At 43.0% G+C, this 529,178-nt stretch overlaps 4 protein-coding genes and 3 long non-coding RNA genes across 14 annotated transcripts; 2 read left to right on the top strand and 5 right to left on the bottom strand.

Annotated features, from left to right (window-relative positions):
• Positions 1-2,356: 2,356 nt before the first annotated feature.
• On the top strand, positions 2,357-10,632 carry LOC144456725 (uncharacterized). The gene is made up of 2 exons (XR_013485760.1): positions 2,357-2,565; positions 10,156-10,632. It is a non-coding gene; the product is annotated as an uncharacterized LOC144456725 (long non-coding RNA).
• A 24,890-nt stretch (positions 10,633-35,522) lies between these two features.
• On the bottom strand, positions 35,523-43,086 carry LOC110223450 (uncharacterized). Of its 2 annotated transcripts, none has more exons than XR_002328703.2 (4): positions 42,932-43,086; positions 39,133-39,253; positions 38,288-38,368; positions 35,523-38,161 (listed from the first exon to the last, which is right to left on the bottom strand). It is a non-coding gene; the product is annotated as an uncharacterized LOC110223450 (long non-coding RNA). The 2 variants fall into 2 exon arrangements; XR_013486439.1 differs by lacking the exon at positions 42,932-43,086 and adding an exon at positions 41,170-42,891.
• A 240-nt stretch (positions 43,087-43,326) lies between these two features.
• GADD45B (growth arrest and DNA damage inducible beta) lies at positions 43,327-45,724 on the top strand. The gene is made up of 4 exons (XM_021008997.2): positions 43,327-43,724; positions 43,996-44,097; positions 44,298-44,520; positions 44,915-45,724. The coding sequence occupies exons 1-4, from the start codon at positions 43,681-43,683 to the stop codon at positions 45,026-45,028; spliced, it is 483 nt and encodes a 160-aa protein (XP_020864656.1). The 5' UTR covers positions 43,327-43,680; the 3' UTR covers positions 45,029-45,724.
• Positions 45,725-59,048: 13,324 nt separating this feature from the next.
• On the bottom strand, positions 59,049-66,561 carry LOC110223518 (uncharacterized). The gene is made up of 3 exons (XR_002328722.2): positions 66,392-66,561; positions 60,702-60,893; positions 59,049-60,119 (listed from the first exon to the last, which is right to left on the bottom strand). It is a non-coding gene; the product is annotated as an uncharacterized LOC110223518 (long non-coding RNA).
• Positions 66,562-98,179: 31,618 nt separating this feature from the next.
• Positions 98,180-467,397, bottom strand: GNG7 (G protein subunit gamma 7). Of its 6 annotated transcripts, none has more exons than XM_021009004.2 (7): positions 467,191-467,397; positions 407,084-407,155; positions 383,938-384,074; positions 350,189-350,308; positions 229,371-229,396; positions 116,515-116,633; positions 98,180-105,086 (listed from the first exon to the last, which is right to left on the bottom strand). In XM_021009004.2, exons 6-7 carry the CDS (start codon positions 116,593-116,595, stop codon positions 104,961-104,963), a joined length of 207 nt encoding a protein of 68 aa, XP_020864663.1. In that variant the 5' UTR covers positions 116,596-116,633; positions 229,371-229,396; positions 350,189-350,308; positions 383,938-384,074; positions 407,084-407,155; positions 467,191-467,397; the 3' UTR covers positions 98,180-104,960. The 6 variants fall into 6 exon arrangements, with proteins under 6 accessions (XP_020864663.1, XP_020864659.1, XP_020864658.1 ...); XM_021009000.2 differs by lacking the exon at positions 383,938-384,074 and adding an exon at positions 154,370-154,430; XM_021008999.2 differs by lacking the exon at positions 383,938-384,074.
• Positions 467,398-472,635: 5,238 nt separating this feature from the next.
• DIRAS1 (DIRAS family GTPase 1) lies at positions 472,636-485,081 on the bottom strand. The gene is made up of 2 exons (XM_021009089.1): positions 484,904-485,081; positions 472,636-476,018 (listed from the first exon to the last, which is right to left on the bottom strand). The coding sequence occupies exon 2, from the start codon at positions 475,994-475,996 to the stop codon at positions 475,400-475,402; it is 597 nt and encodes a 198-aa protein (XP_020864748.1). The 5' UTR covers positions 475,997-476,018; positions 484,904-485,081; the 3' UTR covers positions 472,636-475,399.
• A 23,506-nt stretch (positions 485,082-508,587) lies between these two features.
• On the bottom strand, positions 508,588-521,206 carry SLC39A3 (solute carrier family 39 member 3). 2 transcript variants are annotated; one of them, XM_021009059.2, is made up of 3 exons: positions 521,119-521,206; positions 517,030-517,359; positions 508,588-513,571 (listed from the first exon to the last, which is right to left on the bottom strand). In XM_021009059.2, the coding sequence occupies exons 2-3, from the start codon at positions 517,237-517,239 to the stop codon at positions 512,831-512,833; spliced, it is 951 nt and encodes a 316-aa protein (XP_020864718.1). In that variant the 5' UTR covers positions 517,240-517,359; positions 521,119-521,206; the 3' UTR covers positions 508,588-512,830. The 2 variants fall into 2 exon arrangements, with proteins under 2 accessions (XP_020864718.1, XP_020864719.1); XM_021009060.2 differs by lacking the exon at positions 521,119-521,206 and adding an exon at positions 520,632-521,062.
• Between the last annotated feature and the right edge of the window lie 7,972 nt (positions 521,207-529,178).

Here is a 529,178-nt window from a genome sequence, read left to right as displayed (position 1 = left end):
AGATGATTGCTGGGTTATGATGCAGAAACAAATCTTGAGAATCAGGGTCCAAGCCCAGAAAGCAATGCAGGAGAGGAGTTGGCCAGCCAGGTCACGTTCCTTAAAGTAGAGGTTGCAGGAGGAAGTGACCAGTTAGAGGAAGGGGCTGCAGGAGCAAGTGAGATTTTCCAGGGAAGGAGGAAGAACGGTAGGGATTCTCTGATGGAATTGCTGCACGGATCCCTGGAGCCGATTCCTCTGGCCTTGTACTAAGTCCCTATTAAGAATAAGGCAGGGTGAAAAGGCACATAGAAAATTAGATTTAAAATACAAGAAAGTGATTTCTGGGCTGGCTTTTCTCTGTATCACCAGCACTTAGCAGCATGCTGGCCACTTGGTAAGTGCTTGGGGATTAGTAATCCTCAGTAGAGAGATAATAGTATTTAAAGCTAAAACGGACTTCTAAGGTCATCTAGTCCAACCCATGACCTCCCTCATTTTACAAGTGGGGAAACTGAGATCCTGAGAGGCTACGTAACTTGAGTAGAGTCACAAAGCTATTTAATGTTTTAAGTAGGATCTGAACCCAGGTCTTCCTACCTCAAAATCCAGCACTCTCTCCACTGTGCCTAGCATCCTCTAATAGCTGCATTTATAGGGACTTGAAGAAAGCCTGCTCTTCTCCCAGCTCTGCCAAGGAACAGCTCACTGTGTTACCTTGGACCAGTAACTTCTCCCTGACCCAGAGTTTTTCTGTTTGTAAAATGAGAAGGATCATATGTATAACCATGCATCTCATGAGGCTTTTATCTGAGTAAATCAGAGCCCTATAGAAATGGGAAGTATATGTCTGGGCCTGCTCAAAGAGTTCTGAGAGGGTCAAATGTGTGTGAGTGTGTGTATACATACAGCTGTATATGTATATATACACACATATAGATAGATATAGATATTTAGACACATATATTTTTGTCATTGAGTCATTTCAGTCATGTTCGACTCTCCATGACCTTTTTTGAGGTTTTCTTGGCAAAGATACTGGAGTGGTTTGCCATTTCCTTCTCCAGATCCTTTTACAGATGAGGAACTGAGGCAAACAGGGTAAAGTGACTTGCCCAGGGTCACACAGCTAATAAGCATCTGAGGCCACAGTTGAAGTCAGGTCCCCCTAACTCCAGGGCCAGAGCTCTATCCACTGCACCACCTAGTTGCCTCTCTGTGTGTCTGTCTCTCTCCATCCATCCATTCATCCACCCATCTATACATACATACATACATACATACATAATATAGAAACATATGTATGTATGCTGTGTATGTGTATATATGTGCACATGTATGTATATGTGTGTATAGCACTTTGCAAAACCTAAAGCTCTATGTAAATGCTAGCCATCACTGTATCACTATTATTATTATTGTAGTTTAGTGGTAAAATTACAGTTTAGAATTGGAGCGTCAGGGTTGGAATCTCTGTCTGACCTTGGACAAGTCACAAACTCTCCTGGTCTCAGCCTTAACTGCAAAATGAAGAGATTAGATTTATTCAGGGGTTTGTAACCTGAAGCCGATGAACTTTTAAAAAATATAGTTTGATAACTGTACATTCCAATATAACTGGTTTCCCTTTGGATCCTAGGGGTTTTCATTTTGTTCATTTAAAAACTATTCTAATAAGCGCTGCGCCCAGGGGATCCGAGACACACAGAACAATGATTAGAGTCTCTAAAATCCTTCCCAGCTCTGAAACCCAGGATCTAAGCTGAGTTGGGGGTGGGGAGGTCAGGGAAGGGGCCGGCAAAGTAAGTGGGGCTGTTTGGCAACCAAGGCGGGGAATGCTTCACAATTTCTCCCCGGGGCACACACCCTGCCTCCACCCTTTCTTTCACATCCAGATTTCCAGTCTCCGGCCCCGAGCCAGCCTGGCCTCCGGCCAACCCTGGAAGGGGGAGGGGGACTACAAGTCCCAGAAAGCCCAGCAGGACCGGCCTCCTGGGCCCCCCTCCTGCCGTGGGTGTGGCCCGTGGCCCTGTCCTCCAGCCCCATGCCCCCCCCCCTTACACACACCCCTTGTTTATTTCTCCAGCTTGGAAAGCCCGAGCAGTTTTTGAATTTTGGCGCTGCCTATCCCAGCTCTGCAGTAACAGCTGCGCGGGGCCCCGCCTGCCCGCCTGCCCGCCTGCCCGCCCCGGACCTGGCTTGGGGCCCAGGAGAAAGGCAGCTGCAGCTGGTGGGGGAGGGGGGAGAAGAGGCCCCTTTCTTCCACGGTCCTCCACCAGCGTGCACTTGTAGAGTCGCAGCTACTGAGGGCGGGAAGGGCCCTTAGAGATCCTCTAATCCAGCACCCTCCTTTTACAGAGAGGGAAGTGGAGGCACAATTTCACACCATGTCAGTGGTAGAGCCCAGGGTAGCCCCAGGAAGAAACGGGTAGTTACAAAATCAACTCTGTCTGTTACCTAACCACACTGCCCATCCTTTCCACACACCGTGACCCAGGCCTCTTGACTTTCATCCCCGACTTTGCAGCTGTTCCCCTCTCATCCCCTCCTGGCTCCAAAACTCCCCCAGACCCTTGGAGACAGCTGGTAAGAGAACTTGGATTTCAATCTTGCTTCTCTCTAGTTCTAGCTAACCTGTGACCTTGGGCTTTCCCTCTCTGGGCCTTGGTTTCATCTTTTGTACACAATGGGCGCAGTGAGGGTGATATTCTTTGCAAGTTCTAGCAGCACGTGATTTTCTTGCATCCTCCTCCCCACCAGTGAATTAGTGGCCAAGACCAGTTTATGCCGCCCCATTCATGACTCCATCTCCAATTCCCAAAGCCCTATCTGTTCCATCCCTTCGATTCCACCAATACATTAATCTAACCAACCGATCGACAAGCATGAAGTGCTACACTGGAGCTCTAGAGATGGAAACATAGAAATTCAAACAGTGCCTTCCCTCAAGGAGGTTTGATTTATACGGGAAACAAACTGCATGTAAGAAAATACAAAAATACACACAGCCTAACTGGAAGAATTTTGGGTAGGGTGGGGCTAGGAAGACACTGGGGAGGGGAGGGTGGTTCAGGAAAGACCTCGTGCAGAAGGTGACCCTTGAACTGAGACCTGGAGGAAGCTAGAGATTCTGAGAGGAAAGGTGGACGGAATGCGTTCCAGGCATAGGCACAGCCAATATAAAAAGTAGGGAGGGAAGAGATGGAATGTCTTGTGTGAACACTGATCTTGTATAAATAAGCTGAAAAGAGGATGGGGCCAGACTGGGAAGAGCTTTAAATGCCAAACAGAGGGATTTGTATTTTACCCCAAGGGCAAGAAAGAAAGACTGGGAATTTGTGGACTAGAAGAATAACAAAGATGGACCTCTCTGCCTTAGGAATATAAATGTGGCAGGTGTTTAGAGGACAGATTGGATCGGGGGAGATTCGAGGCAGGGAGAACAATAAGGAGGGCCATTCCAAGTCCAGGTAAGAGGAGATAAAGACCTGAACTAAAGTGCTGGCTATTCAAGGGGGAACGAGACAGACATAAGAGGTGGAGGAGGTAGAAAGAACAAGATTTGGCGATTTGGACGTGGGGGCTGAGGGAGAGCAGGGAGTTGAAGTGTGACTCTGAGGTTGCAAACTTGGTGATAGGAAGGGTAGCGGTGCCCTTCATAGAAACAGATGCAATGAATCTCATCTAGCCCTGTCTCTGAGCTAGGCAGGCTATATCTACCCTTCAGGATTCTAGAATAACTTGAAGGGTTTGGGGTATCTCGAATTTTCCACTGACATTGGCTAATCCCTACTGTTTATGTCCCCCATCATTGAACAGGGGCCAGTGACTAGAAACTTCCACACTCACCCCTCCCAAGTTCTATTTAGCCATTTAACATTGAGTGGTTTTTACAAAGGGACGTTTGCTTCAAACATATAGCTAGAAAAAATGCCCTAGCATTTTTCCCCAAGACCTCAGTGGCATGATCTCCCCTACACCTCTGGTTTCTGGGGGAGCGGGCTCAAAAGTTAGCTCCGTTTCTATGTAGCATTGTTCCCACCAAATTCAGATCGAAGGTGACTTCTTGTCTCATCTAATGCTGCAATGAGTCCAGAAGGTCAGCCACTCTTTGCCCCTCAGGGCACTGATGCTAGACTGGCTGCATCACCCAATCTGGAGCACCAGGTCTCTAGGATACCTTCAAGCCAACATTTTGAACTCACTAAATGGTGAGGTTCCCAACCCTATCATCTGGAATAGAAAAAAACAAACAAAAAGGCTCGGGAACTTGAGAGGGAAGAAGGTTCTAAGGCTTACAGTGTGGTAAGAAGGTCCCACCCTTACCTCGTGATCTCTCATCAGAGGCAACGAGCTAAGGAGTCATTGAATGAAGTTGAAAGACAGGTCATGACTGAAGCTAACAGGCCTTTTTGAAGACTCCAAAAGTCCCATGTATGAAGCCAACAAAAAAGGCTTCTCCTAACCACCTAACTAGCCAGCAGGAACAGGTTGCAAAATGTCCACACATGATCCACAGTCTCCCCAAGGCACCTCCCTAATCCTTCATTGCTACCTGGAAGCAGGCCCCCTAGCATCTTGCAGGTGGAGAGGATGCATTGCCCAGCAAGCTGTTGGGGTCTAGCATACACTGGTTCCCCATCATATAAGCAAGTTAAGAAGAGAGATGTGTTTGGGGGAAAACATGAGTTCGGTCTTGGGTGCTGATTTTGAGATAATCTTCAGAAAGTCAAACTGGAAATGTTTAATGGGCGCTTGGTGATGGGGGGGCGGTGTGAGGATCTTAGATAAAATATATAGATTGAGGGTCATCTGGATAGAGTTGATAATTCATCCCACAGCAGCTGACAAAATGACAGAGAAAGAAGAGAAGAAGGCCTAGGTTAGCAGTGGGCATGACCTGAATGAAAACCTAGCAAAGGAAACCGAGGAAAGGCCCAGACAGGTGGAAGAGAGAAGATGTCATGAAACCAAGAAGAGAGCATATCAAAGAGAACTAAGTGATTAACAGCGTCAAGGGCTGCAGAGAAGTCAACAAGGATGAGGACTGAGAAAAGGTCGCTTTTGTTGTTCACTTGTGTCTGGCTCTGGGTTTTCTTGGCAAAGATGCTGGAGTGGTTTGCCATTTCCTTCTCCAGCTCACTTTACAGATGAGGAAACTGAGGCAAATAGGGTTAAAAGTGACTTGCCCAGGGTCACACTGGTAATAAGTGTCTGAGGCCAGATTTGAACTCATAAAGATGAGTCTTCCTGATTCCACTCCCAGTATTCTATCCATTGCACTACCGAGCTGCCCTAAGGAAGAAAAAAAAGAGCACTAGATCTGGCAATTAAGAGATAGTAGCTTTGGAGAGGTCCATTTCAGTTAAATGATGAGGTTAGCAGCCAGATTACAAGAGAAGAAGGATGAAAGGAGAATAAGTGGAGGTGATATGTATAGACAGCTTTTCCTAAAACTTAGAATTTAGGCTGTAAGAGGGATGAGAAATAGAGGGGGACGGCTTAAGGCACGGTGGTATCAGCTGAGGGCATGTTTTATGGATGGGGAGACCTGGGTAACTGTGTAGGCAGAAGGGAAGGTTCCTCTTAGTGCAAAGCACCGTATTAGGCCTTAGAGATAGAACCGGAGATACAGGAGACCTTGCCATATTCCTGCCACTACTAGCTTCTTTCTTCTGAGATCACTTCCCATTTGCACTAAAGCTGTCTTACACATACATACATGTTTGCATGTTGTCTTCTCCACTAGAATGCTGTTGTGCAGTCATTTCAGTCATGTCTCACTCTTTGTTACCCCATTTGGGGTTTTCTTGGCGAATATATTGGAGTGGTTTGCCATTTCCTTCTCAATCTCATTTTACAGATGAGGAAACTGAGACAAACAGGGTGAAATGACTTGCCCAAGGTCACACAACTAGGAAGTATCTGAGGCCAGATTTGAACTCTTTCTGACTCCAGGCCCAGCAGTCTATCCACTGAGCTACCAAGCTGCCTCCCCCGCCCCCCCACCACCATTAGAATGCAAGCTCCTTAAAGGCAGGAACCCATTTGTTTGATTTTGCTTCCTTCCCTGCCCCATCCCCTCCCCCCACCCCCTTTTTTTTTATCCTTAGTAGATTAGCATTGTGCCTGGAACATAGACAGCCCTTAATAAAATGCTTGTTGAATAAGTAGAACCTAGAAGGAAATTAGGTATTCCAAGAGACTCTAGGAAAAAGGGAGTACATTCCAGGCATTGGGGCCAGCCTGTGCAAAGCATAGAGATAGAGACGGAATGTTCCTGGAAAGCCCGTGGACTAGTTTGATTGGAAAATCCAATGTGCCCGGAAGATACAATTTAAAATGAGTCTGGAGCCAGGTCCTGGAAGGTTTTTGACGCCAGTATTGCCTTCTAGTGGGGATGAGGCACTGTCACACTCAGGCTTCAGAAGATTATTTGGCAGCAGCCTGGGGAAGGAGGTTTAGGGAGAGTAGAGACTGGAATGGACCTACCATTTAGCAAGCAGTAAGTGCTTACTTACTTGATTTGAGGCACTTTGCTGTGGAAATGAAGGAATGCCAAGGAAAGGAAAAGGGAAGCTAGAAATGGGCCCTGCCTTCCAGGAGTTTACATTCTATCGGAGACAATTTGCCCAGACTATAAGTAGGTATATCCTAGATACATTTGTACCAGTATGCTCTGGCCTCACTCTCATGGAGCAAAGTTGGCTACATCTGTCTCCTCCAGGTTCTAGGGGTACCCTGGAGATTTAAGGAGTATCTCTTCTCTAATGCACACTGCTCAAGCCCCTACCAACTGTGTTTCTCCCAGATGTTAGGCACCAATACCTAGCACCCCAGTCCCATTTCACTACTGAACATCAATTGACTCTAACAAAGGGATATTTACGTTAAAGAGCTAGTGATAAAAATGATACAAACATCCCTGTCCCCTCCCCAATACTTCCAAGAGTACACCATCTCCTGTCCTACGCCAGCCTATGGCAGTAGTCTGAAGCAGCTTTGGTTGAAGCTACTAGACTTTAGGTGAGTGATGAGTAGAAGGGTAGCTAGGTAGCACAGTGGATAGAGTGCATGGCCTTTAGTCACAGACTTAACTGAGTTCAAATCTGGCCTCAGACACTAGCTGGGTGACCCAGGGCAAGTCACTTAACCCTGTTTGCCTCAGTTTCTCAATTTATAAAATGAGCTGGACAAGGAAATGGCAAACTGCTCCAGTACCTTTGCCAAAAAAACTCCAAATGCCCCAACTGATAAATGATCAAAAGATAGGAAAGGCAGTTTTCAGAGGAAGAAATTAAAGCTATCTATAGTCATATGGAAAAAATGCTATAAATCACTATTGATTAGAGGAATGCAAATCAATAACATCATACCTATCAGATTGGCTAACATGACAAAACAGGAAAATGATAAATGTTGCAGAAGATGTGGGAAAATTAGAACATTAATGCATTGTTAGTGGAGTTGTGAATTGATCCAACCATTCTGGAGAGCAATTTGGAACTATGCCCAAAGGACTATAAAAATGTGCATAGCCTTTTAACCCAGCAATACCACTTCTAAGTCTGTATCCCAAAGAGATCATAAAAATGGAAAAAGGACCCACTGTACAAAAATATTTATAGCAACTCTTTTAGTGGTGGCAAAGAATTGGAAATTGAGTGGATGTCCGTCAATTGGGGAATGGCTAAACAAGTTATGGTATATGAATGTAATGGAATACTATTGTTCCATAAGAAATGATGAGCAGGCAGACTTCAGAAAAACCTGCGAAGACTTACATGAACTGATGCAGAGTGAAATGAGCAGAACCAGGAGAACATTGTACGCAGTAACAGCCACACTGTGCAATGACTGACTTTGATAGATTTGGCTCTTCTCGAGAGCAATGCAAGGATCTAAGACAACTCCAAAAGACTCATGATGGAAAATGCTATCCACATCCAGAGAAAGAACTCTGGAGTCTGCAGATAGCAGCATATTATTTGATTTCCTTTTCTTTTGTTGTTTTGTTTTGTTTTTTCTTTTTTGTGGTTCTTCCTATTGGTTCTAATTCTTCTTTACAACATGACTAATGTGAAAACATGTTTAATATGAATGTATATGTGGAGCCTGTATGAGATTGCTGTCTAGGAAAGGGGGAAAGAGAGGGGAGAGCAAATTTAAAACTCAAAACCTTATGGAAGTAAATGTTGAAAACTAAAAATTAATTAATTAATTAAAAAAAATAAAGTCTATTCAATCTAAAAGTTCCAGAAAAAGAAAAGAAAATTAAAATGTCTTGTAGAGTAACAGAAAAATAATAACAAGGGTGGAAGGTAAGGTTATTAAGGAACTTGCTTTTGAGTTGAATGGGTGTTGCGTGAGGTTATAAAGGGACCAGGGTGGAGATACAAATATTACAGTAATAGAACTGAGGCTCAGATTCAGATTCAAATGACCACAGGCTATTGGAATAAAGGGCTAAGGGGCAGCTAAGGGCCTGGATTTCTGAAGACTCTTCTTCCTGAGTTCAAAACTGGCCTCAGACACTTACCAGATGTGTGACCCTGGGCAAGCCACTTAACCCTGCTTGCCTCTGTTTCCCCATCTGTAAAATTAGCTGGAGAAGGAAATGGCAAATCACTGCAGTGTCTTTGCCAGGAAATCCCCAAATGGGCCACGGAAGAGTCAGAAGGGACTGAAACCACTGAACAACCACAACAACAAAAAGAACAGAGGTGGAGTGTGGCCTGTGAGGAATGTCAAATAGACCACTGTGGGTGGAGGAGAGTGATGCATAGGAAGACTGAAGAGATCTGCAGAGTCCAGGTTGGGAAGAGTTTTATTTTTTTTTTCATAAATTTATATTGACATCTTTTGTTTTAACATGACCAACATGGGAAATTCTCTGTGTCAATGACACCACAGGTTCTAGCTAACAACAAAAGTAGGGGAAAGACAGGAGAGGAGGGAGGCCCTGTATCCCTCTCCTTCCTCCTAGAGAGCCATCTGTCTCTTTTTTTTTAATTTAAATTTATTTATTTTTAGTTTTCAACATTCACTTCCATAAGATTTTGAGTTTTAAATTTTCTCTTCCCCTCATTTCTTCCCCCACCCCCACCATGAGATGGTGTACAAAATAGAGGCTCTACGTATACATTCATGTTAAGCATATTTTCCCATTAGTCATGATGTAAAGAACAATTAGAACCAATGGGAGGAACCATAAGAATGAAGCAATAAAACAAAACAACAAAGGAAAAGGAGATCAAATAGTGTACCTCCATCTTCATTTCAGACTCCATATTTCCTTCTCTGGGTGTGGATAGCAATTTCTATCATAAATCTTTTGGAGTTGTCTGAGATTCTTGAATTGCTGTGAAGAGCCAAGTCTAACAAAGTCAGTCATCCCATAGTGTGGCTGTTCCTGTGTACAGTGTTCTCCTGGTTCTGCTCATTTCACTCTGCATCAGTTCATGTAAGTCTTTCCAAGTTTTTTTGAATTCTGCCTGCTCATCATTTCTGATAGCACAATAGTACTCCATCACATTCATATACCACAACTTGTTCAGCCATTCCCCAATGGATGGTCATCCCCTCAATTTCCAATGCTAGGCCACCACAAAAAGAGCTGCTGTAAATATTTTTGTACATGTGGGTCCTTTTCCCATTTTTATAATCTAGACCTAGATACAGCCCTAGAAGTGGTATTGCTGGGTCAAAGGGCATACACAATTTTATAGCCCTTTGAGCAGAGAGCCATCTCTTAAAAACAACAACAATAATAAATAGATATGTAGATAAATAAAGAGAGAGCAATGGGTGGGGGAGGAGCTGGAGAGAGGGAACAAATCGGGAACTGAAAATAAAAAGTGTAAAAAAATTTAAATCAAAATTTAAAAAAAGGGGAAGAGAAAAAAATTCGGGAAGACTAATCAACGCATTGAAGAAAAAACGGACGTTATATATAAGTCCACATTCATAGACCCCCACCTCTGGTGAAAAGTTTTAAATACTAAACAGAGGCCTGGGGAAGGAGAAGTGCAATAATGCAGGAGAAAAGCAAGCATGGACTGAGATCAGATGGGAGAGATACTATTCAGAGACAGCCTAGGTTCATGCCAGCCCCCGGGATTGACTTTCTCCCGCCCAGACCCTTATACCAATGCTTTCCCTCTCCTTTTTGGATAGGACCCAAGGTGTCACTGGCACAGAGAAGTTCCCATGTGGAACCTTCATCCACTGAAGGAAGTCGGCAGCAGCCATTCTGCCCCTGCTTAGGCACTTGCTTCGGACACTGAGAGGTTGACTTGTCTCCAGTTCCAGCCAGACTCCACCCAGTTCTTCCAGATTCCCAGGTCAGCTGTCCATCAGAACCTGCCTTTGCAATGTACTTCTCGTGACTTCCGCTCCGGTCTTGTCAGTCTGATCTCTTCTTACCCTTCCTGCCAGGCTTGACTCAAAGCCTACCTCTTCCAGGGAGCCTTCTCTGCTTACATCCCTCTTTTTCTCAAGCCAGATGTGACCCTTCCCTCCTCTGAACCTCTGAAACGCTTGGTCTGCCCTCTCCCATCAGCAGTGGCCCCTCTGGCAGTCAGTCTGGAGAAGCCTTCGCACCCCTTCTCAGAATTATATTGTTAAATGTCCGAAATAAAAACATGTGACGTAGTCAATTTCTTTTTTTCTTTCTTTTTTTTTTTTGGTGAGGCAATTGGGTTTATGTGACTTGCCCAGGGTCACACAGCTAGCCAGTATCATGTGTCTGAGATGGCTTTGAATTCAGGTCCTGCTGACTCCAGCGCTGGTGCTCTATCCACTAGGCAATCTAGCTGCCCCGACATGATCAATTTCTATAGAATTTAGGGAGGATAAAGATGTGGGGTTTTTTTTCCCTCTCCAAGTTCATGGACCCCCTGACATCTATACACAGACCCCCGATTAAGAATAGGCACTTAATAAATGTGGGATGAATGAATGGATTGTCACTTCAGCTGCCTAAGCCTCAGTCTTCTCGTTTGTAAAATGGGGACCACCTCACAGATTTGATGAGAAGCAAGTACTTATCAGACCTTGAAAGCTCTAAGGAAATGTGAGTCATGATTCTCCTCTCTTCTCCGATAGTTAATTATTTATTTGTGTGCTCGTCTCAAATCTCTAGTCAGAGTAGGAGTTCCAGGGATCCAGGACTCAGTAGTTAGTTTGTAAGTGGATTTCCCAAGTTACCAAAGGCAGTAAGGACCCTTCTGCCCCCCACTCCCTTCACCCTCAGCCCTCCTACTCCAGATCCAGGGCCTCATCCATCCCTCCCCCCCCCGCCTCCCCTTCCCCACCCACCCCAGCCCCAACCTTCCCTTTGGGACAGCCTGGGCCAAGCGGCTGAGGAGGACAGAGATCTTCAAGTGCGTGTGCCTGAATCAAGCCGTAGGGATAAGCCCAAGACCCCGATGAGATCATCCTTGGCTCCCAGCCTAGAGCTGGCCACACCCACGCGGGAGCTTTTGGCGCCGAAGTTTCAAATCTCAGCCTTAACTGCTGCAGGCTGCCCGCCCAGGCCTTGGGGAAGCACAGACCTTGACCAGAAAGCCGGAAGAGGCTGGGGCGTTACTGACTGTGAGGCAGCCCTGGGCAGAGTGATAAAGGGGAAAGCAGCCTCAGCCTGTTTCCTGATCTGTAAAATGGGGATAATAATCCTAAACCTTAAAGTGCCGGTTTATAATCATAAATCTTGAAGTGCTTATACAGATGTGAATCTTTGCCCTATGAACAAGGCTAAATCTCCCTCCTCCCTCCAGGTTGGCTCCTTAAACCCCATTACTCTCGGGACTGGGGGGACCGAAAGGCTGTTTTCTGAAGCCTCGGGACAGCTTGGATCAGAACACCCTTGAGAGCTGAACCCCAATTTGGGTGATTTGACTGCTCCATAAAAAGCCGGAGAGAGGATTTGAGGTGCCGTGGAAGGAATCTTGGGACACAATTGATAAATGGTCAAAGGATATGAACAGGCAGTTTTCAGATGAAGAAATTAAAGCCATCTATAGTCATATGAAAAAATGCTCTAAATCATTATTGATTAGAGAAATGCAAATCAAAACAACTGAGGTACCACTTCACACCTATCAGATTGGCCAACATGACAAATCAAGAAAATGATAAATGTTAGAGAACATGTGGCATTTTGGAGAGCTATTTGGAACCGTGCCCAAAGAGGTATAAAAATGTGCATACCCTTTGACCCAGCAATGCCACTTCTAGGTCTGTATCCCAATGAGATCAAACAAATGGGAAAAGGACCCACTGTACAAAAATATCCATAGCAGCTCTTTTAGCGGTTGGCAAAGAATTGGAAATTGAGTGGATGTCCATCAATTGGGGAATGGCTGAACAAGTTGTGGTATATGAATGTAATGGAATACTATTGTGCTATAAGAAATGATGAGCAGGCTGACTTCAGAAAAACCTGGAAAGACTTGTATGGTCTGATGCTGAGTGAAGTGAGCAGAACCAGGAGAATGTTGTACACAGTAATAGCCATGTTGTGCTATAATTGACTTTGATAGGCTTAGCCCTTCTCAGCAATACAAGGATCTAAGACATCTCCAAAGGCTTAGTTGATGGAAAATACCATCCACATCCAAAGAAAGAACTATGGAGTTTGAATGCAGATGGAAGCATACTATTTGCTATTTTTTTCCTTCTGTTGTGTTTTGTTTCTTCTTTCTTGTGGTTATTGGTTCTAATTCTTCCTTACAACATCACTAACGTGAAAACATGTTTAATAGGAATGTATATGTATAGCCTATATCAGATTTCGAGCAGTCTTGGAGAGGGAGGTGGGGAGAGGGGGAGAAAAATTTAAAACTCAAAAGCTTATGGAAGTGATTGTTGATAAATCAAAATAAATTAATTAAAAAAAGAAAAAGAATCTTGGGGCAGTTAGATGTCTCAGTGGATAGGGCACCAGGTCTGGAGTTAGGAAGACCTGAGTTCAAATCTAGCCTCAGGCACTTACTAGCAGTGTGACCCTGGGCAAGTCACTTAACCTCTGCTTTGAAACACCGGGGAAGGAAATTGCAAACCACTCCAATGTCTTTGCCAAGAAAACCCCATATATGGGTACTGGCATGGGGTCAAGAAGGTCAGACACAACTAAAGGAGGAATCTTGGAGAGACCAGAAATTGATATTATAATCCAGTCTTGCCACAGTCACTGAATGACCTTGGAGAAGTCATTCTGTTCTGCTCTCCAGGATTCAAGTTGTAAATTGATTACAATTACAATTTGTACTTTGTAAAATGAAGGTTAGTGCCTGACCTTATCTCCAAGTTATCTTGTAAATATCTTCCTTGCACAGAGTTGTTTGCATGTAGACCCCACCCCCACCCCTCCTGGCTCCAAACCTTGAAGCTCATTGAGAGCAGAGACTGTCTCTTGCCTTTCTCTGAACCCCCAGCATGTGGCATCGTACCTGGCACAAAAGTGCTTAATAAATGCTTGTTGGCAGATTGATGATTGACTGAAGACATCGGGCCATATCCTTTCCAATTCAGTTTTTTTTTAAATTAAAAATATATGTAATTGTTGCCTTTTGTTATTATATAATGATCATTTTTGGAAACATTTCCTCCAGATTGAATCATCTCTTGAAACAAGGAAAGACAGTTACGCAAACCCCGCTGGATACACTGACTACCTCTGAAAAAGTATAAAACACTGCATTAGTAGTGGTCTCCTCCCTGTCACCAGGAGGGATAGGTTTCATTATTTGCTCTCCAGTTCCTCGGAATTTGGCCTCCTTTTGGTTTAACTTGCTGTAGTCACCACGTGTAATCTTTTGTTACTGTCGTTCAGTCATTTTTTTCTGTCATATGCTACTTTGTGGTCTCATTTGGAGTTTTCTTAGCAAAGATACTGGAGTGGCTTGCCATTTCCTTCTCTGGCTCACTTTACAGATGAGGAAACTGAGGCAAACAGGGTGAAGTGACTTGCCCAGGGTCACACAGCTAGGAAGTGTCTGAGGCCAGATTTGAACTTAGGGAGATGTATTTCACTCAGAATCAGTTCATAAAAATGTTCCCATGTCTCTCTGAATTCCTCCTATTTGTCATTTCTTACTGCACAGTAATGTTGAGGTTTAGGGGTGCTGGGACCCTAAAATGTGGGTCCTGCCTGAATGAATTTGATCCAAGCCTTCTTTCAGCCAAAGACAAGGTTTATTAGAACATTGATGGGTGAGATTTAAAGAATCTGCCATATTGGCCAGACTCTTAAGGAATCTAAGCATTTGTATTCCTAATGAAAGGGGGCCAAATCTTAAGAATCTGAGCACTTCAATGGAGGCCAGATGGACCTTATATACAGAAAGACTGTGGGAGGAATCTAGGAGTGGCCAAATCTGGGGTGACTGGAGGAGAGGTCTAAGGAGTGGATGGGAGTGGCCAGTAAGCTGGGGTGACTGTGAGGTAACAGAATCCCAGGGACCTAGATCTAGTGGCCTAGGGAGAATGGAGCCTAGATAGGATTAAGGGTGGGAAGTGGCCAATGGAGGGCTAGGCTAGGTTAAGGTAACCTAGAATTGGGAGACTGGATTTAGGGGATGAGGAAAGGCCAGTTGATAGGATTATAGCCTCAGGTGAACACCAGAGATTTGGCCTCCTGGGAAAGTCCACGACTTTTCCTTTTGGGGTTCAGATCCCATCCCCATCAGTAATGTTCTATTACATCCATAAACCACAGTGTTTGAAATTTTTCCCCAGACATCTCCCAACTTGTGGTACACTGGAAAGAAGTACTGACTCTGGAATTCAGAGGACCTGGGTTCAATTCCCAAACTTATCATTCTATCTCCTATCTCCTTGAGGTATTCTCCATACCTAGAATATTCTGCACCTCTGAGTGGCACAGTGGAGAGAACACCAGGCCTGTAGTCAGGAAAACTCATCTTTCTGAGTTCAGATCTGGCCTGAGACACTTACTGGCTGTGTGACTCTGGGCAAGTCACTTTACCCTCTTTGCCTCAGTTTCCTCTTCTGTAAAATGAGCTGGAGAAGGAAATGGCAAACCACACCGGCATCTCTGCCAAGAAAACCCCAAATGGGGTCATGAAGAATTGGATGCAACAGAAAAACAAAAATTCACTGTGTGTAAAGGGGATGAAAGCTTCAGTGGCTCACATGGAGTGATCTGTGCATTGTAAAGGAAACAAGGCATTGTTCATCCTTCTGAAATTCTGTGTCATTGCTGTTCATATTCTAACCTGGTGTTGCCTTGGCTACCACTGATCTCACTCTACTTGCAAAGCAAACCAAGTGTTGCTAAGACTCCTTTTAGGTTCTTTCGGTGATCTTGCTTGTTTCACGCTGCTTACCCTTCTGGATGAAAACAGGTAATTTTTGTTGATTCTGCTTTTCTTGTTCGTTACTCATTTTTCATGATCAATTACTCATTTAAATACTTCAGGATTGAGTTGTTTTAATATCTTTCTCCCACTGTTGTTCTTTTTTCTAGCTTTTGACTAATTCTGATCTTTGCTCTGATAAGTCAGTGGTCTAACTGTGTATTTGCACCTAATTCAGGAATGACTGCCACTTCAATAACAAGTCTTTCATTGTCATCAATTTCATTTTTTGTTATTTTATTTGGTGTTCACCATGTCCAGCGGCTATCCAACTCTTTTTTTTTTCAGCCAATCAGCATTAAGTGACTTGCCCAGGGTCACATAGTTAGTAAGATTCTGAAGTCACATTTGAACTGAGATCCTCCTGAGTCCAGGGCTGGTACTCTATCCACTTCACCACCAATCTTCTTGTACCTTACCTTCCCACCCTCCCCCATATACTCTTTGATCCAGTGACCCTGACCTCTTTACTGTTTCTCCCATTTCCTGACTCCCTGGAATTTTCCCTGGCTGGCTGCCTCCCCGTGCCTGGAACTCTGTCCCTCTTGCCCACTGTCTCCTGTCTTCTCTGACTTTCTTCACATCTTAGCTCAAGTCTCACCTTCTGAAAGAAGCCCCCTTAATTTCAGTGACTTTCCTCTGTTGATTATCTCCAGTTTATCATATATGTATATATCTATACATTTGTATGTGTATCATGTTTGTACTTGGTTATTGGCATGTTGTCTCCTCTATTAGACTGTAAGCTCTTTAAGAAAAGTAATTTTTTCTTTTTTTAATTTATTGGAATCCCCAGCACTTATCATAGTGTCTGGCACATAGAAGGTTCTCTCTCTCTCTCTCTCTCTCTCTAACTAAAGTAGACAAGATGAAATTTAATGTGATGAATACACTTGGGTTCAAAAAATCAACTGTACAAGTATAAGATGGCAGGGATGAGGCTAGGAAGCAGTTCATGAGAAAAAAGCAACCTAAGGATTTCAGTGGGCTATAAAATCAGTGAGTCAGCAGATTGAGTTCATATGATCTGAGGCTGCATTAATAGAAGCAGAGTATCTAGATAAAGGGAGACAATCACAGATAAAGGGAGACAATCACATGGCATATCAACCTAATCAGAATACATATATAGTAGGCTCTTAAGAAATACTCTTTGACTGACTGATTGACACTGTGCCAAAGATACAAATACAAAAAGTAAGACAATCCTGGTCCCCAAGGAATTTACATTCTAGTAGGAGAAAATGACACAGATGCAGAAAGAAGGAAAGGGGGGAAAAGCATTTGTTAAGAACCTACTATGTGCCAGCACTGTACTAAGTACTTTATATAATAAATTTTATATAAATAAACTTTATATAAAATATATAAAAGTTTATATAACATAAACTTTATATAGTAAACTAATAATAATAAACTAATAATTTATATAATCTCATTTGATTCTCACAACCACCCTGGGAGGTAGATGCCATTATTACTTCATTTTATAGTTGAAGAAACTGAGGCAGACAGAAGGTGAGTGACTTACCTAGGGTCACACAACTAGTAAGTAGCTGAGGCCAGATCTGAACTCAAGTCTTCTTGACTCTAGGCCCAGCGCTCTACCCATTGCACCTCCTGTAGAGTGGTGGCCAGGTAGGGGTTTTTAGATATGGAAGTCACAGCTATGGTAAATAGAGTCACAGGGCAATAGAAAAACAAACTCTTTCCAGAAACGGCAGTGTGGATTTTTTTTTTTTTGCTGTACACAGAGCTAGAGATGTAAAGGAGGAAGATTCTAGTGCTGTAGTATAACATGACCCACGTGGGGAAGACTCGTCAATCTGAAGCCAAGGGCAGGAGCTAGAATGCCAGGACCAGGGGCGGAGCCTGGAGCTCAAGAGTAGGACATGAAGGGGCTGGCAAGCATTCATTGTGAAGTCAATTAGTGTCAGACTGTGTGTTTATCTCTCTGGAAGGATCTTAGTGAGGTCTTTGTAGAATTTCTCTACCTCTTCATCTTCTGCAACCCACATCGGTACGTAAGTTGCAATTATTTTCATGGTGTAGTTTTTGCAAACACCTATCATAAGTACTTCAATACAAAGTGACCAAATATCCAGTGAAAGAAGGAAGGAAACAGACACTTATTAAACACCTACTATGTGCTAAGCACTGTATACAAATTATCTTATTTGATCCTCACAACCACCATGGGGCATAGGTGCTATTACTGTCTTCACTTCAGAGTTGAAGCGACTGAGGTAAACAGAGGTTCGGTGATTTACCCATGAATCCATATTTCTTGTTGCTCTGGGAAACACAATAAAACCATCTCCACCAACTCCTTTCTTTGCTTCTCCAAGGAGTAGCTGGGAGCCATCCATATATTTGGTTGTAGCTTTCTCCTTTCTTCTGGTTTTGTTTCTTTGTTTCCTCCGGCAGTCTGTCAACTTGGGGGTCATTGGACAAGGAGTTCACATTTAGATTACCAACATCCTAATGAAAGTGTAAAGGGAGTCTGGAGACTATGTGATTCCCCACATCCTTTGTCCCCTTTTATGCTGTTCTGTCATTGTCACAGCAGATATAGAAGGAGGCCACAAAGACCAGGACTTCTCTTTGTTCCATGGGTTGCCATGATCAAAGAATTCATTACCAAGTGGTGAGCCACCATTCTACTGATGAGCTTCTTTGCCAGGCAGATACTATAAAAGTAGACTCAGTCTGTTGTTGGGGTCATATTCAAAGCTTTTTCAGCATGGTAGAAACCACCAGACTTGCTTTCTACTAGCACAGCCTTCTAGGACCCAGGGTCACCTCTCTGACTTGATGAAACAGCAGAGGTGGACTCTGTAGAGTATAAACCATATAGTCCAACAAAAATGAGGAGAGGGAACACTGTAGCCTAGAGAGGTTATGTCTATAAGGTCCAAAGTTTATACAGCCTTGTCCGAAATCCAAGCCTTCTGACTCCAAGTACATCACTCTTCACCTCGTCAGAGGTCCTCGGGTCTGTGAACTTTTTAAAAAAATGTGTTTTTTTTTAATTTTAATTTTTTTTTATTCTTAGGCAATTGGGGTTAAGTGACTTGCCCAGGGTCACACAGCTAGTAAGTGTCAAATGCTTGGCCTGAGGCCAGATTTGAACTCAGGTCCTCCTGACTTCAGGGCCGGTGCTCTCTCCACTAAAAAATGTTTTAATAAAAATATTTCTATCAACCAATCAGCAAGCATTTATGAAGTGCCTGCTGTTTGCCAGGCACTCTAACCGTTGGATTTCCTCGTAATGCAATAACATTGTATATTTTCAATATATTGGTTAGTCAATACCTACTATGTGCTGGGCATTGTGTGAAGCTTTGGGGATACAAAGAAAGGCAAAAGATAATCTCTGCTCTCAAGGAACTCACAGTGTAATTGGAAAGAATGATGCTTTGTTTTCAGGATTTAGAGGATGTGATAATACTTGACACCCTAATGACTTATCTTCCTTCTATGTGGGCACAGAGGGGAGAGGAAAGCAGGAAATGGCAAATGGTTCAAGAAGATGGGAGTGGGCTGTATTAACAAAAAATTGAGTCTCTAAAACCCGAGTCTGAAGCCTAGGAAATTCACGACATCTAGTGGAAGGAGATGGTAATGCAGTCCCTTTAGACTCATTCAGGCATTGCCTCTGAGTCCTGTACCAATGGGGGAAGAAGAAAGCAGAAGTCACACTGGTTCTAAGGTTCCTTGGCATTTTCAGAGAGCTGACAGCATATAGAGACACACACACACAAGCAGAGGAAATGATAGAACACTGGGAGGGATTGTAGATGGCTTTCTGGAGGCCATAGGGGAAAATCTAAACTTTTGCAGGATAGCTAGATGGTAGCTAATTCAGGGCTTCTTAAACTTCTCAGCCCCTTCAGCACTTCTTAACTGTAGGTCACAACACCATGTGGTGGATAGGTAGATAGATAGGTATGGATGATGGCACTGAAGAATGATATGTAGCTAGATTATAGATAGGTAAGTAGATAAGTAGGAGATCTACAGATACATAGATATAGATAGGTAGCTAGGTAGTTAAGTAGATAATAGATGATAGGTGATAAATATATGATAGATAGGTAGATAGATTGGTGATAGATTAGATAGGTGAGTGTCTATTTCAACTGCTTTCCTGGCCACAGGAAAAAATTGTTCTCATCTATCCATTCTGTCAGGAGGAAGACTTCACATGCTTGGGGTAGACATCCCCCTTAACTCACCAGTGGATTTGAGACCCCTCGGTTACCCTGGTGTAACCTTTCTGCTGAGATGCTTTGTTGGGGTGTGGCTGCTGCACATGCTACAGCTTCTTGGAGCTACAGGTGAGAGTTGAGTGACAAGGGGACACCAAAGGTAGATGAGCAGCCCAGAAAAGGGCTCAGTAAGCCTTCACACTCTGAACACCCCATACACCCCTGATAGATGATAGATAGGTAGACAGAGAGATGATAGGTAGATAGACAGATGGTGCTAGGGAAATATATGATGGACAGATAAACAGGTAGATAATAGACAAATCAGATTAAAAAGATTGTAGACAGATAATAGGTGATATATATATACATACATACATAGGTGATATATATATATATATATACACACACACACATATGTGATATAGATGAATGATATAGCTAGACAGATGATAGGAGATAGATAATAGGTAGATTATAGATAGATACATAGAGAGACAGACAGTATCAACCAGACAGAACTGACCTCTAACCTGTGGGTGGCCAGAGCCAAACAGAGCAGGCTAGAGACAGGAGAGTCAGGAATCGAACAGAAGTTTAATTTCTTTCCTTTTTTTGGCTAGGCAATGGGGTTAAGTGACTTGCCTAGTGTCACACAGCTAGTGAGTGCTATATGTCTGAGGCCAGATTTGAACTCAGGTCCTCCTGAATTCAGGGCCAGTGCTCTATCCACTGCACCACCTAGCTGCCCCAGAAGTTTAGTTTCAAAGCGAGGGAAACAGCTTGCAATCAAGGATACACACACTGGAGCCTCACCCCTACTGATGGGGACCCACTTTAGTGTAGGCAGATTTCAATACTTATATCTTTTTTTTTTCAGTCAGAGACAAGGTTTATTAAAATACCAATTGAGGTTTGAAGGATTTTAAGAATTTGCCCATTTGTGATTCTTGTATTGACAACCCTGTCAGACTCTTAAGGATCTGAGCCCTTTAATGGACGCAAGATGGACCTTTTATACAGGACTGTGGGAAGGATCTAGGAGTGCTCAAGTAGTCTGGGTGACTGGTAAGTAACAGAGAAGGACCCAGAAGGGCCAGGTGCCCTAGGCAAATGCTGGGGGCCTGGACCACAGTGGAAGGGGTCTAGATGGTGGTGTAGGGTGCGGCCAGGGGCAGACTACTAGGGCTGAGAATTGGAGATTAGGGCAGGGTCAAAGCCACAATGCAAGGACAGTTGAAAGGATTATACTGAAACGAATCTCAGGCGAATGCCAGGGCCATGTGGGAGAGTTCAAGGGAAGCTGAGGGTGGGTGGGTTTCAGGTCCTACACCCCATCATTCCCCCCTCAAACAAATGGGACCCAAATTCTTTTGGGGGTAAAGGGCAAAGGTCTCAGCTTCTGAAACTGCTTCCTGCCGGCAACGGGCGTAGAGCTGTCCCTGCCTCACTGGGTCACATTCAAGGAGTCAGACCTCGAAATCCGACTGTTGACAGGTCCAGTGGACTAGAGACCTTGGACTCAGTCAGAGGTTGGTATATAGCCTAAGCAGACATCTGGAAGCTGATGGCTCGGAGCCCTCAATACTTATATCTGTGAACATGCAGTGGGCCTTAGCCCTGACAATGTAGGCTAACAGCAGCAACGTGACAAGTTTAATTCATAGCAGGGCTTCAAGACCAGAACATGGACGTAGAAGGTGCTTGTCTGAGCTCAGACAATACCTGCTGCTAGTCAAAGCAATATAATTACATGAAACAATTCTGGGATTTTGGTGTGGCTGAGATCAGAGTGAGCGCAAAGGATTGTTGCCCAGGCTTGGGGCATAGCTTGCTTGCTGGACCTTCGCTCAGGAAAACGGGGTGTCTCCCAATATCTTGATGATAGATAGATAGATAGATGAGGTATGACCAATGGAGCTCCATTACTGGATCACGTCCAGCGTGTTCCATCTATTGCCAGCCCACATGAAAGAGGCCAGGGAGCCTGCTCCCAAAAGCATCAATGGAATACGTACAGACATTCTGTAACTGAATCCCATCAGCTAACCACATGGTGAGCAGATGAATTATCAGGCAGCTAATGAGCCAGAATGGACGCTTTCAAAAGGCACTGACCAGCCAAAGGGAGTCTCTTTCCTTCCTCTTTTCTGCTTGGCTGCACTAGAGAGAAAGAGAGACAGACATTCTACAGATCTCTGGATGGGACTATGAGCCTCTGTCTTTTGTCTCTTTGTGTTTGCTGTTTCCTGCTTGAGGTGAAGGAATAGTAGTGGAATAGTAGTGATGGCTCCAACCCTTTTGAAATGCAGACTAGAGACTGCCTGAAATCCAGGATCTGAAATCCATGTCAGGCTTTTTGAGGAGCAAAGAGCTAGACTGAAGGCAGCCTAAAGGAAGCTACATTGGCTACAAGGACTTCAGAAGTGTACTTGGCGAGGCAGATGCTACATAGAAGCGGCTTTAAGTTTGAGCTTACTCTTCACAGGGATCAAAATGGCACAGGGGTGATTGTGCCCGGAAGCATCAGGAGGAAATGCTCTGTAATTTTTGTCTTTACTATATTTTTTCAGTAAATAAATTTTTGTAAAACCTACTCCATGTTAATTGGTAAAATGAAACTTTGGTGCTAATTCCTGGTGGTTAACACTGGGGGGAGAACACACCAGAATTAGGGGCTCAAGCTGATACCATTAGAGAGAGGTACTTCCAACCCTCCAAGCGACCTCTAGAACCCTGAAGGGGAAGGGGAGCTGTAGCTTTGCTCTGGGGGACCTGACTCACCTGTGGAAGTTTGGATGGGGATTCCCAGAGTTTATAAGGCTAAAGATAGAGCATTTATTAAGTGCTTACCACGTGCCAGGAAGAATGGAAGTTTCTTCTTTCAGTTCAATGCCCTTCAGAATACTTTGGCATGAGAAAGCCAACATGTTTTTCCATAACATAAAAGGTCTTTGTACTGTGCCCCCATATGGTCATAATTTTCATAAAGATCTTTCTTTTCTTTTTCTTTTTTTTTTTTTGGCCAGGCAAAAGATCTTTCTTTTCAAGGGACTTCAAAGTTGATTCTTCTTGTAGGTGGCACAGTGGATAGAGAGCTGAAGTCAGGAAGGCCTGAGTTCCAATCCAGCCTCAGACACTTACTAGCTGTGTGACCCTGGGTAAGTCACTTAATCTCTACCTGCCTCCATTACCTCAACTGCAAAATGGGACTGTAACAGCACCAACCTCCCAGGGTTGTTGTGAAGATCAAGTGAGATAATAGTTATAAAGCACTTAGCACAATGTTAGGCACACGGCAGGCACTTACTAAGTGTTTATTCCTTTCTTTCTTGTTAACAACTTCAAAAGCTACATTTAAAAATATATATTTTTTGAAACAAGTAGCTATGAATCATGTAATGTGTCCAGGTTGCCCGAGGGGCCACCTTTTTCCTCTTAAAACCCTCCCCCCCCATGCCCTTCGTTTTACATCACATTCATTTCTGAATATATCCCTCCACCCTCCCCTATCCATCGAGCCTTTCCTCATAACAAAGGTTAAAAAAGAGGAAAAGGTAATTCAGTAAATCAACCAGGTACACTGATCCCACCTAAAACAGTTATAATAGTCCACACCCACAGTCCCCCACCTCTACCGCGAAAGGAGGGCGGTACATTTTCTCATTTTCCCTTTGGGGTAAAGCTTGATCTGATGGCCCAGTGGGGGATTATTTTTTTGATGTACATCATGGCAGTCATTTCTATATCATTTTCCTGCTTCTGCTTACTTCACTCTGCGTCAGCTCACGTTAGTCCTCCCTCAAGATCTATGATCCCATGCTGCTCTGAATTATTCCTATTTATTATTTCTTATGACACAAATACTCCTTTAATGACAGCCAACATTTAGAGAGCTCTTACTCTGTGTGCCACGCTGTTAAGAGCTTTACAGTTATTGTCTCATTTGATTCTTACAACAACCCCAGGAGGTGGGTGCTGAGATTATCCTCATTTTACAGAAGGGCAAACGGAGGCAGAGGTGAAGGGACTTGCCCACGATCACACAGGTAGTAAGTGTTTGAAGCTGGAGAGGAGTTTAGGTCTTCTAGACTCCAGGCACAGCTCTCTGCGCACTATGGCGACCCCTAGCGGCTTTTACATGCATGTACCACAATTTGTTTAGCCGTTCTCCAGTCCACGAACATCTTCCCTGTTTCTAGTTCTTTGTTAGCACAAAAATTGCTGCTGTGAATATTTGGCTTCATATGAAGCCTTTCTGTTTTTCACTTCCATGGGCTCTCTGAGTCATAAGGGAAGAACATTTTAGTAATTTTAGCTAGGTTATGTATTTAGTTATAATACATTATAGTATTTTATGCTAAAATAATTTTAGGATTTTTAGTTTAATCTTATTAATCAATTGATTATTAACTATTTTTATTAACTGATTTTTATTTTTATTAATAATAATATTAATTGATTATTAACTATATTTATGAGTAGTTTTAGTATTATTCCAGATTGTTTTCCAGAATGGTCGGACCATTCACAGCTTTCCCGATGATGGAAGTGTGTCCACTTTTCAGCATCACCTCCTACATTGACTATTGCCATCGTGTGCTGTCTTCGCTAGTTTACGGAGTACAAGGTGAAACCTAAGACCTATTATGGTTTGTATTTCCCTTAGTAGTGGTAATTTGGAGCAGGCTTTCTTATGGTTGCTAATCGTTTTTGAGAACTGTATGTTTATATCCTTTGACCATGTGGATAAACTCATGGTCTTATAAATGTGTTTTTTGTTGTTCAGTCATTTTTCAATTGCAACCCCATTTGGGGTTTTCTTGGCAAAAATACTGGAGTGGTTTACCATTTCCTTCTCCAGCTCATTTGATAGATGAGGAAACTGAGGCACATAGGGTTAAGTGACTTGCTCAGGGTCACACAGCTAGTAAGTATCTGAGGCTGGATTTGAAGTCGCTAGGGTGAATCTTGATTGCTAGCTCAGTGCCTCTATTCACCACAGAGCCACCTCACTGCCCCTAAAAAGTGTGAATTTTGAATGTCCATACTTTGGATATTGGGTCCTTGGCAGGGATATTTGATGCAAAAATCCCCCTCCCCCATTTGTTACTTACCTTTATCTTAGCGACGGCGATTTTTTAATTGTGTGAAAGCTTTTCAATTTTATATGATTATGAATTTTTAATAGTGAATTAATACCATTTAATAACAATTAACAAGTAATTAACATATATTATAACATATATAAATATATCATATTATAACATGTGACATTAATATCAACTAACAAATAACAATAACATTTAATAACAATAATGATTAATAATAATTAAATAGTAAATAATTAATTAATAACAATTTTAACCAGTGCTTGAAGATCTGTATTTTATTCTGTTCTAGGTGAGATCTCATTGTACAGTTCCATAACATTCTCTCGCATTATGTTTTTTTTTAATTAAAAAAAAAGCCAGTGAATTATATTGAAATTTTCTCTTGATGTAACGACACTTATAAATGACTTTAAGGTTTATAACATGCTTCGCAATTTAAAAAAAATTTTTAACATTCATTTTATTGAAAATTTTGAGTTCTGTATTCTCTCCCTTCCTCCCACCCCTCCCTTACCCATTGAATAGGTAAGCAATATGATATCCATTATACATGTCACGCTAAACCTATTTCCAAATTAGCCATGTTGCAAAAAAGAAAATGAAAAAATTATACTTCAATCAGCGTTCAGAGTTCATCGGTTCTCTCTCTGGAGGCGGACAGCATTTTTCATTACGAATCCTTTGGGATTGTCTTGAATCATCATATTGGTCAGAGTAGCTAAGTCATTCACAGTTGATCATTGTACCATTGCTGTTATAATGTTCTCTTGGCTTTGTTCATTTTACTTTGCATCAGTTCATATAAGTTTTCCCAGGTTTTTCTGAAACCATCCTGCTTGTCATTTCTTATAGTACACTGGTATTCCATCACAATCATATACCACAACTTGTTCAGCCACTTCCTAATTGGTGGACATCTTCTCAATTTCTAGTTCTTTGGCACCACAAAAAGAGCTGCTATAAATATTTTTGTAGGTATAGGTTCTTTTCCCTTTTCTTTGATCTCTTGGGGAGGTAGACTTAGTAATGGTGTTGCTGGGTCAAAAGGTATGCATAGTTTTATAGCCCTTTGTATATAGTTCCAAACTGTCCTCCAGAATGGCCCGACCACTTCACAACTCTACCAACAATGCATCAGTGTCCTAATTTACAATTATTTTTTTCATTTTATGAAAACAACAGCCCTGGGAGATAGGTGTTATCCCCCTTCCCCTGCCCAGTTTACAGATGAGGAAATTAAGGCAGGCACAGGTTAAATGATTTGCCAGGGTCAAGTAGCTAGTATTGATATGACATTACAGTCAGTGTGTCTGTAGTATCAGTTTAGCTTAATTATTAAACATTTCAAGAAATGGTAATCTTTCTTGAGCTATCTCCATTTTTGGCAAGTTTCAGTTGCATGAGAAACTAGCTGATTATAGTCTACTCACCAAAATGAATGACGTTCAGAACTATAACAGGCAGGTTGGTATTTTTAACCTCCACACAAAGACTGTTTAACTTCCAGGTTCCATGCAGGCAGCAAGGCGATGACACACTTCTCTGGAGTCACCGGCTTGTGTCTACTGATGGGGATGGTGGTGAATTCTATGGGGAGCTTTGAGAGTTGCAGGTGCTCATTTGTGTATATTATACTAAGTAATCACTGGCTGCATTCACTCCGGTTGGAGAAGATTCACTGTTATTCCTGCTTTCTGTGACGTTGGTATAGGGCTTTGTTTTCATCGAAAGAAGTGAATATATTTGTGTGGGTGTTGTGCTAAAAAATAGCAGATCATTTGGGTTGTTGCTTCTCAACTGTCTCCCCATCTCATGTTTGTTCCCTAGTAGGGGACCTTCTACCACTGTTTGGAAAATTCTGCCATCTACCAATGAAATCACAATTTCAGACAAAAACAACCATTGTTACTATTATTAGATGACACTCATGTAGTATTTTAAGGTTTACAAAACAATTTGTGTGCATGATCTCATTTGATTCCCAGAACAGCTGTGGAAGGTAGGTACTACTGATGTACCCATTTAACAGAAGAGAAAATTAAGGCTCAGAAAGTTTAAAAGACTTGCCCATGCTCACACTGCTAGTGAATGCCAAGGAAGGCTCTGAATCCTGCCTCAGACACTAAATAATCACCATGCTGCATTTGCTCCTTTTGGAGTAAATTCACTGAGTTATTCTTCTTGTTAAATTGTAAATCTGATTCCAATGTTCCTATGATTGGAGCTCAGGCCCCTCCTGACACGAAGTCCCATGTTCTTTCTGCTATATCTTTCAAAAGGTGCTAAAACTGAATTTTTGCTGTGTATAAAGATATGAGTAACTGTCTGAATATATGCTTCTAGTACTAATTAGACCACCAAAGCCATTTAGCCTTGGCGACAAGATGCCATATATTGTTATTCAGTTGTATCTGACTCTTCATGACCCTGTTTGGTGTTTTCTTGGCGAAGATACTGGAGTGCTTTGCCATTTCCTTCTCTAGTTCATTGGACAGATGAGGAAACTGAGAGGCAAACAGGGCCAAGTGACTTTCCTAGGGTCACACAGCTAGGAAGTATCTAAGGCCAGATTTGAACTCATTAACTTGGGAGTCTTCCTGACTCCAAGCTCAGCACTCTGCTAGCATCAACTAGCATTTATTAAGTGCCTACTCTGTACCTGGCACTGTGCTAGGTCCTGGAATGCGAAGAAAGGCAAAAGACAACCCCTGCTCTCAAGGAGCTCATAGTCTAATGGGAGAGATGATATGCACAAACTATTACAGAATAAATAAATAATTAACAGAGGGAAGATACCTGAATTAAGAGGGATTGAGAAGCTTCTCTTCTTGTAGAAGGTGGGATTTGAATTGCTTCCCTTAGCTCTCTCCCTCTAAGATGCCTCCCTGAGGTCTACCCTTCCCAGGATGACATCTTCACTCTCCCCAGCCCACAGCAGATGGGTCTTAGGGCATGTATGCTTTTCCTGTACTAAATGATCCAGTCTGCATCCTTCCTCTCCCATTAGCACAGCCTAGACTTTTTCCCCATGATAACTCTCCTTGACCTCTCCTCCCCAATAACCAAGAATTCATGTGGTGTCCACACTTGCAGCTTAGCAATGACTCTGTAAGAGAGAGCGAGCCTGAGGACTTAGTGCAACTGCCTCACTTAAATCCAATTCACCAGCAAGTTAGGACATGATGTCACTGTCCTCTGAAAACCAAGGACAAATAACAACAGTAAGAATGCGTCCATCCATATATGTATATATTCAGTAAGGAGGTATTAACACATGCATGTTCAGTACCAATGCATTCATACGTGTCTGTTCAGCAAGGATTATCCATACACAATGTCAGTGAGGATGTATTTATCTGTACGTGCATGTTTGTTCAATAAAGATGGATCCATACATATATGTTCAGTGTGATGAGGAGAAATGAATGTGAGACCTGGGGTCAGGAAAGCTGGCTTTGTGTCCTGATTCTATCATTTACTTGCTATGCGACTTTGGACAGTTTTCTTCCCCTCTCTTGCCTTTTTTCCAATGAGGTAGTTGGACTGGATTAGGGTTTTGTTTTTTTTTTTAAACTGCTGCATGTATGTGTGTGTGTGTGAGTGCATGCGTGTGTGTGAGTGTATGCGTGCGTGTGTGTGCATGTGTGTGTGTGTGTGTGTGGTGTGTGTGTGTGTGTGTGTGTGTGTGTGTGTAGTGGACCCCTTCTTGGAATAATGCTTTAAAAAAAAATCACAGTGGAAGGCAATGCTCAATTTCAGTTAGAGGTTAGTGAAAATAAAGAAGTCATTTTTTCCCATCTGAGTTCAGGGAAGCCTTGGGGCTCCATGAACCCCAGATTAAGAACCCTGGACTAGATGATCTCAAAGGTCCTTTCTCTCTCCAATGATCTTAGGAGTCTTAGAGTGGTGCACTGGAACGGGAGAGCGCTAACCATTGCACTCTCCTAGCCACCCATTGGTGCCAGGAGACCAAGCCCACCGTGCTTCTCCCCCCTTCCCAGATGGTCAGAGGCCCCATCTGGAGGAATGATACAGGCCGTGAGGAGCAGCCTCCTTCGCTAGCTGATCCCACAGAACGGTATGTCCAAACCCAGGCCATGTCATCCAGCCAGCCATGGCAGCAGCCACAGGGGCAGGGCTGGCTGCCTGTGGGCGTCATTATGTGTTACAAAGCACCTTCCCTGGCTGACTCACCCCTAGGGGCCAGGAGAAGCAGGTGGCCAGCACGGACCCAGGGCCAGCCTGGCACAGCTGGAGGAGGGGAGCTGGGAAGGAACTCCCACCTTTCCTCTAGATACCTTCTGAGTGCCCACCAGTGCCCTTTGGTCCTCCCATTCAGGCCCTCTCTTTGAGGGGTACTAATGACTAACACAAGGTAACACAGATTTTCAGCCTGAAGGAACGTGGGAGGTCAACTAATAATAAGAATACTAGTTAGCATTTACGTAGCACCTTAAGGTTCGCTAGGCGCTTTACAAATGTTTCATTTGATCCTCACAATGACCCTGGGAGTGAGGTGCTATGATTATCCCCATTTTGTAGATAAGGAAACTGTGGGACACAGAGGTGTCATCTGCCCATGCGCACACAGCTGATAAATGTTTGAGGCTGGATTTGAACTCAGGTCTTACTTTCCCTTCTGCCTTCTTCGATCCAGCCACACTGGCCTCCTCTCTGTCTTTCCACTGACCACCCCACATACCTGGCATGCCTTCCTTCCTCACCTCCGAGGCCTCAGAGATCCCACCTCTTTCTTTAAGATGCAGCTACACCAAGCTTTTCTTGATCCCCTCAACTGCTAGTACCCTCCCTCCCTGACTACCTTGAATTCAAAGTCTTTGTATGTATTTGTATGTATTCACATAATATTTGTGCTGCATCTATTTTTATAAGTACTTATTGTCTCTCCATTTAGACTGTGAGTTATTTGTTACTAGGTATTGTTTCATTCTTTGTGCTTGGATTCTTTTTTTTTTTTTTGGCTGGGCAATGGGGTTAAGTGACTTGCCCAGGGTCACACAGCTAGTAAGTGTCAAGTGTCTGAGGCCTGATTTGAAATCAGGTCCTCCTGACTCCAGGGCCGATGCTCGGATTCTTTACATCGAGCACATAGTAGGTCTTTCATAAGTGTTTGTTGATTGATGGCATGATATCTGGTCTCAACTTGAGAGGTTGTTTGAGGGATGATGTGGCCACCTCTGTCCCTAATCTTTCGTCCAAAGGACTGAGAGGCACCTCAAATATCTCCCAGCTCTCCTGGAGGGCTCTGTTGGCATCAGTCTCTGAGCTGACAGACCTGAGACACCTCATAGAATAAATAGAATATCAGACCTGGAAGGATCTTGGAACATAGACTGTCAGAACATCAAAGATGAGAAGGACAGTATCAAAAAGTTGGGAGACACCTTGGCTTAGAGGTCATCTGGTCCAATGAGATCTCCTCTACAATGTCCTAGACAAGGTGTCATCCAGCTTCCTCTTGAAGATCTCCATTATGGTAAACTCATTACCTTCCTAGAAAGGCTATTTAAAAAAAAAATTTAACACTTAATAGTATTTTCTTTTTCTTTTTTTTTTTGTATTTTATTTTTTCCAATTACATGTAAAGATAGTTTTCGACATTCACTTTTATAAGATTTTGAGTTCCAATATTTTTCTCCTTTCCTCTCTCCCTTCCTCCCTCCCCAAGACGATCTGATATAGGCTATACATGTATCATATTAAACATTTCCACATCAGTCATGCTGTGAAAGAAGAATGGGAACAAAAGGGAAAAACCACAAGAAAGAAGAAAAAAAGAGAAGATAGTATGCTTCGATCTGCATTCAGGTAGAAAGCCTATTTAATTTTTGAAAAGCTCTGACTGGTAGGATTCTTTCCTTTACATCACCCCTAAATGTGCCTCTCTGCAGTTTCCACCCACTGCTGCACCTTCCACTTGCTGCCAAGTGGAAGGGCTAATACCTCAGTAATAACTAACCACTGCTGGGCCCAGTGAGGCTAGGGTTCTTGGTCCTCTCCCTGTCTAAAAAGGGGAGCTTCTCAGCTCAGGACTCTTCATACTGAAGAGTCCTTCCATTTACTCCCATTACACTCCTATGCCACATCCTTTAATTACCTGAAAAGATTTATCACATCTCCCCAAAATCTCTTCTCCAGGCTAAGACATTCAATGAATCCATACAGAGGATTGCATCTAGACCCCCGCACTTTTCTGGTCACCCTCAGCTGGACATGCTCTGGCTGGCTCACCAATATTCTTCCAAAAATGTGGCACCCAGAACTGAACATGGTATTCCAGGTGTGGTATGACGATCTCAGGATACAAAAACTTAGGTTGGTTAGGACAATATGGCACCCTTCACGTAGCCCAAGATCACATTGGCTTTTGCCACCATATTGACTCATTTTGGCCCTGCAGCATTGACAAAGTCTCTCCCACCGTTTTAGCCATGGTGGGCTGGGGAACCCAAGGGACCGCATGAGATGTGTTGTATCATCCCAACATAATCAGCCTCTCAGCAACTGAGTCATATGTTTCCTTGGAAGCAGATGGGGCTAAAACTATCCCCTCTGAACTTTTTAATATGAACAGTTGTCTAGCCATGTGCCCCCCAAACTACACTCTAAAACTGATTTTTTAAAAAAACTCAGGCATAATGCTTAGGGAGGCTTCATGGAGTAGTGGATAGAGTACCGGACTTGGAGTCAGGTGAATTCATAGCTGTGAAACCTTGGGCAAGTCAGTTAATCCCTAAGTGCCTCACTTTCCTCACCTGTAAGTCAAGGTGATTGGACTCAGTGGCCTGTAAAAGTTCCTCCCAGCTCTAAATCCCTGGTGCTATCACTTCACATTTATTCCCATTAAATTTCATCTTATTAGACACAGCCCATCATCCTAGCTTGCCAAGATGATTAGAATCCTGATCTTGTCAACTAGCACATTAGCCATCCCTCATTGCTTTGTGTCACCTCAAATGCATTAAATATGTCATCTATACCCTTGTGTAAGTCACAGATCAAATGTCAGGGCTAAGGTCACATTCCTGGCTCACTCTACCAGAAACCTCTTTCAAAGCTGACATCAACTCTTATGCTTGGTCATTCAATAAATTCCAAATTCACCTTATTGTACTGCCCACATCTCACTAGCTTATCTGCAAGGATGGCATGAAAAGATTGTAAGCGCCATGAAAGCAAAAATTATCTTTTTGCCTCTTTTTGTAACTTCAGTGCTTAGCACAGTGCCTGGTCCATAGTAGGCACTTAATAAATGCTGATTGATTGATTGCCAACTGCCTTGCTGAAAACTAGGTCAACTACACCTACAGTATTCATTCCCCTGATTTGGTAGTCTAGTAAGCCTCACACCAAAGCCGGAAATGAGCTGTTTGACATGACTTATTCTTGAAGAACCCACACCGGTTCTCTGTGGTCTCCACTTCCCTTTCTGAATTTTCATGAGCCATCTCTTTAATATTACATTTGAGAATTTTGACAGGAATTGAAGTCAAGCTCACCATTTGATGATATGCAGATTCTACTCTCTTCCCTTTTTTTGGGAAAACTGAAGCAACATTGACTTATTTCTAGGCCTGTGGTACTTTTCCCATTCTTCATGCTCTTCCAAAGATCATACCCATCAGTCCTTTCTTTCAGTGGTCTGTGACATGGTTTGTCTGGTCCCAGGGACCAGATCTTGCTGGGGGTATCTAGTCACTCTGTCCCCATCTCCTTACTATCTTCAGTTTCAATCCCCTGTTAACCGTTTGCGACGTCATTTCCAGTTCATTTTTTTTCTTTTTTTGAGGCAATGGGGTTCAGTGACTTGCCCAGGGTCACACAGCTAGTAAGTGTTATGTGTCTGAGACCAGATTTGAACTCAGATCCTCCTGACTCCAAGGCCAGAGCTCTACCCACTGCACCACCTAGCTGCCCCTCATTTCCAGTTCAAAGACCATCCACTTCAGAAGAGAAAACAGAGGCAAAATAAGATTGGAGTAGTTCTTCCTTCTCTCCATTACCCTTACCCCACCTCCATCCTTTCTTTGAGCCTTTTCCTACTCACAACATGACTGAACGGTTGCTTTTTGTCCTTTGCAGTCATTGCTGGTCTTGGCTCAGTCTGACATGATGCTTCTAGGGCCACTCCATATTTTAGAGTTCTTTCTCCATCATCTGTGCCTACTCCCACCTTCTGCACTGGCCTTTTAAAAATCTAAGTTGGTCACAAGACTCTTATTATTATTAGGGCAGTTAGAAGGAGTATATATAGACACAGGGCACAGGTGTGAGTTGAATACAATGGGATGATATCTGACAAAAAAAATTAAAGGGTGAGAAAGAGGAATGTACTGGGAGGAAGGGAAAGGGAGAAATAGAATGGGGCAAATTATCTCACATAAAAGGCAAGAAAGAGCTTTTACAGTGGAGGAGAAGATAGGGTAGGTGGCAGGGAACTCTTGAACCTTACTCTCATCAGAATTGGCCTAAAGAGGGAATAACATACACACTCAGTTGGGTATAGAAGAGGAAAGAGATAAGACAATCGGGTAGGGGGTTACTGATAGAAAGGAGGGCAGATTGGGGGAGGAAATGGTTGGAAGCAAAACACTTTTAAGGAGGGACACAGTGAAAGGAGAGAGAGGATAGAATAAATAAGGGAAAATAGGAGGGAGGGGAATATAGTTAGTAATCACAATTGTGAAAAATTTTTGAAGCAGGTTTCTCTGATAAAGGCCTAATTTCTCAAATATGTAGAGAAATGAGTCAAATTTCTACAAATAAGGGCCATTCCTCAACTGATAAAAAATTAAAAGATATGAAGTCAGTTTTCAGATGAAGTAATCAAAGCCATATGTAGCCATACGAAAAAATGCTCTAAATCACTATTGAGTGGAGAAATGCAAACTAAAAACAATTCTGAGGTACCACCTCATACCTATTGCATTGGCTAATAGGACAAAAAAGGAAAATGACAAATGTGGGAGGGGATGTGGGAAAATTGAGGCACTAATGCATTGTTGGTAGAGTTGTGAACTGATTCAATCATTATGTAGAACAATTTCCAATTATGCCCAAGGGATATAAAACCATGCACACCTTTTGACCCAGCAATACAACTACTAGGTCTGTATCCCAAAAGAGATAAAAACAAAAAAGAAAAGGACCTATAATGAATAAAAATATTTATAGCAGCTCTTTTCTGGTGGAAAAATATTGGGAATTGAGAGGATGCCTATCAGTTGGGGAATGGCTGAACAAGTTGTGGTATATGAATGGAATGGAATACTATTGTGCTATAAGAAATGATGAGCAGGAAGACTTCAGAAAAACCTGGAAAGACTTGTATGGTCTGATGCTGAGTGAAGTGAGCAGAACCAGGAGAATGTTGTACACAGTAACAGCTACATTGTGCGATGACTAATGTTGATAGACTTAACTCTTCTCAGCAGTGCAAGGATCGAAGACATCTCCAAAGGCCTCATGATGGAAAATGTTATCCACATCCAAAGAAAGAACTGTGGAGTTTGAATGCAGATGGAAGCATACTATTTGCCTTTTTTCCCCTTGTTTTGTTTTGTTTCCTCTTTTTTGTGGTTCCTCCTATTGGTTCTAATTCTTCCTTACAACATGACTAATGTGAAAATATGTTTAATAGGGATGTATACGTAGAGCCTATATCAGATCGCATGCTGTCTTGGGGAGGGAGGTGGTGGGGGGAGGGAGAGAAAAATTTAAAACTCAAAAGCTTATGGAAGTGATTGTTGATAAATCAAAATAAATTAATAAAAAAAATTTTTAAATTATTTTTATATGTCATTGGGGGGGAAAGTTCTAAATGAATAATTTTTAAAAATCTAAGTTGGCCAATGAGTTCTCTCTGGTTCTTCATCAGTCCCTGTTCAGCTCTGACATTCTACAAAGGGACTGGACTGGGGAGGACTTGGAATTTGACAATCCAGATCTGCCACTGAATTGCTATGGGCAGGCGAAGGGGAAAGAGAATAAGCATTTACTAGGTGCCTACTGTGTGCCAGGCATTGTGCTAAGTGCTTTACCAATATTATCTCACTTGATCTTCACAACAACCCTGGGAGGTAGGTGCTATTATTATCCTCATTTTACAGTTGAAGAAACTGAGGCAAATAGCGTGCAAGTGACTTGTCCCAAGGTCCCACAGCTAGTGAGCTTCTGACATAAAATCTGAACCCAGGTCTTCCTGATTCCAGGCCCAGAACTCTCTCTTCTGGGCCACCTAACCGCTTGTAGGAATAAGCAGGCCACTCCCTTTCCCTTGGGCCTCAGTCTCCTCTTCTGTAAAATGGCAGGCTTCCAGATAGACAACCTGGCACATGTAGAGAAGAGGAGAAGCAGGATGGTGAAAAAATATGCTCCTAACAGGACTCAGCCCCTGAAGGAATCAGACTCTTTGAAGAGATAGAAGGGTGAAGGGAATCACTGTCTTCAGGTATTTGAAGGACTGTCCAGTGGAAAAAGGATGGATGACACTTGTTCTGCTTGGCACCAGAGGCCAGAGCAGGGGCAATCGGTGGAAGTTAAATATGTTTCTTGAGGGCAGGGATGGTTTCATTCTTGTCTTTGTAACTTCCATCAAGGGCAGCTAGGTGGCACAGTGGATAGAGGGCAGGGCCTGAGTTCAAATCCAACCTTAGACACTTACTAGCTGTGTGACCCTGGGCAAGTCACTTCATCCTGTTTGCCTCAGTTTCCTCATCTGTAAAATGAGCTGGAGAAGGAAATGGCAAAACACTCCAGTATCTCTAAGAAAACCCCAAATGGGGTCACAAAGAGTCAGACACAATTGAGCCACAAAATCAATCAGGAAACATTTTATTAAGCAACCACTATGTTCCAGGTACTCTGCTGAATGTTAGGGATACAAATAAAAGACTGTCCCTGCTTTTGAGGACCTTCTAGTCCATGAGGGGGTGGGGGTGGGGTACAACACATTGGAGAGTGATAGCCCAGGAAGGAAGCATTGGTCCAGGCAGTCACAGGGATTGTGAGCTGAACCAAAGGGCAATAGACTGGCAAAGCCTTCCCAGGAAGAATGGTGGGATTGAATTTTTCAAAATACAATTTATTAATATCTTTTATTTTTATTTCGTCTATATTTCCCAATGTATTCCTTCTTCCTTCCCCTCCAATCCCTTATAACAAAGAATAAAAGAGGAAGGCAAATCAAAGCCTAGCTTAGCAAAACTATCAGCATATGAGAAAGTGTGACTTTATATGTAGCATTCCATGCCCTGCCCTAGGGAAGAAAAGAGGGAGGTGTCTTCTTCTCTGAGGCCAGGGTTGGTCATTAGGATTTCTCATCATTCAGTTTCAATTGTTTTGCTGTTCTTTCCACGTCTTAGCAAATATTGATTTGATTATTGCACTCAGAGCAAGAGGTGAAAAGTGTGTGTGTGTGTGTGTGTGTGTGTGTGTGTGTGTGTGTGTGTGTGTAGGGAAAGAAACATGGCCAGCAGGGTATGTGGCAGGATGCCCAGGCTAGCTGGGGCCTGGTATTCAGGTGGATGGCTGGCTTGGACAGAGCAATGCACATTCTGGGGGTGTGGGGCTGCCTAGGAACAGCAAGCTGGACAGAGGCTGGGACTGACTCACTTACCCTCCTGGGGGAGGGCAGCTCCCAAATGGGGTGCATTAACTCTCTGGGCTGGGAGGTGGGCCAGGGAAGTATTTCTGGAGGTCAGGGTCCAGCTTATTCCAAGTGCCTGGCACATACAAAGGAGACCGACACATGTATGTTGAAAATGCTCACTGAAGTTGGAGGAAAGCAGATTTAGGCTCGATGCAAGCAAAAAAATTTTCTAACAGTTACTGTGGTCCATAAAAGGGAATGGATTGACTCAGGCGGTATTGAATGGGTTCCCCCCCAGAAGTGTGCTGCAGATAGTTTGAACCAGCTCGTGAGCAGATTGTTAAATTTTCAAGGTGAGCATTTAAACCTCTGAAGTCAGGCGAATGCTACAAATCAGGGCTTCGTTTATGTTTTGTTGATTGTCTAGATTGACTTAAGAAAGTGATGGAAAAAAATGTTACTTAATAATGCAGATTAAATTTATATACATTTACCCCCACCCCCTGGAGAGCTCATTGTTAAATATTTACCAGCATGCCCCTGGTTCCCCTTAACGTAGATTTCCAAGCAGTTTTTAAAGATGTCATAGAGAAGACTACTAAGCAAGGTTGGCCTAAATGGCCTGAGGGGCCTCCTCCAACCAACCAGAAGAAGGGAAGGCCTCATGGGATAGGGAAGTAGCTAGGTGACCCAGTGGATACGTGCTGGGCCTGGTGTCAGGAAGACCTGATTTTAAATTTTGCCTCTGATACTTAATAGTTGCGTCACCCTGGGCAAGAGACTTAACCTCCGAATGCCTTGGATTTCTCATCTATAAAATGCGGAGTGGGTGGCGTTAGACTAGATTTCGGGGGTAGAGAACCTTTGGCCTCGAGCCCACATGTAGCCTTCTAGGTCCTTGGGTGCAACCTTTTGACTGAGTCTAAATTTTACAGAATTTACAGAATCCTCTTTCATTAAGGGGATTTGTTCTGTGAAGTTTGGATTCAGTCAAAGGGCTACACTTGAGGACCTAGAGGGCCACACGTGGCCTGGAGGCCACAGGCTCCCCACCCCTGGACTAGACAGTCTTTTAGGTGCCTTGCAGCATTTCCATCTCTGAGCCTATGTACAGATGAGTATGCGCCTGGACATTTGTGACTATGGACAGATGTGTTTGTGAATGAGAATAAGATAGGTCCGGTAATTTCCTAGGCCTGTGGGTCCCAGCACGAGGTCTCGCTGGTTCTGATGCCTTCTCTTGAGGGGGCCAGGAGTCAGTCGGGCCATCCTCATTAGCTCAGTTTTTGGATATCCTCAGGATTGTATCTCCACCCCTCACCCCTCCACCCCCATAGGCTCTGGGAAGCCTCACCCAGTCAATTCTTAGAAGGCCCAGTGTGGGTGCATGGAGAGATACAAGCCTGGAAACCTTCTCTACATCATGGGGGGGGGTTTGGGGGGGTGAAGGATGACTCAAAGGAAAGAGTAGGATGAAAATGAAAAGGTCTTTGTCATAATCAATCAATCAATGAGCATTTAAATGCCTACTATGTGCCAGGCATTGTACTAGGAGCCAGGGATCTAAAGACAAAAAGCAAACAGTCCCTGTTCTCACAGAGCTTACAATCTATCAGGGGAAACAACGTGGACATATTTAAGTGTATGCGAAATAAATATAAGGTGACTTAGGGTGGAGTTGGGTGGGGAGGGCACTGGCAGCTAGGAGGAACTCTGGCACCCAACAGCGCCTTGCATATAGTGCTGTTCAGCTGTGTCAGTCCCGTCCAACCCTTTGTGACTCTATTTGGGGTTTTCCTGGCAAACAGCCTGGAGTGGTTTGCCATTTCCATCCACTTCGCCACCTAGCTGCCCATAGAATCATGTCTGTAAATGTGTGAAATAAAACATGTAAGATTAAAAAGGAATCCAATTCTATTGTGATATAGTCTTCAAAATCATTAACAAACCAGGTTCAGGGACCCCAGACAAGGTGCCCATGCTCAGTCTAACCTTACTTTACAGACGAGGGAACCCATGCCTTGCAGCTCTGGGAAGTGACTCAGCCAGGTTCATTTGCGCAGTTAGCAGGACCTAGAACATTGCACAGAGAATGACTGAGCTTTTAGGGAGCAGTGGAACCTTTTAGCCCAATCACCTCATCTTATTGAGTCCACAGCTGAGGCCCAGAAAGGTCCAGTGACCATGTGACTGACGCAGGGTCATCTACCTAGTAAATTGGCAGTCAAATCCTCAGTCTGTCTCTAAATCCAGAGATTTTTTTTTTTATTTTTGGTTTTGCAGTATAACCGGCCTTAGGAAGCCTCCTTAGTTCATCACCTGATCTCATGGCATGCGGTAGCTTGGTAGGTGGGGAGTGGAAAAAGAGGGGAGAAGAAGAGAAACAGAAGGAAGTGAGGGCAGTTTGCTTTGAGATGAGTGAGAATGGAAACAGTGGAAAGAGGGGAAAACTGGCTGGGAAATCAGAGGGCCTAGATTGGACATCCAGCCTTCACACTTAGAACCTGGGTGAGCTTGGGCTAGTCTGGGCCCATCTGTGAAATGAGGATCACTAAGTGTCCTCTGAGATGGAGTCTGGAGCTATGATCCCTGTGATTTTTCCCCAGTCCTGCTGGCTAGGTCTCCCCAGGTGATTATCTCCCCCTCCCACTCGGGCACATGACTGATCTTTGACCCCTGCCCTCCACTCCCTCCCCTCCCCTGCCCTCTCACTCCCAACCGGAATTTCCCTTGGCAGCCCCAACCCTCCCTTTCAGGCCCAGGTCTTTCCTTCCTCTGCACAAAGGGCTCCCTCCCTTCCCTTCATCTCCCCACGGGGGCTCTGCCCATGTCATTACCTGTTCTGACCCTAAGTTTGTCTCTGGGCTGGTAATACTTGTGTTGGCCAACAGATGGTAGTAGCGAATCATGTTTCCTGCCTGGGCAGTCCCTCAGAATGAAAACCTCTGAATTTGAGAGCTGAAAAATCACAGAATGTCAGAACAGGAAGGAGGTTTAGATATCAGAACAGGAAGAAGGTTTAGATATCATCCAGTCAAACACACGTTCCCCCCCCCCATTTTACAAATGGGTCAACTGATGCCCAGAGAGATTAAGTTAATGCCTAAAGTTGCATAGGTAATTTTTTTTTTAGGCAATTGGGGTTAAGTGACTTGCCCAGGGTCACACAGCCAGTAAAGTGTCAAGTGTTTGGTCTGAAGCCGGATTTGAACTCAGGTCCTCCTGACTTCAGAGCCAGTGCTCTATTCACTGCACCACCTAGCCACCCCTCGTAGGTAATTTTCTAATAGCACTGGTATTCGAACTCAGGTCCTCAATCTCAAAACCAGTGCTTATTCTACAATGTTCACATCTAATCATGGAATCCCAGAGTTGGAAGGGAACTTACAGGGCATCAGGTCCAACCTGGCACACCTTAGTAGGTATCCCATCTAACATTCCTAATAATGATCACTCAGTATTTGTTTAAAGACCCCTAGGAAGGGTCTGACACTTCCCAGTTGCATGACCCTAGGCAAGTCACTTTACCTCTATTTCCCTCAGTTTTCCCATCTGTAAAATGGGGATAATAATAGCACCTACCTCCCAGGGCTGTTGTGAGATCAAATGAGATCATAATTGTAAAGCACAGTGCCTGGCACATAGTAAGCACTATACGAATGTAGTTGTTCAGTCATTTTTCAGTCATGTCTGACTCTTTGTGATCCCATTTGGGGTTTCTTGGTAAGGAAACTGGAGTAGTTTGCCTTTTCCTTCTCCAACTCATTTTACAGATGAGGGAAACTGAGGCAAACAGGGTGAAGTGACTTGCCCAGAGTCATACAGCTAGGAAGTATCTGAGGCTGGACATGAACTCAGGTCTTCCTGATCACAGGCCCGACACTCTATCCATCATGCTATCTAGCTTCCACAAGATAGCCCTTCAAATATTTGAAAACATCCTGTCTTCCCTCAGTCTTCTCTTATCCAGGCTCAACGTTTCCACTTCCATCAGTTTGAGCCGTAGCCCATACGGCGCCCTTACTGACCACTGCCTTTGCACTGATGTGCTGAATTCTCCAGGCCTCGGACTCTCCTGGCTGTCCTTTTCTCAGTGTGTTCTGTCTTGGCGATGCTCAACACCCTTATGTCACAGAGGAAGAGAAAGGCCTAGAGATCCAGAATGACTTGCCCGAGGGCCACGCAATTCATCAGTAGACCTGAGAGCAGAGTTCAGATGCCTCCTGCACTCCCCATCCACCTTTCCTGCCAGACCAGGGCACCCTTGGCCTACCTCAACTGCTGGGGATTTTGGCCTGTCCACTTTACAAAGGGGGAGAAACTGAGGCACAGGGAAAACAAGGGAATAACAACAGTAACAATGTCAGCAGCAGTTGGTGAAGTCCTAGGCTGGAGATTTGGGCTTTAATCTGGGATCTGACATTTGTAGTCATGTGACCTTGGCTTGATCATTTAACCCCAAAGGTCTCTGTTTCTTCCTTGGAAAAGGAAGGGACTTGGACTAGATGGTCTCCCTGACATTTTATCTCTTGTATTCTAAATTTTCGATTTTCTATGTTTTAGGGGCCCTCCCAGCTCTGTCATTCTACGCTCTAAGAACACCCTCCCCCAAGTTCTGTCATTCTATGCTCTAAGGACAGTGCCCCCCAGCAAGCTCTGAGATTCTATGTTCTAAGGGCCCTCCCATGCTCTAAGGATTCCCACACACACACACCCACAGCTTTGACAATTCCTGTTCTAAGGGCCTGCCCAGCTCTGTCATTCAATGCTCTAAGAACACTCTCCCCAAGTTCTGACATTCTGTGTTTTAAGGGCTCTCCCGTGCTCTAAGGATGCCCCCCACCCAAAGCTCTGTCATTCTATGTTCTACTCGCCTTTCCAGCTCAGACGTCGTGTTCTAAGGGTCCTCCCAGCTCTGACAGCCGGTGTTTTTTTTCAGGGTCTTCCCGGTTCTTACGTTCCGCATTCTAAGCCTTCCTCCTCTCCCCCTCCCCCGCTCCCAGCTCTGACAGTCTACTCTAAGCCTTCTCCATCCACGCCCCTTCCCTTTCCTCCCACCCTCATCTTCAGGTTCTGGGTTGTGAAAGCCAGGCTGGGAGGAGAGAGGTGCCGGCAGAGGGCGCCGTCGCCCCAGACTGAGCCTACGAGTGCCGTCACCTGTTCCCTCCCACAGTTCGCACTCTCTGCCCCCAGGCACTCTGGGCCCACCAGAGGTGGAGGAGGCAGGGTTGCCCGGCTGTGCGATATCGTTACTGGGCGCCACAGTGGGCCGTGGAGAGTGACTAGGGATCGGGCTGGCAGGAAGAGTTCTAGCAGCAGGCCCCGAGGCTGAAGCCACTCCACTATCACTCCCACCTACCCTAAGGAAGCGAGGAGCAATGAACCCTTCCCATGCCCCTCGCCCCATCTCACACGCTTTTCATTGCTAGGTGCCGCAGAACTACCATTTAAGCTTTACAGCATCTCCCCTCACTATCCATAGACTGCGCATTATTGTCCCCATTTCCCAGATGAGAAAACTAAGGCTCCAAGAGTCTGATTTGCCCTGAATGACTTGGTCGCTCAGCTATAAAGGGCTTGACCAGGAGCCTAAGACTTAGGTATAATGCTCTTTCATCCGAGTCGTGTGTGTGGGGGGGGGGGCTTTTTTCCCTGCTCTGGCTCTGACTTTGAGGTGGGAGCTGTTCCTGGGGCGGCCCAGACAATCGTCTTGCAGCTTTCAGGTCTCACACTCTGAGATCCAAGAAAAGGTCCTATTTATTCCAAGGCTAGATGTCCTGGGAAAATCCCCCCTCCCTCCAAAACATACTATTTTTAGACCGTTTGGGGCTGCCCTATGTCTAGGATGAGTTAGTGGACCTCAGCAAACTATTACTGGGTTCTTCTCTGCTTGAAACAAATCTGCATCCGAATAAAACAGAATTCCAGAACCTCCGGATTAAGAGCTAGAAGGAACCTTGGAGATCATTTAGTCCAAACTCCTTTTGCAGAAGAAATTTGGGCCCCGAGCAGGGAAGGGGCTTGCCTTAGGTCACACAGACCTCCAAATTTAGGTTAGGCGCCCGATGTGATAATGGAAAGAGCCATGTCAGTCGAAACGTGGGTTCAGTCCCTGCTCTGACACTGACTCTGGCAGCAGCTTCCTGTCCTGAATCTCAGTTTCCCCATCTGTTAAGCGAAACTAAGCAACGCTTGCATAACTCTTAGTATGCAATGAAAAAGAGGGCACACTCTGCGTGACCGCTGGTCACTTTGCCAGAGACAGTTCCCCCGTCTGTGAAATGGGGGCGCTCATACTCGTACTGCTAACTTGACCGGGGTTGTTGTTGGGTGTGGGGTGGGGAGAAGTGCTTTGTTTTTCAAACCTTAAAGCCCACCCGATATGTGCAGGAATGCGATGTGGGGGGTGGCACTTAGGGCTGTGGCGAGGATAGCGCTTTATAAACTTTAAAGCGCAGGATTATTTCCAGCCCTGCAGCGCCGGGAAAGGTGCCGTGCAGAGGAGCTGGCTGGGTCCAACTGGGCTCCCCCGGGCCTGGGCACAAGAAGCCACAAGCGGTGCTGGGGGTTCCGGCCCAAACTACCGTTGAAAACTATGCCCTGGTGCAGGGGATGGGGGGGAACTGGGACACAGACCTGCCGGGAGGACTGCAATGGTGTCACCTAGACAGATCTCTCCTTCCGGAAAGCAGCTTTCTGCAAAATCACATGCACTAGCCGCGCGGTGGAAATCCCGTGCAGAAACTGGGAGCCGCTGACGGGAAATTCACTCGAAACCTCCTTTAAAAAAAAAAAGTACCCAACCGTTCTCGGCTACTCCCCCCTCTCCTCCCTCCCGCGCCTGGAACCCCCACGTGGGGCTGCCCCGGGGGAGATCCGAGCCAGCCCAAAGCCTCCTGCTGCTCTGCACGCCGAACCAATAGCAGCCAGGGCTGCCTTCGTTTTCGTTGATCTAGAGGCCAATGAATGTGGCGGAGGGCTCTGGGAGGCCACGCCCCCTTTCCCATCGAAGGCCATATAAGGAGGGCGCGGCGGCAGTCGCGGGAGTAGAGCTTTGGCCCGGTTGCAGATCTAAGAGATAATTTGGATGTAACGCCGCCTGGATTTGTTTGCTGCTTCTCGTTTGCTTGCTCGCTGGATTAATTGCATTGGCTCGGGGAATCTTGCTTTTTTCTTTTTTCTTTTTTTTTTTGAGGAATTCTCTCATCATCGCTCCGGGGTTTTTTGCCTCGGGACTCGTGGCTGCCTCTGCCACAGCCACCTCCTTCTCTCTCAGGACGGAGGGACGCCTTGCTCCAGGCTCCGCCGACTTGGACTTCGGGATCTCGGCTTCTCTGTTTCCGACTAGTTTGGGAGCTCCTTCCACTGTGGATTACAGTTGCACCATGACCTTGGAAGAAGTCGTGGCCTGCGAGAGTGCCGCTCAGAAGTGAGTGTCCGACCCGGGGCTGACGTCCTCTCCGCCCTGTGGGGCAGATGTTCCAGGCTCCGATGACCCCCCCCTCCCGGGCTGGCCAGGAGCTCACAGTGTTGCTGCTTTGCCGCCGAGCGGGGTCTCGGACCCATTCCTTCGCCCCTCTGAGTGTCCAAGGGGGAGGGGGTCCCTACTTCTAAAAAGGACTGTCTGCGATCGCCCCTTCTCTTCTCCACCCCATCACCTTTCCTGATCTCTTACGCTCTGTGCCTCGGTTTCTCTCCAGGATGCAGACGGTTAGCAATGCAGTGGAGGAGCTGCTCGTAGCGGCGCAGCGCCAAGACCGCCTGACAGTGGGCGTGTATGAGTCGGCTAAGCTGATGAATGTGTGAGTTTCTGCCTGTCTTTTTCATGCTGCCGGGGTGGAGGGCTGGTGGGCGATGCGGTACCGCTTTCCCGTTGTGCACAGCCCACAGATGTGCAGTAGGAGTTTTGCAGCATGCCCCCAAAGCTCGCGAGCCCCTTCCCTGACTGAGGGTTGCTCACTTCTCTCCCCCCTTTCTCCGCCCGTCCCTTCCCCGTGTTCAGGGACCCAGACAGCGTGGTCCTTTGCCTCTTGGCTATCGATGAGGATGAGGAGGATGACATCGCCTTGCAGATCCATTTCACGTTGATTCAAGCATTTTGCTGTGACAACGACATAGATATAGTTCGGGTGTCTGGGATGAGGAGGTTGGCCGAGCTGCTGGGGGAGCCGGGGCCCACGGAAGAGAGCGAGGAGTCCCGGGATCTGCACTGCCTGCTGGTCACGGTGGGTGAGCCTGTGCCTCCCTAGCTTGGGGCAGGGTTACCTAGCAACTCAGACAAATAGATAGGGACCTTCGGGGCCTGGTGTGAGAGCGAAGTTATTTTGTTTGTCAACAAGGTGCACAAAAGGAGGTGGGGAGACGGCTCAGAATTCCATCCTCTGCCATCTGGCTTGAAGAGAGGGCATCTCGTGCCCTGGCCAGCTCAGCACTGAGCTATTCCGGGCACCCATGGGCCAGTGCCCAGGTATCCCCACCCAGCCAGGCCTATAACTCATAACTTGGTGCTATTTTGGGATGGGCCTTGTTTTTCTGAATGGGGGAGGGGGAGGGAAGAGTGCTGCTTACTTGGGCCTCCCTAGTCTAATACTCTTTTTTTTTTTCTTCCCCCCCCCCCAGAATCCTCATACTGACTCGTGGAAGAGCCATGGACTGGTAGAAGTGGCTAGCTACTGTGAGGAAAGCCGAGAGAACAACCAGTGGCTCCCCAACATCTCCCTCCAGGAGCGCTGATAGCCTTCCCCAAACTTGAAAAATTGCTGCCTTGCAGACACATTTAAAAAAAAAAAACAACCCCCCCCTTCCCAAACCACACCAGAACCCAACCATCAAGACCACTGTCGGGAAGAGGTGTAAGGGACAGAATGTTCTTGCTGAAATGGGGTGAAGAAACACCTGGAACCTCTGTCAGGCCCTAGTGGAGTCTGGGGTCAGGAATGACAGAGCTGAGAGGTGGAACTGTGTCGGCCTCAGGAAGATCCACCAGCCAGAGCGAGAAGGTGACAATGGGGCTGTGGAACCCAGGGATACCTGGAGTTCAGTGATTGGGTCGGGGAATTAGGAGGAAGACCTGCCTTTCCCCCACCACTAAGGGATTATGCATGGAGGCAAGATGGTCGGGCTGCCCCTTCGGCCAGCCACAATGGCCTGTTAACTGTTGCAAATGGGAGTTGGCATTTGCAACCAAGACTTGATGGTGGGAGGTCTAGAGAGACCTACTGAGACCGGGAGCCTGGGACAGGCTGCTGCTGCTGTGTATGTAGGAGCTCCCAGTCTGCAAACAATATATATACATCTATTTTTATGTTATTGCACTAATCGAGCCGTTTGAGAAGAGAAGACAAGTTTATATCAATATATATATATATTTTTTTTTGTGTGTGTGTGTGTCTAATGCTGGTTTGGTAATAAATTTCTGCACTCTCCGGCTCCTTTGCTTGTCTGCTCTTCTGTCCCCTCCCCCAGACTCTTTCATGGCTGAGCTGCCCCAGAGGGAGCTCAGCTGAATGTTGTCCTGCAGCCTTACACCAGGAAGTCTTAACTCCCTGTTAAAAACCACTTCAGGAGTAACTTGCTTAGAGTTTGCAAAAACACTGCAGTTTCTGTGGTCGGCGCCAAGGCCTCAAACTAATAACAAAGGCCTAACTCTTTTTTTTCCCCCTCCTCTCTTCTCTCTTTTTCCTCCCTCTCCCTTTAGCACAGCAATTAAAAGACTGGTTTATTGCGAAACTCAGCAACTCTCCACGGTGGCGTGTGCCCCGTGAGGGCTGCTTTAGAATACTGCCTGCCCCGTTCTCAATTAGGCAGAACTCAAAACTGAAGAGGTGGCAAATCTACCACAGACAGCCCAACTGCTCCCTTCTTGTCCCCACCCCTTCCTTTTATCGTCTCCCCTTCTTGCAAATAGGGAAATGAGCTCCAAGGGGAAGAGACTTGGGCAACCAAGGTCCAGAGGCTGAGTTAGTGGGCAGACCTGAGGCTAGAGCCTGCATCTCCTGATTTGAGTCCAGAAGCTTTTCAGAAGTGGATGGGAGTGGATCTGAGATCATTTGGCCCAGATGTTTACAGATGAGAAAATAGCCCAGAGAATTGGTCACACAGGTGGCAGGCTGCATCGGGGTGGGGAGATAGGCATTCCTTCTACCTTCCTCCAATTCTGCAGAAATCTTATATGCAGAGAGAGGGCTATTTCAGTTAGCCTTGAAACTGAAACTGCTTTTGTGGACTCTTCCTAATTCCCCCTTCTCCCCCACCAGTCCTGGCCTACAGATTCTACTCCCTGCCCCCCAACCTCCTGCAGCAGCTGGCTCTATCACTGGAGGCCTGGGTCATACCTGCCTTTTCAGAATGTCTTTAATGCCAAGTATGCCCCTGTAGAAGAGAGACAGGCTGAACTCCCTAGACTATTGCACATCCCGTTTTGGGATGTGGAGGCTGAGAGGGAAGGGCAATCAGTTCCAGGTCAGTGTGGTACAACAGGGATGTGAGGAGATGATGGGAGGGGCTAGTAGCTGGTGGGGGGATCAAGAAAGGTTGTAGAAGAGGTTGCTGCAGCTGAATCACAAGGGCTGTTATAAGAACCTTCCCAGCTCTGGCACCCTATACTCTAAGAGCCAGTTCTTTCACATCTCAAGTTTTAATATTTTAATATTTTTTAGAAGCTCCAATGAGCCCCTCTAGGGTGGGAGTAAGGTACTTAGGACAGCTCCTGAAGGCACCCCAACCCCTTTGCTATTCTTCCTCTGACTGTATAAGTCCAGGGCTCCCTCAACTCTATCCTCTCCCTTCCCATAGAACTGGAAGACACCTGGAAGCCATCTATCTGACCCCTTAATTTTACAGAGGAGGAAATGAGGTTAAATGGCACGCCCAAAGTCACACACGTAGATTAGTGACCAAGGCAGGATTTGGACCCGGGTCTTTGTGCTCCAACCACAGTGCCCTTGTGCCGACCACCTAAGTAGCCCCCTGTGCTTTTTTTAAAAATTCGCCTGGGGTTGCAAGGTTGTCTAGCCTGTCCTGGAGTATGCTGTTTCCTTTGAGGGTATTTATCACTCCAAGCAATGTATAGCCTAATGCAGAAAACCCTGGGCTAGGACCTGGCTAGATCCGGCTTCTAGGGTCTGCTTCTGCCACGGACTTGTTGGGTTCTCTTGGGCAAATAAGTCCCTTTCTCTGCAAGTCAGTTTTCCTATCTGCCAAATGAAGGCATTGGATTTGACGGTTTCTGAGATTCCTTCCGGGTCTCAATATTCTATGCTATTCTTTAGTTTCACCCTAGTCCATCTTCTCCCCAAACATCCTAACCTGGCCTCCCTTCTCCAGGATCTGAGAGTCCAGCGCGGGAGGAAAGGGGAGAGCCCAGGAGAATGTCCAGAGGAGGTCTCGGTTCACGCACCGTGGAGGGGTTAGGATGGGAGAGGGGCGATGAAGCGGGGCGAGGGTGCACCTGGCGGCATATCCCCCTTTTCTCCTCCCTCCTCTCTCCATCCCGACCTTTTCACTGAGTCCTGTGTGGGCGCCCCGAGGAAAGCCCCAGAGCGGAGCCCCCGCGCTTGAGTCACATGCAAATGAGCTGTCCTTATAACTCTCCACCCCGCTCAGAACATGGGGTCCCTCCCCCGGCTCTCCCATAGCTTCCCACGCACACATGCGGCTCGGCCGAAAAGGTAGTGAGTCGGAGGGAGCGTGGAAGAGAGCTAGAATGACAGAGATAGACTCACAGAGGGGGAGAAAGGCAGAGCCCAAGACATAAAAGGAAGAGACCCAGAGACACACAAGGACTCTGTGTGTGTGTGTGTGTGTGTGTGTGTGTGTGTGTGTGTGTGTATTTCTTCTTAACGCATTATGCCATTCAGTGCAGGCTTGGAGCACTCGCCTGGAATCAGACTTGGGTTGATGGCTTCCATGAAAAAAATGCAAACTTCTCATTCTGGAATTCAACGTTGTCCAGAATCTGGTTTCACCTTTCCTCGACATTTTTATCCTAGTTACAGATTTAAAGCTGGAAGGGACCTTAGAGATAATCCAATCTAACACCCTTTCCCCCTCCATTTTACAGTTAAAAAATGGAGAGGAAGGTAGCTTGGGAGAAGGAACATTGTGGGATTTGGAGTCATGAGACCAGGGTTCAAATCTTGGCTCTCTCATTTACTGTCTGTGTGACCTTGGGGAAGTCCAGTCTCCTTTCCCAGTCTTGATTTTCTTGTCTATAAAAAGAGTGGGATGGAGTAGATGATCCTGTGATTTTCCCATGACCCATAGCTTGAGTCTTCTAGCCCTCCCACTGACATCTCCAATTCTACTTGTTGAAATCTTCCTTTAAGGTTCTATCCAATGACTGTTTTCTCTATGAAGACTTCTCTGACTCAAACCCAGGTCTCTTTTTTTTCAGTTATTAAGCATTTAGTTTTTCTTCACTTCCACTTCACTGAAAAGAAAAGAAAATTAAAACCCTTGTAATAAATATGCGGTCAAGCAAAACAGATTTCCATAGTGGCCAGGTCCAGAAATGTCTCATTCTGCACGTTTTTAGTCTATCCATCACCTCTCTGTCGAGGTAAGTAGTGTTCTTCATCACTGATCCTCTGGAATCATGCTTGGCCATTGCATTGATTTAAGTTCTTGAGTTTCAAAATTGTTCATTTTTTGCAATGTTGTTATTATATAAATTGTTCTGGTTTTTCTCACTTCACTTTGCATCAGTGCATCCAGGTCTTTCTATACCATAACTTTTTTTTTTTGCAATTCATATTAATTTTATTTTCAGTTCCATATTCTTTCCCTCCCCCCATCCATTGAGAAGGCAAGAAAAATAGAATCCTTTATAAATATGAATGGCCATGCAAAAATAAACTTCCTCCTTAGCCATGGTTTTTGGTTTGTTTGTTTGGGATTTTTTTGCTTTTTAGAAAGAAATAGAAGATAACATGCTTCAAGCTTCACTGAGTCCATCAGCTCTCTTTCTGGAAGCAGATAAAATGTTTTGTCATGTGTCCTCTGGAATTGTGATTCGTTGTTGACCAGAGTTAATGCCTTTCACAGTTGATTTTCCTCACAATATTGCTATTACTGCATAAATTGTTCTCCTGGTTCTGCTACACTTCACTTTGCATCAGTTCATCAAAGTCCTCCCAGTTTTTTCTGAAATCATCCCCTTCATCACTTCTTAGAACGTAATAGTATTTCATTATATTCATATGCCATAATTTGTTCAGCCGTTTCCCAACTGATGAACACCCTTGCTGTTTTCAGTGCTTTGTCACCACAAAGAGAACTGCTACAAATATTTTTGAACACATAGGTCCTTTTTCTATGGGGGTGGAGGTGTTTGTAGGTGTAGAAGTGATATTGACGGGTCAAAGGGATGTACAGTTTAGTAAATTTGGGGGTATCATCTGAAATTGCTTTCTACAATAGTCCTCAATCTCTTTAAACCCAACCCAGTATTCTTTTCACTCCATCCCCATATAATGTACTGAAAGTGTTCATTCAAGGTGCTGGTGGGATTTCCAGGTCCAAGAGCTCACATAGCCTTTGTTCTGCACATCGTCAAATTCACAGTCTTCAGCCTGGGACATCCAAGTTCCTCAATTGGATTTAACAAACATTAATGAAGAAGCAATTTCCTATGTAGGAGGCCCTGTGTGGAGTGCTGGGTGCTTTGCCTTTCTAGGTGAGATCAGCCACAGATCTTATTCTCAAAGAGCTTATAGTCGGAAAAGGAAGCTAAGATAGATACACAAGGGTCTAAAGGAGAAGTATATACAAAATGTCACGAGAAATTCATGGAGGGAAAGATAACACACTCTTCCTCCAGAAGATTACATTCTATAGAGAAACAAAATAATGAGCGCTTATCTCCTGAGGCTCAGGAACAAGATCAGGGATGGATTTATGGATCTGAGATCTGATCTGACTTATAGATCTCTGTGCCCTTCATAGAGATGATAGTTGAACTCATGGGGGCTGATGAGGTTGTGCAGAGAGTTGAACATAGCAACGGCTTAGGATAGAGCCTTGAGGTATACTTATATCCACAGTCAGGGGGCAGATATGGAAGGAGATTGATTGAGGAGTAGTCAAACAGAAAACCGGAGAACCAAAAGAGAAGGGTGTCAAGAAACCTCAAGAGGAGAGAGTATTCAGAGGTGTGTCAAACACAACAGTGTCAAAGGCTTCCAAGGTCAAGAAGGATAAGGATTCACAAGAAGCCATCCGATGAGGCATGTGAAAAATCACGGGAAACTTTTGGAGGGGTATTCCGGTAGAGTGATAGAATAAAAAACCAGACCATGCAAAAGAAGCTTTAGTTGTTAAAAGTCTAAAGGGTTGAGGAGTGAGAGGGGAGGAGGTGGTGCAGGGAACTGAGCTATGTGACCTTGGGCGAAGCATTTTCACCTTTCTGTGCCTCAGTTTCCTTACTTGTAACACGAGGGGGTTGGAATCTAAGGCCTTCAAGATTCTTTCTAGCTCTAAATTTACAATCCTATAAAAATGTCTTCTTCCAGGAATGTGGCAGTGAAAGGGAAAAGGGAAATAGATGACAGTGTATGGTGTGGCAGGCTCCAGTAGGGAGAGAAATAAGGTAGGCTTCATGGAGAAGGTGGCTTAGATTTCAAACCATACAGTTCTTCATGAATCTCTGTGTTATCCACCCACAACTGCCTTCCCCTTGGGCCTGCAGGCTCGTGCACACGTGCACACACACTCTGTTCTCCTGTCATGTCTCCTTCCTTCCCAACCCAGCTCATTCCATTCAGCCACAAGGCTTTGCCAATCCCTGACCCTAAGCCCAGCCCAGACCACTCCCCGCCTCTAGAGTGCTGCCAAGCCCAGCTCTACCTCATCACTTCCTTCCTGCCACTCCTTTGCCCTTGCAGCCCTTAAAACCGAACTCAGAAGGCACCTTCTTCGAGCAGCCTTCCCTGATTTCATAAAGCGCTTGGATTTCCCTTTGTACGGGAGCTCTTCCTATTTGGAATCGAAGGGCCATAAATTCGGGACCAGATAGGCCCTTAGAGGCCATGTAGTCCAACCCTTTCATTCTACAGATGAGGAAACTGAGGTACCAGAGAGGTGAAGTCATTTGCTCAAAGTCAAATCCCTGAATTGTAGGTATCAGAACCAAAACTCGAACCCATGTCTTCCAGACTTCAAGCCCAGTGTTCTATATATTACAGCACACTGCCTCTCATCTGTTATTGCCCATTAAGTCATTTCGAGTGGACTCACCTTCAGACACACCCCCAGAAGGAAGTCCTTCCTGTGCTGGGTCATGCTACACTTGACTTCTTAGGATCTGTGTAAGACGTCGAACTCCCATGTGACCTCCCAGCCTGCCCATGAGGACCTTGTGGGCAAGAGCTTTGTCCCTCCCCTCCCCCACACTCCAGAGAGCCTGTGTGTACACTAACCTGCCCTTTCTCAGGCCTTTGGCCCTGTTTCACAATCAGAGGCCTCTGCGGGAGATTGGCCTGAGGGCTGCCCTTCCTACCGAGGACAGAGTGGCCACAGCGGTGAGAAGGTGATTTCACATCCATCCCTCCTGATCCTTACAATAACACTCTGAGCCAAGCCAGGGCAGGCATTACAATCCCCATTTTACAGAGGAAGAAACTAAGTCTCAGAGGAGGGGAAGTTAATGCTAAAGTCTGGATTCACTCTAGATCTTCTGATCCCCAAATTCAGGGCTCTTTGTCCTGCATACAAGACAATACAACAAACACTTATTAAGGCCTACTGAGCACTTATTAGCCCTGAAGAATGCTGAGCTAGGTGCTCAGGGAGATACAAATTTTGAAAAGGCACAGGCTCCTGAATAAGAACTCCTGGTCTTGTAGGGGGAGGGCACACTCAAGACCACTCCCATGCACAGGTTTGCAAAAGATAAGGGAAGTGGAAAGTCACAAAGTCACTCTGTTCTTTGAGAGAGAATGGGGGAGAGAGAGAGAGAGGGAGAGAGAGGGAGAGAGAGGGAGAGAGAGAGAGAGAGGGAGAGAGAGAGAGAAGGAGGGAGTGGGTAGAGGGAGAGAGAGAGAATGACACAGTTGGGGAGGAGAGAGGTGGGAAAGACAGAGGGACAGAGAGAAAGAGAAGGAGAGAGGGAGGGGGAGAGGGAAACAGACAGAGAGAGAGAGTGAGAGGGACAGAGAAGGAGGGAGTGGGTAGAGGGAGAGAAAGAGAATGACACATTTGGGGAGAGGGGTGGGAGAGAGGGACAGAGAGAAAGAGATGTAGAGAGGGAGGGAGGAAGAAAGAGAGAGAGAGAGAGAGAGAGAGAGAGAGAGAGAGAGAGAGAGAGAGAGAGAGAGAGAGAGAGAGAACATTTTAGGTCTAGGATATAGCCAGAGGAAAGCTAAGGTGGTAGGAGGGTGCCAGAGCTCTTTGGGGAGCAGAGAGCTGTCCAGTTTTACTAGTTTGTCTGGCACATAGAGGGGAGTCAGATGAAATAAAGATGGAAAGATGAATAGTGCCAGATTAGGGGGGCTTTGAATGCCAGACAAAGGAATTTAAGGAGTTTCCTGTCTGGGGACAGTTGGCAGCAGCTGACTTTTGAGTGCATCAAGGACGTGACCAGAAAGATGCCTAAGAAAGATGATTTTGCATCAAGCGTCCTAAGAGATATTGCTAAGGAGGGTGCCCGTTCTAGTCACGAGACCAGCAGGGCAAAGGTTCAAATACAGAAATGAAACTGCTCAGAAAAGACTCAAGGACTGACTGACAGGCGGTCCTTCTGACCAGGGATTTGCATCCTTAGGAGAAGTGGTCCAGGCGTGTGCTATGCCCAGTCATCTTCAAATGGGTTTTAAATACCGGAGTCGCGGAGGCAGCAAGAAGCATGTGGGCCTGTCATAATCTACCTTAGCTCCTGCTCATGGTGGGCTGTGGAAGCCCGGACGGCCCTCACCCCCAAACATACGACACTCTCACACATATCCACAGACACAAGGAGACAGCCGCATATGTGGTGGTTAGGGCCTCTATCACTGGTATAGAGAACTTCCCTTACCAATGTGGGCCTGCACCTTTTCTGGAGCTTAGAATCCTTGAAAGCTGTCTGTGGGATGTTGAGTGATTTGCCCAAGGTTACACAGTCAAGGTGGACTCGAACACAGAGCTCGTGGACTTTGAGGCCAGCCGTCTCTATGCACTGTGACACACAGTCCCTCAGTCCTCCTACGTACACTTATGAAAGGCATCATCCTTCAGTGAATGAAAAGAAGCCTGGCTGTGGGGCTGAGAAAGCCTGGCTTCATGGCCCAGGTGACTTCAGGGCCTAACCGACTGCTGGGTGGGGGAGGGGCTCCCTTCTCTGGGTCTTGGGTTTCTCAGTGGTGAGTTGGTATGGAGAACCCTTGATGCGAAGGCCCTAGAGTGGGGTTCTCCACTGTTTGTGTCACAGACCTCTTGGGCAGTTAGAGGCTTCTGGGAAGCCTAAGGAAACCTTCTCAGAAGCAAGTCTTTAAATGCATAAAATAAAATTCAGAGGATTACTAAGGAAGACAATTCTATTGAAAGATAGTCATCAAGGGGGTATAAGGTTACAGACCCAAGGTTAAAAACTCTTGCTTTCCATGAATGAAAGTTATTGTCATTGCCATACACTTACATACACATGCACACTCACACACCACCACTACCACCACCACGGGTTAGGACGCTCATCCACCTGGATTCCTGGACAAATTGTGGGTTTCCAGATGTGTCCTCACATTTATCCCAGGCCCTTCCCCATTGTGACCTTGTAAACAAGCCAGGGCCTGCTGGAGGTCCGTAAGTAGCTCAGAAGGGGAATTGTCACTGTCCTTAGCCTCAGTGCAGCCTTGGTGGGGTGGGGGGATGGAACAGGAGACATTATAAACTCCCCAATGCAGGTCTGAAATGATTAATCTGCACTCCCTTCCCCCTCCTCCATGTGATTAGAAGAAGAGGCTCAGGAGCAGAGAGCAACCTTGTATACCAGCCCCTAAACTAAACCGACCCCCTCATTTTGTAGAGGTCAGCTAGGTGGTGCAGCAGATAGAGCACCAGCCCTGGAGTCAGGAAGATTCATCTTCCCGAGTTCAAATCTGGCTTCAGACACATCCGGCCTGAGTGAACCTGGACAAGTCACTTAACCCTGTTTGCCTCAGTTTCCTCATCTGTAAAATGAGCTGAAGAAGGACATGTCAAAGCACTCCAGTAACTTTGCCAAAAAAACCCCAAATGGGGTTGTGAAGGGTCAGACATGATTGAACAGCAAAACATTTACCAGATGATGGACCAAGGCCCAGGAATGACAAGTGTTTGGCCAAGGTTATACAGATATTAAGTAAACATTGAAGGCAGGATTTGAACCCAGGGCCTCTAACTTCAGAGCCACTATACTAGCTCCTTCACTTAACAGTGTGTCTTTACCTGACCAATATATTTATCTTTAATGCTGCCCATTAGGGTTATTTGTGCATGAGCCATAGTACCCTCCTAGACTATTCGGGGCAGAAACTGTCCTTAAACTCTCTATCTCTCTCAGGGCCTGGCACAAGGCCCTCCATTCTGGAGGTCCTTAATACATTTTGTTGTTAGGCCCATGGATACATTTGCACATCTGTATATATGGGAGAGGCACTTGGTGGAGCAGCAGCTGGGCCTTGGAGACAGAAAGACTTGGGTTCGAGTAGCGCCTCTGACACCCTGGACAAGTAACTGCATTTTTCAGTGCCCCCATGCTATTGTCTAAGGCCCTAGATTTTACAGAAGGTGCTGACCTGCCTTGATAGAGGGAGTTCTCTCCCCCTGAAGGTTCCTTCTATTAATGAAACCCCAGGCCTAACACCTATTCCTATATATAGACACAGGTGCAGCCAGGTACTGACGCATCCAGAGACCCCTGGTTCCAATAGCACATGTATGCACACCCGCACACCCACAGACACACACACACACACACTCACACACCCACACCCCCCCACACACACACATGCCACACATCACAATCAGAACAGCCAGATCCTCAGAGGTCTGGCCTGGTTGGCAGAACACTTTCCTCCCAACCCTCTTCTGAATTCAGTAGGGCAGGGATTGTTCTCCATTTTACAGATAAGGAGACTGAGGGGCCAAGAAGGCCAATGAACTACTTGTTCAAGGTTATGCCGCTAATATGTGGGAGAGCTGGGACTCCAGCCCAGTTGTCCTGATACCCAGCCCAGGACTCCCCTCCGATTCCTTTAAATCCCAGTTAAAACCCCTTTAATTCTCCAGCCTTTCCTGTGTTAATTATCTCCTACTTATTCCATCGGGAGCCTGTCTGACCTTATTTGTTGCTCCCCCAATAGACTGTGAGCTCCTGGAGGGCAGGCACTCTCTTTTGCTTCTTTTTGGTAATCACAGTAATTAATGATTATTGACCAATTACATCGGGCTGTCTGTCACACGCACACACAACGACAGAGGAGTCCACGAAGGGAGGTAATACACAGCTATAACATGCACACACATGTACACAATACAAGTCCACAGAAAGACATAGTTATATGCGACATATGCATTAATACATTTTGTTGTTAGGCCCGTGGACACATTTGCACATCTGTATACATGGAGAGGCATTTGGTGGAACAGCAGCTGGGCCTTGGAGACAGAAAGACTTGGGTTCGAGGCTCCTCTGACACCCTGTTAATGCATAGTCACACACGTGTGCGTTAGCATACAGGCACACACAGGCACACATATAAGCATGCAATACAATTACACACAGACACACATGTATGCATACCTACACATGTACAACAGCCACACATAAGCACACATATATGTACAGATATGCACTTACGCAGTCGCACACCTATGTAGTCATATCTCTACAAACACAGCATATACCGACAAGTACAGATACATACAGATACACGTACGCAGTTGCACACAGACTATACAAACACAGTATATACACAGAGATACAGACGAGGATGCACATACACGATGACACATGGACACACATGTATGTGCACCAAAATACAAGTAAACCCAGACTCACAAGTGCACAGAGAGATCTACCTAAAAGGCCTACATGAAGGTTCTGAAGGGACAGACAGAGGCAGAGTCCCCAAAGTCCTGACTGCTTTTGCCCTGGCAGAGATGGCCATCCCTCCCGACCTCTGCCCCTTGGCCCCAGCAGGCACCTCCTCCTCTTCTCCTATGGGCTCTGTCCCTGTTTGACCCCTCCCAGGCTTAAGCTGCTAATGATAACCTCAGTCTTGTCAATGACCACAGCTGCTTTCTGGGACAGACTGTCTTGTCCCCAGGAAAATAGCCTCTCTTGCCAGCTCCCTGCCCCTGGCCACGCCAGGTGCTCAGAGACAGGTCATGAAGCCCTTCCCCTCCAGAGCAGGGCTAGGGAATAGGGGGCAGAGCATCGGGCTGGCACCAGTGCCCAGGGCTGGCTGTGATAAGAACCTTGGTTCCTGTCAGGACCAATGTCTGGGTAAAGGTTGGGGCAAGCACTGAGCCCAGAAATTGGCCTGCCCTTTCCCATAGAGTAAGTGGGACACTACAGCTTAACGAGAAAGGAGCTGGGGTGCAGAGACCCTCCCGGTCCAGGTACTGGACTCTGTGGGGTCAAGTCAGTGCATATGGAGACTCCAGAGGCACTGGGATTTCTGGTCAGCCAGCTCTTAATGGCCCTCGGCCAGGCACCTGCCCGGAGGGTACAGCAAGTCCAGAGAGAGGACAGACAACAGACAGCAACAGTTCAGGGGGAGGATGGCCTAGAGGTCAGACCTGGGCACCTAGCACTGTTCAGACTAGGCCAGACTGGATGGGGCATGTGTGAAGGGGGCTATCTGCCCAGAGACACCATAAGGAACGGGGCGGGGGGGAAGAGAGAAGAGAGTGGGGGGTAGGGTACACCCTGGGTGCAGCCCCTGGGGGAAGGTTTCTATCCTGTTAAAGGACTGGCCACTGTTGGTTGGGGAGTGGTTAGGATAGACCAGGGGCAGTGGGTGCAGCAACCTGGAGGAAGAAAGCATGTCCTTATCACCCAGGCTACTCTCTGCCTGCCTTCCTCACTCGCCCAGCAGGAGCTCACTTTGGTGCAACCACCCAGAGAGGAGGAAGCTTGCTCTGGGACTGGCTGGTCGCCCTGCTGAATTTCAGCTCCCAGAGACGAAGCCCCAGTCACCCCCTATTAGTTAGAGCTCAGATACAGAGAGCAAATAGGGACCAAACCCTTCTCCACGCTCTCCCATAGGTATGTGCACAGATGAAGTAGACATACAGATTTACAGATACTGGCCCAGGCCAGGCTTATTATGGTGGGCTTACACTTTGGCCATGCCCTCCAACCTTCATCCCACCTCTGGTTAATCCTCTTCTAAACTGCTAAAGGAATAACCTTTTTAAAGCATAGATCAGGTTCTGTTATATCTTTGCTCAAAAACCCTCCATGGCTCCCTACTGCCTCTAGAATACAGTTTTTCTTCCTGGCATTCAAGAATCGTCTCTTCCACATTGAGGGGGTTAGGGGTGTAGCACTCCAGCAATATGGAAAATCTGTGGAAAAATTTTTGGCCCTCCATTTGCACCAGCAGAAAAGTCTGGATTTTTTTCTTTCTTGTTTATGGGGTGTTTATGGTACCTTATTGTACAATTTGGGTTAAATATTTTGTCATAGGCTCTGTGTTGTCTGCTGGCCTTCAAGCATTGTCTGTGGCTTACACAAAACTCCCTCCAAATTCCCATTTAATTTCTTATGCCAACCCATGAGATAGTGAAACCTCAATGGAGAAAGTCTAGAAATAGAAGCTATAATTAAATTCTGACTGTCTTTTGGGTCTGTAAGTACCATGAGGGCAGAAAACAGGTTCTAGCTAAACTTGGGGTCTTTCCCACTGGGGAGCACAGTGAGCATGGTAGGAGCTTGATAAATGTTCATTGAATGAATGAATGAACGAATGAACAAATGGTCAATGGGACAAATGGACAAGGACAGTGTGTACATGCGTGCCTCTACAAGGGCTCACATTAGAGGAGATCTCCTTTATCAACTGCAAAGCACTGTTTAAGCTCATGGGTCTGTCTGTGGCTATCTGTGTGGATATAATTCAATTCAATAAACACTGATTAAGTGCCTACTGTGTATCAGGCACTGGGCTAAGTGCTTTACATACAAATACTACCTGCTTTGATTCCCCACAACATTCCTGTGCGGTAGCTGCTGTTATTTTCCCCATTCTGCAGATAAGGAAACTGAGGCAAAGAAAGGTCAAGTGATTTAGTAAGTATCTGAGGCTAGATATGAATTTATGTCTTCCTGACTCCAGGCACCTCTGCCCAGCCCAGCTACCCTATATGTAATGTGCATTTATCCACTGTCTGGATAGACGAGGAAGGTATATGCAAAAGTGCCTGTTTCGTGTGCTTCTGTGTGGCTGTGAGTGTGTCCACGTGGGTCAGTGAGTGTGTGTGCATGTAGATGCACAGGTATCTGCCCTGTGCACACATGATTGTGTTTCTCACAAATGATGCTCTATCTGCCATCTCTGGGCTTTTATACTAACTGCTCTCCATGCCTGGAATGCTTTCCCTCCTAGCTCTGGCTTCCTTTAAGACTCACTTCCTTGGAACAATTTATGCAGTGACGACACTGTCGAGATCAACTTTGAAACACTTAGAACTCTGATCAACACAATGACGACCATGATTCTGAAGGCCTCATGATGAAATATGTCACCCCGCTCTAGATACAGAGCTGACGGACTCAGAGAGCAGGTGGAACTGTATTTTATTTTCTTGTTTTTGTTTTCTCCCCCCTGGACATAGCTGAGGGAATTTATTTTACTTGACTATACATATTTGTAATGAGCTTCATTTTTCTTGCCTTCTCAACAGATGGCAGAGGTGGAGGTGGGAAGGAGAGATTTTGGAACTGAAAGAAAAATAAAATTGAATTAAAAAAAAAAAGACAGCTCCTGTAGGAAGCTTTTCCCGGTCCCCACCAATGGCTAATGCCTTCTCCTCTAAGGCTACATTCCATTTAGTCTATATTTATCTTCTATGGAGTGATGTATAGACGTCTCTATTATTAGACTGTAGCCTCCTTGAGGGCAGGACCTATTTTTAACGTTCCTTTTTATTCACAGAGCCGAACACAGTGCTTGGCAGCGTCACTGCTTCATGAATGTTTATTGATGAATTGATGATAATCCTCATGCGTCAGTACACCCAGACTCCTTCGGGATTGATTACCCCTCTGACATTTCTGGTGGTCGTGACCCAGCCCTGAACTGCTCTTATAAACCTGTTTCTGTAAACAAATCGGCATGACTCAGCCATTCGTTTGACAGGCTTCTTTGCCAACATCATATTGGATGAGTTCATGCAGATGTCATCATTGTCATTACTGTGAATGTGCCCACACGTGGGAGACGCTGGAATTCCACAGATGCATCCCCTGCCCCGCGCAGTTGTATAGACCGTTCCCGTCTAGCTCCCCTAAGGTCCTTTTCCGACACCCGCCACGTGGTTTGGAGATTACTCAGGGCTCTCACTGGCAGGTTCCTCCAAACCCAAAGTGCTTTGGGGGCAGGGGCTGATGAAGGCTATGTGTTTGCTTTCTGAAGACAGACTAACCGAGGTATGGAGCTCCTCCACCAAAAGCTGGCTACCAAAGGCTGAAGTTTATCTTCTGTCCACAGTAACTCATGATTCGTCAAGATGGAGAAGGGATGCCTCGCACACTGTAGATGTCTGATAAATATCTGTTGATCGATGGTGGTAGAGAGGATGGCACCCACCCAAATAAATCGCAGAGCAGCCAGATGGCACAGTGGGTAGAGCACTGGATCATCTGGAGTCAGGAAGATTAGAATTCAAATCCTGTCTCAAACACTTACTAGCTCAGTGACTCTGGGCAAGTCACTTAATCTCTATCTGCCTCAGTTTCTTCAAGTGTAAAATGGGGATAATAATAGCATCTACTTCCCAGGATTGTTGTGAGGATCAAGTGAGATAATTTTTGTAAAGTGCTTAGCACAGTGCCTGGCACACAGTAGGCACTTAATACATTTTGTCTCCTTCCCTACCATCTTCTGGAAATGTCAGAATAAATTGTCCCAAAAGTACATTAGTCCAGATGGCTAGCAGGCCCTGGGGCAGAGGGGATTTGGGACAGCCTCACCTATTTGTGTCCTTCTATTCTCCCACCTGGTCTCCTGTGGCCCTGGACACTAAAGATCAGCTTCCCATCGGCCCTTGAGGGCCGCTGCGGCTACCTCCCCAGGAGCTTGGCTTCACTGAGGCTTGCGGGGGCTAGGGTTTTCCACTGGAGCCAGCTCCTGCTCCTCGACCCTACTGTACCCCTCCATACTCATGGGGGGGACAAGAGGGAAGGGGAGCCAGGAGGGCAAGGCTCTGGGCCAAGACCACTTACAGTTAGTAGTTTTCCTCAGGGACTCCGTCCTTACGCTGGCGTTGGATTCCAACCAGGGAACAAAGTCACGGATGCTGGTGGGAGGGGAGCTGGGGAGATATCAGCTGTCCTTCTCTCTTAGCTCTGCTCCAGACTTTCTGGGAAGCTACTCCAGGGACTGGTGCCTGGCTGCTCTGACCTTCTGGTCCGAATCTGTAGATATAACGTGTGTATGCGTATGTACAGATGTATACATACAACATTTTGTTGAGTCGTTTCAGTGGCGTCTGACTCTCTGTGACCCATTTGGGGTTTTCTTGGTGGAGATATTGGAAGTTTGCCTTTTCCTTCTCCAGCTCATTTTGAGGATGAGGAAAGTGAGGCAAAGGCAGTAGACAGAGATTAAGTGACTTGCCCAGGGTCACTGAGCTAGTAAGTGTCTGAGACAGTATTTGAATTCCAATCTTCTTCACTCCAAGTGAGGCAAAGAGGTCAGTGACTTGCCCATGGTCACACAGCCAGTAAATGTCTGAGGGCACATTTGAACTCAGGTCCTTTTGACTCCAGGGCTGGTGCTCTATCAACTGTACCACCTAGCTATTCATATATACATATATATATGTGTGTATACACACACACACACACATATGATAGCTAGCATTTATATAACACTTAAAGGTTTATAAAACCCTTTCTATATGTTAACTCATTTGATCCTCACATCAACCCTGGGAAGTAGGTGCTATTATTATCCCCATTTTACAGGTGAGAAAACTGAGGCAGACAGAATTAAGTGACTTGCTAGTGTCTGAAGCAGGATTTCAACTCCGGTCTTCCTGACTCCAAGTCCAGGGCTCTACCCACTGAGCCACCTAGCCAGCTCATGATGAATTTTCAAATACCAAATTCAGAGCAGGGGATCTGGCTTCAAATTCCACCTCTGCTACTTACCCCTTCTGTGACCTTGAATGAATGAATGAAAAAGCATTTTATACATACATACATATATATATATATATATATATATATATATATATACACAAAAAGAAAAAAGAAATAGTTCCTATTCACACTAATTGAAAGAGACATAGGTGAAAGAGATGAGCTGGTGGAGAGAGGGAAATACCTGGTGGTCCTGAGGGGGCATCAGTGAGAAGTATGGACAGGAGGGCTCAGGGGTCCTTCACCAGCAGGACAGATGGTAGTGACCTGAGGGCTGAAGGGTGTAGCTGCAGGGTGGCTGGTAAGATCTGGGGTCCTGGTCTCACTAATAGGCTTGTAGCTGGTGGCTATTACTCAGACAAATCATTTGCCCCTTCAGTGTCTCCAACTGAACTAAAGGATCTCTGAGGTACCTTATAAGTCTAAATTTGACCATCCTAGGAATCTACCTGCCCAAAGGCACCCATCGTGTTTCCTCTCCTCTAGGCTAAACGTCACCATTTCCTTCCAGGGATCCTCATTGCGACGTGGCCTCTCCCCAGCCTGGGTCACCTTCCTCTAGATCTGTTCCAGTTTGTCAATGTCCCTCCTAAAGTAGGGCACCCCAAACCAAACACCATCCTCCAGACAGCGTCTGATCCAGACAGAGAACAGAGGGGCCATGCCTCCCTCCATCTAGAGGGATCTGGGGATCCTGGGCCCTCTGAGGGACCTTTACTCCTCCCTTGGGTATTGCTTAAATGTCCAGGGGCAGAGATGGATGACCCTTACCCAAGGGGCAGGCACAATTCTTGGGAAGATAGAAAGTTGAATGGGAGATAGAGGTTTAGAGCACGTGGGCTGAACTCAGAGATTTCCACAGAAAAGCTGCTTCCTGTCTGTAAGTCCGTCAGTTAGCCCTGATTAAACATCCTTCATGTGTCTAGCACAAAACTAGGTACAGTGGGGAGATCCAAAATATATTGCCTTTCTTTGTTTTCCCAGTGCTTAGCAGAGTAAGTGCTTTGTGACTGGATCTCAGAGACTCAAAAACAAAAGCCATTAGCAAGCACAATGTATCGTAAGGGGGTCCCACAGGGATAGGGACCAGAATGGGGTTAATCAGAGAGAGCATCCAGGAGGAGGTGTCCTTGGAGCTAGGTAGTGGCTTAGGAGGCATTGTGTCCTGGCCCTGGACTTGAAATCAGAAGACTAGGGTTCAAGTTTGGGCTCTGATATTTACTATTTGTGTGACTTTGGACGAGTCCTTCCTCAACTTCAGTCTCCTCTTCCGTGAAATGGAGGAGTTGATGAGATGACCTTCTAGCTCTAAGTTCGTGACTCTGTGTTAGACACCTATCTTGAGGGTTAGGGGCAGGCTGGATGAGCCGGGGTTCAAGGCAGGGAGCTCAGCATGTGGTTTTTATGACCCTTGTACTCCCTGGAGGACCCTGTTCCTTCTCCTCTTCTCAACAGAGACTGGGGGAGGGGAGTCTGGTGTCTGGCTCCCAGGTTTATGGGGCACTAGCTGTGCTGCCTCTGGCTGGGCACTGAATCCTTTGATGCCCTAGTCCAGATACTCTGGGCAGCCAGTTGGAGCCAGGAGCCCCAAGGGTGGCCTCAACAGAATGGAATGTATGGGCCCAGACAAGGAGCCCTGCAGGCTAGGACCTGAGGCCCAGGTTTAGGGGTGGGGTGGGAAGGCACTGCCCCAGGAGCCAGTGCAGGGATGATGATACATCAGAGGTTTGAGCCCCTGGAAGTTGTACCCACCCTTTGGGGGATAAGAGGCATGAGTCCAAGGAAGGGCCTAGAAGCCAAGTGAGGGACAAACGCTAATCAGTGGCCCAGACCCTAGATCCCAGGGCCCACACCTACAATTCAGAGTCCAGACCCTAGATCCCTCGGCCCACACCTGGGATTCAGAGTCTGACCAGCTAGGGAGGAAGAGAGGGAGAAAAGTGGATGATCAGAAAGAGAGAGCTGACCCCTTCCTGCCAGTCCTGGTCTACAGGAGGGTATGGGGGTGGGTGGGGAGGAAGGAAGAGTAGAGGAAAAGGCCTGGGCATCTCTGACCCACCCTCAGCACAGGGTCCATGCCCCACATTAGGGCTTTCTCCCTTTGTTTCTTATTTCCCCCTATTATGCTACAATGTTCTGGATGACAGCCCCCTTTACCCCCCCCCCCCATTTCAGTGTCACTAGCAGGAAGTACCCGAGAATGCTGGTATCTTCCCCTCACCCCTGCTTTCCCGGCACACAGGACCGCTGGTGTGTGGGCCCCTCAACGGGGAAGTGCACACAGATAGCCTCACACACACTTCATGATAATCCCAACAGCCCCTCACATCTGCACAGCGTTTTCCAGTCTACAAAGGGCTTTCATGTCTGTGATCCCATTTGATCTTCTCAGTGCCCCTGGGAGGGAAGCCGAGCGAGGATTATTTTTCCCATTTGACAGATGAGATGACAGACTGCAACCCAGATCTCCTGGCTTCCAAATCCAGGGCTCTTTCCACCCAAATTGGGTGCAGACCGACGAGTAGGATCATACAGCCAGAGGTGAAATGGGCCGTAGAGACCATTGAAGCCCACCTTCTCATTTTATGATGGACAAACTGGGGCCCGAAGGAATTAAGTAACTGCCCAAAGACACTCAGCTAATATCAGAGACAGGATTGGAACCCAGATCCTCCTGACTCCAAATCCAAGCGCCTTTCCACAGCCTCCTCCCAGTCTCTTTCTGTGTGATGCACAAAACATGTTGTATGATTCTGGGAAAGTCTTGTCCTGTTGGGGCCTCAGTTTCCTTATGAAGTCAATGAAGCTATTGGATATGAAGGTCTTTAAGGGCCCTTCCTGCTCATGTATTTTAGGATTCTATACTCCTCTTTGTTTCCCTTTCCCTTCCTTTTCACTCTGTCTCTCCCTCCCTCTTTTTGTCTGTCTGCCCCTCCGTGTGTATCTCTTTATCTCTGTCTGTCTGTCTTTCTGTCTCTCTGTCTCTGTCTCTGTCTCTGTCTCTGTCTCTCTGCTTCCTTTCCCAGGGTCCCTGGAGCAAGCAAGCTCCCAGGCAGTTCAGAATTCTCTTTGTTCTTTCCCCCAACCTCATTGTTCTCCATTGTTTCCCACGCATTCCCCCTGCCTCCCCCCACCCCCCAGGCCACAGCTGGTTCCCAGGCCTGGGAAGGGGGGAAGACAGAAGTCTGGGTGAGGGGGGGTTGGTGTGAGGGTAGGCCAAGGGTGCAAGGGCACGTGTGGATGTGTACATGTTCTTACCTGGTGATTAGCACATACGGGAATGTGTGTGTGTGTCTGCAAGGGTATGGGGGGGGAGCAATGTGTAATGTTTGTGCTCAACAGCACATTTTACTTTTGGTCTATTTCTGTGATTTCATCCATGTGGAGAGCTCAGAGCAGACTATAAATTGGCAATCTGTCTATAACATGTAGTTTTAGAGAGTTGTCCACTGGCACTGAGAAGGTAAGTGATTTTCCCAGGATCACATAGCCAATATGTGTGTGGAGAAGACTTGAATCCAGGATTTCCCAACACCGTGGCCAGCTCTATGTCCACTGTACCACCCTATCTCTGTGCTCTTTATGCACCGTGGACTGGATTCCCACTCAACGGCACCCCAGGATCACAGATTTAGAGCTGGAAAGTACCTCAGAGGTCACTGAGTCCAACTCCCTCATGGGGAAAACTGAGGCAGAGAGGCTAAGACTTGACCAAGTCACACAGCCTGAGGAAGGATTTGAACACAGGTCTCCAAGTCAAAGGACTCAATCCATCGGCCATACTGCCTTCAACAAAGTAGCTGGACACCAAAGTTCCATTTCTCAAGTATTCTAGGATTCTATGCATGTTCTAGGACAGATGTAAGTGAATACTCTCTCCCTCTGAAATATGGGGACCTCCCTCAGCTAGATCCCTGATGTGTCACTATCCCCTACCAGGGTGGTGAACCTGAGGCTCGAGGTCACACATGGCCCTCTAGGTCCTTGGGTGCAGCCTTTGGCTGAGTCCTAGTTTTACAGAACAAATCCTTTCATTACGGGGATTTTTTCTGTGAAGTTTGGATGCAGACAATGGGCCTGTACTCGAGGACCTAGAAGGCCACATGTGGCCTCAAGACTGAAGATTCCCCACCCCTTCGACTACCCCATCTACATGCAAACATACATCAGTACACTCTCCCATGAAAATATACAATGCATACATACAGCGATATAAGCAAACATATATGCCAATGTAAATCACACACAGCCCACCCCACATCTGCTGCCCAGCTCTGCCACTGGAGAGGCTCAGGGGCCATTTACAAGGTTCCTGACTCTGATGGGCTCTGGGGGGCAACCTGGGCCCTCCTTGGGGGCCTGGCCCTTAAGCAATTCTTCCCCTCAACAGCCACCGAGGACCCCTCCCACCCCTCCAAGCTGCTTTCAGGGTGGCTGCCTGGCACTGGGGTGGGGGTGGGGCAAGGAGGAGAGCGATTGGGGGGTTGACCTGCAGGCTTGATGAGCATCACCCCAGGGCCTCCCCATCTGGGCAGTCACCCTGTGCCTCCTAGCCTTATCCAGTCTTTAGCTCACAACCCAGGCTCAACTGGATTGGGGGTGGACAGCAAGTATCTCCTCCCCAGGGTTTATCAACCTCATTTCCTTGACCCTTAGAGAAATGTGAGCTCGCCTTGCTTCCACCCCCAAGCCCCAGGGACGCTGGATGGAACATCCTGGATGAGGCTGGAAACTGGGAAATACTGGAGACTCGGAAATAGACTATTTACCATCGTCATTATTATCCCTTCAAGTGATTTCCCATCCATTCTCTCATTTGATTCTCAAGACGGCCAGAGAGGAAGGTGAGGCAGGGATCCTTGACCCTGTTTTGCACCTGGGAACACCAAAAGAGAAAGGAAAGGAAGTGACTTGCCCAATGTCGTGGCAAGTGAGCAGCCCAGCTGAAACCCGAACCCAGATCTCTCAGCCTGGTTCACTTTCCCGATATCATACAGTAGCTGACCTTGTAGTCTTTGGCCCCACGCCCACTTCACTCACACAGTCTTGAAACCCAGACCCCGGGGGGGAGATACCAGACTCAGCCACTAGCCCCCTGACTCAGCTCCACAGCTGGTCCCTCACTCTCAGTCCCTGTTCCCTCCCTTGTGAAGGGGGGGGGAGGAGGATCCCACCTCAGATAACCCCGCTTGAGACGGGCAGGCGAGGAGAGGGGAGCTGACTCAGGATCCAGACTCTCCCTTGCGCCCCGCCAACCCCCCACTCCCACCCCCGTGCTGTACCTCTCCCTCCCCAGACGGCGGGAATCCCAGCTCCTGCTTCCCCAAATTGGATAATTGGAGACAGAGGGTGTGTATGTGCAACTTCCAAGTGTCTAGAGTCTGGGAAAAACCTTTCTCTCTTCTTCCCCCTCCCCCTCCGCCTCCCCTCTACCTCTCACTTTGGCACCTGGAGTTCCACTCCTCCCCAGGAGCCAGAGGGATTGCGGCGGGGGCGGGGGGGGGGAAGGGGGCTGTGCAGAAGGGAGGGATCCTTCTGCCCACCCGATCCCAGCTATGCCCCTAGCTCGGGCATCTGGAAGGGTCTGCGAAGAAAGAAAACCCTAGCCTCCACTGGGGCTGCAAGCGGGGGTGCTAGGAGGATGTCCCCTTCTCTCCTGCATGAATGAGCCTGCGTGCACTCTTCTTCCTAGGGGCTGCAAGGGATGGTGCCCCCCAACTCACGCATGAGTAGGGCCACGTCCACCCCTTTCTTTAGGGGTTGCAGGAGGGGTGCATGGAGGCTGAAGGGATCCCGCAAGACTCGACCCCTGTGCAGTGCACCCTTTTTTCTAGAGGCTGCAAGCCCTCAACCCCCCATGGGTGGGCCCCTGTGCACCCCTCTCTCTCTCTCTCTCTCTCTCTCTCTCTCTCTCTCTCTCTCTCTATCTCACACTCGGTCCTTCGGCCTGGGGTTGTCCCGGCTCTGGGCCAGGCCCCCCGCCCCCCGCCAGCCGCAGCTCCAGGGCTGGGGTTCCCCCCCCCAACTTCTTGCGGCTGGGGCAGGACTCAGGCAGACGGAGGAGTCAGCTGGAGGGAGGCCCCTGTCTAGCGCTGGGAGCCGTCTGGCCGGCCGCTCCCCCGCCCTGCAGCTCCGGCTCCCCAGGAGGAGGGGGCGGGGTGCTGTCTGCACAGACCCGCCTTTTGTGAGCAGTGCCCGCCCCGGCACACAGAGGCCCCTGCCGGGCACCAGGCCAGGCCCCAAAATAGCCTGCCTGCCCGCCACCCGGGAGCCCGGGCCCAGTCGGCTGCCCTGACCCCACCGACTCTCCAGGCCGCCGCCGCCCTGGGCAGGGCCTTGGGCACCGTGGAGAAACCCTAGGGGCAAGGCAACAGGCCTGCGGGTGTGCCGCGGCTGTGTGTGCCCATGGACACATGTGCTCCCGTCCTCTGCAGGAGCACACCCCCGTACACATCTGCATACTCTGGGATGCAATGTCCTCATCTGAAAAATTACAAGACGATCCGTATAGGGCAGGCACGCACGTCTGAGGCCACAGGCCAGCGCGGAAGAAAGAGGAGCTGAGCAGGCCCCACAGACCCAGGCCCCTAGTGCGGGCTCAAATCAAGTACTTGTACAACTTTGAACAAGGCGGGGCGCCGATCTGAGCCTCAACTGTATCATCTAGAAAATGGGGGCAGGGATTGTTGGATTAGAAAACCATCTCAATCTCATCCCACATCAGTGATCTTAGCATGGAAAGATATAAACTACAAACATTTCTCTATGTGGGAATACACCCGTGCACATGCATCTCCTGGTTCTTTGACTAATAAACTGGAAATAGGTCTCAGAGGTCATCTAACCCAATCTCCTCCTTTTACAGATGAGGAAACTGAGGTCCATAGAGGTGAAATGATTTTCCCAGAGCAACAGAGCAAATTAGCCACAGCTAAAATCTGCCCTCCCAGATTCCTGACCTGGAGACATTACTAAATTTATCTCTGTTGTCCGGACTACCCAAGCTTGGCCCCACCTGGGCCTCTCCCCTGTCCACCCCCACTCCCACCCCAAGCAAACAAACAAACAAAAACCACACACCCTGTTTTTTCCAAAGGCCTTCCCTACAGTGGGGATGGAATTGGCCCTTCCACCCCTGGGGTCCCTTCTTTGGCTCAGACGGGAAGGGCTGGGGGATGGAGGGCTCTGGCATTGGGGCCCCCTCCTTTCTCTCCCCCTCCCTCTCCGAAGGTGGGCAGCACTGCCCATCTTCATGCTGCCCTTGACTCTTTTTTTTTAGCCTTGACTCTTAAGGAGAGGAAGTTAGAGGCTGGGGGAAGGGGGCAGCAGGTGGGCAGGGCCGAGGAGCCACCTGGCATTGAGGCCTTACAGCAGTGGGGGAGGGCCACAGGCAGGCACTGTCTGGGCCAGGCGCCAGACAGCAGCTTCCCTGAAACTGGGCACAGCAAGCAGCTGAGTCAGTCTTCCGGCCCCACCTGGCCCCAGGCACTCTCGGGCAGGTGGGGCAGGGTAGGTGGTGCCAGGGTACAGGAAGGGTATCCTCCTCCAGCTCCCCAGTGTGCCCAAAGGCACATACAATCACACACTCTCAGGAGTACTCAGTGCACAACACAGTAACACACTCACACACATAGCAGAGACACAAATTACACACACACGGACCTACAATGCAGACTCATACCCATAGGTGAATACATTCACACACTCATGTGTGTGCACAGGAGCACAAAGTCAAGCCTGCCCACCTCTCTATACATGCACACAGTATGCAAACAATGTGCACAATAGTGTATTTACTAGTTCACACCTACCCATACAAATACCCATGCACCACACATACATACACACATTAAACGTGTGCATTCATGCATGTACAATCCCATGTATATGCATGACATCTCCCATTATATATGATTTTACCAGTTACAAAGCCCTTGCTTGACTTGTAACTACCCAGTGAGGTAGGTAGGATGGACAGGATTAAAATCTCTATTTTAGAAAGGAAACTTGAGATTCTGAAGCATAGTTAATAAGTGACAAGAGATCTGGGTTGAAGACCCAGTGCTGGGTCCAAGCCCTGAGTCCCTGGTCTTTCCTCTGTCCTAACTACCCTGGGCTCTATTCTTTCTATCCATCACAAATAGCCTGTAAGGACTCCAAGCCTGGAGACATCCTCCTCCCTTCCCCCTCTCCCCCAATCTCATAAACTCACAGACTTAGAGCTGCCAGCTTAGAAAGGACCTGGAGGTCATCAAGGCCAAGCTCTTCATTTTACAGGTGAGGAAACTGAGGCTCCAGGAGGTTGAGTCATTTTCTTAGGGACACACAGCTAGGAAGCATTGCAGGCCAGATCTGAACCCAGGTCCCCATGACTCCAAGTTCAGTGCTGTCTACACTGCATGCTGTCTCTGATAGCATCCATGGGTTCTCAAGAGAGTTGGGCTTTGAGTTAAGAGATCTGGGTTTAAATGGGGGATCAAAGTATGAGGAATGTGATGATGATCGTCATTTAAACCTTTCTGAACCTCATTTTCTTCCCCTGCAAAGTGAGGAGAATTATTTTTGTACCATTCACCTCCCAGGGTAACTTGGGGGAAAGAAATGCTTTAAAGTGCCACAGAAACACAAGTAGCATTTTTGTGATTATTATCATCACTGTTGCCATATCCACCTCTGCCCTGCGCATGGTTGGCCAAGCCTCAGGGCCTGCTTGGGCAGCTGAGGGGATTCTCCCGTTTAGGCCCAGGCCTGGTCCTTAGGGAGAAGATGCTCTGAATCTCTGCCCTGGAGCCATGAGGGTGCCCCATGGCCTCCAGGGGGGCTCCCAGAGCCCTGAATCAGGTACAGGTCAGAGCTCAGAAGAGCATACTGCAGGCTCCTTCCAACGAACTCACTTCCTTTCCCTTTTCAATCTGCCCTGATCTAATTTAGACCCTCCTAATCAAGGTGCCAAGATTCTCTCCATCAATATATTAGACCAAAATCTGACCACGGTTCATTGAAATTAGGGGTAAAAGTCATAGGAGTAAGATCTTAGTGGCCAACTGAGCCCAACCCTCTCATTTCATGGCTGAGGAAACAGGTCCAGAGTGGGAAAGCTAGATGGCCGGGAGGACAGAATGCAGAGTCAGGAAGCCCTGGGTTCTAAACCTGTCTCAGACACTTCCCAGGTGCGTAACCCTGGGAGCATCACTTTCCCTCTCTAGGCCTCAGTTTCCTCATCTGTAAAATAGAAGGGCTGGGCTCAAAGGTTTCTTTCAGCTTTATATCTGTGACCCTAAGTGATTTCCCCAGGGTCATACATGTAATAGAAGTAGAAGAGGTAAAATGGAAACTTGAGCCCTCTGATGCTGGGGAGGTCGTATGGGAAAGGGGAAACTTTTCTGGAACAAAGTGCCCCTTCCTGGACACCACTATCCTGGGTGAGTTGTCACTCCTTGTAGGAGGCAGCTAGGCAATTGTTGTTGTTTGTCCTTCATTCTAGAAGAAGACCATGACATCAGGGAGGTGATGCCATGACTTGCAAGTGGATCAGGTTTAAGTGAGGCAGGGCTGTGCAGTCACCAGCCTCACTTTCTCCTCCAGAGCCATCTGGGTCCAGTGGCCAGATACAGATCAGGACGACTGGGGATGGCCCCTGGCAGCTGGGCAGGTAGACCTGGACTTGGTGTGTTGGAATCCTGTCGTGTTAGCTGGGTGACCCTGGGCAAGTCATTGAACCATTCAGCCTCAGTTTCCTCACCTATAAAATGAGAATACCAACTGTACCTCTCTTCCAGGGTTGTTGTGAGGATCAAATGAGAAAACACGTGAACTTTAAAGGGCTCTATAAATGCTGGTTATTATTATTGTTATCATTATTCCTTAACTGCTCTCAGCCTCAGTTTTCTCATTTGTAAGATGGGGAGAATAATAGCACTGCATCACAGAGTTTTTGTGAGGATCCAAACCTTAAAACACTATATAAATGCTAGCCATTAATATTATTATTGTTGTTAATAACACCCCTCAAGGGCAAGGACGATCTTTGTATCCTTGTATACCTTTGTATCGCTTAACACAATGATTGGCACAGTCGCGCTTCTTCATTCATTTGTTCGCAGCTTCTGAGGACTCTGCCAGCTCCAGATCTAGAATCTTATGATAGTATAAACCTGTCATCCCCTGACTGCAAATATGGAGCTCTTTCCAAGTACACTAGGTTGCTCAGCTCTAATCAGAGTCCTGTTTCCCTCAGACACCTTCCATGGCTCCCTATTGCCTGGAGGAGAAAATCCAAAGTCCTTGGAGGGAATTTCAGGGCCCTTCACAGTCTGTCTCCAACCTCACTTGTCTTTTCCCTCTGTTCCTCCTTTCCATGCACCCACCTTTGTCTCCATGCTTTTCCATTCCTCCTCCCCTATACGCCCCTGGTTTCGCTGACTTTGTACTTTCAGGCTTCTTCCTTTGCTTCTCAACGTCCCTGTTCCTGCCAGCTTGCTGACCTCAGTCTGTCTAGGCTGCTTTCACCCCTGCCTCCGGAGCTGGGTGGTAGGCCAGGCCCCTGATTTCACATCCCAGGGAGCATCACGCAGAGCTCTGGAACAGGAACAGAGGAGGTGGGGGGGGCGGTGGTGCCCGCAGGGATGTCAGACAGGGAGAGGGCGGGGCAGGAGCATCAGCTAGAGGGAAGGTGTCTCTGGGAGGCAGACGGGCAGACAGCCACCCACGGAGACAGACGGACACACACACACACACACACTGTCAGGCAGACAGCCACCCACGGAGACCAAGACACACACAGACACAGAGACACACGTGCGCATGCAAAGACAGATGTTTGCACACACATTCAGATGCACACAGGAACTCTCATCTACAAAGGCTGCCCCCCCTTCCCACAGGCTGTTTGGGGAGCTGGCTCTGCTGGTGTGTGGAGAGGCAGGAGGAACAGACAGACAGAGCTGATGACTCAAGACTGGGGGTGAGGGAGGTGGCCAGGCCAGGCCACCCTGTTCAAGGGGAACCAGGGAGCAGAGCTGCTCGGGAGGCAGCTATAGGAGAAAATACTCCCTGGGACCCCCTCTTTGAACCTAGGGTCAATGGACATCGCCTTTCCGGGCTCTGCACTCACTCCTGCTCCATCTACCACCCTGGGAAACTCAGGTATGGGATAAGTGGAGAAGAGGTATTAGGCAGCAGCTAGAGGGGCATGAAGGGAGTTTGGGTGGCTAGTCTGAACAGAGAGACAGTCGCCCCTCCTTCTGTATCCTCTTCTCCTCCCGTGGACCCAGGGTTCACTGAGAGAAAGCTAATTTCTCATAAGAATGTGGGATCCCAGGAACATTCTTACTATAACTCATTTTGATGTTTTATAGTTTACAAAGAAAGCATTTCTCCCAGAATAACCCTGAAAGGCAGGCAAATGAAAGGCTTGCTCCCATTTTACGTATGGAGAAACCAAGGCCCAGAGAAGTTAAAGTGTCTAATAATATTAATAATAATAACAAATAGCTGACATTTATCTAACCCTATGTGAGCTGCAAAGTGCTATCTATACACACATTATCTAATTCAATCCACACACAACAATATCTTGGGTAGGTGCTATTGTCATGCCCATTTGATAGATAAGAAAACTAGGCTGAATGACTTAGCCAAGGTAACAGAGCTAGGAAATGTCTGACGAAAGTTTGAATAAACCCAGGCCATCCTGCCTCTCAGTCCAGGGCTCTTCCTCCCATACCAAAGTGCTTTTTTCTCAAGCGGTCAATAGTCAACAAGCATCTATTACATGCTTACTGTGGGCCAGGCACTGTGCTGAGCACTTCGAACACAAAGAAAGGCAAAAAGCATGGTCCCTCACCTCCAGGGGTTTACGGTATAACGGGGAAGACACCATATCTCTCATCAAAAACTCAACATGCACACATCCATGTAGATGTACCAGACCCAGACCCGGATCCAGCCACACACACACACACACACACACACACACACACACACACACACACACACACATATGTACACACACGCACACACATGTACACACACGCACACACATGCACACACACGCACACACGCGCACACACACACGCACACACACGCACGCACACGCACACACACACTTGCAGAACTTTCAATGTGTTGGGAGGAAGGGTAAGAACACATAAGGGAACATAGTGTCCCAAGGGAGAAGTGCCCAGTTGGGAGAAGCCTTCCAGACCCAAGGCATCTTGGAGTTGGAAAGGATTTAGAGGTCATCCCATCCCTTCCAATCCATTCATTGCATACGTGAAGAAACTGAGGCCCAGAAAAGGAAAGGCCCTTGCCCAGGTAATATATAGTTGGGATGAGAATCTGGGTCTCCCAGCCCTCCAGGCTCCCGCCTCTGGAGCAGACCCTCTCGTTTGATGCCCTCCAGCAGCCTGAGGAAGCAGGTGAGCAGGAAGGAATGTGATGGCATCAGTGTGGGGGAGGTGACTGGTTTCATTCTGACAGTTCTGGGGGAGAACTGGGGGTGGGTGGAGGGAAATTTATTGGAAGAATGGCCCCAGGTCTCCTGTTTGCTGGTGGCAGTGGGGAGAGGAAGGAAGGGGAGGTGAAATTAGGCTCCAGCCTAACTACTTTGGGACCAGGTCCTCAGCCCAGGACCAAGGGAGAAGTGGGCACCAGCGGGAAGGTGGAAGAACTGAGCCACATGGGCAGTCATAAAACAGCGATGGTAAAACCCTGATACCATTGACTCTGTGGAGATGTGAGGGAAGTACTTCGTAAAACTTAAAGGAATAGGAACTGGACATGAGCTTTTGTTAGCACAAGAAACTCCAGGGTGAGGAAATTCTTACCCATGCAGATTGCTACCTTCTCTGAAACTTAGTCTAAAAGCAGGGATTCTTCTTTTTTTAGGCAACTGTGGTTAAGTGATTTGCCCAGGGTCACACAGCTAGTAAGTGTCACGTGAGGCCAAATTTGAACTCAGGTCCTCCTGACTTCAGGGCTCTATCCACTGCACCACCTAGCTGCCCCCAAAGCAGAGATTCTTAAACTGGGGTCTGGAAAACTTTTTTTTTAAAACCTTTTGATAACTATTTCAATATACATGATTTCTTTGTAATCCTGTATATTTTTTAATATATTTTATATATTTTAGTGTATTTTTTATTTTATTGTAATATATTCAATATATTTTTAAAATATATTTTATCTTATGCTTTTAAAACTATGATTCTGAGAAAGGATCTATAAGTGTCCCAGACTCACAAAGAAGTCTATCAGAAGCAATGAGCAGTTTAAAGGGCGTGCTAAGGGGTCATAGGGCTAGTACATGTCAAAGGGAGGGCCTGAACCCAGGGCCTTCCTGGCTCTGAGGCTAGCCTTCTGTCCGCTATGACACACTGCCTCTAAGACGTAAAACATTATATGAAATGTGACTTCTTGTTGCCTATAGATAGGGGTAAAGAAGGTGCATGAAGCATTTATCATCATTCCAGCCTGTGGCTGTTGGGGCTCGTGCTCTGGCTGTGACAGAGCTGTCCATTCTCCAGAACAGTGCTCTCCCCTCTGCTGCAGGCCTTGTACAGCCAGCATCCCCATGACCCCACCCCAGCCCCTCAGGAGAGAACAGCAAGTCAAGTACATGTGCCCAGATGTGTGTCTCTGCTGTTCCAGGGCATCCTGACCCAGTCACTCCGTCCTCTGCACTTGGGGCAATAGCTCTGGGGACTGGGCCAGCAGATAAGTCTAGAACTGAAGTCAGAGAGCCTGGGCTCAAGTGGGACAATGTTTATTAAGCACCTATCATGTGTCAGGCTGGGTGTTGGGGAGGGGGGAGGGGGGAAGGGGCTACCAAGACAAAATTGAAACGTTCTTGTCCTCAAGGAGCTTGCCTTCAATCAGGGGCATGTATAAAATATTCACAAAGGAAATTCCTGGTGGGGGGCGGGGAATGAGTCAAGGTCTTCCTGAGGTGGCCACTGAATTGAGCTATGGAAAAAGCAAGCAACTCTAGCTTTATGTCGTCTTTTTCAGCCGAGTTTCTCCATCTGTAAAATGAAGGGACTGGAGGAGAAAGCCCTTCCCATCCCCGGTCCTGTGCTGCAATCTCCATCCCTGCTTCCCAAGCCCTGCGGAGGAAGCCTCCAGCCCGCAGCCTGCTCAGGCACAGGAAAAGTTTGCAGCTGGGCTTGCTGCAAGGCAGCTGGCTGTGGGTGGCTCTGAGGCTGACGTCACAGGTTTCCCCGCTGCTTTCCACGGGGGGGGGGGGATGATCTCATTGGCTTGAACTCTCAAAGCTCAGAAAGATTAGGGTGAGGGGGTCCCTCCCCACGGGGATTCCCCCATTGGATGGTGCCCCCAGCAGGAAGTTCCAGCCAGCCTGGGCCTGGGCATCTCCAGATGAGCAGAGAACAGCGGTCTGGGGAGTTCTCTCAAAGTACCCAAGACTCACTCTCTCCTCCTTTACGGGTTTGGCTTCTCCCTAACCCTTAGTGCCGCTGGAATCTATTATTCAACAGTTTCCGAGTCCCTTCTCTACATGAACCCCAATAATAACAATAATAATAATAACCACCACCTAAATGGATCTGAACAATTCCCCTGAAAGTAAAGACTACAGGATATAAAAGGGACCTTAGAGATCATTTAGTCTGAGCCCCTAATTTTACAAAGTGGGAAACTGAGGTCTCTCGAGGGGAAAGGGTTTGTTCAGGGTCACCCAGCTAGTAAATGCCAGATGCCCTGGGCACCCAATGGAGCACTCTTCCTATCAAAGCACCCTGTGCCCGCCGGAGATGATTCCTCTCATTTCACAGATAACGAAACTAAGTCCCAGCAGGGGAAGTGAATTGTCCTGAAATTAAAAAAAAAAAACTGTATTCTAACCCAGATCCGGGACTTTTCTTTTCCAGACTATCTGACTGTACCCAAAGTCCGCAGCTAAGTCCGGTCCAAAAGACACGCGCAGCACTTGCCGGCGAGCTGGGGATGGGAGGCTCTAAGAAGAGGGTGGGGCTGGGGGGGGGGCCTGGACAGGAGAGTGCCCGGGGTCCTCCGAGGTGAGCCCGAAGGCACCAGGGCTGACCCACTGGGCAGCTGCTTCGAGGGTGGCCTTTCCCTCTCCTCCCGCTCTGGCCTGCTCCAGAACCCAAGCAGCCCCAGAGAAACCTGGGACTGGGGGGGGGAGGGAAGGAGGGATGGGGAGTCTCCGAGGTGCCCAGTTTCCTTTCTGCTGACGCCAAAGGGGAGGGCCCTCCAGCAGCCAAGAGGCTAAAAATAACCCAGGGAGGAGCTGGGGATGCTATTTTTAGCCTCCGCTTCTCCCTTTGGGTTCCCTTCCCTTCCGTCAGCAGCTTTTCCAGGGTGGCCAGGGGCTCTCCTGGCTCAGGGCCCCTCCCCCACCGCCCACTTCATTCCTTCCCCCGGCTCCCTGGGTGTCCCCGCTCTCCCTCCTGGCCGGCATCCATCCACACAGCTGGCTCTGGGCAGGCCGAGCGCGCCCTGGGTTCGCAAAGTGCCTTCCTCCCTCTCAGCCAGCAACCCAGGGGCAGGAGGGAGCGGGGCGGGGGGGCGTTTGGAATGCAAGGATTGTTATACCCATTTTACAGATGAGGAAACAGAGTGGTGGACTTGCCCAAAGTCACACACTGAGTCGGTGTCAGGCCGAGGGATTTCAATCTGAGTCTCCTTCCCTACCCCCCCGTTCCCAGGTGGGTGGGTGGGTGACGTGGGCTTGGGCACCCAGGTGGGGCACGGTCCCAGGAAAGTCGGGGAGAACGGGCTGCCTCAGGACATCCCCCTGCCCCTCCCCCTACAAAATTCTTCTCCCGATCCTGACATCATTCTCCAGGTCTTTTGCTGTTGAGTCGGTTTCTATTTTGGGAAGGTGACGGAATTTTCCCCCATCTATTTTTAGCCTCTTCCCTCCTTCCCCCGGGATTCCTCCACCCTCCTCCCATCTTCTGGTCAGATGGGGCCACCCCAGCCCTTCGGGGTTGCCCTTGATTTCTTACGGGGCGGGAGGGGTCCTCAGCCCAGCATAGCCCCCCCCTTTTTCCTTTCCCAGAGTTGGGGGGAGGGGAATCCCTGAGTTCCAGGTGAACAACAGGTCTCACCTCCCAAGAATCTGACTCTGTAGTCAGGCTGAACATGAGCTGGCAGAATGAAATTCCCTCGTTCTGGGAAGCTCTGACCTTTTTACCCCCCACAGCACGTGCTACACCCCAGGCACGTGTTTCACCGAAGGGACAGGGGCTGGAATCTCAGCGACACGAGCGTCCCAACAAGAAAGCATTCCGAGGCCCCCGATGGGAGTCTCTGCCTCCCCCGACCTCGCCCCTTCCAGGCCTTCCACCGAAGTTCGGAGTTCGGTTACCCTGCCCTCCCGGAACCCTTTCCCCAAGCCCACCCCCAATAAAACAAAGCTACTCCAATTAACCCTTGCCTTGAAACATCTCTAACCACTTAACCACCATCGAAGACACGATGGCGTGGGGAGGAAAATATCAAATTTGGAGTCAGGGGACCTGGGTTCCAAACCTTCTTCGGAACCAAGTTTTCTCACCTGTAAAATTAGGGAGCTGACCTGGCTTGTCTCAGAGATCCTCCAGGTGCAGGACCATGTTGTAACAACTGACTGGAAGCGTTATGTCACTTTATCTGATAGTGTAATGTAAAGCCTGAGAACAGCCCTGTGAGGTGGGTCTAACAGTTATTATCACTTTTATTTTAAAGAGGGGGGAGCTGAGACTAAGAAAGGTTGAATGGCTTGCTCATGGTCACACACTAAGCGTCCAAGGCAAGATTACTCAATATTCTAACTCAGACCTAGGGCTTCCCTTTTCCAGGGCAGTACTTTTTCCATAATGTCATCAGTATGCCCAGAGTTCCCAACCAAGTCCTGCCCAAAGGGTTTTCAGTTTCCTGCCTATTATATCATGCTGTCTTTTAGTAATTAATGTCTCTGGCCTAATTTTACCAATGGGTAAATGAAGGCACATTAACAGGGGTAGCAATATAGGAAGAGACCTTCCAGGGGGCTCTGGGAGGGGGTTATACGAAAGCCTGACCTTTCTCCTTGTCCCCTAACACTCCTCGAAGGTTATAGCCTAGAAGAGGGCAAAGTTAGAACAGAAGGAGGTTGGGGTATCTTCATCAATAAATCTTCAGGAGTTCCTCTTTCTTGTTTTACAGAAAGCACCCAGTATGAAGATTTGAACCAGGGTGCCAATCCCTGGGGGTAGGACGGGGCAGGCCTGCTCTCCGCTGCTCTTGTTTCCGATGTCACCCCGAGTCCTGTCACTGGAGTTCCCTTTTCAGAACCCACATCCCTCCCACTCCCAAACCTGTGGGGGAGGGAGGGCCAGGCTTTCCCAGCTCAGTCACACAGGAGGAAAATCTATGGTATCACTGCCCCCTCCGAGCCATTGTGTGGGTGATGTCTATCTGCCTCCAGCCTCCTGCAGATGTCCAGGTCGGGGTGTTCTCCTAGGGTCTTACCCTAGCCTGCTCCCTGCTGTCCATGCTTTTGCTGCTGCTTATTATTATTATTAGCCTATACTTACAATAATAATAATGAACATTTATCTAGGGTTTTAAGGTTCTCCAAACACTTCACAAATATTCTTTCATTTGATTCATGCGACAACCCTGGGGGAGCGGGTCCTATCATATTCTCATTTTACAGCTGAAGACACGGAGGCAGACAGATGTTAAATAACTTGCCCAGGGTCACACAGCTAGTAAGTGTCTGAGGTCACATCTAAACTAAGGTCTTCCTGACTACAGGCTTGGCACTCTATCCACTGCACCACCTAGCCGCCCCACTCTTGTTTTCCAGATGGGAAAACTGAGTCCTGGAGAGGGGGAATGGCTTGCCTACGACCATACCCCAAATAAATGACCAACCTGGGATTTGAACCCAGATCTTCTAATCCAAACCTAGTGCTTATTCTGTTAAGGGAACGGGAGGAAATTATGTTCTTATTCCCAGGCCTTGGTACATGGTCTCATATAATGCACAATAGGTGTTTAATGTGTTGAAATAAAACAAAACAGAGAGGCTATGGAGAAGGAAGTAGATGGCTAGAGGAGAGTCTGGCCTGGGCTGGTGGTGGGAGAACAAATGAGCTTCCTTTGGCCCCCAGGGGGTTTCCAGTTTCCTCCGAGGTCACCTCATACAGGCTCCCCAGCCCTGGCCAGCAGATCCTTCAGAGCACGCAGCCAGCAGGTCACAGCCTTCCCCTCACCCCAAGTCTAGAGCATCAAAGAAATAGACAGCTCCCAGACAGGGGGTCAGGCAGGGTCAGAGGCAGGAGACAGGACAGGTTGAAGGGGGGCCGGTGGGGGAGAAATCTCTGCAGTGGCCGAAGATTCCCGGGGGTGGGGAGGGAGCCAGGTATCTGAGGGCAGCTACAGACTCAGCTGAGAACCAGAAGGTGGATGGCCCGTGGCTGGAAATAGTGGCGGGTGCTCCCCTGTTTCAGGGAAAGGACAACAAAGACCCAGCACTGGTTTCCAGACTAAATTTGGTGGGGTGGAGGGAGGCTGGAACACAGCAGACAATCCCTTTTCAGAGAAAAGGGCAGGAAGAAAGAGAGGAAGTTGTGAGATCAGGCGGGCAGAGGGTGGAGTGCCTCCCGTCACCAGGTTCCAGGCTACTCCATTCTTTCCTCTCCCGCCTCCCTAATGGGATGGTCTCAGCCAGCCCTGAAGACCCTTCTAAGCAGTGATTCCTTACTGCAGCATCCCAGTCCCAGAGGCCCCAGGCTATCCAAAAAAAAAAACAAAAAAAGATTGTTCAAGACTTTTCTCCCCAGGATGCCTTTCCAGGCTTCCCTCCCATCCTCTAGCATTTCACCAGCCCTTATTTACTGGACTCTGTGACCCTGGGCAAGTCACTTCACCCTGTTTGCCTCAGTTTCCTCATCTGTAAAATGAGCTGGAGAAGGAAATGGCAAAACACTCTAGTATCTCTGCCAAGAAAACTCCAAATGGGGTCATGAAGAATCAGATATGACTGAAAAACGACTGAAAACACACACAGACACACACACACACACACACACACACACATACCCTAGCAGCTGTCCACAGGGAGTTTGGGGTTCTGGGGGACCTTGGGTTCACATTCCGGCTGGTGGAAGTAAGACATACAGAGGAGAGAAGGAGGTACCAGGTAATAAAACCGGTGCATCAGTGAGACCCAGCTAGCATTTTTCAGGCACTTAGCCATAAGTCAGGCCTGTTGTGAGGTGCTGGGGTTACAAAGACCAACATGAAGAAGTTCCTCAAGGGGCTTACATTCTATGGTGCAAAGAGTGATATAGAGGGACTGCAGGAGGAAAAAGTCACCTCAACTTAGATTCAGCCCCGTATAGGAATAGTAGATGCTCAGTAAACAGAGGGCACAAAATGACACAGAGGCGTAAGGGTTCTTAGATCATACAACTTGGAGGGAAGCTAGGTGGCACAGTCAGGAGGACCTGAGTTCAAATCCAGCCTCAGACATTTACTAGCTGTGTGACCCTGGGCAAGTCACTTAACCCTATTTGCCTTGGGGGGCAGGGAAGAGCAAACAATGTGTGATGTCCAAGTATGAACTTGGGCAAATCACTTCCCCTGTTTGGGCCTCACTTTCCCCATCTGTAAATGGAAAAGGACTGGATTAGATAATCTGGAAGTATTCTCTCCAGCTCTAAAATTTATAGGATCCTATGGAGAGAAATTAAGAGGTAGAAAAGATGGAGAGGTCAGCTGGTCCCACCCTGTCATTTTAATGAGGAGAAAAATGAGGCTCGGAGAATTCCTGACTTCACCCAGGCAGGAAGCAGAGGAGCAGGGAATATAAAACCAAGGCCTCTAGCTCTAAATCCATCACCATTGTACCATGAAGTGGATGTGGGCTAGACCACTGGTGTCCAACTCATAAATAAGTCAGATAAATAAGGGCTGATGAGGAGCTGGAGGATGGGAGGGAAGCCTGGGAAGCCTGGAGAGGCATCCTGGAGAGAAGAGGGTCGTGAACAAGAATTTTTTTTTTTGATAGCCTGGGGCCTCTGGGAATGGGCTGCTGGAATGAGGAATCACAGAGTTGACCAGTGCCAAACTCACATAGAAACAGGCGCCAGTAAATCATCCATAGAGATCCCTGTGGGCACAGGTTGACATACAAAACCGCATATTGACATTATCTATGTTTTACTATATTTTTATTTATTTTGTTAAATATTTCCCCACGATATCTTAACCTAATTTGGTCAGCTATACGTGGCCCAGGCTGTATATTTGACATCTCTGGGCTAGACCATTTAAAAGTCAGGCTGATTATGAATTGATTAGGTAATTGGACCTGCTACTCTGTTAATAGGTTGGTGTCAACCTGGGTGGGGGAGGCCTCTAGGGGAAAGGCCAGGGATCTGTGCTTGACCCCGAGCTGGGGACATTGTCCTTTTGATAGACAGCCAGGTGGTGCAGTGATGGGAGGGCCAAACACGAATCCCAGAAGTTGCTCTTGTTAAGTGGTTTCAGTAGTGTCCGATTCTTTGTGAACCCATTGGGGGTTTTCTTGGCAGAGATACTGGAGTAATTTGCCATTTCCTTCGCCAGCCCATTTTACAGATGAGAAAACTGAGGCAAACAGATTAAGTGACTTGTCTAGGGACACACAGCCAGTTCGTGCCTGAGGCCAGATTTGAATTCATGAGGGTGTCTCCCTAACTCCAGGCCTGTTACTCTATCCACTGAGTCATCTAGCTGCCCACAGGATTCAGGAAGACCTGACTTCAAATCTGACCTCAGACACTTACTAGTTATGTGATATCAGGCAGGTCAATCAATCTCTGTTTGAACCTTTCAGTTCCCCATATCTTTTTTTCAGATGATAATAACAGCTAACATTTATATAGCACTTACTATGAGCCAGGCACTGTGCTCAGCACTTTGTAATTACGCCATTTGGTCCTCACAGCAGCCCTGGGAGGTAGATGCTATTATTATCCCCATTTCATAGATGATGAAACAGGTAATAGTACATGCCTTCCCTTCCCTTATACTTATGAAGTTGATTTTTTGAGCCTTAGTATAAGACTTTATTTACATCGATCTCTGTTAAATATTGTCTTCTTAGATTCAGCTCAGCCTTATAGCCTGTTGAGATCTTTTCAGCTCCTGTCATCCAAGGTATTAGCTGATAAGTCAAAAAGACTATATGCCAGCCCAAATGTGAATGAGATTTTAGGCTGCATTAAGAAAGGGGCATAGGGGCAGCTAGGCGGCACAGTGGATAGAGCACTGGCCCTGAAGTCAGGAGGACCTGAGTTCAAATCTGGCCTCTGACCAAACACTTGACACTTACTAGCTGTGTGACTCTGGGCAAGTCACTTAACCCCAATTGCCTAAAAAAACAAAAAAAAAAAAGAAAAGAAAAGAAAGAGGCATAGTTTTCAGGACCAAGGGGGTGATAATTCCACTACACTTTGCCATGGTCAAACCTCAACTGGAGTATTTTGTTCAGTCCTAGGATCATATTTTTATACCGATCTGTTTATAGACCCCATTTCTCATAATGTTTGGGGAGGAAGGAACCTTGTTCCCAAGGGGAATTTCTCTAGACTACCTTTCCCAGAAGGCTCTGTGTTAGCCCACAGCATGGTGACACCAGTGGGCATTTGATGAGAATGTGCTGCATCAGGAGAGGTATAAAAGTGCTGCAAGTCTGGTATGGGTGGTGGGTACACTGGTGGTAGAGAGGAGGGGGGCATTGGAGACAAGAAATACCTTCTGTGTGCTCTCTGGCTGGGATTGCTCGGTTGGCTTTAGTTCAAAGGAAGGTGTGAAAGGATGGCTTTGTGCAGAAAAGATCAAGTGGATTGCCCTTGGCCACGGTGCCCTGAATGCTGGCATCCCACGATGCTGATGGCTGCAATTCCTGGGACAAAAGACTTCAGCGCTTTTCTGGTCCCTAGGAGTCAGTGGTCTCCTGCTTGCAGCACTGAGACAGAAAGGAAGGCTGACTCAGCAGAGTGGCTTTGGAGTCTAATCTTCAGACCAGGTGCCATGAGTTTGATCTGACTGTATTCCTCTTTTGTTATGGTGAAGACTCAGAGGAATTAGGAGCTTTTTTTTTTTAATTTTTGGTGGGGCAATCGAGGTTAAGTGACTTGCCCAGGGTCACACAGCTAAGTAAGTGTCAAGTGTCTGAAGTCACATTTGAACTCAGGTCCTCCTGACTCCAGGGCAGGCACTCAACCCAGAGGAATTAAAGGAGGAGGTTACTAATGCTCCCTGGGGGACACAAAAACAGGCCATGGAAAAGTGAAAGGAACGTTTAATGCCTGGTTCAATTCCTTGTTTTTTATCTTGCTGTTGCTTAAATCAAATGCCTTTTGCTTTTGGATTAATGTAGCATTTGGTGTTGTCTGGTACCTCTCTTGGAGACCTCATCAGCTCCCATGGGGTCAATGATCTCATTGGAGATGACTTCCCAAGCCACACAGCCAGTTCAAGACTGTGATCTCCTTGAGAGCAGAGATCATAGTTTTGTTTTTTTTTTTTTTGTATCTCTAGTACTTAGCATACTGCCTGGCACATAGTAGGTGCTTAATAAAAGCTAGTTGACTAAGATATTCATAGCAGCTCTTTTTGTGGTGGTAAAGAACTGGAAATTGAGGGGATTCCCATCCATTGGGGAATGGCTGAGCAAGTTGTGGTATATGAATGGAATGGAATACTATTGTGCTATAAGAAATGATGAACAGGCTGACTTCAGAAAAACCTGGAAAGACTTGTATGGTCTGATGCTGAGTGAAGTGAGCAGAACCAAGAGGACTTTGTACACAATAACAGCCACGTTATACAATGACTAATATTGTTAAACTGAACCCTTCTCAGCATTACGAGGATCTAAGACATCTCCAGAGGCCTCGGGATGGAAAATGCTGTCCACATCCAAAGAAAGAACTATGGAAATCGAATTGCTATCACATATTTTTGCCTTCTGTTGAGTTTTGTTTCATCTTTCTGATGGTTCCTCCTATTGGTTTTAAATTTTACTTACAACTTCGCTAACGTGAAAATATGTTTAATGGGTATGTAAATGTAAAGCCTATGTCAGATTGTGCGCCGTCTTGGGGAGGGTGGGGGGGAGGAAGGGGGAGAAAAATTTTCAACTCAAAAGCATATGGAAGCGATTGTTGATATATCAAAATAAATTAATAAAATTAAAAAAAAAAAGCTAGTTGACTGACTGACCAGTCTCTCTTGAGCTCTGGTCCCACATTACTGACTACTAGATATCCTCTAGGCCTCTAAAAACTCAACATGTCCAACACAGAAGTTGTGGGTGCCATCATCCTTCCAGTCCCCTAGGTCTGCAACCTTAGAATCACCACAACTCCCCCTATCCGCCCCTGACAACTCCCCTTGTCACTGCCATCTCCACTCTTGCATCTCTCTCCCTTTCTCTCCACTTGGGCAGTCATCACCTAGACTCAGGGCCTCATTGCCTCTTGATCAGTCTTCCAGCCCCCAGGCTTCCCCTTCTCCCATTCATCTTCCACATGGCAGCCAAAGGAATATTCCTAAAGCATAGACCTGACCTTGGGACTCCCTTGCTCACAAAACACCGATGTCCCTCTTTTGCCTTTAGGTGAGAGCACAGCCTCCCCTTTTAGCCTTTAAAGCCTTCGCTATGGCATTCCAGGCTACCTTTCCAGGCTTACTTTGAATCACTGCCTTTCACAGGTTCTGTTTTCAAACCAAACTGGCTTCTCTGCTTTTCCTCATTCCCGGCATTCCGGCTTCCTCTCTGTGCCTTTGCTGAGTCTATGTTCCATACCAGAATGTACTCTTTGCTTATCTTTACCTCTTGGAATCTTGAGCTTCCTTCAAAGTTCAGCTCAGGGGGCAGCTAGGTGGCACAGAGGACAGAGCACCAGCCCTGAAGTCAGGAGTACCTGACTTCAAATCCGGCCTCAGACCAAACACTTGACACTTACTAGCTGTGTGACCCTGGGCAAGTCACTTAACCCCAATTGCCTAAAAAACAAAAAAACAAAACAAAACAAAGTTCTGCTCAGGCACCTTTCCTTTAGGCACCCTTCCTTGATCTCCCTGGTTGCTTGTGCCCCTGAAATTACTTTGCATATATCATTATTTACTTATATGTATATGCTTCTTCCATTAGACTGTAAGATTGTTGAGGGCAGAAGTGGTTTGGGGTGGTCTCCAGTGCCTGGCATGGGAAGCAATAAATGGTTGCTGGTTGATCAATGATGGTTTTGAATAGATGATGACCCAATAGTGGTCTGAACCTGCTTGTGGTTGGGGAGTCATGTGTGCTATGTTATGAAGGGCCTTGAGGTCATGTCCCGTGAGGCTGATTGAAGGAAGACCTGGTGAGGCATGATGGTGGTTTTCAAGGATCTGAAGGGCCATAATGGGAAAGGTCAGCCTTGTTCTGCTTGGCCCCAGAGGGCAGAATCAGGCATGTGCAGATGGGCCAGTGTGGGCTGGATGTCAGGAAGACCTTTTTGACAGCTCCAATAGAGCCACCCAAAAATGGAATGCATTAGCTCACGAGTTCCCCTTTCCTGGAGGTCTTCAAGAAAAGGATGGGTGACCTCTCATCATCAAAGGATTGGAAAAGGAAATATTGTTCAGACACAGCCTTCCATCCAACCCTTCCATCTTTGACATTTGGTGAAACTGAGGCTAACTTGCCCATGGTCACACAATAAGTTTGATGGCATGGCCAGAACTGGAGTTCAGGTTTTTTGACTTGTAGCATAATGAGAGGTAGAGAGTAGAGTGAGAGGTGTGGTAAAAAGAGTGTAGGATTTGCAGTCAGAGGACCTGGGTTTAAATTCTTTCCCTGCTATTAACTGGCTACGTGACCTTGGACAAGGAGCTAACTCTCTGGTGTCCATTACAAAATGAGGGGGTTGGCCTAGATCAGGGGTTATTAACCTTTTTTTGTGTCCTGAAAAAAGGTTTTTAAATGCATAAAATACAGAGGATTATAAAAGAAAGCAATTCTGTTGAAATACAGTTACCAAAATATTCAACAAAACCCCAAACTCAAGTTCATGGACCCCAGGTAATGACTCCTGGACTGGATGATCCAGGCCCTTTTCTATCTCTGGAACTTTGAGCTCTGACACCTGAGCCATGTTCTCTTCCAGGTCTAATTGATTTATATATACATGTGTGTAAACACAAACAATCCACGTGCATAATCCCTCACAGACGGGCATGGAGGAAGTTAGGATACCTGGCTATCCCCGTCAATGTTGCCTTCAAGCACACACAGCATCTCCACATGCCCTAGTGGCCTAGAAGCCTGGGCTATCACTAAAGGCAGGCTCTTCCAGCTCTAGTTCTTCTAGAAATAGAGAGGTTTTCCCGAGCTTGAATTCTGGCAGGCTTGAATCCAGAAAAGAGGACAGAGGTCCCAAGCCCTTCAAACAGAGGTGGAAGGGGCTACAGCTTCCCTGCCTGGAATCCCAGAGAAGATCCCCAGTCTGCATCTTCCTTTCCCTGCTCACTTTGGAAGAGTCTGTCCTGTGTCCCCTCAGGGCCCTGTTCTCGGTACTAGAAGCCCAGCTCATCTGAGACACTCATACGTGTCAGCAGCTAACAAAGCAGGAATGTGCCCTTCTAGATCATAGGTCATGCCTTGTCAAGTGACTATCATGGGAGTGTTTTGGGAGACCAGGACAAGCTGAGCCAGTGAGATTTCTGAGGAGGGGCTAGAAGTTCACCTTACTTAACCCCAGGGTTTGTCAACTTCACCCTAACCCTACTCCCATCAGAGGCAGCCTGCTGTAGTAGAAAAACACACTGGAGCCAGTCAGAAATCTGGTTCCATCACTTCTCTACTGCCTACAAACATGGCCATCTACCTAAGCCCCCAAACCCTCACTTGATCTGCCCAACTGCTTGCTATCATGCCATGCCTCTTCTCTTCGAGGCCTCTATAATCAATGCCTTCCCTTCTTCTCACTCTCTTCTTAATTCTATACTCTCGCTTCTGACCTCATGGTTCAACTGAAACTGCTCTCTCCAAAGTTACCAATGACTTATTAGTTGCCAAATCCAATGGCCCTTTCTTAATCACCATCCTTCTTAACCTCTCTATGGCTTTTGACACTGTTGATCATACATCCTCTTGACACTCACTTCTTTCTAGGTTTTCATGACATTGTTTGACTTCCATTGTTTCTCCTCCTACCTTCTGATTGCCCCTTCTCCATTCCCTTTGCTGGATTTTCATCCAGGTCATGTACACTGACTATGGGTATCCCCCAAAGTTCTGTCCTGGGCCCTATTCTCTTCTCCCTCTGTACTGTTTCACTTAGTGATCTCATCAGCCCTCATGGATTCCCTGATCATCTCTATGCTAATTAATGATTTTCAGATCTGCTGATCCAGTTGTAAACTCTCTCCTAACCTCCATACTCCAACTGCCTGTTGGATATCTTGAACTAGAAGTCCCTTAGACATTAAATTCAACATGTCTAAAACCAGACTGGTGATCTCTCCTCCCTTCTCCCTAAGCCTTCTCTTCTTCCTCTCCTTCCTCCCAGGCATCCACGCTCCCAACCTAGGTGTCATCCTGGGCTCTCACTCTCCATCTCCTGACTCTAAGCATTTTCTCTGGTCATCCCCCATGCCTGGAATTCTCCCCCTCCTCATCTCTACTTCCTGGCTTCCTTCAAGTCCCAGCTGACCTCTCATCTTCTACAGGAAGCCTTTCCCAATGTGCCCTAAGGCTAATGCCTCCCCTCTGTTGATGGAATCCTATTTATCTTGTCTATAGCTTAATTGTACATAGTTGTTTGCATGCAGTCAGTCTCCCTCCTTCCTGAGCTCCTCAAAGGCAGGGGCTGTTTTGGCCTTTCTTTGTTTCCCCAGTACTTAGCACACAGCAGGTGATTAGTAAATACTTCTTGACTTGACCTTGGACAAATAATTTCACTTTTCTGAGCTTCAGTTTTCTCATTTGTAAAATGGAGATAATAATAATGGAGCTACTCATGACAAATGCTTCTGGGAGGGGAAATGCTTTGTAAACCTTCACATGGTGTAGAAATGATGGTCATTATTGTACAGACACACACAGACTCTGCCGTTTGATCCTCAAAACCAGGGCATCAGGAAACTCAGGTTTACAGAGGAGTGACTTGCCCAAGGTCACACATCTAGTCAGTGACCTAGGCAGGAATTATTTCATAGGATGTCAGAGCTGGCAAGGATCTTAGAGATCATCTCGTTGAAAGCCTTAATTTGGAAATGAGGAAACTGGGGTCCAGAGAAGTTGTGAAATGTCCAAGTCCATATGGCTAATGAATCTGGTTCTTCCAACACTCTCTCTTTATTTCTTTTTAATATACAAAACACTTACACACTTTATCGTTTAAAAGTACGTATTACATTTAACAAGGTAGTAACAAAATTGCCCTCTTTGTGTTTTCTTCTGGACTCCTTCCACCCATGTTTCTTTTTGAAAAAATTGTATTCTTTTTTAAAATTTCCTTTTCATTTTTTCATCATACTCTGTGGTCATCCTTCCACCGAGCCACACTGCCCCTTGTCTAAACAGGGCTTCCCTTTGTCTACCTTGGAGTCTGCTGTCCCTGCCAAGTCAACTCCCCCTCCCCTCTGGATGCCAGGCTATCAGTCCTAAAGGGAATAGTTTGTACCCTGGGAGAAGAAAGCATCTATAAAATGGGGATCGTGCTAGATGTTCTACCTACCTCTCAGTGATGCTGGAAAGAGGCTTTGGAAAATCAAGCATGTTGGACATGGTGGTATTACAATTTGTCATCTGCGAGGGGTGTCATGTTGTGGCCTGGGCATCAAGGGGCCTGGGTGCAGCGTGGTGTCTGCTGGAATAGTCCTGGATTTAGAGTTAAGGCCTCAGCTCAAAACCCAGGCCAGTTGTTTACCACCTAGGTCACTTTGGTCCTTCTTAGGACCTCAGTTTCCTGACCTGTGAGACTGGACCAGACCAAGGCCAAGGCCTCTTTACCATGTTGTGTTTCATGGATCCCTCTGGCAGTGAGTCTGGGTGAAGCCTCTGGATCCCTTCTCAGAATTTTAAATGAATGCATAAAGTAAAATGTGGAGAGTTAGGGGAAGGGAAGGAAATAAACATTGGTTAAGTATTTACTTCAAGTCAGGCACTGTGGTAAGCACTTTACCAATGTTATCTCACTTGATTACAAAGAAAACCAAAGGTTAATGAAAATGAAGATGCTCTCAGACCTCCTGAAATCCCCTCATGGATCCTTTGGGAGTTGACAAGGGGTCTGTGGACCTCAGGTTAAGAAAGCCTGGAGTAGGTGATTTCTGAGCTTGAAGCTCTAAACCCTTAGATCTTTGGGGCCTACAACTTCAGCTCCAGTTTTGCTGCTAACTCCCTGTGTCACCTATCCAGGCCTATCAGTTTCCTTCCCTGTAAAAAAGAGATCTTTTACTGAGAATTTCTCTGGTGCCTCATTGTAGCCTGGTGGTGACCCCCAGGAATCTTAAAAACGAAACTGGTGGGTCCCAAGCCCTAGCAGATCCTAGCAGGTTGCACAAGTGTTGAATATGGGCCCAATGCTGGGCTGCGTATTTATGTTCCAATGAACAGCCCAGCTAAGGGGATAGAGGCCCTTCATTGCTGGCCTCTTGGAATTAGGAGGCTGCCTGCTCAGACATCCTTGGCACCACTGTTGTTAACAACTAACCAGGTTCTCAGTGTGGTCATCATTAGTATTTATGTTATGCTTTATGACTTGTAAAATGCTTTACAAATGTTATTTTATCCTCCTAACAACCCTTGAAGGAAGGTGTTACATTTTACAGATGAGGCAGACTGAAGTGACGTGTCCAACGTCACAAGGGCAGCTGAGTGGGGCAATAGACAGAGCAACGGGCCTGATATCAGGAAGACTTGAGTTCAAATTCGGCCTCAGACACTTATTAGCTGTGTGACCCTGGGTAAGTCATTTCACCCTGTTTGCCTCAGTTTTCTCATCTGTAAAATGAACTAGAGAAGGAAATGGCAAAACCACTCCAGTATCTTTGCCAAGAAAACCCCAAAAGAGTTGGACCAGACTGAGATGACTGAACAGTAGTAACAACCACCACCACGGTCCCAAAGCTAGTAAGTGTCTGAGGCCAGATTTGAATTCAGGTCTTTCTGACTCCAGGCCTGGTGCTCTATCTACTGCACCACCTAGCTCCCAAGCTGTTTGGAAATGGGATGGAGAGGAAACAGAATATTTACTCTCTTCTCTTGATGCCAAAAGATACAGGAATGGCATCTGATTGGTAGAAGGGGTTGCCTATAAGTCATGTGGACTGGATCTAGGAGGAGGCTTTCTGTTTGTTAATGGTACAGGACCCCTTAATTCAAAACTGACTCTTTTCTTGGAACGAAGATGTTGCCTCCATTACCCATCAGAGCCAGCAGAGCTTACAATATAGAAGGTAAGAGAGAACTGAATGAGAAGAAGAGTTGAGGCAATGGGACATGATCAGGAACATGTGATCTGACTTGACCAGCGGTAGTAGATGCAGCTTCAAGACCCAGGTCTTCTGGGAAATCTTTCTTTCCCCCCCTCTCTTTTGGAGGATGGAACAGGAAGGAGCACAGTGATTCTACACCTTCTCTGTGGGTGGGCATATAGGAAGCTACTCTTCTGGCAGGCAGAGAGGTTGGTCAGAGGCTTTTTTCTCTCCTTTTTTTCTTCTTTCCACTCTTTTTGCTAAGGGTTGGGAAGTCTGTGTGACCTCATGTCAACACAGGCCCAGCCAGACACAGGAGAGGTGAAGTTTAGTGGCATGGTTTTTCAGAAATCATTATACGCCTCATATTTTTACAGTTGTCGCTAAGGATTCCATTTTATGATGTGAGTCATTTTTGGTAGATTTGAGTGTTTGTGCTGAGTACAGAAGTTCTCTTGGTATTCCATGCGCTTAATAGATCTCAGCTTAAATTAGCATGGTCATCATTGACCTCAGAATTTCCTTTAGAGACCATGTTCCTAATAGTCCCTATTAAATATCTCTCAGGTGAAATTGTCTTTATTTTGGGACATTCCTCTTCTAGGTCATATCTGAAAGATCCTGAGAGTCCTGGCCCCTAACAGATATATATGGTTGTTCATTGTTCCTGAAGAGGACCAAAATGACATCACTGTTAGAGTCAAGTTACAATGTGTCTGACTGTGGCTGATCAGACCAATGTGAGCTCGGAATGCTCTAGCACAAGTGGGGTGCAAATAGTCCTTGTGAACATCTGGGGTGGGTTCTCTCAATTTGCGCATCTCACATCTCTTTTGTGCTGCTTCAATTCTGCTTTGCTCATAGAGCACAGCACTTTCTCTGATGTGGGCACGCCATGCTGGGTGGTCCTGTGCCAGCATCTCACATGTCACACAATCAATTCCAAAGTACTTCAAAGAGACCTTGAGAGTGTCCTTGTATTGCTTCTTCTGACCACCGTGTGAACCCTTGCCCTGTGTAAGTTCTCCACAAAACAGTCTTTTTGGCAAGCACACATTTGGCATTTGAATAATGTGGCCAGCCCATTGGAGTTGCGCTCTCTGCAGTATAGGGTTTGAATGCTTGGCAGTTTAATTCAAGAAAGGACTTCAGTGGCTGGTATTTTATCCTGCCAGCTGATTTTCAGGATCTTCCTAAGACAATTCAAATGGAAGTGATTCCGTTTCCTGGCATGGCGCTGGAATACCGTTCAGGTTTCACAGGCGTACAACAATGAGGTCAGCACAACGGCTCTGTAGACCTTCAGTCTGGTAGTCAGTCTAATACCTCTTCTTTCCCATCCTTTCCTTTGGAGCCTCCCAAACACTGAGCTAGCTCTGGCAATGTGTGTGTCAACCTCATCATCTATGTGTGCATCCCTGGAAAGTATACTGCCAAGGTAAGTGAACTTATCCATAATATTCAAAACTCCATTTTCTGTAACTGATGGTTCTACATATGGATGGTGTGGTGCTGGCTGATGGACCACCTGTGTTTTCTTGGTGTTAATTGTTAGGCCAAAATCAGCATAAGCAGCAGAAAATCGATCCATACTTTGTTGCATTTCAGCTTCATTGGCCACATTGAGTGCACAATCATCTGCAAACAGAAAACCATCCACCAACACTCCCCCTACTTCGGCTTTGGCTTGTAGACTTTTCAAGTTGAAGAATTCAGCATTAGTGAGGTAGCTGATAGCAGCCTTGATAACACAAGGGACAAATTGTGGCCATGGCAACTCATGAAGACCATCTGTTAATAAATGAGAGTGAGATTCTGATCTTGGTCAATGAGAGGGACGTCACTGAAGTGAAACAGTGGTTATTTCCAAGCATCAAAGTTAACTATAAAAATAGAATGGGGACATTAATCCCGGCTGGGCCTGCTTCCTTGAATTGATAGGAAGGCCCCAGTCTGAGAGGAAAGAAGGCCTGATGGCCCAATGTTTCTCATGTGATGGGAGATAATTGATCACTGTTTCTCTACCTGTGGGTTGAGAAGCTTCAGAGCTATTCAAGGGACACTTCATCCATAGCTGTGCTATTTTGATCTTAATTTAACTCCAACAAAACATGCACCTTGAGATTATAAATAAGTGAGCATGCCTTTTGTAAACAAAAGGAAAAATAATATCTTGCCCATATACTAATTAACATTTTCCAAATGTGTGTAGGTGCTACTACGACTAACAAAATGTAAACTCACTTAGGAGTTTTTTGTCACCATGCGTTCTCTCAGTCAATGGATAGCAATAATATAAGTATTTTTGTGTGTGTACCTGTAGAAGTTTTTGATGTTAGAAAACGGTCCTTGTATTAGGAAACATTAGAAACCACTGGCCTACACTGGGGATCTATAATGATGTCCTCCAGCTGTGACCCTCCATGATTTTTCAGACCCAGGTGGCCTCACTGCCTGCTTGTTGCCCTGAGCTCTTGGGTCTTGGGGTGGCTGTGGGGCATATGTATGGTCCACGGCTGGAGCCCTCTGGGCTCCAAGGCAGAGGGCTTTGGCCACACCTCCCTATGTTGGCCTTCCAGGGGAATCTAAGAAGGTTCAAAGCTGGATTAAGCAATAGGGCTGGGATTTTTCCTGTTCACAAGAAGACTTAGCCCAATGGCACCTCTGGGCTCCCTCTCCTGCCACCAGGACAAAGCTCCTTTTCCACAGTTTTGGCTGCTCTTTTAGGCTTTGAGGGAGGAGGAGGTTGCTTCCTCTCACTCTCCCCCCCCCACCCATTTCTTTCTCATCCTAGGACCTCTCATCTCTCCAGAGATCATAGTTTTTCTCTAATTCAGAAGTCAGGGATGATCTACTCCAATTTCCTCATAAGGAGCCATGCCTCATCCTTGAGGGCTCCTTAAAGACAGAGGCTCAGTAGTCTCCTTCACTCTGGGGATTTTCTGAGGACAGGGGCCAAACCACATCCCTTTTTGAGCCTCAGTTTCTCCACCTGAATAATGAGGGTGTTGACTCATCATAAAATCACTGAATCTTGGAGTTAGAGGGCAGTTTAGCTCAGCAATCTTCCACAAAACCCAAACTTCACTTGATGACCACCATGGAAGACCCACCATCTCCAAAGATGGCATCCCATTCACTTTGAGAGAGCTCCCATTGTTAGGAAGCTGTGTTTTACTTCAAGCCTAAATATGGGTCTCCAGAGTCTTGCTAAGAGAACTGGAGAGCTGCCCTCCAGGAGCAAATAGAACAAATCTGATCTCTCTTCCACATGTGAAAACTTGTCAGATATTTGAAGGTAGCTATCTATCAGGCACCCAGGTGGCTCAGTGGATAGAGCACCGGGCTTGGAGTCAGAAAGACCTGAGTTCAAATTCAGCCTCAGACACTTACTAGGTGTGTGGTCCTGGGCAAGTCACTTAACCTGTTTACCTTAACTCACTGGAGAAGGAGATGGCAAAACACTCCAGTTGTTGTTGTTTGTCCTTCATTCTAGAAGAAGACCATGACATCAGGAAAGTGATGCCCTGACATGCAAGTGAAGTAGACTCCAGAACCATCTGGGTCCAATGGCAAGATAAAAATCAGGAGGACTAGAGATGGCCCCCAATCACTCCGGTAAAGAGCTGGATGTGACTGAATGACAACAACAAGTCATCTACCAGGTCCGTGGCCAGTCTTCTTCTCTGAAGGTTAGAGATGCCTAGTTTTACCAATCATCCTTGAAGTTTTGAAGTTTTGAGGCCTCATACTCTGCTGCTTGTCAGTGTCCTTCATCACATGTGGTGCCTAGAACAGAACAGAGTACTCCAGATGTATTCTGATTGGGGCAGGATAAAACTGAGAAGACCAGCTCCTGGGCTTCGGACCCTATGCATCTCTTCATTATTTGTTTAAAAAAATGTTGTGTTTGATACTGTGTTTTATGTTAATAAATGCTTTTCATTCCTTCCTCGTAGGCCATGTTGAGAGAGGCAGAGTATCACGGACAAGGAAATTGATGGTCCCCCTCTATCCTGCCTCAGTCAGTCTCCATCTTGATATTGTGCTCAGTCCCGGGCCTCCCATCTCCTCTGTTTTCCCCTTCCTGATTCCTACTAGACACTTAGCGTGGATGCTGCCCACCCGTGGCCCATTAATGATAAGTAACCAAAGAACAGCTTGGCATAAACCTCCTGCCTCTTGTGCACGTCCCCTTAAAGGAGGAGTTGGAAGCACATTTGATGAGCTAGAAGATATTCAGAGGAAGGGGGCCAGGATGGGGAGGGGCCTCAAATCCAGGCCCCACGAGGACCAATTGAAGAAACAACAGGAGATGTTTAGCCTGGGGAAGAGGGCATGTGGATTACAGTATTATAGGTAAGTCATCTGACCCAACTCCCTCATTTTACAGTTGAAGAAACAGGCCCAGAGAATCCTGGATTTTGAGCTGGAAGGGACCTTTGAGGCCATCTAGACTGTCCCCCCTCATTTTACAGATGAGGGGAATGTGCTTCAGGAAAGCTGAGCTGACATACTGGAAGTCACACAGCTGGCCCATTATCAAAGGTAAGATTTGAACACAGGTCCTTTAAGTCCCAAACCACCATTGCACCGTACTGTGCTGCCCAGGGTCATGTGACCGAGCCTGGATTAGAAGCCAGGCCCACCGACTCCAGATTCAGCATTCTTCCTCCTGTGCCAGGCTGCCTCCTCCAGATGACTGCCTCCGAGTTGGTGAAGGTCTGTAACAAGGAAGAGAGGGACTGGACCCATCCCTCTCAAGCCCAGAGGGCAGATCTGGAAGGGGTGCGGAAGGCAGGGGGGAGGCTGATATAAAGGAAAACTCAAGAATTAGAGCTATCTGAAAGTGGAACTGGCAGGCTGCAAGGATTTTTCCTCACTAGAAGTTTTTGAAGTAAGGCTGAATGCCTACTTGTTGGGGATGTTTTCAGAGGGGATTCCTGGATTGCTAAGGCTTGGACTGTCTGGTTGGCCTCTGAGGTCCTTTCCAGTTGTGATTCTGTGATGCCTTCCCAGACTAACAATCCCCGCCTGACCACTGTCACTGGCTCTGACAGCTCACCTAACCTGGAGATTTAGCCAAGTCTGAGGTTTGTGACTTATGTGGGTCACGTCTGCTGCCTTGGAGATGATGCATTCCCTCCTCCTACTAGAGGCTCCTAGAGGGTGTGGGTCTTATCTCCCCACTCAGGCTTTGGGGTTCTTGAGGGCAAAGACCGCCTCTCCCTCTTCTTTCTGGGGATCTCTGAAGAGACGGCTACTTCCCCCTTAAGATTGGGGAAGGGGGGGACATGTCTGCCTTCAGGCTGAGGCATCATGGTGCAGTGAAGAGAACACTGGAGTCAGAGGATCCGAGTTCAGACATCAGCTCGGTAACCTGTGTAACCCTGGACATTTAACATCTCTCAGCAGGATGGCTGCCAAGGGCTTTTCAGCCTTAAATCTATACTCCTCTAATCCTAGATACTGTGTGACTTTGATTAAATCACTTAACATTTTTTAGGCCTTTGTTTTCTCATCTGTAAAATGAAGGGATCAGACTAGAAGATCACTAAGGTCTCTAATGGTCTAACTCTATTTTGTTGCCCAAACGAGGCTCTTGTGAGGTGTCAAAGTGGTACCATCTGTGGATCTCATTTTGCCTGGTCTAAGGGACTTTCCCACGAAGGAAACTCTAGTCTTGCTTGTTTTCCAAGGTAAAGGATTGTGGCCAGACCCCAAGCCCTGATTTTAAACAGTAGTTATACTTCCCTTCCCCAGAGAAAAATAAAAATCCAAAGTCTCAGTGTTGTCTTGAAAAATGCCTAGATTGCCACGAGAACAGTCTGGGGACAATGGGGCCCAAGAGGGCTGTTTCTGGGGATGGCAGGGTGCAGAGGTGTCAAAACATGTTACTGGTGGTGCTCCTGACTGATCTGGACCAGATTAAGATGAAATTGGGAAATATTTAACCAACTAGATAAAAAGATAATAAAACACAGAGAACATTACATTTAAAAACTGTCAATATACAATATACAGCCCACAGGGATCTTTAGTTAGGGATTCACGGCCCCTGCTTAGATTTGAATTTGACACCACTGAAGTAGGGGAAAGTGCCCTGGTTTTTTGTCCCAGCTATCTCACTACCTCAATGTACATTATTCTCCTCAACTGTAAATGGAGGAGATTGGACTATATGATCTCAAAAGGACATTGTTTAAAGTCTATACAGCTTAAGTCTGGCCCATTTCCTACTAGCATAACATAACTTCACTCAACAAACACCTAGCACCTACTGTGTGCACGCCACTGGGACCTCAGACAAGTTAAGTCCACCCCTCTGGAAAATGGGGACAATAATCCCTGCCCTTCTCCTTGTCCAAGGGTATTATCAGAATCAGGTGAGATAAGGCATGTGAGGCCCATTCTCATCCATGAAGCTATGTATAAATGTAGCCTGTCGGTTGCTGAAGCCTAAAATAGTAGCAAACTCCCTAGGGTGATGGTAAAGGGATCTGTACCCATAGGGCAGCTTGGAGGTGTGGTCTGAACAAGAGACCCAGGACCCAGTTCTCCTAGCACTAACGTGTCTTCTCCTCTCTGGGCCTTCATTTTCCCCTCTGTAAAACAGAGAATCAAAGAAGAGAACGTGGGTGATACACCCCATCTTCACTTTTGGCAAGAATGACAGGGATCTTAGAGAATGCGTAGTCCAACCCCCTAATTTCACAAAGAGAAGTGACTTGCCCAGGGTCACACAGTAAAGAGCAGAAGTAGGGTTTAAACCCAGGCCTTTTACCTGCAAATCTAGCACATTTTCCATCATACCCTGGTGCCTCTGGTGCTAGCTTGCTGAGTGAACTCAGAAGTCTCTGCTCCCTTCAGGGCCTGGGTTTCCCTAGTTGTGAAATGACAGTATGTAGGTGACTGAGGCCCTGCCTTGAAGAGCCTGATTAAGGAAGGCTGCCTTTGGTGCTGATGTCCTGTGTACTGTGGTGTGGAGCCCAGGCTGCTGGTTCCCCTGACCTCCCCCCTCCCCCCCGCCCCTCGCCCCAACACACACACACCTGAAAAAAGACATGAAAGGAAGTGCAAGAAAGTGAAAAGTAAGCCTTTTTTTATTTTTATTGTGGTACCAATTCACTTTGTAACAACAGTTCCACAAAACAGTCAACACTGTGCGAGAAAGCAGTTGATGGCACACCTGGAGTCACCCCTCAAACTTATCTATGTTCCCAATGCAGGCAGATGGGAACCTCTCTATCACCACAGAGTGCTTCCTGAAACAGTCGCCATTAAGCTCCACGGGTGTTTGGCAATGGTATCAGTTGGCAAAGAAAGAAGATAGAAAGAAAGAAAAATGTTCAACACAGCTTCTCAGTGAATTAAATGCTCTGTCTACTTCCTCGCTCAGTGCTCCTCAAGGAGGAGCAATGGTTTCTGGCGGTTTTACCTACGGTTTGGACACTCCCTAGGGGCTGAGCTCAGGCAGTGGTTTGATGGGCTCTTCCCACCTTCCAGAAGGCAAGGGCCCTGGAAGGAGGTTGTTAAAGAGATGGATGAGTTGCCCAGAGGCCCCCATTTCTGAGGGACCACGCTGTCTCAAAGACGTTGGCCCAGCGGACAAAAGACAGGCCCCTTCCACTTTAGAGCAGGCCTCAGAAGTTTACATCCCTGGGGGTCAAAGGTCATGACTGAGAGAGATTCTTCACTTAGGGGTTGCTGGTTGGGGGTAGGGGAGACAATGTGGCCAGGTGATCTATCTAGGCTTAGAGGAAGCCAGGCCATCCTGAGAAGGGGGTGGGGTGGGGCACACATCATCTTTGCTTCCAGGGAGCCATTGTACAGTTGCATGGTATTAACCTGACAATTTCACAGGTTCCCAGGTGGGCCCGGGGAGAGCCTGCCTAGGCCAGGGCAGGTGGAAGCCCTAATGCCTCCTTGGGCCCTCATCCTCTAGCCAGGGGAAAAAGTGAATGGCTTTGTAGATGAAATAGAAATTCCATTTCCCCCTTTTCCCATTTCTCTGCCCTGCTTTCAGTTCCTTTCTCCCCAGTTCTTGTTACCACCCTCAGAAATTGGTTGGCTGGTCTTAAACAGTTCCAGGGTGCTGGGCTTGGCCTAGGCCACCGCTGACACTCCACCACAGGAAGCAGGAGAGAAGCTACCTCCTTGCCTTTTAGAGAGCACTTAAAAGTCCTAAAGAAAGTCTATTTTTTTTCTTTTTGGCAAATGCACAGACAGAAAAGTACAAGCAGTTACTGTTATTTGTAGTTATATTTATCCTAAACAAAAACATCTCATCTAAAGTATGAACACTGATTTACTCTGAGAGAGGAGAAGAATAAAAAGGTTGAGGATTTTTCTTTGTAGAAAGTGAGTGGCTACCTTCTTGCCTACTTCTGGTTTGAGCATGGGTGCTATGAATCCCCAACTTTCTTCCCCTTCCCTACCCTCCCCTCACCCCAGGCCCGAGTAGCTGGGCACACGGGAGTGAGGAGGGCGCAGCTACTAAAGATGGAGGGCTCCTTGGAGGAGAAGATGGGCGGGAGGAAGGGTAACAAAATATTATGAAGTGGCAACATTCATGGGCTGGGAGGCTGGAGACCTGGGAGTGAGTCTCAGTTCTACCACTCATTTTGTGACCCCTTTCTGAACCTTAGTTTTGTCATCTGTATCATGTAAGACCTGGACAAGCAATCTCCAGTGAGAATTCTAGGCCTCTAGGAGACATGGTTAAAGGCTGCAGACTCACAGGGCTGCATTCAAGAAGCCAGGGGTGGAAGAATCAGTGGAGAAGGAAGGAGGATGTGAACCTAGGCCTGTGGGGCAGGAGGTCTGTCAGGGATGAAAACTGCTTTGCCTTCCTGGCCCTGATTACTCCTCCAGACAAACTCACAAAGGTAGACAAACACCTCATCTAAACTCTGCCTTCCAGTCTAGAGCATAGCATTCTGTATACAACAGGTGCTTAACAAAGGTTGGTTGTAGTTCTACTGGCATCTAAATATGGGACTTGGCTATTTGGAGAATAGAAACCATTTCTCCATGGTTACCTAAGCTAGCCCTGTATTCTGTCTGGTGTCACCATGAGACCAATTTCTTCTCTAGTAGAAGTAAAAAAAACCTCATCTTGGAGCAGTTAAGTCCTTTATTTTTAGATGGGATGGATGGCTTTCACTGGCTGGAAGTTCCCTGGGAGGCTGTTGGGCTGCATCCTTCTCTAAATCCTGACCTGGTTTGGGTTCTAACAATTTCCCTCTATCTAGGGATGCTGAAGGAAGAAGGGCAGACCACAAGTAGGGGCAGGTTGGATGTGTGGGAGCCCAAGGGAAGGGAGAGCTATACCGAGTGGTGTCCACAAGCTATAGCAACTTCTTGAGGCTAGAACCTGGCTCACATCAACTTCTGGATCTAATTTTTTCCTACCAAATTTCCTTGGCGCGTAGGACTGTAGGACTCTATGACTAAGAGCTGGAAGGGCCCTTAGTGAGATTATCTAGTCCAACCCCCTCATTGTAAATTAACTGAACAGGTCTCCCCTCCCAGATAATCAGGATGATGTCACTGGGACTTGGACTGGGGTCAGCTATTAGCCAGGGCTCTGCTAGGAAGGGATTCCCTTTAAGGTCTGGCACAGCTGCCCACTTCTGGGCAGGAGAAAAAACAGGGCAGTGCCCCAAGAGCTGGCAAAACAAAATGTATTTTCTGGAGGAAAGGAAGCAAGGCCTAATGCAATCCTGAGAGATCAACAGGATCCAGAGAGAAGGTCTCACTGTGGCCCAGAAACCTCTGTGTGAATGCCCGCCCGGGTCCATAAGCTGAATGCCTTGCATGAGGTACCAGGGAATCAGACCATCTAGGTTCTAGTCTTGGATTTGCTACTTACTGCTTGTGTGATCTTGGACAAATTATGTCTCCTCTTTGGGCCTCAACTTCCCTTTCAGCAAAATGAGGGATTCGGATTTGATGATCTTTAAAGTTCCTTCCAGGTTCAACATTTTATGACTCTGAGAAGTATACTCAGCACTTATATTTTGTCTTCTCAAGGTTAGATAGAGGAGGGGAAACCTCATTTTCTATTTCTAAAGTTTAACAGTGCTACCAAGATGGAAGGAGGGAAAATAGACTTACTAAGCCACCTCTGTTTTTGGAACAAATGGGCAGATGGGGGTCTTTAAAAGCTAGCTTTCTGACCAAAGTCCTCCCTCTCAACTCTATGTCCTGAAGGATTTGACTTTTCATTTATTTCTAGTCATCTTTCTCTTATCCTGGGCCTGTGTTCTGGCACACCTTCAGGGCTAGGCTTTGAGGGGGCCCCTAAGTCCAGATGCATGGCTTGAAGGATCAGATCAGGGAAGTTCCTGAGCTAGGAGGGGGGGGTTAGGTAAATCACCCTGTGAGTTAGTCCACTTGACTGGCAGTTAAAAGAGCATGCAGTATTTGTTACCAATAAGTCTTTTGGATATCCTTAAAAGTGGTCCTTGGGAAGGCCCAGACAACCTTAAAGGTGGTGTGGGGAAAAAACACTGGATGTGAAATCAGAGCACTGGTCTGAATCCAGGCTCTGAGTAACCTTGGGCAAATCACTTTTTTTCATTGGCCTTAGGTTCTTATCTATAAAATGAACTTTAGAGTCCCTTCCAACTTGAAATCCTACGATGAAGTTCAAATGGAATTCAGCAGGGATCCTCAGAATTTTCCCTTTCTTAAAGTTAGAAATGGCCAAGGATAAGGTGCTAGGCGGTCTGGCTGAGAGAACTGCCAGAAAACTGCAAACTGAGGGCCATGGGAGAATAGTTTTTTCCAGGGTTCTTTAAGAAAGTGCAAAGCTGGTCAACACCAGCCATATCTCTTTCTCTCAACAATAAGGGGTAGGAAGAGGATCATGGCAAGCCCTACAACTCAGTGGTTATTTTAGCTGGTAAATGGGGACTAGGATTGTACTATCCTCTCCCAAATCCCAGCTCAATGGTGTCCCTTGGAAACCATGCTGCCAGACAGATGGGTGCTCTCTGCTACCTGATTCCTATGAGACAGTTCTAGGTAAATTCATCTGGGAAACGGCCCAATTATCCCAGTGGGAAGGTTGTTTGCCTTCAGCAGAGTAGAAAGAGCTGGTTTCTAAAGTCTTGTTTTGCCACTGATGACCTTCTCCCCCTGAATTTCCTCTGTAAAATGAGGGAACTGGTCTAGATCAGTGGTCCCTAACCCATGCTTTTCTGTAGACTGGTAAAATATCTAATTTCACAGGTAGTGAGTGGAAAAAGCACTGTATCTGCAATCAGAAGACCTGGGTTGAAATCTTGGCTTTGTCACCTCCTAGCCATATGTGACCTTGGGTAAATTCCTTAATCTCTCTGGGCCTCAATTTGAACCTTTGTGAAATGGATTAGATGATCTGGAGGTCCCTTCCAGCACCGAATCCTAAAATCTATCTTGCTTCAAATTCTGTAGCCTTGGCATCAAGGTTTGGAAAGAAGGGACTGGGAGTGGGGAAAAGAGGGTGAATGCTGGGCTTGGGAGGATGAGTCACTGGTTTTGCTTACAGGTTTTAAGACAGAAGGTCAAGATTCCACAGTAACAAAAGTTTTGTGGACAGGGCAATCAGTTGGGGAAACAAGAATTAGATGATCCCAAAGGTCTCTTAGTATCAGACTTTGAATTCTATTGGTCACTCTCTGGAATCTGGCTTTTGTTTTGCTTGGGGGCAAAAGGGATTTGGCTGGTGAATGGGGAGGGAGAGGCTTCCCTGAGCTCTGCTCTTCCTCCACCCCTCAGCCTACTCCCTGGAGAAGTGCTTTGGACAATAAACCTCAAGCAGGGTTTGAATGCCAGCTCTGCCAGTGGGTGACCTTGTGGCAAGTAGTCACTTGATTCTGTGGGCCTCAGTTTCACCATCTGTAAAATGAGACACTCAGACGAGTTGATCTTTGAAGTCTCAACTCTAAATCCTACGATACAGCAGGGAGGGACTTTCTCTGCCTTGTTATAGGCTGTCAGCAACAGCAGCAGATATGGGGAGAGGGGTTGCCCCGTCTGATATTCCTAGCCTGTTGGTTCATTCCTAGTGAAGAGGAAAGAGAATTCCCTAGGTCCTTTCATCTTCCATGAGGGTCAGGGAACCTCAGAATTCTGGCCATAATTATATTTCATCATCTCTCTGCCTCCCCTTTCTCTTTTTTTTTTTTTGGCTAGGCAATAGGGTTAAGTGACTTGCCCAGGGTCACACAGCTAGTAAGTGTCAAGTGTCTGAGGCCACATTTGAACTCAGGTCCTCCTGACTTCAGGACCAGTGCTCTATCCACTGTGCCACCTAGCTGCTCTGATCCCCTTTCTTTAAGGCCTGACTCAAGTGAAACCTCCTCCATGAAGCCTTTCCTGATTCCCCTCAGAAGGAAATACACCTCCCTCCCAACTTCTGAGCTCCTATAGCACCTGGTAGGGACCTTTCCTTTGGCTTATTTTATTCCAGTTTATGTTGCAGCTATCTGCGCACGTCTCTTCTCTCCTCGACAAGATTTTAAACTTCAGGAGGCCAGGGACTTTTTTCTTTTTATCTTGGTACATACCTTAAACTCTACCTGGTATCTGGCACAAGGCCTGGCATATAGTATTTAATAATTCTAGGATTCAACTGAAGTGCTTTAAGCTCCGTTTTTCTGGCACTTAAATGGGTTGGTAGACACATGTTGATCCAGGGGAAAGGGAATGGAGGACACTTTTGGGGTACTTATTTTAGTGAATTTGACAAAGAATCATCTAATGAGTGGGCAGGAGTTTTAAAAAAGGATTGAGCCACACAGTTAATTAAAAACCACAACAACCAAATGCCTTTCAAAACCCCTTACCCTCAGAAGCAAAAAGCAATCCTGACCCTACCCCCACCCCCAATGCTCAGAAGACAAGATCAAAGGATTCATCTGGAGCCCTCTGCTCAGAAACTGAAGAGCTAGGATAGGCTCAGAGGTTTCAAATACCCACATCAATACCTCATGCTTCCTCCCAATGCCCCTCCCCCCACCCCCCCCCAACTGACAATGCAAGGAGACGGGCACTCCCCAGTTCAAGCCACTGTCCACCGCTTCCCTTGATGGCTGGGCTGCTAGAGTGTGCTGCCCACAACGCGGTGGTGGAGATACAGATGCCCTATGTTGTCTGAGCTGGGAAATGCATGCTGTGGTCCATGGATGACTTCCCTTCCCTATCCCCTCTGCCCCCCTCCCCCCTGTCCATGCTTTCATTATCCCTTTATATGATACTGTTGTCGAAATATCCTCCCCCCTGCTCCCATTTTAGCAATACATAATTTCCATATTTTTTTTCTTTTTTAAATGAAAGAGTAGGTTTCTTTTTTAAAAGAATGAGCAATTCCTTTAAATCTGAATTCCTGCCAGTCTAACCGGAGTCTCTGAAGGGCAAACCATTCTAGGAGGAATTACAACCTAGGTCCACTCTGACCTTGATGTGAGGGCCCCCTAATAACTGGCAGACACCCTAGGTCTCCCTCCTGTCTCTCCACCCACCCTTATTTTGAAACCACTATTTAAATGGCAATAGAGTATCTTTAAAAAAAAAACACATCAGAACCCTGCCCCTATCCTCTTCCTCCCAGGGACGTTTAGACTGCTTCAAATTGGTATGCTGACCCCGCCTTGTGGGTATGCTGGATCTGATTTTCCACCCAAACACAAAGCATACTGTTCGCCCCTCCTCACGGTGGTGGTGGTGGTGGTGGTGGCGGCTGCGGCCGCAGTGGTGCTGGGGATGTTTTTGACTGTCGAGAGTTTTTGTGACTTCGGACAGGTTTGGCTCGAAATCGATACTGAATGGGGATGGCCCTGCCAGGGAGAGAGGCTGTGTATGCCCAGGAGGATGGAGCTATAGGATGATACAAGGCTTTTTGTCCTTGAAGGGGTTCTCTGAGGCAGGCACTCCCACCAGCAAGGGGTCATTCCGGGCGTGCTGTTCACAGTAACTCATGAGCTCCGAGGAGGCTTTGGACACCTGCACGTGGGTAGAGGTGGAAAAGAGCAAACACAAAGAAACAAGGTCAGGGGGCGTGAGGATCTTTAGGCAGGGGCTGAGGAACACATTATCCTCCTAGCCTTGGGCAAAGGCTCATCACCATCACAGATCTAGAGCTGAAAGGGACCTCATCTAGGTCAGAGGTCACCTAGGCCGACCTTCTCCTTTTACAGATGAGGAAACTATGCTTCAGAGGAAATAAATAACTGGTTCCATTGCACCTGCTGCTTACTGGTCACTGGAGGCAGCTTTGGTGCTAAGGAAGGGGCACTTGGGGCAAGGCTGCAAAACAGCCCTGTGAAAGGCAGGATCAGAGGCGCTGGATTGGGGGGCAGTCCGTCCAGTCTACCATCAGACCAAAGGGTCCAAGCTGTCTGGGGTCTCAGAGCAAACGATCTCTCTCCCATCCTGTATGAGAGGCCGCGCATTTATCATCATTCCATCTTTACGGAGAAGACTCGTCGTCCATCATTACGTAGCTAAGAAAGCAGTGGAACCAGGAGCAAAAGCCAGAGCTCCTTACTGAAAGGTCTCTACTCTTCCTACCGTATCACGCTATCGAGAACACAGAACGTCAGAGTGAGAAGTCACTCAGGGGTCATCTGGTCTAACGCCCTCATCTCACCAAGGAAGGGAGTGGTCCTCAGGGGCCCAAGGTCACACGCGCAGTAAGAGGCAGAGCCAGAATTCAAACTCAACTTTTCCGACTCCAAGCCTGCTGATCTTTCCATGTTGCGAGGACCTGATGAGCTGATACAGACAAGGTGCTTTGCTTCTGGAGAGCATTAGCTATGTGACCGTGAGCTCTTGGGATTCTTCTTTTTCCTCTAGTTCTTACCTAAAATACAGAGTGAACTCTAGAAAGGCCTGACACCCTCAGGCTACTGAAGCTTCACAAATGCTTTCCCCACTTAGGGAAGAGTAGCTTTTAAATAAACACAGGAATAGTAACTTCCCTTCTCAGGGCCCCTCCAGCTCTAAGAGTCTGTGTTCTAAGACAGCCTCCGGTTCTGACAGTCTTTAATCTGGTCTTATGTTCTAAGGTCCCTTCCAAGTCTGACAGTCTTTGCTCTGTATTCCACACTGACATTGTATGATCCTAGATTTCTGCAGTGAATCAACCCCTGAGAATCTCTGGAAAAGAACCCATGTGCCCAGACAAAAAGAAGGGAGGCAAAAGCCTGAAAATGTTTCTGGGCTGCGTGGGGGAGTGAGGTGTCACTGCTTCTCATCAAGTCCGCTACCGTATTTAGTCCATATAGTTCTAGGCTAAATGGAGTTTCACACCTTCACCTTTAGGGTAGAATGATGCGCCCCCCAAGTTATTCTGGGGTTCTGCTGAGGCAGTGTAGCATAGAAAGAAGAGTCCTGGCCCAAAAGCTGGTCAGGGTTGGGTGTGAATGCCAGCCCTGCTCCATAAGATCTGTGTGATCTCGAGCGAGTCATAGAACTTTCTTCATCTGTAAGAGGAGAGAATTGGACCACATGGTCTCTGAGGAGCCTTTCAGTTTCTAAATTCTGATTCTTTGCCTTTATTTCTATATTTTGGCTCCATTCTAGAAAGACGACACTCTTCAGTCCCAACAGGGATGAGATGTTTTCATAGCTTGGTATTCTTTTCTCTACTCCATCTTACTCTTGCTGCAATCTATACCTCAAAGAAATCCAATAGTTCAGTGGCCTGAAGGAAAAGAGGTGGGATGAAGCACAAGGACATGTAATCAAGAACCTAGAAGAATCAGTGACAGTTCTGGGTAGAAAACCTGGTCCTATTCCCTCCATACACCCTGTGGTTTCCTGTTTATGTGCTTCTCCCTTTGTGTGGAATGTCCTGCACTCCTCCCTCCCCTAATCGGATGCCTGCTCATTCTCCAGTACCCAACTCCAATGTCACTTCCTCCAGGAAGACTTCCTTGATCTTCCAAGCTGGAAGTTCTCTCTCTCTCTCTCTCTCTCTCTCTCTCTCTCTCTCTCTCTCTCTCTCTCTCTCTCTCTCTCTCTCTCTCTCTCTCTCTCTCCTTTCTAACCCCCTGTAATTAGTTCATATTTTGCCTTGATTTATTGTTACTAGTGAACATGTTGTTCTTCCCCTGCTAGAGAGTATCCCCTGAGAGCACTGACTCATCACACTTCCCTGGAGTAGCAAGCACAGGGTCTTGCCCATAGAAGGTGCTACACGCACATATATTTATGGTTGTAAACTTGCTTTTTGACCCTGGGCCAATTGCTTTGAGTACTTGAGCCTCAGTTTCATTCTTCTGCAAAATGAAAGGGTTGGGCAGGGTGACCTACTAATGTGTTCTACATCTTGAGGTCATCCCTTCTCATTCTGACATTACATGTTCTATGTCCTAAGGTACCTTTCCAGTTCTGACTTTCTACATTTTAAGGTTCTAATCAAGTCTAACAGTCTGTGTTTCTATACACTAAACTGCTCCAAAAAAGGAAGTGTATCACTGTTACCATTAGAATGGGCTGCATTAAAGTGAAAAAGGAAGGGGATCTTATTTAGCTAGTTGGCACCTTAGCATTTTGGTAAACGAGGAATTGGCATAAAAAGAAGGAGGTCTCAGACGGCAAGAAAACTGTAGACACTTCACCATGTTTACAAACCAATCAGAGACCAATCTGAAAGAAATCTCCACGTGAGCTGCTCAGCAGTCGCTGATGACACTCCAGTCAAGTATCTCACTCAGCCTGGTTTCTCATCTAAAGGCTGCTAAGCACAGGCTGGCTCATCACTCCAAGTCCTCAAGGTCTAGCAAGTGTGTGGGGGGGGTGAAGTTGTGGGCGGTAAGCCTACTTAATGGAGTGACTAGGGGAAGGAGGGCCTCAACCAGGTGCCTGAGCTGGCACTTAATTTACTAGGATGAAAGGGGAATGTTGGTTAGTGCTGGATTTGTCAGGAAGAGAGGTGAGACTTGCCAAAAATGGGTCCAGTCTTCCTTGTGAAGAACAGATGGAAAGGGATAGCATGAAGGTCGAGCCAAAATGGTAGAACAGCACAATGAGGGCCCTTCCCCCAAAACCCCCCCAATCTCCACCAAATAGATCTAGAAAATGCACCAGGCTGAATTCTGAAGGAGAAATCTGAGAAAAAGTCAACAGTGAGTCACTTCTCCAGTTCAGATCAGAACAGAGAGACAGACAGAGAAGTCTGTGGCCACCAGGGATGGGATCTGGCCAGAAGCATCACTGTGGAGCACTCTGGTTCCCAGGGAGAAGCTGTGTACCAGGGCAAGAAGAGTCCTAGACCCTGACTGGGGCTCTCCAGGGTGTAGGAGCAACTGTCAACTGGGAGCTTTATAATTCACTACCTAGTTCCACGTGGGTCACACATCACCACAGATGGGAAACTATACCCAGGGATGGTTTGTTTTCCTGGGGTAAGAGAAGCAAATTCAAAAGCAAACAGCAGCAATATGACTCTGACCCCAGGAGCAGAGCAGAGTCTCAGTTCCGGCTTCTAGCCTGATCTGAAGCCTGCAGAGGAATGATGAAGGCAAGAATCGCAGACCAAAAGGGAGCCTGCATTCTGTCTCAGAACCAGGAGAGTTTCCCAGCTGGCTGAGCATGAATGCGCCAAGCAGCATTCTTCTGTTACTTGCGCTCATATCTGGATCAGGAATTTGTAGTCCTCAGACAAGGAGGGACAACAATCAGATTTTGCCCCAGACCAGACCACTTTGGGAGCCCTGAAAATTTGCAGATCCCTAGCCCAAACTATTCCTTTAAGTCTGGAATAATTCAACACTCAATGCCCCTAGAAAGTGGCAGCAGGACCAGCGGGTCAATGCACAAAGCCTGACTTTAGCAAAAAGTCTGAAAACAAAATGCAGGCTGGAAGAATGACCAAACAAACAGACAAAAAAAGAATCCTGCTATAAAAAGCTGCTATGTGACAGAGACATTCAACACCCTCTCAGAAGTAGACAACAACTCTAAAATATCTATATGCAAAGCCTCAGGAAAAAAAACAAACAAACAGCGTGGGCACCGAGTCAAACAGAATTCCTGGGAGAGACAAAACCAGAGTTTAGAAGTTAAAAAGATGTTGTTTTTTTTTTTTATAAATGAAATGAGAGCACTAGAGGGAAATCAGAAAAGAAACGAGAGATGTGGAAAAACAAAATGGAAAGGGAATTCATAGTTTGGCATAAGAGGTATAAAACCTTGCCCAATCAATAAACTTCCATGGGCAGCGAGGTGGTGCAGTGGATAGACCACCGGCCCTGAAGTCAGGAGGACCTGAGTTCAAATCTGGCCTCAGACCAAACACTTGACACTTACTAGCTGTGTGGCCCTGGGCAAGTCACTTAACCCCAATTGCCTAAAAAAAAAAAACAACCAAAAAACTTCCTGAAAATTAGAATGATCCAAATATAAGCCAATGACTCCATGAGATAATAAGAAATATTAAAGTAAAAAAGGCTGAAAAAATGAAAGAAAATATAAGATATCTCATAGAAAAAACAAATGATCAGGAAAACAGACTGAGGAGAAAAAATTAAGAATTATTAGACTACTTGAAAGCCATGAACAACAATAACAAAAAGTGTAGATATCATATTTCAAGAAATCATAAAACACAACTACCCAAATCTCTTAGAACCAGATGACAGAGTAGAAATAGAAAGAATACGTCGATCACCTCCCGAAAGAAATCCCAAAATGGAAACTTCAAAAAATATCAAAGCCAAAAATCCAGAGCTTCTAGGCCAAAGAAAAAATACTGCAAGTAGACAGAAAGAAAGAATTCATATATTGAGGAGTCAGAGTCAGTATTACACAGGATCTAGCAGCCACCACTACAAAGGAGCAGAGAACTTGGAATACATTATTCCAGAAGGTAAAGCATAATAGTTTATAGCCAAGTATAACTTATTCAGCAAGGCTGAGTATAATCTTACAGGGGAAAAATGGATCTTTAATGAAAAAGAGGACTGATTTAAAGAACAGAATAGTGTAAAACCTTTGAAGTTGAAACACAGGAGTTAAGAGAAACATAAAAAGGCAAACATGAACGAACAATGGTAAAGAACTAAACAAGGTAAACTGCCTCTCTTCTGATATGAGGAGATAATACTTGTATTTCCTTTGAACTCTATTATGATTAAGGGTCATAGAGGGAGTCTGATTAGACAGGGCCTGGGAATGGTTCTATTATGTCTTGATATACTTACAAGAAGAATAGAAAGACAGGAGAAGAATACACTGGGGAAGGCGGGGGAGGACAGGGAAGGTTAGGGAAACTGATCTCACAGCAGGGTATGTAAGTAGACATGTATACAAGTGAGAAGGAGATGAGGGTCAGCAGCTAACACAAGAACCTCACTCATCTGAGCTAGTCAAAGGTGGGAATACACACACACAGAGTTGCGTATAGAAATACATTTCAATCAACAGGGAAATATGAAGGAAAAGGAAGAATTAGAGGGAGAGTAGATTAAGTGAGGGATTAGTCTTAAGCAAAACAAACTCCAATAGAAGATGTACAAAAATATTTATAGCTCTTTTTGAGGTGGCAAAGAATAGGAATCTGAAGGGATGCCCATGAATTGGGGAATGGCTCAACCTGTTATGGCATATAAACGTGATAGAATACTAGCTATTCTGCTATGAGAAATCATGAAGGGGATGGTTTCAGAGAAATCTGGGAAGACTTGTATAAACTGCTGCAGAGAGAGGTGAAAAGAACCAGGAGACCAATTTATACAATGACAAGAATAAAATCAAGACAAACAACTTTGAAAGAAGCAGGAACTCTGATAATCATAATGATCAACCATGATTCAGAGGATTAATGATGAAGCATGTTATCCCATCTCCTGATAGAGGTGAAGGACTCAGAGTGTGGAATGAGACAAACATACATTTGGACACAGCCAATGCAGAAATTTATTTTGCTTGATGCTACATGTTTATGATGGGGGCTTTTTCTTTTCTTTTCTTTTTTCCATTCTCAGCTGCTGCTAGTTGTGGAGCGCTAGCATGAGAGGGAGAGAAGGTGGAACTTTTTTTTTTTTTTGCTTTTAGGCAATTGGGGTTAAGTGACTTGCCCAAGGTCACAGAGCTAGTAAGTGTCAAGTGTTTGATATGAGACTAGATTTGAACTCAGGTCCTCCTGACTTCAGGGCCGGTGCTCTATCCACTGTGCCACCTAGCTGCCCCCTAGAGAAGGTGGAATTTTTCTGACTGAAAAAAAAAAATAAAAGGGGCAGCTAGGTGGCACTTGACACTTATTAGCTGGGTGACCCTGGGCAAGTCACTTAACCCCAATTGCCTAAAAAAAAGACAAGAAAAAAAATGAAATTTTAAAGGAATTTTAAAGTAAAAAAAAGGTTTTTTTTAAAGAAAGGAATGGCATGGCACAGTGGCTAGGGTGCAGATTTTGGGACAGGAAGACCTGAGTTCAAATTCTGACTCAGAAACTTACTAGCTGTGTGAACTTGGGCAAGTCATTGAACTTCTCTGTTAGGAGATTAGCCTCCTTAGTTGTGAAATGATGGGCTTGGACTTAATGGCCTTTTCCAGCTCTACTCTAAGGCCTGTGACCAGAAAGTTCTGGATTTTAGTCCTAGTTGTATATAAAGTCCAGTCTCCTCTCTATACTTGGTTTTCCCTGCTATAATAAGGAGATAATCCAGAACCTGCCAACTGTATATGTTGGAGGTGGGGGGCGGGGAAGGGTGTGAGGGAGAGACAGGAAGAAGTTCCCAGACATGAGAACCCTAGAGTGAGAAGCCTTAGCAGTCACCTGGTCTGGTTCACCCTACCCTGGAAGCTGGGATCGCCTCCACAGCACTTCCGGAGGGTGATGTGGCCTTTTCTGCACCTTCTGTACAGAGGACGTCACCTCCCAAGGCAGGAGGCCTGAGGCTTAGTTCTGAGTCTGCCGTGAATACATTTGTATGCCTTTGGGCCCTCCTTTCCTCCTCTATAGAGTGAGGAAATGGAAGGTGATGAGTTCTCAGGTCCTCTGACATTCTATGGGTCTAGAGTTTGAAGACAGCTCATTCCACTATGGGGCAGCTCCAAATGGTCAGGAAGATTTTCCTTATACTTGGGCAGATCTGTGAGCCAATCAATGCAGATCTTCCTTCATGAGGGAATTCACGAACCCCTCCGTGTCTTATCTCACAGGGTCCTTGTCCTTGTCCTTCCATAAATCCTCCATAGAGGATTTGCCTGACGCCCTGGAGAGGTCTCCTGATACCATGTGGGCATCAGTGCAGTACTTGGGTTGACCACTCTTCACTTTCACTACATGACCAGCTTCTCTCTTTTTCTGGTCTTGGGTGTCTTTGATGTTGTCATTTAAGTCGCCCCTTCTGCACCTGCCATCGCTGCTTACAGCTATGATGAGTCTCTCCATCATCTTCTAGGCCACCTATTGAAATAGGCCTCTTGTAAGTTCATGCTTTTGGGCCTAGGTCAAAGTAGAAGGCTCTCCACAAATTGAAGGTGCTGTTATGAATGGAATTTCATTTCCCTAGATTCTCTACTTCTGGAAAGGGGCTTTTATCAGATACAATATTCAATAGAAGGAGGGGCAGTAGGATGGACTCAAAATATCTACATATTGTACTGCAGAGTATGTATTTAGCCTGGACTAGAAATATAGTTTAGAACTAGAAGGGACCTCTGAGGCATCTCATCCAAGTGCCTTAGTTTATAGATGAGGAAAACTAAGACTCAGGGAGGTGACATGATTGACCCAGGGTTCCACACAGCCTGTTGGTAGCACAGCTGGGACTAGAATCTGGGTCCTCTGATTAGTCAGTCCAGTGGGTTAGGGTGAGATGGGCAGACTGGAGGCCCTCCCCAGAGACAGGGAAAACTGCTGTGCCTCTGTTCCTAATCCAACTCTTCACTGGATTATCTCCTTTGATTTCCATCACCCAATTTGGTTTTTGTGGGTCTATTTTAAAAGTCGACCATCCCAGACTATAAAAATAGTCTAAAGGCACTGGAAATAGACTCGTGTTGTGGCTACAGCATTTCAGTACCTCCCCACACCCCCAGCATTTACAGGAAAACTCCTTCCATAAAAACCAGGGACACACCTCTACTCCCGTCCTGGCTGAGTTTGTGATCTGGAAGTTAATAGCTGCTTAGCTGTACTTCAAGGCTCAGGACTGTCTGCTGTGGGGAGACCTGTAATTTGTTAGGCCTTTGCTGAGCCAGCCTCTCAGATGGGTGCAATGCCCCAGAGTCTGGAGTCTGGTTGCTGTTTTTAGGGGCCCAAAACCTCAGGCTGGATTTGAAAAGAGCAAAAAGAAAAAAAAACACAACAAAAAACTTGCCCCTTTCTCTCCCACTCTCTCTCTTCTGCCACTCACAGTGCCAGAAAGCATTTCATTCTTAGGCTGGCCCCAAGGCCTGGCCGATCACAGGGTTGTGGTTAGGTTGTTCATGGAGATCCACATTTAGAAAATTCAGATGCTTGATGAGGAGTGATTTTTTTCCTTAAAAACCCCTCACTTCAGGGCTCCCGCAGCCCTTCTACCTGCCTTGGTCAGGGATGGAGCTCATCAGCTATGGCAACCATCCACATCACAGAATTCCAGAAGTGAGAGAGAGAGAGAGCTCCGAGGCCACTTGGTCCAACCAATATCGATGTGCTCCATCTCCGGAAGGCAGCATGCATCTTTTGTACCTTTGTTCAGCTTGTTCTCTATGTCTGGAATGTTCTCTCTTCTCCTCCATCTTTATCCCTTGAAGTCTCATACATCTTTTTAATTGCAGCCCATTGCAAATACCACCTCATTCTGGACACTTCCCTCGATGCTTCTATCCCTCCCTGAAGGCTACAGTAACTATTTTCCACTTCGGATATCACGGCAGTTGGGCCTCTTTCCGATGCACTTACCATAAATTGTTCTGTGCTATAGTTTCCTATGTTTGTGTCTTCTCTCACTGGACAATGATCTCCATGAAAGCAAGCACCAGGTCTTACCTAAACTTTTTCTCTCCCTTACTGCCTAGCAAATAATATAGGTATATAACGAGGGCCTGGCAAATGAATGACTAAAACCATAAAACAAAAATGCAAGGACAAGAAGGTTTGGGGGTTTAAGGCAATGCATTCAGGCTCAGAGGGTGCTTTCTCAGCAGACAGGGTAGAAGTATTGGAAAGGACATTGGGTTTGGCAACAGAAGACCCAAATCCAGTTTTGGCTCTTCGACTTACAACCTGGCATCATTTTGGACAAGTTACTTAACCTCTCTAGTCCTCAGATAACTCATCTATAAAATGGGGAGAAGGCTGAGCTAGGTCAGGGTTTCTTGGCCTTTCTGTGTGTTCTGGACCCCTTTGGCAATGAGTCTGGTGAAGCCTATGGGTGCCTCAGAAAATCATGTTTTTAAATGCATGTGATAAAATATATGGGGTTACAAAGAAAATCAATTCAATTGATAATTGAAATTATCAAAATATTTTCAAAAAACCAAGTTCATAGGCCCCAGGCTAAGAACTCTTGGATTAGATGATCCTGAAGAGCCTTTCCAATAGGGTAATAAGATTTAGAACCAGAAGACATGTCAGAGAAGTGGAAGCTGGAGGCAAACTGGGTCTTGGCTGAGGGCCAGGCAGAGTGGATGAAGAGCAGCAAAGGCTAGACACTCATCCACCAGGCATGGGCAGGTAGGTGGTGGGGAAAGAATCCTTTGAGACTTGGATATAATATCCAGGGCCAAATACTTAATGCTGCTCTCTCCCTTCTCTGAACTCCTATGGCACACACAGTTTAGCCCTTAATGATGCACTGTCTGAGACTCATCTTTAATCATTTCATGTGTGTGTAAGTTTTGTCTCCCCAACTAGAATGGGAGCCACTAGAGAGCAGGGGCCTTGTGTGTTCCTCTTCTCATATCCCTCTATATAACCTAGCACAGGGTTGAAACACACAGCAAGTTCTGAATAACAATATCATATGTGGCCTTTAAAGAGTTTAAATGCTTCAGTAGACATTGTTTTATTGTCTCATTATCTTGGGGACACAGTCCCTTGCACACAGCAGATATTTCACACATATTTGGTGAACTGGATTCTCTCATTTGCTTCTCATGACAGCTCTGGAAAAATCCAAAGGGCACAGATACTCATGCCTACTTTGTAGATGAATTATAAAGCAGGAATAATTATCTAGTAAGGAAACTGAGGCTCAGTGAAGGGCATGTCTCCAACTGAGTTCTCTGATTGTAAATCCTGGGTCCTTTTCAGAAAAACAAACAAAACAAAGAACTAAGTAGCTTAAAGGTGTGTGAGAGAACACTGAAGGGAAAGTGAAGGAGATACCATTTTATGCCTCCAGCACAAACACTTTACTCTAGTGGGAGAAAAGAGGGCTGATTTTATCCCTCAGCAGGCTGAGGGTGAAGCAGTCTCTGGTACTGCCATTTGATAAAAGCTTTGCAGTGGTAGGGGGACTAAGAGGATTTTCATCTAAGTCACTCAGGAAGCTGGCCACTGGTCAGGTGACCAGGCATGCCCGTGTCCTCAGGTAAGTGGAAAGGCAGTACAGCAGAGTCAAAAGAGCACTGGATTCGGAGGCCTGGGTTCAAATTCTGGTTCTGCTACTTGTTAGTTTTGTGATCCTGGGAGAGTAACATGATTATTATTGTCAACAATAATAGTAAGTGACATCCACACGCTGACTCAAGGTGACGTATAAAGCACTTTACACATATCATCTCACTTAATCCTCACAACAGCCTTGTGAGGCAAGTGCTATCATTGCCTACATCTTATAGAAGAGAGACTTACGGCTCAGGGAGCGGATGACTCACCTCATCACTGACAGCTGGGAATGAACACAGCTGGCGAGTCTCTGAGAGAGAACCTGAACTCAAGTCTTTCTGACCCTACAGCGAGCACCCTGGCCACTATGAGAGGTTGTCTCTCACATTTCTCTAGTTCTCTCATCTGGAAAATACACAGACTGAAAGTCCATCCAGGTTCTAAATATCTGATCCTAAGACCCAAAACTGGGAATTTTCAGCATCCTCCTTTATAAACTACAGTCAGAGGACCTGGGTTCTAATCCTGACTATGCCTTATGAGCTATGACCTCTGATGCTGTGACCCTGGGTAAGTCCTCCCTGGGACCCCACTTGCTCATCTGTAAAATGAGGGGGTTGGACCAGATCCTCACTGAGGTGTGACTCGATGGTGTCTAAGATCCCTCCAGCTCGGACCTCCTGTGTTCTCTGTTCCGAAGTCTCAGCCAGCTCCCACAGTCTGTGTTCTGTGTCCTAACATCCCTTCCAGATCTAACATGTTCCGTTCTCAAGCTTTCTCCCAGTCTAAGGCGGGCGCTCCTCGGAGCTGATGTTCCGCTCGTCAGGGTCCCGGCCTGTTTCCTTCTAACCCAAGAGTTTAGGTCTAAGGCCCCTCCCTGCTCACCTTGATCCTCTCCACTCCAGCCTCGATGCGGAGTTGTTCCACCAGCTTCCGAGCCTGGGCTATGTTGTTAGTTGTTGACATTGTCTGCCATCAGCTCTAGGCCCAAACTCTTGAGAAAGCTGTTGGGGGGAAATACCAAAAGGACATATTGAATTGAGTTTCAGTTAAGCAGCTAAGTTTTTTCTACACAAAAGCAGTGCGAGCTGGACTTAATAGAGGCATTCAGCTGGGGCTTGTTGAATACTTCACTTTCTCCTGTATCAGGCAGCAGCACAGACTCCTGGCCCGTGAACAACTTTGGGCCTTCTTTTTGTTCTATGCTGATCTGAATTTTGCTGAGTCCTCCAAGCCCAGCTCAAGTTCCACTTCCTCCAGAAAGCCCTCGCCAACTTCTTCAGCTCATGGGGATGCCACCCTGCTTTCAACTCGGAGGGCATTTACTGTTTGTACCTCGTCTAGTCTATCACATATGACTACGTACTGCTGGCTGTGTTTTTATATGTATGACTCCTAAAACTAACCTTCAAAATAAGACTAATGTCAATGCCGTCTTTTCCAGGAAGCCTTCTGTGACTTCCCTTCTTTGGCCTCGCGTAACACTTTCTATTTCTCCTATGCACTTGTTCTATTTTGTATTATGGTTATTTTGTGTGCATGTCTTAAGTGTCCAAATAGACTGTAAGCTCTCTGAGGAGCCATGTATCTTCCCCAGGCACTGCTGACAACAATGCTTCATAACCAATCAATCAACAAACATTTATTAAACGTTCATCTATGTGCCAGGTACTGTGCCAAGCCCTGGAGACAAAAAAGAAAAAAATGAGACAATTCCTGACCTCAAGGAGTTTACATTCTAACAGCGGAAACAATGCGTGTGTGTGTGTGTGTGTGTGTGTGTGTGTGTGTGTGTGTGTGTGTGTGTGTGTGTGTGTGTGTATGGGGGGGAGGAGAGGTGGCAGGAGGGAATAGTTTGGGTAGACTTGCACTTTAGAAAAGGCATTTTGCCAGCTGGAGGAGGGTCTTGAGACAGGAAAACCAATTAGGCTATTGTAGTGGTCCAGATAAGAGGAAATGTGATTTTGTGAGTGGAGAGGATGAACATAGATATTTACTAAATAACTGCCAAACTGAATTAAGAATTAAGATTGCAAACTCCTTATGGATAAGAGAGAATGTCTCTTGACTTTGCATCTAAGGTAGCAGAAAGAGCACTGCTCTTAAAATCAGAAACTCTGTGTTCACATCCCAGATTGGACACTTAGGCAACCTTGAACAAGTAACTTACATTCCCTGAGCCTCTGTCTGTAAAAAAGGAGATAATATCATTTACATGACTAACTTCCTAAGATTGTTGTGAAGAAATCTTTCTGTAAACATAAAATGCAATAAGAATGGGAACTATTACTCTCTCCCACCATAGGGCCTTAGGTATAGTAGGTGTTCAACAAATGTTTTATGATTAATAGTTAAATTACTGCAAGAAAGATACCTAGAATGCCTTGGAGGAAAACCTCAGCTCATTGGCTCTTCTGTAATGTTAACCTAACATGGGGTCTGGTCAGGCCTACGGTTTGGGGAGCAGGGGACTGGAATGTTTCCCCAGGTCCCAAAGCATGGCCACTACTTCTGTATTGGAGGGAAGGGAGAAGGGAAAGGTGTGAAAGGGAGTGTGGTGAGGAGAGGCATGCTCTTCCGGTGCAGTGTAGAGGAAAGAGCACAGGGTTCAGCATCGGAGGAGCTGGATTTGCACCCAAAGCTCTGACACTTACTCCCTGTGTAACTCTGGTCAAGTTGTTTAATTTCTTTGGGCCTCAGTTTTCTCCTTTGAAAATGAGGGGGATGAACTGAATGCCCTCCAAAGCCTCCTCCAGCCATAAAAAACCCCGTAGGAACTGAAGGTCCTGGGACATCTGAAACCACTTGGCTCCCCAGCCCTCTCCCATCCCTCAGGCAAGAGTGAGTGTCTGTTCTTCCTTCTGTGCTCAGTCACCATAACCGAGCAACTGAATAACCAGTCTAAAGCCTGATATACTCATCTCATGATGAGTATATCTCCCTAAGTAGACTTCTGGATGATTTTTCTGGGGGAGGTAGGCATGAAAATGATACCCTGTGTATAAGATCCAGTGTTGGGCCTGGTTCAGAAATTTGCTTTTCAACAGGAAAGAGTCAGCTGCACGTGTTGTCATCAAAGGTCAAAAAACCTCCAACATTTATTAGCAAGGATTAACACAGGCCTTCTTATACTGTGTACTTACTCACTCTGGGATCACCACCTAATTAGTTCAGCCAGCCAATCAGCACTTATTAAGCACTTCCTATTTGCTAGGCACGGCACTAACTACTGGAGATACAAAGAAAGGCAAAAGATGGTCTCCATCCTCAAGGAGCTCATAAAGTAATGAGGGAAACAACATGTAAACAACTACATACAAACAACCTATAGATAGGATAGTTAGGAAGTAATCTCAGAGGGTAGATTCAGGTCTGATTGAAGGTGGGACTTGAAGGAAGCCAACAGGTGGAGATGAGGAGGCAGTGTTCTAAGTGCGGTGGACAGCTAGTAAAAATGTAAGGAGGCTGAAAAGGCAGGAGGGGGCCAGATCATGAAGGGCTTTGAACGCTAAATGAAGGAGCTGATAGGGAACGATGATAGCCGGGAGTCCAGCACGATTGGTTTCCTGGCCACAGATCTCTCTTCCAATCCATCTTCCATTCAGCTGCCAAAGTGAGTTTGCTAATGTGCAGGTCCCTACTCCATCAAGTCCAGTGGCTCCTCCTGCCCTCCAGGAGAATCCTCTGTTTGGCACTTAAAGCTCTTCGCAGCCTGGCCCCTCCCTCCGCTCCTGGTCTTCTTTCCCTTGACTCTGATCCAGTGACACCAGCCTCCTTGCTGTTCACACACACACACACACACACACACACACACACACACACACACACACACTCCCTCTCCCATCTCTGACTGTCTCCCATGCCTGGAGTACTTGTACTGCCTTAGTTTCCCTGGCTTCCTTCCAGACTCAGCTTAAACACCACTTTTAGAAGGAGGCTTTTCTCAGTCATCCCAGTAGCCAAAGCTTTCCTTTCTGAGATTACCCTCCATCTACTTTCTATGTATCTTAAGTATCTAGTTATTTACATATTTTGTCCCCTATTAGAAAAGGAGCTTCTTGAGAGCAGGGACCCTACTTGCCCATCTTTGAATCCCTGGTGCTCAGCTCGATGCTTGGCCCATAGTAAGTGCTTAATTAATGCTTGTGGACTAACTGGGGAATTTATGTTCAAAGTTCACCTTGCACTATCAATGGTATATTTCCTTTTAAGACCCTGGGAACCACAGGGCTCCACGTAGATTGGCGTGTTCTAAGCCACTGGAACTTTGCCCATTCTTATGGGAAGGTATCACGTTTATCTACTGAGCATCTATTACAACCATCCTACAACCACCTCCTTGTTTAAACAAATCGAGGTGAAGCCGACTCAGGCTTCTTCACCCAAGGTCTTACATCAAACTTTCCACAGCAGGGACATGTGAGGGCAGGTGGAAGTTGAGCAAAGGTGCTGGGCTCTCCCTGAACTGATGCCAATGGGCATTACTTGAGGTGGAATACACCAGCTTTCATTTCCTGTGGGAAGGATGACCTTCTTGGGTGCAGTCAGTAGAATGCTTCTGGGGGATGGAACCAGGGGATTTTTGCCTAAAACTCCGAAACGACTGAGGGATGGTTCTTCCCAGACAGTGAGAGGAACTAGTCTCATTCCAGGAGCTCTGAAGGCTTTTATGAGAGACCAGAGTCTGGGAGGCCCAGGAATGTCTACTGCTTTGGAGACTGTCTTTAGCACAGACATTTTCATGGGTGGGGCAGGGACACACTCTCAATTAACAATCCAATCTCCTACAACAACACGCATAGCTTTTTTTATAGCACAAAATTGCTCAACACACTTAATAAGATTTTATTTATTGATCTAATTAATTTTCACAGCATCTCTGGGAGGTGAACATTAGGCCCATTTTGCTGTTGAGAAATGAAAATAGCAGGATAGTAAGTGACTTGGTTCAGGTCACACAGTTAAGGGATCAACGCAGAGGTAACTAGGTGTCTCAGTAGATAGAATGCCAGGTGTGGATTTAGGAAGACCTGAGTTCATATCTGGCCTTAGGAACTTACTAGCTAGGTGACTCTGGACAAGTCATTTAACCTCCATCTGCCTCAGTCTCCTTTATTGTAAAACGAGTATTATAACAACATCCACCTCCCAGGGAAGATGATAATATTTGTAAAATGCTTAGCACTAGGCCTGACATATGGTGGGTGCTATGTAAATGCTTATAACCTCCCCCAAGACCAAATTTATCCTTTATCTCCCCAAAGTGTCCCCCAAACCAATATATCACTGAAGAAGAGTTATTTGTGTCCATGTCTCATTTGTCCTTCTGCTGTAGTACTTTATAGTTTACAAAGTACTTTTTTTTCTTTCACAAAAACTCTGAGTTAGCGCAAATATTATCTCCATTTTACAGTTGAGAAAGCTGAGTCTCAAAGAGGTGAGCTGACTTTACTAGGGTTATACATCCAGTAAGTGCTGAACTAAGAATAACAACAGGTGCACTGTTTTTTCCCTGCACTGTTCCCTGAGCTGAAGGATTAGGTCTTATGCAGTGCTAAGCACTCAATCAATGCTGACTACAACTGCTCTAACACCTTAGCAGATGGTTTCCATGAGTTATTGTGGCTTTTGGTGATAAGCCTCTGTCAGACCGAGGGCCCATCCCGGGGCCTTCTCAGAGATCTCTCAGCTGCACTGCTAGGACCTGCAAAGGCTCATGAGAATTCAGGGTCCCTTCTAGGCCATGATGATGCAGCAGGGCAAGACTTTGATGGAGGGTTTTGTGCACCATAGGCCCTCAATAAATGTACGTGAATTTGATAAACAGAATTGTTCTCTACTGTATTTATGCTGCCTTACCACGAGGCTGCTGTTGACCTCCACCACGAGGCTGCTGTTGACCTCTATCACAGTTTCTTCTGTGCCAAGTGGCACATCTTATTCCCTGATACCAGTCCTGCACATTCCCCATGGGATCCTGAGATCTGCTAGGCAACATGTCAGTTACATCACCTGGAAGTGACTCATTCCAAAATATGAAGGTGACTAGGATGAGGTCACAGGAAAGATCTACAACCAATATGCCTCCAAGTGGCTCAGGCTGGGAGGCCTGGGCCTTAGCTGACTTTCCAAACAATCACAGGATTGTGAGCTGGAAGGGTCTGTAAAGGTCAGGTAGTCAAATGTCAGGGCAGCTAGTCGGCTCAGTGGACAGAGCATCGGACCTGGGGTCAGGAAGACTCATCTTCTGAATTCCAATCTGACCTCAGATATTTACTAGCTATGTGATCCTGGACAAGTCACTTAACCCTGTTTGCTCCAGTTTCCTCATCTGTAAAATGGGCCAGAGAAGGAAATGGCAAACCACTCCAGTATCTCTGTCCAGAAAACCCCAAACAGGGTCACTAAGAGATGGATATGACTGAAACAACAACAACTAAAGTCTGATGTCTCTCCATGTTTACAGGGGAGCGAACTGAAGGCCAGAGAGAAGTGAGTTGCCCAAGGACACAGATAATCAATATAGCCAGCATTCAAACCAAGGTTTTTGAATTACAAATTCGGTACTCTTTATAGGATGCCATATACCTCAGATGCCCTGGTGTCTCGAGTGGTAGTATTTTATGGAATAATCTAAAGCCATACAAATATAGCTCAGTTTGACAGGTAGGTAAATGATAACCAAATTGGTAAGTCCAAGCCATGGTGGATTAAAGGCACATTTTGAAAATTTTGTTTCTCTCTCCCAACCCATGCCTCGAAGCTAAAATAGAACCCAGGAATCTTAGGTCTAGAAGGACCCGATAATTGTGACAGTCAAACTGAGAAGTGGGGATGGGGAATGACGTGTCCAAAATTATACAGAGTAGTAGACCTGGGACATAAGAATAAAAGCTGACACTTATATAGCGCTTTAAGATGTGTAAAGTGTTATACAAATACACGGTTTTAAGCTTTAATAGCTTAAAATGCACTAGAACCTGGATTAGTATTATCTTATTTTATCCTCAAAACAACTCTGAGAGAGGTTACAGATGAAGAAACTGAGTCAGAAGTTAAGTGACTTGCCCAAGGTCACAGAGCTAGTAGGTGTCTGAGGTCAAATTTGAACTCAAGTTATCTCCCTGATGCCAGGTCATTCAGGTCACCAGGACTCTTCATAACTACTGCGCTCAGCTCTGGTAGAAGATGCTCTACTTTTCAGAGAAAGTTTTGCATGCAATCTGTAAACTCTCTGCAGAATTCTAAGTGTGGAGTCTTTTTTTTAAAAAAAGGCATGAAGATAACAAATTCAAGGAAGAGAGTCTCTTCATCCTACTTTAAAATCCCTACATTACTAAGGTGGTCTAAATATAGACACATCGATACTCATCGTTTTTTGGAAAGGTTAGGACAGGTCTTAGCAAACTTCCCTACAACAGCTTCTCCATGATCTCCAACACATCTCAAGGCAACATGAGATCAGGAGACCCGGCTTCTAGTCTTGGCTCTTCCAATAAGTTGCTGTATGATCACAGTCGAGCCACTTCCCCTCTCTGAGTATTAGTTTCCTTATCTGCAAAATGCAGGGGTTGGACTACATCAGGAGTTCTTAACCTGGAGTGCATGGACAGATTTCCGAGGGTCTATGAACTTGGATGGGAAAAAAAGTATATCTTTATTTCAAAATAATTGGCTTCCTTTTTAATCCTAAAAACCACTATTCTGAGAAAGGGTCTGTCCATGGGGTTCACCAGTCTGCCAAAGGGGTCCATGATACAAGAAAAGGTTAAGAATCCATGGACTAGACAGTTTTTAGAATTTTTACCAGTTTTGCCATTCTATGCTCTAAGGGTCCTTTAGCTTGGGTATTTGTTAGCAAGCCTGGTCCTGTGGAAAGAGCACTCAAATTAGGGGAAGGCAAGACCTGGGTTTGGACCCCACCCCTGATACTCACTCGCTGTGACCACGGGCAAATCAATTAACCCTATGTCTCAATTTTGTTATCTATAAAAAAAGGATCAGAATACCTGCAGTACCTACGATGTATGTGGAGTGCTTTGAGAACCTTAAAGTGCTTTGTAAAATGTTGGCTTCCAAAATATGCTCTCAATTCTCTTCCAGCTCTGACACTCTAGCATCCTTTTTTGCTTCTGGTATCATTATTCCTGGGCAGGTTCTAAGGCAACATTGATCTAGTAAAGTCCAGGTGCTAGGACTTCACATTTAGCTCTGCTGAACTTTCTTTGATTAGCTTTGGTCTAATATTCTAGCCTCCTGAAATCTTTTTAGATCCTGCAGGATCTCACAGACTGGTTAAAGGCTTAAACCCCTATATAATAATTCATCTACAGAAAGGAGGAGGATGGTAAGGTGCAGGTGAAGGTGTTGCCAAAATGTTAGGGACTTTCACCTTGGCTGTGTCGACATGAACAGCCCTCAAAGGCAGCAGGAGAACTAAAAAACCTCTCCCCTTCCCTCCCCAGGAAGGGTTAAACTAATGCGGGGGACAAAGGAAAATGGAATGAGTCATCCAGAGGAGCAAATTCCTTCTAAGACACCACCCAGAGAACTTTCTACAGGATGCATATGGCACCCAAATGATAGGCCTAAGCCAGCCCACAGATGTCCAGGGGAAGAGGGCATATTTTCCAAATAAGCACAGCCCAGGAAGAACTGACTAATTTTTTTGTTTTGTTTTGTTTTTGACAAAGAGAGAGGCCCAGCAGGCGGGTGAGCTACATTGTTCACCCTGGTCAGAGGAGAGGAGGGGGATGAGGGGAAGGGAAAGAAAAAAAAATGCCATCAAATAGCAGCATGGAGTCCTTGGATGAAGTTTTATAACTTTCTGTTTGCAGGGCAGGGTTGCCCATCTGCAAAAGCCAACTGACATCTCCTGAAGAACTGTGTGTGATAGAGATTGAGGTTAGCCCCCAAACAAGGTTAATTAATGCAGCGCTAAGTTCAAGGTTAGCCCCCTCAGTGAGAGCTAGAACTGTGGTACAATGGAATGCGCCCTGGATTTGGAGGCAGAGGATTTAGGTCTGAATTCTGACTCTGCTACTTGGGCGCTCATGGGTAGGTCTTTCCCCTACTCTGGGCCTCAGTTTCTCCATCCCTAAAAAGAAGTTGCTGAATCAGATGTACTCTAAGGGCCCTTCTAGCTCTAGATACTAATAATCCTGTGACTTTTGATTGTTCCAAACTGGTTCACATTTCACTAGTACTTTTACAGCGTCCTTCACTAAAGTCTTCCTCTGATACCTTCTTGGGGAATGGTGGTGACACTGGGTGCCCGAAAGCCAGGAGAATTCTAGTGGGTTCTCCCACTCTGGGATGGATTTTTATATGGGCTCCTGTGAGTTAGGGAGTACAAGAAGGATTTAACCTATTTTACAGATGAAGAAACAAAGGCTTAAGAAGTGGCCTGTTCACTGAATGGGGTAAGACCTGGGTTATGGGGCTCAGCCGTGTACCCAATAAGTGCCAGAGCCTAGACCTAAACCCAGTTCTCTTGACTCCCACTAGGAAGCTACCCCTCCCAAGAGAAAAAAAAATTCATGAATGAAATTATGAAGATGAAGGGCCTGCAAAACAGGTGCTGTGAAGAGTTACTGAAGCCAAGACTTTCCACTTAGGTTTCCTGAACTTCCTTTAATTAGATTTGGTTCAATATTCTAGCCTGTTGAGATCTTTTTAGATCCTGGCTCTGTCCTCTAATGTGTTAGCTGGACTTTCTAGTTTTGTGTCATCTACCAATTCGATAAGCAGGTCACTGATGCTTTTCCCTATGCACTTACAGGGCAGCTGATTGTGCAGTGCACAGAATGCCGGATCTGGAGTCATGAAGACCTAACTTCAAATCTGGACTCACTGACAAGCTGTAAGAGCCTGGGCAAATCCTTTCTCCTTTGCCCTGACCCAGTTTCCTCATCTGTAAAATGGGCATAATAATAGCACCTACTTACCCTAGTAATTACAAGGGTCAAATGAGATACTATTTGTAAAGTGCCTTGCAAATCTTAGAGAGCTACATAAATGCTAATTATTATTAATATTATTATTCATCCAAGTCATTGTTAAAAATGTTAAACAGCACAGGGACAAGGGTAGATACCCAAGGCATTCTGACAGAGACTTCCTTCCAGGCTGACGTGAAACAATTAATAACTACTTTTTTTGGGTCAGGTCATCTAAGTAGTTATCAATCCACTTAACTATACTATTGCTTGGTCTAGATCGCTATACCATGTCTACAAAGATGATATAAGAGACCCTGTGAAATGCTTTGTTAAAATCTAGGTAAAAAACTTATGGCATTCCCTTGTTCTACCAATCAAGTCATCCCATCCTGGGCTCTCTTCTTTTGTCCCTCTATACTATCTCACCTGGCGACCTCATCAGCTTCCATGGGTTAAATTATCATCTAGATGCACATAATTTTCCAATTTGTATGTCCAGCCCTAACCTCTCTCCTGAGCTCCAATCTCTGAATCACCAACTGCCTTTTAAGGACATCTCAAACTCAACATGTTCAAAACAGAATTCATTTATCTTTTTCTCCAAACCCTCCTGTCTTTGGAACTTATGTCTTACTGTTTAAGGCACCATCATCCTCATGGTCATCCAGGCTGGCAACCTCAGTGTCATTCTCAACTCCTCACTCAAACTCACCCTACATATTCAACCTATTTTCAGCCTTGTCATTTCTATCTTTACTAGATTGTATATATATATATATGTGTGTGTGTGTGTGTGTGTGTGTGTGTGTGTGTATATATATGCATACAGATATGTGTATAAATACAAATACATATATATACATATTCTCTTCACTCACATAGCCATCTATCTTTAGAACTTTAGCAATGTCTTTTGAACTGGTTGTCCTGCCTTCAATCTCTCCTCAATCCAATCCATCTTCCACTTAGCTGTCACAAGTAATTTTCCTAAAATGTAGCTATGACTATGCCATGCCCTTACTCAATAAATTCCAGTGGCTTCCCACTGCTATTAAGTTTCAATGTAAAACCTTTTGTTTGGCATTTAAAGCCCTTTATAACTTGGTCCCCTCTTATCTTTTTAGTCTTCTTATACTTTACTCCCCTCCACCTACTCTATGTTCTAGGGACATTGGCCTCCTTGCTGTTTCTTGGACACAATCCTCCTTGCCTTCATACCTGCTGTCCCCCATGCCTGGAATGCTCTCCCTCCTCCCCTCTGCCTCCTGGCTTCCCTGACTTCCTTCAGGATCCAGCTACAAATCCACCTTCTACAGGAGGCCCTTCCCAGTCTACCTTACTGCTAGTACCTTCCTTCTGAGATTACTTTCCATGTATACTGTATGTATGTATACATGTGTGTGTATATATTACATGTACGTGTGTGTATTTATTTGCACAATTTTTTGCATGTTGTTTTCCCTATTAAATTATGAGCTTCTTGAGGGTAGGGACTGTTTTTGCCTTTTTTTGCCTCGGGGCTTTGCACAGTAGCTGGCATACAGTAAGCGCTTTAAGAAATTTTTGATTGCTTCTCTAAAGAAAATGAATGGAGTTAGTCTTGTGTGACTTGTTCTTCAAAGAATTTCAAAGCTACAAAAGGCCTTGGCAGCCATTTCATTCAAAGTATGTTTGAAATCTCTCTCTTTCTCTGTTTCTCTCTCCACTTCTCTGTCTCTGTCTCTCTCTCTGTCTCTGTCTCTCTCTCTCTCTCACACACACACACACACACACAAATCCACTTATTGTCCATGTTTGAAAATGTTATGTCTTTCTGCCTGGTGAGTGCTATTATTATCCCCATGTTACAGATGAGAAAACTGGAGTTAAGAGGTGAATGTTTGAGGTTGCATTTGAACCTAAGGCTTCCTGATTCCAAATCCAATGATCTCTCCACTGGGCCACGCTGTGATTTTCCTATGGTGTGAACCTAAAGTCCTTCACCATCTTGACTGTCCTCTGGCTACTCTTCAAGTTATCCATTTCTTTCCTAAACCGGGGCACAAAGAATTGAATACGATACTCTAGATGTGTTGGGACCAGGACTTCCTTAGTCCTGGACACTATTCCTTTTTTAATGTTACTCAAAATTAATTTAGCTTTTGTGGCTACCTTTTCATACTTTTGCTGACCACTATTTTGTTTTCTACTTATTCATTACCCATCCTTAAATAACGTGTTCTGATTGCATATAACTGTCAGACACTATTGATTTATTGATTAGGTTTGTTGAACTCTATTTCTGGAGGCATATATGGATTATTTCATTTGGTGCCTTGTTTCCTGTATTTAGAAGTTTTGGGAAATTTTCTTTTCCTTTCTTTCTTTTTGCATTATAATGTTGGAAATTTTTGACTTGTCATGTTCTTCTGGAAGGCCTAGGTTGTTTCTACGCAGTCTCTTGTCAGGATCAATGTGTCCTATGTATATGGAGATCCTATGTTCTTTTAACGTTATTGCTTTTTGCTTCTCTTCTTCCAGATTACCTTTGATTTCAGTATATTTGTATTTCTAATCGGTTGAGGTCTGTTGCTTGTCGTAACAAGGTGTTGGAGGAAGGTCAGGGTTAGAAAACAGCAGTAGTGACTGCTGTAGGAGGGTAATCTCTTGAGTTTAAAAACACAAGCCTATGGGTTTGTGCACTTTACCAGAAAATGGAAGCTGGTGGTGGAGGGACACCGAGTGAGGGTGTTAAGGATGAGCACTCTACACTGTTAGTTCATAAGGCTGTTTGTTACCTTGTTAGGCTTCTTGTTTCTCCTGGAAACAGTCATAATTGTTCCGCCTAAGGCACAGACTTCTTCTTTTGAGGTGGTTTTTTTTTTTTGAGTTAGTGAGGACTGGAGAAAACGTCTATTGTTCAATCTTGTTGGTCACATTGAATTCCTTTGCTTTCTCTTTCTTTTTTTATACATTGTTACAAGGGATGGTTCACTAGGTAGCAAAGGAGGGAGGGATATATGTGGCAATAAAGGTGAAATAAGTATAATGGGTAAGTGTAAAGGGTGATGTAATCCTCCAAGTGGAAGAGGCTGGAGAGCTGGCTTCCTGAAAGGAATGATGGTGTGTCATGGAAGTACCTTGTTCCTAGAGTTGGTACAGACATTCTATAACTGGTTCTATCTGCTAACCATGGGATGAAGAGGCCGACTTGTTGATTGGCACATGGACGTAACTGGGGTGCATGCAAAAGGCACTGGTGAGCCAGGCCTTTCCTGACTGGCTGTATTCTGGCTCGGGAGATAGTGATGTGAGTGGAGACTCTCTAGCTTAGCCTCCTTATTTTGCAGCTAAAGAAACTGGGGCTCACAGGTGAAGTGATGTGCCTACCATCTTTTTCAGGCTGAAGTTCCACAAGTGTCCCTATAAGACTGTATCATTTTGCCTTCTATGCTCAATGAGACACATGGTAACATGGTAGAATTTAGGTGAAATGACAACTGGCTGCACAAGCCGCGGTGACCTACATCCTTTGAAATATAGTTGTTACAGGTAGAGATCATCAGAAAAACTATCTCCTTTTGTTTATGCAAACCAAAAGGTCACAATATCAAAAATCAGGCACCTTATGATTGGAAAGAACTAATACAATTAGGTCAGAGACTACAGAAAAAACAGGTGGCAGAACAGCAAATCAACACAGCCTGGTGTCCAGAAACCTCCAATCTTTGTACTGAGACAAAGAGATATTACCTTCAGACATATGATTCATAGATCTAAGGAGCTCCTGATACAGAAATCTGCACTACCAATGAAGAACAAGCAATAAGCATCTATAAGTGACAACTCTGTGGCAAGCAGGAACTGTGCTGGGCACTGGGGATACAAAGACAAAATTCAAACAGTTCCTGCCTTCTAGTAGCTTATATTCTATGCAGGGAGATAACATATAACATAGAAAGAAGTACCTATATACATAATAAGCAGAAGGTAAATTTTTGGAGGGGAAGGCATTGATAATCGGGAGGGATCCATGGGCAGTTTTGAAGGAAACAAGAATCTAAGAGGCAGAGATGAGGGCCTAATCCATTCCAGGCACGGGGGAGATCTGGCGAAAAGATGTGGAAATAGGATATGGCGCCATATATGTGAGAAGAGGTGTGCTGGACCAGTTGTAAGCAGCTTGCCAGAGCCGAGTGAAAAAACTTTCAGTGAGTATGGCTAGAAAATAGCCCTTGATTTGTTTTGTTGATTGTCTAGAATAAGAAACTGTTAAGAATGTAGATTAAAGTTGAAAAGTACCTACGCATACGTCCTACCCCCAACCCCACCCCAGCTGAGAGAGCCCGGTTGTTAAACATTTACCAGCACATCCCATGTTAATCTATAAGAAACATTGCTTAAGCTCAGCAGGCTAGTAGGAGGGTCAGGGAATGAAGGCATCACTAGACTGGAGGCCTGGTGACTATAGGATAATAATAATGTAGATAATGATGACAACAATAACAATAAAACAACTGGCATTCACATAGGGTTTGCAAAGTGCTTTATATCCATCATCTCTTTTGAGCCTTATCATAACAGTCCACGTGCAACAGTTAAAAGACTTATTTGGATGGATTCTAGACTTTATGGAGGGTGGTAGAAGGCTGGAAAGGTAGCTTGGGATCAGATTGTAAAGTGCTTTAAAAGCCAAGCTCATTATTGGGAAAATGTCATCATCTTTAAGATCCCATGAGCCTTGTATTCCATCTCATGGAGAGTAGAGACATGAACTCCAAAACCTCAATTTAAGGAGAGAAAGCTTAGAACATCTCTACTTCTGGCCTGATTGCACAAATTTTGGGGCTTCTTTGACTTTTCCACTGTGCCCCCCAAGTACCTTCCCTGCTCCTTTCTCTTTTCAGCTTCCTCTAGTGTTGTCTTCCCCGATTAAGTTGTACACTCCTTGAGGGCAGGCACTATTTTTTTTTTCATATTTGTGTGCTGAGTGCTCAGCAGTCACTGGCACAAAGTAGGCACCAAATGTTTATTAACTTACTTGACTGACCAAACAGAAGAGCATATGTTTTGATCATAGAGGAAACAGGGTACTATCAGAGCTTATTGAGTAGAGAATGATGTGGTCAGATTTGAACTTCAGGAAAATCACTTTGGCAGCTGTGTCTACAGTAGGATGGATTAGAGAAGGGAAAGACCCAAAGACTGGAGATCAATGAGGACTGCAACAGTCTTGGCAAGAGGTGATGAGGGCTTGAAGTAGGGTGGTGGGCAGTGAGTGGAGAGAAGGGGGTCAGACTGTTGTGGAGGTAGCAATGACAGGATTTGGCAACTGATTTGATATCTGTGAGACGAGGCAGAATGAGGAGTCAAGGAGAATACCAAAGTTGTGAACCTGGGGTGACTGAGAGATAGTAATACTCTTGAGAGAAATAGGGAGGTTTGAAGTGAAAGATAATGAGCTCAGATGTCTACAAGACATCTACTTTGAAACATAGGCAATTGGAGATTCAGGATTGGAGCTCAGAGACTAATAATAATAGTATTTATAGAAAGCTTCATGGTTTGCAAAGTACTTTACATAAGTTATCTCATGTGATCAGACAGCGAGGTGGCCTAGTGGTTAAAGTGCAGGGCCTGGAGTCAGGAAGACCTGAGTCCAAATATGGCCTCAGATACTTCCTAGCTGTGTGACCCTGGGCAAGTCACTTAGCCTCTGTCTGCCTCTGTGTCCTCAACTGCAAAATGGGAATAATTATAGCACCTATCTCTCAGGGTTGTTTGAGGATAAAATGAGATAACATTTGTAAAACACTTGGCACAGCGCCTGGCACATTAGTAGCTGCTATATAAATGCTAGCTATTATTATTATTATATCAATTCTATGGGGTAGGCGCTGTTACTATAGATGAGGAAATTGAGGCTGAAGATTAACTACTTTGCACAACGTCACAAGTTAGTAAGCTGTTGTGTTTGTCCTTCATTCTCGAGGAAAACCATGACATCAGGGAGATGATGACAAGACTTACAACTGACTTCGTTTTGAGTGAGGCAGGGCTGTGCCAAGTCACCAGCCTCACTTTCTCCTCCAGAGCCATCTGGGTCCATGGCCAGATATTCATCAGGATGACTGGAGATGGCCCAGGATGCAAAGGGAGACCCTGGCCCTTTTAAGCTAAGGTCTTCTCAGGTTCTCATTCTGAGTGCGGTAACACCCATTCAGTAAATAGGCTTCTTTAAGAAGTGAGTCAAGGCTACTATGGAAGTGTTTTACATGACTACATATCTATAGCCTGTATTGAGATACTTGCCTTTTCAAAGAGGGTGGGGTGGGGAGGGAGGAAGGGAGAAAATTTATAACCCAAAGTTTTAAAAACACATGTTAAAAATTTTAAAAAAAATTAAAAAAGAAGTGAGTCAAGGGAGAGTCACTTTAATAAAAAACAAAAAACAAAAAAATCAAATTGGAAGGGAAAGCCCCTCAGGGTTGCTGGCCAAAAGAGAAACAGTTACTATCTACATTCACTCTGAGCCCGGAGGGCCCAAAAAACAACCATTAAGTAGTGCTTGGGCACAGAGCTATCGTCCAATCTATGAGCTCCAGAGTGAATTGGGTTTAACGCTTGGTCCTTGAGAGAGAGATCTAGGCAATAAACCCCAAGTTAACAACGCATCTTTTGGCCATCAAAACTTACCTTCCTTTGGGCAGAACACCAGGAGGGAAAAGGAAGGGAGGGAAGGAGGAAAGGGAAGGGGAGGGGACAAGCTGAGTTATCCAACTGGCCAGCTGGGTCCTCATTCAGGCAGCTCAGACTACTCACAGGTTGTGTTTGTCTTTCGTTCTTGAAGAAGACCATGACTTGCAATTGGAGGAAGAGGATTTAAGAGGCAAAGACAGAGTTGTGCTGAATTTGTTGATCTGGCTGAGATTGGGGAGGGTGGAAATGGAGGACAGAATGGGGTAATGGCCTACAAGAGTACTGAGGAAATGATAGGTTTGGGAGGGAGAATGGAGAGATTTGGAAGAGACTAGGTTTAGGAGAAAAAAAGCCCAATTAGTTCTGTGTGGGAGCTGTGGAGTTTGAATTGTCTATAGGTATTCAGTCTGAAATCGTCAATTCATCAACAAACATTTATTAATCACCTACTGTTTGCCAGATACAGTGATAAGTGCTATCAATACAAAGAAAGGCAAAAGACAGTCCCTGCCCCAACTCCATACTAACAAGCTTCATGTAGGATAAATAGTAAATAACAGAGAGCACTAGAATTAAAAGAGATTAGGAAAGGCTTCCTATAGAAGGTAGGATTTTAGCTGAGACTTGAAAGAAGCTGTGGGGAGGAAGTCAGTGGGAAATGCATGACTGGGACTCATGAGAGAGGTGAAGGATAGATAAACAGATTTTGGAGTCATCTGAATAGGGATGATAATTAAAACCATGGGAGCTATGAGGTCACCCAATGAGAAAGTGTATAGAGAAAAAAACCAAACAGAGCTCCAAGTATTCTGCAATTTAACAGTCCTGGGTCGTTGCTTGGGCCCTAGAGACTGACTTGCCCAACCCAGATGCTTTCTCATCTGTGAAGTCTCCATGATCTCCCTAACCTAGAGTTCCTAGAGATCCTTCTCTCCTGGAATTAAAAACAAAGCAAAACACTTTGTCTGGACTTCTATGCCCCTATCACCTTCTACTTTGTAGTTAAGTTGGAAAAGTAGCTCTTGAGGGTAGAACTCCAGCATTTGTCTTCGTACCTCTGTATCCCCACACAGGGAGGACACAGGCCTTGCACACAGCTGGGGCTGATAAAATGCTTGTGGATTTGAATGGATAACCACTCCCTTTTCTATAACGCTTTAAGTTTTATGAAGCAATTTCTTTATAAAAGCTCTAGTGTAGCAGGTGGTATATGTATTGCTATCCCTATTTTACATATGAAGAAACTGGGGTTCAAAAAAAAACCTTAATTGAGTTGAAGCATGAAGTACATTCATGTATGCAGTGATCCTACCCAGGTACTGTCACAGGTCTGGACGCATTTGCATTGATGGCTTCTCTCCATACAAGGTGTCAGGTGCCCAACTAGGTTTGGTTTTGCCAACAACAAAATCTTCTTAACAAGGTAGGAGATTCCTTTTCTAGTTTAGTCCACAGTGGAGATGACTGATGGATTTATAGTCAATTTCTACAACTCAGCTTAGCCTTTAAAGGCATGTTGGAGAAAAAGAAGGATTAGGCCTGGAAGAGGCAGAGTCAACAGAACCCAAGGTAGGAGATCAAGTAGAGAGAGGACTTCTATTCCCTGAGGGAAGCCTGCAGTGCCACGTGATCCCTCCAGTAGTAGTAGTAGGAGGAGGAGAAGGAGTTGTAGTAGTGAGTAGTGGTAGTGTAGTAGTAGTAGCAGTAGCAGTAGTGTAGAAGTAGTAGTAGTAGTAGTAGTAGTAGTAGTGGTGGTAATGAGGTATGGGCCCTAAGAAAACCCCACCTCAATTAAATATCAAATTAGAAATACTGACAACCAAAGGAGAGATTAATAAAATTGAAATTAAGAAAACTATTGAACTAATAAATAAAACTAAGAGCTGGTTTTATGGAAAAAAACCCCCAATAAAACAGACAAACCTTTGGCTAATTTAATTAAAAAAAAGAAAGAAGAAAACCAAATTACCAGTATCAAAAATGAAAAGGGTGAACCCACCACCAAGGAAGAGGAAATTAAAACAATAATTAGGAACTATTTTGCCCAACTGTATGCTAATAAATTTGACAATCTTAGAGAAATGGATGAATATTTATAAAAAATATAAATTGTCCAGATTAATAGAAGAGGAAGTAAAATATTTTAAGTAACCCCATCTCAGAAAAAGAAATTGAACAAGCCATTGATGAACTCCCTAGGAAAAAATCTCCAGGGCCAGATGGATTTACAAGCGAATTCTATCAAAACATTCAAAGAACAATTAATTCCAATATGATATAGACTATTTGGGAAAACAGGCAAAGAAGGAGTCTTACCAAATTCTTTTTATGCTACAAATATGGTGCTGATACCTAAACTGGGAAAAGTCAAAACAGAGAAACAAAATTATAGACCAATTTCCCTAATGAATACAGATGCAAAAATTTTAAATAAAATATTAGCAAATAGATTACAGCAACTTATCACAAGAATAATACACTATGACCAGGTAGGATTTATACTAGGAATGCAGGGCTGGTTCAATATTAGGAAAACTATCAGCATAATTGATCACATCAACAACAAAACTAACAGAAACCACATGATCATCTCAATAGATGCAGAAAAAACTTTTGGCAAAATACAACACCCATTCCTATTAAAAACACTAGAGAGCACAGGAATAAAAGGAGTTTTCCTTAAAATAATAAGTAGTATCTACCTAAAACCTTCAGCAAGCATCATATGTAATGGGGACAAGCTAGAAGCATTTCCAATAAGATCGGGGGTGAAACAAGGATGTCCATTATCACCACTGTTGTTCAATATGGTACTGGAAATGTTAACTTTAGCAATAAGAGAAGAAAAAGAAATTGAAGGTATTAGAATAGGCAAAGAAGAAACAAGGCTATCACTCTTTGCAGATGATAAGATGATATACTTACAGAATCCTAGAGAATCAAGTAAAAAACTACTTGAAATAATAAACAACTTTAGCAAAGTTGCGGGCTATAAAATAAATCCACATAAATCATCAGCATTTCTATATATTACCAACAAAGCTCAACAGCAAGAGATAGAAAGAGAAATCCCATTTAAACTTACTGTAGACATTATAAAATATTTAGGAGTCTACATTCCGAAACAAACCCAGGAACTCTATGAACACAATTACAAAACACTTTTCACACAAATACAGTCAGACCTAAATAATTGGAAAAACATAGTTGCTCATGGGTAGGCCCTAGCTAATATAATAAAAATGACAATTCTACCTAAGCTAATTTACTTATTCAGTGCAACACCAATCAAACTACCAAAAATTTATTTTACAGAGCTAGAAAAAATTCATTTGGAAGAACAAAAGGTTCAGAATATCAAGGGAACTAATGAAATGAAATGCAGGGAAAGGTGGCCTAGCAATTCCAGATCTTAAATTGTATTATAAAGCAGAAATCATCAAAACTACTTGGTACTGGCTAAGAAATAGAGTGGTGGATCAGTGGAATAGATTAGGTATGCAAGACACAGTAGTCAATGACTATAGTAATCTACTATTTAATAAACCCAAAGACCCCAGTTTCTGGGATAAGAACCCACTCTTTGACAAAAACTGCTGGGAAAACTGGAAAAGAGTATAGCAGAAACTAGGCATAGACCCAAATCTCGCACCATATACCAAAATAAAGTCAAAATGGGTTCATGAGTTAGATATAAAGGCTGATACTATAAGCAAACTGAGAGAGCAAGGAATAGTTTATCTGTCAGATTTATGGAGAACAGAAGAATTCATGACCAAACAGGAGATAGAGAACATTATGAAATGCAAAATGGATAATTTTGATTACATTAAATTGAAAAGTTTTTGCACAAACAAAGCCAATGCAACTAAGATTAGGAGGGAAGTAGAAAGAATTTTTATAACCACTGTCTCTGATAAGGGCCTCAATTCTAAAATATATAGAAAATTAAGTCAAATTTGTAAGAATACAAGTCATTCCCCAATTGATAAATGGTCAAAGGATACGAGTAGGCAGTTCTCAGATGAAGAAATTAAAGCCATCTACAATCATATGAAAAAATGCTCTAAATCACTATTGATTAGAGAAATTGCAAATCAAAACAACTCTGAGGTACCTCATCACACCTATCAGAATGGCCAACATGACAAAACAGGAAAATGACAAATGTTAGAGAAGATGTGGGAAAATTGGAACACTAATGCATTGTTGGTGGAGTTGTGAAATGATCCAACCATTTTGGAGAACAATTTGGAACTATGCCCAAAGAGCTATAAAAATGTGCATACCCTTTGACTCAGCAATAGCACTTCTAGGGCTGTATCCCAGAGAGGTCATACAAATGGGAAAAGAACCCACATGTACAAAAATATTTATAGCAGCTCTTTTTGTGGTGGCAAAGAATTGGAAATTGAGAGAATGCCCATCAAATGGCTGAACAAGTTGTAGTATATGAATGGAATGGAATACTATTGTGCTATAAGACATGACGAACAGGCAGACTTCAGAAAACCCTAGAAAGACTTGTATGGTCTGAAGCTGAGTGAAGTGAGCAGAACCAGGAGAATGTTGTACACAGTAACAGCCACACTGTACGATGACTAACGTTGATAGACTTAGCCATTCTCGGCAATGCAAGGATCTAAGACATCTCCAAAGGTCTCATGATAGAAAATGCTATATCAGATTGCACGTCATCTTGGGGAGGGAGGGGGAGAAAAATTTAAAACTCAAAAGCTTATGGAAGTGATTATTGGTCAAGGAAATCTCTGGTGTCCCCTGAGGCTGTAATCCTATCAACTGGCCTTTCATTATCACCTATGTCCAATTCTTTCTTACCCTTAATCTAGCCCAGCCCTCCACTGTCTACCTCCCCTGGGTCCAGGGCCACTTCTTACCCCTGATCCTATTTAAATTCTATTCTACCTCTCAGTCATTCCTACCAAGATTCTCCCAGATCCCTCCTCTAGTCACCCCAGCCTACTGGCCACTCCCATCAAGATCCTCCCTAGATTCCTTCTCCCAGACCCCTTCTCCAGTCACCCCAAACTACTTGGCTACTCCTAGATCCCTCCCACAGTATTTTTGTACATAAAGTCCATCTTGTCACCATTAAGGTACTCAAATTCTTTAAGAGTCTAGCCAAGGGCTCAGATTCTTAAAATCTAGCCAATAGCTCACAAATATTCAGATTCCTTAAGTCTGGCCAACATGGCAGATCTTTAATAAACTTTATCTTTGGCTGAAAGAAGGTTTGGGTTGAATTCATTCTGGCAGGACCCATGTGTCGTGATTCTGGGGCCCCAGCACCCCTAAACCTCAATAGCAGTAGCAGTAGTAGCAGCAGCAGCTAGCATTTATACAGTGCTTTAATGTTTGCAAAGAGATTTATAAATATCTCATTTGATTCTCACAGCAATCCTGGAAATCTAGTACTATTATTATTGCAGACGAGGTCCAGAGTCATTAGGTGACTTGCCCAGGGTCACACAGCTAGTAAATGTCTGAATCCAGATTTGAACTCAGGTCTTCCTGACTCCAGGTCTGGCACTCTATCCACTGTGTTACCTAGCTTCCAGGGAACTCTGTACCTCTGGAACTACAACAGAGGACAGAAGAGTAGCAAGTAAGGAGTTCCCAAGGTATGTTGGGAGGACTAGCAACGTGTCTGCTAGCAGTAATGGCGAAGGAGCCACAAGGCTGAAGAACAGAAAGGAATGGAGAGAAGATATCAGGAGCAAACCAGTGTGGCACCCACCAATCAATTCATAAGCATGTTAGTGCCTGTTGTGTGCCCCCAAAATAGGTGCTGGGGCTACAAAGACAAAAAGGAAGTAATCCCTTCCCTCAAGGAGCATACTTCCCATCAGGTAATATGAGTTATGTGGGTTGTGCAAGTTTGAGGAATGGGGGAATTGGTCCTTGAACTGCCTTGTTTGAGTGCCTTCCCTTTTCTGGGGCAGTGCTTCAACCCTGCAATAGTATAATAAGTCTAAAGGTCTGGGTAGGTCCCTGGGAAGTGGATACTTTCAGGAGAGGGGAAAAAGTTTTTTTCAGCTATTTATGGGACCAGGTGCAAGTCCTTTGTGGATTTTTTTGGCTAGGTTAAATAAAGCTTAGCTGTTTGATGTTTTGTTAGTCTGCAAGCTTCAATGAGAATAGAGGGTATTTTCCCCTTTTTTGTGGAGATGCAGACATGACCCAACTTCTAATGTTCCTGGTGGAATTTTTGGGTGGAGACAAACGAGTCAAATACTAATGGTCCCCAAGAAAACCCTGGGTAGGGGGCATGAGTCAAAGAAAGACTGCATTAGAAGTCCCCAAGATAGAAGCTGGCATGTGTAAATCTGTGTAAATCTGCTGAGCTGTTTTCCTATGATCCTGGGCCATGGATTAAATAGTCAACGTGTCAGAGGCAGGTCTCCTGACTCCAAATCCCATGCTTTTTTCCATTGTACCATGCTGATGAGGGCAATGTTTTCAAAATTCACAAGTTCCCAAAGTGGGTGAAACCATCCACTAGGGGGTGCTAATATGATCCTGGGGGGTGGTAGCAGTCTTGGGTGCAATTGGGGGGCATTGAATAAAAATTAAGGGGTGATGGAAGCATAAGAAGAGACGATAAGAAAATTTTGAAAAACGATTTGTATATTTTTTATCTGTTGTGTAACAGAAGCAAAGTGGTAGTGATTACATTATTTGCCAAATAAGCATACAAAATGCAAGTTATAACCAATTAGTGGTCAAGTCTGCTGACAGGTCTTAACAAGCAAGTATTGGCAGGCTAGTGTGTCGAAGTCCAGCATGCATCAGCAGGAATATGTGCATGTAATGACTAGTTTACAATATGATACTATACAGTTATGTGACACAATATTGCATCATCAAAACCTCAATGCAGGAAAAACCCCAGAAATTTATAACAAATTATTACATTTAAGATGCATCATTTTAAAATATTTTTCATATTTTTTGAAATGATGCAAATTTTAAAAAAAGTTAAAGGGTTCAAGAAAGTAGATGTCTAGGGGGGTGTTGAGTAATTTTTTTTTTAAAGGGGGTGGTAGGCCATATAAGTTTGGGAACCTCTGTTTCAAATCGACCGACTAACGTACACTGCTGTGAGCAAGGAACTACGGAGGATACAAAGAAAGAGAAAATGTGGTTGCTGCCCAACAGGAGCGGGCTTTCAGTTTAGTTGGGGGTGGGACTAGAATATATCTAGATAGACACACAGATATATGAAAAACTATACATAATTTTATAGATTCTCTGAGCTGGAAGGGGTCAGAGATTAGCTAGCTCAAACTACTAATTTTCCATACATGAAAGTGTGACTTGTTCGTGGTCACAGTGTGATTAAGTAATGCCAAGCAGTAAATGCTAAGTGCTACAAGAGGTGTCATGCTGTAGTAGGAAAAAAACAGTGGACTTGATGTTAGAAGAAGACCTGGGCTTGAGTTCCTGATTTTCCACTTTTGTTGCTGTTGTTCAGTCATTTTTCAGTTATGTCCGACTCTTCATGACCCCATTTGGGGTTTTCCTGGCAAAGATATTGGAGTGGTTTGCCATTTCCCTCTCCAGCTCATTTCACAGATGAAGAAACTGAGGCAAACAGGATTAAGTGACTTGCCCAGGGTCACACAGCTAGTAAGTGCCTGAAGCCTCAAGAAGATGAGTCTTCCTGACTCCAGGACCAGCACTCTGTCCACTTGCCTCATCCAGCTACCCAGATTTGCCGCTTACTGTATGGCTACAGGTAAGTTACTCCTCCTCTAGGAACCTTAGTTTCCTCATCTGTAAATGGGGGATAATATTCTCTGTTTTAGCTACTTAGGAGGGATGTTATGAGAAAAGTACAAGTGGGAGCTGTTATATCATTCCACAAGAGTCACAGACAGCATATATTCTACACTCCGCTATTTCTAGGCACGAAGAACACAAGCCCTTTTTGCTCACTTGTGCACACATAAGCTGAGATGAATGGTTTGAAAAGTGGTCCCTCAATCAGGACAAAAGCTTCCTAGACTAGTTTTTGGATGTTTCATCTGTCCCCATTACCCCCTACCTTGTTATACTTGCCCGTCCAGCAAAATGTAAGCTCTTCGACGGCAAGGATTGTGCTGTATTTTAGCGTTGTATCTCTAAGTTTCTTTTACACAGTGCAAAATCCAATGGCCTTTTCTCAGTTCTCGCTCTCCTTGAGCTGTCTGCAGCATCTGACACCATTAACCACTGCCTACTCTTGGAAACTCTCCTCTATGTCCATGCAGTTTCTCCCTAAGACCAGGGACTGGTTTGGTTTTTACTCTTTATCCCCAGCGGCCACCGGAGTGCTGAGAACATGGAAGAGATCCAAGTGCTTGATGGACTGCATTTCATGGAGTTCTGCCCTCAGACCACCCTCCTTTGGAACACTCCTGTGTCTGGTGAGGGCACCCCTAACCTTTTCAGTCATCCAGATCCGCGACCTGAACCATCAATCAATCAATCAATCAATCAGTCAGCATTTATTAAATGCCTATTATGTGCCATATACAGAACTAGGTGCTGGGGATACGAGTACCAAGAATGAAACAATCCATTCCAATGGGAGAAACAACAAAGACATGCACACTAAGACTTTTGGGACGCCCTATATACATACCTAGATATAGATATAGACACACACACACACATGCAATAAATATAAAGTTCACAAACACATATACAAATCAGTTAAATATAAAGCAGTTTGGGAGGGAGGGCACTACCAGTTGGGAGGACCAAGAGAGGCTTCATGGAGAAGATGGTATTGAGATGTATCTTAAAGGAAGACAAGGATTCTTTGAAGTGGAAGTAAGGAGGGAGGACTTTCCAGGCATGTGAGATGGCCAGTACAAAGACACACAGATGGGAGATGGAGTACCACGCATCAGGAACAGGACAGTTTGGCTGGATTGCAGAATGTGGGAGGGGGAATGATGTCTGATGAGGTTGTAAAGGTTAGGAACTAGATTGTACAGGGCTTTAAAAGCTAAAAAAAAAAAAAGAAAAGGGAGTTCATAATTTATCTTAGAGGCAATCATCCTGAACTGTTCATTTTCTTTTTTTTTAAAACTTTATTAATTTATTTTGATTTATCAATAATCACTTCCATAAGCTTTTGAGTTTTAAATTTTTCTCCCCCTCCCTCCTCAAGGTGATGCGCAATCTGATATAGGCTATACATATACATTCCTATTAAACATATTTTCACGTTAGTCTTGTTGTAAGGAAGAATTAGAACCAATAGGAAGAACCACCAGAAAGAGGAAACAAAATAAAACAGAAAAAAATAGCAAATAGTATGCTTCGATCTGCATTCAAACTCTATAGTTCTTTCTTTGGATGTGGATAGAATTTTTCATCATGAGGCCTTTGGAGATGTCTTAGATTCTTGTATTGCTGAGAAGGGCTAAGTCTATCAATGTTAGTCATTGTACAACGTGGCTGTTTACTGTATACAACGTTCTCCTGGTTCTGCTCACTTCACTCAGCTTCAGACCATACAAGTCTTTCCAGGTTTTTCTGAAGTCTGCCTGCTCATCATTTCTTATAGTACAATAGTATTCTATTCCATTCATATACCATAACTTGTTCAGCCATTCCCCAGTTGATGGGCATCCTCTCAATTTCCAATTCTTTGCCACCACAAAAAGAGCTGCTATAAATATTTTTGTACATGTGGGTCCTTTTCCAATTTTTATGATCTCTTTGGGATACAGCCCTAGAAGTGCTACTATTGCTGGGTCACAGGGTATGCACATTTTTACAGCCCTTTGGGCATACGAACTCTTCATCTTCCCTTATTCCCTAGATGTCCAAGTGCTGTTGATCACCCTGCCACAACATCTCACAGAGGTCCCCTTTTCACCCTTCACAGAGCTTGACTCACTTCACTTTGAGGCCTCTCTCCAGAGTATCACATCACCTCCTGGCCCACACTCTTACCCTGGCCTCTTAGTTGGTCCCCCATCTGATCTCTCTCTTCTCCAGTCTACCCCCCACATGGCTACCGAACTTGCATTCTTAAAACCAAGTTGTGATCATGTCAATCCCTTGCTTACAATGCTTGGGTGGCTCCATACAGCCCTTATGCAGAAATATAAGCTCACTTAAAGTAGTTCATAATCGATCTTTCCAGACTGGTTCCACATCACTTTATCTCATCTTTGTTCCAGCCAAACTGGCCTATGAGCTGTAGCTTCCTGTGCGTGCCCCACTATATTCCACTTCTGTGCTCTGATAGACCATGCCTGGTCTCCCTCCTGATCGCCACCTCTTGGAATCTTTAGTCCCTTCAAGACTCAGCTTAAGTTTAATCTCCTTGAATAACTTTGTGTTTATTTTGTATTCATTTCTTTGTGAACATGTCATTCATTCTCCATCCATCCCCCCTCCCCATAAGTTCCTCAAGGGGAGGGACCATTATTCTTTTGTCTTTGTTTCCCAATGCCTGGCACACAGTAGGTGCGTGACAATTATTTGCTGCATTATACTGAATTGAATTAATTTATTGAGCTGAACTGAAGAGTGATCTCAGCTGAGTCAGGTGACCTTGGTTCTTCTGGTCCTGGGCTATCACCTTGACTTCTTTCTCTGCAAAATGAAGGGGTTGGACTAGACAATCTTTCAAGTCCTCAGCTTTGCCATTTTTTGCTCAATAACAACAAAAACAGCTCATATTTTAGAATACTTTAAGGTTTGCCAAGTGCTTTATGTATAACACTTCACCGGATCCTGAAGACATCTCTAGGAGGGAGGTGCTGTTATTATCCCCATTTTACAGATTAGGAAACTATGTTCTCATGTCCCTTCAGCCCCAACACCCTATGGCTTTTCAGACGGGGCCTCTGTTAGTGACAGTACAACTGCTGTTTCCCAAGTGTCTTGGGGTCTTTAAGGTTAACAGTTGCATTTGGGGGCGGCATAGTAAGGGATGTGTTGCTTTTTAAGTTTAAATAGAGCTGCAGGAGAAGCCAAAGTACACCCAGGAAGAAAGGCACGAGGTGACCTGAAGTTCCCTCATGCAACAGGTGTTCTGCCGGAACCGGTTTCCCCAGAGCAGTTGTGAAACCTCCTTTCTTTCATATCTATAAAAACAGAATGGCCTAACATCTGCGAAGACTGTGGTGCCACCTCTCTAAAAATACGGGGATGGACAAAATACCAAGAGAAGTCAGCAGCTGGGGCTCCTATTAATTGGACTGTGTTGGTATTTTTGCATAGCAGAAAAACAATTTAGTGGAAATCTGGGGCCTTCTTTGTTAACTGCATAATGAATTGATCTAGGTTCTGATTGTGATGCCTTTGGCACAAGCCTCATATAAGTAATTTCCCCTTCTTGGACCTCAGTTTCTTTCTCTGTAAAATGAGGTGATTGGCCTAGATCAATGGTGTCAAAATCAAAATAGAAACCAATACCTGTGAGCCCCATATTGACTTAGAAAACCACATTATCTATGTTGTATTTTTATTTATTCTACTAAACATGTTCCAATTATGCTTTAATCTGGTTCAGGCTTCATTTGGAATTTTGTGGGAGGAATAGGACTGCTGGCCTTGGGTTTGACACCTTTGGCTTAGGTGACTTCTGAGGTCCCTTGCAGCTACTAATCTATGATTCTATAATCAGTATTTCTTAAACCAATTTGGTCAAGGCACACTTTTTAGCTTAAAAGATATTGACAGAACGCAAAATACTAAGTGGGGGAAGAGTTATGATTTAGAGGAGCATAAGCAAATTCAGGAGGGGTAGGGAATTTTCAAGCAAAATAAAAGAAACTTACTTCTTATACCAAAAATTTGCAGCATGTGTATATTTTTGATAGCTACATAATTTCATGTTTAATATTTTAGAGGCAGTCACAAAAGCCCATCTCTTCAACACCAATATTCTTCCTCTAATGTTGTATGGCTGCAAATTATGGAACATTATGATCTCTGAACAATAACAGCCACAGGTGACTCAAAGGGCAATGGAATGATGCACGGTGGCTGAAAATAGGCTGCAGCAAATTATACATGAAAAGTGGTGCAGTAAGCATTAGCAAGGACATGTGTGAGCAGATGAACAGGTGGGCTGGCCATACAGCAAGAGTGAGAGACGGCTCTAGCACTGCACCTGTAAGTAGGCCTCTGATGAACTGTGGATATCCTTTATGGAACACTTGAAGGATGACATGGACAAAAGTCACATAATGTCAAAAGGTATGGCTTAGTTGTCTTATTGGAAGGACGCCTCACTGAAGTATAAGAGGTGCAAGTATTGCTAACATAAGAAGTTTCTTATAAATTTTCATTCACATCATGTAAAATAGCAGGCCTGGGAGAACAGAGTTTGGGAAATGATGTACTCAATGGTTTTTTCTAAAGCCTGGTCTCATTTTAATAGTTTGCATTCTAAAGGCCCTTCAAGCTCTGATATTCTAGGTTCTAGGTATTAAGGTCCTTTCCAGCGCTGACACTCCATGTCCTAAGAACTCTTCTAGTTTTGACATTCTTTGTTCTAAGATTCCCATCTACCTCTGTTATTCTATGCTTGTTTCCATAATTCAAAGCCTACATGAATGACATTTATGGAAAGGAGGCTCTGGGCCAAGACTTTTTCTGGCTCTGACTACCTCTACTGTGCTCCTCAACTGGATTAAGATACAATAATAGGTCAAGTCACTGATCTATGGCAAGTGGGACATCTGCAAACTTAGAGGGATTTTTTGGCTGAAGTGGCTTTTACACAAGTAAAAGGGCAGCATTCTTTGAATCCTTTGAGGTCCCCAGGTCCCTGCAACATTTGTTAAGCATCCCTTGTTGAATTAATATAATCTCCTGCTTGACTCATTGATAGTCCCTCCCACCTCTCTATTATTTTCATGATGACCCTGTTTTAATACTCAGAGACCTGTGGAGCTTAAACCCAGATTTCCACATTTTTGCTACTATAAAGTAGATAACAAATATTAAAAAGTAAGAGACTAATGACTCATATATGGCAGCTTCCACCCAAACTGTCACTTTTACTGGGATAAATTCTACCAGTAATAACAGTAATCATGGTTTTATATTGCTTTAAGGTTTTTAAAGCCCTCATAGGATCATAGAACATCAAATGTTCAATTTGGAAAGGATTTTAGAATATATGAAACTATAGCTGGAAGGGACCTTGGAACATGAAAAATCAGAGCTAGGAGGGCTTTTAGAACCCAGTGTTAGAGCCAAAAGGAACCAAGGTCCAGCCTTGATTTTATACATGTGGAAACTGAAGCTCAGAGAGAAATGACTCACCCAAAGATCCCACCACAAACTGATGACCACTGAAATTAGAACCCAAGTCTAATTCCTGGTCCAATGCTCTTTCCATTACACTGTAAGACTCCTGCTCAAAATCAGATGCTGCACTTGTGAAAAAAAGCATGACCATATGTTTATAGAGTATAGTCCTCACAATGACCCTGTGAGGTAGGTAATATATTATGATTTCCACTTTAAAAATGAGGAAACTAAGGCTCAGAAAGGTTAAGTGACTTGCCTAGGGTCACACAGCTGGTCAGTGGCAGAGCTATGGTTCAAAGTTCTCCTCTCAGGCCACTTCTCTTCCTACTCTATCAGTACACCTTTCAATGATGAATCCAAACTTGCCAAGCAGCCTAAGCCAGGTTGTAACTCCAGGCTTCATTTACAAATTCTCCTCTTATTAACTTGTAGGTTTCCTGGTTTAGCTCTCAGCTTTCTGTTTGCTGCCTGTATGACCTTCAAGTTACTTCTCCTCTGTTGGCCTCAGTTTCTTACTCTGTAGAAGGAAGGTACTGGACTCAATGATTTCTAGGACATTTTTTTCTTGCTCTAATTGCTGTGATCCCCCAGACTCCTTGGCATGTCAGCAACAGGTGCTTTTTTGGGTAACTGACCACATTCCCAGCTCTCTGTCTGACACCCATCCAGAAAGCTTCTGTTGTTTCCGAATGGAACTGATTAAACACGTCATTGGTAACTGGAGTCTATATGTACCCACGACAGGTTACGGATCACCAAATCTTAGTATGGGGTAAATACGGTCAATGGAGTGATTCTGAAAAGCCAAAATAAACTTGAAAGATCAGTCAGCAGAATGTAAACATCACCTAGTATAAGAGCCTTTTAAGGAACTCTGGGACAAAGAAGCAAAGCTTTGATAATTCTGTGCAATTAGTTGGATACAAACTGCAATGTCAGTCAGTCAGTCAGTGATGTATCTTAAGCAGCCATTGATCACGAGGCACAGCCTACATTGCATTAGGTAGACATTAATTCTACCATTTATTCAAGAAACAATATGTTAAGTGCCCACTGTGTGCAGAGCCCTGGAATGGGAACTGGAAGAGATACAAAGCTGACAGAACTGACTTCATGGAACTCACAGTCTAATTGGGGGATATGACATGTAACACAGATTATGATCATCCACAGTAATATAGAAGTGTGTTAAAGAAGTGAAGAACACAGTGTCATCCAAAGTTCGAAAGTTTAATAGCTAGGGGAATCAGGAAAGGCTTCTTGGGGGAGGTAGCATTGGAGGTAGGTTTTAAAGGCTGAGGAGGAATTCAGCAGGTAAAGGAGAAGGAAGACATTCCAGATATAGGGAATGACGTGGGCAAAAGGCCAGAAGCATGAGACCTTGGGGAGCATGGAGCAGTCAGGTTTGGCTGGAGAGTAGACTAAGGAGAGAAGCAGAGTAATAGAGATAAGGTTGGAAAGGTAGTCTGGTGATGCCAGATGGGGAAGGGCTTTGAATGTCCCCAGAGAGTTTACTCAGCAGGCAATGCGGAGCCTCTGAAGATTTCTGAGCAGAGAAGAGACAGGACCAAATCTATAGATACTTTAATATTTTAAAGATTGGTCATTCATTGACAGGAAGGCTATGTCAACTGATGTAGATCAAGATCCCCCTAAAATTTAGGGGATGGTCTTTAAGAGTTGCTGTAAAATTTCATTGTTCTACATCCAAGCTAGTGATGGGCCCCTCTTAGCAAGACTGGTGGTACTTAACTATAGACATGAACCCATCTCCACATCAGGTTACTGTGGCAGTAGTGTGAGGGATGCAGGAGAGTGGAAGATCTGCTAGGAGGTTACAATAGTCCAAGAGGGCTCTAATCAAGGTCAGTATTGGGGTGCTAACAGGAATAGAGAGGAGGGAAGGAAGGGCTGTGAGAGATGCTGAGCAGGTTACTGGCAGGACTGACAACTAATACCATCATTTTGCTAAACAGATCTTTTCAGTTTAAAATGCCTTCACATCTTATATCTAATTTTATCTTCATAATAACCCTGTGAAATAGTAGGTAGGGCAAATAATATTTTACAGATGAGGAAACTGAGGCTTAGATGCAACACGGCTAGGGGTAGAAATCAAATCTGAATCTTTCTGATTGCAAGTCCAATAATCTTTCCATTTAACCTCTCTGAGCCTCCTTGCTTGTAAAACAGGAATACTTCTTATGCTACTCACCTTAAAGGTTTGTTGTGAAGAAAGTGCTTTGTAGAAAGCACTTTAAAGTGTCTTTGAGATTTGAATTGTTATTGTGCCTATCACCTCTGCTACTACAGTGTGTAGACAGTGTTCCAAAACACTGAAGAGATGACTACTCCAGTTATTTCGTGGGGCCAAAATAGAGGAAGCGATGCGAGAAAAGAGGATGTTGGAAAACTGTTCAGCTTATATGTATACATTACATTCAGCCAGTGCAGAGCAGCAAGTCATGCCTTGAACTCCCAGGAGTCACTAAGCTCAGCGCCCACTGTGGAGCCTTTAACCAGAACTACCACACACATTCAGAGGTTAAAATTCCCCGCTCCTTGCCCTCTGGGGCAAGTTGGGTATTACTAGAAACAGCCTTGGACTTGCAATCCAAGAATAACTTGGGTTAGAATCCTGGTTCTGGCTCTCAATGTTTGTTTTACTCTATAAGGCAAGTCAATTCACTTCTGTGCATCTCACTTCCCTCGTCTGTAAAATGGGGGTTTAACATGTCACTAATCTACCTCACAGCATTGCTATGGGGACAATGCTTTGTGAACTGTAAAGTGCTGGTTCCAGCACTTACACATACAGGTTTGCTAGCTGTGTGACTTCTGGCAAGTCACTTGGCTTCCTTGAAGCCCAGTTTACTCCTCTGCATAGTGAAGGGGTTGGGCTTGACAGGTTTCTAGGGCCCATGTGAGCTCTGCCATCCCATGTTCTTGCGGGTGCTCTCAGCCCCGATATTCTGAGGGCCTTGCCTGGCTCAGACACTCTAAGCTTCTGTGGCATTCTAAAATGCTCAAAGAAGGGGGTTTGTGGGGGGTGCTCTGTTTTTTCTGGATAAATAAGAAAAAAGCAGCAACTTTTAAAAAAATTCCAGTCCTTGGCCTGAAAATACATATTTTTTAAAACAATCGAATCCCTTTTGTTGCTTTAGCTAAGATATAGTTCTAACCAGGGAACTGATCCTTTCTTCAATGACTTAAGCAATTGCAGAGCTAGGGGTTCATTATTCATAATATCAATGACTAGTGTCAACCACTATCAAATCAGAAGACATGGGAGATTAAGCTAAACTATGCTCTGAGCCCAGGACTGAGTTTTGGACTTGCCAAATGTTGAGAACATCCTAGATCAGGGGTGGGAACCTGCGGCCTCCAGGCCACATGTGGCCCTTTAGGTCCTCAAGTTTGGCCCTTGGACTGAATATAAACTTCACAGAACAAATCCCCTTAAGAAAAGGATTTGTTCTGTAAAACTTGGACTCAGTCAAAAGGCTGCACCCAAGGACCTAGAAGGCCACATGTTACCTCCAGGTCACAGGTTCCCCACCCCTGTCCCAGATAAAAGATGATGGTAAAAAAAAAGTACATTAATAACAGTTGGTATCTTTTAGAACTCAATTCAAATGTCTCTTGGTGGTATTATTTTTCTTTTCGGTGAGGCAATCGGGGTTAAGTGACTTGCCCTGGGTCACACAGCTAGTAAGTATTATGTGTCTGAGTCCGCATTTGAACTCAGGTTCTCCCGACTCCAAGGCCTGAGTTCTATCTACTGTGCCACCTAGCTGCCCCTATTTATTTTATTTTTATATCTTTCATTTCTACATCACTTTCATTTTCAAATATCTCTCCTCTCTGTACTCCCCAGAAAGCCAACTCTCATAACAAAGATTCAAAGAGGGAGGAAAAAAAAGTTCAGCAAAACCAATCATGTCTGACAGCAAGTGCAATATCCCACATCTATAGATGTCCCTTTGCAAAGAGTGGAGGGAGATACATTTTCTCAACTCTTCATTATAATTATACAGAGTTCAGTTTCCATCCTTCTTTTATTTTTCCATTTATATTTTGTAGTCATGGCATATATAGTTTTTCTCATTCTGCTTTCTTCACTCTTCATTAGTTCATGTAAGTCTTCTCAAGCTTCTCTGCATTTTTCAGGGGAGTAATAATTTGTTACACTCATACACTATACTTTATTTAGCCATTCTCCAATTGAAGGTGCTACCTATTTTGCTTCCTATCCTTTGCTAAATGGTGCTGTCTTTAATCAATTTCATCCTCTCGGCCCAGAGTGGTATTCCCCTTAGCACTGGAACAGAGATTCACCACTTCCTGCCAACCTGAAGATGGGATGGACAATATGCAGAGGGCTGGTTTGTGCATCTGTACTATGGAGCATGTGATATCAGAGCTGCTACACTGGGCCCTTGGTACACAGGACACAGGAGGTTTATGTTGGAAGGAATATTATAATGCTGCCAATGGTAACTCAAAAATTATTGAACATATTAAAATTTACAAGCCTTATCTATAAACCTTAAAACTTAGAACACAGAATAGGAGAGTTGGGAAGCACTGGCCACAAAAAATGTCAGAGCTGGTCACGCTCAGAGCACAGAATGTCCGAGTTGGAAGGTTTAGTTTAGAACACAGACTGCCAAAGACAGCAAGACCTCCGAGGTTAACTAATCCAAATCCAACCTCCTCATTTTACAGATGAAGAAACAGAGCCTCAGTATATCTATTCCTGCTCTCTATGGTGAATCTCTGTAAAGATTTCTCAATAGAGCATCTATGTCTCTTCTCCTCAGGCAATATCAGTTTTGCAATGCTGATGTAAGGCTTTTGCGGCATTGAAAACTGTTTCCTTCCCTACAAGTCAGTAAGAGCAACACAGTTAGTTGATGCTGAAGGTATTGGGATGAACCCAAGAGTGAGAAGATAGCACATCATGATTTAGGTCTTTTGTTTCAAATGAACCTGGCTAGCAATGGGTCTTTCCCAGAGCTTATCCCATCATCTCGCCTGCAGAGGCAAGGTTAACAGAATAAGTAAAAAGATGACGTATCTTACAGAAAAGAGGAGTTTGGCTACTACTAGTTTGAGAGATTTGGATCACAGAATATCAGACCTGCAATGGGATCTTTGGGGTCACCTAGTATAACCCTTTCATTTTTACAAAGGAAGAAACAGAGGCATGGAGAAAAGAAATGACTCATTCAAGGTTATACACAGAGTAAGTCAATGGCAGACCTGCTACTTTAGGGTCCCTTGTATTCATGAAATCAACTTTTCTAAAGGCTCTCCTAGCTTTGACATCCTATTTTCTAAAGGGCCTTCCATTCTAACATTTTTCAGTCATCTCTGCACGTTGTCCATCTCATCTTCAGGTTGGCAGGAAGTGGTGGATAAGGCTCTCTGTTCCAGTGCTAAAGGGAACACTACTCTGGGCCAAGAGGATGAAACTGGTTAAAGACAGCACCATTTAGCAAAGGATAAGAAGCAAAACAGGTAGCTTTCAATTGGAGAAGGTTTACATTTGAAAATTTCTTCTCTTCTAGAGAGAACCTAGAACCTAGGTATTTTGACTTCTAGCTCAGTGTTCTTTCTACTCAGTTGGAGCTGCCCCTGGTGAATGTTTTGGCAGCAACAAATGCATTTGATCTGGGTTCTAGGGAGACCTCTTCGCCCTTTGGAGATCTAAGCCTTCAAAGGCAGCACCTAAATTGGAGAATGAAACTGCCACCTCACACGTATGCATCCTGAGGAGCCAGAGAAACACAACCTGCCTTAACATGTTTCAGTTGGAAAAACAGAGGTTTAGCCATATGGCTCCAACTGTAGGATGGCACCCTGGGGCCTTCTCCAGAGAGGCTTGTAAGGGCAGATCTTCCTCACAGTTTAGGCACAAGGTACAAACTCCACCCAAAAGGGTGATTTCCAGCCAGTCAGGAAATTATTACAGTAAAAAACAAAAAATGCTGGTGATCCCCCTGGTCTCTGAATTCCTGGCATATTTCTCATAGTTGGGAGCAAGCCACTCCCAAACTGCTAGATAAACCGACATCTGAGCAACTGCTGGAGCTGTTTTCTTCCCCAAAAGAAAAGAAAGAATGCAATTTCAACGGATGTTTCGGCAAGTTGGCTGATCTGGGTGCGTAAGGGAAAAAGAATGTGAACTATGCAGCCTGTGATGCTGAGGCAATAGTTTCATTGCTCAAATCCCTGAAACTGAACTAAGTGACAGTCGCCAAGACATAGTCTTCTTATTATAGGAGCCAAAGGGAACCAACTTGGGCATGGTTGGTTGGGAGTCCCTCCCTTGCCTCATTTTCTCTAGCTGCAAAATGAAGCTCCTTCTCATTCTGCTAGTCTCTATTCTGAGGTTCCTTTCAGCCCTGACTCTGGTGCAGGCAAGTCATGATCTCCTTCCTCTCTGATCCTCACTCTCCCCATCTGTAAAATGGAGATAATACAACTAGTCCTACCTGCTTCCCAGGGTTATTGGGAAGAAAGTGTTTATAATCTGTAAAGGACTACAGAAAGGTAATCTATCATTATTGTTATGGCTAAGCTCCCTGACAGTGCTAACATCCTATGATTTCTTGTCCATTTTTGTTTACTAAGCAAGGGGCTGTGCTAGGGAAAGGAGGGAATGTAGGATGAAAAAGAACTTGTCATTGTTCCAATGAGGCTTCTAGTCTAATCAGGAAGATTAAAATAATTTCAAATGGAAAACTATCAGCTTCTGGGAGATAAAATGGGACAACTTAATTACCCCCTTGCCTTGTGCAAGAAATAACGTAAGATCACTTGTCATCAAAATGCTTCAATCACATTCCCCAGACTGCTTGCCTATGAAGGAAAGTAATACAAATCCATGTAATAGAATGCTTTCGAACCCAAAAGGTATACTTCAATTAAACAGGAAAAACATTACCCAAGGAATTCCAATTAACTGTGTATAGGATTGTACTGTAATAGGATTGCAGAGTGAAATAAAGTAATAGAGTTTCAGAATTGAGAGAGACAAAAGATTGTCCAGTTGGCCTTCTTTCACTTTACGGGTGGGGAAACTGAGACCTAGAGAGGTCATATGACTTGTTCAAAGTCCCAAAGTGAGTCAGAGCCAGAGGTGGGACTAGAACCTATCTTCTGAATTTAGGATCATAGAATTCCAAAACTGGAACCCAAACCATGAGTCCAGTCTGCAACAATCCTGACAGATTACCCTCGAGTCACGATCATGATTTCCAGTTCAGTATTCTTTCTATCCCACCAAACTTCTTGGACTTCACTGTACCAACATAATGGAAAAGTTAATCTGCTCTAGGTAAATCTCTGGTTGTAGATGCTAGGTCTATGCTGATTTTATGAAGAGCCTGCTCTTCTCAGATCTCCTAATTAAGGTAGACAATGAACTCCCAGCTGCTGGAGAAGCTGGGAAGGAATTTCCATGCAGTAATAGGCCCTATGAGCAAAATGTTCCTGACTATGAGTCAACCCCCATTGGAAGGTGGGCTCAGAGAGGAAGTGGGGGAAAATCTGGCAAGTGAGTGTGCATCCTTTCGGCAGCTACAATGATTATCTTATGCTTTGTTGGCACGGAGAGAGGCTGGGAGGGTGATGGCATTGATGCCTTGTCTCTGGGAAGGACAAAAGCAGGCTCCGTCTTTCTTTAAAACTTCCTGAGCTAGTAGCCTTGCTGTTGAATGAGCTATTGAATTTTTTTCCTCCAAGTGCAGCAACCTCCCAACCCTCAAAAAAAAGGGAGGAAAAAAAATCCCAACAGCTCAACATCGAATTTCTATGGCTGGACAAACAATATTGAGTGAGAAAATGCAAGCTCTTTTCATGGCTGAGGGCTGTGTGATTGCCTGCCATGGGGCAGTGAAAAGAGCTGTATGTAGCCTGCAAGTCTAGGTCGTCGTCCTAGTTTTATGAAAAACTTGCTATGTGGTTCTGGACAAGTCATTTGCCTGCCCTTGTTAAAGCTGATGACTGGTGACTTATGTAAGAGTTACATAATACATGCAAAAGATTAGGAAGCATCTAGGAAGCATCTCTAGGGTTTACCAAGTTCTGGGCAGGAACCTTATGGACCTGGAAGCACAGGTGGTTCAGATGGTCAAAGGATTTTAGAGCTAGGTGAGGATTTAGAGGTCGTTTCATCAATCCTTCCATTTTACAGATGAGGAAACTGAAGCCTACAAAGGTCATAACTTCCACGGTAGCATAGCAGAATTGTTGTTCGTCCTTTGGAAGAGGACCAGTGACATCATGGGTGATGACTCGCACGTGAATTGGATTTAAGTGAGGCAGAGTTGTACAAAGTCATCAGCCTCACTCTCTCTTCCAGGGTCATAGCAGTACCGTGGAACACAAAAGTCAAGACAACTGGGATAAGTAGCTTCAAATGTTAGGAGTTTGTGTTTTATCTTAGAAGCAACAGAGAATCACAGGAGCTTCTTGAGCAGGGGAGTGACATGGTTACATATATGCTTCAGAAATACCAGTTTGGCAATTGTGGGCATAGATGGAGAGAAGAAAGCCTGGAGCTGGGAGACCAGTCAGTTAGCCATTAGAACAGTCCAGGCAAGAAGTGATGAGGAGTGGAACTAGGGAGGCCAAATGGATGGGGATAAGGGGAAGCACGAGAAACCTCCTGGCTCTTCGTCCAATCAGACACCCCATTTCTTGCTCTAGGCTGTCCCTTATGCCTGGGATTCTCTCCCTCCTTATCTCTACCTCCTGGATCCCCAACTTCAAGTCTTACCTTCTGTCAGTCAGCCAAAAAGCATTTATTAAGTACTTACTATGTTATGTGACAAGCCTTTCCACTATTCGGTGGTTTCAATGAGGTAAGTGTAAGAGAAGCTGAAAAATTATGTTGGAAAACATGGCTTAGAAGTAAGAAATGAAATAGACCAAAGGTTTTATTAAAGAAGCATACAGAAATCTCACATCTATATATCATGAATACTTTTTTTGGGGGGGGGCTAGGCAATGGGGTTACATGACTTGTCCAGGGTCACACAGCTAGTAAGTGCCAAGTGTCTGAGGCTAGATTTGAACTCAGGTTCTCCTGACTCCAGGGATAGTGCTCTGTCCATTGTACCACCTAGCTGCCCCTAAGAGGTGCTGGAAATGGCAAGCACTGAACAGCACCACAAAAATTGGTACCAACTATTTCTAACACACAAGAAATAACTGGTTACTGATGTGATAGTTATTTGTAAACAGACTAGTAAGAACAAAGGTATGAGATGTGATATACTACTACCACAGCTCCAAGCTAATCTATTTAAATGAGCTGTTGATGCCCCCACAATGAGAAACTGGTAAAAGAGCAGTCACTGGCACAGGCTAGCACCATTTTCTAAGAAAGTTTAACTGATGCAAAGCAATTGCCAAAACGAGTTGGCTAATGGAGCCTAGAACGTGCTTTAGCCAACAAACATTTGACCTCCTTGACAAGTAGAGATATGACAACCAAGGCAAAGACTGGTTTAGACTATAAACCCATTTGTAAAATCATATGCAGAAGGATAGCAGGAGATTACGAGAGGCGCATGAAGAAACTCAGCTCATGTGTCATCTCCTAGAGATCCCCCTAGTTGTTAGTGCACTCTGCCTCCTCAAATTATTATGTATAGCACATTATATCCCCCCAAAGAGCAGAAGTTTCTTGAGGGAAGGGATTATTTTTCATTCAGATTTTTTGTTCCTAGAGCCTGGCATAGCGTTTGCTCTTCATAGCTTGGCTCCTTCCTACATGCCTAGTCTTCTTACCCGCCTAGTCTTCTTACCCATTACTTACTCCTAGTACTCTACGGTCTAGCTTTGCTGGCCTGTTTACTGCTCCTCACACACTAACTATTCTTTACCTCCCATTTGGGCGCCTTTGCCCTGGCTGTCCACTTATGCCTAGAAGGCTTTCCCTCCTTGTTGCTGCTGCTGTCAATACTCAGCTTAGATCCCACCTTCTGCAGGAGGCTTTTCCTCATCCCCACCCTGCCGTGAGTGCCTTTCCACTTGCAGCTCCTCGTATCTGCACATACAAGTATGCATGTGTATGTTGTCCTCCCTGCTAGATGAGCACAGAGATGGTTTTGTCTTTATACCCATAACACTTAGCACAGTATGTGGACCATCGTAAGTGCTTAATAAATGTTTTTTGATTGATCTGATTATACGTGGTAGGCATTTCATAAATGACTGTTGGACCATTCTGGACAGCAGGCATGAGTAGGCAGCTATACTTGACCAATGAAGAACTTTGTAGGAGAAGCACCATGAAGGATATTATCAGAGAAATGTACTATCAGAAAGAGGGGGTCCAGTTATACAGCTGGATAATAAATGGCAACTGATGGTGACTTCTGGGTCATGTGACCAACAAGACGGAGTACTAGATACTTTCTCTGATCCTCATGACCTCTTATACTTCTCCAAGAAAGGTATTTTGTGCAAAAGATAAAGCAATTTCAGCTGTCTCCACATTCTAAGAAACCTTAAGAAAATAACAAATTGATGAACTAATGGCAGAGAAGGCTAATTTCTAATTCCTAGCTTGATCACTGGGCCCCTCCTCCCTCATCTACCACCACATTGGGCACTCTGTGCTGCATCACTGCTCAGTCAGAGAACTGAGGAACTGAGTCAGGCCTGAAGCAAAGAGGACTGGTATCCAGCTATGGCCAGTTCTATCTCCCTAGAACTTGGGGCAGAGACTGAGACCAGTGAAATGTGAATTGACGAGTGTGGGAGGAGATTGAGACAGTTTTGAGGTCCAGCTCCTGGGGAAACTGCCATTAAAGAGGAAGGAGAAAGAAAGTAAGAATATAAGGGAAAAAAAGATTGAAATTACCAAAGATCTCAGAAGGAAGACAATAAAATAAACTCTCAAACACAAGCAGATAAACCATCAGGGAAGATATTAATAACAGAAGGGAATAGAATATGAGATAATCTAAATGGGTCCAGACATCTGTGAGCAAATGCTGCAAGACAAAGGAAAATGCATCAACACCTGGCGAGGCCTGTGGATTCTCACGAGAGTATGGATTATAGCAGGATGTTCTTTTCTCCTTCCCCTTTCCATCCCCAACATTCCATCTCCTACTTTGTACCTTTGTACAAGATGTCTCCCATGTCTAGACTCTTCTCCCTCTTTGCCACCAGCCTGGGGGCCATCTGTTCATCCATTATCTTTCATTCTCACTCCATGATCAACCCATCTCTTTTTCTGGCTCCCATACAGCTTTATAATACATCTTTTATGCCACTTTTTTGCTCACAATTTGTTGTTGGTAATATAGGGCAACCTATTTATGCCCACTATGCTTCCCCACTGGCATCTGAATCACTTTTGCAATTCTGATTTCACCTGTATGTGTTTTTCCTTGATTGTAGCTAAAAGGAGCTGTCAGCAATCCTTCCATTTCACCCTCTCACTTCTTTTTTTGTCTTTGCTTTCATTTAGAGTGAGAATGTCAGATCAATACAATTCAGTTCCTCCAGTAACATGTTGATTCCTTGGTAACTGAACAAGGATAATATATTGAGTAGCAACCCTTGAATGTTTACAGACAATGTAAAAACTTGGAACTTTTTAGCACTCTGCTCCCTTTCCCACCACTTCTGCCACTCTCGATGTAGAAGCAATGAGATGGGGGCCATTCTGTATTTTGTTTTGTTTTGTGTGTTGCCATGGCCAAAGAATCAATGGCTAGTTGGTCTGTTCAGCCTACTGTAAGCCTCTTTGCTAGGCTGGCCCTCAGAAAGCAGTCAGCAGCTGGGCTTGTACTTGAAGGCTTTCCAGCACGACAGACTCTACCAGTTTGTGTTCTACTGGCACAGCCTCGAAGAACTCAGGGTTTCCTCCATGCCTCAATGACTACATGTGATATCCATTTAATAAATATTTACTGAATTGAAACATTTGTTAATTTACATTGGCGTTGGACGGTTGGATGAATACTTGTTAGGGACGTCATGCATACATTGCTTTTCCTATTCAGACGGGGCTGAAATATATTCCTGAGGCAGGGCTTTGCGGGGAGGAGACAGTAGGTATGTAGTAAGAGTGATGCAAAAACAAAAACAAAAAAAGGAGAGAAAAGAGAACAGAGTGTCAATGAAACGTTTTTAAATACAAAGAAGAGAGAAGAAAGTAAGTCAGAAAGGGACTTAGACAATAAGGGCAATGTTGGTACCGCAGTGTTCAAATTAAAATATATTTTAAAATCCAAGCTGTATATAATAGGTTTGTGTTTTCATATGTAATCTTCTTTTTCTGTTCTCATATATGGAAGTGACTATATTTATTGATATTTAATTGATATATTGATATTTAAATTCATAATAGAAATAAAATGAAAAAAGTTGAAGAAAAAAGGAAACTGATGTCATTCAAAATCCCTTCTACCTTTAGGTCTCAGTTTCCCCAAGTATAAAGTAAGTATAACATTCCATGCATACTACCTAACTCACAGGGACTTCATGAGGAGCAAATCAGAGAACTGAAGTGAAAGTATTTTTTCACAGTAACATCTTGACATAAATGTGAGCTATTATATCGTTGTTGCTATTATTATTATTAATGTCAACAACAGTACCAAGCTTACAGAGCACTGCTATTACAACAGTCTAGGCAGAATAATTAGACCCGGACCTAGCTTGGTGGCAGCTGGAGTAGGTAGAGTGGAGGAGGCTGATATGAAATCCAGTCCAAATTTGTATCTCTCAAACAATCACCCACTGGCCTCAGTTCTACTTTCTGGGTGAATCCCTCTTCCGTATGGCAGACAGGGACAGTTGGGGTAGATGAAACAATGATGATGGACAGAAGAGAGAAGAGAGAGCCTAGTATTTCACCTGTTCTCTGCCAAGGAAAGTGATTTTCAGACTAGTAAGGACCATTGAGATGTAGCAAACACCGTTGTTGGAGGGAAAACAAGCAACGCTTTGCAGTTCCTGGCTGGGCTGGGAAAGTAGTAGGTGTGGGAACAGGAGATGAATAGTTAATAAAACAGAATAAGTTAAAAAAAAAAAGACCTTCTCCTCAGGGTGATTGTGAAAGGCACAGGGGAAGCATTCTTTTACCCAAATCTCCTTTGAATCTTCTTTCCCATAGCTTAATTTAGACTAACTAGTTTAAGCTATGTGTGCTACTAACTAAAAATTTATTATCTCTGGGGGGGTAGTCTTGTCTGTAAACCCAAAATGCCTTTTTTTTTTTGGAGTCATTGCTATCTACTCTGAGTAGTGCAAAGGTAACTCAGTCTACAGCAATAACAACAACAACAACAACAAAAATCAGACATGGAAAAACTCCAGAGCAAGGGTTCTTCTTCTTTTTTTAAATCCCCCTATCATGGACTCTTTTGGCCATTTGGTGAAACCTGTGGACCCCTTCTTAGAAGAGTATTTTAAAATGCACAGAATAAAATATATCAGATAACAAAGGAAACTAATTCTATTGAACTACAGTTCTCTCATTCTCTCTAGCTCTACTCCTCTTTCTATAAAAGTTCCTGGAGCCCAGTTAAGAGCCCTCTCTCTAAAGGAATCACAAAATCATAATGTGGTAGGATTTGAAGGGATATCACCTAAAATGGTGGAGATGCAAAGGTAGCTTAGAAAAGAGGAAGGTGTCTGAAGTGGTTAGAAGACATACGTTCAAATTGTGTCTGAGCCACTTCCTAGATGCCTTTTTTAGTTTTAATACCTCACCCAGTCCTCCTTAATCTTAGTATCTTTCTTTTTTCTCCAGAAACCACCCCCAATTTATCGCGTCAGTTTCTTGTTCATACATAGTTGTATGCATGTTGTCTTCCCCATTTGATGGTGAGCTCCTTAAGAGCAGGAATTGTTTGCACTCTGTTAGCACAGAGCACATGCTTATTAATAAATACTAATTCACTATGTGACCCTGGGCAAGTCACAACTTTGGAGCCTCCCATCTTCTCCCATCTCAGATTCCTCATTTGTAGAATGGGCACTTGTAAATACTTCAAAGCACTGCAGTAAGAAAGCATGTTGTAAACCTTAAACCTCTACATAAATGCAATTTATTGTTAGAAATATTAGAAAGGGATTTAAAACATTAAAAAATGTATTCTAAAGTCCCTTCTATCTCTGTCATGCTGTATTGTAAGGTACCTCCCAGCTCTCTAACTCTTTATTTTGTGGTGAGAAATCAAAAGTGCAGAAGAACAAAGCCTACAAGGCAAGGCTTTCCCTGATCCAGGAAGCCCCAAGTCTGCTCCAATCCCAGGACAGTAGATTGTTTCCAGCAGGAAGGAGGACATGTAGGACAGAGAGCCTGTGGCCATGAGGGTACAGGCTGTTCTGCTTACTCCTGAGAGGGCTCTCTGTGGGTTTAATTTATTATACAAGAAAATGTTATCAACAAGTCCTCCAATTCCAGTCAATTGCTTATTTCATTCTGAGGATTCCTGGACCATATGCAGCAATAGTGGCAGCAGAGGAAGCACAAGTTAATTATTTACCTCCCCCAGTGGCAGAGCTGGGCTTCAGAGGAATGGCTTTGTGCCAGCCTGTTCTCCCTTCCCTTGAGTTTTGGATGACAGTAGGTGCCAGGTGGATTGAGTGCTTCTGGGTCAAAGCCAAAGCCCTTTCAGACAATTACTACCTTTGTCCCCCAAACCATCAGCTCCCTTTTCTAGCTTGCTTCATAGCCCCCAGCTGGAGCCACAAGCACACAAAGTTCAGTATTTGCATGGGCCTATATTTGCTTTGGCTGCCTAGTATGCCTCTGAGATCTCACATTCAAATAACATTTGCTTTGTCTGTCATTCAAGGCTCTCCAAAGTTTAGTCTGTATCTACTTTCCCGATTCTATTTCTAACTCCCCTGCATCCCTACACTAATTCCTTGTTCTGGACAGAATGGGCTCTTCTACTATAAATTCAACCTATTCGGTTCCATTGTCTTTTCCAGGAAGCAGGGTACAATGGAAAGAATGTTAAATTTGTGGTCAAAAGACCTTGGTTTCACAGGTTCCCAAAGTGGGCAATACCGCCCCCTATGGGGCGATGGAACAATGGGTGGGGAGCGGCAGTTGTTTGAAATGAGTCAAATTAAAAAACAACAACAACCCGCCAAAGGGTTAAAGAAAGTAGATTTCCAGGGGGGAGCTAGGTAATTTTTTTTAAAAGGGGGCAGTAAGCCAAATAAGTTTGGGGACCTCTGGACTTTAGATCTTGTATCTGTCCCTAAGCAATTTTGTGTATTTGGGCGAGTTATTGTTTTGGGCCTCAGTTCATTCATTTGTAAAATAAAAGAGTTAGACTAGATCAAGGGTTCTCAATCTAGAGTCTGTGAACTTGTTTTAAAGATATTTTTGATACCTATATTTTAATATGTATATGTATTTTATAGTATGTATTTAAAAACCTTATTCTGAAAAGGTATCCACAGACTTCACCAGACTCTCCAAGGGGTCCATGGCACAAAAAAGTCTGAGAACCCCTGAGCTAGTAAGGTTTCTTCTGGCTTTAAGTCCTATGATCCCCTACTCTGTCCAGAGTGAAATCTTCCACCAAGAAGAATCAAAGAGTTGGGAGATAGCTCAGATAAAATTCATAAAGGAATAAATTAGCAATGAAGATAGCTCAGAATATTAGAAACTGAATCCAAAATGGAGGTTTTTAAACAAGTAGAAGCTGTGAGATATTAAAAGATCTTAACACAAAAACAATGAAGTGGAAGAAAATTTGGCAGAAGAGAAGCAAAAGGCAACAATGTTAAATTAATACATGAATTTGATACAGGCCAAAGGAATTGACCTTGAAGACAAGAGACATAGAAATAACTTAAGAACCCAGGTCTTAGACATGTGGACAAATAAAAAAATCTGAAGAATCTTAGAATGCAGCAAATTTAAAAAAATCTGAATATCATGATTCAGGAAATAACACTAGAAAACTCTCCAGAACTTCTATAAACAACAAAGTAATGATTAAGAGAATCCATAGAGTATTCCAGAAAAACTTATGCTTGGAAAGTACCTCTGAGGGATCATGACTTATATAATTTCTAAATTTCAGAATCAGAAGGGACCTCAGTAGTCATAGTCCAATCTACACTTGGATAAGAATTCTTTCTATAATATCCTCAACAAATGGCTATAGTGACTCTGTTGAAAGACTTCTGATGAAGAGGAAATCTAGCAACTCCTGAGGAATTCCTTGGGAGTACCACTCCTCCACTTTCATGAACAGCTCTGGTTTTCCTTATATCAAGCCTACATCTGACTCTCTTTAACTCCCATCCATTGCTACCAGTTCTACCTTTTGCCATTCTAATACCTGAAGACAACTACCATGTCTCCCATTGAGCCTTCTCTTCTCCAGTCTGAACATGCCCTGGTTTCATCAGTCTAATCCTCATATGGTGTGTTCTCCAGCTTCCTCACAATACCGGTTACCCTCTTTTGGATATGTTCAAACATCTTTCCTAAAATTTGGCAGTTAGAATGGACATGTTGTGGAAAGATGTGACCTGACCAGGGCCGAGTATAGAGAACTATCACCCCTCTCCTCCTTGATGTGGCCATTCCAAATGCAACTTAGGATGGTGGTTGCTTTTTTGTGTCATGTCTCACTGTTTGCAGTCCACTAAAATCCTCAGATCTTTTCAAAGAGATGATTGTCTAGTCATGTCTCCCCCACATAACTGTAGAACTTTAATTCATCTCTATTAAATTTTATCTTAATAGGTTCAGCTGTCAAGATCATTTCAGGTATGAACTCTGACCTGTAGAGTGCTACCTATCCTCTCCAGTTCAGTGTCATCTGCAAATTCAACAAGCATGCCGTCTATGCCTTTGTTCAGCTAACTGATAAAAGTGTTGAGGGGCCCAGGGCCAGGGAGAGCTCAGGGATCAGAAGACAGGGCTGAATCAGACAGAGGTTTATCACTCCCTAGCTGTGTGACTGGGCAAGTCAGTTCCTCTCTCTGATGCTCAGTTTTCCTGTTTGAGGACAGCAACACTGACACTACCGCCTCTGGGGGTGTTGCAAACTGCTAACGATAAAAGTGCTAGAGAAACGCAGTATTGTTAATTGTTAATTATAATAATGTACCTTTATTAGCATTATTAATGATGATGATGATGATGATGATGACGTACCTTTCAATTTTTATAGTCTGTGTTCTAAAAGTCCCTTTATATCAAAATCTTTAGAAATCTCTTGAGTTTTCTGGTCAAGATAGGGAAGTAGGTAGGTAGGTGGGAAGAAGGAAGGAAGGAAGGATGGAAGGAAGAAAGGAAGCTTTAAGTGCCTACTCTGTACTTGTCCTGTGCTGAGTACTTTACACATATTATCTCATTTACACATTCACACTAAACTTTTAAAACACTAAGAAAGTAGATCTATGTTAAGCTATGCTTAATAGGCTCAGGCCCAAGGCCCACAGACATTCTCTTGTTTGTGGACCCATTTCAGTTATTTGTATTACCTCTCCACCCATGACTCAATTGCAAGAGACTGTTTAAAGAATCACGACAATGGCAATTTGGTAGTTGTTCAGAGCAGAAGAAAACCCCATTGTATTCAGCCAATGCAGAGCTACCTTGCCTGTGGTTTCAGAGCAGCAAGTCCAACCTCACACTCCTAGGAGTCACTGAGCTAGCTCAGCACCCACTTAGGAGCCTTTAACCAGAACTACCACATACATACAGAGGTCAAAATTCCCCAGCTACTTGGCCTCTGAGGCAAGTCAGGTATTACTAGGAATAGCCTTGGACTTGGAATCCAAGAGTAACTTGGGTTAAAATCCTGGTTCTGGCTCTTAATGCTTGTTTTACCAGGGTAAAATGCAAGTCAATAATTCACTTCTCTGCATCTCATTTCCGTCATCTGTAAAATGAGGGTTTTACATGTCACTAAACTACCTCACAGCATTGTTATGTAAACTGTAAAGTGCCATAGAAATGGGAACAATTGTAACTATTGGCTAAATTTCATGCCACACTCTCACTTATGGCCTGGCTTTCTTCTCTAGCCCCTTAAACCAAAGGCCCTCTTCTGTCCTCTGATGCTTTTCATAGAGTTGTAAGTTAAAAGGATCTAGAGTTAAAAGGGAACTTAGAGATTAGCTAGTCTAACACTATATTTTACATATGGGAACTGAAGTGACTTGCTTGAGGTCATGCTTCTAGTAAGCAGAAGAGTTGGGATGCAAACCCAGGTCTTCTGACCCCATAGCCAAGGCTCTTTCCACTCCACCTCCAATGCACCAAAGGGGCAGAGATGGAGCAACCACCAAAGGAGTGGAAGACTGGGTTCTTCTGAGCTGTCCTGCAATTAGCCGGTGCCCATAGACAAGACACTTACAGCACAATCCTAGGGGTACTGGTAACTGGCTTATGGTACCAACACGGTGTGTGCTTGCTAAGGCTGAAGACTTTGCCCTTAAGTTCCATCCTAAGGAACATACAGGTGGGAAGGCTGTCCTATTGTTTAGGGGTTTTTAAACTTGGAGACAGCCTGATGCCTTCATTAGCTGTCACTCAGACTACCACAGCCACTTCCCAATACTCTCTTCCCAGCGCCAGCCCTCCAGACCAGCCCACACAACTTGCCCTTGAATTGCCAGCCCGAGAGTTCAGTTCTTTTCCTGAGTCTGTGTTGCAGAGACCCCTTCCACAGGTCCCCCCCACTCAGCTTGGCTCAAGCCTTAGCCTGGACTTTAGAGCCTTCCATGATCTGGCTATGATTACTTAGCTAGCCTTAATGTCCAACAGTCCTATCCTAACTCCACACTCTAGCCAAACCAGCCGATTCAGAGCTGTGATCTCTTGCCTCAGTGTTTTTCCCCACCATGCTCTCTACACCAGGAACATATCATTATTATTATACCTTTCAGATGTTCTAAGCCCCACCCCCTTTTAGGTTATGAATTTGTAGTCATGCAAAATATATTTCCATATCAGTCATGTTGTGAAAGAAAATGCAGATCAAAAAACCCCCAAAATCCCAAGAAAAATAAAGTTAAAAAAACAAAACAAAACACAGGATCCCCTTCCCCTCCAAAAAAAAAACCCCATGAAAAATAAAAAAAAAAGAAAAAGAAAAAAAGTAAAACAACAAAGTAAAAAAAAAGTATGCTTCTATTTGCATTCAGACTCCATCAGTTTTTTCTCTGGAAAAAGATAACATTTTTGATCATAAGTCCTTTGGAATTATCTCATGTCATTGTTAATTCATGGCTGATCACCCTACAATATTGCTATTACTGTGTACAATGTTCTCCTGGCTCTGCTCACATCACTCTGCATCAGTTTATGTAAATCTTTCCAGGTTTTTCTGAAACCAAACTGCACCATTTCTTATAGCACAACTGTGCTCCATCATAATCATATACCACAACTTATTCAGCCATCCCCAATTGATGGGTTCCCCTCAATTTCCAATTCTTTGCCATCACAAAAAGAGCTGCTATAAATATTTTTGTACATATAGGTCCTTTTCCTCTTTTTTTTTAAATCTTTTTGGGATACAGAGCTAACAGTGGTATTGCAGTGTCAAAGGGTATGCAACAGTTTTATAGCCTTTTGGGCATAGTTTCAAATTGTTCTCCAGAATGGTTGGATCAGTTCACAACTCCACCAACAGTACATTGTGTCCCAATTTTCCCATATCCCTTCCAACATTTGTCATTCTCCTTTTCTGCCATATTAGCCAGTCTGATAGATATAAGATATTACCTCAGAGTTGTTTTAATTTGCATTTCTCTAATCAATAGCAATTTAGTGCATTTTTTCATACTATAGATAGCTGGGGGCAGCTAGGTGGCACAGTGGATAGAGCACCGGCCTTGGATTCAGGAGGACCTGAGTTCAAATCTGGCCTCAGACACATAACACTTACTAGCTGTGTGACCTTGGGCAAGTCACTTAACTCCATTGCCTAGCCAAAAAAAACCAAAACAAAAAAAAACAACATGCTACAGATAGCTTTGATTTCTCCATCTGAAAACTGCCCGTTCATATCCTCTGACCATTTATAAATTGGAGAATGACTTGTATTCCTGTAAAATTGATTCGGTTCTCTTTATATATGAGAAATAAGGACTTCATCAGAGGAACTAAGTCCCCCTTTCATTCTGGAAAATCTGTCCATCTACAGCAATTCTAGGGTCTTTTGGATGTTATAGTAAAGATATACTTACAAACCAAAGTTTTAAAAGATTCCAGATCTGGATCTATGTAAAGCTGCTGAAATCTCCAACTACTGAAATCTTATCATCACCTACTGAAAAGGCTTATTAGCTCATTTTCGATCTTCTTATATAATCACAGGATTCAGAGCTAAAAGAGATCTCAGATTACCTAGTCTCTGTCATTTTACAAATATGGAAACTGAAGCAAGAGAAAAGAAATGGCTTTCCCAAGGGGTCAAAGAAAGACAGCATGGACTAGTATGGCTACAGTTCAGGACTGTAGTCAGGAAGACCTGGGTTCAAATCCCACCTCAGATATTTAATAGCTTAGCTGTGTGACCCTGGGAAAGTCATTTAAATTCTCTGTGCCTCAGTTTCCTCACTTATAAAATGAGAGTTTTGACTCAATGGCCTCTAAGGTTCCTTCCAGCTCTGAATTTATGATCACACAGGTGGTACGAGGCAGATCTAGGATCTGAACCCAGGACCACGCTTTCTTCAGTTAAAAATGACCTCACCCTCATCTGACCTCAAGCATCTTGCTCGTATTTCTCATACTCTAATTTGTGTTATTCATGTGTGTGTCTCCTCAGCCCAGACCTGACTAAGCTCCTGGAAGACTGTTCCATTCCTATCTGTATCCTCCTGGAGTTCAGCACACAGTAGGCATTTAGTAAATGTTTGTTGAGGTGCCAATCTTACTACTCACTTTCTAGAAATGTAAATCACATTGTTAACACACCCCGATTATGATGTAATCACCCAGAGGCAAAAAGTATAGGCACAAACTGAAGTCATCTAGCTAGGTGCAAAATAGCTAACTAAAAAAAAAGAAGTCTACTCAATAAGCCATGATCATGGCAGTCCTGGGGTTCACGGAGCAAGGAGCCATTTGGGGATGCCTGCAGACTTCTGGAGACTCCCATGTTCCCCAGGCAGCAATTCCAAGGGCAATCAGACCTGACAGCATGAGTCATCTGACCTTTTGTACCCACAGCACAGAGCAAGGGCAGGCTCCCAGAAAGCCCTCCCTGAAGAAACGAGCTACTGTGGGAGAGGAAGGAGACACTGACCGTGAGAGAGCAAAGGCAGGAGGCCTCACTGAAAAGCAGGCCGGGGAAGGCCTGACTCTGTGTGTGTGTGCGTGTGTGTGTGTGTGTGTGTGTGTGTGTGTGTGTGTGTGTGTAGTCATATATAGTATATAATAAAGAGAATGGCTTCTTAAACAAACTAAGCAGAAAAGCCTGCAAAAGGACTTGTCATTTTCCTTGGAGGTATATTTATTTGAAAAAATCAGTGTCATTATTATTATTATTATTTTGCTTTTTTTGGTGAGGCAATCGTAGTTACTTGCCCAGGGTCACACAGCTAGTAAGTTTCAAGTATCTGAGGCTAGACTTGAACTCAGGTCCTCCTGACTCCAAGGCTGGAGCTCTACCTACTTTGCCACCTAGCTGCCCCCATCAATATCATTCTTTCAGAATCTATAGCTCCCATCTCAAGAGTGAGGGCCCAGTGAATGGCCTCAAAAAACAGGAAAATGGCAGAGTGGGGTGGGGTGAGGAGAGCTGGGGGAAGAAAGAGTCTTTAAGAAATGGCTCCCATCTAGCAGTACCATGTGATTTATAGCTGGAAGGAACCTTAAAGGTCACCTAAGATAACTTCCTCCTTTACAGATAAAGGCACAGGAGCCCAAAGAGAAAAGGTAACTGGTGCTCAAGGTGACTCAGATAGTAAGTATGGCAATGCCAGGATTGCAGTCTAAGTTATCAGACTATTTACACTATCACAGACTGCCAGTAAATTCCTGTGAGTGAGCTGACCCTGCCCCTCCTCAATACTTTTCCTTTCACTGGACTGCCCCGTGCACGCAGACAGACTCATCCTCTCTGTTTCGAGGTACAGAACAAAGGCAGCTGCAGTCTTCCAAGTGGGTGGACAGGTTTCAGGCTGAGTCAAGGGTTTTTTGGAGCTAAGGAATCAAAGGCGGGAAAGCCACCTCTCTCCACATAGAGCAGCTACAGTCCAGCCTTTGCTGCCAGCAGACCCTTTTGGTGTAAAAGGGACTCACTGGTGCTAGCATGACCTTGCCTAGGTCATCTCTGTTTGAGGCATTGCTGCTAACTTCAGGATGCCTGGTGAAGCTCTCAATGGAGAGAAGGCAGCCAATGGCTGGCAGGTGTTGTTACCCGCTAAGAAGGTAGGTGGTGCAATGGCTACAGCACCGGGTTGGGAGCCAGAGGGCACCTGTAGTCAGTCCCCACCCCTGTCATTTACTGACTGTGTTGCCCTTGGTGGGTTAAGTGCTCATTCTACAAATATAATTTCCAGAGGTATATATTTAACCCCAGTCTCTAGCCTCCATCACCAACCACCTTTTGGACATCTCCAACCAGGAGTCCTTTGGGCATCACAAACTCAGGATGCCCAAAAGAAAACTTTTCCTCCTCAACCCACTCTCCCCCACCCCATCTTCTTTATTTGCTTTTACCGCTGAGGGAATGATCATCCTCCTGTAATGCAGAATCGCACCCTTGGTTTCATCCTTCCATCCTTATTCTCACTCACCTCACATAACAAACAGTTGCTAAATATTGTTGCTTCTCCCTTGCCAACATTTCCTGTCTAAGTCCCCTCCTCCCCACTCCCACGGGCACCACCCTCCTTAAGGTTCCTGTCACCTGTCAGCAGGACTATTGCAATAACATTCTCCTTGGTCTCTCTGCCACAAGTCTGTCCTCACTCCATTCATCCTCCACATAGCTACCAACGGGATTTTCCTAAAGCACAGGTCTGACCGTGTCACCTTTCATTCAAAAAACTCAGTGGTTCCTTATTAACTCTAAGACCAAATAGGTGATGTATTGGATAAAGCATTACACTTAAATAGAGACAGGAATACTTCAGTTTAAATCCTGTCTCGAATGCTTACTAGCTGTGTGACTCTCAGCAAGTCACTTAACCTGTCTACCTCAGTATTCTCATCTGTAAAATGAGAATAATAATAGTACCTAACTCCCAGGGGTTGCTATGGGGATATAGTGAGATAGCATATGTAAAATGCTTTGCAAACCATTATTATTATATTCAAAGTGCTTTCTTCTTGACTCACAGAGGCTGGCTACTATTTCACTTCACAAACAACTACTCTCAGGGCATAGCAAACTGTGGATAATTCTATAATTATAGAATACTTAGAACCACAGGGCTGAAAGGGACTGCAGGTCACCTGGCTCACTTCATCTCATGCCAGAATCCCCTATACATTATCCCTGTCAGGTGCCAATCATTCAGCCCCTGCTTCAATACCTCCAGTGACAGAGAGCTTACAACTTCACAAAGATGTTTATTGTCCTAGCCTCTGTGCCATGGAGCTCACAGAGAGAATTAGAGAATGTTACAGAGAGAAGAAACCATAGCACATAGATTTTCAAAGCTGTCAGGGACCAAAAGATATAGAATATCAGGTCTGGAAGTGGCCTTCAAACACATTAGATTTGGAATGGCCTTTAGAACAGAATATCAGAGCTGTGGAATGGAGACCATCTAGCACACTGCCTGAATTTAGAGCTGAGGACTCCCTGTTGCAGGGACTAGCTATCTAGAGCTGCACAGAGAGTCCTCATCTCTCTCCTGAGCTCTAGGCCCAGATGTATCACCACCTGGATGTACCTTAGGCACATCACAATCAACAGGTTCAAGGCAGAACTCATTATCTTTATCATTGAATCTTCTCCTAATTCCTCCTATATTTTCGTTCAGAGCACCACCATTTTTCTAGTCGCCCAGGTTTGCAACCCAGGAGTCAGCCTTGACTTTTTATCTTCACTCACTCCCCATAATGAATTAGCTGCAAAACTTCACGGACTTCACCTCTTCAATATCACTTACATTTGTTTCCTTTCCAGCTGTGAAATTCTGCAACTCTGAGTTGTTATAAAAGGCAAGGAAGGTAGCCTACTCCAGGCCAGCGTTAACTCCCAGAGGAACTACTGTAATCGTCTCTAATTTCATCTTCCTGGATCCAATCTCACCCCTCTCCAATCTATCCTACTCCATGCTCTTTTTAAAAAAGACATTGAATGATCTTTTATCTTTTATCAAAAGGGAATATCATCACATTTTTTTCTAAACAGGTCTCTTTCCCTTATCCTACACAATGGACATCCTTTGTAGCAAAGAATAAAAAAAAAAGAAAAAAAAGCAGTTTCATCAAAACTAACCAACAGATCTGACGATATATGCCATGTTCCAAACCTCATGTCTCCCACCTCTACAAAGGAGGAAAGGAGGTGAATTGTTTACCTTTTCCCGAGGGTCAAACTCTATCCTGAAGTCTAACCAGGACACTCCCATGCTTGGAGAGCTTCAGCAGCTACCTGGGCCTTTAGATGAAGTATGACTCGCTTTGTTTGGTCTTTAACGCCATTCCCACCATCTGGTTCCAGTTTATCCTTCCAGCTCTCTGTGCTCTGGTCACACAGGCCTGCTGGGTGCTCTCAGCACACAAAACTCCATTCCGGACTCTGCTGTTTTGGCACAGACTGTCCCCCATGCCAGGAATGTTTTCCCTCTTCACCTGTGCCCTCTGGAATTCCCAGCTCCCTCTCCAAGGCTCAGCTCAAGGGTCACTTTCTTTAGGGGGTGCGTCAGCAGGCCTTTCCAGATTCCTCTAGTTCTGACTGTTCTCCTGAATACCACTAGTGGCTAAGGGCTTTCCCACCACCTAGCATGCAATGCTATGTATCTGTGTACAACAGGTGCTGTGAAGGCAGGTACTGTGTCTTATCTAAACTCTGTTACCTCCCCCAGTCATAATCACATAATCCCACAGTCTTCTGCACAAAGTAGGTGCTTAATATATGTTTCTTGAAGTTGGAAGCTACATCCTTCCCTGCCCTCTTCCCTTTTGTGACATCTCAGTACAATGGGGATTTGGCAAATGTACTGAGTGCCTTAGATGGTGTTTTTCCACAGGGTGAGACTGGCAGCCTGTGTTTGGAAGTGCTGCAAAGATATGGAAGGGAAGTACTTGGAAGTACTGTGAGCATCCGTAGACAGTCTGTCACTGCTTCTGGCCAGATGACAATGTAGGAAGGTCGATGCTATAAGAAAGGGAAGAGGCTATGGTGTCATCTCCACTTTGAGGCCATCTGGCCCTGTGAAAGGGTCCCAGTCCAAGGTCTCTCTTCATTGTTTTCCCTTTTAGGTGAAGGAGATTGAAGCTTCTGATCTTATACATTTGAAAGGTCTGGAGGGCATTCCAGAACTAGCTGATGCCCAGAACCAGTTCAGAACCATTGATTCCCTGAGGAGAAAGGAGTGAACTTCTGGCCAGAAGAAGCTTAGAGGAGGATTCATCTGGAAGTCATTCTGGAATTAAACATGAACTTGGTGGGACCAATGCTATGCAGGAACTGAGTTAAGCCTGAGTCTAGGCTTATTCCCCCCCAAAACTTAAGATGGCATAAGGAGTAGGGCCCTAAGGTGAGTGTGTGGGGATGTTTATCCATTTGTTTCACCAATATCTTCAAGATAAGTGTCCTATTGTAAAAGCTAATCAACATTAAGCAGTTCAATGGAACTGTGATGCTATGTATACCCTTAAGAGCAGCCTCTGAGAGTGGGAAGAACACAAGCACTGGGGGACCTAAGCTGATAGCATTAGAGAAAAGCCACCCCAGCCCCTCTGAGTCACCCCCTACAGCTCCGAGCCACACAAGTAGCAAGCTTTGTTTCTTGGAGAGAGAGCCAGAGTATACAGGCTACAACAGCATTTCAGAGTAGAAGCATCTCTGTGGCCACTGGGCCTAATGTGGATTGAAGAAGAATCCTTTCTACAATACACAACATTCTTTTTGCTCCTAGATCTTTAGTGAGAGGCAATCTACCACTTCCTTAGGCTGCCCATTCCACTTCCAGAAAGCTTGATTATAAGGAAGTTTTTCTTACACCATTTAAATCTACCTTTTTGCAACTTTCAACTACTGCCCTTAGTTCTGTCCTCTGGGGCTGTCCTGTGAGGCCCCTTACAGCTCTAAATCAATGATCTTAGGATCCTAAAGCTGGACCCTCTTTGACACTTGACAGTGATCATGCCTCTTTAAGGCTCTTTTCTCCAGGCTAAACATTTATTCCCTGGATACAACTCCCATATTCCCATACCTAAACGTTTGCTTATGCCATTTCCTTCTCCCTAGAATTGCCTTTCTCTCCTCACCTGAATCCTGGCCATCCTTCAGGGCCCACCTTGGTCCCCTTCGCTTAGGAAGACCCCTGCTCATCCCAGGTCACCTGGACCTACCTCCTCTAAGCCAGTAGAGCCCTGACCATTTGTCTAACTTGTTGGGTCCTTTTGTATGGCCTGCCTTAGCTTAGTGGGGTTCCTTTTGAAAAGAGGTTTCTTTACTAATTAGATTGGAAGCTGGGTGAGATCAGGGTCTGTCTTCTTTATCTTGTGTCTCCTATGCAGCTGTCTTATATCCATGGCATCACCTTTGACTCTCCCCTTGACCCCCATGCCTAACCATACGCAAAATCCTGTTACATCTACCTCCTCAACCTATTTCTTCTGTCCCCCTGGCTGCTTGGGTCCAGTTTCCCCTTGCCCAGTTCATATTTCGCCCATTTTCCTAACGCACAAGTCTGACAAGTCCCCCGCTCTAGAGCCTTCCCTTACTCCCTACTGTCCAGAGGACAACACACAAAGTCCTCTATGGCCCTGCATAATTTGGCTCCAGCCTGTCTTTCCAGCCTTATTGCACATTATTCTCCTTGGTGTACTCTGGGTACCAGCCAGATGCAACTACTGGCTCAGCTGGCTATTTCCTCACCTCGGTACATTTGCTCAGATCATTCCCCACGCCTAGAATTCAGTTCAATTCAATGAACATTTATTAAGTGCTTGCTATATGTGAGGTGTTGTGCTAGATCCTAGCGATATAATGACAAAACAAACAACGGTCCTTACCTTCAAAGAGTTTATATTCTATTGTGGGGTTATGACACTAGAAGTAAATACAAAGTAATTTGAAAAATGCACTTCTTCCTTATCTCTGCAGCTTGAAATCTTTCTTTTCTTTCAAGGCCCAGCTCAGACCTTCCTTTCTCCATCAGTCTCTCCCCTCCACAGATTTTCCCAGAGCACTCTGTCTGGATCTTTCTTTAGTGCCTGTCACATTCTAGCTATTTTCATCTTAGCTGAATACTGCCCACAGTAGATTTTAAGCCATCATGCTGTGATAAGAACATCTGCTTTGGATTTATTAGAAACAGGGATGAAAGGAAGGAAGGAAACAAGCATTTATTAAGTACCTACATGCTTAACAGTGCTGGGCACCATGCTAAGTGCTTCACAAATATTATCTCATTTTATCCTCATAATAATCCTGAAAGGTAGGTGCTACGATTATTCCTATTTTACAGTTGAAGAAACTAAGGCAGACAGAGGTTAAGTGACCTGCTTGGGGTCATACAGCTAGTAAGTATCTGAGGCTGGATTTGAATTCAGGTCTTCCTGACTCTAGGCCCAGTGCTTTATCAACTGCACCACCCAGCTGCCTCAAGAGGTCATGGTACCGTAGTTTTAGAGCTGGAAGGGGCCTCAGAAGCCATCTAGTGCAATCGCCTCATTTTACAGATGAAGAAACTAAGGCTTAGAGGTTAAGTGAGTTGCTAAAGGGTATAAAGGTAGTGCCGCAGCGGGACTGCAACGAAGGTCCTCTGATTCCAGAGCCACTGCTCTTTCTACTGTACCCCATATCAGCTGTGGGACCTTCAGCAAGTCACTCATCCTGTACAAGCCTTGGTTTCCTCATCTTTAAAATGGGCCCAATACCACAACCACTGCCTGCTTCACAGGGGTGCTGTGAGGAAATGCTTTATCAGGTGTCATATCCACGTGAATTATTAGTGTTGTTCATCTTTGTAACCTGAGCCCCCCAGCACAGGGCCCTGCACATATTAGGTATTTAGCAAATGTTGGCTTTATTGGACTGATGTGTGCACTAAGCACCCACCTTGGCTCACTGTTCCCAGGTTTTAGCTGCTTTGACTTTGTCTCCTTGGGAGCTCTCTCCCAGAAGGAGCATGTTGGTTTTGGCAGTGAGTTAAAATTCTGTGTGCGCGTAATAAAAAACTAACAAAGTTGTAAAGATAAAAGAAGTCAGCACCCTTTCACCTCATTAATTTGAAAACCACATTCATAAAGTCCTGTTCCTTCAATCCTTCAACCCAGCCGGGTGCTAGACTGGGAAGTGAGCTGAGATGGGGCGTGGGTGGGAGTGCTCAGGAGCCTCATTTCTAGTCCCAGATCTGCCACTTCCTGGCTGGGTGGTCCTAAGTAAGTCCCTTCCCCTCTTGCCTGCTTAGAGTCCCACAAAACGGACTAAATCATCATTACATGGTTCTTTTCAGTTCTATAAGTCTTTAAGGAGCTTATGTTCATCTGTCCAAATGGAGAAACTGAGGCAGGAGAAAATCATTATTAGCTATAGTTGGGAATGATCTTAAAGTTCTTTCCTCCATTATTATCCTAGGAAATAAACGACAGGCAGCAAAAGGAGCCTGGAACCAGAGTTAGAAGACCTGGGTCAATGGTCATGTGACTCTCGAAATTCACTGGCCCTTTTCTGGGTCTCATTTCATCTGTAAAGTGGAGACAACTACCCCCGCTCAGGCTCGCGTAAGGGAAGTGCTTTGTACACTGCACAACAGCGCAGAGATGGGAGAGCTACCATCACTCACTCAACAAACACTCAAGGGAATCCATCAGCACGATCGATCTTTGATCACAACACGACAGGATATCACCACACTCATTTATTCCATTCTGCTACTCTGCTCTGCAGGAAGAGACAGGAAGGGATGGGAAAGGGAGGAGATAAGCTCCGAGGTGTGAGTTAATTCCTAGTAGAACAATATCTGGCATATATGGGTACAGAAGGTGTGTAGGCTTGAGGACATTAAATACCAAGTATTTCCAATCCACAACAACAAAAATAGCAATTTACTTACATCTGGGAATGACTTGACTGCACCCATTTCTTACACTCAGATCCAAAATAGAATAACTGTCACGAGGCAAATTAACACAATTTAATTTAGGCTGATAAGATGCCAATAAAGCTCTGATGTAATGACAACTCCAAAGTCACTAGCATGAGGGATTCACTATGGGGGAATAGCTTTCTTAATATAGTCATTAGCTGACAAATGGTGTGAGGCCAGCCCCATTGCTCTGCAGAAGTTAAACCACTCCATGGGCTGGGACTTGTAGAGGATTTGGCCCCTGTAATAGTGATGGAGTGGGGGGAGGGGAAGAAAAAGGGGGGTGGTGAGGAATGAAAAGTCTAAGGAGCTGAGTTTCATAGAATTCTGAAGTTTTTATTTGTGGAAAGTAAGTTCACTGTGAATGACATCAGACTCACAAGTTACAATGCTGCTATTGTGAGGCTCTGTGCATAACAAGCTATTGTGGAATAGCTGCCATGGGAGATTGTTGAGACCCCCAGTGCAAGGCTGGAGTGGTGGGGGAACACCAGCACAAGCATTCTGCAGGCTCATGGGTCCTTTGGCATGTACCGTGTATTTTTCCCTTCTAGCAACGAAGTGAAAATCTCGCTCATGAGAGAAATCTTAGACTCTCCAAGTTATAAGGGGCTTCTGAGGGCATCTCCGCTCTAACATGTCAGGGCATCATAAAACCTATGCCTGGAAATCTGCAATGGGGAGCCCATCACGAAGCAGCCCACCTTACTTTTGGACATGGAAAACACCACCACCAGGGCTTAAATGCTAGCTCAGATTGCCCCAGATTACATCTGTTTTACGTCTTAAGCAATTGGGTAATTGGATGTTAGGATGTGTTTATTGATAATACGGGGGCAGTTGATTATAATGTATTAATACATTTACTACCAAATACTATTACTGTTACTGCAAAATGGAGAAACAGTATAGAACAGAAGACAGAGTAGTGACTTTCAGAGTCAGAAAGACCTGGCTTCAAATTCCTCTCTGACATGTGTGATCCTGGTCTTAGAGAACTGTCTGGGCTGCTTGGAGTCACAGAGTACCTCTGCTAGGGCCCAGAGCAGAAGAGTTTCCTAAACTGGAGCTCTCTGTACCAATGAAATCACAGATCCGGTCTGCCCCTCCCCCCCCAAGGGCAAAAATGATGCTGGTCAGGGACAAGAACCATAGCCTCCTGCTGTTCTGTCGTTTCAGTCGTGTCCAGTTCTTGGTGACCCCATTTGGGGTTTTCTTGGCAGAGATACTGGAGTGGTTTGCCATTTCTTTCTCCAACTCATTTGACAGATGAGGAAACTGAGGCAAACAGGATTAAGTGACCTGTCCAGGGTCACTCGGCTAGTAAGTGTCTGAGGCTGCATTTGAACTCACATCTTCCTGACTCCAGCTGTCCCACAAATGAGGCCTCCATTTCTGCACACTGGGCATTTTCACTGTCTTTCCCACATACCTAGAATGCCCTCCCTCCTCATCTCAGACTACTGGTGTCTCTGGCTTTCTTTAAGCCCCATCCACAATCCTACTCTCTACAAGCTTATCTCTGATTTAGCCTGTATATAGTTTTGTTTGTATGTAGTTGTTTGCATGTTCTCTCTCCCATTAGACTGGAAGCTCCTTGAAGGCAGGGGCTGTCTTTTGCCTTTCTTTGTGTCCCCAGCACTTAGCACAATGCCTGGCACTTAGTAGGTGTTCAATCAATATTTATTGACTGAATGAAAGTTATGTGGGCTAGCCTTCACTCTCATTTGTACTATCTTGGAAACCTGATTAGTTGCTGACCTGTTCTTCCATGCATGGATACCAGTTCAACTTAATTCAACAAACACTCACTAAGCACATATCACAAACCAGATACTGTGCTAGGCATTTGGGAACATAAAGACAGAACTGAGACACTTTCCCCCCTCAAGTAGGTTATGTTCTCCTAGGGAAATGGAACGTGTACATAGATAAATAGATGATATATACAACATAAATACAAACTAATGGGCATGTGTGTGTGTGTCAGGAAAGGTCTCTTGCAGGAGATAGCACCTGAGCTGAGCCTGGAAGGGATCTAAGGGCTCAAAGAGGCAGAGATAAGGAGGGAGAGAACCCCAGTCATTACCATCTTGTTTATAGTTATTCTGGTGATTGTTTTTTCCTTGACCAGGAAGGAAGGTGAGTCTCTTTCAGCCTAGGGGTAGTATTCCCTATCCTTTGGTGCTCATTTCCAATCAGTTATGAAGGTCCGCTGATTCCATCTTCTATCTGTTTCCTCATCTCTAATTCCAGGGTCACCACCCTAGCAAAGGCTCTCTTTTCTACCTGGCTGAACTAACGCAGTAGCCTCCTACAAGGTATTCCTCTCCCCTCTCCCCAACTCCAATTGGCACTTTACACTGTTGCCAGAATAATCTTGATGCACAGATCTGGCCAGGCCATGCCTTTTGCTCAAAAACATTCAATAGTGCTATAATTTTTCTTGAGTCAAGATCAAATGTCTCAGCCTGCGATTCAAGGTCCTCTGCAGTCTGGTATGACCTCATCTACCCACTGACTTCTCATACTGCAATCCCTCCATTCACTCCACACCCTCCGGTCAAATGGAACCTCCCCTAACCACAGAGCCCAGTATTCATGCACTATCCTCCCTTTCTGCCGATGCTCACACTATTCTCTAGGTCTAGAATGCCCTCTTCCCCCTTCAACTGTTAGTAATAATTTATTGTTGTTGTTCAGTTGTATCTGGCTCTTGGTTTGGGGTTTTCTTGGCAGAGACACTGGAGTGGTTTGCCATTTCCTTCTCCAGCTCATTTTACAGATGAGGAAACTGAGACAAACAGGGCTAATAGTATCACACATTTCTACAGCACTTTGAAGTTTACAAAGTACTTTCTGCATAACAACCCCATGATAGAGGTAATACAAGTGTTATTATAACCCCAGAGGAGGTCAGAGAGGTTAAGTGACCAAGGCCACATTGCCAGGAAGAGTTAAAGTCAGATATCAACCTAGATTTCCTGATTCCAAGGCCAGTCTGCTTATACCTTGCCTTCTCCCCCATCTCATATTCTGCAATCCGGTGACACTGGACAACCCATTTTGGGACACCAGGTATCTTCATGCCTGGAATTCTCATCATCTCCACCTCTTAGCTTCCCTGGAATCCTTCAAAACTCAGCTAAAATCAGAGCTTCTACAAGAAACCTTTTCCAACCCTCCTTAATGCTTCTGTCTTCGTTCTGTTGATTACCTAGATTTGATCCTGATATGTCTTATTTGTGTAGCTGTTGTTGCTTCTTCTATTAGACCAGAGCTCCTTGAGAGCAGAGACTTTTCCCTTTCTCTCTGCATTCCCGCACTCAGCATTGCACTTGGCACATAGTAGGCACTTGGTAAATGCTTGCTGACTTGACTTCCCATGAGGAGGGAAAGTTCTGTATAATCCTAGCTTATATGTGGAGGAAGGGCATGTTATTCAAAATATTACAAGTGCATAATTCCTGGTAGTTCATTCTTTCATTTCTTGCCCTCCCATCTCAAAGTACCATGGAAGGAAACTTGGATGTCATTACTCTAAATCTTATCTGAAGCTTGAACTCCCACTACAGAAGCATAAAGTCAACTAGCCTCTGCTTGAATGCATTCAGTGATACTAATTCCTGGGACTGCCCATTTCATTTTTGGAACCTCTCGGGAAAACCCTTTTAGAATCAGCTAGAAATTGTGAGGTTCTAGCATTCAGTTCAGACTCGGCAACCATCAGCTGACAGTACAACCTCAAGACCGCACTCAATATCCATTCAACTACAAACAGCAGTTGGTGTGGGCACCTCTGTACTTACTTGAAATGGCTTCCAACCTGGCTATTTCTCTCTTCCAAGTTTGCCAACATGGAGGTAAGAATGTGAAGGTAAATGTTTATTTAAACTCAACTGCCCCAAGCTTCCCCTTTCTACAAACACTGGCTTTGCCTGACTCTGGGTGGTTACACGTTGAGACAAGAGCGTACACCAAGGGCACTCAAAGCAGGTTTTTTGTGCATTTCTGCCAAGACACATGACTGGTTTACTCCCACTAGACGATAGGACTTTGGAGGTCATCTGGTCCAGCTCCCTCAGTCTATAGATGAGGAGACCAAGGGGTGGAGATAGTAAGTAACCTGCCCAAGGTTCTAAGATAGGCACCCAACTGCAAATCCAAGTTTCTTTCTACTGTTCCATATCAGCCTTCCTGAGTAATGATGGCAGGACTGTTAAATGCTAGTTATCGGACGTGATTTTTTGACCCTTAGCTACAGAAGGCAATTTCTCCAATTTTACCACAAAGGAGACCAATTCACTGGTTATTACTGATACCTACAAAAATAGTTTGCATTATTCTTATACCTTTGACTCAGCTCATAATAATGACAGCTCTCTACAATTCACAAAATTCTTTCCTCCCAACAGCCCCATGGGAAGGGTAGTGCAAGGGTTATCACTCATGCTTTAGGCTCAGAAAGCTGCAGTGAGTTTCTCAGGCCAGCCAGCAGTCATAGAATGTTCAAATGAGAAAAGATTTTAGGGACTGTCTTGTCTAATCTAATTTTATAGATGAGGTAATTGGGGTTCCTGGAGATGAAGTCATCCAAGGTCAGATACATAATATTTGAATTAAAAAGTTCCTCCAGAGATCTTACCCTACAAACCTGGGAAAAATAATTTATTTCAGCTGTAGAGTTGGCCCTTGGGGCAGAGCTGCCCTGGCTAATGACTGGAGGATAAATAAATGAACCATCCTTCAACCTTCCATAACTAGCCAGATCTCAAACTGAAGCCTTGATCCATCTGGACCCTGACCAGGACCAAAGTCTAACCAGAACAGGCATCGTCCCATCTGTTTTGATCAATTAACCAAAACAAGTACTTATCAAGGATCCTTTACCTCCAGGACCAAAGACCTTCCAGACAATCCCCTCTCCAGCAACGACTTCCACTTCTAGCTTAGGGAATAACAGTCATATCTTACTACCACTTCTACTAGGCATGACAATTTATTACCTATGGCTCTACTCAGAATCTCAATGATGCAGTTATCAATCACCTAGCTAAGCTAAAGTTCCCTTCCCAAACCACCACTCTCTGCTTCATCATAACCATTCATGCCAGTCCTATCCCTGCTGTGACTCTGTCCCAACTCTATCCTCCTTTTTTAATTGTGTTCTCTGGGACTCCATTTTATTGTCAACAAACTACCCTTCCTATTAGACCTCTTGTTTTCAAACTCTTTCCATCTTCTTAAAGTCACAGAAACCAAGCTCCTCCCAGAAGATCCTGCCTTTCATCCTTTCTAGTACTGGACATATCTTCTCTCCTGTTCTCAGATACATTGAGTCAGAAAAGGAGGGGCATGCTTCTTACTCCTCATATACATTTCCAGGCTTGGCCCCTATCACTGTCACTCAGTGACCTCTCCTTTGAGGTTTACTCCAACTAGATCTATCACCCTCCCCAGACCATGGGAACTGAAATCAGCTGCCTCCTAGGGAATCATCCCTTATTTCTCAAGAAGGGGCTAAAGGGATAATCCCATCTACTCAAGTTCAGCACTAGCTCACGGTTTTTTTTTTTTCACCAACCCAACCCCTGTCCTTATACTTCAGGTCTTCAACTTATACCTAGACATCTCTTCAAAAAATATTGTTTCCCAGATTATCAACCTCTTCAACTCTCAGGATCAGTACTTTTATTCTACCTCAGCCACATACAGCAATGGTCATACCCTTGATCTCAGCATCAACCTCAATTATTCCATACCCAAAATGAATAACTCCAAAATTCATCTGAGCATAAGCTTCTGTCCCTCCAGCTCTTCCTTTGCCTCACACTGGAACCTTTTGAGGCTATCACTTTCCTTTAGTCCACAAGTTTAATTTTACCCTGTCCTCTACCCTTGAATCTCCTGCTACATTGTACTATCCTAGCTTATACTTTTCCAAACTTCAACCCTTAATGCTCCTATCAGCTGCCCCATCAACATCTCACACTTCTATATGTGCACTTGACCATGGTATCCCCTCCCATCTTCTCCAGTAGACTGCATATACAAATATTCCCTTTTCCCTGCATCTTCAATCTCTCCCTAATAACTGGTCCCTTCCCTACTGCCTTCACATATGACCAAATCTTTCCCGTCTTTAACAAATCTTCACTATGCCCTCAAAACAATACAAATATGTTAAGGTCTGCAGAGCTTTACATATGCTAATTTATTTGATCATGCTCTCAAACTCTCATCCTTTTTCTCTCTTCCCTTTCTTAGTCAAACTTCTTGAAAATGCTATCTGTACTCATGGCCTCTGCTCCCTCTCCTCTCACTCCTCAACCATTTGCAATCTCACTTCTGACATCACCAATTGAAAATATCAAATTATTATCTCTTAATTGCCAGATCAGATAGGTTTTTCTCAGTAACCTATCTGCTGCATTTAACATGATTGGCTGGCCATGGAATTAGGAAGATCCAAGTTCAATCTGGCTTCAAATACTTACTTGCTGTGTGACCTTGGACAAACCCCTTAATTTCTGTTTGCCTCAGTTTCTTCAAATGTAAAATAGGAGTATTAATAGTACCTACCCTCATAGGATTGTTGTGAGAATCAAGTAAGATAGTATTTGTAAAAATTCAGCATAGTGTCTGGCACATGTATATGTTCTTTTTCTCTTGGACAATCTGTCCTCTTTGGGGTTTTGTGCCACTCCTTTCCTCTGGCTCATCTCCTACATGTCACCTCTTTCTCAGTTTCTTTGCTGGCTCATCATATATGTCTTGGTCCCAAGTGTTCCACAACATTCAGTACTTGGGTTCTCTTCTCTTCTACCTTTACACACCCTCTCTTGGTATCTTCATTAACTCCCATGGGTTTAACAATCATCTCAATGCAGATGACAGACAGACAGATAGATAGACAGACTCAAGCTCAGGGAAAAGACTAGGATATATATCTCTCTATCTCTACCTCTATCTCTCCTTAACTGCCTATTGGACATTTTAAACTGAAGGTATTTCAGTGTCCAAAAATGAACTCATTGTCTTTCTTCCAAACTTTTCCTAAACTTCTCTGTTTCTGTCAAAGTTACCATCAGGTCCTTCTAGTCTCCTAAGTTCTATCTCAGCAGCATTTTGTACATCTGATCCCTTCTGTCCACTCAGATAACTTTCCATCTTACTTAGTTTAGTCAGTCCCCCATCACACATTACCTATATTATTTTAACAGCCTCCTAACTTGTCTCCTGCCTCAGTCAAGTCTCTCACCACTCTAGTTCATCCTACACACTTCTGCCAAAGTAATTTTCCTTAAGTGTAGATCTGTCCATGTAACTGTCCTATTTAATCAACTCCAGTGACTTCCTAATGCCTTTGGAATAAAATATAAACTCTCCTGTTTAGCTTTTAAAACCCTCCACAATTTGAACCGAACCCATTTTCCCAGTCTCATTTGACATTTCTCTTCCTCCTCCTAGATTCTATGATGGAGCTAAGTTGGCTTCTCTCTGTTTCTCTGATGATACTCCATCTCCCCTCCCTGTACAGAATTCTACACTGGCTGTCCCCCATGTCTGGAATGCACTCCCTCCTTACCTCCAACTCAGTGTCCTTCTCTCCCTTTAAGATGCAGCTCAAGCACCACTTTCTGCCATGAAGCCTTTTCCTAACTACTCCTATCCCCAACTACTACAGTCCTCCCTTCCCCACTATCTCTCATTTAACTACTTTGTGCACATGTATGTATTCACTTCCTATTTATGCCATATATTTTTATACTTGTCTCCCTCACTAGAATGTAAGCTCTTTAAGAGGAGAGTTGTTTCACTAATTATCCTTGTATCCATAACACCGGGCATCCTCTTCTCCTGGATATTTTCTCTTACCAGGTGCCTGGCACATAGTAGGCACTTAATAAATACTTATAGAATGCTCTTCCCTCTCCAATGCTGTTCTTGTGATTCTGAATGGCATTGGTGGACATCACACAGCTCGTTTTCCTAGTTTCCAGTGGCCCTCAAACTTGTGTACCAATCCTCTCGCTCTTTCCTAATGATTCTCTATGGCATTCACTAGAAGGCTGTTTCAAATACCTACTCCAATTTAACCCCAATTACCTCACTAAAACAAACAAACAAACAAAAAACCCAAATACCTACTCCACCCTTTCCCTTCTTTTGTGGAGAGGACTTCACCTTACTACAACGCAGAAGTCATTTGTCAAGAAATCACGTTAACATGAAAGAGTCTCCCACTCTTTCTTCCTTTGCTCAAGGCTTGGAAGATGAGGTGCCTTTGCCAAAGCCAACCCTTCTACCTGTGCCCTTGTTCCCATTTCCTTGTCCCTTTGAGCCCTTGTTCCTTTGATCATGCTCTCTTTTTGTAATTTTCATACTTGTCTTACCCACTGCTGCTTACCAAACATTCTCAGATCAACCTTACTTTTTAAAAACAAAAACCCTTTACTTGATCCCACTAGCCTCCCGATTTATTGTCCTACAGCTTTCCTTCCTTTCGCAGCCAAACTCCTAGAAAAAGCTGTCTAAACTCACTGTCTCTACTTTCTCGCCTCCCACTCACTTCTTAACTCTTTGCAGCCTGGCTCTGTCTTTACCACTTGACTGAAACTGTTCTCTCCAAGGTCATCATTGGTTTCTTTATTGCTAAATTCCATGGTCTTTTCTCAGTTCTTATCCTTCTTGACTTCTCTGTATCATTTGACACTGATGACCACCTCTTCCTTCTGAATATTTTTTCTTCCCTAGTTATTTCTATGATATTGCCCTGTTGTGGTTCTCCCAATTCTTCTTTGAAGAATCGTGATCCACATTCCATGCTCTATGCATGGCTGTACTCCAGGCTTTTGTCCTGGGCCCTCTTCCTTTCTCTCTTGGTGATGTCTTCAGCAGCCATGGATTCAATGATCATAAAAATAATAGCTAGCATTTATATAGTGCTTTAAGGTTTGCAAAGTACCTTATAAATATTATCTCATTTGACCCTCACAATAACCTTGGGAGGGAGATGCTATTATTAGCCTAATTCTACAGTTAAGGAAACTCATGTAGACAGAGGTTAAGTGACTCACTCAGGGTTATACAGCTAGTAAGTGTCTGAGACCAGAAAGATCTGAATTCAGGTCTTCCTGACTCTAGGCCCAGCACTCTATCCATCGTACCACCTAGCTGTACTTATGTAGGCAGTCCACATAGTCAGCCTTCATCTCTCCTTTAAGTTTTAATCTTACTTCTCTACCTGAATGTCCCACAGGTATCCCAAAACTCAATAGGTTCAAAGAGACTCATCTTTCTCACTAAACACATTCTTCCTAATGTCCCTAGTTCTGTCCAGGTCACCACCATGCTTCCAGTCCCCAGGTTTGCAATCGAGGGTAATCCTCCACACTTTACTTTCACTTCCTCACCCCCCACCCACCACACATTCGTTTACCATTTCTTATCAATTCTCTTTCCTCAAAACCGCTTGCATCTTTCCAACTCTCTCTATTCACAATGCATGAGCAACCTAACTCAGTCTCTCTTCATTTCTTCCCTGGATCTTTGCAACAGGCTCCCTTCATCTAGGCTCTTCCTGGCTAGTTCTTGCTCCATACAGCTACCAAACTGATATTTACAAAGTACACATGTGACTATGTCACTCTGGTACTTAAGAAGCTTCAGTGGCTCCTACTGGCTCTAGGATAAAGTGCAAATTGCTCTGTTTAGTATTTTAAACCCTTTATGATCTGGCTCCTGCCTGTCTTTTCCAGCTGATTACACATTACTTTCCTTTATACATTCTTTTAGGCAAACTGGTCTACTTGTTACGTTTCCTATATATGGCATTCCATCATCTCCCACTTCCACACTTTTGCATAGGCTGTGTGCTGTGTCTGGGACAAACTCTCTCTCTACTTCTACCTCTTGGAATCCCTGGCTCCTTTCAAGATTCAATGCAAAGGCTTTTATAGAGTCTTCCAGTTATTAGTCCTTCCTCCCAGTAAATGCCTTTATACTTATTTTGTACATATCCTATAGTTGTTAACCTGTGAACATAACTGTATTCTTCTGGTAGAATAAAAGCTCTTTGAGGTCAGAGACTGGTTTTTTTTTTTTTTTGGTATTTGTATTCCCAGTTACTAGCATAGTGTCTGACATATAGTAGGTTCTTAGTAAGTGTTTCTTGACTGATTGATTAGTGATTATCCAATTCCTATTCCTGTTATACAGATGAGGAAATTGAGGATCAAGGCAGGGAAGTGGCTTGCTCAGTCACATAGCTAGCTTTAGAGAGAGGACGCACACTCAGGCGTCCTGACTTCAAGGCCATTGCCCTTTCCCCTGTATCACCCACAGCCTTTTGAAGTGAACAAAGTTCTCTCTCTTCTCCAGATGAGGAAACTGATACCCTGAGAGGGTAGGTGACTTTCCAAGTGTCATGCAAGTTCACATGTAGCAGCAGTTGAAGGGGCTTGGCAAGAAGGCAAAACACAAAGTGTGTGTTTGTGTGTTTGTGCATATGTGGATGTGTTTTGATGGTGGTGATGGTGGAAAACTGTCAGCGCATCCATGGGATGAGAAACCAAGTAAACAAACAGAAGCCAAGAGGACATAGATATGGAAAGGCAGAGTACGGCACAAGGTTCAAAGTCCTTACAAACAGTTGGTAACCAGGACAGCTTTCATGAACTAAGGAAGAAGGGCCAAGACCATGGCATGATAACTGTAGAGCTTGTTTAACTTCTTACTTCAATGGATCTTTGATCTCATAAATATTTCTTTTTCTTTGCCTCTTCCCCAGTTCGAACTGCGATCCATCCACACCTTCTCATCCTACATATCCTCTCATAACCTCTCCACGGTGTCCACTCTATTGCATGTAAAGATCTGGGGGAAAGCCCCTACATCCAGCAGATAAAATGGGAGCGTGCAGGCTGTCTGATGACCAGCTCATCTTCCTTTTCAGTCATACATCTCTCTGAGGATATCCTTCATGTTGCTTCTGTGCAATTTCTTTGATGGTTGTTTAAGCAACAAGGAAATTATAGAGGAATGAGCCCTGAATTTGGAGTCAGAAAGTCCAGGTTAAATCTTGCCCCCCTTCCATTTCCTAGCATTATGACTTAGGGCCAATCAATTTAATTCAACATTTACTAAGAATCAACTACATACATGACTCTGTGCTAGAAGCCAGATATAGAAAAAGAGCAGTCCTTGGTCTCAACAAGGAGCTTATGATCTACTAAGGAGTGAGTGTGTGTGTGTGTGTGTGTGTGTGTGTGTGTGTGTGTGTGTGTGTCTGTGGGTATACTTATACATGCCATTAACTATGATACTTAGATTATGGTAGGTTTAGAAGAGACAAGATGCTATGGGGAAAATATGGAGAGGATTTTTCAGCCAACGGGATTCAGTGAAGTCTTTCATGGAGAGGGTGCTACCTTAGGTGAGTCTGGAAAGAAGAAAAGGGTTCTATAGGTAGAGATGGAAAGGAATATTTTCCAGGCATGTAGGAACTGCCTAGGAAAATGCAAGCAGGTGGAAGTTGACAGAACAAAATAGGAGAGTGGTTAGTAGTCCAATTTGGCTAATGTGCAAAGAGGAGATAGAATGGAATGAAATAGGGTTGGGAAGGTAGGCTAGAGACAGATTGTGGCCTTAAAAAATGAGGCAGTTGGACCAGAAGATATCTAAGGTCCTGCCTATTAGAGTCTATGACTATATAAAAGGGAAAGCTGCTTTTATTATCTTTTTCATAGGATTATAGGATCATAAATTCAGCAATGGAAGGGACCCCTCACCTGAGATCACAAATCAGCAAAGTAAGGACTTGAATCCAGGTCCGTTTCTCCTGGACTAGAACTCAGGTCACCTAATTCCCAGTCCAGTGTTTGTTCTACTATAATCATGCTGCCTCATACACAAGAGGGACATTACATTATTAGGAAGAGATGGGAACCTTGGGAAGCCTCCCTTACCAATACCGTAAGTTCAAGGGAGCTGATCCTCTGTCTTAGTCTTATTTTGATAGTACAGAAGTCCCAGTGTAGGGAGATCTCTTAACCTGCAGGAGTCTCCCATTCCTAGATCCTCAGCTTCTCATAGTGACTCCTTTTAGCCATAAGACCATTAAGAGTCAAAGGGTTCTGGGGTTCTTGCAGAATCCTGAAATAAATAAAGACATAATAGCTTATTTTTTTCAGAGAGTCACCTTCTAAGACTCAGTAATGATCCTTGGGACTGACTGTACTCTCCTTCAGTCCCAGATTGACCCTACCTTCTCACTCCCATGACAGTCAAACCCATTCGTGCCTGGGGGCCTACAGGTGCCAGTGACTAATGGCTGGGTAGGTAGCGAAGAAGAGGGTGTATGGGCTCAGCAAGGTGAGACCCTGACAATGAGGCCCCTCTAGGGAAGTGGGAGATGTGGTATTACAGCTCCTCAGCCTAGAGGTGCTTGGCTGGCCCCCAGAACCAAACATCAACATACTGGTCTTTCCCACAAATGTTTTGGAATTTGCTTTCCCAGGAAGCCTTTTGAGTTCATAACAGTACGTCCTAACAAGGAGTGTCAACGCCAATGTCTCAACATGAACGCACTGAGCCGAGTGCTTGGATCCCAGCGAGGGCTTCTCTGCCAACAGCACAATGCTGATGTGGAAAGAGAAAACAGCAGCAGCTGCCAAGATCTGGGCGGGTTCAGGCTAACTTTGTCACTGCAGCCTGACTTCCCTGAGGTCTTAGACTCACACAAGTCATTGTTCCCCCAAATCATTGGTCATCTTGGGCTGCTTAGAAACAATGGCAATGCCATCTGAGAACATCCAGGGACTCCCAGCTGTTTCAGACTTCAGGCTAAAGAGTTTTGGTGGAGAGGGAAGGGACGGATGGGAAAAGACTTTCTTACTGTAACAGGGGAAGTCTCAAAAACAGTATTATTATTCCTCTCTCTCTGACCCGGTTAGAGCAAATAAAAAGACATATTGCACAAATTTACAAAACACTAAAGCTGGGTCCTTAGAACATAGGACAAGGGACAGTAGAGACAGGGAAGGGCATTAGAACCTAAGATGTCTGGGCTTGAAGGGACTTCAGAACCCAGAATGTCAAAGCACAAGGGTCTTTAGGGACCATAGGAACTCATCATTTTACAAATAAGGAAGTGATCTGAGGCACCGAAAAGGAAAAATAACTTGTCCAAGGTCACAGATTAAGTGGTGCAGTGAGAGCCACGGTGTCCTAACTCAGTCCAGGGCCCTTCTCACCATACCAGACTGTCTCTCCAATAGCATGCTGTTTTCTTCCTTGGAAAAGCTGTCTTAATATCCATACTTGTAGCAAAGTACTGACTCTTATATAGTACTTCTAACATTTGAAAAATACTTTATACATTATCTTGTTTGAAACCTCACACTCATCCTATAAGATAGGTACTATAGTAATTATTATGCCTATTTTATAGATAAGGAAACTGAAGCTTAGGGCAATTCAGTGACTTGCCCAAGAGTATAGTTAGTAATGTCAGAAGCAGGATACAAACCCAGGTCTTTCTGACCACAAGTTCAATAATTTATCTGCTTTGCCACACTGCCTCCTTACAACATCAGAGAGGAAAACTGGCTGGAGGGTTCATAAGTACAGCATCTGTCTTAGTTTGTAAGGAGAATAATGTCTAAGCCAAAAATAGGAATTTACCACATCTTCTGTCACCCTGGTAAGTTTGTCAAAAATAGTCAATTAAAAAAAAAAGCATCTTTATTTCCCTAAATGCAGCTCCTGGCAAAAGAATAACACCTGATTCATCTGTCCCTTTTGTGACTTACTTTTGGGGGTTGTCTGAGGGGGTAAAAAAAGGAAATCAACACATTACATAAACATCACCCCAGGGGCTGGTGTCACCATGGAGTGACGGCTTAGCTTGACTGGGTTCTGCCTTGTGTGAGGACAAAAGATCACTGGTGCTTTCTCTTTGAGCAAGGATTTCAATTTACAGCAAAGGCAGAAGGAGAAAACCATCAGGGTGTTTGAAGCTCAGACCGAGTTGGCCTCCTTCCCTTAAACTACGTCACCACCTTTTGATTGTCTAAATCAAGCAGAGGAAGCATGGTGTGGCTGAAGGAACACTGACTTCGGAGGCAGGAGACTTGGATTCTCCTCAGTTTTCTCTTCTGCCAAACAACAGATTTTATTAGGAAGCTTCTAAAGATTTACTTTGGTTTAGTAGAAGGAAAGAAGGCTGGATTTTGAAGCAAGGGGCCTGGGTTCAAGTCCTAGGTGGAGTGATGTGGCTTTGGGCTAATCACTTAACCTGTCTGAGCCTAGCTTCCTGATCTGTAAAATAAGGTGGTTAGGCTAGGTCATTTTCAAGATCCTATCTAGCTCGAAATCCAATGACCCAGTGATCCTAGATCACCTGGGGTCCAAGTGGTCAGACATGACAGACAACCTGAGTTACTTTCTTTCTCCTCTTCCCTAATTCTTGCAGGCTGACTTGTCCAGCCTGCACTGTCCACTCCTGCCTCAGATAGCTGTGTGCAAGAACTGCAGGCAGTTGAAAGGCCATGTAACAGTTACACTGTATTTTTTCTTCCTATCTTTCTTTTTGAACACATGCCCACATTCAGTTCTCGACAACTGTGGGAATCAACTTACTTTGCTTCTGAGAAGGTGGTTTTTGTTGAAATCTGGTTAAAACTGTCTACTCAAGTCCAGCTGACATCTCCAGGTTGCTGGAAAGGGGATTCCTAGGGGGGATTAAAGAGAGGGGCCCAAAGACCCAGGAGCTGGAAATTGCTTTCATTCGTCCTAGAGAGCCAGCGCAATTTGTCACTTCAGTGCTCACGTTTCATCTCCCTCAAGAAGTTCTCCTTCTCTGAACTCCTGCTCCTTCAGTGATTGCCCACCTTTTCTGAAGCTACTGTCTGTATTCAAAACCTTAGCACCTTATGATAACTGTCTTACATTATAGACCAATTTCCCTAATGAATATGGATTCAAAAATTTTAAGCAAAATATTAGCAAAAAGATTACAGCAACTTATCATGAGAATAATACACTATGATTACAAAGGATTTATACCAAGAATGCATGGCTGGTTATATATTAGGGAAAACTATCAGCAAAACTGACCATATCAACAAAAAACCTACAGAAACCATATAATTATGTCAATAGATGCAGAAAAAGCTTTTGACAAAATACACAACACCCATTTCTAGTAAAAACACTAGAGAGCATAGGAATAAATGGAGTCTTACTTAAAATAAGTAGCATCTCCCTAAACCCATCAGCAGGCATTATACGTAAATAGATGCACTTCAATCGTTGTTTTACATTCCCCTCTACCTGTTGTGGGGAATGGGTGTGGGTTATCTGCCCCATTAATCACATAACGGCAGAAAGGGAACCTTCTGTGGCTGTTTCATATCCCCTACAATGCCTGTTACTGGTTTGGGATCACAGAAAATACTCAAACACTGGAGACAGCCTTAAAAAGTACAGTTCTTCATTCAACAAGTGTCTACTAAGTACTAATTCAAATATCCTTCACTAAAGTCTGGAGTGCCGAGTTGACCTTGGGCTCTAAAGGACTGTAGCAGAGAGCAAAAACTCTTGCATTTGGAAAGGTTTTAGATAGGAAGGGGAAAGATTGCCTTTCACGAAACAAACAAACAAACAAACAAACAAACACTAGTGTTAGAGGAAAGTTTGTTACTGGGCTGGGGATAATTTTTTTTTGGGGGGGAAGGGTGGTACAACAACTTGTCTGACGCTCAGTAGAACAGATCTCGAGGGGTTTGGGATTTGGGTCTATGGAGGCAGTATCCACATTGATAGGATCACAGCTCTTTTGAAATACTGAAAACTCATACTAACAATTAACCATTGTACAGCATTTTTAGATTTAGAAGGTGTTTTCCTTAAGATAACCCTGCCAGGTAGTTAGTGTAAGTGTTATTATCCCTATTTAATAGAAGAAGAAACTGAAGGTCAGAGAGTCACTTGCCTAGGGTCATAAAATACACTGATAAGGAAGACCTGACCGTGTTATTAGATCATAAAAAGTGGAGTAAGATGAATGGAAAAGAAAGCACAAATCACCTGATCTCATCCCAGTCCAATGTTCTAATAATAATGATGACAGTAATAAATCATCCAAAACACATGGATGATACTGAACTGTATGAAAAACACATTAAATAAACAGCTCGCTCATTTTGTGGCATCTTTCTCTTCTGGTAGAAAAATATCATTTGGATTCAATAAGTATAACATTCTTAATGCACACTGAGGAAAAAACAGAGAAGGCAGGCTTTGAGATTGAATCCAGACATCAAAGTGAACTAATGGATGAAGGCAATATCTACAAACACCTTTATTTCCTCCAGGTCGATCTCCAGATGGTGCCTATGAAACAGGTAAGATCCACGAATGGAATCAAAAGGCCCTCCACAGGCACCACCTGCATGAAGTTGGCCAACGATAAGCTAAGAAAGAAGTAACGAAAAATGGAAATGCAAGAGTTTATGCTGGCGATTCAGGCCAAGTCACTGCTCCTAGAAGTTACAGGAGGACAGATATGGAGGTAGGTAGAAAGGCAGGAAATTTAAACGCCTCTTAAGCACTTAACACGTGCCAGGCCTGTGCTAAGCACTGAGGATACCAATACAAGCGGGCAAGAAGGAACCTACCTTCCATTGGTGGAGACAACCCACAGAGGTATCTCGAGCCCTCCACAACCTGGCTCCAGCCTCCTCGTGCAGGTTCACTGCACACCATTCTCTTCCATGGGTGCACTCTGCATTCTGACCGAACTTGCCCGTTTGCTACGCTCCAAATGTAACATTTCATCTCCTGCCTTGCAGGCCTTTACAAGGAGGCTCTCTGACACTGCCCCCTTGTTCATTTACTCATATGGATGAGAGCACTCACCATTACACCAATACTAATCCTAACCCCACCCCTGTCCCCAATAAAATGTAAGCTCCTTGAAGGCAAGGACTTTTTCCAATTTTATATCTGTAATCCCAATACCTAGCACAGTATCTGACACATAGTAGGAGCTTAATAAATCCTTACTGAATGAATGAATGCACTATACAACTCGAAAAGCAGCTTATATCCATGATCTAATTTGATCCTCACAGCTATTCGAGGTAGGCACTAAAGGCATTATTATCACCACTTTACAAATAAGTGACACATTTATGGTCACATCCCTAAAAAACACCAAGGTGGGGTTCAAACCCAGATTTCTCCTGACTCCAAATCCAGTGGGACCTCCACGACACTAAGTTATGGCCACAGGACATAGGATCGTACACTGAGAGCTAGAAGGGAGCTTTGAGATCATCTAGTCTAACCCCCTCATTGTACAGATAAAAGAACTGAGGCCCTAAGGACACAAAGGTAGTGAGTGCCAGAGGCAGGATTTGAACTCTGACTCCAGATCAAGGGTGCTTTTCATGGTAGGAATGAATATAAATTCAGCTTGTCCTTTTTTTCTCTTCCCTTCTAGTGGTCCTGAAGAAGTCAATTTACCTTCCAGTCTGCCTTGTGGAGGTCCTGTTTTCACTGATTGCCTCACTCTTCTTTAGGTTCTAGGGTAGACTTTAGTCCTCGTGACTTCTTTGTAAAATTCATTTTCAGGGACAGATTTCCCAACTCTAGTCCACAGTGAATGAAGCTCTCACTTTGAGAGTGCTGGCTGCTTGCCTGATGTTTAGAAATGGCTTTTGGTACATGTTCCTGTTGGTAGAATCATTTTGCCATAACTGTGCTTGTCTTTAGCTCAAGCTCATCTTTGGCGAGCAGGCACAAAGGGGAACACCATGAACAATCACACTGAGTACTTTTTATAGGTATAAAAAGATCCAAGGCCAACAGAAAAATAAATCCACGTAGATCTGGAGCAATTGATGTAACTGTACAGTTCTTGTTCAAGCAAGACCAATCCTGTTTCCCCCTCCTAAAATTAAAGCACAAAATGTGTCCTGGAGGAAGATGTAAAACAGTCCCAAGGGTTTCTAACAACCTACTTTTCTCATCTTCTCATGTAATATTTGTAAACAGACTATATGTTTGAGCTCCACAGGCTTGCTATCCATCTTGAATGGATGAAAATAAATGAATACGGCATTTATTAAGTGCTTAGTATGTGCAAAGTCTGGTGCCAAGCTGAGGGTACAAAGAGAAAAGTCAAATAGCTCCTGACCTCAAGGAGCTTACATTCTAATGGAGGACACAACACATATGGAAGGATTCATCTCAAGTCAGATGGAAAAGTCCCCTAGTCTTTAGGGCACAGCAGTAAAGCAGATATTCTCTTCTTTCAGGTCATTTCCACTGATTAAATCCTATCAGTTTCTGATGTTGAATCATCTGATAGTGCCATGGACTTGGGTGACAAAACCTTTCTTTCTGGGTCTGCAGTAGCTGTGGCTGGAGCAGCTGCCAGGCTGCATCTCCACAGGGTTTGCATCCCAGGTTGACAGGCTGGAGGTCTTGATATTCCAGACTCTTGGTCCTAGGCTGTCTCCATCAGGTTTAAGAATATCTTTTGAACATATCTCCTCTGAGTCTTTATAGGGTATAGATTTAAAATTAGATGGGGCTTTTTTTTTTTTTAAACAGATGAGGAACTTGGAAGCAGGGAGAGATGAAGTGACCTGTCCAAGGTCATACAGACAGTAGGTAGTAAATCCAGTACTTTAATCCAGGTGGTCTGGCTCGACATCCATGGCTTTTCCCACCTTGCCATGCTGATAACAATATTAATAAGTAGACTGGACTGGCTGGAGCGGGGGGGTTCATGTAAGAGAACATCAGCAGAAACAGGCAGCGGCCACAGGTAGAGTGGCCAGTGTCTGGGCCAGTCACTGCAAGCCCTGTTGCACTCAATGGACCTTCTGATGCTATTCAGACTCAGCCTACAAACTACAGACTGCTCAGTCTTAGAGCTAAGCAAGATCCTGATTTTCTACCTGACAAAAAAAATAAAGCAGATAGAATTTATATAGCACTTTAAGGTTTGCAAAGCATTGTCCATATTATCTCACTGGATCCTCCCAACAATCCCAGGAGGTAGATGCTATTGTTATCCTCATTTTAAAATCAGGGCAGACAGAAGTTAAGGGACTTCCCCAGCATCCCACAGCTAACAAGTAGCTGATGTGGGCCTTGAACTCAGGTCTTCTCGATTCCAAGTCCACCATTCTTACCCGTAGCTGCCTCACTGTACTTGATTTTTAATATTACAGAAAGACTGACTGCCTGGTACCTCTAAGAGTGATACTTCCAGTGGCTTTATTTTTCAGAGTCAGACCAAAATTGGGACCCAAGGGTGCTGGTGAAGTAGACATACATCTCTCTTTCTATTCTCTTTGTGTGAGTCCCACCAGTGCTTTGAATTCTCTCAATAAAGTTAGCTCAAGTTGTAAATGTGTCTATGATTCTATTCCTTAAAATCCTAGACTTGACTGACAGGCTCACATGTTTACAGTTCTTGAAAGGTTCGCAAATCTCATCTCCCTCCTGAGACCATGAGTCATTAAACAGTGGAGGCATCTGGAAGGTTAAAGTAGGACTTAATGTACTCAAGAGTGTATGTTAATAAGAAAGAATGCTTCTTGGTTCTTAAAATTATAATTAATCTTTTTAAAGCTCTATAACAATGCAGTTTAGGCCCTGCTACTCAGATTTAGCCATTACAGAAGCCACTGAATGGTGGTGCGGTGACAAGTGCTCTCTTGGGCATCAGAAGACCTGGTTCTAAGGCCTCTTCCTCCCCTGGTACTAAACCCATGCCACGGACCCTGACCAAGTCCCTTCTTCTGTTTATTGACCCTGTAGGGATAGATTAACAATATCCATCTCCTAGAGTTATTGGGAGGAAAGCTCTTGTAAAACTCTAAAGTTGGGTTATTAAAGGAATCAAAGTATTTGTGAGTTGGAAGGAACCCATACACTAAAGGAAGTCCCACTATCAATCTCCCCAATTTTACAGATGAAGAAACTGGGGTCCAGCAATGTTAAGTAACTTGCCCTATGATTCCGAAGTCTGTGGTCTTTCCATTATACCATCCAGCCTCCCAATCCAGCCTCATATTCTAGCCTGTCAAGACAACATGAACATGTTTAATTACTCTGTATATATTTGTACTTATTCACTTTATACTTATGCTATGTGCATGCGCGTGTGTGTGCGTGGCAGCTAGGTGGTACAGTGGATTGAATGTCCAGCCTAGAGTCATCTTTCTGAATTAAATTCTGGCCTCAGATACTTACTACCTCTGTGACCCTAGGCAAGTCACTTAACCCTGTTTGCCTCAGTTTTCTCATCTGCAAAATGAGCTGGAGAAGGAAATGGCAAACCACTCCAGTATCTCTGCCAAGAAACCCAAAATGGGGTCACAAAGAGTTAGACATGACTGAAACAACTGAAAAACATAAACATACATGTGTGTAAACACACAACACGTATACTTGTCTTCCCCATTAGAATGTACTCTTCTTTCAAGTCAGGATGGTTTCATTCTTTATACTTATATCCTCAGCATAATATCTAGCATATAATAGTTATTTAATAAATGCCTGTCGCTTGTTTAAAACTGACTGACTGATGGAAGGTAGGACAAGGAGCCTCTAAGGCAGTATAACTTTAATGTGGCAGAAAGAACCCTGGGTTTGATTTTGTTGATCAGCTCTGGGGCCTACTTCCCTCAGCTGTAAAAGAGGGCCATTATACGAAAGGATCTCTAGTCCTTTTTAGCCTTTCATCCCAGGAAGAGCTCAGACCCTCCTTTTAGAAAGAGATACCTTGCCTAGACATTGCAATGGCCAGGTGGTCCAGATGGCTCTTTGGCATCTCAGCCCTGAGGACTACCCTCTCTTTCTCCACCCACCTTCCTCTCCCCAGTCACGAGTCCTTAGTACTGCTGCCTAATATATTCTGCATCTTCCTAACTTGTTTTCAAACCTTCCTCAGTACAAACTGAGCAGCTCTAGTTGCAAGTCGGGGGATGGGCAGTGAATTTCTGTGGGACTGCTGGGTCAGTAACTGAGTAGAATCTACTGAGTCATTTGTCTCTGTCTAAAATAGAGTGTTTTGGCTGGAGATTATTGCAAAAGTGAAAAGGAAGTAAGAGTGAATGTCTTTGGGATGAAGGATAATTTTTCTTTGGGGATGGGGAGTAGCTCAGGAGTTGTATATGACTTAATAAACTGGTCAGTGCCACAGTTTCCTCCTCCGTAAAGTGAATGGGTTTGGCTAGACTGTACTTTAGTAGTGAAAGCAGCGACTTTGGAATAAGAAGAACTGGGCTCTAATACCATCAGGATCTCAGTTTTTTCCTCCTTATCACATGAGGGTGTAACTATATGTTCTCTAAGGCCCCTTCCAAATTTCTTATTCTCTGCTGCCACATAGCTGTTATTAGCATCCCATACATACATGCAAACTTCATGCAGGAGTCTGTATGCTGGACTTGGAATTCTTGGCAAAATTCTATAACATTTTAATAAAATGGATGTGCAGTGAACATCTAGAAAAGGAAGTAGTGATCATAAATCACTTCCATGACTTCCTAAGGAACAATTCATGGGGCAGCTAGGTGGCACAGTGGATAGAGCACTGGCCCTGAAGTCAGGAGGACCTGAGTTCAAATCCGGCCTCAGACCAAACACTTGACACTTACTAGCTGTGTGACCCTGGGCAAGTCACTTAACCCCAACTGCCTAAAAAGCAAAAAAAAAAAAAAGGAACAATTCATGCCCGACTAACCTTATGTCCTAGGATTACTAGACTGGTGGATCAGGGGAATGCCATGTAGATATAGCAGATTTTAGCAAAGTCTTTGACAAAGATCTCTTGCTAGTCTTCTGGAAAAGATGGAGAGATCTGAGCTGGACAGTAGGGCAATTAGGTGGATTAGGAAATGGTGGAACAGTCGTGCTCCAAAGTAGTAGTAATAAATCGTTCAGTGGCATTTGGGAAGGAGGTACCCAACTGATGTCTCCAAAGGTCTGTTCTTGGCCCTATACTATTTAACATTCTTATCAGTGATTTGGCCAATGGCATGGACCCTATTCCTATAAAAGATGCAGATTACAAAGCTTGGAGGAATATGAATAGGACAACTGAGTAAGGATCAAAAAAGATCTTGACAGGCTGGAAAAGGCAGCTACATATGGTAGAAGGATCACAGACTGGAGTCCCACGGCCAGAGTTCAATTCTAGCTGTGCCACTGACTTCCCAGCAAGTCATGTGACCTCACTGAACCCCAATTTCCTCATCTGTAGAATTGAGAGGTTGGACAACGTCTAAGGTCTTCTTGACCTCTACACTGATGATCCTATGAGTTTGACAAGATTAAATTTTCTTTTTAAAGGCAATTGGGGTTAAGTGACTTGCCCAGGGTCACATAGCTAGTAAGTGGTCAAGTGTTTGGTTTGAGGCCGGATTTGAACTCAGGGCCTCCTGACTCCAGGTCCGGTGCTCTATCCACTGTGCCACCTAGCAGCCCTGACAAGATTAAATTTAATAGATACACAAGTAAAATCTTATATTTGGCTTCAATCCAGGGGTCTGGAAAAAAGTCTGTTTTTTCTGGCCTAGGCTTTCTCTGTCCCACATGTTGTCTGCTCCTGGTCCATGTTTGCTCCCTTACTCCTGTCCCCTTTTACCTGTTAGTCCTGTTCTCCCTTTTGCCCCGTGACCCTTTTCTGGACCCCTTCTTCACCCCATCTCCACTCTCTACCTCTATCTGGTTCTTCTATGTCTGGAAGCTTCTAGAAATCAGTTCTGTAGCTGATCATTGATTTCTTGCTTGTGACCTAACAGATTAGAAAGTAATCAAACCCACATAAATGGAGCTTACCCTTCTGAACCTCAGTTTCCTTGTCTCTTAAAGGAGATAATAACCTATGCACTACTTAGTTCACAGAATTATTGCATTTTTTTTTTAACACAGGGTATGCCCATATCACTTAGGCTGGAAGTTCAGAGGCAGTTACTCATAGGCCCAATATCACTAATAATTGGCATGGGAGCTTTGACCTGTTATCTTTAACGTGGCCTACTCTGCCCCTCCTTAGGCAATCTGGTGGGTCCTTTCCTCCTAGGGGATCATGACAGTCATGCTGAACTTGGTGTGGATATCCACTTGGGCACAGTTTACTGCTTCTGAGAACTCCTGAGCTCAAGAGATCCTACAACCTCAGCCTCTCCTCATAGCAGAGATCAGAGGCGAGCCCACCACACCCAGGACTGTGACTGTGACTTAAAGCAACAGTGAATTAAGAGCTGTGGCTATGATCATTTTTGTTTCTCCAACTACAATGAATTTCTAGAATAGTACAGTAGATAAAATGCTAGTCGTAAAGAGTCAGGAAGACCTGAGTTGAAATCCTGTCTTAGACACTACGTGTGTGGGACCCTGGGCAAGTCTCACATCTTTGTTTCTCATCTGTAAAATGGGGACAATAATTGCACCTATCTCCCCGGGTTGTTATGAGGATCCAATGAGACATCTGTAAAGCATTTTGCAGACCTTAAAGCACCATAAAAATGTTATTACCATGATGACGATGATGATGATGATGATGATGATGATAATGGGCAGGGCCATATCTTCTTTTGTATCCTCCAAAATGCCTACCCCAGTATCATACACCTAGTAGGGACTCCATCAGGATGTTCTGAATGAATGGATTCTACAGAATACTGGCCAAATAAAATCACTGAATCATATATTAGAACTACAAGAGACCCGAGAACACTTATCAACACCATCTCACAACTGTGTCACACATTAAGGTTTGTAAAGCACTTGCTTTTGAATAACCCTGTAAGGTAAAGCGGTATGTTTATTATCCTCTTTGATGGATAAAGAAATAGGTTAAGAGCCTGGGTTGGAAGGGGCCACAGAACATTAAATAACAGAGTTGCAAGGGACCTTAGAATGCAGAACACAAGAATATTGGAATTGGAATGGACCTTAGAACACAGAACCTAAAAGAGGAGAACTGGAAGGCATCTTAGAATGTAGAATATAAAATTCTGGAGCTGGACAAGACCTTACAACATAAAACAGAGAATGTCAGTGCTGAAAGGGACCTCAGCAAACATGTCCAGGCCATTATGAATACATCTGTGACCTTTTGCTAGGGCTGAGTTTGTAATAAAAACCTTAATAAGGTCTTGTAATGTGCAAAAATAAAAAAATTCAAATGTAGCAACAAGAAAATAACATCTTGTGACCATTACTATCCTCCTCCCATTTCTTCATACAAATGCTAAATTTGTTCCCATTGTGGATATATTTGGAAAGAGGCTTGAGAGAGTGGAATGAATAAGGTGCCCACAAAAACTCAAAAATAGACATGCAGTGAATAGTCAGACCTCGGGCTTCCAATCCGTGCCACGGAGCTACAAGAATGAAAAGGCTTGTTTTGGAAACCTCCTTACAATGAAGGCCGAAAGGCAGCCGATGACTACTTGGCACAGATTGGGCCCATTAAAAGCAATTATGCAGCAACAAGAAAAGGCCAGCCTGTGACTATCCAGCCTTCGAGGCTGTGTGTGGTGGTGTTCATTGCCTGAGCTCCCAAGTGTGGGGTGGATGACTGTCAAATCATGTGAAGACCTGCAACCCCCGGGACGACACTGGGCAACAGGATCCCTTTTGAGCAAGGACAGGGGAAGGGAAGCTGAGGTCAATGCTCTTCTCATTCTTTTTTTCTTCTTCCCGTTACACAGGAAGCCCAGTCACATTGGCTTGGCACAAGTTCAAGAGGTTAGCTAAGGATTTATGGGGGTGAAGTGCTAAAAAAGAGAAAGAAAGAAAAAATAAAGACAGGAAGAAATTAAGAGTGGAACCAGAAAGGCTGGCAAAACTCTGCTCAACCTGTGGCTGAGGGCCTGACTCTTTTTTTTTTTTTAAACAGCAGCAACCAAAGCCCCACAGCTTCTTGTATGTTCTCCCAACAGGAGAAGGGAAAAGAGAGAGGGAAGGAAGAATCCCAGGCAAGGGGAAGAGGGCAGGAGAAAAACTAGAGTGAGATCAGCTTAAAGTGAGCATGTGAACAGTCCAAAGCAAGAGAGTAATATCTCACTAGATTCAAAAAGACCTACTCCTAAAAGGTCTTGGGACAGCTGGTGGTGCAGTGGATAGAGCTCTGGGTCTGGAGACAGGAAGACCTAAGTTCAAATCACTAGCTGTGCATCCCTGGGCAAGCCACAATCCCTATTTGCCTCAATGCCTCATCAGTAAAATGGGGGCACACTGGAGAAGGAAATAGCAAATCATTTCAGTATCTTTCCCAAGAAAACTCCACGGACCAAATTTGGTCCATGTAGAGCTGACTAAATGACTGAACAATAGGAGCTTTGAAAGGGGTTAGGAGTTCCACGAGGCAGAGATGAGAAGTAAGAGCACTCTATGATGCATGGATATTGAGTGAGATAAGAAGAACCAGGAGGACAATTTATATAATAACAGTAACACAGTAAAGACAAATACCTTTAAAAGACTTTAGAACTCTGATCATTGTAATGACTAACCATGATTCCAGAAGATTAATGATGAAGAATGTTACCTACTTCTTGACAGAGAGGTGAGAGACTCAGGATGAAGAATAAGCAACCAGATTTTTCCATGACCAATGCAGAAATTTGTTTTGTTTGACAAACTCATTCTTATTAAGGGGAGGAGAGAAAATAAATGCTTGTTAAATTGAAAAAAATTTAAATTACTGGTGTTCAGACTTTAGTGTTTAGGTGATTATCATAATCATAGCTCCCATTTTTACAGTGCTTTAAGTTTTACAAAGCACTTTGCTCATAGCAACACAGTGAGGAATGGAGTAAGCATTATTGTCCCCATTTTACAGATGGAGAAACAGATGAAGGCTCAGGGAGATTGATAGACTTGCCTTCCTGCCCCGCCCCCACCCCTCCCCTTCTTGACTGATAAGAGTGCCAGATATGGTCTATTTTATCTGGCGGGGAGGGGGTATCCTTCCCCCCTTCCCTTGTAGTTCTAGAATCATAATCAAACCAGTACTATCATTGTAGGGTACGAAAAGAGTATACTAAACTATTCCCCTATAGCTTCCCAAGCCAAAAATATCCTTCCTTGGCTACCACTCCCCTACAGGTGTTACTTCACCCTATTATGATGTAAGCTCCTTAAGGGCAGGGACTGCCTTCACTTTTGTATATATCTCCCTAACACTTAGCATAGTGCTTGGCACATGGCAACTCAATGCTCAAATAGTCATTCATTCACAAAGTAAAAAATGACAGTTGTGACTTGTACCCTTGTCTCCTGATTCCAAATTCAGGGTCCTGTCTGTGTCCCGGACACCCTCAAGAACAGTGGTCACACAGGCATGCATAGATTCTGGGCCTGGTTTATTGCTCTTTGTGTGGTCATAGAGCCTTTCACTTTAAATGAAGCTTTGATAGAACCCTTTACTTCTCACAATATTTTTGTGGAATTCTGGGCATTTTTCAAAAAGATTTTTTCAGTTAAAAATAATAAATGTTAAAATTTTATTAGCATCTTTTGATTTTACATTACCTTCATTGCTCAATTTATTCCACCTACTCCCCATACCCCTAAGAGAGCCATCTCTCATAGCAAAGAATAAGAAAGAAAGAAGGCAGTTCAGCAAAGCTAACTCACACATCAACCAAGACTGACAGTATATGCAAAGCTCTGTACCTATAACACCCCACCCTCTGCAAAGAAGTGAAGGAAGTACATTCTCATGGCTAACATTGTTTAATACTATGTTCAGTTCTCAGTTGTGATTTTTAAAAAAATAGTAATTACAAATAAGCATGGTTTTAAACAATAACATTTTTGAGGAATTTTATTCAAATCAATAATATTACAAGCAACTCACCATATTTAGTGACAAGTATGAGAGTGTTGACAAACAGAGGAGATATGGCTTCACATACCAATGTGACCTGGTAGCTAAAAAAGCAAATGTAATTTGGGAGTGGCATTCTAAGAATCACAGATCTCAGAACAAGGGAAGTCTAATTGATAGTCTAATTGTCCTTCTGCCCTGAACAAATCACGTCCTGCCTGTTGTACTCAGTTTTGGCACCCTATTTTAGGAAGGACCCTGACAAGCAACAGCATAGCCATGAGAGGGCAATCAGGATAGTGAAGGGACCTGGTTGAAAGAACTGGGGATGTTTAACCTAGAGAAGAGATTGCTGGAATCATACATGCATATCTTCTGTATTTGAATTAGATTCACAAATTTTTTAATGGCCAGAGTCTTGGTTATTAGCCCTTCTGCTTGTTTTCTTTAAATTTCCTGATTTTATCTAGTTATCCATAAAAAGAACTGGTATGAAACATATTTATAATACAAAAATTAAGAATATAAATGGGATATTGGTTATTTCATATTCATTCTGCTAAGAGACACAAATGATCAAATTGTCTTAGGTTAGATACTATAGGATATATTAGAAAATCAGTTCTAGGTCAATAAGAAGCCAACTTTAGGGCCATGTGATTGGTTTCAATCAATTTCCTATGAATCTAAACATTAGCTGAATGTCTATGGCAAATGGGTACAGTACAAATTCATGTTATTCAACCTTAATCAGAGCCTTGTTAAAGCAAGTCAATCTTTATATTCTTTTTTAAAAATTTTTTTGATGAGGCAATCGGGGTTAAATGACTTGCCCAGGGTCACACAGTTTGTGTTGTGTATCTGAGGCCAGATTTGAACTCAGGTCCTCCTGAATCCAGGGCTGGTGCTCTATCCACTGCGCTACCTAGCTGCCCCTCAATCCTTATATTCTTCACTGCTCTTCCCCCCTCAATTGATTTCTTATTTCACTCTCTACAGAAGCTATTCCAAACTGTGTCTTCTCAAATCTCATACCACCCCTCTCCTCAATCTCTCAGCTGAAGACTTTATCTCACTGATATGAGAAGATTGAAGCCCAATATAAGCACCTTCTTCCCTCCTCTCTTCAGTTCAAAGTCCCTTGACATCATCTTCCATTCTTTCTTCCTTTCCCCTAGTTTCTCACAAAGAGGAGGCCAGTGTTGCCAAGACCAACCCCCCTGCATGTGTATCTGATCTCATCCCCTTCCATCTTCTCTACTAGGTTGCATCCTCAATCATTTCCTCTTCTCTAATCTTCAAACCTGTCCCTATCTACTAGCCTTTTCTCTCTTGCCTTCAAGGATGTTCAAGTCTATCCCATCCAAAAAATTGTCACTACATTCTATTATTTTCTCAAGCTATTATTTGTATCTTTCCTCCCTTTCTTAGTCAAACTCCACGAAAATGCTATTTATGCCCACTGCCTCCATTTCCTTTCTTTTACTCATTCCTCAACCCTTAGTAATCTAACTTCTGACCTAATCAATCAACTGAAACTGATCCCTCCAAAGTTAGCAGTGAAGCCTTAATTGCCAAATCTGATGGTAGTTTTTGATCTGAACCCTTCCAGACCTCTCTGCCACCTTTGACACTACTGATCACCCTGTCCTCATGGATATTCTCTCCTGGGTTTTTATAGCACTACTCTTTCCTGTTTCTCCTGTTTCCTACTTGTCTGACCACTTCTCAGCTTCCTTGCTGACTCATTCCCTAGATCATGCCTCCTAACTGTGGATATTTTCCAAGGTTCTGTCCTAGGTCTCCTCTTCTACCCCTATCCCTTCTCTTGATGACCTATGGCTTTATCTAACATCTCTATGCAGACAACTCACAGACACATATGGATGCAGCCCTGATTTATCCCCTTGAGCTTCAGTCCTGCAACAGCCTACTGGGTTTTTCCAAGTGGATGTCCCAGAGACATGTCAAATTCAACATGTCCAAATTGACCTTAATATCTTACTTCTTAAACTGTCCTTTCTTCCAGACTTCTTTGTTTTTGTAAAAAGTACTGCCATTTTTCCAGGCTCTCAGGTTTATAAATTTAGCATTATTCTCATCTCCTCCCTTTCTCACCCCATTCCATAATCAGTTACTAAATCTTGCCATCTCTACCTTGACGATATCTCCTGCATCCAAACTCTTCTCTTACGTTAAGTTACCACCTTAGGCCCTCACCTAGATTACTTTACCAGTCTCCCAGCTGGTCTCCCTGTCTCAAGTCTCTCCCTTCTCTAAACTACCTCACACACCTCTGCTTAAATAACTTTCCTTATGTATGTATCCATCCACTTGATTTTCCTAGTCCAGGTCTAAACAACATACAGCCCACTTGCGTCTGGGCAGTGAAAAATGTAAGATTGCCACTGCACGTGCTCCTGCTTGTCACATGACCCATGGTGACCAACCATTGTCATCTGTCTTTGGTCTAACCTATCTGCAGCTGAAGAAGTTTACAAGTTGTGCAGGTCTGCCCTAGTCAATCAGCACCAATGGCTTCCTATTGCCTAAAATAAAATACAACATAAAGTCCTCTGTTTAGTTTTTAACAAAATCTGGCACCGATATATCTTTTAAGTCAAGTCAAACATTTATTAAGTGCCTATTGTGTGCCAGGCATTATGCTAAGTGCTGAGGATACAAAGAACATAAAAAACAGTTCCTGCCCTCAAGGAGGTCACAATCTAATGGGGGAGACAAACATGCAAACAACTATGTTGGAGATAATTAACAGAGGGAAATCCCCAGCATTAAGGGGATAGGGAAGGCTTCTTGAAGAAGGTCGGATTTTAGCTGAGACCTGAAGGAAGCCAGGGAAACTAGGAGACAAGATGAAGAAGGATAGCATTTCAGGCATGGAATGAAAATGCATGTGAAAAAGCTGGTGAAAAAGCACAGAGCTGGGAGATGGAGTGTGTTTCTAGTCTCATTAACATTTTTCCCCTTCCCACACTCTGAGAATCATGCAATCTGGCCTTCTCTCTGTTCCTCTCACTTTTTAGTAAGGGAAGAATGGTCACAAAATAAGCATGGTTTGGAAACCACTGCCATAGAAATATGGAAATTGATGTATTCTCAGTTAACAATACATGTATACAGAACAGCAGACAATCTGGTAGAGTCAAAAGCATTGGACTTTAATTCAGGGAAGACGTCTGGGTTCTAATCTTTCTTCCAAAACTTACTATGACCATGGGCAAGCCATTTAACCTCTCATAGTCTTGGTTTTATCATCCGTAAAATGAGGGTAACAACATTTCCAGGCCCAAACTCACAGAGTTGCTGTAAAGGCCAAATGAGACAATGCATGCGAAAGCTTTTGCAAACCTGAAAATTATATAGAAATGTTAGCAGTGTTACTGTTGTTGCTATTATTACTAGGAATAATACTAGGAGACAGTGTAATGTAGTATTAAGAACACTGGGACTACGGTCAGGAGAACTGGATTACAGCCCAGACCTTCCAATTATCTATGTGATCTTGAGTAAAACACTTAACTGCTTTGAGTTTCATTATAAGCTAAACAAGGGGGTTGGATTAGATGACCTCTAAGATTCTTTCCAGATCTAATATTCTATGTTTTAAGGTTCTAAGGACCCCTTCCTCTGACATACTAATGTTCTAAGATTCTTTCCAGCTCTGTATTCTATGTTCTAAGTTCACTTCTAGTCCTGAAATCCTATGTTTCTATGTTTATTTTATCTACTAGCAAACTGATGGGGGAAGAAATAAAAATCTCCCTTCCTGGTAAAATAAAACCCAATCACCATATTAGCTTAATGGCCTTGATGGCTTAAGAGTATTTCTGGGGCTTAGTCAATCCTGGTAGAAACTTTGTTAAACAGGAGCTGGGCTCCTACTCTGCCAGAGTTGAAAATAAAGCACTCATCTTGGGAAAGCTTTTCAAATAAAATGGCTATTGTTTCCTAGCAGTCTTCAGGTTAAGGGAAAGGACGGGTTGGTCTTTCTCAGTCCAAAACAAGAACCTGACATTACCAGCCCAGTTCCAGAGATCCCGTGCATGACGCATACTCTGTGACTCAAGATCAGTGTCAACAGCATTGGAAAACACAGAGTTTTGGGGGTGGGGTGATAAAGACATACAGGCCAAAAGGTGCTCAGAGGAAGCAAACATGCAGAGATGTTTCAGTTGCAATCACACTGTTCCTTTCCTCCCCACCCCCACTTCCCCCCCCAAAAAAAAGTATTTCTGGAAACTGTATGCATTTGAACAATCCAGGGGGTACTAAACTTGGGACAATGATGGAGCTCAACCTGAAATGCATCAGAAAGTAAGAGCCAGAAGAGATTTTCTTTTGACCTTTGTGTAAAATGCCAGTCCCTCCAAGTCTTCTAGAAACCAGGGAAAAGACTTTCTTTTGCCAGTAGCTGATACTTTACCAGCTAGTAAGCTAGCTAGTAAGTGGGGCTGAAATTTGAAAGAAAAAAAACCTCAGAAAAACAGAATTTAAAGCTAGATAGAACCCTTTCAGTTTAAAGATGAGGAAAATGAGGCCCAGAGAAAGAAGACTTGCCCAAGGTTACATAAGTACTAAGTGGAGGTCAGGAGTTGCACACAGGTTCCTCCAACAACAAATCCAGTATTCTATTATACCATGCTGCTGTTGATGGCGAGAATAATGGTTCAAACCCTGGGAAAGGATGCTTATACAACTAAAGGCAAAAACCAGCTTCATATACACTCTCTCTTTTCTGTTCTACTTTGTATACAAATATGCACACTTTAATTTGATGTCTATTAAGATTAGAATAAAAAACCAAACTTCATCAGAAAAAGTGAGGGGAAAGTGGGAAGGAGATGGTGTATGCATATTAGGAATCAGTGACAGCAGCAGTATAGTTTCCTAAAATGAGCACTGGACTTGGAAGGCAGAAGACCTGTATTTTAGCTCTAGCTCCAGCTAAGTGACTTGGAGGAAGTTACTTTCCCTCCTCTAAGTAACTTGCCCCCTCCTCCATCTAAATATTTGGAAGCTGTTAAAACCAAATGTGATAGCACATGTAAAGCACTCTGTAACCATGAAGTGCTTGCAGAAATATGAAAAGCTATTATTGGAACCATAGAATTGGCAATGTGGTAAGAAGTCAGGTGATGCTCACTCCCCCCACCCTAGAAACAAAACAAAACCACACAGAAAAACTCTTCGTCAGGGAGTTGTTAGGACGCTTGAAATTCCACTTAGCAGAAGGGTAATAACTCATCTGCAATTAATAGTTTAGTGTGAAGTATTTTCTTCAAATAATCAAGTTGGATCTCATTAATTAGGGAGTTCCTTCCAACAATGTAATTGGCAACCTGTATGTTGCCCTTCCTGTACAAACGACTCCTGTCCAAAACCTTCCAAAAGTTTGTCAATCCCCAGAAAGGGGCAGGGGAGGAGTTCAACCAACAGCCTGGAGGCTTTCTTTGCTTTCTCCTGGCATGGAGAGGGTGCCAGGGGAACATTTTGGCTGGTCATTCTTGTTAACATGACCTGCCCTGCTTTTCTTTATATGGTACAATTCCTTGATGAAGCATTTCATAAGATTCTTTTTAAATTGCTACTCCATGCCAAAGGGAAAAGAACAGTAAATAAGTCCAAAGTTGGTAGTTTATGGAGGACAGACTTAGAATTAGAAATCATCTGGTCCAGCCCTCTCATGTCATAGATTGGGAAAATGAGGCCCAGGCAGGTGAAGTAACTTGCCTATCTTATGGATCCAGGCAGTAAGCGACAAGAAGGACCCTGTTCCCGATTCTAGACATAGTGGTCTTCCTACTATGCTCTGCTACCCATTGAGGAAAAGTCATCTGTGAAGTCCAGGGCAGCACTGATGAAAACCAATCTTCTGCCTGCCAGCAGAGAAGTGTTGAAAATGTCTGGCACAGAATTCTCAACATAAGTGTTTTGCCTTGGACTTACAGACAAAAATAATCATAAGCCACTTTCCTACAGTGCTTTACGGTTTTATAAAGCACTTTCCTTACAATGGTCTCATAAGGTTAGGAGTACAATAATTATTACCCCCCATTTTATGGATAAGAACACTGAGGCTAAGAGAACAGGAGAGATTTTCACTCTCAGAGTCACATGAAGCTGAAACTCAAAGCCAAGTCTTCTGACTCTCAGTCATGTGCCCATTCCACTATACCACACTGCTACTAAATAATCATAATTATGACTTAAAAAATGTTACCCAATGCATAAATGCCCTACACACAGGAGTAGTTTCTATGGTCTTCATAGTCTTGGTAACTGAACAGGAGCTTCTAGAAGTTTTTGCACTGAAAGTAAAATGAACAGGGTCGTACATTAAGGAAAACTATTTTGGCAGCTACATAAAGGACGGATTGGAAAGGGAATTGATGGGGTGAGAGGCAGTTAAAGACCAATCCAATAGTCTGGGTGAGAAGAGCTAAAGCCTAAATTAGGGTGGCTACAGTGGGAGGGGAGAAGAGGAACCATCAAAAGCTATTTTGGACTCAGAAATGATAGGACTTCGCAGGTAAGTTCATTCTCACAACTACTCTATGAGGTGGGTAGTACCATCTATTCCCCTTTACAGACAAGGAAACTGAAACTCAGAGTGATTCCCTCAGAATACAGTAACCACAGCACAGCAGTACAGCTCTTTCTACTGCTATTCTGAAGCCCACAGAAGCTGTACTGGAGGAATGAGGAAAAGGGACTAAGCCCTTGTGGTTAGGGAAACCACACCATGGGACTTCAGTACTAACTCCTGGAGACTGACAGAAGGTGAATGATGTCATGGGCTGTCAGGAGCTCCTCACTACCTTTTATCCAAAAGTTCGGAGCTTGAGGGAAGTAATCCCACCAGCACACGGGCATGAGGCAGAGAGATAGATTCTGCGTGCTTCCTACACCTGTGCTCCAGCTGAAGAGTCATCAGAGCTTACTGAAAACATCAACAAAGAAAGGAGGTCACATGTCCTCGTAGCTTCTGCTCAGCTAACAGAAGACATGATGACATAGGCTTTCTGGCTCACCATGAACTTGTACTCTGTTCATTTTCACTTATGCTGGGTTAACACGACACTAAAAGCTTAATTTTCCCTCAAGTCAAATAACTGAAATGTTTTTATTTACAAAAGGGAAATTCTAGTTTCTGTGTGGACTTGGGTTATTTAGATTCAGCTCACTTCAGTTTAAACTGAAAATTCTACTCAGCAACGCCATAAAGTGTAATACATTTAGCAGCAGTATCTTGCTGCAGAAAGAACCCCGGGCCCTGGGAATCAGGAGAATTGAGACTTAAATTTAGCAATTATTCCCTGGGGAATCACTTTACTTCACTGAAACTCAGTTCAAGAGGGGATGGGATTATATGTAAATACATGAGGTCCCTTCGTGCTCTGACAGCTTTTTTTAAAGGGCTTCTCGCCCCTGACAATCGGTGCTCTAAGGTCCCTCTCCTGTCAGAATCTTTTCAGATCCTGACTGCCATCCAACATGTTCATTTCTCTTATAGCTTTGTATCATCTGCAAATTTGATAAACAATGGCAACTACACCTTTGGATAATTTATTGATAAAGAATTTGACTAGCACCTTGGTCAAGGAGAGATTTTGAGGGCATTTCTAGGGCATCCCTCCAAACTGATCTCTCCCCAATAATGTCCACCCTTTGGGTCTGATAATTCAACCAGCCCCAAACCCACCTAATTGTAGCAGCATGTAATCCACACAATCACCATCTTTTTACCATAAGGATTATAGGAGAAATTTGGTCAAACATTTTGACAAAATCTAAATATGCTAAATTTATAGCATTCCTTTGATCTACCAGTATAATTATACTCTGAAAAAAAGAAAATGAGATTAATTTGACATAATCTGTGCAAGGCTGTACGTGATCACTGCCCTGCACGATGCTCACAAACATCGTTTTAGTAGAAACTGGGGCCACTAACATACACAAGGATTCCTGCAAGCCACATATTAATATTATCTACGTTTTACTGTATTTTTTATTTATTTTGTTAAATATGTCCCAATTATACTTTAATCTGGTGTGACACCTCTGTTCCAGGGAACAGCTGGCAGAATGGCTGAGTGTTATCTCCTTAAAAAAGAGAAATATACATGCCAAATAAAACAAAAGAACTACAATTAAAAATAGGAGAAAGCAAAGAAATCCTCAAAGGAAAACTTCACAGGATGACAGAAAGACAGAAAATAAACAAGCAAAAACAGGTTTCAATGTAATGAATAAACACTATGAAGGTACCTGCGTGGTACAGTGGATAAAATGCTGGACCTGGAGTCAGGAATATCTGAGTTCAAATCTAGCCTCAGAATCCTATTAGTTGTGTGATCCTGAGCAAGTCACTTAATCTCTGCCTCAATTTCTTCAATTGTAAAATGGGGATAATAATAGCACCTACCTCCCAGTGTTTGTGAGACTCAAATGAGATAATAGTTGTAAAATACTTAGCATAATGCCCAGCACACAGTAAGCACTTACAAATGTTTGTTTCGTTCCTGCCTATGAAAGAGCAACAACAACAAAAAACCTCCAAAGGGAAGGAATAGGACTACCACAATGATAATTATATTGCCTTACTGGAAGGGTCATTCAGTCAGTCGATAAGCACTTATAGTCTACTGCGTGCTAGATGCTGCACGAAGTGCTAAAGGGATCCAAAGAAAGGCAAAAGACAGTCCCTGCTCTCAAGGAGCTCCCAGTCTAATGGGGGGGAAACCAGGGAAACAACTGGGTACAAACAGTTACACACAGGAGACATAGAAAATAAGAGAGGAAAAGCACTAGAATTAAGAGGGATCGAGTCATCTGGAATCTCAACAAGAGATACAAAGGAAGATCTGGTATCCATAAGAATATAAGTAAGAGCGGTGAAGGGAAACTGACAGTGAAGAAAAGACAGTGGAAGATCTTAATGAAGCATCAAACTCTTTGAAGAATCGACTGATTCGGTCAGAACAAAAACAATTCAAGATTGAAAGAATAATTAATAGAGCAAAAGAAAAAGGAACACTAACGGAAGAAGACTCTAGATAGCTATAAACCAAAGAAAGAGACCTAGAGGATATGAATTAGGAAGACAATCAAAGAATTTGTTTCCCAGAAAAAAATATGAAGAAACAAAGGGTCAGAATATATTATTCTAACAAATCACACTAGGAATTTCCCAGAAATATCAGAAAGGGAGGGTGGAGTGTAAATAGCAAATCTATAATAAGATGCAGCAAAAATGATCCCTAATTTTAATTGACTGAGAAATGTAGTTAACAAGTTACAAAATTTAAATGGCAAAGAGGAACTCTTGCAAGCAGTCAGCAGGCACTAAATTACTTAACAAAGAACACTAATTTGAATAATTTAGTATTATTCTACAAGGATGAAAAAAATGAAAGATGAGGCTGGAATGTGATTTTCAGTGTAAAAGCAAGGGAAATGACTTGTACAGCAAAATAGCTTAAACTCTGAAGCTGAGAATCCCCTCTTATGAAAAAAGATAAATCTTCAATGATGTCAGAGAATTACATTTTTTTCTTTCTGAAGAAATCAGTGCATCTACTATGTAAATCCACCAAGCAGCAGAAACTTAAGGTAAACAAGACTTGAATATAAGTAATTAATAAATGACGAATCCTTGTTTATAGTTTGAAAGAAAGTGATAGCCTTTGAGGGTTAAAAGTTAACCCTTATATCTTGTATGGAGGTTCAGTGAAATAAAAAGGCTAGAATTTTGAGGCAAGAATCTGGTTGAAAAGGAGAACACAGAACTTAATCTCCATGCCTGGAATATACTCCATCTTTATCTCTCCCTGTTAGAATCCTCAGCTCCCATAAAAGCTCAGCTTAAGTGTCATCTACTAAGAACAACCTTTCTTGGTTCTCCTGAATGCTAGTGTTCTCTTCCTCATCAAATTATCTTATATTTACTTATATGTTTGCATGTTGTATCATCTAAGAAAATGTAACCTACTTGAGCACTGGGACTTTTCATTTTTGTATTTGTATACTTGGCACCTAGCACAATTAATGATTGCTAGATGGATTACCTTATCTGGAAAACTGAAGAAGGAAGAGTTAAAAGGGAATCAACGTTTATATGGTGCTTACTATGTGCCAGGCACTGTGCTAAGTGCTTTATAAATATTACTGAATTTGAACGATATTTGAAAGGGGAGAGAACAATGTGAATTATTACATTTAAAAAATTAGGTGCCATAAATAGTCAATTGAAGATGTAGGGTTGTAGTGTGATTTCTAAACCATACACTTCCTTGGAATGGTAAGGAAGGTAAAAAAAAAAAAAAAAGCAATCAAACAATTACATCAATAAAAGTAGAATCCCAGGATTTGACTAGGGATACGTATCCATATATGAGTGCGATGATTAAAATTGGATTGCCATCAGCAAGACAGTCTATATCTGTGCTAATTTTTAAAAAGCAATATAAGAGAATATGATAAAGAGAAAACCAAGCTTAACAATTATAACCTTGAATGTTAATGGTTTATATTTACCCACAAAATAGAAGTTGTGAAATGGATTAGTAAACAAAATCCAACAGTCTAATGCTTATATGAAATATACTGAAGCATAAGAATTCATATTAGTTTGATGTAAAGGAATAGAATAAAATCCATTATGCTTCTAATGAATCCAACAATCTGAAGTTGCAATCATGATTTCAGATAAGTGATAGCAAACATAGATACCATTAAGAGAGAGAAGTAGGGAAACTGCATTATGATTGAAGATAACACAATGAAACAACATCATATTGTACATATATATACATATGCAAATGTGTGTTTAAATACACATATACACTGAAGGTCACAGTACCCACGTTTTTAACAGAAAAGGTAACTGAAATGGAAAATATCCAGATCAGAGATTCTTATTTTGTGTGTGTGTGTGTGTGTGCGTGTGTGTGTGTGTGTGTGTGTGTGTGTGTGTGTGTGTGTGTGTATAATGCAAGCCTATGGATCCCCTTTTAAGTTCACAAGATTTTACTAAGTGCTTACTATGTGCTGAGTACTGTGGTAATCACTGCGGGATACAAAAACAGTTCCAGCCCTCAAGGAGTTCACAATCTAATGGGGAGACATATAGATAACTACGTACAAACAAGAAAAACACATGATAACCTGGAGGTCATCTCCAAATCTGGCCTCAGACACTTATTAGCTGCATAATCCTATTTAATTGTCATTTAGTGTCAGTTAAAGTCATTTAATTGCTGTTTGCCTCCATGTATTCATCTGTAAAACAGTGATAATAATAGCATCTACCTTCCATGGTTGTTTTAGGAATAAAGTGAGACAATATTTGTAAAATACTTTCTAAGCCTTAAAAGCAATAGATAAATGCCATTAATACTAGGGGCTCATGAACTCTAGTTTAAGAGCTTCTGACCTAGCTGATAACTTTTAAAATAATTATTTCACATTTCTACATCAGAGCTTCACAAAAACAGAAAGATAAACAAGGAAATTATAGAACTGAACAGAATTTTAGAAAAATTGGACATTGGGACTATGGTAAACTTCTTAAGAGTATTTACATATTACTCAATCTTCCATATAACTTCTATAACTTAAAACAACCACATTAACAACAACAAACAGAAATAGAAAACAAATACATCCTTTACATGTCATTGTACAATAAAAATTATAATCAATAAAGAAAATGTGAGCAAAAGATCGACAAATGGAATCTATAAAAATTCTAAATTATGACTGCATGAAAAGATCAAACCATGGAAACAATGAAAATATGTATTAAAGAAAATGATAATCAAGAAAGAACAAATCAAACTTTATGGAGTAAAGATAATTCAGTGCTTGGAAAAAATTTATTTACCTAAATGTATTGACAAAAGAGAAAAAGAAAGGAATACTTGATTGAGCATGCAATAAATTAAAAATCAATAAATCCTGAAAATTAAAAGCAAGATAAATAGAAGTCATAATTTTTAAAAAAAACAAATAAAACAAAAAGCTATTTTAAAAGGCTAAATAATCTCATAAAACATTGGTTGATTTGAATTAAAATAAAGAAAGAGGGAAAACAAAATTGTCAACAAAATGAGAAAAGATAATAAACAACAAATGGAAAGGAAATAAAGAAAATTATCAGAAATTACTATACTGAATTACATGACAACAAAATGGAAAACTTAAAATAAATGGATATCCAAAAGATGATTAAATAACCAGTAGAGAGGTAACATAAATAATACAACCTCAGAAAGAGAAATTAAGCAAGTTACACATCAACTCCTACAGAGAAAATACTACATCTGGATTTTAAAATGATTAATAATTTGACAGAACTTATATTAAACTAAAATAAACACTATGACATATAGTGTTTAAAAAATCAAGAAAGAAGGCACTCTACCCAACTCTATAAGACAGTCTCTAATCTCAGTCAGTTAAGTCAGTCATCAATGAACACTTATTTATTTATTTATTTTTGGTTAGGCAACGGGGTTAAGTGACTTGCCCAGGGTCACACAGCTAGTAAGTGTTATGTGTCTGAGGCTGGATTTGAACTCAGGTCCTCCTGAATCCAGGGCCGGTGCTCTATCCACTGTGCCATCTAGCTGCCCCTATCAATTAATATTTATTAAGCACCCATTTTGTGCCAGGCACTGTGCTAAGTACTGGGTACACAAAGAAAGGTAAAAGTATTTACCCTCAAGGAGTTCACAACCTAATGGTGTAGGGAGGGAGAAGAGGACAAATACATGTAAATAACTATGTACAAAAATGCCACATACAAGATAAACTAGAGAAAATTAACAGAGGAAAGGAACTACAATTGAGGGAGATCAGGAAAGGCTTCTTGTAGAAGGTGGAATTTTAGCTGGTATTCGAAGGAAGTCACGGAAGCCAGGAGGTAGAGATGAGGAGAGAGATAATTCCAGGCATGGGGGACAGCCTGTGAAGATGCCAGTGTCTTGTCTGAAGAACAGCAAGGAAGCCAGTATCAGTGGATGGCAGAGTACATGAAGACTAGGGTATACAAAGACTAGAAAGATGGGCAGAGAAAGGTGGGGAGGAGGTTATGAAGAGCTTTGAATATCCAAGGAGTTTATCTTTGATCCTAAAGTTTACTGACTGACATGGTCAGACTAGAGGACAGACTAGAATAGAGACTTGTGGCAAGGAACTCAACCAGAAGGCTATTGCAATAGTCCAGGCATTAACTATTTTAAAATGATGGAAAAGTAAAGCACAGAAAGAGAATTAGAGAGAGTAATAACATTAACATGTACTGAAACAAAAATATTAAACAAAATATTGGCAAAGAGATTACAGAAATATATCTAAAAATGAATTCATTATGATTGAATTGGATTCAGTGCAGGAACTTAAGGATGATTGAATATCAGGAAATCAATCAGCAAAATAAATCACATTAATAACAGAAACAATATGATCATCTCAATAGATGCAGAGAATGTCAATCAAATGCAACATTTACTTACATTAAAAACACATAAATATTAGAATGAAAGAATTTTTTTTTATGTAATTTTTTTTTTGGGGGGGCTAGGCAATGGGGTTAAGTGTTGTGTGTCTGAGACCGGATTTGAACTCAGGACCTCCTGAATCCAGGGCCGGTGCTCTATCCACTGTGCCACCTAGCTGCCCTGAATCTTTTTTTTTTTTAACATGATCAAAAGCACTTATCTAAAACCAAGAACCAGCATTATTTGTAATAAAACAAAAACTTATTCACAAATTTTCCCCATAAGATCACTAAAGAAGCTAGAATGTCCACTGTCACCATTGTTATTTGATAGAAATGATAGCTAAAGCCAGGAAACAAGAAAGAGAAACTGAGGGAATTAATATTGGCAAAGAGAAGGCAAGATTGTCTCTATATGTAGATGATGTGAGGTTTTACTTAGAAAATCCTTGAGAACTAAAAAATAAAAACAGCAAAGTAACTGCATACAAAAATAAACCCCCAATCTTACCAGTACTTCTGTATATTACTAACAAAACCCAGAAAGAGGTAGAAAGAGAAACACCATTTAAAATAACAAGATTCATTAAGTATCTGGAATTTTACCTTTCAAGATATACATAGGATTTAAATAAATACAACTACTAAAGAATTTTTACAGAATTACAGGAAGATATCTAGTCAATGTTTATGGTGCAGTTACAAACAATACAGTAAAAATGATGTTACTATTTAGCTTATGGATATAATGCCATACCAATCAAATTACTATGGAGATATTTACAAAATTAATCAAAATAATAAAATCCTTCACATAGAGGAACAAAAAGTCAAGAATACCTATAGAAATAATTTAAGAAATAAAAATGAAGGGAAGGCTTGGCATTTTTAGATCTTAAGCTAGATTTTAAAACATTAATGACAATACTCTTTGGCACTGGATTAAAAAAATGAAAGTTGATTAGTAGAACAAATTAGATGAGCAAGACATAGAAAGAAATATCTTCAGCAAGTCTTCAATAAACCTGAGAGTATGAAACACTGGGGAAAGAACTCTATTCAGCAAGAACTTCTGGTAAAGATGGATAGAAGTTTGAAGGAAAATAGTCAAGACTAGATCCTTATATCATACACCATAATACATTTCAATAAATGCACAATGATCTCATTATAAAAAAGTCACACCATAATATAACTGGAGGAAAGTGGAAGGCTACATTTATTATGAATGGTGAAAGGAGTATATATTTAATCAACAGAGAATATAGATACAACAGACAAGTTAAGTAAAAAAAAATTTTTAACGCTTTTGCATAAACAAAATCGATGCATCCAGATTAAGAAAATATTGGGGCTGGGAAAAATCTTTGTACAAAACATCTCAGATAAAGGTCTAATGTTCCAAATCTAAAGGGAATTGAAACATGTAAGATTAAGGGTGCCATTTCTCAATAAACAAGTTGTCAAAGGAAATGAATAGTCTTTAAAGGAAGAAATTCTGTCCAAAAAAGTGCTCAAAATCACTACAAATTGAAGAAATGCATGTCAATACAACTCTGGAGTATCAAACTGGAAAAGATGGTATAAAAATGCAAAAATCAATATTGGCTGTGGAAAAACGAGCACACTCGCTCACTGCTAGTATAGCTGTGATCTGGTCCAAAAATTTTGGAAAACAATTTAGAATTATGTAAGAAAAGTCACAAAAATGTACATACCCTTTGATCTAGTGATCCTACTATTGTTTTTATCCCAAAAGAAGAAAAGAAGATTATTAACAGCAAGAAAAGACCAATCTATACAAAAACATTCACAGCAGCACTATTTGTAACAACAGAAAAATAAAAGCAGTTTCTCAAGTTGAATTAAGATAAGCTACATGCAAAATGATTAGGCAATGGCTGAACAAACTGTGGTATATGACTGTAAGAGATATTGTTTTATTACTAAAAATGCTGAATGAAGTTAAAGTTAAGAAATGAAAGAAATTATGAAGTTAAAGAAATACGTGGCGAGTCTCATGAAGAGATTCAGAATTACGAAAGCAGAACTAAAAGAATAATACACAGGGACTATACCTACGTAAATGAAGATAACTTTAAATTATAACAAAACTCAGATAAAAACAATAGTCCACATTGGTACTAATTTATTAAAGTACACACCCTTTCTTAAAACCAACTATATAAACTACTGAAATGTAAGGCGGCTTTATGCTATTTTGTTTAAGTATTTTGGGGATCATAAATTATGGAAGACTGAATTATGAATACTGAGGTTTTCATAATGTGTAGAAATAAAGTTTATCAGTTATATATTTACATATGCACGAATTCTAAAACGTTGACAGTAACAATGGTCAAAACCACCAGCTTGTATTTTAATGAGTCTTCTTTGCCACCACAACCCCTGTGTAAGCTGGCCCAAACACGGACAGGACAGCAGAGGAAAATGGAAGGCTTGAGTTAAGCACCACATTCCATTCTCACAAAACCAACCAGGAAGCCAAGAGACTATGGAAAAGACTTGGGGCAATTTGACTTAATTTCTCTGGTAGGTGGGCTGGCCTAAGAATCCAGTTGTGGACCCTTTGGTAAGGAATATATAAAAACATTTTAGGATTTTGGGGGGGGAGGGGTTCTGAGACAGACTCCCAGGAATTTCCTTGACATCTTTTAATCTCCTTGATGGAGCTTTCCCCTACTTTTACTTTCCTGTAGATTGTTTGTTTCCTTTTTTTTTTAACCACCTTTCAGACTTCTTTACCTAGGAATGTCTGAATGTTTTTACTTAAAGGAATTGTTTATCTGAACCCTCAGGCTCTCAGTGATCCATCGTACTAAATGTGGAAACGGGATAGGGTAGGGACTTCACCTTAAAGGCTGATGTCCTCTCAAACACCCTGGCTTCCCAGTTCATCAACTTCAACTCCTGATTTGGATCTAATTCACTGCACCTCGGCCACGCTGAGGGATGGTCATACACCTGATCTCATCATCAACTATAAGTGACAATTCTACACCCACAATTCTGAAATTCCTCTGACCACGATGTCCTGAACTTTCACTTTTCCCTGTGTCTTACCCCACCTAAATCTCAGTCCTTGGCACAGCACAGTTTGTCCATCTCACCATGCTTTCCCAAGCCGTCACCCTTACTCTGGCCTCACTTTTCTCCCTTCAGAATTTTAGCCCTTTAGTTAACCAGTCCAGCTGTCCTTCATCCTAGAAATCTCTTGCCTCATTATCATTTCCTTGCTCCTCCCTGTCCCAATCGGAACCGGGATTATTTCTGCCATCTCCCCGCTCTGCTCCTGCTCAGGGGCTGGATGCACTACAAAGTTACATTACTCAACATCAACTAAGCATTCACTGCTCCCTAGTGATTCTTTCGCTAATCTCATTTTCTATCAACTCTCCACCGCAGCTGTTTCCCTTCTCTTCCCTCCTTGGACTACCTACAGCAGTGGTGTCAAATTCAAACAGAAATTGCAGGCTGCATGCTGACATAGTAAACAACACATCAACATTATCTATGCTGGACTTTTATGTTTAAAAACATTTCCCTTGCATTTTAATCTGGCTCAGTCTTGTCTCCAGACTTGTTTGTGCTTCTTGGGAGCTCAACATCTCTCCCCTACATCCATCTCCCCCACCTTTTCCTCTCATCAGAGAACCTTACCTCACATATCCATGAAGAGGCCATCCGTTCCCAGCTCCCTCTTCTCCTCAATTCTCCACTTCAAGTCCCTTCCACATCATCTCCCATTTTCTCCTCCTTTGCTCTAGTTATGGAGTAAAGATGGTCCTTTTCCTTGCCAAAGCTAACCCTTCCATTTGTGACCTTGAGCCTATCTCTACCCGTCTCTTTCAGAAGCTTAGCCCTTTAATCCTCCCTTCCCTCTCCCCAATTTTCCTTCCCCCCAAAAAAGGTTCTTTTTCTATTATGAGTAAGACAAACATCAACAAAACGAACATTTCCATATAAAAGTACAGAGAAAGAAGACTATTTTAAACTGTGAATCTCTATTACATACTACTTGCGTTTAAAAAAAAAGGATATGTTAAATTTAACACAGTAGTAACATCATTGCTGTGCTTGCTTCCATTATAAACTTCCCTTTTCTCTCTTCTGGGTAGGTTTTAAATGCTTCACTGACCTTCCTTTCTTTCTTTTTTTTTTTGCATCTCTATCATTATCCTTTTATTCCACCCCGTAACCCTCTCTCCCATCACCAAAGGGAAGCCCTACTTTGGAATGAGTATAACAAAGCAAACCAAAATTGAAACTTTATGTCTCATTTTGTCCCTATAGTCCATCACCTCCCTGTCAAGAAGTGGTAAATGTGCTTCATCATGAGACTTCTGGAATAGTGACTAATTAGAGCCCTTAAGTCCTTCAAAGTTGTTTTCTTTTACAATAATGTAGCCATTGTATAAATTGTTCCGTTTCTGCTGACATTACTGAGCATCAGTTCACATAAATTTTTCCACATTTCTCTGGATCTGTCCCTTCATCATTTCTTATGATGTAATATTATTCTATTCCATTCACATGCCATCATTTGTTCTCCCCCTAATTTTCAACCTCTCCTATGCCACTGGCTCCTTTCTTGCTGCCTATAAACATACTTAGAGCTTCTTGATCCTTAAAAACTCTTCACTTCTCCCTACTCTTCCTCTCAAGTTATCATCCTATATTTCTCCTCCTTCTCCCAAATTCCTAGAAAAAATGTCTATACTTGATTGCCTCCATTTCCTTCACTAACCCTAACTTCTCAACCTCTTGAATCTGATCTCAGTTCCCACAACTTATGAGTAGGTTAGACTCCAGAACCTCAAATCTATGATATTTACATACCAGGGCTCTATCCTGGCCCTCTCTTCTACTATATCTGTAGAGTTCCTCAGTGATCATCAGCTCTCACAGATCTAGCTATCATCTCTATACAGATTACGCATCAGTCTCGACAACCAGCCATCATCCTCCTGAGCGCCAATACTGAATTTCCAATCACCTGCATGGTCCACAGGCATCTCAAACTCAACACGGCCAAAAGAGAACTCATCATCTTTCCCTCTAAACCCATTTCTCTTCCTAACTTTCCTATTTCTGTAGGAGGCATCCTCAACTCTTCACTCTCATCCCTCCTCATACACAATGTTTTCAAATCTCATCAATTTCACATCCTCAATGTTTCTCACATCCACCCTTTTCATGCCATTCACACCACAACTACTCTAGTTTAGGTACTTATCATCTTTTGAGTGGATTATTGCAATAGTACCTTAGTTGGTCTCTCTAATTCTAAGTTTTTCCCCTCTCCAACTCATCTTCCACATAGCTGTCAAAGTGATATTTTTAGAGCCCAGGTTTGACCACATCACTCCTTGATGAGATGGTTTACTACCACCTCCTTTCCCCATACTGTCTCTAAGAAAAAAATAAAATCATCTTTATTTGGCATTTAAAGCCCTTTAAAACATCTAACTTGTCTTTCTAGGCTGAAACTGGCCTAACCAATGATTCCTGTGCAGAACATTACTCCTGTCCGCCTACTTTTGAACAGACTGTCTCCTATGCCTGGAATACTCTCCCAACTCACCTTTGCTTCTCAGAAGTCTTAGCTCCCTTCAAGACTCAGCTCACTGGCTGTATATTTATATACTTCTCTGTCTCTATCTCTCTACCTCTCTTTGTCTCGCCCCCAACCCTCCATCTATCCATTTAATCTATTTATCTAATATCAACTCCTGCCTAGATTATTCCAAAAGTCACCTAGTTGGTTATCTTACTTCAAGTTTCTCTTCCCTCCAATCCATATTACGTAATCTCCCTACTTAATACATAATAAATGATATATAAATAAATATAAACTCTGCTTGGCGCTGAAAGCTCTTTAAAACCTGGGCCCAGCCTCATGATACATTACTCCCATCCATGATCCTCTTTGACCTATCTAAAATGCCCTATTTGCTGTTGCTCCCACAAAACACACCATTTGCTGCCTCCGTGATTTTCCACTGTTGTCCCCCAGGATTGGACTGCTCTCTCTCCTTACTTCCATCTCTTAGAATTCTTGTTTTCGTTCAAGGCTCAGCTCAAGAATCATGTACTGCATGAGTCATTTTCTGGTTCCTTAGATACTAGTGCCCACCCCTCCAAGGTTGCTTTGTATCTGCTTTGTATATACCCACCGATGTCTCTCACCTTTTAGAATGTAGGGCTCTTGAAGGCAGGGGCCATTTTGCTTGTGTTTGTGTATCTCTGATACTAGCACAGTGCCTGGCACAGAGTAAGTGCTTAAGGAACTCTTGATTCATTGGCTGGGCACGTTGTTACCAACTCCCCCCCCTCCCCAGGTAGGAATTGTTTTGATTTTTTTTATTCAAAGTCCCTAGCACAAAGTGCTTCACAAATCTTATTGGTTGATGCCTCTGTCTTCTTCCCTCTTTCAAAATGGAGACATCTGTTCCCTGTTCTAAGGACATCTCTCCCTCTCTCTACAATTTTAAAAATATCACCGATAGTGGCTCAGAAGTTAGATCTGCCCATTTTGTCAATTTCCTGGGATAGAGCTCATCTGGGTCTGGTAATAAACTTATCGAGGGATACTGTAGTACCATCTTTTCATAAATCTTGTCTTTTCTGTTATTTTGAATCAATCTTTTCTAATCTGAAGATTGTTCTCCTTAACACAGAAAAGAGAAACAAAAATGGAGCCACTTTACCTTTTCTCTGCTGTCCATTATCATCACATTCACCTTGAGCAGAGGTCTTCCTGTTTTGATCTTCCTCTTGGCCTCAACAGAAGCCCCAAAGCCCTTCTTTGTTATCCTTCACACTTGTTGACAACCTCAGCTCATTCTGAGTTTTCGTTCTGATACTATTATTACAGGAACCTGCTGCTCCCCTGCATTTTATATTAATCCCGTTACATGTTCTTGCTGCCATCACCAACATATCTACTTTTAAAATCTAAGTTGATAATTCCCTGCACATCTACATTGGTCTCCTGAGGCAGTGCCTCTTTTCTTTGGCAGAATTGCTTTTACGTCTTTAGATTTTCATCCCTGATAGCTTCACATTCCTCTTGGGCCAACTCCTCCTGTATAATTTTAGGCCATGGAGTCTTGCCTATCTTTCTTCACTCTGACATTTTATTTGCTAAGGTTCTTTCTAGCTCAAACTTTTTATGACAATTTACATTTGAGGCAGGGAGGGCAGGAGCCTAGGCTGGAGCCTAATGTATGGGACTGTGCTCTGTTGCTACAATCATGCACAATTTGAGGGGCTGAGTGGCTATCAATTATTTCATTTATGGCTATTGTTAGACCATTCGTGTAAGTGTGTAAAGAAAAAAAAAGATACACCAGAGCAATCCTGGTTGGAGTGGTGTCCTTCCTTATCTTCCTCCCCACCTCTAAAACATATAGTTTCCATTTTCTGAGTCTTCTCAGTACTAAGGCCTTTCTGGAGTGAGTTTTCAGGCAGCTCCCACATCCCTTTCACAAGATGTTGGCTTTGCAAGCAACTACCTGGTCTGCAGATTTAAAAAATCCAAGCACACTCTTGGGAATAAACAACATTCTCAATAGGTGAACTGGATCAGTACAGCTGAGGGCTTTTTCCAGTTGTGGATAAAATAATATTTATTTGACTGACATCAGAGACAACCTTCCAGAAGCAAACTTGTAGAAACAGGAATAGGTTTTCACAATTTCTCTCTTCATTGTAATGAATATTGCTGGTTAACTGTGATTTCACAGGGTAGATCTTGACATGATTGCATTAAGGCACCTGAGAGAAGAGATGCACTTGCTCTAAACATGTTAGATGCTAGTCGTCACTTACTGGATGGGAGAAGAATTCAGATGAACAGTCTAAGTACCATTTTAATCAGACACACATACTGATAGCCAAATGGGGAGGGGGAATCTTGGTCTCTGATGACACTGACCACACTGAATGATTTGATATTCCCTGAAACACAAACCAGGCTTTCTTGCCTTTAGGCTTTTGGTGACACTCATCAATAAACCTGGAGAATGCTTTCACCATCCTATCCCTATTGACATTGTATAGTCCAATGATACCTACCAGATTGGCTAACACGACAAATCAGGAAAATGATAAATGCTGGAGAAGATGTGGGAAAACTGGAACACTAGTACACTGCTGGTGGAGTTGTGAAATGATCCAACAATTGTGGAGAGCAATTTGGGACTATGCCCAAAGGGCTATAAAATTGTGTATACCCTTTGACCCAGCAATGTCACTTTCAGGTCTGTATCACAAAGAGATCATAAAAAATGGAAGAGGACCCACACATACAAAAATATTTGTAGCAGCTCTTTCTGTGGGGGCAAAGAATTGGAAATTGAAGGGATGCCCATCAACTCGGGAATGGCTGAACAAGTTGTGGTATATGAATGGAATGGAATACTATTGTGCTATAAGAAATGATGAACAGGCAGACTGCAAAAAAAACCTGGAAAGACTTGTACGGACTGATGCTGAATGAAGTGAGCAGAACCAGGAGAACAATGTACATAGTAACAGCCACATTGTGCAATGACTAACTTTGACAGACTTAGCTCTTCTCAGCAATGCAAGGATCTAAGACATCTCCAAAGATTCATGATGGAAAATGCTATCCACATCCAGAGAAAGAACTATGGCATCTGAATGCAGATCGAAGCATACTATTTGCTCTTTTTTTTCCCTTCTGTTTGGTTTTGTTTCTTCTTTCTCATGGTTCCTCCTATTGGTTCTAATTCTTCTTTACAACATGACCAATGTGAAAATATGTTTAGTAAGAATGTGTACGTAGAGCCTATACCAGACTGTGCATCTTGGGAAGAGAGGTGAGGAGGGAGGGGGAGAAAATCTAATCCACTAATCCAGTGGCCCTCATTTTATATAAGGACCCTAAGCCTAAGAAAGTGTGGTAATATGCCTAAGGGCAGCACACAGGAAGCCTGTGGCTGAAGTAAGACACAAAACTAATCTTACTTCAGAGTTTCTGTTCTTTCCACTATAACGTGCCTCGATCTTCTTGGCTGAAAATGATCCCCATCTCACCTGATCTTCAAACATTTCAGAGTCCTTTTACACGCTAATCACTTGCATGTTTATTGATCTATATTCTTATCTTATCTCTCCTTCTGGTACAGATGTTCTACATGGGCATTCATCTTTATTTCCGATAGTGGCTACTTTGTATACATAGTAGGTATTGGGAATGTTTGCTGAATGAATCTAAAAGTAAATGAATGAATGAATTATCTGCAATTTCCCTTAAGCTCATAACAGGCTAATTCACATCTGTGTTCTGAGAAGCAAGCAAAAAAAAAAAATTCCTCCAATGTTTATAGGCTCAGAATCACAGAATCTCAGCATTGGAAGAGATCTCAGAGGATTGCTAGTTCAACTTATACCTGACCACAAATTCCTTCTGTAAGCCACATAGCCTTTGCTTGAAGATGGGAAAAAACACTGGCTTTGGAGTCAAAGAATCTGGGATTCAAATCTTACCTCTGCCTCTTACTACTTATGACTCTTTTCCTCCTTATCACCTGCTTCTCCTTCCTGGTCAAACCTCTACCCTGAGGCTTCACTCTTCTGTGATGATTACCTTCCTGGGCTACTTCTCCTCCTCCTCCTTGGCAAATACGTTGGCTTGATGTGGATACCTGTCCTCTCCCCTCACTGCTTTCCAGATGCTTTTTACATGTTGTCTTCTTCTGTCAGAATGTAAGTTCCCTGAGGCTAGGGACTATCTTGATTGTACCATGCCCAATACGTAGTAAACACTAAATGTTCCATCCATCCATCTATTAATCTCTCTCTCTCTCTCTCTCTCTCTCTCTCTCCATCCATCTTTTTGTGTGACCTTGGGCAAGCTGATCATTTCCCTGGGCCTCTAAGCAGAACAAACCTAATCCCTCTTTCAAGAGAAAGTCTTTCAAACCCTAAAAGTCAGCTATTGTGTCTTCCCGGTCTTTTCTCTAAAAATAACATCCTCAGTTCCTTCAAATGATTCTTGTAGGGCCTAGTCTCCTGCCTGCTTAAAACCTGGTTGCTTTCTTCTGGCCACTCTCAACATTATCAATAATCTTCTTAAAATGAAGTAACCAGAATCACAATGTTCCACATGTAATCTGACCAAGTAAGAGTATACAGGGAAACTAACCACTTTCTGTGTTTTGGATTCTGCATCTCTTAATGCTGCCCAAGACCACATTAGCAGCATTATATGCAACAGGGAAACACCAAAAACTTGCCCAATAAATACACGAATTAAGGAAGGATGCCCCATTCTCCATTGGTATTTGGTACAGTGCTAGAAATCCTAACAGTAGCCATAAGAGAAGAGAAAGAAATTAAAGGCATAACAAAATTATCCCTATTTGCTGATGACATGATGGTTTACTTAGAAAATCCTAGATAATCAGAAAAAAAACTGAGATAATCAATAGTTTCAGTTAAGTAGCAAGATACAGAATAAATCCATGAAAACTAAAAGCATTTCTGTATAGCAATAACAGAATAGAGAAGGACATAATAAAAAGTCTCATTTAAAATAATTACAAAATACACAAAATGTCTAGGCATTCTACCAAGGCACACTCAAAACCTGTACAGGTACAATTCTAAAATTTTCCTGCAAGAAGTAAAGAGTCCATGCGCTTTCAGGGGAGCTCTGTTGCACTGCTGATTCATATTCAGTCTGGACTGCACTTAAAACCCTCAGGCCTTTTTTAGACAAATCATTCTTTAGTCATGAATTCCCCAAACTTGTACTTATACATTTGATTTTCATAATCCAAGTGTAGGATTTTCTTTTCATTACTCTTAAATTCCATTTTGTTAGATCGGGCCCATCATTCTATAACCTATCAAAATATTTTTGTATCTTGACTTTGTCACCTAGTACTCTAAATATCCTTGCCAGCTCCATGTCAAATAAAAATGTAAAATGATCATCTTATGGATTCACTGATATCACTGATAAAAATGTTGAGTACAACAGAACCAAGGGCATATCCCTGGGGCATTCCACTAGAGGGATCTTGCTGCAAGTTGACATTATGCCTTTAAAGTCTACTCTTTGGGTCTAGTAATGTAACCATTCAATTCATAGGCTTTTAAAATTTAAAGTGACATTAGAGATGATTTAGTTCAATCCTCTGCATTTTACAAATGGGGAAACTGAGGACACTAGATGTGGAGTCTGAGGGATAGGGTTTGAATTCTTACTACTTGTTATGACCTTGGGCAAGTGGCCTTGGACCCTTTAGGTCTCTTTAGGCCTCAGCTACCTCACAGGTAAATGAGGGGTTTGGACAAGACAAATTTTAAGGTTCCTTTCATTTCTGTGATCCTATGCAATGGCAGAATGGGGATGTGGTTGGACTCAGACCTGTCTGACTCTCAGGCCAGGCTTCTCCCCGCTCCACCATGCAGCCTCTTTTGCTTGATTCCTCTCCTCTTTAGATGTGACCAGGTCACGTGCCCTCTGCCTACCAGGGTGGACACCCTTTACTTGGGATGAAGAGTCAGGAGCAAGCCCAGCTGGGACACATCAAATTCTAGATTCAATCTGACCACAGCTTTCATCTCCACTTACTATTACTCCAATTCTGGAACAAGGCAACACAAGAACTCAGACAAAGAAACCTGCAAATGCCCCCACTCATCAAAACAATGGCCCCAGATTGGACACTTGGCTGCCGAAGCCATATTGCTCCTCTAATCCTCGGTATCTCCTCTATTTCCCAACGCAGAGAGGCTGGCACAATCTATTACATGACCTCCCTGCTCTCTGGTGCTGGCAGACTCAAGTGCCACCCAACTCGGTTGTTTCTCATAGCCTAGTTAGAACGCATCACATACAAGGTGCTGACTCTACCTTGTGTTCTGAATCTCCTCATCCTCCCTACAATATGGATCCACAGCCCTTCTGGTGCAGATATAGGTAATTGGGTGACACAGGGGGGCTTCTCATACCTGGTTTTGTTGTTGTTTTTCAGTCATTTCAGTTGTATCTGACTCTCTGTGACCTCTTTTGGGGTTTTCTTGGCAAAGACACTTGAATGGTTTGCCCTTTCCTTCTCCAGCTCATTTTACAGATGAGAAAACTGAGACAAACAAAGTTAAGTGACCTGTCCAGGATAACACAGCTAGTAGGTGTCTGAGGTCAGATTTGAACTCAGGTCTTCTTGACTCCAGGCCCACTGCTCTACCCACTATGCTACTGCACTGCCCAGGTATCTGGGTACCTTTTGCTATGCTTTTGCTTTGGGCTGCTTAAGATAAACTTCAGCAAAATTCAAAGAAGGGATGATGAGGGCAATAGAGGGACCCAGTGCTACAGAGAACAAAAAGAACACTTATCTGGGAGGAATGAGTGGTGAGGAAGAGGTCGCCCAATAGATTAAAATGACATTAGCAGCCAAATGAGTCAGAACCTTGAAGCTCACTCATTCACTCAACAAATATTCGTTATGGACTTTGTGTAAAGCACTTGGCTAGGCACCATGGATATAAGGACAGATATGACACATGGCCTGCTCTCAAGGAGTTTACAATTTAGTACGGAAGAAAGACAGAAATGCAAATTAAGAGAGGCAGCATGGTATAGCAGATAGAACACTGGACTCTGGATTCATGAAGACCTGGATTCAAATCCTGCTTCAGATACTTATTACTTACACGACCATGGTCACATCACTTAAATTCTCTGGGCTTCAGTTTCCTCAGCCATAAAATGAGTTTGGACTCTGTGACCTCTAATGTCCCTTCCAGGCCTAAGCCTATCATTCTAAGAACTGTGATACACATGAGAGTGAGGTAAGGGCAAAGGAGAGAGACAAACAAAGCACTACAAGAACTTTGAGGAAGAAAAGGCAATTTCAGCTAAGAAAGTAAACGAAGGCTACATGGAGGATACAGTCCCTCTGCTGTGCCTTAAAGGACTTCAATAGACAGGAGCTGGAGGTAGAGACGTCCACATATAGGTCATAGCATAAGCAAAGGCACAGAAACGGGAGAGGGAAGGAAAAATGTTTATTAAATTGAATTGAAAAAAAAAACTGATGATGGAGAATAGTATAGTTTAGCTGGACTGTAGTCAGTCAATTAACACTTATAAACACCTACTATGTGCCAAGCACCGTGCTAAGTGCTGGAAATACAAATGAAAAAAAAAATGAGTCTCCGACCTTAAGAAGCTTACCGTCTAATGGGGGAAGACAGAAAAGGAAGCTGAAAGGGTGTGGGGCAGAGGGGAGGAGAAGGAAGGTATCCCACAAGGGGACATGGTGGGGAAATCAGAGACGTCCTAAAACTGTGCAGCTGGATGAGAAAAGAGACGTCTGACCTGGACTCCCTCCTGCGATGGAGGTTTGGGATTTATGGACACCCCCCCCCCAATCATAAGGGCAGAGAACAGTGATGAGGTAGAGCATCAGGGCTCTAGGGATCTCTCAGGATGAGAGCTTCCTGGGGCATGATGAAGAGAAGTTAGTCAGAGAGTCCCCCACGTGGTGCAGCCAGGTCAGAAACGAGATGTCTGCGGGGCGGGGGGCGGGGGGTGTCTCCTTCTTTAAAAGGAGCAGGCAAATTACTGGAGGGAAATGGAACAAGGTAAGATGGAAAGGCAGGGTAGTGCCACATCCCAGAGGCTCTTGAATACCATGATCACTTAATTCAGTAGGCAACGGGAAGCCATTGAAAGTTTATGAGGTGAAGGGTAACATATGAAAGCAGTGTGTGAGGGAAATTACTTGGGCAGTAGTGTGGAACATAGATTGGAAAGGAGCTCAATTACAGGCAGAAAGACCGGTAAGGAGGCTACCTCAGTCCTCTAGGAAAGAAGGGATGAGGGCCTGAAGTAGGGTAGCTGCAGGGGGGTGAAAAGGAAGACAGAGATACAAGGACAGTTTCCTCTTTAAGGAACTGGTCAGATGGTCTAGAGACGTTTTCAAGATGTAAGGATCCCGAAATGACAACATTCAGGAATACCCTCAACTGAGTGATAGTTCAGCTTCTTTCCTCCACGTTAACTGTAGGCAATATACCATCTATACTATTCAAAGAAAATACTCTGGCTCGTTTTATTCAGTAAAAAAAAGACTGAAAAGATAATAAAACAGGATATAACTCTACATACCTTGTCCCACTGTACTCAGATTTTCCCTGTAAGAAAAACAAAGAGACAATTAAATATTTTTTTAAATGTTAAATAGCCTACATCTAAAGAACTTTTAAGTTTGCAAAGGCTCAGAAAGGTCAGTCAGCGTGACTTTAACAGGGTCAACCTGCTTGTTATTAGAGCCAGGATTTGAATCCAGGTCCTCTAACTCCAAAATCAGCAGTTCTTTTTATTTTAACTACATTACATGAGGCCTCCTGGGATCAAAGATGCCACTCAGACAACCCTCTCTGCATGAATGAAGCCTGTCCTTATGCCTTCGGCTGCTTCTAGTGTGCTGCCCACAACCACTTGGTATTTGTTGTCTTCAGGTTTATCCTGTAGCTGCTCAGAGATGTACATGCTTGTAATCGCCTCCAAACAGAATGAAAGTTCATTGAACGTAGAGACGCTATGGTTCTCTGTACTGGTATGGCCCATGCTAAGCAAAGCGGATGGCACAGAACAGCTGACTGTCGATCGATTGCGAGGCGGAAGGGATGTCACAAATGATCAAACCCAATCCCCTCATTTTCCAGATAGAAGGAAGGAGAGAGGCTTGCTGGATGTCACACGGATAATGAAGAGCAAAGCTGTTCATAGATTTAGTAACAGGCTACTCTTCTCCCTGTAGTGTGAAGACAATTCAGGAACCAGAAGGCACTCTGGCCAGAAACCTCCGGCTGATTCTGACAGGATGGGAAGGCCCTCTGTATAGACACAGACCGTGGGCTTGATAGTCACATTAAACAGTTAGGCATCAGTGGATACACTTTTTTGGCCAGAGGAATTCATAAAGAACATTTATTTAAGGTTTAAAGGAGCCACAATCTGCATTCATGGAAGGAGGACTCACATAGATGAAATTACAGATCTTTCAAAGAACTAAAGTATTTGAAAGACACAAGAGCCTACGTGGGTTTAAATCACAGAATGTCAGAGACAAAAGGGACATTAGGGATCATCTAATCAAAGGTTCTTAACCTTTTTTGCATCCCGGACCCCTTTGGAAGTCTAGTGAAGTCTAAGGACCCTTTCTTAGACTATTGCTCTTAAATGCATAAAATAAAATACACAGGATTACAAAGGAAACCAATTATACTGAAATACAGTTATCAAAATATTTTAAAAATACATTCACAGGCTTAAGTGCATGGTTAAGACTCCAACCTTTTCACATTACAGATGACAAAAGTGAGATTAGAAGAAGAGAAATGACTTATCTGAGGTCACACAATTAAGGCAAAACCAGAACCCCAGTCCCCAAACTTCTAGACCTTGGACACTGTCCACTACAACATAAGAGTGTCATTGACCCTCCCAAGCAAATGCCTTGAGGAACTGTAAGGGATTTCCAAGAAATTATTTACACACAAAAGATTGCTCACAAATTACCAGTGTAAGGAAAATACTATTAAATCCCAAAGTGTTATAAAGAGGATTAAAAGTAATATGAGGGTTTGCTTTTCCCCAAAGCCCAAGATAACAACCCTGGTAGGCAGAAGGCCTGGATTCTACGCCTGTCTGAAGCCCGATCTGTGTGGCCCTGGATTTGTCAGACTTCTGCTCTTTGGCTCAGCATTCTTTCCCGTCAAATGGCAATATAATCCTTATACTATCTAACTCACAGGATCTTTGTGAAGAAAGCAGTTTGCAATTGTAAAACAAGACAGAAATGAGAGCTGTTATTATCATCATCTCATAATTGACAGGGAATTCAGACAGCTACACAATCATTTCTTTAAAGAAGGTAGTTTTGAACTTTTCAGAAAAACAAAACTCCTCTTACAAAATCTTGTATTATTCCACTTAGTAATGTCTAGTCCCCAAACATTTACAATGGTCAAAGTCCAGTATGTCTAACATGCCAGTTTGAGGGAAAAAACAACAGCAAAACACAGCAAAAAGTCAGGAACTGAGCCTACAACTGCAATGTGTTGTGTTTTTCCATCTCTGGTTTTGAGTTTAAACTATTTCAGCCACGTGCAGGGGTAAACTTAGAGGTGGAAAAAGGCAGCCTTTGGAGTGAACCAATTAACCTCAAATGGAAGAGCTGACAGGTCCATGACTACACCCAAAAGCCAACTGATGTTGCCTGCTGACCTCTGTGGGCGAGGGAGATGAAAGGGAATGGAAACTAAGAATCCCATGATTAGTTCCCTTGGGATGAGTTAGGGAAAGAGGGGAAGGGGGTGGGCTCTAAGTCATCTAACCATGTGTGACCAGGTTCCCTTTCTTCAGGAAACCTTTTGGACCATTCCAGTGCCTTGTGATCTCATTCATGGAGTTGAAAGGGAAAGCAGAGATCATCTAGTGGCTAAGGCATATCAACCTGGGGTCCATGAACTTGTGTGTTTAAAAAAAATAAATAACTCTTTCAATATAATTTGTTTCTTTGTAGTCCTATGCATTTTTTCTCATACATTTCAAAAATTATTTTGAGAAGGGGTGCATAGGTTTCATCAGACTGATGACCAAAGGGGTCCAGAACACAAAAAAGTTAAAAATCCTTAAACTAATGCTCTTATTTTACAGATAAGGAGACTGATGCTCAGAAGGGGAGGGGATCTGCTCAGGGTTGCAAATGTAGATTTTTAACACTGATTATCTTCCAAATCCAGCATTCTGGCCACTATCCTATGCCACCTCTCTGCTTACTCCTCTGAGTGCTGACAATTCTGACAGGCTGGCTGTGCCAGATAGTATATGATACTTGGTAGATTTTACCTTGTGTTATTTTCCCCTTTTTTCTCTGTTGGTATTTTCTCTCCCTTTGTCGCAAGGTTCGAATCAAGTCACGTCTGCTTTATGATTCCCTCCCTTATTCCTCCAGCACGTGCACATCTCTCCCTCCTGTGAGCTACTACTGGGACTCACTGATCTAACATGAGGCAGTGTTGCCTAATGGTCAGTGCTGGATTTGGAGTCAGAACTGGCTTCCAGTTCTACCTCTGGCACTTATTAGATATCAAGTTACTTAACCTGTATAAACCTCAGTTTCCTCGTATGTAAAATGAGGACAACATCTAATAGCCTATATTTATCACAAGGTTTTTGTGAGACTTAAATGAGATGAGATTTTATGTGTATATACATATATATACACATATATATACATATATATATACATATATATGTATGTGTATATATGTATATATGTATAAATATTTTGCAAACTTTTTCATCTATAAAATGAGAGGCTGTGACTCTAAGGTTCAGTTCTAAACCGATGATCCTATGAAGGCACTTTATTCATTATTATTTGGTACCTATTGTCTTTCATCTCTAAAGTCTGTGGGACTATAAGAATGTCAGCTGGAAAGGATTATATTCTATGCTCCAAGTTCCCATTTAGCTCTAACTTTCTAAGTTCTAAGACATTTTCTAAATCTTTGTTATTCTTGGTCATTCAGTTGTGTCTGACTCTTTATGACCCTGTGGACTGTAGCATGCCAAAACTGTACATGGGGTTTTCTTGGCAAAGATACTGGAGTGGTTTGTCATTTCCTTCGCAATCGGTTAAGACAAATAGAGGTTAAGTGACTTGTCCAAGGTCACAGAGCTAGGAAGTGTCTGAGGCTACATTTGAACTCAGGTCTTCCAGATTCTAGGCTCTGTGCTCTATCCACTGAGCCACTGAGTTGCCTAAGTATTCTATGTTAGGTCCCTTTAAGTTCTAATATTGTATTTTGAAGTCATGTTCTGTGATAACTTTCTACATTCTATATTCATCTCTCCAGTTATAATATTCTCAGTTCTAAATACAGAGGGATATCATGGTATAGTGGAGATCTGGGTTTGAACCTTGGTTTCTTTCCCCCCCCAAAAAAAAAGATGGTCACAGGGCAATATGACCTACAACCATATTTTGAGCCTCAATTTCTTTTTTCCTTTAAAAATTTTTCTAGAGCTAGAAAAAATAATAACAAGATTCATTTGGAATAACAAAAGGTCCAGAATATCAAGGTAACTAATGAAAAGAAATGCAGGGGAAGGTGGCTTAGCTGTTCCAGATCTTAAATTGTATTATAAAGCAGCAATCATCAAAACTACTTGGTACTGGCTAAGAAATAGAGTGGTGGATCAGTGGAATAGGTTAGGTATGGAAGACACAGTAGTCAATGACTGCAGTAATCTACTATTTCATAAACCCAAAGACCCCAGTTTCTGGGATAAGAACTCACTATTTGACAAAAATTGCTGGGAAAACTGGAAAAGAGCATGGCAGAAACTGGGTGGGCATAGACCCAAATCTCACACCATATACCAAAATAAAGTCAAAATGAGTTCATGAGTTAGATATAAAGGCTGATACTATAAGTAAACTGGCAGAGCAAGGAATAGTTTATCTATCAGATTTATGGAGAACAGAAGAATTCATGATCAAACAGGAGATAGAGAACATTATGAAATGCAAAATGAATAATTCTGATTACACTAAATTGAAAAGGTTTTGCAAAAACAAAGCCAATGAGGGGGGGCAGCTAGGTGGCGCAGTAGATAGAGCCACTGGCCCTGAAGTCAGGAGGACCTGAGTTCAAATCCGGTCTCAGACCAAACACTTGACACTTACTAGCTGTGTGACCCTGGGCAAGTCACTTAACCCCAATTCCCTAAAAACTAAAAAAAAAAAAAAAAAAAAAACCCAAAGCCAATGCAACCAAGATTAGAAAACTGGGAAAGAATTTTTATAAGCAGTGTCTCTGATAAGACCTCTGATAAGGACCTCATTTCTAAAATATATAGAGAATTAAGTCAAATTTATAAGAATACATGTCATTCCCCAATTGATAAATGGTCAAAGGATATAAGTAGGCAGTGCTCAGATGAATTAAAGGCATCTACAGTCATATAAAAAATGCTCTAAATCACTGTTGATTAAAGAAATGCAAATTGAAACTACTCTGAAGTACCAAATCACATCTATCAGATTGGCCAACATGACAAAACAGGAAAATGATAAATGTTGGAGGAGATGTGGGAAAATTGGAACACTAATGCATTGTTAGTGGAGTTGTGAAATGATCCAACCATTTTGGAGAGCAATTTGGGACTATGCCCAAAGGGCTATAAAATTGTCCAGCAATATCCCTTTCAGGTCTGTATCCCAAAGAGATCATAAAAACAGGAAAAGGACCCACATGTACAAAAATATTCATAGCAGCTCTTTCTGTGGTGGCAAAGAATTGGAAATTGAGAGGATGCCCATTAATTGGGGAATGGCTGAACAAGTTGTGGTATATGAATGGAATGGAATACTATTGTGCTATAAGAAATGATGAGCAGGCAGACTTTAGAAAAACCTGGAAAGTCTTGCATGGACTGATGCTGAGTGAAGTGAGCAGAACCAGGAGAATGTTGTACACAGTAACAGCCACGCTGTGCGATGACTTATGTTGATAAGACTTAATCCTTCTCAGCAATGCAAGGATCTAAGACATCTCCAAAGGTCTCATGATAGAAAATGTGATCCACATTCAAAGAAAGAACTATAGAGTCTGAATGCAGATGGAAGCATCCTATTTGCTATTTTTTTCTTCTGTTTTGTTTTGTTTTCTCTTTCTTGTGGTTCCTCCTATTGCTTCTAATTCTTCCTTATGACATGACTAATATGAAAATAAAAAAAAATTTCTAGTGATATATTTTATTTTTATAGCACCTATATTCCCCAGCATATCTCTCCTTATTCCCTGACCTAGAGAGCCATGTATTATAAAAAAGAAAAAGAGGGAAAGAAAAACAGTTCAGCAAAACCAACCGAGATACGGATAAAGCCTGACATTACGTGCAGATATGCAGTGTTCCATACCCAGAGGTCTTCACCTCTGCAATGAATCAGGAGAAAGTGCCTTCTAATATCTCTTCTTTGGGAGTCAAGCTTGGTCATTATAATTTCAAAACATGTGTTTACATTTATTATATTTATTATATATTCTTATAGTCATTGTGTATATTATTTTCCTGGCTCTGCTTACATCACTCTGCATTAGCTCATATGTCTTGCCAAGCTTCTCTGTATTAATCATAGATATCCTTCCTCTTTCATAGTACGGTAACAGTACGTTACATTTATGATCTTCTCATCTTCTTACCCTATATTAATCAGTGGTGAATCCTATTTTTTGTTATCATCATAGCCATGTACATCTTTTGAGAACCTGGGCAGGGGCAATGTGGCAGGGAAGGAGAAGGAGGAGGAGGAGGAGGAGGAGGAGGAAACTAGAGAGAGTCCATGTGAGCATGAAGCATTGTTGTGGTCCCTCCTAAAACAGTGGCCTGGGGAAAGAGTCCTTCTCCAGTGAGGAGAAGAGGGCCCCAAGACAGAGCTTGTTCAGGGTAGCAACGGGGAAGGTGAGCAGAAGGAAGGGGATTTTAGAGAGGGTCCAGGCAAAAGTGAAGTGAAGCATGGCTGAGGCCAAAGGAGGGTGCTTTGTTTTGAAAAGTCACAGCTATAGTGAGAGGAGCCATGGGGGAGCCAGCTGCCACTCCCCCCCCCCCGGAACAATGGTAGGACTGGTTTGATTATGGCTTTAGGGAGACAGCATGATTCAAGAGCTCAGAACCTCAAGATTCAACACTTGCTAGCTGTGTGACTTAACCCTCTAAGCCTAAGTTTTCTCATCTGTAACACGGGGATAATAATATTTAAACTACCTACCTTACTGGGCTGTTATGGGGAAAATGCTATGGAAACCTTAAAAAACTAGAAAAATCTTGAGTTATTGTTATTGTCTGCTTCCTTCTATCTTTAGCCTTCAATATTCTAAGATACCTGCTAGCTCTGACACTGTGTTCTAATGTTCCTTTGAACTCTGATATACTGTGATTCTAGAAGGGAACACTTAGAAGAAAGGCACTTAAATACAGTTCACTGCAATATTCTTCAATAATTTGATGTTATTGATATCAGTAGTATTATTTTTACAAAATTATAATCTAACACTAAATAATGCTTTCAGGAGGATGGTCAGTAATTTTGGCACAAAGTATTATTTTATTATTACTTTATTATTATTTGTTAGTATTATTATATTATTACCACTTGCTGGTGGGGGCAGCTAGGTGACACAGTAGATAGAGTTCTGGGCCTAGCTAGAGTCAGGAATATTCACTTTCTGAGTTCAAATCCAGCCTCAGACACTTACTAGCTCTATGACCCAGGGCAAGTCACTTACTAGCCTCAGTTTTCTCATCTGTAAAATGAGAAAGGGCAAACCACTTCACTATCTTTGCCAAGAAAACCCCAAAGCATTGGATATGACTGAAATGACTGAACAACAATAAGGTGTGTGTGTGTGTGTGGGGTGGGGTTGGAGGAGGGAATTGGCAGGAGGAGACACCCTGGCCAGGAATTCCTTTAGGATTTTACAATGTGGTCTCTATAAGGTTTTCTCCCTTTAACTTTGTTCCATTCAACAAACATTAATAAGCACTCAAATGACTGAATTCCTCAGTTCCTCAATCTACTTGACTCCCATGACCTATTACTTCAGCCCACCTGAGCTACAGACAAGGATGATTCCACTCTTGATTTTGCTATCACCCATAAGGGTTCTACTTCCACATTCAAGAATTCTGAATTTCCTTTATGTTATCAAAATCTTTTACCTTTTGATTTCTATGCCTCTTAAGTCTACTCTTTATCCTTGTCCTCACTGCCAGTCCATCCATCCCTCAGGGCTATCCCAGGTCTCCTTCCTTTCCAATCCTGACTGCTGCATGAACAAGCCCAATTCTAGACCATCCCCCACACTAGAATCCCTTCATCTCTTGGCCTCTCGTTGACTATGTTTTGCTAAACACCAATCCTGGATCACTCAAACATCTGTCTCCTTCACTCCTACTCATATGCTGCCGAACAGAATGGAGGAAATCATAAAACTGTGCTGACTGGGTCCGTGGCAAGTTTACCAGAGCTAATCTCTGGGTGGGCGCTCACTGTAAAAAGGCAATCCTATGATAGATCTTTCTTAATTGATTCCATATCTCACTCACCACAACAGCTGTTTCAAACCTTTTCTTCTTTCCTTGGGCCTCCCCTGCCACTCCTTTACCCTTTCTGTGGAAGACCTCAAATTGTACTTCCCAGATAAAACTGACACCATTTGCAGAGAACTCCCTCTTTTTCCCTTCCCCTTCCTCAACTCACATCCCTGTGGTATCTTCCCCCATCTACTCCTTCACTGAAGTCTCTGATGATGAGGTGGCCCTTCCACCTGACAAGGCCAATCCATCTACATGTACCCTTCATCCCATTTTCTCTCATCTTTTCCAGCAGACTCACTCCAGCATCACCCTCTCTCTATTCTTCAATCTTTCCATATCTGCTCATGCCTTCCCTGTGCCTACAAACACACCCAGGCATCTCCCATTCCTGCAAAAACCTCCACTAGATCCTATCATGACAGCCAGCATCCTATATCTCTCCTTCCTGTTCATCTAAATACCTTAAAAAAAAAAACGCCAAACCTGTCTACAATTGGTATCTGTATCTCCATGTGCTCTCTTCTCACTGCTCTGCAATTTGGCATTTGACCTCATCATCATCTGAAAATGTTTTCTCCAAAGTCACCAATCAGTGACTTTGAGGACACCTAAAGTTAGTGGGCATGACTTGGATGAAAATGCATCAAAGGAGAGTGGAAGAAGTGGTCAGACAGCAGGAGAGAACCAGGGGTGAGCAGTGGCACAAAAATCTAGAGAGGGGAGGGTGAGCCACAGTTTCAAAGGCTACAGAGAGGTAAAGAAGGATAAGGACTAAGAAAAGGCCACTGGATCTGGCAATTAAGAGACTGATACTCAGAGAAACGTAAGACTGAGAACAAAAAGAGGTCTTGATCCTCTTGCCTCAGCTACCATGTGCCCTGGGAAAAACACGTAACTACTTGGAGTTCACTTGTGAAATGAAGGACTTGGATTCAGTGGCCTCAAAGGTCCCTTCCAGCTTTAAATCTATGATTCTGTGGTCTAATCCAATTCTCTCAATTTATGTGAGAAAAACAGAGTGCCGACAGGAGAAGTACCATGCCTGCCAAGAATAGCGACCTGGTGTAGATCAGGACACGAAGCCAGTTCTCCTGACTCTCCTTGTCTGAAGCTCTCCCCACTGTATTGTGTACACAAAAACCCTTGTGCGGCATGTGTCTACAACACACCAACCAGCCAACGTGGATGTCTGATCTTTACAACTCTTCTTCAAGGAAAAGGAAATAGGTTGTCCTGTGACGATCACAGGGGGGTCTCTCTCTAGTCACTGCCGACAAGAATCTTGCCAGAGTCCTCCTTAATAGGCTGATCCTTCACCTGGAAGATGGTCATCTACCCAAGAGCCAGTGAGGCTTCAGAAAGGGCCAAAGAATAGCTGACACGGTGTTCGCCGCCCGACAACTCCAGGAGAAATTCCGGGAGCAGAACAGTGGTCTGTGCACAACGTTCACTGATCTGCCCTTGGTCTTGGCCTTTGATATTGTCCGTCATGAGAGCTTGTGGAAGACTACGGCTAAATCCGGTTGTCTGGAGAAGTTCATCAACATTGTACATCAGCTTCATGACAGCATGCTTGCATAAGTTCTGGATAATGGACGATACTCTTGTACGTTTCCCAGTCGCCAGTGGAATGACCAGGGCTGTGCGCTTGCTCCCATGATTTTTGGCATGACGGATGTCTTCAGTGAGGATGAAGGCGGCATCAAGGTCAGCTACTGCACTAACAATAAGCTATCTAATGTGAAAGTGCTACAAGCCAAGACTACAGTAGGAGAGCTGGTGCGTGACTTCTTGTTGCAAGTGACTGTGCATTCAGTGCAGCCTCAGAAACCGAGATGCAACCAAGTCTGGACCGATTCTCTGCTGCTTGTGCTGAATTTGGCATAACGCCAAGAAGACGCAGGCTCTCCAGCAGCCAGCATCGCACCATCCATACGTGCAACCATCAGTGAAAGCAAATGGAGAAACTCTGCATGCTATGGGTAAGTTCACTTACCCTGGCAGGATACGTTCTAGGGATACACACGTCGATAACGAGGTTGACGCATGCACTGCCAGAGCAAGCTTAGTGTTTGGGAAGCATTTTACACATCTCATTTTATTCTCACCCACCTTGGGGGACGTGGGGGGGTTACTATTACTCTCCCTATTTTACAGATGGAGAAACTGAAACTCGAGAGAGCTTAAGAGTCATAGGGCTAGTACTCAGGCAGGATTCGATCCTCTACACACTTCACTACCTAACTGCCTCATCAACTCTACGCAGATGACTCTTTTATTTTTATGTCCAGACTTAGCTTCTTTCCTGAATTTCAGTACTGCATCACTGAATGACCATTAGACATCTCCGGTTGGATCTCACAGGCACCTAGAACTCAACATATCCAAAACAGAACAAATTAAACAATTCTCCTCCCCACTCTTTCTTCTTCCTTTCTAAGTTCCCCATTCTTCCAATCACACAGGTTTATAAGCCAGGAGTGACCCATGCCCCTTTCTTTTTGCCTCCCAACCCGATTCCCAATACACAGTCAATCCCAAGGTCTGCTGGATCCCGCCTTGCTACTGTCTCTCCCCAGTCACACAGACACCACCCTAATTTGGGCTCTTATTTGAACTGCAATGGCCTCTTCATCTGTCTCTCTGCCTCCAGCCTTTCCCCTTTCCAATCTATTCTTTATGCGACTGTCAGTTTGATATTCCTAAAACACAGATCTGACCTCACTCTCATGCTCAAGAAGCTCCAATGGCTCCCTCTTGTCTTAAGGATAAAATACAACTTGATGTTCAGCATTTCCAGCACCTTCCCCGGCTCTTCACAACACCCCCTAGCCGCTGAAGAAGTTCAGTGCAAGTGTCACTTTCTACAGAAAGCATGCCTCCCCCCCCCCACCCCATCACTGTGTGTGGTGGGGAGGGGACTTTGTATAGACTTTGTCTTTAATTTTCTTTTTTTTCTTTTTTGGCTAGGCAGTGGGGTTAAGTGACTTGCCCAGGGTCACACAGCTAGTAAGTGTTATGTGTCTGAGGCCGGATTTGAGCTCAGGTCCTCCTGACTCCGGGGCCAGTGCTCTATGCGTTGCGCCACCTACCGGCCCCCAGTCTTTAATTTTCTAGGCACGTGTTCCCACCCAATAGAACATAGGCTCCTTAGAGTCAAGACTGCATTTTTGCTTTTGTGTCCTCAGAGCCTAGTGTAGTGCCTGTCACAGAGTAGAGTGAGCAGCTAATAAAGAAATGCTTGCCGAACTGAAGCTCTTAACCTCTCTGGGACTCAGTTTTCTCATCCGTAAAATGTGGATGATGAGCGTTTCGCTCCTTACGTCACAGAGGCGTTGTGAACGAAGCACACTGTACACCTTTAAGAGCTACAAAAGCATGGTCTGCTGTTATGCCTCACCTCCTTTAAAGCCCCAGAGGAAAAAACACCTTTGTGCCTTAGACCAGTACCCAGCATGGGGCCCTACCTATAGCAGACATGCCATAAATGGTTGCTGCTAATGACAGAATCTCAGAAGATGAGGGAACTTCTCTTGTGTTCACAATGAGTCTCCTCTAAAGAGTACAAACACATTTATTTTTCCGCACTTATTCAGGTTTAGCAGCATCTGTAAGGTTAAGTAGTTTGTGACTGAGCTAAAGCAGCCTGTTTATTACAGATAATGGGAGAGTTTACCTCGACCCTGTCAGCTCCCCAAATAAAAGGCTGAGGTTGAGGAAAACAACATCTCTCTAGAATTTTAAATGGCCTCATAAAGACAATAGCTTCATGTGACTAGCAGCCTCAGAGATCACGTGGGTCATTGGCCACAGAAGGATGTGCACGGTTCTAATGAGTTGGTAGGTAAGGCGGGTACAGAAAGAGCGGAGGGGGCTGGGCCCATGACCCCAGAGCACTCACGCTCTAAGAGCCCATCTCCCGGGATTTGAAATTGGAAACGTTTGCCACGGTTGTTTCCCCTTCCCTAACACTTGCCTAACTGCCTTCATACGTCACCAGAGCTCACTTTTCTGGCTAGCAGTGCACAACCCCAGGGGCCTTAGGGTAGAGCGGACTCCATGGCCTCTGAGGGTCCTTCCAATGATCAGATTCTGGGACTCTGGGACCTAAGTGGGGTGAACTCTTCAAACCCCAGCACTGAAAGGGGGTCTCAGGACCAAATGTCAATTCCTAGTTGGAAGGGACAGGTCTAGGACCATGGACTCTTGGGGCTCTTGAAGACTGTCTAGCTTTTATTGTACAGCTAAAGAAATGAAGATCTAGAGAAGGGGATACATTTCCAAGGTCATAGAACTAGAAAGCCCCCGAGTCTCCTGCCTCACATATCCCAGCACACCAACACTGCATCTAAGTTGTCCCATTTTCATGAGGAAGAGGAACTCCACTGCCAGATAACTTGTGGCTTCATTAATGTGAGGCCTCCCTCCACTGATGCAGGTAGTAGATCATCTCTGCTTTAAAAGAAGCTCTTCAAGAGCTGCTTGGGTTGCAGGCTCTGTTGATGAGCCTCTCAGAACTTAGCAAAGTTGGTCCTTAGAAGATACACAACTAGTCTGTCACTAGACTTTAATCCTGACACTTACTCCAGAGTGTGAAAGTCTTCAACAAACACACTAGTGGAGCCTATATGAGCTCTGAGAATCCTTATCCCAACTTCCGTTCCCACTGAAGAACTGGGTCACCACAGATTGGTTCCATCTCTCACTGAGGGTTCTAAGGGTTCTTGAGCAGTTAGGAGCAATTCTATAATGCCATCTGCTGAAGTTCCCACTGGTGTTCTTCCCTTCTAAGACTATCAGTTGGGAATCAATTGAGTTGGCCAGCCTTAAGTAACTTTTAGAAAGGGGTATTTATTAAAGGGTTACAATAAGGAGAGCCAGATGGATCCAGTGGTGAGATATACATCAGGATGACTGGAGATGACCCAGGATGCAGTGGGGGACCTTGGTCTTTTTAAGCTAAGGTCTTTAACAGGTTTCAGTTTGACTGAGGCAATGCCCAATCAGTGATAAAGGCTAGGTAAGAAATGGGGCAAAAAATGGCCTCTTACCCAGATGGCTCCAGAGGAAAGAGTGAGGCCGGTGACTTTGCACAGCCTTGCCTCACTTAAATTCAATTCACTCGCATGTCACCTCTCTGATGTCAAGGTTCTCTTGGAGAATGACGGACAAACAACAACAGCAACAGAGTTGGTACAAACACCTCCTCCCCTCAAAGTCTGAAATTGTTTGTAATTTTCTCAGTTGGAGGCAAACTCGTACCTTGTTGATCTGACTGAGAAACAGGGAAAGGCATTCAGAGCGGAGCATGACAACCAAGGTGGGGGTGGAAGACTGACTGTGGGGCAGAGCATAGCAGGAGGACACTGAGAGCTAGGAGTTCAAATCTTCTCTTTGCTACTCATTAGCTGTGTGTTCCTGGGCTAATCACTTAACCTTTCTGAGAAGCATCTATAAAATGAGGGGTTTGGAACAGAGAGCCTCTAAGATATTATTTGCCTCTATGATCCTAAGGAGAATTAGAATACTGTCCCATTAAATGGTCCTGAATAACATTTCCAAAAAGGAGGCCAGACATAGTCTGAGAATAGGCAACCTCATGTGAATGTGTAGGGCCTCCCAAGGAGGAGAGTTTGGAAAGGGACATCACTCATAGGATCATAGAATTTAGAGCTGTAATGGAACTCTGAGATCACTTAATCCACACCCTCATCTTACAGATGAAAAGACTCAAACAGAGAAAGTGACTTACCCAAGGTGACATAAGTAGTAAGCAACAAGGCTGGGATTCAAACCCAGGTCCTTTGACTTGACACTATCTCCCTGGTTATGTGATTCATCAGACCATAGTGGATAAGTTCTGGTTTCATTGGTTTAAAAAAAAAATCCGCCTCAGTCACTTAGGAGTCTGAGCTCAGTTTATACATCTTTGGTTTGAACGATATTTAATGAGGCCAGGTTTCCTGTGATGAATTATGGGTATGTATGAACATGAAGGGAGTTCAGCTGGCTGTCAACATGGCTGTTTCTATCCAGTTTAAATGACTTCTCTCTGGTCCCCAGAGGGTGTGCACAGGTCCCCTTTTCCTCTAGAAACATTTGGGTGTTTTTGCAGGGGATTTTCCATCCACACAATAACCTCTGTTGTTGTTGCTGCTATCACGTTTAGCAAAGAGAGCTAAAAATCCAAAAAGCAACGGGGGCTTTTTTCCCAGCTCCACACTGGGGGGATGGCTCAGGCAAGCAGCGTGGCACCTAGTTTGCAGGGACGTCAGTGGGCGGCATCAGCACCCAGGCTCTGGAGTTGGGAAACCCTCTGCCTACACAGCCACCCCCATCGCCGTGGTATGGACAGGCAGCTGAGAAGCCTCAGCCAGGGCAGGCAAAGAGGAAGGAAAGCAGGCTAATGAGAGGTCAGGGCGTCACTCCCCACAGAGTAAAAGGGCAAGGCTGAATCATAAATATGAACGACTCAGAGCGATGCTTTTCAAGGTGTGAGGGAGGAGCCCCAAGACAACAGCCAGCGACACAGAGGCAAGCTGACATTGTGCGAGGCAGTGGGTAGGATGGCCCACGGGATGGTTCTACACCACCTGAAGCCATGACAGGAAAGCGCAGCCCCTCTGGGGTAAGGGAGAAGACAGGAAGGGACCTTGTCACCCTGGAACATTGCTCCTCCCCGGTTCCTCTCTGTCATTGCTGAGTTCCTCCATTTTAAATGGCAGCCCTGGATGGCTATCCTTCCTTCATCTCTTGCCTGTGTTTCTGACTCTCTGGACTTTGTCAGCACGCTCCCCTGCCAGCAGGTACCACTGCTATACCCCAGGTTTTTCCGCTCCCTTTTATGTGTTGTCTTCCCCACCAGAGTCTAAACGCTTTGGAAGCAGAAAGTGTCTTTATATTTTGCTTGTATTTCTATCCCCAAATCTTAGCACAGTGTCTAGTCCATTGCTACTGTTGTTCGGTCATTCAGTTGTGTCTGACTCTGTGACCCCACGGACCACACCATCTTTGGGGTTTTCTTGGCAAAAATACTGGAGTGGCTTCTGATTTCCTTCCCCAGTAGATTAGGGTAGACAGAGGTGAAATGACCTGTCCGGGCTCACACAGCTTGTAAGTGTCTGAGGCTGGATTTGAATTCAAGTCTTCCTGACCCTGGACCCCATACTCTATCCATTGTGCTACCTAGCTGCCTCCTATGTCTAACACATAAAAATATCAAACAAATGCTTGTTGCCTGCAAGGTAACACAGGAATGGCAACATGGTGGTGATTGAGGGCAGATAAACTCTGCGTTTCTGAAAGACGGCAAAGTGAAGGATGGGGGCAGCAGTCACTTTAGGGAGCAAACACACCCCCATGAATTGATCATAATCCTGTGGAAAAGTCCCAGAGAGTCTGGGTGGTTACAACTTTGCTTGCCAGGTATGTTGTGACCAGGATGCTTTAATAGGAACAGGCTGAATTAGAAAGCTACTGAGGTCCCTTCTAACTCAGATTCTATGAGATTAATAACTTTAAAAGTGATATAAAAGATGAAGAAATTGAGTTTTTGAGAGAAGTGACTAATTACAGATAGTAATTAGTATAAATGGGGCCTGAACCCAGCTTTTCTGACTCCAAGTTCACTGCCCTTTCCCATATATCCAGCACTCCATATCATCACTTCAAGTCATTTCTAACACCATTTTCAGAAGACATTCAACAAGCATTTATTAAGCACTTACTATGTATCAGACACTGCTAAGCACCAGGAATACAAAGAAAGGCAAAAACATGGTCCTCGACCTTAAGGAGCTCATTCTAATGGGGGCAAAATAACGTGCAAATAACCATACAAATAACCAGGCAGGTGGCGTGGTGGATAGAACCTCAGGCCTGAAGTCAGGAAGACTCATCTTTCTGAGTTCAAATTTGGCCTCAGACTCTTACTAGCTGTGTGACCCTGGGCAAGTCACTTAACACTGTTTGCCTCAGTTTCCTCATCTGTAAAATAAGCTGGAGAAGGAAATGGCAAACACTCCACTATCTCTGCCAAGAAAACCCTAAATGGGGTCACGAAGAGTTGGACATGATTGAAAAATGACTGAAATATAAGATCTATTCAGTGTAGATGAAAAGTAATCTCAGAGGGACGTATTAGTAGCCTGAAAGATTGAGAAAGGCCTCCTGCAGAAAGGGGGATTTGAGCTGATTTTTAAAGAAGTTAGAGAAGCCAGGAGCTAGGGGTGAGAAGGAAGAATATTTTCGGCATTGGGGACAGCCAATGCACAGTCCCAGAGTCAGGAGACTGAATGTTGTGTATGAGAAACAGCATATATTTACTTCCAATCAGACTATATCTTAAGAAAGAAAGAGAATTAAAAGGAAACTGTAGAAACCCTGGACTTGGGGAAAGTGAAAGATGAGACAGAGATCTGTCTGAACCAACTCCAACTCAACGAGTGTCCAGTGGGCAGGTGACAAATACTGGTCATAGAATGTCAGAGGCAGAAGTGATCTAAGGATACAGAATGTGAAAACTGAGAGGGACCTTAGAACACAGACCATCAGAACGGAAAACGACCGTAGAATATACAGACTGCCAGGGCTGGGAGAACTTTAGAACAAAGAAAATTACAAGGGGACACTGGAAGTATTCTCATCCAGTCTCTTCATTTTGTAAACGAGAAAATTGAGGCCCAGAAAATTATTAGTCAAAGGTCATACATGTAGGTGATAGAAGAAAATGACCTATTTTTAGGGGTCTATGGGCTTGTTTCCTTTTTAAAAATATTTTGATAATTATTTCAATATAATTGGTTCCCTTTGTAATCCTATATATCAAACATCACACACACACACACACACACACACGATGAAGAAACTCTACCCCAAAGGGCCTTCCACCCTGAGGCCCCACTCTCCTAATAGATGACCACTTGGGACAGCCTCAGTACAAGGCTTCACCTAACTCCCTTCTCTCTGGTCACCTCTTCTATGGTCTCACCAATCTCCTTGCCTTCCTCTACCACTCTTAGAGCTCTGGAGTCATGATCAAATCAATTCTGCCATTATTCCTGGACGGAGTGTGCCTATCTCCTGTCCACTCCCCTAAGGCCCCACTCAACATCCCTGTAACTTTCTTGATCAAAGTGTCACTCTTTGGCCACCACTTCCCTATGTGTATTGTCTCCCCCGTTAGAATGTAAGCTCCTTGAGGTCAGGGACTGTCTGCTTTTTCATTTGTATCACCAGCACTAAGTACAGTGCTTGGCACATAATAAATGCTTGTTTATCTATCTGTTCATTCATTCATTTCTCTATCTGTGCATTCATTCATTCACTCATTCACATTTAAGACAATTGCATCTAAATTAGCCCCACAAGAAAACTGTCTATTCCATTTGTAAAGATTCCGGGGGAAGAAAATCTCACAAACTCAAAAATCCAGACAAGCTGTTTCCTCAAATACCACTGTTTTGTTTGGCCGGCTGTTAGCATGAAACTCCATGGCTAGCAGATGGGAAAAGGTATGCTGGGCCTGGCTCTGAGCTCATACACCATGCCCCAGCCTCCAGGTCTATAAAAGAGAAAGAACAATGCATGCCTCCCTCCTGGAGACATAGACTAGGGGCCTGAAAGGCTGCAGATTACATTGTAAACTTGGCCTGCAATAATGTGACCTGTGTGCTGGGTCTGCACTATGAACGACCTGCATGGGGCCAAGTGCTCCCACAGTCCAGCCACAAAGCCAGTGGGGGTAACCTGGGAGCTCCCCAATTAAGGGCATAAATACTGGCAATAAAAGAGGCAGTTTTTTTCCACTGAGTACATTTTAAAAGGGGAACACTTTCACTGCATGAAGGACTTGTTTTGAAACTGGCTCCCGCCAGTCTGCAGGACATAACATATACAAAGAAGAGACAGACTTCACTGAAGCAAAAACTCCCTATCTTGCTGCCATCATGCCTTACTAAAGGTAAACCCTAACCAAAGGTATGTGCCCAGCAAATGAAATGCCAATGTAGACTCCAAGGGAATTGAGGCAGCCTGCCTGGCACAGGGACAAGAGCATTGGCTATGGAGTCAGAGGGATTGAGCTCTAACTCTGCCATCTACCTGTGTGACTCTGGGCAACTCATGTTGTCACTTCTATGGATTTTTGTTTCCTTATGTGCAAAACGACAGGTTGGTATGAAACTGGCAAAGATGAAAGAGAAGAAAACAGTATTGGAGTGGCTGTGAAAAGACAGCTCACCAACGTACTGTTGGCAGAGCTAGGAACTGTTCCATTTGTTTTGGAAAACAATTTGGAATCATGTGAGAGAAGTGATTTAACAATTCATACCCTCTGACCTAGTGATCCAATTACTGGGCATGATACCAAGGAGGTCAATCAGTAAGAAAGATACTCAAATAGTCAAAGTCCTACTTTTTAAGGTAGCAAAAATCTGGAGACAAAGTAGCTGCCCACTGGTTGGGGCACAGCTGAACTAAGAATAGGACATGAGAAAGCCTTGGTGGATTGTAAACTCAATGTTAGTCAATAGTGTGCTATCGCAGCCAAAGAGGCTAACATGGCTTGAGATGGCCTTGAGAGTGACCCAAAACTTCCCAGAATAAGGAGGTCATTGACCCAATGCCCTCTACCCTGGTCAGATCACATTGGTAGCATTATGTTAGGTTCGGGGTGCAGCAGTTTAGGGAGGCTATTGATAAGCTAGAAGGCATTCAGAGGAGGTCAGTGAGGATGGTGAAGGGCCTGGGGTCCATGCTATGGAAGAGCATGTTGAAGCAATGAGGGATGTTTCGCCTGAAGAAGAAACAACTTGAAGGGAAGAGACAGAGAGCCATCTTCAAATATCCAAAACGGGGGAAATGTGGAAGAGGGCCTAGACTTGTCCTGTTTGTCCCCAGACAGAAGGGGCAGGAATAATGGGTAGAACTTACAGAGACAAATTTAATTTTGACGCAGGAAAACACTGTGAGCAAAAACAATTAGCACCACTGAAAAAGAGAGCAAAGCCAAACTAGCTAGCACTCACACAGTGCTCTACAAAGCACTGCGCATGTGTTATCTCTTTTGACCCTCACAGCAAATCTGGGAAGTCGATGCTGTTGTTATCTCCACTTTACAGATGAGGAAACTGAGGCAGACAGCAGTTAAGTAATGTTCCCAGGATGAATAAGTTTCTCAGGCTGGATTTGAACTCAGGTCTTCCTGACTCCAAGTCCGATGTCTGGAAGTCTTCACGAAGAGGCTAAATGACCACTTATCAGGTATGTTCTAATAGGGATTCTTCTTCAAGTATGGTTTGTACCACATAGCTATTGAGGTCTCTTCCAACTCAAAACTCTGGTGATTCTGTCACATTATGTCATAAGAAACTATGAACATGAGAAATGCTGAGTAACACAGTAAGACTTTTAGGAGGCAAAGCAAAGAAAGCAAGAATCAGGAGGAAAAAAACATAATGACTTTACTATTGTAAATGGAAACAACCCTACAAGGCAGCTGGCTCAGATTAAATGCATGACCAACACTGGTTCCAGATGTCAGATAACAAAATGCCCTTACCTTCTCCCGGACAGGGGAATGGGATACTACAGTTACATACACCTGTAGTATGGTCACTATTATTTGGATTTGTTTCACTCTTTTTCTTTGTTAAAAGAATATATTGTGTGGAGGGGTGGGATGGGGGCAATATTCAGAATAACAGTGGTATTTTAAAAGGAGCATTATAAAAAAAAATTTTTAATGAAAAGGTTGAACTAGATAATCTCTAAGATCAGTTCTAGCTATAAATCCTAGACTCCTGACCAGTTTCCTCTCATGTGGGTCTTAATCTTCTTTCAAAGGAGGCTAGTGATCTATCAGAAAGGCCCAGTTGTCAGGTATGCAGAATATCTGAGCTAGAAAGGGTTCTTAAATTTTATCATTTAGACCAAAAGCTTCATTTTTTTTTTGGCAACTGGGGTTAAGTGACTTGCCCAAGGTCACGCAGCTAGTGTCAAGTGTTTTGTTTGGTCTGAGGCCGCATTTGCACTCAGGTCCTCCTGACTTCAGGGCTGGTGCTCTATCCACTGTGCCACCTATCTGCCCCTTCATTTTTTTTTCAAATACAGAAAGTGAGGTCTAAGCAAGGGAAGTGACCAAAATCACAAAGCTCTGAGCTTCACCAATAAGAGTAGGGCACTTTTCACCTAACTGTGCAGACTTGGTGAGACACTGAACTCGAATTTGAATTTTGCCTCTGAGAGCTACTGAATGACTATGAACAAGTCACAGTCTCATTTTCTAATCTAGAAATGGTGATAATAATGCTTGTACTTACCTATTTCAAAGGATGACTGTGGAGATCAAATGAGATGTTTAATATATATAAAGCACTTCACAACTTTAAACTGAAACACCTAAAGTGTTTATAAAGGTTGGATAATATAAGCTATAAAGGCACAGAGAAGATCAAAAAGTCTCCAACAGATTTCTAATCTGAGCAATAGTCTACAATGCGCAATGGAAAGAGTGCTAGCCTTGGAGTCAGGCTCCTGCTTTTTAGTCCTGGCTCCAACATTTAATAGTTGCGTGACTACAGGCAAGTCATTGAATTCCTCTGAACCTCAGCTTCCTCACCTGTAAAATAGGGGAATAATAATTGCTCCCATGCCCATTGTGCTTTAAAGTTTACAAAGCACTCTCCTTATAATAACAATGTGAGATACATACTGTGAGCATTATTATCTCCATTTCATAGATGAGGAAACTGAGGCTCAGAGATGATGTTATGTGGCATGCCACTAGTCGTACAACTAAAGAGCACATCTGAACATAGGTAGACAGAATCTAAGTTCAATATCTGCATTACCTATTTCACAGAACTTGTATAAAGTGCTATCAAAATCTCAGTTGTTATTTTTCTTTCCCTTCTAGGTCTATAAGGAATCACATGTCCTTAATAACCCTAGTATAGACTGCCAGTATTCAATCTGGGATTGGACAAATCTGGGCAAATCTTAACAGTCTGAGCTAGCATAGACAGCCATGGAATTGTAAAGCTGAAAGAGACCTTAATCAGGAATTTGAGGATTTCTGCATGTGAGGGATTCATTGACAGTTCAGGGACAATCTGCAGTTTGGCAAAAAATGAGGAAAACTGGAATAAGAGAGAGGCATCTGAACCACGCAGACACTACTAAAGAAATGGACAAATAGTAATCAAGGGCTTTTTTCCCCCCAGCCTACCAGAAGGGTAAGTGGTTATCTTTCCTCCTATAAGGTTTTCTTTTTTCTTTCTTTTTTCTTTTTTTTGGGGGGTGGGCTGGGGTGGGTGGGGGGATTCAGACCTGATGCTACAAGGAATTCCCAGCAAAGAAACTTCTACTAAGGCAGCTTTCCAACTCTTCAGAAATTTGTAGCCTTAAAGAATTGTCTGGGGGCAATAAAGGGTAAGTGACTTGCTCAGGGTTACAAGGCAAGGGCAGGGTTTCTTTTGACGAGTTTATCTGGACTTCTAATTAAAATGGTCCTGTGAAAGGTTGTCAAGGAGCCCAGCTCTCCCACACATATCCCCGCAAAGATGTAAAAGGGCATCAGATGGTACAGTGATTTGTTGGCTAAGTTGTATCAGCTGTGTATAACTCTTTGTGACCCTATTTTGGTGTTTTATTGGCAGAGATATTAGAATGGTTTGCCATTTCCTACTCCAGCTTATTTTACAGATGAGGAAACTGAGGCAAACAAGGTAAAGTGACTTGCCCAGGGTCACACAGCTAGTAAATGTCTGAGGCCAGATTTGAACTCAGGAATATGAGTCTTCCTAACTGCAGGACTGGCACTTTATCCACTACACCACCTAGCTGCCCTTGGAACAGTGATGAAGAAGATCAAAAAGAAATGGTAGTAAGCTTCTCCATCTAGTCTAGGACAGCACAAGAAGGTGGCCAGAAATCTGTGAACAGGCAGGGATGGGTTATGCCAGGGAAGGCACAGACCAGTCTGAGTGTCAGTCGACAGTGCTAGAAGCCTGCAGTTCTCTGAGCTGAGAAACAGAGAAACGGGGGAAACAGAAGCCTGCGCAAGCTCTGACAATGAGGTCACTGCAAGAGGACTGAGACCAGTACGATTTCTGCGGGGCTTCTCAGGGGATGGAACTTACTCCTGAGCTGGATGTTATTTTTCCTTTCAGGATGGAACCCACAGCTGGTGATTATACAAGGCAGAGACAGGGATGGAGTGAGACCAGCAACTATGTTGGGTCACCAAGAGACTGATGCAGAAGCCAAGGCCGGTGGCAGAGGGTAGGGCCTAGTACTGGACAGTGTATTGAGAACTGGGGTAGTAGTAGCATCCAAATTCTAGGAGGAACAGAACCATATAGAGTCTACACAACCTAATTAAGAGAGGGCAAGAAGATGGGACCTGGCCCTGGCACCAAGTGCCAATCCAGGAACTCAGACAAGAAGATATGAGCAAACAGAAGAAAACACACACAATGAAATACAATGGGAGAGTCAGTGTAGCACAGTAGCTAGTGTGTTTGAATTGGCAACAGGAAGACAGGTTTGAATCCTACCACAGACACATCTTATCTATAACAGGACCTTAGATAAAAGTCACTTACAGTCTCTGGAGTCGTAGTTTCTTCCCTTGTAAAATGTGCTTTTTAACTCACATAAGCTGTCATGAGGATCAAACGAGAATGTCAGCAAAGTGCTTTGCAAAACATTTTACTAGTGTTAAGAGAAGCCCCCAGGAGTCGAACGCAAGGAGAGACTAACCCTATGATGAGTTCAATTGGAGTCCTACAGAAAAGAATGACTTGGCTCTAACAATATATGAAGCACAAGAGAAAGAATAGGATGAAGGGAAGAATCAGGATCACAACTGATGTAATAATTACAATAATATAAAGAGTACAACTTTGAAAGACTCCAGAATGCTCATCAACGCAGTAACGACTGATCATGACTTCAGAGGCTGCTGATGAATCACACTTTCCACCTCTTAGCAGAGAGGGGATAGACAAGAGGTGCGGAATGACATACACAGCTTCAGAAGAGGCTAATGTGTTGTTGATTTGTTCAGTTTGAGAGGCTTATTTGTTACAAGGGAAGGTTTCTATATTGTGCAGAGGTAGCTGGTGGGTAGTGAAAATGACACAAAAATGAAACATTAAAAAGTGCACTCAACAGTACAGAAGTGAGATCAGGAAGGGACCAAGACACGCAGGGCAATTTTGTTGCTACTACGTTAAATTTAACATACACTTTTTAGAAAGTAGAGTGCCATAGTGGGTAGAGTGCTGGCCCAGGAATCACAAAGACTCTTCCTGAGTTCTAATCTGGTCTCAGACATTTAGTAGCTGTGTGACCTTAGCCAAGTCACTTTACTCTGTTTGCCTCAGTTTTCTCTCTAAAATGAGCTGGGGAAGGCAATGACAAACCACTCTTTGTAAAGAAAACCCCAAAGGGGGCAGCTAGGTGGCTCAGTGTAGAGCACCAGTCCCAGAGTCAGGAGGACCTCAGTTCAAATCTGGCCTTAAACACTTGACACTTACTAGCTAACCCTGGGCAAGTCACTTAACCCTGACTGCCTAACCAAAAAAAGAAAAGAAAAAAAGAAAAGAAAAAGAAAACCCCATGTCATGAAGGATGACTGAGCAACTTTTTAAAAGTACCTCATAGAAGTTCAGTTTCATATGTAATATTCTTTTTTGTTCTGTGTATATTATGATGATCTTATTTGTTAGGTTCTAAACAAGAGAAAATTCATATTTAAAAATTTTAAAAGGTAATGTTCTGGCTTGTTGTGAGCCCCTAAGGATAGCACCCAAGGATTATAACTTAAAAAAAAAGAGAGAGAGAATTTGATCAACTACAGTTAATATTGAAAAATATGCTAATAACCCTAACGATGATTCTTTGATGATTCAGAATGAACTTCAAGATGATAAATGAAAGGGACTGGACTAAATCATCGACCACTAAGAACACTTCCAGCTCTAAAATTCTACGCTAGTGGCCCCTTCAGCTCTGGCCTTCTATAATTCTATGCTGGTAGCATCACTTTAACTCTCTAATATAATGTAAGCTCCTTGAGAACTGGGACTGTTTGGTTTCCGCCTTTGCATTCCCAGAGCCTACCATCCCAAGCCTCCCTTTGTCCTTGTTTGGGATCCAAAATATCTACAAGCAAAGCTCCAAAGTAAAACACAGCTTGGGCAAAAATTCAACTAGACTTCCTAGAAGAAATGAAGCAAGAATTAAGAAGAGCTCAAAATATTTTTTATAAATTAGAGTACTAGAGGGGGAAAATGAAAAAAAAAACATGAGAGTTATGAAAGAAAGAATTAGAAAGAGACTTAAAATCTTGGCACAAAAGGTACAAAACATTGCCCAAATAACAAACTCCCTGAAAATTAGAACGTACCAAATGGAAGCCAATGATTCTATGAGATAAGAAATATTAAAACAAAGTCAAAAGACTGAAAATATAAAAGAAAGTATAAGGTATCTCATAGCAAAAAAGAACTGACCTGGAATACAGATTGTGGAGAAAAAAATCCAGACTCATTGGACTATCTGACCACCATGATCAAAACAAGAAACATCATATTTCAAGAAATCTTAAAGGAAAAAAAAAATCAGGCCTATTAGAACCAGAGAGCAAAGTAGAAATAGAAGGAATCCACTGGTCATCTCCTGAAAGAAACCCCAAAATGAAAACTCCCAGGAACATTATAGCCAAATTCCAGAGTTTCCAGATCAAAGAAAAAAATATTACAAGCAACCAGAAAGAAAGAACTCAAGTACTAAGGAACTACAGTCAGGATACTAAAGGAGAGCAGAGAATTTGGAAAATAATATTGCAGAAAGCAAAGGATATGGGCTTACGACCATTATGGGCAGCGGCATTAGGGAAAATTATCTCACATAATCACAGTGTATAAGTAGACATCTGTACAAATGGAGGAGGGTGAGGAGGGAAGTGGCTGACAATCTTTGCTCTCATCTGAACTGGTCAAAAGAAGTAAGAATGGGTATAGAAATTCATTTCACTCAAAAGAGAAATGAAGGAAAAGAGAGAATGGGGGAGGGGACCTTAGAGGGAGAGCAGATTAAGGAAGAGATTAGTTCTAAGCAAAACACATTGTAATGATATACAAAAATATTTATAGCTCTTTTTGAGGTAGAAAGAATGGGAATCTGAAGGAGTCCCCACACATTAGCAGGGAAAGAATAAGCATTTACATAGCACCTACTTTGTGCCAACCACTGTGCTAAGCATTTTACAAATATTATCTCATTTGATCATTGGGGGATGGATGAACAAGTTATAGTTTATAAATGTGATGGAATATTCACCAATCAGGATTCCAGAGGACTAGTAATGAAACATGCTACCCACCTCGTGATAGAGAGGTGAGGAACTCAGAATGCAGCAGCACACAAATACTTTTTTGGACGTGGCTGATGTGGAAATTTGTTTTCATTGCTATACATGTTTGTAATGGGCTATATTTTTCTCATGTTCTCAACGGGGGCAAGGAAGCTGGGAGTAGGAGAGTGAGAAGGTGGATTTTGGTTGATGAAAACAAATATTTCCTTTTTTTGTTTGTTTTGTTTTTTGCTTTTTGGTGAGGCAATCGGGGTTAAGTGACTTGCCCAAGGTCACACAGCTAGTAAGTGTTAACTGTCTGAGGCTGGATTTGGACTCAGGTCCTTCTGACTCCAAGACCAGAGCTCTATTCACTGCGCCACCTAGCTGCCCCTGAAAACAAATATTTCTTAAAAATAATAATACACAGCAGGTAAAAAGTTAGTGATGCTAAAAAGTGCCACATCACAGAGCTATGTGCTTACTGCATGAGACTGGAAGGTGAGGAGAAGACAAATTATGCATCGAGAGAAACAGATCAACTCTGCATTCTCCATCCTCTAACAACTAGTTAATATCTAGTATTCAGGGAACATTATGTATCATTGATATGACAGATTCCATAACTGCTTTCCAAAGTTATATGTCTTCATTTATGTTTAGAAATTAAGTTCTACCTTCTAGGGGTAATGAATAATTTTTTTCTCTTTGTCTGAAACTGAAAGGGCAGAGACACTTTTGCCTGCTGATTAGAAACTGTTTCTGTTTATAACATGTGGCCTGGAGAGTACAGGTTTCCCACCTCTGGACTAGGTAAAAGAGGCCATTCTTTGCCTCATTTCTTACTTAGCTTTGATCACCGAATGGGCATTGCCTCAGTCAAACCGAAACCTGGGAAAGACCTTAGCTTAAAAAGGCCAAGGTCTCCCACTGCATCCAGGACCATTACCAGTCGTCCTGATCTGTATCTTGCCACTGGACCCAAATGGCTCCAGAGGAGAGAGTGAGGCTGGTGACTATGCACAAGCCCGCCTCACTTAAATCCAATCCACTGACAAGCCATGACATCACCTTCCCGAGGTCATGGTACTCTTTGAGAATGAAGGACAAGCAACAACAACCCAGTGTCTAGCAGGGTGTCCTGAACCTTTGCTTAATAAGTACCTGCTGCATTTGTCAAGAATCTAAGTTTGTATCTTAGCTACCCTGCAGCCACAATGGCTCTTCATGGCTCTTTATTGTCTGCATTTTCTTCCAGCCTACTTCTATGCTCTCTACATGCTGGGTTCCTGGCCCAACTTTGTCCCCATAGACCTTCCTGTTCATGCTGATCTGGGCATGGCAAATGACTCCCTATGACATTTTTTTCCCCTTTCGGACTTCTTTCAACTTCTCCATATGTCATCATTCCCCAAAGATCCTCTGTTCCTATATGATCAAATCAACCTTGAGACTCCCATCCCATAAATACCCTTTGTCTTTCTGACTGGACCCAGGAGTTCCAAAACCTCCATTTAAGGAGGAAGCCAAGGACAGTCATCTCTTCATTTCCCACCAGCTGTACTGCTTTTGGATTTCTTCTCCCCATGTCTGCCCTTTCCAGTTTCCTTTTGGGTACCATCTTCCCCCAACAGATTATAAGATTTTTTCAAGGAAGTGACTGTCTTTCTTTTTATTTGTATTTGCACCACCAGCACAGTGCTTGGCACTTGATCATTTTCAGTAGTGTCCAATTCTCTATGACCCCATTTGGGGTTTTCTTGGCAAAGATACTGGAGTGGCTTGTCATTTCCTTTTCCAGCTCATTTTACAGATGAGTAACTGAGGCAAAGCGTGAAGTGGTTTGCCCAGGGTCACACAGCTATTAAGTATCTGAGGCTGGATTTGCACTTAGGTCCTCTGGACTCCTGCAGCCATGAAATTAAAAGACGCTTGGTCCTTGGAAGGAAAGCTATGGCAAATCTGGACAGCATATTAGAAAGCAGAAACATCACCTTGCCAAAAAAGGTCCATGTAGTCAAAATTATGTTTTTTCCAGCAGCAATGTAAGGCTGTGAGAGTTGGACTATAATGAAAGCTGAGCATCACAGCATTGATGTTTTTGAACTGTGGTGCAGGAGAAGATTCTTGAGACTCTTGGACAGCAAGGAGCTCAGATCAATCAATACTTAAAGAAATTAACTCGGTTATTCACTGGAAGGTCAAGTACCAAAGCTGAAGCTTAAATACTCTGGCCACATAATGAGAAGACATGATTCACTGGAAAAGACCCTGATGTTGGGAAAGATTGAAGGCAAAGACAGCAGAGGATGTGATCGATAGTATCATGGAAACAATGCACATGAATCTGGACAGACTTCACAGAAGGGCCTGGTGTGCTACGTGTGGCTCATGGGGTCACAAAGAGTTGGACACAACTGAACCTCTGGACTCCAGGGCCAGCACTTCGTGCTATGCCAACTACATGTCCAAAGGATTTGTTGTCGTTGTTCAGTTGTTTTCAGACATGTCCAATCCTTCATGACCCCATTGGGAGTTTTCTTGGCAAAGATACTGGAGGGGTTTGCCATTTCCTTCTCTAGTTCATTTTACAGATGAGGAAATTGAGGCAGACAGGGTTAAGTGACTTGCCCAGGGTCACCCAGCTAGTAAGTGTGTGAGTACAGATTTGAACTCAGAAAGATGAGTCTTCCTGACTCCACGCCTGGTACTTCTTTTTGTTTTGTTGTTGTTTTTTGGTGAGGCACTTGGGGTTAAGCTTACTTGCCCAGAGTCCCACAGCTAGTGAATGCTATGTGTCTGAGGCCAGATTTGAATTCAGGTCCTCCTGACTCCAAGGCCAGAGCTCTACCCACTGTACCACCTAGCTGCCCCCAGACCTGGTACTTCTATCCATTGTGCCACCTAGCTGACTAGGACATGGTAGGCACTTAAATGTTTGTCTAACTGATTTAATTATTCTTTTGGTCCAGCCACCCAACTAGTTCTGAATCCAGTTGATTTTATTATTGTATATAATCCATGTCTCTCCATCTTCTCCACAAGAACAGTATAGGATACTTTATTGAAAACTCTGCTAAAATCTAGGTTTATTTATATTTACATTGTTCTTCTCATTTACTAGTGTGGTGATCCTGTCAAAAATTAGTCTGGCACGACATGTTCTTGATGAAGCTGCCCTGCTGGCTTTCTGTAATCACTGCTTCCCTATCTAGATGTTCACCAAACATCTTTCTTTAATCATTCATTCTAGGATGTTCCCAATAATGGAAGTCAAGCTCGCCGGCCTTTAGTTTGCAGACTCTGTTCTTTTCTCTTTTTTTGAAAATCAGAACATTTGCCCTTCTCTAACCTCAATGTACTTCTGTTTTTCATGATTTTTCAAAGATCTTTGACATGGCTCAGCCATCACATCTGTCAGTTCTTTCAGGCCCTGAGGATATGATTCACCTGAGCCAGGTGACTTGAGTTCATCAAGGGCAGCCAGGTGCCTACTTTTATTGCCTTACTTATCTTAAGACACTCCTAACTCCCTGTGAGTCATTTTTTGTTCTGTCTTTTTCAGTGCAAAGAATGTATTTTGTAGAACAGTGTACATAGTTAGCACTTAATAAATGCTTGCTGACTGACAGAACAAGCAGAAACAAAATAAGAATTGGGACTGTCATTATCCCATCCACTCCTAAACACCTTCTTTGATTCTCTGTTTCAATCAATCAGGAAGTACTGTTTAAGCACCTACTTTGTTCTAGGCACTCTGCTAGATGCTGAGGCCACAAGTACAAAGGATGAAACAATCTCTACTAATGGGAGAGACAAGAACATATAAAAACAGCATAAATATAAGGTTAATAAATACAAAAATTTGCAAAGTAGCTAAATATAAGGCATTTTGGGAGGAAGGTCACTAGCAATTGGGGGATCAGGAAAGACTTCTTGCAGAAGGTGGTGACTAAAGGAAGAGAGAGATTCTGACACAGAAGAAAGGAGAGAGTGCATTGCAAGAATGGGTGACAGCCAGAAAAAAAAGCAGGAAGACGGGCAATGGAGCGCTGCAGATGAGAAGAAAAGGCCAGTTTGAGTATATTATAGAGTGCAGGCAACTAGGTGGCACAGAGGAAAAAGTATTAGACTTGGATCTAAGACCACCCTCAGATACTTATTAACTATGTGACTCTGGACAGTCACGTAACTTTTGTCTGCTTGTTTCTTCATTAGTTAAATGGAGGTGAAAATAGCACCTACCTCCCATGGCTGCTGTGAGGATCACATTGTATAAAAAATGCATAGCACCTTGCAAACCTTAAAGTGTTATATGCTAGTTATTATTGTTGTTGTTGTTGTTGTTAACGTACAGTGAAGCTGGAAGGACAGATTGGGGCCAGGGTGTAAAGGGTTTCAAAAGCTAAACCAGGGTGTTTAGATTTCTATCCTAGAGGCAATGGGAATCCACGGGAGGATTGACTGAGTAATGAAGTCACACGGTTAGATATGTGCTCAAAGAAAATTACTTTGGCAATAATGCGTGCAATAGATTGGAGTGGTAAGACTTGGAGCAGGAAAACAATTAGGAGTCTGGTGCAATATAACTAAAAATGCCCTTTTTGTTGTGCTTCATGCCCTCATCAGCCTTATCTCTGTGTTTCTTGGTTTTACTTACTTTACTTTGTATCAGTTCCTATAGCTTCCCATGCTTCTTTGAATTTTCCACAGTCAACATTTCCTGCATTCATGTATATTCATTTACCATTTTCCAATGAATGAGAAACTAGTTTTTTGTAACTCAGGATGTTTAGTGTGGAGAAGAGAAGAGTTAAGAGAAGCAGGAAACAGCAATATTGTATGATGGTCAAATATAATGACTTGGCTATTCTCAGCAGTACAAGGATCCGAGACAATTCTGAAGGACTCATGATAAAAAATGCTATCCATCTCCAGAGAAAGAACTGATGGAGTCTGAGTGCAGATCAAAGCATACTTTTTCTTTACTTTTTAAATTTTTCTTGGGATTTTTGTCTGTGTTTTCTTTCACAACATGACTAACATAGAAATATGTTTTGTGTGGCTACACATGTATAATCTATACCAAATTGTTACCTTCTCAGTAAGGAGAGGGGAGGGAAACGGGGAGGGAGAGAATTTGGAACTAAAACATTTTTAAAAGAAAGTTAAAAATTGTTTTTGCATGTAACTGGGGAAACATGAAATGTTAAAAAAAAAGTGAGAAGCATGACAGTTGTCTTCAAGGGCTGATCTCTGGAAGAGAGATTATTCTGTTCGGTCCCAGAGGGCAGAACCAGGAACAGTGGGTAGAAAGAGGCAAATTTAACCTTGGTGTCACTAGAAAAACATCCCAAGAATCAGAGCTGTCCACAAGTGAAAGCAGTGGTAGAGACGTGGGCAGGCCTCCTTCAGCACTCTTCAGGCAGAGGCCTGGTGACCACAGGGGAATCTTGCAGTTAGAATTACCTGAGAGTACCATTTGGACTGGACGGCCACTGAAGGCCCTTCGAACTCTGAGATCTGTGACTCTGTGAGCTCACGAGCAACATTGGCACAGCACTTTATAGCTCTGTATCTCATGTAATGCTTATAGTGACTCTGTGAGGCGGACAGGTAGAATGGGTTACTATTGCTACTTTATACCTTAGAAAAGAGATTTTACAGAAGGATGTAATTGGCAGAACCCAGACCTGAACAGGTCTTCTGATTCCTAGTCTAGTGCTCAATTTACATCAACACAAAGGGCTTCCTATGCCTTGGAATCTGACTTTTTGCTGAGAGGATGACATTGGTGAGTCTCACTCTTCTGGAAGGGACAAGAGAATGGCAATCCTAATGAAATCTGAAAGTTACCAGAAACCACTTAGCCTGAGCTATTTATTCTATCACTTCCCCCACCTCACTGCTCCCCTTCCCCTCAAGAGGATTCACTGCTCGAGGGCTGGTAAACAAGCCGATGAGTACAGTGTGGGAAGACAGCAAAGTCCTATCCAAATGGCCAGCTGAGGAACCTCCAGAGAAGCAGCTTCCTTGGAAGCTCTAGTTCTACCTATTCTCCTTGTTAGAATTTCTTCCTATAACCATACTAGGAATTAGAAATTATTTCTTTTTTTCCTAGAGGAGTGTTCTCATGCAATAAACAAAGCCATCTAAACTGCTGGGGAAACAGGACAACAGTCTGGCAGAAATTAGGCTTAGATCCACACTTCACGATAAACTCCAAATAAAAATTCACATCATAAACAAATTAGAGGAGCAAGGAAGAAATTACTTTTCAGATGTATGGACAGGAAAAGAGTTCATGAATCACAGAAGAAAAAACGGACAATTTTGATCATATAAAAATAAAGAAGTTTTGTACACACAAATCCAGTGCAGCTAAAATTAGAAGGGAAACAGTTAACTGGGGAAAAGAAACCTTTACAATTAGTTTCTTAGATAAAAGTCTCACTTCCAAGATATATAAAGAAATAATTCAAATTTATAAGAATAAAAGCCATTCTCTCTCTCTCTCTCTCTCTCTCTCTCTCTCTCTCTCTCTCTCTCTCTGGCAATCAGGGTTAAGTGACTTGCCCAGAGTCACAGAGCTAGTAAGTGTCAAGTGTCTGAAGCTGAATTTGAACTCAGTTCCTCCTGATTCCAGGCTGGTGCTCTAGCTACTGTACCACCTAGCTGCTCCTAAAAGCCTAAATTGTCAGAGCAGATGAAAAGTAACTCCCAAGAGAAGGAACAGAAGATAGCCATATTAAAAAATACTCTCAGTCATTAATAATTAGAGAAATGCAAATCAAAGCAATTTCCTTCATTCCTCACTGGGCCCTATTTTTACCATTCCCAAGCAGCCTTTTCACACTAGAAGCTGCCTTCAACACCACGCTCCAATAGCCTTATCATCATCTTGGAAGATCCCTCCACCCCCACAACCCTTTCCTGTGACTGGCTGTTTCCTTCTGGAACCTCCATTTTAAGGAAGGGCCATCAGGTCAGCCATGTTTACTTCTTAAATTCTTTCTAATTTAATTCCTGCTTCTCTGGACTTCTTTCTCCATAACGCTTTCCCTTCCCCTGTTTTTGAGTTTCTTTTTCTGTGTTGTTTTCATCCATTAGAATGCAAGCTCACTTATAAAAGCAGCAATCATCAAAACTCCTTGGTACTGGCTAAGAAATAGAGTGGTGGATCAGTGGAATAGGTTAGGTGCGCAAGACACAACAGTTAACGACTATACTAATCTAGTATTTGATAAATCCAAAGACTCCAGCTTCTTGGATAAGAAATCACTATTTAACAAAAACTGCTGGGAAAACTGAAAAATAGTATGGCAGAGACTGGGCATAGACCAACATCTTATACCCACGTTCCAAGATAAAGTCAAAATGAGTACAGGATTTAGATACAAAGACTGATACTATTAAGCAAACCAGAAGAGCAAAGAATAGTTTACCTTTCAGATCTATGGAGAAGGGAAGAATTTATGACCAAACAAGAGATAGAGAACATTACAAAATGCAAAATGAATAATTTTGATTACATTAAATTGAAAAGATTTTGCACACATGAAGTCAACGCATCCAAGATTAGGAGGGAAGCAGAAAACTGGGAAAGAATTTTTACAACCAGTGTCTCTGATAAAGGCCTCATTTCTAAATATATATAGAGAAATCAGTCAACTTTATAAGAATACATACCATGCCCCAATTGATGTCAAAAATATGAACAGGCAGTTTTCAGAGGAAGAAATTAAAGCTATCTATAGTCATATGAAAAAAATGTTCTAAATCATTATTGATCAGAGAAATGCAAATCAAAATGACTCTGAGGTACCACATCACACCTATCAGATTGGCTAACATGACAAAACAGGACAATGATAAATATTAGAGAAAATGTGGGAAAATTGGAATACTAATACATTGTTGGTGGAGTTGTGAAATGATCTAACCATTTTGGACAGCAATTTGGAACTATGCCCAAAGGGCTATAAAATTTTGCATACCCTTTGACCCAGCAATACCACTTCCAGGTCTGTATCCCAAAGAGATCATAAAAACAGGAAAAGGACCCACATGTACAACAATATTTATAGCAGCTCTTTTTGTGGTGGCAAAGAGTTGGAAATTGGGGGGATGCCTATCAATTGGGGAATGGCTGAACAAGTTATGGTATATGAATGGAATGGAATACTATTGTGCTATAAGAAATGATGAGCAGGCAGAATTCAAAAAAACTTGGAAAGACTTACATGAACTGATGCAGGGTGAAATGAGCAGAACCAGGAGAACACTGTACACAGTAACAGCCACACTGTGGGATGACTGACTTTGTTAGACTTGGCTCTTCACAGCAATGCAAGAATCTAAGACAACTCCAAAACACTCACAATGGAAATTGCTATCCACATCCAGAGAAAGAACTATGGAGTCTGAATACATACGGAAGCATAACTATATGCTCTCCCTTTCCTTTTTTTTTTTATTGCTTCATTCTCATAGTTCCTCCTATTAGTTCTAATTGCTCTTTACATCATGACTAATGGAAAAATATGCTTAACATGAATGTATAAGTAGAGCCTATATCAGATTGCACACTGCCTTGGTGGGGGGAGTGGGAAGGAGAGAAAATTTAAAACTCAAAATCTTATGGAAGTGAATGTTGAAAATTAAAAATAAATTAATTAATTATCAAGAGAAAAAAACAAATTTTAAAAAAAGAATCCTTGAGAAAAAGGACTATCTTTTTGCTTCTATTTGTATCTCCAGTGCTTAGCATACTGCCTGGTACATAGTAAACATTTAATAAATGCTTGTAATATTGACTTGACTCTGAGATTCTACCTAACACCCCTTAGGTTGGTAACATTGACAAAAAAAAAAGACAAAGTTGTAGAGATTGAGGGATTAATGCACTATTAGTGGAGTTGTGAATTGACATGGCCAGTCTAGAAAGGAATTTGGAACTATTTCCTCAACGTTACTAAACTGTGCATTCTCTTTGACTCCACAATACTACCACTAGGCCTAAGCCTCAAAGATATCAAAGAAAGAGAACAAGGTGCTATATGTACAAAGCTAATTATAGCACTTTTTCGTGATCCCAAAGAACTGGAAAATAATGGGGTGACTATCAATTGGGTTGAACTCTATTGGACTGTAATACTATTGTTCTATGAGAAACAATCAAGTGGACAATTTCAGAGAAACTGAAGACCTGTATGAACTCACACAAAGTGAAACGAGAAGAACCAAGAGAACAATTTATACTATAACAACACCACTATAAAATGAACAACTATGAAAGATTTGAGAACTATTCTCAACATAGTGACCAACTATGATTCCTGAGGACCAGTGAAGAAGAATGTTACCCACCTTCTGACAGAGAGATACTGGACTCAATGTGTAGAATGAGACACATTTTTTGGACATGATCAATGTGGGAATTTGCTTTTGCTTGACGACACATTTTTGTTACAGGGTGTTTTCCCCTCACCATGTGAAGGAAGTGGGGAGTAGTAAGGAGAGGAAATAAATGCTTAATTGGAAAAAATAAAATTTAATTAAAAAATAAAGTGAAGGCAACTATGTTAAAAATTACAGTCAGAAAGGTAAAATGTACTACTCATGTTAGCCTGCTCTGTGAGTATAAAGATGTCCTGCATTTAATAACTTAGAACGTATTTAAATCTGACAGTCATTTAAAAACAAACAACAAAATCATCTCTTCAGCAATGGAATGGATATCCTACCCCTCCCCAACCCCCTCTCCATCTACTGAAGTCCTTTACTGGACCCAACTCAAAGAGCACTTTTTTTGTGAAACTTTCTTTGATCTCTCCCCCATTTCCAAATTAAAAGTGATTTCTCCCTCCTCATGGCACTTTTCTTTGACCTCTCCTTTTATCTCATTCTCTCTCGTGTAATAGTTATTTATATGTTATTTTCCCCTATTAAATTGTAAACTCCTTGAGAGCAAAGTCTATTTCATCTCTATCTTTGTAACCCCAGAGCTACACATAGTTAAGATCTTAATAAAGTTTATTGAAGTGTTGAATAGTGGGTATTTTAAAAAGTATCACAAGGGAAAGAAGCTCCTGTAAAGAAGGTCTTTAAGAAACTCTAGGTCACATCATTCTCAAATTTTAAAATCTTAGCTAATTAGGATCATCAATTCAAAAGCTGGAGGTGACCCCTGGCAATTATCTATCCTGATCCTACCTAACACATGAATTCTCTCTACACTTTCCCATAAAAGGGGCTATCCAGCTTCTGCCCAACACTTCTAAGGACAAAGAATTCATTTCCCACTTTTCATTTTCAGATAGTTGTAATTGCTAGAAGTTTCTATTCATAATGAATCAAATTTTGCCACCTGCAATTGCCACTCCCCAGTTATTCCTAGCTCTGCCCACTGAGGCTAAGGAGAATAAGTCTAATCCATCTGTCACATGATAATACTTCAACTATTTAAAGAGGGTAAATCACATCCCCTTAAATTTTTCCTTATCCAGATTAAACATTCCCGGGCCCTTCGATCTAGTCATGTCTTTGAATACTCCTTCCCATTATGGTTGCTCTCTTGTTAATGTCCCTCTTAAAATTCCCCTGCCACACCAGAACTAGACAGATGGGTATTGCCCAGGTCATAGGACAGCATATTGTCAATTCCTGAACACTTCACTCTTTATTAAGAGCTCCTATACTTTATTTCATGGCAAACAGCCTCCTTAATGGTGACCTGACAGTTCTAGACTGCAACAGCTGCTGCTCTGGCAGCCAGGTACACTTGAAAAGAGAGGATAGCACTTGGATCTGACAGTATTTAGTCAAATGACATTAGGTTTGGACATAGAAACAAGAAAAGTATGGCAGGTGTCTGGACACAGAGATGTATCCAAGCTATCTCTTGTCTTGCCTCCCTCAATACCATCTTCCCCCACCCTCTTAGCTGTTGAAGACCTGCCCTCCTTGTCATCATCTCCCACTGTTGTCTTCTTTAGTCTCTGATGATGACAACTCTGCTTAACTGGAAGCCCATTCCCTCCTGTCCTCTCTAGAATATCCCCACAATAAGCTCCTGCTCTTTTAAAATCTTCAGTCTCTCTCTATTTATTGGCTCTTCCCATCCTTTAAAACAGAAAACCTTCAGTAGGCCCTACCATCCTGTGAAGCTATCATCTTATATTTTTCCTCCCTTTCTTCAACTCCACGAAAAAGCTGTCTATACTTGCTGCTTCCACTTTTCTCCCCTCACTCTCTTCTAAACCCTCTGCAATCTGGCTTTTCTGCCTCATCATTTAACTGAAAGTGCTCTTTTTCTAAGTTGCCAAATCTAGCGTCCTTTTCTCATTTCTCCTCCCTGAAGCATTAGACACTGTTGAACACTCTCTCCTCTTTGGGTTTTGACGACATCGCTCTTGGTTCTCCTTCTATCTGTATGACTGTGTGCTCTCTCCCTCCCCCCTTCTTCTCCTCTCCATCTCTCTGTCTCTCTCCCCCCCTCCTTTCTAGTTGATCATCCATATCACATCCCCTAACTATGGGCACACTTAAGGTGCTACCTTAGGCTCTCTCTTTTTTCCTTTCTACATTCTTTGATGACCTTACCATCTCCCAGAGGTTAAATGATCATCTCTATGTAGATGATTCTCAGATCTTTATATCAGAGCCTAGTCTTGATATCCACAACACTACTGCCTGCTTGTTGGACATTCTGAACTACATGTTCCACAGATGCCTCAAAATCAACATGTCCATAACAGAACTCATCTTTTCCCCCCAAACTCACTCCTCGTTGGAACATCCTTATTTCTGTTATTTCCACTTAAGGATGTACCACCAACCCTCCAGCCAAAGAGGCTGAAACCCTCAGTTTCATCCTCAATTCTTCACTCTCCTTCACCCCATATATCCAGCCAGTTCTCAAATTGTGACAATTCTGCTTCTCCAACATTTCTCTTATAGGTCCTTTTCTCTCCACTCATACAACTATCACTCTAGCTCTGGTCTCTATCACCTCTTCCCTTCAGTATTTCAATAGCCTCCTAACTGATCTCTGCCTCAAATCTCTCCCTACTCCAATCTATCCTCCACACAGCTGTCAAAGTAATTTTTCAAAAGCACAGGTCTGACTACATCATAACCTGAACAATAAACTCCAATGACAGTCTATTACCATTAGGATCAAATATAAACTTCTCAAGCATTTAAAACTCCTTACAACCTGGCCCTAACCTATCTTACTGGCCTCATCCTTCATGCACTCTATGTAGCCAAACTGGCCTTGTTGTTCTTCACACACACACACACACACACACACACACACACCCCACTCCCATCTCCTATCTCTGTGTCTTTTCATTGGCTTCCCCCCATCCCTGGTCTCCTTCAAGACTCAGCTTAAATGACATCTTCTGACACTGGCACTCCCCACAGCTAAAGCCCTTCTCCCCAAGGTTATCTTATATCTGATTTGTAAGCGTTTTGTAGGTACTCAGTCGTGTACATAATGCTTCCTCCTTTGGAATGTAAGCTTCCAGAGGGTAGGAACTATTTCACTTTTGTCTCTGTATGCCTAGCATAAAGAGCAGACAGCTCATGGTAGTGAAGGGGGTAGACAATCTGACTTGCAGTCAACAAGTCCTAAGGGCAAATCATTTAACTTCTGTCTTCCTCATTTTCTTATCTGTAAATAGCACCTGCTTCGCCCAGTGGTTGCGAAGATCAAAAGAGTTAGTATATGTAAAAGTTCTTTGCAACCTTAATGCACTATGAAAAGATGATGATGATGATGATGATGATGATGATTAGCCAGCACTATGACTGCCACTGTCAATAAATATTTGTTGACTGATAAAGGAAAGGGAAAAGCGTAAGAACAGCATAAGAGAAGCTTCAAAAACAATTATTGTTGCAGCTGCTTTTTAATAATTCAAAGGTTATATACTTGAGGAAAGTAGAGAGAGAAATACGTTTGACACCAGTTAGAGATACTGAAGTGAGAAATAAGGAAGAAAATTCTTGGCTTCAGTGGTGTAGCAGGTTTCTCAGAAAATCGCTTCCCCTTTCTGGGCTTCAGTTTCCCCAGCTATATGCTAAGAGTTGTGTCAGACTAAATGATCTCAGAGGGGCTTCCCAACTCTGACACTCTATGATCTGGGTCCTTCCCAGCACCAGCATCTTATGGTCTAAGGTCCTTTCCAGTTCTGATAATTCTATTACTTAAAACACCTTACATCTAACCTGTAGGTCACCTTTCACTGGAACAGAAAAGGGCACATTCTATACTAGGTTTTCTATGCACAATTCTTAGAGAAATTATGGTCCAAGAACAAGATATACAATGTGAGCTTCTCTGTTCAATGCACTCTGCTCTACCCCTGCTGGTTCTGACAAGACAAAAGAGGTAGAACATTCAGTTGAAACTCCTCGCATGCTTGTTCTCCCTTCTGTACTCAAACATCTTCTCTGCCAGCTGACACAGACATCTGATCACTAACAAAGGCAGAGGGTTGTGCTGCAAAAGCTGCTATTCTTTAGCAGGGAATTAGGGCAGGAATATGCTAAGAGTTACAGGGAGTTGAATTAGTCACTCCATGACAAGCATCCAGTATCTCTGTGTGAATCACACAGGAGAGCCCTCAACTCTCTGCATGCATTCTGTCTGTAGCATCTGCAACTGACTGCTTCAGTTAAGTAGGCAAGAGTGACTCTCTGACAGTGCTCTTTGGTAGCAGCCTGAGTTCCCAATCTGGGGCTCAGCAGGATGTCATTAAAAACAGAAAATGAGAGGGGCAGTGGGATGGTAAAAGAGGGGGGGCAGAAGAGGAGTGGGGATTTTAGACAATTTACAGAAATTATAAGTTTCTCTAAAAACTTGAGAGTTTTTTCTGATTTGGGGAATGTCAGTCAATACTGAACCACTGCTATGTATCCCTCAGTATTGAGTCAGAAAAACATACTCCTACTGCATTTACAAATGGCAAACCAAAGTTGAATGTTGGGGTACTTAGAACCATAGAATGGTAGAGCTGAATGGGAACATGGAATGTAGAATGCTCAATGGTAAAAGATTCCAGAGACAGAAAGTCTGCCAGATAAAAGCTGCTACAAATACATCTGATTCAGGGAGAAATTTAAAATACCAGTATCTTCACCTTTGTGAAAAAGCTATATCCTACTCTGGATATTAAGTCAGCTTCAAAGAAGACTTTTGTAAAGCAAATCCTATTAATTCTATTGACTTTGATTACTTAAAACAAAACAGTTATGTTCCTTGGGGAAGGAGAGAGCCCTCCAAATCAACTCAGCTGAAAATTTTTGGCAAGAAAGGGATTAAAGTAATGGCCAAGCCCAGGATACATTATCAAAAAGGCAGGGCTTTCCCATTGCTTTCACAGCTCAGTAACACTTTCAGAACTTTGGGATCTCCCTTCAACCTCATGCCTTCTCTCTACTGCTTTCTCACATCAAATGCCAGTCAACCAGAATTTCACCTGGGGATCCCCTAATTCTCCACTCAAACTCTAAGAACTTAACTCTTCTCTCTGTCACTTTTCAGGGGTGGGCAACCTGTGGCCTTGAGGTCACATGTGGCCCTTAGGTCCTCAAGTGCTGTCCTTTGACTGAATCCAAACTTCACAGAACAAAGTGGCCTAGAAACTGCAGATTCCCCATTCCTAATCTAGGCATTTATAATTCTAATAGAGTCAACTTGTATTACCATATAATGTCACAAGGGATGCCATCTAAAATGTGCTTACTGTTATTCAGCCTAAAAAATCTTTAAGTCTGAGGCTTTAAGTTCCATAAAACAAATCTGTGATGCACTTTATTAATTCTGTAAGCCCCCAAATCCTGCAAAACAGGTGTCCTTACCAGTGCAAATTTGATCCTGGTCAACACAGTAGCAATTTAAGCTGTAAAATGTGAAAAATACTTCGGATCAGAGCTGAATTGACTATTCCTTTATACAGTTCACAGAGAATGTTTTGTGGAGATGAAAGGGATTATACTAGTAAAAAATGGAGTAAATATTTGTTTTGGTTTTTTGGGGTTTTTTTTTTGCTTTTAGGCAATTGGGGTTAAGTGACTTGCCCAGGGTCACACAGCTGGTAAGTCTTAGGTCTGAGGCCACATTTGAACTCAGGTCCTCCTGACTTCAGGGCCAGTGCTCTATCCACTGTGCCACCTAGCTGCCCCTAATGAAGTGAATATTTGTCCTAAGGCTGCCTGAAAGGAAACCAAAATCTTCTAGTGTGTGTTGAAACTTAGAAACTACAAAGGGAACCAAGTCATTTCTATGCTTTTGCTTCAGTTTCTGTATCTATATAATGAAAAAGTTGAACCAAATCCCCTATATAAGGTTCCTTCCAGCCCCAACATTCTATGTTCTATATTCTTTTTTTTTTTTTTGCTCTATATTCTTAAGAGCCTTTTCAACCCAAGTATTCTATGTTCTAGGATCTTGGCAGGTTCTACTATTCTCTCTTCTATGGTCTCTTCCAGTTCTGATAGTTTATGTCAGGATTTCCCAACCTGGAGTATGTATATTCTCACAGGGTATAAAAAGCTTGTCAAGGAGGTGTGAAGAATATTGGTTGAATAACAGAAGGGAAGGGAAGGAAAGAGGAGGGGGAGAAAGAGGAAGGGAGGTAACTGAAGATGAATGCAAAAAAAAATGAACGGCGCAGTCTTGTAGGAATAGTGTTGGGAGTACTCAAGTTTAGAATGAACAGTTCAAACTACAGAATGAGCTGAGGCCTAAAATGACCACAACACATGACAAAAAGGGTTTGTTGTTGCTGTGGCTGCTCCTGTTGTTGGTTTGTGCGTTGTTGTTCTTTAATTTTTTGCTAAATTGAGACAAGAGGAAAATCAAAGAAAAGGTAGAGCTATGGTTCTGGATTGGGGAGGGGAGTGATGATCACAGATGACAGAGGGAAGGCAGAACGATTCATCCTTTCCTTTGCCTCTGTTTTCTCTACCAAGGGAAACAAGCTTCATATCCAACCTTCCTGCCTTTACTGTAAATTCACTTGAGTCAGTAATTGTCATTTTTCATCTGGGTATCACCAACGCCAAACACAAAGCTTGCAATGTCCATCTGTTTTGGTCCAGACCTATGACTTCAATGGTAGGGGGAACTCCTGGTGTGGAAACTACCCGTACCCAGGTTCAGCATGGCAACTCATCTATAACTTCAGTCTTAGGAAGCTGCCTGGGCCACTGAGAGGTGAAGTCATTTGCCCATAGTTACAACGCTGAGAAGTTTCAAAATCAGAACATCAAACCAGATCTTCCTGATTTCAAGGCTGGATCTTTAACAAATGCTTGGTAAATTAAATTGAATTAAAATCTTCAGGATGAAAAGAATGGAAGAAAATAGTTAAGGATGAGATGAAACCCAAGATAAGTAAGGAGATCCGAAAAGAGCAACTAAGGCACCAGAAGGATTCAAATAACCTCACCAAAACAAACTACATTTTGGATTACTGAGGGAAGTGACATTTGTAATTCCTGAGCAACTGTCATTGATTTCTAAAAAACCGTGAAGAATAGAAAAGGTTCTATATGGTACTGGAGATAGACAAATATTTCTATTTTCAAAAATAGAAAAGAGAGATTCTTCAAACAATAGGCCAGTAAGCCTGACTTCAATTCCTAGCAAAATTTTAAAGTGCCCTATTAAAGGGATGGTTTGTGGCCATTTAGAAAGGGAAAGAGCAATTACAAACAAGCTATCTCCACCAAGAAGTCACACCAGATTAAACTGATTTCTTTTCTTTTCTTGTAGTTGTTGTTGCTGTTGTTGTCTGGATGATGTTACTAGATCCAGATGTAGTATACCTGAATTTTTAGCAAGGCATGTGAGGAATCTTATATGCTGTTCTAGGGAACAAGACCAAGAGATGAAGACTACATGGTACCACAGTTGCACACATTCAGAGACGATTTATCGGAACTGATCCTTATCAACCTGGAAAGAGGTCAATAGTGGCTCTATCCTTGGCTATGTTTTGTTCAACATTTTTATTGATAACTTGGATCAAGACATAGATGGAAAATTTATCAAACTTACCCACAGATGGGCCAAAGCGCTTTAAGTTTCGCAAAGCACATTCTCTGCAAAAGCCCTGTGAGGTAAGTATTGAAAGCATTATCCTCATTTTATAGATGAGAAAAGTAGGGTAAGTGACTTGCACACAGTCACAGACTAATGAATGCCAGTGTCAGGCACTGGCCTGAGAGATCCTCGTCTTTCAGCAAGTTCAACAGTCTTTCCACAACACACCATGACACTTCCACTAAGATTGGGACAGGCTAGAACTCTGAAATTCAATTGTGAAAATGCAGTCTTACACACTTAGATTTTTTTCTTTTCTTTTTTTTAAATCAACTACACAAATATAAGTATAAAAATTTTATGGCAGCTCTTTTTGTGGAGGCAAAGAGTTAGAAAATAAGGGAGATCCTCATCAAATGAAGAACAGCGTAATGTGTTAAGTATGGTATACTAATGCCAATAGAATACTAGTGTGCTATGAAAAATAATAAAAAGGATGGGTTCAGAGAAACCTGGGGGAACCTGTACAAAATGACGCAGAGTTGAGAGAAGAATCAGGAATGCAATTTATATAATAATAACAATAATGTAAAAAATATGAAAGACTTAAGAACTCTGATCAACACAATGACTATCACTGACCAGGCTCTACTCTGATTCCAGAGTACTAACGAAGAATGTTACCCACCTCCTGACAGAGAGACGATGGACTCAATACGCACAAGGAAACATATGTTTTTGGACATGGCCAATGTAGGAATATTTTGCTTGACTCTGCATATTTGTTGCAAGGGTTTTTGGTTGTTCTTTTTTTCCGGGATGAGGGAGTATGAGAGAGAAGACAAATGCCGTTAATTGGAAAAAATTTTAATGAAGTCCCAAAAAACACTTCAATATATATAGGCAATAGTTCATGCAAAAAGGAGCACAGGATTTCAGTAGACTGCAAGCTCAATGAGTCAATACCACTATGACACAACTGCACACAACAAACTGAACACGGTCACAGGCTGCATCAACAGAAGCGTAAGAGTGGGAAGGAAATGGTTGGTGTCTTTCTTGTTTGATACTTGTTTGTGTTTGTTTTTTTTTAATGAGGCAATTGGGGTTAAATGACTTGCCCAGAGTCACACAGCTAGTAAGTGTCATGTGTCTTAGGCCGGCTTTGAACTCAGGTCCTCCTGACTCCAGGGCCAGTGGTCTAGAAGAAAGGTTTTAAATGAGAGAATCAATTACTGCACCCACTTAGCCCCATATTTTAAGTAAGAACATATCTCAATTGAATCAATCAGGGGTGTGAACTGTCTATGAATATGGCTTGGACAGCTACTGAATCAAAGGCATTCCAACTAGGTGCAACAAAAAATCTGTTCAGATTGGTTGAATGAGTTGTTCGTGCTTTGTGGGGCTCATATAAAAAAATCATCAAGTTAGTCTGGAATTGGGGATATAAGCAAATGACAAATGAAGGCTGAAGCCTTCTAGCCAAACTCCTTTGAAGGATTTCTTTGGAGGGAGGATAAGAGCCCTGGCCCCAGCCTCAGTCTCTCTCCATACCATTTATTTACGTAAGGTTCTGAGGTTTGCAAAGTTTACATGTATTATCTCATTTGATTCTCACAACCCTGTCCAGTAGGTACTTTTACTATAACCATTTTATAGATGAGGGTACTGAGACTGAGAAATTAAATGATTGATCTAGGGTCACACAGTTAGTAAGCATCTGCAGTATTCAAACTCAGATCTTCTTAATTCTAAGACTGCCACTCTATCCACCATGACACCTAACTGCCTTCATGAGGAAGGACTTCCTAACAATGAGCACTATTCCAAAACGGAATGAGGTAGGTACCTTGAAAGGTAAGGAGTTCCTTATTCATCGATAATCTGCAAATCCCAGGATATGGAGATATAAGGGATCTAGCCTAACTTCCTTGTTTTACAAATGAGAGAGTTAAAGACTAATGACTAAATAACTTGTCCAAGCTCATACAGGTAGTAACACAACTCAAATCTGAACACAGATACTCTGATCCAGTGTATTCAGTGTATCTGCCTCTTTCTGTGCTTCAATTCCTTGAATACTTACACTGCCTATATCACTGAGCTGATGTGAAGAAAGGACTTTTCTAAGCCTAAAGTGTTCTAGAAATAAGATTTAGTATTACTATCATTATTATTACTGAAAGAAATGAGGATGATTAGTGCAGAGAACTTTTAAGGGGCATATGATTAGTGTGGTTAATTAGTTGAAGGGACGTCACGTGGAAGAGAGATTAGAATTATTTTGCTTGGCCCCAGAAGGCAAAATTTGGAGCAGTGGGGATAAGCTAAGGCCGGAGTGGGAGTGGGAGGAGAATTTCAGGACAACATAAGGAAGAACTTCCTAACAATGAAAGCTATTCCATAGTGGAATGAGCTATCACAAGAGGCTGTGCTTTTTCCATCACCGGGGGGCTTGAAATGGAGACCAGATGACCAACTGTCAGGGATTCTATAGAAGGCATTCCTTTTGGTGTTTGTTTCCTCTCCAAGAATTCTATTTCTATTATTCTATTTGTATTCTACAGGAAACGCTATGCAGAGTACCCGAGACAGAGCCATCAGGAAAAGGCGATATAAGTAGATGTTCTGAAGAGAAAAAGCATAAGGATGCACATACACACATACTTGCATTGACACACACAGAGAAATGAATGGATTTGTGACTCAAAAGATCTCTGGCTCACTTTATTCTGGGGGCTGTTCTTCAGCTGAATCTGGCAAAGAACTACAGACCATTTAAAGAGATAAAAAAAAATACAGCAATAGCCAATGAATCAGCATCAGTCAGCTAAAACTCTGACTCCTAGCAGGAAGTACAAGCCTTCTTTTCCGAAATGTCAGAGTGGGAGGCTGATACACATGAAGCCTCAGTGTTGTGCCCTGGTGATTAAAGAGATATGGCTCCTGAGTTCTGGGCCACGGCCTAAATGAACATGTCTCCTACCCACTGTGCTAGATTTTCTAGCATGACAACTGATTAAAAACTATGATCATATAGTGTGATAGATACCGAGCAACTCTCTCTGGGCTCACTGTCCCAATGCCAGAGCTTCAGAGTATGGTTTATTACTTCTCTCCTCATGGTACTAAGGGAAATCCTGAGGGATTGTTTCCCCTCCTCCTCCCCAGTTCTGTCACTCATAAGCCCTTATCTGGCATGCTCTTCACTGATCATCAATTAGCCTAGTCAGAGTTAATTAGCTTTTAGAACACTATATTTATTGAGATGCTATAGGAAGTACAGTTGCAAAAAGGATGATTTCCCCAAAAGTCTGAGACATTCCCACAGTTATCCACAGAGTCCACAGGGCTCAAGCTTAGAAGGCACGTGTGGTCAAAGGCTCCTGATTACTGGCAGTGCTTTTTTCTCTTTATGGAATCCTCATGAAGTTCATTTTAGGTGGAGCTATTTGGGAGGGTAAATGCTCTTACAGAGTGTCAAAGGTAGCCCTTTTTGCATTCATCACATACGTGTTTCTCAGCTCCCAATGCTAATGCTGCCATATGCTCTGGGGATGCCGTTACTAAGCCAATGGAAAGTCTAAATCTTTTGACCTTTTGAAATTTACAAGGTTGTCCTCTGTTCAAGAGCTAGAGGTGGGAGAAAGAATATGACATACCCTCTGGGCCCCCTCTTCCTCCTTCTCTCTCTGGCTCCCCACACCCATTCTCTTGCTGGTCTAGTGGCTGCCTCCTCAAGATGTTCCCAAACCTTGACTGCTTTCTTATCCAAAACCTTGCTCTAATATTCATAGGCTAAGAAGTATATCCAATTTTTTCAACCAATCCCAATACATTTTCTGTGGGTTGTTATTGCATCCACTGGCTCAAAAGCACTTCACTTTTCCCAAATTAACTAAGGACTTATTAATACCTAATTTATACCTTTGACTGACTGCCTCAACAAAAAGGAGTCTAGGACTCGTTCACACCTTATTTATACCATTGATTGACTGATTTTGTAACTCAAAAAGGCATTCTCATCTAATAGATGAATCAAGAGTGTGGAGTATCTTACTAATTAACTTACTTAGGGAGAGTGGATGTGGGACATCCCTCATATACTAAAAAAAAAAAAAAAGAATCAAGCATGTGGGTTGAAGTCTATAGGTAAGCACCGGGAACTCCCTGATTTCCCAGGAACCCAGCTCTTTTGATGAGTCTCAGGAACTATGATTAATGCAAAAAGCAGGTAAGGATCCAAAAAAAAAACCACCCTACAGGAGTCTCAGATTCTGGAAAGGCCAGAGAAATAGGTCCAACTTAGGGTTTTGCCAGACAATTTATGCCAGCTATTCCCATTTTTGCTATATGCTAGTTCTCCACAGGTCAGATACTGAAATTGGGGAGGGAAGGGAGGAGAGTAAGGTTGGTAACCTGGGAAATGGTAGTTAAAGACAGCAAATGAGCTCAAGGACCAGCTGCAACAGCCTCCCTATTCTGTTGCCAGTACGAGTGGCTGAACAACAGGTGGAGAGATTCTGTTTCTTGGCCACCACATGTATCCCTTCCTATTCACAAGTCCTTGTGTAGGAACTCAACTCTCATAATTCCTCCTCAAGCACTGCCCACAGCTCCCAACAGAAAGCACTCACCCCCATTTCTCTCTGGTGTCCCCCTTCCAGCCTACCAATCAGTTCTCAGTGTCTCCCAGGCTAAAAATAGTACCAAATCGGTCCCTCTTCCTCAGCAACCAGCATTTTCTCAATGCTGCCCCATCTTTTCATACACAATATTCTCAAAGGAAAGGGGCAAGCACATTTAATTCACTCCTTTTCAGAAGTCATCAGATTCTTATTTCTGATGCTGTTTTGAGTTTCTTTAGGTCTTGCCTCTGTGCTTTTTGTCATACCATTTCTTATATGTAGAATCCTCTCTCCCATTTGGACTGTCTACGTGGAAATCTTATACTGCACATTCTTTAAGGCTTGGTTCAATTGCCATCTCCTTTGTGAAACTTTCTTTAATCCCCTAAGCTCATATTTTTATTTTTACACATACTTGCCGTAATTTATATTATAGTTATTTTATTACAGAATCACAGAATATTAGATCTCAAAGGACCCTTGGAACATAGAATATAAGGAATGGAAGGAACCTTAGGACACAGAATAATAAAGTTGGAAGAAACTTTAGAAGAGCGTATCAGAGGTAGAAGGGCTCCGGGACATAGAATGTCAGCGCTAGAAGAGACCTTAGGACAAAGAACACAAAATGTCACTGTAGGAAGAGATCTTAGGACACAGAATATAGAACACTGGAATTAGAAGAAAGCTTATAACCCAGAATGTTAGAATGATCAAAAATTTTTTTTTAACATTTTTAATTAAAGTTTTGAGTTCTAAATTCTAGCCCTCCCTCCCTTCCATCTTCCCCATGAGATGGCAAGCAATCAGATATAGGTTACACATGCACAATTATGTAAAACATTTCCATATTAGTCATTTTGTACAGGAAGACTCAAAAGAAAAAATGAAAGAAAGTGAAAAATAGCATGCTTCACTCTGTATTCAATCAATATCAGTTCTGGAGACAGATAGTATGCTTCATCATTAGTTCTTTGGGATTGTCTTGGATCATTGTATTAGCTAAGTCATTCACAATTCTTCATCCTACAATATTGCTGTTACTGTGTACAATGTTCTCCTGGTTCTGTTCACTTCATGTAAGTCTTTCCAGGTTTTTCATCATGTTTGTCACTTCTTAACACAATAATATTCCACCACAATCACACACCACAGCTTATTTAGATAAACTGATGCCCTCAATTGATGGGCATCTCTTTGCTTTCCAATTCTTAGCCACCACAAAAAGAACTACTATAAATATTTTTGCACAATAGGTCCTTCCCCCCCACCCTTTTTGGATGTCTTTGGGATATAGCCCTAGAAATGCTATTGTTGGATCAGAGGGTATGCATAGTTTTATAGCCCTTTGGGCATAGGTCCAAATTGCTCTCCAGAATGGTTGGATCAGTTCACAACTCCACCAACTAGTGTCCTAGTTTTCCCACATTCCCTCTAACATCCAACATTTTCCTTTTTTGTCATGTTAGACATTCTGATAGGTGTGAAGTGGTTGTTTTAGTTTTCCTTTCTCTGATCAAGTGATTTCACTTTTTTTTTTTAAGTTGGGCAATGGGGTTAAGTGATCAAGTGATTTAGAACATTTTTTTCACATGACTACAGATAGCTTTGATTTCTTTGTCTGAAAACTTACTGTTCATATCCTTTGATCATTTATCAATTGAGGAATCATTTGTATTTTTATCAATTTGCCTCTGTTCTCTTTATATTTGAGAAATGAGGCCTTTATCAGAGATACTCATTACAAATTTTTCCCCATTTTCTGCTTTCCTTATAATTTTGGTTCTATTGGTTTTGTTTGTGTAAAAACTTTTAAATTTTACATAATCGAAATTATCTATTTTACATTTTGTACTGCTCTCTATATTCTTTGGCCCTAAATTCTTCTCATCCATAAACCTGACAGATAAACGATTCCATGCTCCCCTTAATTTGCTTATGGTATCACCCTTATCTTGGTGTATGGTGTGAGATGTTGGTCTAGACCTAGTTTCTGCCATGCTGTTTTCCAGTTTTCCCAGCAGTTTTTGTTCAAGCTTGGATCTTCACATTTATCATATACTAGATTACTATGGTCATTTACTATAATGCAATTTGTGCCCAATCTTTCCCACTGATCCACCACTCTATTTCTTAGTCACTTTTGATAATCATCACGTTTTGATACAGTTTGAGATCTGGTATAGCTACACCAGCTTCTTTTGCATTTTTAAAACTTATTCCCTTGATATCCTTGGCCTTTTGTTCTTCCAGAAGAATTTTGTTATTATCTTTTCTAGCTCTATAATTTTTTGGTAGTTTGATTGGTATGGCACTGAATAAACAAATTAATTTAGGTAAAATTGTCATTTTTATTATTTTGCCTCAGACTACCCACAAGCAGTTAATATTTTTCCAATTGTTTAGATCTGACTTTATTTGTGCAAAAAGCATTTTATAGTTGTGTTCATATAGTTCCTAGGTTTGTCTTGGCAGGTGGACTCCCAAGTTATTTTATATTATCTACAGTTATTTTAAATTGAATTTCTCTTTCTATCTCTTGCCACTGGATTTTGTTGGTGTAGTTTTTTAGTTGATTCTCTAGGATTTTCTAAGTACAACATCATATCATCTGCAAAGACTGATATTTTTGTCTCCTCATTGCTTATTCTAATTCCTTTCATTTCTTTTTCTTCTCTTATTGCTATAGCTAAGAATGTTAGAATTATAAGAGCTTTTAGAACATAGAATGTCAGAGCTGGAAGGGAACCTTAGAATATGAAATATCAAATCTGGAAGAAACCTTAGAAAACAGTAGCTCAGAACTGGAAACACCCAAGAGCACATAATGTTAGAGCTAGAAGACACATCAGAAATCATCCAGGCCAACTCCATGCATTTTTATTTATTTATTATTTGGTGAGGCAACTGGGGTTAAGTGACTTGCCCAGAGTTACACAGCTAGTGTTATGTGTCTGAGGCTGGATTTGAACTCAGGTCCTCCTGACTCCAGGGCTGGTGCTCTATCCACTGAGCTACCTAGCTGCTGCAGACAAGAAAATGGAAGCTGAGAGAGAAAAAGCGAGTACAAAGAGCAGAGAGGAAAAAAGAGTAGCATCACTGAAGAATGCCAAACACAGACACTTTCAGAGTGCTACGCTAGGAGAAACACAAAATCCCTCTGAGTAGTTTATAAAATGCAAGACCCACTTTTTATCATTGTTGACAAGTTCCAAAAAATGTTGAAGCCAATGTGTTCCTCAGAATGTCTGTGAGCTCATGAACATTCTAGGCTAGTATACCAGTAGCCAATCAGGGGAGTATATATGCAATTTATTGGCCCATTGTGACATCTTTCTCCAGTCCAAAACAGGAGTCTGACATCCAGAGACTTCATAAGAATTCTAGACTGAAAATCTGCAGCACTCTGTTCCAGCCCAGAACTGCAAGCCATGGACTTGGGGCTCAAACTCATATTTTCACAAAAATTCTAACCTTGAACTTAAGGCAAGTACACATGTCAAAACTGCTTATTCCAACCCAATGCCCAGGCAGACCCTTTTATTCTGAGACCTTGGGAAAATCACATCCCCTTTCTAGGCCTCAATTTCCTCATTAACAAGAATGATAACAAATACTGACATTATACAACACTTTAAGGTTTGCAAGTGCTTGGCATACATGGCCTCACGTGAGCCTCATAACCACCTTGTGAAACCGGTACCATAGGTAGTGTTATCTCCATTTTCTAGATGAAAAAACTAGGCTTCAGAAGTTAAATAACTTGTCCATGGCCACAAAGCTGATACGTGACAGAGATGTATTTCTGACTCCAACTTTAGCACTATTCCCACTGTAAGGAACCAGACTTGAGGGTATTTAAAATCTCTTCCTGTTCAGACAGTCTACGTCCTAAGGATCCTTTTAAGTCTAAAATTCTATGTTCTAATGTCCCTCCTAGTTCTAACATTCTACATCATAAGGTGTATTCCAATTCTGACATCTTATGCTCTAAGGTGGGGAGCAGTGTGTGCAGCGAGGTGTCACAGTGGATACAGCACCAAGCCTGGAGTCAGGAAGACCTGAGTTCCAATCTGGTCTCAGACACTGACTAGCTATGTGACCCTGGGTGAGTCACTTAATCCTATTTGCCTTGGTTTCCTCATTTGTAAAATGGGCTGGAGAAGAAAATGGCAACCTACTTCGGTATCTTTTACCAAGAAAACCCCAAATGGAATCAATAAGAGTCAGACAGGAATGAATAATAAATGCTCTAAGGTCCCTCTCAGTTCTAATACCTCCCTTCCAGATATGACCCTATATGCCTATAAGGTCCTGGAAGGTGTCTTCCAGATCTGACATTTTATGTTCTAAGATCACTTCTAGTTCTAATATTCTAAGTGTCAACGATACTATTGGTCATGAAAGAGAACTACAATTTCTCTCAGGTATCAGAAATGGGGCCATTGTCAGATTAGGGGAGAAGTGACCATTTCATCTTCTACTGCTAGGCTCCACTATTGGGGCTTCTTTATGGCCCTTCACTGTCCAGTTCTAGAGCTGGAAGCCCAAATACAGTGAGCTCATCAGAGTCTGCTCTAAGGTTATCTGAGGGGCAAGGGATAGCTAAAAATAGGTCAGGATAGACATGGAAGTAGTCATTCCTTGATTAAAAAGTATCAGGATTGGGGCCATGCTCTGGCCTTCAAGATTCAGCATAACTCAACTCTACAATCCTTAAAACCTCACTCAGCCTCAAGTACAGAAAGATGGTAGATGGTACAGAATTTGAGTTTGCATTTCATTTATAAAAAATATTGCATCACTAATTTCTCACATCTATAAAAATGCTACATCATTAATTCCTCAAATAAGCGAACAACACTGATAATATTAAAAAGCTCAATCATTCAATGTATTCTTCATAGGCTTGCAGGTTAATTTTCCTAAAGTGAGCTCAGGTCACATCACTCCCCTGTCAATAGCTCCCCAGAGCCCAAAGGATAAAGTCCAGATAATTCAGACAGGCATCCAAGTACCTCACATAATCTGATTTCAACCTGTCTTTCCAGTCTAATATGCTCTCGCTCTCCTTGTACCCTGCATTCCAACCAAACCAATCTACTTCATATTCCCTGAATGACTGAACCCAATCCTTCACTTTCACAGGATGAGACAAGTGATGGACAGAGATGCCTCATTCTACCCCATATCTTAGAGGCCTCCCTCCCTCCCTCCCTCTCTCCCTGGACCAGTGAGTGCCTCATCTCCAGAGTTCCTGTCTGCTCAGGCCACACCTCTGGCCCAGAGAAACCATTTCCCCCTTTCTGAAAATGACTAACCCCTCCCTCCCAATCCCCCACTGCAGGAATTCTTGGATCTTCTTTTCTGGTATAGACATGGTACATACAAGTGCACTTCCCACCTCTGTCCCTGGAGAGTCCAGATCTGGCAGCCTATTTCCTTCAGGGTCCAGAGCCTTGAAATGCTCCTCTCATCTTCCTGCAAAGTAGGGTGCAGGCAAGATAAAAAAATTTTTTTTGGTATGCCTACCTCTTTAAACTGTATTAGAGCATGAGCTCCTTGACAGCGGTGATCTCCTCTAGTCATAGTTAATTACTGAGTATAGGAATCTGTCTTGTGTTCAGTGCCTAAGTGGTGCTTAGTAAACGTCTATTGAGTGCCTGCATTCAGACAATTTAATTTCTTTAAGTTAAACAAAACATGTTTTGCAAAACAAGCTATTTAACTTCCTTGGGGTTCTCACACACCTATAAATCAAAGAAAATTGGCTTGATACTAAACCAGTTTAGAAATACATCAAATCCACTCAGAAAATTTATAGAATTCAACATTTAGAGCTGGAAGAGCCCTCAGAGATGCAACTAGGTGGGACAGTGGCTAGAACATAGGACTTGTAGTCAGGGAGGCCTGAGTTCAAATCCTGCCTCAGATGATTTAGATGTGTGACCCTAGGCAGGTCATTTAATTTCTCTATTCCTCAGTTTCCTCATTTATAGAATGGGGATAATAATAGTACCTACCTCACGGGGTTGTTATGAGGATCAAATGGTAACATACGTAAAACACTTTGCAAACCTTAAAACGTTCATATAAATGCTAGTGATTATTATAATTATCCAATTTTATAGAGGAGTAAGTATAGAGAGGGCATAGAGGTAGGTACCCCTCTTGTTCAAGTCACCCAGTGTGACAGTGGCCAGAGCTAGAACTCAGGTCACTTGAGTGCTAGTCTGGATTTCTTTTCACTAGACAGCTTAACTGTATAAAATATTAAATAACTTCCCGAGTTCTAAGCTTAACTTTCCATGTAGTTCATAAAGCTAAGAGCTGCCTGTGAGCATCTGTGAAGTAAACCAACACAACATAAAATGTAGGTTAAAGAAAAAACAGTTTGATGGCACAAATAATCAGTAACAAAGCATGAAGAATGGCAGCTTTAATGTTCACTGCCCTGGGGACTACACCTTCATCTCCTTTTTCAGGAAGCTCACCATATCCTGCAGTCATCCAGGGATGACAGTCCATTAAAGCAAATAAAACATTCCACTGTTCTCTGGGTCCAGCTTAAGGAACTGCAGCTGGGGAAAATGTAGCAACACTCACTGTTGCTATAGTCACTCCTGTCTGACTCTCCTAATCTGCCTTCCTCTTGTTGAATAGATATTTCAGCTGGGCAACTGCTACTGCTGTCAGTAGCAAGAAATTAAGGTGGAAACAATACGTATGCAAGGATGCAAAATGGAAGACACTGGGAGAGAAAAATGTTACTTTAAGCATGAGGTTAGGTACCATAAAATAAGGGGCCTTTGTCAGGCTAGGGGAGAAGTGACCATTTCATCTTCCACTGCTAGGCCTCATTTCTAATATCCTTACCAGCTCTAACATCCTGTGTTCTAAGGATGTCATCCTGACATTCTGGGTTCTAAGGGTCCCTCCAGCTCTGCTGTTCTGTGTTCTTAGGCCCTTCTGATCTAAGGTCCCTCCCAGCTTTGCCATTTCATGTTCTAAGGTAATGGTGACAAACTCAAATAGAAATAGTTGCCTGCTGGTTTCATATCGACTTAAAAAACCACAAATTAACCTTATCTATGTTGCTGTGAATTTTCATTTATTTTTGTTAAACATTTCCCAATTACATTTTAATGGAAGTTCTGATGGCCCCAGACTGGGGCCATTTTGACATCTCTGTTCTAAGGTCCCTCCCAGACCTGACACTCTAGTCTACTGTAAGATTATTTATATAAAAGGAAATTTTTTAATTGGGTTATATATATATTTTTTAGTGTAAAACATTTCTTTTCACCTTGAGAATTCAGCAAAAGTCATCTAGGGAAAGCCAGCATATAGAAAGCTGTTTATGTCAGTATAGAAACTGAAACTAATTTTGATTTTTACTAGTGCTTCTGGGGAGCTCTGATGGGTAATCCCCTTTCATAGAAATTGCACTGAGAAACTTCTCCTCATCCTGCTTCTCAGAAAGATACTCAAGCTCTAAAGTGAGCCTTTGTGCCCCACCACCCACTCACCTGGCAGTTTGTAATAACATTCACTGAATTTGGATGGTACTTCCAATTAGAACTGCAACTGTGAATCACTGTGAAAACCCCAAATGATCTGGCACCTCTACCAATCAAATTAGAAATAAGTATCATTTGTGACCCAAGGCCATCTCCCACCACATCTGCAATGAGATAAACCTACAAAACATTTTAAAAAATACCTTAAACCATCATATGGTATTGCTGAAATCAGTCAAATGCAGGAAACCAATGGCTTTTCCTCCATCGTGGCCTAAATGTGTTACCTTCTGGCCTTGTAGCATGGGGCTCAATCCTGAACGCTAAATGTTTGGTTTTTTTCCTAGGAAGGGTCAACGTGACAAAAAATTTCTCAATAATGATAATAATAATAAAAAGTCTGTGTACTAATTATACATGGAGTTCACTGGGTTAACCTGTTCTTCTAAATAACATATCAGTAAGTTCTTGCTATCTGACCTTAGCCAAACAGCTAATTTGAGGAAGCTTGGCCATAAGGTGACAAGCAAAATGCAGCTGGGTTTGCTTACACTGCTATTCCTGAGGATGCAACAACAAGCATGATTTTTCAGCATATCAAGTTTGCCATAAAGCATACTCCAGAGTTTAACAGGGGAGAAAAATGGCTCAGCGTGATGTTCTGGGTTCAGAAGCCAACATCTCACAGTTACCCTTAGGACTGTTCCCATTCCTTTGCCCCTCCCTTGCTATCACCCCACACCCCATACACTCTTTTAGTGCCCCTGATATTTATAGGCAGATAGGGTGATGGAGTAAAAAGACCAAAGGGCTAAGAGTCACCAAACCTGGGTTCTGAGTCTCCTGTCACTAGCTAGCTGAGAGACTCTAGACAATTCACTTAACCACTCTAGGCAGAGTATGTTAATCTGTAAAATGAAAGCATTGATGGCATCTAAAATCCTCTCCAGCTCCAAATCAATGATCTAGGAAATAGACTTATAGTAACCCATAAGCCCAGAAGAAAAAGTTGAAACAAAAACTACCCCAAATCCTGGTTGTGTGACCTCAAGAAGGTAACTCCATCTATCTCAGTCTGTTTCCTAATTTGTAGGATGAAGGAATAGACTGTATGATCTGACAGCTCTAAAATCCTACAATTCTATGAAATTGACTTTTTCCCACCCAGGCAGAATTTAGCTCAGTTTCAGTCTAGGTACTGTGAAGACCCTGCCATGGTGGCTACCCATCTTCTCTAGGAATGGCCCAGGAAAAAGATAAGCAAGTCAAGGTATTTATTTTGTGGGTTCCTACAAAGCAAACACCCTCTCTGCTCCCGGACTGAGGCACCAAACTCTAGTGTAAAGCATCTGCCAACTCGGGATCGACTGCGACCTCCAGCTCCTCTCCAGCAGAGGGGGTTATCTCATCCTGTCCCAGAAAGGGGACGAGGGTTGGGAGGAAAGGGAGTGAAGGTCGAAAAGTAACATAGCCATCAGATAAAAGGTTGCCTTATGCCAGGAACACCCTTTTTCCTCTCCTGTCATCTGCTTGCCAAGTCCTCTTTCTTCCTTTATTCAGGCAGTTCCTGAAATCTCACCTCCTCCATGAAGCCTTTCCTGACTAATTAGAATCAAGGTGGCAACTTCCCCTTGGCCTCGCCTTCTCTAACTATGGAATTCTAGGACTTCTTTTACTGCCTGTCACTCATTCTTTTATTTATACGCAGTACACCCTGAGTAGGGAACAAAAAATAGCTTATGTTATTCAAGTGCTTCACAATTTACCAAGTGCTTTCTTCATGACAGCCCTGAGATGCAGGCAGTGGAATATTACCCACATTTTGCTGATTAAGAAACTGAGGCTCAGGGAAAGTAAATGCTCAAGGTCATATGGCTTGTAAATAGCAAAACTGGGATTTGAATTCAAGTCTCCTTACTCCAAACCCAGTATTGTTTCCACTACATCACACTGAAAAATGAAATCATTTGACTGGCTCTCCTTTCTATTGGTTCAGGTCTCTCTTGACTTGTAAGTTCCTAAAGAGCACAGACTGTGTCTGCTTAATTTACTTTATCTGCGTTTGGTATGGAAGCCCAGTTCTACCTATTGGCAGGCTAATAACGTGCTTGAGATGATGCTAAGGCAACCATTAAGATATAACCTAGAGAGGATCATTCTTTTTGAGGGGTGAAAATTCCTATTAAGGACAAATCGGAGTCATTCACAAAATCCTATTCTACACACATGAAACCTACCACACAGGTGTTTAGCTGCGAAAAGACAAGACCTAGGGAGGCCATCTATCTATTGCAGAGCTTCGGGGAACCTGAGGCCTGAAGGCCACATGTGGCTTTCTAGATCCTTAAATGCACATTTTGGACTGAATCAAAATTTTAAAGTATAAACCCAAGGGTTTTATTAGGACATATGATATGTAATATATATAATTTATTTATATATCATCCATATTATATATTTATTATTAGATATTATATCTCATATATTTGTAATATATTTATATATACGATATGCAATATGACATCTAAACTATATAATACATATAATATAGTTCTACTATATATAATCAATTAAATACAGTATTATATATTTATATAATATAAATAATAATATATTATATATCACCTCTGATCTATTGTCGGTAGTCCTGTCATCTGAAGCAAGGCATAATAGCTCCCTCTTCCACAAAACAATCATTCAAATGTTTGAAATCAGTGATCATGCCCACCTCCCCACACCCTTTTAAAATCAAATCTTTTCTCTAGGCTAAATAGTTCTATTCCTTTCACCATTCTCTGCAAAACAAATTGCTAATTACACATTACTTATTGTTTTGTATCTTCCCCAGGCCTGCTTGTGAAGAAGGCTCTTTATACAACTTAAAGGTCATTAAAAATGATCAAAGACCAGTAGAATGCAGCTGGATGCAGCCTTAGAGATCATCTAGTCCAACTACTTCATTCTAGAGAGAAGGAAACTGAGGCCCTAAGAAGTTAAACAACTTAGTTAAAATTACACTGGTTGCCCTCTTCTCAGTAAGTTCCAGCTGGTCGACATCCATCCAAAAGTTTGGTATCCACAAGTGGGGTCCGCCTTGAGCAGGATCAGGCAGGAGCACATTCTTAATTGCCCTTGTTTTCTCTTTAGGTCCAGCATGTTAGTCACTACAACATACTGTTACTTCTCTTCTCTTGCTGAGGCCATAGCTTGAGTATAGCACTACCAAGTGTTCTCTGTACCCGGGGAAGACTGTTCATCTTCCTTCTCCGTTTGTCATCCTAAAAGAAGCTGCTGACAAAAGTAACTCTGTTTGGAGTGGGAAGAGCTCTGTTTTCCAAAGGCAGCAGGCTGACAACCCCTGTTTCTCTATTCTTAAAGCAAGTGTTCCATATATGTCCTTGGGAAAAATCAATGGTTTTTAATTTCACATAAATATTCACTGAGCCACTCTGCGAATTCTTGCCCTTATGTTCCTGGCCAATGTAGGCTTAGAAGACCATCTATGTTCTATTTGCAATGACTTCTCATCAGTTTAGATTGACATATGGTCACAATTCAATTCAACAAACATTTATTAGTCATTCAGTCTGCAAAGTCCTGAACTGGGAGCTGGGGAAGATACAAAATCCCTTCCCTCATGGAGTTTATAGTCTACTAAAGGGGATATGACACATACATAGATAACCATATTTTCTAAGTTGATTACAGAGATGCAAATGAACTGCTTCACAAAATCCAAGGGAAAAAAGAAAGGTAAATGAATGAAAGCATTTTCTATGTGCCCACTGGGAAAAGGGAGATTAGGAAGCATCTCGTGGTGCTGGGCTTTAGAGAAGGGATATAAATTCAACAGACAAAGAGAATATCCTCTTCACAGGGAACTATGTGACCAAAGGCCCAGAGGCAAGGCACATAGAGTCCTTTAAATTTTAATTGATGGCATTACTGAGAAGAAAAATCATTCTTTACCATTTCCCAAGGGGAGCAGGATTCAGGGCAAATCTCCGTCAAGTATATGAGAAACAAAGAGCAAGCAAAAAAATCACAACTCAGCATTCACACACCATATACACATGAATATTTTTAAAGCTAGGGTTATAAGGTTGGCTGCTTGGCTCAGTAAGAGGCCCTTAAAACTAAGTTTCACAATCCCACGTTGGAGACCATCTGGATGACGTGAGGGCATGCATGCTGAACAGGACTTAGGAACAACAACGAACAACACAAACATTTTAGTGCTATTTCAAGGAGTGGGTTTTGGCCCCAGCAAGCACAGTGCGTGCAGAGAATGCGTGTGCTGAAGAAGACGGATCACTAACAGGCAGCACTTGTTAGCTCAAACATAATTACCTTAACCTGAACTCTAGAAAGTCAGACCTGGACAGAAACTTAGCAGTCATCTGATCTGATTTCCAGGCTTTAAAAGTAGGGCAACTGAGGCCCAGAGAAAGGAAGTGACTTGGTTAAAATCACATGGTTAGAAAGGAAGTGACTTGGTTAAAGTCACATGGTTAGTAAGAAGTAAGATCTAGGCCTCCTGCCCACTGACTCCAAATTCAATATTCTTTCCACCATGCTACAACTAAGTTCAATTTGATTAAACCAGGGATTCTTTACTCCTTCCCCCCTCCCCCCAAAGAGTCTATAAACTTAGATTGGAAAAAAAGTTACATCTTTATTTTCACTAACCCCTAACTGAAATTTAGCATTTCCTTCAATACTGAATGTACACAACAAAACATTCTGAAAAGGACTCCATAGGTTTCACCAGACTGACAAAGGGGTCTGTGATACAAAAGTGGTTACCAACTCCTGGATTAAACAAACATTTTATTAAACTGCTAAATGAGGTCCTATGTTAGCTTCTGCACAAAAACTGCTCTCAATGAGCTTACAATCTAAATAGGAAAGAAGACATAAACAAACATAATACATGGAGAGTAAGGTAAGGGCAAAGGAGAGGTTCAGACACAGTGCTACGAGAACCTAGAGAAGGGAGAAATCATTTTCATGGGGATAAAAGAGGTTTCTAAAAGAACCACTACTGGATTAAGATTGCTTAGCACTAAGCAAATTGTGGTACACGACTGTAAAGTGTAATTGTAATTTGTGAATGTGATGAAAACAGAGAAGAAAAGGAAGACATAAATTGATGCAAAGAGAAGCAGAATAAGGAAAATAATATACACAATGACTGAAACAACATAAATTGAAAGAACAACCAAATGACTGCAACTGAATGTTGTGAAATTATAATGACCAAGTTTGACCCAAAGAGATATGAGAAGGCACCGAACCTTGCTTCTTTGCATGGGTGGACAACCAGGGCTGTTGAACACTGCACGGAATGTCAGAATTTTGTAATGTGTTTGTTGGTTTTGCTGAACTTTTCCCCTCTCTTTTTTATTCTTTGTTATGAGATGTGGTTCTCTGGAAAGGGTAGGAGGAAGAACACAATGGAAAACATAGGTGATATAAAAATAAAAAATAACAGTATAATTTTATTTAAAGAAAAAATAAAGAGATTGCCCAACACTGGACTAGGTGTCATGGGATGTGGGTGTTAGCTCTGCCTGTTATTATCTACCTTTAAGGCTTTTAGCAAATCTCATCTTTGGGGGCTGGTATCCTCATCTATAAAATGAGGTGTAGGGACTAGGCTAGAGAATTCTTTCTAATCCAGACACTGTACATTCTATGTTCTAAGGTCACTTCCAACTGTGAAATCTTATGTTACAAGGTCTTGTCAGCTGAGTTATTATATGTGCCATATTCCCAGGTCCCTTTAAGCTCTGACACTCTATGATTCTAACTGAGTCACTCATTAACACTCTAGGCTCCAGAGAATGCTGAATCCCTATTTATGACATTCAAAGCTTCAACTTGATGTCATCCCACAAACCTTATTCTGCCAGTTCCTTTAGCTTTTGGAACTGTCCAACCAGCTAGACAGCTGAATCATCCTGCCTCTGCCTGAAGACTCATTTACCTCCTTATTCTTTTTTCCCCCTTTCCTTCCCTTCCAATTCTTTGGCCAATCAAAGAGGAACAAGCCCCTGGGTTCTCTTGCTGATATTGCTAGACCAGGAATGTCTGATCATGTCACTTCCCCCACTCCCTCAAAAAACTCCAGTGGCTTCCTATTGCCACCAGAAGCAAACATAAAATGCTTTTTGGCATTCCAAGCCTGTTATAATCCAACCTCTTCCTACCTTTCCAGTCTTTGTATACCTTACTCCCTAACATGTACTCTTCGATCCAGTGGTACTGGCTTCCTGGCTATTCCATCAACAAGACCCTCCATTTCTCAGATCCGGGCATTTTCTCTGCCTGTCCCCCCAGGCCTGGAAAGCTCTCCCTCCCCCACTTTGACTGCTGACTTCTCTGGCTTCCTCTAAATCTCAAATAAGATCCCACCTTTTACAGGAAGCCTTCCCCAACCCCTCTTAATTCAGTACCTTCCCTCTGTTGACTATTTCCTATTTATCTTGTGTATAGCTTGCTTTGAATATATCTGTTTGCATGTTTTCTCCCCCATTGGACTGTAAGCTCCTTGAGGGCAGGCATTGTCTTTTGCTTCTTTTTGTGTCTACAGGGCTCAACACTGTGCCTGGCATGTAGTAAGCACTTAATAAGTGTTTAATGATTGATGGATTAATTGCCTTGTCAGAAAGGGAAAGATTTAAAGGAGAACCATACAAGCCATAGTGACAAAGAAAAAGAAACCCACTACAGAAATGTAAGGGCAGAGATAAATGACAGAAATCTGAGTTCCTTTTAGAAGGATGGGAGTGAGGGCACATGAACCTAGTAATTTAGAAAGTGGGTCAGGCAGAGAGGCTAGAGGACCCTTCTATTCTTCAAGAGCTCTGCTCCTCCTGATTCAGTGAAGAGCCTGTACTTGAAGTCAGAAACCCTTTAAACTTGCCTTGAATTATAATTTAACTTTATATAGATTATAGAATCATGAAACGTCTGAATTGAAGGAACTTTAAGAACCTTCTAACTCCATCATCTTATAGACGAGGAAACTGAGGCCCTGGGAGGTTACATGACTAGTCTAAAACATTTATTGATTTGGAAACAGATTTCAGCTTAATAAATGGAAGAACTTTGTAAGAAATCATAGCTGCACAAAAAGAACAGACAGTCTTGTGAACTAGAGACCTACCTATAAGCAAAAGTGTCTAAGCAGAGGTGAGATGACTACTTGTCAGAGACGCTGTAAAGGAGATTCCTATACTAGGGCATAGAACCAGATGACCTTGAGGTCCCTTCTGGCTCCTGGATGAGAGAATACAATTACTGATATCTAGGGAAAACTTATTCCCCCAGCAATTATTACACAATTTGCAAGGGTGGGAATTTGGGTCCCCAAGCTGCCAGAACATGCCAGTATAGATCCTGAGCTCTTGCCCTTCGGGGAAGGCTGACATGGGGTAAAAGGTGGGAGTGGGGTGGGGGGGTGGAGGGAGGTGCAGAGGCAGGAAGGGGAAAAGAACAGAATCAAGCCAGTGACAAGGGAGACAGGGCGTGGTTTGAAGTCAGAAGGCTTGGGCTTCGATGCCAGCTCTGCTATCCACCATCTGACTGAACAAGTCACTTCAAGGCCTCTGGCCTCAGTCTCCTCATTTAAATGAAGAATTTGGACTAGATTATCTCTAAGGTCCTTCCCAGTTGGAAATCTCATAATTTGGCTCATTAAATGTATAGTAAAAAATCTTCTTTACAATATGACTAATGTGAAAATGTGTTTAATATGAACGTATATGTAGAGCCCATATCAGATTGCATGCCATCTTGGGGAGGGGGGAGAAAATTTAGAACTCAAAATCTTATGGAAGTGGTTATTGAAAACTAAAAATGAATAAATAAAAATTTAAAAAATGAAAAATATATAGGAAATAGATTACGGATCATCTGTGGCCATGTCCCATCCATTTAGGGGAATTTCTATAATGCTTGAATGAGATTTCATCACAAACTGTCTCAAAAGATTGAGAATGAAGTGACCAGATTGAAAAACATTTCGGGGCACATCAGTTTATAAAACAGACCATGGCACTGTTAGTTACCAACATGGAAAGGGTTCCACAGGTACAAACCCAGGCTTCCCAGGGAAGCTTATTCTTGGCTGTTTGCTCTTTTTCTACAGCAGCAGCCAAGGCCAAGACTTGGAACTGAGCTTCTTGGAAGAACAAGGTGCTGGGGCCAGGCAGTGGACAGCCTTAGAAAACCCCTCTAGGCTCCCTTCAACTCCTGCTCTGCAGCCAGGAGACCAAGGAACTAGAATGGTCATGCAAAAGCTTTGTTACTTCACCAACCTTAGACATCTCCATGCATCGAGTGCCAAAAGCAATTTTCCTTAGCAGGATAATATTTAGAACTTGAATAAACCTTAAATACTATCTAATCCAATTCCCTCACTTTACAGATGAAGAAATTGAGGCCCAGAGAGAAGAACTCACTGGTTCATGGTCACATAGCTAGTGTCCCATTCAGAGCCTCTGATCTCAAGTGCAGTGGTCAGTGCATTATCCTGTATGAACTCTGTTGTTGCACTGGAGGTGTGAGACAGAACAGTAAGTAAACAGCTTGTGGAAAAACCCAAAGGGGAGAAAAAAGGGACAGTGAGGAGGAATGTTCTTTTAAAAAATTAAAATACTGTATGAATGTGGTGGTGTACGTGTGTGTGTGGGGGGGGTTGTCAGGTAAGGTTGGAAGTGGAGGTAGTTATTATGCTCAGTGTTTGCAAATGCAGGAAATATCAGGACAAAGAAGGGAGGCTGCCTACCTTAAGGAGCTTAGAGTAGGACAGATAAGAAAAAACATCAAATGGGATGCATATGATAAGAAGAGCAGCTTCTGTGGTGGGGCAGAAAAAGCAATGGAGTTCAAGATTTGGGTTCAAGTCTTCATTTGGACACTTAATAGTTGGGAGCATCTAGGCAAACCCTTTAACCCCTCTGCATCTCAGTGTCTTCAAGTATAAAATGGGAATAAGATTGCAGAATTAGAGGTGGAAGGGAACTTAGAGATAATCCAGTCATAGATTCAGAGCTTGGATGGGTCTTGGGAGTCATCTAGTCTAAATTTCTCATTTTAGAGATGGCCTGGAGGGGCAGTCACATAAGTTCTGTCCATTTTGACTTACTAGTTAAGTCTAAATCCTCTGAGTCCAGCACTCTCTCCACTGCATCACAATCCCAACTAGAACTTTTCTGGAATCAAACTCCTTCACTTTACATATGAGGAAACGAAGCCCTAGTGGTACTAAGTGATGTGCTCAGTATCACACAGGTAATAAGTGGCATTGTGAGGACTTGATTCTAGGTCATCTTCTGCCTCTAATCCATTTTTTTCAGTCTACCACATACCATAACCAGCTTGCCTACTTTACACAGTTGCTGAAAAACTCAAATAAAATAAGTACGTAAAATACCTTCTGACAATAAAGCATCCTATAAACATCTATTCCCAAAGAGGTAGCAAGCATCATGTGATAGAAAGAATACTGGTCTCGGTGCTAGAAAACCTGGCTGCCAATAAAAAATACAGAACCAGAGCCAGATGCTCTGGATTTGAATTCAGACTCTGCTATACTACCTGCCTCTATGGCTTTCGGCAAATCGCAGTTTCTCTGGGCCTGGGTTTCTTCTGGCCCAGTGAAAAGTTCACAGGCTCTGGAGTGGGAGGGCCTCTGGTTCGGACTCTCTCTGACTCCTCTGGCAGGTCATCTCATCTCCCTGGGCCTCAGTTTCCTCAAGTGTAGAATGAGGGGATTGGCTTAGACACCCTCTGAGGACCCTTAAGAGATACGGAGCCATGAGCCTGTGGTTGGTCTGGCTGTACCGCCACTGATTACCTACCTACCTGAGTGTCAGTGGGCAAATAACAAAACCCTCTCATGGCCTGTTTTCTCATCTGTAAGGATAAGGCTAGAGAACCAGAACAGGCACTAAACCTGTGATTTCAGAGGTACAGTATAAATGTATATATGAATATGTGCAATCCTCTTCCCACTTTCTGTGGAATTAGAGTCACTTAGAGCGCTGAGAAGTTAAGTGACTTAACCAGGGCCAAACAGACAGTAGGTATCAGAAAAGAGACTTGAACCCAGGTTTTCCCGGCTCCAATGCCAGCTTTCTATCTATAATACCACACTGCCTCTCCTTAAGAAATAATGACACTTGTACATGGTTGTTGAAAGTAAAGTACTTTGTAAACTTTAATGCACTATAATAATGTGAACTATATTATTCCAAGAGGCATATGAAATGTTATGAGATCAGAGGAAGAAGAGATCCCTTTTAGTTGAAGGTGAGCAGGAATCTGGAAAGGTTTCATAGAGTTGGGCCTTGCACAAAGTAGGCACATCATAAATGCTGACTGAAGGAGTATTTGAGCTGGGTAGGATTTTAAAAAGGCAAGTGGGACAGGAAGGGATAAAAGGGATAGGAAAGCACTGTAGGTACAGGGAACAATTTGAACAAAGGCACAAAAATAAGAAGGTGCTGAATCTGTATAAAGGACAGACAGCAACTAAGTCCCCATTCTCAAAAATCTCATAGTCTTGTCAGGAAAGGAAGATGTGCACAAAAATAAATATATTCCCATTTAGAATGTGCTAAGTACATATGATTACTTTGGTGCTGTCATTTCTATAGGGCTTTAAGGATTACTAAGCACTTTATATATGTTACAGGATGATGGGGATCATTGACAAGGAGCTGGAAGAACCCTCAGAGGCTATCAAATCCAACCCCCTTATTTTCACATAAGGAAGCTGAAGCCCAAAGAAGGTTAACAGCCTTGGCCATACTGTCAAGGGTCGGAGGTGGGATCTGAACCCAAATCTCTTCTGACTCGCAGCCTAGGCCAGCACCCTTTCCACTACGTCAGGCTACAGGAGATCTGAGGAGGAAAAGATTGCTTTCAGCTAGATGAGGGAGAGGAAGGGGAAGGGAGCAAAGAGGAATTCATGAGGAATTCAGCATTTTCATTGGGTTTAAAAAGATGGGCAGGAAGTTAATAAGCAGAAACTGAAATATGCTGGGAGCTGGAAAAGACATTTGTGGCCTAGGAAAGCGCCTTAGAGTTCTCTTCCAGTTTGGGACTGCGGGGCTGTAGAAAAGTGGGGTATTCTTAGCTACCAGGAAACAAGGCCAGAAGAAAAGAATGTGGAAAGCGGCAACTGGAGACACCTCCTGTTGAGCTCAGATGAGTGAAACTGGGGAGATTAGGAAAAGGAGAAGCCATTAATCCTTTCTAGGGTAAACAAAATTGCTGGTCATAGGAAGAGGTGGGCAAGAGGCAGAATGTCCTGTGACATATATGGCCTCAGGTCCTGAAAGAGACTTGCCCAGAAGGAAAAAAGTACCTACAGTGATCATTTCAGAACCAATTTAAAAGGAGAGCATGGTATAGTGGAAAGAGTTCTGGACTTAAGGTCAGAGGGACCTGAGTTCAATTCCATAAGCCTCTCTTAAGCACTATGCTGGGACTAGGGAAAGGCTTGTTGACTTGACAAATACTAAACTGAAAACAGTCCTTGCCTTTAAAGAGCTCACATGCTTTTGAGGGAGATTCGAATATAAATACAAAAGGTGTGCAAAATAAACTTATAGTATTTGGGAGAGGGGAAGCCCTGTTAGAGAAAGAAGAAGGCATGTGAACTGAGTTCTGAAAAGAGCTACAGTTCTTGTGCTGTAGAAAGGCTCCACTGTCTCTCCCTCTTTTGAATGTAGATTTAATTTTCTACCAGTTGCTCCCCAGTGAGGCTCTTCCTTGGACTCCCTTCCAGCAAAGTGGGAAGGGATATTTCTCCCCCTCCTCTCAATTCCCCATTTGTAAACAGACACTAAAAGCTCAAGGAAGTAAGAACACATGGCTTGCCCACGAGAGCCTTCGGTAGGCCTTCAGGTCCCAGGCACAGGTCACTGAAGAGTGAGAACAACAGATGGTCATTTTCAATCTTGGCAGCTACACTGTGAGTTCCTGGGTTCCTGATTTGATGCCAGTTATCCAGCAAGAAGTACTTCCTGCAAATATACCATTACTCAAAGAAGATGACCAAAGGTAAGATCACCCTAAATCTGAAAGGGCTGAAGAGCCAGAAGCTCTGGCATTTGTGAGTCACTTGGACAGGGTAGGTCTAAGGAGAAAGTCAAATGCCTGCTCAGCAATCTTACCAAGTGCCCTTACCTTTCTAGGACATCATAATGACATTGATGGGTTACTGTTTTACACTTTAAATCTTTCTTTTGTGGTAGAAGAAATAAACAGCTGTCTTGTATCTGATGTCTATTTTGTATATTGAGTACCTTTTCTGAAAAGAGACTCTGTTAATCCCTTTTTGGGAGACCCTGGCCATGAGCCATATCTAAGCTTTATTTTATAGATTCTCTCTTGGGTAGTGGCATGACAAACTAGAAAATTTAAAAAAAAAACACCTGACTCCCCTTTTGGGGGTCCAGCCACCCTCAGAAAGAATCTGGGCCCCATATAAGTACAAAGCAAGATGATCTTGTGGGAAGGGGCCTTGTGGGCCAAGAGTCACATATGAAATAATTACAAAATTAATTCATGGGGGAAGAGAGGAGAAAGAAAGGATGCTAAATGCTTAATATGGTAGGAGGACTCCAGTGAAATGTCCTAGGGATCCCTACTTGACCCTGTGAAGCCCTCATCAGAGGAATCAGAAAAGGCCTTTGAAGAAAGCATTTAAACTGAGCCTTCAAAGGAGACGGGTTCCAAGAAGCAGAGGTGAAGAGGAAGAATATTCTAAGCATGAAGGTCATGAGTTTCCGGTTCAAATCCTGGCTCTGTAATTTAGCAGCTGTGTAACCATAAGGGAGTCACTTCACCTTTAAGCCTTGGCATCCTCTTTTGGTAAAACAGGGATAAGAATCCTTACAATGCCGAACTCTGAGTGGTTAGGAAAGCGCTTCATAACACTTAGAGTGCATGTGAGCGTAAGCTCTTTTTCTAAAAGAAGAATCACAGAGGCTCACACAGAAATTTCTCACAGAGATCCAGGAGATTCAGACCTCGACAGGAGCCTCCACTGGTAGCACACTGGATAGTCATGTACTCCTAACTATGTGTGTGCTCCAGGCTCTCGAAGAAGCCCTCTTCTCTTTCCCTTTTCTATCCTCTCACATAATCTCACTGGCTCCCAAGAATTTAGTTATCATCTCCATACAGATAACTCTCAGGTCAAAATGTCCAGTCCGAGTATGTCTCCTGGGCTCCAGGCCCACATCACCAGCTGCTAAATGGTCATTTCAAAGTAGATGTCCTAAACACATCTCAAATTCAACCAGTTCAAAATAGGACTTATTTTTCTTCTCCAAACACACTCCTCTTCTGAATTTCCCTGTCACTGTCAATGGCAACATGGGCATCCTTCCAGTCTCACAATCTTCAAGTATTCCTTGACTCCTCATTCCTTTACCTCACAGAGCCATATAATTACCAAGTCTTGTTGAATTTATTTCCCCATTTTTCATACTCATGTCTTTCTCTCTATTCACATGGCCACTACCCTCATCCAGGCCTTCATCACCTCTTGTCTGGTCTACTGCAAAAGCATTTTAACAGGTCTCCCTACCCTAAGTTTCTTCCTTCAATGACCTGTCTTTCACACAACTGCCAAAGTGTTATTCCTAAAGCACAAGTCTGATCAGGTCAACTCCTGACTGTTCTTAGGATCATATACAAATTCTTCTGCTGGGCATTTAAAAACCTTCCCAACCTGACTCCAATCTACCTTTCCAGCCTCGTATTCTTGTAGAGATGAAGAGAGGTGGATAAAGTGAAAATACAGTTAGAGGAATTGAGTTTGATAGCTGGATTCAAGGACTTGTTATTAATGGTCCAATGTTAACCCAGTGAGAGAACTCCAGTGGAATACTCCAGGGACCTGTGGTTGGCTTTGTGCTTTTTAACAGTTTTATCAACAGCTTACAAAATAGTCTCCCTTGCCTCAAGCCTCTCCCTACTCCAGTCCATCTTCCATTCAAATGTAAGACTGATTTTCCTAGAGCATAGGTCTGTCCATGAACACGTTCCCTATTTCCCCTCTTTCAATAAACTCCTCAGCTCCTTAGCACCTTCAGAAATAAACATAAAATCCTCTGCTTGGCTTTTAAAGCCCTAAATAGCCTTATTCCTTCCTTCTTTTCTTACATCTTACTCCTCCCACCATGTATTCCACAATCCAGTGACACTGGCCACCTTGCTGTTCCTAGAATAAAACAATGAGCCTCCTCACTCCATGCATCTTCCCTGGCAGTCCCCCCTGCCCGGACTTCTCTTCCTCTTCATCTTTGCCTCCTGGCCTCCTTGGCTACAATTTTGCCTTCCCCAGGAAACTTTTTCTGATCCTCCTTAAGACTAATGCCCTTTCTCTGTGGATTAGCTCCCATTTACCCTGTATATCTTGTTTGTACACAGTTGTTTGCATGCTCTCTATCCTAACATACCATAAGCTTCTTTAGAGCACGGGATGGGTTTTTTGCCTTTCTTTGTATCCTTAAAAGTTCAGCACAGTGCCCGTCACATAGTAGGTGCTTAATAAATGCTTGTTGACCATCATCCCCTCAAGCTATTAGCTTATAGGTGTTCACCAAAGTATTACAAAGATGTTTACACTTCCTCTCCTCTCACTCACTTCTCAACCCTCTGCAATCTGACTTCTGACTTCATCACTTAACTGACATTGCTCCCTCCAAAGTTCTCTCTTAATTGCTAAACTGATGGTCTTCTTTTCAATTCTCATCCTTCTTGATCTCTCTGCAGCATCTGACACAGTTGGCCACTTTTTCTCTTCCTGGATACTCCCTTTTTTCTGAGTTTTCATTACACCTCCACCTCTTAATTCACCTCCTACCTGTGGGACTACTTTACTCAGTCTCCTTTTCTGGCTCTTTATCCATACCACACCCCCTAACTAAGGGTGTATCCCCAGGCTCTGCTCTGAGCCCTTTTCTTCCTGCTATGTTCTTTCAAGCAGTGACTTCAAATGGATTTCATTATCATTTTTATGCAGCTGACTTCCAGACCTCCTCACTTCAATCTAGCTTTCTTCCATAGAGTTGCCAATGTGATTTTTTCTGCCTATATCCCTCCCCTGGTCAATAAAATCCAAAAGTTCCCTATTACTCCTAGGGTAAAATAAAAACTTGTGTTTGGCTTTTAAAGCCCTTAATAACTTAGTGTCCATCTATCTTTCCAACCTTTCTGAATTCTGTGGTGTAGCAAACTGATCTCCTGGCTATTCCTAATACCTAGCACTTCTTCTACCATCTCTGTGCCTACTCCTTAAGGGAACTAGCTAGCTATCACTTATGACTTGAATTCTCTCCTTCTCAATTTCTGCATCACAGAATCCTCAATCTCTTCACTATCTTCAAATACCCCAACATCCCAGTTGCTCAGGCTACTCGATTTTTCTCCATTCCACCTTGGCTACATGCAGAAATGGTCATGCCCTTGATTTTGCCCTGACTCACAAGTGTCCATGAACTCCAAAAGTCCTTTCTCTGATCGTCCCCTTTTATCACTGCATTTTTCCCCTCAATCTTACAATCCCTAGCCCTATTCTTTGTCCTTCTCTTGACCTCTAGTGCCTCCATCCCTCAGTTCTTTCCCAGGCCATCATCCCTGTGCTGGCAGCATTCTCCTCCCTCCCCCAACATCCTTTGGCCCCCCTGTCCTATATCACTAGTCCTGCCTTTCCAAACCCTAAGCTTGGAATACTTCCACCATCTGTCACTTTTGCTTCCATTCCCATGCTACTGAGTGAAGCTGGAGAAAGTCACAAAACCGTGCTTCCTGGGCCAACTACAAATTTATGTTACATAACTTCAACTGTGCCCTTACTGCATCAAGGCAATCCTTTTATATCTCCCTAATGGATCTGCTTTCCCACACACCACCAACTATTCCAAACCTTTTCATCCTTTTCAAGTCTCCCATGCAACCCTTTCCCCTACCCTCTCCACTGAGGACCTCACCTTATATTTCACTGAAAAAAATGAGGCCGTTTACCAAGAACTACCCCTTCTTCTCTCCTCATCTCAAATCACTCATCCCCTTGATGTCAACTCCTACATGTATCCTTGATCCAATCCCAACCTATTTTCTCCAGAAGAGATCCCTATATCATCCCTACTCTCTCTCTCATCTTCAATCTCATCCTATCTATGGGCTCCTTGCTTCCTACCTACCAACACTCCTATGTCTCCCCCATCCTCAAAAACCCTTCCTCTCTGCTAGCTATCAATTTCTATCTCCCTTCCCTTTTGTGGCTAAAGTACTTGAGAAGGCAATCTACAATTGGTGCTTCTCCTTCCTTTCCTCTCATTCGCTTTTAAATTCTGTATGGTCTGGCTTCTACTCTCATCATTCAACTGAAACTGCTCACTCCAAAGCCACTAATGATCTTTTAATTGCTAAAATCGAATGGCTTTTCTCAGCCCTCCTCCTTCTTGATCTCTCTGCATCCTCTGACACTGTCCATCACCCTCTTCTCTTGTATACTCCTTTCTAGGTTTTCTTAATACTGCTCTCTTTTGGTTCCCCTCTGACCTGTCTGACTGCTCCTTCTCAGGCTCTTCTGCTGGACTTTTTATTCAAGTCATGCCCACTAGACATGAGTGTCCGTCCCCCCACCTTCCTTCTTAGGTCCTCTTCTCTCCTCCCCCTATACTGCTTCATTTGGTGATCTCATCAGCTCCCATGGATTCAATTATCATCTCCATTCAGGTAATCCCAGCTCTATACTTTAGTCCTAACCTCTCTGAAACATGACACTTTTTATCTCCTGATTCTATCTTTTCACTTGCTATCCAGCCTGCCTGGAATGTAAGACTCAGCACAATTCTCACCTTCTGGGGGAGGCTCTTCCAGGTTCTCTCCCTCCCTCTTCCCCCAAATGCTAATGATTTCCCTCTGAGATTGACTTCCATTAAATCCATATCTGTCTTCTATGTTCATCCTTGCTTGCGGGGTGTTTCTCCCATTAGAATGTGATTTCCATAAAGTTAAGGACTATGTTTTTGCCTTTCTTTGTATTCCCAGTACTTAGCAAGTGTCTTATATATAATAAGTACTTAATAAAGGCTTGCTGACTGATTGTTGACTGAATGACTTTCTACATTCCTGATCCCAACAACTGTCTTTATTTTTTATTTATAAGGTGTACACACACACACACACACACACACACACACACACACACACACACAATGTTGTCTCCCTCCCCAGAGAAAATATAAGCTCCTTGGGGGTCAAGGAAAGTTTCATCTTTGTCTTTGCATTTCCAGCAACTAGCACAGTACTGTGAACATAATAGGTGCTTAATAAATGCTTGTTGATTGACTGAATATGCAAAAGGGATAAAACTAGACAGTCAAGTTGGAGCCAGATTGTGGAGGACTTTTTGTGCCTTTCATAATACATGAGAAGTGTAATAGAGAACCCAAATAATGAATAACAGAAATTCAAGAAGGAGATTACTTCGACCTTGGAGGCAGCTAGGTGGCGCATCTGAAGTCAGGAAGACCTGAGTTCAAATTTAGTTTCGGACACTTGCTAGCTGTGTGACCCTGGGCAGGTAGGTCACTTAACCTCTGTTTGCCTCAGTTTTGTCATCTGTCAAAATAAGAATAATAACGGCACCTACCTCTCAGGGTTGTTGTGAAGATCAAATGACATAATGATTGTAAAGCACCTGGCCCTTGCTATGTGCCAAGCGAGAGGCACACACTGAATCCTATGTAAATGTGTTAGCTATCCTGATTACTAAACATGTGGGGGAAGTCACTTTTTCCATAGGCCTCAGTTTCCTTATCTGTAAAATTACAAGAGTGGACCAGAAGGTCTGAAAGATCCCTCTTATCTCTAGATCTATGATTAAGTATATTAAGTAAAACTGCAAAGACTTGGCAAAAATTGCCAGTATAGGACTGGTGAAGAAAAAGCAAAAACCATCAATAAAATTTTAGAAAAAAGATTACAAAGGGGAGAGGATGATGGGTGAAGGTTCAAAGAAAAAAATCCTGAACAGGGTACAAGGGCAGGTTTTCTCTCTAGAACTACCTGATCAAAGGGGTAGGGCAGTCAGCTCAAGCGTTAGAGGGGAAAGGTCAAAAAGGAGAAGGATCACTAGCCTGGTCAGAATGGGGTCAAGAGGTTATCAGTTTTCCATCCACCCTGCTTTCCTTCTTTTCTTGAAATCCTCTTGAGAAAGCAGAGCAAGGAGAAGTATTTCTAACACATTTTCCAGTCTCCAGAAATCAAAGCCAGAGCACAGAAAGGGGAAAGGTAATCTAATGCCATTCAGTGACCTCCCAGGACAGTTCCTGGGGCTCCAGAAACATGGCGCATGGTTGGTCTCCTTACTTTCTCCAGGGGATTTTAGGTCAGCAGTATTGCAGACATGTATTAAGACACAGAAGACAGCCAAACCTGAACTCATCATCCTCCCCCCCCATCCTCCCCCATTCCAAACCTCCCTTTTACGGGAAGGGCATCACTATCTTGCCAGAGTCCCAGGCTCACAACTTAAGTGTCATCTTTGACTGCTCATTCTCTCCCTCCCATATCCAATCTGCTATTAAGGCCTATTGCTCACCTCCAGGACAGTTCTTGAATATAGCCCCTTCTCTCCTGGGCTGTCACCTCCCCAGTGCAGACCCTTAGCTCCTCACACCAGACTATTGCAATCATCTGCCAGTTGGTCTCCCTGCCACAGATCTCTCCCAGCTCCATTTCATTCTCTACTCAGCTGTCAAAGTGATCTTCCTAAAGCATAGGTCTGGCTATGCCATCCCTCCCTCCCTCACTCAATCAACTTCAGTGGCTCCATAATTCATCTAGGATTAAATATAAACTCCTCTGGCATTCAAAGGCCTTTGTAACCTGGCCCCTCCTACCCTTCTAGTCTTCTTACCTTTACTTACCCCACATACTCTACAATTCAGAGACGCTGGTCTCCTTGCTGTTCCTCAAATAAGACACTCTAACTTCAGGTATTTTCTCTGGCTGTCTTCCATGCCTAGAATACTCTCCATCTTCATCTCCACTTTTAGACAGAAACAAACTTATTTCTCTCTAGAGTTCGGCAATTTGGGGCTGACCTGGCCACCTGAGTCGCTGTCTAGACCTTGAAGCCTACCATATATCCCAGAACCTGGGGGAGAAAAGAGGGAGGCAAGGAGGGACAGGGAAGACACACACTATAGCACAACACAAAGGTTTAACACATAAAGGGTCTTTTTAAGATCACTAAGACGCTAATGTTTCCAGTGGAAAGGTTATTTACACTGAGGTCTAGAACTATTTATGCTAAGGAAGGGAGGGCTGTAAACCTTTATTAAGCACCAAGGGAACTGCCTTCAGTTAGGGCCCCTCTATTGTTCACCTTTTATTCAACCTATTGGGGTGACTCTACCAGAGTCCAGGGCCCCATTCCCATCATGGACAGCTTGAGCTGTCATATGTGGAGAGAAAGCCAGTGAGGAAACTGCTTCAGGATTTAACCTAGAAATGTTGGCAGGGGTGGGGAGGGAGGGAAGGGAGGTCAATAAAGGTAAATATCCAACAAACATTTATTCAGCATCTATGGAGTATAGAGCTACATAACGGGGAAAGGCAAAAAGTACAGGTAAGACCAAGTATTCCTGTTCTCATGGAACTTATGAGACCCAAACATAGATAGACAACTGGTCAGTTGGCTGGTTGTTGTTCTTCGTTCTCAAAGAGGACCAAAATGACACCACTATGTGAGAGTCAAGCTGCAACGCATCCAGCTGTGGCTGATTGGACCAACATGAGGTTAAGTGACTTACCCAGGGTCACCTAGCTAGTAAGTGTCTGAGGCCAGACTGATACTGGGGAAAAGGAGCCTTCCTGAATCCAAGCCCAGTACTCTATCCCTTATGCCACCCTGCTGCTCCCCAGGAAGCTTTACCTAATCCCATAGACTTCACATGGTACTTGCTATTTCTCTATGCACTTATTATGCACATCCTCCTCCAATTATCTTGTATTTATTATGCTAATCTGTGTACCTATTATTATCCCCAGCCTGCCCCCTCCCCCTTAAAAAATGTCAGCTCCTTGAGGGCAAAGACAATTTGTTTTGCTTTTTGTCCTTGTATCCTTTGTACTTAACACAGGGTCTGGTACATAATAGACGCTTAATAAATGCTTGCTGAATTAAAGTGAACAATCCTGTGTGGTCAGCAGAGCAAATAGTATTAGCCCCATGTGACAGAGGAATCTGAAGCTGAGAAAGGGAGTTATCCAATAATGGCCAACTTAAACAGGTAGAGGTCTATGAGTGTGGAACATTGCATACAATGTCAGATTTCCCCCCCCACCCCACCCCAGGTATTGATCTGCTATGTTGAATTTTTTTCTCTTCCTCTTTTTCTTTAAAAAAAAAAAAGGTTCGTTATAAGAGGAGAGGAAGGGGAAATAATGCAAGGGGAAACTTAGTCAATATAAAAACAAAAGATATAAATAACATTTTATTTTAAAATAATAATGATGTGACAAAACAGGAAAATGATAAATGTTGGAGAAGATGTGGGAAAATTGGAACGCTAATACATTGTTGATGGAGTTGTGAAATGATCCAACCATTTTGGAGAACAATTTGGAACTATGCCCAAAGGGCTACAAAAATGTGCATACCCTTTGATCCAGCAATAGCACTTCTAGGGCTATATCCCAAAGAGATCAAACAAATGGGAAAAGGACCCCCCATGTACAAAAATATTCATAGCAGCTCTTTTTGTGGTGGTAAAGAATTGGAAATTGAGAGGATGCCCATCAATTGGGGAATGGCTGAACAAGTTGTGGTATATGAATGGAATGGAATACTATTGTGCTATAAGAAATGATGAACAGGCTGACTTCAGAAAAACCTGGGAAGACTTATATGGTCTGATGCTGAGTGAAGTGAGCAGAACCAAGAGGACTTTGTATACGATAGCAGCCACGTTATGCAATGACTAAGAATGTTAAACTGAACCCTTCTCAGCATTATGAGGATCTAAGACATCTCCAGAGGCCTCGGGATGGAAAATGCTGTCCACATCCAAAGAAAGAACTATGGAAGTCGAATCGCTCTCACTTATTTTTACCTTAAGTTGAATTTTGTTTCATCTTTCTGATGGTTCCTCCTATTGGTTTTAATTTTTACTTACAACTTCACTAATGTGAAAATATGTTTAATGGGTATGTAAATGTAAAGCCTATGTCAAATTGTGCGCAGTCTTGGGGAGGGTGGGGGAGGGAGAAAAAGGGAGAAAAAATTTTCAACTCAAAAGCATATGGAAAAAAAATTTAAAAAATAAAATAAAATAAAATAAAGGAAGCGTGGTATTGGAAGAAAAAAAAATAATAATGATGATGATGATCATGGACTTATCCAGGGCCACACAGCCAAGGCTCAAAACCAGGTCTTCTGACTCTAGGTTTAAATATATATTCTTTGTTTTTCTTTCCTACCCTTCTACCTTCATGATCAAAGAAAGATGTTGGGACCTTAAGTCTCCCCATTAACCCTAATTGTGGTCCTCCCACAGTATAGAAGGAAAGTTTCCTCTCTTAAATATTTAAAGTTGTTCATGAAAGAAAGCTATCTAGTCTCTTAAAGGAAGAAACATTTTCCCAGGTTCTGTGAGGTGGAATAAGCCAATCTTTTAATGTCACAGGATTTAGATCTATAAGGAACTATGGAGATCATAATAATAATAGCCCACATTGATATACAAGCCAGGCACTGCGCTAAGCACTTTACAATTATCTCATTTTATTCTCACAACAATGCTGGGAGGTAGATGCTATTATTTTTTTTTTGGTAGGTGCTATTATTATTGCTATTTACAGAGAAGGAAACCGAGGCAAATGGCAGTTAAGTGACTTGCCCAGGATCACACATCTAGTAAATGTCTGAGGCTGGATTTGAACTTGGGTCTTTTTGACTCCAGGCCTAGCGCTCTATGCCCTGCGTCCCTGCGATAACTAGTTGCCCTACAGTTCAGTTCATCTATGATTCATCTCTACAATTAAATTCCTTCATTCAACTCTTAATGGTGAATGAGGAAGGTACAATGACTTGTTCATCTGGTCACACAGGTGGTCAGAAGCATTCTTAGTAACAGAACCTAGGCCCTCTGGCTCCAGACTAAGTTCTTGCTCTTTCTACTATAATACCCAATCCCAGAAACCCACAATTCCCACTGGCCTGTGGTTTCTTTATTTCTCTCGTCCTTCTCCTCCTCTCCCTCTTCTTTTTTCTCTTAACAGAGCTTTTGCTTAGGAACATGAAATCCCTAGGGAAAAAAAAAATTTTTAAGTGGACTGACCCAGGTCAGGGCCCTTTCTTATTCACATAACTTGGAGGCCTGAGCTGTCAATTCCCACACTTGCAAACTGCTCCACAGTGTACACAGGAGGGCGCAGACAGGGGTCCCTCCAGCTCCCAAACTGCAGGAGGGTGAGAAAAAAGCCGCCTGGTGACCACATTCACCTCTGGAATTCACACGCAGTCAAAACAGGTCTGTCATCAATCACACAGGAAACAAATACTTGTTGAGTTCCCAATATGTACTCAATGGATGGGACAAAGAAGTACAAAATACTGCCCCCTTGCCCACATGTTCCTTACAGTCTAGCCGGGGAGACAAGACATAAACTGACAATAAGTTAAACAACAGTATAAAAGTTCAACCGCACAACAGACATCAAGAAGGCAAGATAGAATGACTGTCAAACCAGTGGCACAGACAGTTACTTCAGAAGAAAGAATTCGCCACATAGTAGGATGGTGTAAGAAGGATTCCCAGAGGAGGTGATGATTGACTCAGGCCCAGGTGGAGAGGGCTAGCCAAAGACAACTAGGAAGAGCACTCCACATCCAGCAACTAGCCATAGTAAAGCAAGGCCTGTGTCTTACCTTTGTTGTATATTGCAAAGCTGGCACTGCGACTGGCACATAAATGTATAATAAATATTTGATGAACTGAATGGAAGTATGGGGAGGCATGGCTGCGCGGCACTTCATATGACCTTGGTGACCTCGCTGGCACCCTCGGATTCAACAATAATCTCTTTGCTGATAACTCTGGGTCTTAAATATGACTCCCAGCCCTGACTATTCCCCTGAGCTCCAGTTCCACATCATCAGCTCCCTATCGAACATTTCCAATTTGATGCCTCACAAGTATTTCAAACTCAGCATGTCCAAAATAGATCTTCCCTTAAAAAGCCCTTCCCCTCTACCTAACTTCTCTCTTTCTGCTGAAGCCACCATTCACCTTCTGGTCAGCTAGCTTACAGCCCCAGGGTCATCCTTGGCTCTTCCGTCCCCTCAACCCTTGTATCTAGCCAGCTGCCACATCTTTTCAATCCTGTCTCTCACTTCTCACGTTTCTCACATCTTCCCCCTTGTCCCTACTCACATAGCCACCCTCACCTGGTTCAGGCCTTTACAATCTCTCGCCTGCACTATGGCAGTAGTCTCTTGATTCATCTCTCTGCCTCCAGTCTCTCTCCCCTTCACTCCATCTTCCATACCCTGCCAAAACTGATATTCCCAAAGTCTAGATCTGACCTTGTCGCTTCCAAAATAAAACAGAAACTTCTCTGCTTGGTATTTAAAATCTGTCACAAGCTAGCTCTGGCCTACTTTTGCAGACTTTCCTTCATCTGTGTGACAAAAGATCTAGAGGAGTTTTGTTAGAAGTGCCTTCAAGTTTCTGAAAGGCTGTTATGTGGAAGGGACTAGCCCAGTGCCTGGCACAGCTAGGAGCAGGAGCCTAATGAATGTCACTGATGGACAGCCTGGTCCTGCTTAGCCCCCAGGAAGCAAAACAAGGAGTAATGGCTAGAAGTTAAAGAGAGGAAGAGAGAAGCTCCATCTACAGAGGAACTTCCTAATAATTATGCCACAGAGTGGGATTCCTGCTGCAGGAGGTCTCCATGATAAACATTACAAATGTGGTAAAGGTGATTACTTGGTGGTCTCTTCTAATTCTGAGATTCTGAATAATGGGAAATAAAATTGAATAAGTAGGTTGGGGTAAGAATGGAGAAGACCCTGAATATCAGAGTAAAGAGTTTTGGCTTAGTAATCAATTCATTTTTTCAATAAACATTCATTAAGTGCCTACTAAGGGTCAGGCACTGTGCTAGGTACAGGAATACAAGGAAAAAAGAAAAATCGTTCCTCCTCTCAAAGAGCTTATGCTCCCTGAGGGAAACACCATGTACACATACCTAGAAAACAGTTCAAACATATGCCTCGCATTATAGTTACAAGGCACTTTGTGTACCTGCTATCATTTGACCCTCCTAACCATTCTATGAGGTAGGCATGGCAGGGATTAGTGTCCCCACTTTACAAACAGGGAGACCTGTGCTCAGGTCAATTGAATGACACTAATTTTCATATCCACTGTCTTTCTCCCTGGATGCTCATACCATCACCTGTGAAGTAAGTAAGGTGAGTGGGGAGGTATGATTTCCATTTTAAAGATCAGGAGACTAAGGTTCAGAGTAGAGTGACTTACAGAATAAAAGGGCCTCTGGTCAATACTAGACTGGAGGACATCACACAGGTACTGAGCCCCATCACCCCAACACAGTTCAAAACTAAGTCTTGGAAATCCCAGAGGGTCTGATGTGATCCATTATTGCTCTAGGGACTACTGCTTCGGCCAAATACATCACTGATGCCAACAAGCTAGAAGCACTAAGTGATGGTCCTGGCTCTATGTGACTTGGGCCTTACAGATCTCAACTGAAATTGCCCCAGTCACCTGCTCTAAAACAGCAAGAAGAAGCCAGGAGTATGATCATATTTCCCAGAAATCTATAACCAGAATCTAGTCCCTATTGAAACCAAAGGGACAAACAGCTCTAAGACTGCATCAGAACCACCATGATCATAATGCTGGCAGGCATGAAATGTTCGTATCACTTGTACTTTTCTTATTAATAGGGCAAAGTAGAAAATCCTTTCAATACTAGCTGAAAACTTCTCAAAATATTATAGTAATATTTCCACGTAACCTCCTAGACCCATTCAAGTCACAGAAGGAAAGGAATATTAGAAACCATCTAATAAGGCCCAGATTGGCAGGCGAAAGGAAGAGAAGAGCAAGAAAGGATTTCCCAGCCTAGCGCTATACAGTTAGGCACCAAAGGCAGGATTCAAACTCAAGTCTTCTAACTGCAAAGTCAGAGCTCTTTCCAATATACAAGTGTCATCATTTTGCATCGCTGACCTTCATCTAGTCTCCATGGATTTAGGTAGTATGGGAGATGAGGCTGCATGGGCTGGCTCTAGGATAGCCTCTGGACACTGGGGTGCTGGTATGCTCACTGTTATTATACTTTTAAACTAAGCTTATGCCATGACTTGTTTTCCTTCTCCTAAAAAGCAGAGGAAGGGGAGAAATCCAGGAAATTGTGATTTCCTATTGAAGTGAAGGTAGTTTGAAAGAATAGCATGGAACAGCATGGAAAGAGCTCTGGAGTCACCAGCTCTGGGTTCTATTTCTGGCTACAACCATTCCTTTGTACCTTGTACCTCTCCAAGACTCAGATTTCTCATCTGCAAAATCAGGGGAGTTGGACTATATGATCGTTAAAGGCCCTTCAAGCTCTGATATTCTATAATTAGGAGTGGGGAAGTGGAGAGTAGAGTATATTAAATGATCTTTTTCTTAGCCTCTTACTTCAACTTTTCCACCCATCATTCAAGAAATTTATAAAGTCTGAAGGGGAAGCCTCATTATCTAAAATACATATATGTCCAGAAAAAATCCTGGGCCCATTAAACATATAATAATATCATATTATATGATAATCTATTAATATCTATAAAAGATTCCTCTCAAATTTCCTCAGTCTCGGTGTCATATCCAAAATACCTCCTAACCTCCCTCCACTCCATTCCTTATACCAAAGTGGTTTTTTTTTTTTAAAAAACATGTTTTTGTATCTTTGTTTCCAGAACGGGAGGGAAGTTTGCCTTCTCGCTTCTTATGTATCAAACAGTAGCAACCAAATGCTAGCGAATGCCTGAAAATGCATGAACAGCCAACAGAAGGTGCTGGTGGATCTGAGCTACGAGCATGAAGCAGCTTCTGATGTTACAGATGAAACGATCATAAGAGCCAGCTCAAGAACAGAGAAGGCTGAGACTAAAGAATTTTTCAAGGCAGATTTTATAGCTAAAGATCTAGTTATACAATATTGGTATAGAGGAAAGAATAAGAATTTGGAGGTAGAAGACCTGGATCTAACACCCAAATAGATTATTCGATGACATGAGCCCCTATATGCTCAGTACCCAATAAGACAATGATTCCTTTCACTTTTTAACCTGAAGCAAGAAATGACTGGATCACACATTTAGCAAGACAGGCAGTTACTGATGGAAAGGGACTTTAGAGAATAACTAATTCAACCCTTTGCCAAGAAAACCACAAATGGTGTCACAAAGAGTTGGACAAGACTGAAAAATGACTGTATTGAAATCCTACTGTCCTATTTTACAGACAAGAAAACTGAGACCCAGAGAGAGGTAGAGACTTGCTTGAAATGACACAGGTAGTAAATAGGAGTGTTAGAATTCAAATCCAAATCTTCCACCTCCAAATTCAGTGCCCTATACAAACATTAAATGGTCATATCTTTAGCTATTAAAAAAAATCACTTCCTTTTCTACTTGGTCAGTCTTAATCTCATATCTGAAATAATCTCTGCCCCTTCCCTAGCTAACGGAGTTTTACAGCTCATCTCCCTCCTTGAATTTTTTAGAAGGTTGATTTTACTCATAAATTTGCTTACTGGGCCCAACATGAGGCAGCAGCACATCACTGTTCTGTTTGGGGAGATCACCATGTATGGCTTCATCTGCCACATGCAGGCACATCCTGTTGTGTCTCTCAGGATCTTAAAACCAAACACCTTGGCAAGAGAAGCAGAGCTCACACTCTCCCTTGTCTGTCTAACACCCTGCCTTGTTGGTGCAGGTGGAAAGGGCTAATGGCACATTCTCCCTTTCAGTTTGTTTGTTCTTCCTAATGGGTTTCCCACGTTGTTAACCCCCTACAAATCAATAGCTAGAGACTCAAGTGTAAGCTGCTTGCAATTGGACACTGCTCTGTAAAGAACAAGCCATATTAAGGATCTGGAAACTGAATCCAGATTCTCTCATTAGTCAGTTCTATTTGGAGCCATCCAAATCTGTTCTTGTGTACCATTAAGCAAATCCAATTTGGGCTATAAGCAGGTTGGACCAAATATCTTAAAAGTTTCTACCAGCTTTAAATCCTGTGATCCTCTATGAATTATGAGATACTTAATTTCTTTGAGGATCAGTTTCATCCTCTGAGAAAGTTCTTCTCCTGTTTACATGGTCTAATGGAAAGAATACTGGCTTGGGAGTCAGAAGACCTGGGTTCAAATCCTAACTCTGCTATTTACTGGAAATATGACCTTGGTAAGTCTCTGAATATGTAAAAAAGCCTAAATGATCTCTCCTATCCCGTCTAGCTCTAAATCATAGGGTCACATAGTGCAGGCAACAGGTGCTGGAGACAAACACAGGACAGAGTAATCATGGAATAAGTGACAGTAGTGGTAGTAACAATAACAGTAATACCACCTAGCATTTATATAATGCTTTAAAGTTTGCAAAGAGTTTTACAAATATTAACCCATTTGATCATCACAAGAAGCCTGAGGGATAGGTGCTATTATAGCCATTTTTCCATGAGGAAACTGAGGCAGCCAGGTTAAATAACTTATAGCTAGTAAGTGGTTAAGGCTGGACTTGCACTCAGGGCTTCCTGACTCCAGGCTGAGTGCTCTCTCCACTGTACCTCCTAGGCGAGATTTGGCCAAGGCCTTCAACGTTAGGGAGAACATAGTTTATGTGGTACATATGTACTGCCACTATTGTCTCTTTCATACCATCTCCACGGCACAAAGACAGCGGCCAACATGGATATTTTCTCCTCACCAACCCGGCCCCACATCTTCCTGCCTTTGCTCAGCTTGTTCTTTGCCTCTAGAAAGCCCTTTCCTCCATCTCCTATTGCTCATTCTTCCACTCATCTTTCATGGCCCACCTTCTAAGCCACCTTCTTCACAAAGCAATCCCTGATCTTCCTTGGAAAAAAAAAGGGGGGGCACAATGGGTAGAGCGCTAGGACCTGGAGTCAGGAAGACCTGAGTTCAAATATGGCCTCAGTAGCTCTGTGACCCTGGACAAGTCACTTAACCTTGTTTGCCTCAGTTTCCGCATCTATCAAATGAGCTGGAGAAGGAGATGGCAAACCACTCCAGTATCTTTTGCCAAGAAAACTCCAAATGGGGTCACAAAGAGTCAGACATGACTGAAACAAATGAACAGTAACAACAAAATTCTTTCATCTCCAACTACTTTATAGGCGACTTTTTTTCTTAATTTAAAAACATTTTTATCGATTTCTTTTTTCATTTCCAAATGTATTCCCTTTCCCACGCCCATCGAAAGCTATTGCTTGCCACAACGAATAGAAAGAGAAAAGGAAAGGAGCCCAACAAAACTGGACAGCACATCAACAGCACATGCAGTGTTCCCCGTCCAGTCCCCCACTCCATGAAGGGAGGGAGGTACATTCCTCACCTCTTCTCTAGAGCCAAGGTAGATCAGTTTGAAGTTTTCTTTTTTGTTCTTTCCAACTACACTGCTACAGTCACTCCATATAGTTTTTCTAGTTCTGCTTACTTCATGAAATCCCTCTTAACTCTCTTTACAATCAGACTGCTCTCTCCAAAGTTACCAAATCTGAATCCAAAACCCTTTTCTCAATCCTCATTCTCCTTGACCTCTCTATAGCCTTTGACACTGCCCATCAGCCTTTTCTCCTTGATACTCTCTTCTTTTTAGGTTTTTAAGATACTACTCTCTTCTGATTCTCCTACTTGTCTGAACATTCCTTTTCAATCTCCTTTGCTGGATCTTCATCAAGATCAGACCTGCTAACCTTGGGTCGCCCAAAGGGCCCTGCCGAAGGCCCTCTTCTCTTCTCTCTCTTCTCTTCTCTTCTTCTCTTCTCTTCTCTTCTCTTCTCTTCTCTTCTCTTCTCCCTCTATGTTATTTCACCTGGCTATCTCATCAGCTCCCATGGATTCAATTATTACCTCTATGCTAATGATTCTCAAATCAACTTATCCAGCTCTAACCATTGTGTTCACTTCCAGTCTTGCATCTCCAGCTGCCTATTGAATATCTTGAACTGGCTGTTCTAGAGACATCTTAAACCATGGGTGGGGAACCTTCAGCACTTGTGTGGGTCCTTGAAGCCGAAGGTTCCCTACCCATGTCTTAAACTCAACTTGTCCAAAACTGAACTCACTATCTTCCCCCCAAAACCTTCCTCCACTTCCAACCTTCCCTATTACTGTAAAGGGCACCATCATCTTTCCAGTTGCCCAGGCTCACAACCTATGTGTCATCTTCAACTCTTAACTCTCTCTTACTGCCCCATGTCCAATCTATTGCCAAGGTCTGTTAATTTTACCTTCATAACATCTCTCATATATGCTCCTTTCTCTCCTCTGACACTGCCACAACCCTGGTACACCCTATCCACCATCATCTCACGCCTGAACTACTGCAATAGCCTGCTGGTGGGCCTATCTGCCTCAAGTCTCTCCTCACCCTAGTTCTTCTTCCACTCAGCTATCAAAGTGACCTTCCTAAAGCATAGGTCTGACCTGTGACTTTCCCTATCAAAAGTGGCTCCCTATCACCTCCAGGAACAAATATAAAACCCTGTGTCTAGCATTCAAAGCTCTTCATAACTCTCTCCCATACCTTGCCAACTTTCTTGTGCTTTTTATACAGCCTACTCAACACCCCCCCACACCCCACACCCCCACACTCTAAGATCCAGTGACTCTGGTCTCTTGGCTGTTCCCTGAACGAGACACTCAACCTCCTGACTTCAGGCATTTTCATTGGCTGCCCCCATGCCTCCTCCCTCCTCCCTTTGTGGATCTGTTACTTATCTGTATAAAGAGTTTGGACTGGACGGTAAGTCTGACATTATCTGTTTGAAGGTCCAGCCCAGCTCTGACATTTTATGTTCTAAGGGCACTGGCAGCTTCCCTATTCTAATGTACCTTTCTAGTTCTGACATTTCATGCTTTTATGATGCCCTTATCTGTAAGATGGCTATAAATGCACACATATCTCATATCTAGTTTACACAGGAACAAGTGAGATCATGTTTGTGAAACAACTTCATAAAACAAAAAGCACTATACAGATAAAATAATATATTATTATTAGGAACCTTTCTGTCCTAACTCATAGCAAACAATGAAGACATTTACTAAGCACTCCTGAGAAGAAAATGCTAGTTATGGGGGAATTCTGCACAAAATGGTGAAGTTGGCATAATAACAGCAGAGGAAACTGAAAAGGACTGAAATTGTACAGAAATGCAAATGGCTTGAGAAATTTTGTGGATTTCACTATCACAACAGTCACCATGATAAATACAACTAGATCTTAGGATGTGCTAATGTCCATGAAAGCTAATATGGGTCTCTGATGATACAACGACTCTCAGAATTTGACAGCAGGTCCAAGGTACAGCCTATGGAGGAGGTGAAGCTAAGTGTTTCTCTCCCTCCCTCCCTCCCTCCCTCCCTCCAGTTTACTAGTCATCAAGGATATCTAACCCTGGAGGAGAAAACCAACTGGAATTCATAACAACAAATGCAAAGATGCCACCTAAGAATGGCTCCTGTTGAAATAAGTCTTCTGCCTACCCACCCCTTACCTGGCATATCTCATACATGGCTTGGTAGCATCAGGGTACTTAGGAGCTGGGACAGCTCATGATACATTGTACAGCACTATGGCCAAATATCTGATTAACTGTAAGTTCTGTATAAAATAATCTGGGCAGAATATGACCATTATAGCATTTTATGGTTTATAAGGGCTACACAGATAAAATGATACATTAGTATTTATATCCATTATACTTTATCTATCCACCATCTCATTTGAGCTTGATAATGACCTTAGGAAGCAGGTCAGATCAGCATTATCTTTATTTTACAAATGAAAACATGGGAGCTCAAAAACAAGAAAGAAAGAAAAAAGAAATGGGAGCTCCAAGAGATTAATAATCAGAGTCATGCATGAGTAAACAGAGAGGAACCAGAACTCTACTGCAGGTCTTCTGACCCCTCATCTAGCCTTCTTTCTACTATGCCAGGCTATTAGTATGTAAGTTTAACAGGCTACAACAATGAGCCTTACAGTATAAGACGATATTAGAGATTAACGTAAAGAAACTTTGTGCTCTGAGGACCAGCCTTGTTGCATGGGAGTAGCTTAACACCAGTAGGTTGGTCACTGAGATGAAATCTTTGTCCATGACATCTTATTATCTTAACAACTATAGAGAGCCATCTTGTCCAGAAGCTGACAACTAAGCATGACTCACTGCATCCATAAGTAAGTGGAGAAAGTGCTACTGGAAAACTAAAATAATTAAACCTTCCAGAGGTTTTTAGACATATAAACACCAGGGGGTACCAAGGCTTTCCAACTCAGACCATCTGCTGCCTCCCAGGATGTTCCTACTCCAGACTCCAGAGTGTTTCTAGTACACAGTCTTCGAACTCTTCCTGGAGTTTCCCCAGGAGCAGGAGTCACATAAAATTATTACTGGCAAGCACAAAGACGCAAACAAGTTTACTAAGTCCTGGCCAATGGGAAGTTACTGCAGTGGTGATCTCTTTTCAATGAGGAACACAGATGGAAAGACCCAGGGGGCAAGGAGATGAGACAAATACTGTGACCTAGGACAGCTGTCAGAGTTAGCACCTAGCTGTGGGAAAGCCTCACTTGTTGAAAAATCAGCTGTTATAATGATGGAAAGGTAACAAAATCAGAGAATGGAATAAGCAGACAATTCAGAGGCAGCATTAGAGCATCAAAGCAAATCTGAAGGCTTGATCTGGACGTCAGGCCTGGCTTGGGCAGTTCGGGCCCTAGGATCACAGGATTCAGAGCTAGAAGTGGACACTGGAGATCTTGTCCAAGCCCCTCATTTTCTGGGAGTAAACAGAGCATCGTAGAGATTAAGTATTAGGTGAGGTTACACAGATTGTAGGTCACCCTGGAAGAGTTCTTTTCCTCATCCATCAGGGTGATAATAATGCCTGTGTTACATTACTTTCTCATGACAATGTGGTGGGAATCAAACAAAATGATGAATATAGAAGCACTTTAAAGTTCTATACAAAATTATATGATTATGATGATGCTAACAATGTGTCTCTCTCTATGTGTGTATAAGACAACGATAGAATGAAAAGAACAACGGCCATAAGATAAAGGTGAAACTGTATATAATTCATGGGGGGAGGGCTTAATTGTGCTCTTTTTGTATATTCACCAGTTTTGACTGAGAGCCTCCAAAAGGCACAGCTCTACGCATGGGGTAGGGGCTGGGGAAAGGAGACACTGAAGAAGTACTGGATGATCAGACATGGTCCCTGCTTGTAAAAAGCTTAAAAAATGTACATGGGAAAATAGGACTAATTTATATGAAAGAACAGCAAAGATGACAAGGCTATATACAGTCAAGTAAAATGATATGTGGTACAAATTATAGATGTTGTTATCAGGCAAGAGAGATGTCCTTGAGATGTGGAGTACTCAAGGATGTTTCCAGAAGGAGGTGGGTGTGGACCCTCTTCCTGAGTGTCAAACATGCTCTAGAAGGCCAGGAAGGCTTTTGTAAGATTTACTTTCCCCCAAAGCCAATAAGACAAGGTGCTGTAATGGCCACCCCATGTGAGAGAGTTCAGAGCATGTTAATAATGGAAGGGATTTTGGAAGCGTTTCTAAGCAGGAAAGAACTTTAGAAAAGATCAGAGTATGTCAGAGCTGAGAGGGACTTAGCCATTGGAACTGGAAGGACACTCATTAATAACAATAGCTTATGGCTTAATAACTCTTTACAATTTTCAAATGAGCTCCTTAGAATAACCTGCGAGATGTGCAGCCTAAGTACTCTAATCCCCATTTTACAGTTGGAAAAGTGAGTTTCAGAGAAGTTAAGTGGCTTGTGCTAGGTCACACACACACACAGATTGACAGACAGTGCCTGAACCCAGGTCATCCAAGTCCAAGACAAGTGCTCTTTCTACTATACCACACCCCAATTCTCCTTTCACGTTGCTATGTCAGGCTTCCCCAGACTCCAGGAGGGTACCTGGAGGGCCCAGGAGAACCCCAATTCCTCTTCCCCCCCACCCCAGTCCATCTTCAATCTTACTGTCGATGTCCCCTTCCTCTTCTCCTCTCCTGGCTGGACACTGAATCCCCAACTCACCCTTGCCAGTGGGAACCTTGAGTCAGCTCTCCACTGGGACTTTTAACCTACTACTTCCTTCCCAATGATGGTAGGTTGTTCCTATGGAGTGGACAGCACAATGCATCCTGAGGATTCCTGGGTGCACCCTGAGAACCTCTGGGCCCTTTCATTTACCCTATCACCAAACTCCCCTACATGTGCGGTCTTCACAATTAATATGTGAGTTCGTTAATAGTAGGCATTGCTTTTTCTAATTTCTTCATAGAACAGAGAATGTCAGATCTAGAAAAGTCCTTAGAAACAATAATATTTCTATTTATACAGCAATTTAGTATTTATTTATATAGTGATTTAACGTTTGCAAAGTGCAAACATCAGATGAAGAAACTGAGGCAGACAGAGACTTGCCCAGGATCATACATCGAAGACTGGATTTGAACACAAGTCTTCCTACCTCAAAGTCTAGCACTTCCTACATGGCTAGTCTAACCTTGTCTCACAGAATCTGAGAGACTATATACTGTAATCCATGCCTGACTAAGAATCCTTTCTACATATCTTAAAACTGTCATCCTGCCTGTGCTTGAGGCAATTCACTGTCGGGTGGGGGGTGGAGGTGGGGTGTTACTTATTCCACTCTGGGACAGCATTAATTGTTAGGAAGTTTTTCATCCATCACTTCTAAATGTGCCACTCAGAAGCTTCCAACCATTGCTCCACCTCTGCCCTGGGGCCAAGTGGAACAAATGTAATAGCACTACCAAACGATATCTTGTCAGATACCGGGCTATCAGATCCCTGGAAGGGCTTTTTCCCCTCAGGCTAAAAATCACCATTTGCTTCAATGGATTCTCATATGCCTTGATCTCAAGTTGCCTGCCTTTGGGTGCTCTCTAGTTTATCCAAGTCCTTCTTCCACCATGGTGCCTGGGATTGAACATGCTGCCCCAGAAGGAGTATGACAGAGGCAGTATAGAAGGATAAGTCCCTCTCTAGTCCTGGGCACTACAGTTCTCTTAATGCAACCTAGGAGAGCAGGAGAGTTTTTAGGCTGAAACAATCAAAACTAAATGCTGAAAAATTATAATGGCCAAGCTGGACCTCAAAGAAGCTATCTGGGAAGAAGATATGACCACCTTCTTTGTCAAGCTGAGGTACCTCTGGGTGTGAACAATGTAGATAAGCCCAGACTTTTTCAATATGCTGGTTAGTTTTGTTAAACTCCTTTTTTTCTTCTTCACTATAAGTGACAGCTGTCCAGAAACAGGGAAGGGAAATAATAGGAAATGTTGGTGACACAAAAACAGAAGATATCGACAAGACGTATTTTTAAAAAGATTTTGAGGCTGCCATGTCCCACTGTTGATTCATCTTGAGTTTACAGTCCTCTAACTACCCCCAGATGTCTTTTCCAGATGAACTGCTGCCTAACCACACTCCCTTTACCTTGTACTGCTGAAGGTGACTTTTTTTAACGCCACTCTAAGACTTTCTACTTACCCCTGCTAAATTTGATTAGATCTCTTTTTGGATCCTGACACTTCAACCAATTGCTATTTATCCTTCTTAGCTTTGCATTTTCTGCAAATTTGATGAGCAGGCCACCTGTCCTTGAATCTAAAACAGGGGGCCAAGCACATACTCCCTTGGCCAGGGCCCTTATACAGCCCAACAAGGAGACTCTGAACCGTTAATGCGTCTCACTATTCAACAATTCTAAATCCACTTAACAATATAATTGCTTGGCCTGTGTGTTTCTAACTTGTCTACAAAAATAACAAGACAGACACTGTTTAATGTTTTGCTAAAATCTAAGTAAGCAACATCCACAGTTTCCCCAGGCCTAATAACTTTGTCAAAAAAGGAAATGAGGTTAGTCTACCATGAATTGGTGTTAATGAAGCTCTGGGTGAGCACCACTTCCTTTTTTACATGTTCACTAACCATACATTTAATATTAGGTTCTAAAATTTTGCCAGGAATGGAAATCTAGCTTATTGATTCCAACTGTGCAAATATCACTCTCTTCCATTTTTCCAAAATTCAGATGATTGCCCTTTTTCAGTGCTATGGTACCTTCTCCATCCCTAAGGATGCTACAAAGATCCTTGACAGTGGCTCAGCAGTCACATCCATCCTAACACATGTTCCTGAGGGCGTGGTGATTCTATTCATCACTGGAAGCCATCTGCTCTCTTATTATCTCTCTACTTATCTTGAGTTCTGACTCCCTCTTAGCCTTCTTTTCCTCTCCTTTCCAGTTCAAAGATCATTCTATTTGATAGAATAAACAGAACCACAACAACTGAGTAGTTCTTCCTTCTCTCTACTGCCCTCTAACCCTGCCATATCTACCACCAACAGTAGTATTCTCTCTCCTGTGATCCTTGCTTTTCCCCCAACACAACCTTAAAAAGTTCTTGTGTCGTCTTCAGGGTTCCTTGCCAGTTTCAGCTCATTCTGAGTTCTCAAACTTGTGATGTTTTTCTTAGAATACTTTACCATACTTCTGATTCCATTCTCTGCTACGTGCCCTTACTTCCACTGCAGTATATTATTTTGTTGGTTTTAATTCATGTTGATTGATGGATTTCATGTGTATCTACATTGGTCTGTTTAAATAACTACCCTTTTGCCTCCTCATTAAAATTGCGGCTCGTGTGTCTTGAGAATTCCATACTATCCTTCCTGGGCTGACTTTCCCTATAGAATTTTTAGGTCATGGGATGATATCTATTCCTTCTCTGAACTCTGAAATCTGCTCTCTCCAAAGCTAGGAAGCATTCTATACTGTGTCCAGCTTTCCTCTCTTCTATCACAGCTGCTAAGATGGAAGGGTCAACTTTAGCTCAAGGTTCCCATTATTTTCACCCTAGCAACCAGTGTCTCCTTGTTGATGCAAATCAAATCCAAAAGAACAATTCCCTAGTGAGTTCCACTACCTTTTCATGGATAAACTTCTCATTAAAACAAGCCAAGTAGGTATTAACTGCTCTTTTATCAGAGACAAAGCTCCAACAAAAGTATGGATAACTAAAGCATCCTATCACTTCAATATTGTGCCTCTTTGCCAGGTTTGCACTCATTGAACTCCTAAGCTCATTGTTTCTTCTTTCTCTAAGAGTCTGTAGCATAATTTGATGATGACATTACTATTGTTTCTGCCTCTGCTGATCTTTATCCCAATGCTTTCCATCATGCCTCCCCTTCTCTCTGTGATTTTTGGGTATCCTCACATAAGTGTATCTTCTTGAAGAGGCAAAATATGGTCATGGATAAATCCTTTAACTGGGAGTCAGAAAGACTTGGGTTCAAATCCTGTCTAGAATCATTACTAGCTGCATGACCATGGACACAATTTCTATCAGCCATATTTCATCACTGGTATAGGCGATAACAGCATCTTACTGAATCTATTTCACACAATTATTGGGAGTCTTAAATAAGGTTATGCAAATACATAGTTTTTACACATAAAGGTGCCATATAAACATCAGCTATTATTCTTGAAGAAGAATAACTTCTTGAAAAAATGCTGCTCTGCATGCAGCCCCAAGTCCCTTTAAGTTCCTCTGTTCTTTCTGGATCAGGTAGACCACCACCAAACCATATTCTAGTCCTGAGTGCCATCCTACCTATGAGTTTCATTAATACCTATGAAGTCAAATTTGCTTCATTGCATCAGGGTCTAGAATTCGCTTTGCTTATTACACATGCTTTGTGAACATGTATATAGACACCAGAGGTCATGGATCCCACTTTTGGCTGCTTTTCTAAATCTGACCTATAAATTTCTGGGTATTCTTCTGGCTCTGAGAGCCAAAAGCCAAGAAGACCCAGGTGCCAATCCCACCTCTGATATGTCCTGGCTGTGACTATTAACGAACAAGTCACTTGAGCTCTCAGTGCTCTAGGCAGCCCTCTAAGACTGAAGGTGCAGGGCAGGTGTTGACCTGCATAGGCAGAAGGAGTTTTCTCAGCCCATAGTCCCCTATACCAATGACATCCCAGGTCATAGCCTTATCTCTACCACTCCTACTGCCACTCTTCTCCCTATACTACAGCTGCTCTCACAGGACCAAGCTTGGTGGAGAGACATTCAGAATTTTCTCTTTGCACCTTTCTTTACAATTTAAAGCCCTTTTGATTAGTATGTAAGAAGCAAGGCAAATACTTGTCCTTTTTAAATGCATTCCATCCCCAGCCAAGAACCTGTCATTGCTATGTCTTAGAAAGGTAAATCTCCCAGTATCTCACATGGGGGTGGGGGGATGGGAAATGCCAGAAATCACGAACTTTTTACAGATGACAAAAGTTACCATTACAAACTCTCAAGACTAAATCTTGGCAAGGTCATTTAGCAGAAAGAACTCCAGACTGGGAATCAAGAAACAGAACCTGGGGAAACTGGAGTTCAAGGGAAAGACTACAACACCAGCCAAGGGAGGGGAAGAACTCCCCTGAGATGGGGGAAGGCTCACCCTGGGGCCATGCTTTGCCATCCTTAGCCTTCTGAGGAGGCTTTCCTGGTTAAGTGCAGTCACATGAGAGGAAGTCTGGCCTATCCCCCAAGGAGTACAGCTGGTCTCACCCCACAACATAGTCAACAAATCTTGAAGATCCTTAATTTCCTAAAACCTTCGAAAGAGGCAGAGAGTAGAGAAGAAAACATGGGAGTCATCTCCCTACATCCAGGGAGAAGAGGAGGCAGATGAAGAGGGGGTTGACCACCAGACCCAGCAAAGTTGCTCGGTCTTTAGGAACAATCACTGAAGCCAGGCAAGGGAACAAGGATAGCATCTGGCTAGGGACTGACTGATGGAAGCTGGAAGAAAGGCTCACACAGTTTATACCCCAAGTTCTTATCCTCCCTTCTCCTCTTTCTTACGCCCTAAGGCCACTTCGATGGCCACTGGTGTTTTTTTTTTTAGGCAATTGGGGTTAAGTGACTTGCCCAGGGTCACACAGTTAGTAAGTTCCACTGGCCCTTTTTGCTGATGTGTTTTGAGAAAATGCAGATGCCAAAGCTCTTAATGGCATCCTAGAAATTGTTCTGCCGGCTGCCTTTGTATGTTTGGCATTTGGTGGTAGAAGGTGTGGTTTCTGCAGCAGAAGCCTCAGCTTTGCAGCAAATGAAAGGACAAGGGAAGTTCATAATGACAATGGGGTTTTACCCCAGAGAAGCTTCTCTCCAGGCAGCTTCCAAAAGGCCAGGTGAGTGGGGAGGGAGGTAACCTGGGGGCAGACACATTTCCTGGAGTCATCTGCAATGCACATGTGAATCATTACTTTAACTTAGCTTGGCTGAAATTTTGTCTGCAGAAAACTTTGCTCAGAGACTTGTGTGTCAACAGAAATGTTTTCTTGAAATGTGCTTTTGGAGCAAGGGAGTAAAGAAAATAGTCTTAAAGGGCAGTCAGAGCAGAAGTTAGGGTCAAGCAGGAAAAAGCTCTGCCCACATTAGACAAGTGGTTTGGGAAACAGCAGGACAATGTCCTTCTTGGGTGGTCTGGCTCTTTTTACATATGATGCCAGTAGCACAATTCTTTGAGACCACCCCTGGAGTAGAAAGTGCCACACTTCTCAATTTCAATGCCAAGGAAAAGCCTCGCTTGTCCCAACTCATTCCAAGCTCTGGGAGGAAACCTGACATTATTACCCCAACAATACACACAGTGGCTGCAGCAAAGATGCTGACCTCCTCTGGGCCTGTTTCTTTGAATAAGAATACTGGCCCTTACAGGGATATTGAGAATATGAGATTTTAAAATGTAAAAAATCTTTGAAAAATACAACATTTTACTTAAAGAAAAGTGCTCTAGTATTTCCTATGGCTAATACTGCATTACTTTCAATCTGGAGTTTAAAAAAAAAAAAACTGAAAGGCACATCTAGTACTAAGTGATAATAACATGTTTCTATAGCATTTTATAAGTTACCTGTGAGGTAGCTAGTGTGTTATTAGCTCACCTCCCTTTTACAAAGGAAAAAGCAAAGGCTGAGACTCAAATGCCAGCATTGGGGATCTTTGTATCAGGATGTGGCACCCACGCACTTTCCCTGCATTTTGCAGGATCTGTAAGGGTAGAGGGCTGCAAATAAGCGAACACAATTAAAGGCCACAGAGCTATATTTTCAGCCCTTTTCTTCTCCATAGAGTCTGGCACCTAATCCCCATCAAACACTGTTTCTCAGACACAAAGGCTCACATGTGCTGCCAGCATGCTGGGCTATTGCTGGGCGTTGCTTGGCTGGCTTGGCTCCTGTTCTTAGCTCAGGCATGTAAGCTCCTTTCCCCCCTCCCCCTAGCCTGGCCCAGCCCCCTGTGTCCTTTCAGTATTTCTACGGGTACATATTGTACTTCTCTGTGGATACACTAAGCTGACAGCTTAACAACCAAGCTTGCTAGTGGGCAAGACTCAGTTCCTAGGCTCTGGGGAGGCAGAGGATGACAGCACTGTTTATGTTCCTTAGAGTTTCCCTCTCTGTCTTGTAATTATTACCGGGCTCCAGACATACATAATCAGCACCACTAGAAGGGCACCAGGTGAAAATACAATATTCAACAGAGTCACAATACAGCACTCACTGTCAATCAGGCCAAGACTAGAATTCTTTGAACCTTTATGAATGTGGGGTGCTAAGCATACACAGATGAGAAATAACATAATCCCTGCACCTGAGGAGTCTACAGAGGTGAGAGAGTGAGGTGGTACATACACAAATAAGTATAGTACAAGGTAGAATGTGAGAGGAGCAAAGGAGAGACCCAGGGCCCTCTTTTGTCCCCTCATGCCTAGTTTATTATAACATGCTCCAAATGAGTTTCCTGCTTCCAGTCTCTCTTCAATCAACTCTACATACTGCTGCCACATTGTCTCCCCCTGAAACATTGCTCACAATAAGTTACCTCACTTCCTACTGCAAAAATCTTCAACATCTCCCCAGGATCCAGAGACTATATTCTAAACTCAGTTAGCCTTACATTCAAGGCCCTCCCCAGTCTGGTCCACTCCTGCTTCTCTTTGATCTACTCTCAAACAATACTACACAAATCTTCCACGTGGGGCAAGTTTATTGTCTCCTGAACACACCATATGCATTCCAGCCTCCATGCCTTTGCTTATGCCATAAAATGAAGAGGTTGGCCAAGAAGACCTCTGAGGTCCCTTCTGGCTCCTGCTCTGTGACCCTGTGGCACTCCCCTACTCCCCAGTGCCTTCCTGACTGCTGGCTGGTCCAGAAGGGGTCTTCAGCAGTTTGGCTCAAACCTCCTCCATCAGCTTTTTCTCTCATGCCACTGTGCTCTTTTCATGAATTCCGTATTCTAGCCAGACTGGGCCAACTCTCGTTCTCACCCTGTCCTCTCTGCTTTTTCCCCCTTCCATCATGCCTGGGGAGAATTCCTCCCTCCCACCTCCATCTATCAAACTCAGGACTTTCTTCAAGTCCTAACCTGGGTATGACGCCTTTCATAGAGCATTCCCTAGCCTGACTGCCCAGAATGACAGTGACTTCTCCCTTCTCAAATTCCTCCTAACACTCCCACTGGCCTTCTCCTTTGTAGTCTATCACATGTCCTTGTGTTGCTATGATTTCTACCCCATCTCCTATTAAGCTGTAACCATCTTGAGAATTAGTGGATAGAGTACTAGGCCTGAAGTCAAGAAGACTCATCTCCTTGAGTTAAAATCCAGCCTCAGACACTACTAGCTATGTGACCCTGGGCAACTCACTTAACCCTGTTTACCTCAGTTCCTCATTTGTAAAATGAGCTGGAGAAGGAAATGGCAAATGATTACAGTATCTCTGCCAAGAAAATCCCACATGGGGTCACCAAGAGTTGGACAAAACTGAAACAACTGAACAACAATCTCTGGATCCTCAGCTCCTTGCACAAAGGAAGGGCTTATTAAGTACATTCGGGGAAGAGAGGAACAGTATGAGGATCTTCCACATCTCCTCTCCAATAGCTGGTTATAAATGTGGCATCCCTGTCCACCCTACAGCCGGTAACTATCTCTACACTCCTAAGGTGGAGTGCTGTTGAAAGAACATTAATCTTAGAGTCAGAAGAGATGTAGGCCTGAATCCTGTCTCCATCAATAATAAGCCATGTGACCACAGACAAGTCACTTTACCTTTAAGACCTTTACTTCTCTCACCTCCAAAATGGGGATGAGCATATTTTTATCACCTGCCTCAGTGGGCTGTTGTGAGGAAATTGCCTTGTATACCTGAAGGCACCCCAGCAATGAAAGCTTTTACTCTAGGGGGTAACAAGAAGGCTATCCTTGGAGTCAGGAGCCCCTGGCCCCAGGTAAGCTTGGCCACTTACCCAATGAACCTTAGGCACTTAAATTCTCTTAAGTCTCAGCTTCCTCATCTGTCAAATGAGGGGTTTGGACCAAATGATTCCTAAAGTCCCTTTTACAGTGAACATTCCATGGATTATTATTCTTATGAATCAAAATTTAAAATGTGACTAGTGTCATTACTTAATATTGTTGACAGTCTTTCATTATATAAAAAAATAACAAGGACTAAATTTTGACTATCATGTTTCCTGTCAATAAAAATATATGATTTTTAAATGGATGAATCTTGGAGTCAGTGCCAGTTGTTTTAGGGTAATCCTTATTTATGGATAATCACTCAGAAATAATAGCAAGACATATATATTTTTAGAAAGTTAAGCAGAATCAAATGTGTGGCCCCAATCAAGGACAAGAGGAATTTTCTGCTTCTTCCAAACTGTCAATGAAAGACTGAAGTGAAGATTTTTATCTACAATCCTAAGTCCTGCAGAAAAGATAAAACACATGGTTACCAGTGTAACATCAAGAGAGGCAACATGAAAACAGGATGTGTAGTAAGTGCCTTGATTCTACACCGGAGCAAATTAAGTAGCATGAAGTTAACTATTTCCCTGCCAAACTTGAGCAATCATGTCCTGCCAATAGTACCATAAACTTTTCAGCTGGACCGGGGTAGAAAGGGAGGTAGGGGGAAATCTTAATTTTGCTTTGGTCCTGGTGAATGAACAAAACTAGTTCTGCCCTATGGAGGAAAACTTACTCTGGGTTGCCTAGTTCACACTCAAAAACACAAAAAAACCCCCAAATCCTACATTTTTCCTTTGATTTGGGGGAATTTATTCCTTTTCAACTTCCAAACTAAATCTAAATTTCAGTTAAAATAAAATAAATGCTCAAGACAGACCCCCTTCCTCCAAGGCAGCTCAGGATGTACAAAAAAATCAAGCTAGCTGCCGATGGTATTCCAAGAGCTTCAAATGAAGACAATATAGCTTTTCCAGACTTTGGGATGTTAGAAAGAATGAATCAAGATGAATTGTAAATGTTGTATGGTGGAGAAAGAGTCATCTGGGAGTCAGAGACCTAGGTTTTAGCCCTGGCTTCCCAGTGATGTGATTCTGGACAGGTTATTTCCCCTCTCTGAGCCTCAGTTTCCTCGTCTGTTAAATAAAAGAGTTGGAACTAGATGGTACAGTTATATGAAGTAGATAGTGCAAGTATTGTCCTCTTTGTTCTAGATGAGGCGCTGAAGCTAGCAGGCATGGGAAGTGCAGGATCCAAACTAAGGTTTCCCGCATTTCTCCAAGTGCTAGATTCTTTCCATTCTTTTGCAGTACATTGTTCTGTGTAGGATACAGAAATGACATGGTTCAAGCTTCAAGCAACTTACAATGTAATGGAGGGGAAAACCCATCGATCTGGGAGTCAGGAGACCTGGCCCAGGGTCTAGCTCTGCCCCAAACTCCAAAACCTCACTCAGATTAATTTCCCTCTCTTTGGACATCAATTTTCTATTCCGAAAATAAGGGGATTGGACTAAATGATGCCATCACCTATAGTGATGACATTCTGTGGTCTCTGAATAGCTGTTTACAGGAGAAAACCTGCAGTTCAGTTTGATCCAACAAGCATTTGTCGTACTCTATGGACCAGAGCCATCAGTGGGCTCTGCCCTAGGGACGCAAAAACAAAAAACGTAAAACAGTCCCTGGCCTCAAGAAACCTACATCTGATTAGTCATCCTAACCCTGAATGCAAAGGAAAGAGAAAAGGAATTGTGGAGGGGGAAAAACAGTAACTGAGGTTTGTTCCAAGACAAGCATTGGCAGCTGCAAGCATACATAGGCACTGAAACCATGTTTGCTGAATTTCATTTGATTTGGGAAAGGACAGAGTTTAGTTCATAAAGAAGACTACTCACCAATACTCCAAAGAGATCAAAAAAAGAAGAAAGGGACCTATATGTACAAAAATATTTATAGCAGCTCTTTTTGTGGTGGCAAAGAGTTGGAAATTGAGGGGATGTCCATCACCTGGGGAATGGCTGAACAAGTTATGGTATATAAAGATGATAGAATACTATTGTTCTAAAAGAAATGACGAAGGGGATGGTTCCACATAACCTGAGAAGACTTGTGTGAACTGATGTAGGGTGAAGTGAACAGAACCAAGAGAACAATTTATAGCAATATTGTAACGATAATAAACTCCGAATGGCTTAGGAACTCTGATCAATACAACGACCAACCACAACTCCAAAGGATTTATGATGAAACACTCTTCCCACCTCCAAAAAGAGAGCTGATGGATTTAGAGTGCAGACTGAAACATACGGGAGATGGGGGTGGGGGAATAGGCATGGCCAATGCCTGAATTTCTTTTACTTAACTATACATGTTTATAAATGGTTTTATTTTTCTTGCTTTCTTCCAGGGTGGGGGAAGATTGCAACAGCAGCCATATTTATACAGGGTTTACTATGAGTCTGGGACTGTGCTAAGCACTTTACAAATATTACCTCATTTGATCCTCACAACAACGGGGGGGGACGGGGGGTGTTACTATTATTGTCTCCATTTTATAGTTGAGGAAACTGAAGCAAACCAAGGTTCAGTGACTTGCCAAGGTCACATAGTAAGCATCTGAGGCTACATTTGAACTCAGGTCTTCCTGATTTTAGAGGACAAAGCCCAGAGCTTTATCCTCTGTGCCACCTAGCTGCTCCTGAAGATAAAACTGAATTTTTTAAAAAAAAGATTCAACAGAGGATTCAGAGAATGTGCAGCGGAAAAAGTCTGCTAAACAATTTAATGCTACTGAGCATCAACTTAACTGCCCAATTCTGATGCAAAGCTTTTGATGGAGGGGAAGAGAATATATACACTAGACTCCCCCCAAACAGATTTATGACAGAAACTCAGAGGTTCAGGGCCCTCAGAACATCTCTAGTCCAACTCATACCTAAATAAGAATCCATTTCCCCCATCAAGGGGCCAACTATCTCCACATGAAGCCTTCCACAAATGAAACAAAATCTCCTCCCTCCCAGCCCCTCCATTCCACTCTGTGGCAGGCATCGCTAACTGCTAAGATTTTCCTTGGGGGAAGGGTTGGGGGAGAATTCTGCCTTTCTACAACATTTACTGATTGCTCCCATTTCTATCCTCTGGGGCTATGTGAGTACTGAACAACCACTTCTGATTATGGATTATGGACAATTTTGAGAAACTATATGCACCTGGGTGTACTATTTTTCCCATCTTTTGTAATCCTAAGTGAAAGTCTCTTTCTGTTCAGCACAGGTTGTCTTGCAAAGTACCCAGCAAAAAGGAACAGTTTGTGAGTCAATGGATTATACGGTTATATGATATTCCTTCTCCCCAATGGGAAAAACAAATTAAAGTGAATTTCTGCCACAAAGTTTGCATTCTTTGGGAAAGAACGGCCTATTGCTTTCTGGCCTTTCCCTGAAATACATGCCTGCCATCTAAGCAACTGTAACAGCATGTGCTAAATTAGATGGTATTTTGGGATTCTAAATTTGTACCACATGCCATACTCTGACAATGAGAAGTTTCCAAGGGCTGCAAACCTTCCTCAGTAAGCTGGAGAGAGCAAATGCCAGCAGCAGTGAAAAGAAGTGGGAGGCAAGAAGGAGTGTGCAGTAGGCCAGAGGGGTCTGGAGAAGCTCTCAGAAGCGGAAAATGCCAGTTGGTGCTCCACAGCCACGTGATACCCAGCCCAGGAATGCCACTACTGCAGGGCTGAGGAATGCAAGCTCGTCAGGACAGGAGCATGAGACAGCTATATACTCACTCAGTACAGCCAGGAGAGACTAACCAAAAATATGTGGTGCTCACATTGCTGGCTGACTAAATTTAGAAAAGCTAAGTATCTGGAGAATGTGAACGAGCAGTACTGTTGGAAGTGGCCTAAGATATCTGGAAAGTCTCTCTTTCTCTCTCTCTCTCTCTCTCTCTCTCTCTCTCAGGGTTCAGCAAAAGACTAAATTTGGGGATACTGCATTTATTCATATCCCTCTAAAAACATGATTTTTTAAAATTTTAAATCAAATTGGGCCATGTAGTAGGAAAAAAATCACTAGACTCAGATTCAAGTCCAAGGTCAGCACTTTCTTGCTACGTGATTGCACAGGGAACAACATCGCTGAGCCTGAGGTTCCTTGTTACTGAGTGAAGATGACACTTGAGCTGCCAGCAAGAAAAGGGGCCGTGGAGACCATTTAGTTCAGCGCCTTCATTTTATAGATGAAGAAGCTGAAGCCAGAAACACTCGTTATGCGTCCAACACGTGAAGACGCCAAATTTAGACAGAGGAGTCGCTATCTTTCCTTTTTCCATGGAGGGCACCACCATCATTCCACGTTGAAACCTCAGTGTCATCCTCAGCTCCTCACTCTCACTCTCCACATACATTCAATCAGTTACCAAATCTTGGGGTCAGGACAACTTGGATTCAAGTTCCATCTCTGACACATACCGTGCGGTTCATGAAAAGTTAGTTGCCACTCAACATCCCAGGCATTTGCTTCACTGAGAGCTTTCTACACAGATGTCCATGGTCATAGGAACAAAAATAACAGGGTTTAGAGGGAAAATTACCTTAGTGGTTACACAGTCTAACCTTCTCATTTTAGATATAAGGAAACTGAGCCCCAAAGAAGTAAAGTGACTTGACCAAAATCTTACAAGTAGTAAGTGGAAGAGTCCAGATTTGAACCCTGGCCCTCTGACTCGGAAAATCACAAAATCTCAATTGAGAGGGGCCTGAGTGATCATCTACTCCAACTTGTACCTGAACAAGAATTCTCTTAACATATTCCACCCAGCTTCTTATTAAAGATTTCTAGAGAGGGGAAACCTACTACCACTCCCAACCAGCCCATTCTCCTTTAAGATAGTTTTTTCCTCATTTCAAGCTTAAATCTGATTTTCTACAACTACAACCTACTGCTCCTCTCTCTGTCTTCCAGGGGCAAGCAGATCAAAGCTAATCCTCTTTCCCCTGCCCTTCAAAGACTTAAAGACAGCTATCTTGGTCTTCCTAAGTTTCTTCTCTAAACTATACATGCCCAGGTCCTCATATGACATGAACTTTCATCGTCCTAGTGGCCCTCATCTGGACACTCTCAAAATTATCAATGTCCTTTCTAAATGCAGTGTCTGAAACTAAACACAATAACCATATATGATCTGATCAGGGCAAAAGATAGTGGTACTATCACCTCTCTAGATACTATGACTCGAAAAAAAAGTATGAACTTACATACCAAATAAAAATGAGCATTTTCAAAATACATGTATAGAAATCTTCATTTTAATCAAGTGCCAATCAAGGCACATTTATTAAGTACCTACTCTGCACAAGGCATTGTGCTAAGTGCTGAGAATACAAGAAGGGTAAAAGACAGTCCCTGCCCTCGAGAAGCTCACAATCTAATGGGGAGAAAACATGCAAACCAATACATGCAAACAAGCTACATTCTGGATAATCAACAGAGCGAAGGCACTAAGAGGGATTGGGAAAGGCTTCCTGTAGAAGGTAGGGTTTTAGCTGGGACTTGAAGGAAACCAGGGAAGCCAGCAGATGGAGATGAAGAAGGAGACCATTCCAGGCATGGTGGACCACCAGAGAGAATGCCTGGAGGTGACAGATGGAATGTCTTATTTGAGAAGCAGAAAGGAGGCCACCGTTACTGGATTACAGAGTATGGAGTGGGTGAGACAGGTATAAAACACAAGAAGGCTGGAAAGGTAAAGAAGGGAGGGCACTAGGTTATGAAGGACTTTTAATGCCAAACAGAAGACACTATATTTGTTCCTAGAGGTGATAGGAAGGAGTTTATAGGGAGAAATTACTGGCAGAGAAACCAACCAGTAGGCTATTATAGCAGTCCAGGCATGAAGAGATGAGGGCCTGCATGAGGGTGGTGGCAGTACCAGAGGAGAGAAAAAGGTGTATTCAGAAATGTTGCAAGAGTGAAATCAACAGCACTTGGCAACAAATTGGATATGCCGGAGGGGGAATAAGAGAGAGTGAGGAGCTAAGGATGACACCTAAGTCACAAGTCAGGGGGAGTGGGAAGATGGTGGTACCTTCAACACTAATAGGGAAGTTTGGAGAGGCAGAGAGTTTAGGGAGAAAGATACTAAGTTCAGTTTTTGACATGTTGAGTTTAAGATGTCTCCAGGACATCCAGTTTGAGATATATAATAGGTAATTGGAGAGTTGAGACTGGATGTCAGCAGAGAGGTCAGGGCTAGATAAGCAGATTCGAGAATCATCAAAATAGAGATGATAATTGAATTCATGGGAACTGACGAGATCATAAAATGAAATAATATATACAAAGAAGGAAGACCAGGACAGAACCTAATGGGATACCAACAGTTAGCAGGCATGACTGTGATGAAGACTCAGCAAAGGAGACTGTAAAGGAAAGGTAAATCAGGACAGAAGAGAAGAATGACCTGAAAACCTTGAAAGAAGAGAACATTAAGAAGAGCGATCACAGGGTCAAAGGCTGCAGAGAAGTCAAGAATGAGGACTGAGGCTGTATTTCTCTGAACTTTGGAGAACCTCATCATTCTGCAAGATCACTTCAACCCTGGACCTCATTGATACCCCCACACCACCTTACTCCCTCTTGTGAGGCCCCTCCCTCTAACTGGAAAGGATGAAGACGGAGAAGTATTCCCAGAACCTTCATTTAAGGAGGGTGCTCAGACCAGTCATCTCACTCTGGCTTCACTCCTCTAAACTTTGCCGTGATGCTCCCCTCATCAGGTTACTTTCCACTCCCATTTTTTCAGTGTCCTCTTGTGTGTTGTCTTTCTTCATTAAGTTGTAAGCTCCTTGAGAGCAGACTGACTCTCTCTCTCTCTCTCTCTCTCTCTCTCTCTCTCTCTCTCTCTCTCTCTCTCTCTCTCTCTCTCCACTGAGAACAGTGCCTGGCACACAATTTAATTAAATGTTTATTGACTGATTGCCTGATTGAAAATGGAGGGTGGTCCATGAAACTGCAAGTCTCTATTATGTGTAGCTTGCTTTTCTTTCAAAATATATAACAAATTTAACAAGTAATTTTGAAAGCTATTCTGCTTATTCGTGATCCTTTTTGGCTTTCCTTCTGTTCTCTTCTATGCCTTTAAAAAATGCTTCAAAGACCCTATTTTCTTCTTTTTCTTTATCCTTTTGGGAAGCCCAGCTGGCTTCTCCCTTTCTCTCTTTCCCCTCAAAAAAGAAAAAGAAATTCTTTTAACAAGAATCCCTAGTTGTCAACATTCAAACTCCATTCTGATCCCTTATTCCCCTTCCCATCAACCCAACCCTGCAATGCTCCTTTTTAAAGCTACCCATCCCTACCATTGTACTCTCTGAAATACCTGCTCCGTAGGTAACAAATATGCATTCATCTTAACTCTTTTCTTTTCCCACTTCTTACATCTTCTGGCTCTTCCTGAAACCTATTCCCCTCCTGATAGCAAAGCCTCCCTGGCCTTCCTTTACAGGACTGGCTATACTTTCACTCTATTCTATGACTCACTCAATCCATATCAACCACCCAATCAAAATTCTGCCAGCTGTTGTCTACCAATCTTAACACTCCCCTTTTTTCCTCAATACTTCAGTGCCTGGCTCACAGTCTCTTCTCCTCAGATCTTATCTTCATATTAGAGGACTCCCAACATACAAGCTGATACTCCCTCAAACACCAACCTCACAGTTCCTCAACTCATTCATTTCACATGACAACTCAAAAAATGGCTATACCCTTGATCCCCCTACATCTGTACCAATCTCACATTCAAGAATTCTGAAATTCCCTTATCTGATCATGTTTTATTGTCATTCCATCTCTCCCTCTTCCTCGAAACCCAAACCATGTTCTTCACTCACACCATGACCTCTAATCCCTTGCCCCATTAGTTCTCTCCCAGGCCATCACCTCTGCACTGTGTACATTTCTTTCACCAGCCTGTCCCTTGATGAACCAGTTCAACTCAAGTCTTCTTCACAAGTCCACTGTCACCTTATTGTATTGCTGATCTTGAACTGCCAAACTTCATCCTCAGATCACTCCCACCATTCATTGCCTTTGCTTTTATACATGTGCTACTAAATGAAACTGGAGAAAATCACAAAACCATGCTGACTGGGTTGACTATAAATTTATGTTGCATAATCTCAACTGGATTCTAACTGTGGCAAGGTGAATCCTTTTATACTTCTCTAATGAAGTCACTGTCCCAACCACCACAGCAGCTCTTCCAAATATTTTCAACTATCCTCAAATCTCCCATAGCTTCCCCTCCCCACACTCTTTCATCTAACCAAACAATACCACTACTAGACTTATATCCCAAAGAGATCAAAGAAAGAGGAAAAGACTCATATGTACAAAAATATTTACAGTAGCTCTTTTTGTGGTGGAAAAGAACTGGAAATTGGGGAATAACTAAACAAGTTATGGTATATGAATGTGATGGAATAGTATTGTGCTTTAAGGAAAAACAAAGGGAATGGTTTCATGAGAAACCTTGGAAAACATATGAAATGATACAGAATGAAGTGAGCAGAATCAAGAAAATAAATTATATAACAACAACAATGTTGTAAAGACAGTTTTGAAAAACTTAGGAATTCTGATCAATGTAATATTTAACCATGAGTCCAGAGGACTTCTGATAAAACAATCTCCTGCTGGAGAAGGGGTGGCCTTAGAGAACAGACTGAAGCATTTTTTGGATGTGGCCAAAGAGAGAATTTGTTTTCTTTGACTATACATATTTGTAATGATTTTTCTTTCTCAATAAAGGGGAGAGGGAGTTGGGAATGAAAGAAGGTAGATTTCTGTTGAATGAAAAAATTTTTAAATCCCACAAAGATGAAGGTGGTGCAAGAGAAGAAGGCTCCTTAGCATTAGTGACCTATAACTTAAGCAATCTATTTCTACTCTGTTTACCCTCTTGTCTTCTCCTCACCCCCTCCCATCCCCTGTAATCACAATGGTTTTTAATTCTTCCTCTTCTTTTGATTCCCCTTGGCATCCCTACTCCAACTCTACAATTTGTTTTGTTTATGACTACTCCTTCATCTATCCTTCCCATTAGCGTGCTGGGATGAACCTTGTCCCCACAACTCCATTCAAGTGTAAATAATTCATCATCATACAGTCTGTTCCAATTGACTAGATGTATTTACTTTTTTTTGTTTCAATTGACTCCTGTCATTCCCATTTCAGAGCGTCTACTTAGTTCTGGCTTTTTCAGCAGCAATGTTTGGAAGGCCTTTATCTCATTAAATAAAGACCTCTTTTTTTCACCTCTAGGATTCTGATAAGTTTTGCTGAATAGTTTATTCTTTGTTGTAAGTCTTTATCTTTTGCCTTATGGAATATCATATTCCAAGCTCTCCTCTCCTATTAAATGGCAAGGGCCAATTCTTGTGTGACCCTGACACTGGCTCCTTATTTCTCAAATGCTTTCTTTCTGGTTGCTTTCAGTATATGTAAATATATATATTTTTCATATTTATATATTGACTTGGAACTTTTGAATTTTGGCTATGATGTTTCTGGAAGTTTTCATTTGGGGGTTTCTTTAAAGATGACTGATAGATTCTTTTTCTTTTCACCTTGTCTTCTGGTTCTAAGAGATCTAGGCAGCTTTCATTTATGATTTCTTGATATATAGCATCTAGGCTTTTTTTGGTCATGATTTTCAGGTAGTTGGATGAGCTGAGTAGCTTGGTGGTACAGTGGATAAACTGTTAGACTTGGAGTCAGGAAGACCTGAGTTCAAATCCAGCTTCAGATACTTACTAGCTATATGACCACGGGCAAGTCACTTAAATTCTGTCTGCCTCAGTTTCCTCAACTGTAAAATGGAGATAATAATATCACCTGACTCCCAGAATTGTTGTTAGAATCAAATTACAGTCTACTAAAACCCCCAAGCCTTTTTTTCTAGATGCACTGTTTTCTAAAGATGCCCCCAACTCAAAATCTTGTAAAAACAAATATAGCCTGGTGTTGGATGGAAGAGGAAGCCTCTACTTGGACCTGATTACCTTCAGAGTTCCAAAGCCTCAATCAAAGCAATCTCCAGATCTTTCCCTGTTATTGAGTCAATTTAGACTGTTTATCTACAATGGTAGACACCTAATGACAACAACCTAATGAATTGTGGGTTACTTCTTTCCACTACACCAGGCTGCTTCCCATTTTATACAAAACTTTAGAATTTACAAAGCAATTTAAAGAAGTCATCTCATTTAATTCTCACAACATCCCTGAAGGGTATAAAGGGCAGAGACTATGCTCTCCAATTTGCAGATCAGGAAGCTCAAAGAGGTAAAATGATTTCCCCTACACCCTATACTCAGCAGGCATCAGAGCCTGGACTTGAGATACTTGGCCTTTTTCCAGCTCTGGATCTCTTCCTCACTGTCTCTACCTAAATAACCTCTGTGTTAAATGAGATCCCAACCTTTGAAGTCTTCACCAACACAAACTTGGGGCATAGAAATGTTTCTTCAGAAGTCTGGACAGAGACTTGATGGTAGCATATTTCAGGTAGTTCACCTAACCTTTAGAACTTTTACTGTAGGCTGGGCTTATTGCCTAAACTTAATTGAGCAAAAGATGGGAAGCAGGACTTACCCTTTTCCTATACCAGGGAATAAGAGGCATTTACTCGAATTCTGACTGTTTTCAAAGTTTCCCCTCAAAGAAAACTCACAAGCCTGCAGGAAATACTGCCCAGGGGCCAGGAAACCCTGAATTCAGGTGATTCAAGGAATCTGCTTTTAATAAAAGACAAAAGATTCAACCAGATAAAGACCACAGGAAATCTTGGAGGCATTGGGCTTCTAGAGGCAATAAAAGTATGGCATTTTTAGAGGAACTTTTTTTCCATGGCACTTTATTCAAGAGACCTCAGTTTTAATCCCAATCCTATCACTGGCTTGGGAAAATAACTTTCATTCTTTGGACCCAAGGACCTCAGTTATCCAAAAGGATGGTGATTCATAAAGTCCCTTCCAGCTCTAACACTGTGCATCCTAAAGGCCTTGGAGTCCTGACAGCCTGCGTTCCCTTGTAATAAAGGCCCTTTCACCACTTACTTCTTATGACTCTTAATATGTTGTAAAGAGAGTACAGCGTCAAGAGAAAGAATAGAAACTAGGAACCTACCTGCAGACCATATGCTATTTTCTGTACACAAAATTTGTTTCTGAGTCACCAAAGCTAGAACACTGATGATATCAAGTGCTCTTCACGGCTTCGCATCTAACCTCTCCATGTTCCCCTGAAGGCCAGTGAGAAAAGTTTGGGAAGAACAAGGTAATGATTGGTGAAAAAAATTAAAATAAAACAATTGCCTCAAATTAATTCAAAAAGTAATTTAACAGTTAGTGCATGATACAGAGTACTCTACAGAGATAGATGCATAGTAGAAGACAAATAAAGATAAGCTGGGTACAGTAGAAAGAACCCTGAATTTAGAAACAGAGGAACCAGGTTTAAATTCCAGCCCTGTCACTTACAACCTGTATTACCACCAAAAAGTCATTAGTCTTTTTTGTGCCTCATTTTCCTCACATAAAATGGAAATAAAACACTTCTCCCTTTCACAGCCAAATGTCTTTTAAAAAGCTACCTCTACCTGTTATCTCACTTTTCAGCCCTTTACAATCTGTCAACCAATCAAGAAGCATTTATTACAAGCTTACTGCAGGCCAGGCACTTTGAAAGATACAAAAAAAAGGTAAAAAAATATGGTCCCTGCCCTTACAGAGCTCAGATTCTAATAGAGACAACAAGCAAACAAAAATTATGTACATACAAGTTATGCATAGTGTAAATGGGAGATCACTTCAGAGGGAAGGGGTGAGTGGTAAAGGAGAATGGGAGAAAGGGACCAGAAAGGACCATGGCAGATGGTAGGATTTGACTTGAGTCTTGAGGGAAACAAGGAAAAGTAAGGGGCTGAGGTGAGGAGAGGAGAGCATTCCAGAAATGGGGGAGACATCCATGAAAAGACACTCACCAGAGTGTCAGGTGAGAAGAGCAGCAAGAAAACCAGTTTCACTGGATTGTAGAGAATACCAAGGAGAACAAAGAGTAAGAAGACTGGAAAAGTAGGAACGGGACAAGTTGTGAAGGGCTTCAAATGCCAGACAAAGGATTTCTGTATTTGATCCTGGAGATAACAGAGAACCAGTGGAATTTACTGAAGTGGGAGCAGAGAGTGAAATGGTCAGGCCTGCACTTTAGCAAAAGCTAAGGTGCAGTTGGCAGCTGAGTGGAAGATGGACTGGAATAGGGAGAAACTTGAGGCAGGGAGACTAACCAGGAGGCTATAGTAATAATCCAGATTCGAGGCAATGACAGTCTGCACCAGACCCAGTGGTGGCTATGTTTATGGGGAGAAGGAGACATATACAAGAGATATGGTGAAAGTAGAAATGATAAGAGACTGAATCTGTGGGGTGAGTGCACGTGAAGAATCAAGGATGACATTGAGGTTGTAAGCTTGGGTGACTAGAAGGATGATAGTACCCTCAACAGTAATGGGAAAGTTGGGAAGAAAGGAGAATTTGGCTGGAAAGATAATGAATTCTGTTTTGGACATGCTGAGCTTGAAATGTTGAGCTTTTCTATTGGAAATCCAACTGAAGATGTCTAATAGGTAGTTGGCGATATGAGACCAGAGTTCAGGAGAAAGGTTGGGACTACACAAATAGATGTGAGAATCATCTACATAGAGATGATAATTGAAACCAAAAAGCTGAGATTACCATGCAACATTATATAGAGGTAGAAGGCAGACCAGGACAGACCTTTGGGGGATACCCACCCTGGAGGATGAACCAGCAAAGGAAATGAAAAGGAGTGATCAGACAGATAGAAAGAATCAGGAGAGAGCAATATCTAAAAATTTAGAGAAGAGAAAGGATAAGAGGGCTATCAACATAACTCTACGGAGAGGTCAGGAAGGATGAGGATTTAGAAGAAGCTATTAGACTTGGTAATTAAGAGATCATTGATAACTTTCTCCAAAGTTACCAATGATCAGACCAACAGGAATGATTACCAATTACCAATACCAATGAATGATAAGGTTATAGACTAGGTTGCAGAGAGTTTAGAATCAAGTGAATGGAGAGAATATAGAGGCGATGAGTTGGTTTTATCTCATTACTCAATTGCAACTGTTCTCTCCAGAGCTACCAAGGACCGTGCTATATGGCAAATCTGATTGCCTTTTTAAAATACTCATCTTTGTCCCTCTCACTCTGTTTGATACCATTGACTAGCCTCTCCTCCTGGATGCTCTCTCCTGTCTAGGTCTCAAGAGCATTGCGCTCTCTCTTGGTTCTGCTCCAGTCTGTCTGACAGCTCCTCGATTTCCTTTCTTGATCATCATGTGTGTACTGACCCTTGACTATTTTCTTTCCACTATGTCACTTGGTGACCTCATCAGTTCCCCTGGGTTTAATGATCATTCTTATGCAGATGAATTCCAGATCTACATATGCAGTTCTAGTTTCTCTCCTGAGCTCCAATGACACTTTTCCATCGGCCCACTGGATATTTTAAACTGGTGACTGTCCCATTGTTATTGTTCAGTTGTTTCAGTTGTATCTGACTCTTCATGACCCCATTTGGGGTTTTGTCGGCAAAGATAGGGGAGTGGTTGGCCATTTCCTTCTCCAGCTCATTTGACAGATGAGGAAACTGAGGCAAACAGGGTGAAGTGATTTGCCCAGGGTCATAAAGCTAATAAGGCCAGATTTGAACTCAGGAAGATGAGTCTTCCTGACTGTAGGCCTGGCACCACCTAGCTGCCTACTTAATATTTTAAACTTATTTAAACATAAACATCTCAAATTCAACATGTCCAAAATGCAACTCATTCTTTTCCCCAAACCACTCCACTTTGAACTTTCTTATTTCTGTTAATCATACCACTTTCCTTCAATTCTCCTAAGTTTGCAACCTTAGCATTACCCCTGTCTCCTTACATTCTGCTTCAACCCTCACTGCAATCAGCTGCTAAATCTTGTCATTTCTATGTTCATAATTTCTCTCATATCTATCCCCTTCAATCTACTCAGACAGTCATCATATTTCTAAGGCCTTTTAAAATTTTCAAAGCATTTTTCCCATAAGAGTCCTATGCAAGTTATTACCATTTTAAATATAAACTAAGGTTTAGAAATTTATTCAAAATCACAGAGAGCCAAGATTTAAACCCAGATCTCCTTGTTTCAAGTACAGAAATCCTTGCAGTATAATATGTGAATAAAAGGTGTGAACAAAGTGCTAGTTGAGGTAGACGGAAGAAAAATATTTGTAAGCGGAGTGATCAAGTCAGGCTTCATGGATACAATGGCACTGGAATTGGGCTTTACTCAGTCTCAGGTTAAATTAATTAAAATATAATATCCAGATCAAGAGAAGTAATAGTGCTACTTTATTCTGACCAGATTATACCTGGAGTTTCATTATATTTTAAAAGGACAAACTCCAGAGCACAGTGAACAGGATAATGAAAGATTTGGAAACTATCATGTGAGGAATAGTTTTAGGAACTGAAAATGTTTAGTGTGGAGAAGAGAAGATTAAATAAAGGGAGATAGAGCTGTTGTCTCCAAACACCTCCAGGAGAGTCATGTGGACGAAGGAATAAGCCTATTTATTCTTTGTGGCTTCAAAGGGCAGAATTGGGGTCAAAGGTTGGAAGTTACAGTGAGACAGAATTTGGCTCAACATCAGAAAAAAAATTCTAATAACTAAAGCTGTACTACAATGTAACAGGATACTGGTGAGGTAGTGAACTCCCCTACACAGGAAATATCTAAGCAAAAACTACACGGTGTTTTAGGCTAATGGTAAAAAGGCAATATGTGCTGCAGCAGAAAGAGTGGAAAGAAAATAAGTGGATTTTCAAACTGGAAGACCTAAGCTTAAATCTCAGCACTACAACTTATTGCCTATGTAACTTTAGTCAAGTTAATTCACTTCTCAGGCCTCAGTTTCCACATCTGAAATGATTGCTAAATTCTCCTCCAGCTCCATATGTTTGCAATCCTATGATGGGTGAGATTTCAAGAGAAGAAGATTGTGCAATGCAAGGCGCAGCAGCACGAAGTGGCACTCCAGAAACAGTCCACGATGTAAACAAAGGCATGGGGGCAAGAAGGCACAAGATGGCAAACTGTTCTTTTAAAAATCTTTCCCTGGGTATGCTAAAAGCTAAGGTAGATACAGACTATTTGTAAAGTTGGTTTCATTCTTCATCCACACACATTCAAGCATGACCAAAGTCAAAGCCACATCTCCTTTGGGGAAAAAAAAACCAGATGGTATTTAAAAGAAAAGGTTATACCAATTGGGGAAGAGAGCTTGTTTACTGCCACCAATTACACACAGAAAACCACAGAGACTCAGACTCCAGCTGCTAAAGGTTAGGCCCAACGTGCAGGTAAGGAGTAGGAAAGGGGGAGGTGAGAGGGAGGCAGGGGAGTGTGGAGGGGTGGGAGAGATGAAGAGCCAGAGAGATTTCTGACTCAGCAGAGCTCACCCACACACAGTATCTCTGTCATCAGAAAGAGTGTAACACTCATAAACTGAAATTACAAATTGAGATAGACCAAGTGTTTCTGCATAAATAGGAAGGCTATTTTCCCAAATAGAAATGGAGAAGAGCTAACCAGGACTTCAAAGGTCAGTATAATGCCAGTAACTCCAGGACATACAAACAAAATGTGGTTTGGAGACTCCCAACCTGTTCATGTGTAATGACAGCCAGTTCCATGGTGTATAGGTCATCAAAGGTTCCCTAAATGTGAAGGGACTTTAGAGAGTATCCTGTCTCATGAAGAATCACCAAATCTCAGAGCTTAAAGCAATCTCATAACTGAGTAAGAACGTCTTCGATAACAACCCCAAAAGGCATTTACCTTCTGGTCAAAGATCCAGGAAAAAGGTACCTACCCAACCACTATATGGGTCACAGGCAACCTGAAGTATTTACCTTTGAATAGTTTTTTCTTGAAAGAGACTTGTGTCAAACAGAACAACCATGCTTTCAGTCCTACAGGTTCATAACCTCACTTTCCCGCACCCCACTTATCTAGTCAGTTGCCACACCTCATCAATTCTACTTCCCTATCTCACTTTCTCCCTGCCTCAAGTCTCTTTCCTCTCCAATCTGTCCTCCACTCAGCTGCCAAAGTTATGTTCTTAAAATGCAAGTCTGACTATGTCACTTTGGACTTAAGAAATATCAATAATGGTTCCAGAGTGTTGCTGGTAACAAATACAAACTCTGACTTTTAAAGCCTTTCACACTGGATGCCAACCTAACCTTTCCAGACATATATATTACATTCCTTCACTTATTCCCAGGGCCAACCACACACAAAATGTTGATCTCCCACCTCTGCACAGTCTGTCTTCCACGCCTGATACGCACTCTTCCTCTGCCTCTTGGAATCCTGACTTGTTTATTGCCAAGTTCAGCTTAAATGCCCTCTCGTACATGAGGCCTTTCTCAATTTCTGGCTCCACGCTGTACCCACCCCCCAAATCGGTGCTTCCTTCCCTAAATTACCTTTTGTTTATTTTGTATGTAATTATACGTGTGCATATTGTTCCCTTGAGGGCAGGGACTGTTTCATGTACAGAGACTGTACAGGCACATAGTAGGTGCTTAATAAATGCTTATTAACTGATTAAATCTGCCTCTATAACTTCCACCCACTTTTTTCTAGTTTTGCCCTCTGGAGTCAAGCAGAATGAGTCCAATCCCTCTTCCATGTGATAGGCCTTCAAATATGTCTTTAGGCCTTTCACCATTATAAACAACTCTTCTCTGGGCATTCTTTAGGCTTATCAGTCTCTCACAAAAGGTTAATAGCTGGCACCCAAAACTTTTACTCAGGTGTGGTCAGGTCAGCACCCAAGGGGATTATCACCTATTGTGATCAGAATGCTACAACTCTAATGTTATAGTCTAAGGTCACACTGGGCTTTTAAAAAGCAATATCATTTTATAGAGCTAGAAAAAACAACAGCAAAATACATCTGGAAGAACAAAAGGTCCTGAATATCAAGGGAACTAATGGAAAAAAATGCAAGGGAAGGTAGCCTAGCTATACCAGATCTTAAATTGTATTATAAAGCAGCAATCATCAAAACTACTTGGTACTGGCTAAGAAATACAGTAATGGATCAGTGGAATAGGTTAGGTATGTAAGACACAATAGTCAATGAGTATACTAATCTACTATTTGATAAAGCCAAAGACTCCAGCTTCTGGGATAAGAAATCACTATTTAACAAAAATTGCTGGGAAAACTCAAAAACAGTATGGCAGAGACTTGGCATAAACCAACATTTTACATCCTATACCAAAATAAAGTCAAAATGGGTACAGGAGTTAGATACAAAGACTGATACTATATACAAACTAGAAGAGCAAGGAATAGTTTACCTTTCAGATCTATGGAGAAGGGAAGAATTTATGACCAAGTAAGAGATAGAGAACATTGTGAAATGCAAAATGGATAATTTTAATTACATTAAATTGAAAAGTTTTTGCACAAAGCCAATGCAACCAAGATTAGATGGGAAGCAGAAAACTGGGAAAGAATTTTTACAACCAGTATCTCTAATAAAGGCATCACTCCTAAAATATGAGTCAAATTTATAAGAATACAAGTCATTCCCCAATTGATAAATGGTCAAAGGATATGAACAGGCAGTTTTCAGAGGAAGAAATTAAAGCCATCTATAATCATATGAAAAAAATGTTCTAAATCACCACTGATGCACATCAAAACGACTCTGAGGTACCACATCACACCTATCAAATTGGCTAACATGACAAAACAGGACAATGATAAATGCTGGAGAAGTTGTGGAAAAATTGGAACACTAATGCATTGTTGGTGGAGTTGCGAACTGATCCAACCATTCTGGAGAGCAATTTGGAACAACGCCCAAAGGGCTATAAAACTGTGCATACCCTTTGACGCAGCAATGCCACTTCTAGGTCTGTATCCCAATGAGATCATAAAAATGGGAAAAAGGACCCACATGTGCAAAAATATTTACAGCAGTTCTTATTGTGGTAGCCAAGAACTGGAAATTGAGAGGCTGCCCATCAATTGGGGAAGGGCTGAACAAGCTGTGGTATTTGAATGGAATGGAATACTACTGTGCTATAAGAAATGATGAGCAGGCAGACATCAGAAAAACCGGGAAAGACTTATATGAAATGAGGCTGAGTGAAGTGAGCAGAACCAGGAAAACACTGTACACAGTAAGAGCCACACTGTGCGATGACTGACTTTGATAGACTTGGCTCTTCTCAGCAATGCAAGGATCTAAGACAACTCCAAAAGACTCATGATGGAAAATGGTATCCACATCCAAAAAAAGAACTATGGAGTTTGAATACAGATGGAAGCATACTATTTGCTATTTTTTTTTCTTCTGTTTTATTTTGTTTCCTCTTTCTGGTGGTTCCTCCTATTGGTTCTAATTCTTACTTACAACATCACTAATGTGAAAATGTGTTTAATAAGAATATATATGTATAACCTACATCAGATTGCACGACATCTTGGGGAGAGAGGTGGGGAGGGAGAAAAATTTAAAACTCAAAAGCTTATGGAAGTGATTGTTGATAATTTAAAATAAATTAATTTAAAAATTTAAAAAATAAAGTATGTACTCAAGATCTCATTTAAAAAAATAAAAATAAAAAGACATGGATAACAACTACACAGGCTAAGAAGGTATGGATGGGATGCTGTCTGCACTGATGGAGGAATATTCATGCCAATGGACTCAGATCCATTTATCTACCTATATAGCAATTGCACCTGATAATAATTTGGTTTCTCCTCATCAGGAGAAAGTAGCTTTCTTGACATGCCTAGATAATCAGTCAGTAGCCCTGGTTTCTAGTCCTGGCTTTGATACTAACTTGCTATATAACCTTCAGTGAATTCCTTTCTTTCTGTGGTCTCAGTTTCCCCATTTAGAAAATGAGGGGGGTTGGCTTTATAACAGAGGCCCTTCACTTGGAGTTTGTGGATATATTTTGAGGGAGAAGGAAGTCTGTGAACTTGGATGGGGGAAATTATATCTTTATTTTCAACAATCTCTAACTGAAATTTAGCATTTCCTTCAACAATGAATTTTTTGAGGCAATCAGAGTTAAGTGACTTGCCCACAGTCACACAACTACTAAATGTGTGAGGCCACATTTGAACTCAGGTCTTCTTGACTCCAGGGCTGGTGCTCTATCTACTGCTCTACCTAGCTGACCCAACAATGAATATTTTTTAAAGAAAAATCATTATTCTGAGGCTCCAACGGCTTTACTGGGCTACCAAAAAAGATCCATGACACACAAAAAAAGTTATGATCCCTTTGGTCTAGGTAGGTGATCTGGTGAAGCCTATAGACCTCTTCTCAGAATATTATTTTTAAATGCATAAATTAAAATACATAGTATTACCAAAAGAACCAATCATATTGAAATGGTTATCAAAAAATTTTTTAAATAAGTTTATGAACTCTAGTTTAAGAACCCCTATTTAGATACAATTGTACATAAAAATGTATTAGTGGAAGGGTACTTACAAAATCATAAAATGTAAGATCAGGAAGGGGCCTTTGAATCTAAAATAGTAGAGCTAGCCATAACTATAGAATTCAGAATATCAGAACTTAGAACTTTACAACATCATATTAGAATTTTAAGGGACTTTGTAGATGCTCTAGCCCAACCTTCCATTTTACAGATGGGGAGGCTGGGTCCCAAAGAATGACTTGTCTAAATTCCCACACAGAATTAAAGCTGGGAGCAGACTCCAGATCTCCTGATGTACAGTCCCAGGCTCTTTCCACTGCAGCATATCATATCCTCTTCCAACCTCAGACAGAAAGGAGTCAGCAGTTCTCTCTGAACAGTTTCTATCAAACACTCATTTAGGGAAATACATTTATCTCTTGTAAGCTAACTGCAAGAGGCTTCAAGGAAGCACTTCAACATTTTCTTGGAAATTTATTTGTTTTTTCAAATGGGACTAACAAGAATTTTACTCAGACCTTGCTGGCAGGTTGCCATCCACAGCCAACTGTACTCAATCCCAGCACTCTCCCTCCTCCCACGTTTCTCTTATGTTGCAACAGACTTGGAGAGAGACTCCTTCAAGCTGCATCAGGCCCTGCAGCAGGGCAGGGCAGTGTCAACTACAGATTCCAAAGAACTCTGGGTTGGCTGAAACAGACCCCAACAGCTCAGAGAAAGAGGCAGCCTTGATTCACAGCTGCCCTTGAAAAATCTGCCGCTCCAACGCTAAAGACAATGCCCCTGTTACAGGCTTCAGACGAGAGCTACGATGAGTTTACCAGAAGCAATATTGCTTTGGGATGTCTGAGTTTTCTAAGCATTTCACAGGGAAGGGCAAATAGGAAGGACACAGAACCACAGAAATCATGGCACCTCATACCTGGAAGGGCTGATGGAACAGAAAATGTCAGAGCTGGAAGAGATCTTAGCACTTAGGACACTCCAAAACAACAGGTTCATAAGATCAGACATTTAGGGCTGGCATGTCATTACTTGGTTCTTGCTCCCGGGTAGAGCCAAAAGGCAGACACAGGTATTTAGAACATAAGAACAGAGGAGCAGAGCTGAAAGTACCTTAGCAATCAACTCAATCTAACCTCCTTCTCTTACAGGTAGGGGACCTGACATCCAGAGAAAGGAAGCAACCTGCCCAGAGTCCCCCAGCACATCAGTTGCACAGCTAGTCCTGGAATCTGGACCCTCACAGCCTGGTGCTCTTTCTACTTACAATACCCTGTAGCCTCTGAAGAACTCAAACATTTTCAAATTTTATTGATTTTTTTTCAAAATACTTAACTCTCTTTCAATAAACAAATTAAACAAAAGACTAAAGAAAAACCATAGCCAGCACAAGACAGACAGAACCTGTCCTGTGATTCTCTCTCCTCAGCTTCAGTTCCTCGTTCGGCTGCTGGTGCAGACACACCTGTCTCTCGGACACTAAACTTGAGACTAACACATTAAATCAAACAGGCTGTGAATTGCATACAGACATAAAACAAAGGAAAACCATGACCAAGTTTGAAACAGGTAGGTGAGGGGAGAAAGGTCAACCCTTAACCATATAATTACAAAGCCAATGTTACAGCTTGAGGGGTAGACTTGGGAGAAATTTAAGAAATGTTCTTAGAAAGAATTCAACATGCCAGCAAATCTTATCAAACTGCTGGCAAAAATACCACTCTAAAACCTGGTAGAATTTCACATCAAATTAAAGGGTATCTGAATGTGAGCACCATTTAATCTCTTTATTCCCACAGCAGTTCAAAAGATACTTGTTAAGAGTAAACAGCTCTCTCCTGTGCACATTTACACAAATTCCATGCACACATCCCATTTGGGAGATCTGGCCCCTCCTGCCTTCAAAGCATTCAGTGGTGTGATGTGACACCTTGGCTGAGCAAGTCTTGAAAAGGCACAGTGGGATATGATGGCTGGAAATGAGAATCGTGAACGTCTACATGCAGGCTTACCTAACAAGGGAAGAATTCGGCCTGTTAGCTAGTCTAGACTGTGGTGTTTCTGGGATTTGGGTAGGTGTGGGCCAGAAATAATAGAGTGGGATGGTTCTGGCTGCCACCTTGTGGCCACTACTCAGATAGAAGTGAAGTTGTTCACCAGAAAAAAAAAAAATGAAAAGGGATTTTTTTGCAGTTGTAAGAAATTATCCAGGACTACATGCTTGTCACATTCCTTTGACCTGAAGTCAACCCAACCCCCTCAGCCTGGGAGAGTGGATAGAGGGTATTTATCTTGGAACCCCAGAACAGAGAATCACAGAATTTTAAAGTTGGAAGGGCCTTAGCAGTCAACTAGTCCAACCCTTCACTTTACAAAAGAAGAAACTGAGACCTCTGAAAGGGAAGAGACAAAGAACGCAAAAGATAACAGCTGACAAAATCATCATCCTCATCATCATCATCACAGTCTATTTAGGATTTATATAGTGCTTTACAGGGGTTGCAAAGTGTTTTACAAATATCAGCTCATTTTATCCTCAACAATCCTATTAAGTGGGTACCATCGTCATCCCCATTTTACATATAAGGAAACTGAGACTGAGAGAGGCTAAGTGACTTGCCTAGGATTGCTAGTAATTGTCTGAAACAGATTGGAACTCAGGTCTTCCTGACTCCAGGCCCAATGCTGGCTAAGGCTCTTTAAGGCCTACAAAGCAATGTATGTGCATTGTTTTATTTGATCCTTACAACAACATGAAGATAGCACCATTGATGTTATTATTCTCTACAAATGAGAAATCCAAGGCGCTGAGAGGGACTTAAAGACTATGGTCCAATGCTCTTTCCACTCTAGCACATTATTTAGGACTGAGAGGCCAGATAATCCCCAAATCTTCATTTTACAGCAGGAAACTGGGAGGTTAAGTGCCTTAAATTCATACCAAAAAGGTAGCAGAGCAATGTACTCAAACCCAGGTCTCCTGAATCCCAGTGAAGGGCTCTTCCCAAAATCTCTACTCCATTCAATAATAGCAAATATTTATTAAGTTCCTTAAGGTACTGTGCTAGACACTGAGGATATAAAGATGAAAAAAAAATGCTGCTTTTGCCCTCAAGGAACCAATGGTCTCCTAAGAGCAATAACAACATCTACCCATGATGCAAGAAAGAGCATGATAGAGGCAAAAGAAAGATTCAAAGGTAACTGGAGGAGGAAAAAAACCACTTTTCAGCTGGAAGGCCCAAGAAAGCTTTCATGGACAAGGTAGCCAAGGCTCAGTGGGATGTGGTGGCAGCAGTGCACACCTGTCATCCTGAAGTGGGAGGCTGAGGCAGAGCTAAAAACGGATTGGGTGTCTGCAATAAGTCTAGCACCAATAAAGTAAGCCCCTGAAAGGAGGGGAAGGAGGGGAAAGCACAGCTACTTGAGGAAGGGCAAACAAGCTCTGGTTGGAAATGGAGCATATCAAAACTGGTGCGCCAAGTGGGATGGGGTCAGCACCCTGAGTGGGTGCTGCCTTTCCAGCCTAGGAGAGACAGGGAGACAGGCCTAGACAGGGTAAGAGGGAGAGAAGGAGAGGGGGGAAAGATCATCATGGACCTTACTGATGGATTACCACTGTCCAGTATCATAAACAAGCAATTCTTGTTCAGGCATGGTTTAGACTAGATCAGCTCTGAGATCTCCTTCCAACTCTGAGAGTCTGTGAGTCTGAGTCACTAAAGTTCTTTGACTATAGAGTGACATCATAAGATTTGTGACTTAAGAAGATTATTTTGACAGCTGTGTGCAGGAAGGACTAGAAAGGAAAAAGACCAAAGACAGGCAGACCAGTTAGGAAGCTGTCAGAACAATCCTGTTGAGAGGTATTGAAGATGTGTACTAAAGTGAGGACTATATGACCGGAAGGTCAATCAAAGCAATGCGCAAAAACAGCAGCAAGTAATAATAATACTAACAACTCTTGACATTCACATAGACTTTAAGGTTTATAAAATACCAAAGATACATCATTTCTTCAGCATCTACTATGCAACTTGCCCTAACCTGGACACTGGGCACTCAGCTGGGCCCTAAATCCACATACTTTCAGGTTTCTTATTTCACTTTGGGATCTAAGAAAATTCCTTGTACTGGTTGTGTTACACTTTCCTTTATGGGATGGGGCAAGTCACTGACTCTCTCTGGACCTCAGTTTCCTCACCTGTAAAATGGGGAAGACTTGAGGAACTATTACAACTCTTAACATTCTAGAACTCAATGACTGTAAGGCTTCAAAGCCACAGAAAGTTGATGCAGCAGTGACATCTAAAGGCAAAATGGATATATTACACCAAGTTAGCCCCAATAATCACATAATACAAACAGTGGGGAAAGACTTTAGGGATCATTCAGTACAACCCAATTATTTTACTGATAGGGATAACTGAGGCACAGAAAGGGTAAGAAACTTGCTGCAGGGTACGCAGTAATTGAAGTGGAAGAAATGGGACTTACATACAAGTTTTCTGATCCCCATTTCCAGTGCTCTTTACACTACACAAGCATAGTTGGGATAATTTTCCCAGGGCAAACCCAAGTTTGCAGATAAATTAGCGGATTCTGTTCAGCCCTTAAAGAAGTTTCTCTGAAACAGCAGACCTGCTGGGTCTCTGTGATCAGGAGAGACACTCTAGGGACTATTGCTAATTACCAAGGAATATCTCACATTAGAAAAGCAAGATGGTTTCCTAGAAGAAAAAGTTTCCTCCTTGAGAAGGACAAAAAGGGAGTATTCCACCCACGTCCCGTCCTACTTGATTATCGGGAGGAGAGATACCCTGAGGTTGGACAAGGGACGCCAGACTTACAAGTCAGGAGAGCCAAACTTGAGCTTCTCTTCCACTACTTAACTGGCTGCAATGTCGACCTTGACCTCTCAGGTCCGTGTCACCTCTCAGCCTCCTTGTGGCGCTCTAGAAGCTATATGTCTGCAACAGACATATATGGGAAACGAGAGTTACATGATTAAATAATACCCAAACTGTTTACTTCACAAGATCTTAGTATATAGCTCATATTCCTCTAGCACCCTAAGGTTTGCAAAACACTTTCATCACCATTCTGTGAGACATGCAGTGTAAACACTAGCAGCCTTGCTTCATGGATCACAAACCCAAGACTCAAAGGTCAAAATGCTGCTAGGCACTGGGGCCAGGGGTTCTGATTTTAAGCCGCACACATGGTTTATATTACACTGCACCAATAAATAAAAATGGACATAGAGCACACCAAAAGGTTAAGACAATACTGAACTATTAGGATTATCAAATCCAATAATGGCTAATACAAAACAAAGCTACTGCTAATTTACTTCCTCTGACTACTCCATATATATGTATATATCTGTCAAAAGACACTGTAAAGGATACTAGAAAGAATACTAGACCTGGAGTCAGGTAAACCTGGGTTCAAGACCTGGTTCAGCCACTTTCTGGCTGTGAACAAATCACAATCCCTCTGGCCCCCAATTTCTCCTACAAAAAATGGGTAGAATGTTACTAGTACTAAGGGGCAGATCGTTGTGAGGATAAAAGGAGATATGGGAAAAGGACTTTGCAATCATAAAGCACTGTTTTACTACCACAATTGTGTGTATGGATACATTTATGTCTATTTTTAACCCTATGTTTGAAATGTTAGGGAAGGACCCTTGTTCTCACTGGGTCTGTCCAGTGAGAATACATTCATAGAAGAGCTCATGGGGACCTTCAGTTATCTAGTTCAATCTCCTCATTTGACAGATGAGGAAGTTGAGGCCCAGACAGGGTGAGGTTCTTGCCCATAATCCTGTTTTGTAGTAAAGTAGTAGATCTGGGATCTGAACTCAAATTCAGTGCTCTATCCACTGTACTGCACCACCTCTTCGAGAAAGAAGCTTATTTTTTTTATTTCCTGTTAAGGCAAAGAACTAGAAATCAAGACGGGGTTCATCTATTGGGGAACAGCCAAACAAACTGTGGTTTATATATGTAACAGCATATTATTGGATTGTAAGAAATGACAAAATGAGGTGTTTCCAAGCAATCTTAGAAGACTCATGTGAACTGATACATTGTGAAGTGAGCAGAACCAGGAGAACAATTTATACAATAACAGTAATATTATAAAATTTAAAAAAAACCATTTGGAAGAGTTGAGAACTCTCACCAATGCACTAGCCAACTGTGATCCCAGAAGACTGATGATAAAGCATGCTATCCACCTCTTGACAGAGAGGTGATAGCCTCAGGTTACATAATAAGGTAAACATTATCAGAGTCAGAAAATGGGGAAATTTGTTTTACCCGATTACGAACATTTGTTACAAGAACTTTGTTTTTCTTTTTTCTTTTTCCTAACTGGAGGCTATGGTAGGATTAGAGGGTGAGGGAGATAGGGATAGGATAGAAAAAGTAAAGCAAAGAAAGATGGTCTTTGAGGCACCTTTTTAAAAAAAATATGCTCCGACAGAAGAAATCCCAAAAAGAAGCACAGACAAGCAGAACAGCTTTGAAAGCTACAGGCTAAACTTATTATATACTTATATACATATAAAAGAGATTTTAAAATAATAGCTAGCATGTAGATAAGCACATCACAATTTGCAAGGCACTATACATATATTACCTCACTTTGTCTTCACAACAACTCTGTGAGGGTAGGTGCTACTATTATCCCATTTTACAGATGAGAAAACTGAAGCTGAGAAAGGTTAAGAGACTTGCCCAGGGTCATACACTTAGTGTCTGAGGAAGGGTTTTAGGTCAGATCTTCTTGACTTCTGCACTATCTAGCTTCCAAGTTCCACATACAATCCTCCTTTTCTCTTCTATTATGTATATGGCAATGCACATTTTATTTGGACTGGCTTCAGTGTGCACGTTATGATTTCTCCCTGCTCTAGGCTTTCTGGAAAGCAAGAGCTCGCACCATTGATTATTCTTAAGCCATCAAAAATTCCCAGAAACTGGAAGTAACCAGCCAATAGGCAATTCCCTTATATCACTCCCTAGGGTTGCTTCCAGCAGGCACTGGGTGGAAGGGATGGGAACGGGGAAGGTGTGACATATTCCCAGTATGGCTTGTGCTTTCAGATATAATGCCTACCGCCTCTCTCCAGTTAGTTGGCGGAGGGTAGATTACTGTTTCCCATAGCAATTAGGCAAAGAGTTCAGGGAAGTGAGATCGAGCCCATAAAAAGCCTCCCCCACCCCCACCCCCCATGAAGGAGGAGTTTTCCTGGCAACTGGCAATTAGTTGGTGGCTGACAGGATTCCACAGGGCTGTTCTCTGGGAACTGTGAAGGCTGCAGTTCTAAGAAGGTGAGGTGGCCTGTGCGGCCTACTACAAAGAATGCTGGACTCAGAATCAGGGGAGCAGAGATCAAATCCTAGCTATGTGAACATGGGCAAAGTAACTTAATCTCTCTGACCTTCAGTCTTGTCATTTGTAAAACAAGGATAATAATATGTCCTACCTGGCAAGGCTATTGTGTGGAAAGTGTTTAATAAACCTTAAAGCCCTTTGCAAATGTGAATCTGGGCTGTCAGATGTCAGACTGCAAACAGCACTGCTGGTCACAGGCAAATAGGATGCTAGGGAGTCCTGAGAGGCTCCCTCCCTCTCTTCGTGCTGCCTTGTAGTCTGCTTACTTTCATATATTCTGTATGCTCCGGAATCTCCTTGGGGACAAAGACGACTTCATTTTTGTGTTTGTATTCGTGGGGGGCTAGCGCAGGGCCTTTTAAGGCCCTGGTGGCAGGCACTTAAAGAATGTCTGTTGAATTGAACTAAACATTAGGACCCCAGGTTAAAACCGTAACATTTTTCAATGGTCATTTTAATTTGAATTAAGATATGACGGCAGACACCACTCTGCTGAATCAAGGGTCACTGGGGCTATGAGTCAATGCCACAAATTCCCTGTTGCCATTGTTCTTCTCAAAGAGTCCTGTATCCAGAACTACTCTGGATAGGATGTAACCAATATGCTAGTTCTCAAGCTTTAGTACAAAACCCACATAGAAGCTGGGAGCGGGGGTGAACTTCCACGTGGTGGAGCACCTATGCATCCAACTTTCTTTCTTATCATGCCTCCCCTTTCCGAGTCTTGCCTTGGCCCCCAGGCACTGATGCAGGCCGAACTCCCTGGCCTGGAATGTGTTCTCTCATCTCTACCAACTGAAAACCCCCTCTTTCAAGTTATGGGTTAGACACCACTTCTCCATGAAGCTTTCTCTTGATCTTCCCCCACTAGAAGTGATTACGCAATGAGAGAAGAGAGCCAGAGCTGGAAGGGTCCTTGGGAGTAAGTCATCGAGTCTAGCCCTTTCACTTCACATGTAAGAAAACTGAGAGCCAGAAAGGGGAAATAATTCGCCAATGGTCATGAAAGCCATAAAAGAGGAAAGCAGGTCTGGAATTATCCCTCTCAAATTTTCTTATTTTGTCTAGATTTTGACTTTGTCCCTCTCATATTGTACCTTTTATTATACTTGCCTCAGCCAACACCTGTGACACAGGAATGGCTCAGTGGTGCAGTGGATAGAGTGCTGGGTCTGGAGTCCAGAAGACCTGAGTTCAAGTGCAGCCTCAGATACTTAGATCCCGGGCAAGTCACTTAACTTTCTGCCTGCCTCAGTTTCCTCATCTATAAAATGGGGATCATAATAGCATCTACCTCCCAGACTTGTTACGAGGAACAAATAAGATTATAGCTGTAGAGCATTCTGCAAACTTTAAAACACCACATAAATGACAGCTATTGTTGTTGTTGTTATTACTTACAGACTGTGTAAGTTCCATTTCCCAGTCTCCCAAGAGACATTACAAGCTCCTTGAGGACAAGGACTGTGTCATTCTCTACCTTTATATCACCAGTAGTAGCCATTGAGCCCTGCACACAGTAGGTGCTTAATGTGATGCGATACAAAAAAATGTATTGTCACTATTCTGCAAAGCTTTGTTCTAAGCACGAAGTAACAGTTAAGACACTAGATACTGCCCTCAAGGAGCATACAGTCCATGTAGTAGAGGGATGATACCAACACAACAACATAGGTCTAATATACAATATCACATGACAGTTAATTAGGAAGTTGAAACAGGTTTCTGTGAGATCTGAGGAAGAAAGTAGTTGCTGACCAGGGATATTTAAGTCCATTTGTACTGCAGTGCTCATGATAAGTATTTGCAAAAAGAATACAATGAAAATAATTACAGTTTATATATCAACAAGATAAGATAGAAAGAACATTTCAGGCATATGGAATGACAAGATGGAACAAAGGACAAAAAAAACCTGAGAAAACAATACAAATCTAGGTTGAAGGGAAAGTGGTGAAGCGGGTTAGGACTTGTCCAGATTGTTTGATGCATGGAGTTAATGGAAGGGAAGAATATGAACTAAATATTCCTCCCTTCTGTTAACTCCATGCACTGAGCAAAAATTATGAGGGCCTTGAATGTCAGGAAAGAGAGTTTCAAATTTGCTCAGAAGGCAATTAAAAGCCACTGATGATTTTTGAGCAGAGGAGTGACACGAATTTATCTGATGAAAAAGAATGATGATTTTCTTTTTTTTTTGTCTTTTATTTAGTATTTTATTTTTCCCTAATTACATGTAAAAATAATTTTCAACATTCATTTTTAAAACTGAATTCCAAATTTTCTCCCTCCAATTTGATATAGGTTATATGTGTATACTCATACAAAACATACTTCCATATTAATCGTGCAGTACAAGAAAACATAGACCAAAATAAAAATCCAAGAAAAATAAAGGAACTTTAAAAAGCATGCTTTGATCTGCATTTAGACTCCATCAATTCTTTCTCTGGGTAGCATGGATAGCATTTTCATCCTAAGTCCTCCAGAGTTGTCTTGGATCATTGTGTTGCTGAGAATTGCTAAGTCATTCACGGGTGATCATTTTACAGTATTGCTTTAACTATGTACAATGTTTTCTTGGTTCTACTCATTTAACTTTGCATAAGGTCATGTAAGTCTCTCCAGGTTTTTCTGAGAGCATCTAGCTCATCATTTCTTACATAACTACAGTATTCCATTACAATCATAGACTACAACTTGTTCAGCCATTCTCCAATTGATGGAAATCTCATTTTCCAATTCTTTGTCACCATAAAAGAGCTACTTTAAATAGTTTGTACATATAGGGTCTTTTCCTTTTTGTTTTTTATTTCTTTTGGGATACAGATCTAGTAGTGGTATTGCTAGGTCAAAGGATATGCATGGTTTTATACGCCTTTATGCATAATTCCAAATTGCTCTACACAATGACTAAATCGGTTCACAACTCCACTAACAATGCATTAGTGTCTCAATTTTTCCACATCCCCTCCACCATTTGTCATTTTCCTTTTCTGTCCTATTAGCCAATCTAATAAGTGTGAAGTAGTAACTCAGAATTGCTTTAACTTGCATTTCTCCAATCAATAGTGATTTAGACCATTTTTTCCATATAGCTATAGATACCTTTAACAACTTCAACTGAAAACTGGCTGTTCATATTTTTCTTTTTATCATTTATCAATTGAGGAATGGCTCTTATTTTTATAAATTTGACTCATTTTGCTATATATTTGGGAGACGAGGCCTTCATCTGAGAAACTTGCATCAAGAAATTTTTTCACATTTATGATTGCTAACTGTATTTCCCTCCATACTATTTCCCATATATATATATAATATATATATATATACATCCATACATACATACATATACACATATATATATTCACCTGCCCTTCCTTAAAAGTGTTTTCCTTCTGACTACCACCTCCCCAAATCTGCCCTTCCTTCCACGAGCACCCTGCTCCCTTCTCTAATCCCTTCCCCTACTTTCCTATAGGGTAAGATAGATTTCTATACCCAATTGAATCTGTATGTTATTTCCTCTTTCAGCCAATTCTGATGAGAATAAGGTTCAAGCATTCCCTACCACCTCCCCCATCTTCCCTTCCACTGTAAAAGTTCTTTTATGCCTCTTTTATGTGAGATAATTTACCTCATTCTACCTCTCCCTTTCCCTCAGTGCATTCCTCTTTCTCATCCTTTAATTTTATTTTTTTAGATATCATCCCATCATATTCCATTCCAAACCTGTCTATATATACTTCTCCTAACTGTCCTAACAATGAGAAAGTTTTTATGAGTTACTTTTATTCATTTCTTTTTTTAAATATAAATTTATTTATTTTTAGTTTTCAACATTCACTTCCACAAGGTTTTGAGTTCCCAATTTCCCCCATCTCCCCCCCTCCCCCACCCCAAGATGGCATGCATTCTGAATATCCCTTCCCCTAGTCTGTCCTCTCTTCTATCTCTCTCCCCTTCTTTTATCCCCTTCCCCTTCTATTTTCCTGTAGGGCAGGATAGACTTCTGTACCACATTTCCTATATTTCTTATTTCCCAGTAGCATGTGAAAACATTTTTTTTTCAAACACATGTTTTTAAAACTTAAGGTTTCAAATTTTTTCTCTTCCTCCCTCCCCACCCACCCTCATTGAAAAGGCAAGCAACTCAATATAGGTTGTACACGTGCAACTATGCAAAACACGTCCATAGTAGACGTGTTGTGAAAAACTAACTCTATTTCCCTTAATCCTATCCTGCCCTCCCATTTATTCTATTCTTTCTTTTGACCCTGTCCCTCCTCAGAAGTATTTACTTCTGATTACTCCTTTCCCAATCTGCCCTCCTCTCTATCATCCCTGCTCTCTCTCCCCTTCTCCCCCATTTTCCTGTAGGGTAAGACAGATTTCCATACCCAATTGAATGTGTATGTTATTCCCTCCTTAAGCCAAATCCTATGAGAATAAGATTCACTCATTCCCTCTTACCTTCCCCCATTTCCCCTCTACTGTAAGAGACTTTTCCTTTCTGTTTTTTTTGTGAGATAATTTACCCCATTCTACCTCTCCCTTTCTCTTCTCTGAGTATAATCCTCTCTCATCCCTTAATTTTATTCTCCAGATATGACCCCTTAATCTTCAACTCACCCTGTGCCCTCTATCTATCTATCTACATATAATACATATAATTTTTTTCCTCCAACTACCCTAATACTGACAAAGGTCTCATGAGTTATAAATATCATCTTTCCATGCAGGAATGTAAACAGTTCAATCTTAATAAGTCTCTTATGATTTCTCTTTCCTGTTTACCTCTTCATGTTCCACTTGAGTCCTGTATTTGAAAGTCAAATTTTCTATTCAGCTCTGGTCTTTTCATCAGGAATGCTTGAAAGTCCTCTATTTCACTGAATGACCATTTTTTCCCCTGAAGGATTATACTCAGTTTTGCTGGGTAGGTGATTCTTGTTGTAATCCTATCTCCTTTGCCCTCTGGAATATTATATTCCATGCCCTGCGGTCCTTTAATGTAGAAGCTGCTAAATCTTGTGTTATCCTGATTGTGTTTCCACAGTACTTGAATTGTTTCCTTCTGGCAGCTTGTAATATTTTCTCCTTGACCTGGGAACTCTGGTATTTGGCTATAATATTCCTAGGAGTTTTCCTTTGGGGATCTCTTTCAGGAGGAGATCTGTGGATTCTTTCAATTTCTATTTTGCCCTCTGGTTCTAATAATATCAGGGCAGTTTTCCTTGATAATTTCTTGAAAGATGATGTCTAGGCTCTTTTTTTGATCATGGCTTTCAGATAGTCCAATAATTTTTAAATTCTCTCTCCTGGATCTATTTTCCAGGTCAGTTGTTTTTCCAATGAGATATTTCACATTGTTTTCTAATTTTTCATTCTTTTGGATTTGTTTTACAGTGTCTTGATTTCTCATAAAGTCATAGCTTCCAATTGCTCTATTCTAATTTTTAAGGAAGTATTTTCTTCAGTAATCTTTTGGACTTCCTTTTCCATTTGGCCAATTTTCTTTTTAGGGCATTCTCCTCATTGGCTTTTTGGACCTCTTTTGCCATTTGGGTTAGGCCATTTTTTAAGGTGTTATTTTCTTCAGTATTTTTTTGGGTCTCCTTTAGCAAGCTGTTGATGTTTTTTCATGATTTTCTTGCATCACTCTCATTTCTCTTCCCAGTTTTTCCTCTACTTCCCTTACTTGCTTCTCAAAATCCCTTTTGAGCTCTTCCAAGGCCTGGGACTGATTCATATTTTTCTTGGAGGCTTTGGATGTAGGAGCTTTGACTTTGTTGTCTTCTTCTGGTTGTATATTTTGATCTTCTTTTCACCAAAGTAAGATATATAGTCTGACTCTTTTTGCCTGCTTGCTCATGATCCCAGCCAATTACTTGAGTTTTAAACTCTTTGTTAAGGTAAGAGTCTGCTTCCAATGTGAAGAATGTATTGTCCCAAGCTTCAGGGGTTTGCATAGATGTTTTCAGAGATACTTGTAGGGACCTGTAAATTTTCAGTTCTTCCAAGGTGGTATGATAAGGGGTGAGGTGTTTACTCCTTTCCTGGCCTGTGACCACAAGTATTCCTTTCTGTCCTGTAACTGTGAGGAAAGGGTTCCTCTCTACAGCCACTCCAAGCTCCACCACGCCAGCGTTCCTCCTCACCCCAGCACTGCTGCCCAGAACTGTGACCCAGATCCAAACACAGGCAAAGCAAGAGATTCCTGCCTCAGCACTGGCAAAGAGATCCCTGCAATTCCTCTCTGATCAGCCACTGAATTCCCCCTCAGTCTGTGGGCCGGGAGCTCGGGAAGCAGCTGCCCCCCCAGGGCCACGCTCTTGGGGAATGGAGCTGAAACCCCACCTTCCTGTCTCAGCACCGACAGAAACAGACTTTTCCCACTGACCTTCTAAATTGTCTTTGGAATTCGTGGATTGAGGAGTCTGGAAACCTCCACAGCTGCCCGAGATTCAGTCCTCTGAGGCCTGCTCCAGGCTTGCTGAAGCCTGCGCGCCCACGCTGCGGCCTGTGCACCCACGCCGTGCTGCGCTCCCAGCCCTGCGTGATACACCTTTCTGATCAATCATCCAGGTTGTCTTGGGCTGGAAATTTGTTTCACTCTGTCTTTTTGTGGGTTCTGCTGCTTTAGAATTTGTTTAGAGCCATTTTTTATGAGTATTTGGAGGAGTTTGGGGGGAGAGCTCAAGCAAGTCACTGTTTTCACTCCGCCATCTTGGCTCTGCCCCTCTATGAGTTACAAGTATTATCTTCCCATGTAGGAATATAAACAGTTTAACCTTATTAAGTCCTTTATGATTTCCTCTTCCTGATTACCTTTTTATGCCTTGAGTCTTGTATTTGAAAGCCAAACTTTCTATTCAGCTCTGATCTTTTTATCAGGTATGCTTGAAAGTCCTCTATTTCACTGAATATCTATTTTTTTTTCCTCTGAAGGATTATACTCTGTTTTGCTCGATAGGTGATTCTTGGTTGTAATCCTAGCTCATCTGCCCTCCAGAATATCAATATTCTGGAAAATATTCCAAGCTTTCTGATTCTTTAACGGCAGAAGCTGCTAAATCTTGTGTTATCCTGACTGTGGTTACACAATACTTGAATTGTTTCTTTCTGGTTACTTCCAATATTTTCTCCTCAACCTGGGAGCTCTGGAATTTGGCTATAATATTCCTGGCAGTTTTCATTTTGGGATGTCTTTCAGGAGGTGGATTTTTACATCCCAAAATAAAAACTGCCAGGCATATTATAGCCAAATTGGTTCTAGACTATCAGGACAATTTTCCTTGAAAATTTCTTGAAAGATGATGTCTAGGCTTTTTTTTTTTAAATCATGGCTTTCAGGTAGTCCAATAATTTTAAAATTATCTCTCCCAGATCTATTTTCCAGGTCAACTGTTTCTCCAATGAGATATTTCACATTGCCTTCTATTTCTTCATTCCTTTGGTTTTGTTTTATTGCCTCAGAGTCATTAGCTTCCACTTGTTCAATTCTAATTTTTAAATAATATTTTCTTCAGTGAAATTTTGCACCACCTTTTTCATTTGTCTAATTCTACTTTTTAAGGAGTTCTTTTCTTCAGTGGATTTTTGTGCCTCTTTTTCAATTTGGCCAATTCTGCTTTTTAAGGAGTTCTCTTCAGTGAATATTTGCATATTTTTTTCCATTTAGCCAATTCTGCTTTTCAAGACATTCTTCTCCTCATTGGATTTTTGTACCTCTTTTACCATTTGACCTAATCTGTTTTTAAAGGTGTTATTTTCTTCAGTATTTTTTTTGTGCCTCCTTTACCAAGCTGTTGACTTTTTTCATTATTTTCTTGCATCACTCTCATTTCTCTTCCCAATTTTTCTTCTACCCCTCTTATTTGATTTTTAAAATCATTTTTGAGCTCTCCCATGCCTGAGACCAGTTCATATTTTTCTTGGAGGCTTTGGATGAAGGGAGGAGCTTTGACTTTGTTGTCTTCTGAGTATGTGTTTTGATCCATCATAACTTTCTGTAGTCAGAATTTTTTTCTGTTGTTTGCTCATTTTTTCCAGCCTATTTCTTGACTTTTAACTCTGCTAAAGTGAGGCTCTGCTTCCAGAGCGGAGGGCACACTGTCCCAAGCTTTGGGGGTTTTGTAAAGCTGTTTTCAGAGATACTTCTAGGGACCTATAAATTTTTAGTTCTTCCAACGTGGCATGATCTCAAGAGAGATGTATTGACTACTCTCCTGGCCTTTGCTATGGCCTGTGAACCACCACAAGCACTCTTTTCTGCCCTGGAATTATGATGAGGGTCCCCACTCCCTGTGGGTACAAGCTCTGGTATGCTAATCTTCCTCCTTGCCCTCAGACTGCCACCCAGATCCAAACATGTGCAAAGCATCAGAGTCCTGCTCCCAGTGCCAGCAAAGAGACCCCTGTAACCTCCTTCTGACCAGCTGTCTGATCCCCTTACTATCTGTGGGCTGAGAGCTCTGGAAGCAGCCACTGCCACTGCTGATTCAGTTGCTCTGAAGGCCTGCTCTAAGGTTTGCTGGAGCCTGGTCTGCACTGGTATGGCCTGCACTAGAGTACACTCCACTCTTACCCTGGTGTGACAGACCTTTCCCGCCAACCTTCTAAGTTGTTTTGGGCTAGAAAATTGTTCTACCCTGTCCTTTTCATGGGTTCTGCCACTCCAGAATTTGTTTTAGGGCATTATTTAAAGGTGTAAAGAGTGGTTCTGGGGAGCTTACACAAGTGTCCCCTGCCTTTTCTCCACCATTTAACTCCACCCCAAGAAAGATGATTTTAATAAAGTTTTGTGTTTCTTGTACATTTGATTTGCTTGATATTATAGCTCATCACAATAGGGGGAAGAAAACCAACAACAATCAAAATTTTCTGTTCCTTTAAGGAACTTGTCACTCCCAAATGAATTCATTTCTTTTTACCTCTATACCTAGTGGTCCTCTCTGAAGTGAACATTTGTCCTCCAAGGCAAGGGAAATGTAAGTTGTGGACTTGTGGCCAAACCTGACGCTGCAGGATTATAAATGTTAGCTTGATCATCTTGCATTTACCCTGAGATACTTGATGTGTGAATTCAGGTAGAAATAGAAACACATTTCCTGAAAGTCACTTCAAATCCATCTGGTTAACCAGTCCAACCCCTAAATCCCAACCCTCTCCCCCAGCACCATACAAAGTAATAGCTCCTGTGTTCATAGCAGGGAGAGAAAGTCTACTCCTTATAGCAGTGGCTGAATGCTCAGGTTTTCCAAGGGTCACCCCTAGAGCTCCGTTTACCTGCCTCGGCCAAGGCCTGTGGGAGTCTGGTGATGTTGTCCTAAGGTAGTCCAGCATGAGGGCAGCTAAGGACATAAACAGCAGAAACATGGCAGCCCCGGGTTAGTAAGGTCATGTTAAGGTTATTCTGTCCCAAACACTGATACTCTGTTCCAGGTAATGCTGCATACCTCATTTTTTACTGGCAATAATGCAAAACTAACAGTATAATTTTATCATTACAGTAATACCAGATTAATCATAAACTCAACTAACTGGCACCCTTAACTGGCACTTCACTTCAAGAAATATTTTCTAGTGTTTAATAATAATAATAATAATAATTGTTATTATTATCATTAAACAGCTCATAACTCAATGGTGATTTAAATTTTACAAAGTGCTTTCCTCACAACAACCCTGTGAGGTAAGTAGTATAAGTATTAATATCCCCATGTGACAGACAATGATCTCCATAAAAATGCCAGGGCCATCTCTAATTGTCCTGATCTATATCTGCCCACTGGACCCAGATGGAAGGGAAAGTGAGGCTGGTGACTTTGCACAGCCCTCCCTCACTTAAATCTAATTCACTTGCAAATCATGGTATCATCTTTCTGATGTCATCATCTTCTTCAAGAACAAAGGACAAACCACAACCTGTGAGTAGTCCAAGTTGCTCACTGGGGACTCAACTGGCCAGTTCCAATTGAGCAACTCAACTCATCTACTCCTCTCCTCTCCTCTCCTCTTCTCTCTCCACATGGGGTATCATGCCCTTACCTAAGGGTGCTCTGCCCAAAGGAAGGTAAATTTTGAAGGATAAAACCTACCTAGGTATCTTGGGGTTTACTGGCTAGATTTCTTTTTTAAAGACCATGCCTTACACCCAATTCACTCTGGCTCTCATTGATTGGCCAACAACAGGTCCCTACCAAAGCGCCACTTAATGGTCATTGTTTTGGCCCATGTGGCTCAGAGTGAATGTAAATAGCAATTGTTTTTCTTTTGGCCAGAAATCCTGAGGGTCTTGCCCTTCCAATTTGATATCTGATATTTGGGGGAGGAGGGAGTGGGGAATAAAGGGGCCATCCCTTGGCTCACTTCTTATACAGCCCCAATCACTGAATGGGCATTGCCTCAGAGGAAGAACTCAGAAATACCTTAGCTTAAAAAGACCAAGGTCTCCTACTACATCCTGGGCCATATCTCCAGTTGTCCTGATCTATATCTGGCCACTGCAACCCAGATGGCTCTGGAGGAGGTGAGGCTGGTGATTCTGCACAGCCCTCCTTCACGTAAATCCAACTCCCTTGCAAGTCATGGCATCTGATGTCATGGTCCTCTTCAAGAACAAAGGACAAACCACGCAACCTCAACTGTCTGATTATGGTGTGAAGGCAACTTTGGATTCTCAAAGGCTTGACTGTGCTTGTTGAATATAAGCTCTAGGAGGAATACCTAGGTACCATGAGGAATGTGGAACCAATGATAGACTTGTCTGAGGAGCAGAAGATGTAGGTTCAAATCACATTCTACCAATCATTACCAGTGTGTCCTTGGATAAGTCATATAACTAACTTCTCTGGGCTTCCATTTCCTCTTCTGTAAAATGAGAGGGTTGGGCTTGATAAACATTAAGGCCCCTTCCAACTTTCAATCTATGTTCCTACGATCCTAAGAACAGAAAGGCTCGTCAGTAACACAGGCTAGGGCTTATGGGATGAATTTCATGGCGATGGAAACCCCTGAAAAAGAAAAAAAAACAAATTCTCTTCTGTCCCATACATCTTCCTTTAGCTTCTGCATGGACAGTGGTAGAGGAGCAGACAGGGGATCAAAGGCTGCTAAGAATCAGTTTTTTAAATTTTTTTATAAACATTAATTTATATAACTGTTGGCACTCAGAATGTAAGATTTGTATTGTACCATTATCAACACTGACATCTTTACTATAAATGAAATCAGAAAACATAGGGAAGTTATAGCTAAATGGAAGGGCAGCTCACAAGTTCTCCTTATAAAGGAAAATAAAGGAAGTTGGTGCAATTATTTCCATCATGCACACAAAAGAAACAAGATATAGTCTTTCCTGGAATGGCCATTTTGCCTTGCAGTCACGGTGAGCACGAGCCAAAAGACACGAGGAAGAAAACAGCAACTTTTACGGAGATAATCTGTTGCAAGGGATAAGAAGAGATAGTCTATGAAGAACTCAACAAGATTAAATCAACACAAACATTCACATTTGGTGACATTAATGCAAAAGTAGACATAAAAGAGGATGGCAAAAAGCACAGTTACGTTGTAAAATATGCTTTAGAATTAGGAAACTAAAGAGGCCAAAAAGGCTTGTGATGGAAGCTCAGAAGATTCCCATTTAATTATGAACATACCCTTCCAAAAGAGAGTCAGAAGGCACTGACCAACGTGGACATTAATCACAACAAAAACAAAAAGAAGAAACTATTTCTGAATGATTGGTTACCACGGTTGTAATCATTTCTGCATCAGTTACCTGTATGCAATCAGACTGTCAACTAGTTACACCAAAAGTCAAAATTGATACCAATTAGCAGATAAGGCAAAGATTTTATTCTGTTGAATTGATCAAACATTTGTTAAGCACCTTCTTTGTGCAAAACACTGCTGGGCACTGTGGATACAAAGACAAAAACCACGATCCTGTGCTCACGTAGGTTACATTCTACTGGAAGATACTGTATGTACACAGATATTTTGAAGGTAATATAAAATAATGTCAAGAGGGAGAGAGTGCTTACCCATGGGGCAATCGGGAGAAGCTTCATGTATGTACAAGGTAGTGTTTGAGCTGTGTTCTGAAGGAAGCTGGAGATTCTATGAGTAAGAATTCATTATACACATGGAAGGTCATCAGGCATGCAGCCAGGAGATGAGGGCTTTAAATCCCAGATTAATAATTTTCCCTTCTATCCTAGGGAGTCACTAAAGATTTCTGAATAAGGGGTGATACGGTCAAATCTGGTTTTTAGGCATACAAATTTGGCAGCTGTGTTGAGAGGGAAGAGACTATAAACAATCAGAAAGCTATTGTAATAGTTTTCCCAAGATCACCCTTAGAGCTCAGTTGACCTGCCTCAGCCAGAGCCTGTACAATCCAGTGATGGTGTCCTAAGGCAGTCAAGCACACAAGCAGCAGGCGTACGGCCCCTTCGGGTTATTAGGGGTATTGCAATAGTTCATGTTGCAGGTGATGAGGACTAGAACCAGGGTAAAATCTGTGTGAATAGAGAAAAGGGTATAATCAGGAGATACTGTGGAGGTCCAAGTGATAAGATGAGGCAACTGACTGAATATGAGGACTGAGGGAAAGAGTAAAACTGAGGATGGCTCCAAAACCCTCAAGATGAAAAGACATGGAGGAAAGTTAAAACACCTCTACCCTGACCTATTCAAATCGGCTACTAGTCCCAAAAAATGGAAAACGGTTAAGTAAAAGGCACTAAAACTGGTCAAACTGCCACAATGAACAGGCCAGAGCCCAGAAAGTGCCTCAATCAGCAAACATTTTATCTAAGACCTTGAGCAAGTAATTTAACTTCTGTAGGCCTCAGCTTTTTTTTTTTCATGTGTAAAATGAAGGGACTGAACAAGAGGGCCTCTGAATTAACTTCCAGCTAAAAATCTATTTTCAATGATCCTCCTTGCCAAATGGAAATACATGGCAGCAAAGGCAACACTGATTTAAAATGGTCACTTCCAAAATGTTAATAGTGGGAGATTACAAGCAGTCATCACCTCATAGAACATAAAAGAATAGCAGAAAGGAAAACAGATCTTCAGAAAGTTTCTCTTAAGACTCAAGTAAACCAAGAGCATTTACAGATAAACCTGTGACAGGATAGATAAAAATATAAAAACCAGAACAAATCTACCAATTTTTTATAGCAACCTATTTTTATCATCCATAACAGTAGAATCATCCTATCTAAATTCTAACACTTTAGTTCCAGATAGGGGTCTTCTATAAGGAAACAGAAACAGAACTTCAGATAATGAAGTTAGAAACAAAGTGGGTGTACACTGATTCAGAAATGACTGAATATGTGATTTATGAATGTAATGGATTATTGTGCAGTAAGAAATGATTCGATAAGAGAAAGGAGGATATTCAAAGCAAAGAAAGTCACAAAATGACATGATGGATAGAACAGCTAGATGGAGTTTATATTGAATAGAAGGGATCAATGAGATAAATATGGAAAGGGGGGGTGGCACCAGATTATGAAGATGTTTGCATGGCAAGTTAAGGAGTTTTCATTTTACATCACCATTTTACATCTACATCATCATCATCATCATCATCACCATTATCACCACAGGTAGCTTTAAGGTTTGTGAAGCACTATACATGTTATCACATTTGATCCTCATGACAACCCCAGGAAATAGGTGCTATTATTAACCCCATTTTACAGGTGAGGAAACTGAGGCTGATGTGGGTAAGTGACTTGCCCGAGGTCACATAGCTAGCAAACTCAGGGTCATTCTGACTCTAAGTCTGGAATTCTAAACTACTTGATACCAATAAAAAAAAAGTAATGCCTTTTGTTTTTATATCACGGTAATTTTAGCCCACTTCCACCAGGTGACAAAGACAAATAATTATGCAAAAACATCTGATACAGTGACTATATCTGACAAGCATATAATATTCTGTCTTTTAAGAAATCCCCTGCCTAGCTGCCGACAGGGGATAGGTATGTTTTATTATTTGTCCCCTGGGACCTTCGTTAGTTTTTCCATTACTGAGGGTTCCTTTTAGTTATCTTTTTATTTAAATTGCTGTAGTCTTTGCCTATATTGTTCTCTTTGATCTACTTATTTCACACTTCATCAGTTCATACAAATCTTCAAATATTTCTCTTAGTTCCTATAGCTTACTGAAAAATCGTATCATTCCTTGCTGCAAAATGTTTCATTACTTGCTTATACCATGGTTTTGGGTGCTTTTTTTCCCCCAATCAGTGAACTTTCATTTGTGTTTTCTATGACTGGTTTAATCTCTTATTCTGAAATTAGGTTGCTTAATATCACAATTTCTTATTTTATTAATTTGGGTATTTTATATTTTTATAGACATTCATCAGTTTCCTTAGAATCCTCAAGCTTTGCAGGTATATAATTGTGCGGAGTGTTTTTATAATTTCTTTCATTCTCTCACCATTGTTAATTCATCTTCTTCCTTTTTTATTTTAGTGATTTGATGATCTTTTTTCATTCTTGATCAGATTAGCTTCCTAATTTTGTTGGTCTTTTTAAAAGTTATTTTTTATCACTTCTATAGTCTGATTTCATTTTTCTTTCTATAATTTTCTTCTTTTGTACATGTTTTAGAGTTGCTAATTTGTTTATTTTCTTGGCTATTTCACTGCACTTAGTTAATTGATCTCTTTTTCTATTTTGTTCCAAAATGTTTCCAGAGATACACATTTTCCTTATTTTGGAATGTTCTTTCATTGCTATTATTTTATCATAATTATTCATTGTTTATTATATAGTTTATTCTGTTTCCCTAATGGATATCTTAAACTGGATATCTCATAGATACCTCAAACTCAACATGTCCAAAGCTGAACTCATCTTTCTCCCCAAAACCTCCCTCTTTCTAACTTCCTTATTACTGTCAAAGGTGCCCCCCATCTTCCCAGTTACCCAGGACCACAACCTAGCATGTCATCCTCAATTCTTCATTCTCTCACCCTATATAATCAGTTGCTAAGTCATGTCCTTTCCACCTTCGTAACATCTCTCATATATGCTTCCCTTCATTTCTCTGACATTGCCGCCATCCTGGTGCAGGCCCTCATCACCTCATGATTGAACCATTACAAAACATTCTCACCACTCTACTCCATTCTCCATTCACCCATCAAAGTTTTCTTCCCAGAGTACAGGTCTGACCATGTCATACTCCAATCAACTCTAGTGGCTATCACTTCCAGGATCAAATAAAAAATCAATCATCTGTTTGGTTTTTAAAGCACTTCATAATCTGCCCCTTTCCTTCCTTTCCAGACTTCTTACACCTCACTCCCCTCTACATATTCTGCAATCCAGTGACACTGGCCTCCTTGATGTTTCTCCTGACTCAGGCCATTTTTGCTGGCTGCCTGCCAGCAAAAAAAATTTGTTCAGTTCTGTATTTTCCTTTTTTTTTTTTTATTCCCCCCAACCCCTGTATTTTCCTTCTTATCTTTTGTTGGATTCATATAACTCCGAGAAAAGGATATTAAAATTTCCCACCATTATTATGCTACTATCAATATCTTTTGAAGATTCATCTTGCATTTCTTTTAAGAACTTAGTTGTTATGTCATTTGGTACATATATATTTAATTTTTTTCATGTTCTGTGGTACCTTTAAGCATAATGTAGTTTCCATATTTATCTCTCTTAGTTTCATCAATTTTTATTGTTTGCTAACGATCATGACTATAATTCCTGCTTTTTAGAGATACCTGGAGCATAATAGACTGTGTTTATTCCCTTTATTTTCACTTTATATGTGTCTACATATCTTAAGTGCATTTCTTATATGCACTAAATTGTTGGGCATTATTTTCTTAACCATTCCTGCAGTCGTTTTCCCTCTCTCCTTGCTTTTCTAGGCCATCACTCATGCTGTGGTCTCAACTTTCTTCCTTCAAAATTTTGGCCTTTCAGTTAACCAGTTCAACTTTCCACTGTCCCCCACACTCATTTCTCCCTCCCTCCACCTCCTCTGTCCTATCCTCACTCATCCTTTCCCAATTTCATCAGATACTGTTGACCATCCCTTCCTTTTGGACACTCCTTCCTCCTTGAGTTTTATGAGACTACCCTCTCCTAGATTTCTCGCTACCTATCTGACACAGCTTTCCAAGTCTCCTCTGCAGGATCATAATTCATGTCCCTCTCCCATTCATAAATGTACCCCAGGACTCTGTCCAGGGCCCTCTCATCTTCTATCTCTATATTTCTTCTTTTGGTGATCACATCTATTTCCATTAACTCAACTATCATTTCTACACAAATGACTACTAAGTCTACATGTTAATCTCTCATTTCCCTCCTGAGTTCCAACGCTGAAATTCCAATTGCCTGATGGACAATTCCAAGGCTCAAAGGCATCTCAAACCTAACATACCTAGAACAGGTGTCCCTCCTAGTCTCCTTATTTTTGTAAAGGTCAATAACATTCATCTAGTCATCTAGATACAAAACCAGTTATAATCCTCAACTCTTCACACTTACGTCCCCACACCTAATTGTTTTCCAAGTCCTGTTGATTCTATTTCTACAAAATCACTAAAAGGAGACACTAGCCTCACTTTCGTATTTATAACCCCAGCAACTAGACATCACCTATGTCAACAAGCAAACCCAACTTCATGAAACTTATGTGAAAACTAGGTTTATTGCAAGAGAAATGAACATGCATATGGAACCCAAAGAGTTCACAATATATACAGAAGCTTGCATTTTTATAACAGCAGGTCAAAGGATGGAGGAGATACCATAAAACTCTACCTAAAGGGGCATGTTATAAGAGGGGGGGGAAAGGTGCAATAAAGGATAAAACCCCTACTGAAGGGGAGGAGCAAGGCTATAGCAAAAGCTGCCTTCTTTTCCCATGGGAACTGCTAGACTGTGAAGGTAGTATGGTCTGCTTGTCTACATGGGTCCCAGCTGCACCAGCCTAGTACAGACTATCTGGTGCCTGTCTTGACTCCCAAGGATACACAGGGAGTCCAGTTCAGAAGGCAAACAATACATTATGTCAGCTGGGGTGGAAGGGGGGGCAGCTGTTCATTCCTGACACAGTCAGGGCCTCCTTGCATGCTCTGTATCCAGTGTTTCTGCAAAATACGGCAACTCAAAAAGACAAGTTCAGGGGACTCCTTAATATTCCATAATACCTAGCAGACAGCAGGAATTTAATAAATGCTTAAATCAATAAAAAGATTGATTATTATGACAGCAAGAATAGGTGATATTGGAGAGAGAAAGAGTATAGGTGTGAAGACCTGTTAGGAAGCTACTACAATAGTCCAGGCACATGGTAGTAAAGGTCCATACTAGAGTAGTTGTAGTAGAAACAGAGAAGAAGGTATAGACGTGACAGATCACAGGATTATGGATTATAAGGTAGGATTAACAGGATTTAGCAACTGACTGATTATCAGAGGTAAGGAAGAACCAAAGACTATAACACCGAACAGAGGATAGTACCCCAAGCAAAAACAATCAAGTCCAAAGATAGAGCTCGGTTTAGATTATTTGAGTTTGAGGTGTCAAATACCCAGGTAGAAATGTTCCAAAGACAGTAGAAGATACACATCAGATATGCTCAGCAGAAGAGTCAGAAGGGTCAATATTATATAATACCATATTACATAATTACACATATAAATCTGTACATATAATACATATATAAATTCAACATGTCCAAAATAGAACCATGATGGCACTAAAAACAGGAAGACCATTTAGGAGACAATTATACTAACGCAGGTCGGGGCTGATAAGTGCCTAAACTAGGGTGGTTGTACTGGGAATAGGAAGAAAAGAATGGATACGAGACATCTTACAAAGGTAAAATTGACAAGACCTGGCAACAAATTGGATCTAGGGGCAAGGGAGAGTGATGAGTCTGAGGATCAGCCGACAAGCATGCATTTATTAAGTGCCTCCTTTGTGCTAGGCCCTGAGCTAGGTGATGGAGATGGAAAAACAAGAGTCCTTGCCCTCAAAGAGACAAACACACCTATAAAGATCTATCTATACCTATCTATGTGCAAATATGGATAGATATAGAGAGTGGAGACAAGGTGTTGGGGGGAGAAGTAGCATGTACTAGCAGGTAGGAACTCAGGAATAGCCTCATGTAGAAGATGGAGGCTATAAAGAGACCAATTTCGGCTTGATGTCAGGAAAAACTTCTAACAATGAAAGCTGGCCAAAGTAGAGTTGGCTGCCTAGAGACATGGTGGGTTCCCCCCTCCTAGAAGTTCTTTAAGCAGAAGATCGATGACACTTGCTGGGTATGTTTAACTGGGGACTTCTTGCACGTATGAGCTGGACTAGAGTGCCACTGAGGCCCCTTACAACTGTCAAATCCATTGATTCTATGAACCGAGTCCTGAACGAAACTAAGAATTCTAATCAGTAGAGGTGGGGAGAAATTACATGCTATGTGTGCGGGACTGCTAGAATTAAGGCCAATATGGCTGGATCACAGAGTGAAATAAGGCTGGAGAGTTAAGTTGGGGCCAGGTTATAGACAAATGGATACCAAACAGAGAAGTTTATATTTGAACCTAGGGATGATGGGGAGCTTAGGAGTTTACCGAGTAAGAGACTATATGTTCAGACTTGCACTTTAGGAAAATCTTTTTGACAGCTATGTAAAGGATGGATTGGAATAAGCAGAACCTCAAAACAGCTGGACCAATTACGAGGCTATTGTAATGACCCAGGTCAATGGTGATGAGGGCCTGATTTCAGGCAACAGCAATGTCAGTGGAGAAGGGGTCCTGTTCAAGAGATGTTGTAGAAGCAGAAATGGCAAAATTTGGCAACTGACTGGACAGCTTTAAAGTCGTAAACTTGGGTAAGAGTGAAAACAGTGGTGTCCTAAACAGGGAAGTTTGGCGGAAAACTGAGTTTAGCAGGGAGAATAGTAAGTTTCAGTGTGGACATGTTAAGTTTGAGTTTGCTAATGTAATATCCAGATAAAGCTGTCTAGCAGGCCTGGGAAAAACATGAGGGCTGGATATATGGATTCGGAGGCCACTACACAGAGATGATGATTCTCTATAGAAGTAATAACAGAAATTATGGGAGCTGATGAGATCAGGGTACAATTCTGGGAGCCCCATTTTAGCAGGGACACTGAAAGAAGCTCTAGAGTTCCAGAGGAGGATGACCAGGATGGAGAAAGGCCTCAGGTTCGTGCCCTAGGAGGATCCGTTTCAGAAACTGGAGAACGTAAGAAGAACAACCTCTGGGGGAACATGAGCATTGTCTCTGGATCTCTGACCAGCTGGCAGGTGGAAGAGGCACGCCATCTGTTCTGCTTAGTTCCTGACAGAACAAGAGGTAGAAGGTATGGAAGCTGCAGCCCAACAACTGGAGAACATGGACACGGACTGGGCTGCCTGGACCCTGCAGCTTCTCTCTCCCTACAGGTTGGGTCTCAAGTGAAGGCTGGACCACGACTCGTTGGGTCTGATGCTTGGGGCATTCACATTCAAAGGGTGATTTAGACTAGATGGCCTGAAATCTTTTTAAGCTCTGATGCTGTGAAAATGTGAGAAAATTACCAGGCTGGCCAAATGATGATGAAATGTGTAGCTCTTATACATGGTGAAGCATGCCTAGTGGGGCTCTGGTCTATACAAACAAAAGAAGCAACCACACAGATGACACTCAGATCTTTAAAGTATGGGTAGCAATTATGGAATTCAGTTTAGTTTACTTTATTTGGCTCCAAATTTCCTTGATCCTACTTTACCCAGGAGGAACACATCTGCTCCTAAGATGAACATTCATGGGTTCCCTCAATAAGTGTTCCTTGGCCAAATTCAATCAGGAAACACTGCTGGAAGCAGAGAATAGGAGAGGAGTGAAATAAATTAAAGAAGGACAAAGCAACTGTAACCAATGGAAAACCTTTTTCTAACTCAGTATTTTTCAAATGCACTAATACATTTCACTGGACACAGATCTAGAGAGGGAAGGGACTTAGTAGATCATCTAGTCAAATCTCCTCAGTGAGGAAAGCAAGGCCCAGGGAGGTTTGGTAATCTGTCCAATCCCCTTGGGAGGTAGAGAGAACAAGTACTGTTACCCACATTTTGAACATCATAATAGCAATAATAATGATGGCTGACATTTACATATCATTTTAAGGTATGTAGAATACATTATTAGGGTAAGAATCAAATTAGATAATATATGCAAAAGTGGAAAAGCAGCAGAGCCAGGAATCTAAATCCAAATGCTCTGACTTGAAATCAAGCATTCTTTCCCACTGTGTGGCACCACCTCTGTATCCCTTGGATTATTAGGACTAGAAGGCACCCTGGGGACAATTTAGTCCAATTTCCTCCTCGCAAAGATACTGAGGACCAGGAAGGAAGAGGGGCCTGCCAAAGGTCCCAAAGCAAGTCAGAGACAGAGCCAGAGCTCAAACCCAGGTCTCCTGACTGTGGATGTTTCTTCTAGGTATCTGGGAATAAAATAAAAAGGCAACAAGTCTTTATGAAGGGAAAAAAATCTTTCAAAGTGGCCTAGAATAAAGGACACTATTACAAGCCAGTCAGCCAAGAGTCGTTCTAAGACTGAGGAAAGAACTCTGGCCCAGAAAGAGAAGACAAGCTATTTGACATTGAAATAATCTTTCTTTCTGCACCACTTTGCAACTCTCCTCACACACAGACTTCCTGAGTACCAGTAAGATGTTACCCAACATTTTTCTGGTCAACCCTGTTCAGCCCACTAAGGTCAATCTGATGTAAACAAGTGCCACGACCTTCAACTGAGCAGGAGCCAAGGCCTTGTCGGCTCCTAGCTGGCACAAGCCACATTGGTTAATGGAGCCAAGACAGAGGCGCATCCATTTTGTACTGGGGTCTAGGCCCATGGTGATCTCTGCTCTGAGGTGATTCATGCACCCATGAGCCAGAGCTGGGGTTAGGGAGCCGGAGAAGTCTTCTAAATCAATAAGCTAAAATTACACTTCTGGGAAGAGATGAAAAGGCCCTGAATGTAATGTATATCTAGGGAACAAGAACAAAGGGGCATCAGAGCTGTTCTGGGCAGACTTCAATTATATTATTAGCTCACTGAATAACCTTGGGAAAAGTCACCTCCCCTCCGGGCCTCAGCTGGTTAGGTGATCTCTATGGCCCTTCCAGCTCAGACAGTTTATGTTCTAAGATACTTCTACCACGAACAATCTGTGTTCTACAGTTTCAAACTCTGTCAGCTCTTCACAATTTATGTGTTAAGGTCCCTTCTCACTTTAACATTATTATTCACATTTTTATCATGCTTTAAGGATTACAAGGCATTTTCTTCACAAGCAACCTGTGAGGCAGAAAGCACTTTTCACAACAATAATAGCAATAATAATAATAATGATGGGTGACATTTCCATATCATATATATTTATATATCATTTCTATAAACTAAGATACTTTACATATATGTTATGAGTATCAAATGAGATAACACACAGAAAAGAGAGATCATCACAATTATTATTAACATCATTATCTTATTTGAGTCTCACAACCATCTTGCAAAGTAAGTACTAAAGCAAGCCTGCACGACCTATGGCCTGCGGGCTGAGGCATACCAAAGGATTTCTGGTGGCCCATGACAAATGTAGAGGAAAATATCCTTTGTATGTATAGGTAATCTTCTAGCATGCCGCAGGTGGCCAGCAGGCCATAAGCAGCCCATGGGCTGCAGGTTGTACAGGTCTGCACTAGAGGCATTATTGTCGCAAACCCAGAAATGTTAAGTGACTTGCCTATGCTCACACAGCTAATAAGTGCCACCGTCTGGATTTGAACTCAGGCCTCCTAACTCTAAGAAGAGCACTAAGAATCTCTGAAGGAGAAAGGTCCCCAGAAGTCATTCTGTTGAACAGAAACTTACAAATTCCTCTCTAATATCCTCACCAAGAGATGGTTACCTAGACTTTGCATGAAGACCTTTATTGAGAGGCAAGTCACTACCAAGGCAGGAAAGTCATTCACTTTTAAACGAGTTTTCCTTGCTTTGAGCCTAAATCTACCTTTTTGCAACCTCTACTCATTGCTTGGCTCCAGGGGCAGAATAAATCTAATCCCTCTTCCCATGACAGGTTTCCCACAAATACCTTGAATGAATAAATGAAAACACATTTATCAATTACTTACTAAGCGTCAAGCAGGGATACAAATTCAAAAGCAAAGCTAGGCCCTGCTCTCAAGTTGCTGACCCCTGAAGTTGTTAACACTTGAGGTGGCCTTTGAAGGAAGCAAGGGATTCCAAGAGGATTTGCCAGGCAGCGGGAACAGCCTGGGCAAAGATAAAGAGGCAGGGATGCTCTGGTGGATAGGAAGAACAGCAGGTGGGCCAGTGTGGCTGGAACTGTGAAGTCTGTGGAGGAGGGCAGTGAACAATAAATAAGCCTGGACAGGCCTAGGTCTCAAGCAACGAGCCTTTATTAAGTGTCTACAACGGACCAACACTGGGCACTGGAGACTCAAAGACGGAAGGGAACAACAAACAGTCCACGAGGAGCTGACAGTCCCGCTTAGAGAGATGCCCTGTACACAGAAATGCACTCACAAGGAAACAAAAATAATTAGGATAACTTACAGTGAAGGTGCTAGCAGCTGGGGAAGGAAGAAAGGTTTCATGTAGAAGGTAGGCCTTGAGCCAAGCCTGGAAAGAAGCCAGGGATCCTAAAGCTCAGAAGTGAGGAAAGAGTGATCCCAGACATGGGGACGAAGCCAGTGTGGAGATGGAATATCTTTTGTGAGGAACAGCAAAGGTCCACTTGGCTGCACATGCGGGGAGGGGAATCATGCATGTCTAAGGAGACAGAAAAGGGAGGTTGGGGCCAGGTCATAAAAGATTTCAAATGCCAAAGAGAGGAGTTTCTATTTGATCCTACAGAAAGAGGAAGTCACTGAAGTGAGGGACTTATGTGGACAGATCTATGCTTAAGGAATATCACTTTGATAGCCAAGCGGAGGACGGATTGGAAAGGGGAGAGACTCTGAGCAGAGAGACAGGATCAATGATACACTGTCTATCCTTCACTTGGTTTCCACAAAATCTTCTAGGTATAAGTCTGACCAGGGTCACTCCCTTACTCAATAAACTCTAATGGCTCCCTATTACCTCTAGGATTAAATATGAAATCCCACTTGGCTTTTTAAGCCCTTCACAACCTGACCCCTTCCTACCTTTCCACCTACACTTGGCTCCCTTCTATGTACTCTATGATCCACTAATACCAGCCTTCTTGCAGCTCCTTGAACACTACATTCCATCCTATGACTGACTCCCTGCCTTTTTACTGCCTGTCCTCCAAACCCAAAACGCCTCTCTCCTCACCTCTGCCTCCTGGCTTCCTTCAAGACTCAGCTCAAATCCCTTCTGTGGGAGGATTTTCTTTTCCCCCTGGTCACCATCCAGTTCCTTCCCTCATCGATTACCTTCCATTGGTATATATCTATTTGCAAGTTGCCTCTCCCATTACAACGGGAGCTCCTAAAGGACTAGGATAATTTCTACCTTCCTTTGTATCCCCAAGGCTTAGCACAGTGTCCCGAGTACTTAGTAAATGCACAATGTCACTGTGGCCCAGGATGCAGCGGATGACCTTGGCATCTTCCACGTCTGACCAAGCTCCAACCTCCACAGCGCCTGCTTCAGCAGCCTTCGTGGCCATTGGAACGAACTGTTGTCACGCACCCACTGAGTCTTCACACGATGAGGGTAGACGTCCCCCTAACTCACCAGTGGGTTTAAGGCCTGTTGGTTACTCTCAACCTAGTTTAGCCCGCCTGCCAAGACAGTTTTACTGAGGTGTGGCCACTGCACGTGCTGCAGCTCCTTGGAGACACAGGTGAGAGGTGGGTGACAAGTGGACCAGTGGCCCTGAAAGGGCTCAGAAAGCCCTCCCACCAGAGGTGTTCGTCCTCCCCGCGCACCCCACATACCCCAAATGTATCATAAGTACTTACGGACTCGGCTTGATATACCATGACGTCCAATGTCTCTGTCCCTTACTGCTTTATCTTCACTGTCCTCCCCTCCCAATCACAACCTCATAGTTAACCAAATAAACTCTCTGTCATCCAGCGTTCCCTAATCTTTTCCCCCTTGTCCTGTCTCTGCCCTTGCCTTGTCTTGCTGAACCCCAGCCCTGGGTCACTCCCAGCACATGCCTCCTACACTCCTCTTCACTTGCTGCTGAACAGAGCTGAAGGAAGTCAAGCAATCGAGATGACCAGATGCATCACAGATTGATGTTACCTAACGTCAGCTGCGCCCTCCCGTCAGCAAAGCGATCGTTTCACACGTCCCTACCTGATTGTGTCCTCACACTCTCCTCCTGCAGCGGGTGCCAGTCCCCTCTGAACACCTCACACAGCCCCGTTCGGGGCTGCTCCTCCAACACTGGTGTCCCCCTGTCACCCAACTCTCACCTGTGGCTCCAAGAAGCCATAGCAAGCACAGCGGCCACACCTCGGTAAACGCCGTCAGCTAAGAAGGGATAAACCAGGTGGAGGGTAATCAAAAGGCTTCCAGCCCAAGCACTTTTAGAAGGTTATTTTGGAAACTAAGAGAAGGACAGATTGGAATGGGAAAGAGGAAGAATAGCTTTAGGAAGGGAAAGGCACAGGGCAGGACGCCTATAGAAGGTTACGATCAGTCAGAGAAGGGAACTTTAAAGTTTTTGAACGTGGAAGCGGCACGCTTGTGGGTCATGGTGAGATCCTTCTATGGAGTGGTGCGGAGGAGTAGGTCATGGGAGTTGAGAGGAGACTAAAGAATGTGCAAATGTTTGAAGGCACATTAACGTGGATGCTCAAAGCCCCTAGTATGAGGGCAGGAGTTAGGGGGAAAGAGGAGGACTGTGAGCCAGGTAACGAATTCCTTAAGGAAAGAAGGGGGATGACTTGAGGCTAGTAGATAACTACCAGCAGGATCTAGATTGGGTGACAAGCTTTTCTGCCCAATGTCTGACCAAGAATGCCTTCTATAACACTCTCAATAAGCAGTGATCCATGCTCTGTTAGAAGAACTCCAATGAGAAGGAATCCACCACGCCCCCAAAACAGACTGCTTCACTTCTGGACAGCTCAAAGTACTGTATGAGAAAGTGCATCCTTTCATCAAGCCTAAATCTAGCCGTCTGCAATTTCTTGCTGGTTTCTGGGGCCAAGAATCTAAGAGTAATCCCGCTCAAATACGTGCTGACAGCTCTTCTCTGCTACGGCCTAGACATCCCAAACCCCTCAGCCAATCCTCATACGGCATGTTTCACAGGCCTGTCACTATCCTTGTCGCTCTCTTCTGAATGTTCTTCCTTTGCTTAGGTGCTTCTTGAAATGCAGTCCCCAGAACTCAGTAAAGGACTCATGATATGACCTAATTAGGGCAAACAGAACAGAATTGTTACCTCACTTATTCTGGACACTCGCCCCCTCTGCCAAGGACAGTGTTAGGGGCTTTGGCTGCCAGATCAACCGTCATTGAGCTTGTAGTCCACTCGAACCATTTCTATTTCACATAGAAACAGTTAACTAGTCATACCCATGCCACCTCACAGTAGTGAAGTAGGTCTTGGACACTCAAGTGTAGCACTCTTACTAGGGATGCTGAGGTCCCATACACACTAAGATGTTCGCAGCACTTCTTAGCTTATGAATCCCATAGCACCCTTCATGGGAACAGAAAGCTGGAAATGAAAGTGAATAGTGAAAGCAACGCCCAGAGGCAGCCAAACTAAAAATGACTGCATCGGCCAATCTTTGTCCTGCACACATGACGAGACCTACTTCCTCCTAGGGAGATGAGAGCGAGCACACAGCCCTGCTTCACTCCATTAGCGCCTGGGAAAGTGTGAAAGCATCATCGGCTATCCAGAACCTGTGCACACACGCCATCGTGGAACTGGCATACAGGGCTGTGCACTCGCTCCCGTGCTTTAGCAGGATGTTTTCGGCAGTGTTGTCAGACGCTTTTAGCCAGGACAAAAAAAAATGACATCAAGGTCAGCAGCCACACAAAAGGTAAATTATTTAACTGAAAAGGCTACAAGCCAAGGCTAAAGTGGAAGGAGAGTTGGTGCGTGACTTTTTGTCTGCAGATGATTGTGCACTTGATGCAGTCTCCGAGGCTGAAATGCAACAGAGTCTAAATCAATTCTCTGTCACTTGTGTTCATTTTGGCCTGACAATCAAAACCAAGAAAACAGAGGTTCTCCACTAGCCAGCATCACATCATCCATACATGGAGCCACTGGTTACAGCAAACAGAGAGATTCTGAATGCTGCGGATAAGTTCACTTACCTTTTTTTTTTTTTTTGGTGAGACAATGGGGTTAAGTGACTTGCCCAGGGTCACACAGCTAGAACGTATCAAGTGTCTGAGGCCCGGGTTTGAACTCAGGTCCTCCTGACTCCAGGGCCAGAGCTTTATCCACTACACCATCTAGCTGCCCCGGCCATATACTTTCTAGGATGTACACACAGTAATGTAGGAGACTCCAAAGGAAAGGGTGGGAGAGAATATTAGGCTGCTTACCAAACTGAAGACCTACAGAGCTGTTGTGTTGATCTCATTGCTGTATGCCTATGGAACGTGGACGATCTACCTATGCCATGCCAGGAAACTGAATCGTCATGCCAGGAAACTGAATTGCTTCCACTTGAATTGTCTTACAATGAAGACCCCCTGGCAAGATAAGGTATCAGACGCCGAAGTCTTTTCTCAAGCTGAACTGCCAAACATTCAAACCCTAATGCAAAGAGTGCAACTCCAATGGGCTGATCACATTGTTTCAATGTCAAATGTACATCTGCCTAAGACTATTTTATGGAGAATTCACACAAGGCGACTGCTCATACAATGGTCAGAAAGAGTGTGAAGAACTTTGGAATCGATTTCGAGGCACGGGATACACTGGCACAAGACCATCCAGCATGATGTGCCCACATCAGAGAAGTCACTGCTCTACAAGTTAAGTAGAACTGCAATAGCTCAGAAGAAATGTGAGATGCAAAAATTTAGAGAGATCTCTATTCCAAATGTTCATAAAGACTATTTGTGCCTAACCTGTGGTGGAGTCTTCCAAGCTCACGTTGATCTGATCAGCCACAGTCGGACACACCGTACATTGACCCCAACATAGTAATGTCATTTTGGTCCTCTTCAAGTATGAAGGACAACCAACCAGAAAGGTGGGGAACCATAAGTATAGAGTGTTATATGCGTTTGTCAGAAAGCTGCGTTTTTTTCTCAATTGCTTCTACTTAACTATTTTCCTTTGTTACAAGGGAGGGTTCAGCTAAGGGAAAGGAAAGGGTTCAGAAAATGACTGATATTAAAAATCAAAAGGCATCAGTAAAACTTTTTAAAAATTCATCTTATTCTATCATCCCATTTTTCTTCATCCAAGTCACTGACAAAAATCCCTGGGAGCACTCCACTAGAAGCTTCCCTCCAAGTTTACGTTGTCCTATTAACTACTCTGGGTTTGGTCATTCAACCAGCTTCAAATCCACTTAACCTAAGGAAAAGGCTTACTCACGTCACCTAGAAATTGTCTGCATCTCAAGTTTTGATTTAACTCAATTTACTCCACAGCTTCCAGGAACTATGTAACAGCTAACACGTTACTAGACAAATCTGGCTGTGCTAAGTGCCAGGGATACGAACAGAACAGAAAGAAAGAACCTGTCCTTAAACAGCACCCATTATAATTGGGGAAGAGGATAAGCTTCAGGGTGGATGGCAAGGCCCAGGACTCCTTACTAGGATGTCTTCATACTTCCACAATCTGGCTCTCTCCTAGTTTTAGGTCTCCCTGCTCCCTTACAATCACCTCTCCTCTGGCCAGACTGCTATCCTTGCCAAGCTCCCCCTTTCTCTTCCCTCCCTCTAGACTCTGGATGACCATTCTTTCAGAGATGTGACCAAAGATCAAAGAATTTAGAGTCAGAAGGGATTTAGAAATCATCAAATCCAGAGGTTCCCAAACTTATGTGACCTACCACCCTCTTTTCAAAAAAAAAAAAAAAATTACTCGGCACCCTCCTGGAAAACTTTAACCCTTTAATGGTTTTTTAAAAAAATTTGCATCATTTTAAAAAAATTTTTTTTTAAATGACCCACCTTAAATTTAATAATTTATTGTAAATTTGTGGGTTTTTTCCTGCATTGAAATTTTGATGACACAATATTGTATCATGTAACTGCATAGTATCATATTATAAACATGTCATCACACATACATATTCCTGCTGATGCACACTGGACTGCTTGCCTGCCAACACTTGCTTGTGAAGACCTGTTGGTGGACTTGACCACTGATCAGTTATAATCTGCATTTTGCGTGTTTATTTGGAAAATTATGTAATCACTACGACTTTAACTCTGTTACACAAGAGATGCAACACGTACAAACGGCTTTTCAAAATTTTCTTATCTTCTTTCCTTATGTTTCCACTGCCCCCTTATTTTTATTCAATGTCCCCCAGTTGCACCTGAGGCTACTACTGCTCCCCTGGATCATTCCAGTGCCCCCCCCAGTGGATGGTATCACCCACTTTGGGAACCTCTGAATTCTAGTTTTACTTTTGTTTTACAGAAGAGGAAACAGAAGCATAAGGAAATCAGGCAATTTGCACAAAAACATCCACATGTAAATAGTGGAGTTAATAGTCAAACCCAGTGCTCTAAAATGGGTCTAGAATAAACATTCTTTTATGTTTGTTTGCTTTTTGCTTTTTGGTGAGGTAATCAGGGTTGTGACTTGCCCAGGGTCACACAGCTAGTAAGTGTCAAGTGTCTGAGGTCAGATTTGAACTCAGGTTCTCCTGATACCAAGGCCAGAGCTCTATCCACTGCACCACCCAGGTGCCCCAAAATCCCACCTTTTTTTTTTTGGACTAGGCAATAGGGTTAAGTGACTTGCCCAGGGTCACACAGCTAGCAAGTGTCAAGTGTCTGAGGCTGGATTTGACTCCTGAAGTCCTCCTGACTCCAAGGCTGGTGCTTCATCCACTCCGCCACCTAGCTGCATCCTAAACGTTCTTTTTTACCATGCTAGACTGCCTCTATGATCATAAACTCCATTTTTTTTAAAAGAAAAAGAAACTATGACTCAGAAAGATAAAGCCACTTACCTGGGATTATATAGCTAGTGTTTTTGTTTTGTATCCCTAGCACTTAGCACGACATTTTGTACATGTCTGTTCAGTTGTGTCTGACTCTTTGTGACCTTGTGTACCATAGCATGCCACTGCTGTCCACAGCGTTGTCTTTGCAGTTACTAGAGTAGTGTGCCATTTCCTTCTCCAGTAGATTAAGGCAAACAGAGTTTAGTGACTTGTCCATAGTCACACAGCTAGTGAATATCTGATACTGGATTTGAACTCGGGTCTTCCTGACTCTAGGCCCAGCACTCTATCCACTGAACCATCTAGCTGCTACTTTATACATAATAGGCATTTTGTTATCATTATTTTTAAAATATTTATTAGCTCATATTAATACAGTGCCTTAAGGCTTACAAAGTGTTTCCTCACAATAATCCTGTAAAGTAAAGGTACTATTAGCTCCACTTTAAATAATAATAAGCTTGAGGCCAGAAAAGTGAAATGTGTAGCACAAACTCACATAAGCTGCCAAGACTCAGACCCAAGTCCTCTGGCTCTAACCCCAAGGCTCCTGCCTCAACACCACAGTGTTCTTCCCAATGCCATATTCCCAGGGCCCGATCTTCTGCCTGTAATATAGCAGAGTTCTCAGTTGTCCGACTGTTTGTAAACAGCACTGAGCCTATACCTCCTGTAACCTCAATTCAGTAGTAACATGTGCCATAGAGGTCCTCGCTGGGAAGCAGTTCTAGGCTGTCACCACTCCCAGAGGGCAAGGCCAAACCATCTCTTCACAGAAATGTTCTGTGGCCAAGTTTGCCAATCACTTCTTCTTCGGGCTTAAGATTTGGGGTGGGAATTGGGGAAGAAGAGGGAGAGAAGGACAGGAAAGCATGGAAATCAAGCACCTTAGGTCTGTCCCAACAGTCACTACCTCTGGTTGTTTACTGAGCCTGGAGAATTCCACTGTGTGGGTTGGTCTGTTCCTTCTAGAAGAACAGCAAAATAAGAAAACAAGCTTGACCTCAGTGCACAGAAACAAACCACCCAGGCTGTCATCCTTCCCGGTGTAAAGGTAAAGTAGATGCCTTGGCTTCACTGAGGGAAGCCACCAGAGGGACAGTTAGCCGCTCCCTCCCCAGCCCCCATCCTGTTTATTGCCTATACAGAATGGGTGGGGAAAAAATAGCCAGCCACCAAAACATGGGGCTCTCACTTTCTGTCGGTCCCTCAGCTTCTCCAGTCTTTGCTGTGGTCTAGTGGTAAGAACATGGAACCTGACACCAGAAAATCCAATGATTCCCCAAATGCTGCCACTCCAGGCCTCCCCCATTGGCTATAAGCAGGCACCTCCTTAATATACTCTGGTTGGATGATCAATTAGGGGTCACTATTATGTGCTCTATCCTACCTTCCCATTTTTGGTTTAAAGGGTACTACTCCCTTCAAACATCTAGATCCCACAAGGCAGCATTTTTTGTCCAGTTATTAGCCACTGCTGACTAAAACCCTTTTGTATTTCAATACTTCCCAGCCTTTTTTCTTCCTGCCTGTTGGAAGCAGAATCTAAAATGAGTCATTTGCAGCAAATGGCTTTCAAGGGTATCCTACAGATTAGGTATCAGTGCACGATTCCCACATGCTCTAACCCTCCCCACCTCCTTCACATGTGTGTGCTGTCTCTGCACACTTGTTCATTCCTGGCTCCTCTGCCCAGTGACAAGGGCCCTCACAGTTGGTGGTCAGGGTTATACAAATACCTGCCCAGAAAGAACTGGCCAGATATCAGTTGATTTCTATTATCTCAACACTGTTTCCAGAAGGAAAACGGATGGTTCCTGGTGCCTCTGGATGTGGTAAGGCTCCTAAGGATCAGCTGGCCAACTCAGAGGATTACATGCTGAGCTGTTCTAAGACTTGCATCTCATTAAGAGCAAGTCTCTGAATCAGTCAGATGGAGCATTAGTCAGGGAACTTGGGAACAATATGTTACATACCAAACAACTAATTACGGTGGCTCTACTATGGTATCGCTGACTCAGACACGAGGACAGACACACGATCACTGCTTTTGCTGCTACGGCACTTATATTCTTAGGACTGCATTCACCATCACTTGGGATGCCACTGGACCCTTTGGGGTAAAAGCAGAGGGTTACAAGTTTACCTTAAAACCTTGGCTTCTGACCAGTGGCAACCACTAGGAAAATGAAAGTTCATTTGTACAACAGTATTATCATAATTATGGTCATCACTACCATTATTATATTAGCATCATATAGTAATGATATTATGAACAATAATAGCTTTTATGTGTATAGTGTTCTACAGTTTACAAAGCACTTTCCTTAGAACAGCTCTGAAGGTCGGTATTACTGTCCTTATTTTACAGATGAAATGCGGTTCAGAGAGGTTTAATTCATAGGCTGATAGAGCTGGCAGGGGTCCAAAAGATTAACTAGTCCAAACCCCTTATTTCACAGAAGAGGAAACTGAGGCCAAAACAGAATAAGCAACTCATCCAAAGACACACAGCCAGTCAGCAGGAGAACAGGCACTGAAACCCAGGCTTCCTAAGCACAAGTCAAAAACTGTAAGTTCAGTTCTTTTCTTTTTAATTACAGTACACTATACTACATATTAATCTCTTTCTTCTTTGAATTTTCATAGCCCGTATTGTCTGAATGCCACAGGTCAGCATTTATGTGATCATAGGATTTTAGAATTAGAAGTGAGTGACCTTAGTGACGATCTGTCCAACTCGCTCATTTTACAGATAAGGAAATTAAGGCTCTAAGAGGTAAAAATTACTTGCCCACAGTCAGACAGATAATAAATAAATGGGAGAACTGGGACTTAAACCCAGGCCCTCTGACTCTAAATTTATTGATCTTCTTACTACATCAACCTATATTTGATTCTGTCTTGGATATTTGTACTATCTTTTGAGAATTGTAAGGAAAGAGTTTTAGGGACTGCAAAGCACTATAAAATGGGAACTGTTAACCATCAACATTAATTTTAGTGCTCTTTAAAAGGAAAATGTAGGAGAAAACAATGCATTTGTACTGGCCATCAGGCTCCTCCTATGGAGAGGAAGACAGCATAGGTGGGGTGGGGTGGAAGGTGAAATGTGGCAACTGAAAAAAGCTGGGGCATCAGCCATCACAAAGAAGATAGAACCCTATGTCTCCTTCCCTATTCTTCCTCATCCTATTTAGCCTATACTTTGCCACACAGTGAGTAGGAGATCCTGAGGGGTAGGGGTAGGGGGTGAGGAATAATGCGCTTTGGTGCCTTAAATGAAGTGCCTAGTTGGGCTAAAAGGCACCTGGTTCATGTGTATCATGACAAACCACTGATGAGCCACATTTTAGAGCACTGATCAGTAGTCTACACACAGTATTTGATTCCCAGACTGGTTTCTGCCACCTCATACCCTTCTGACAGATCACCCAACCTTTGTCAGGGGTACAGCCTGATGATAAAGAGAATGTCCAGGCAACATACTTGCTTATGGACAGAATGTCCTGGGCCTGGGCCATTTGATTCTCACAGGATCAGGTCCCTAGGTACGTAAGCATTCATCCATTAATCCAATTTGCTGTCAAGGAGATTCTTGTTCCAGCATTAGATGCTCGCTGGGACCCTTTCACAGACTTGGAGATTCTCTGGTCCTGTGATACGGGTTTTGTCATTGCCTATGTCTGGTCTCCTCAGCTAGACTATGAGTTCCTATGAAGGCAAGACCTAGTCTTCTACAGCCACGTGTGGGTCCACAGAGCAGAAGCTCAATTAGCATTTACCTAGTCAACTGAAGTAAGAGGTGTAGGCAGTTAAACATTTATTAGGTGCCTTCTATGTGCCTAGCTCTGTGCTAAGTACTGGGGATTCTTGGAAGGCAAAAGATAGTCCTTGCCCTCAAGGAGCTCACAGTCTATGGGAGAAGACTAGGAAGGTATCACGGTAATCTTTACTGTGAAAGGGGAGGGTAAGCATGGAAGTGCTGACAAGCAGAATCCTGGACATACAACGTACTTCATCTAGTCTGCCACTGTCATGGATTTCACAGTTCTAAAGATTTTTGTACTCCTGACCTCTACACAGATTATGGATTACCATCTATCTGCCAAATAACACATTTAACAGTCCCATATAAATTGTAAAGCAGCAAAGTATAATGGAAAGATCATTGGTCTAGAAGCAGCTAGGTGGCACAGTAGATAGAGCTCAGGCCATGGAGTCAGGAGGATCTGAGTTCAAATCTGACCTCAGACACTTGACACTTGCTAGCTGTGTGACCCTGGGCAAGTCACTTAATCCCAACTGCCTCACCAAAAAAAGCAAAAGGAAAAAAAAAAAAGAAAAAATCATTAGTCTACAATTCAGAAGACCTGAGTTGTAGTGTTAGCACTGTTCTGATTTGCTATGTGATCTTGAGCAAGTCACTTTCCTTATCTGGGCCTCAGTTTTGTTATACCTCAGATGAAGGAACTGAATTTGTACTCAGGTTCTGCCCTAGGTTTGTAAGGTTAATTCTAAGAACTGGGCCTTCCCATCCAATTAGCTCTCAAAATGAACAGTTACATAGGAAATGCTGCCTCCAGGTAAGTAAAGGGTGAGAGCAAAACCGATTATCCAATTTATATATATTCCAGTATGGTAGATTGAATGATTTGAGTTAGATACAGCCAGCCAGGTCTCCAAAAACAGCAAGAGCAGGGAGAGAAAAAGCGGCCAAGGCCCTCTCAGGCAAGAGCAGATGAGACATGCTCCTCCAGCGCTGCACGGTGCCTGGTCCTTCATCAGCTTTCTCCACTCTGATACAGTACCAATGATCACCTAAGGTTTGTAGGAAGAGTCTTTGGCAACAGTTATGTTTGAGGTTAGACTATTCTTGGTTATAAAGAGAAAAAAAGCTCTATTTCTGCCATTACTCCAATCAGTAAGGCTCCACTTTCCAAGCATTCTTGAAGACTGAAGAGTATTAATTGGCCAGGGCACACACACCTGTGCTCACAGACAGTCTTTTCCAAGTCATGATTGGGAGCACTGAGCCTGAAACACATTCAACAACCTCAAAAGCCTCTGATGAGAGAGAGAGAGAGAGAGAGAGAGAGAGAGAGAGAGAGAGAGAAGAGAGGAGAGAGAGAGAGAGAGAGAGAGAGGAGTGTGTGTGTGTGTGTTGTGTGTGTGTGTGTGTGTGTGTGTGTGTGTGTGTGTGTGTGTAAACCTATGACGGACTGATTCTCAGGAATTACTCAAGGATGACATATAGTCAGTAGCATTCGGAGGAGGCAGGTCCTTCAGAATAACCTTGAAAGAATCTACTGTTATCTTACAGCAGGAGAGCGGTGTAACGTGGATGGCAGCAAAGCCTTTGAGAAAAGTAACCAGGGAAAAAACTCTGTTAAACTTATGCCATGCAAATGTATTACTTAGGCTTTACAAGTGCCTATGCGTCAAAGAAAACCATTCATTCTTAACAAATACAAGCAAAATCCAGTACAATAAACCACACTAATACAAAAGTCTCTTCTGCTTAGGAAAGTATTCTCCCTATGTTGGGGGGGGGGCACGCAGCGAGAAGGGAGTTTATACTTGCAATTTCAGTAGACAACACATGATAATTATAAAAATGGTTTGAATTATAATTTGGGCATTTCTGTATTAGAAGTTCATACATCAATAGCATCTTAAAACAGCAACTGGGCCCCAGCACTCAAGGCTCTGACTACTGAAAACAAGCCAACCATAACAAGTCCTCTGATATTCTAGGCATTCTGTGGCCCCCTGGTATTTGGAACTGATTTTAGGCAAAGCCCTGCCCAAGCTCAGGCAAGAAATGATCCTGCTTTATGTTTGGCATGCTCCCATCCCCCACCCCCTCACCCCAACCAAATATACTTATCCAGCTGAAGTCAGTTTGAGATAATATCAAAGCACAGCCTGAAAGAGGAAAATAAACCACCCAAGGGCAGATTGCCCAGGAAAAAAGCTGAAGGTGAAACATTCTCCAAACATTTACTAAGCACCTACTGTGTGCGATGTATTTGTTGGTACTGAGAGAAATATTACTATAAACAAACCTTGCTCTCTTCCCTCAAAAGGCATATAATTTAATCAGTATATAAGTCACTACACAGATAAATCTATCCATTTAAACACAAATGTCCACACTATGCCATGAGATGAGCTGAAGGAGCCATGACTTCAGTGATTGACAACATTTTTTTTTTGAAAGTGAGACACTTCTTTTTATTCATAGGATCCCAGAATATTAGAGCTGAAAGAGATCTTAAATACAATCCAAATTCCCACATTTTACAGATGGGGAAACTGAGGCCCAGGTGCATATCTAGCACAAGGTAGAGGGGAAACCTACTTAGAGGCAAAGGTGGAACCTGACATTTCCTGACTCTCCATTCAAATAACTAGCAATTCAAATTCAATTACCTTTTTCTAGAAGTACTAATGTAGGACATCAACACTGTTGCTTTCTTTTTTTTTAATTAATTTATTTTTATTTATCAACAATCACTTCCATATGCTTTTGAGTTTAAGATTTTTCTCCCCCTCCCTCCCCACCACCCTCCTCAAGATGGTGCACAATCTGATATAGGCTATACATATACATTCCTATTAAACCTATTTTCACATTAGTGATGTTGTAAGTAAGAATTAGAACCAATAGGAGGAACCACCAGAAAGAGGATATAACAAAACTCAACAGAAGAAAAAAAAATTGCCAATAGTATGCTCTGATCTGCACTCAAACTCCATAGTTCTTTCTTTGGATGTCGACAGCATTTTCCATCACGAGGCCTTTGGATTGACAACATTTATTAAGTGCCTAGTACATACAAAGCCCTGATTCACAAGGATCCCTAACTCCCCTAAAAGCAATTTTACTTTTAGGCAGGGAGATCAGGGAAAGTGGAACCTGAACTAGTCTTTGAGAAGGTCAACAGGTAAAGATGGGAAGTATATGGGAGGAAAAACATACACACCATGGGATTTGAGAGAGGGGAGGTAGTAAAACAAATTGAGAGGGAGAGAAAGGAATAAGTATTCGTGTAGCACCTACTATGTGCCAGGCACTGTGCTAAGTTAAGTGTTTTACAAATATCATCTCATTTGATCCTCATGACAACCCTGGGAGGTAGGAACTACTATTATCCCTATTTTACAGTTGAGGAAACTGAGGCAAACAGAGTGAAGTGACTTGCCCAGGGTCACACAGCTAGTAAGCGTCTGAGGCTAGATATGAAATCAGGTCTTCCCAACTTCAGGCCCAATGATCTCTCTATCTGCCATCTAGCTTTTTAGTTAAAACCCTATGTGCAAAACAAAACAGAGAGAAATAACCCGAGAGGCAGGCTGAGACCAAATAAGGCAGTGAATGCTAGTTAAGGAAATGCTAGCAAAGCACAATACAATAACACAAATCCTTCGAATGAATTAAAAGAACACTGACTTTGGACTGAAAAAACCTAGGTTCAAATCTTGACGGCTATTTTTAAACTAGTTATCTTAAGTTAGTCACTTTTCCTCTCTGGGCCTCAGTCTCCTTCCCTTCCCTTCACTCCCCTCTCCTCCGTACCATCCACATGGGGCATCATGACCTTACCTGCAAATGCTCGGCCCAAAGAAATATAAATTTTGGTGCCTGAAACCCAGCAAGATATCTTGGGGTTTACTGGCTAGATTTCTTCCTTAAAGACCACGCCTTAAACCTAATTCACCTTGGCTGTCTCATAGACTGGCCAGCAACAGGTCCCAGCCCAAGCACCACTTAGTGGTCGTTGTTCAGTCAGAAGGCTCAGAGTGAATGTAAACAGTCGTTATTTCTGTTTAGGCTAGAAACCCAGAAGGTCTTCCCCTCCCAGACTGATTTTTTTTTATTAGATAAAAGGGGCCATTCCTAGGCTCAATCACTGAAGGGATGTTGCCTCAGTCAAAGCACTCAGAAAGGCCTTAGCTTAAAAAGGCCAAGGTCTCCCACTGCACTGTATCCTGGGCCATCTCCAGTCGTCCTCATCTATATCTTGCCATTGGATCCAGTTGGCTCCAGAGGAGAAACTGAGGCTGGTGACTTTGCACAGCCTTCCCTCACTGAAATCCAATTCGCTGGCAAGTCACGGCATCATCTTCCTGATGTCATGGTCCTCTGGGAGAACGAAGGACAAACAACAACAACCCCAGCCCAGGAAAAAGGTCTTGTAAGCAGCACAATACTGCTTGTGACTGAGAGAACGGTCCCCCTGGGAGCCTTCCTCCTTTCCCTGACTCAATGGCATCCGTTGGGTGGCTGGTTTTTGTTACAGTGGGTCTGACTGTGGCTGATCAGACCAACACGAGCTCAGAAGGCTCTACCACAGGTCGGCCACAAATACACCACGTGAGCATTTGGGGTGGATTTTCTAAACTGGCACATCTCGAGTTTCTTTTGAGCTGCTTCAGTTCTGCTTTGCTTATAGAGCACAGCACCTTCTCTGATGAGGGCCTGCCATGCAGGGTGGTCCTGTGCCAGTGTCTCCCATGTCACACAATCAATTCCAGAGTTCTTTTTTTTGGCTTTTTGGTGAGGCAAGAGGGGTTAAGTGACTTGCCCAGGGTCACACAGCTAGTAAGCGTCCAGTGTCTGAGGCCGGATTGGAACTCAGGTCCTCCTGACTTCAGGGCCAGTGCTCTATCCACTGTACCACTTCCAGAGTTCTTTGAAGAGACCTCAAGCGGGTCCTTGTATCAATTCTTCTGACCACCATGTGAGCACTTGTCCTGTGCGAATTCTCCATAAAATAGTCTGCATGAGCAGACCTACCACGAAGGAAGCCAGGGCAGTCGTCAAGGGTTTGTTTTCAGCTGAGATAAAGAAGAGACTCGATGCCAAGGAATATTTGAGGGAAAAAGGAAAAGTTGAGGGCAAACAGAAATTTTAGGTGGATGGCTCAAAAGGCAATGGAGTTCAGTAACACCTGGGGCCATTCAAAGAGGTGGAAAACAACAGGGAAGAAAATGAGACTAGCACCCAGGAATCCAATTAGGAGGCTATAGCAATTGACTACGCAAAAAGACTCTAAAACAGGGCGGTGCCTATGGAAGTGAAGAAGGCAGGCCCTAGGAAGACAGAATCAACAAAATCTGGCAACTGCTTAGATATGAGGAGGTTTCCCTAGATGAACTGCCATAGATTTGAGGTGAGACAGATCCCACGCCAAATGAAAAAGGTTTCTAATCCCATTTGGACCTCTGCATTGGAAAATGGCCCAAGTGCCCAATTCGTTTTGAGATTAACCTCCTCAAAAGCGACTAAGTGGGGTTACTACGAAGCTAAACGCCACAAAGGAAGCAAGAGAAACACAGGATGGAAGCTACTTGAGGGCAGGGAGTTTTTGTTTTTTGTCCTCGCCTCCCAGCGCCTAGCATGGTGCCTTCCTTGCATGGTGTCGTTCAGGAGTCCGGTCACGCCCAACTTATGTGACCCTATGGACTTTGTCCATGCAGTTTTCTTGACAAAGATACTGGAATGGTTTGCCATTTCCTTCTCCAGTTGTCTCCGTTTTACACATGAGGAACTGAGGCAAATAGGGATTAAGTGACTTGCCCAGGGTCACACAGCTAGTAAGTATCTCAAGCCCGATTTGAATACTGATATTCCTGACTCTGGTTGTGGTACTCTATCCATTGCACTACCTAGCTGTCCCTTCCTTGCATGCAGTAGGCACTTAATAAATGTCTGTTGTAGATAGAACAGCAGCCCCGAAGTCAGGAGGACCTGAGTTCAAATCTGGCCTCAGACCAAACACTTGACACTTACTAGCTGCGTGACCCTGGGCAAGTCACTTAATCCCAACTGCCTGAAAATAAAATAAAATAAAAAATTTTTTAAAAATACATCTTAATGTGGAAGGAAGAGACAATACAATGGACCTAGACGGTCCTCTAATAATTCATATTGGCACATCATAGATGTGGTTCAGGCAGAGAATTTTAATCGTCACTGAAGTCCTGGAGAACATACTTTTGCCCATATTTGTACATTGCAACTGCTCTGCCAAAAAACTGACTGATTAACTGGTTGCTTAGTAAATCACAGGCAGAACAGCAGCAACTGAGGAGAAGTGCAAAATTAGATTCTCTTTGCTATGTTTCTTGGCCCAGACAAAAAAGGCCAGTATCAAATCAAAACTGTTCAATCCCACACACCAGCAGTCCTTTCAGGGGATGACACAAAAAGGATGAGCGAGAACAAGACGTTCATGATAACATTCACAGCTCACCTTCTATGGGGCTTTATAGGTTACCAAGCCCACTCCTCTCCACATCCTTGGGAGGGAGCAGCCTGGTGGAAGGGAAAAAGGCCCAGGGTCAAGGTCTGATTCTGCTATGAGGTGGATAACTCACTTGGTCTTTCTGGGACACCACTTCCTCCTTCCCAATAAGAAGCCTAAATGGCCTTTGCAATTCATATCAACTCAAATCCTATATTAGGGGGATTGTAAAAAGTATTATTACATCTATGTTACAGGGAAAGAAACAGAGCTAGCGAAGGAGAATGATTGCCCACAGCCATACAGCTAGGTCTTCTGTCCCAAGCCCACTGCTTCATTCAAGCAGTGCCTTGGAAGATCCTAAGGAGCCCACAAAGGTGGTAGGATGGGGCAGGGAGGCTGAAGGAAGCACTGAGAGCACATGATGCACGGAGGAACAAGGTTCCAGAGCCTGGGCTGAAAATCTACACCAAGAGGCTCAGGGATTTAGGGCAACAAGTATTCCTTTAGCAAATGACAAGAGGCCCTTGAGGGAGGCAGAACATTTTAAAGTCTATAACTGTATAACACAGCAGTTCTGGCAGAGGAACACGGTGTCCATGGAAAGAACTGATAAAAATGAGAATTTCCACACGTGGAGAACCAATTTAGTGCTAAGAAGTAACACGGGAGTTTTGCGAGTTCTGTTTGGAGTCTGCCCCAGAAAGGCAACACTACACTATCAAGACAAACGGTGCCAATGGAGCTTTTTAAAACAAATGTACAGAACTCTCCAAGACGCCCAGGAGCAATCAGCAAGACCACTCGGATGACAGGAGGCCACTGAGTTATTCTGTGATATAGGCAGGTGGCAAGGAAGCGAAAGCAATGTTTGTGTTAGCGAAGCACTGAAAGCCTTCTGATAAAGCCAAGGCCCCTCTATGGCTGCTACACGTACAGCATACGGGCCAAGGAAAACAAAGCCTCCCAAGGAAAAAAAGTATAAAGGTCATTCATTTTGAGGCGGCAGGAATGGTGACCTTAGGCAAATCACCTCTCCGGTTCCCAATTTCATCATATGTAAAACAAAGGGATTAAAGCAGAGAGTTTCTAAATACCTTCCAGTTTTAGATCCTATAGTAGGGGGGGAAAAAAAGGTCGGCTTTGAAAGCCCAAAGGAATGGAAGCCACCCCTCTCCTGGCACCAGAGGATCTCATACAAGTAATGACATTCCTACCAGGTGGCCCACTTTGGGGGGGGGAGCCCATAAAGGAAACAAGCACAGTTTATACAGAAGCTAAGTAGAATGACTTCTAGCCTTATTCCACATTTCCTTGCTGTACTACCTTCCCCATGTTTAACCCTCTGTCTGGTGACTTGAGTTTCTGGAGCCATCCGTCAGAAGTGGTCTAATGCAGCAGAGAGAACCCCGGCTCCAGTACAGCCAAGCTCTGCAACTTTGGACAATTCACTTATCTCCTTGACCCTGAGTTTCCCCATCAACAAAATGAGGGGTAGGATGAGATCACCCTGAAGATCCATTCCACCTTCAAGTCCCACAATCCTATGTGTTGGAAGTGTATATTACCCGTATTTCAAATCTTGCATTATTCAACAGGACAACTAGACTAGCATTTGGCTCGAACTGACCAGATGACTCACCAAATGTTTCCTGGGCATCTATCTATGCACAATGCCTAACCTACTGAGTAAGGTCACTGAACTGGACCATTACAATAAATTGCTTTGGCATCTTTTGGGACATTTTGTTTGTGTTTACATCGGGATGTAAACACAAACATAATGGAGGGATCACACACGAAATCTACTCCCATGACAGGTGACATTTCCTAGAAGGAAAAGATATCCACAATATCTATTAGGAAAGCTACACTAGCTATCAAACTATCAGAGATCACACTGACAAAGCCCTTCATACAGCAGCAATTTGCCAGGACAAGAGTCCACACTACAGAGACACAGAAAACTGATGGTCTAAATATACACCTACTGCGATATGTACTTTGAATTTCTATTCTCGGAGCAGAAGTTCTTGGTGAAAGTTAGCCACCTTCCCTGGCAATGAACTAGGCAAGAACTGTTACGTGCTTGAGCGATCTCGTCTCTCCTCTTCTCTTCTCTCCCCACCTCCCCCTCCCCCCATCCAGGGCCCCAGCAGCTAAGTGGTGCAGTAGATGGAATGCTAGACCTGGAGTCGGCAAGGCCTGAATTCAAATCCAGCCTCAGACACTGTGTGACCTTAGGCAAGTCACTTAATGTCAATGTGCCTCAGTTTCTCCATCTGTAAAAGGGGAATGTTAACAGCACCTACTTCCCAGGGTTGTTTTGAGGATCAAATGAAATATCTGCAAACAAACCCTAGAATGTTTATGTAAATGCTAGCTAGCTATTATTACAATTGTTGTTATTACCTATCTGTGAATACATGAACACTTCTGTTTTTTTTTACTTCTGTTGTGTTTATATTTTTCCTAGTCTTAAGTGAATGAGTGTTGGAGATAGAACAGACCAGCTCTGAAAGGCAGAAAAGCTGTCAAAGGTCCTGCCACCTGAACTGGCAGCAGACTCTGCCAGTCATTGCAGAAACTGACTTTGGTAAAGAGACTGGCCCTGCTTGATTTGACCCAGCCCAGCAATTAATCAACCCAGTAACCAAAGCTCCCTGACAGTAGCGGAGCAACTTGTCCAAAAGCTGTGTTACAGCCAATGAAAGGACACTTGGTACCAACTACTTTAAGTTTGAGCTCAATCTCTCTGGGGGCCAAAGTGATAGAGAAAGTGCTCTGGGATTGGAATGTTTTTGTACTTTGATCTTTGCTATCCCTTCCCTTAAATATCCCTTTGTAAAATTCAGAAAAGAAAAGGGAAAAAAAGCCAGCCATAATCTCACCTAGTGCCCTCTAAGATGAATTTCCAGACCAGTCTAGGGGCAGACTTTCGCCTCTTTAAAAATGCAACAAGCCTAGCACAAGGATCAAATCTCTGACCTCAGGCTCACTCATAATGATGTCCTAACTCCTGGACACAGAGAAGAAAAACAGACCTTTCCAACCCAGAAAGGACAGAAACACCTGGCCTTCCAAAGGCAAAGATCCTTTAGGGCATTATGGATTTGCAGCATTTTAGAGATGGAAAGGACCTTAAATATCATCTAGTTACAACCAACTCACTCATTTGTAAAAGAAAACTGAGGTTCAGAATAGGGAAATAACTGAGTCAACAGAGTGAAACCAAAAAAACAAAGCAATCTGGGGCTTCATTAACAGAGACAAAGGATCCAGAATCATTCAATAAGCATTCATCAAGCACCTATGGCCCACCAGGCACATGATTTGGTACAAAGACAAAGAAGCTTACACCTAACTAGGGGAAACATGTAGTGTAGACATATGGGAGAATACAGAATATATGCAAAGTAAATACAAGATGATGAGGGGAGTTGTTAGAACTTGGGGAAAGGAAGAGAGAGGGGCCTCAAGTAGAAGGTGGTACTTGAACTGAATCTTAGAAAAGGCTCAGGATTCCAAAAGATGAGGATGATAAAGGCACTTGCTCTAGACAAGGAAGCTGCCTGTATCAACAATGGAAATGAAATGGAGTGATGTTAGTGAGGAACAGTGAGTAGTAGGTCAGTTGGGTCAGAATGTAGATTATGTGAAGGGGAGTAACGTCGAAGACGTGGCTAGAGTCAGATGGTACAAAGTTTTAAATGCCATACAAAGGAGTTTGTCCTAGAGCTAGGGAAGGCATGTGAAGGATGGTTTGGAAAGGGGAGAAACTCCAGGCAAGGAGTCCAACAGAGAGGCTGTTACAAGTGTCAAAGCAAGAAGGGATGAGGGCACGAACCAGAGTGGTAGCTACAGAGGGAAGGGGAGGGATGTGAGAGCTGTGAAGGAGGTACAATGGACAAAATGTGCTGACTAGATAAGGAGAGACCAAGACGCAGAAGACACTTTCGTTCTGAGGTTATGAATCTGGGTGACTGGAATAATGGGGCTAACCTGGAAAAAACCGGGTAATGAGGAAGAAGGAAGAGGGAAGTGATCACGTGGAATCAAGTGATATTCCTGCTGTCCTTGGTCCTGGTTAGATGACATCTATAGCATCACACTGAGTTCTGGGTATATTTCAGGAGGGACACTAAATAAACTATAGCATATTCAAAGGAGAGTGACCAGATTAGAATGGGGACTCACAATCACATCACAAAAGGACCAGCTGAAGGACCTAGAAATGCTCCCCTTGGGGAAAATATGCTATCATATCATATCATATCATACCAGGGGAGATATGCTAGCCATCTTCAAGAATCTGAAGAACTGTTGTGGGGAAGAAGGATTAGATTTTTTTTCCACTTGGTCCTAGAGAACAGAAATAGAATTGTGGGCAGAAGTCTCCCAATCACTTCTTATAGAAAGATGTTCCATCCAGTTTTCACCAGCAAGGAAAAAACTTCCCAATGACTGAAGCTGTCCAAAAGAGGGAGTAGGTCCCTCGAAAGGATGGAGGTTCCCCTCCCTGGAGATCTTCCAGCAAAGACTGGATCTCTACGTATAGGGGGTCTGATAGAATACATGCATTGCTAAAGGTCTTCCAGTCAATTAACCAACAAGCATTTATTAAGCATCTTCTATGTGCCAGGCAGTGTGCTAAGGACACGAATACAAAGAATGAAACAATCCCTAGTATTTTTTGAGTCCTTTCCAATCCTGAGACTGGGATTTAGCAAAGGTCGCACTATGAATTGATGGCAGAGCCAGGGCTAGAAACAAGATCTCCTAGTCTAGTGTTCTTTCAATTTCTTTTGGCTCCAATAAACTCTAAAACAATTTTGGCTAACTAAGGGGTTCACCTTTTGAGCATCCACTGTAATTCAGGTCAGCTCCAAAGCAGAACCATAGGTGTCCCATATGAACCATAAGGGACACAAAAAAACCAGCACAGCCTGCCCTGGCCAGGGAGCCAGGGGGCTACTGCAAGCCTGGCCAAAAGGAAATAAATAACCTTGGCTGCATCTCTCCTCCCCAAACCTGTACTTGGAGAATAGGCTAGAAACAGAAGAGCTCAGATTTGGTTATCTACCTCTGGTGTTCCAGCCAGCCGCAAGTGCTGCTCACATGAGCTCGGTCTGCCTCCTTGTGGTAAACTTGTTTAATGCACTAGTAAATAACAGGGACACACTGAGTGAGGACTAAAATCCAAATTCTTTTTTTTTTTTAAGTACAGTTTCTTAGTCATTGAAACAGCTAAAATCAATTATTCCATTGCTGCTCTGAGGGACCTCATGCCTTGGTACTAGTATTTTGCTCAGCAACACCCCAGGGAGAGCATTTTCTGTTTGAGGAAAACTGACAAGAATAAAGGGATTGGCAAAGCCTCTTCAAGAAAGGGAAAAAGTCTTATAAACTCACCTTCAAGGTGAGCAGGCACTCTGATGAATCCTGCCATGGTTCTGCTGAGATTCCTCACATCCTGGCCAATTAACAGTCAATAAGCATTTAAGGGCTTACTGTGTGCCAGGCACTGTGCTAAGCACTGGGGATACAAAGAAAGGCAAAAGACAGGCCTTGCCCTCAAGGAGCTCCCACTCGAACAGAGGGGTCGACGTGCAAACAACTATAGACAAACAAGATATAGACGGGATAAATTGGAGAGGGAAGGCACTACCATTAAGGGGGATGAGAAAAGGTTTCTAGTAGGAGGTTGAATTGGGACTTGAAAGAAGTCAGGAGAGGCAGAAATGAGGAAGGCAGAGACCAAGGAGTTGAGCCACAAAAGGGAGGAGAGTTATAGAATGATACTTGGCAAGGACAGATAAATCAAGTGAAAGTTTTTTGAGGAAGGAAGAGAGCATGTTTGTAGGCACTGGAGAAGGAGCCGGTAGACAGGGAGACACTGAAGATAAGTGAGAGTGGGGAGGGCAGTGGGATAAGCGTGGAGGTGTAAGAGGATTGTCCAGTCAAAGTAAGCACCCGCTGAGATTATATAACATAAATCTGAAGTAGAGCTAGTCAGCACAGCTTCATTTAGACAGAGAAAGAGGCATGAAAGGAAAGGGAATTAAGCACCTACTATGTGCCAGGCCCTATGCTAAGCACTTTTTACAAATATGATCTCATTTGACCCTCACAAAACCCAATGGAAAGGTGGTATTATTGTTTCCATTTTATATCTGAGGAAATCGAGGCAAAGAGAGGCTAAGTGACTTGCAGGGTCACACAACTGGTAAGTAACTGAAGCCACATTTGAACTCAGTTCTTCCAGACTCCAGGCCCAGGGCTCTATCCACTGTACCACCCATCTGCCTCTAAGCAGAGGGTGGGAAAGGCTTCTAAATGGTTTTTCTTGCAAAGGATATGTGACAAATGTTTGACCTCAAAATTCTAGCTCTGTAGATTAATTAGGATCATAGTATTTAGAGCTAAGGAAGACCTTAGAAACCATCTAGAGCCCCCTTATTTTACAAAGGAGGGAACAATGCCCACAGAAGTTACACAGCTGCCTAAAGTGGTAGAGCTGTGAACAGCAGACCTAGAATTACACGCCAAATCCTGGACTCCAAATTCAGTGCTTCTGTTGATAAAATGCTTTACAGTTTAAATCCAAATTTTTGGGCAATTTTGACAGTCAATTAAGTGACTAGACCCTAGCTGGTCACACAGAAAAAAGTTTTTTTGACATAATAGAGACAAAATTCTCTAGCTCATGATAACATTATTGGTGAGCCCTGGTAGGTTCTGTAAAGTGCTCTAGAGATATTATCTCATTTCATTCTCACAACAACCCTGGGAGGCAGGTACTACAATCATTACCCCCACTTTATGTAGGAGGACATGGAGACTGAGATATTAAGTGATTTTCTGGAAGCAATACTGCTTCTAGTGTCAGAGAAAGCATTCAAACCCAAGTCGTTCCCAACACACAGTCCAGCACACTTTCCAATGAACCACAGTGAGTACATGACAATCGGTCACGTACTGTGACCCAGCAGAGAATGTTGTTCAAAGTCCAGAAAGGCAGGCAAAGAGGGGTCATCACTACTCACTGTTTCTTGGAGTGCTGTGTATTCAGTTTCAGGCACCGTATTTTAAAAGGTGAATTCTTTTTTAAACCACAGAGTCGAGCAAAGTCATCTATAAGAAAATGACCCGCTGAGCACCAGGCACTGTGCTTGGGACATAAAGAGAAAAAGGGCCAGTGAACTTGGAACTACCGACTAAGGCTGGAGGGAAAGAACTAAAGTAAAAAATGTCACGGTACACCCCAGCTGGCATGGCACAGGAAGCTGGCATCACATTATCATTCTACGGCTAATTTCTATACCAGCTGTGACCAACACTGCTCCTTTCCATGTGCCCTCCTTTAGCTGGCATGTTCCTCTAAAACCATAACCCCAACATATATATAGAGAGAGAGCAGCAACAGGGAAGGTCCTAACCAAATTACAGCTGTCTCATCCCCTGTCCCTCCATGGTCAAAGTCACACATTCTTCAGAAAAAAAAGTCAGGCCCCTTCCCCACCTTTCCCCTGCACCGGGATACAAGAAGACGTAGGCATGTCCAGGGATGGCCCACAAAGTTCAGGTGCAGAGAGAGTCAGCAAGCAGTGCCCCAGCACAGCCATGCTTGCAGGTTCTCACAGCTGGAAGACATACATCTGGCTCCTTGAGGCCTTATCAAGTCCTACAATACAAAGCTGCTCTACACAAAAGTAAAAGGCGTATGGCATGAGGGAGTCAGAATACTTGGTTTCAAATCTCATATTTTATATTTTAGTTATATGAATTACCCCAAGGGTGATTCATTTAACCTAATTTTGTTTTGGTAAAAATTGTGAAGTCAGAGGCAAAAAACTGAAGACCTTGGAGACATACGCAGTATATGTATTACTGTTGCCAACTAAATGCAGGGGATTCCAAAGAGGAAGACAGATCTGAGAAATACACAGGTAGTTTAAGAAAATTATATCTTAAATTGGGATTTGAATTTTTGGACCACAGCTTAAATTACAGAAATAATGGGCTTTTGGCAAGAAATGTAATAGCTTGAAAAGCCATATTTGCCTGGAATTTTATAAATCTAATTAAAAGGCCTTTAGAGGAAGAGGTAAAACTGCCCACTTGGCTTTGACAAACTGTGTACCCCAGAATAGCAGGTACAATACAGGAAAATGAGAAGACAAGGAAGACAAGATCCAAGAAGAAATAAGCCCATGGCCTCAGATGTCAATATGCAAACACATAAGATAAAGGGGAAGGAATGTGGGGGGGGTGGAAGATCATTGCACTATAAATACACACACACACACACTCATGTGAGGAAATCCAGGAACCTAATGGGAGAAACAGAGTGAAGAACTTTCTGATGAGGATCAACGGAACATGAAACAGAAGCAATACTGTCATAGTGATATAGTACAGACCATCTGGATACATAAGGAGTCTGAGAAACAAACTTTACAAGCTGTTATGGGAAGCCTGATACTAGTGATGGAAGACTTCAACTATTCAAAAATCAGCAGGTTTGTCTCTCTCCCTCTCTGACAAAATCAGGGCAGCTGATAAATTTGTGATTTGCTCAATGATCATTTCACACTTCAAAAGATGGAGGAAGGGTCAGCTAGGTGGCACAGTGGATAGAGCACCGGCCCTGAAGTCAGGAGGACCTGAGTTCAAATGTGACCTCAAACCAAACACTTGACACTTACTAGCTGTGTGACCCTGGGCAAGTCACTTAACCCCAATTGACTAAAAAAAAAATGGAGGAAATGATGGGGGAACTGCAATTCAGGACCCACTTCTTGCCAACAAGGCATGTGTTGCTGAAGTAGGAATAATGGGAAACTTGTAGGCAAGAGACTACTCCATCACAGAAGTCTTGATAGAGAAGAGGAAGAAAGGATCTGGGTACACATTTCAAAGAATCAGATACTGCATAGGATACAATGGCCTAATATTTTGCAAGGCAAGTCAGGACAAGAGAGATCAGAAGCTCTTAAGAATGACAGTCTGAAGACACAAGCAGAAATGATTCCAACAACAGGAAAGAGAAGCTGCCTAAAGAAACCCAACATGATGCAGAGAAAATTCACAAACAATCTCAGATTTTAAAAAGACAGGCACCAAATTTGGAAGTAAGGGCAAGCAACCAAGGATAAATAAAAAAGAGTAACATAGTCCTGTACAATTTGTGCCAAGAGCTCTAAAAAGTATCAAAAGTTGCTGAGGCTGGTGATGAATGTTCTAATGGAAACAAAAAGAGTTTGCTCCTGTTTTGTCTGTTTTTTAAGAGCAGCGTGGGGGGGGGGGTCATAGGCTTGTAGGCTTAGAGCTAAAAAGGACCTTAGAGGGTCATCGAGGCCAGCCCTCTCATTTTACAGAAGCCCAGAAAGACTGAGTGACTCACCCAAGTGATGGCCTGAACCCAGGCTCTCTGACTTCAAGCATAGCATTCTTTTAGTGTACCATTCTGCCTCCAAAAAGACCCAAAGAAGGGACAGCGCAGATCATTGGGCAAACACACAAGGACAAAAATGCAAAACAGAAGGGTTTACAAACAACCCAGGGAGTTGGATTTCTATCCCTGAAAATTTTTAGAATTTATTCTTCAAAAATGGCTTCTGAGCATTGCCAAAAGAGAACAGGGATCTCCAAGATCCAGTGGGGCTTCCTCAAGTCCAGGCACTGCCAGGCCTGCCTCATTTCTTCTGACAGAGTTAGCAGAATGGGAGGTGAAGGGAATGCCTCAGACATGTGATATTTTCATTCCAGCAAAACGTTTGACATCTCTCATGCTAGACTTGTTGTTGAGATAAAGAAATATGGGCCACAGGACAGTACAGTTAGGTAGCTTTGAACTGGCTGAATAACTGAACCCGAAACGGTTCACAGATCCACTGATTATGAGGCTGGACTAAATAAGCCTTTAACCTTAAGTGCTATATAAATGTGAGCTACTGTCATTATAGTTTGGCACCCCAAGTGGAGAGACTGTGAATTAATGCCAGAAAAAAAGATTTCTACAGGCAGGAAAACTGGCTGTAGCCAAATGAAATTTCATAGGGAAAATATAATAGCTTTTCACTTAGGTTTTTAAAAATCAACTACAACAAGTACAAATGGGGGAGACCTAGTTCAAAGGAGTTCACATGTGAAAAAAGCATGAGCATTTCAAAAGACTGCAAGCTCACATGAGACAAGTATGATGTAGATGCTAAAAAACAAATCCAATGCTAACGTAAATTTGTGAGGTCTCCACAATTTCTAACATTCTCTCATTTTAAATCTAGCATCCAGATCAAGAGGGGATTGTAGGAATGCACTGTCCTCTGCTGTGGGGTCCAGGCCCCATCCGGAGGATTGTGTTCAGTTCTGGAGACCATGCTTCAGGAGGAAGTTGACCAACTGGAGAATATCCAGGAGTATCTGAAAGCTATGTGAAAGGAGAAAAGATTGCAAGGGTTGTATGATCAATGTTTTCAAATATCCAAAAAGCTGTCATGGGAAAGAAGGAACAGATTTTTTTCCTACACATCTCTAGGAAGGCACACTAGGCCCAAGGAGTGAGAAGTGGGAGGCACAATAAAAGAATTGCAGAAGGACTAAATTTAAGAGCTGTCCCACAATCACACAATAGAATTGGCTACCTCTGCAGAAAAAGAGCTTCCCCATCACCAGAGAGTTTTTAGAAGAAAATGGAAGAGATATTCCCACACTAGATGGGGAGTTGGGCAAGGTAATCTATATCCCTTCCAAATCTCAAATAGTATGATCATTCATTATTGTTCAGTTTTTTCAGTCACATTTGACTCTTCATGACCCCATTTGGGTTTTTTTTGGCAAAGATGCTAGAGTAGTTTGCCATGTCCTTCTCCAAGTCATCTGACAGATGAAGAACAGAGACAAACAGGGTAAAGTGAATTACCCAAAGTCACACAGCTAGTAAGTGTCTGAGTCATGATTTGAATCCAGGTCCTCCTGACTCCAGGCCCTGTACTCTACCCATTGTACCACTTAACTGTTTGATCATATGTGCAATTTAAAAAACCTTTCTTTCCAAGAATTATGATTCTAAATGCTATGATCCTGTCAATGGCATTTAGACTAACAATATTAGAGGCTCCATGATAACTTCTAAGTTTTGCTTTCCCACATGGGTAGCAGGATTGACATTTTTAAAAAGAAACGCCAGTTGATCATATAATGGAAATCACGTTGAACGTGGAGTTATAACACATGGGTTTGAATCTCAACTCTGCTACTCATTACTTATGTGACCTTAGCCAAGTCATTTCCCTCTGAAGCATCATTTGTAAATTGAGGGTATAGCTTCAGGGGTTTTTCTAGACCTCTACCAACTTTAAAATACTACAACCCTATCACTTTTTTCTGACTACTAATAGTTCCTTTAACTTCCCTTACCCCCTGGAAAACAGCAGCCTAAAGAAAAGTTCCAGCTTTGGTGATGGAGAGGCCACAATTCACCTTAAAAAAAAAAAAACATTTCTGAAGCATCTACTTGCACTGAATGATATGTCACTGCTAAAGAAGACACAAGACACAGATGATTATAATACACAATAATGCATAAGTGCCTTAGCAAGGCATAAAACAAAGTGCTGTGTAAGGTCCGAGGGAAAAAAATTGGGACTAGGTCAGGAAAAACTTGTGGAGGAGGCAGCAGTCGGGTTGGGTTTTAAAGAATAGGATTCAAAAGGCAAAGAGAAGGAAGCCGGGGTATGAACAAAGGTTCAAAGACACAGGAAATGTTTGGGGAACAGAGGAGAATCATTTGGTTTGGGTGTACTCCGTGTACATGACAGGAAGGAACATGAGGTACCATTAGAAGGGGAGAACAGCACCAGAATGTAACTTCACCAATCAGCAGAACAATCTGAACTCTACTCAGGAGGCAAGAGAGAACCACTAAATATTGCAGCAAAGAAAAGACTTGGAGCCATCTCAGCTATACCCTCTCACTGATGTTCAGATTACTGCCCATAAAATAAATTATCCAGGGAAGTTAAGGAACACAACCTAGCAGGTAGGCAATCCAGTATGGGGCTGAGTCAGTAGGCTGTTACCTTTTTAATGGTCAAAAGGGGGAAAATGACATCTTGTTTGCCTGATGGCCATTCACCACCAAGGAAGGCAGACACTGGGCCCACGTAATTTTCATGCCCTCTCTTTATCCTACAAACCATCTGGTTGTAGTAATAGCTTGGGCAGCAAGTGTGCCATAGATGAGGTGGGCAAATTCCTCTAAATTTGTGGTTGCTCCTCCTCCATCTAACTAACCAGTCAACCAGAAGTTAGCAAGCACTTCTGATATGGCAGGCACTGCGCTAGGCACTGGGGACAGAAGCACAACAAAGGAAAAAATCCCCACTTACAAAAAGCTCACACTCAAATGGCGGAAACAAGTACACATACACACACACACACACACACACACACACACACACACACACACACCCCTACATGTATCTATATATGTGTATATATATTTGTATATGTATGTGTCTATATTTCTATATGTGTCTATATATATTATGTATATGTACGTGTGTGTGTGTGTGTGGGTATACACATAGCATAAATATAAAGTGAATACACATTAATATATACAAAAAGGCAGCTAGGTGGCACCACAGTGCACAGAGCACTGGACGTTGAAATCCAGCTCTAGATACTTACTAGCTGTGTGACGCTGAACAAGTCATTTAACTTCTGTTTCCCTCACTTTCCTGAATTGTAAAATAGGGATGATAACAGCACCTACCTCGAAGGGTTGTTGTGAGGATAAAATGAGAAAATATTTGTGAAATGCTTCGTGGCTATGTAAGTGTTAGCTGTATTATGATAATTAATAGTTACCTACAAAGTAGTTTGAGAGGGAGGGTACTAGCTCTTCAGAAACTCTTGTGGACAAAGGGAGATTAGCAGTTGTTCAGAGGATTGGCTTTCTTCCTATTCTTTGCCCATTTCCTCCATGACCTTTCCAGCTCCCTGCCTCCATGCCCATTCCCCCTTCCTCTTCCTCACAAGCCCCTCCTTACTCCTCACTCAGTCCTTGCGCCATAAACCAGGCTTGGCACCTAGCAAGTGCTTCATAAATGCTTTTTCCTTCGTTCATTTTTCATTAATTCTTCTCTAAACATGATCAAAAGACTTGAAGAGAAAGAGATCTTTTCAATCAATCAATTAACAAGAATTTATTAAGGGCCTACTGTGCACACAGGCGCTGGGGATACAAAGACCAAGATGAAACAGTGCCTGTGCCCTCAAGGAGCTGCCATTACCTCAGGGGAGATATACGTGCCTAAGTACATCCAAAATAAATACAAGACAATTTACTAGGCTGGGGGCTGGAAAAGCCTCATGGGGGAAGCAGCTCTCAAGCTGAGGTCTGCAGAAGCCAGCGAGTCTGAGAGGCTGGAGAGCATAGGGAAAACCTTCCAGACCCAGGCAGCTTAAAAAGTAAAGTGACAATGATACCACTTCACAGTTTACAAAGCATTTTAAAGTACATTTTTTCCTGTGATCTCCACACTAACTCTTCATTTATTCTCATCCCATTTTACAGATTAGGAAGCTGAGGTTCAGAGAGGGGCCATGCTTTTCATGGCTTAGATCCAGGCTCTAGGTTCAAGGCTCTTCCCCATCTCCCTAGAGCTGAGGTGGGTAAGAGAGTAGGGAGTAGTGACATCGGCTGAGCACAGCTCAGCTCAACACAACACAACACAATGCTTTAGCTCAGCTCACCAAGTATTTATGAAGCTCCTATGATATACAGAGAACTGGAGTGGCCACAAAGAAGATTAAGAAAAGGCCTGGTTATCTGGGCTCATGGAGAGCTGTGCTTTCATCTTTCATCCAGGCCTGTAATTTCACTAGTGTAGGACCTCTAGTTGGGGAAACTCCCTCAAACAATGCAAATCAACACCTGCTCTGAAACTCACCGTCAGTACAGGCTTGCTTGGGGCACTGAAAGTTTTCTAGGCTTGCCCAGAAGAGCAATGTGTGTCAGAGGCTGAGCCTGAACTTGGGTCTTTCTGACTGCAAAGCTGCAGCTCTCTCCATGACACATACACAGGCAACTAAACTACACGGATTGAAGCAGAACATCCATCAGAGGGGCAAAACAAAGCGCTTTGTGGGGTCTCAGGGGAAGAAAGGGCATTCTGACTTGGCAAGGGATGGGGGAGTCAGGAAGGGATTCCCTGAGGAGACTTTTGTGTTGACTTCAGCAGCTCTGTGGAGTTCAACAGGAACTCAAATTCAAAAAGGAGGAGGGAAGACATCCAATGAACAAGGAGTCAAAACGTGATCAAAGGCCCAGAGGTGAAAACCTGGGGTGCTGAAGGAAAAAGAATAGTGTGTCTTGGTGACAGCCAGAGTGGGATTAGGGTAGAAAGACAGGGCGGTGCCAGCTCTGCAGACCCTTGAGCACCAGGCCAAGAAGCTCTGATACTACTTGGGAGGCAACAGGGAGTCACTACAAATTTTAAAGCAAGAATGACAGGACCAGATCTGAACATGCTAAAAAAAAAACCCTAAATAAATGTATCTGTGACATCCATGTAGGGCCTCCTTCCATCCGTGAAGATCACAAGCCGTCCATGCCTTCTCTCCCTGAAGGATTTTCTTCCACGTTCTTCTATAGTTCCTCCCAAGAAGATCCACCCAGTGTGCTAGAGGTCACATACCACAAGGTCTTCTGGGACCCTGTGCATTTTGTAGCTACCACCAGAGCTCTCCGGTTGACCATCTATGAAGGGAGTGCCTCTTACTTCCTACCTTAAAGTCTGTGAGTACTACAAATTGATTTTTATATGAGAGCAGAAAAAAAAATAATCAAAACACTCACCGACTCACTATCTTTAAGGATTCTCAGCACCAAGGTAGAAAGCTGTACTTGACCAAAGGAAGCTGGATCTTCCTAAAAGACAAAAGAATTTGTAGCTAAGGTTTTTGCCATACATGTTAAGCAGGACCATGACCCAGAAATTCCACATACATACAAACATACTGGCAGTCTAGCATGTTAAAAGACATGCACCATTTTCTAAGCAGTGAGAAAAAGAAAAAAATTAATGCTACCCACAGAGCTTCAAAGTGCAGGTGTGTATTGTTTCAGGAAACTCCAGTTGCAAAAATAATTTATCAAGAAAATTGAATGGGGTGAATTTTTTTGCTTTATAGAAGTAAACCTTTCAATTAGGCAAATGAAACAACACTAACAAAATTCTGTGGCCCACAACAAAGCTGCTGCTGTCTGTGAAAGAGCAGAAGTCACCAAGAAAATCCCCAAAGTCTGAGGGATGAAAACTTTGGTTTAGATATATTAAATATGAGGAAACACTTCAACAGGGCTTTTTGGTTACCAAGTGGTCTACATACATGATTTCACCTGATCACCAAAAGTCTTTTGGAGACAGGCAATGCAAGTAATATATCCCCATTTTATACAATAAGGAATGGAAGCTCAAAAAAGTTAAAAAACAGTAAAAACCCACATTCCTCTAGTTTTGTAAATCCTCTAGATTTGTAAATCAAGTGCTATCTTCATAACAACCCTGTGAGGAAGGTGGGGAAAGAATTATCATGCCCATTTCACAGAAAATGGAAACTGACATTAACAAAGGTTTAAGTGACTTGTCCACAGTCACCTAGGTATTAACAGAGCCTGCTCATGAACCTAGGTTTTCCAGCTCCGAGGCTGGTGTTCTGTGCCATACTGCCTTGCCAAGGCTGGTGAACTTCCCACTGTCCCAAACTGCCTTGCCAAGGCCAATCCCCTGTCCCTTGGGACATATAAATGGCAGGAGGCAGCTACGAATGTTCAAGTGGACCTCAGGAAAGGCATCTGGACTGGGATATGGAAGTGGAAACTAACCCCTCACTATAGATTAATCAACCAACATGGATTTATGAGCCAGACAATGTGTTATGCTTTAGGGATATGAAGAATGAAAGAATACATATGTTCTAATAGCAGACAAAGCAGTATACCAAGAGAAATGCCTCAAGAGGCAGGCAGCAAATTCTCCGTCACTGCAGGTATTCAACAACCTGCTGAGGAAGCTGTAATGGGGCTTCATGATCAAGGCTTAGACAAAATGCCTTCTACAGCCCCATCCTACTCTTACAATTCTGTGATCCTCCATCAGAAGTTTTCAAGCTGTTCAGTCAGTGACACAATGGAATAGGTGTTGACAGGCAGTGCTTACTTGGGCCTGCAGATGGCTCCCTTGAGATAGGAAAACATTACCTGGCCATATACAAAGTCTTCCATCTGAAGAAATAATGTGATATATTTTAACATTAGCTATGCAAAGACAGAAAAATATTCTCGGTGATTAGTCATTGGTGGCATTGAGGATGACTTTTGCTCCCCGCTTTGGCAGGGGAAGCCAAGGAAGGGACATGAACACTGCGTAACTGGTCACGAGCAAATTGAAGGCTTTTCCAGGGATGGCAGCCTACAGCAGGGATGGCAGCCTACAGCAGGGATGTCAGTCCAAGGGGCTGCTGAAGCAGAAGCCAAAAATAGTCAGGATGAATTGGCAGCAGCCACCTCTGGAGGGAAAACAATTTTTAAGATGCTTTCTCTCACTCTTCTTTGCAAACTCTCAATGCTTTTTTCTGATGGTCCTGATGGTACCTGCTAAAAATATAATTTGACCCTAGGGAAAAGGTCTCCAGTGGTTAAAGGTGGCAACATCAACACCTCTTACAGTTTTACAAGAAATTCCCAAACCTATGTCACATCATAGATGGATATATGACACAATATATGTGGTCACTAGTCAGGCCACCTATCTTCCTGCCCATGGTTTTTAAACTTCAATGTCTAAAGCATTCGTTGAAAACACTGGAGCAGTTCTAGAGACTCTAGACAGGGCTTCTTAAACTTTTTCCACTCTCAACCTCTTCAGTGCTTCTTAAACTGTGGGTCTCAACCCCATGTCCCCACAGTTTATGAAGCACTGCTTTAGACCATCATAAAATGCCACGTGCGTCTGTAACACTGGGATTGTGAGACTACTTATAGGGCCTGTATTTTGTTTTGGGGGAGTTTTATGAGGGGCAATGACACCATGAGAAAAATGCCTACCCAAAGTCAGAATGCCAGCACGAGGCTATCCCATGAGATGACTTCAAGGAGAGCTTTGCTCCGTTGTTCAACAGTCTTGAAGAAAAGTGCCTATCTACCAACTTGACAGAGGTGCTCCAAAGAATGTGCTTTTTATGCCCTCAAGCACTATAGAAAGTTGAACATTTTTCTTTCTGGAAAAGGGAGTACCCACAGGTAGCGTGCTAAACACTCATTAGCTACGTGATCATGAGTAAGTGACCTCCCCTCTTAGTTTCCTCATCTCCAAAAAGGGGACAATAATATTTATTTGGCCTATCTCACAGGACTGTGATGATGGCACTCAGGAAATCTCAAAACACTATATAGATGCGAATTATTATTAATATGGAATTAAATGGGAATTGTTAGCAACAAAAGTTCCACAAAGCCATTGGTGAGCCAGGAAGAAAAAAGCCTTTTTATTAACGGCCTAACAAGGCCGGGTGTCCCATGTGTAGGCACACCTTACAGAAGGGAGAGCAAAACTTTTTATTCCGAGACCTGAATTGCAGCTCCCTCCCAGAGCGCCTATTTCCCCACATGAGTCTCTGCCCCTAATTACATCTCCCATTCCCCACATTTCCTTGTTAACAGCCTACAGCTGTTAATACTCCAGCAGCTACCCATCAAGGGGTTTTGAGGACTTCTCCACACCCTGATGAGTGATATGCAGAAGCAACATTCCCAACCACATTTTCTACAGCAATTTTTGACAGGACATAGATAAAAATTGCACAGAAGGGTTGCTATTTGTAACAGGGCCCCAAGTCAATGGGATTTTAGAGCCACCTAAGTAATCAAAATACTACTTCCAAGTACTTAAGTTTGATGGTTTGGGTTTTGTTTTGTTTTGTTTTCCAGCACATCCCATATGGATGTCAAAGGCACCTATGTCTCAGTCATCTTTGACTCTCACTTTTCTACTTCTTGGCCACATCGAATCCATTCCACTCCTCCTTCAAAATGTCTCTTACTCTTCATTCATATGACCATAACCCTGTACTTCCAACAATCAATGGGGAGACAAAAAGGCAGAAGGAGAGAGAGAGAGAGAGAGAGCATTCCAGGAATTGAGGTCAACCATTACAAAAGTAGAGAGCCAGGAGATGGAGCATCTTGTGTGAGGAACAACAAAGGAGATCTCATGGCTGGACTGGAGAGTATGGGAAGGGAGGTAAAGCAGAAGAAGACTAGAAACACAGAAAGGGGCCAGGTGGTGAAGAGCTTTATATATCAAACAGAGGGATTTATATTTATTCCTAGAAGCAATAGGGACTACTGGAGTTTACTGAGTAAAAGGAAGAGACATGGTCAGACCTGAGCTTTAGGAAAATTACTCTGACAGCATGTGGAAAACTGATTGGCCTGAGAGGAGACTTTAAAAAATTTGTAACAGCATTTATTAATTAAGCTGATTGGCCTGGGGAAAGACTTTTAAAAATGTGTAACAAGAATTTATTAAGTACCTACTATTTGCCAAGTACAATGCTAAGCACTTTATAAATATTATCTCATTTTATCCTCACAACTCTGTAAGGTAGGTGCTACTATGATCTCCAATTTTACAGATGAGGAAACTGAGGCAGATAGAAGTGACTTGCCCAGGGTCACACAGCTAGTAAGTGAGACCAGATTTGAACTCAGGGTTTCCTGACTCCAACTGGAAAGCTATTACAATAGTGCAGACAAGAGGTGATAAGGACCTGAACGAGGGTAGCAGATTTGTGAGCGGGGAAAGACAGGAACAGATCCAAGAGGTCTTGTGGAAAAATAAATGACAAGATTTAGCAAGTGATGAAACACTTGGGATGATGGGAATGAGAAGTGAAAGGTGAACCTGAGGTTGCGAGCCTGGGTGACAGGAAGGACACTAAAAGAGAACGTTACAAGACGGGTAGAGGGGTAGATTTGGAGGGAAAGATAACTAGCTCTGTTTTGGATGCTGTATTTGAAATATCTCTAGGACATCTAATTCAAAATGCCAAATAGGCACTTGATGACAAAGGGGTGAAGCTTGAAAGAGAAACTATCCAATCCCCAATCAATGAACCTTTAGTAAGCGCCTACTGTGTGCCAGGCCCTGTGCTAAGTGCTATAGATACAAAAAGAAGCAAAAGACAGTCCCTGCCTTCAAGGAGCTCACAATCAAATGGCGAAGACAACAAATAAATAAATATATACAAACAAATTATATACAAAATGAATAGAAATTAATTCAAAGAGGAATGGCGCTACAGTTAAGAGGGGTTAGGAAAGGCTTTCTGTAGAAGATGGGACTTTTATTGAGACTTAAAGAAAGTCAGGGAAGCCAGTAGGCAGAGATGGCGAGGGAGGGAATTCCAAGCATGGAGGACAGCCGGAGAAAATGCCTGGCCCCAAGAAACAGAGTGTCTTGTTCATGGAACAACAAGGAGGCCAATGTCACTGGATTCAAGAGTAAGGGGTAAGAAGATTAGAAACATAGGAGGGGGCTAGGTTTTGAAGGACTTAGAATGACAAGGAGAGATTTTGTATTTGATCCTGGAGGTGATAGGGAGCCACTGGAGCTTTTTTGACAGGGAACTGACATAGGAAAATTACTGGAACAGACAGAAGTTAAGTGATTTGCCCAGGATCACACGGCTAGTAACTGTCAATGGCAGGGATGAAACTCAGGTCTTCCTGAGGTTCAGAGCTCTATCCATTGTGCTAAATATTTGTATTTATAGTTTCACCTCATAACAATAATAGGCTGCATCTTACTGGGGTATATATTCAAGACATAACAGAAAACCTCCCAAAATTTGTCAAATCTGATGGCTATTATTTGCTGATGATTCATTTGAGCAAAAAAGATACTAGCTATGAGAGCTCTGAGTATGACACTCCTCATCTCCCAGCTCTGAGCATTTTCAACAGCTATACCTCATGCCTGGAACTCTTTCCCTTCTCATTTATGCCTCCTGGCTCAGCTGAACTCTTACCCTCTGTAAAAAGTCTTTCCTAGTCCTCCTTAATCTTAGTGACTTCCTCCTGGGATTAACTCCAATTTATCCTGTCTATATTATTTATATTTATATATATATAACATATTAAATATATTTATATTTGCATGTTATCTCCCCTATTAGACTGTGAGCTCCTTGAGAGTAGGGAGTGGTTTTGTTTTTTGTTTGTTTTTATTTTTGTTTTTTGGCTTTCTTTGTATCCCCAGAGCTTAACATATTGCCTGCCACATAGTAAATACTTCATAAATGTTTGTTGACTGACAGCCAGAAGGAACAAAGAAAACATTGCCAAAGATTATGAAGTCTCAGGCAAAAAAATGAAGCCCACAGAAGCACAGGTGGTACTTTCATCACTGCTGCCCATAGAAGGTAAGGGATATAGAAGAGAAGACTGTTTATTTGGGAAGTGAGCAGCTGGCTAAGAAGATGATATATGAGAATGGGATCTGGATTCCTGTGCTATGGCTTAAAATATAAAAGTGATAACCTCCTGGCTACAGACAGAATGCACCCAAGAGTAAGAGTATATTTGCCTGGTATCTTGCAAGACCAATCAAAAGGATAACATATTGAAAAGGATAGAGGAAGCAAAAAATGCCCATGTCTGCCTGTCTACCAAGCTAGCTACTAATAGAGAGCAGCTACAAGGAAGGAAAGAACAGCCATTCAAATACCCAGAAGTTCACAAAAGACAAAATGCCAGAAAAGAGTCAAAAGTAAACAGGAAATGTCTATATTCAAAACTAACAGGGAGACGATAACCAAACTACATAAGGAAAGAGCAAGAAGCAGCTAGCTGCCTCTGTTCATTTATTAAGTGCCAGCTGTATGCGCCAGGTGTTATGCTGGAAATACAGATACAAAGAATGAGACTATCCCTGCTCTCAACACACAACAACATAATGAGGTTTTCTTAGGAGTTTGGCTGAGAGATGAAGGAGAGATCTAGGATGATAGCTTGAGGGGATGTGGTAGAATCTAGAAAAGGAATCTGAAGTATGGTAGAGACCTAAATATGTGAAGTCTAAAGGGAAGGAGCCAGTCCAGTAGATAGGAGAAACCAGTGCCTGGAGAAAAAGGGGGGAATGAGTGAGGGGGCAATCAGCTGGAAAGTTGGAAAGAGAGGAGGATCAAGGGTACATGCAGAGGATTTGCCTTTGGCAAAGAGAAGAGTCACTCATTATCAGAGACTGGAGGAAAGGAAGAAAATGTAGAGATGACATCAAAGGCTTTTGAAATGAAGAAAAGGGACCCCAGACAACAGAAATACAAGAAAGGTCAACAAATACAGAATCCAAGGAAGGCACATTACCCCAGAAAAACAAAAGGAAAAGACCTTAGAAATCATCTAATTCCAGAATTATAAAATCATAGACTATTAGAGCTAGAAGGGACATTAGAACCTGCAACTTGGGGGGAGCTTAAATATAGAATGACAGTAAAAAGGAAGTTTAAAATCCAATTCAATATAAACATATATTAAGAGACTAAAGATACAAAGATAAAAGTGAAATAACCCCTGCTCCCAAAGGAGCCAGTACATTCTACTGTGGGTAAACAACATGCCCACAGATAAGTAGATACAAAATAACTTGGGGAGAGGTAGGAGAAAGTACCCAGGCAATCCTGTTCCAGTAGGAGATGACTGAGCTAACTTAAAATGTGCTAGGGAATCCCAGGAGACAATCAAGAGGAAGAACATTCCAGGAATGGGGGACAGCCTGTGCAAAGGCCCGGAGTTGGGAGATGGGATGTTCTGTCTGGAGAGCAGCAGGAGGCCCATTTGGCTGGAATGTGCAGCATGTGAGGGGAGAAAAGTAAAATTAGTCTGGAAAGATAAGTTGGAGCCAGCTTATGAAGGGTGTTCAATGTCAGAGTGGTAGCTTGTATAGAGGAGTTTGTCCCTTTATCCAACAGGCACTAGGGAGCCAAAGTAGCTTCTTAAGCAAACTTCCACGGTCAGACCTATATTTGAGGAATATCTATTTGGTAGCTATGTGGAAGACTGGAGAGGGGAGAAAGTGGATGCTGGGAGACAAATTAGGAAGCTGCTGCAATTGTATAGGTGAGAGGGGATAACAAGGGAGGATTCAGGTGATGTTATGGAGGTAGAATCAATCAGAGCTGGCAACTGATTGGATGGGGGAGGGTTTTGGAAAAGACAGTAAAGAGTCAAAAATGACTCCAAAGTTGCAAATCTGGTTCACTAGAAGGATGGTGGCGCTCTCAACCTAAATAGGAAAGTCAGGAGTAGGTTTAGGGGAAATCCTAGTGATGCCTCAGCCATCTCCTACAGGAAGGAGTCATTTCCTGATTCCCTAGGTGCTTCCCCCCCCCACTGCCTCCCCAAATCATTTTGCGGCTACTTAACTGTGGGCCTGTTGTTTACCCCCAGGAGAATATACTTGGCTTCTTGAGGGCAGGGATTGTTTCATTTTCGTCTTAATACATGCTTATATCGAATTAAATTTTAAGGTTCCTTCCAGCTATCATATTCTGTGTTGAAGCTCCCCCTCCCCACCCCAGTTCAGACCTTTCACCTTACTTCTGATAGTCTTGAACCCCCTCCTCCCTTTAAGTTTGGTTCTGTCTCCTCCAAACCCGTGTTCCCAGAGCAGCCTGCTCTGCCATGGCTTCATAATACCTATATTTATGATTCTGCAGTCTGTCTCATGGCAACAGTTCAGAAAATACAGATGCTGTGAGCTCATGAGATGGAAAGTAAGTGTTACTCCCGTCTCCTAGAGAAGCTCCCTGTTTACACAGAACCTTTAATCATTAACATAAGGTCAGTGGGAATGGAGGGCAGCCTGAGCTAAAATGCAGCATTGATCCATGGTGCTTTGTGGCTGCACTGGATTCGGGGCCTTAAAGTCAGAAGACGTGGGTTCAAGTCCCATCTCCACCATTTATTAACCATGTAACTGATGGCAAGTTGTTTAACATTCTGACCCTCAGTCTGCTTATCTGGAACACGAGAATAAAATTATTTGTGCTACCTACTTCATGGGTAGTTTATGAATTGTTGTTATTCTCAGCTACATTAATGCTGTTTCCTTGGACTATTGGGGAAGGGAGATGAGAGTCCCTGTTCTCAAAGGTCAACATCAAAAGATGAGGTAGGAATCCAACTTGAAAAAAAGAAATTAATTTGATGACTCCAGGGGGCAACAATTATTCTAACTTTAGAATAAAGCAAAGACTCCTGATTAGGACAGCCATGTAAAAGGAAAGAAGTTTTCAATGGAACCTCAACTGGAAGGAGAATGGATCAATCAGCAAGCCACAAACCAAAAAACACTGAATGTCAAAGCTAGAAAGAACCTTAAGAGATCATTTAATCTAATCCTTTACTGGACAGAGAAAAAATCTAAAGCACAGAGGAGGGGCCTTGACCAAGGTCACACAGCAAGTTAACATTAGAGCCAAACCACGGAAGCAGAACTTGCGACCAAGGCCACTACAACTCAGCCAACAGCCTGTTTATATTGACACCAGGACCCTCCTGATCAGTTTCAATTCTTACAACCCAAGTTCCATGCTCAAGATAATAATAGTAACAAAGCCAGGATGAGGACTCTCAGCTCTTGGGGTTCTTGGTGCTCCGTCACTGCATGGCCAACCTTGTACTTATGTGATACTATTTTCCAAAGCATTTTCATACAAACTCACTGGGGACTCTCTCAAGAACCCTACTAGGTAGGCAGACAGGAAAGTTCTCTCTAAACATCCCTTCTATCTATAGATATATAGCTACATAAAGGTATATAAATATATATAGTTATATAAATCCCCAACTGAGAAATAAGGAAACCTGGGCAAACCACTTCTCTTTTCTGCCCCTTAGGGCTTAGAAGAAGGTTCTAAGGTCCCAGCTTTAACACTCTGTGTTCTCATCATCCCTTCCTGCTCTGACCTTCCACAGTCTAAGGTCTCCTGTAGCCCCAACCTCACATGTCTTAAGGTCCCTTTCAGCTCTGACCTTCAACAATTCTATCACAGTCAGAAAAACTTAGCAATCTGCCTCACCAATTATCAATACTTACAAATTATATGAGCTAAATTTAACATCTGAACCTAACCCTCTTTCACACTTCCCTATTTCTGCTGAGAGCACCATCAACCTTGAAGTCACCTGGCTTCAAAGCCTCACTTTATTTTCACTCCCTCATCTCCCTCACCCCACACAGCCAATTACTGGCTGGTCTTGCCGCCTTCCAGACATCTCTCCTCCCTACTCACACAACTAATGTCTTAGCTCAGGCTTTCATCACCTCTGGCCTAGACTACTGCTAGACCACCATCTTAGCTGGTCTCCCTGTCTTAAGGCTCTCTGGTCTCTAATCCGCTTTCCCCAGAGCTGCCAAAGGGATCTTCCTTAAGGACAGGCCTGACCTTTGCCACTTCCCTACTCAATAAACTGCAGTGGCTCTTTCTTCCCTCTAGGATAAAACAAACCCCTCTGTTTGGCATTTGAAGCCTTTTAGCACCTGGTCCCAAAACCTGACCTTTCCAGCTTCATTACCACTGCTCTCCTTCCTACACATTATGGTCCTAGCCAGCCTGCTCTTCCTCACCCACAGGATTCCACCTCTGCCTGCCATCATGCCTCAGCACCAGCATCTTCCATGCTTGCAATACATTCCCTCCTCACCACCTCTGCAGGTTTTACTTCCTTCAAGACTTAGCTGAAGTACTACCTTGTAAATGGAGCCTTTTTTCTGATTCCCCAACTACCTTTCCTCCTTAAACTTATTTTGTATACACTTATTTGTATAAGTATATAAGATATTATAAATACGTACATGTACATGACCTGTTGCCATGAGACTACACATCTCCCTGAGGGTAGGGACTATTTCATTTTGTCTTCAGATCCTCAGTGTCTGAGAGATGGTAGGTGCTTAATAAATATTTGTCATTTGGTCAAATTGATGGAAACTAAGCTATATCACATCACGATCTCATCTCCGTATTATAAATCAGGAAACCTCATCCACTTACAAAACAATGGACCAGAGCCTCTCTATATGACCCTAGCTGGAACAGAGGTTCAGGAAGGCTTCAATATAGTAATACTGATACAGTACGTTACTGTAAAATTCCCACAAAGGATCTCATTGCACAGAATTATATTGTCCTGAAGGGTTCAACGTCTTAGAAATGCTATTAAAATGTTCAGATCCCATCTCTGATACTTATTATTCACGTGACCATGTGCAAGTCATGTTAACTATCCTGAGTCACTTCATCTCTCAGCCTCAGTGTCCTTATTTGCAAAATATAGGTAATACACTATCTCACAAAATTGTTGTGAGGATTAAATGAAAATGTAGAGTACTTTATAAGTTGTAAGCATTATATAAATGTGAACTATTATTTCCCCAGCTCTCCCTTAGAGATATACTGAAATTTCACATTCACAAAAATCAGTAACTCCCCAAATTACTGGTTACCTGTTTCCACCATGGGTAAAACGTCCACTTAATAGAATAGAAAAAGGCAAACTGTCACAATAAATCATTCCTGCCTCTAGAAAACAAAAAAACCCCACAACATGCCTCATTCTGGCCACTAAACAAATTGTGCTCCAGGCCCTCCATTCATGTTTAACAGAATTCATTTCCCTATTTGCTACATGAGCTCTCAGAAGCTCAGAACATTCAGACAGAATTTGCTTTCTGTATTCATAGGCTTTAGAGCAGAAAGGGACCTTCAAGATCATACATTCTAACACTCCCATTTTACAATTAAGGAAACTGAGGGTCAGAAAGGTTTAGTGAGGTTTGAGGTCACAGAGGTAAAAAGTTACAAAGCCCAGGTCCTTTGCCATGAAATCCAGAGCTCTTTTCACTATACCATACTGCTTTAATGTAATCCCAACCAGTTCAACCGTGTAATCAAGTTCATTTTTTTCAGTCCAACTCTTAAAGCTCAGAGTACACCAGCTCCTGAGGATCACCTCACATTGAGACATGCCATCAAGTTGCACCCACCGCAGCTGTACCCAGACAGCTTGGACACGTAACATAAACAACCAATTTTTTTTAAAAATAATGAATCTGTCAACAAACATCTCTGTATGCAAAGAACAAAAAAAGAGGACTGAATGACTATTTTATCCACTCTCTAGAGGTCTGATTTATGATCAAAATACATGATAATATCCTATAACATGTGGCCAAAATCTGGGCATATAAAGGTTTATAGTAGATCTTGTTAGAGACCTGGGAAATCAGAATAGAGAAATGAAGCTCCAAGGCTGAGTTCAGATTATGTGTTGATGTAGGGAATAGTGATGGGCAGGGGACTAGGTAATGCTGTGAATTCCTGTTAAGTCTGGTTATAATGGCATTAATATATATGAGGGATGAGGGTGGTTCTGTTATTTCCTGCTTGCCTAATGCTATACAATGTGACAATATCACACACACACACACACACACACAAAAAAAAAAGAAAAAGAAAAGAAAACAAGAGCCAGGTCAGCCCACAGGCCTAATGCCAAAATCAGGCTTGATAAGCATGCTCCAAAAGCCAGTTTTCAAAATTATGATAAGTTTCTCTTCCAAGTTAATTTCTCTGAGGAGAGATCTCAGGCTGACCTGGATAAAAAGTGATTGCTGGCTTGGATTCCCTGAGGTAAGTGTTCTCCAGTAACTAACAGCAACCTACATATTAGGAGACTTTCTACACTGGGCTGCCATTATTGGCAAAGAAAATAAGAGATCACATTTGATATCCCCCTCCTTTCTTTGCTTTTTCAAAATTAAGTTATTTTATTTTTAATTTATGGAATAAAACAAGCATTTCTGTAACAGTGCAATAAAAAAGATTATAACACATGGAACTACAAATCTACTATGCATAACTTGCTATTCCTTTCAAATACACAACAAAATGATCATGTAAATCAGTTCACAATTCCACCAACAATGAATTAGTGTGAATTATTCGCTTTTCAGCAGCACTTTTCTTCCCATTTTAAGGCATTATCATTCCAGGAGTTAAGAGGCTAAGGACAAGCAGCCTCCAGTTTGCCAACAGGTTCTCTGGGAAGCCCTGGGCTAGGACTTCTGGTCCCTGCACTACCAATGCCTTTTTTTGAAGAGCCTGGACAAGTCCTTCATCCTGTCTGGTCTTGAGTTTCCCCATCTACAAGGAATTTCAAAGGGCTGTCCTTCACAGCTCTGACATTTTATACTCTAAGGTCCCTCAAGCAAAGCCTAGGTGATGATTTTCCAGAAATCACATATCTTGTTGATATCCTATCTAAAAAGTGGTGCTCTGAAGTAATTCTCTAGTTGTGGTCTGACTAGGACAAAGCACAGGCCAATTATTACCAATCTGGTAAGAATAGAGTAGGTAATCACCATTATAGCTTGCTTTTTTTAAAAAAATCACATTTTCCTAAAAGCCTACTCAGAGAGATGGTACGAGTGTTATTCTGATTTTACATAAGAAAAAACATGAAGGGTTCGTTACATGGTTTGCCAGTACACAGCAGAGCTGGGAATCTTTCTTCCCTTTCTTTTGATTACTTCATACAACTGGCCTCGCCAGGAGAATATTCAAAGAGAAACAGAAGATTTGTGACTAATTTATTCAAATGTCAAAAGACCTCTATCACCTTACCAATCCTTCCCCACCTTAGGAGACAGTTATCAACTAGTGCTGGGGCAAAAAAAAAAATTCATTTGGTTGCCAAGTTGGTTATAAGCCTCTCAGACTTTAGTGAAGCTGGCCCTTGAACTGTCAAGTCCTACAGACAGAAAATCCATCTCCAGGCCATAGTCAAAGCTTTTCCAACTGGTAAACCAGAGCTTGTGCTCTGTTGGCAGGGCCTTCAAGAACTGGTGGTCACTCACACTCAATGAGAAAGACTTTAATGGATATTTCTAATCTGCCAATTTTGCAAGTGAGGAGGCAAGTTAAAGGAAAAGTTGAAACTAAGGGCTTGAAATGACACTTTCTTGGATTAGATCTATCCACATTTTGCCTCTGCTCATTAGGATGAAGAGTGAAGACTTAACTGTATTAGAAGCTCCTTATAACTAATCACAGATGTTACTACATTGGACCTCACAACATCACAGAGATCCAATGGACTTCCAAGGGTATCTGATAACAACCCATATCTGAGCAAGAATCCTTTATTTCAAGGAGGTTTGGTTGTTCACAGAATATCAGAGCTGAAAGGATATTTAGAACACAAAACACAGTAAGAATAGCTTCAATTTCTAAAGCACTTCAAAGTTTACAAAAATTTTCTTCAAAACAGTCTATAAGACAAAGAGTACAAGAAGTACCATTTCCGCTCAACAGCTAAGACCCACAAGGCTTTGAGAGATGGAACACCTTACCGATGGTCCCACAGCTAGTATGTATTGAAATAAGATCCTCGAATCTGAATCCTAGTTCAGGGGGCTTTTCACAGTACGAGGATGCCTTACCTTTTATCTCTTTCATCTCAAAGGCATCCTCTTGCACGAATCCCAAAAATGTCATGACATCAGAGGATGTATATTTCTACTGTCTCCTTTCCTTACAAGATACTTTGCATGAAATACAGAATCTGTGCTTTAAAAGAACCTTCTCTCTCCCATTTTCTTCCTTAAGTTGTAGTCTTCAGCCATCAATTATCCTCGCAACAACAATATATATGTGTCACAAACCAAGAACTGACTTAAAGCTAACAAAGACAGGAGAGATTATGAAGCAGAGAACCTGTTCACTAGCAAGCTTCCCTACACTATAAATGTGTAAAAAACAAGCTAGTCTAAGGCCCTCATTTTTCACATGAGAATGTAAAATGTGACTTAAGAGGAAAAGAGGTGAAAAGACTTGCCCAGGGTCACACATCCACTCAACAGCAGAGCTGGGGGTAGATTCCATCTCTTCTTTCTCCTGGTCTGATATTCTTCCCTACGTATTATGCCCCGCAAAAAGACAGGGAATGAGAGTCTGCAAATGTTCTTTTCCAAAGTAGCCATTCATGTGATTTCAATTAATATGTTATTAGATGGACTCTCTAAACTAAGTACAGGGAAAAAATGAGTTTTTTCTCATTTTCATTTTTATAATAGTATCACTTGTGCTTCAGAATCATAAAATGTCATTGCTAGAAGAGACTTTTAAAAATAGAGAACATCAGAGCTGTAATGAAATTTCAGAGCTAGAAGCAGCATTAAAGAGCATCTAATTAAATCTCAAAATCAAAAAATTATAGAATTTCAGAGTCGGAAGGGACCTAGTTGACCATCTGGTCCAACCTTTTCCTGAAAAAGAATTCCCTCTACCTTATGCTAGACAAATGCCTTATTATGTGCCAACAAAGCTTAAAACTTAAAAGAAATGTATATTTACAGAAATATAATATTTAGATTAATAGAACAAAAACAGATAATTCAGATAATCTACTCTCAAAAAAGACATTAAACAAGCTATAAAACTCCCAAGAGAAAAAAAACTCAGGACCATGATGATGATCACTTTTTTTAATCACATTTTCCTAAAAGCCTACTCAGAGAGGTGGCAGAAGTATTATCTTGATTTTACATATGAAGATTCTATCAAACATTCAAATAACATTTAATTCTGATACTTTATAAATTATTTTCTAATATAAGAAAAGAAAGTATCCAACCAAATTCCTTCTATGACACAAATATCCAATACCCAAACAAGAGAGACACAAAGCAGAGGAAAAGAAAAACAAACTATAGACCAATATTCCTAATGAACAGTGATGCAAAAATATTAAATAAAATATTAGGAAAAAAAGGCTACGGCAACATGTTAAAAATATTATACACTATGACCAGTTTGGGTTTACACTAAGCATATTGGGTCAACTATTAGGAAAATTATAAATATAAAAGACCATATTAATACAAGAAACAATAAAAATAATTACTACATCAACAGATATAGAAAAAACACTGACAAAATACATTGCCTATTTTTATGAGAAATACTAAAATGAATAGGAATAAACGAGGTTTTCCTTATTATGATAAATAATAGCTATTTAAAACCAAGAGGTAACATTATATGCAATAGAAAAATGCTTAGAGGACCTTCTAATATGACCAGGGGAAATGCAAGAATATTCATTATCACCACTATTATTTGATAAAGTTTAGAAATGTTAGCCATAGCCACAACACAAAACTAAATTGATAGAATAAGGTAGGCAAAGAGGAAACAAACTATTGATTTTCATAGATACGACTGTCTACTCAGAGAACTCTGGATATTCAACAAAAAAGATACTTGAAATAATTAGTAACTTCAGCAAAATAGCAGGATATAAAAACAAACCCACATAAATCATGAGATTTTCTATATATAACCAACCAAATTCAGCAGGAAGATATAGATAAACTCCATCAAAATAATATAGAATGTATAAAATATTTAGAAGTACAACTTCCAAGACACATACAGGAACTGCATGGATACAATTACAAAAGAACCTGCAGAAATAAATACAGACCTCAGTAACTGAAGAGATATAATTGTTCATACTTGGGCCATACCAATATAACAAAAATGACAACAACTAACAAAGTTAATTTATTCAGTGCTATACCAAACTACTAAAGCATTGTATAACAGAGCTAGAAAAAAAATGAGAAGATTCATCTAGAAGAACAAAAGGTCAAGAATCTCAAAGGAGATATTGAAAAAAAAATGGAGAAAGACAGGGAGCCTAGCAGAACAAGATTTCAAACTCTACTACAAAGCAGTAATCAAACAAACCATTTAGCAGTGGTTAAAGAGAAAATTAATGGAAGAGATAGCTACAAAATACAGAAGCAAAAAAACATTGTAGCATAATGTTCGATAAACCTAAAAACCTAGCTATTGAGGCAAAGGATTCACTATTCTACAAAAAACTGCTTAAGAATCTGGATAGCCATCTAACAGAAGTTAGGTTTAGATCGACATCTTAAATCACATATCAAGACAAATTTCAAATAGCTATATGACTTCAATATTAAAGATCACATCATAAACAGATTAGAGGAGAAATGAAGAAATTACCTATCACATCTATGGATGTGTGATAACCAAAAGACAGAAAAGATCAAAAAGACAAACAAAACAATGCAACTAAAATTAGAAGGGAAACAGTTAATGGGATAAAAAATCTTTGCAGCAAGTTTCTGTGATAAAGAAGTCATAGTCAAGATATATAAGGAACTCATCTAAATTTATAAGAGCCATTCCCTAATTGATAAACATTCAAAGGACAGGAAAAGGCAGTTCTCAAAGGATGAAATTCAAATAATCAACAGACATCCAAAAAAAAGTTTCAAATCGCAATTAGGGAAATGCAAATCAAAATAACTGAGGTTTCAACTCGCACCTATCAGAATGACAAGGATGACAAAAAAAAAAAAAGGAAAATGGCAATTGTTGCAGGGGCTGCAGGAAAATAGGTCAAATTAGCGCACTTTTCATGTCAATTACTCCAGACATTCTCAAAGGCAATTTGGATCTTCAAGTCACTAAAAACCACGTACAGCCTTTGACCCACTATTAGGCTGATACCCCAAAAATATCAAAAAAAGATGAAAAGAACTCATATATACAAAAACACTTACAGTAGCTTTTTGTTGTAGCAAAGAACCAGAAACAAAGAAGTGCCCATCAAATGGAGAGCAGCTAAACAAATTATGATATATGAAGCTTATGCAATACTATTGTGCCAGAAGAAATAATAAAAGGCATAGTTTCAAAGAAACTTGGGAATGTTTATGATGCAGAATGAAGTGAGAAGCCCTGGGAGTATAATATATATATATAATAACAACAACACTAGAAAGAAAAACAACCTTGAAAAACTTAAACTCTGATATGCAATGTCCAACCGAGATTTCAGAGCGGATCAAATTTGTTACCCACTTCCATATGAGGTCATGAAGTCAAGATGCAAAATGAAATATATATTTTCCAGACACAACCAAGTTTTATTTTGCTTTGCTTGACTGTTCATATTTAACGAAGGGGTTTGGGTTTTTTTCCCCCTCAATTTAGGTAAAGCAGAGTTAGAGAAGGGGGGAGGTGGGGTTTGGTGAGGGCTAGCAATAGGGTTACCAACATTTTAAAAAAGAAGAAAAGAGGATAATTAAAGCACTTTTTTTCTAAAACACACAGAATAAAATGGAAGGGAGCTCAATAGGAAACACAAAATAGGGCAGTTTTGAAAATAACATGTTGAATTTGTTGTATACTTGGACGGAGAAGCAAGCTGTATGTGGTTTAAATTCTTGGCTGCATGTGCAATCCCTTTTCTGTTCTGCTTTGTATAAGGAAATGTTCACTGTATTTGGTGTTAAGTTCAAATGAGAAATTTTTTTTAAATTGACAATACTACTTAAGCAAATTTACTTATTCAATGGTACCAATTAAACTACCAAAGGATTACTTTATAGATCTAGAAAAAAAAAGTAATAACAAAATTCACCTGAAGGACCAAAACAATTTCAAGGGAAATAATTTTTTAAAATGAGAAAGAAGTAAGAGCCTAGGAGTATCAGATCTCAAACCATGTTACAAAGCAGTATATGGGTTAAAGGATAGAAAACTCAATCAGTGGAACAGATTAGGTACATAACACACAGAAGCAAACATAGTAGCATAGTGTTCGATAAGTCCACAACTATTGAGTAAAAGACTAATTATTATTTGACAAAAGCTGCTGGAGAAAGTAGGTAACAGTCTGATAGAAATTAGATTTAGATCAATATCTCACGTCATAAAGAGTTCATTAGTAAATATATAAATATATATATGTATATATATATATAGAGAGAGAGAGAGGATCAAAGAAGACAAAACAGATAACTTTGCTTAAAGCTGAAAAGCTTCTGTACAAAATAATGTAGTTAAAGTTAGAAATGAAGTAATTAATTGGGAAAAATTTGCAGCAAATTTTTGTGATAGCGGTCTCATATTCAAAATATATAAGGAATTGATTCAAATTTTTTAAAATAAGCACCCTTCCCCAAGAGTTCTCAAAGGAAGAAACCTAAACTATCAACAGACATGAAAGGATGCTCCAGATTGTTAGTAATAAGAGAAATACAAATTAAAACGTCCCAATTTTTGCAAAGATGACAAACATGGAAAGTGAAAAATGCTGGAGGGGCTGTGGGGAAATGGGAAAAACCCATGAAGCCTTTTGGCGGATTACTCCAGTCATTCTGTAAAGCAGTTTGGAACAAGTCATTAACTGTTCACATCCTTTGATTCAATGATACTACTTGAAGTCCTGTGCCCCAAAAAGATCAAATATAAAATCCTCCATTTGGCTTTTAAAACTTTTATAACCTGGCCCCTTCCTACCTTCTGAGTCTCGTTACATCTTATTCCCCTCCATATACTCCAAAATCCAGTGACGTTGGCCTCCTTGGAGTTTCTCAAACAAGGCACTCCACAGGCTGGCCTTCATACCGAGAATGTTCCCTCTCTTTGTTTCTGCTTCCTGGCTTCCTTCAAGTTTTAGCAAAAATCCCACCTTCTGAAAAGCCACTTTCCTGGTCTTCCTTAATATTAAGGAAGATTATTTCTGACTTATCCTGTATACATAATTTATACATAATTGTTTATACATAATTGTTTTCATGTTGTCTCTCCCATTAGATTATGAGCTCCTTAGGGGTAGAGATTTTTTTTTCTTTCTTTGTATCCCCAGTGCTTAACACAGTGTCTAACACATAGCAGGCACCTAATAAATGCTTATGATTGACTGAGATTAAAAAAGAGAGAAAAGACCTATATGTATAAAAATATTTGTAGCAACACTTGTAGTAGAGAAATAGAAACTGAGAGACTGTCCATCAATTGGGGAATGGTAAAACAAATTATAGCACATTAATGCAATAGAATTTTATTTTAAGAAATTAAAAAAGGTATGGATTCAAGGAAATCTGAAAAGACACATGAATAGATGCAGAGTGTCATGAGCTGAACAGTTTATACAATAACTACAACATCATAAAGAAAAACAACTTTGAAAGACTTAAGAACTCTGATCAACCACAGTTTCAGAGATCCATTGATGAAACATGTTAACCATTACTTGACAGAAAGGTGGGGGACTCAAGAAGCAGTTGGGAAAACTATTTTAGGACATGGGATAATTTTGGGGGCTTGTCTATGATTATTTGTTACAAAGGACAGCTGTGTGTGTGTTTTAATGGGGAGTGGGTAATGGAATGGAAAGGAGACTAGAGAAAGGAATACCAGAAGAAAGAAAAAAGAAGGAAAGAGAATGATTTTAGCATTTAAAAGAACACACACAGAAGAGGAGGTTCAGAAGGAGACTTACAAAGAACACATGCTGAATTAATTGTATGATTTAAAAAATGTAAACTGTACATAATGAAGAGTCAGGGTTTCATACACAATCCTCTTTTTCTAATGGAAATTATTACATGGAAGTATTCATGTTGTACTCTGTCAAGTACAGAACAACAAAAATTTAAATTAAATTGAAATAAAAAAGATAACGAATTTCCTTTCACTTAAGGCCTTCAAGCAGAGGCTAGATAATCAACTGGTTCCTCAGTTCCTCACCTCTTTGTCAGATGGTGGCTACATGTTTCACCATCAGTCCTCTGGGATAGTGGTTTCCCATTCCATTGATCAGAGTTCTTAAGTCTTTCAAAGATCTTTTCCTCCACAACGATGTAATTATATAAAAGGAACTAATTCAAATATACAGAATGATAGCCATTCATCAATAGATAAATGAGAGTATGCAGAGGAAATAAAGGAATAAATCCAACCTATCAACATCTGCATGAAAAAATGTTTCAAATCACTAATAATTAGAGAAATGCAAATTAAAACAATTCTGAGGTTCTACTCACATCCATCAGATTAGTAAAAAAATGACAAAAAAAGGAAAATGACAATTGTTAGAGGGACTGTGATAAAACAGGTAAGTTAATATACTCTTGGTAGAGCTGTGAATTATTACAGCCATTCTAAAAAGTAATGTAGAAGACTGAAAACTAAGGAAATGCCAATCAATTGGGCAAAGGGTGAACAAGTTATGGTATATAGATGTAATGGATAACTGTACCATAAGAAATGATGAAAAGATAAAAGGAATTTCTGTTCAGATATGTTGGACCAAGACTCTTCCAACTCAGATTCTCCAACACATATGTGGTAACTGAGTGCAGGAGGAGGAAAGGACTTGCTTATTCTTCACACAATGAGTTTACAGACAAGCAAGGATTATAGGCTGCATCTTCTAAGTCTTGATCAAAGAACCTTTTGCTCTTCCATGCAATGGAATGAGGTTATATTAATGCGTCTAGGAATTCAATTCTTTGAACATATGAATTTTTATAAAAATAAGTTGAATATTAAGTTCGTAATGAAGTTGAAAGAGAAAGGCAGCATGTATAATGGTTAGAGAGGCAATATTAGAGTGAAGACCTGGGTTCACATCTAGCTTCTGACATATACTGTCTGTATGACACTGGGCTTGAGTTCAATTCTTAGGAAAATTCTAGAACAGGCCTTCAGCGAAATGGTTAATGAACATCTAGAAAGGGAATAGTGACTACAAATGACTGACCTTATTTCCTTTTTTGACAGGATTACTAAAATTCCTACGTGAAGGGATTACAACAGATATAATTTACCTAAATTTCAGCAAATCTTTTGACTGAGTATCTCATACAATTTGGGAGGAGAAGAAGGAGAGATGATACTAGACAATAATACAATTAGATGGATTTAGAACTGGTTGAATGATCAGCCTCAGAGAGTAGCTGTTAATGGTTCGATGTTAACCCAGCACATCTCCAATGTTGTACCCCAGAGATCTGTGTTTGGCACTACGCTGCTGAACATTTTATCAATGGCTTGAACAAAGGCATAAATGACATGCTTATCAATTCTGAAGATGACACAAAGCTAGAAACATAGCTAACACACTAGATGACAGGATCCAAAAAGATCTTGACAGGCTAAAGCTCCGAGCTGAAGCTAGTCAAATGAAGGACAACAGAGATCAATGTAAAGTTTTACATTTGGGTTCAAAAATACAACTTCACAAATACAGGATAGGGGAGTTATGGCTAAACAACAGGTTTCTGAAAAAGATCTAGGAGCTTTAGTAAATTAAAGTCTCAAAATGAGTTGTCAGAGTGATGCGGCAGCCAAAAAACTAAGTGTGATCTTGAGCTTCAGTGAAAAAGACATAGTTTCCAGAAATGAGATGATAGCCCCTCTCTACTCTGCCTATGGTCTAGGCAGACTCTATCTACAGTATCGTGTTCAGCTCTGAGTACTAACCATAGTTTAAGAAAGACATTGATAAACTGCAGACGTTCCAGACGAGGGCAACCAAGATGGTGAAAGGCTTTAAGTGCAAGTCACATGAGGATCACATAAAGAAACTAGGGATCTTTAGGCTGGAGAAGGGAAGAGTAAGGGGGAGACAAAATAACTGTTTTTGAAAAGCTGAAGGGTTGTTATGTAAAAAAGGTATGAGACTTATTTTATTTGGCCCAAAAGGACAGAACCAGGAGCATAGTCACCATGGGTAAAAATTGAAAAAAGGTCAGTTTAGGCCTGATGTTGGGAAAAACTTCCTAACAATTAGAGGGATTGAAAATGGAATGAGCTTTCTTGAGACATGGTGGGTTCCCCTTCTTTGGAAGTCTTTAAGCAGAGATATGGGCTAAAGAAAATGGCCACTGATGTCCCTTCCAGGTATGAAATTGCGTGATTCTTTTTTATAATACAAATATCAACAAGAAGAATTTTGCTAAAATTTATCTAAATGATGAGGATTTGTATCTGAGTTTACAAAAATTTTAAAGCGATAACACAAGTAATATTGTCACAAACTTAACAATCAACCCTATTGAATTTACATTAAAAAGATACTGAAGTCTGAATGAAAATTTGGTCCTCCCTCAAAATAATTAACAAGAATAATAATGCTTGTTGAACTGAACTGAATTGCACATAAGAAAAGCAGTTTGCCTTATTGAATGTCCCCCTATAAAATTTAATCACATTCTGAAATGAGGCAAAAAAAGGAAATTCTAAACAAAGAGCTCTTACAAAGAATCCTCTAAACTCCTTTATCACTTCTAGTCAAAAATACCTAAAGAATATTGGGTAGGCATATAAGTAAAATTGTCTATATGCCAAATATCTAAAGTCTAAGCCTAATTATTAGCAGTTAGAGATGTTCTAAGCCGGGTCACCAACACCACAATAAATACATTTTTCTTTCATGGAAGACGATTTTAAAGACCAAACAAAAGAAAGTTGTTCCCCCCTAAAGTAAGTTACATGGCAACTAGAATTAAAGGATGCTAGAAAAGGGAAGAGGGTGGACCTCAGACCACAGAACTGAAGAGTTGGGAAGGGTCTTAGAGATCAGCTAGCCCATCCCCTTCATTTTACAAATATGGAAACTGAGGCCTAGAAATACAGTATGTCTTATCCAAAATCATAAAGTGAAATAGGACAGAACCAAAAATCCAAGTATCCTGATGGACTCCTGGTTCAGAACTCTCCATATTATGCTGTTATTTAACTTATTGATCTAACGAGTTTTTTGTTGAGGTTTTTTTTGGGGGGAGGTCCTTTCTGAAATCCCTCCAAAAGATTGTAGGCTCACTTGCCAATTTAAAGATTGACTATATTCATAAGGTTTTCTTTTTAACCAAACAGTATACATTACAATCAATACATCACCACAGCCACACAAAATCTGAGAAATACAGCTATGTTCTAGTCTCCAGTGACTGCACTTTCTAAAATGAGGAAAAAGATGGTAAAATACAGTTTTATCCAGACTTTATATAAATATGAAAAAGTTTCAAGGAACCATAACTATGGAATTCAAAGTCAGATCTGACATTAACAAAATTGTTTTTCCAATTTCAATTCAACTAAACAGTTCTGTTGGCGACAAATACGGGGAAATCTTACCACAAAATCCCCTACTTGTAAGACTATATACTAGCTTGTACTTGTAATATCATACTAGCTCACATTTACTCACTACAGCACTTAACAGTTTACAAAGTACTAGCCTCAAAAAGGGGGTAATGCTACCAAATTATTATTTCAAGTATTATTGTTTCTGTGATTTTATTATTTCAATTATTCCTCCCACTAAGGCCAATTTAAACCCTTTTATATCTTATTTGATTGGTCTTCATAAGTTATTGTGGCCTCAAAATCCCCCCAACAATCATGACCAGGGGACCCTCTTTCACGTTATCAGGGTGATCTCGGGCTATCAAGCCCAATATCTTTCATCAAGTCCCTACTCCAAGCCTTTCAGCCTGCACTCTACTGCTGTGGCCTCTGAGGGCCTGCAGTCACCTTCATGGCATGATGAGGCATCAGAGAAAGATGTCGGTTTAAGAATAACATTAATAGTTAAAATAAGAGCTGCCATTTGTATAGTATCCTATGGTTTACAAAGGACTTTACATAAATTCTCATTTGATCTTCCCCGAGTCCCTGTGAAGTAAGTAGAATGATTATTCTCATCATTTTCCTTTTAAAGAAAACTAAGGCTTAGAGAGATTACACAATTCACCCAAAGTCACCCCACTAGTGCTGGTAGGAGTGGCAGGGAAAGTACTTTAAAGGATCTAAATGTTTTACACGTTCTCTCATTTGACTGGGTGCTACTATTGTCCCTATTTTACAGACGAGAAGAATGAGGTTCTGAGAAGTTCAGTGATTTGCCCAGAATTAGTTACCCTGCCAAAATGACTGCCTGAAGCTGAATTTGTACCCAAGTTTTTCTGACTCCAAATCTAGATCCCGGCCAGCACTCAAACCAAGGTTTTCTGAGCCAAAGTTCAGAGATCTTTCTACTATATCATGCTATAGGATTCAAAGTAACTGACTGATGAATGAATGTGTTCACTCACAAAAAGGCAGAGTGGCAATTCTACAAATCTATACTGGGAACACTGCTACCCCTGGATTAGCCCTCTTGTACTCACAAGTCAGTCTTCCAGTGGCAAGGGTATGTAGCCATCTGGACTCTGTCTTCCTTAAACAATTGGTCCTCTACCCAGTGACGAGCATACATATTACCTAGAATGTAGTCTGTGACTTATCTTCATCTTCTCAGTTCACTTGTCACCATAAATTAATTCAAAATTCTTCTGCCTAACATTCACAATCTGGCTTCCTACCTATCTGACCACTCCCTATCATTCTTCTTTCCTGAATTTTTATCTAGACCACACCCACTAACCATGAATGTCCCCCAAGCTCTGTCATGGGCCCTCATCCTTCACTATGCTATTTCACTTGGTGACATCATCAGCTCCCATGCTATGCAGATTATTCTCAGATCTATTTGTCCAGCCCTGAACTCTGCTGACTTTCAGTCTCAGTGGAACACTCCACAGACATCATAAACTCCACATGCCTAAAACTTAATCTATCTTTCCCCCCAAACCCTCCCCTCTTCCTAACTTCCTTATTAGTACTGCAGATACCATCTTCACAGTACTCCAGATTCATACCTGGTATCATCTCCTAAGTCTCTCCTATGTGTCCCCTTCTCTCTTCTGATATCACCACTACTCAGGAAAGCCCTTATCACCTCATACCTGTACTGGTGCAAAAACTTCTGGCTGGTCTCTTTGCCCCAAGTCTCTCTCCACTCTAGTCTATCCTACACCCAGCTGCTACAGATCTCATCATGTCAATATCCTGTTCAATAAACTGAGTGGCTCCCTATCACCTCCAAGATCAAATATAAAATCTGGAATTCTGTGACCCCAAATGCCCTCCTCCCCCTTCCTCTTCTGCCAACCCCCAGGATCTATGGTCACGATCTTTATCATTCACTAGCCATATGAGACACTAACACAGAAGTTATCACTTGCCCTGGGGCATCTGACTCGGGTTCAGACTGGTACATATTCTCCCCTTCCTACCTTTGTAAATGTCTGCATCTAAACCAGGATATTTTGAACAAATACAAAGCTACGAAACCAACAAAAGTTCACAATCAGCTCTGAAACCCCTGGAAAAAGGGATAAGAAAGGTCATGGCCCCTCTCCCTCTTTTATCCAACTAGGCAGTCTCCAAGAGAGATGCTTCTTTCCTACCGTTTTCTCTCCAAGTCAGAAGTAGTTTTCAGGGCCATATGGGAACAGCTGTTGAGAAACTACAGTTTCTTCAAAATGAGGTGTCATTTGTCCAGATATTGCTAATATCCTGGAAGGTTCCCCAAGCTAGGATAAGACCTCTTCCTATGAGCCACCATGTTTCTGTTCTCCTCCTCTCCCCAACGTTAGGCAACATGAGCTAACCTGCCCCCAACTCCCCCAGTAAGTCTCTCAACACACTAGACTGCTCTTGCTGGTTGCAAGCCTGTGTGGAGAAAGGAGTGGAGAGTCCATGGGAGGGAGTATTTTCCCTCCACTATGTGAACTTTCTTCCTGTGTGCTTTGAACAAAATAATTTTTTAAAAATCATTGGCAAAAAAAAGTTTGGCATTCAAAAGCTTTTATAACCTGCCCCCCTCCTATCTTTCCAGTTTTCTTCTACTTTTCTCTCCTCCACATAGTCTATGATCCGATGACACCGACCTCCTCGCTATTCCTTGCTAAAATACTCCATCTCAGGGGGCAGCTAGGTGGCACAGTGGATAGAGCACCGAGGACCCAAGTTCAAATCCGGCCTCAGACACATAACACTTACTAGCTGTGTGACCCCGGGCAAGTCACTTAACCCCATTGCCTAACCAAAAAAAAAAGAAAAGAAACTTCACAGTCTCCCTTAACATCACTGCCTTCCCTCTGAAATGATCTCCAATTTGTCTGGTATGCAGCTTGTTTTTACATAGGTCTCAGTGTATTTCCTCTCCCCACTGACTGTGTACTTACTTTCTGAGAGCAAGGACTGCGTTTTACTTTCTTTGTATCCCCAGCACTTGGCACAGCGTCTAGTACACAGTAGGTGCTTAATAAATGCTTGCTCCCTTCTTACCTTTCCGTTCTTCCTACACTTTACTCCCCTCCCTTCTTCTTTACTCTCCGACTCAGTGACAATAACCTTGCTGCTGCTGCTGCCTTTCCTCGCAGACTATCTCCAGTCTGTCCTGTATGTGTCTGTATGTACATAATTGTTTGGGTGCTCCCTGAGGGAAGGCACTCTTTTTGCCTGCCTCTGTACCCCCCATGTTTAGCACAGAGCCCGACCCATATTAACTGTTTGATAAAATGTCTGTTGACTGATTCAGCCTTCCTTTTTAAGATCATCTTCCACTGTTCCCCTTCACATATTCTTCGCTTCAGTCGAACTGGTATATGTACCATCTCCAGAAATAATTCTGTCCTTTCCTGACATCACATACTTGCTCACACTGTCCCTAAAACTGTAAAGCCACCCCCATCCCAAACATCTCTACCTACTGAAAATTACTCATCTTTCAAGACCTAGTTCTAATGTTATCTCTTACATGAAGCATTCCTTGATACATTCCCCAACCCCAACCCACACCCCAAAGCTAAAACAGACTACTCCATTCTTAAACTTCTCACTGGATTTTATATGTCTCTTATGAAAATAATAATAGCTTACATTTACATAGTGCTTTATATATGCCTTACACATATTGTCTTATTTTATCCTCATAACAACCCTGGGAGTAGATGTTGTTATTATCCTCATTTTACAGATCAGGAAACAGAAACAGAGTGTGGTTAAGTGGCTTGCCCAGGGTCTAACAGCTACTGAGTGTCTGAGGCTGAATTTAAACTCAGGTCCAGCACTCTAGAAAGGATGTACAGTACGAGAAAGGGTGCCAGGCATGGATACAGTAGATCCAGGTTCAAAATCTTGCTCCAACACTCACTGTCTATATGACCACAGGCAAATCACTTTACTCCTCTGGGCCTCAGTTTCTTCATCTGTGAAACAAAGATAATAATACTTGCACAACTTATCTCACAAGGTTTGAGTTGGAGAAATAAACCTTGAAGTACTATACAAATGGCAGCTATTACTATTTAAACTTATTTTTTCAATTAACAAATATTTTTTTCTTTATTCCACTTACCTCCTCACAACTGGGTGGGGAGGGGGGAAGAAAAACAAAATTCTTATATCACAGGCATAGTGAAGCAAAACACTTTTCCACATTAACCACATCCAAAAATATACGTCTCGCTCTGCAACTTAAATCCATCATCTCTCTGTCAAGAAGTAGGTAGCATTCTTTATCCTCACTATACTAGAATTAGCATTGGTCACTACAGTGATCAGTCTTAAGTTCTTCAAAGCTGTTTTCCTTCACAATGCTATTATTGTCTAAATTGTTTTCCTGGTTCTGCTCACTTCATTCTTTAATGTTTCACGTAAATCCTCCCAAGTTTCTTTTAAACTATCCCTTCCATCATTTCTTAAGGACACAATGATATTCCACTACGTTCATATATCATCATTTGTTCAGCCATTCCCCAATGGCTAGTCATACCCTGAGTTTCTTGTTCTTTGTCACTACAAAAAGAGCTGCTATAAATATTTTGGTACACATGGATTCTTCTCCTTCTTTGATCTCCTTGAGTCAAAAGGCATGCACAGTTTAGTGACTTTGGGGGCATAGTTCAAAACTGCTTTCCAGACTACGCCCAAAGGGCTAAAATACTGTGCATACTCTTTGATCCAGCAATACTCTTACTAGTCTGTATCCTAAAGAGATCATAAAAACGGTAAAAGGAGCCACATGTACAAGGTCATGCAGGTAGAAAGGGCAAACCTAGGATTAAAACTCAGCTACCTCTGATTTCAAATCCAACATTCTTCCTATGGCACCACACTGCCTCCCCCTTCAGATCATGCCCAGAATGAGCTCGTTCATCTTTGTGACCCTAGCACAAGACCTTAGACAATAATAAGTCTTTAATGACTATTTGCCGAATTGTGCATGAAAAACGAACACATCCAACTGTCAGGAAAGCTTTTATTTTGAGGGTTCAAAAAGGAAACTACTGCTCTCTCAGTCTTTCACAATGTTCTTCTTTCTCTTATAAATAAACTGATTTTATTCAACATTGAAACATCTCAGTTTGAATAACCTTCACCCTCTGACCTCACTTTTTCAGAACTGGCTAATGTCCCTTTACCACTTCACAGTCATCTGTGTCTTGTCCACCTAGTAGACTATGCAGTACATAAGGCCAGGGACCAACATTATCTAAACTCTGGATCTCCCCCAGGAAACAGCACAGTAATCTCTGCATATAGCCAGTGCTTAATAAATATTGTTGAATAAATACTAATCTCATTTATATGGGTATTCCCTCCCAGGATACAGATCACCACCCAACCAAGCCTGCTCCACATCATTCGCAAGTCTTGCCCGCATCTTTCATACATCCACCAAAGGGAGTTAACCTAATGAGTTGGGGGTCTTCTAGAAAAGTTCTATCCAACTCAAATAGAAACAGGGGTCACTAACTACACATAAAGATCCCTGAGGCCCTTCTATTGACTTAGAAAAACACATATTAATTATCTGTTTTGCTGTATTTTTATTTATTTGTTAAATATTTCCCAATTACATTTTCATCTGGTTTAGACTGAACTCAGGAGTGTTTGTGGTCTGCATAGGGCCCACCATGTTTTTGACCCCTCTGTTCTAGATCTCTTGACCACACAATTTAGGATACAAAGTAACCCTGAGCCCTGAGCAGTCCCCTTTCAATTCTACAATGATGGTGACAGAGTAGAGGAAAAAGAGGCAGAGAGGGCTAAGAACCACAGTTTTTAGACTATCTGTAAATGTTAACTTAGCTATTGAAAAAATGTTCAATAAATAAAAAATATCTATCAGTGAACAAACACTTCATATTGCTAATCTGCCCATTAACCACAAGTAGCTGTGTACTGCCAAACAGGCACTATTTTAGCTGGAGTCACCGCACATAACATGTCTTCTCCCAGCTGCTATTTAATAGAGCAGAAGAGGAAAGAGCTATTGACCCCTTAGCTTCAGTTCTAAACTTGGTTTAAGAAGAAAGGAGAAGTGAGAAAACCTCATCCTCCAAAAAAATGGAGTCAAGAAGACAGAAAAGACTATAAATGCCTAGCTGCCCATCTTAGAAAATACTTTAAAATTGGACTGAGAGAACAGTAAGTTGGCATGATGGCATCTAATTATCAGATGATTATATATAACCTAGAAAATCAAGATCCTAAGTACAGGATATGTAAATTAGCAGTGGAATATTGCTCCTTTGAGAGATGGGGGTGGGGGAAAGGGAGAGGGAAACAATCATGCTGTCAGGCAGCTTCTCATCATCTCTCCATAACTCTATTTCCTCACATATCAAATCTAGGAAAATTACTGCTGTGAAAAAGAGACCAAGAGAAGTAAGAGTTGAATGGGCCAAAGCCATCTCATGCCAAGAGATGCCTAGAGCTCCACTAAGACATCCTAAGCAAGCCCCTCAGGGCTTATGCAGATGTGAGAACATGGGCTGGAGGGAGATGGGTCCAGAATAGGAAAAAAAGTTTAGCAGATGAGTATTAGTAGGTCGGCTGGAACCATGAGAAAACCAAGCTGGCACTGAGGTCCCTCTTCGGGAGCCTATGAAATAAGCCCAGATAGACAGGCCCATACTAGGAGCTTAGTAAATACTTACTGATTGATAGGATGGGGAGAATCAACTGTTGCAGGACTTGAATCTGTGACTGAAAGGCAAAGACTTATCTTGTGACAGGAAACCACAGGAGGTTTCTGAACAGAGGAGTGAATGAACACAGTGCTTAATTAAAGTGAGTCTTCCGACGTCTAGAATGGAATGGGGGAGAAAAAGATTAGAGGGAGACAAGGGGGAAAAGTTCAGAGACTGAAAAAATAATCCTAGTACACATTCACAAGAGCCAAGGGCAGCAGCAAGAAGACTGTAAGGCAGACTAGCGCCCAACATCCGAGAACTGATTGAGGTGAAAGAACCAAAGATGCTGAGATATGAAGCCTAGACAACTGAGAGACTGATGGTCCCATGTTGGGAGGAGAGGGAACTGGAGGGGGAAGCTGGTTCTGGGTTTTGTTTTAAATACGTGAGCAGCAGAAAAAGATAAAGAAGTAGAGCTCAAGTGAGAAAGAGGTCATGGCAAATGACAACGATGTGGGCTTCAAGTCATGTCACCCACAAAGGATCCAGCCGATGGAAGAGTATTCGGAAATGTAACAGAAAGAACCATACACTGTGATATCACAAAACCCAAAGGAGGAAAGGGTTGCAGGAATGAAGTACCACTATCAAAGAGAAGACAAGGAAAACGAGAAATGACCACTGGGTTTGGCGAGGAGAGGCTGTCAATGGTCCATTACCTGAGAATGATCTTTAACCATCCTGTTCCTGCCCCCTGGATGCCTCATCATCTGCCAAGTCTTGTCACAGAAACATCACATCTACCTCCTCAGTGTCTGCCTCATACACCATACCCACTACAATCACCTTAATTCAGGCCCTCTCTCTTCTAGCCTAGACAATTATAAAAGGCTTCTAACTGCTTCCCTGCTTCCAGTATATTTCCTTTCCAATCCATTATCCCTACTGCTGCCCAAGTAATCTTCTTTTTCTATAGCTATCCCACTCTGAACACGGCTGATCTCAGAAGCTCAGTAGGATCCAGCCTGGTTGGTCCTTGGGCAGGAGGCCTTGGCATACTGGGTGCTGTGGGCTGTTAGAGAAGTATGATGGTACAATGAAGAGAGTGCTGTCTGGAATCAGAGGACCTAAGTTCAATCCTGACTCTGCTGTTTCTATGGGGGGGGGGGATGTTGGGTGTCACTTAACATCTATGAGACTCATTTTTTTAATCTGTAAAATGAAGTTGGACCAGATGATCTCTGGAGTCCCTTCTGGCTCTAAGTCTCTGATGCCATGGTTCCTAATTCAATGCTATAATCATGTCACTTTTCTCAAAAAACTTCAATACCTTTTCATTGCCTATTGAATAAAGTGTAGACTCCTGACCCTGGTAATTCAAGACCCGACACAGAATGGCTACAATCTATCTGTCCAGCTTCATCTCATATTAATCTCACACATATTTTACTTTCCAGTCAAACTGAGCTTTTCTCAGTCCTCCTTCTTGTTCTGTTTTCTCCCATCTCCATGACTCTGTTTGCCCTATGAAATGTCATTGGAACAGACCACCTACCCACCTCTCCAAACTGTTCAAGGCCCTCCCTTCCCTCAAGGCCCAACTCAGAAACCATTTCTTCTAAGAAAGCCCTCACTGACCTACTGAAGTGAAAGTATTCTCCTATTCTGTTTCACCTACGGTATATCACCATCCTAGTTTTCAGAGCACTTCCCCTGGTACTCCTTTGCCTTACCTTTGTAGCACACTCCTTTATGTATACATCACATGCCCTCTATTAGACTATAAGCTCCTTGAATGCACCAACTGTCATTTTTCACTTCTGAATCCCCAACATAAAAGCACACAGTAGGCATGTAAATGTTTGTTACATTTAATTGAATTAAATAATGAAGATTTGAGATCTAGATTTGTGAGTGACACGCACAGAAGCATGAGAACTGAAGCCAGGGAGAGTGGGTTAGTTTTCCAAGGGGCAAGATATACCAAGAGAAGAACAGAGATAAGGTGAAGTTCTAAAGATCCCCACACCAATGGCACAGAAGAAAAAAACTCAGAGGAGAAATGGTCAGGAAGGATTCAATAGAGCCATGTGTCCTTGAAGACAAGGGAAGAGTGTTTCAGTGTCATCAGATTATAAACAACCCCTTTGTTTCACAGATGAAGAAAACGGGATGCAGAGAAGAAAGGGACTCACAGGAAAGAAGTGGCAGATCCAGGACTATAACCCTAGCCCCACCGCTGTGATTCCAAATTCAATGGGCTTTTGACTCTAGTACCCTAGATTTCTCTCATGTCAAATGTCAAAGGCAAAGAAAGAAGAAAGGTCATCAGCAGGGAAGAGATCAAAGGAGACTCAAGAGGGTGAGTTTTCTCCATAAAGGATGATTCTTCAGGTCTCATTTCTTCAGGGCCCATTTTCATTTTCAAATACAAGTTGCCTCACAGATCAATAATGTAAGTAACCTAGTTATACCGAGATGTAGTCCAGAAGGCTGGCCTCATCTTCCTTACTTATTTTAAGACCAGCGTTTAGGGTGGCATGCTTCTTCACCCTTCACACCACTCAACTGCTTGTCCCCTACAGGGCTCCTGTGTGACACTTACTTCAAAAGAGCCACCAACACCATTGCCAATGTAGGTGTGCCCCACAATTGTCATGATGAATGGTAGTTGGCAGCACACCAGTTCATCTTTTGAATGCCTGGAGTGTGTAGGCAGCACTGTCATTTCAAACAGACCTCGTTCTCAGCCAGGATGGTGAAAAAAGTTTTCAGTGAGCTCTGGTATTCATGGTAACACACCCCTCACACCTGCACAGTCAGGATACCTACAGCTTATACAGAAGTTCTGTCGAGCTTGGAGAAATATGTTCTACAATGCAGCTAAGTTTCCTGATATACTGAAAGTGAGGCACGTGGAGCCAGACAACCTTAGAATAGAGGACAGATTGGAGTGGGGCAAGACTCGAGGCAGGGAGACCCACCAGCAGCTATGGCAAGAATCCAAGAGTGAGGTGGTTGCAATGTCAGAGAAGAGGTGGGTATATGAGACATACATGAGATGCATTAGAAAGGTAAAAATGACAAGACTGGACAGGTGATTGGTTACAGGGGAAGCAGCTGAAGATGACACCTAGGTTGTGAGTTGAGGGGACTCATATGGAAGAATAGTGGTACCCTCAACAGTAACAGGGAAGTTGTCAAGAGGAAAGAGTTTTTGGGGAAAGATAATGAGATCAGTTTTGGACATGTTAAGTTTAAGATGTCTATGGGGCATCTAGTTTGAGATGTCTGATAGGTAAGCATTACAGGTATTATTATATCCATTTTACAAATAAGGTAAAGTGAACCAACCATGGCCACCCAACTAATAGATGCTACACAATTCAAACTCAGGTCTCTCATGGTTTTGAGTCCAGTATTCTTCCCACCATACCACTTCATCTCTCAAAGGGCCCTCAGAGTCTATCTAATCCAATTCATACCTCCACAGGGGAGCACAGCTCACGTCTAGATGCCTCTAATTGTTAGTTAGTTTTTCCTGACATTGAACTGAAATCTGCCTCTCTGACACTTCTAGTTCTGCCTTCTGGGGCCAAGCAACCTAAGTCTGATCCTTTCTTCCACAACCGGGGATTTAATACTTGGCACCTACCATGGCCTCCCTGTGACTTCTCTTTTCCTACTTCTATCAAATTAATCCTCATATAGCACCATTTTAGGCTATCTACCATCCTGATGCCCACCTCCATAAACTAAAATGTGTTGCCCAGAATCCATAATACTCCAGACACAATCTGATCAGCAGAATACTATCAACTCCCTCTCTCTAGATACTATAATATTGTATTCTCTATAACATGGTTCTCTGGGTTACTTAGAATCAACAGAATTTAAAAGCTAGAAGAAACTCAGAGATCATCTAGTCCAATCCCATTTTTCCAGAGGGGGAAAAACCCTAGATTTGGAGTCCTAGTTCTGCTACTTGCTACCCTGTGTGACTTTGGCCAAGTAAATGACTCTCTCTGGCCCTCAGTTTCCCCATCTGTGAAATGAAGGGGTTGTACCAAGTGACTTCGAAGGTCCCCTTCAACTCTAAAATAAGTCACCCAAGATGACAGCACCAGCGGCACAGTTTGGATCAAGATGTGTTCAGAGTCCCCACAGACCTTCAGTTCTGTGCTCATTCCACCTACTCCCACACTGTGCCAAAGTCAACTCAGTGATTCTGGCTATAAGAGAAGCGTGACACTGAGGGAGAATCTTTAAGCTCAGTGCCTACCCACAATCGGAGATCTGACTAGCTATCTTCCGCACAGAAGCAGCTGTGCAAATGGATCACTTGGGCAGCAACATCATAAGCCCACTTATTCTCAGAACATGAAGACTCGCAAAGGCACAATAAAGTAAGGAAAGAAGATGAAACATCAGGTCTCTACCTTCAGTGATATTTCCTGCTATGGACACCTTTCTCCACTATTTATTCACAACATAATCAATGCTGCCAACATGGAACTCCTCAGTCTTCCCACAGACTAGCCACGTGACACCCACTCTAACACTCAGAGGTCTTTCCCAAACATTTTCTCTCCCTTGTGTTTTTGCGAACGTGTTCAATATGACCTCATACAACATCTGCCATACAAACATGGCATACACTATTATAAAACTAAAGCAAAGAGGCTCCAGTCTTAGTTTCTGGAAGATCTCTTATTACCTGCTCAGGGGCATCCAGCTCTCTCTGTATAGTCCAGGGTAGTTTTACATATCTCACAGGATGGTCAACCAACAAGCTTTTATTAAGTCCCTAATCTGTCCTAGGCATTATACTACGTGCAACAGATACAAACACACAAGTTAAATAGTGTCTACTTTCAAGGAGCTTACACTCTAGGTAGGCAGATACATGTTCACTAGTTAAGTAATGTTATGGCACGAAGAAAACTACACTCTGGTTAGCAGACATTGTACAGAGTTTTGTTTTTATTTTTGTTTTTGGCAACTGTGCACTAGGAAATTTGAGTAAAGTTCCAAAGCACTAATGGAAACTCTGGTTATATTTATACAATCCATAAATCCAGGGGGCATAAATTGAGGGGAAGAGGGGTAGGTGGACTTTAGTGAAATTAGAAGTGGGAAGAGGGGAGAGCTCTGAAAGATACACCAAGCATTCATATGAGGGTGTACAGTTCTGGGAAAGTGAGGAGGAAGAGAGGGTCTGGAACGAGATACAAGAAGCTATCCAACACAAAAAGGAGCTCTATCTGCAAAAAATGAGGAAAAGTGGCAGGGCATGGGGGTGGGGGAGAAGGGGGACACAAAGTTACTTGTATCTGGCAAATAGGATCCCACCTCTTGATAAACAAGATCTATGGGAACCCAAGGAAGAGAGAGTGACCTTGGATATCGGGGGGGGGGGGAATCCAGATTCCATTTTTTTTTCCAGCATAAAAATGCCAAATAGACGCTTTCTTGTTTCTGATACAAGAAACATCTTTGTGCATTTTGTTAGACTATGGACAGCATACCTGACAGAAAGCTATAAAATAAAGAGAAAATCTGGTAAGATAGATTATAACTAAACAACTCTTTTTCTACTACATATGATACATACAAAGTAATACACAGTGACTGGATGGGGGTGGAGGAATACTAACTAGGTAGTGAGCAATGACCCCTTTTAGTGAGTCACATTTGAACAGAGAACTAAAAGGAGACCGAAGGTGCCAAAAGGCACAGATGAGGAAGAATGAATGAATGAATAACACAGATAAAGCATTTATTAAGCATGAGCTCTGTGCCAGGTACTGTAGGATGGGATACAACTACAAGCAATCAAGAGAGCCCCTGACCTCAAGAAGCCTATGCTCTGACTGAGCTATTCTCAGCAATACAATGATCCAAGACAACTTATAATGAAAAATGCTATCCATCCCCAGACAAAGCTGATTGTGTCTGAATACACACGGAAGCATACTTTTTTTTAACTTTCTTTATTTCTCTTGATTTTTTTGTCTATGTTTTCTTTTACAACATGACTATGATAGAAATGTTTTGCATGACTATACATGTATAACCTATATCGAATTGCTTGCCTTCTCGATGAGGGTAGGTTGGGAGGGAGAGAATTTGGAACACAAAGTTTTAAAAATGAATGTTAAAAGCCGTTTTTACGTGTAACTGGGGAAAAATAAAGTACTAAATTTAAAAAATTTTTTTAAAAAAAGCTTACATTCTAATGGGGAAGTCAACACATAAAAGGTGTGCTAGAAAGGGGAGAGAGGATACTCCCATGGTGGCACACTATGGAAATGACTGGTTCTAGACAAGAGAAAGAGAAGATTTACCATCAGAGCCTAGTATCCCAGAAGCAGAGTCTAAGGTTCTGGTGGGAGGCAAACAAGTAGGAGGAGTATGGCTGGACTATGGGGGCTTAGAACTGGCTGGGAAGAAAAGTAGATCTAATAAGTGTTTGGGATCAGATGATCTCAAAGTTCCTTCAAACTGCCCCACCCCAACATTTTGTGTTCTGTATTTTAAGGGCCCTTTTCATTCTGAAATTCTAAGATCCCTTCTGGTCCTGTCTTTCTATAATCATAGGCACAATTAAAGTACCAGGAACTCAAATAATTTCCTTGGTATACCTGACTGCAGGTTTTGAGAATGAGTTGGAACCAATCAACATATGTTGCAGGTTTTGTTTAAAAATCACTTTATTCACACATACTCAACATCTGATTAACATATGTTATGTTATGAAGCTATGGTAATGATAATCCAAAACACCAGACAACATTAAAGTAATTTTTACCTGGCTTTGGAATGCCTTGCCCACTTCTCCCAACGCAAATTTCTGCTTCCAATTATGCTTTGCTTAGAATTCTATTTACTTGGTACCCTTATGTAGACTTGTACACTACAGGCCAATATGTATTGCATTGCCAGGAAACCAGATGAGATTAAAATAGGGCCAACAGCAATTCAATAAAGTAGAAAAACTACAGTTGACTGTATTTTCTTTATATAAAGCAAAGTTAAAAGGTTGGGAAGGAAATGCACCAAAACATTCATAGTAGCACTTCTTCTAGTAACAAAAATACTTTTTAAAAAAAGTACCAGAAATTAAGTACCTAAAGTACTAGAAATAAAGTATCTATAATTATAAAAGTACTAGAAATAAACTTATCAGTTGGAGGAGTGGCTAAACAAATTTTAATACATGATGTAACAGAATACTACAGCACTGTAAGGAACACTGAATATGAAAAATTAAGGAAAGCATAGGAAGACTTAGAAAAACTAATGCAAAGTAAAACAAACAGGACCAGGAAAACAATACACACAAAGATTACAACCAGGAAAGTAGACATGGAAAGGGAAAGAAAAGGAAAGGGAAGGCTATGCAATTATAATAACCAAACTTATCCCTGAAGAAATGAGAAATGCACCTCCTTCCCTTCTTTGCAAAGATGGGGAAATACAAATGTGGAATATTGCATATACTGTCCAACAATTCATGTGTTGGTTAGTTTTGCTAAATTGCTTTTCTTCCTTATTTATTATTCTTTATTACAAGGGATGGCTCTCTCAGGAGGGGCGATATCTTTGGGAAATAAACAAAAGATACCAATACTTCTTTGAAGTGGGGAAGATTTTAAGGGACTATATACACACATCCATACCTGAAGAAAAGCCTGGCTTGTTAAAAAGTGGAGTGAAATCAGAGATTACCAGAGCTAGAAGAGATCTTAGAACACAGAATGTTAGACTTGAGACATACCTGAGAATATAACATGTTAGAGCTAGGAAAGCCCTTCATTTTACAAAAGAATAATAAAAAGGTCCAGAAAGAGAAAAGTGACTTGTCTAAGGTCACACAGTTAACTAGCATCACTTGGATGTTTAAGTCACCTGAAACCCCAGGTCAAAGTAAGGGGGGGGGGAGGAACAAAGGAAAACCAGTTTAGAAACACAGTTCAAAGAAAAGCTAAATGGGAAAAGTGGCAATTAGATGAATACTTCCCCAGGGAAAAGAGTGAGAAAAAAGGAAAAGTGAGCAAGCCTTCTATTCAAAGCCAATTTCAACCATTAATTTATATCAATAAAATATAACGCAAATAAAGAAGAGCCATCCAACTGAAAAAAAATCACCAAGATATAAAATTAGACAAAATTGTAGCATTAGATTCACCTACAAAAAAATGAGAGAATAAATTACAAGCAGGCTATGTGTGGTAAAATCCTAACCTGCTGCCTTTAAAATTCATCCTGTGGAGTAAAAGGGCAGAATTACTCTTTCTAGTAGACAGGAGCAGAGAATATTTAAACGGTGAACAGTAAGTCCATTTCTAAATGAAAAGAGACCAAGAAAAGGGCACCAAAGCTTACTAGATATTTATAATTTGGAATCATCAGTCTAATCACTACCTGACTTTATTGGAAGAACAAATGTTCGCAGTGAAACTACAGCCTTGTGGTTTATTTATTCAGTAGTAAGCATCATCCCTAGATCCTTGAAGGTATAAGGTATAGGAACTGTGTGTACTTCTTCAGCTTCAACACCAAGGCTATAGATCTGGTGAAGCTGCTCATCAAGGGAATGAGAATAACCTGGCCACCCACACACCAGAACTTACTTATCCTCCCAAACGAAAGTGAGCGCCTTCAAAGGAGGTTCCCTTGGAAGGCCATATATTTCTACTGAGGCTGCCTTCAGTCATGGCATTGTGAGAAGCCCTTTTGGGGAACGGGCTGCACAGTTGCCTTATCTAAGCAAGCTTCATGAAAACAAAGAGTAATAATGTAAAAGGTCCTGGGTCTGCAGTGAGAGAATCACAGTCTCAGGGCTAAAAAGAGACCTCAGAAGGCATTAAAATCTAACCCAGACCTGAGCAAGAATCCCCTCCACAGCATGTCCCAAAAATGGTCATCTAGCCTTGCTCAAAGACACACAGGGAAGGTGAATCAACTCCATCATGTCCTAAAACAGCCCCATTCCATTTCTGGATTCCTTTCATTGTTAGCATATTGTGTTTGTTGGGAAATTTCTTTGTGACTTCCACTATCACTCCCAGTTGTCTTCTGAGGCAAAATAGAATAAAGTTTTTTTTTTTCTGTGGGATAACCATTCAAATACTTGAAGCCAACTATCAGAAGGTCCTCTTCTCCAGGCTAAACATTTATTTTTTTTTCAACAGACATCCAGTTTCTTCAACCATTCTTCATATGACATGACCTCAAGGCTCTTAAAAATCCTGGCTGCCTTCCTCAGGACCTTACCTATTTATCAACACCTTTCTCAAAGGTGCCACCCAGAAATGCACACCAGATTCCAGATATAGTCTGACCACTGTAGAATCAGGAGAACTATCACCTCCCTAGTCTTAAAGATTAGGTTGTTCTCGAGGCAGCCTAAAATTGTGCTAGCTTTCTTTACTGATACAACAGACTAACTCATATTGAAATTGAGGATCACTAAAATCCTCAAATCTTTTTCAGATCAACTACTTTCTAAACATGACACACACACCCATTTTGTACTTGTGAAGTCAATTTTTTTTAATTCAACCGTAAGACTGTACATCTATCCCTATTGTATTTTATCTTATTAACTCAGCCCAATGTTCTAGCTCATTAGCATAATTCTGGAACCTGCCCCTGTCATCTGGTATGTTAGCAATCCTTCCTTGCTTTGCATTGTGCACAAATTTGATAAATCCTATAGCTCCACTATGGCAGCTAGGTGGCACAGTGGATAGAGCACTGGGCTCAGAGTCAAGGAAGATGCCTCTTTGTGAGTTCAAATCTAACCTCAGATGCTTCCTAGCTGTGTGACTCTGGGCAAGTCACTTAACCCTGTTTGCCTCAGTTGCTTATATGTAAAATGTGCTGAAGAAGGCAATGCAAATCACTCTAGTATCTTTGCCAAGAAAACCCCAAATGAGGTCACAAAGAGTTGCACACAACTGAAAAAAAGACAATAAAATAGCTCTACTCATCATGCCCATGGAAGACATCCCAGAAAAAAATACCCCTCCTTGGCCACCAATCCCTTTTGTCTTTTGTTTTCCCCTGTTAGGATATAAGCTCCTTGAGGGCAAGGGTTGTCTTGCTTTTTATTGTATCCCCAGCATTCAGTACAGAGCCTAGTACATAGTAAGCACTTAAGAACTGCTTTTCTTTCATTCACCTACAACTTTATCCAATTTATTGATTAAAAAATGTTTAACAGCACAGATCCCTGAGTCATTCCACTAGAGTCTCTCTTCCAAACTGACAAAGAACCGTCTTTGGGTCTTTGTTCCTTGGGTCTGACTATTCAACCAGTTCCAAATCTACCTAATAGTACTATCACCTAGCTGAAATCTCTCCATCTTGCACACAAAAATGGCATGAGATTTTATCCAGAGCTTGCTCAAATCTAAGTCATCTATACTTACAGCATCCCCTTGATCCACACAGTTGAGTAACTATGTTGAGCAAGGAAACAGCCTCACATGACCTGTTCTGAGTAAACAGTCACACTGGCTCTCTGTGAGCACCATGTCTTTTCCAAATTTTTGCCATTTTTTGCCAAGAATCGAAGTTAAATTTTCTGTCCTATAGTTTTCAGACTGTATTCTCTTCCCTCTGGAGGAAAATTTGGACATTTGCCCTTCTCTAGGCCTGGAGTGCCTTCCCGATTCTCTAGGAGACCACAGAGAGTGGCTAGTGATGATGTCTGCCTGTTTTTTCAGTACCTGAAGCTTTCACTCATCTGTGCCAGGTGATCTGAACTCAGCACAAACAGCTGGACGCCTTCTTACTATACCTCCCATGTATGCATGGGATCAGCTCCCTACCAGTCGTTTTTGTTCCGTCTTTCCAATCCAATTATCATAGGATCAGAGATTCAAAGCTGAAAAGAATCTTAGAGGCCATTCTAAAAATGAGGAGACTGAGGTACAGACAGGGCGATCTGGCCAGGGTCATCACAGGTATGAAGTGCCATGGGCAGGACTCCAATCCAGCTCTTCCTGACTCAGACTCCACTGCTCTCACCATGATATCACTTAGGCCATTTTCCTCAGCCGAGAAAACAGAAACAAAATAAGAAGTGAATGCCTTTACCTTATTGGTGCGGTTAGCTATCACCCCACTTACCTGAAGCAGTGGCCCTCTCCCTTCTTTGATACTTTTTTCCTCAACATAGCTTTTTTTTAACTCTTTTTGTTCTCCTTAACTTTCCCAGCCAACCTTAGTTCATTTTGAACTTTAGCACTCTTTATATTACTCTTGAAGAAGTAGGTCACATTTCCATATTCATCTCCTTTTACATATTCTTGCTTCCATCTTGTAGACATCTTTTTAAAAAAACTAAGTTGGTTAGTGAATTCCTTATGCATCCACACCAGCTTCTTATTCCTGTTCCTTCTCACTGGAATGGTTTCTTTTTGTGTCTTCAGAATTTCATCCTTAAGACTTCCTCAAGTTTACTGTCCTGCAGAATATTAGGACAGATCATGCTGCCTATCCTTCCTCCGAAGGATATGAACCATCTGAAATGTGATCTCCCAAAATCTAGGATGCATGTCTGGCTTCTCCTTCCTTCTCTTACCACAAATTATGAAATGGAGACATAGTTTCCTTCTTTCATTCTCACTCCCAACAACCAGGTCTCCCTCGTTATTGAGAATCAAATCCAGAAAATAACTTCTCCTTATTGTTTACTCTACCTTTTGGAGTGTAAACTTGTCATTTAATGGAGTCAAGAAATTACTAGCTGCTCTGCATTTGACAGAGGGAAAGGGAGCAGGAGTGAGGGAGTGGGGCAGAGAGACAAAGAGAGAAAGACAGAGACAAAGACAGACAATGAGACAAAGACATTCAGAGACAGAGAAAGAAAAAGAGGACTCTCCCATCACTATTTTATCATGCTCCTGTACCAGGCTTATGAATTGTTTCTCACACTTCACCTATTTATTTTTTCTTTCTAGGTGGACTCTGATACACTCCAACAACAGTATCACTTCTGTCATATGCCACTTTGAGGTTCACAAAGTACTCTTCTCACAACAACCCTGTGATATTTGTAGTACCAATATGACTATCCTCAGTTTATAGATGTAAACTGAGGCTCAGAGAGGCTATATCATCGACGCGGCCACATGTGTCAGACTCAGAATTCAAACTAGGTCTTTTGACTCCAAATGCATGGCTCATTCTACTATACCTTCCTATCTGGTGAAATGGCTTCAGAACAATTACAGCTGCATATATTTTGCAATTTGTCAAGAGTCTTACTTCCCAAGCTCAACAGTTGAGTATTTCTCACATGGTATACAAGGCAGGTTCCTAGAAATTGACACACACCAAGGAGCTTATCTCTTTTAAAAGTGCGAAATGCTCTTTCTCCCTGTGTAAGTAAGAAATAACTCTCTGATAGGCTCTCTGAGCTGCATAAACAGAGAAGTAAGGAGCCAAAGTGGGAATACTGAGTCATTTTCATGCTCTTACAAGAAAAAAAATATAACAACTAGGAACAGTTATATTCTGTGCAGTAAAACAAGTACTAGAGTTTCACTTCTATAACGAAAGGTTACTCAATCACAAAGAAATTCGGGACTCATTGAGTTAAGTCTAGTTAAAAACTAGAAAATACTGGTTCACACAATCTCCTCTCTCATGGAGAATGAGAACAGTGTCAAAGGACAGAGACCAAACTGGCTCACGTATAAGATTTACACTCACAAAGTACCAGCGGGAACTACATTTCCCTAAGGTCCCATATAATCCAAAAACAGGCCAAAAATTTACAAAAGACAAATAAAAAAACATGTAAAAAATTTATCCTAGGCATTAAAAATGCATTTAGCATAGACTTGTAGAATGTAAAGTGTTGGAAGCACCCTAAAAGGTCATTTTTTTTTACTCTTGTTTTACAGATAAGGAAACCGAGATCCAGAGAGAGTCATTTGCCCAAGATCACACAGCAAGTTAGCAACAGAGTTTGGGCTCCTGACTCACTCCTAAGTTACTGTTCTTTAAAGAAAGAACCCCTGTGTCATTTCTCAGTCAGAATTAAAAAGTTTTAGCAGAAAAGAAGAAACAGTCTCCAGAATATCCAAAGACTCCTCAGCCTAAGGGCTATTCAGGCAGTGATCCACCAGAAAAAAAACAACCCAATTAATACAAAAAAGAGTGAGCCTACTCTGTGAGCCACCCTAAATACTTCAAAAACTCAGGCTTTATTTTTCTTATCAGTATGCTGTTAATTATCTCTCAATTTAAAAAGGCTTTGGAATTCTAAAGTACATAAAAGAAGATTTTTTTCTCACTCCTAACTGGCACTGAAAGAGGAAGATCTATAGGGAATCATTTATCATTATATACCTAAATCTGGGTCACCACCTCAGATTTTTAAAAAATTGCTTAATTACTTTTCTATGTACCAAGAATTTCCTGGGGACATGATTTTTTTTAGGTATCATGTATATATAAAACATCTAAGAGAATGGATTATCTGGACTTTCTGATAGCTGTAATTTTGCAATTAGATTGAGATATATCACTGAATTCACTTCTCAAAAGAAAATTTTGCCTTGATTTTGAGGAAAAGAACCATCATATAGCACTTTAGGAAAGAAAGGGGAGAGAGGGTTGGTGAGGTCTAGGAATTTGAAACCTTGTGTTATAATTCCAAAAATCAATTCCGTGGAATACAGGCATATTCTACTTTGTTTGGCTCTGTCCATGGACTGACTACCACCTTACTCTAACCACCTATGTCATGGGGATCACTTGGCATGAATGAATCTGCACAAATAATAGCTTACAATGGAAACTAAAAAGGTGTCTATCAATTGGGGAATGGCTGAATACATAGAATGTACTGGAATACTACTATGCTGTAAAAAATTATGAGAGAGATAGTTCCAGAGAAATCTGGGAAGACTTGTATGAATTAAGAGTGAAAAGAGAACGAGAAAAATTTATTCAACGTTGCAGACAAACAGTTTGACTAACCGTAATTCCAAAAGGGTGATAATGATGTACGCTACCTGCCTGTAGAGAAATGATGGACTCAGGATGCAGAATGAGAAACGGTTCTTGGACATGACCAATGCGGGAGTTTATTTTGCTTGACTACGCGTATTTGTTACAAGGGTTTTGTTTTCCTTTTTTCTTCGTCTCCCAATACACCCCCTTCTCTCCTCTGATACTGCTACCACTCTGGTGCAAACCCTCATCCCCTCATGCCCAGACTACGGTAAATGGTCCGAAGGTGTGTGTCTGCCTGCCTGAAGTTTCTCCTCACTCCAATGATCCTCCATGTAGCCACCAAAGTGATTTTTCTGAAGGACGGGTCTCAACAAGTCACACGCCACCCCCACCCCCACTATATAACTCCAGTAGCTCCTTATTACCTCTAGGATCCAATGCAAAGCCCTGCATTACCTAGACCTCCGTCCCTGCCTTTCCCTTCTTTTTACATCTCACATCCCACCATATACTCTGATCCAATGACAATGGCTTCGTTGCTATTCCACATATAAGACACTCCATCTCTAAGCTCCGGGCAATCTTTCTGGCCGTCCACCATGCACGCAATGCTCTCTCCTGTCTCTGCCTACTAGCTTCCCTGGCTTCCTGATTAAAATGACTACTTAAAATCACATCTTCTACGGGAAGCCTTTCTCAACCTCTTAATTCCAGTGCCTCTCCTTTGTTAATTAGATTCTATTTATTCTGTATCTAGCTTGTTTGTACATATTGGTACATGCTTATTTGCTTGTTATTTTCCCTTATCAGATTATGAGCTCCTTGAGGGCAGGGGCTGTCTTCTGCCTTTTTTGCTTAGCTAGTGCTTAACACAGAGCCTGGTACCTAGTAGGCACTTAATAAGTGTTTATTGACCGACAACAAAGGAGGAGGTGGCAGGGAAGGAAACAGATCTTTATTAATTGAAAAATAATAGCTTACATTGGAAAACCTTTTATATCACCTTCCTTGGTCTTACACAAGACTATGAGCTTCAGAAATGAAAAGGGTCTCAGACATCAGCGCTTCGAGATCAAACACTGCGTGACCCAAGTCACATAGGTAGGAACAGAGCTGGAAGTTGAACTTAGTCTGACTTTCAACCCAATGTTATTTTCCATTTCATTTTACCACCTTCTTCCTCAGCGTTTCTTCACATAGCTTTTAAAAGCAAAGTATTCAGTGATGAGAATGACGATGTTGAATTGGAAGCAATTGGCAAGGAAATCTGGCTGAGTGTATGAGTGAGGCAAAGTATTCTTGGAAATGCCAACGGAGCAATGTTGGAGTCACATTTATGTACATTCTGACAGAAGATCTGCAAAGCATGTTCTAGACTCGTCATAAGTTTTCTACTGTGACATAAGGGTTACAGCAGGCTTGGCAGAAGACATTCCATCTATACTGTATATATCTTGTTTGTACATAGTTATAGGCACTTCTCCCCCCATTACAACGTGAGCTCCTTGAGGAGAGGGATCACATTTTTTCTTTTCTTTGTATCTCAATTCTTTAGCACATATTAAGAGTTTAAAAAATGTTTGCTAATGGATTGATTCCCCACCACTGAGCACCATATAGAAAATACAATGTAAGATCGAGTGCTGCCTTCTCAATGAGGGGGTAGATGGGAAGGAGAGAATCTGGAACTCAAAATTTTTTTAAAACTAACGTTAAACAAACACATTCAATTGGGTATGGAAATCTGTCTTGCCCTACAGGAAAATAGGGGGAGAAGGGGACAAGAGAGCAGGGGGATGATAGAGAGGAGGGCAGATTGGGAAAGGGAATACTTCTGAGGAGGGACAGGGTCAAAAGAAAGAACAGAATAAATGGGAGGGCAGGATAGGATTAAGGGGAATAGAGTTAGTTTTTCACAACATGTCTACTATGGACGTGTTTTGCATAACTGCCCATGTACAACCTATATTGAGTGGCTTGCCTTTTCAATGAGGGTGGGTGGGGAGGGAGGAAGAGAGAAAATTTGAAACCTAAAGTTTTAAAAACATATGTTTAAAAAAATGTTTTCACATGCTACTGGGAAATAAGAAATACAGGAAATGGGGTACAGAAGTCTATCCTGCCCTACAGGAAAATAGAAGGAGAAAGGGGATAAGAGAAGGGGAGAGAGATAGAAGAGAGGACAGACTAGGGGAAGGGATATTCAGAATGTATGCCATCTTGGGGTGGGAGGAGGGGGGAGATGGGGTATAAATTTGGAATTCAAAAACTTGTGGGAGTTGAGTGCTGAAAGCTAAAAATAAATAAATTTATGTTAAAAAAATAAATAAAATAAAACTAATGTTAAAAATTGTTTTTATGTGTAATTAAGGAAAAAAATACCAAAAAACCTCTCAAAAATTAAAAAAAATCTTTATTCTGAATTTACTAAATACCAAATGAAATGAACACTTCCAAATGCACATCAGAACATTAAAGAAAACTGTACATAAAAGACTGTATATAAAACAGTGAATTTCTATTCTGTACAGCTTGCTTTCCTTTTTAATGAAATGATAAATGTGACCTATAACTTTAAAAAAAAGTCAAGTGCTAAATTGTGTTTTATCAGTAATAAATGCAACAGACATTCAAAAGAGTGAGAGATCAGTGAAGGCTAAAATAGTCAGGAAAGGTTTCTGGAGGTCAGACAAAGAGGCAGGCATTGTGGCCTAATGGAAAGAGAACTGAATTTGGATTCAGAACACTTGGGTTTAAATCCTGACTCTTCTACATATTAATGATGTGACTTTGGACCAGTCACAACTTGGTGAGGAAATATCTTATAGTTTCTTCATCTGTGAAACAAGGTTGTACCAAATTATCTCTAAGGTCTCCTTCCAGGTTGAGATCATAATCTTATGCTATTTGTGGCAGCAAGAATTGTGGTAAAATTCAACAAATATGTTAGGGAAAAGACTTAGTTTAATAAGAAATAATACTTACGTACAAATGAAAGACTTCCCAGAGACCAACAAGAGTCAAATACTAGTTTGAATGATGAACTAGAAGTCAACACACAGACTGCCTATGATAAATATGTATTGTGTTGTTTGCTTCAAACTCTTTATTCCTACTTCAATAATAACTGTCCGTATGTCAAAAGTAAAAGAGAGACTTGAGTGAGAAACTTAAGTGGACAAAGGTTTAATGATCATTTACAAATGCCCTGGCTCATCTGGGCCTTACCATAACCCTGTGAAGTGAGGTACTCAGTCCCTCTACCTTATACCACAGCTAGACTAGAGTAGTTGCTCTCTACTCTAGAGGTGTAAGACACGGCCCCAAGGGGCCCACAACTCTCCCCAGTACTGCCAGAACCAGATTAAAATCTAATTGGGAAACATTTAACAAAATTGATTTTTTTAAAAATAGTAAAATACAGGTACTACTACATTTTAAAACTAAGTCAATGTGCGGCCAGCAGGGATCCTTTCATACAGACAGTTGGGCCTCATTTCTATCTGAGCTTGACTCTACAGGCCCAGCCCCCAACTCCATAATAATAATAAATGTTTGCTAAAAGAGAGAGACACAAAGACAGAGGGAGAGAGAGTTGGGCCTTTGAAGAAAGGGTAGGATTTAGACAGACAGAGAGGAGAAAAAAAGGTAAGGAGAACATCATGAACAAAACACACTGGTGGGTAAGAGAAAAATCAACCTAAGAACTGGCACCTATAAGATATTTGCTATTCAAAGAAACCAATTCAGAAGCAAATGGGAGGGAGGAAGGGAGGGAGAGAGAGGGATGGGGAGAGAGAATGGAGGAGGGAAAAGAGAAGGGAGAAGGGAAGGGAGAAGGGAAAAGAGAAGGGAGAAGGGGAGGGGAGAAGAGAAGGGAGGGGAGAAGGGAAGGGGAGGGGGGGGGGAAGGGAGGGGGGAGAGAGAGGGATGGGGAGAGAGAAAGGAGAAGGGAAAAGAGAAGGAAGGGGGAAGGGGGGGAGAGAGAGGGATGGGGAGAGAGAAAGGAGAAGGGAAAAGAGAAGGGAAAAGAGAAGGGAGAAGGGAAGGGGAGGGGAGGGGAGGGGAGGGGGGAGAGAGAGGGATGGGGAGAGAGAATGGAGAAGGGAAAAAGAGAAGGAGAAGGGAAGAGGAGAGAGAAGAAGGGGAGAGGGGAGAGAGAGGGATGGGGAGAGAGAAAGGAGAAGGGAAAAGAGAAGGGAGAAGGGAAGGGGAGGGGAGGGGAGGGGAAGGGGAGGGGGGAGAGAGAGGGATGGGGAGAGAGAAAGGAGAAGGGAAAAGAGAAGGGAGAAGGGAAGGGAGAAAGGGAGGGGAGGGGAGGGGAGGGGAAGGGGAGGGGGAGAGAGAGGGATGGGGAGAGAGAATGGAGAAGGGAAAAGAGAAGGGAGAAGGGAAGGGGGAAGGGGAGGGGAGGGGGAGGGGAAAGGGGGGAGGGGAGGGAAGGGAAGAAAGAGGATGTGTTTTGGGGGAGACGGAGAAGATGAGTATAGGAAGACAGGAAGTTATTTAATGAAAGCAGCAGGAGGAAATAAAACAACACTCCAAAGCCCTGAAGGATTAAGCTGCAATAGAGCAAGGGAATGGACAGAAACCCTGTGGGGCTTAGAAACAACCCACACAAAAATTCTATAGGTTTAAAAATAGATGATAAACCATCTCCAAACAAAACAAACTTAAAGGGCTTTTGAAGAACATTAGTAGAAATTTCATCATTCCAAATTGTTCTCTATAGACTAATGGAGGGAAGTAGAACCCCTTTCTTTTAAGCATTAAGGACAAGGTCTCTGCACAGTAAGTAGCCTCACTTGGCAGGCCTTGACAGTTTGGTTGACCCTGAAATCACTTCTATCCTAAAGAGAGCACTGAGGAAATCCTGTTATTTTGTTCCAAAAGAATCTGATGGTTTCAGTGGCTGATCTAGTGTCACCACCCAAGGTTCACATTAACAAGAAGTCCAAACAACTACCTAAAGTATATCCTGCTTTTCAGCAAGTCTTTTTCATTCTTGCAGCAAAAGGAAAGAAATAGTATTCGAGTCTGACACCAAAACACTTAATTCTTACAGATTCTCAGAGCCAAAAAAGAGATCAAAAGAGTGAGAAAAGTGCAGGAACTGGCATCAGGAAACCTGAGTCTGACTCCAGTCTTTGATACTGACCAGCTGGGTGACAAGGATGCCCAGGTCAGAATCTCTCTGAGCTGCCTTCCATTCCCCCTCTATAAAACAGGATGTCCCATATACTCCCTTCCTTACAAGATTATTCTAAGGACAGCACTTTGTAAACCTAAAAGCACTGTGTGTGTGTGTGTGTGTGTGTGTGTGTGTGTGTGTGTGTGTGTGTGTGTGTGTGTGTGTATACACATATATAAATGGGAGTATTTATTCTCAACAATACACTGGAACAGGAAACCTCATGCTGTAGAGAAGGGACTCCTACTCCTTGCGGTGATGGTGGAGGAGAGGAACAGATTCAGAAGATGGTAGTTTCCTGGCCTTGGTTGGTTTGTGTCAAATCTTTACAGTTAGCCTGCATTTCCCTTTCTATCCTTCATAATTAGCTAGGTAACATGTTTAAGACTACCTCATGATCTCTCTGAACCTTTCCAGTTCCACACATATGAAATCTGCTGACTCTGAATGACAAGGACAATTCAGAAGGCTTTGATTATAGCTACATAGCTAGCATTTACACAGGCTTTAAGATTTGCAAAACGCATTACAATTATTTCATTTTATCCTCCTGACAACTTTGGGAGGTAGCTACTATTATGATCCGCTTCTGTATGAAGAAAAGGAGAAGTTCCCTGTTACCAAAAAATCATACCCAAAGAGTAAAAAAGCACATATCTCTAAGGAACCAAAGAGAATGCACTGAAGGCAAGTCAGCTGGGATACACTGGAAAGTTCCTGGATTCGAATCCTAGTTTTGCCAATCTGACCTTAGGCAAATCGTCTCTGTGGTTTGGTTTCTTCAACTATAAAATGGGTATAATAATATCTGAACTACCAATCCCTCACAGGGCTGGTGTGAGGCTCGAATGAAATAATGGCTGCAAAGCACAAAACATTTTATAAACTGGAAAGTGCTACATAAACATCAACCATTATTACTCAAATGATTCCCTAATTTCATCAATGTAGGTATTTCTCTCAACAATGCTGACTACAATCCATCTATGCCTGCCAATTCTGTACCTCTTGCCATAAGCTCGCTATGCGAGGTCCATTCAATGTGCTAGGGTCCTTCTCAACTTCTCCTGATACCCAGGGAGTAGCACTGGGGCACAAGGGCTGTCCACTGATCATCGCTCACTCTTGACACAACCATTTTTTCTTCACTCATACAGTTCGTCAATGCTATCTTTTTCTTCAGAGATAGTCACAGCACAGAGGCCTACTGAAGGAGGAACTTGCCAGACATGGTGAGGTCCTCCAGATGATCCTGTTTGTAGATGACAACAGCACAGGGTGAAATGAGCCCTGGAACATTTCAGAGCCTCTTGGATGAGACACATTATCACTATACAAGAACTAAAAAGAGGCAATGAGTCAAACACACTGGGCACAAATTTGAACAGAAGGAGAAGATTGGGCTGGACTGACTTCGGAAAATTCAAATTTCTTTTAATGACCCAAACCTTCTGAAACAAAGACTCAACTTTTTTAATGTCTATTGGTGTTGTATCACTACAGATTACAGAACGCTATAATCTCCAAAGAACTGAAAATTAGTATTTCCCAGAAAGTGATAAAAAGACATATGGTAAGCATGAGTGAACTGTAACATATTAGAGCAATTATTATTATTAATATTTATGTACTGTGTGTAACATACTAACAGTGATAATACAGCCAGTGGCAATATGGCATAGTGAATAGAGAGCTGTCACCAGAGCTGGGCTGAGTGACCCTAGACAAGTCACTTAATTGGTCAATGCTCCTCCAAATAACTTGCAAAGAAAGTGCCAAACTGCATTGGTAGAGGTGGTTTCCTTATCAGGGAGTTCCCTAGACCAGTGAAATCACAGGGCCAGTTCCTAGCTCTATCATTAGAATACAGACTTTGGAGCTCAAAAGGTATCAACACATGACAGAAGCTAGAAGGAATCCCAGAGATAATCTAAATCAAGTCATTCCTTTGCAGAGGAGGAAACTGAGGCACAGAGTACCTTGCCCAAGGTCATACAAGTTAGTGTCAGGGACTCTTCCCAGCCTAGTGTTCTTCCCTCTCAAACTGCACCCAGACTCACACACTGCTTTGGTTTCCTTAACCATCTTTGGCCTGTTTTTGTCCCCATTCAGTTGGTTGCTAACCCCAGAGACATAAGCAGACAAGATTTTTTTTTTAAGAATAAAAAGTACCCAACCCATACACAAAGTCCCTCCCTTCCCCATTTCCTCCTATCTCTTCAAGCTGCAGGCCAGAGAAAACTCTTACTGAGTTTAAAAACTCTCACAGATTTCATAAGCTTAGTAAGGAGCAATTTTTTCTAATACTCAATTCCTCCATTCTATTTCTCCCTCCTTGCCACAAATATTTTAAAACCAGCCCACATTAGGAGTTAATGGCCTGTCAGTTCTCAATTTAAAGAGAAAGGTGTTTTCAAGTTCAGCAAGTATTGAAAAAGAAAATTGTCTTCAACCAACAAGCTAAGGAAAGGAAACATTCATTTTCACTTAAACAGTCACAATATTCAACTCTTGCGCACGGACCAACTTGCCTGCCAAGTTAAGGCTGAAAAAAACCCTACAACAAAACATACATATGTGGACAAATTATTAACCCCTTCACAACAAGGAGGCTACAGCAGAAAAAGTTCAGAACTAAATTGTCTTAATAGTAGTTGGTCCAAAATCAAATCTTTTTCCCTCTTGTTTTCTGGTTATTAGTGCTTAAGGGAACAAATACTCCAAACCACACTAAATCTGAATAAACTTCTATCATCCCCAGCGGAACCAGCTCTGCCAGAATGGAGCTCCATCTTAACCAAGCTCTGCTTTCCAGAAATCTTTCCCCAGCTCCTTCTCCGTCTTCCTCATCACAGAATCTCAGAGACAAAAGGAACTTTAACGGCCATCTAATCCTGCCCATTCCTCAGCAGGGACTTCCTCCATGACACAGCCAGTAAGAAGTCAGTCAGCCTCTGCTGAAAGAGGGAGCCGACTTCTCAGGACAGCTTGGTTTTATTTGGCATGTCTCTAATTGTTAGGAACGTTATCTTCACATCCAGTCTCAATCTGTCTCTCATCAACAGTGATCCAGTTGTGCCCTATGGGACTAAGCCCTCTTCCATTGGACAGCCCTTCACAGAAAACAGCTATCATATGCCCCACCACTGTCTTCTCTTCCCCAACCTCAATATGTTCTCAAATTCATCATCCTGATCACCCTCTAGCTTATCAATGTCTCTACTAAAATGTGGGGTCCAGGCCTGAACACAGTACTTCAGATGTGTGACTAGGAGAGAGGACAGAGCTGCTATTCACCCCCATATTCTAGACACTATGTCCAACAATGCAACCTTGGATTACAACTGGGGCTTTGGCTGTCACTGCACACTGCTGCCTTGTATTGAGGCCTCTGAAATCCCTGGATCTTTTTCTTTTTTTTTCTTTTTTTTGTGAGGCAATTGGGGTTAAGTGACTTGCCCAGGGTCACACAGCTAGTGTCAAATGTTTGGTCTGATGCCAGATTTGAACTCAGGTCCTCCTGACTTCAGGGCCGGTGCTCTATCTACTGTGCCACCTAGCTGCCCCCTCTTGGATCTTTTTCAAACAAACTCCTGACTAGCCATACCTTCCATTACTTTGTATGTATAAAGTTGATTGTTTGGGCCCTCGTCTAAGACTGTACATCTTATCCCTATTAGATTTCATACTATTATATTTGGTCCAGATGTCTATCCTGCCAAGGTCTTGACTGACCTTGCCAGAGTTAGCAGTCATAGCTGTACAGTGGCAGCCAAAAGGCATAGTGGGTAGAAGGCTGGACCTGGAGTCAAAAAGACCTAAATTCAAATCTGGCCTTAGACACCTACTAGCTGGGTGACTCTGGGCAAGGCCCTTAATCTAGATCTGCTTCAGTTTCCTTACAGAATCTTCCTCCCAGGGCTATAGGGATAATTAAATGAGATTATATTGGTAAAGGCTTAGCACAGTACCTGGCACATAGTAGGTACTTAATAAATACTTTGCTTCCTTCCTTCCTCGTCTATCTACTGCCAATTTGATTACAGATTTTATTCAAGTAACTGATTAAAGTGTTAAACAGTACAGTACAAAATGCAAACAGATCCTGGGGCACTCCAAGAGGGACCCAAAGACTTCTTTCTAAGCTAACAAAGGCATCCACTAGTGGTTATTCTTTAGTGCCAATCATTCAACCACTATCAAATCCCCCTAACTGCACTGTTGTCTAGCCCACACTTCTCCATCATATCTACCCATCACACCCAGCAAGTACAACAGAAATTGGGGGTAAGTAGCCACTCTCCCTTCCTCTAGCTGAATTATAAATCTTTCAGTGGCCATTTCATGAAGATATAATCCCAAGCACTCAGCTATAAATTATTTTCTTTCCCTTGGAAAGTTCTGACAAGTATTTTTCTACTTCCCCCATTAGCAAATCCAACAAAAAAATCATTGGCTGAATGCTAAAATAGCTTTGACCATCCATCCATTTCCAAGGCAATTCCAAATTTGTACACTTTCTTCTTAGATTGACCCTCCTCCCTTAACACGTTCCTATTGAAATTAGGAAAGAGTAATGCATACAGGCATACTGACTGTAACTCTGACCCCAAACAACGTTTGGCAATCATGGCATTGACACTGTTAATGAGCTCCACTGGAGTACTGGCAAAGCCCTGCTGCAACCTCATTGCCCTTGCAGTGAGGATGGTCTGAACCAGGCTGGAGCCCTGGCACTACTAACACCCCTAAGTGTCCACCTGTTTGCTGTACCCTTTACAGCACTGTTTCCAGGGAACTGTTCCCCGTAATGACACACTCAAACATTAGACACACAGGCCTGTACAAAACCCCAAATTAAAACAAAGAACTCTTTCCCTTTCTATATTGCCACTCAAAGTTCCTTAGGCCAGTCTCTTTTCCTAACTTTGCAAAAGCAAACTGCCACAGCAAAAGAAAAATATGCTGGGGCAGCTGGGTGGCTCCTGGAGTCAGAAGGACCTGAGTTCAAATCTGGCCTCAGACACTTCACACTTACTAGCTGTGTGACCCTGGACAAATCACTTAACTCCAACTGCCTCACCAAAAAAAAAAAAAAAGAAAGAAAGAAAAACATACTAATATGGTAAGATGGATTATGAGAGCTGGAAGGACCCTACCATCTACTCTGGTGCTCACATTTTAAAGATGGGTAAAATGAGACCTGGAGAGGGCAAGTGACTTGCTCATAGTCATACAGATGGCAAGTGGCAAAGTTTCAACCCTAGATCTTTCAACTCCAAAAAATGCTCTTTATTACTACACTCCACTGGCTCTACTGAGGCAGCTAGATAGCCAAATGGATAGAATGGCAAACCTAGTCAGGAAGACTCATCTTCCTGAGTTTAACTCTGGCCACACTTACTAGTTGTGTGACTCTGGGCAAGGCATTAACCCTGTTTGCCTGAGTTTCCTCACCTATAAAATGAGCTGGAGAAGGAAACGGCAAACCACTCCAGTATCTTCACCAAGAAAACCCCAAGTGGGGTCATGAAGAGTAGGACACGACTGAAATAACTAAGCACTGCCTTTACTAGGTTGAAGGTGGTGTGAAACTACCAGTTCTTTTAAAATTTACCCCCTGACAAGACTTTGTTAAAATATCTATCGTGAGAGATCCCTAATATTTTTGTGGAAAAGAGGGGCCTACTGTCCTGATTGGTGGTTACCTCAGTCACCCACTACATCTAGGCCGAGATCCAGCCATGATTCACTTCCATCTCCAGGCATCTCCTTACCAGTCAACATGCCCTTCTCCAAGCTTTAAAAAATATAACCCTTTCATGTCTCCCCTCCCCTACTTTCTAGTTCAGAAACTATAATCAAACCGATTCTGTCATTGCTCCTAGTAAAGGTATTTCAACCTACTCCTCTGTGGCTATACTAAAGGCAGTTATGAGGCACTGGGGATAGAGTGCTGGGCCTGAAATCAGGAAAACCTGAGTTCAAATCCAGCCCCAAACACTTATTAGCTGTATGACCCTGGGCAAGACACTTAACTGTTGTCTGCCTCAGTTTCCTCAACTGTAAAATGGGGATAATAACTGCATCTACCTCTCAGGGTTGTTATGAGGATCAAATAAGATAATATTTGTAGAACACAGCACAGTGCCTGGCACATAATAGATGCTATATAAATGTTTATTCTCTTTCCTTCACCCTAATTATCCCTGTAACTTTCCAAACCAAAATATCCCTTCCTGGCCACTACCTTTCTATATATGTTGTCTTCAGTGTTTGGAATGGAAGGTTTAAAGTTCCTCCCTTCAAGCTTTGGTGATTGATGTGGCACATAATTAGGGCTTAATACATTTATTTTCAATTCATTCCCTCAAGAGATATGTCTAATTTCCCCTTAGGCTCGAGACTCTTTCTATTTACTTTGTATATATTTTACACTTACCCGTGCATCCGTGATTTCCCTTCAAGAGAACGTAAGCTCATTGGAAGCACGAATTCTTTGTAACACTAGCTCTTATTAATATAGTATCTGGCACTTAATAAATGCCTGAATAAATGAAACATCAGAGTAGGAAGAGTATCCTGTGTACATCACAGGCAAGAGAGGGGCTATAGCAGACAGAGGCCCTCTGGAATCAACCAGGTTACTGGGCTTCTAGCTGTGGCCTCCCCTCATCTACAGGACTGATTCAGTCATTTTCAGTCATGTCCTACTCTTCATGACTCCATTTGAGGTTTTCTTGGCAAAAATACTAGAATGGCCTGTCGTTTCCTTCTCCAGCTCATTTTACAGATAAAGACCCTGAGGCAAGCAGGGTTAAGTGACTTGCCCAGGGTCACACAACTAGTAAGGCTAGATTTGAACTCAGGAAGATGAGCATTCTTGACTCCAGGCCTGGCTTTCTATCCACTGTGCCACCTAGCTGTCCACAGCACTGATACTTTGCCAGAAATAGCCTACCATCTTTTAAGAAGTCAGGAGGCTGAAGCTGTCTTGGCGATGAACAAACCCATGAAGGTATTACAACCATTACCCTAGGACAACCCAAAAAGACAGTTTGAATTTCACCACGTACAGGTGATGATTTTGCAGCCTTTAGGAAATCAGTGGAGGAAAGGGGTAAACATAGGACCTCTCCATAATGCTTGGTTATTGTACCAAGTCAACTTACATCCTGGCCTCATCTGACTCTGCACTCTTTACTGAAATGTTACTCTCATTTTCATTTGCCTGCGCTCACCTCCTTCTTTAATTTCTCCTGACATTTTGTACATTAAATTAGGGAGTTTCATAAGAAGGAAGAGAACACAGCACATCGCCTTGGCAACAGAGGTCAAAAGAACTAACAAATGGTAAACATCAGAGAAGGAGGGTTTGCAGGCTACAAAACAACTGGTGCCAGAAATTCTCAGAGGTCATGCATATGGTAAGGTTTCAGGACATCCCCAAAGCCTGGATACCATTTCTACTTACTGTGAAAAGACAAAGAAAAACATATATATCCAGGAGACAGACGATGAATAAACACATACACACACACACACACACACACAAATATATGTGGAGGGAGGGAGGAAGGGAGAAAAAGAGAGAGAGATAAGAGGAGGAAAGGAAAGGAGAGGAGAGAGGAGACAGCTGGATAGATGGATGGGCAGAGGGACACACAGATATGCTGAGAGGTGATTCTTTTAAATTTCACCAGCCACCTCAAAAAGGTTATAAAAGGCAGTGATTTCTGTCAGCCTATTTCTTCAAATTACAAGGGTCTGGTTCACCTGGAACTCCTACCAAATGCTCTGATTTTCATTAGAGCTGAGTGTTTCACAGTGCTCTGTATTTCTGGATATTAAGATGCTATGAGACAAACGTTCCAAAAGCAAAAACATGAACTTCAGAAGGTAGGCAAGTACTAATCTGTTTGTTTTAGAAAAGAGCAAATTTTACCTCCCCAAAAGATTATTAACCAAATTCCCCACAACATCCAACTTCATTTATAACCAACACTTCAAATCCACCATGTCAGCTGAGCCCAGGGAATGAGAGAGTACCCAGGCTAACCAACCTCAACATGGTGCTAATGGAAAAGACTTTCAACATCATTTTCCTAGATGCTCCAAAACACTTAAAAGAACAAAATGTAGTGAGATGCTCAAAGCCTTAGTGAAGAGGGGACTGTCTCCTCAGAAGTAAAAATAAGGACTTCAGCATCTTGCAGTCTTAAAAAAAATCTTTTCTAGACTCAACAGAAAGCACTGAGGGTAACATAGAGAACTTGGGAAAGGTTGAAAAAATGTAAAACTGAAGTGTTATCTTGAGGGACACTTCCTGAGGTTACTGAAGAGACAAGATTTCAAAAGCTGGCCATTAGAGAGGACTCAAATGTGTAGCAACTGCACAACGAACCTCCTCGAGCCCAAAGTTCCACTTTGGGCAATCAATCCCTCACCACATTACCATCATTGGTGAAGGTATGACAGGCAAGGGACATAGCATGGGGGACCAAAAAAAAAAAAAAAGACATTTGCATAAAATCTATCTTGCAACTCTCCCGTGAACCACTGCCTGGCCTGGCAGAGGGTACAAAACCAAAGCAAAAACAAATCCACAGGAAAACCACCCCAAACGGCAGAGTGTACCCGCAGACTCCCAGGCCTCCACTCTGCTTCAGAGGTGAGAAGCTACAGCCGTAGGCCAGAGAAAGGCTGTTCTAGCAACTTGTTTGATGTGGGAATTACAGAGACTCAATATACCACCACTGGCATAGTAAACAGAGAATTTGAAACATCATCACATGGTTCCAGATGTGAACGATAAAACTAAAAACACCTTAAGCCAACAAACATTTTTATACTACTATAAAATGTAGCTTAAAAAAAAAGAAAAGTTTGTTCCACATACCAAGAGAATTCATATTGAGTAGTCTTTCCTACAAATGACAGCTCCCACACCTCACCCCTTCCCAGAATGTGGTATTTATCAGACCGCAATGAAAATAAAGTTACTGTTGCTTTAGCCTTCATCAAGAGGAGCATCACTCTCAAGAATATTTAAAAAGTAAACATTTTATACAAAAATAAGAGTTACCCAAATACCCGAAGGTCCCCGAAGGTCCTTCAGAAAAGTCAAATTCCAGTTTAAAATCTAGTTAGTAAATATTTAGTATGAATGAATATCTAATCCTAGATTTAATGTTAGCATTAAAGCATTTACACACAACCTAGGAAAATTACAGTTGGCAAATTTTCCAAGCGCAATAAGAGTTTTCCTTTCACTAAAAACTATGGTCAGTGATTAAACTTTCTCAGATACAAATGTTTAAGGGGAGCACTGGCAAGGAGGGGTGTCTTTAATTGAATGCTAAAAAAAAACAGTTCTGAGTTGTTTTCTTATAAGATCCTGTTTTAAAGATCTTATCTCCTGGGCACATGCCTAGCAGATCCAAACACCCTCTCTTCCCCTCCTCCCAATCAATTCTCCAAGACACCCCAAATCCCACCCATTATATGTGGAATCCAGAAACAGACTCTGAGACATAAGACCTGAAAGGATCCCCCCCTCCTTTTCAACAGGAGCTAATTGCATTTTTGAACATCAGATCCCCACCTTTGCAGCCCATCGAACAAGCTAATGACACTAACCCAAAGGACTCTCACCTCTATTAATCGTTCCTCTTTATCCTTACCCCTCAGATCTCAGCCACCCACTGGGGGGGGGGGAGAAGTGCTACCTACATCCTTCAAGATCATCATCCCAGAAACACCCACTTCAATGTCACCCTCCTAAACCCAAAATTAGTTCTAAATTCAGCTATCAGTACACTCTTCCCCTCCTACCTAAGTCCCCATGCCAACCCAAATCTCAGTGTGCCCCTCCAAAATGTGTGACCCCGACCAGCCTCAGAAAGTGCTCCTAGGAGGTATCTCACTCTTCTCTCAAATCCCAAAATCACTGCCACCAGAAAGCTACCCTTTCTTCTCTCTCCACAACTTCCCACTCCCATCCCCCCCAAACCTTACTAACTGCCTCCTGAACAGGAGGAGACTTTCTCTCTGGAGGGATAACAGGATCATAGATTTTGAGCAGTAAAAGATCTTCCATTCGATCCAATTCCCTCATTTTACAACTGAGGAAAAGAATACAGAAAGAGGTTAAGTGATTTATCCAAGAGCACACAGAGGAGGAATTTGAACCCAGGTCCTCTAACTCCAAATCCAGTTCTTTGAACTACATTAACCTCTTCCCGTTTCCCTCTTCCCCAGTTCCAAGTCCCGAATTCCCTTCTTCCCCACCCCAGCCCAGCATAGCTCTCCCCATCCTTTCCCCCAGTCCCGACCCATACCCCTAATTCCCCTCAACCAATCCCTACCCCTTCCCCCGTGCCCCCGTGCCCCCAGCCAATCTCACTCCTCCCAATCCAGCCCAACCCCCCCTCCCCAATCCCAGCCCCGCTCCCACTCCCCTCAATCTATCCCGGCTCCAGCCCCCTTCCCTTCCATTTCCCCATTCCTGTCAATCCTAACCTCTTCCCTTCAACCCCCTCCCCCATCAATCCCCATCCCCTTCCCCACAACCCCACTCACCCGTCAAACGCAGCTCAACCCCATCAACCTGAGCCCCCTTCTTAACCCCTGCCCCATTCCTCCAGCCCTTTCCTCTCAGCCCGCTCCCCTGTCAATCACAGCCCCCTCCCCATCAGACACAGCCCTTTCCTCTCAAACCCTTCGCCATTCCTCCCACCCCCCTCTCCCAGGGCCCCTGTCAATACCAGCCCCCTCCCCCATTTGTGCCTGCCCCCTCCCCCACTCCCCTTGTCAATCCCAGACCTCTCCCCCATTTCCCCCGTTCCTCCCAGTCCCTCCCCTTCCCTCCCCAAGCCCCTCCCCCGTTGCCGGGGCGGGGGGTCTAGGGCAGGCCGCAGCCGCCGGGGGGGCGGGGAGGCTGGTCCGGGGCCCGGGCCGGGCAGGGGGGTATGAGGGGCCGGGGGCGCCGCGTCCCGTCCCGTCCCCCCGAGCCGCCCTTACCCGCCACTGCTGCTCCTCAGGCGGGGCCGGCTCAGCTCCCGGAGCAAGCGCCGGGACGGAGGAGGCCAGGGGGGTGTGTGAGGCACAAGGGCAGCCGGGAGGCGAGCTGGGCGGGCGGGAGGAGGGAAGGAGGGAAGGAGGACGAAGGGGAGGCCGCTGCCGCCGCCGCTGCCGCCTCAGGCTTCCACCTCCGCTGCCGCGCAGCCCAACTCGCCCGCGGGAGGGGGAGGGGAAAGGAGACCGGACGGCTCTCTCGACCAATCACAGCGCGTAAACTCGGGGAGGCGGGAGAAAGGGAAAGAAGGGGCGGGACGAAGACCTGCCAACAGGTTCGGGTGCGTTCGGAGTGGGGGGCGGAGCTAATGGGGGAGGGGAGGGCGGGTGCTGTGAGTGACAGGACCCTCCGGCAACCAGTGAGCTCGGAAAAACCTTGTGGGGAGGGTTATGCAAATGAATTCATTATTATTCAGAACCGTTATTGACCGAGAGAGGCTAGGCCCCAAGGCTATGGGGAGGAGGTGGCGGAGAGTAGAGAGCAGCCCAGAGGTGAAGTCCCGAATCCTTTGGCTGGGAGTGTGCGGTGTGTTCGTGACGTCAGAACAGTGTGTTTGAGTGCCACCGGGGTCAGGTGGGGAGTTCGAATCACTATTAGGGGCCCATGGGTTCGAATTCTACCTCTGGTCCGCTTCCACTTTCTAGAAGCTGACCTGGCACTCTGCACCCTCAACGTGACGTAGAGAGAAGGGCATCGGATTTGGAGTTAGCGGAGCTAGGTTTGAATCTTGGCTCAGATTCTAATGTTTTAAAGCCCTTTCCAGTTCTGTGATCTTTTCCCCTCTCTGCGCTCCACTTTCTTCATCTGTAAAATCAGAGAGCTGAACTAGAACTCTAAGGTGCAGCGAATAGAGCATTGGACCTGGGGCTGTCTGCCTCGGTTTCCTCAACTGTAAAATGGGGATAATAACATTACCTGCCTTGCAAGGTTGTTGTGAGGATCCAATGAGATATTTGTTAAAACTCTTAGCACAGTGCTTGACACATCTTAGGTGCTTAATTAATACTTATTCCAGTCTCCTTCCCCCCACATACCTTCCAGTTCTTTATTCCGTGGTCCTACATCAAAGGCAACGCCTTCCACCCTCAACCCTTTACTCCAAATCCCTGGGATGGCACAGGGTTTCAGTTAGTGTCTACAGATCTCTGCACTTCCTCTGTTAGCAGAGGGTCAGTTTCCCATCCCCATCAAAGGCTGCTAGTGCTCCTGTGGGGAGAACATGAGCCCTCCGACTGGGCACCCCCGGTGCTAAGCGCTGGTAGCCAGCCCTGACTTCCAGCAGATTAAACGGCACCACTCTATAAAGTGCTTTGAGATCCTAAGCCCAGAGTCCATTCCCTAGAGCAAGGGTCGGGATGGGGGGAAAGGAAGAGTGTGAAAGCCATCTGTTAGGAGAACAGATTTGGGTGAGATTCTCTCCAATTCAGGGCCGCGTTTCTCCTACTGACTACTCACAAAGAGAGCCCTGGAGGAAGGCAGCTAGAGGGACCCGGGGCGAAGCTCACGGTCTTTAGCCTGAGAGCCTCGAGTACCCCCCTCCTCAGAAAAGGCTTTCTCTGCCTAGGATGTCTGAATGAAAAGCAGCTTGTTCTATCTAATGGAAAGTCGCCTGGCTTGGGAGGCAGGGAGGCCGGACTTCTCCCTCCTAGCTCTGCCTTTACACCCGTGTACTTTATGACCTGTCTCTGAGACTCAGTTTCCTCATCTGTCAAATGAGAAAGTTCAGCTAGATAATCTCTAAACTTCGACTTCTAAAGCTCCTTCCTGCTCTAATCTTCTTTAATTCCGGAAGTCTAGAAATCTTGTCTGTTGGGGGGGGCGGGTAGGGAGAAGGAAGAGTATGTGGGGGAGGGATGGTGAAAACATAGTACATTGGAGGAATACTGGCTCAAGAGTCAGAAGAACTGGGTTAAAATTCTGCCTCGGACATTTAATAATGTGCACTTTACAGATATCTCATTTGATACTTACATATATTATCTCACAGTTAACTCCCATGACCCCGGGCAGGTCAACCTTGTTAGGTGTTTCTTTCCTCATCTGTGAACTAGTAATTATTATTGTAACAGAGAGCATTATACAGCACCTACTACATGCCAGGCACTGTGCTAAGCACTTTACAAATATTACTTCACTTTTTTTTCTTTTTTTGAGGCAAACAGGTGACTTGCCCAGAGTCACACAGCTAGTAAATGTCCAAGGCTAGATTTGAACTTGGGTCTTCCTGAGGCTGTGCTCTAGCCACTGTGTCACATAGCTGCCCCTGTTGTTTCATTTTATGAGATAAAAATGCTAATGACAAGGTTGAATTTCAGAGGTCTCTTCCTTTTCTAGATTTATGATCGTGAGGCCACCAGATACGAGGCCTCATGCTATTCCCATAGTGGAGTTTCATTGAACATGAGACTGCTTCTGTGTGTTTGTGTGTGTGTGTGATCTGCCTGCCCATAACCTTCCCACATGGCCCTATACTCTGCCCCACCCCCCAGCCAGATCTCAGCTGCCCTCACTGCAAGATCTCCTTTGGTGCTTTCAGTTAGAAGCTGTATTTCCTCTCCAGCAGAGATGTTCAATCAGGCACCCAAAGGGGCACACCAGAGCTCTAGACCCCAGGCTCTTCTCTTCTGAATTTATGAAGCTAGTGAAAAGTGGACCAGACTAGCAGCTGGGAGACCTGGTCTGCCTTGTTTTGGCTCCCCTACAACACTGTCCAAGCTGGCCCTCTCCCATGGCACCTGGTACAGGGCTGAGACACAGCAGCTATCAGTATTTGTTGAATGGGTATCTGACTCTGCCACTGACTCACTATGTGACCTTGACTAAGTCCTTTCCCCAGTTTAGGCTGATTGATCCCTCTAACAGTCAGTTAATAAGCATTTATTAAGCACTTACGGTGTGCCAGGCACTGTACTAAATACTGGAGATTCAAAAGAAGGCAAAAGACAGCAGAAATAATGCCTGCCTTGCCCTCTCCTAGAGTTGTTATAAGGGACTGGGCTTGGGTTTCATCTTTCTTGATTCTGTCTCCTTCAGAAGCAAGGACTCTGGGGACTGTGCCATGGGATGAATACCTGGATCCCCCAGATTTGACTTCTGATTTTCATCTGTGGCCAGGTTCTATCAACTGCTGCCACCCCCAGGTCCCTCACCTTGAACCCCAGCCCCATTGTATATACAAGGCTCCAGGGCCCAGCTGCCTGGGATAGGGGGTGGGGGGCAGCAGGTGGATGCTAAAATTCTTCAAACTACAACTTGAGCTTCTTGGTTTATGCCCAAACCTTCTTCAAGATCCCCAAGCTCCATTCCTCTCAACCTCTTCCTCTTCTTCCTTGAGGCCCAGAATTTCCTCCCAGGAAATGTTCAGGATATCTCTGAGGGCTTGGAAATCACTCCCAGCTCCCTCCCCCTTACCCTCTATGTGCAATCAGTCATCAAGGTCTCTTTCTTTCTAGCTTTCTGCTCCTCTCCATGTCCACTAGTCCAGGCCCTCCACACCTTTGGCCTGGGCTATTGAAACAACCTCTTCATTGGATTGGGGGAAAGGCCCAGGGATACATGGTCAACTCAGTCTCCAAATCTGAGCTGGCCAACAATGGAATGAGCTTCCTTGGTGAGGCAGTGAGTTCTCCATCACTGGAAGTGTTCAAAAAGCAGAGGCTGGGACGACCTTGTCTGGGATATTGTAGAGGAGACTTGCACAGGGTGGAAGGTCAGCCTAGGCAATAGTCATAATTAACAGATGCTATTTCCATGATGCTCTGAGGTTTGCAAAGTGCCTTCCATACATTGTCTCTCTTGGGTCTCACAACAACCCTGTGAGGGAGATGACCCTTATGGCTCTGACTTCAGATCCGTGACTCCCTCCACTAACCACTCACTAAGCCTACCACCTGCTTAATATTCTTAAGGCTTCACTCTCAGCTTGGATTAGGCCACCTCTGTGGTCCATTTTAGTACAGCTGTTCTTTGGTCACAGGGCCCTTCTGGCTCTTGGTTTTGAGGTCCCTTCCGGTGCTAGGGAGTCTATGACACAGAATACATTCAGAGAGATGGAGCTATTGAAAGAGAGAGGAGAGGAGGGAGGAAAGAGGGAAAGAAGGAAGGAAGGAAGAAGGGAGGGAAGGAAAGAAGACAGGAAGGAAGAAAGGAAAGAAGGAAGGAAGGAAGGAAAGGAGTGAAGGGAAGGGATTGAGGGAAGGAGGAGGGAAGGAAGGAGGGAAGAATGGAAGATGGGAAGAGAAAAGTAAGGAAATTGTAGAGTAAGAAAAGGAGAAAGGGAAGCGAAAAGTAGGAAGAGGGGGAGGAAATCAGGAATAGTGTGAATTGAGGCCAGTCAACAATCCCCAGGAGTCCGAGGTGCCTGAGGAGGTGACTGGTCTGGCTGGCCCTCTAGGGTACCTACGACCCCTAGCGGTTGAACTTGTTATGGACAAAAAGACAAAGGTATGAAGACAATTTGGGGAGAGACAGAGGGCAGGAGGAAAGAAAGACAACAGAGAAACAGAGATGGAGAGGCTAAGCGAGATCTTTCCTCTCCTTGTAGTGGGGAAGCCCCACAAACCCCCCCATTCTATGTCTCTCCTTGGTTCAGTGATGCCCTGGCTCACAATTCTTTGTGGCTGACATCCCTCAACCTAAGCAGGGTGGCATGGACTCCTGGGTTCCCTGCCTTTTCTGTTTCTTAAAGGGGAGAGGGACCACTGAGGGTAGGGCCCATGACAACCCCCACCCAAGCCTTGGTGTCTCTGCCTCCCCTTTCATCTCCCCAGTCCCAGCCCAGCTGCAGCTTGGCTGCACAAGCCTGCCTGGGAAGCAGATGGTTGCCAGGGCAACAGGCTGATGACGCACTCTTCGATCTGTGCCCCGTGAGGGGAGCCGGCTCGTGGCCCTGGCACGCGGCTGTGAAGAGGGACCCCCTCAGCAACCAGCCCGGCCCTCACCTCAGATCACCTGCCCATCCCTCATTCCAGCCCCCAAGCCCTCCCCAACTCGCCTGTCCTAACCTCTCCCTGCTTCATCACTTCTCCATTCTGGCCCTCCTCCCCAAGGTCCTCCCACCCAATCATTTCTCCAGCCCTATGTAACCTCTCTGTCCTCAGCCTTCCCCCTCCCCTTCACCCACCCCCGTTCCTCATCTCTCTGAGCCTCTTTCTATCCCTGTCCTCTCACTTCCCCTCATTCCTCACTTCCCTGTTTTCCTCACCAATCTGTCCCCCTTGCCTCCCCATCCTTCCTCATCCCCTTAACCATTTCCCTTGCCTCTCCCACCCTCCTCACTCTCCTTTCTTGCTTCTACTTCCCCTTACCCTCCCAGATGCTGAACCATGCAAGCCGATCCTCCCCACCCCAATAGCCCACAACTCCCCCCAGAAAATCTGGGTACCAGGCAGTGCAGATGCAGGAGCCATGTCTTTATTGGAGGAAGACTAGTTCTAGAGTGAAGGCTACATTGGACTCTTAAAAAAGAGGGGGTGCACTGGAGAAGGGGGTGTCCACATGCTTGGGGGCATCATCTGGGACATAGAGGGGGGCATTACAGAGGATTGGGGGAGGGGGGCCAAGGCCTCAGTCCAGAGCACCAGACAATATTCTAGCATCACAGCAGCTGGGCAGGGTGGAATTGCCCAGACCACATGCCTAGGAAGGGAAGTGGAACCTATGTTTATCCCAGACTCTTGGCCTTGCCCTGGCCCCAATGTGTGACCTGGGAGGGCCTGGTCCCAACCTCTGGAGCTCTTGGAAGGGCCTAGGGACATGAGAGAGGGGGATCCATGTGCTACATGGGGCTGCTGTCCCTGAAGGACATGTTACCTCTCTCCCAGCTCTGTCCCTAACTTGCTATGTGACTTTAAGTAATTTTCTCATTCTCTCTGAGCCTCGGTTTCCCAATCTGTAAAATATGGGTTTTGGAACAGATGGTCTTCAAAGTAACTTCCAGCTCTAACATTCTCTGGTCACCCTCAGCTGAATTCCCTAGGCTGGCCAGGCCTGGACAGCTATTTGCCAAACAGGCCTATCTATTTCCTTTTTCTCCTGGGATTTCAACATTGGGCCCAGGAAGTGATGTGGAAAAGGAAGAGGAGCGTGTGCAGGAAGGCAAGAACAGAAGATAAGACAGTTTGCTCTGGGCAATTGGGAGAAAAGGTGCTTGGTTCTGTCTCTGGTGGTCACAGTGGGGAGGGGGTCTGGTTGGAGAGAAGTGGGTGGACATACCCACTGCAAGGCAGGGCCTGGCTGCCCACTCCCCCACCTGCTCTAAGCCCCTGGGCCTGGGCTGGGGGATGGTAATTGTGCTATCAGGGTAGATCCCTGAGGAATGGTGCCAGAGCCCCTGTTGGGGCCAGCACCCTCAGAGGAGAGAGTCCCCTAGCTCACCTGCTCACCTTTCCCACACCTCACCCCACAGTCCCTTCCAAGGTCAGCCAGGGGTGCTGCATGCCAGGGGGTGAAATGCTGCCTGCAGCAAGGGGCTGAAGGGACAGATTGGCTTTGGGGGGTGGGGGAAGGAGCAGGGCTCCAGCTCTGACCCCCAAACCTATCAGCTTTCCCTACAGTTTCCTGCCCCTCCACCTATCCGCAGACATACTCAGACACACAGATACCATCACACACACACACACACACACACACACACACACACACACATACACACACACAATAATACACATGCATAGATCTCCCCTGATTTATTCTCACATATCTGTACGCCCACTCACACAGATATCACATATATTAATATACATGCATATATACAAACATACACTAGCATACCCACACACATACTTCCAGCCACAAACACACACATAACAGCACGAATACACAGATTTTGTTACACACACATGCACCTGCCAATGATTACTGTCTGTCTTCCTCTCCGTCACTGTTCTCTCCTCTCCAATTCCTGTAGGGGTCAGAACTCCCTGGCAGGGAAAGTGAGCACCCCCTCTCTGAAATCCAGTTCACTGAATGTGCCCTCCCCTGGGGCAGACACCTGTCTCTGAGATGGGGGCCCAGACTAGCCCCTCAGAGAGACCATTCCCCTCAAGGGGATGTTCTGGGGGCTGGGCAGAGGGGTTGTGCTGATGGCTCCTACCTCCCCACCCTCCTGGGGTGGGGGGAATGATGATCCCCCACTCCTCAGAAACCCACTCCATATCCTCCTTCCTGGGGTACACAGAGCCACCCCCATTCATACCTATAGTAACCCTATAGACCCCTGGGAAAGGAGGCTAGGAGCTAGCAGGGACACTACCATCCAACCTGAATGAGGTGAGAGAAAGGGACAGCAGTGACCCAGAATTGTGCTAGGTTGCTAGACAGTGTCTGGCTCCTACCCACAAGCCTCCAGGCCTAGCTCCTCAGTCCTGGGGCCATTGGTCATGTCTACAAGGGGCAGAGAGGGAAGGCAGGGGGGAGGCCTAGGGCAGATTTAGGGCCTAGCTCAGCTGGAGAGGCTTCATCTTTATTGCCTATTGTCTCAAAGGCCAGGGAAAGCCTGTCTACTGGGCCTCCCTATCACATGCCTCCCGGTATCACAGAGAGGAGGAGAGCCAGCTGAAAGGGGGAATTTAGCTGGGCCCATGGAGCAGGGGAAGGGGGAGGGGGCCATCAATGGTCAAAAAAGAGAAAGAAAAATGTGAGGTCAATGTGCATTTCAGCCCCCAAGTCACAGTGATCAAATGTAGGAATGGGTGGCCTATGGAGAGACTCGGGGCAGGAGAGATGGACACACACACACACATATACACACACACACACACACACCCCAAGGGCAGGAGAAACTGAGAAAAACAAATAGATGCAGAAACACAAACAGGGATGAGAACAGGAGAAAGAGAGACAGAGAGAGCTGCTGACCCAGGAGGGGCTGGATGACTTGGGAGGGATGTGTAGATACAGGTTGGTCTCAATGACCTCTGAGTGCCCTTCCAACTCTGGGGCTGCTATGAGGACAGAGAAGGACAGTGAGACAGAGAAAGAGGAAAGACGCAAGGAGGCCATCCATGAGAAAGGACTCGAGATGATGGGAAGACAGGAGGAGACAAAAGAGGGGCCACGGAGCTGCGTGGAGCAAGACCAGGAGTGGGACGGGGCGGGGTGAGGGGGAGGGGCGGCCCGCGGAGAGGAGGGGGGCGGCCCGGGGGGCCAGGCCGCTCACATCAGGCTGCACTTGCCCTTGAGTTTGTCTGTCCTCTTCTGCTTGCTGGAGCGCTTCCCGTCGATGCTGAGGCTCATGTTGCGGTGTTTCTCCAGGGTGAGCAGCTCTTGGAAGAGCTCCTTGACATTGTAGTTCATTTTGGCGGAGGTCTCCATGAAGGCGCACTTCCACTCCTTGGCCAGGGCCTCCCCCTCCTTGGTGTCCACCTCCCGCTGGGTCTCGTCACACTTGTTGCCCACCAGCATGACTGGGATGTTCTCCACGCTGCCCTTGATCTGCAGGATCTGCTGGTAGATGGGCCGCAGCTCCTCCAAGGACTGCTTGCTGGTGACCGAGAAGACCAGGATGAAGGCGTGGCCCTTGGAGATGGACAGGCGCTGCATGGCCGGGAACTGGTGGCTGCCCGTGGTGTCCGTGATCTGCAGGGTGCACACGCTCTTGTCGCAGCTGATGACCTGGCGGTACGTGTCCTCGATCGTCGGGATGTACGTGTCTCGGAAAGTACCTTTGACGAATCGGAGGACCAGGGAGCTCTTGCCCACACCACCTGCCCCAAACACCACCACCCGGTAGTCGTTACTCTGTTCCGGCATCTTCTTCAGTGGCTGTGAGCTCCTGGAGAGAACGCAAGAGGGGAGAGAGAGGTTCTAGGGGCCTGCCAGGTGGCGGGGAACCTACGGTCAGAGCATCCATCCAACAGTGCCTCCCTGGGCGCAACACCGCTAACGACGGGCGGACAGTAGGGGTAAGACTACCGACAAGTATTCGGCTAACTATAGCTATGGCCCAGGGTGTTGGGGCTAACGACAGCTGTACCCCAAGGGTTATGGGGAGCACTACAGTTGGCTCCAACAATGCTTACTACAGTAGCTACACCCACCCACCTCCCACACCCTCCCGTGGGGAATGAGAGGAACCACAGCTATACTCCTGGAGTAAGTGTTGACTCCAGAGCACCCTAGAGGAAAGGATGCCAACTACAACTATGCCCCAGTGATAATAGCTGTCTACATCCCAGGAATAAAAATACTACAGATGGCTATACCCCAGCAATAATAAAGCTCACTACCTGCACCCCAGGGTTAATGATTCTCGTTGTTTCTACCCTCCAGGAACTTCCCCCTTCCACTCCTGGCCCTAGTGAGTCCTGCTCTACTCTGAACTCATTACCCTGGTGAACTGCATTAGAGTGGTCCTATCTCTACCCCGCTTCACTTCCCTGGTTCCTGGAGAGACAGCTAAGCCAGGTCTGACTTTCTCAAAAGCCATCTGAACAAAAGTCAGGGTAAGGGTGTTCTCGGTAGAGTGGAAAGGGGTGTGTGTGTGTGTGTGTGTGTGTGTGTGTGTGTGTGTGTGTGTGTGTGTGGTTTGTACAGGGCTATGAAAGACAAGTGTTGCTGCCCCTACAAATGACCCTGCTTTAACTTCCAGAGTCTCTCGCCATTCTTCTGGCTCAGTCCCCCTAGGCCTAGTACTTTTGGACGTGATAGGGGTGTGAAGGTTTGCACATAACAGGGACTATTCCTAATGTACACTCCTATGTGAAGGCAAATGAGCTAGGGAGGGACTGAGGGGGAAAGAGAGCAAGTTGTCCACTCTTACTGGAGCCCCTGGCCTCCCCCACAACCCCTACCTTCTCTCTCAATAGTTGGCACCAGGCAACAACCAGGCTAGCTCGGTCCAAGATCCCTGGCATCATTATGGGGTTAGGACCTTCCTACTTGCCAGGCCAAGATGGGAGATAGTGAAACACCAATGCCTCTGCCCCCTAGCCCTTCCTGGGGAGCCTCAAGCCCTACTCTGACCCAGAAACAGACCTACACAGAGGAGATAGGGACATCTGCTACCTATAATAATGGACCTCAAGGCCCTGACTGCCTCCAAACAAATGCCCTCCAACATATCCCAGAACTACTTTTCCTTTCCTCCCTCACCAACCTGAATAGAAGCAACCATATTAGAGTCAATGCTGTATCAGAAAACAAGGTGGGGTGATTCTCTCTGAAAGACTCATGTGAATACGGCTCTCTTACCTGGAAACTGCTCTCTAGCCCTTTTTCCCTTTTTTTTTTTTTTGGCTAGGCAATGGGGTTAAGTGACTTGCCCAGGGTCACACAGCTAGTAAGTGCTATGTGTCTGAGGCTGGATTTGAACTCAGGTCCTCCTGAATCTAGGGCCGGTGCTCTATCCACTGTGCCACCTAGCTGCCCCTCCAGCCCTTTTTCCATCAGTACTGCTGTCCCCAGCCCCAGACTGAGGCTTGAACCCAACCCCAGACTATGCCTCTAATACTGCCTCTAGATTCAGCCCTGACCTTGCCCTAGACTGAGGACCCTCAGAATGCAACTTTATCTCTGCTTCAGACTAAACCCCAAATCTTAGCCCAAACCTCCTGACTGTAGTCCTGGACTCAGTCTCTAACCCTGGTCCCAGCCCCAGCCTTAGCCTCTGAACCTAATCTGAGGCCCTAAGGCTAGCCCTAGACTGAGGCCTTGACCCCAGCCTCAGACTAAGTCCTATAACTACATGTTGTTTGGCAAACAGGGGTCCCCAGGCCTCCCTCTTCCTGAAGGCTAGATTTTGCCAGCCCCCCCCCATCACCCACAGGCCTATTACAGTGTTCCCAGTGTAGTTGTGGCTAGTTCATCCAAACAAGGGTGTCAAGATTGCCAAATTTAGATTGGCTCGAGGTCCCTGAGGATACATGGAAAATGGGGAGCTTTGTATTGAAACCCAAATCCTACCCTCAGGGACAAGAGCAGCCCTACCTTACCCTACCCAAGAGCAATCCCATATCACTGGTCTGCCTCAGCCAGGTAGCATCAACCCAACCCATCAGAGTTTCATTTGTCCTGCCCAAGCTCAGGGCCAGCTCTATGTCCTACCTTGCCCCATCAAAGGCCCCCCACCCAGTATGAGAAGCCAACCTGGGCTGCCCCTGAACCTAGGGCAAAGGGTGCCTGAGAAGCAGCCTGGGGTAGTAACCTGAAACTGTGACAGGCTACTGGCCTACTGCTCTGCCCCTACCCACTAGGACCCCCAGTGCTGAGACCATTGGCGCTATTCCTGTGGGAGCCCACAGGAGCAAAGGAGCAGAGAGAAATTGAGATGGGGGTACCCAAAGAGAGGCCCAGGACGTCTGAGTCCAATATCAGTGGGAAGAGACTCATCTTTACTGTTTGCTCTCCTAGAGGCTGGTCTCCTTGGCATCCCTATTACACACTTCCCAAACTAGGAGTTAAAATAGCAACACTAGAGGGGGCAGGACAGAGAGAGGGACCACCACAAGTCAAACAAAACAGAAAGATAAGTTTGAGACAAAGGTACATTGCAATTCATAATGATCAACTGTTGGCTGATTCCTTTTTGGACATGGGCAAGGGAATTTGTTTTGCTTGAATATATGTGTATGTAATAGGGCTTTAGTTTTTCTTGCTTTCTTAATTGGGGGAGGAAGAGAAGACAGATTCTATACATAGTATATACATATACACATATACACACACACAATTTAATTTTTTTAAATGTTTGTTGATTTCAACCAATAAGAAGACCAGGCTTTTAGGGTAAAAATCATGGTAGTCTTGAGGGGAAATGGCAGCTCTATCTTAGTATTTGTGATAGAGAAGGAGAGGAAAGAAGGAAATAATGTGATAGGAACAGTAGATTTGAGGAGATCAGATTTCAAAGGATTTATCACTATTAGGCCTAAACCCCAAACAGATCAAAGAAAGAGGGTAAAGACTCCAAAATGTATAAAATACACAAAGATATTTATAGTAGCTCTTTTTGTAATGACAAGAACTGGAACCCAAGGTGAAGGCCACCCATTAATTGGGAAATGGCTGAACAAATTATGATACATGAAACTAATGAAATACTATTGTAGCTATAAAAAACAACAAAGGGAATGGTTTCAGATGAACCTGGGAAAAACTGTATGAACTGATGCTGAGTGAAGTGAGCAGAACCAAGAGAATAATTTGTACAATAACGACATTACAAAGGCAACCCTGAAAGACTTAAGAACTCTGATCAGTGCAGTGACCAGCCACAATACCAGAGGGCAGATGATGAAGTATGCTACAGACTTCCTGAAAGAGAGTCCACAGACTCCGGGTGAAAAATGAGACATTTCTTGGACACGGCCAATACAGAAATTTGTTTTTCTTAATTATGCATATTTGTTACAAGGGTTTTGTTTTTCTTTCTTTTTTTCTTTTTTTCCAAAAAGGAGAAGAGGTGGGAGGGAGAAAAAAAAGATCTTTGTTCATTAATTTTAAAAAAGTAATTACTTTTTTTTTAAAGATTTCAAAGGATTCAGAGAAAAAAGATGTAATCTTTTTTCTTATTCTTGGCATATAAGTTTGTGTTGGTTGATGATTGTTAAATTCACAATAAAAAATAAGATTTTTAAAAAGATATAGTTAAGATCTCATAGTGGACTAAAATTCTACAGGGTGAAAGTCAGCCCAGGAAAAAAAAATGGAAGGCTTCAGAATGAAATTCTGCAGATACAAAGAAAAACAACTCCAAGGAGAAAGAAAATGGTAAGATGTCTCAAGAGACCAATGTGAACATAGGGAACTCACCAGCCAACTTAGATTTTAAAAAGTCATGTGCAAAACCAAGCAAGGGCAAAGTATGGAGATGAACACAAAAGCATGACATAATCCTGTAAAAAAAAAAAAAGCATTGAGAGGGTTACAATTCCAAATGATCGAAGGCTTCAGAGGAAATCTCAGGCCAACAATATGGGGGTTTTCTTGGCTTCCTGAGAGAAAAGAGGAACAGTGATAGTACTGCTCTGGGTGAATGGAATGATGACAACTAAAATGAAGAATAGATAGAGCTTTTCAACCCTTATTTTGCTTCTCATTTCTCTGTTGGGTCTTTGGACTAGAAAGGACAGAACAGAAATGATTACTAGGGAGTCAATCCCCAAGATAAGAAGGAAGAGAATAAAAGAGCACTGACCTGCTCTCAATGAGTACCAGCCACAAAGCCCAGGTGAACTATCTCCCAGGTCACTGAAGGAACTAATGCATAGGATTATTAAGCTTCTGTCAGTTAATGGTCTTTGAAAGGTCCTGGAGAATAAAGGAGATGCCACAAGACAGGAGAAGAGCAAATGTTCTCATTAAAAAAGAAAAGGAAAGGAAAAGAAAGAAGAGGAGAGGAGAGGAGAGGAGGGGAGGGAGGGGAGGGGAGGGGAGGGGAGGGGAGGGAGGGGAGGGAAGAGAAGAGAAAAAAGAAAAGGAAGTCTGTAAACAATAGGTCAATGACCTTAACTTCAATTTCAAACAAATTCTACAACATATTATTAGAAAGATGGTTAGTGAACAACTAGAAAAGGAAGCAATGATCACACAGAGCCAGAATAGCTTCATCAAAGGTAGTCAAACTAGCCTTTTTTCCTTCCTTCCTTCTTTCTTTTCCTTCCTCTCTCCCTTCCTTCCTCCTTCCTTTCCCTTCCTTTTCTTTTTTTCTTTCCTTCCTTCTTCCTTTCTTTTCTCTTTTTCTCTTTCTCACTCTCTTTCTTTCAGATAGTAGCTAGATTTAGGCAGTTAGCCTGGCTTAGGGGATAGAGTGCTAGATTTGGAGTCAGAACTTGGGTTCAAATTCTACCTCTGAAGGGGATAAAAAAATTATTGAAGTAATTAACAAGTCTTTAACATAATTGATTAAATTGGTAGATTAGGGGAAAACTTAAACATGGTTTTATTTACCTAGATTTTAGCAAGGCCTCTGACAAAATCTTTCCTACTCTTCTTGTGGAAAAGATTGAGAGATGTGAGCTAGATGACAGGGAAGTTAGCTGTATTCTGGGCAGGTTGGAGGTCTGGGCTCTATAGTTTAGTATCAGCATGGAAGGAGGTCTCTAATAGAATCCCCCCCAACCCCGGGTTCTGTGTTTGGTGATGCCATGTTTAACATTTTTAGCAATTACTTGGATAAAGATACAGGTGGCGTGGCTGCTTATCAAATTTACACATGACACAAATCTAGGACGGCTAGCAAACATATAGGATGAAAAAAAAATCTCAATGCCTAGGGCATTGGATTGAATCTAATAAGACAACATTCAGTGAGAGGGAAATTAAGTCTTACATTTGGGTTCAAAAAATCAATTTCACAAATGCAAGAAAGGGAAGGCATGGCTAGAGAGTGGCTGATCTAGAAATGGATATGAGGGCTTCAATGAACTACCAGCACTATGAGTCACCACTGTGATAGGACAGCTGAAAAAAAAAAAGCTGATGAGATTTCAGGTTGTATGGAAAGCAAATGTCCAGAATATGGGAAATGATAGTCCCTCTGTCCTCTGTCCTGATCATGCCTCATTTGGAGTATTGTGTTCCACTCTGGGTACCATATTTGTGGAAGGCCCACAGATAAGGTAGAACATTCCCAGAGTGAAGTGACCAGGATAATTAAAGGCCTTGAAATCATATGATAAGATGATACATTGAAGGAACTAGGGATGTTTAGGGAAGGGCAGGGGGAAGGGAACAAGCATTTATTAAGCACCTGCTGTGTGCAAGGCACTATGCTAAGTGCTTTACTAATATTATCTCATGTATTTAGCATAGAGAAAAAAAAAACCTTGGAGGCCAAGAGGCACCAAGATTGCTGTCTTCAAGTCTTTGAAGGGTTGTCATTGAGAAAAGGGCTTAGATTAGCTCTCCTTTGCTGTCCTAAAAGGCTGAATGAAGATCAAGAGTGGGAAGTTGTGGCAGAGACACACAGGGACATAGGGAAAGAGAGATGCAGAGGAAAAACAAACCAGTGCAGACATACAGGGATAGACATGCAGAAACAGGGAGTAAGAGAAAGAGGTCAAGACCCCCAGAGATGGAGACAGAAGGCAGGCTGGATCAACCACTTCGCAGGCGCAGTGTAGCGAGGATTCCTATTCAGGTACAGGCTGGGTTAGAAGGCTTTGGAGATTCCCTCCAGATCTCACTCTGTGATTCTGTAGTGGATCAAACCTGGTATTGTTGGAAGACCTGGGGTTGAGGCCTGGCTATGCCACTAGCTTGCTGGGTTTCCTTAACCTTTCTGAGTCTTGCTTTCATCATCTGTTAAGATGGAAATCATAATACTCACATTGCAGATCTCTTAGGGTTGTTGTGAGCATCAAATGCCATGGAAATGCTTTGTAGGCTGTAATACAGTTTTAGAGGAATGTGAGCTATGATTACTGTTATTCTCTTATGCACCCAGGTAGGGTTGCCTGGTCAGGGCAATATCATGAAATTTCTCTAAGCTAGAAGGGCCTCAGCAGTCATCCAGTCCAGCCTTTTGCCCAGGGCACCACAGCTTCCTTAACAGGTGGCAATCTAGCTTTTGATTGAAAGTCATCTTCAGTTGGAGGTGTCCGCTATTAGAATGGAATATCTCCTGAAAGAATGAGATCCCGATCACTGGAATTGTTCAAGCAGAGACTGGGTCATCCAAACTAGACTTAGGAACTTGCTGACTGTGCAGCTACTCCAGACCTGTCTCCAACACTGCCATTAGTGAGCCCTGAACAAGGTTGGACCATTTCCCTTTGGTCACTGGCCACTGGGAGCTTTGATCTTTTAGATCCAAAGGAGAGCTGGATTCACTGATATCAACATGGTAGAATCATAGAAGTTCAACACTAGATGGGACTTCAGGAGGCATCTAATCTAACCTGTAACTGATAAAGAATCCATTCTATAATATTACTGACACCTGGTCATGCAGTCTCTACTCCGTAGCAGTGGAGGGCTACGGAGAGACCAATGGGCTGGATTTTGTCAGAAGACCTGATGATCCCTTACTACCTGTGTGACCTTGGGCAAGTCAGTCCCCTTCTCATGGCTTGTTTTCTCACCTTAAAAATATACTAGATCAGGGGCTTTTAATGACAAACCATACATTCCCCCCACCTCCAAAGAAGGAGTTAGGTTTCAGGGAGTTTATGAATTAAAAAAAATTTGATAGCAATTTCAATATTACTGGTTTCCTCTGTAATTGCATGTATTTTATTTCATGTATTTAAAAACATTATTCTGAAAAAAAGGTCCATAGACATCGCCAGACTGCCAAAGGGGTCCAGGACACAAAAAGCAAAGAACCCCTGGCCTATGTGATCTCTACAGTCCCTTGTAGCTCTAAATCTTTATGTAGTCCTTAGAAGATCTCCACTGATAGAGGCCAAGCTACCTCATGAAACAGCCACATCCACATTTGGACAGCTCCCATGGTTAGTAAGTTAATTCTTTACATCCAACCTAAATCCGCCTTTGTAACTACCTTCCATCAGTCCTAATTCTGCCTTCTGAGGCCAAGTAAGACAACTTTTAGATTTCATATGCTTATAAAAAATCACCCCACTTGAGTGATGTGCTCCTGGCAGTTGCCTATCTTGCCTGCCCCTTAGTTTTGGCTCCATCCCTTCCCCATCTATATGAAGACAGTGAATCCCTGAGGTTTGAGCTTCTGTCCCATTGGACTCTCAGTGACAAGGACCTTGAAATGGAAGAGTCTGGGAGAGATTATTTTCTCCATTCCCTTTACCTCTAGTCAGGCCCAGAGTTAAGGCATCCTGGACAAGTGAGAACTGAGAAAAAGATTAAGAAGGTCTGGGAAGGCCCCCTGCCCTCCTCTCAGGATCAAGGGCAGATATCAGAAAGAATGAACACCTTTCCTGGGAGGGGGATCAGAAATCAAGGGGGAACTGATCCTCAACATGTCCAAATTCCATCTCTCCATTAAATAGCTGTATGACCTTGGCCAAATTGCTTGGTCCTCAGTTTCCCTTTTGGCCAGCTGCCCTAGGATGCCGTAATGAATGGGGGAAGGGGAGGAGGTTTAGACTACGTGGGCCAAGGGGCTAAGCTGGGAGAGATCCTGAGTGGATATTAAGGGGGGGGGGTTGGTGAAAGAGGCAACACTCCCCTCCACCCCCACCCCCATGGCCCTAGAGACCCAGACAGAAAGTGCCACCTTCAGCCTCATGGGGGATGGGGGAGGTAGAGCAGGGAACTGCGGGTATAAGCAGGCCAGCTTCCCAAAGGGAAGGCGTCCCCCAGGTCCCCCAGGGTGCACCCCCCAACCAGTTCCCTATTCCCACCCCACTCCCGTGAGCGGGGCGGGGCAGGGAGGGGAACCTCAACCCCAGCCTCAGGACCCGCCAGGCCCTCCCCCTTCTCCCTCCCCCAGACATCCCCAGTGCTGAATCGGCAGACGAGGGATGGGGGGACCCTGCGTCGGGATCCAAGGGGGACCCAAGAGGCCCTGGCCATGCCAAGCCTTCCATCAGGGATCCTTGCTGCGGCCGCCGAAGCTCTGGGCTGGGCGTGGGTGGCCGCGGGTGAGTGAAGCCCGGCCTCGGCCCCCCTCCTCTGCCGCAGCTGCCCCCTCCCCCGCAGCCCAGCCCCCCTGGCCGCCCGCAGCCTCCGTCCCCGCCCCACCGCCGCAGCACCTGCCGGCCGCAGACCCGCCCCGGCCCCCACCCCGGCCCTCACCTCTGGCCGGGACTCGGCTCGTGCGGCTTCCCCGGGGTGGCTCCGGCTCCAGCGGCTCGGGCTCGGCTAGCGCATCGTCCAGGGCCCCGCTCAGGTCCCTGCTCCCTGGCTCCTGCTCCTCTAGCTCCTGCTTCTCTGGCTCCGGCTGCGCTGCAGTCTCGCCGCCCGCTCTGCTCAGCTCCCCTCCCTCCCTCCCTGCATCCCTCCCTCCTTCTCTCTCTCTCTCTCTCTCTCTCTCTCTCTCTCTCTCGCTCTCGCTCTCGCTCTCGCTCTCTCGCTCTCTCCCTCTTTCCCTCTCTTCCCCCTCCCTTCCTTCTGGCTCTCTCCGCTTTTCCTCTCTTCTCCCCTTCCTTAAGCCTCTTTCGCCTTCTCTCTCCTCACTCCCTCCCTCTCTTAGTCTCGGTTTCTCTCTTCCCCCTGCCCCCTTTCTCTTGTCTCAGTCTTTCTCCCCTTATTCTCTCTTTCCTCCCTTCTTTTCTATCTCCCTCTCTTCTCTTCCCACCCTCCTTCCTCCTCCTCTTTCGCTCCCTCTCTCCTGCAGCTTTTCTACCCTTTCCCTTCCTCTCTCTCCTTCCTTCTTGTCCTCTCCCCCTTTTCCTTCCTTCCTCCTCTTTTCCTGCCTTTTATATTTCTCTCCCTTTTCCTTCCCTTTCCCACTCTTCTCCCTTCTCTAATCTTTATCTTGTTCCCCTTTCCTCCTTCCCTTCTCCTCTTTTTTCCTTTTCTCTCCCTTTTGCTCTCTTACCCTTTCCTTATCCCCCTTCCCCCAGTCCTTTTCACCGTCTATCTCTGTATCTGTCTCTTCCTTTCTCCCTTTCCCTCTGAGCAAACCAGACCTCAGCCAGTCCATGCAGCAGTCTGAGATATTAGAAGTAGGGGGTGGGGGCGGGGCTGAAAGACAGATACCTGAACCATTACTTGCTCAGGTCGGGTTCATATAGGGGTCACTTGGGATGGGAGATAGAGAGGAAACCGTGTCTTTTCCTCTGGAGAAGAGCAGGCCTGCTCTTCAAATAGGCTCTTCAGAGACTACCCTAGAGAATTTCCCTCTATGGAGAAGGGGGGAGGGGAAACCCAATGCCCTCTCCCAGACTCCTTTCCTATCATGGTGCCATTGCTCATGTTGTCTATTCCCTGTGAATGGAACACTCTGCTGGCTCTTATCTGCCATTGTTCAGGGCTAAGCTCAGGTATCACTTCCTCCATGACTCCTGACCCTTCCTGCTAGAAGTTATATCTGTCTCCTTGGATCTTAACACATTTGGTTTACACATCTCTTACACACAGCAGGTTCCATTTTGTACTATAGTTATCTGTGTCCCCATCTTATGTTTCCCACTAGACTAAAAGAAGGGAAATGACTTCTCTAAAGTCACACAGCAAGACAGTGGCAGAGACAAGTTTAAGACGAGGCATTCTGCCTCCAGGTCCTGGGTTCTTCCACTCAGAGTTAGTTCAGATTTATTTAGTTGCACTTTATGTACCAGATAACATTTACCCAGTGTGTTGGTGGGACCTGACAGGACTTGGGCTCTGCTGGCATTGCCCCACAGGGTCGTTACCAGGAGGAGGTGAGAGAACTTTTTCACAAAAATTGTTTTAAGAAATTTCTAGGTGAGTTGTCCTAGAATGAAAGAAAGGTAGTATGGCCTAATGCAGGGGTTCTCACATTTTCTGGCCTCAGGACTCCTTTACAATCTTAAAAATTACTTAAAACTAAAAATTACAAGAACTCTTCAAAGAGTTTTGGTTTTTATGAGTTATATCTGTAGATAGTGACCATACTAGAAATTAAAACTGATAAAGTTTAAAATATTTAATAAACCATTTAGAATAACAACAAACTTATTATATGATAATATACTTTTTGTAAAATAATTATATCTTCTAAAAGAAAAATTTAGGGAGAAGAGTGGCATTGTTTTGTATATTTTTTGCAAGTTTTCTGAATGTGTGGCCTAAGAGAAGCCAGCTGGATTCTCCTATCTGGATTCTCCAATCTGTTGTGATATGTTGTTTTGGTTGAAGTATATGAAGAAAATACAGCCTCTCACAGTTGGGAAAGGGAGGAATACTTGAATAGCCTTTTCAGATAATTGATCTTTGTGGTATCTTCTCTGACATAATATTAAAACTCAATAAGGGGTATTTTCTTAAAGATTAGTTGCAATATGGAATCTGGAAAATTCCACTGTACATTCATGAGACAATAAGGGTGAAAAAGGCAAATAATGCCTTAGTATTATTATGAAAATTGTTTTGGATCCCACAAGAATACTGTCTGGAGTCAAGAGACCTGGGTTGGAATACCAGCTCTGAAGCATACTAGCTTTATGATCCTGGGGCGAGTCTTCTCCACTCACTGAGCCTCAGTTTCCTCATCTGTAAAAGGGGGATAGTAATTCTTGCACTATCAACCTCCCAAGGTGGTTGTGAGTAGAGCACTTATGGGACTGGTGAAATAGTAGTTGTTATATGTGAAGCATGTGAAAACTTCCCCTGGAGAATGGGCAGATAACAACAATTTGTTTCAACAGTCACAAAGACGGCTGATGCAGGTGCTGTGAAGCGCTTAGAGCTTGGTCAGACATTGAAGATGACAAGGCTGTATCCCTGTATTCCTGGCCATCGCCAGTTGTCCTGACTTTTATCTTGCCACTTGACTTTGATCACTCTGGAAGACAGAGTGAGGCTGAATGACTTCTGTGTAACTCTGCCTCACTTAAATCCAATTCACTTTTGAGTCAAGATACCACCCTGTGATGTCGTTGGTCCTGTTTGAAAACAAAGGATGAACAGCAGCAGTTGTTTGTAATAGACCTGGAGGCTGACAACCCCTCTGTGCCCCTACCAGACATTAATATCTAGGCTGAGCTGGGTGGACTGTGGGCCACCCCAAGAGGCTAATGCTGATCAAGGCTTCTCACACCCCGCCATGGGAAAGCAGGAAAATCATCTCCTCCACAAAGCAACTTAGATACTGTATGGCAGATAAGCTGACAGGAGAACCTATAGAAAAATGCCCTTTAGACTATGGCTCTTGGCTTTAAGTGACCCAAAGCCCTTACTCCGAAGTCTGTGGAGGGAACTCACATTTTTTTTTCCTGGGAGAAAGCCTAAACTGCTAGAGACTTGTGTGTGTGTGTGTGTACACCCACTGGGAGGGGAGGGGGATCAAGTGAGTTTGGGTCAAAACTCAAATACCACCCCCTGCCTTAACAAGCCTAGGAAAGATTATAAGATCTGAAAAAGCCCTTAAGAGAGTATCTAATGCTTAGGTTCCCAAAGTGGGCAATACCGCCCCCCTGGGGGGCATTGGCATGATTCAGGGGGGCAGTAGTAGCCTTGGGTGCAAAAAATAAGGGTGCTGTGGAAGCATAAGGAAAGAAGAGAAGAAAATTTTGAAAAACTTTGTATATGTTTCGTCTGTTATGTAACAGAGTTAAAGTCATAGTGGTTATATATTACTTCCTAGATAAACACACAAAATGCAAGTTATAACCAATCAGTGGTCAAGTCCACCAACAGGTCTTAACAAGCAAGTGTTAGTAGTCGATCATGTCTTGCAGTGTCCAGGAAGTCCAGCATGCATCAGCAGGAATATGTGTGTAATGACTTGTTTACAATACGACACTGTACCGTTGCATGATGCAGTATTGAATTATCAAAATTTCAATGCAGGAAAAATCCCACAAGTTTACAATAAATTATTAAATTTAAGATGTCATTTTAAAAAAGTATATATTTTGAAATAACATAAATTTTTTAAAACTGTTAAAAGATTAAAGAAAGTAGATTTTTGTTAATGATTAAATTTATTAATACAATATAACAATGTAAGATAATATGATGAAATATGGTAGGGGCAAATGTGACATCTAACAGTTGGATTGAAAACTAGATGATACTTCCCATGAAAATGATTTAGGGCTCTTAAAGGACTCAAGCTCAGGAAGAACAATAGGGGGCATGAAACCTCAAAAGGCCAATGTGGTCTGAGGCTGCATTAACCCAAGGAGCCCATCCAGAAAGAGGCGGCAGGGATGGGGGGAAGAGGAAGACAAGGGGTTGGCCCTCCTTCACCTAGTCATAGTATATTGGTAATACTGTGCTCAGTGCTGGGTACCACATTTGAGGACGGACATTGACAAATGGAATAGCATCCAGAAGACGGTGACCAGGGTAGGGACAAGATGGGAAACCATGCCACATGAAGACAAGCTAAAAGAACTGGGAATGTTTAGCCTGGAGAAGAGAAGACTTAAGAAGCATGCAATGGGCTGTCACATTGCAGGAGGATTAGATTTGGTCTCCTTGACCTAAGAGGGGCAAACTAGGACCTGTAGATAGAAGTTGCAGAGATCGATTTCAGTTCCAAGTAAGGAAAAACCTATCCATCCCAATTCTGAGGTTCTATGGCTCATCCACAAGCTAGATGACAGACCATTTGTCAAGGATACAGCAGAGGACATTCCTGGATGGGTGGCAGGCTGAAACAAATGTTCACAAAGGTCCCCTTTTACTGTGACTGTCTGATTCTGCCTTCTGGGATAACCGATCCTTCAATTTCTGCATCTCTTTCTGGTTTTCTATGTCTCTTACATGCTCTTTTACGCCATCCCTTCCCTGCTGATGATGGAAGATTATTCTCTTTTACAGCCTTGCCTTTGGGAATTATTCCCCTGCAGACGTTCTCCTTTGCAATCTTAGCTCCTCCCCCTCCTCCTTCTCCTCTCTTCAAAGCTTTTTCAGACCTCACACTTTCTCATATTGTGAAGAGAAGGGTCTGCTCTATATTGGCACATGCTGGGCAGTGGAGGGAAGAGATGCCCCGCCAGACTTTGTTTGGTCAGGTACTCAAGGACAGGACATTTCTCTTGAGGCTAGGAAGGGGCAGGGAAAGATATGAGTCACTTTCATTTTAGAGATGACACAGTGTTGTGGAAAGGGTATTTGAGAGGCCTGGCCCAGAATCTCTTCTACACTGTTCCAGGACTTGGTGACCATGGGTAAGGCCCAGAATGATAAGAACCTCAGAAGAGGACATCAAACCCAATATGGACTGGAGCAGAAATTCTACAACAATGTCCTCCGTAAAGGGTCATCCAGTCTCTGCTTAAAGACCCCCATTAATGAGAAACTCAGTCCTGCTCAAGGCCACCCATCTATTTCAGAATAGCTTTAATGAACTTGGGAATTCCTAAATCTGCCTCTGTGCTCCTATCCATCGCCCCAGTCCTGTCTTCTGGGGCCAAGCAGAGAGAGTCTAATCAAAGCTCCCTCTATGGGGCACAGTGGATAGAGAACCAGCCCTGGAGTCAGGAGGACCTGAGTTCAAATCTGGCCTCAGACACATAACACTTACTAGCTGTGTGACTGTGGGCAAGTCACTTAACCCCATTGCCTAGCAAAAAAAAAAAGCTCCCTCCACATGAAAAGCTTCCAATTGCTTTTAGATGAAGGTAGCACAGGGTGGTGAGTGGTGCCTTGTACCTGAAAGTCAGGAATAGCTGGGTTTAAATCTTGCCTTACTATTAGCTGTGTCACCCTGAGCAAGTCACAACCCTGATGGGCCTCAGATTCATTATCCATAAGTTTGGGCTTAATGGCCTCTAAGGTCCTTTCATATTGAATCTATAATCCTAAGACCCCATACTCTCCCCAACACAGCCCGAAGTCTTCTCTTTTTCAGCCTAAATAAATTTACATTTTTCTCAATTAATTTCCATGCCTCTAGTCCCCTCATTATTATGGCCTTCCTCCTCTGGAGCTTCAGTCCTCAGCTCCTAGCTTTAGAGCTGGGAGGGGCCTCACAGGCCATCCATTCTGACCCCTTCCTGCCTTTTACAGTTGAGAAATTTTGAGGCTGAGAGAGATTAAATGACAAGGACCTTCAGCTCTAAAAACCCCTCAGAGGCCAAGCCTCCTACGTTCTCAACTCGCTGAGGAGTCTGTTGGCTGGCTGGCTGGCTGTCATGGTCAACTCCCTTCCCAACCACACCCTTCCATATCTGGGGGAAGCAGAGCTAACAAACATTTTGTGTAAAAAAAAGATCTGGGGGTTTGAGCAGCCTGTAAGTTCAGTATGAATCAACAGTGTGATTTTGACAAATGTTATCTTAGGTTAAATTAAGAGGCATGGTGTTCAGAATAAGGAAGAATGGGGGGCATGTTACTGGCACTAGAGCTGTCAGATGTTCAGTTCTGGGTGCCATGTTTTAGGAAGGATGTTGACAAACTGATGCCCATCCCCAGGAAAATTATTAGGATGATGAAGATCAGTTGAAGATGTTTAATTTGGAGAGAAGAGAAGATTGAATGGACAACATGGGCATGATCTCTGCCTCCAAGTATCTGAAGAGCTGTTGTATGGAAGACAGATGAGATGGTTCTCCTTGGGCCCAGAGGACAGAGCTAAGAACAGGAGACTTAAGTTGCCAAGAGGCAGAAACGGGCTTGAGACAAGGAAGAACTTTCTAACAATCAGCTACAATGGCAGCCATCTTAAAGTAGACCAGGAGGTGGCAAATTCCTGGTCAGGAGACATACTCAAATAAAGGTCACATGGCTACTTGTCAGAATGCAGTCAAGGAAGCAATACCTGCCTCACTTTGGTGCTGGGCCAGATCCCCTCTGAGGACCTCTTCAGCACTAAGATTCTATGGGTATAAGAAAGTATCACCCCACTGATTGCCAGGAGGTTTGGGTTTCAGTCACCCCTGCTGCCCCTGGTCTGCCACTTGACCTAGGCATTCAATGTCTTTGGCTCTCAGGTGCCTCATTTATAAAGTAAAGGTGGTGGCTTCTCTCCTTGAAGACAAAGCCCAGACTTGATGGCCTCCATGTTCCCTTTAAGCTTTAAAATTCATGACTGAATTCAATTTGGCCCTGCTGAGCTCAGCAGGAATCGCAAAGCCATGGGCCAACTACGTTTTTGCACAGGACTAAGCCAGGAAAAGTAGGCTGATGACAGACCCGGGATCATCAATGACTTCTTTGTGATATAATCACATCAATCTTCTAAGCATTTTTTTAAAATGTTGGCTCATGGGGGGAAGAGTAATGAGCATTTATTATGTACCTACTATGTGCTAGGCATTGTGCTAAGCACTTTGCAATTATTATCTCAGTTGATACTTACAATCCTCTGTGGTAAGTACTATTATGATCCCCATTTTAATTTATTAATTTATTTATTTTTAGTTTTCAACATTCACTTCCACAAGATTTTGAGTTCCAAATTTTCTTCCCATCTCATCCCTCCCCCCACCCCAAGATGGTGTGCATTCTGAATACCCCTCCCTTCTATCTCCATCCCCCTCTCTTATCCCCTTCCCCTTCTATTTTCCTGTAGGGCAGGACAGATTTCTATAACCCATTGCCTGTGTATCTTATTTCCCAGTTGCATATGAAAACAATTTTTAACATTTGTTTTTAAAACTTCGGGTTCCAAATTTTCTTCCTTCCGCCGTCCTCACCCACCCTCATTGAGAAGGCAAGCAACTTGATACAGGTTATACATGTGTAATTATGCAAAACACTTCCCTAGTAGTATGATCCCTATTTTACAGTTGAGGAAACTGAGGCAAACAGAAGTTAAGTGATTTCACCAGGATCACACAGCTAGTAAGTATCTGAGGCTGCATTTGAACTCAGGTCTTCCTGAGTTGAGGACCTGTAGTCTGTGCACTATGGCGCCACCCAGCTGCCTCATGGATCACAACAGAACTGAAAGGCGCCTTAAAATCGTCTAACCCTCTCATTTTACAGATGAGGAAAACGAGGCCCAGAGCAGAGATGCCTCCCTCAGTGCCACCACAGCAGAAAGTGTCGGAGCAGGAGCTCAGACCAGGGCTTCCACACTCTCTTGCATGAGGAAGGGTGGCCATGTGGGTGACCGGGTCTCTTGTCACTCTCCTGCTACAACTGCAGCAAGTTAAAGCTGCAACAGTCCTTGGACAGAGTCTTGCCCAACTCCCTCATTTTGCAGGAGAGAAAACTGAGGCCTAGGGCACATAAGTGACCAAGGCACCCGAGGTGAGATGGGAAGCAAGCAGCAGAGCCCAGGAGGCACCCAGGGCTCCTGACAGCCTGATCAGATGCTCTTCACTGCCAGAGACAACCTTCAACTGGAGCAGATCCCTGAGACCAGGTGGCTGCCTCAGAGGAAAACTCCCACCTTCTTATCGACCGGGTGCTGTCATTTCAAGTGACAAGTCGGGGGCTGGCAGTCTCTTCCCTGGGTGCTGTGGGAGCAGAGGAGTGAGGGAAGGGGAGCCCAGGCCTTGCTGAGCATTCCTGCCATGTGGCCAGGGGCAGAGTGACTCACATTGACTCCGGCATAATGGCAAGTAAAATCTGCAGCAGCTATTAATAGCAGCCAGGACTGGCTCAGCAGGGGCTGAATGAGCACTCCTCCTTCGGAGGGGCTCTAATTCAGAAAAGCTGGTTGGTTTTATTGATGTTACTGTTATTGATATTATTATTGGTCAGAGTTTTCAGTCCCTCTAGAAGTTCAGGCCACCCCATAAATACACAGTTGCCCTCAGGCTCGCCCAGAGTCTGCAGAGAGAGGAAAGAAGCTAGCAGGCTGAGTTCCTAGCTTCTCAGACCCATGGTGCAGTGCTCTTTTCCCCCCCCCACCCAGTACTGTAATAGGGAATCATTGGAGTGTATATGGTAAGGAAAAGACATGATTAGACATGCGCATAGGGAAAATCATTAGGCATCTGTGTAAAGGAAAGACCTGAGGTAGGGAAGCCCATTAGGAAGCCTATGCCACAGTCTAGTGGAGAGGTAATGAAGGTCTGATCTCAGGTGGTGGCTGTGTGAGTGGAGGAGGGAAAGGCCAAGAGAGACGTCATCGCAGCAGAAATGGCAACTGACTGCATACGTAGGGGGAGGGAGGAGGGAAGAGTTGAGAGTAATGAACCCAGAAGCCTGGAAGACATAAATAGGAAAATGTGGAAGTTAAATTGGTGGGTAATAATAATAGCTTTCTATATCACTTTGACATTTTCAAAGTACCCCTACCACAATATAACATGACTGTGGTGTGGGTCGTACAGTATCCCTACTGTACTACTGGAGAAGCCGATGCCCAGAGAGGAAGTCATTTGCCCAAGGTCACAAGGCCATGTAGGGGCCTAGTAAATGTTTATTGACTATTATTACTAATGCCTGGGCTCTAGAGCTATGATTCTTTCCAATTCTAAGCCTAGGACCCTGTGACCCTGTGATGCCATGACTACTCTATAGGTGTCCAGATTCATATTGGCTGTAAACAATACACTTTCCACTTTAGCATTATGCCCCTCGAATGAGATGAACTGAAGGGAAACTGGATCACAGAATCACCAGGCCAACAGCCAAAAGCCTCCTAACTACCTTGCTTGCCCAGCTAGGGACAAACATAGCTCCTTTGTTTGGAAATCTCAGTCATACACAGATCACGGCAGTGGTTTGCCCAAAACAACAGGTATGGTGATAGAACCAGCCCTGTCCTGTACAATACCCCCTACCTCTCAGAACATCGGATCCCTTTAGCCTGCTTTCTCTAGGCCTGGGCTGAAGCTAACTGCTCCTGCGCAGTTAGCTTCTGCCCTCTGGCTGTTGTCAGTACCAGCTGGGTTTCCTCCAACTCTCACTTGTCTCTTCCCAGCAGCTTCCTTCCCTGCCTCCTGTTCTATTGGCCAAGCTGGCTCCCTGAGGTCCTGTTCCTGCTGGACCCTTGGGGTTGCTGACTAAACAGAGCTCCTGACTTGGGTACGTCCTGGTTCCCTCAGCCAAAGCCTCCGCTGTCCCTGACGCTTCTAGAGAATGCCCCCCTTCCACTGGAGTTCCCTGCACTAGAATGCTGCAAAGGATGTGATCAGGGTTGCTAACTGCCCTCCTGAAAATCTCCAGCAAGATCATTGCAAAAATGTGGCAAATGGACAACGTTGACATCAGGGAGAATGATGATCAAATCTAACAAGCCAAAGTATTTATTTTGCCTATTTAGGAAGCATTGTGTTTTAGGAGGTACATTGGCAAACTGGAACATGTCCAGAGGAAGGCAACCAGGACAGGAAAGGGACTGAAAACTACATCACAGGAAGATTAGTTAGAAGATTGTCTAACTTTGGGGGGGGCAGGTGGGGGGAAGGTGGGGGCGGTGGAACCAAGATGGTGGAATTAGAGGCAACCCAGCTTAATTCTCTCAATATTCCCCTCCAAATATCTTTAAAATAATGCCTCAAATCAAATTTTGGAGTGGCAGAGCCAAAAAAAGAGTGAGACATTTTTCTGGCCTAAGAAAACTTAGGTAGTCTGCAGAAGTTTGTGACACCATTCCGGAGCTCAGATATGCTGCAGTGGTTTCAGGAGCTCTCAGTCCAGAGATGGGAAAGGGGTCAGACAACTGGTCAGAAAGAGATTACATGGGACCTTTTGCTGGCACTGGGTACAGCTGGCACTGATTGGCAATTCTATTACTCACACACAGTTCTGTTGCAATTCCAGGGCAGAGAGGAGTGCTGGGGATTGGTCACAAGGGAGCAGGGGCCCTGGTCACACTTCCAAGGCAAAGAGGGGCACTAGCACTTGTGGCAGCAGGGGACCAAGGGGCCCTTCCTGTGTAAAGACCAGAATGCACAACAGGAGAAATGACCAGATGTCTCCCAGGATCACGCCACCCTGGAACTACCAAAAACCTGCAGACCCCCACAACTAGCTCTGAAAACAGTAGCACAAAAAAGGCAGAAACGTAGGACAGTGCCTCTCTACCTCCAGGTGAGCAGAGCCCAACTTTAACATCAAGTTTAAAGTCAAGAAATAAGCTGGAAAATGAGCAAGTAGCAAAAAACAAAAAATAATAATTTAACCATAACACAGGGAAGACCAAAACATAAACTCAGAAGAAGACGACAATGTGAAAACAGCTACAAACAAAGCCTCAAAGAAATCTGCTAATTGGACCTAAGCCCAAAAGGAATTCTTGGAAGTGTTTGGTTGTTGGTTTTTTTTAAGAGATAAAGAGTAATAGAGGAAAAATAGAGGAAAGAAATGAGAGTGATGCAAGAAAATTATGAAAAGAGAATTAACAGCTTATTTATAGAGGCACAAAATTTAGAACTATGCCCAAAAGCCAATCAAACTCTGCATACTCTTTAATCCAGCAATATCACTAGTAGGTCTATATCCCAAAGAGATCATAAAAAAGGGAAAAGGGCCCACATATACAAGAATATTTATAGTAGATCTTTTTGTGGTGGCAAAGAATTGGAAATTGAGGGGATGCCCATCAATGGGGAATGGCTGAACAAGTTGTGGTGTATGAATGTATATATGGTACATGAATGTAATGGAATAGTATAATGCTATAAGAAATGATGAGCAGGCAGATTTCAGAAAAACCTGGAGAGACTTAAGTGAACTGATGCTCAGTAACGTGAGCAGGGCCAGGAGAACATTGTACATAGTAACAGCCACATTGTGCGATGATCAGCTACGACTGACTTAGCTCTTCTCAGCAATGCAAGGATCCAAGACAACTCCAAAAGACTCATGATAGAAAATGCTGTCCATATCCAGAGAAAGAACGATGGAGTCTGAATGCAGATGGAAGCATGCTATTTAAATTTTTTTTTGCATTTTGGGTTTTTTTTGGGGGGGTGGATGGTTTTCCCTTTTGTTCTAATTCCTCTTTCACAACATGACCAATATGGAAATATGTTTAACATGATTGTCCATGTATAAACTATATCAGACTGCTTGCCATCTTGGGGAGGGGAAAGGGAAGAGGAGGGAGAAAAATTTAGAAATCAAAAATCTTATAAAAATGAATGTTGCAGGGCAGCAGGGTGGTGCAGTGGATAGTGCACCAGCCCTGGAGTCAGGAGGACCCGAGTTCAAATCCAGCCTCAGACACATACCATTCACTAGCTGTGTGACTGAGCAAGTCATTTAACGCCAATCACCTTACCCAACCCTCAAAAAAAAATGAATGTTAAAAACAATCTTTACATGTAATTGGAAAAAAAAATACTATTTACAAAAATAAAAACAGCACCAAAAATATTGATAGATAAATAAAAAACAAAACAGGTCAATGGAAAAAGAGGTGCAATGTTTTTCGTGACTACACATGTATAACCTATATCAAATTGTTTGCCTTCCCACTGAGGGGGTAGGGAAGAAAGGGAGGGAGAGAATTTGGAACTCAAAATTTAAAAAAAAAATGTTAAGAATTTGATTTTTTTACACGTAATTGAGAAAAAATAAAATACTATAATTTTTAAAAAAGGAAAAATATGTACAAAATCTCACTGAAGAAAATAATTCCCTAAAAATTAGAATTGGACAAGTGGAAGCTAATGACTTTGACACATCAAGAAACAATAAAACAGTCAAAAGAAGAAAAAAATAGGGAAAAAAAGTGAAATATCTTATCGGAAAAACATTTGACCTGGAAAATAGATTGAGGAGAGACACTTTAAGAATTATGGACTACCTGAAAGCCATGGTCAAGGAAAGAGCCTAGACATTATAGTTCAAGAAATTATTGAGGAAAATTGCCCCAATATCCTAGATCAATAGGATAAAATAGAAATTGAAATTATCCACTGATCACCTCCTGATAGAGATACCAAAATGAAAACTCCCATAAATATTATGGCCAAATTCCTGAACTTCCAGGTCAAAGAGAAAATATTTCAAGCAGCCAGAAAGAAACAATTCAAGTACTGTGGAGTCACACTTAGGTACACAAAAGATTTAGCAGCTTCCAAATTAAAGGAGCAGAAAGGCTGGAATATGATATTGTAGAAGGCAAAGGAGCTGAGATTACAACCATGAACAACCCACCCGGCAAAGCTGAGTATAATGCTTCAGGGGGGGGAAATGGATGTTTAATAAAATATAGGACTTTCATGCATTCCTGAGGAAAAGACCAAAGCTGACATTCAAACACAAGACTCAAGAGAAGCATAAAAAGGTAAACACGAAAGAGAAATCATAAGGGACTCAATCAAGTTTAACTGTTTACACTCTTATATGGGAAGATGATACATGTAACTACTAAGAACTTTATCACTATCAGGGTAGTTAAAAGGAGTTTACATAGACAGAGGACGTGGGTGTGAGTTGATTATGTTGGACTGATCTCCAATAAAAATGAAGGCATAAGAAAGAGGGATGCACTGGGAAAACGGCAAAGGGAGAGGTCAAATAGGGAAAATTTTCTCACATAAAAGAGCTGTTTAAGAAAGAACTTTTACAGTGGAGGGGAAAATGGGGGTGAGGTGGGCAATGCTTGAACCTCACTCTCATCAGAACTGGTTCAAAGATGGAAGAATATATACACTCAGATCTGTATAGAAATGTACTTTACCCAACAGGGAAACAGGAGGGGGAGGGTATAAGAGAAAAGGGGGGCAGTGACAAAAGGGAGGACAAATTAAGGGGGGCAATGGTTTTAGAAGCAAATGTCCTTTTGAGGGGGAATGGATAAAAAGAGAGAAGAATAAACATAAGAAAATGGGATGAAGGGGAAAAACAGTCCATAATCATAACTGTGAATGTGAATGGGATGAGCTCACCCATAAAACAGATGCAGACAGCTGAATGGATTAGAGACTGGAATTCAACAATATGTTGTTTACAAGAGACACACTGGAACCAGAAAGACACATACAGAGCTAAAACAAAGGGCTGAAGCAGAATCTAATATGCTCCAGCTAAACTAAAAAAGGGCAGGAGTAGCAATTATAATCTCGGACAAAGCAAATGCAAAAATAGATCTAATTAAAAGGGAAAATCGGGGAAACTGTATTTTGCTAAAAGGTAACAGACAATGAAGTAATATCGAAAATTTTTACATCAAATTTCTCTGCTAAAAGCCTCAATTCTCAAATGTATATTGAGTATTGAACTGAATCAAATTTATAAAAATATGAGTCATTCCCCAATTGATAGTCAAAGGATATAAATAGGCAGTTTCAGAAAAATAAATCAAGGCTCTTTACAGTCATATGAAAAAGTGTTCTAAATCACTATTGATCAGAGAAAGGCAAATTAAAACAGCTCTGAGGTACTATCTCACACCCATCACAAATGACAAATGCTAGAGGGGATGAGGAGAAAAAAAGCATTGATGAACTGCTGATGGAGTAGGGGACTGGTCCCATTGTTACGAAGAATAATTTGGAACTAGGCCCAAAGGACTATCAAACTGTGCATACTCTTTGACCTAGCAATACAGTCACTAGGTCTGTATCCCAAAGAAATTAAAGGAAAAGGAAAAGGATCTAGATGTACAAAAATGTTTATAGCAGCTCTTTTCGAGGTGGCAAGGAATTAGACATCGAGGGGATGCTCATCAATTGAGGAACAGTTGATATAAGATTGTGATAGCATACTCTTCTGTTATAAGAAATGACGACAGGGAGCAAGGGAGAAAAAAATTTAAAACTCAAAAACTTATGGAAGTGAATGTTGAAAACTAAAAAGAAATAAATACATTTAAAAAGAAAACAGAAAAGAAATGACAATGGGGCAGTTTCAGAAAAACATGGCAAGACCTATATGAACTGATCCAAAGTGAAGAGAGAAGAAGCGGGAGATCATTGTGCATAGTACCAGCAAAGTAATGATGATCAACTGTGAAAGACGCGGCTAGTCTGATCAGTACAATAGTCCAAGATGATTTTAAAGGACTCATGATGAAAAAATGTTATCCACCTCCAGAGAGAGAGAATTGATGAACTGTGAATGCAAATTGAAGTATAATTTTCTCATTTTCTTTATTTTTCTTGCTTTTTTGGGAAACTCAGCTAATATGGAAATAGGTCTTGCGTGATTTTCCATGTATAATTGATATATTGCTTGCCTTCTCAGGAAGTGGGGGAGGAGAGGGGAGGAAGGGAAAGAATTTGGAACTTGAAATTTAAATAGAAAAGAATGTTAAAAAAAAAATGAATAATATTTTTTTAAAAAAATAGAAGGAGAAAAAGATAGTCTAAGTTAGAGAAGACTTGGAGAATGGGGGAGAAGGCCAGGCTAGCTATTTGCAAGCCTATGAAGGGCTATTATACAGAAGAGAGATTGGATTTGTTCTATGTGGCACCAAAAGCCAGCTCTGGGGGCAGCTGGGTTCAGAGAAGCAGAAAGTTCCAGGGAGACAAATTTTGACATGATAAGAGTAACAGCAGTAACAATGGACAAAGTGCTATGCATCTATTTTCTCGCGGAAGCCTCCCCACAACCCGAGAAGTAAGTGCAATAGGTATTATTATTCCCATTTTACAGATGAAGAAACTGAACTGAGGGGAAGTAAATATGTTCATATCTAGTTTCAAGGATTGGCTTTGAACCCAGAACCGTCTGGACTTCAAGGCCAGAACTCTTCCCACCACGCCATCTCCTAAAATAAAGAGCTTTCTAAAAGTTAGACATATTCAGGACTGGGAGGGCCTACGCTGGGGAAGCAGTGGATGACTGTCTGGGGTGTTACAGAGCTATGATCCCTACCCACAAATAGGGAAACTGAGGCTCAGAGAGGGGAACTGACTCGCCCAAAGTCACATAGCTAATAAATAGCAGGGTCAGGGCTCCAACCAGGTCTTCTGGGGCATGTAAATGCAGCTTAAGTGGCTTAGTGGACTGCAGTCAGGAAGATCCAAGTTCAAAACCAAACTCAGACACTTAATTAGCTGTATGACCCTGGGTAAGTCACTCAACCTCTGTTTGCCTCAACTGCCTCATCTGTAAAACTAGGATGATAATAATAGCACTACCTCCCAGGGTTGTTGTGAGAATCCCAGGAGATAATAATTGTAAAGTACTGAGCAGAGCGTCTAGAACATATTAAATGCTATATAAATGTTGGCTATGATGATGACGACAACTTCAAATTCTAGGTTCTTCCCTCTAGGGGAAGGGAACAAGCATTTACATGGTCCCTACTGTGTGCACGCTCTGTGCTAAGTGCTTTACAAATGTTACCTCATTGGCCCAAGATCTCCATTCAACCTAATCAAGTTTAGATCCAGTTCTTCACCCTTGGACTTCCCTTCTCTGCATTTCCACTGCCCCCTCCCCACCTTCGCCGAGTTCTGGCCGCTCAGCAGCTGCAGAGGGACGCCGAGTTCCTGGAGGCCAGGGGCCATCTCTTGACTCTTTTTGTATCCGCAGCACTTAGCACAGTGCCTGGCACACAGCAGGCGCTTAGTAAATGTTTATGGGCTGATTGACTGTCCCAGAAATGCACCGTCCATCACAAAGCTGCATGGTCAGGCAGAGGTCAGTAAGCAGAATTGAAATGATGGAATAAATGATAGTTTATGCTGCAAACGAGCAGATCAATAACGAGGACGGCCCCAGTACACAATGGATCACTCTGAAGTAGGAGAAGCCGTCTGGAGGCATTGGTCTGACAGGTCCTCCCGTTCCTTCTCTCCAACAAATGGTAAGACAGGAATCCGGAGGGAATGCACAGGGCAGAGCAAGAGAGTGCACCAGGGTACAGCTGACGGGATGAGCACAAATTCAGGTCCCCGTCTTTGCAGCCCTTGACGCAACCCAGGCTTAGGGACCCAATCAGAATCTGCCACCACCCCTCGGGGCTCCTCTCAGCCCACCCTAATAACTTCTTCAATAGAAACACAAACAAGGAAAAACAAAGCCACCAACACGTTATTATTACGGTTGATTCAATCCGGAGGATTCGTCACCGCCCCATAATTTTCTTCTTCCATTGTCTCCTGCAAGAGGAGAGTAAATCTGATTGTTTCCAGTTATTTGCCTACTTCAGTACATACCCCTAAACAAAACAGCTGGCTCATTTCTGTCTGGAGAACATCTGGGGCCAAAAGAAAAGGGAGGGAAAGGAAAATGGGGAGTGTGTGTGTCTGAAGAGTCTGGGAAGTGTTCAGCCTGAAGGACAGGAAATTTAAGAGGGACCATGACGGTGGGCTTTAGAGTAGACAAGGTCATATAATAAAATGAGCTCTGGATCTGGAGTCAAATAACCTGGATTCTGCTACCTACTGTCTCTATGACCTTGGACAAGTAATTTCTTCTCTCTGGGCCTCAGTTACCTTCTCTGTGAAATGGGATGGTTTGGATCATATGTGTGATCTCTAAAGTCCTTAAGAATCTAAAAGTGTCATGTGGAAGAGGGGTTAGATTTGTCCCCGAGAAGAGGACAGATTAGAAATTTGTAATAATTAAAATGGCCCCAAAGTGCCGCCTCTGAAGGGAATGAGCTTTCCATTCAGCCTGGAAGATCATTTATCAGGGATACTGTAGAAGGGGTTGTCAGGTGGATATTGCTTCAACCAAATATGCTCTGAGGTGCCTTCTAGCTCTGGTGCCAGGGCAGGGCTGGGCTGATCATTAGAAGACCTAGGTTTGAATGTCACCTCTGACACTTACCAAATGACTACAGGCAGGTCATGTAACCTCTCTAAGCCTCAGTTTCTTCATCTATGTTATGAATGAATCTTTGGAAGAGGACTCTGAGTACTGAGAACTAGTCTTCCAAAAACAAATGGCTTCCTTTCCCTCAGTTCTATCATATTGAGTTGCCAAAATGACAAAGGAAAAAAGAAAAAGGAGAGGGACACAACACATGTTTTCTTGGACCTTTCAAAAACATGTTGTCCCTTTGGCTAGGGATGTGCGAATATACGAGAAAGGGGACACTGTAGATATCAAGGGTATGGGCACAGTTCAGCAAAGAATGCCCCACAAACGTTGCCATGGCAAGCCTGGACGGGTCTATAGTGTTACTCAACATGCTGCAGGCATTGCTGTAAACAAACAGGTTGAGGGCAAGATTCTCGCTGAGAGGGGGCACCTAGGTGGCACAGTGGCTACAGCTCTGGCCTTGGAGTCAGGAGGACCTGAGTTCAAATCCGGCCTCAGACACATAACGCTTACTAGCTGTGTGACCCTGGGCAAGTCACTTAATCCCATTGCCTAGCAAAAACCAAAAAAAAAAAGATTCTAGCTGAGAAAATTAATGTGCGTATTGAGCATATTAAGCATTCTAAGAGCAGAGACAGCTTCCTGAAGTGGGTAAAGGAAAGTGATCAGCAGAAGAAGGAAGCCAAAGAAAAAGGCACTTGGGTTCAACTGAAGTGCCAGCCTGCTCCACCCAGAGAAGCACACTTTGTGAGAACCAATGGCAAGGAACCTGAGCTGTTGGAACCGATCCCCTACGAATTCATGGCATAAATGGCTGTTAAAAAAAAAAACAAAACAATAAAAATTATTGGGCTAAAAAAACCCAACAAATGGCTGGTTTCCCTTTGTGTAGGGGTTGGCCTGGATGGCTGCTGAGTCCCCTGGGATTGTGACTCCCACTCACCAGGGGAGCTAGTGGAAAGAATGCTCGGTGTCAGAAGACCCAGGCCCAAGCTACCTTGGGCAAGTCACATTCCCTCACGGAGCCTCAGTTTCCTCAATGGTCAAGTCAGGATAATAATCCCTGGCCAGCCCTGCCTGCCTCCAAGAGTCCTTGGGAAGCTCAGAAAAGACAATGGCTCTGAAGTACTTGGCATCACCAAGACCTCAGTAAAAGTCAGCTTCTCAATGGAACCTACCTGCAGTGCTTCAGTGCGTTGTGTGAGTGGCCATCTCTTGCTCATGACGACAGGTTCTGTGGAGTGCGAGCGGGGAAGGATGGTGCGAGTGTGTGTGTGTGTGTGTGTGTGTGTGTGTGTGTCTGTCTGTCTGTCTGTCTGTCCGTCTCCTGGGTACCAGCTAGGCTAAGTCTGGAGAGCTTGGTTCCTCCCAAGAATGTTGGCCATGAAGCCCCGGCAACTCAGGACGGGGAAAGAGAGGGGAGCTGTTGCCTTTGTGGAACACACACTCGGATGAAATCAGATCATCTGGGCCCCTGTCCACATATTGCAGGGGGGGTCTGTGAACTTGGATGGAAGAAAACGTCATCTTTATTTTCACTAACCTCTCATGGAAATTTACCATTTCCTTCCATTATTGAAAAACATGATTCTGAGAAGGGGCCCAATAAGCTTCACTAGCCTGACTGCCAAGGGAGTCCATGACACATGAAGCTGCTTCTTTCAGAAGGCCTGATCTTGGGCAGCTAGGTGGTGCAGTGGATAGAGCACCAGCCCTGGATTCAGGAGGACCTGAGTTCAAATCCGGCCTCAGACACATAACAACACTTACTAGCTGTGTGACCTTGGGCAAGTCATTTAACCCCGTTGCCTAACCAAATAAAAAAAATAAAACAAAACAAAAAAAACCAGAAGTCCTGATCCTTAGATTTAAGTATTTAAATAATTTAAAAAACTGCTGACTTTTATATATCATTTTAAAGATTGCAAAGCACTTTACTACATACATTACCCTACATGTGATACCCACAATAAGCCTATAAGGTAAATACTATGGTAGGGTCCCCTTTTCACAGATGAATAAACTGAGGCTTAAAGAGGTTAAATGATTGGCCCCCCTGGTTCTCCCAGCTAGTAAGGGGCAGAGGCGGGTCTGAGGCCAAATTGGAACTCAGGTCCTCCTGACTCCGGGGCTGGTGCTCTACCCACTGCGCCACCTAGCTGCCCCAAAAATAATTCAATTTTTTAAAAATTTAAAACAAAACTAGTCTCCTTAAGAGGCTGCTTCATTTTTGTATCTCAGCACCAAGTACAGTGCCTGACACACAGGCTCAGATTTAGAGATGGAAGATCTAGGGGACAGTGAGCCTTACTTTCCCGCCTTGCCCCCGTGCGCCGGGCACTTAATAAATGCTGCTGGTTGATTGAAGAAGCCCATGTGAAGACAGGCCAAGGTCAGGCCTCAGAGCCCACTGCATTTTGCCCCTTTATAAGTCAGAGACAGTAATACTAATAGTTCATACTAATACAGAGCTTCATTGTTACAAAATACTGCCTTCACTCTAGCTCTGTGAAGTAGGTAAGTGCAAGTATTTAATTTTAGCTAGCATTCATACTGTGCTTTTTTAAGGTGTACTAAACACTTTGCAAACATTATCACATCAGGACCTCACAACCACCTTGGGAGCTGCTATTATCCTCATTTTACTGATGAGGAAACTGAGGCAGAGGTTAGGAGATGTGCCCAGGGTCACACAGCTGTTTAAGTGCCAGAGGCCACATTTGAAATTGGGTTTCCCTGACTCCCAAGTCAAGCGGTCTATCCACTGCACCACCTAGTCCCAGCTGCCTTAAATGCAAGTATTATTAACTCCATTTTACACGTGAGGAGGTAGAACATGGGGCTCTGAGAAATTGCAAAACTTGCCTAAGGTCACACAGCTAGTGAGTGGCAGAGTGGGAATACGGCAAGTTTCCTAACAGATCTTCCCACCTCTACTTTCTTCCCCTTGTAATCCACCCACATCAGCTCCAGGCTAACCTTTTTTATCTATAGATCTGTTCATGTAACTTCTACCCCAAAATCTTCAGTGGCTCCCCAAAACTTCATCTGGCATTCAAGGCCCTTCACCACCTACCTTCCCAGTAGGAAAAATTTCTGATGAAATCTGCTGATCAGTCGAGCAAAATGAATTGCCATTTAAGGAGCTCTCTTTCTAAACGGTGAGAAGGGGTAAGGGCAGAGAACTGTTTGGCCAGGCAGCAGACATGGGCAGACCCCAGCACCTCTGGTGGACACTGAGGGAAACGAGCCCAATCTCTTCTCAGGGAAACGTGGGAATATGTTAGAAAGGAAAGGCTCTGCCTCAGTATTTCTTTCTCAAGGGGTAGAAGACAAGAACAATATAGACGTGGAGGCAGCAGGGCACTCTGCAAGGATGTGGACGCAGGAAAAACCTCAGCTTGCACCTGTCTCTGTGGCTGTCCCTTACCAGGGCACCACCCGTATGTTCCCAGTCCTCTCTGATTCTCCTCCTCCACCCACTCCAGCCTCCATTCCAACTGTCCTTCTCTGAGTCCCCTAAACACACTTTGTGCTTCCTAGACTTTGCCCTCCTCCCCCCCACTCCCTCCCCAATCCTGCACCCTGTGGCCGCCATGTCCTCCTCTGCCATTTTCCTATTGCACGGCCCATTCCAGTGCTGACTCCTCTAGGAAGCCTTCTGGGATTACCAGTCAGTGCCACTGCCCCTCCCCCTCCCCCTCCTTTTGGCCTTTCTGTGGCCCTGTGACCCATTTACAGACTAGCACAGAATGTAGTTATTGACCTCCACACCTCCCTCACTGCCCAGCCTGTCTACAGGTCCAGGCTTTCCTTCCTCATTTGTGTCTGACTTGTGTCTGACTCCCTTACTAGACAGTAATTCCACGAGGGCAGGGACATCTTATCCAAATCTCTACACTCCACCACAGCATATTACTCTGCACACAGTAGACACCTAATGTTTACTGAATAAACACTGCATGAAGTGGTAGCCAGATACTCACTGAAGTCTCTGGGCATCTAGCACTCCTATGTGTCCCATTTCTATTTAGACAGGCAAGGCAGCAGACTTCAGCTTTTTAAGAATGGATCTAAGCCTCCAAAAGACTCACGATGGAAACTGCTGTCCACATCCAGAAAAAGAACCATGGAGTCTGCATGCAGACGGAAGTATACCGCTTGCTCTCCTTTTCTTTTGTTGTTTTTGCTTCATTTCTTCTTTCTCATAGTTCCTCGCATTAGTTCTAATTCTTCTAAACATCATGACTAATGTGAAAATATGCTTAATATGAATATATATGTAGAGTCTATATCAGATTGCACACTGTCTTGGGGAGCGGGAGGTAGGCGAGGGGGAGAAATTTTAAAACTCAAAATCTTATGGAAGTGAGGGGCAGCTAAGTGGTTAGAGCACTGGCGCTGGATTCAGGAGGACCTGAGTTCAAATCCGGCCTCCAACACATAATACTTACTAGCTGTGTGACCCTGGGCAAGTCACTTAACCCCACTGCCTAGCAAAAAAAATCTTATGGAAGTGAATGTTGAAAACAACAAATAAATTATTTTTAAAAAAAGAATCAGTCTAAGAGGTGGGGACCCCCCCCCCACCTTGTGAGTCAAGAACATTTAAAGCCTGTTCCCCTCTTACAAGGAGGTTTACAGCCCTCACACAATGTTCTGCCTCAGGATCCACTCTCTTTCCAGAAACTTCTGGGGGAAAAAATATTGAAAACCAGACATCTCTGCTTCCACGGGCTATTCCACTTGAAAGGAGTTATGTAAAATGATGGAGAAACTTTGATAATGCCTGATGCTTCTTCCTGGTCACCTCTGCTCCACGGCAAGCCCGGTCTCCTGTAGCTGTGTATTAAGGCACTCCTGGCCCAGGTACTCTGGGTTTCAATTCAATGAACACTCCTCCTGTTCTTGTTCAAACAAAGGCTCATCCCCATTGTTTTTAAAAGGATGGATCTCTCTCCACTACGGTTCCAGTTAAATGTGGTTCCCATTCTGCTTTTCATCCCTAATATGGATGACCAGACAATAGAGAGGGAAGGTATCTAAACACAAAACTTGGACGGGAATGTGAATACTTTTAAATTCTCTATGGCCATTAATTAATAGGACCACTTTTAAACCTTTAAAACTGAGAGCAGGGGCAGCTAGGTGGCAAAGTGGAGAGTGCCGGCCCTGAAGTCAGGAGGACCTGAGTTCAAAATCCAGCCTCAGACCAAACACTTGGCATTTACTAGCTGTGTGACCCTGGGCAAATCATTAACCCCAATTGCCTAAAAAACAAAATAAAACTGAGAGCAATGTTAAAGCTCATCTAGTCCAATGTAGCACAATGGCCCGCACATAGTGGAAAGGCATTTAATTCATATTTGTTGAACTGAATTTATTTGATTTTGGACTCAGAAAAACTGGGTTTGAGGCTGAGCTGTAATGCTTACTAGGTAACCATGGGTAAGTTCCTTTAACTCTGACTCTTCAGTTCCTCATTTATAAAATGGGGATAACTGCCCCACTTGCCTTATAAGGCTATTGTGAGGAAAACACTGGGGAACCTTAAAATGCCATAAAAACAGCAGTTATTATTGGACAGAAGATGGCTGCAGACTTAGACCTGGAAGGAGCAAACTGAAGCCTACAGAAGTCAGTGGTTTTGCCCAATGTCCCAACATTGGCAAGCAGCCAAGCTGGGCCGTGCACCTCCGCTCTTTTGACTGCATGTCAGGTGACTGTCCGAGGCTTCAGCCTAGGAAGCGGCAGAGGCCAAAGAGGAAAGCCGGGTTTTCTGGCACCACTGCAAGCTCCTTTCCATAACACTACGTCGCCTCTCAGACAAACCAGGCAACATAACAGTTACCAGCAATTCCAGCTGCAAACAGCTCTAGACGCTCAGCTCATCAGCAGCATGGGTGGGATTAATGCGGCTGGCTCTTCAGAGGAGCTATCAGATAGAAGGCTTCCTTTTCGTTTTAACAATAGCACAAGGAAGGAGGCCATCAGGGCAAGACTGAGATTATATGAATCATTAAGGAAGGAGACAGGTTCCATTCCACTCCCTCCTTCCACATGTTCAAAAGGGAACCATATTTTGGTGCCTTAAACACAAATCAGTGGTTCTGTCGCCATGATTCTTTGTTTCCTGTGAGCTCCTAGAGAAACAAGAATACAGGACAGAGAGACAATGGGAAGCGGAGGAGTGCTGGGTTTGACAGAGGGGAGGGGACAGCTGCAGGTATGAATAGCAACTAGTTTGTTCACAGCTAGGTAGACTAAACACACCATTACACAATGCTGAAAGGGTTCTTTTTGTGGGGACATGTGCACTGCACCCACACATATACATCCAGACACCACATACAAATACAAATGTGTAATTTGGTGCTGGGAAGAACTTAATATTCACTCAGTATATACAGCAAATAAAACAGAGAATTACAGAATCAGAATCACAAAATTTTAGGGTTGGAAAAGACCTTAGAGATCATTCAGCCCAACAAATGAAGCCCAGAAAGGTGAAGCGTCTTTCTGTCTCTCCCCGCAGCTGCCAGGCTAAGGGTGGAGGAGGCCGAACATGGTGCTGGGCCTGGGTGCTTCCAATGAGAACTGATCAAACAGCAAAAGCACCAGGAGGGAAGCTGGGCCAGCTCGGCTGGAGAAGCTGTCTGTGCTGCTTCAGATTATCTGTGTGGTAAACAGGCCAACTGCAGGGAAGGTGAGCTTCCAACAGGGTAAACAAGCTTCCTGGTAGTCCCAAGGTGCCTCCCCTTCACCCCAGTGACTTGATAACAGCTCCACAACTGTACCGAGGTGACCAGAGGCAGATCGGCCCATGCGGCTCCCTCCTTCAGAGGGTGAAAAGCATCTTCTGAGTCTCTGATGCAGGTGGGGAAGAAAGCAGCTAAGAGCCACCAGAGCAGATTAATCCTGTATCTTCTCATGAGCTAACGAGCAAACAGATCCTCTGGACTGGAGAACTTGCTTCTCTGAGAAGTTCTTAAGAAGCCAGAAAAACCTACTCACAGAATTCTTGCTTGGCTGGCTTTGCCCAATTCACGATACAACTGCCACTTTGTGATGCTGTCATGCAGGCAGTGGTACAAGTGGCTTTCCACCAGAACCTCTATTTCTGTGGCTAGACTCCTTAAGGCAGCACCTGAGTCTCTGCCAGCTAAGAGAAGAGCCTCACCCTCTTCAACCAAAAACCCAAGCCAATTCTTAGAAGCTCCCCCCATTCAGCTGCCCCCAGGTCAGCCTCCAAGTCTTTCACCTAAAGCTCCAGACAGAATTCACCCAGTGACATGGGGGCTGCTCAAAGGTATCAAAGAGTAGTGGTCACTGGTCATTGTCTGATGGGAGTTCAAAGAACGTAAGAAGTACTCCAAGGCCACATTGTGCTTTAGTCATTGAAGATCAAAGAAGAGAGGGCGTGTCCTCCCCCCAACATCTAAAACAAGGATGCCTTAAGCATGGGGGTGGCAGAGCTATCTCAGGAGAGCAGTGTCCAACAAAAACATAGCCAAACATCATCTGCACACACAGAACCACTAAATCCTAGTCATATCTAACATCAACACTGGGGTTTATGAGCAAAGTTATAAAGAAGGACAGTCTAAAGGGTGGTTCACATAAATACCTATTTACAGTTGCCCACTAAATCTGAAGAACAGTCACTACTGAGTTCTGTATTATTTACAATTCTCAAAAGAGCTTCAAAAGACAACTTCCTAAATCCCCAGGCTCCTCTGTGATAGAGGAGAACAAAAGGGAAGGAAGCAGAGTGGAAAGGCAAAAAGCCACCTGCTCCAAGGGTCATTTCCTCCCTGGGGCTTAAGCTCATTCAGGTCTGACTGATCTAAAGCAGTCCTGGAACTGGAAAGCTGCTATCTACATCCTGGAAATAGCTAAGGTAACTAATTAGTCTAACTTGGCACAACCTGTGGCCCGTGACAAATAGCTATGAACCAACCACTGAGCTCAGGAGCATGTGAAAGATCAGACGACAGCACACCCCTAGAAAACTATCATGCATGCACCACGGCTGACGTGTCAAGGACTAAAGTCACATCTTGCCAGCTTTGTCTTCTCATCCTCTACTGAGGGGATGGGCAGCAGAAAGGGGGGGGGGTAGGGGGGAAATACAACGTATGTAAAGCAAAAATACCCAAAGGAAAGCGCCTGGATCCTCTGGAGTGCAGGTCTCTAGAAGGCAGGGCATCCTTCCTCTTGGGCTGGGAGAACAGCATCACTCCACCCTGCCTCCTTTCCTCACCCACTGCCTCCCATGAAAATAGGGGAACAAATGCTGGCTGAGTAGTTTTTATTAGTGCTGACAGCTGGAGAGGTGGCACCAATAATCAGGGGTGAGAACTGATTTAAGGGACTACGTTTTCAGTTAGCTTAAATGTGAGAACTTAATGGGATTAAAGATTTTGAATGTCAGAGACTAAAGGGAACTTGGAATAAAGAATACAGACTATTAGGCCTGGAAGGGAAGTTAGAACGTATCTGAGGATTCGAATGAGCAGCCCATTGGGTCCATCCACCTTCTGACAGATTAGGATGCTCAGAGAGTGGTAGTCACCTGCCAAAGGGTCCCATAACAAGCTGTTGGCAATGTCTGGCCTTCTGGTCTCCTAGCCCAGGACTTTCCATCGAACCAGATATGAAACGCAAAGCTTAGTCCCTGAAAATTAGATCATTGGAAGCCAAGCAGGACAGAGAGTGGATTCTTCCTCACTGGTTCCTTTGTTTCAGTATAGCAAACCAATAGAGAGTAGCTGTGAAGGTTGAAGCTAAGGGAGCCTTGAGTCTATCTCTACCTACTTCCCAGCCTCTTTTAGGCCCTGGGGAGGTGAGTGTAGTTCAGTTTGTGGGTCTGGGGTTTTGGTGGATTTTTTGTTTGTGGGGAGTATGCGGAGTGAATGAATAGGCCAATGCCTGATCCCAAGAACTAGGGAGGCAAAACATGGAGGAAACTAAAGAGGCTGCAGGGGTTAGAACTGCCAGTCTGAGCCACTTTCTAATCAGCTTTCTGGAAGCTGTGTCAATCGCAGCCTTCAAACCAATTTATTCCAACAAAGATGAATTAGCTTAGGTCTTTGGTGCAATTAAAACCAAAAGCTATCTGTACACAGACATTTGCTGATTCTCAGTCAATAAGGATACCTAAGCCACTTCCTAACAGTGTTTGAGGAGCACAACCTCCATTACCTTCTGTCTTCTCTGGTGCCTCCAAATTCTATTTCCTGGGCACACTATGCCACTCATGCCCTCCCGATAAAACCAGGTGACAAGCTGAGCCCCCCCCCAGATCTCAATGCCTCCTAACTGACTGGAATAAGCCGGTGGCCCCAAGTCACTAGCAGGAAGGAAAATTCCTGTGAAATTAGCAAGAGCATGAAACAGAAAACACAATGGTTGCTCAAAAGCTGAAAAACCTAGGGCAGGAAGGAAAATGTGTACAACCCTCCCTTCCCTTTTTCCTATCAGTAGTAAGCACGGAACCTTAGCAAGCAAAGCACACTCCATCTAACTGCCGGTATATGACTGTAAGCTGGGCTGCCTGTGAGCAAACTGCCCAAGTAGCAACCCTGCTGCACTCCTAGTGACCCCGGCTACTGGGATTTTCTACCTAAATCCTACCAACGATGTTCTTGCTGGATTACCAAGGCCAGGATGGCCAGAACACATTGAAACAGAGGCAGAGGAGACTTCTGAGGGGCCAGGTCTAAGTCACGCCAACGACCTGGAATGCCCATGCGTTAGTGATGCTGATTCTAACCCAGAGGAGAGGGGAAAAAGGGAGAAGGAAAGAGGAAGTGGGGAGGGGGAGGATAGAAAAGGAGGGAATGGAGGGATAAGGAGGGAGGGAGAGAGGGGAAGGGAGAGGGAGAGAGAGAGAGAAGAGGAGGAGGGAAAGAAAAGGAGGATGAGGGAGGGAAGGGAAGGCAAGGGAAGGGGAGGGGGAAGAGAAGGGAAAGGGAGGGAAGGGAAGGCAAGGGAAGGGGAGGGAAGAGAGAGAAATGGAGCATCTACATTCTATGTTAAGTGCTGAGTGTTAACCCAATTCGTTCCCCAGCCTTCATCTTAACTTGTGTCTCTTGTCCCCTTTGCGTCCTTCAGTCACGAGGTCAAGTTGCTTTTTACCAAAAGTAAACAGTATCGCATACAACTTATATATACATATACATATATATTCTGGAGGGTAATATCACAACCTACAGGAAACCTCTCTGCCAGCCGCAGATACCCTCTGAATGTGAAGCTCTAACTCCTAAGCAGACACAGGCAGCCCACATGCTCAGCGCCACCTGAAGGCCCAACGTGAAGGAGCACCAAGCAATGGCCTTGAGGAAACACTCCCTCTTCTGTACAAGCCCCTCACGGGTGGCAGTTCCTCCTCTTTGCTGGCTGGTGGATGGGGAGGCACGGGACAGCAAGGAGCATCCTTCAGATTTGGGCTCTACCTTCCTGGAGCCTCCATGGAAGGGTTGGAGCGCTCTAGCGAAACTTTTCTCATTGCCCCTACCACTTGAAGAAGACCAGTCCTGCAAGGACTGCATAGCCCAACACCAAAAAAAGAACTTTCAAGAGACGGTCATTCTTGTCTTCCAGTTCTTTCACCAAAATCTCAAAGAAGGTCACAAAAAGGAAAGTTCCTCCTGCAAAGCCCTGTAGCAGCACTGAGGCCACACTGCTAGCCACGCCCTTGGTCCTTTCGATGCCCACTCCAAGCCCGATGCCCAGAGGGATCATCAAGCTCACCGTGACAGCCAGCTTGGCTGCATCTTTCAGTGGCAACGAGCTCTTCGCCATGTTGATCCCCAGAGCCACGGCCACTAATGTCTCATGAATGGCCACGCCGACAAACAAACTCATGACCTTGTCCCCCTCCTCCTGCAGGCCCAAGGCCAAACCCTCAAAGATAGAATGGGCAGAAAGAGCAAACACGAGGCTGAAGAGACGCAGCGGGCTGGAGCGGGAGAGCTCTTGAACATCTAAGCCATGGCCATGGGAGTGACGACCATGCTCTGGGTAAAAGTTGTGTCCACGGGAGTTTCCAATGAAGGGGCTCTCATACTCTGAGTCACTTCCCACATCAGAGCCTGCATTGAAGGTCTCTAGGTCAATGAATGAGGGCTTCTCCTTTCTGAAGGTCAAAATGACCTGCTCCACAAAAACAGTCATGAAGAACCCCAGGAGCATAATGGTCTCTGCTAAGGGATAGTCTGTGGTGATGTTTCCAAGTTTCAGAACTTCTTGGAGCTGAAGCAAAGGACAAAAGAAAAAACATAAAAAACTTAGAAGTAAAATAACTGTGTCCATCTTCATAAAAAACCAACATATGGAAGTCACCCTTGTCATAGCACCTGAGCCCGAGGCCACCATGGCAACAGATTTCATTTAGGGAGAAGCCACCACGGGACATTCATTCATTCATCAAACATTTACTGACCCCTAATATGTGTGAGACACTGCAGAGAAGTACAAATCCCTGTGCTTTAGGAGCCCGTCATCTGCTGGGGGGTAATAAGAAACTACGAACACAAGGCAATATAAGATAATTACAGCTAGCAGTTAACAGTTGTACAGCACTTTGTTTGCAAAGCACCTTACATAAATTACTATGCCTCATTTGATGAATGACTGAATGATATGGACAAGGAGTCTGGAGTGATTAAGGAAGATTTCTACCTTTATAAATATTATCACATTGGGACCTCCCAACCACCCGGGGGGGGGGGTAGGAACTTTTAGCTTTTCAGCCATGTCATGGCATACGAACCAGGCCTGAAAAGCTAAAAGGATTTTAATATAGATAAATGGGAGGTGAGCTGGGAGGAGGGGAACGGGGCAAGGATATTCCATGATCAAAGATGAAAAATGACAAGTTATGTGCATGGGATAGTATGTGGATAGTATTTTGGCTAGAATGGAAAGTCTTATTTAGGAAACTAGGAACACATAAGACTAGAAAGATAGGTAGGGTTTCTAAATTGTGAGGAGGATCTTGAATGTCATGCTAAGACAGTTACCTTCAGCACAGCACGGCACTGAGGAGCTTTAAACAGGGGTCAACACACTATTTTCATAAGTTTACCAGGACGGATTAGAGAGAGGACTGACTGGAACTAGGAAAACAACTGAGGTAACTGCAATAATCCAGGCATAAGGTAAAGGACCTGAACCAGGATCGGGGCAGTGCGAATATATAAAAAGGGGGAAGATGAATGAGAAATGATGAAGGCAACATTAGCAGGACTTAATGACTGATCGGATGGAGCGGGTAAGAAGTCAAAGATGGCTCTGAGGTATAGAGCCCTGGGTGATTTCAAAGTAAACCTACAGGTTTCAAGACCAATAATATAAAAAAATCAAAGACTATGAAAGTCATTGTCCTCCATGGGGAAACAGCCCAGGGAGAATCTGGCAGTGACCGTAAAAAAAAAAATACTTGGTTATGCTTTCCACATGTGGTTAATATGGGATATTTCTGTGGCAAATTGGCGCTGTACAGGGGAAACTAGGAATTTAATTCAATAAACATTTCTTAATCATCTACTGGGTGAAATGCTGGAAAGGGAGGCAGGAGCCAGAGTACTGCGCTAGACACCATGGGAAATAGTCAAGTTGAGTTAAGACAAGCACTGCTGTCATGGAGCTTGGTCCAATGGGGAGATAAGAAATATATGTAAATAACCATAATACACAAAAATAATATGTGATCAGATAAGGATTTTAGAAAAGTGCAACCACACATGCATCCAATAATGCTGACATATTCTCATTTCCACTGCAGGGCATCCAGAAGAGAGAAATCCCCCTAATTCTAAGAGCATTCACCCTCATGTCCTATGGAAAACCTTGATGAAATCTCCCAGCCCTCAACCCCTTCAGTCCCATATTTTGAACAGAGGTGAAGCGCTCATCACAAGAATGGCAAACAGCAAACTGTGGAGGACGTGACAGCAGAGACAAGGGGGTCGGGAAGACAGTGTTAGTATCTCAGGGAAACCGGGCACCACTGGGCACAGAGACAGAAGAGGGCACAGGCAGAACCTTGAGTGACATTCCAGTTATCTCAAGGTAAACAGCCGAATCAAGTGGCAGCTGACTGCACCAGCACTTCCCCAGTCAGGGAGCAACAAGCATATATGTGGTGGCAAGAAACAATGGGCAGTTAAATACCGGGAGAGGCCAATCGCGTCTCAAACACAGTAGCAATAGCATGCATGAGATCTGCTCCTGGATTTTTCTTACCTCTCGGTGTCTCTGTGCTGAGTGGAGGCATTCACTGGTGTCTTTGTTGATCTGGGGTCAAGGCTCAGGCTGCCCCCCCACCCCCCCCCCCACACCAGAATTAGGGAAGTAAACAATAAGGAGAGCTGTGATCAGAACCAGAGTAGAGATGCCTAGCTGAATTATACCCACTGAGCTTCCTTTGAATTCCCTGGGGCCTGGAAAAGGTACCTCTTAGTAGACAACATCAATGACATATAGAACTCAATTGTTATCATCTTCGAACTAGGTAGAACCTTTCATGGAAGATAGTAAGAAGATAAATATTCCAAACTTAGCTTTCATGACTCTTCATCATGAATGCTCCCTCTTGGCTAGAACAGTCTCTTTATTGTCCTTCTTCAAACACAGAACTCATTCTCACCTTGTTCATGGAGTGCGCCTGCCCTGGAAGGCTTCTCTCTCCATCATACTACCCTTTGCCAAGAACCAGTTCCAACTCCCACCCCCTCAAGAATCTGTCCCTGGAACCTCCACAGCCTACAGTGACCTCTCCTTCTACACTCCTTTTAGACTTACTGTCTGCCCAATGCATTTGGCATATCACATAATGACTAGTATTGTTACCATACTCTGTGAGTGTGTGTGTGTGTGTGTGTGCTGGCTGCCCAGATAAAAGATGAATGGCTCAAGAGCAAGAACCAGATCTCAGAACATGAAACAAAGAACAGACATGGACAGAAACTCATAAGACACAATGCCAGAGGTGGGAGGGCACTCAGAAAACAGAACACACAATGTCAGAGGTCGACAGAACCTTGAAACATAGAACATAAAATGTCAGAAATGCAAAGATCCTTAGAACACAGAATACACAACGTCAGAGGTGGAAGAAAAATTAGCACATTGAAGACAGAATGTCAGAGCTGGAAGGGACCTCCAGCCAAAATGGCCCTTGGGAAGTCATGTACAGTCTAGGAATTCTCACCCTGTTAGGGGGAGAAGCTCCTCTTCATTTCCCTGAAACCCCGGGATCACTAAGCGGAGGGAGAGAAACACGCACAGGGAGGTGCCTCCTCTAGGTCTTGTGGCTGACCTGAGAAGAGGCTGCCCGTGACAGGTTGTATTCCACTCCTTGCTGGGAACCAAGGCAACCTGAGAAGGAAATGTGGCCACAAGCACAACTTGGAGGTCTGTCTGCTAGCAGATAACTACGTACTGCTTAGGACCCTACCTTAGTCATAGAGTCATAAAAGATGCAAAGGGAGCTGCCAATCCCCTCATTTTAAAACTGGGGAAACCTTGAGGCCCAGAGGGGTTCAGCGCTTTGCCCAAGTTAGTCTAGTGTTCTTTTAGATCCTTTATGACATTACGCTCAGCATTAAGCACATGGTAAGTGCTCTGAGATCTGCTGAATGAATCACTGGGGACCTTTGACTGACAACCTCCACAGCTGCTCCATCCCAGCAAGCAAGTGTTCTTACCTTTTCTCGCACAGCAGGGAGCAAGGCATTGAAGCAGGTGGCCAGGAAAACGCCACCTCCAAAAGAGTTGCAGAGAGAGAGGATTTTCTTGGAGCGGTGGGCTTTCTCATAATCAGCCTCAATGATCTTTACAGGCAGAATGGAGCCAAGTAGCATGAGGATAAACACCCCCACCAGGCACAGCAGTTTGGCTACTAAGATCTTCGTCATGTTCACAGCCAGCAACGCTCCACCTGCCGGTGTCCCAAACCAAATGTAGCAGAGGCCAACACTCTGGAAGTGCTAAAGGCTGCAGAGCAGCATCCAGGGACACATGCTTCCCAGTAGCAGCTGTGAATGTCAAGCAAGTAAATATTAAGGCTACATATTCTCCAACCACACGTCATGAGGAGCTCATCAGCTTCGAGGGATAAGAAATGACTGTGTTTTCTGCCATCTAGATCTCTCCACTGAAATGCTATTCCAATTCCTCCGATAACATGGAGGAAATCCCAGGCTCTCAAAGGACGCCAAAGTGGCAGACTGCAAATTTTATCCAGTTCTATCAGCCTGGAAAGGCTTTGGGCACCAGCTCAGGGATGAATTTATGCACCTGTTAGCCAAGTGAAATCCAGAGAGAGATGCGTCATCAGGCTAGTTCTGAGATGATGACTTTTTTGCATCTGGTAATTTGTAGGCGGTGGTGGGCAATCTGAATTAGTAAAGGGAATGTCCACACAATGAAATTAAAGATCCTCTACCTACACACGCACATACACACACATATAATTAAAATTGTTCGGGCAGTTAGGTGGCGAAGTGGATAGAGCACTGGCCCTGAATTCAGGAGGACCTGAGTTCAAATCTGGCCTCAGACACATAACACTTACTGGCTGTGTGACCCTGGGCAAGTCACTTAACCCCACTGCCTAGCCAAAAAAAAAAATTCTTCATAATCATTGTTTCTTGTATTTCAGTGCCATTCCATTATATTCATGGAAAACAGTTCATTCAGCCATTGCACATTTCATGGGCACCTACAAATTATCTATCTATCTTTCTTTCTTTCTATCAATCGATTGATCAATCTATCATCTATCTATTTCTAGTGAGGGCCATCTCCAGTCATCCTGATCTATATCTGGCCACTAGACCCAGATGGCTCTGGAGGAGAAAGTGAGGCTGGTGACTTGGTATAGCTCTCTCTCACTTAAATCCAGTTCCCTTGTGTGTCATGTCATCACCTCCCTGATGTCACAATCCTCTTCAAGAAAGAAGAAAAAACAACAACTTCTAGTATCTATCCATAGGAAAATTAATTCAGTCTTCTATTTATTTGTAGGTTTATCAACCTATTTATTTTGCCATCTGAAAAAGTAAAGTAATTATTATTTTGTTAAAAAATAAAAAAGAAATTAAAGATCCTCAAAGTATTACTAGGGGTGGTGGTGATAAGACATGTGCCCAGATAAAGATAACATAACAGAAGCAGTATAGAAGAGCAGAAAGTATGTTGGACATAGAGGCTGAAGGGGGATCAGGGTTTGAATGTCACAGCAGTCACAAGAGCCTGAGCAGGTCAGATGACTTTGTGGAGTCTCAATTTCTGCTCTTGTAAAATAGGGATCACAATCTCTGCCCTGCCAACCTCATGAGACTGTTGTGTAGAAAGTACTTTGTAAACTATGAAGCAATATAGAACTGGGTAGGATAAATGCACAAGGGAGTATGAAGATACCACAAAAGGGAAAAATAACTCCCAAGTCTAAATCCCTGAGTATGCAAGGGGAACCTGGCATCCAATGGCACCACAGGAAGACCGCATAAGCAAAGGCATCATTGAAAGAACCCTGGATTCGGAGTCAGAAGACCAGAGTTCAAGTCTTGGTTCGGGCATTTACATCTGAGTGAACCTGGGCAAGTTTCTACCCCTCCATGGGCCTCATTTTCTACATATACAAAAGGAGGACACTTAACTAGATAATTTCTATGGTCACTTCTAGCTTTAAAGCCTACAAAACCATAAAGCACTACAGAAGTGTGAGTTACAGAAGATGCAAATCAGAGTATAAGGAGTACATAGGGAGTATGAAGTGTTATGAGACTGGATAAGGGAGAGAGCATGTCCAGTTAGGGCTGGTGGGGAGGGGAGGAAGGAGAATGGGAGGAAGTTTCCAATAAGACCTCACAGAGGACTGCAGCTGGGGCTCTGAAGAATAATCCAAGTCAGAAATGGAAGTCTGATTACCAGTTCACAAAGGACAAGCAATGAAGGAGGCCTAAGCCTGAAAAATATTGCAAGATAAGAGAAAGCTGTGTGCTATACCACAAAGAGTACAGAGTTGGAGTAAGACCTGGGTTTGAATCTTGGCTCTGTCCAGAATTAAAAACACCTGCCACAGCTACCTGTGAGACCTTGGACATGTCCCAACTGATACTGAGTTTCCACAAATGATCTTTGAAGCTCTGTCTTATGAGCTTAGAGGAGTGTCAGAGTTAGGAGGGACTTTAAATATGAATCCCACCTCATTTTTCACCAAGGGAGAAGCTGAGACTCAGACAAGCTACACATCATTTGGACAATCTATCTGCCTTTTATGCCTAAGTCTTTATGTCTGCTGTATAGGGTTGTATGTAAAGCACTTCACAACTTTAAAATGCTATATGAATGTCAGTTATCACTATAATTAGGGAAACAAATCCTAGACTAGGATTCAAGAGCCCTGGATTCTAGTCTCAACCCTGCCATTAACAAGGGCAGACATTTAAATGTTTACTGATTGACTGATTCTGGACCAGTCCTTTAGTCTAAATGAGGGGGTTGGATAAAATGATTTTGATGTCTCCTTCCAGGTAAGCAACCTTGCAAATGGAATATAATGGGAAGAGTGCTGGCTTCAGAGTCAAAGTTCCTGGGCTCAAATGCTGTTTCTACCAGTTAAAATCATGGTGACCTTATACAAGTCACTTTACCTTCTCTGGGCTTCAGTTTCCTCCTCTGTAAAGTGCCAGGGATGTACTAATTCAACCAAACAAGAAGCATTTACTAAGACCTTACTATGTATTAGGCACTTAGTTAATTTCTTGGGATAGAAAGAAAAAATGCAAACAACAGCCCCTACCCTCAAGGAGCTTACTAACAGGAGAGACACTTCTGGTCCCAGCTAAATTTCCACCTTCTCTATAGGAACACTTTCCTGATCCTCCTTAATCCTAAAGCCTTCCGTCTAATTCTTAACTCCAATTTATCTTGTTTTAGACTTCGAGACCCTCAGGAGCAGGGACTGTCTTTTGCTTTTCTTTGTAGCTCCAGCACTTAGCTCAAAGCCCGGCACATAGCAGGTGCGTAATAATTCTCATATCACACTGCAATGTATAATCTGACGGCCTCCACCACACTTAGTAATATCCCCTCTGCCACTTACTTTCCACAGTTTATTGACTGACTACACAGTTACATACAAGACGCATACAGAATAAATACAAAGTAACCTCACAGTGAAAGACACTAGCAACTGAAGGGACTAGGAAAGAGCATTTGAGGAGGTACTTAATGCTCAATTAATGAATGGAGGACGATCCCTTTCAGCTCTTCATCTGCGATGCTATGATAGGGGTCATACCTTGCAGTGTGATGTAGGGATAAGGGCTCTGGATTTGAAGGCAGGGGGACCTGGGTTCGAATCCTATGTCAGGATTGACACGTCTGGGTGACCTTGAGCAAGTCTCTTCTTAGGATCACTGACTCTGAGCTGAAAGGAAGCTTCTAGTCCCACCCCCACATTTTACAGAAGAAGAAACTGAGGCCCAGAAGCGAGGGGAGAGGAGGCTCGCCATCTCCAGCCTCCTCTTCACTGGGTCTCCGCTTCCTCTCCTTCCCAATCACAGGGTCTCTCCGGCCCGTCTCCCCCACCCCGCTGGAAGGGATGACGGGTGGGGTCGGGCCTGACAGCGTCGAGGAGAGGCCGGAGACCCAGGCCCGACGACAGCCAGCGGAAACGGTGGGTCTGGCCCCTCTGGCCTGGCTCCCACGGCCCGCCTCCTCCACAGCCCCAGCCCGCGGTCTCCGCCTCCCGCCCCGGCCGCCCTCGGGTTAGCGCCGCCACTTACTTCCCAGCAGAAGCAGCGCCCGGGGCCAAGTCGCCGCCTCCACCGTCGGCGGGCCAACGCCTGGGATCCCGCCCGCTCTCAGCGCTTTACCCCGCCCCTGTTGCCATGCCGCCGTCCAATTGGTGGTTTCTCACGTCACAAGAGGAAATCTTGCTAATCATTGGCTTGGGTGACTATCAATTGTATCCTCCGCCCGCCCACTCAAGCACTCCGCCGAATGGGGTTTAGGGAAAGTGTTTCTCCCTCCAGGGGTTGCAGAGTGCTCGGAGGAAAAGGACCCGGAGAGAAACGGCTACCTGTAGGGAAAAGGTTCTGGGAGGGGGAGGGGCCGTTTAGACGCTTTGAGAGCTGTCCAAGAGAGATGGTGCTGAATCTCCCTTGAACTCAAGGCTCATCTTTGAGCCTTTCCACAGACTATTTATCCATGGGGCAAGCCTACCACAGTGTTTGGGGAAGACTTCCTTTGGAAAAATAACCACAAATAATGGCTCACATTTATATAGACTTGAAGGCTCAAGACACTTTTCTCCCAGAAGGCAGGCTCTAAGTGGGAGAAACAGGCAGGGGTTTAAGGTGGCCAAGGACTCCCAGCATTAACAACATAGGTGCCATATACTCAACTCCTTACTCTCTCACCCCCCATATCCAATCTGTTGCCAAGTCCCATCCATTCTACCCTCATAACATCTCTCCTATATGCCTCCTTCTCTCCCCAACACTGCCATCACCCTGGTACAAGCCCTCATCACTTCAAACTTGAACTATTGCGGTAGCCTTCTGGTTGGTCTCCCTACTTCAACTCTCTTTACTCCAATCCATCCTACACTCAGCTATCAAAGTGATCTTCCTAAAGTTCAAATATGATCGTTTGTTTTTGTTGTTCAGTCCTATCATTCTTTGCCACCCCATTTAGGGTTTTCTTGGCAAAGATACTGGAGTGGTTTGACATTTCCTTCTCTAGCTCATTTCACAGATGAGGAAACTGAGGCAAGTAGGGTTAAGTGACTTGCCCAGTGTCACACAACTAGTAAGTGTCTGGGGCCAGATTTGAACTCAGAAAGATGAGTCCTCCTTTCAGGCCCAGCACTCTATCCACTCCACCAAGTATGACCATATCATTCCAAGGTTCAATATACTCCAGTGGTTCCTTATTATCCTTAGGATCAAATATAAAATCCCCTGACTTTTAAAGTCCTTTGTAATCTTGTCCCTTTCTACTTTTTCAGTGTCCTTTTACCTTCCTTCCTTCCATGTACTCTGTGATCCAGTGAAATTGTCTTCCTTGCTTTTCCTCACACATAACACCCCATCACCCAACTCCACTGACTTTCACAGTTGTCTCCCATGTCTGAAATGCTCTCCCTCCTCATCTCTACCTCTTGGCTTCTTTCAAGTCTCAGCTAAAATCTCACCTTCTGCAAGAAGCTTTTCCCAGTCCCCCCTCAATGTGATCTTCCCTCTGGAATTATCTCCTATTTATGCTATATAAATCTTGTTTGTACACTATTGTTTCCATGCTGTCTCCTCCATTATATTTATAGCAGTACGAGGACATCAAATGTTTTCACCTTTCTTTGTATCTCCAGTGCCTGGAACATAGCATGCACTTTGATGACTTGTTTGCTTGACTTGACTTATGAGAGGTACAGAATTCTCATACCACGCTACTATGTAGGATTGGATGGCCTCCACTGTAGATTTATTGTCAAGATAAGATGGAAAAATCATAGGACTTGGAATTGAGATTTCTGGGGTCTTTATTTGCTTTCTCTGACCTACTTTTGTAATTTACTTCACAATATTCTTTTTGGGTTTTTTTGGCAATTGGGGTTAAGTGACATGCCCAGGGTCACACAGCTAGTAAAGTATCAAGTGTTTGTGATTTGAACTCAGGTCCTCCTGACTTCAGGGCCAGTGCTCTATCCACTTCACCACCTAGCTGCCCCACACAATATTTTTCTTTAAGCACTATAAATTCTAGTGAAACTGAACTACTTAAGCTGTTTTAAACAAAATATGCCAGTTCTCACCATGAAGCCCTTCCCTACTCTCATGCCTGGAATGCACTGCCTCATCTCTACCTTTAAGAATCCTTTGTCCAAGGGCAGCTATGTGGCACAGTGGATAGAGCACTTGTCCTGGAGTCATGAGGACCTGAGTCCAAATCTGGCCTTAGACAGTCATTACCTGTATGACCAGGCCAGTCATGAGAGAGAGAGAGAGAGAGAGAGAGAGAGAGAGAGAGAGAGAGAGAGAGAGAGAGAGAGAGAGAGAGAGAGAGAGAGAGAGAGAATCCTTTGTCCAAGGCTCAATTCCTCCTTTCCCTTCCCGTTATATACTCCCAACCAACTGAATGCTTTTTCTCCCTCCTCAAATTTTCCATGAGCACCTTGCTGGCTCTTTCCCTCACCCCAATCACTCTCTACCTAGTATTAAATTTATCTATGTGCTCTCATATCTCCCATTTTAACTCAATAAACCTGCTAAATGCTGGGGATACAAAAAGGGAAAAGTAGAGTCCTGGGCCTCAAGGAGTTTACTATCTAATTTGGGGAAGACAATACACAAAAGGAAGCTTTAAAAGGGGAGGGAAAGTCATACCCTACCCCCAGTCAGATCTAGGAGTGAAAGAGCCTTTGGGAATTTTTTGCTTGGGCCTCCAGCCCTCCAATTAGAGGTGGGAGGGGGAGAAGCTGCTGAGAGCATGATAGTGGGGACAGCGTGATGTAACGGATAGACTAGCACTGGACTGGGAGTCAGGAAAACCTGAGTTCAAATCCCACATCAAGACACTTAAGAACTATGTGACCTTGGGCAATTCACTTAACTTTTCCAGACCTCAATGCCCCCATCAGTTTAATGAGAAAATTGAACTCAAAAGCTTCTTAAGATCCCTTTCCAGTTCTAAATCTATGATTCTATTGTTTATATTGTATATAATCCTATGATCTTCTAGACATTGGTCTTTGTTCTGCCCTCTGGGACCAAGTAAAACAGAAGCAGTCCTTCTCCAACCTGACATCCTTTGAAATCCTTGATGAGCGCTATCACGTCCCTGCCAGCCTTCTCCATAACCAGTTTCTTCAATTGATCCTCCTAACAGTTTGAATCACCTTATCATCCTATTGACCCTCCTTTGGACTCGCTCTCTTTTGTCAATATCTTTCCTAAAATTCAGAATTTATTTATTGGATATCTACTATATGCAAAACTCAGGTGCAAAACTAAAATGAAGTTAGAAGGGAAGGCTGGGACAGTTGGGATTAGACCATGGAGTTTGGTAGCCTTGGATTCCCTGGCTGGGAGCAAAGAAAGCAAATTTCATTTCTTTTATAGGCAATGTGGCAGTTTTGGAGAGAATGGAAGGAAAGCTGAAAAAGCTTGGTGCTTTTTCTGCCTGGCTACACTGGGCCACAGTTACATAGCAGGTCATTAATCACTTAGACAACTTTGCCATGACTTTGAAATCTTGAGTGAGTTGATTTTCTCTATACTCTTCTTCAATACTTCCAGTGATTAATGACATCTTCAGGAGGCATGATCCTTTCACCACTGTAGATCCCAACTCTTCCATGCCTCAGTAGATGACCTCCATAAGAAGCTGTGGCCACAGTAGTCATTACCTAATGACCAGTGAGTGTTCTTGTGATGAACCTACTGGACTCAAGCTAGACTCAAACCATCTAGACTTGACAACTCTCCAGCTTGATGGGGCTGCCTTCTAATCAACAAAGAAAAATATTTGCCTGAAAAGCACAAGCACTTCTGTTAGAGACAGGGTCATTTCTACCTTCTAGCTATTCTCCCTCTACCATTGATTCCAGGAGATGGTTCTGATCCTAGAAGATATCCATTGTAGTTATCAATAGTTTCTATGCCACCTAGCTGCCCTATATGCTAGCTATTATTATTTATTATTAATGAAGCTGGCTCTTTGTAATCACTTCTTCCTATCTAAATATTCACCAACCATCTCTTTAATGGTTCTTTGCAGAATTTTCCTAGGAATCAAAGTCTGGCCTATAGTTTGCAAACTGTTGTTGTTGTTGTTTTTCTAATTGGGACAATCTTGTGGCACCTCTTCTGTTTTCCATAATCTTAAATATATGTACAGTAACTCACATCTACCGTAAATATACATACAGTAACTCACCTCTGCCTTATTTCAGAACCTGAAAATGTAGTTCGCCTAGACTCTATCACCTGAATTCATCTAGAGCAAACAGGTGCTCTCTCACTATCAGCTTACCTTGGGCATCTATTCATTTCTCACCTGTCTTGATATATCTTCTTCTGGCTGCCTCAAGAGGTGGCATGCTTCCCCTTCCTCACTGGTCTAGCACAGTATGTTGTAGGGGGTATTCCTTTTATGTAAGGTTTGGAGTATGGCCACAGAGGTCCTTTCCAACACTCATGTTCTGTGATTTTGTGTTTTCCAATGCAACTCACACTACAACCCCCCCTGTTCAGGCCTCATACTCGCCTCCTTCATCTCTCCCCAGTCCAATCTGTCCTCCATTCAGCTGTCCTTGAGGACAAGTCTGTGCTATTCTGGGTTGTAGTGGAATATTATTGTGTTATAAGAAATGACGAGTAGGATGGTTTCCAAAAAAAAATCTATGAAGACTTATATGAACTGATACGAAGTAAACTGAGTAGAAACAGAACATTGTACACAGTAACAGCAATATTTTAATGATAACCAACTGTGAAGGACTTAGCTACTCAGATTTATACAATGATCCATAACAATTCCAAAGGACTCATGATGAAAAGTGCCATTCACTTCCAGACAAAACTGATGAACTCTAAGTACAGATTGAAGCACATTTTTTCACTTTTTAAATGTTATTTTATTTTATTTGCAATATGGCTAATTGGAAATGTTGTGTATGACTTCACATGTATAATAGAAATCATATTGCTTGTCTTCTCAATGGGTAGAGGAGAAGCTAAGGAGACGGAGAGAATTCAGAACTGAAAATTTTTTAAAATGAATGTAAAAAAAAGAAAAATCGTGGCCAAAGGTGGGGAGAAAAGACTACTATGGTTTATGTGTCAGTACCACATCCAGGGAGTCCTTCCTAAGCCATAGCAGAAGACAGGGCCAGACCAGCACCTAGACAGCACAATGCCCAGGCAGCCCTGCCCGAGACACATCAGAAAATGAAGGCAGACCCGAAATCCAGATGACCCGGGCCTGAACCCCAGCAAAAGAGGCAGCATAGCCCTGGAGAAGTCTTACAGGAAGCCTGCTACCAGAACCATCAGCATCATCCGATTGGGGTCTCTCAAAGTTACAGCAGAGCCAATTACAGGTTTCTGATCATGCAAAAGGACCCAAGGGAAGGAGTCAAGGCTAAAAGCTGAGTTGAACCAACACTAAACTGAACCCAAACTCAGGAGGGTCACGCAGAGGGAAGCACTTTGTCTTGGTCACCACATCCAAGATCAAGCAAAGCCTGATAAACGCCAACCAAAAGTCTGGACACGAGACCAGTCTGACTCAAGCACGAAGCCTCAATCCAGAAACTATGGCTGGGGATATGAATAAACAGAAGAAAATGCTGAACACAATGAAGAAATACCACAGATTGAAAGAAGTCCAATAAGTAGAGAAGATAGTAACTCTACCTATCCAAGCACAGTCTCATAGAAAAAAAAAAAAGAGGACAAAGACTAGAAGAGTTTTGGGGAGAAATTAAACAAAAGATTTTTCTTTTTTAAATGTAGTATTAAATCAAAAGACAGGGGAGGAAAGAATGGTAAGGAGAACTAATAATAGCTTCGAACTGAAAGAGGTAAACTTCACCCAAAAATTGAACTCTCTGAAAACTAGAATGGGACAAAAAGAAAGCAATGAATCCATGAAACAACAAGAAATATTGAAACCAAATAAAAAATTAAAGACAAAAGAAAAGGTAAGGTATATTTCACCAAAACAAGTAATCTGGATAACAAAGAGAGATCACCCAAAAACATCCAAACTTCTATCAGTAAGGCTGCCATGGCAGCTACCTGTCAACCTTTCTAAAATCTATCAACAAGGTTCATCTCGAACACCTGTTGAGCTAATCCAGCAACTGCTTCTTCTTCCGAAGTCACAGCTATAAAGGAATGTTCTCAGCATCAAAGTCCTCGACGTTGTTAAATGGCTCAGTGTCAGAAATGGATGTGGTTTTATCCATGGAGAAGACACAAAATATGCAGGACCATCCACTGTGCTCCAGCACCCTAAGGACTTCTGGTTTGCCGTGCAACTGAACCCTCCTGTGTTATTTTCCCCACTAGAACGTGAGCAGGGATAGCCCCCAATACAAGAATGTGAGCAAGGAATGTCTTGATTTTCTACCAACATCCCCAGCACTTACCCATAAGCAGTACATAGTAAGTGCTTAACAAATTTATTCATTACGGCAAAGTGACGTGAGCAGAATCAGGAGGACGTTGTACATAGAAACAGCAATATTGCGGGGCAGCTTGGTGGCCTGGTGGATAGAGCACCGGCCCTGGATTCAGGAGGACCTGAGTTCAAATCCGGCCTCAGACACATAACACTTACTAGCTGTGTGACCTCGGGCAAGTCACTTGACCCCATCACCTAGCCAAAAAACAAACAAACAAACAAACAACGAAACAGCAATATTGTAACCATGATCAACCGTGAAAGACCTGGCTACTCTGATCAATCACAGATCCAAGACAACTTGGTCTTAGATAGGTCCAAAGGACCTGTGGTGAAAATTGCTATCTACCTCCACAAAGAAAACTGATGAATTCTGAATGCAAATTGAAGCTTCACACACACACACACACACACACACACACACACATTATTTTTCTTGTATGTTTTCTTTTGCAACATGGCTCATGTGGAAATATGTTTTGCATCAAGTGTATAATCAATATCATATTGCTTGTGTTTTCGAGGAGTGGGGAAGGGATGTGAGGGAGAGAGGGAAGGAATTTGGAACTCAAAAAAATTTTTAAATGAATGTTAAAAATGTTTTAAAAATGCAATTGAAATAATAAAATAAAAAATATATATTTTTAAGAGCCAAATCTTTCATTCACTCACATCCCTAGTTTTTCCCAAAGCTTAGTTCAAATGCCACCTTTTATGTGAGGCCCTTTGGGATCTCCAGCTTCTACAGTCTCCTCTCCCCAAATCTCCTTATTTATTTTACATATACTTATGTGTACAGATTATCTACCCCAATAGAATGCAGACTCCTTGAGAACAAGTAGTTGCATTTATGCCTTTGTATCCTCAGAACCCAGCATAGAGTTTCTGGCACATAGCAGGCATTTAATAAATTCTTTCTGAGGTGATTGACTTGGATAGTTCTCTGACAGCAATGCTGACTGCTAAGCTAAAGGGATACAGCAACAGCACTCCATCTGGTGGCCCAAGGTGTGAATTTCTCCTAGGCCTTTAAACCATCAGACCAAATCAGAGAATCAGTATACATACAGAAGCTAAGTTGGAATGAACCCTAGGCGCCAGCCAGTCCAACCTGCTGCTCAATGCAACAATCTCTTCTAAGCATTTGTCACCTGATGGAGGATCACTTAGGTCTAGCAAGAAACTGTCACTAACAGCATGGTGGGGTGAAAAAAGAATGTGATACCTGAACACCTGGGTTCAAATCCCCCATCTGCTGTGTCAATCACTTCCTCTCACCGAGGCTCCTTTAGCTAGAGAATGGGGATATCTGCATTACCAACCCCCCCAGGGGAGACACTGTAAACCTTGAAGGGTTAGGACTATGTGAATTATTATTATTTTGGCCAGTCCATTCATTCCACGAATATATAAATATGTGTATATGTATATGTATATATACGTATATGTATGTGTGTGTGTGTGTGTGTGTGTGTGTGTGTGTGTGTGTGTATATATACACCTATATGGAGAGAGATGTTAGGAAGCTTTTGCTTATAGTTAAGGTCCTGGCTCTGCCATTTGTGGGGAATAATGTAAAAAAGAATCCCTCTTTCATTTGAGAGTCCTTCTTTAAGTAGCCCATCACAGATGTGGGGTGAGGAGTAAAGCATCA

Source organism: Phascolarctos cinereus, unplaced genomic scaffold (genome assembly GCF_003287225.1).
Source record: "Phascolarctos cinereus isolate Bilbo 61053 unplaced genomic scaffold, phaCin_HiC Scaffold_4;HRSCAF=312, whole genome shotgun sequence".
NCBI classification, from domain to species: Eukaryota; Metazoa; Chordata; class Mammalia; order Diprotodontia; family Phascolarctidae; genus Phascolarctos; species Phascolarctos cinereus.
This window is presented reverse-complemented; position numbering and strand designations above follow the sequence as displayed.

What these genes read in the sequence shown, in the direction of transcription:
- GNG7 (XM_021009004.2), bottom strand. Translation starts at nt 116,595, where the DNA reads ATGTCAACAACTAACAACATAGCCCAGGCTCGGAAGCTGGTGGAACAA. An exon ending in CTGGAGTGGAGAGGATCAAG is followed by an intron (nt 105,087 to 116,514) that starts GTGAGCAGGGAG and finishes ACCCACGTGCAG; the next exon opens with GTGTCCAAAGCCTCCTCGGA.
- SLC39A3 (XM_021009059.2), bottom strand. Translation starts at nt 517,239, where the DNA reads ATGACGAAGATCTTAGTAGCCAAACTGCTGTGCCTGGTGGGGGTGTTT. An exon ending in TCCCTGCTGTGCGAGAAAAG is followed by an intron (nt 513,572 to 517,029) that starts GTAAGAACACTT and finishes CCTTTGCTTCAG; the next exon opens with CTCCAAGAAGTTCTGAAACT.
- GADD45B (XM_021008997.2), top strand. Translation starts at nt 43,681, where the DNA reads ATGACCTTGGAAGAAGTCGTGGCCTGCGAGAGTGCCGCTCAGAA. An exon ending in TGCGAGAGTGCCGCTCAGAA is followed by an intron (nt 43,725 to 43,995) that starts GTGAGTGTCCGA and finishes GTTTCTCTCCAG; the next exon opens with GATGCAGACGGTTAGCAATG. An exon ending in TCGGCTAAGCTGATGAATGT is followed by an intron (nt 44,098 to 44,297) that starts GTGAGTTTCTGC and finishes CCCCGTGTTCAG; the next exon opens with GGACCCAGACAGCGTGGTCC.
- DIRAS1 (XM_021009089.1), bottom strand. Translation starts at nt 475,996, where the DNA reads ATGCCGGAACAGAGTAACGACTACCGGGTGGTGGTGTTTGGGGCAGGT.